The sequence below is a fragment of the Erpetoichthys calabaricus genome, chromosome 2, assembly GCF_900747795.2.
Source record: "Erpetoichthys calabaricus chromosome 2, fErpCal1.3, whole genome shotgun sequence".
Taxonomy (NCBI): domain Eukaryota; kingdom Metazoa; phylum Chordata; class Cladistia; order Polypteriformes; family Polypteridae; genus Erpetoichthys; species Erpetoichthys calabaricus.
Genome location: NC_041395.2, coordinates 68741545 through 69318260, shown reverse-complemented (window position 1 = coordinate 69318260; position 576716 = coordinate 68741545). Strand labels below are relative to the sequence as shown.

General features: G+C 38.9%; 2 protein-coding genes across 4 annotated transcripts in view; both read right to left on the bottom strand.

The window, feature by feature from the left end:
* The window catches only part of LOC114645279 (uncharacterized), a 593479-nt gene extending 442027 nt beyond the window's left edge, over positions 1–151452 (bottom strand). The window contains exons 1-5 of the mRNA XM_051922489.1: positions 151398–151452; positions 150223–151184; positions 134257–134415; positions 127580–127780; positions 91016–91146 (exon numbers count right to left, since the gene is read on the bottom strand). Coding sequence (XP_051778449.1) covers positions 91016–91146; positions 127580–127780; positions 134257–134415; positions 150223–151182 — 1451 coding nt within the window. The 5' untranslated portion in view covers positions 151183–151184; positions 151398–151452. The remainder of the gene's footprint in view (positions 1–91015; positions 91147–127579; positions 127781–134256; positions 134416–150222; positions 151185–151397) is intronic.
* Positions 151453–217400: 65948 nt separating this feature from the next.
* On the bottom strand, positions 217401–550903 carry LOC114645957 (UPF0606 protein KIAA1549L-like). Of its 3 annotated transcripts, XM_028793895.2 has the most exons (23): positions 550277–550903; positions 380728–381096; positions 376108–376602; positions 368564–368679; positions 358980–359199; positions 352540–352673; positions 347994–348162; positions 346918–346977; positions 338499–338650; positions 335736–335907; positions 330179–330342; positions 294984–295174; positions 278324–278451; positions 275033–275056; positions 269403–269587; positions 258571–258794; positions 255910–256042; positions 243807–244160; positions 240502–240605; positions 236334–236482; positions 232956–233101; positions 223751–224279; positions 217401–218002 (listed from the first exon to the last, which is right to left on the bottom strand). In XM_028793895.2, exons 1-22 carry the CDS (start codon positions 550503–550505, stop codon positions 223998–224000), a joined length of 4200 nt encoding a protein of 1399 aa, XP_028649728.2. In that variant the 5' UTR covers positions 550506–550903; the 3' UTR covers positions 217401–218002; positions 223751–223997. The 3 variants fall into 3 exon arrangements, with proteins under 3 accessions (XP_028649728.2, XP_028649727.2, XP_051779762.1); XM_028793894.2 differs by lacking the exons at positions 380728–381096; positions 550277–550903 and having other exon boundaries at positions 376108–379788; XM_051923802.1 differs by lacking the exons at positions 380728–381096; positions 550277–550903 and having other exon boundaries at positions 278324–278448; positions 376108–379788.
* Between the last annotated feature and the right edge of the window lie 25813 nt (positions 550904–576716).

The following is a 576716-nucleotide window of genomic DNA, read 5'->3' as shown; positions in this document are numbered from 1 at the left end:
CCTGATCTCTACATCTAAGTGGAGAAGCCATGTGCTGTCAGCAACATTAAAAGCGTTGGTAATGTGACTTTTTTAGGCCACAGGGAAAGTGCAGCTTTGCAATAGCAATGATTTGGGTATGTCACAACCAACCATTTCACCAAATCATTTCACCAAACTTTGAACGCCTGCAAAATGTGTGAGGTAATACACAGATATATATATAATTTACTGCTACTCCATGTCATGTAATGTTAAAGCAAGCAGGACATACAAATCATCACACACATAAGGGCTATTGCCCCAAGTGTGGATGAGCATGCATATGTGAATTGCAAGCACACACAGGTGTTCATTGTAGACATAATGCCCGGCACCCCTAGGGTGACCCAAACCTCTAAGAGAAATCAGGCAGGAGGAAGCTTAAAGCATATACCATTTATTCTCTTCAAAGAGGGTATGCAGCACACTGTCACAAGAATGCACACACCCCACTGCAAGTTCAGGTCTTTTTATAAACAAGTAAAGATTACAAAGTTAGGTTACTTACATCATAAGGATGCAATCTGTACTCGAGTAGCTAGCACTTTACCCTGAAGATAGGTGGTTCTGGATGAGTGATTGATAGCAGAATGTCACACAGGTATGCTGAGCACTGGATTACACAAACCCCTGGAATATTCACATTACACTTTACAAACTCGGGAAGGTTCAAGAAGGTAAGTGGAGGCTTCTGGGGCATTGGGTAACTAGGGTCTTGTAGAAGAGAAGAGGGGAGTGTAGAGATTGGAATGGCACACCACAGTGGAAGATGATCTGGAACACTGGAAGAGTAAACATGACTTTAAAAACAGTGCAAGAAGAGCTAGTTTTTAGAGTTTTTGGCTGTTACTTTACAAGGCATAGCAAAAGGAAGGAGATTTTTCTGAATGTACAGCTGTGGATTATTCATTAAACATGGCCGTTATCGAGCTTTATTCTCATTCAGTGTGTGTGTCTCGGCCTTTCCATCTCAGTTATTGTTATCATTACAGTATTATTCTTAATGTTGTTGCGAAGTGGCAATAATTATGTGCTGCTTAGTGCAATATCCCACCTTAGTAAGTTTTCCTTATTTTTCTTCTTCTCGTACTATTTTATTATTATTAGATAGATAGATAGATAGATAGATAGATAGATAGATAGATAGATAGATAGATAGATAGATAGATAGATAGATAGATAGATAGATAGATAGATAGATAGATAGATAGATACTTTATTAATCCCAAGGGGAAATTCACATGCTGAAAAGGCTGCCACTCTCGGCGGCGCCTGAGTCATCATATGACTATATCATATTATTATTCTTATTACTTTTAATATTATTATTATTATCATCTTTGTGGTGACACCTTAGAGTAAGTATCAGAAAACTACAAAGTGTCATCACGATTTCCAAGGAAGTTAAAAAACAACTTCATTAAACGTGAACTGCTACTCATCACTGGGAGTGGCACTAGGATGCTTTATAACTACTTCACATGTCATCTTTGGGGCAGGAGTAACTCTTACCTTAGTAACTTTTAGTACAATTCTTGAGAAGATATTCTGAGATGCTTGTTTAATATGGACACAAAACATTATTTCTGATAGTCAAGTGTGCAAAAGATGGACTATGAAGTTTTAGGAAATCGTTTAAGTACATAACCTTTCTTCAACCTGCAGAACACTTTTTATGACACGTTAATTTTAAAAAGTGACAGTATTTTTAAGCAATTTCTAATCACTGTCTGAGATTTTTCATTAAGACCTCAATTTGCATTGTCTCTGAAAAAGTTCAATTCCAAAGACAATGCTGAACCAGTTAAGAGTGACACACTGATCCAAAGTGTTATTTAAAACATTTAATCATTAGGATGCCACCAATGCATTAATCATTACCTGCATAAATCATTTACAAGTTTACAGTATATTCATTATTAAATATTGATTGAGCTCTGAGTTGTTATTTTCTTTTTTTCAGTTTGAGCAAAGATGATCCAGGCTATTTGAAATCAAACACATTTTCGTTTTCAATGTGCTTACAATTAGATTTTTGTAATGATTTTCAGGCCACCACATTTAAAGAAAGACTTCTAAGTGAAAACTAGGCCCAAGTTCTTGGAAAACACTTCTAGATCTGGCCCAGAAACATAAAACAGGTCATGCTTATGAATCACTAAAGGGAAGAGAAGAAACATAAAAGCTCTTGCTCAAAGAAGCTGGCAAACAAGAAATCTTTATAATAAGTTTACTTAACACTAGAAGTGCCATGGCCAATGCCAAATGGGTTTTTGTTTTTAAATTGAATATGTGATTGAATAGATTGTATTTTTTTTTTACGCAAAAGATCCCCCATTATCGTCATAAGCAATGGCAAGCACTTGACCACATTTGCATATTCTTTTCATCTTGACAAATTCAATCTAGCTGCCGTGAACAAGGTTATTATATACTGGATTGCTGTCTCTCTTCCAGATGGAAGATGGCTACACAATAATCACAGAAAAAATATCTTTTACGATCGCTTGCATTGTATTGCACATAAAATAAAAAAGACTAATCTGAAAACTGCAGGTCCTTCAGTTATTTCAGTAACTCACATGAAATTTCACAGCAGTGTTTTTCCTACAGTTTCGAGTCATAAATACACAATGGCAAGTCATTTTATCTATCCAAGCCACACGAACACCAAGAAGGCTTTCAAAATGTAGTAGGGCATAGACCTTGCTGATTCTGATATGGAGTCTGACATCAGAGAGGATTGCTTTATCTGACTCTGTGTCTGAACATAGGTGTGCACCAGATAAGGAGCCTGGGTGTGAGTCCTGGGCAGAGACATCCCAAGCCCCCAACCCTTACAACAAAAATATCAGTATTAGTTTCCATGTGAGGAAAGGTGAAGGTGCGTGATGATACAGAGTGAATGGAGCAAGCCTCAGCCCGAGAGCACAGCGCTGGAAGGTAACCTGCTCACGATGTTTACACTAACATGCCAGGCCTGATGATGTATGTAAGTGCAAAAATAACTAGTTGGCATGACACATTTCTATGCTTAGGGGATGTGAACATGCTGAGATACATCTGAGACTATACTGTAGCTGAAGCCAAAAGAACGGACGCAGTGTGGGAGTTGACCATAGACAACACCACCAATGGAGAATCAAAAAGGAACCACACAAGAAATGTATGAGGAATACAAAGGGATTTTTAAGGTGATACCTGAAAGCTACATCTACACACAAGTGAGTTAAAGTGAAAACTAGCAATGTTACTTTAAACATAAGAAGATGATAAACAAGGAGCAAAATTGCAAACTTTATAAAAAAAAGTATAAAACAAAGATACAATCTTATCAGTTTTGCTCTGTGTTTTCATGATCAGGCTTAATGTATGATTTCAATTCTTTTTTCCAGCTGTTCCTTGGCATTCAAATGCAAGAATGGTTCCTGGGGTTTTGAAGATCAAGGAATCTAATTGGTTTTTTTTTCCATGTAGTTTAACCAGTTGTTAAATATAAATGACTTTATTTTGTGTTTCTTATGGACACCGACTTTCTGGGATAATTTGGTTAGCAGTTGCTGTGTCATTGCTAGGCTTGATGACAGGGAGTGTGCAACACATGACCTAATTACCACAACACCATAAAGTCATTATCTTACACTTACTGGTTGCCCAAAATTTGGATTCATGAACAAAAAACATTTGGTATCTTTCCTATGGTTAGTTTCTGTGTTAGTGGTTATGACAACTATTTCTTTCCTCAGACTACGAATTACTATTCTTGGATTTTTGGGTCTGATTACATGTACCCTTTGCTTGCTTAAGATTTACCGCTCTATTGTTTCTAGCTACATGTCCTGTTCATTGTTTATTTAATATTAGTCATTTCCGGTTATAGCCCCTGTTTAAATTCTGATCTGTTAGTGCCATGTTCTGCCTCCATTCTCCATCTATAAACTGCTGTTGCCCTATGTAAGCAGTATGCATGTTTATTATTTGAATGCATTTAAATGAAAGACTAATTGACACAGAAGTTCATTTAAAGTAATTATTGTACTATGTTGTTTGGCTTTTTGATTAGTAGCTATGAAAATGCTAATTGTGAAATAAATTACCAACACTTCAGCAATCTGTTTTCAAAATTTAGTAAAATATTTAACAGTTTGGATCAAAAATGTGTTATGTATGGTAAGATTCTGTCACACCTTTATGCCAAAACAACTATAATATCCACCAATTTCTAGCACTGGCCAAGTAACAAAAGTGTATTATATTTAGTTTTGATGCATTTTTAAAATAAAAAAAACCAGAAATAAATAAAAAAAAACACTGCAAGAGAAAAGAGCACAAAATTATATGTTTATATAATTCAAGACAAAAAATATGCACAAAGCAAGTAACTAGATACTGAAACAGTAAACATGAATGTATTGGGTGAAGTGACCCAAATATTCCTGTACAGCAAACAAGGAAAATCTCCAGGAATACTGAACAGATATTCTGTTTTTTGAGACGTGTCTTACAAATTCTTAAGACCAAGCATATGAGGTTTCAGTAATTAATATTTTATTCAGACAATTTCCATTAAACAGCAAAAAACATTTGTTTATATAGCACATTTTCATACAACAGTGTAGCCCAAAGTGCCTTACAAGATGATAAAGGTAAAGTTACAAGAAATGGAAAACAATTAAGATTAGGAAATAATATAATAATAAGTAAAAACAAAACTGGTTTATCAAAATGGTTTCCATTTGTTCACATGCATGTAATATGTATTGTGCATTTAACACACATTGAATTACTCCTATAATAAATTATATAATTTGTTAGTAGAATCTGTGCCTCTATCTGCCTTTTTTAGGTACAATTTATGCCCACAGGCTCCACTGACACATCTTTTAAACTAGTTCTGATGAAGGTGCTCAATATTCACTCATTCCATATCAAAACAATTGCTTAATGTTCACAAACAATATTTTGCTTGATAGATTTGTTAACAGATATCTCTGTCACGATCAGGCTTGTCAGTAAGAGTGGTGTGATAATTAACAAGAATGTTAATGAATATATTAGTTAGGGTTTGCAACAACTTACTACAGTAACACAGGGTGGTATGCATTTCTTGACAAGATCCTGTGATGGATGGCCGGCATTTCAGTCTGGCTGGGACGTCCCTGAACAGAAAGAAGGAGGAAGAGCAGGCTTTTTAGGACATTACCTCCCACGGGACACTAGATGGCAGCTCCCCTGGATGGAAATGGTTTCCCGAATTCCCTCAGGGCATCATGGGACATGGAGTCCGTTTCCTCAGCCCTGTTGGGTGCCATGGGTGCTGCCAGGGGGAGCTCACAAGGAACCTGGGGACTCCTACTGTTATTACATCCCGGAAGTACTTAGGAGGCACAAGGACGGAAGCCCGCAGTACTTCCAGGCTACTTAAGGAAGGATGATGTGGCGTTTGACCCGGAGAAGGAACACTTCCGGGTCATGGACTATTTAAAGGACTGGGAAACCCAGCAAGGAGAGCTGGAGTTGGGAAAAAAGTGTGACGTAGCTGCTGGGAGTGGAGGATTGATTATTGTATTGATTATTATTGAGTATTGGTGAATTGTGGAGTGTGCGGTGCTTTGTGCACTTTATTTGAAGAGAATAATTAAAGTCTTCTTTATTAATAATGTCTGGTGGGTTTAGCAGGGCAAAAGCGCCTCTAGCGTCCACAATCCCCACTGGGCTTATTGTTAAAACTATCAGTTTTATCAACAAAGGAATAGCAAGCTTCCTATATAGTGAATATTCACAGAATCAAAGTTGTATCTTTCTCATATTCATAAGTTTAACTTTCTACATTTCAAGCACTCATACAGTTGTATTAGTAGCCTCATTTTTACTTTTACTACCTGTACACTCGCTGGCTTCACGACTATATACAGTGGAGAAGAAAAATGCAAGGTGCAATGAATGCAAGTTTGAGAAGTAGCTAATTTCATACTAGGCACTTCACCGGTCTTATTCACCCAACCGTCGTAGAGTGAAAGAGCACCCCGTGCATTTGTTGCATATTTTCATTGTTTTGCTGAACAGAATTAATTTTTGTGTTATCATTATGAAGTCCATTTGTTCAAAGTCAGAGAGAGCTTAGTGAGAAAATAAAAGTTTAGAATAATTTTGTGGCAGAATGTTGGGAGCTGCTCTCAGCGTACAAGTTTGGTGTTAATAAATTAATGGATTGTTATATTTACAAAAAAAGAGGAAAGTATTTGTAAAAGTGTTTGTGAATGCACTCCAGAAAGTGCTAAAGTAATCTCTCAAGGGCGCAATGAAGAAATTGGAAAAAGGAAAAAGTGGCAAGGTTTGTGGTTAAATGACATGGTGAGAGAATAAAAAAGTGTGGTTGACATGGCTTTAACAGAGGGCCAAAAAACGTAAAGTCTTTTGTAGCTAACCAAGGGTGCCTTTATTGTTTTAAGTTACAATATGTTTAAAAAAATGTGAAAATCTCTGGTGAAGCAGGTTCTGCTGATGCAGTGGCCGTGGCCGACTTAGACAAGTTGAACACGATGATGGAGGAAAAGGTTACCTACTAAAACAAGCATTCAATGCTAATGAAACTGGTCTGTTTGTGAAACAGGTACTAAAGTGAAAGTTAATAACAAAAGCCATCACCAAAGCCCCACGGTTCAAGGTTTTTTAGTACCACTCAACCCTAACGTTATGTGTCACGGCAGCGGTGAGATCAAGTGCAAGCCACTGTTGATCTACCAAACCCAAAATAAGTTCAGTGTACGAGTTGTGATCAAAAAATACAGTGAATGTTTAAATAAGAAAAAAAATGATTACAGTAAAAGAAACATTGCCATTAATCCCCCTCAAAATATCCTGCCTTGCTTCAAATACACTTATCCCACCATTCTTGCCACTTTCTAAAGCAGTTCTGAAAGTCCATTTTCATGAATATCTTTAGTTGTGTTGTTGTGGTTGTATCGATGTTCTACATATCAATCAAGATACACATCGAGGTGATGATAATTGAATTTTTTTGACCTTGATGGAAGTGTGCAAGCTGAGTTTATACCTAGAAAAACTACCGTGAAAATTATAAGGGCTTATTAGAGAGTGTATGAAATGATGTGCATAGAAAACGTCCTGAGAAATGGGCAAACAGTTTCGTCCTCCATTATGACAGCGCTCCGTATCATACACCACTTCGGGTATGGCAATTTATGTCAAATAAAAACATTTCAGTGTGTCCTCATCCACCTTATTCAGCAAATCTGGCATGTGCAACTTCTGGTTCATCCCCAAAGTCAAAATGACCATGAAAGGTAAACATTTTAAATTGATTCAAGACATTGAGGCCGCCATGACAGCGCAACTAAAGACACTCACGAAAGAGGACTTTTAGAACTGCAAGAAAGATGGGATAAGTGTGTTTGAAGTGAGGGGGAGTATTTTGATGGGGATTAATGACAATGTGTCTTTTACTGTACTAAATAGTTTTTGATCACACCTCATATTACTATTCACATCTTTGACTTTTGCACTGCTTTCTAGCAATGCTACCCCAGCAGAAGTTTGGGATTGATTGTATATATTTTTTACATGAAGTAATTAGTAAAAGAACATCAATTAAAAATGATAGTTAAACTTTCAGTACTTTTAAATTTATAACCTGCACTGTTTATGTAACAATGGTGATATTCTGAATGCTGTTTTCAGAATGACTTGATCTAATTTGCTTTTTTGTTACATCTGTATTGTATGTTGCATTTATTTTTGTAAAGATTCCTATCATCCATATTTGTTAAGGGAAAATTTATCCGGCATGATAAGTAGAGCCAAATGATTTTGCATTTTCAGGTTTGGCCACAACAGTAATAAAACCCTGAAAAAAATAATGAAATGGTAAAAGGACTGCATTGTTCAGTTTTTTCTTCCTGCTCTGAACGATCAGAGCAACACATCATTTCACCAGTAAAGCACTGAAATGTGAATGTGTTAAACTGGGATGAATGAAATTCAGTCCTTTGTCTTTAGTAATTTAAAGAAAGCACAATTCCTACACAAATTGTCTGCATCAGTATCATCTTCATATTCTTCCTGTTTTTAATGCCATTTGGAAAAAGGGCAAGTCCACGTCACACTCTGCAGCTCTTTGCAATTACTACACAAAATAACTGTTCCTGACAGGTTTTGAATGCAGGTCTTTCTTGAGAACATAATTAAAAAAATAAATGAATCACTGATAAAGAAAATTGAAAAGAGCCTTAGGCTTGTTCAGGTACCCTTGTAGTTTATGAGCTTTTGATGTTACATATTAATGACTGCACAATTAAGAGCTAGACTGCTTTGGCAAGGGTGTTTTTTGGTAAGAAGTATCACCATGTTTAATAGCATGCATAAAGTGTGATAGCACATTAATACATTTATGTTAACAAGAACTAATGAAATCAATTTACAAAGCCTACTATAATCCATTTTTTTTATTGTGATATAAAGAATTCTTCATGAATACATATGATGAAATGAGTACGCAGATCACAAAACAAAATCAAGGAGATTTGCTGGGAAAAAATTAGGAAATGAATGAAGCTGTTTTAGTTTTCATCTCTTATGCATTCTGATAGTGTATTAGGTCTTTTTGTCACATCAGATTTGAAAATGGGTTTGTGTTTATGAAACTGAGAGACAATGTTGGCTGCCAGGCTACAGGAGGAGGATTAATGCATTTAATAAAGTGCTGAATTCTCTTACTTTCTTTTTATTTTTTACTTTTTCTCCAAAGTCTACAGGATAAAGGGATAAAAATGATTAACCTAAAGTTAGTGTCAGCCAACGGAAGATGAATAATATAGCTTAAGGGTTCAAATAATGAAGAATGTCAAACACATTTTATGAAATTAACCAACTTGTCTCAATAATAAATAATGGGTGTCTAGGGACTGTTAAGAAATAGCAGATTTCTTTTTTTATCTTTTTTTATTTTTTTTTCAGTTCATGAAAAGAATAAATATGTAACATTTACCCACTGAAATAACTTTGCAAGGTGAGTTAGACCATCTTTTATGCTACGTTCACATTATCTTGCTGAAGTGACTCAAATCCAATTATTTGCCTTAATATGACACAAATCAGATGTTTTCAGGGCTGTAAGGACAGAAATCCAATCTTTCCAAGTCAGACTTGAGTCACTTTCATGTGTGGTCCTAGCTCAGATACAAACCCTATTTGTGGCCATGTGACATAAATGAGAAAGGTCAGATCAGAATTCATGTTTTTTTTTTTTGCCTATATACATGAGTTGAGCGCTGCTGTCATCACCCAGCACTAATTGTGTGGCAAAACAAAAATGGAGGAGAACTACGGCTATGACAACTGTTATGGGCCCACCACTGCTGACTCCCTTCTCATATCATCTCACAATAATAATAATCATCTGTCTTTTTTTCACCTTCTCAACCCAATCATGCACAACTGACAAACTCTTTGCCATCCTCCAGACCAAAATGCAATGCATACACTAGCCAGTAGCATTTTGTTCATTTTGTTGCTTTTAATATCACGGGTCATCTCACAAATATGACATTTTTTTTTCTGGTGAAACAGATGACTTATGCAAAAACATATTAATGTGTGCATTTGTTGGTCAGCTGCTTTCACATTACAGTTAGATACAGACCACTTGTACTTATGAATAGGAACCATCAAGACAGTCAAATCTGATTTGAGTGAAAAACTGGATTTGAGCAATGAGGCTTGTAATGTGAACTTAGCCTTAGAAAATATGGTATTATTTTTTGTCTAAATTTGACAGAATCATGGATTCTTCCAAGGAACGCTGTACTCATTTAAAAAATGCCAGTTTCTGCAACATTTGTAAAACCTCATATACTTTAAAAAAGTGTTAAAGATATTAAGTTTGAAAAATGACATGCAAATTTGACCAACCATTGAGATATTCACTTAGATGCCCACTTCTATGGCAAATTAACATTCAGAAATATCTAAAAATGAATTTTAGATATCTCAAAACACAGTTTACTTTTCAATATATCTGCAATACATTTTGACATATCTCTAATGCAGCTCAAGATATCTCAAATACATTTTCAGGTATCTCATAAGAACTGCGTGTGTGTTTCAAGATAACACTAATACATTTTGAGATATCTCATATTGACCTTGCATGCATTTTAGGATAATCTGAAATGCATTTTGAGATATCTCTAAATTTTAATTTGGCTTGCCATAAATCCCTCCAATCTGTGTACAGTACTTCATAACATGCACTCTTTTCTTCTATGCTCCCTTGCAGTGGCTGTAAACCTTAATTTAAAGTAATAAAGTTTAATTACCATTTCACCTCTAGATGTGCACTTCATTAAAACTATAAAAACAGACCAGAGATTAAATAAAAAATCTGTACAAAGTGGTGCTAATACGAATAACTTAATTAATAGCCATAACGCTCTGACAATTCAGTTCTGCTCTTCTGAGACTTTAAATACAGCCTTACTAAATGATAGAGCATTAACCAACAAGGGATTTTCCATCAACAATCTTTTTAGTGATAAGAAAAACCGATTTTATCCCATTAAGTGAAACGTGGCTTAACTCTGATGGTACGGCTGTTTTAATCGATTCTGCACCTCTGAATTACAACTTTACTCATGCGGATCGCCAAGGTAAAAAAGGCAGCGGTTTAGCAAATATTTACTCGAACCAGTTAAAGTGTAAAGATGTCGGCTTTGGTACATTAAAGTTTTTTGAGTATCTTGCCATTGTTATTCATGGAGTTTCTCCATCTCTAGTATTGTCCATGTATAGACCTCCTAAATATGCATCTTTCTTTGAGGAATTCTCAGATTTAGTGTCAATTATAATTACCAGCTGTGACAGGTTCCTAATAGTTGGCAACTTTAATTTTCATATTGATAATCAGTGTGACCCGAAAGCAGAAGAATTCATGAACCTCCTGCATTCTTTTGATCTGAGCCAGCATGTTAGTCTGCCAACACACAATGGAGGGCACACGTTGGATTTAATGATTACTAAAGGACTAAAAGTTGATGTGAGGCAGATTGTGGATATCGATTTATCAGACCATTTTCTCTTACTATTTAATATAGAAATACTGATAGATAAAATTAATGAGAAGCATATTGTTAGAAAACACTTCTTTGATTCATCTGCAGCTTCAAAATTTACTGACATTTTAAGCAACCAGTCCATTTGCAATGCTAATATGCAATGGTAATAATGTAAATAGTAAGGTGTCAAATTTTAATACTAAAGTGAGAGCTGCTGCTGACATAGTTGCTCCTGAAAAGACAGTTAAAAAATCCTCCAGCATTGTTACACCACGGAAGACCCAAAGAATGTCAAATTTAAAGAAAGCATGCCGGAGAGCTGAGCGTAAATGGAGAAAAACTAAACTGATTATCCATTATGAGATATTGAAGGCTAAAATAACAGAATACAACAACATAATCCGTCTTGAGAGGCGACGCTATTTTTCTAGAATTATAAATAACAATGATAGTAATCCGAGAGTTTTATTCTCTACAATTGATCATTTGCTAAACCCAGTCACTCAATGGAATGCCTCTGAAAAACTTGTGAAATTTGTGAGGCTTTTGCTATATTTTTTAATCACAAAATTAATGATATTAGAAATAATATCCCCCCCAATACTAATCCTTTTAAACCCTCATATTTCCATAAGCAAATTTAATTCTTTCACAAGGATAGATTTACCCGATTTATATAAAATAATTTCTCAACTGAGACCCTCCACCTGCATCCTTGTCCTAATACCAACAAGTTTTTTCAAAGAAATATCTGATGTTCTTGACATAGTAAATTCATCATTAGATATGGGGGTCTTCCCAGACTGTCTTAATACTGCTGTTGTTAAACCCCTGTTCAAGAAAAATAATCTTGACTCCTCTGTTTTTGAAAATTTTAGACCAATTTCTAACCTGCCTTTCTTAAGTAAAATCCTAGAAAAGGCAGTCATTATGCAGCTAAATGGCTTTTTCATAGCTTCGTTTTTTTCTTTCTCATACCTTTGTTTTAGTTTAATCCTGATGCTCTGTATATTTAATTAATTATCATTAATATTCACGGTGGCTCCAAAATCCGTACTAACCCCTATTCTCTCTTCTGTTCTTTTTCCAGTTTTCTGTGGTGGCGATATGCGCCACCACCACTTAATCAAAGTTCCATGATGTTCCTACATTGTAGGATTAAAGGCCAGAAGTCCACATGACCGTCATCATCAAGTCCTTCCATGAGAACCCTGAATACAATGAGAACTGATTGAGGTCATTGATGTTAAGTTGAATGCCTAGAGGGGGTTGGGCGGTCTCATGGCCTGGAACCCCTGCAGATTTTATTTTTTCTCCAGCTGTCTGTGGAGTTTTTTTTGTTTTTTCTGTCCTCCCTGGCCATCTGACCTTACTTTTATTCTATGTTAATTAGTGTTGTCTTATTTTAATTCTTACTTTGTCTTTTTTTTCTCTCTTTCTTCATCATGTAAAGCACTTTGAGTTACATTATTTGTATGAAAATGTGCTATATAAATAAAAGTTGTTGTTGTTGTTGTAAATGATCACCTAAATAAACATACTGTTCTTGACAAGTTTCAGTCGGGTTTTAGAACAACTCACAGTACAGGAACTGCACTCGTTAAAGTAGTAAATGACTTGCAGGTAAATGCAGACAGAGGCCGTTTATCTGTTCTCATCCTCTTAGATCTGAGTGCCGCATGTGAGACCATTGATCATAATATTCTTAGAAATCACCTTAGTCAGTGGGTGGGCCTCTCTGGCAGTGTCTTAAATTGGTTTGAATCTTACTTGACAGGTAGAAAATTCTTTGATAGTTGTGGTAATTATACTTCAAAGACACATGATATTCTATATGGTGTTCCACAAGGATCTATCCTGGGTCCTCTGCTCTTTTCGATCTACATGCTTCCATTAGGTCAGATTATATCGGGGCATAACGTGAGCTACCACAGCTATGCTGATGACACGCAGCTGTATTTATCAATACCGCCTGATGACCCCGACTCTCTTATCTCACTGACTCAATGTCTTACTTGTATTTCTGAATGGATGAGTAGTAATTTTCTCAAACTAAATAAGGAGAAATCGGAAATCTTAGTGATTGGCAAAAATAGATATAATGAGAGTATTAGAAATAAACTTGAAGTTAAGACAGAGGTAAAGAAATTTAGGGGTAATTACTCTGACCTAAACTTTAAATTACATATTAATCAGATTACTAGGACAGCATTTTTTCACTTAAGGAATATAGCAAAAATTAGACCCCTTATAACTTTGCATGACTTAGTTCACACTTTTGTTTTTAGTCAACTAGATTACTGTAACACACTCCTTTCAGGACAACCTAAAAAAGACATCAATCGATTGCAACTAGTGCAGAATGCAGCTGCCAGAATCTTAACTAGGAAAAGAATATCCAAGCACATCTCTCCAGTTTTTATGTCACTACACTTGTTACCTGTGCCATTTACAATTGACTTTAAAATACTGCTTATGGTTTACAAATCCTAAAATAATCTTGCTCCATCCTATATCTCGGAATGCCTTTCACTCTACACTCAAAATCGTAACCTTAGATCTTCAAATGACTGCTTATAATTCCAAGAGCTAAATTTAAAAGAAGTGGTGAAGCAGCCTTGTGCTGTTATGTACCTATAATCTGGAATAGTTTACTGATAGAAATTCGCCAGGCTAATACGGTGGAGCACTTTAAAAAACTGCAAAAAACTCATCATTTTCACATGGCTTTCTCAAAGCTTCATTTTAGTGTAACCCTGATATTCTGTACATGCATTTAGTTATCTTTTTTCATGGCTCCAAGATCCTTACTAACCCCTACTTTCTCTTCTGTTCTTTTTCCGGTTTTCTGTGGTGGTGATCTATACCACCACCACCTGATCAAAGCACCATGCAGTTCCTACATTGATGGTTTGAAGGCCAGATATCCACATGACCATCATCATCTAATTCTTCAACGTGAAGCCTGAAAACCATGAGGACTGATTTAGATCATTCATGTTAGATTGAATGCCTAGTGGGGGCTGGGCAGTCTTGTGGCCTCGGAACCCCTGCAGATTTTGTTTTTTTTCTCCAGCCCTCTGACATTTTTTGTTTTTTTTCTGTTCACCCTGGCCATCGGACCTTACTTTATTTATTCTTTGTTAATTAGTACTGTCTAATTTTTATATTTTTTCTTTCTTCACCTTGTAAAGCACTTTAAGCTACATCATTTGTATGAAAACGTGCTATATAAATAAATGTTGTTGTGCAGATACACTCACACCTGCCTGCTGCCATTCCTGAGCAAACTCTGCACTGGTGCAGAGCCTGAGCCATGAATAAAGAATGGTACCGAAACATCCTCCGAGAGCAACTTCTCTCAACCATCCAAGAACAGTCTGGTGATGAACAATGCCTTTTCCAGCATGATGGAGCACCGTGCCGTAAGGCAAAAGTGATAACTAAATGACTTGGGGAACAAAACATCAAAACATCATAATTTTGGGTCCATGGCCATGAATCTCCCCAGACCTTAAACCCATTGAAAACTTGTGTTCAATCCTCAAGAGGCTGGTGGACAAACAAAAACCCACAAATTCTGACAAACTCCAAGCATTGATTATGCAAGAATGGGCTGGCATCAGTCAGGAATTGGCCCAGCAGTTGATTTACAGCATGCCAGGGCAAATTGCAGAAGTCTTGAAAAAGAAGGGCCAACACTGCAAATATTGACTCTTTGCATAAACTTAATGTAACTGTCAATAAAAGCCTTTGAAACTTATGAAATGAATGTAATTATACTTCAGTATACCATAGAAACATCTGACAAAAAGATCTTAAAACACTGAAGCAGCAAACTTTGTGAAAACCAATACTCAAAATGTTTGTCCATGACTGTAGAATCACCACAGTACCAGAATACTTTAAGCAAATCTGAAAAACTCAGATTCATGTGGTTGTGCCATAGTCCCTCAAATTCATGAAAGTACTTATGAAAAAAAAGTGTTGTATACACATTTGGAACAGACATTTTCTCAAACAAAAAGAGCCATTGACTATTACTGATCTGAAGTGCACACCTACAGGTCCTGTATATTTTGTCAATTATTACTCGAAGTAAATGCTTAGAAAAATACCAGACTGTGGTTGGCTACTGATCAGGTGCGGTTTCAAAGTAAAGCCACTTTTAAGTCAACACAGCTGTTGTTTTATAAGTGCACCTCAATTATGGATTATGCACAGATAGGGAACATCTTATTTAAAATAATGCCTCCTATTATCTTAGCTTATCCCTTCAGACAAATGGACACTAATTCATTCGCAACAACACTTTGCTACATTGGTGCATTGATGGGTCATGGGAGAATATGGAATATGTGTAGATCTTATTGGACCCTTTTCTTTTGCCAAAAAAATTAAATAATTTAACAGTTACATTTTTGGCAGGTGAGCTGCCTATCATTAAACCTTAAAAAAGGATCAGAAGTATAGATGACTATATGTTTTAAATCTTTCATTATCATTACTAGATTAAACAATTTCAATTACAGACTGGTATATTGGCATAGTAGCCATTACATTTAACTACAATAAGCAATTATATTTTCTTTTGTTTCTAGACCTGTTAATCAAAATATAGGAAACTGTTAAAAGTTACAGTGTATTTTTAGTATAGTAAGAGAAAAACTAACTGAGGTGGTTAAGGAATTTTACAGAAGAATGGGTACTGTGATATTTTCATATTATATAATATTTTTACAAACACCCAGTGTTTTAGTACTGAATCATTGTGAGTCTTTCACAATACAAAATTTATTCATAAAATATTTTTGTACTTTGAAAAAACTGATACTGGCAGCTAAGTCACTGCTTAAGATATATATATATTTTTAAAATCTGCATCTTTTTAGAACAAAATGTAATTAATTTCTTTTTATGTATTTTTTTTTATTTTGTACTAGCTAATCATTCATAATTACTGAGATGCAATTATAAAAATTAACTAAAAATATCAATGTGCAGAGCTTGTTCCTTACTATGATGGTGCAGACCCCCGTCCAGGAGCCTCTTGAACCTCCCACCATCTGTACCATAACCAAGATGAGCCAGGCAGACGAGGTCTCACACATACAGCATGGGGTAGGTAGAAAGTGCAACAGTGCTTTTATTAGAATATTCCAAACCAAGCAGTGTTAAAGTGCAGTGCAGAATCTTCTTTAAATAAATAATCCATAAAAAACAAGTGTAGTCAGTGGAGGTTCAAAAAAATAAAAAAACAAAATCCATTCAATAAGTAATCCTTTAAAAACAGGTAAAAATCATAGAGACTGTTCGCTGTTCCTTAAAACTCACGTACCTCAATACTGCCTTCTAAATAAAGGATGTCTCCTCAGTTTAGCCCGCATGGGATCTGGAAACCAAGAAGACGCCCAACCAACAGGTGCAGTCAACCATTCTATCCCGTCCTGGGTCCCAATTGCCAGGCTCTCAGCAATTGTGGGGCACCATGCCAAGCCACACACATCTACTGCCACCTGTCCTTTGGCATCTACGGGAGATGCTACATGTCAGGCCATTTCTACTCCCTGGCAATTGCTCAGTAGGATCACCCTCTCTTCAGTCTCAGGCTCCTCACCCTGAGGCGCCACTCCCAACCACCTGACTCTATTCTAGCCCGAATGAGCTCTCACTCTCTTTCCCATGTTTCCTTTCTATTTCTTTTAACCTACATCCTTTCTTTCCCTGCTCACACGCTCATTGGCCAGTCCATTTTGTTCTTTTTTTCCTTTCTTCTGTTTTTTTTCTTTTGCCTTACCGGTCATCCCTTATATGCCTCTGTAGTGTAGCGGGTCAGCGGCTACAAAAGAATTGTGGCTTTTCAAATAATCCATTTGGTCTTGTCAGTCTCCGTGGGCATGATCGTGCAGTCTGAAGACAGTGGAGGTACTTACTACATAGCTCCACGCAAATGTGTTTTCAGGATGTGTACTGTAAGAAAGGCACTATATATGCGCCTGACCCGACACAGACTCACATCGGAGGCATGTATAAAAATAAATAAACTTTTATTTTTCTTCACCTGTGAGGCACGTCTTCTCCGTAATCCCCACAGGCACAAATAAAGCACCCAAAACACTCTTCTCCTTTGCACCACCACTCCTCCTGCAAGCGTAGTCCTCCTCCTCCCGACTCTGGCCATTGAGTGGTGGTTGCTGGGCCCTTTTATAGTCCACCCGGGTGTGGCGAATATGCTGCCCATATGGGCTCAGAAGTCCCAGATGCAGCACCCCCTGGTGGTGCCTGCGGGACCCAAAAGGGCTACACCCAACTCCAATTCCCATGGAGCTCTGCGGGAAACCAAGGCACCACTCCAACCCGGGGGGGGGCGGCCATCTAGTGTCCAGGGGGAGGTATTGCACCGTCCAGGGCTGCTCCCCCTGAATATACACTGAAGGGGCATCCCGGCCAGGCATAGACCCCGGCCGTCTGCCACAGTACATTTTCAGTTTCTCTGTCACAATGTGTTGAGTTTGTTTAAACGAGATGCCAGGTTAAGCCAAAAGTTTGCAGAAAGTGACTCTATTGTCTTCTTGTAACAGTTTGTTAGCCTTGGCATTGTTGACATCTGTAACCACAGTGGATGGCCTGTTACGAATGCACTTCATCATACACGTGTGTGTTGCAGACCTTAAATTGCTTCAACCACTGAAATACAGCAGCACTGCCAATCATTTCATAACCATATGCTTGCTGTAACATTTCAAGAGTTTCATTACCACTATCCCCAAGCTTAATGCAAAATTCAAACGCACACTTCTAACATACTCTCATACTTCTTCATCTGCCATGACAACACATACAAGGTGCTTCCAATCGCTATGACAAAATGCAGGGGAATTTTGAAACAGGGAAATTACTTTTCAATCAGCCCTCCTAATTTATTGTTATCATATTATGGTTGTAAGTACAGTATGTGCACACACTTTAAACTTCCAAAATGCATCTGGCCAAGATGGAAATTAAGAAGGTATTTTAAAATCTTTTAGAGACCAAATAACTGTTGTTTTCACAGATATATGCAGGTCAAATCCCGTTATACAAAATTTTCAGAATAACAAATACTTTTTTGTGGGCCCAGACAAACCTTCATACAACATCTTGTTTAACGGATTTCATTTTAACAAAATATTTATTTCAGTATAACAAACGTTGTTTCAAACAAAAATGGGCATCAAAGATAATGCGATGCAACAAATACTTAATGTCCCACATACACTTTTCGCTGAGTCTTGGGAACCATGCAACAGGCAGTCTTTTTCTTGTTAGCCCAAAAGAAAGTGCCGTTTTGTTGTGAAATTTCCAGCCTCAGGCAGTCTTGGAGAGAGTGTAGGTGCAACATCATAAGTGTAGCCAAATTCAGTGCTCCACTGAGAATTTGTGTGGGTACTTGTGTAGTGTGTGGATACTGAACTGTTCTGCATTTATACCTGTATTTCTACAAAAAACATTACATCTAATGTCTCATTTTCATTCTGTATTCATACCTGTATTTGTATAAAAAAGTTACATCAAACGGCTCATTTTCAAATAAAATACTTTTTGCAGTTTAAGAAGTGCTATTCTTTTTATACAGGCATTGTCAAGCTTAGGTCACAGAGTTAACACGAGAGACAGGAAGGTGAGTCCAGGTTTCCAAGGAAAATACAGGTACTTTATTACTGTATAGAGAAGGCAGGTACAGTCTCAAGACTTCATTCAAAATAGGAGCCGTTACTTCAGCACTCAAGATAGGAACCATGACACGTGCAATTGTCCTGCTTTAGCTCACATCTTCACGGTAGAAGAACACCTGCAGCTCAGAATCACCACTGTGGTAGACCAGGAGATTGTGAGAAAGACTAGGTCAAACCCCAAAGTTCTAAACATCATGCGACAAGCATGTTACTTGGTAAGCCTGATCCTGCAGAGGACAACCAATTACTTTGCCCTTGGTTTACTATTATACAGACACAGCAGAGCAGCTACAGAGCTATTCTTGCAATTCTTTTAATAATACTTCACTGGACGAATATGCCAGCCACCCCCAGTTTCACAAACACAGTTATGGCTGCTCCTTTAACACAAGTGGACTGTCTCAGTGACTACGGACTGATGGCACTTCCTCCTATTGTGACTACATCAGACTGGGATATCCTGCAGGGATCACATAGTGAGAACATTGAGGAGGTTGTTGACTGCACTACTGACTACATCAACTTCTGTATGGACATTGTAGTTCCAGTAAGAACTGTACGCTGCTGTGCTAACAACAAGCAATGGATTACAAGTGACATCAAGGGCCTTTTAAACCAGAAGAAAAGGGCTTTTAAAGACGGTGATCAGCATGAGCTCAAGTGCGTGCAGAAGGAACTCCGAGTCCAGCTCAGGACGGCGAAGGAGCAGTACAGGAGAAAGCTGGAGCAGAAGTTGCAGAATAACAGCATGAAGGAAGTGTGGGATGGGATGAAGATCATCACTGGCTGCAGCTCGAAGTGGGGTACCACCATCGAGAGAGACGTGAAGAGAGCAAACCGAATGAACAACTTCTTTAACAGGTTTGACCACCCTAACCCACAATCACTCTCACCTCAGAGTACTGCACTCTCCACACACCCTTCTGCTGATACCAGCATAGGAGAGACATCCCCACCCATAATTACAACAGCGCAAGTGAGCAGAGAGCTGAGGAGACTTCGTGCCAGCAAAGCAGCGGGTCCAGATGGAGTATCGCCACGACTGCTGAAGGTCTGTGCATCGGAGCTGGGGGGTCCTCTACAGCGCATCTTCAACCTGAGACTGGAACAGGGGAGAGTCCCGAGGCTTTGGAAAACATCTTGCATCACCCCAGTCCCAAAGGTATCACGTCCTAGTGAGCTGAATGACTTCCGGCCTGTTGCTCTGACATCACATGTGATGAAGACCATGGAGAGGCTGCTGCTTCACCACCTGAGGCCACAGGTTCAACACGCCCTCGACCCTCTGCAGTTTGCATATCAGGAGAAGGTGGGAGCAGAACATGCCATCATCTATATGCTACATCGATCCCTCTCCCACTTGGACAGAGGCAGTGGTGCTGTAAGAATTATGTTTCTAGACTTCTCTAGCGCTTTCAACACAATCCAACCTCTGCTCCTTAGGAACAAGCTGACAGAGATGGGAGTAGAGTCATACCAGGTGGCATGGATCATGGACTATCTTAAAGACAGACCTCAGTATGTGCGTCTTGGGAACTGTACATCTGACATTGTGGTCAGCAACACAGGAGCGCCACAAGGGACTGTACTTTCTCCAGTCTTGTTCAGCCTATATACATCGGACTTCCAATACAACTCGGAGTTCTGCCACATGCAAAAGTTCGCTAATGACACTGCTATCGTGGGCTGCATCACGAGTGAGCAGGAGGAGGACTATAGGGACCTAATCAATGACTTTGTTAAATGGTGCGACTCAAACCACCTACACCTGAACACCAGCAAAACCAAGGAGCTGGTGGTGGATTTTAGGAGGCCCAGACCCCTCATGGACCCCGTGATCATCAGAGGTGACTGTGTGCAGATGGTGCAGACCTATAAATACCTGGAAGTGCAGCTGGATGATAAATTAGACTGGACTGCCAATACTGATGCTCTGTGTAAGAAAGGACAGAGCCGGTTATACTTCCTTAGAAGGCTGGCGTCCTTCAATAAGATGCTGCAGATGTTCTATCAGACGGTTGTGGCGAGCGCCCTCTTCTACGCGGTGGTGTGCTGGGGAGGCAGCATTAAGAAGAAAGACACCTCACGTCTGGACAAACTGGTGAGGAAGGCAGGCTCTATTGTAGGCATGGAGCTGGACAGTTTAACATCTGTGGCAGAGCGACGGGAGCTCAGCAGGCTCCTATCAATTATGGAAAATCCACTGCATCCACTAAATAGTGTCATCTCTAGACAGAGGAGCAGTTGCAGCGACAGACTGCTGTCACTGTCCTGCTCCACTGACAGACTGAGGAAATCGTTCCTCCCCCAAACTATGCGATTCTTCAATTCCACCCGGGGGGGTAAACGTTAACATTATATAAAGTTATTGTCTGTTTTTACCTGCATTATTATCAATCTTTAATTTAATTTTTTTTTTGTATCAGTAAGGTGCTGCTGGAGTATATGAATTTCCCCTTGGGATTAATAAAGTATCTATCTATCTATCTATCTATCTATCTATCTATCTATCTATCTATCTATCTATCTATCTATCTATCTATCTATCTATCTATCTATCTATCTATCTATCTATCTACATAGAGATTTGCAGAATAACTTTAAAAATGGTGTAGTATATAGCTGTAGTTTGTGAACTTTCAAATCTTGCTGATATTTTGCAGAAATGAAGTGAACAGGGAACTGATGAGCTATGGCCTGTTCTTGTCTGAAGTGCTGTATTACTGACTGCTCTATTGAGCCTCTGTACTGTCTAACAGTTTTGAATGGAATTAAACTATCCTTAACTAAAATATATGTATGCATTTGGATAAACACACCAAGGCAAATATATCTAGTTTGACAGTTTACATAAAAGAGATTAAAAATGGGCAGAAATAGGCATAAAAGACAAAGGTCATTTTTACTCTTGATGTAAGGTCACTCCCATTTTGGTTATTAAATTTGACAAGGTGGCTATGGAACAGGTGAGAAGTTGTGTAATGAAAGCACATCTCTCACCTTTGAAATCTATTAGGCCAACGTGTTTTCTGAACACTGCATAGTAAAGGTAGAATTACCTGAGTCTGAAACTTCCAATCCACTGAAGTGGAACAGTTATTATAAAAAACACTAGACAGCATCTCTGAAAAGCCTGTTCAGCTTTGATGACGAACAAAGAGATGTTGTTCTTTGAGTGCTGCAAATCGATTTCACTTCACCTCAGTTCTGAACAAGGCTGATGTAGGAGGACAAGCAAAAACACTTTTTCCACTTCTGCACGACATGTTTCATCATAAAAGAATACTTTATAGAAAGGAATAATTGTTGTCAAATGTATGCCCCATAAATTAGCAATATAAATGTGTTAATAAGTATTCATTGAATCTATAGACTCAGCTCTGTTACTTAAATTAACACAATCCTGCTAACTTAAATACTTAAAATGACTAATCTATATAAGTATACATTTGACCCAAAATTATTAACTATATTTCTATTTGTACCATACACAGCCAAAGAAAACCGAAAACATATTCTTGAGTCTTGAAGTCCTTGCACAATTTATTTTTAGTCGCTTAATTAGATGCAAATTTCCGCCTGTCACTCAACAACTGATTTTTTTATTTTGATGTTAATGCATTAAGTCTGTGTATCCGATTTGATTCTGTATGGTACTTTTGTAAGAAATTACTTTAACAAATTAGTCAAAACATTGTTATATTGACATTTCCTACAGTTTAGGAAAAACATATAGTTTCTAGTCTTACAGTCAGTTTTGTCTAAGGCACTAGTACAACCAGGATTATACTTCAGGGCTGGGACTAAAAAAAATGGTACTCATTTTATTTGATTTGATTTCCTCCACATGAGATACATGTTGAGATATACATACTATAAACATAAACCTGATACCATTCCAAACATAATTACATGACCGGTATCACTCATGTGCACCTGAGGACCGCCTCCCGGGGTCACGTAATGTGTGCAGTACCACTCCAGAACAAAAGGAGGTGCTGTTGCTAACTGTGTTGTCTCTTTTATCCCTCACTGTGCCCAGAAGAATCCATACCCCATCCATTAAAGCAGACATCCCCAGAAGGTTGGGTCACATTTTAGACCAGAACAGCCAAGAGACAGGAGCTCTCTCAGAGTCTGGCCAGTTTAGATGCCACAGGAAAGCAAACTCTAAGGTGATTGCCTATCCTTCGTTTATTTTTGATTCTATTGTTTCTGCCAGTATTAAACAAGGTTACCATGTTGGCACCTCAACTTATTTTGGAAGTCATCCCAATTTTGTCACTTGGACCACACCCTTCGCATAAATGTGACAATGAATTGTTTATTTATACATCAGTTGCAAAACACAGGTATTGTGATTAACCCTGTCATAACAAGCACATTCTCATGAATGGGTGAAACTCTTGGCCTACCAAATGTATAGGCAAAGTCTACAAACAGGCCTAAAACGAAAAAAAGACTTTGTTATCTACTGAAACCTCACTGGAGTTCAAAAGCACTATCATCATCTTGAAAATAGAGCTGAGGAGAAATCCTGTGTGATATTTTCCACTGTTCCAAATCTTTATGTAGGAATAAACTGAGGACTTTCATTCAGCATGCACTGCATCTTTCACAGTGCAAGGCATACACATGTAATCATCATTTAAATGTACGGCACACATGGTAACATCTGTAAATTATTGCTGAATCACAGCACCCAATTGCCACACATTGTCTACTTTTTGTTGACTACAAAATATTTATATACTTTGAATATCAATTAATCATGAATGAAATGCCATTTTGCACATAAAGTATGTTGTTTCACATTGATACAAATAAAACTGACCTTCCTCATTGAACCCAAGTGACAAGCTATAGAGCACAGGTCTGCATGTGAGGCTTTAAAGGAATGCTTTTCAATCAGGTCTTTTTCAGTTTTGAGGTTGACTTGGACAAAACAAACTTTCATTGAAGCCCAATGACCTCAGCTTAGTCTTGTTGCCTAGGAATGATGAGTGAACACCATACAGTTCATTTTGCAGTAAGTTTGGCAAAATCTCTGAAATGTTGGGGAACTTCACCAAACTCAGCAAAATGCATAAATGTCAATGAGGCAGGAGGCACTGAATTAGTTTTTAGTGGATTATAATGGTCCACAGGTTTTTTTAAGGCTCGGGAAGTCTGGCAACTATGATGGACCAATTAATGTGGCCAAAAATGGGATCTGAGCTCTGAGGCAGCAGAGCTAACCACTGCCTCAAATAACAAAAGACACAGGCAGAATGGCAACCACAAACAAAATGCCACAAATGTCAACAAACTAGCAATAAGAAATAATATATAACTTTGCGCTAACCGAGTTCCAGTCTTCACAGCATAATTGGCCATTTCACAATGTAGCAGTGTGGGAGTGTTTAATTCCATTGTTTGAAGCTGTGTCTCTGGACCTGGCTGGAACATCCTTTTTGTTTCTGATCTATCCATACAGATGTTTCACACTTTTTTCTTTCATCAAAAAATTAGAAATGCCATGTAAATAGCAATAAATCTTTTCTTATTATTATTTTATAGTATTTCATGTGTTTTCGGACTCAGAAGCTCCTTTTTAGGCCTATTTTGTCTCATAGCTACAGTGCATTCATAATTTGCCTATTCATATGAAATTAGACTTGGTTTCGGGACTTTTGAATTCTCTCTGTAACCTTCCCACCCTTCACACTTATGCACACTCTAAGAGCATGTGGAGGAGATAACAGCCAGAGCATTGGGAGAACCTCACCTAACAAACTGGGTGAGACAGCAAGGATCTTGACCGCTACAACTACAGTCATTCTGCTGAATTTCCTTCCTGGGGGGTTCCCATTATAGCCTGTCATGGGCTGTATACCAAGGTTATTATAGTTTTGCCTTTTTTTATTAGTTTTTACTTCTATATTTTTTCTGACCTTACTTGGAAATTCAGTTTAGTTTTAGTTTTCCTTCATCATATATTTTTAGTTTTAATTTAGTTTTTATTTCACAAAGACATTTCTATTTTATTTTTATTTCTATTAGTTTCAGTTTTAGTAATTATGGTATGGATAAAGAACTACTATGGAGTTGAGTTTTGTGTCACAATCAGACTGAAGACTTGAATAGTCCATGAATAAGAACAGTAAACCCTTAATGAGCAGAGCAAGAGTAGGCAATAGAAGTACAAAATGACAGAGACAGCATTTGAGATTAGGAACAATATATACATTATATTAAACTGTTTAAACCTGGAGCCTACTCCAGCAGGTCTGGATGCAAGGAAGGAAAAATCCCTACTATGCAATATATATGATATAGCTGATGTTAAGAACACAAAGAATATGATATATGATCTATTTTAAGAGAGAGAGAGAAAAATTGAAAAAAGGGGGACAAATATTTTAAAACATAATTCTGCTACTGGATTATTTTCACAATATCAGGTATTTTGAGCTGTGAATATAAACTAAAAAAAAGATAAATGAATAAATATAGAATAAATACAAAAACACATTAGTATCTTTAGTTTTTTACCAGTTGGCAGAATCTCTTCACCTACCTACCTGTAGTCCATTAGAGACATTGCCAACTCAGGAATTTTACAAGGTTTTTATCGCTTCTTTGTTAAACAACTTTTTTAAAACAAAAGTGACTGATCAGCAACAATATGCTGATCTTGTATGTTGACCGTCAGTCTCTCAATCAGTGCCAATTTATTTCCAAGAAGGATTTCTCCCGTGTGAAGTGACAGGTGAATTATTGTCAACAAAACACAGGAACCTGAGAAATAAACTGAAACGTTACTAACTCATGTTGTTTCTATCCGTACGATAAAGGTTTTGTTGACCAGCAGATTCCGATTTCAGGCGTTTCAATTACATCTTAATATACAACAAGCACAAAGAAAGGCGGAATGTAAATCGCTTTCTATTCCACACGCTTTACGCGCCCATAGTCAGCTTGCTCTGTCACCGCAAATGCTGTGTGAACAGCCGCCTTCCGTCACCAGCCGCCATTGAATACATGCAGGCACCTTGTGGTGGATAACTTTATGTTTAGTGTTAAAAGTTACAAGGGTTAAAGACAAATGGTAAGAATATTAATTCAAAAACAAGAAATATTTTAGTATATTATTATTATTTTATTTCAGTTACTCTTTCCAACTACTTTAATAGTTTCGTTTAGTTTTAGTTTTTCATTTTGGTTTTGTTAATTATTTTATTTCAGTTTATGAAAATGTTTTTTTAATAATAGTTTCAGATTGATTTCAGTTTTCTTTAACTATAATAACCTTGCTGTATACTAAATGATTATTTAATGCAAGCTAAATATGAAATTATTATTTGTTTCCTGATTGTTTTTTTCTGTTCTGGCCTTTGAAGTGGCTCTGTAAACTGAACTAGTTTTGCGTAATACTTTTACCAACATGGAATCTGATCCATTCCTGAAGTTAATGTGACCATGAACTACATTAAGTTGTTCTGAGAATGTTACATTATGCTACACAAGAACTTTAACAAAAGTAAAGAAAATATTGAAATTACCAGGAAATGTCTGATAATATTGAAATACATAGTATTAATAAGTCATTTCACCGATTGTGTCACACCTGAGTGAAAAATAAAATAATTTTTCTCATGACCATGAAAACAGCAGACAAGGTTATGTTGTTTCAACAACGTATGAGAAATGAATTTCTTATGAAGAGGAAAATCTCTATGGCTGACACTCATACATAGTTTAAATGTGTGTATGGAAATGACTGCATCAATCCTAGCATAGTCAGATTATGGGTAAAGATCTTTAAAAACATGAAGACAGACAGAACAAATTAGCCCCATAATGGCTGCACGTAAGTTGCCTGCATTGGGAGGGGCAAAGTAAAAATCCTTGAGCTCATATGAGATAACTTGAATGAGACAAATAGGAGAAATGGCAGCAGTGACTGGAATAAAGTATAATGTGGTCCAGGAAATAATGGAAGAATTAGGAAGGATGTGTCTTCCATGTGACATGCTTTCTCCCAGGAGAACCCCAGAAAAGAAATCCTTGTTATTGCTAGAATGTTGTACTGTCACAGAGATTCACTTTCTTTTGTGCATTTGTTTTATCATTTTGATATGAAAACCAAAGGAATGGCATCATGAAACATCACCCAGGAAAACTAAACTGAAAACAGTACCCTCAATCTAAGAACATCTTTAGAAATAATGAGGAATACTGATGATTATACTGTTAGGGATACAAGTGTCACCTTACATTTGAACTTTTTTTATTTTGGACTTGGTGACATCTGTGTCCTGCTATATAAAAACAGAACTCAAAGAGGTTGGCATTTCTGTTTCCCATGGCTGGATGCATAAATTACCATTTTCACAGGGGTCCAAACCAGTCCCAGAAATGTTGATTGCAAGGGAAGGAGGAATAACCTGGTGCCCTTTATGATGCACCATCCCATTTCAGTGCACACTTGTGTATAGACCCACATTTACTCATATCAATCCAAGAATTAGAGTTGATTGTTATCTTACTATGGATGTCTATGGAATATTGGTGGAAAACTGAAGTAGCAAAATAAAACTTTTCATGCAGACCAAGATCAAATATGCAAGCTCCTCTAAAATGTGCATTACCCAATGCACCACAGTGATATATTCTGTATGTACACTCACTGACCAAATTGTTCGGAACACTGTACTAATACTGGCCAGTGCCTGCTTTTGCTCTCAAAACAACATCAGTTGTTTGGAGCATGAAATCCACAAAATAATGGAAACATTCTTTTGAGATTATGGTCTATACTGACATGATTTTATTATATAGTTTCTGTAGATTTGCCAGCTGCACAGTCATCCTGAAGATCTCCCATTCTACCACATCCCAAAGATGTTATATTGGATTCAGATCCGGGGGCTCATGCATAACGGCATGCATAGAATTCACACTAAAACATGGTGTACGAACAAAAATCGAAATGTTCGTACACATAAAAAAATTCAGATGCAGAAAACTGCATCATTTTCATAATAAGATGAATTAAAGCATATATTAAACATGGGGCCGCAGTGGCACAATGGTAGTGATGAGCTGGCGCCCTGTCCAGAGATTGTTCCTGCCTTCTGCGAGATGCTTTCTGTGACGTGCACGACCCTTGATGAAATAACTTATTGCAGCAGTACTGTTTCTGTCAAATGTACTAACCCCCAGTTCTTGTCCTTCCTTTTCTTTCTTCAAGCAACCAATCGCCACACAGACAGTTCTTTAATAAATGTCAAGTCAAGTCAGCCGATTGTTTAATTATTCCATCCATCTGTCCATCCAGGGTTGCGCCAGTCCCAGAAAGCATACAGCGTGAGGCAGGAACAATCCCTGAACGGGGCGCCAGTTCATCGCTACTGCTGTCCACCGTGTCCACACGTTTAATAACAGTATATATTATTTAAATGAAGTTAAAAATGTATCTGTATAATGTAATATGTATACTTTACTGCATTTCATCTTAAAAATGATATCAAGAGCTCCAAGAGTATAGCGCCTGGAAATCTAAAGTCAGTCGACATCATCTGTAAATACATGCTCTCTTCTATTGAATTGAATTGAATTCCTTTATAGTTATTGTATGGTACAATGAGATTCAATATGCAAATCCTCCATAAACATATTTTCCTATAAAATGGTAAAATAACAACAACAAATACAATAATAATAATAACAATAATAATATGATAAAAAAACAGTTTTACCAGGAGCACTTCATGGACTGTTTGAGTGGGTTTATAGCTCTTGGGATGAAGCTGTTTCTGAAATGCCAGGTTTATTCAGGAAAGGCCCTGAAGCGTTTGCCGAATAGGAGCAGTTCAAATAGACAGCATGGCTGAGGCAGCGTGTGCTAGATGCTGTACCCTGATAATTATCTCTGCTCTTGACACAATCTGTGCTAGAGCTTTTGGATCAGCTGCTGTAGAGCTGTGATTCCACACTTAGATACAGTGGGTTAAAATACTGAGTGGTGCACTGAGATTAACAATGCTAAATCAGATATAATGTTTGGAATAGTTTGACCATTCCGTGCACCATTATATGGTTACAGGTTGATTACAATCAGATGCCTTAAACTAAAAAAGATATGCAGTTAATGTCAGTGTATGACCTGACCTGATCTGATCTGACTCTTGTTTATATTTATGTCTTTGAACATATATTTGTCACATAGTAGTGGAGGGAATTTGTTTGACACTTATGTCTGGCTTCTGTGAATGATATTACTGATTAACGCTGTCAGCCATTAAATTCTTCTGTAGTGATTCTACTTTACTTGCAGAGTTACTTTAAATTCATTGTGTTTTATGCATGTTTTTTCAGCTTCACATGAAGTTGATTTGTCATTCAAGTAAAGACTTCATTTTACTTTGCCATTTGACGTTTCATTTGTCACCTGTTTAGCCATTTCTACAACTTTTCAAAGTCACATAACATGGCAGAATAGATGCCCTCTTGGAATTTTGACACAAGGCAGCCTCTAGGTTCTCTACACTATAAACAGTAGTGCATTAAACAAAGAACATCAAATTAGTGGAAGTCCTGTGGGTAAAACTATGTTGTTAATGAGAGGTCATAGGTGAAAGATCACACTTGTTCAAGCTAACAGAAAGGCCACAAACACTCAAATAACATTGGATTTTGAAATCAGACTATGTCAAGTTCTACTCCTATCAGATAAGAACTAAAAGATCAAGTTATGCTAGAGATCATCAAAACTGGACAGATAAAGATTGAAAAAATGTCACCTGGTCTGAGAAGTGTCAATTTGTGCGGTGACAAGTAGATGGTAGAGTTAGAATTTTGAAGAAAACCGCATGAGTCTATGGATCCACCCTGCCTTGTGTCTAGGCTACATGATGGTGTCGGTAGTATAATAGTGTGGGGAATATTTTCTTAGCATACATTAGGCTTTTTAATACCAATTGTGCATCATTTCATTGCCACAACAGTCCTTAGCACTGGTTTTGACCATGTGCATCGTCTTATACTGTATCTACACATTTTAAAATGGATACTTCAAACAGAATGAAGTGCCATATCACCAATCACACATTATAAATTAATATGCACATTATCATAGACTGGTTATCGTGAGCATAACTTTATTTTACTGAATTGTCCCACACAGAACCCAAATCTCAATCCAACACAGCAGCTTTAGCAAAGTCAGAATAGGAGGTTTGTAGTATGAATGTGTGAGTGGCTGAAAAATCTGCAGGACCTGCATGATGCTTTCAATTTCAGCATTACCTAAAAATCCACAAGGAAAGTTTCCAGCACCTTTCTCAATTCATACTTTGAGGACTGCAGGATGTTCTGGTGGCAAAGGAGTATCGTACCCTGAACTAGATAGGTGGACCTAAGAAAGTGACCACTGAATGTATACAAGATGTCTACTTATATAACCTTTCTGTTAGTATACTAATGCGATGACCTAGTGTCCTGCCCAGGGTTATCTCCTGCCTTGCACCGAGTGATGCTGGGATAGGTCTCAGCCCCTTTCATTCTTAATTTAGATTAACCAGGCTTGAGAAGATGAGTATCTATTAGCACATTATATTTGAATCCCTTCAGCTCTTATTTATTTATTTTATTTGCTATTAATATTCAGTCTAGCTATTTTTCTGTTTCTAAGTTTGACAGTCTGAGCAGTGATTAATATTGTTTTACTGGAAGGCATTTTATAAGTATAACTTTTAACTTTCTTATTGTGCTTACGCTTAGGCTTCTGTGTGTGTGTAATAAACACCCTTATTTTTGCATATGTGGTGGCTTGGCATCATTTTATTCTCAACAAAATATCATACCAGGGAGTGACCTAATCACTAGCAAGTGCTGACATTAATGAACAGAAGATCTTTTATGATGAACTACCCGTGCCACAGTTAAAAATGAGTAAAGCTTGCCTGTATTAAATAAATGCACAAATAAATCAAATGAAATTGACTTATCTTTTCACTTATTTATTTACATCCATTTATCTTTCCATCCATATCCCATTCAGGGACAAAGGCATGCTAGAGTATATCCAGTAATTTATTTTTAATTATATTTACAGTATTTATATTTCATTCATGAACAATCCTACGATATTCTCTTTGGAAACCGTAATACGAAAAAGAATTTAAGAGAACAAATTGATAAACATTTACAAAATATAAACAGTTTTACCACATGAACATATTTATTTTTTTGTTTTTCTGTGTAGTAATAAACAGTAATGAGTTGCCTGGCTAGCAAGGGGATAGAATATACATGAACATGGTATGGTATGGTGAATAAGTCTGATGGGGCCATGATGAAATATTTTAGAAAGTATGATATTATTACCAAAAAATGTACGTGTAGATAGTGCTTGTCTATCCTCTGTAAACCCAAATGTTCAGTATGGACATGGAATTCATGCTGTCCTTTAATCACAATGTGATGACTCAGCTCTGTTGACTAAGTGGACTTGGTAATGAATACCTGAAGAAATTTCAGAACTTTTCTATAGAAGCATTCAACATTTCTGGAGATTATGAGGGTGCCTTTTTTAAAATATTTAGCAGATGTTGGAGAAGCTAGGAATCACTGGAACTGATAACACCCAGCAAATTGGGGAGGTTCATTGACTTAGAAATGCATGGAAACTGAACTCTTATCTTACCAGCAGTGGAGTAAAAGAGATGTTTACAAAGAGAGTGTCTATATAAGCTTGGTAACAGGGCCGAGCTTTGCTCATTTTTAACTGCTGCATTGATAATTCATCATAAAAGATCTTCTGTTTATTAATCTCAGCTCTTGCTAGTGATTAAATCCCTTTGTAGTATTATATTTTGAAACTGTGAGAAGCTGTTATTCAAGAATTACTCTTAAATGTTAATTTTTGACCTTTAAATAAATTATGTTGTTGATGTTTCAGCTTCTGAATATATGTTTCTTGATATTAGCTTTCAATCTGTTATTTTCTACTTTTATAGTTGGCACAACTGTTTTCTTGTGTAAAAGTGTTCTTAAAAGTGTTTCAACCTTAAATACAACAGCAAAGTATCAGCATAATATGTTTGATATTTACTCTTTACTTCATCTTTGATTTTGCAATCATCAATATTGCTAAAAATATTATCAATAGCTCACTAAAAAACAAATGTGATATTGTCAGTTTAATTGAACTTACGTCCATTTTGTTTATGGTCTGTTTTTAATGGGTGAAGCTGCAAAGGCGGCAACCTTTACACCACACGCCAAAGAAGAATAGAGTCAAGCTTGCTTTTAGACCCCCTTGTCTTTGTACCTTTGTACCGATCCTGGTTTTTTTAGCACAAATGATGACCCCTTTCCTTTTCTCCTTAGACTCTCCCTCATGTGAAAACATTTTTAAGACTAGTCAAAGTACCCAGCATTACATGGGTATCTTTGTATACTGGGTTAAGGGAAGAAAGCAAATTTGTATGTTGTTGTTGTTGTTTGACTACATTTGTGGGTTGAAATGCTAGTGTCCCATCCATCATCCACACTGCAACTCTAATAACTATCAGTTTTTCTGCTCTCATGTAACCATTCTTGGAATTATTGGCATTCTTATCATCATTATTATCATCATCATATTATCATCTTGAGATGTTTCCCCTTGGGATTAATAAAGTATCTATCTATCTATCTATCTATCTATCTATCTATCTATCTATCTATCTATCTATCTATCTATCTATCTATCTATCTATCTATTTCTTGATCCCTATCTTCAAAAAAAATATTCTGTTTGGATATAACTACTTCCTTCAATCCTTACATCTTTGTATCATGCCTACTCATTGCAAGTCTCTTTAAATATAAAGAGAGATTTACTGTATATTAGATGTATAAACAGTAATGCCCTCCTATTGTGGATATATTTGTAATTAAATGCACATATAAACAGATTTTTACTGCTGCTGACCCCTAAAGCACACCACAAACAGTTGCCCTTGTGAGGTAAAGCTGGATGTCAGATCATTCGTTACCGTCAGCTCTACCATTATAGTTTTGCACCTCACCTCTCACATTACTGCTGCATTTCTCGATGGAAAAGATTTGGTTTAAATTTTAAGTTGCTAGAAAATCTTTCAAACACAAAGTACTCTGGATTTTAACTTTGCTTTGTTTTATCACAGTATACAGAGAGAAAATGTAAAACTGAAATGCATCTATAAATATTTAAGTACATTATGGTATTTTATCTTTGATTTTTTCAAGAATGATCTGATGGCTGACACTTTTATTATATTGAGAACTATATTAGTCTATAAAGAACTATTGCTAACATTGATAAATTTTGAAAAGTCAGATTGAGAAGTGTAGCAAAAAAAGCATAAGCACATGGAAATCAAATTAACTTGGCTTCATAAAGCTTCCTGGTGGGCCTCAAAACTAAATGTGTACAAGGATACAGTACCTTGATTTGTCCAGTTCCCATTATTAACAGTCTCAAAGATCATTTACTTCTCCTTCATTTTACTTGACAGAAATAACCATTGTGTATTCTCTCATGTGGCAGATGACTGGGGCTCTTGCCCAACCGGGATGCTGGGAAAAGGGAAGGACCGGGAGAGGGGCAATATATTCCCTGGGGTGTAAGAGGGCAGCCCCCCCTGTATTACATCAGGGCCACGGATTTTGGAGCTCGGAAGCTCAACCCTGTTGAGGTCTGTGGCCACTGCCGGAGGTGCCTGGACCATCCGAGAGAGGATGGAGAGGAGTGGAGGCTGCAGGAGGAAAAGAAAGAAAGAAAGAAAGAAAGAAAGAAAGAAAGAAAGAAAGAAAGAAAGAAAGAAAGAAAGAAAGAAAGAAAGAAAGAAAGTTGGTGATTTGTGCACTATGTGATGTGTGAAGGAAGAAGGCAAAATAAATGGGTGTGTTTTGGACTTTGTGTGTCCTCGTGTCTATCTGTGTCAAGGGCTTATTCTCACACTCAGCATTTCCAGCCAATCACCCTACTCTCCTAAACCTCCATCAAACTTTTTGTTTAATGCCCATAATTATGCAAAAACAGAAATGATTTTTGTAGATACAAGTTGCATGAAAAAAAATTGCATGAAAAAAAACCCGATGCAGTCATATACAAGACAAAAGTATTTATTTCAGAACCAGTTCTGATAATGTTCCAATATGTTCCTTGGCAAAACAAAAATCATAGTAAGAATTTTGAAAGCTGTTTCTTAATTCTCTAAGGAAATATGCATAACTTAAAAAAACACACTGAGAAATAAATTTCCACTTTGCAAAGCCACAGCCAGCTGTTGGTATTGTTAAAAGATGGAAGGAAGCTTGCAACAGAGACAATCATCAATGTCTTAATAAAGAATTAACTATAGATGGCTATAAAAGGCTCCCCTAATGAATAGGACTGAATAGTCCAAAAAAAACAACCAATTCACTGAGAATTGTTTATAAAAATTGTTGAAAACCATCAGGTATCAGCGGATGTAATCTGATCTGATCTGATCTGATATATGACATATGATATAATATGATATATTTAAATTCAGGATCTGTATCTAACTTTACCTTAGCATGAAAACTGCAGCATTATGTCAAACAGGTATTTCAAAATTAAAAGACTGAAATAGGTGACTATTCCCCTTTAATGGCTAAGAGATGTATTATATTATTTGAAGATGGTAAACATTTGGTGTAATCACTATCAAAAACAAAACAAGTGAGTTGGAGTTGTATGTAGAGGAGCATAATTATGATATAGCAATAATGGAAATCTGGCTAAATAACAAAGATAGACAGAGCAGAATAGGAGGTGGGGTTGATGTTTATGTCAAACAGAGTTTAAATGCAAGTCCTCTACAGCGCATCTTCAACCTGAGCCTGGAACAGGGGAGAGTCCTGAGGCTTTGGAAAACATCCTGCTTCACACCAGTCCCAAATGACTTCTGGCCTGTCGCTCTAACGTCGCATGTGATGAAAACCATGGAGCGGCTGCTGCTTCACCATCTGAGGCCACAGGTCTGCCACGCCCTCGACCCTCTGCAGTTCACATACCAGGAGAAGGTGGGAGCGGAGGATGCCATCATCTACATGCTACACCGATCCCTCTCCCACTTGGACAGAGGCAGTGGTGCTGTAAGAATTATGTTTTCTAGACTTCTCTAGCGCCTTCAACACCATCCAACCTCTGCTCCTTAGGGACAAGCTGACAGAGATTGTTAAAACAGAAACTTTTTCATATTTTAGTAATAAATGTTACAAAATGTAGGCATAAAGTATAGAATGTGTAAAGCCTGAGTTCCAAAGATCAAATAAACACTTTCACAAAAGGTTCAAGCATGCTACAACAGTTTCTGTGGCGTAGCACGCTAAGATTTGCTTCTCAGATTGCAGCAGCTTTGCCGTGCCTTACAGACCTGAGTTCGATTCCCTGCTGGGGATAAAGTGTTACTTTTTTTCTATTTAACCTCAAACGGACATAAAATTTATCAATTGGTATGCACTGTCAGTTAATGAGATTGTTATATTTTCATGTGGGATGCTCCTTTTAAAATATTTTTTTAACAATTGAGACTGCAATTAACATGAACAACTGTCCTTATAACTGTTATTTTTAAGATCCATAACACACAGACAGACAGAGCACTGTGTAATAGAGAGACAGACAGGCAGAAGAGTCACTAGATATATAAATAAACAGTGAAGACACATATACTGAAAGAAAAAAAAAAGATCAACATGTGTGTTGTTCCTGCTGCACTGAACAAGCTCACGCGCTCTAACATCACCCCTCCCCCCATCTGACTCTCTAAGTAACAGCACAAGTACAGACGCAAACTAAGTGTATGTGTGTACTGTATAATATTAACAAAAAGAGCAGCTTACTACTGAAAACGCAAAATATAGGAGTGAGTGTGGATCGAACCGGGACTCTTGATTACACTTAGTTTGCGACTTTCACAATATATATATATATATTGTAATAGATAGCCCAGCCACAGACAGACACAACACCAAAGTTCAAAAACACACGGGTTTATTATACACTATATACAATTGGTTCCACGTACTCACAACTCCTCAGTCCTTTAATTCTCTCTTTGGCTGCCTCCACTCCTCCCTCGCAAGCTCCGTCTTCCTCCTCCCAACTTTGGCTCCTCGAAGGGAGTGAGGCGGCCCCTTTTATCATGCCCCGGATGTGCTCCAGGTGCTTGATGATGGTCTTCTGGCTGCACTTCTTGGTGTGGCGGAAGTGCTGTCCTCCAGGGCTCACAAACCATCCAGACCGCCCCCTGGTTGGGCCATGTACCCCCATGGCCCTTGATGGAAATCAGGGGGGCTGCCCTCTTGCATCCAGGGAAGATATTGCCCCCTTCCCGGTCCTTGCCTGATCCAGGCGTTCCAGTGGGGCAAAGTATGTATATATATTCATACACACTTCCATAGGTCTGAATCGTTTATTATCTGATTATTTTGGTGGTCATCTACCATGTAACACTTGTGGATCGTTGGCAAAAATCCACCACACCCTCTCAGTTGCAAGAAGCAGATCATAGGCATGTTACAGAGTACTTGTCAAATAATACAAAGACTACATGGTACGTGTTTTGTGCTGCTTCTCACAACTGAACTCTTTGCCAACTGGCTGACCAACCAGCAGGCTTAAAAAGAGGAACATGTAAATAATAAAGACTTTATGACCAACACCCTCTGAACTCCACCTCATAATCCACACCTCCCACCCCTTACACCCCCCATCCTCATTTGCTATATATTCCCTATATGTCAAATCATTTTGCCAAAAGTTTAGGAATAGCAATTTTTTTTAAGATATGTGATTCACTTTCTCCCTTTGTGGACTGTACTACTACCTACAAATATACAAACTGTATCACAGACCTTCGTTTTCAAATATATTGACACAGTTTGTCACTCAGTAGGAGACATTTTATTCTACTGAGAATATAAAGATAGATAGATAGATAGATAGATAGATAGATAGATAGATAGATAGATAGATAGATAGATAGATAGATAGATAGATAGATAGATAGATAGATAGATAGATAGATAGATACTTTATTAATCCCAGGGGGAAATTCACATACTCCAGCAGCAAAAAATATTAAATTAAAGAGTAATAAAAAAATGCAGGTAAAAAAACAGACAATAACTTGAATAATGTTCAACGTTTACCCCCTCTGGTGGAATTGAAGAGTCGCATAGTTTGGGGGAGGAATGATCTTCTCAGTCTGTCAGTGGAGCAGGACAGTGACAGCAGTCTGTCACTGAAACTGCTCCTCTGTCTGGAGATGACACTGATTAATGGATGTAGTGGATTCTCCATAATTGATAGGAGCCTGCTGAGTGCCCGTTGCTCTGCTACGGATGTCAAACCGTCCAGCTCTATGCCAACAATATAGCCTGCCTTCCTCACCAGTTTGTCCAGGCGTGAGGCATCCTTCTTCTTAATGCTGCCTCCCCAGCACACCACTGCGTAGAAGAGGGCACTCGCCACAACCATCTGATAGAACATCTGCAGCATCTTACTGCAGATGTTGAAGGATGCCAGTCTTCTAAGGAAGTACAGGCGGCTCTGTCCTTTCTTGCACAGAGAATCAGTATTGGCAGTCCAGTCCAATTTATCGTCCAGCTGCACTCCCAGGTATTTATAGGTCTGCACTCTCTGCACACAGTCACCTCTGATGATCACGGGGTCCATGAGGGGCCTGGGTCTCCTAAAATCCACCACCAGTTCCTTGGTTTTGCTGGTGTTCAGTTGTAGGTGGTTTAAGTCGCACCATTTAACAAAGTCCTTGATGAGGTTTCTATACTCCTCCTCCTGCCCACTCCTGATGCAGCCCACGATAGCAGTGTCGTCAGCAAACTTTTGCACGTGGCAGGACTCCGAGTTATATTGGAAGTCCGATGTATATAGGCTGAACAGGACCGGAGAAAGTACAGTCCCCTGCGGCGCTCCTGTGTTGCTGACCACAATGTCAGATCTGCAATTCCCGAGACGCACATACTGAGGTCTGTTTGTAAGATAGTCCACGATCCATGCCACTAGGTATGAATCTACTCCCATCTCTGTCATCTTGTCCCTAAGGAGCAGAGGTTGGATGGTGTTGAAGGCGCTAGAGAAGTCTAGAAACATAATTCTTACAGCGCCATTGCCTCTGTCCAAGTGGGAGAGGGATCAGTGTAGCATATAGATGATGGCATCTTCCGCTCCCACCTTCTCCTGGTATGCGAACTGCAGAGGGTCGAGGGCATGTTGGACCTGTGGCCTCAGGTGGTGAAGCAGCAGCCGCTCCATGGTCTTCATCACATGTGATGTTAGAGCGACAGGCCGGAAGTCATTCAGCTCACCAGGACGTGATACCTTTGGGACTGGAGTGATGCAAGATGTTTTCCAAAGCCTCGGGACTTTCCCCTGTTCCAGGCTCAGGTTGAAGATGCGCTGTAGAGGACCCCCCCCAGCTCTGATGCACAGACCTTCAGCAGTCGTGGCGATACTCCATCTGGACCTGCTGCTTTGCTGGCACGAAGTTTCCTCAGCTCTCTGCTCACTTGCGCTGCTGTAATTGTGGGTGGGGATGTCTCTCCTATGTTGGTATCAGCAGAAGGATGTGTACAGAGTGCAGTACTCCGAGGTGAGAGTGGGTTAGGGTGGTCAAACCTGTTAAAGAAGATGTTCATTTGGTTTGCTCTCTTCACGTCTCTCTCGATGGTGGTACCCCGTTTTGAGCTGCAGCCAGTGATGATCTTCATCCCATCCCACACTTCCTTCATGCTGTTGTTCTGCAACTTCTGCTCCAGCTTTCTCCTGTACTGCTCTTTCGCCGCCCTGAGTTGGACTCGGAGTTCCTTCTGCACGCGCTTGAGCTCATGCTGATCACCTTCTTTAAAGGCCCTTTTCTTTTGGTTCAAAAGGCCCTTGATGTCACTTGTAATCCATGGCTTGTTGTTAGCATAGCAGCGTACAGTTCTTACTGGAACTACAATGTCCATACAGAAGTTGATGTAGTCAGTAGTGCAGTCAACAACCTCCTCAATGTTCTCACTATGTGATCCCTGCAGGATATCCCAGTCTGTAGTTCCAAAAAGTTCTCTCAGAGTATTCTCAGCCTCCGGGGTCCACTTCCTGAATGATCGTGTGGTTACAGGTAGGACTCTCACTTTTGGTTTGTAGTGAGGCTGAAGCAGAACCAGGTTATGATCTCCTTTCCCAAGCGCAGGCAGCGGGGTGGCGCTGTATGCGTCTTTAACGGATTAAATAATATTTTGGATCATTTTTATTCTCTAATCTGATGCTGTAATGCCTTGGTACCTGAAGAACCCATGAGAAAGTATATTCATGGATTTTCTAGACAAAATTAATATTTATGGTATTCTCTATAATTAATAATTAATTAATTATAATAATTAATTAATTAATTATTAATTTTAATAGTCTTCTAATGTAAGTCTATATTGTACGGAATGTATTAAAATAAAAATATATTTTGTTATCAGATTTACAAACTTCACTAACTTTGTTTTTGACAACATTTTCAGAAAAGTTTTAATAAAATAGGTGCTTGATGAGCCAGTTTTAGCAGGGATTAGCACAATGTTACTTCAGTTACACAGCTAATCCACACAGGCTCTCTGGGTAGTAAGTAATGCATTTTAATTCATGTCTTAAAATGCATTTTGCTCATAACATCCTTCATACATTTATAAATCAATATGGGCATTAATATTCAAATTACTTATAAACAAGTCTTAAATAGCAATCTACAAGAAATATCATTTTAAAATGTGAAAGCCTCAATATGCAAGTAGAATATCTGAGTCTACATTCAGATCCAGGTGCTGGAGCTAAAATGTTGTGTAAAACTGACCGATAGATAACCACTTAGGCTTATCTTGTTTCCAAAGTAAGTTGGTGCACAGAGATTTGCAAATTCTGAAGAACCCTTAGACTGAATTCCAAACAGCTGTTAGGCTACTTCATTTCTAAAATGTATAGGCAGCCTTTTAAAATGACCACATCCTTGCCTAATAGTCTGAAATGAAGACCCATTTAAATCAAATTTTTTTGTGTTATAATATTGTAGCCCATAGCTGCAAAGTGAATGCAATGTATTCATATTTTGAAAGGTAATAAAATGAGTTGGGTATGTCTATGCATCTCTTAATAATGGCATGTTGCGCAACTTTTTATCTTGTAATAATTTACAACACAGGCGAAGTGCCCACACACTGAGTTTATTTGTTGTGACTTAACATCAAACTATCAAACTTCATTGTCTCCTCTCTTTATGGTAGTACTTGTTAAATAAAGAATTAATTAATGGAAACAAGGAACTTTCTAAAGGTTTGTAGGACAGATCTTTGGAAAGACAACCATTATCAAGTGGATGTGAAATGATTTGAAAAGCCTCAGGTGCAGGAGCACAGCCAAGAGCCTCTTTATCAAGTGGAAAGCATTCCTGTCCATTATTTTGACTGAATGTTAAGAAGAATAAAGCTCTTTCTTCTGTTATGGAAATCTTTTTGTCCAGTAGGGACTGGCACATTTTTCAGGAATGTATGGAAACTAGGCAGAGCAAAGCACAGATTCTTGATGAAAGCATGTGGCCTAAAATAAGAAGAAATGGAGGAATTGCAAGCCTTCACTTATGATTTTGTGAAGCAGAATGCAGAATGGCAAAGAAATGATAAACAAAAAAAAAGTGGGAAAAGGGCCACTTAAATATGTATTTTGTCTGTATTGCTGAAAGAAAAATATTTTTTAATTATATGAATAGTTTACTTGATAGACTTGGAAAAAAACTTGTCTGTTTAATTAAGAAAAAGAAGGCCAGGAGAATGAAAAGAATTTCATTCTATTTCTTTCTTTAAAAATATTCCTTTTTGATGTAAAGTGCTGATCTTCATGGCAGTGCTGAGTCATTCCAGCTTGTGAACACTTTACAGCTATTGGTTTAAAACTGAAGGATCAGAAGTGTACATCTATATTTTCAGACATAAAAGCAGTCACATCAAAGATGTCTTTCTTGTGCATTAACATAACCCAACCTTCTGCATTGGTTCATAAAAGCCTACTTTGAAAATTATTCCGAATTGAGTAACTAATTAGATCAACTTTAATGTATGTTTCAAAGTCAACATTAGGGAAAAGAAAAGTCAAACTGTAATGTTAATCAGAGGAAATCTATGCCAAAGGAATTATTTTTAGAGAAGTGCTGACAGTCATTTGGATTTGTATATTTTGTGTAGCAAAGTGCTGTATTGCCTGCTTATGTTTCTTTACTTAATGTTTAGTTGTAGACTATATATATGTACTGTATATATACAGTATATATATATATATATATATATACATTATGCTATATTTTTTTATATATTAACATTCTTATTAGTCTTCTACGCCACCACCATCTGAGCAAAGTTCTGTGTAACTGCAAGTGATGCGATCGAAAGCAGATACCCTAACTTATCACACTATGTCAGATCCTCTAAGGCAAAGCCAAAATAAAAACAATAAAGAACTATGTAAGAAAATTTATATTAGGCAGAATGCCCAGTGGGAGCAGGGTGGTCTTTTGGCCTGTAACCCCTGCAGATTTTTTTTTTGTGTCCAGCTTAACTGGAGATTTTTTTTCCCTCCACTCTGGCCATCTGACTTTCATCATTGGACTGTCATTTAGAAATGTAAATAACAAATTCTATATTTTAAAGGTGTTATTTCTCTTAATTATGTACAGTATATTTCTTGTAAGTGTAAGTGTAAGTGTGCATTATTTATTTATCATTTGTATATTATTTATATCGGAAGACATGGAGAGCACTGATCCATACAGTGGCCAAAAGTTGTACTCGAATGAATTGATAAACATAAAAATATTTTCCACAAAGGAAATGTCTCAAAAAATGAATTTGTATTTAAGTTATAATTCTGACAAATCATCAAAAGTCCTCAAAACTGTTCCAGATGCCAGGGCATACCAACAAAGAACTTTAATTAACAAGGGAACAGTTTGGCTGTAGTCAAGAATTTGCTGACCATTGTAGATTTGGCCTATTCAAATGGCAGCCCACGGAACACATGCAGTCCAGAAGCAACCGCCAAGGGACCCAGCCCATGGTCCCGCCAGAAATGTGGAGAAAAACCAAAAAAAACACATTTCACGAGCCTTCAGAAATTCCTACATAAATTCCTACAGTAGTACAGATCATAAATGCAACACTTTGCATAGCTGAGCAACATTAAACCGAACCCACAATTCAGTGTGTTGTCTAGAAGTGCTGGAAGTAGTCTATGATACAGTAATTTTTTGTCATGACTGTATACGTCAGTACTCAGCCGTGACAGCTGGTCATGGCATCGACTACATATTGAACGATTCTATAATCAATTGTGTGCTGAGTCTTAGTTGTATTCCAGTTTCATCAAGTGAGTGTGTATGTGAGTTTTCTTAATGACAAGCACTGTCTCCACTCTTCTCGTCATACGATTGGTTGGGCCTTCACTCACACACTTTGACCCTGTGGATTCATGGCTGTTACGAAGACGATGATTAGCTATTGACACTCAAAGCAAAGAATAAAGAATGAATTACAAAGACTGCATTTGATGAAAACATGAAAAAAGTTTAGAACTTCCTTTAAAACTCAATCAAATTTGTGGGACTACCTAACAACTTTTTTGGAGAATGTGGAGCTCATTATTAACCTACAGTTAATATTCTTTAATTTCAGAAATTCTGTTTGTAATTAAGCTATCAAGCACAATATTATGCACTATAGTACACCAACACAGGTGGCGTAATGGTAGCGCTGTTGCCTTGCATTAAAGAGATCATTGGTTTGTGTCTTGGGTCCTCCCTGTGTGGAATTTGCAAAGTGATTTGAGTAGTGAGTAAAGTGGTATAGAAATGTAAAGAAATGCTATTATACTTGGCGATTTGTCAATTTCACATTTCAAACGTTGTTTTTTTCACCAAATAAACAAAACATGTAGCATTAGGACTCTCGGCTTGAGTCCAAATACAACGTACGCATACTGCCACCTTTTCATTTACAAAAAAGGCACACATGTGGTGATTTGAAATGAATTTACAGTATGTTCCCTTAGTGTGCAGTAAATGTTGTATTGTGTAGCTTTGATAGTTCTTTTTTATTCTGTTAAATGCACTTTGTGATGTGACTGGGTCATACATAACTAAAATATTTATTTATTTCAAAAGTTAAACAAATGTTATTGCTAATACTGTGCACTCTTATTTATTTTAGGAACTTTGAGCTGTACCTAGGTCAAATATGACCAAAATGTTTATTTTTTTTATTTCAAATATGGTAAAAAAACATTGCTACTACCTCAGATTATGTTCAGTTATAGCTTTTTTATTGTTTTAATGCACTCTTTGATGTGCCTGCATCAGATTTAACTAAATTTTAAAGGGAAACAATTAATAAACATTACTTGTTTTTCAATACATTCATTTGTGTTAATTTAAAATGTGTTATTACATGCTGCTTACCGGCTGCTAGAAATGTGTGGCCCAGCTAAATTTCTTGGTTTGAAAATCTGGCCCAACAGAATTTGTAATTAAATAGCCAAGGTGTAGATAGTAGGACTCCATGTCACAGGACAGACTAACCATGTAGCTCTGTGATCTTACAACCCTCTATTTTCAGGCTCACTCAGTTAGTCTAAGTGTCTGTCACACATTGAGTGCAGGTTAGTGTGGGACACAACAAGAATGCCAGAATCAGACCTTAGTGGGCGAACAGGAACATAACGATGGAGAAGATCAATGATGTAGTCCAGTGCAGTGCAAGGCCATTCAAAGCTGTATAGGTTATTAGTTTTACCCTGTTGCTGCCCCCACATAGTAATGAAACAGGACAAACTTTAAAAATCAATAGACGTTGGCACTGTATCTGATCGTGTTCAGCTCTAATGGGAGAGCATTCCCCGTGTGAGGAGAAAAGCACATGTCTGTGATATCTCTGCCAATCAGCAGCTACCGTCTAAAACACATGGCGCTCCGATCTCTGATCTCTCCCTCAAAAACGTCAAACATTACTCCTTAACAATCTATAGATGATAATATCTATTGAATAAACAGGTATCGCTAGCTTAGCAGAGGCAAGGTGCACTCCAACACATGGCGAGACGTAGACCAACTTGAACAGAGGCTGGCGAATGAATGAGAAAGGCCCCGCCCCCCTGCTCTCGGCCCACAGCCACTCTCTTGGATTTGCATGAATACATCAGTACCGCAAGCGAACGATGAGAGAAGTCACAAAATCAACAAGAAAGTTCAAGCAAATTATAGAAAACAACTAGATCTAAATCTGTTAAGTAATTCTCTCATGAAAAGCGGACAGACATACAGACAAAACATACTTGGACTACGAAATTTTTAAAACCGTTTCTTAGTGAGCACCTATGGGCCAAGGGTAACCTACATTTCAAATTTCAAGTCCCAAGTCCTCATGGTTCGGGAGATTTCGTGATGAGTGAGTCAGTTGTATTTGGCTTTTATATACTGTATATAGAAGACTAGGGGGCCTCGCAGACTGCTCGCTTCATTCGCCTACTCCCATGTTTGGTTTTCCGGATACACACTTTTAAGATTTTTGTAGCTGCTGGAATATAAGGTGTTATCAGGCATGGGTAAGATGCGTGTCAAAAGAATTCTCAAAGTCCAAAAGTTCGTTTTGTATGTATTTAGTGAAAGTTAAAGGCAAATAATCCATACAAGAATAAAAGGAAAAATAGTTACATACGTAGAATAAAAGGCAAAAAAAGGGAAAAATGTATCTTCTATAAACTTAGCTTTTGTTGAAAGACTTTAGTTATTTCTATACTTAAAGGTTCTTAATTTCTTCTTCTCTACTTAAAGATTCTTAGCTTCTTCTTCTGTATGCTTTTCGTACGGCACAACACATAAATTAAGTGCTGTCTTTTTACATATTTACTTTACACACTCAAAAGGCTCGTAAGCCGGTTGGCACATAGGCAAGTGCCCAGGCACGGTCACGTGCGGTCACGGTTAAAAACCGTATGCTTCTACACCTTATACAAGGTAAGGCTGTCACTAACTAACTGAAGAATAATGTTTATTCCAAGCTGTTAGAAATGGCAAGAATATACCAATACAATTCTATTTACGGGGGTTATAGGAACCTCCCATAGTTTATGCATTGTCATCTAATAAATATTCATTAATCTTATAGAACTAGGAAAATGACTCTTACAATTTTTTTTCTTTGAATTGTTGCTATTTCATTAGTTTCACTTTTATTTCAGGACTTCTGTAAAAACAATATTTGGAATCTTTTATATGCTGAATCTTTTAAATGAGGTCAGTGAAACATGTGTTTAATGACTTTGTACCATAATTCAGAATAGGTTTCTCTGTTTGGAATTTCAGCACAGACAAAGCGATCTACATCATCATCAGTTTTTTTTTTTTTTTTGCAAAGTAACCAATAAATGCATTTTAGGTAAACCACGTTTTTGAAATTCTCTGACTTAAACTTCAAAGCCTTACAATATTTATATACTTCTGAAATATCACCTGTGTCCATATATTCGATTTCTATTTGCCTTTTCGTTATTTCTCCGAGTAATAATTTCTCTTTGTTTACGCTAATGCGATGTTTACTTTCTTTTTCTGACACTGTCGTTTTTTTTGTTTTCATATTCTGTATCTTGCTCAGCATGTGTTTCACACCTACACTTTTTTTTGAGTCTTTTGATCTCCAGTTTTCATTATCTCTAACCTGCTCTGCATGTGTTTGGCCCCCTTGTTTTTTAACCTCTTTATGACGTTTTACTTTGTTTTCTACTCTGTTTTTTTATTTCTGACCTCGCTTTGTCCTGCTTTTTTTCAGTGACACCTGGTCCGTTGTGATTATTTTCCCTTTTTTGAGTAATAATTTCCGTTTGTTTGCGCTACTGCAATCTTTACTTTCTTTTTTTATACTTTCTAATTTTCCTACTTTCATATTCCGTACCTTTCTCCACATGTGTATTGAGCCTTTCGAATTCCACTGCTTTCATAATCTCTAACTTGCTCTGCATGTGTATAGTGCCAATGTTTGTGAATGTGTTTATGAAGTTCTACTTTGTCTTTTACTCTGTCTTTTAATTCTGAGCCCGATTGGACATGCTTTGTTTCAATTCCACTTGTTATGGGCTGATAATTACTTTCCCTATTTTCTGAATTTGCACCTAGATTATTTTTTCTTTTTTGCTCATTTTTCTCTCCAACGCTTTTGAGTCTCTTTTCTCTGCACTGCTTTCTTCTTCACTTAGTCGTCGACATTTCATTTATAACGTATTGTCCTTATATGCTTTATATGCGCTGAGACCCTGGATCTGTGTGTGCTCAAATCCTTCACAAGACTGAATGTTTTGCTGCCCCAATGTCTTATTTGATATTGATTGTAAGTAGGGCGTGTCTTGCAAGAATCTCATGTTCTATGTCATCGTGAGACGGCCCTGGGTCAATATCTTGGCACAATGTCTCATGTTTAAGGTCCCCGCGAGATGTTCCATGGCCATTTTCTTTCGTCTCGTGGGTCTTTTAAGTGTCTTCCGTGATCTTAACATGAAGATCACGTCTTGACGCCCTAGTGTTTCTCTCCACGATTTTTTTTTATAATAGAGAGATTAATAGAAGTTTATATTCAATTCTGTAAGACACATGGAGCCAGTGAAAGCGAAGCAGGATGGTTGTGATGTACTCGCCATTTCTGGTTCATGTTAGGACTTTTGCAGCAGAGTTTTGAATCAACTGGAGATATTATATACTGTATGATTTGAAGCAGCAACTGCCATCAGGGAGTTACAATAATTGATGCGGGTTGTGATAAAAGTATGGACAAGTTTCTCAGAATTAGAAAAGGAGAGGAAAGAGCAAAGATGGGATATGTCATGGAGGTGGAAGTAAGGAAGTTTCTTAATGTGGTTTATATGGTCAGAATAAGTAAGGGAGGAATTCAAAATTACACCAAGATTCCTTGCATTAGGCTTATGTCACATTCCACTTCTAATGCTTCAAATACTAAAAAAAGTTTCTAGGCTAGCAGTCTCAAGAGAAACATCAAATTAAATTACTGTTAAACAAAAACAGGAACATTTCACTAGACTAGGGGTGGGCAAACTACAGGCTGCACATTGCACGTGGCCTGGATGCAAGCAGCCCATGAGCTTCTCAATGAAACATGTAATACATCAGCCTTCAACATGCGTTCTTAACATGATATTGCTATCGCTTACTAGTGTAAACATAATAACCCATCCTGTAGTAAAATAATAACAAGTTTTTGCAACACGAACAGGAATAGTATGTAGCACTAAAGTGTACGTATATGTTTTCAACTGCTTGCTTGCCTTTGTCTTGAATGTGCACTTTTAAAGAATGTGAGTTTTCCCTTAGTGATGGATTTTATGGATTTCATTGACAGCCGGTGTGACTTCAGGTCTGTGCACAAATGAGTATAAAGCACAAATTTGAAAAAAGGAAGTTCTTCATGAGAAAAGTTTTCTGGTAGTGGATCAACCAAAATGGATTATTTCTGTATTTCAACCTATGTGTTTGGTGAGACAAAAAGTAAAATGCACAGTAACATCCCAACCATGCATTTGTCTGATAGTTAACAGCTTTCCAGGTGAGCTCATTTCAATTTTAGTATCGTTATGTTTTTCTCCATTTTTTCAGACTTCACAGTAAGCTGAGTGAACTGCAACAACCAAAACCTGGTTATTTTTACAGTTGTACAGAACATTGCTCAGAGAGACTTGACGACTTTGCCAGATATGCAGCTCAGATTACTATCCTTTGCAGTAAATTTGAATCTTGCTTTCAGAGCTTTTGTTACATTTTGTAATTTTTTTAACGTTTCAGCTTAATATGGACAATGTGACATAAATCTTGCAAATGAAAGTGACTTAATTCCAGTGCAACTGTAAATCTAAAATGCGTTTACCAAAGTTTCTTCCTTTGGTTTCTACACACTGTAAATTACTCAGAACTTGTTTCCAATGCTTTGCGAATGTGCTGTGCATGTGGCATCATTATTTGGTAGTAGTTGAGAGCAGATCTGTACACAGATGAAAACAGCAAGTATAGAAGCATAATAACAGACTTTAAAAAACACCACCAATAAGTTCTACAGTGGGAGAAGACCCCACATAAAATGTCTAAAAAATGAAAAAGAAAAAAGAAAAGTGGGAAAGACCACCTTTGTAGCATTTTGCAAATTTAGAAGAAAGACAGCTAGTCTGTTAAAATAGAATATGGAGTTTATTCGTATAAGGTTTTTATGCCTGAAATATAGTAATAGCCACATGAGCAGCCAAAAATAAATTCCGAAAATAAAAAGCAAACAACTCAGAAGGTTCTGTTGCCAATTAAGAATTGAAATTCCTACCTACAATAACATGTAGAATATGACCTATTATATCGAGTAGCAGAACATGAGGGGGCAGGTCTGTGTGTTAGCACACGCCTAACTCCTAGAAGGCCATCTGGACACTGAAAAGACGTTGGAGCGTATAAAACTCCGATTTTATTGGCTGGGAATTAATGAGGAGGTTCACCATTTTTGCGTCTCTTGTCTGGAGTGTCAATTACGGCAAATTACTAGGAAGGACCAAGCTCCTCTCGTTCCCCTTCCCCTTGTTGATGTCCCCTTTGAATTGGGGTCAATATCGTAGGACCCCTAGGACTCTCAGCCTGAGGACATAAGTACATTTTAGTCCTTGTGGCTACTCGATATCCTGAGGCTGTTCCATTGCACTCTGCCACATCTAAGGCAATCGCACAGGAACTTGTAGGGGTATTCATGCAATTCGGCATCCCTAAAGAAGTCCTTACAGACCAAGGGATGCCTTTTACCTCGGAGACGTTCAGGGAGACTGCCAAGTTACTTAAAATAAAGCACTTAAAGACTGCAGTGTACGGTCTCGTTGAGAGGTTTAATCAGACTCTCAAACAGATGCTTCGCAAGGTGGTCAGCTCCTCCCCCTTGTGCTCTTTGCCTATCGAGAAGTCCCACAAGCCTCTATGGGGTTCTCACCATTTGAATTATTATATGGACGACAATCCAGGGAAATATTGGATATTTTGAAAGAAGGATGGAAAGGAGAGGCTCTTCCCTCTACCAATATATTAGAATACATTGCGCAGTTATGCGATCGATTGGGAAAAATTTTACCTATTTTAAAAAGTCATGTGGAGAAGGTGCAAGCAGCACAGGCCCACTATAATGATCATGGTACGACTCTCCTAGAGTTCCAACCAGGGGATCGTGTCATGGTTTTGGTTCCTAACTCCCATTCTAAATTACTTGCCCATTGGCAAGGCCCTTATGAAATTAAGGAGAGAAAAGGACTTGTCGAGTATTTGGTGAAATAACCCAATCGCGAGCGGGTTTATCATGTGAACTTGCTGAACCCGTGGAAGGAAAGAGATCCAGATCCATTCTCCGCTCAGCCCCACTCATTTTTTGCTCAAACTAACACCCTTAATTTCAGAGCGGAATTAAATTCCAGACAGAGGCGGGAGAATGAAACAGCTATCTTGTCTGTCCCAGAGGTAGTAACAAAAAGCAAGGAGGGACCTCTCTGATTGCACATGACATAGTGACAGAGCCCGTGGTTATCATTCGAGAGCGCCCCTATCGACTTTCTAAGGCAAAGAAAGTAGAAGTGGAGCTGAAAATCAAGTGTATGCTGGAACTAGGTGTGATAGAGGAAAGTTATAGTCCCTGGTCCAGTCCGATTGTCTTGGTTGGTAAGCTGGACAGCAGTTGGAGATTTTGCAATGACTTCCGTTAGCTTAATCAGGTTTCACAATTTGATGCTTATCCGATGCCTTGAGTGGACGACCTCCTTGAAAGGCTCGGTCAGGCAAAATTTTTGACCATACTTGACATGACGAAGAGGTACTGGAAGATTCCTTGAACGGACACCGCGAAGGTCAAGGCTGCGTTTAGCACCCCTAGCGGACACTGGCAGTATCGCGTCCTTCCATTCAGGTTACACGGGACACCTGCGACTTTTCCATAATGCATATAGTGCTGCCTATCTGGATGACGTGGTCATCTATTCCAGCACATGGAAGGAACATGTATGGCAGGTTACTGTGGTATTGCGGATGCTGGGAGAAGCCGGGCTACGAATTAATCCAAATAAATGTTTCTTTGGATTATAAGAAGCTAAATATTTGGGCTACCTGGTGGGTCGGGGTACCATAGAACCACAATGTTCAAAGATAGAAGCCATATTGCAATGCCCCTGTCCGCAAACCAAGCGGCAAGTCCAGGCTTTTCTCAGATTAGCTGGGTACTACTTCCAGTTTGTACCCCAGTTTTCGGAAAGAGTGGCGCCCTTGACTGATTTAACAAAGGAGAGGGCTCCCAATAATGTGGTATAAACTAATAAGACTGACGCTGCATTTTGTGACTTAAAACAGGCCCTTACGTCAGCAACAATATCGAAAGCTCCTAATTTTTCTCTCCCATTCATTCTGCAGACGGATGCTTCAGACACAGTCCTCGGCCGTGTTGAGTCAAAATGTCAATGGTGTTGAACACCCCATTATGTACCTGAGCTGGAAACTGTTGGATCGGGAGACCAAGTATGCGGCAGTAGAAAAAGAGGCACTTGTGATTAAATGGGTAATTACACAGTTGAGGTACTACCTCTTGGGCCGTGAATTCACTCTTGTGACGGATCATGCTCCCCTACAGTGGATGGCCCTACACAAGGAGTCAAATTCTCGGGTCACCAGGTGGTTTCTTGACCTCCACCCATACAAGAATTTACTTATTCATCATAAGGGCTGTCTCCATACCAACGCCGATGCTCTTTCTTGAGCCCATGACCTCTCGGTGCAGGTCCCCCGACCTGATGGGTCTGAGCTGAGGGGGGGTTTTGTCACACACGTATGAGTAGGAGGCAGCTAAAGGGCCTGAGTAATTGTAATTCTACACCAGACAAGGGGGTGGCAAGGTGTGCTGATTGTCTTTCTCTCAGTTCCTTGCAGGCCATTCTCGGGAATTCCCACCGGGTTCTGATGCCTCTGAAGATATCACTTCCGGTTCCGGTGTATATGAAGGTGTCACTTCCGGTCACGGAGCTTTTGATGTTGTCACTTCCGGTCCCCGAAGACGTCACTTCCAGTTCCGGCATCAATGACGTGATCTCCTCCACCGGCCTTTAAAGCCGCCATCTTACCTCCTCATATTCAGTTCTGTTTTGGACTCAGTATTGTGAACAACTCTTGAAACTTTAACCTTTGGCAGCCAGGGCATATTATAAGGGTGGCTGCCCCAAACCTTTATGATGTCTGTTGGTTGTTTTTCTATATATATATATAAATACATATACATCTTAAATACAAAAATGACAAAAACAACAGAAAACATATTTAAGCCAAATGTCAGGTGATCCCTGCTTAAGAGTAATTTCTGTGTACAACTATACACATATTAATTGTAAATTTAAAAGTGTGTATCTATGTTTGTCTAGAATATCTTTAACCCAAATTTAGAAACCAGGTTATTTCAGATTATGCATATTTCTCGCTTACAAGCTATGAACACATAACTGTGTGAATAAATTTTAAAATGATATAAAAATATTTGTTAAAGCTGTCATCAGGAAGTAAATAAGTAAATCATGTAATTTTTTTAGAGAAAAGGTGCACGAAATGTATTGATGACCTTTCAAAATAGATTAACCGCCAAGAGGAATGTTGAAAATTAACTTATTTCAAAAGATAATAACTGCTCAACAGTGACTGGAAAAGTACCACATTTGCAGCTTTTAATTTAGCAAATCAATTGGTTGTATGGGGTTCTTCATTCATGGGCATTGAAGATAGCAAGAGCCTTTGAAAACACATTAGTTGTCTGGTGATAATGACGGCAACAGAACTCTAAATTTTGTGTTTTGAAACAGACACCATGAACTAAATATCAGTTTTTCTATAACCTTAACCAATCCCTAACATACTGTACATGTACATAAATTCCTTTCTGAACATCACAAAATTATGGACACTGTTTAAAAAATGAATGCAAAATTTCTGTACATTTGCCATACGTATGTACTGCGTGTCTTTATATAGTCCATAGAGGTAAACAAATAAGTGCATTTAACATTCAGTATGGTACACACTAACCCTGAGGTCATACAACAGTCTAAAGTAATGGTGTCTCTTTATAGTAAAAAACAAACTTTAAAAAAGATTGCTCAAGCCCACTTTCTGAAACCTCTTATGTCAACTAATCAGAATGAACAAATTAATTTGCCTGAATGATTTGCAGAATTTTTAAGAATCCATTATCAAGAATGTCAATTGTAAACATACCCATTGCAAATAAATATCACTTTAGTAAGGTTCCTAAATGGGTGTTTCTCTTCATCATTTACTTTAAGAAAATAGTTCATTTCAGCAAAGAAACACAAATATGTGTAAACAATTGCTATTTTAGATCAAACATTTTGGTTTTTGTTAGAATGAACCAGCACTTTTGTAAGCAGATGGCAAATAGGGCACAATGATTTCAAAAGGAACATCTTTTATGCAAAGAGCAGAACATTTCAATAATCAGTTGGAAATCTGTATACAGAAAAAAACGATTCTTTATAATTTCTAGGTTTTGCTTCATTATGAGCATATTTGTATTCTCTGCCAAAGCCATAAAAAATTATAATATTATGAGAGGTTTCATTTTTTCACTGCATTTCAACACATAGACAAATTGCAACATTTGTGAGCAACGTCTAGTAAAACATTAGAATTTAATGTAGTAACACATTCTCAGTTCTGCTCAATCCACCTCAGAGTTATGTGTGGCCCTAACATGAACAGCACTGGTCACAAGGTGGAAAACATCCCTAGACACAATGGCAGTCATTCATAGGACACACACATACACACAGCCACACTTGGCCACATTAAAGTTGCCAAATAACCTAACATGCACATCTTTGGAGATGTGGAAGGAAACTGCACATGAAGATGACGAGAACATGCAAAAGACACACAGACAAGCACTGGGCAGGGAATGTGTGAGGGAGCAGTGACTCTAGAATTTCATACTCAAGTTACATAATTATCTGTTTTAATTTATTTCTTTGTCTTGTTTATTTCATAATGTATGTTTTGGCTTTGGAAATACATTTTCAACTTTACAACATTGTAGTGGTTGAAAATAGGCACAGTTTATGGCTGTAAATGAAAATGCGTTTAATTATAACTTGAACACAGAAAATGCAGAGGAGATATACAAAGAATTTTTTAATGGACTGACAACTGTTAATTACAGAAGAAGAATTAAAAACAGTTACTGATTTATAATTAGGCATTACAAGGCCAAAACCTCCCGGAAAAAGGTTATTACATATTTTAAGAGACTAGTGCTATTGGTATCCTTTTAGAAACATTATATAAATGTGAAGTATGTGATTTGTTTAGTAGAAAACAATCAAATTGTCATAAAGTAAACTTTAAATTAACTTTCTTTTTCATTTGACTAGTGCAAAAACTTTCCCTTTGTATTTGGACTAAGTTTGACTTCTACATATGCTGATGATGCAATACACAAATGTTTATTGAAAAGGTATATAGTACTACGGTGTTGTACTGAGTTAGCCATTATGGATACACTGAGAAGTCAAGCAAAATGACAGATCTCATTGGCTACCTGAACAGATTACAATATGCAAGCTGCCTGAAGAAGGGGCCTGAGCTGCCTTGAAAGTTTGCATATTGTAATCTGTTCAGTTAGCCAATAAAAGGTGTCATTTTGCTTGACTTCTCATTAAAAATGTTTCATAAACTAGTCATTTTCTAAACCGCTCTGTTCTGAACAGGGTCATGGTGGTCTGTTGGAACCTATCCCAGCTAGTATAGGGCACAAAGCAGAAACATACACTGGACAGGGCATAGTCCATCACAGAGTGAACACACACACACAAACCACACACTAGGGCCAATTTAAACTCACCAATCCACCTAACTCGCATGTCTTCTGGACTGTGGGAGGAAACCAGAGCACCTGGAGGAAACACACACAGACATAGGGAGAACACGCGAACCTGGGTCTCCTTAATGCAAGTTGGCAATACTACCACTGTACCACCATGCCACCCAGGAAAACTGGGATTTTTATTTTAAAATACTAGTGGGTTTCAGCCTCCTGCTTGTTTTGCTCACCAACCCCCCGGCCTGTTCTACACGCCAGCCACTTTGCGTCTCTGCCACTCGTGTATGTAGATTTCACTTTCACCAAAGAACAAATCTTTTAATTCTCGCAGATAGGCTTCTTTATTGGGAAGAAACACTACTTTTCCCTGATGACAAAACAAATTAGACAATCTACAGTACAGGTCCATGACTTAAAGTTTAAAGCCAAACAATATCTATATACTTCTGTCATATCACCTACAGTATGTCCATATATTCAATCTCTTTTTGCTGTTCCGTTATTTCACTGAGTAATAATTTCCGTTTGTTAGCACTAATGCAATCTTTACAATCAGTTTTTTGAGACTTTTGAATTTTAGTACTTTCATAATCTCTAACCTGCTCTGCATGTGTACTGCGCCAACGTTTTTGAACCTCTTTACAACGTTCTACTTTGTCATCTACTCTTTGTCTTTTATTTCTAACCCCTCTTGGAGCTGAGAGTGCAGCAACTGTGTCTGACAATAGCATTCACACAAATAAGAAGTGATTGGACCGTGGGCGTGGTTGTAAATGTTTGAGAGGAGGGCAGGACTTCTGAAAATCTCTTGGCAAAAAGTCTCATCTCGCGGGACCTGAAATTATCTCTCGCGGGAGTTGAAATTATCTCCAAGAAAGTCTAGTCCCAGGATTTCCTTTTATAATAGAGACATATTATCTTAAAATACACAATTTGGATAACATGGATTCCTTACTATATTTTAATAAAGAATGCTGCCCTGTACAGATAATTCCCCTAGAGTATTCATATAATACTTAAAATAGGATTTTCTTTCTTCAACAGTGTATTTAGTGTTTATTAATTGCACTTTATTGAGAATAACAATTGACTATACATCTTCCATACAAATATTAACAATATTCAGAAAAAAGGACAAAAAATTTCTGCTTACTGCCAAAAAGTTGAAAACTGAGGGGGATTTGGCAGTTTCTGGGGCTGAAATCAAACACTTAAATGCTAAATCAGTACTTATCTGCTAGAACAGGCATGTCAAACTCACTACCATTGGTGGGCCACTTCGACTGCCATACGTGCGTCAGCGGGACGCACTGTAACAAATAATATTATACTAATATACAAAATTACTGTAGCTTTCTTTCCAATACTGAAAACATGTAACACTTAAAGTTTAAAGTTTAAAGAAAAGCAATTTATTTCCATACAATCTCTGTACAACCGCATACAAATAGAGTCTTAGCCTCTTAGCTAGGTCCTTATATTATTATATTATATTCATTATATTATATTCATTGCTTATATAGGAGTCTTACAGTGTGAGATTTATTTCTTTTGTCCCAACACTTGGCATCTCTTGTTAGTAACCAGTTTGTCAATATCAGGCTTGAAATCTTGTGCAGCTGCAACTTTTTTGAGGGATGGAAGGTGCTCGATGGTAAGTCTTGAGCGATGTGGGGTTTTTGGTAGCTTTCAGAGCAGTTAGTTCTGTGGATGATTCATTCAAGCATTTCAAGGTCACTTCGTTGTAATGAAAGTATCTGCTGCTGAATGTACTTCATAGTAACAAGAATTCTATAGACTCATGTCATATGGGGAAACTGTCAGAAACATAAAAATATAATACTCTCTCACCGCGGTCTCTCTCTGTGCCGCTGCAAAGCCCCACCCGCCTAGCATTCTGAAAAGTGTCCTCAGTGAAGGGGGCAGCATTTTTGCTGTAGCGCTTCACTGAGTGAGTCTCTGTTGCCGGCAGTTCTCGGTTGCTGGTTCAGGACCCCTGTAGCCTGCCAGGCTGCTGCAGCCTAGCACTTCAGTTGCGATGTCGCGGCTGCAACTATACTAGCAGATGACGTTTCCGGTACCATAATGCCATGGGAAAATGTGCTCTTGTCAGAAGGCAGAAGTAAGAAATGTCAATAAGTAACGCCGAAGATGCAGAATGATTCAATCACAAACGATGGTAATCATTTTGTACAAGTTTAGTGCTAACTAGGATCTGTCATGCAGGCCGCACAAATTTCTATTGTGGGCCGCATGTGGCCCGGGGGCCGCGTGTTTGACATGCCTGTGCTAGAACATCCCTGAACTTTTAATGAATCCTACTAATGCAAGGCAGACTCACACTGTACTTCCATTTAGACATGTTTCAACACTCTTTTAAGACAATGAAAAAACAATACTGTATAAATATTTACAATTATAGTCAAGGTTTCAAGTGTACAAAACCATTGTCATGTTTTAGAAACCTTGAAAATTATTGACATAGCCTCACAATTACAGAGTCCTTGGTTTGAATCCTGGCCTGGGCTTTGTCCAAGTGGAGTCATGTCTGAATGGGTTTTTCTACTGGTACTCCTATGATACATTGCAATGATATGTGTGTTATATTTTTTGACTGTTCTAAACTCATCCAGTATCAATGAGTGTAGTGTTTGGGCAAGGGGCTTGTCCACTTTTGATTCCCACCTTGCACTAGAGTTACCAGATATTCTGTACTTTTCGCAGTAGTCATGTATTTCTTGCCCAACTTTGGTATCCTGATTTATTTTTTCTGTAAATCCTCTTTTGTTCCTTATTTTAAACATGACTCAATTCTCAATTCATTGACACAGCAGTGTACAAGTTATTGTAGAATGAACACTTTAGATCAAGAGATCCTGACTTTGCAGATGATGCTGTGATCTTCACGGAGTCAATGTAGGCTCTGATCAGGGCACTCAAGAGACTGAGCGAGGAGTCTGAGTGTCTCGGCTTGTGAGTGTCCTGGATAAAAACCAAGATCCAAGCTGTTAATGACCTCTTGGGCACAGTCATCAGCAGTGTGTCTGTTTGCGGAGAGAGTGTCAACTTGTCAAGAGGTTTACTTATCTTGGCAGTGACACTCATGTCTCTGGTGACTCTTCCTATGAAGTCAGTACACAGATTGGGAGAGCATGGGGAGTCATGAGGTCGCTGGAAAGGGATCCAAGTCTTTAGAGTCCTGATGCTTCCTGTCTTGCCATATGGTTGCAAGATGTGGATGCTATCCAGTGACCTGAGACGAAGACTGGACTCCTTTGGTACTGTGTCTCTGGAAAATCCTTGGGTACCATTGGTTTGACTTTGTGTCCAATGAGCGTTTGCTCATGGAGTCCTGAATATGGCACATTACCTGCATTATGAGGGAGCATCAGTTACGGCCCTGCAGCCATGTGGCAGGTTTCCCTGAGGGTGATCCATCTCGTAAGATCCTCATTGTTGGGGACCCGAGTGGCTGGACCAGGCCAAGGTGTCACCCACGTAACACCTGGTAGATAGAGGGTCAATTCTGGAGGGTGGGACTGGACTGCGTGTCTGCCTGGGGGGCTGCCAACCGGGATCCTGAGTTGTTTTGTCATGTAGTGGGTGTGGCAACGCACTGTACCAGTGCATGCTCCCCAACTTGACTTGACTTGAGCACTTTAGAAAGTACATCCTTCAATGCATTATAAATCATTGGTCACGTTAATTCTATTCAAAATAGACAATATTTGACCAATTAGATCAATTCACTATTTATGAAGCAAGTCTTAATGACCTGGGAAGTACACAAGTGCGATATCAAGGTGCTTAGTTCTAAGACGGCCATGAACTTAAAAAATGTCTACACGTTTGTGCTCGTTTCGTGAAGAATGTCAGCGTCTACAAAAAGATGTATTTGGTTCCAAGAACAATAAACTGATATGTCAAACATGAGAATGATGCAGAGATACTACTCAGCATAACAATACCAAAAAACATAAAGATGTTGAAACGAGTAAGTGTGCCAGGTAGGCCAGAACCTGGAAGTAGACACAATTTATGCAACCATAAAGCTGGTTCTGTACCATTCAGCAGAATAAATAAAATACCATCTTAGTGGCTGTATAGGGATATCTATTTCAATTGAATTACCATATGTGCAAGCGGTCAAAGTGGTTGTAGATAGCATTGTAACATAGTAATACACCACCAGCAGGTGCATGAAACATTGTTTAAAGTACACAAGTAATAAAGTACCTCATTATGTGAGTGGCTTAGAAGAAGAAATCTATTTAGTTTTATTCTTTAGAGCTGCTGTGTGTGTGAGCAGTGCAAACGTGTTTGTATACAGCTTAGTAAAACCGCGATACTGTAAGTCCCCACTTCCTAACAAGCCATCGACTTTCCCAGAGGGACTGCTCCATATTCTTTCATTGAGAATCTGGTCGCCCTATGTGCTCAAGATAGGCATTCCTGTATTAAATAATCACTTAACAGAGCATGCAGAAAAATATTAAATTACTAAGGCCAGCAGAAAAGTAGAATATGAGGTGGGTACTGCAATGAGGTGTAATGTAACTACAGGCATCCCTCACGTAAAGCAGCCATAACTGGTTTTGAATAGATCTCTCCTCCATGTGTTATGATTGTGCCTTATATGGGAAAAGTAAAGTTTTATGTAAAGTTTCCAGTACCTAAAAATCAGTAAGCAGCACAATTAAACTGAGAGGAATGGAGCAGGACAGTCTGTCATGGAGAGTTTCAGGGATGGCATTTGTCATGACCATACTAGATAGTATCAGCATAAACAGATGGAAATACAGAGAAGAAGCACTTCAAGTGCTTTACCATTAGCTGCAGTGTTAGTCAGTTTCAGCTGTAGTAAACTATGCTGTATATGCTGAGCACACTAAATAATATATCATATCAAAAAGGTTAATGTGTACTGAGTACAGCAGGGTGATTCCCTACTCTTTTAGTTTGGGAGTTATGTGTACCAATCTTAAATAAGATATAAAGTATAGGGAACTGACCAAGCAAGTTCTGTAATTTTAATACTTCTGGCGGATTCTTCTTTCTAAATGTTCTCTGTTTGTTGTAAATAATGTACTGGTAGGAAAGAAAGTTGCATCTTTAGAAAAGGTTTTATTTAAAATATATATGTAGTAGGACCGGGCGGCACGGTGGCGCAGTGGTAGCGCTGCTGCCTCGCAGTTAGGAGACCTGGGTTCGCTTCCTGGGTCCTTCCTGCGTGGAGTTTGCATGTTCTCCCCGTGTCTATGTGGGTTTCCTCCGGGCGTTCCGGTTTCCTCCCACAGTCCAAAGACATGCAGGTTAGGTGGATTGGCGATTCTAAATTGGTCCTAGTGTGTGCTGGGTGTGTTTGTGTGTGTCCTGCGGTGTGTTGGCACCCTGCCTGGGATTGGTTCCTGCCTTGTGCCCTGTGTTGGCTGGGATTGGCTCCAACAGACCCCTGTGTTCAGATTCAGCAGGTTGGAAAATGGAGGATGGATGTAGTAGGACCAGTAAAAATGTCAAATTGTAGCATACTGTATTTATTTTTAGATCCCCAAACCTGTAAGGCAAGGCAGACTTGAAAAGATGGAAGAATTTACATTGAACATGTACTAAATAAAGCAGGCCACTACAGAGTTTTTGAGGTACATAACATACCTAGAATGTCCGCATGGTACCCAAACATGTAAAATTTGTGTTTGTTTGGCAGTTTTTATGGCCAAATTTCTTGCCATATCACAACTCTTAATGCAGAATTTCTTTCTCCTTTTCATTTTAAGGCACTGATGAGGACCTCACAGCAGGGATAATGTTAGGAAAAAATCTGTGAGGGCATCTGAATTATGACCTACATGAACTTTTAATTTCACTTTCAGCCCCAATAAACAGTGAAGTAACAACAAACACTTACTACAAAGATTTAGTATTATAAAATCTGATTTAAATTTAATTAATAAATATTTTATTCTACTACTAATAATCTTCCTGAAGCAAAAAGTAAAGTGGCTGAATCTTTGGCTTCATCCAACATACACCTGTCTTTAAAGATTTGTCAGTGTTCATGTATATGTAGATGTTAATGCACGATAAACATGCTATTTGTGGAATATTCACTACTATAAATGAACAATACAGACTCAAAAACAAAAATAAAGTTACCAGAAATGGACATTATACCCCATACCCGAGCCACAAACTTTGAGAAAATGCCAGAAAAGATTGTTTGAAAACTGTGAAATCTGATGTTTCTTTCCCTGTTTATTATATTTCAATATTCATTAATAAATAGTAAGTGTAGCTAACTGATTTCTGACAAGGTGTAACTGTTTCAAGGCAAAAGTTAAGCAGGAAGAAGTGCTAAAGAACTCTTTTCTCCAAATCTGAGGGAGCAGGACAATACCCCATTTTGTGTGAAGTGACAAGGTTAACCTCACACTTTCCTGCTGATCACTGGGCCTTACAAATCCTAAAACCATCCTATACTGCTCAGTAACACAAGTGCTCCTAAATCAAACTGCAGTGGAAGATACTATATGTGGAATTCAAACTTGGTTGTCCTTTTCTGCCCTTTAATCAGTTAGGTTCATTTATACAGTATAACACATTTGAATACATTTTGCTTTTCACCAATCAGCTTTAGATAAATGGGATACTCCAGAAACACACCACTGAATTACATATTATGTAACGTCTCAAACTAGGTAAATATATCAAAAGTCATATGTAGAAGAAATAAGCCTTTTCATATACTGTACAAACTGTTATCACAGAACAAAGCACAAAGTTAAATGTTATATATGATCTCATTTTCTAACCCAAAATGAGTTGATACAACAGGATGTCCCAGTTTAACAGGTAGGCAGTTTCAAGTACTATTTTTCTTTTCCCTTACAATTCCTCCCTTTAGTCCTATCACAGGAAACTAATCAAATTTTTTTGGCCTAGTTTTTTAATATCATCATAAAAGTCACCAAATTTATCTTATGTCAGTTCAAAAAGAAATTTCTTTGAATATAGTTAAGTCTTCTTGACACCAATTGTTGGTATGAGCAAGCCTTGTCACCATCTAGAAATTTAACTAGTCATTGTTAAAGAACGGTGCTTTGATATCAAAGGTCGTACCCTAGTCTGGAATCATATTTATTTGGAGCTTGGATCCTTGTTCCCTTTCTCTTCTGTAACTGAGTGGCTGTGGAACTTTGGAGTGAACAATTAACGTAGGCTGAAACATCAAGTCCCATGCCACCCTTTGGGCAAATCTGGATAAACATTTTATCTACAGACAAGGTAAGTACCACTAAAGAGTAACTAGGGTTATGTTCACCTCAGAGAGAGCTCTCTTTGGAGTCTGGCTAGTTTTGGAAGAGCTTGTAAAAATGTACAGTAATAGTGGTTTGTCTACACAATTAAAATTAACATAGGTTGATACAAATTACCCTAAATATAACTTGAAGTTGACCTAGTTTTCAATAGTCAAGAATCATAAACTGGGCCATGTTTGTGAACCTGGTCATACTCTACCACTATATGATTTCACATAAAATCTCTATATATATAAAATCCAACATCTGTCTGTCTGTCTGCTTTTCACGAGAGAACTACTGAATGGATTTCAGGTTTTTTTGTGCTTGAACATTTTGGCTGATGTTGCGACTTCTCTCATCACACTAAGCATGATAGTTCACATGTGGCAGCAATTTATTCATGCTAATCCGAGACAGAGGCTGTGGGCAGAGGTGAGAGGGAAGAGTGACGTCAGGAGTGGGGAGCCACGTGTGGGCCTCCTCACTCATGTGCCAGCCTGCGTTCCAGTCGCTGTACCTCTCGCCACATGTTGAAGCATACCCATCCCCAGCTAGCAATACCTGTTTGTTCATTGATTTTTAAAGTTTGTCCTTTTTCAATGCTTCGCGGGTGGAGTAGCAGGGGACAGCTAGTATTGTATCATTTAAATGTGATTAGTGCATTACTTTGCAATATCTTTAACTTACTGTACTTTTCCTAATGCAATAAAATTACATTTTATATTCATTTGCTTAGCAGATGTTTTCACCCAAAGAGACTTACAAAAGAGGTCAAATGATTGAGTAAACATCAGTCTGGGAACTGTTTTCAAATAAGTGTTGCGGCACAATGGTACCAAATTCACCATCACAAGTGAAGGGCTCAGAAGAAAAAATACAAGCGAGTTACAATTCCTAGGTTACAAAAATCTAACAGCTGATATCAGTTAGACAAAGGCTTCAAATGCTTCTTGACCACTTTGAGGGACTCAAAATTTCAGATGGAGGTGGGCAGCTTGTTCTACCAGCTAGGAGCTACACATGAAAAGAGCGTGGATTGAGATTTAATGCTTTGCAGATGAGACATCACCAGATGCCATTTATCAACAGACCTGAGAGGTTGAGAAGGAGCATTGGACCTCACAGGTATCTACATATACAGTATGTATATACATATAGGTGCTGCTCCATTGACCACTCCGTAGGCAAACATCAAGGATACGTGCCACTACAGGGAGCCAATGTAGTGACCTAAAAAGAGGAGGGAAACTTGCACACCTTGGCTGGTTGAACACCAGTACTCCTGCCATCAGAGAGTTGCAGTAGATCAGATATGACAAGACCAAAGCCTGGATGAGCAGTTGTGTTGCATACCATGACAGATACAGTCTGATCTTATGGATGTTTTATAGGGTGAATCTTCAAGACCAAGAGCCTGTTGTAACATAATCAGTGAAGAACAGCTGGTTATCGACCACCACATAAGGTTGTCAGGAGATATGGCAGATGTTAGCGATAACAAGCTGAGCTGAACAGAGATGTGGTGCTGAATATAACAGGCAGGCTGGAATAACAAGAAGGTTGGTCTTTGACAGTTTGAACTGGAGATGGTGCTCTTTCAATCAGACTGCAATATTAGTGAAACATGCAGTGATTCTAGCTGAGACAATGGCGTCTTCTCAAGGGAATGACAAGTATAGCTACAAAATTTTGGCATAGCACTGACATGAGAAACCATGGGACATGACCATGTTTGTACACACAAATTCCATCCCACACACCAAAGATATACATGTTATATTAAGTGATGACTGCAGTTTGGTCCAATGTGGGTATTTATGTGAGTATGCCCTGCGATAGACTGGCACCCTGTTTGAGGCCGACCCCTGTTTTACATCAGATGCTGCCTGGATGGGCTTTACTGCCCCATAACACTGTAACAAAAAAGTGGCTTGATGTGTGGATAAATTGAGGTTGATATGCTTGGCTTGCTCCTTAGAGGAGAGACTACCTTATGTTCCTGAATAGAATATTGAAGGGACGACTGGTGATCTGTGAAACACAGATTATAAAATCTGAGACAAAAATGAGAGTATTGCTATAGACAAAAAGCAAAAGAGAAAATGTCCATTACAGTATGTGTTGGAAACTTAGTGGCATGATGATGTAGAGTTTAACCTTGCTGCCTCACAGTTGCCAATTCAAATCAAAGCCCACTCCCTGTCTGTACTGAGTTCATTTAGCCCTCTGTCACTGTCTACATGGGTTTTTCTCTGATTTTTTCAATTTTACTTTCACATAGTCATGTATGATGGGTTAATCAGGAACATTAGGCAGGCCCCATGTGGATGCGTGTAGGAGTGTGACTTGTGATTTCCTGGAACCTCAACTAGATTTCATGTCCACCTTTGCACCCAGTGAACTGGATTAAGGGGTTCTATAATTAGAGCGTGGAATCCACTCTTTCATTGTGTTTCTCTGGCTGCTTTTGCACATCTTTTCTGCACAATGGCTATTCTGAAATGTATTTATTATGCCCAGCCAAGCCAAACCCACCAGCTTCCTCTGGGCTTTATCACACACCTACTTGCAATGAAAAAGGTAAATAGCAGTTTCTCTGTTAAAGCAGTTCAGTCTCAATTGGCTCCTGTCCTAGAAATTTGTAGAATTTGCTTATACTGCCACCCACTTATTTAGCAATGTTAATTAAATACATCTTCATAGCACTGCTTATGCCATACTCTGTCAACAGCTTGTTCAGATGTGTGTCTGCTTCCCGTATTGTGAAAGCACAATGAGATCAGTGAATGCAGACACAAATAGGCAGTAAGATTGCCGAGAAGAGATTAACAAGCAGGCCTGTAGAAAAATGTGACAGAGATGGGAAATCTGATAAAGATGCTGACAGGGGGGAAATAGAGAAAAAAGGGGGGACTTATAAAAGACTGCAAAACTGAGTATGATTGTTTTTAAATAAAATTAACTGTACTGTAGCTAAGCTTCTAAAATAGAATGAAAGAGGCAGCTTATGCTGACTAGTCAGTGAGGAAAATAAGTAGAAAATGTAAAAGAGTTCTTTTTGTCAGCTCAAAGTTCTTGTTCTTATTATAAAATAACTCAGATGGGTTGGAAACCTACATCTGAATGTTGTACGCGTGGAGTGTGGATGTTCTCTCCATGTTTGTGTGATTCTTTGTTTATCCTTTATTTCCTTAAATAATTTTTAGTTTAAGAGTGATTCCATACTGGTGCTTGTGTGAGTGGGCGTTATGAGTTTGCTCTCCGATGGTCTGGCACTCTGTCCAGGGCTATTTCTTGCCTTGTGCCCAGTCTTGCTGAATAGGCTTTGGCCATCATGACCCTGAATTAGATTATTTGGGGTTCAGAATGTTATGTTATGTAATTTCTGAAGAGTAGTATAGTGCCACAGCACACAACTCTCACAGTTTAAACCCCAGGGAGATTACTGTTTGTGTGTCCATGTGAGTTTTATTTCATGGTACTTCCGATGTTCTCACTACATCCCCAAGACATGCCATTTTAGGCTCTAAATGAACACAACTTGAGTAAGTCTGGGTTTGTGGGTCTGTTGCTGCTACAAAAGGCTCCAGATTCTCACAACTATGAAATCAGTAGTAAATGGGTGGAATGATGGATAAACAATTTATAAAAAAAATAGCATTTATTGATTAAGAAAGAAAAACAAGGTTGGGTTTTGTGTTTTTAATGAACAGAATAATTAGTATTATACACAGGGTGTTGTAAAATCATAAACTAAGTAGACAAAGGTAAACAGAATCTTAACAAATTCATATAGCTTATTTATTACTTATAAACCCTGAATGTTACTGAAACTTTTTAAAGTATTAGTTTATCCCTAAAATAGTGCCCAAGTGGTTTACGTTTGAGTTGTAGACTTTGAAATACCAGTTTAAATATCTTCTAAATGAAAATGCAGACAGCTGATGAGTGACAAGCGGGTTTCTGTTCATCCCAGTGACACGGTTCACCCTCCTTTCTTAGGTATTAATTAATTTCCACTGCGTTAAGTCAAAGTCACCTTATTAATCTCTTTGTGAGATTTCCCATTCTAGTGACAAATTCATGAAGGCCCCTGCTAGCTTTTACTTACTGGTTTCTTCAATTTAAATAGCATTTATTATATCAACAAATTGTTTCTTTAATTTGACAATCAGTGCATTGAATTGCTAATCCTCCCTTTCATAGCTTTAAAGTGAACTCTAACTGCATGTGAGCTTTCTGCAGGTTCTCAGTTAGTCTTTTAAAGTCTGTCAAATGGAGTATCGGCATACTTGGTCATACAATATGATATCACAAAAAAAAAACAAATTAAATATGCATTACCTTGCCATAATTGTGGCTTTTCTAAATCCTTAGCTACACTGCTTATCTTTACAGTGAAACTCCAAGGACACAGATCTCTTCGGCAGGCAAAAAAGAAATAAGAAGTACGACATATTTTGTAGAACAAATACCACCACCTGCTGGACTTACAAAAAACTACAACTTCACAAGACATTTATTTTTTTGGATCAATAGGTTTTAAGTGAAACATTTCGATATACGATATACAGTGCCCAGGAGAACATCATGTTGGCATTCTTTAACACAGCTGGCAAAATTTTCCCTTTTTGAATATCATTGGGTTATTAAAAAGTCAGTGCTGACTGAGGGGCAGATGGAATATTTCAGGGGCCGTAATCCTTTCAATAGCAATGAGGCAGTGTGAAGATCAGCTTAACGTACATAAAGCAAAGGATATAATTTTAAAAGTACAAGAGATTTTGCTATGTTTCATTACACCTATTATCATAATTCTAACTGCTGGCAAGATGAAGTCTGCTTTACAACACTCCCATCCTGGTGACTCTGGGGTTGTTGGCAAAGTGCTCTGATGGACTTTAAAAACCTTAGGGTTGTCAGTTCATTCCCCGACTCATTTAATCTGGTTGTATAGCAATTGCAAAAAAATAATAAAAGGTTTTATAGTGCCTTTGGGTGGTGTTTCGCTATAGAAATGCATTTCATAAAATTATGGTAGTTTGTTTTTATATTTCTTATCCCATCTTGATGAAAGTAGTTCAAAAAATTAAGATACTTATAGCTGGTGAAAAATAAGATGACTGGCTATTTAATTACAATCAAAACATCCATCCATCCAAATCTCATATTCCAGTTCATTGTTGTGGAAGCTGCAGCCCTGGGCACAAAGCAGGAACCAGATCATATCAGGTCATACTCATTCACATACTTTTTAAAATTAATTTTAATTAAAAGCAAATAACAAATAACTTCTTTCAGAGAAGTATGTAAGAGTTGTACAGGATATGTATGAGGGAAGTGTGACAGTGGTGAGGTCTGCAGTAGGAGGGATGGATGCATTTAAGGTGGTGGTGGGATTACATGAGGGATCGGCTCTGAGCCCTTTCTTATTTGCAATGGTGATGGACAGGTTGACAGACGAGATTAGACAGGAGTCCCTGTGGACTATGATGTTTGCTGATGACATTGTGATCTGTAACGATAATAGGGAGCAGGTTGAGGAGACCCTGGAGAGTTGGAGATATGCTCTAGAGAGGAGAGGAATGAAGGTCAGTAGGAACAAGACAGAATACATGTGTGTAAATGAGAGGGAGGTAAGCAGAATGGTAAGGATGCAAGGAGTAGAGTTGGCGAAGGTGGATGAGTTTAAATACTTGGGATCAACAGTACAGAGTAATGGGGATTGTGGAAGAGAGGTGAAAAAGAGAGTGCAGGCAGGATGGAATGGGTGGAAAAGAGTGTCATGAGTGATTTGTGACAAACGGATATCAGCAAGAGTGAAAGGGAAGGTCTACAGGACGGTAGTGAGACCAGCTATGTTATATGGGTTGGAGACGGTGGCACTGACCAGAAAGCAGGAGACAGAGCTGGAGGTAGCAGAGTTAAAGATTCTAAGATTTGCATTGGGTGTGACGAGGATGGATAGGATTAGAAATGAGTACATTAGAGGGTCAGCTCAAGTTGGATGGTTGGGAGACAAAGTCAGAGAGGCGAGATTGCGTTGGTTTGGACATGTGCAGAGGAGAGATGCTGGGTATATTGGGAGAAGGATGCTAAGGATAGAGCTGCCAGGCAAGAGAAAAAGAGGAAGGCCTAAGAGAAGGTTTATGGATGTGGTGAGAGAGGACATGCAGGTGATGGGTGTAACAAAGCAAGATACAGAGGACAGAAAGATATGGAAGAAGATGATCCACTATGGCAAACCCTAACGGTAGCAGCCGAAAGAAGATGAAGAAGAATGTCAATGTCAATGTCAATTTATTTATATAGCACATTTAAAACAACATAGGAATGCTGTAGCCAAAGTGCTTTACAATAATAGAATAAAAGAAAAACAAACAAATAACATAAATAGAAATAAAAATATAAGAACATAAATAAAATAAAATAAATAATAATTAGAAGTAATGTTATATAATCACAATTAGGAAACCATCAGTATTACTGAAGGTCACTGAATGCAAGTGAATAGAAATGAGTCTTTAGTCTTGTTTTGAACAGTTCAATTGTAGACGACTCCTTTATATGATGAGGTAAAGAGTTCCACAGGCGAGGAGTAGCAGCTGTAAAGGCCCTGTCCCCCTTAGTTTTACACTTGGTACGAGGGACAACAAGAGACAACTGAAGAGCTAAGCACTCTGGATGGCTGGTGTAAAACACACAATTCGGATAAATAGGCAGGAACAAGCCCATGTAAAGATTTAAAAACTAGCAACAATATTTTAAAATCAATTTGAAAACTGACAGGCAGCCAGTGTAAAGAAGCTAAAATAGGAGAAACAGAGTCATACTTTCTTGCCCCAACCAGAAAGCGAGCGCCAGCATTCTGGACCAACTGTAACCTGTATATCAGAGATTTGCTAATCCCAGAATACAGCGAGTTACAGTAATCAAGGCGAGAAAAAATAAAAGCATGAGTAGCTTTCTCAAGATCTCTAGAAGATAAAAAAAAAGGCTTGATCTTACCTAATAGACGAAGCTGGAAAAAGCAACTCTTGACTACAGAATTTAGTTGTTTCTCAAAAGAGAGGTTACTGACAAAGATTACACCAAGATTGCGGACTTGAGGTTTGCAAAAGACAGACGAAGAGCCGAGAAGTCCAAGACGAATTTGGGCTTTAGATGATGGACCCACTATAAGCACCTCCGTTTTATTTTGATTCAGATCAAGAAAATTATTAGCCATCCAGGATCTTAGTTCAGAAAGACAGTTGTGGAGTTGATTTACTGCAGAGTTGCAGACGGGAATATAAATCTGTGTATCATCAGCATAGCAGTGAAAAGAAATGTTAAATTTCCTAAAAATAGCTCCAATAGGGTGAAGGTATATAGAGAATAAAATAGGACCCAAAATGGATCCCTGAGGAACACCATATTTAAGAGGAGCAGTAGATGAAAAAGAGGAATTTAAAGTCACTGAAAAGTGTCTACCAGTTAAATATGACCTGAACCAGTTACGAGCAGCCCCTTTAAGCCCAACAAGATGTTCAAGCCGCATCAGCAATATCTCATGGTCAATGGTGTCAAAGGCAGCAGACAGGTCAAGGAGGACAAGGGCTGTAGCACCACCTGAGTCAGTAATAATAGAGATGTCATTGAATACTTTCAGGTGGGCCATTTCAACACTATGATAACGCCTAAAGCCATATTGGTAGATCTCAAAAAAATTATTGGAGTTAAGGTGATCGACCAATTGATTATAAATAATTCTTTCTAGAATTTTAGCCAGAAATGGCAGTTGGGAAATTTGGTGAAAATTGGCTAAAACTCCAGGATCTAATTCTGCCTTTTTTAGATGGTTACGGACTGCATCATGTTTAAAAAATGAGGGCACAACACCAACACTTATAGAATCATTGATAATGGCTAGTAAAGATGGGCCCAAAACATCAAAGGCTTCCACTAAGACACGTGGTGGTACAATATCGAGAGGGCTGAGAGCTGGCTTAAGGGTGTCAATAGTTCTTTTTTACTGTGGAAGTGAAACTAGATCAAAGGATTCTAAAACAATGCCCTGTTTAACAGTAGGAATAATAATCCATACAATCAAATCAAACTTATCAAATCCAAAATTTAACCCCCACCCAAAATAAAGAGAAGAAAGTGAGCCAACAAAGCAACTCTTTGAAGCAGCAAAGAAGGAAGAGTATCCTTTTCCCCAATATAGAAGCTGATCCTAAAATGTTATTGATTACATCCTGCCATATTTTAAAAAATTTTGAACAGATCCTCTGAGTGACAATTTGATTTTTTACAATTTCACACGCTCATCCATAATGCAGAAACGTGGCTTAAGGATGACTGTCATAGTAAGAATTTGTTAAGAAGTTAAAATAATGGCAGTCATAAAAGACATCCCTCCTCCAATTTTCCTTTCTTAAGCCGTATGTGCGTCGGTAATGGAGCCAGCACGACCGTATATCTGCTTGACTGAGGTCACACTTTATTGCAGCACGAATGCAGTTAGCTGTCAGAGATTCCTTGAAAAGATGGCATTTCAGGCCAGCGGAAAGGTTGTATGGGAATAAATCGGGTGTCGGCTGAAGTTTTAATTTCAAAAGTTGAGCAGGATGGGATAAGAAGTTAATTGAAAAGCAGTTTACCATATATCACCACGAAGTACTGTAAAGGCTAAAATAAATGAAACACTGGCTCACCTGCTGTCATGAACTGATTTTATTGATTTGTTATTTTGACAAAGGACCGCTCAGTCTCCACTTAAGAGAAGAAAAAAATGGTGCATGTTGTCAAAATGAAAAATGAGGATGAGCAAGGTTACAATGTATGTTTTTGAGATCTCCTCATCTAAAACCTTGAAGACAGGATTCCAGCTTCTCTTAGAATTTGGCTTTAATAGTGATGGCAAAACATATTTCACCGACAGGAGGCTCTAGACAAAAACCTCCTAAAAATGGAGCTTCATAATAACGTGTGCTCCCTCCAAAGCATTTTAATTCTCAGGCTTTGGCACATTATAATATCCTCCCTGTGGATCTGCAAGCATGCACTTCCTAAAATGGAGCATTTGTGCTGAGCTCTGTCATTTCAATTTGAAAAAAAAACCCTGGAATATAATGAAAAGATACAAAATCCAGTTCAGCCCCGTAATCTTGTTCTTAATTACTGGATGTCAGCAGCACAATGGGAGCATAATGAGAGCAAAACAATAAACCCTTTGGGTGAAAAATAAAACAATGTAATGCAATTTTCTGGTGATTCATACAAGGTTGCATGATTTTAAAAATACAGTAGCAATTCCTATTTATCATGTCAATTTAACAGAGCAGACTTTTACCTGGTATGCAAGAATCAAATTATACAAGTAATTTATGGTGAGAAAGCGATAAGCAAAGTCAGCATTTTGTCTAAGGCTGTTTGCATACTGATATTAGGTTATGACTGATTAAATGTTTTGTTCTTGTTTGGCAATAAGCATATTACTTAACATTTTATAAAGCTATACTTTCAAAACAAATTTCCTCATCCGCTTTAATTTAAAAAGATGTGCATGGGGATGAATTTTATCATTTCATGTTGGATTGTAATGGTGTTACTGTATTAGCATGACTATCTCAACAAGACCTGGAATAATGGCTCAGTCACTGTCTGTACGGAGTTGTCATGCTCTCCATTTGACTGTGTGGGTACTTCTCTAGGTATTCTGCTCTCCTTCCAATGTGGCAAAGACATGCGGGTTAAAAGGTACCAGCATACTGTTTTAAGTGTGTACTTTAGTCCTGTAAAGGACTGTCAGCTAAGCTAGGTGCTGCCATGATAGCCTTAGAAACATATTCCATTTGATTAAGTGGATTTAAAAATGCATAGATTGATGAAATATACAGTAGATGTAGCAAGACAGTGCCCTGATTAGCTTTAGGAACCAGGATTTGATGCCAGGTTCAGCTTAGAGTTTGTATGTTCCCACCAAATGAATTAGTGGTGGATGAAATGGAGTCACAGAACAAAGAATGTACAACTAGCAGTTTCTTTATATTTATACAGGTGCCAGAAAAACGGCATTTCAGCATCATGTGCTAAATAAAACAGTTCACTGCAATGGCACTGAATATATTTATAAAAAAACAAAGATAAGTGCAGGTGATCATTTACAGTATGTACAGTGGCTCAAAGCAAAACTGACAAAAAATTAAGAAAAAACAAATTCAGGTTAATCTTCTTTCTCCTCCTTTCGGACAGGACAAAACTCAAGTCAATGAAAGAAATAAGTATCAAAAATCAAAAAGTGAGAAACAGCACAAACATCCATCCATCCATCCATTTTCCAACCCACTGAATCCGAACACAGGGTCACGGGGGTCTGCTGGAGCCAATCCCAGCCAACACAGGGCACAAGGCAGGAACCAATCCTGGGCAGGGTGCCAACCCACCGCAGGACACACACAAACACCAAGCACACACTAGGGCCAATTTAGAATCGCCAATCCACCTAACCAGCATGTCTTTGGACTGTGGGAGGAAACCCACGCAGACACGGGGAGAACATGCAAACTCCACGCAGGGAGGACCCGGGAAGCGAACCCAGGTCCCCAGGTCTCCCAACTGCGAGGCAGCAGCGCTACCCACTGCGCCACCTTGCCGCCCCAGCACAAACATAAAAACTATAATAAAAACAAAACCGTGATTATATATACAGTAATGCTTTCAAAAAGACTGCAGCACTTTCTCATTCCAACTCCTGACAGTCAAATTGACCCCTGCTGGTCTTCTTATGATTTTACATGCAGGGCATTGTTTAACTGGCCAATATCTAAACAACTGATCCCTGAAGATGTTATGACATCCACCTTATGTCCTAATGTCTTTTCCTGCAGGTGGATGGCCTCTTCACTGTAATGGCTGTGTACCTACCAGGGTACATATGACTTCTCCGTTCAGGTAATTTTTCCTGAACTCTTTTCCCCTTGGGACTTAACTCTCTTATGGCCTGACTAACACATGTCCTTTTGTTCAGCTGCCAGCCTCAGCAACGCATGCAGACTTAACGGATGTACTTCCTTCAGCAATCATGAAGTAATGCCAGAATGTCTGCTGATGGGCCTCCTCACACCAACATGGCCACCCAACTGCATTTCCATCTAAAGCGCAACTTAATGCTGTTGCCGAGTTGTTTATTCCTGGAGCCTTCTTATCAGTCCCTCATGTGCAACAGGTAAGTGAACCTATTTAACTAACTAGCTGTGTTACCCACCTTAACCCTGGTCATTTTCTAAGTCAGTGCGCCTCAGTTATAGTGCCATTGGTTATTTGAACATATCAGAAGTACTATGTAACTACTTTTCTGTAAACATTATCTGTATTTCTTTTTACTAGGAGCTAATATTATTAGTTCACTTGAGCTGCTTACTGTTGAAGAAGCTACATACTGTATAATCCTTGGTGGTGCTGGTGTGAAACAGATTGCTGCAGACCTCCATATTAAAGGTGTATTTGGTAATGTTGCAAAGGTAATTTAAAGATGATTGATTCAAAGCAAAAACTGCTAAAAATCTTGACTTTCCATTAGCATTAAAGCTTAAAATTAGTAATGCCTCATTATACGGTGGATTTGAATAAGTGTCTACCAACAAGAAAACAAAAGTTACTAATTACTTTTACTCTCTCAAAAGCACCATCCTGTTCTCTTCTTATCACATAATGAAAGCACATCTCCATCAGCAATAGAAAAAAATCATGCTTCATTCTGTTCAGTCATGACTTGGCTCTGTTTGGTTAATTTGCAGTATTTTTTTATTTCCTTTCTGTTGTTTTTTATTTTTTAACTTCAAAAAGCTCTTTGAGCTGATCGTTACTTGGTATTGCAAAATTAATGTTGATATGCAGGAGGGCAACAGTGTTGGCGTTTTCAAAAATGAAAGACTATTCACTGATAAAAAAATGTGGCATAATCAGTTTACTGCAGATTGATTGCCATATGTGACACTGTCTTGGTCTGCCGATGTGTTCAACAGCGCTGCAAAATATTTTTTCTCTTTCTAGCTGTGGTTATTTCACTAGGGTGGCCACTGCCCCCAGCTCTTCTGATTGCACTTGATTTGCGAAGGAGGAAAACCTCCACTCTCTTTAAATGCTATATGTGAGTCATCAATGAACTTAAAAAAGTAAAACAGGGTCTCAAGGCTCCAAATGTAGAAAAGCACTGCTCTAAGACAAACTCTGTAATCCAGTGAGACAGTGAAATTGTTATTCCAAAGTGGTTGAGGAAAATAAAAAAATGAAGCAGTTGCAACTTTTGATGACATACAATTTTTATCATCACTCTTATTTAAACTTTGTGAGTGCTAATAAAATCGTCTGAAGCAGCACATTGATGAGAATTGTAGTGCCCACTTCGGCATTTGCACAAGGTTGCAGATAAGAAGAAGGGGGTGGGAGTAATATATTTTAAATAACCTTCTTGGTGGATCAGTTGCGCGATATTGACTACACTCATCGCCACCATGCCCGGTAAGCACTTGCTAAATGTATCTTCTTTGAGCTTCGCTGAACTTTGCTCCTTTCACTTCACTTTTGCAGACGGCCTTCATCTGCATAAATAAGCATACACCGTCTCTCCTTAAGATCATTGTCAGTGCTGTGGTGAAACACGGGATGTTAGAATGTCTCATTCATTAGAATATTATTAATGATAAATATCTACAAATAAAAAAAAATATGTGAGCTAATTTTGTTTTGTCTATAATATCACCAAATTTCAATCAAATCCATTAAGGCATTTTGGAGATTTTTTTAATTATGTTTTTTTAGCCCTAAATATTGATATTTCAAAATGTCCTTTCACAGTGGATGCAAACTCTACTAGGTGTACCTTCTAGCAAAATATCAGCAATTTAGCTAAAAGGGAAGTAGTGTTTCTGTTAATGAAATTATATATAATGTGTGGCCTGCAAGGGGCATACCAGCTCCCCAAACCTGACACAGCCAGACGCAAACACAAGTTCAGCACAACACATAGGCTTTTATTTAGCTGTAGGAAACTCTTTCCAAACATTTCCCATTATTGAGCACACAGTACAAATAAACACAATAAAGTAAGCACAAAGCAGCCCACTGCAACACTTTGTCTTCTTTCTCTCTGTCTCTTTTTCCACCTCCACTTCTCCTCGAGCAAGCTTTGTTCCGCTTCCTCCTGACTCTAGCTCTTGGGGCAATGGCAGCTGGTTCCTTTTATGCTGTGCTTGGGTGTAAATATGGTCTGAAAATACTTCCAGGTGAAGTGGGAGCCCAAAAAAGTAGGGCTCCATAGTGCCATCAGCTCCCCCTGGCAGTTCCCCTAAAACCCAACAGGGTTGAGCAACCAAACACCAACTCCCATGAAGCCCTGTGGGAATCCGTGGTGCTGCAGCACTCCAGGGGGGCTGCCAAATGGAGATCTGGGGGAAGTAATGCTCTGAGCATGTTTTCTCTGCAGGTCCTTACATTACAGAGGTGTCCCAGCCAGGTAAGGGCTGCGACAAATTGCAAAATAAATTTATAAATAGCTAAAATACTAAACAAATTCAATCCCTATGATATTGACTATTAAAACCCCCAGGTTTGCAAGGGTATATTAAGTTCTTCCTTACTTCAGAGAAGTCTGCTTGAGGCTAATCGGTAATGCTGACTTGACCTTGAATGAGTTAACTGTGGGTGATCGTGCTTATACATTTGATCCTGGAATGATTTAACCTTGTACTGGGAGCCAATGGAATTAGCCTCAGCCCCCCGAGACCCTGCAATGGAAAAAGCAACTTTGGAAAAAGGACAGGTGGATTATACAGAAATAATATGTAAATGGTACATAAACCACACAATCTCTGCAAAATAATGAATAATTGAATGCCTACATGCATTTTGAAGTATAGCTTTATCCTACTCTTTTTAAAGGGGGTAAATATGTTAATAGGTGCATATCTAAATTTTCATTTCAATTTAAATATGAACTTGTATCTACCCTGCTAAAAACAGTTAACAAAGTCAGTTTGTTTTTTTTTTCTTTTTAGTTTCTTGCTTGAATGTCATGAAGATACAAAATGTAAAGAAATCACAAAAAATAAATTAAAAAATTTGGACAACCTTCAAAATTAGGCTTATAGTTTGAAAATGCAATTCAGTGCACTTTCGAAAAGTGCAAAGTGTTACAAGTGTAAAACAAGACCATTAATTATAAGTACAAGATGGGCAACGCTGAGAAACAAGAAATACATTTTGAAAAGTACTGTGATATTTATATTGACACAATGTTCTCTCCTTCAAGGTAAAGTGCAGAAGCAATTAAAAAAGAGCAGCACAGTATAACAAAGAAAAACATGCAATATATTTCTAGGGAATTTACGTTCCAAGCCAACAATGTCTATGACGGTATCTGGAGTGCCATTCAAGTGACTATAATACCAGAAAGAGGTCAGAATTCTATAGAAAAAGAGTAAGCATGTGCACCCCTGGACTAAAAGTCACATTCTTCATCACCAGTAGGTCAAGAAAGTTCAATGTTTTCAGTACTGAGCAGAGAAGAGTTGATGTGGATCCAGTCCAGATCCTCAAAATAACTTAAAAATTAATTATAAAGCATATTTCCATGTAAAATATATTTCACATGAATAGTTGATGTGATTCAGGTTAATCAAACTGTCCAGCCACATGCCAATAAGTACTCAGCACTATGTCAGGAGATGAATTATTATTTCAAGATGTGTTAGAAGCAGTGGGTGAGTTCCATTCAAGGGGTTCAGGATCTAGTTATTAAAAGCATACAATTCAATGTCAATGTTTCTATATGTAGGACCACGTATAAACTTTTTTCATTGCATTGTGCTATGTCAGGCATCAAGGAGTAACCATAACAATTCACTTTAAAGACTTAAATTAAATTTCAACAGTTTTCTGGAATAGACCAAACAAGAGCTCCGTAGCTCTTCTAATATATGCTTATCATTAATTGAAAGGATTAACGTAATTAGAATGAATACACCATCCACATTCTAATATCTCTTTCAATAAATTTCCATTTGTAAAAAAGAAATCTTAAAGAAATTAGGAACAATTACGGCAGGAGGAAAATATTGGTGGGCTACATAGTTCTGGGAGACAGAGAGAGAGACAGAGAGACTGTCAGAAGGGGCAAAGTCCATACTGAGAAGTAGGTCATAAAAAAGCCTATGCAGTGTGGATTTATGTGTCAAACAGTTAAAGAGCAGGACTTGCTTAAACTCATTGGATAAGGAAGGTGGTTGCCAGCAAGTCTTGTGAAGAGTCCTGGCTTGGATCAGCTGCAGTTCATGTTTTCCCTGACCCTAACTGAGCAGTTTGAATGAACCAATAGTGAACACAGCAGAAAAATCATTGGAGGTACATGGAAGGAGATGTGAAATATTGGAGTGGAGGCAGTGGCGTTAGAGGGTGACCAAGGAAGAAATCTCCAGTAAAACATGTGTGAGGGAGAGACACTGCGTTTCACAGTACAGCACATTACGCTACCAGCACCAGTGAAGATAAATTGTTAACAAGGTCAAGATCAATTAATATATTATTTTGGCATATAGCACAACCACAACAGGAATGTCATAAGCATCAATTTAAAATATTCAGCACTGAAAGAAGAAATTCAAATTTCCAAATTTTGTTTAGTGTGTAAAACAAGTAATCAACATAACTGATGATAATGATGACAAGTACTTCAAAACAGCTAGATGTACAGGTTCACACACCCTTTAAATTGCATCACAAAATAATCAGTCAATGAGTCAGCTAAAAAGGGCCTTAGCCTTCAAGTCGCAAGGAGGAAATTAAAAGTTCAGACTGCACATACAAGCTTAAGCAGAAGTAGGCCATGAACATTGCAGAGTCGAAGGGCCTTCTCATTCAACCCTGAAACAGTGAAGCAGTACTAGGAAGAACAACTTTACACACTCCAAAAACAAATATTTTTCTAGACTGCATAATATTTTCTCAATTGCATTGAGCATATCAAGGAAAATTAAAAAAATATGATTATGATGACTAAGTCGAGTTTGCTATAAACATGTTAAAAATATGTTGAATTAATAAGGTGAGTTAATTATTTATTTAATTTTTGCACAACAGGGCTATGTGCTGTGACATATGGAGACAGTGGCACACCTGTCCTTAGTACAGAGACACCACAGAGTTACTGCTTTAATACTTTTATTTTCATTCTGAAATTACCCCGATTGCTAATGGCTACTTAAGAGGCAGATGGTGAACTTGCATGAGCTAATTTTCAGGTTTATTACTGAGAAGGAAATACTTTGAATCTGGAACTCTGGAGAGGATCAATCAGCTTTTAAGCTACCTTGGCATGGAAAGATTTAACACTCCATCCTCTTTATATATTCTACTCTGTGTTCCAAAATTCACAAAATATCAGACGTTTTGCAAAAATAGAATAAACTGACAATCCAATATTAGTGCAGACTTAGTATCTACAGTAAGTCAGAACTCTTACTGCCTGTTGCATAAACATCTTTTCTTTCTCACTAAACACTGTATATGCAATGTGCATCACTAGTCATGTCATCAAGGTCTTTAGAGCCTTGCAAACAGGCACTGCAGTGCTTCTGGGGTAGAATTTGGCTGTCCATAACAGTGAAATTGGATTAAATGGCATCAGTAAGTGGATAAATGCATGGATGGAAATTAATATCTTTTGTGAAAGTAAAAGCTCAGAGCTAAACAATTCCCATAGGACTTGTTCATATTTTTCTTATTTTTAGCTGTAATTATTTTGGTGTCAGAATAATTGCTTAAAAAACAAGTAAAAAATGTACCCATATATAATACTAGTCAGAAATACTGACGAACAGAGCAATACAAATTCATATGAGAAGACTAGTTTCAAATTACTTTTATTTAGCCTAAATGATATTTGTTCTAGTTCCTCTAACTGTTTCAGTTTTTAATATTGGTCCTTACCTTTGTCACACATGAGAGCCTGGGGATCGCCTTCAGGAAGTAACTAAGGTAAGCAATTCCACCCCAGACTAGGAGGAGGCGCTGTTGCTAATCATTTCCTTTCATACTTCCACAGTACTAAGAAGAACCACAGCACCTGACTCCGCCCCAATGCCTGGAGAAAGCTCCGCCTCTTCCACAATTAAAGGGGGCATGCCTGAAGCACCGCATCTCATTTGAACTTTAATCTTGGATGTGGAAGGACCTGCCGAGCTATCTGAAGCCTACCCATTTACTTGTTTGTAAAACAGAAACAACTGTGTCTGTTTTTTGTTAAAAAGACTGGATTGACCAACTTTTGTTTCTACTTTGACAAGCCTTTGTATTCTTTTCAATAAATGGGGTTGCCCAGCTGGCACCCCAATGTTTACTGTGGGCTCCTTGAGTTCTCCTGGCCGTGACACCTTTTTGAGATGGCATGGTTACAAAAACACTACTTTTATTTCTGAAATACTTTGTGTCATGGCTTGCAGTAACTGAATACCAGCACAAATCTTGCATTGTCAATTCCTTAACTGAAGAGATAAACAGCCCACCTCCTCAAGGCATAAATTGGTGGACACCCAGTAGGTCTTACTACATCACAGTTTTTGTCAGATAGTTACATAAGGAATGTTTGGTAGGTAGCTTTACACAAAGTACAAAATGTTGACATTGAATGTTTCACTTGACTGTAGTCTGCGGACAATCCTGACAGCTTCAGTCACAAGGCAGAAAGCAGTGGTGGATGGGACACCAGTCCAAAGCAGGGCAGCACTAACTCACACCCAAACTTGCTATCACCTTGAAAATTTGGAGTCACCAAAGAAAATAAGCATGAATATATCATCTATCTACTTCTGATATGCAAGAAGAAATATTGGAGATAATCCACCCAGACACTAGGAGAATGTATAAACTGTACAACGATTGTCTCAGAAACTGGACTAATGCCCCTCTGAAGCAGCAAAACTAAACCTTGAAGTACTGAACTTGAAGAAAGAAAGGAAAATTATTTTAGCCAAGAAGGAATGGCTAAAACGTCATCACAATTCCATACTATAAAGCTGCTTTACACACATTCATAACATACACTGATCAGATACAACAATGAAACCAGTGACAGGTGAAGTGAATGACATTGATTATCTCATTACAATGGTATGTGTCAAGAGATGGGATATATTAGGCAGCAAGAGAACAACCAGTTATTGACATGTTGGAAGCAGGAAAAATGGCAAGCATAAGGATCTGAGCTCCTCTGTCTAGAGCCAAATTGTGATGGCTAGATGACTGAGACAGAGCATCTCCAAAACGGCAGGTCCTTTGGAATGTTTCTGGTATGCAGTGGTTGGTTTCTACTGATGTCCAAGGAAGGACAAATGGTGCCCCAGTGGCAGGGCACCCAAGGCTCATTGATATGTGTGGGGAGCAAAGGCTAGCCCATCTGGTCTGATCCCATAGAAGAACTACTGTAGCACAGATTGCTGAAAAACAATGCTGGCCATGACAGAAAGTGGAATGCAGCTAGCTGTGTTGGGCTACATACCTGAAAACCAGCCTGAGTGCCCTGTTTAGCGCATACAATGGGCATGTGAGCATCAGAACTGTACTATTGAGCAATGAAAAAAGGGGGTCCGATTTGATGAATCGCATTTTCTTTTAGATCATGCAGACGACTGGTTGTGTGTATCATTTACCTGGGGAAGAGACGGCAGGATGCACTATAGGAAAAAGACCAGTCAGCAGAGGCAGTGTGATGCTCTGGACAATGTTCTGCTGGGAAACCTTGGGGCCTGGCATTCATGCTGATGTTATTCTGACACTTTCCACCCTACCTAAAGGTTGTTGCAGACCATGTGCACTCCTTCACTGCAAAGGTATTCACTGATGGCAGTAGCCTCTTTCAGTAGGATAATACCACACAGCAAAAATTGTTCAGGGATGGTTTGAGGAACATTACACAGTGTTTGGGTTGTTGGGTTTTCCTTTAAGTTCCACGGAACTCAACCCAATCGATCATTTGGGATGTGGTGGAGAAGCTAGTATGGACCATAGATGCCCCTTTTCACAACTTACAGCACTTAAAAGATCTGTTGCTAACATCTTGGTGCCAGATATCACAGGACATGTTCAGAGGTCTTGTGGTGTCCCACGCCTGGACAGATCGGAGCTGTTTTGGTGGCACGAGGGTAACCTACACAATATTTGGCAGGTTGTTTTAATGTTGTGGCTGATAAGTATATATCCCACAAGTTTTGACCAGACATTAGGTTTGCTGAAATTGTCCAAATAAACAATATAACAAACAAAGCTAGAAAGTTCTTCATAAAAACCATGAGCATGCTCAGCAAAACGTACAGATATACTCTAACAATTTAAAAAATATGTATGTTTAGAAACAAACCAACATCATGTAATGATAATTAAAATGAAAAGCTAAAAGAATTAAATCAGATTCGGTAGGCTATAAAATGATAACAAGAAACTGCAACAGAAACTGTCAGCAAAAATTACTTTCTAGACAGGATGAAAAGCCATTTAATTTGAAATGTTTCTTATTTTATCCTTTTCCTTAAATCCTGCTTGTTGTTCACATATAATTTTTTCATATAATATCTCTAGACAAAAGTTCTAAAAATAGATTGCATCACACTTCAACAACAAATGGACAGAAAATCAAAACAGATGCCTCAGCCATCTGCCAGGTTACACATTTTTAAGTCTGCTTTCCTGGAAACAAAGTCTGATTAATGTCATTATTATGTGCACTTTTAAAGAAACAGGAACAACACATTATATAATATATTTCTTTCTTTTTGGCATTATCTAATTATTTATTTTAACTTAGATAAGGCAGCCACAGTTGGACATTTCTCCATAAAAATAACACAAAGAATTGTATACCTCTGCGGTGGGTTGGCGCCCTGCCCGGGGTTTGTTCCTGCCTTGCGCCCTGTGTTGGCTGGGATTGGCTCCAGCAGACCCCCGTGACCCTGTGTTAGGATATAGTAGGTTGGATAATGGATGGATGGATTGTATACCTGCTTTAAAAGGGAGTCTGTTCCTTGATTGCTAATTCATCTGAAGATTCATATATATACATTCTCAAACTTCCTTAATACAGTTCAGGAATTCTGAGGGACTGAAGCCTGTTTAGGGAGAATTAGGTACACGGTGGGATAAAGCCTTAGACAGGGTACCATTCCATATCAGGGCACACACAGACACACACTCATAAACATCTTCAGCAGCATCAGCCATTTTCTGAGCTTATACAGGCTGGCTGGTTGTCTCTGACATTTTTTCAACCTCACTTTCCATGATCCAGGGCATCCATTTGAGTGAGATCCTCTATTCTCTGACAGCATGTCCAACAATGTCTTCTTGGTCTGATCCTCTCCTCCTCCATCATAGTGCACCACTTTTCCCAATAATTCTGTGTCATTTGCTCAACATGCTCAAAACAGTTCATTCTGTTTCTCCTCAACACAACACCTAACTGTTGCGATTTTCGGTATTCAAATGCATCTTTGTATGTGCATTTATGATTTATTGTTATTTTTACAACATTCATTTGTAACACTTTAAGACTTTTAAGACATTTCTAAGACTTTAGGAGCTTTCATAAGACTTTAGGGATTTTCAAAACTAGACTTGATTTTTTTAGAAGAATTAAGTGGATAGGATTGGCGAGCTTTGTTGGGCCGAATGGCCTGTTCTCGTGTAGGTTGTTCTAAAGTTCTAATGTTTTGAAAAAAAAACACCACCTTACGTCTGTTGTTGTTAATAACATTTCCATTTGCTACCACTTCATTCCCGGAAGTGCACTGGCTTGTATAAATATAATGTTGTCCTCTCTTCTGTGTCTATTTCTTGCTTCAGTTCAAAAGCATTGTGTGCGTTATAATTACTACTTTCTCAGGAAACAGAAATTTGTAAGTTTAATTTGGCTTTCATTTTTGGTTTTGCATATTGACCTCTGGTTCCTTAGCTTGCTGGCTTTGGCTTTGACATTTCCCCATTTCAGACAGCATTTATTTCTCTTGTTTCTGAGTCTTGCTGATTTGTAGTCTGCCATTTCACAGTCAGAACACAGTCACCTCCACACCAAGTTTTACTCTCAACTCAGCATTCATCTTTCTCTAACTCCATGATACTTAATAAATCCACTTTGTCATTCTCATCTCTCATCTTTCCAGCTTTGATTCTTCTTCTAGTCTCATCAGCCATGTCTCACTCCCATACAGCAGACTACTCCTCACACAGCTTTCACAAACTTCAATGCCAAAGAGATTTCTAGAGAAGTCAGAATAAGGACCAGCTCCTGATATTTCTTCCATACACCTCTCACATTTGCTGTCTCTGCCATGACTGCACCCATGTTTACCTACAGCACATCAGCTGAGCAGCACAACTTCCTCACCATTATCAAAATGTATACTGTACTTACCACAGTAGAACTGCTCACAAATGTTGCACCTGCCACCTGCAGGTTGTCCTTCATAGCACACTATCTTTTATACATGGGTTTCTGACAGTGCAACACAAGCCCCCACCTCTTGTATTCCTCTTGCCCCTTTCACCCCCAACTATTTCCTTGATCTTCTATGCATTTACATTGAGACTTTAGTTTCCCAACTAGTTTTCCATTTCACTAACTTCTCTTGCAGTTTCACTTCACTTTATGCCATCATTTCAATATGTCTGAGAACTCTCATGTCTGTCCTTGAAGAACATCACCTCCCTCACTATCATGGAAAACAACAGACTCAGAATGGATCTCTGATGCAGCACCACCTTGTCCTCAGAACTTTCACTATCCTCATTTGCTGTATTGACCACTTTTCATGTTTCCTGATACAGTAACATCACTGGAAACTGGAGTCATTCCTCCCTCAGCCTTCTCGTTGCAAACCCCACATTCACAAATGCAAAATGCAGTGTTAATACCTTTTGCCAGATGCTTTTCCTGAATTTGTATGACAACAAAGGATGCCTCCATTGTTCCTTGTCTGACCATGAAAACAAACTGTATTTTACTAGCTTATACCTTACCACAATTATTTTGTACCACATTTTGAATAATTGTGGCGGAGGAGGTTGTTGAAGCAGAGTACCTGGAGGAAAATGCACACAAACATGGGAGAACATGCAAAATCCATGAAAATAGGGAATTTAAACGCGGACAGTGGATCTGAGAGGCACAGCACAGACTACGGCACATTTACTTAAGGATAAAGAATTTTAAATTCTCCCTTAATGACAACAAAGTGTGTCTGCTTTTGTTAGGAAACAATAGAAAATGTAAAACACATACAAACTTTATATAATCCCAGGCAAAACGTTTTTTTAATTGAAAGCTCAAGCAGTTTAATGGCTAGATGTATCTTTAAATACATTTTATGATATCTGGAAATGCATTTTAGATATCTCAAATTGAATTACAGATATCTAAAAATACATCTATTTCAAGTTTTTTTATGATATCTCAAATAGATTTCAAGATATCTTGAAATGATGTAATCTACATTTTCATATATCTGAAATGCATTACAAGATATCTTAAAATACATTTGCAGGCATTTTGAGATTAATCTGAAATACATTTTCAGATATTTCAAAATAACTTTCTGTGTATTTCAAGATATCCATCCATCATCCACACCACTATATCCTAACTACAGGGTCACGGGGGTCTGCTGGAACCAATCCCAGCCAACACAGGTCGCAAGGCAGGAAACAAACCCCGGGCAGGGCGCCAGCCCACTGCAGGGTGTGCACACACATCCACACACCAAGCACACACTAGGGACAATTTCAGATCGCCAATGCACCTAATCTGCATGTCTTTGGACTGTGGGAGGAAACCGGAGCACCCGGAGGAAACAAACGCAGACACAGGGAGAACATGCAAACTCCACGCAGGGAGGACCCGGGAAGCGAATCCAGGTCTCCTAACTGCGAGGCAGCAGTGCTACCCACTGCACCACCGTGCTGCCCATTTCAAGATATCTCAAATACATATTTCAATATCGTAAAATAACTTCCTGTAAAATTTCCTATTCTTTAATGGGACTTCATGTCTGTTTCAAGATATCTCAAAATGTATTTGAGATATCTGGAAATGCACAGGAAGTTATTTTGAGACATATGAAAATATACTTGAGATATTTTGAAATGTGCAAAAAGTTGTTTTAAGATATATGAAAATGTATTTGAGATATCTTAAAATGTGCAGGAAGTTATTTTAAGATATCTTGAAATGTATCTGAGATATCTTTAGATGCGCAGGAAGTTATTTTGCAATATCTGAAAATGCATTTCAGATATCTCAACATGAATTTGAGATATCTTAAAATGAGCGGGAGGTTATTTTAAGATATCCATCCATCCATCCATCCATTTTCCAACCCGCTGAATCCGAACACAGGGTCACGGGGGTCTGCTGGAGCCAATCCCAGCCAACACAAGGCACAAGGCAGGAAACAATCCTGGGCAGGGTGCCAACCCACCGCAGGACACACACAAACACACCCACACACCAAGCACACACTAGGGCCAATTTAGAATCGCCAATCCACCTAACCTGCATGTCTTTGGACTGTGGGAGGAAACCGGAGCACCCGGAGGAAACCCACGCAGACACGGGGAGAACATGCAAACTCCACGCAGGGAGGACCCGGGAAGCGAACCCAGGTCCCCAGATCACCCAACTGCGAGGCAGCAGCGCTACCCACTGCGCCACCGTGCTGCCATTTTAAGATATCTCAAAATATAATTACGATATCTTAAAAAGCATTTAAGATATCTTGAAATTCACTGTTGTTTGAGAAATCTAAAATGCACTTTTAGATATCTCAAATTCATTTCATGATATCTGAAAATGGTTCTCTGTTCCACTTGCGATATCTTAAAATGTATTTCAAGATATCTCAAATACATTTTGGGATATCATTAAAAAGACATGAAATTATTTCAAGATATCTCAATAGCATTTTCGCATATCTACAATAAAACTTAAGATGTCTGAAAAACATTTCTAGATATCTCTAAACAGCTTCCTGTACATTTTCAGATATCTGAAATATATTTCAAGATATCTAAAAATCAATTCCTGCTCATTTTAAAATATCTCAAATACATTTCAAGATATCTTATATTAAACAGGAAATCCCATTGAAATAATAGGCAATTTTACAGGAATTGATTTTGAGATATCTTGAAAATCATTTAACATATCTCAAAAGGCATGCAAGGTCAATTTACGATATCTAAAAATTCATTTGAGATATCTTGAAATGCAGACAGTTATTTTGAGATATCTGAAAATTTATTTGAGATATCTTAAAATGTAAAGGAAATTATTTTAAGATATCTTAAAGTGAGTTTCTGATATCTTCAAAAGTAAATTACATTTTAAGATATCTGAACTTAATTTTAAGATATCTCTAAATATTAATTTGGCTTGCCATATGTATCAGCAGCCATTCAGTTAAGGCACTGAAACACAAAGTGAGAAACTAGAGTTCATAATTTATCAATTAAAATGATGTATTTTATGTGCAAGATATTTGAAAAAGTAAAAAAACAAAAGTCTACCAACATTTAAATAAGCAACATTAAAGGTGTCTTGAGTTATTTTGTGAGCAACCCCTATTTTCCCTTAAGCATATCTCATTACTTTTTAATCATTACATTTTCTTCTTCCAGGTATTGAACCTTAATTACATTTGTGAATTCTTATTAGCAGATAAGTATTGTATAATGGGACCTCAGTAGAAGGTTTAACTAAAAGTAATTAATTCTAATGCATTAAGAAGACTTATTCTCTTAGCAGACTGCATTCTGAGATTTTATGAAAGTGTCGCCAATGGAAAATTGTAAATGTTACTCAAATGGAGTTTTAATAACTAAAATATTTACAGCATATACTCATTTCAAGCAATTCATACCTGAATTCAGCCCATTTAAGAAATGCTGACTGATAATAGCTAAATGAAGTCTCTCAAAAAAAACACTCAGACGATTTAAAAATACTTAAATGTTGATGAATCATAACTAAAATTTATATACCTTCATGTGATTTTTATTGTATATTTACAGTATGGGCCCAAGAATGAACATTTTGTAAACAAAATTAACTGCTTTTGCAAAGGCTAATAACTGGAATTGCTACTATACTTTTCCTTAACAAACACAAGAGAGTTTATTTTAAAAGAAGTCCTATTTGCTACTGAATCAGACTTTGATATTCTGAAGGTTAATGCTTAAAAATGGACTGATTGTTCTCCCAGCATTCATGTCATGTTTATCGTCTCCTACAGGTCACAAACTCACTCCTAATTTACATGATTTGTAACTTCTCATAAGCTTAACCTCATTCTAATGGGGAGTTCCTGCCTCTTGATCACTGCTACTCAGATAGTCTTGGGATCTTTGCAAACTTTGACTGGAATAAGTAGAGGAGAAGAGATAGATAGATAGATAGATAGATAGATAGATAGATAGATAGATAGATAGATAGATAGATAGATAGATAGATAGATAGATAGATAGATAGATAGATAGATAGATAGATAGATAGATAGATAGATACTTTATTAATCCCAAGGGGAAATTCACATACTCCAGCAGCAGCATACTGATAAAGAAACAATATTAAATTAAAGATTGATAAAAATGCAGGTAAAACAGACAATAACTTTGTATAATGGTAAATGTTAACGTTTACCCTCCTGGGTGGAACTGAAGAGTCGCATAGAGTGGGGGAGAAACGATCTCCTCAGTCTGTCAGTGGAGCAGGACATTGACAGCAGTCTGTCGCTGAAGCTGCTCTTCTGTCTGGAGATGATACTGTTTAGTGGATGCAGTGGATTCTCTATGATTGACAGGAGCCTGCTCAGTGCCTGTTGCTCTGCCACGGATGTCAAACTGTCCAGCTCCATGCCTACAATAGAGCCTGCCTTCCTCACCTGTTTGTCCAGGCGTGAGGCGTCCCTCTTCTTTATGCTGCCTTCCCAGCACACCACTGCGTAGAAGAGGGCACTCGCCACAACCGTCTGATAGAACATCTGTAGCATCTTATTGCAGATGTTGAAGGAAGTATAGCCGGCTCTGTCCTTTCTTACACAGAGCATCAGTATTGGCAGTCCAGTCCAATTTATCATCCAGCTGCACTCCCAGGTATTTATAGGTCTGCACCCTCTGCACACAGTCACCTCTGATGATTACGGGGTCCATGAGGGGCCTGGTCCTCCTAAAATCCACCACCAGCTCCTTCGTTTTACTGGTGTTCAGGTGTAGGTGGTTTGAGTCGCACCATTTAACAAAGTCGTTGATTAGGTTCCTATACTCCTCCTCCTGCCCACTCCTGATGAAGTCCACGATAGCAATGTCGTCAGTGAACTTTTGCACGTGGCAGGACTCCGAGTTGTATTGGAAGTCCGATGTATATAGGCTGAACAGGACCGGAGAAAGTACAGTCCTCTGCAGCACTCCTGTGTTGCTGACCATAATGTCAGACCTGCAGTTCCCGAGACGCACATACTGAGGTCTGTCTGTAAGCTAGTCCACGATCCATGCCATCAGGTATGAATCTACTTCCATCTCTGTCAGCTTGTCCCTAAGGAGCAGAGGCTGGATGGTGTTGAAGGCGCTAGAGAAGTCCAGAAACATAATTCTTAGAGCACCACTGCCTCTGTCCAAGTGGGAGAAGGATTGGTGTAGCATGTAGATGACGGCATCCTCCGCTCCCACCTTCTCCTGGTATGCGAACTGTAGAGGGTCGAGGGCGTGGCGGACCTGTGGCCTCAGGTGATGAAGCAGCAGCTGCTCCATGGTCTTCATCACATGTGACGTCAGAGCGACGGGCTGGAAGTGATTCAGCTCACTAGGACGTGATTCCTTTGGGACTGGTGTGATGCAAGATGTTTTCCAAAGCCTCGGGACTCTCCCCTGTTCCAGGCTCAGGTTGAAAATGTGCTGTAGAGGACTCCCCAGCTCCAACGCACAGGCCTTCAGCAGTCGTGGCGATACTCCATCTGGACCCACTGCTTTGCTGGCATGAAGTCACCTCAGCTCTCTGCTTACAAGGGCTGCTGTAATTATGGGTGGGGGGAAACTCTCTCCTATGCTGGTGTCAGCAGAAGGATGGGTGGAGGGTGCAGTACTCCAAGGTGAGAGTGGGTTAGGGTGGTCAAACCTGTTGAAGAAGTTGTTCATCTGGTTTGCTCTCTCCACGTCTCTCTCGATGGTGGCACCCCGCTTTGAGCTGTAGCCAGTGATGATCTTCATCCTATATCATATTTCCTTCATGCTGTTATTCTGCAACTTCTGTTCCAGCTTTCTCCTGTACTGTTCCTTCGCCACCCTGAGCTGGACTCAGAGTTCCTTCTGCACGTGCTTGAGCTCATGCTGATCAGCGCCTTTAAAAGCCCTTTTCTTCTGGTCCAAAAGGCTCTTGATGTCACTTGTAATCCATGGCTTGTTGTTAGCATAGCAGCGTACTGTTCTTACTGGAACTACAATGTCCATACAGAAGTTGATGTAGTCAGTAGTGCAATCAACAACCTCCTCAATGTTCTCACTATATGATCCCTGCAGGATATCCCAGTACGTAGTTCCAAAGCAGTCTCTCAGAGCCTGCTCTGCCTCAGGGGATCACTTCCTGAATGAGCGTGTGGTTGTAGGTAGCTCCCTCACCCTTGGTTTGTAGTGAGGCTGAAGCAGAACCAGATTATGATCTGCTTTTCCAGCGCAGGCAGCGGGATGGCGCTGTATGCGTCTTTAACATTTGCATACAGTATGTCCATAGTCCTATTTCCCAGGGTGTTACAATTCACATACTGGGAGAAGGCAGTTAATGTTTTGTCCAGCGATTGGCACAAGCGCCTCGTGGTGCTGCGTTTGCAGTTTAGCAACATCAGAATGGATGATGTCACCCGCTAGGCTGATGTCAAGCATGTGAGACTCGGGGACATCTTCAGACCTCCAGCGAGGTAGATTGTTCCAGCTCAAGCAGAGAAGAGGCGATGTTACTAACTCCATCTCCTTTTCCATCCACAGATCTGGATGCCAAGTGACCCAATTCCTACTTTAACCATGAAGCCCTGCTGCTTCTAGAAAACCACCAGAAGTAACCGTTAAATAGGAAATTCATGATGGAGGAGGACAAGTTAACCCATCCAATCCTCATCTTTGTTTTTGCATCAGATGATGCCAAGTTGTTTTCCATCTTTTTCATGTCCAATAAATACACAGAGATTACCAGCTGGTACCCCCAACCCTTCTACTGCCTAACGATTCTTCTTCTTACAATGTGTATCTTTTTTGCACTGAATGCAGTTGATCATTTAGTGGCTTGCCAAAGAATGTTGCAGAATTTCAAATGCACTGACCCTTAATTTAAAAAAGTGCACCAGTCATACATGTAATGTACTTTTGTCCTTTCCTTTTAAACTTTTGTACTCACTGTAATAATCACCAACTGACACAGCAAAAAAAGAAAGGAAGTGTGTCCCTCCACCGTATAAGCATAAGGAAAATCCAACAGACAATTGCCCCTCAGGCACTCTGAGAACCATCTGCCTGGACACCCAAATCATTGCAGTTACAATTTTTTTTATATTTTCAATTTTTAAATGCTTTCACATCAACATACACTTTCCACTCACACATGCTAAGAGATAAAAATAACTCCTCGGGAACTATTACATAGAAAAGCTAATATGATATAAATTAATCAATAGTCCATCAATAAAAGCTTTAAATAAACATTAATTTTCCTAGCTGTATATGAAATTAGAAAAGTTATACATACAAATGATAAATAGCTAACATTACTGTGACTCTGTAACTGTATTGGTGCCATTTGCATGCTCCCCTATGCCTTTTTATTATAGTGGAGACTTTCATTACCTTAATAAGCAGCCACTGTGGTCTTTTATAAGAAGCCATTTCCTCTCACATTTCTTTTGACCCTCTTTTTAAAAACCATCAGGAGAGCCCTGTGGCCCCAGTGTGACTGACTAGCTCTGAACAGGTCAAGTTAATTATAATATTCTGAATCTGAAGGCATTAGACAGGCAACCTGTTTCACATACTTTACATTTTAACAGAAATCTTAAATATAGTAAAGTCAGTGCAGTAGTTAGCACTCCTGCCTCATTGATTTGGTGTTTGGGGTTTAACTTCTGTGTTCGGGCTGTGTCTGCTTGGGTTTTTCTCTGGTACTCTGGTTTTCTTTGAGTAACCCAAAGTAATGTGCGTTAGGTTAATTGGTGATTCTAAATATGCCTTATGTGGATTTAAGTGTAAGCTGGCTCTTCAGTGGACTGGTGTTCAGGTCAGGTTTGGTTTCTGCCCTGAATTGGATTTGAGAATATTATGTAAAATGTAATAACAATATAACACTATCGGGCGGCACGGTCATGCAATGGGTAGCACTGCTGCCTTGCAGTTAGGAGACCCAGGTTCGCTTCCCGGGTCCTCCCTGCATGGAGTTTGCATGTTCTCCCCGTGTCTGCGTCGGTTTCCTCCCAAAGAGGATTGCATTGGCGATTCTAAATTGTCCCTAGTGTGTGCTTGGTGTGTGTGTGTGTGTGTGTGTGCACCCTGCGGTGGGGCTGTCGCCCTGCCTGGGGTTTGTTTCCTGCCTTGCGTCCTGTGTTGGCTGGGATTGGCTTCAGCAGACCCCCGTGACCCTGTAGTTAGGATATAGCTGGTTGGATAATGGATGGATGGATATAACACTATCAAGAAGCATAGTTGTTTTTAGTATTTTTGTCACCCATAATCAGTCAGTAGAGAGAAAAATATTTCAAACACAGCATATATTTGTACACTAATAAATACACCTAGTATGTGATTCTACAAAAAAAGCAATAAACACCACACAGTTACTTACACGTCATGTTGCTGCGTAATGTCTGGTGATTCAAACACTTCAGATGGTAACAGTACTGGGGCTGATTTGCTTTCTTTCTTTCCTCTCTCAATATCTTCTGTAAAGTATATTTTAGCTGTTCCTGGGTGATCCTGCACAAGACAAAATCAGAAAGAGAAATGTTATAATTACAAGTATTGAGTAACCACAGACAGACATGAATTAAAATAAATAAATAAATATACACACACACACACTTTGGTTTGAACACACACAGGAATGACATTAAAACAAGAAAATTCAGGAGAAAGAAAAATCCTGACTTGGATGTCACAGTCACAGTGAAGCATTATGCAGACGTATTGAGCTGGCATAAAGAAACCCCTGCAGCATTTCTTGACACTCTTTTGCTGAATAATTTGTTGGCTGAAAGTCCTCAGCGTTAGTGCATAAGAGAGAGGATGTCCAGCATTGTTCATAATGGCACTCAGTTTTGTTTAAATTCTCTCGCTACCACCTCAAGGGATTCCATAGTGTATCCTTTAACTGAGCGTGCCCTTTTAATTAGCTTGTTGATTCAGTGAGCTTCACTTGAAGTGATTTTACCAGCCCAGTACACCAGTGTTCAAAATTGCACTGGCCATCACAGAGTTGTAGAAGATATGAAGGATATCACTTTTCACATTAATAGAGCACAGTATCCTAAGGAAGAAGAGCCTACTCTGACCTTTCTTATATAGTTCTTCTGTGTTCCGAAACCAGTGCAAGGTGTCATTAATGTGGACCTCTAGGTACTTTTAGAAGTGGACCACCTCTACATCCACTCCCTCACTTTGGTGCGGTGAAAGTTAATAACCAGTTCCTTGGTATTGCTGATGTTAAGATACAGACAATTCTCTTTGCACCAATAAAGAAATTTTCCCACCTGATTCCTATATTCTGTCTCATCCCCTTTATCAATACACCTCATACTGTAAGTGCAGAATCATCTGAGAATTTATGCAACTGACATGACCTAGCATTATATTTATTGTGTAAAGGTGTACAGTGAAAAGCACACAAAAGTGTTCCTTGTGGTGTTCCAGTGTTGCTCATATCTGTATCAGAAACACAGTCCTTGAGTCTCACAAACTGTGGTCTGCTCGTAAGAGAGTCCATTATCCAGGACACCATAAGCCAATCCACCTGCATATCTCTGAGTTTACAACTTTTTTGGATTGGCAGGAGAAATCATAAACATAATTCTCACAGTGCTGCCAGCTTTGTCCAGGTGAGAATGAGCCTTGTGGAGCAGATAGATAATTGCATCCTCAACTCCAATCAATGTCTGATAGGCAAAATGAAGTGGGTCCAGGTGGTCTACCACAAGAGGACTCATATAGTCCAGGACCAGTCTCTCAAAGGTCTTCATGATATGAGAATAAGTGCCACTGGTCTGTAGTCATTAGGAGAAGAGGCCCCTACCTTCTTTGGAAGAGGAACAATGCACAATGTTTTCCACAGCAGTGGAACTTTCTGAAGCCTTACGGACAGATTGAAAAGGCAACAGAGGACTCCATAAAGTTAGTCAGCACATGCCTTAGAATTTCAGGACTGACTGACCCACAGCTTTTCCTGTGTATAGCTTTCTCAGTTGTCTCCTTACTTAGTCTTTAGTTACAGATGGTCCACACTGATAATCAGAGATGGACTTGCAATGGCCTCTCTGGTTGATGTGGTAGGAGTTGTTGATTGAGAAGGGATGATGTGAGAAGACTGGTTATTGGAAGAAGGTAGCAGCGGGAGGGAAAATCTATTAAAAAATTGGTTCAGGGGGATAATTTTGTCCACATCACCTTCAATCACCTGGACCCTGGATTGCTTAAGTCCCATACTTATACCCAGTCCTTTATAGACATCCTTCATGTTATTCTGAGTGTTTTCGTTTTCTGTTTGTCAGCTTCCTTTCCTTCACTTAGCTTTTGCTTCAGCACACACAGTATATCCTTCAGAGAAGGTTCACCATGAAAAAACATTTTTGGTAGCTTTACCATAACATCAATGTCTAAAAAAACATTTTTTAGTTTGATTGTACCAATACTGAAAAATGTAAAAGGAAAAATCTCAAGCAAATTGCCCATTCTGTGGTGGGTTAGCACCCTGCCCGGGATTGGTCCCTGCCTTGTGCCCTGTGTTGGCTGGGATTGGCTCCCGCAGACCCCCGTGACCCTGTGTTCAGATTCAGCGGGTTGGAAAATGGATGGATGGATGGAAATTGCCCATTTATATTGGTTTTATACACTAATTGGCATATTTTAAAAGTTTACCTTCAAATTACGGTCCAAGTGAATTGGTAACTGATTACCTTAGCTTTAAGAACATTACCAACGCAAAGTAAGTTTTTTATTTAAGCTAGGTTGTGTTATCAAAAAAGTAATATAAAGTTGATCAATTTATCTAATTGGTGGATCGAATACTGTGTTTTGAAACTAATTTAGATTAGATAAACGTTATTCATTTCATGAGGAAATTTAGATGCATTCAGCGGAGAAACATAGAAAACAAGAATCTCAGACTCACAGTACAAATAATACAGCCAATCAATAAGTCAATAAATAAATAAATATTGTGCAGATATTTCAAAATAAACATAGTGAGTACATCAGGAGCAAGCACTGAATTGCCTGACAGCAGTGGACAGAAAAGACCTTCAGAGACGCTTCTTAGCACACTGTGGTGGAATGAGCACGTGGCTAAAGTTGCTCCAAGAGAGCACCTCCTGGGGGGGATTTTTCATGATGGCATCCAATTTTGCCAGCATCCTCTTTTCTACAACAGCTTCTGGTGTGTCCAGGGTTCACCCTGTGAAGGAGGAAACTTTCCTGGTAAGTATTATTGAGGCATTTTGCATCTTTTTAGGTCAGGTTGCTTCCCTAGGAGACTGCAGCATAGAACACCACACTGTCTGCTATGGACTGGTAGAACATTTGTAGCAGCTTGCTGCATACATCAAATGACCTGAGTCTCTTTAGGAAGTACAGTCTGCTCTGGCCCTTCTTGTACAGCACCACTGTGTTTTCAGACCAATCCAGTTTGTTGCTCATGTGAACAACCATGCCCTCCCCCTGAATGGTGACTAGTCTCTTTATTATTATATATTTGGCTGTCATGAAGCATTGTGATTTTGACCTTTGTGGATATTCTTTAATTTTTTAGCCTTGTTTCAAACATAGCTTAATACTTTAACTACACCTGTTTGCATTATTTATGTTTCTTGAAGACAAAGTGATTTTTCCAGTAAAACTTCCCAATAATTGTGGATGAGAAAAAAAAGAAATCAGGACATTTTTGAGTTTCTAATCAACCTATTCTACATGCCATTATGATGTAGAGATAATGGAGAAACCACTGCATGGGACAGGAAAAAAGTGTAATCTGTACATAGAAATAGCATTAATATAACATTCATTAATTACATTTGAACCTGCCTAATTCATGTCGTAATTTGATGGTTTTACAGTTCTTTTGTTCAATTTTATCCTTACTTTGAAATTTTTCTTTGGCTCTTGATTTTTTTCTCAGGTTTATACTTATAGAGAATTTAATGATACATTTATTTTATTAATTATTTTTGGTTTTGGTTATATCTATTCATGCTACCATTTGTTTTGAAATTATTTTGACACCATTTTGTTTTTGTCATGGTCACCACCATTTTCTGAAGTTGGTTGTAAGACACAGTGGAATGTAGCTATTAGTGTTACTTGAAATTCACTGGTCATCAACATCATCAATTAGACAATAATTAGGTTGATGCCTAAATGCTGTCCGAGACTGTGGATTTTGTTAAAAATCTTTCTTGCAATTCTTTTGTTGTTTTGTTTTTTGTTTTCTGGCTATGAACCTTGATTCTGATTCTCTGACAAAAATTTAGTTTTGTGTTTTGGCTCTGTAGTATTGAATTAAAAGTATTTTTGGTTCTTTCTTTTGCCTTACTACTTTGACAATATTTTATATCCCAGTCTCTGACTTTTGCCTCAGGAGCCTGCCATTTTACAGTACATCTCTTTAGGGTTTTTAAGGTCTGGAACAACTGTACAGAGCAGTAACCAGAATAGAATGAAGTGACTGAATATCACAGGGCACACTCGTCTTCTCATTCACACATCCATGCTCAGTATGAGCTAATTTAAATGTATTGATTAAGCTAACATATTTATTTTTGGGATCCATATTACTAACCGAGAATAAACCGGATATGGACGCAGGTACACGGCGATGGGACCATGAGACGTACTGCGCAGGCGCGCGTCTCATACACCGCAAGCGAAGTCTTATCCACCGCGAACGAAGGAATCACGGCCCAAGAACGAAAGAGCTCAACTAACGTGAATGAGAAATGAAGCAACAACGCGCCCATAGCTAACGACTAATGACACAGCCACACACAAAAGAGGATTCTGCGCTGCACCCCAGAGTCAAACGTGAGAGGCTACAGAGGCCCCACAGGTCCACAAAGATAGTAAGGAAGGCGCAGGCGTCACCGCCATAATGTGAGTGGCACTACTGCGGAGTGAAGGCGCAGGCGTCACCGCCATATTGTGAGTGGCACTACTGCAGAGTGAAGTTAGGAATAATGTGCTGCTTGGGATTGTACAAACCGCTGAACGCTTTACACCAAATTCAAACACAATACAGCTCAACAATACAAACACGAGCCCACCTGGATAAGATCAATGAACGCAGGCGCCTACAACGCTCGTCTGAAACTGCGGAAGCAAAGCAGGCACAGGTTCAAAACGAACGACCTCGACTGACGGATATACAAACACGAGCCCGCCTGGATAAAATCAATGAACGCAGGCGCCTACAACACGCGTCTGAAATGCCGCGGGCAAAGCGGGCACGACTCCAAAACGAACGAGCTCGACTAATGTATTTCAGGATACCCATCGCCGGGGGTAGGCGAGCGAAGCGAGCAGGGGGCGGAGCCCCCTTGTATGAGAAGAAAACCAAAGTACTTAGAAGTAAACCCAAGATATCATACAGTACAAACCGGAAACACATGAACCAGGATTCAAACCTAGCCTCCTTTAGCTAACAATAAAAAAAATATATATCAATACTGATCATTTCACCAATGTCATCACTTCTGCTTCCTGCTTCTCAGAACTTGCCCCTTCCTGTCATCTCAATAAATCCACCATTTTACCGTGGACAGCATACAGGCTTGGGAAGATTTGCGACAGATGAAATTTAATGTCAGTAAAAGTAAAGTATTACAAAAAAGAAGTAAAAATGTTAGGTTTGAATACACAATGGGATGTCTGTGAAGATCAAAAGTACACCCTATGAGGTGGAGTCATATTTAGGAGTCATAGTGGAGTTGACACTATCAGACAGCATTCAGAAGCCATTAAGAAGGCTAACAGAATGTTAGATTATATAGCACAATGTGTGGACTACAAGTTCAAGGAGGTTACGCTTAGGCTTTATAATGCACTGGTGAGGCCTCGTCTGGAGTACTGTGTGCAGTTTTGGTCTCCAGGCTACAAAATGGACATAGCAGTGCTAGAAAAACTCCAGAGAACCGTGACTATGCTCATTGCAGGGCTACAGAGGATGAATTATGGGGAAAGATTAAAAGTTTAAGCAAAAGAAGATTAAGAGGTGACATGATTGAAGTGTTTACAATTATGAAGGGAATTAGTACAGTGGATTGAGGCTGTTATTTTAAAATGAGTTCATCAAGGACACGGGGACAAAGTTGGAAACTTGTTAAGGGTAAATTTTATTCAAATATTAGGAAGTTTTTCTTTACACAGAGAATCATAGACACTTGGAATAAGCTATGAAGTAACGTGGTAGACAGTAAGACTTCAGGGACTTTCAAAACTAGATTTGTTCTAATGTTTGCCACCACTGCCACAAGCAAAACAATAAACACACGTACACTTCTTTCTTTTTTTCTTTCTTTGTCACTTGGTCATTGCCTCCTCCGCTCCTCCCAGCAAGCTTCGTCCACCCTCCACCCTGAAGTGAGGCATGCAGCTCCTTTTATTTTAGCCGCCCTGGAAGTGCTTCCGAACATCTGCCCATGTGGTCTGTCAATACTTCTGGGTAAGGCGGAAAACCCCATGATGCAGGGCTCTTCAGTCTTTGTAGCACCCACTGGCAGCACCCACAGCACTCAACGTGGTTGAGCACCTGATGAGGCGAAAGAAGTGTTGTGTACTCTGTCACACATGTGTGAGTTGGAGGCAGTCAAAGAGCCTAAAGGTGAGTGAATTATCGCGAGACAGAGGGTTATCACGTGGTACTTATCTGAATCTCTCTCATTCTACAGAAAGTCAGAAGAAAAATAAGGATCTCCATTTCCGGGTTCAAAATGGCTGCGATGACATCACTTCCGGTTCCACAATCCTCCACTTCTGTCGACTCCTGATGACGTTGGTTCCGCTTCCTGTCTCCAATCGTCACTTTCTGCCAACTATTTCCTGTCCCACCATTCCTTGTCATATAAAAATGCCATTTTTTCTGTAGTAAAGTGTTCATTATTCTTTACAAGTTACGAATCAGTTTCTTTATTATTGTCTGGACGACAATATACGGGGACAGTCCCCAAATCTTTTTCTGTGTTTTTGAAGTTTTGTTTTCTTCAAGACTGACTTTCACAATTGCCGTAACCGGCAGGATTGTTTTTCAAAAGTTTAAAAGATGTCGGAAGAACAGGACCTTAATACAGTCTTGAGTACCATCATGGGTGATCTCCGCACCTAAAAAATCCAGATGGGCAAAACGTGGACCCAACTAGCGGAAGCCGAGGCTCGTTCCATCGCTGGTGTACGGACGGAGGTCGCTCGGTCACAACCCATTCAGTTAATGACACTGACTGAATCGGATGACATTGAGACATATTTTTTGTTTTTTGTAGTGTACCACTAAGCGGAACGCATGGCCGAGGTCAGAATGGGCGTACCAACTGGCTCCCTGTCTGAAGGTGGATGACGCAGAGGGCTTATTACGACTTAACTGAGGAGCAGGCTGCTGACTACGACGCTCTAAAAATGGAGGTTTTCAAATGCTATGGCGTATCTCCGGAGCAGCAGGCGAGAGAATGGAGGGAGTGGCAATTCGATCCCGAGTGGCCATTACGAACACAGGGCTTTGAAGCTTGGGGAAAAGTCTGTCGCTGGCTAAGGCCAGATATAAATACCTCCCATAAAATGGCCGAGCTCCTGGCGTGCGAGACCTGTGTGCATGCCCTCCCTGACCATATCACCCAGCAAGTCCGGAAGCATAATTTCGAGGATATGGATTCCTTGATTCAAATCGCAGAATGTCATTGGGCGGCCTGTAAATCAGGGCGGTCGGAACAGTTTTCTTGCCAAACCCAACAGGTATGTGGGGCAGCCCCTGAGCCCACCAGACAAACTCCCGAACATGCCGTCCGTAAAAGGGGCAGACCCAGACAAGTCTTCCTCGCTGTTTCAAGTGTGGGGAGATCGGACATCTGTCTCCCAACTGCAATTATGAGCCTATGGATTGTTCATTAGGAAAGGGAGAAAGGTATTGTGCCACAGTGACTAACCCTTTGTCTCTTCTATAAACAGGTGCAGTTATTATAAATGGCAGGAAGGGAAGGGCGATGTTTGATTCCAGGAGTAACATTTCTATTATTGCTGCCCGTTTCGTTTTACTGCAACAATGAACTAAAATTAAAACTAGTCTGAAGTGTATTCATGGGGACATCCGGTATTATAAAACAGCCAGATGTGTGGTGTCTGTGAACCAGAATTTAACTATTATGGCTATTGCTGTATTACCGGATCCCCCTTTTCCAGTCATACTAGGAAGAGATTGGAATAAAATTACCAGCGGTAACAACGTAACTGTACCTAAGGAAAATTTGGGCTTAGTAATGGAGAATAATGCTCCAACTGCCTTCACGCCGTGTCCCACAGTAGCACGGACCAATACGGGTACCCAGTGCAAAGAAATCGATGTCCCATCATCCTCTGCGGGAGCTAATGCAGTTAACGTGTGGAGGCAGAAGCCCCTCCCATTGAGGTCGAAAGAGACCCTATTCAAGATTTAACCGTCCCATTCTTATTAACACCATCATCTTTTAAAAGAGAACAGTGGAACGATGATTCCTTAAAATTCGCTAGGAATGCCATAGTATCTACTGAAGGTTATACAAACCTAGATCCCATGCCACCGATGCCATTCTTTGTAATCAAAAACGAATTATTATATAGAGTGGCAGAACAGGGGGGTGAAGTGTGAGCGTTGCTGTTGATTCCACGCACTTTTTGATGAAAAGTGTGTGAATTGGCACATGCTCACCTCCTAGGAGACCATTTAGGCTCCAATAAAACACTGGAGAGAGAGGAGGAGGTCCTCCCTACTTCAAACATTCTTGAATATATCACGCAATTACGTGATAGACTTGAGAAAATCAGACCTATTCTAAAAGAGAATTTGGAAAAAGCACAAGCAGCGCAGTCACGTTATTACAATAGAAATACCACTATTCGGGAATTTGTCCCGGGTGATCGTGTTATGGTATTAGTCACAACTTCTCATTGAAAATTGTTAGCACATTGGCAAGGCCCGTATGAAATTAAGGAAAGGAAAGGACTCGTCGACTATTTGGTTAAACAACCTTATTGTTGACCGAGTGAGCGTGTTTATCATATTAATTTGCTGAAACTGTGGAAGGATAGAGATCTTGATCTCCCCTCCGGACAGCCTAGTTCGCTTTTTATGTCCTGTGCCCATTTTAATTTTGGTCCCAATTTGACGTATGAACAACGACAAGATCTCGAAAGGGCTATCTTGTCTGTACTCAAAGTTGTGGATGAAATACCAGGACGAACTGTGCTGATTGTTCATGATATCATTACTGACCCTGGAGTGATTGTCAGAGAGAGACCCTATAGGCTCCCGGAAACAAAGAAAGCGGAAGTAGAGTTGGCGATTAAGCGAATGCTAGAATTAGGGGTTATTGAAGAAAGTTATAGCCCTTGGTCTAGTCCAATTGTCTTGGTTTCTAAACCTGATGGGTCATGGAGGTTCTGTAATGACTTTCGTCGACTTAATCAGGTCTCTAAATTTGATGCGTATCCCATGCCGCGAGTGGATGATTTACTCAATCGGCTGGGGAACGCCCAATTCCTAACTACTCTTGACATGACAAAAGGGTATTGGCAAATTCCCTTAACGGATTCCGCTAAAGAAAAAAACGCTTTTAGTACACCCAGTGGACATTGGCAATACAGGGTTCTTCCTTTTGGTTTACACGGGGCACCAGCTACTTTTCAACGTCTGGTAGACACACTGCTACCGCTCCACAATTCCTATTGTACTACCTACCTGAATGACATAGTCATTTATTCCGGCACATGGAAGGATCATGTATGGCAGATTCAAACAATACTCACCATGCTGGCGTCAGCAGGGCTTTGTATTAATCTGAAGAAATGTTTTTTTGGATTAAAGGAAGCCAAATATTTGGGCTACCTGGTGGGTGGGGGTGTTGTTAAACCACAATGTAATAAAATTGATGCCATCCTGAATTGGCTCCGTACGATAAATAAGCGGCAAGTACAAGCATTTTTGGGATTGGCGGGTTACTATCGACGCTTTGTATCGCATTTTTCTGAAATTGCTACGCCCTTATCGAATTTAACAAGAAAACGAGCACCTTTAAAAGTGGTATGGGATGAGTCGGTTGATAAGGCATTCAGTGACTTAAAATTACATCAGCACCTTTATTGAAATCTCCTAACTTTTCTATTCCTTTTATTCTCCAGACCAATGCATCGGCCACAGGATTGGGTGCCGTGCTGAGCCAATGCGTCGGCGGTGGTGAACACCCCGTTATGTATCTCAGTCAGAAACTGTTGGACCGGGAGACCAAATATGCTGTGGTGGAGCAAGAAGTCTTGGCGATTAAGTGGGCTATCATGTCATTGAGGTACTACCTATTGGGGTGTGAATTTACTCTGGTGACGGATCATGCTGCTTTACAGTGGATGTCTCTTCATCTGGAGTCTAATCCTCGCATCACTTGGTGGTTTTTAGATCTTCAACCTTATCGTTTTAGTGTCACTTATCTTAGAGGTTCCTTACAGGCCAACGCAGATGTTCTCTCCCGTGTTCATGACCTCTCGGTGCAGGTCGCCTGACCTGATGGGTCTGGGTTTGGGGGGGGGGGGGGTCATGTCACACACATGCGAGTTGGAGGCAGTCAAAGAGCCTAAAGGTGAGTGAATTATCGCGAGACAGGCGGTCATCACGTGGTACTTACCTGAATCTCTCTCATTCTACATAAAGTCAGAAGAAAAATAAGGATCTCCATTTCCAAGTTCAAAATGGTCGTGATGACGTCACTTCCAGGCAATCCCAATGACGTCACTTTCGGTTCCACAATCCTTCACTTCTGTTGACTCCTGATGACGTTGGTTCCGCTTCCTGTCTTCAATCGTCACTTCCTGCCAACCATTTCCTGTCCCATCATTCCTTGTCGTATAAAAAAGCCATTTTGTGTGTAGTAAAGTGTTCGTTATTCTTTACAAGTTACGAATCAGTTTCTTTATTATTGTCTGGACGACAATATACGGGGACGGTCCCCAAATCTTTTTCTGTGTTTTTGAAGTTTTGTTTTCTTCAAGACTGACTTTCACAACTCTTTGTATTATTTCACAGGTACTAACATGCCTATGATCTGCTTCTTGCAACTGAGAGGATGTGGCAGATGTTTGCCAGCTGGGATTGGATAAACTGAGATTGAAAGAGAGAGAGAGAGTCATGCATGTGCACTTGTGAGGCTCTGGTGATGGTGACTACCCACCAAAGCAGGTGTGTTCTAATGTCTTTTCTCTTTCTTCGCATGCAGAATGGAAGAATAACAGCCACTCCACTGCTAATGTCACTTCTGTTACCTATCTTTGTTAAAAGATTTATTCTTTTCATTTATTTCACATTATATGTTATCATAGTCATACCCAAAACCTTTTTCTGTGCTTGGTCTCTTCTCTTACATTATAAAGAAAACAATTAGGTAAAAAATGGAGACACTGCATATTGAACAGTTTTTAATAAACCTCAAGACCGCTATATATTCTGTCAGATATCAGCATTACAGAAGTCGTTTTTTGCGCATATATCTGGAGATTAATGTGCTGGTGTACAACACATGTAGTGTAGAAGACTTGGTTTGGCTGACTCTGTGGCCTCCTTGTGTTGCATCACTGTCAATGATGCCAGCCCAGAATTTAAGAGACATAATAAAATCTTAATGCATTTCAATACTCCTGTGAATGATGTTGAAAAAAGAAAACATTTCTTCAACCTAGGCACAGGGAAGCTGTTATAATTACTTTACGGCTAAATTACCATTTCTTTTTATTGCTGTCTTTCAAGAAACACAAAGTCAGACCCTCTAGATTTTCCTGGGATTAAATCATTTCTACACCAATGTATCAAAAATAGTACTTTATTTAAGAAATGTTTGCAGCCAACATGGTTGAGTTTATGTGTGTGTGCAATTGAACATGCAGTAAGGTGCTTTGGAAAAGAAGCAATTCATTCATTCTTTCATTTCCTGAGCACACTTCTTCCAGTACAGGGCCATGAGGAGAAAAAAAATAATTTTAATGGTAATTACTGTATATAAGATTTAAAGTTGGTCTCATGTCTTTCTTCCTTCAAACTGTAATCTTTCCTCTTTTGCTTCTTTTAATATCTTTTTTATAAACCTTTTTGCTTTTTTTAAATAAAATCTTTTTTATTTTTATTGTCTATTTGTATTTTACAATTCATCAGATGGAAATGGCTGTCACTGTCAACTTCAAAGCTCTCTCTTTAATTTATTACCATAGGAGTACATTATAGTGCAAATGTCTCTTCTCTGAGTGTCTTGTGCTGGATAAATATCTTTGAACATTAAAGGATTTGGCAGAAATACAATGAATGCATAATCACACAGTAAATAAATGTGCTATAAACCACAGCCTGAATTCAAAATGAAGTTCTTATATGAAATGTAGATGCCATTTTTCCTCTTATCTATACTAAATTTATAAAGAATGTTGTAGTCTTGGGGAAAATTATAGGAAGGTGTGTCAAGTTTAATTAATTGTGGTGACGGTGGCATTTCACCTGACTGATCTGTTATTTCTCCATTGCGATAACAATATTGATATTAAAGGAGAGATCAGTAGGTACTTATCAAGCTTAAGAGGTTTATCTTTTTTGATTTGATGAGTGATAACAGTGTTCATGTGCATTAATATCAAGTTGTTCATTGGTTGTCATGAATTGCACACACTGAAGTGCTATTAAGTGTAAATAAATGTCATTTGGAAATGTTTAACAGCAATTAAACAATTAAAATCTGTCTTTGCAGAAGCTGGTCTGTATTAAGTGTACAAATTATAAAAAGAGGATAAGGTTAGGATGGCATTCAAGTTAGTTCATGTGCTGTGATTCTTAGTTTTGAACCATCATGAAACATTATTTTTTAGATTTGTTTATATTAATGTTTTTTGTGTTATTATTTTTTTATTGTTTAATTCATAGGGCCAAATTCATGATGTCATTTTGGGCTCATTCTGTGGATATTGCAGTGTTGTTTAAGGTAGTTGCACTCATTGCCATTAACTTGCTTAGACGGTGCTATTAAATGAAATGTCACTTCACAAATGCAGTATAAGATGTTAGCGGGGTAATATTAGTGCCCAAGATTTGAATAACACTCTTTAAAACTTAACTGGTTTTGAGCTAGTTATTTACGTTGTGGATCTTTAGGTAGTCAGGACTATCGCTTTGCCTTTTTTGACTTGAATTTTTCCTCATATCCCGTTATAAACTTGTTTTAAAGTTTTCCTAGGTTTCCACTTGCTTGTTTTGGGAGATTTTGTATTAATTCTATTTTTTAATTTATCCTAGAGAATTCAACTTCTGTCATATATTGTTAACTTTGGTTTCATTCAAAACTAATCCAAATCACTTTTCATTTTCCTATGGTGACATAATGGAATAAGAAGTTGTTTTGTTTGTGGTTGCCACTGCATTGCTATGTAGGTTTACTCTCAATTCTTCTATTGAGCTTTTAGAGCAATTTATCAATTTTGGTTTTTGACCTTTAGCTTTAGCAGTTTTGTGCTTTGGCTTAGATATAATGATTTAACAGACTTCCTGGTAATGAACTTTTTTTGGTCTGTGTTTCACATCCTGACCAACGTTCCCTCTAAGGACTTGGGTGTTGTGAGCCAAATTTTTTTTTTGTGAGCCAAAATTTTATCAATTTCAAAACTTGTGAGCCACTTTCTCCTTACCGGCTTCGATTTGTTATTTTACCAACATCGGTTGATTGCGCTTTTTATCAACGCTTCTGTAGGCCTTCGTTTTAGTGGTGATGAAGTATGTCATTTACAAAGTATGTTATTTAGAATTACAAAGTAAAATTACTTGAAAATTCAAAAGTTAAGCATTATAAATATTAATACCAATTTATTAAATTACCAATAGATAGTCATAATCCCAAATCAGTAAGTTTCAAGTGAAACAGTGTGGTAACTTAAAATCAAACTTGAAGTCTTGTACATGTATCATGAATGTCTATTTCTGTACATGTCTTACAGTCTTTCTCTTCTTCCCTTTTCTTTTTTCCAAAACTTATAAACACTGTTGATATTTACATCATATCCAGCTGCTGTGTACAGTTTAATTCGCATAAGATTTTCCAGGTGATCACTGTCCAAGCGATTCCTGGTCTTAACTTTAATGGCGTTCATCAAGCTGAACCCCCTTTCACAATCAGCACTGGAAGCTTGAAAAGTTCCACAAACATCAAGCAAAAGATTTAGTCCTTTGAATTGCTCCTGCTCCTGCTGGGTGAATGCTAGTATGTCCTGAAATGTATTCATTAATCCAGCTTTCATTTTCTCTGAAACGATGCATTTGAAATCCGAAAATTCTTTACAAACATCCTTGGCAAAAATCTTCTCATCTTTCTTGAACAAGACAGAGTAACGCTTAGCCAGCTGTGCAAGATTTTCATGACCAAAAGCAAAATCATCCAGATTTCTTTGATTACAGAAATGGTCTTTATCAAATATGCACCAGTCTTTTAATTCATCAGCAGGAAATCTTCTGTCCAAATGATCACAAATTTGCTTAATAAATTTAAGAATGTTATCTGTTTTTACTGGAGATGGGGAAGAAGCAACTAAATCTTTTACAGTGTCACTGAAATGCACGTGTTCCCCCAGATACTGAGACCTCAGTTTCCTGATTTTAGCTTTGGCAAATTGATATGCCTCTACAGTGGTTAAAGCACTTCTCTGGAAAATTTTGCACAGTTCTGCCAGTTCACCAAGTACATCACATAGGATATGTAATGCCACACGATATTCAGGTTTGCTTAATTTATCAATACAATATTTGTGAACTGGATCATTGTCCTCTTCTACTTGTTCTTTGCAATATTCTAACAAAATGTCATAACTCCTATTCAAGGCAAGTACAGCAAAGTGTCTTGAGAGCCATCTAACTTCATTTATAGGTCTAAATGAAACAGCATCACAGTCTGCAGCACTGGCCATTTCCTGAAATTTATTTTTTTTTACACTTGATCTACTGAACAGTGTATATACTGTTCTTATGAGAGTTTCAATTTCCCTCATTAATGGTAACTGTTTCCAAGCATCATCAATTCCTAGGTCTTCTCGGTTAGCTACACAGTGCTGCTCTAGCAAGTGAGGAATTGATTGTCTTAATATAGCAGCAACACCATTATGCTTTCCAAGCATCACAGATGCACCATCAGATGTAAACATGACCATGCGATTTATGTTCAAGTTATTCTCATTATAAAATCTCCTTATTGCCTCAACTATTGCTGTACTGTTACAAGCAGTCAATTTGGTAATTCCAGCAAAAACAGTTTTATGAATTTTATCAGTAGTTTTTCTAAATTTGATGTACATAATCAGCATTTTTTGAAACAGAAATATCTGTACTTTCATCCACCATAAGTGTGTGGAAATCAGATTCTCTAATTTCATTTAAAACTTCTGTTTTTACAACATTGTTAATGCATTCAATGAATTCAAAAGCATAATTTTTGCTTCTCCAACATTCAGGAATTTCTGTGTATTTTGCCACATGGTCATGAATTTCTTGCACAGACAGCATGGATGCATTCAACTTAACTGCAAGTAAAACATTGTCAATCAACACCTTTACCGCTTCGGGATTCGATCTGTCACGTTCATTCAATTCTTGTCTAACAATCCTATCTTCAGGCGTTTCTTTTAAAAAATTTTGTATGAATCCACGATTCTGATTTCGAAGTTTCGTGACAGCATCCAGATGAATTTTGTGACTTACGTGACGCTTCAAGTAATCAATTTTCCATTCACCCCATTTCTTTCCTGAACTCCATTCTCCGTCAACTCCTGCTTTAAGACAAAACGTACAAACAACGTCTTCCGTTTCACGATATTTAAAAATTTCTCCGAGTTTCACATTCTTATGTCCGGACCCATTTGGCAGGATGGTTTCAACCGAATAATCTGTTAACCATTCCTTCTTGAAGTTATTGCGGCTTCTCTTTGTCGCATTACATAGCAGTTCATCTTGAGCTTTGCGCTTCGACATTTTCATAAATAATGAAAAGAAATTGTAAAGTTCAAATTTTTATTTTTTACTGCGAATTTGCGAAAACAGTAATTTAACGAACGTTATGAATGCGAACTGGACCGGACCGGAACTTCCGACCTTTCAGTAGACAACATCATGGACTTTAATTGAAATATAGACCAGCTGAATGGTGGGAAAGTGCACCAATCACGCGGTCACCGGTCACATGCCATATTACACCAGCCAAGGCCCAACTTCGCCCAAGGCCAAAGTTTACTTCGTTATTATGCCGATTGAATCATGTAGCCCGAGACTCCCGAGTCACGCAGGCAACAGGATTCCCGCCAGGCCGCAGTCCGCCGGCACGTGATTTTACGAAAATTAACAAATCGGCCGCCACGTGCGCTAGGATTAAAAGTTGTGCGCCAAGGTTAAACAGTTGGTGCGCCAGCGCACGCTAGCGCAGCTTAGAGGGAACGTTGAGATTCCTGACCTCTTTACTTTTAAAAATGACCACATTCCTTCTATTGGTATCTGATGTATCTGATAACTGCTCTTCCTTTATTATTTTCCAGGTTTTAACCTTCTGGCTTGCTCATAGCTATTCGTCTGTTTCCTTCCTTTGATCTAGTCTTCATTTCTTGGCCCATTTCCTTGCTTTGTCCTTTTAAAGAAGCATTTTAAATCCAGATAACATCACAAACCTCTAATGTTCAACTGCATATAAGCATTCTAAGAGTAATAATCAAAATTATAGTCTTGTTGATTATACCTTTTTAATTTTTCCTCTTTGTTGATGCCCATTATCGCTGCTATCTATTACAGAATCACTTATAATGAACAATCAAAACTGAATATTGGGTCAGTGGGTACCTACAAACCCATTTATATTATACCATGCAAGAAATGATTACACTCACTCCATCACGGACTATCAACACATCGATAAAAATATTGGATTCTGAAAAACAAACAAGTACAGCAAGGTGCAAAAACTCAAATTCCTTTCTGCATCAGTTGAAACTTTTATTTAGTATCCAGGAATCAATCACTAAAGCTGATTTTAAAAGCAAAGAACTGGTGACCCCAGTTACATTCTTGCTATACTATAACACTTCTGGCAGATTAGCAAAAGGACAATGACTCACTCAAAGAGGAAATTAAATGTCACTGTGGATTAGTGGTTAGTGCAGCTACCTCATAGCCATCAATCCTGTCCTGCACTATCCATTGTCCGTGTGGATTTATGACAGATATTATACTCCGAAGTCTGTCTACATGTGCAGGTTACAGTAGGTTCTTTAGTCACTAGCATGAATGAATTTGGGCGTGTGACTGAGTATGCTACATGATGAACTTTAACATTTACTAGGGTAGGGTCCTGTCCTGAACCACATGCTCTTTGGATAAGTTCTTCTCCCCAGCACCCTTTCATTTAAACAAGTAGGTTTGGAAAATGAATAAATGAATGTTAAATGTAGTGTGCATTTGTCAATGTCTTACAAAGAGGAATATCTTGACTTTTGAGATGAACTTGGAAACCAAGGAATGGGTGGAAAACAATAAACCAAAGCACTACACTGATGTTTTGAAATCAGGAGAGACTGTAATATGAAGATGTCAGCAAGGTCCTGTATGCATCAAGCACATTTAACACAATTATCCCCTCTAAATTGGACACTAATGTTAGTGGGTTCAACTTCAGCACCTCTTTTTGTAACTGGATTTTAGACTTTCTGACCAGCAGACCTCAATCTGCATCTCCTATTCCCTGATCTTGAATACTGGTACTGAAGGCCCTACTCTACTTATATTCTACCCAGAATGGTATCTTCATGCATGATTCTAATACCTTTATTAAGTTTGCAAATGATACCATAGCAGTAGGCCTTATTAGAAGCAATAATGAAAAAATCCAGAGAATGGAGGTTCAAATTTAGTGACATGGTGTACAAATAATAACCTGACACTCAACATTATGTAGACCAAGGAGCTTTTTGTTGACTACAGAACATCAAAAGGCTACAGACACATTGCTGTTTACATCAATGGGACCATTGTGGAATGTGTGTCCATGTTCCTGGGTGTCTACATTGCTGAGGGTTTTTCGCGGACTTTTAATATTTCCATTGTAGTTAGGAAGGCACAGCATCATCTCTGCTTTCTAAAAAGACTGAAGAAAGCCCATCTGTCTACTCAGATTCTGAACAAATTCTACTGCTGTACTCTAACCAATTGTATAACAGTATGGTACAGTAGGTGCACCCTATCTGACCAGGATGCTCTTAAACAAGTTGTGCAAATTGCCCAGTACATCATTGGCACCCCACTACCTGCCATTGAAGACTAGTACAAGCATTGTCTGTGGAAAGTACATAGAATTATCAGGGACTCCTCTCAACCCAATCATGGATTATTTAATCTGCTACAATCAAGGAGAAGGTACAGGAGCCTCCATGCTAGAACCTACTGGCTGAGCTTAACATCTCAGTATCATACTTAAAACCAAATGCTTTATCCCCTGGGGTTATGTATGCCTATTTTTAGAATAACCTCCACTCTCCTTTTATTGTTTTACAGCTCTGTTACTGGCTGTTTACCTCAGGACTTTTGCAGCTTTTAATATGAACAACTACTGTCATTTGCTTTCATTTCTTCATTGACTTGTTGTACTTAAATCCATTTAATTGGTACATAATACTTTTATTTGTACTTTTTCATTGCTTATATTGTAACTACTGTTTTTTTTGTTGTATGTACTATCTATATTTATTTTTCATCACCATACCTTATCAGTATGTATAGATGTTTTTAATTCTGTACATGTTTATAATCATATATATTCATATTCATATTTATTTGTCTAATTTGCACCCTCTGTTTGCACTCTGGACTGATGCAGAATTGAGTTTCATTGTCATGATAGTTGTACAGTGTGCAATCATCTATCTATCTATCTATCTATCTATCTATCTATCTATCTATCTATCTATCTATCTATCTATCTATCTATCTATCTATCTATCTATCTATCTATCCTTGAGCTTCAGTTTTACAGTAGATATTGGAAGACAGGCTCCTATAATTGTTTTGGAGTTTCTGAAAATACTCAATAGTTGTTGGGTGCTTATTATATTTTGGCCATGTTATAAACATTACATCAGTAGCATTTTGTACCATTATGAGGAGTACAAGTAAGACTGACATTTTGAGAAGTTGCTTTTTTTTATTCCAGAGTCTACTTTATGAGCTAGCCCTTTCTTGGATGCCGGTGTACACTCATACACAAATCCACATTCACTCATACTAAGTCAATTTAGAGAAATCACATCAAACTAACATGAATATGGGGACACCATGCAAACTCCATATAATCTCAGGACAAACTTGAAATTGAACCCAGGTTCAAGGGGCTGTGACAGAGTAGCTCCAACTGCTGCAGTATATGACAGCCAAGCAACGTATATAATATTTAATTGAACATAAAATTCTCTTCATGCCAATCAGTACATTTGTATTAGCAAGTAACAATTTTCATATTCCTTCTTGTTATGTTCTCTTCAATTTTCAATGTCCAAATCATTTATTTCTCTCACTTAAGTAAACTGTACTCTGTCAGAAAAAGCATAAGAATTTCTTTACAACCCAGGAAATATCTACTATCAATTGCAGTTAAATGAAAGAAGAAGAAGAAGAAGAAGATGGAGCCATAATAACAATTATATATAAAATATCAGTCTGTATATTCTTGTATATATGCTGAAGCCTCCATGTTCTCCCAAGATACTTCTGCTGACCCTGCGGTAGCTGATATATACATTGCAGCCTTTGCCCATGTTTGTTGTTGGCCAGCTGGTTAGGCATTCAGAACTCCTAGCAAGATTCCACATTATACTTTCATGAAACAAACAATATATATATATATATATATATATATACTGTATATATATATATATATATATATATTTAGTCTATTCCTTTGGCTGTTCTACCAGTGAACCACAAAGCAGGGCAGAAAATGTTTTTTTTTTCCTTAGACCATTATAAATTGTGGAAAGTACAATATATGCATTGCATTTATTGTGTGCAATAAACTGAAAATAAACAAGGTAAGATAAAGGACTGAATAATAAATGCAGCATTGCATTAGTTGTTGCTCACATGCTAAACGCAAGAAAGATAAAGGTGTGAATGTGGTGATTTATTATTAGGTAGCTAACCTAATGATAACAATAAATTTTACAGAGTCTGAAAACTGTGCACTTAATATTGCCATGATGTGGGCTGAAATCTTTTGTGGCACTTTATTTATAAATAATTGACCTGCCTTTATTTATGTTGGTAATATAGCATTTACACAGTCAATACCACAGCTTAGATCTATTGTTTGAAAGTCGGACGAACCTGAGAGGCTGGCATTTAAAAGCAAGTAGACAGGACTGAACTAATAACCGGCCAGCAGTGATGAATTCACATAAGTTTACACATCCCTAGTGGGACCTCTGCTGAGTTTTCAGAGATATGCATCTTGGCATTACAAATGTGGTATCCAAAGTGTGCATCATTAATAGGCTAAGATACAGCAATATTTGTACAAAGGGCAGGCCATGAAAATGTGACCACTTATACTGCTGTGGTGTTGGGGATGGCCCAGAAACTTTAAAGATGTAAGATCTACTGTCATTATCTGCTTTTTGTGTGGTCTTGACCAATTTACTTGGTTACAGGAAAAGTTTTATTCATTCATTTTCGCAAGCTGGTTATTCTAATACTGCTTTGCATTAATATTGCTACTTTGATGTTTATGAAATATAATATGAGATGGATGAAATACAGCTCACTATGAAATACACTCGAGTAGTGTGTTTTAGAATAAAAGTTTAGGAGGAGTCATACAGTCCTGTCAGAACAGATGGAGAAAACCTAGGAAGCCTTGTCAAGAGTGTATGTTTATAAGTGTGTGTGTGTGTGTGTGCATGTGTGTGTGTATGTGCGGGAAAGACAGATGATCAGCATTTAAACATCAGTTTGAAAACTGCTCCACTGCTTAAAGCCATTGGCTTGTGTACTTGCCCGCCAGAAAATATTAGGAAGGATGCTGGCCTGGATCAGCTGACAGAATTTGGGAAAACAAGTGCGGATAGTGTTGCCTCTGACTTCAGATAAGCAATGTGAAGCACAGTCAGTGGTGTGAATGTGCGAGTAGATGTGGCTGTGGCAGAGGTAAGATCATTGGAAATGCATAGGAAGAGCCATGGAAGATGAAAGTGTCAGCAGCAGAGCTGGTGGGTCGCTGAGGAAAGAGATGGATACTAGTAAACCTTATGTGAGGTAGTAAGTGACAGACACTGCTTTTCACACTATATTAGGATACTAGCACCAGTGGTAAGAACCCACTACTGTTACTGTTTGACCATGACAAGTCACTTGACCTGCTTGTGCATCTATTTGGAAAACCAAAAGAAATTTATTATAAATGTTGTAAGTCACCTTGGATAAAAGCATCAAAAGTAAAAGTAAATGATAATAAAATGTCACCCGAAAAATGCTATAAAAATCACACAAAATGAAGATCTATCTCCATATTACTGTGCCACATACAGGGACGTTTGGTCAGGGGAGGCAGGTGAGGCGTCACCATAAAAAGTAAAAAAAGTGATAATAATAACATAAAACAAATGTGTCCACTGGTCTGTGCTATAAGTGTGTTTTCTGTATGATTCCAGTAATTTTTATCGTTTTTACAGTGCAAATCACTGAATTGGCACATTTCCTGTTCAAATACAGGGGAGAAATGCGAGGTGCAGCAGCAATGAGCCTCACCTCACCTCAGACTGCACTGTCCCTCACACACTGGGCTGATGCATGCAATTGGCTGGTGCCTGTTGCTGTCTCTCTGTATGTCGCCAACATAATGTTTGCAGACATGTTTATTATACAGCCTGACTTTCCATAGTCTGGCTAATGTCTTTAATGAATGTGTGTAGCATATTCAGTTTTGCTGATCAAACATAAAACCACAGTGAAAAGGCACAAGGTGAGGCAGACAGTACCGTGCCACACTGAAGGGGGCGCATGTGAGCCTAACAGGTGCTTGTTGCTGCTGTTCTTCTATGCAGAGGCTCTCAGCGCCAATAAGTCAGCAATATCAGAAAGTCAAGTGTACTGCAGTGGTCAATTTATTTTTATTTTTTGTTATGATGGACTGCCAAAATGGAAGATTAAGATTTTTAAAACTAAAGGATAATAAGGAGGACTTTTACAAGAAAGTGATGGAGATTTTCGTGGAGAAGGATAGGCGCATGGACTTCATACTCAACACCCAAAGCAGAAATGTAAAAAATATTAGTACATTTCCATTTTTTTTCTCAATGGGTAATGTGTTAAATTATAAATAAATGAGTTGATGATTCATGATAATGATGGTAGCTACTCCAAAATAGTGTGATACACAAATTCACCCATCTTTTTGAGTGTGTCACAAAAAAAAAAAAACAATCAATGGGCCACTTGAAAAGATTTACCCTTCTGGCCTCAAGAGAGAACTAAAAACTTGAAGTTGTACACACAACAGAAGGAACTCTGAAAACACTGCAGGGTCTAAGGGACTGTGTACTGTAGGCAACATGGAAACAGGCTAGTGGTGCCAGGCACAAAGAAAATATTTCTACAGTAGATGTTTTTCTAGATAAGAAATTGTACTGCGCATATAAAAGAAAATTGCAAGAAACTGGATTATGATGACTAAGTTGAGTTTGCTATAAACATTTAACAACAGATTAAATTGAGGTACGTTTACCACTTAATTATTTTATGCACGACTACGCTGTTTGTTGTAGTAAGGGGATTTAATGCTCCACTTGACCTTAATGCAGACACCACTGCTCTCAGTGGTCACTTAGTCAGATACACTTTTTTATCACTTTGCTCCTTGAAACAGCCAATAATGTGGGTACTACTCAATATATAAAGCATACACATATGTTTAATGAAGAGTGGTTTGGAATGAAATGAAATGGGAGGTTGGCAGCATTGACTGCATGGAGCTTGAGTCAGCATGGAATAAAATTATTAAGCATTAAGCATCTTTTTGTATCAAGGTCTCAAATTATTTTGACTGTTCTGGAAGCAAAAATGGGGTCATATTTGGTAATAGAGAGAAGTACATAATAAAGAGGCCATTAAGTGAATGCTACAATGGGCCAAAATTGTACAATATCTAAAAGGTAAATAGAAAAGTGTAAGAAGCACTTTTTAAATTATTTGTCAAATTTTAAATAATTAATATATTCTTTCTGTGTCAACAGCATATGTGCCATTTTGCCTTAGGCTGACGGTCATTCTGTCTGATGTGATGCCTCCCACCAAGCAACTGGGAACACATGATGGCATGAACAAAAACAAAATGGCCAGCATAGCAAAGCATTGATATTAAGTTTGGATTTTAAATGCTGAACCATCAGTTAGAAGTAACAGAGAACAAGGGAAGCCATCTATATAGACAAAGCATGTGATTACCTAGGGAACAATCTAAACTTGGGGGAGCAAATATGAATGAAACAACAAAATGCAAAGAATGAGCACCATGCTGATTGTTCATTAAAGCCATGCCCAATTTATGGACAAGACAAAGAGAGAAGACAAATCCCACTCCTAATCCTATGAACTGAATTATGATGTCTAAACAGCAAGTTGGGACATGACCATGCATGACTTTGATGGAAACTTGATGGAAAGAAAAATTTCAGTAACCTGACAAGGCAATAAAAAAGAAGACATGGATGTAGTCAATATCATGTTAAAAATGCAGACAGCAAGTCCAGATGGAAGAAAGTAAGTAGACAAGGCAAAAACTGTTATCCAAGGTTTTGCCAAAAAGCCCAAAACATGAGAAAGGTTAAAGAAGACAAAACTAAGCATTGGATTCATAATCAAGTGTTATCTTATTGAAAAAAGGTTCAATAAATACTGCACAAGAATTATTATGACAGAAGCAAGCAACAGGTAATAATGAGTAACAGTCATTGCAAATAGCAGATGTGAAAATGTTCAGATTGACTTGAAACACCACAACACATGCAAAAATCTATTTTCATTCCCAATGATCAGTTAAGGTCATGTCCAGCCATTGCTGACCATGCAGAAACAGACCCAGGTGCAAAATTTCCATTAATGGAACACCAGTCTATCAATGGCATAGACAAAGTGTGGTAATGTTCACTGTTTGTCCTCTGAATGTGAGAAGAAATGGAGGTTCCTGAAGGAATCCCACACAAACACACAGGGAATGTCCAAGCCTCACATGGTGGGCACCACAGCCTAGGATCAAACTGATTCCCAAGGGATGTGAGACAGCACTGCTACCCACTATGCCCTAACATAGTACAACAGTCTTTACATTATGCAACATGATGTGAATATTTTCACAATGTGCTTTAAATCACAATATGTTTAGCAGTATATAGTGATTCAGAAAAATAGGCTCTGCAGGGCAGCTAGCGTGGACCTTCTTGATGCGTTCCACGTCATCCAAATCCAAAACATGTTGCATAAGGCCTGTCATAACAGGTTGGTTTTCTAAAAAGAACCCTTTAATATTCATTTCATAAATTAATCGTATCCCAATATAATTGAGCCAGATAACATTTACACCTGCCACTGAAATGCATCCTTCAGCGCCGGATCGAGTTTACACAGCACATCATAGCTACTAAACTGCACTTAGAATAGAAACTGATCAAAATGACCCTACAGAAAAAATGTGAAAATAAGGTGACACACCACACAGCCATAAACAATGTTAGTGTTTTAACACAATGACAAAGATGTCACCTTCTCATGAAGAAGATAGATAGATGTCACTCTGCTCATATTTTAAAGCTATGCAGGCATCACGGTTGGCAACTCTTCTGTGGTACTAATGAGTCTTTACTGTCTGATTTTGAAAAGAGATTTAAGGTTTACAACTGCACGTGTCCTCTTTTGCTGATGTCAGATGTATTCATGAAACTAAAGCTATTTCTGACTATGAAAACCTTGGACAGCTGGTGGTGATTCAGGAGTAAAAGGTTACATTTCTGCTAATGGTCTTGGTTGTTTGCTCTGCCGTACACTGTTATTTAGATAGATAGATAGATAGATAGATAGATACTTTATTAATCCCAATGGGAAATTTAGAAAGTTTCTTACTCATTTTATAGAAAGTGTAACATGAAAAGACAATATGCATCAGAAAGTGAAAAATGAAACAAGAAGAGAGAAAACTACAGCGTATGGAGAAAACAGGCATTTTTTCCATTATTCAACTGTAAGCATCTGATCAGCCATGTGTTTAAAGCACATACAGAAACACAAACTGTGTCTTGTACTAATAAAGACATAAAGCACTTGAGACAGACCATTACTATGAGCGCAAAAACATAAAGGAACCAAAATAGTTCATATGAATGAAACCAGTATTGTACGCATACAAAGTGTTTACATGCAAAACAATAGATTACACACAGAAATATATGATTTGTGGCCTGTTTGTCCCCTTGTTCATTACTGTTCTCAAATGAAACTGGCAAAAAGCTGTGCAGCGCACTTACAGTGAAAGACCCAAAAACTTTCCATTGTAACTCAACAACATTGAAGTTCAGCAGTTCTAATGATTGAATGCTCTGCTCCGCAAATAAATGTTTTGATAAAGTAGTCAACAGTTTTGTGCAAAAGAAATAAAAATGGTTTGTTCTGTGTTAATTATTTCTGTGTCTATCATACAGTATTCAAGGTAAGAAACAAGTACTGCTTGTTAAAATTCATTTTTCTAATTGTACCTCAAGAATTAGGAATAATGGACTTGTACAATTTAAAAAAACTATAAAATACATGTGTATTAAAGGTATATCTAAACAGTAAAAACTGTACTAGAATCAATGGTTAAAAGTTATTTAAAACAAATAAATGCCTGTATATTTAATTTTACTCAGTGTTTGGCTGACAATATCAATCAATTGCCAGTATCGATTAGTTGAATATTTTAAGGTTAATTGTTATTATTCAAAATGAGGCTGACTTAAAACACAACATTTCAGTAAAATTAATGTATATAATAAAAAAATGTACAATCCATGTATCGTCATAAAGCTCTGATCAACCTCATTTAGTTTTTTTCCTATTTAATTCCAAAAGGAAAATTGTAAAACTAAACAATTTGCAATGTTTTAATAAATGGATCCATAAATAAAAAACACTTTTATAAATTGTTTATGGGGCGGCACGGTGGCGCAGTGGGTAGCACTGCTGCCTCGCAGTTGGGACACCTGGGGAGTTTGCATGTTCTCCCCGTGTCTGCGTGGGTTTCCTCCGGTCGCTCCGGTTTCCTCCCACAGTCCAAAGACATGCAGGTTAGGTGGATTGGCGATTCTGAATTGGCCCTAGTGTGTGCTTGGTGTGTGGGTGTGTTTGTGTGTGTCCTGCGGTGGGTTGGCACCCTGCCCGGGATTGGTTCCTGCCTTGTGCCCTGTGTTGGCTGGGATTGGCTCCAGCAGACCCCCGTGACCCTGTGCTCGGATTCAGCGGGTTGGAAAATGGATGGATGGATGGATAAATTGTTTATCAATATTTTATATTTAATTAAAAGCCTACTAATCCTGTGTTAACAGCCAAATACTGGTCTTCAATTGATACAGCTCAATCTAATCCATCGCAGGGACTGTTGTCATTACTCACTTTTTTATTTTAACTTTACTTTAAATGAATATTTGTTAATTCTCAAAACATGCCGTTCTTATTTCCCTTATACATAAAATAATCAAACTTTATGTACATATTTGCATAAACAATGAATTTTACATAAAGAACAGACCTTTTTGTTGACAACACGTTCCAAGGGATCCCCACACCTTTGTAGAGTTGGAAAGAAAGTTAAAGACTTTTAGTCAATGAATTGTTTCACAGATCTGTGGGTTTATGTGGCTGTGGAAGATGATTTGATTTTTTTTTTTTGTCACCCATCCTTCATCTTTTTCATTGTTTCCAATACAACAAGTAATTAATGTTAAGTATACACAAAATGTGCAATCAACCAAAAGAACACTTTTTGACCATTACACACTAAATAAATGAAAGATTATCAATATAATTTGAAGGTTAATTATTTGCGATATGTATAGCTATCTTACATTTAACCTTAATGAGGTCATCTTCTTGTGACTTAATTAATTTCATTATGTTAAAATAAAGTAAATAATTTTAGTAAACATAATATTTTTTTATATAGGATTTACTTTATTTAGATGGAAAAGCTTGACATAATAAGTCAATTAAATCCAAAGTGGTTTACTTAATTACAGGATGTTAAAATAAATATATTGAGTAAACATGACATATTATTTTTAAGATTTACTTAATTTATTTATATGGAAAAACTTGACATTGCAATTAATTAAATCCAAACATGCTTTTTTTGAGTGTATAATCTAATAAAAAATTACCAAACCTAGTTTTAGCCTAGGAGTTCAATGAAAAAAAGGAAGTTGTATGGAACAAAAACCTGCAGCCACATGGGGTCCCCAGTACTGAGTCCGAGAACCACTGGACCTTGGCAATGGGAATCGCATACTGCATTTGTACCGTGCTCATTTTAGGACATCGTCATTTTTCATTTCTCCAATCATCAAACATCAGTATTAGTCTGTGTCATGTATCAGTAGCCTCTCATCACTTGTCGTACATCCGTATTCAGTACTCAATCATCACACGTCACTACTAACTTACAGTGTCCTTTTTCAAACCTAATAAAATCAATTCCTTTTTCTTGTTAAATTACAGAGCTGTAACAAAGTCTACACAAAGAAACCTGTGACCTCTAAGTGCGCTACTGATTCCAGCCTGCATTGGATATTTATATAGTAGTGTTATCTTTGACCCTCAATAAAACTGAGTTTGACATCCCTGTTGTTGGGTAACAAATAGAAATTGTTCTAGTATTTTTTTTCTGTAAAAGAAAAAATCTATAAGATAGATAATAAGAGCATACATTTTGTATTGTTTAATCTACATGTTTTAACTTTTGTGAGTCCTGAACATATCCCAGCATGCATTCTTTTGCACTCCCAATTCTTTCAATTTCAGATTTGAATTAATATTACCTCCAGGTAAGCAAAGTTAAAAACAATCAGTGTTGTATATGTTTACTCAGTAATCCTTTGCTAAAATGAAAGCTGTAGTTCATTATCATTGTATCATAATACACTTTGGCTCCTGTGGTGGACTGATGTCTCATTCAAGGCAGGTTCTTCCATTGAGCCCAACAGGTAGGCTGGTCCCTGGCACACTGAAGCTGATACTGTTAATGGGTTCAGGAAATGGATGGACATATCATGCTTAATCTTAGGTAACTGCCATGCTCAAGTCCACATATTACTGTGACAAAATTGCCAAATAAGCTACAAGTGAGCTTTTTAATTGTGTGAATATAGAAAAAGCTGTCTACAAATTATTTTGTGCTGTAATGTAAAATGTGTTTGACTGCTACTTATTTTTGTATCTTAGAATCACTTCCAAAACACACTCAGTGGCCACATTATTAGGTCCAGTGTTGGGTAGGTCACCTTTTCTATTTTAGAACAGACTGAATTCTTCAGGGTATGGATTTAGTAAGGTGTTTAGTCAATATTGACCTAATAACATCACACAGTCCCTGTATATTTTGTAGCAATATATTCACACTACCTCACACTTCCATTCTACCTCAGCAACATAACGCTCTGTTGGACTGAGATCTTAGATTGTCCATGCCATTGGAATAAGTGGAAGTCACTGTCATTTTCATAGATCCTACTAGAGAAGACTGTGCTTTGTGACATTATGAATTATGCTGATGGAAGTATTCTTCTGAAAAAGAGTTGCATGTAGATGCCATAAATTGATACACAAGGTCAACAACAATGCATAGGCATTCAAATGATGCTCAGTGAGTATTACAATTTCAAAAATGTGCAAGAAATTATTTCTGGTACATTAGCAGGAGCCTATAGGTTGCCATAATGCAGGATGGAATCATTGATCCATGCTGTGTAGTTAAATTCCGATACTCCAGTCTGAATATCATGGCAGAAACTGAAATACGTCCGATAAGGCAATGTTATTTCAGTCTTGATTCCTAAAGATCATATTCTGACTGTAATCACGTCTTCTTGTTCTTAGCAGGCAGAAGCTGTACCTGACATCATTTTATACTGCTGCAGTCCATGCTCTTCAAAGTCCATACATTGAGCATTTAGATGTTCTTCTTCGTCCAGCTATTGTAGAGAGATGTTTTTGTGTCATTGTAGCTTTTCTTTTAAAGAATCTTGGCATTCTCATCTGACCTCTCTCTTAAGCAAGATGTTTTCACCATCTGAACTGCTTCTCACTAGATGTTTTTGTTCATCATTTCATTCTTTGTAAACTCTAGTGACTGTTATGTTGGAAAATATCAGAAGAGCAGCTGTTTTTAAGATACTGGATCTACCACGTCTGGCACAAACATTCATACCACAGTCAAAGTCGCTTAGATTACATGTCTTATTCATTCTGTTTACAATTTCTGCATGCAATATGCATTGAATTTTAGCCATATGTTTGGCTCATTGGAGGAGTAGGCTTTTTGAAACAAACACTGACTAAAAAGTAACCACTGAGTGTAATTTCACAATGTGGCCTTCATCTTGAGTGTTCCTCTCCTACCTCACTAATTTCCTTCTTTATGTTACTCTTTCATGCTCCCTTAGTCACATCTCCACCACCTTGTATCAATCCCCTGACATGCTTCTGGCACTACCCCTATTTAGTTTCACCTCTGTCTCTCATGTCTCTAAGGAAATGTCAAGTGGATGACACCCTAGCATGGGATGAATCCTTCCTGATATGGAAACACTCCCCTTCTTATATGAGGCAGGTAAGAGTTAATATTTGTTAACAAATAATTCTGAATATTTTACAGCAGCATTTTGTCCTGCAATGGATTGGTTTCTTGACCAGGAACAGATCTTGTTTTGCCTCAAATGCTCTTGAGATAGACTACTAAAACTGATACTCTGCACTGGACGGTGAGAGTACAGAAAATGGATACACAAATTGATTTTTTGCATATGTCCAAATGAATTCAAACAGTCCCTTGAAGTAAGAACAGTTTATACATTCTGCTATAACATTAAATAGCCGTTAATAACTCTGCTTGTCTCTTCTTCTTTCTTTTTAATGTTTAAACTGTACTCTGCAATAATGATTGCCATTTTTGTTCATCATTTTCACTGTTTGAGTCCACTGCTTAAACATATATTCTGTGGCCAGAAGTTTGTGGAGACCTGACCATCACACCTATTTAAGTTTGTTGGACACCCCATTCTAAAACAATGGGCATGGATATGGAGCAAATTTGTAGCTATAACAGCCTCCAATCTTCTTGGAAGGCTTCCACAAGATCATGCAGTGTGTGTCTGTGGGTATTTGTGCCCATTCAGCCAAAGAAGCATTTGTGAGGTCAGAGACTGATGCTGGATGAGAAGACCTGGCTCATGGTCACCATTCCAATTCACCCCAAAGGTGTTCAATAGGGCTGAGATCAGAGCTCAATTCAGTGCACAGTTGTCTAAAGTGTCTTTGTATGCAGCAACATTAACAGCACCCTTCACTGGAGCCCAGGGGCCTAGCCCAAATCCTAAAAAAACACACCAGACCATGATCCCTCCTTCACCACACTTTACAGTAGGCAGTATGCAGTCTATAAGGTAGTGTTCTCCTGCCATTTGCCAAACTCAGATAGTGAAGTGTGCTTCATGTTTCTACTGCTCCAGAGTCCAATGGCAGCATGCTTCACACCACTCCAGCTGACACTTGGTTATTGTGCATAGTGATTTTACTTTTACATACAGCTGCTCAGCAATGGAAACCCATTTGATGAGGCTCCTGACACACAGTGCTTGTGCTGATGCTGCTTCCAGGGGCATTTTGGAGCTCTGTTGTGATTTGTTTTTACTATGCATTTCAGCAAGCAGAGGACCCGCTCTGTGGGCTTTATCACGCACGTGCGCATGAGAGGCAGCTGAAAGGACAAATAGAAGGTAATTCCATGCCAGGCCAGGGGGTGGCGGGGTGTGCTATACCTTTCTCTGCTATCCCTAAAGACCAAACAAAGGAAATTCTGCCTGATTCTGGCCCCAAAGACGTCACTTCCGGTTCCAGCCCTGAAGGTGTCACTTCCATTTCTGACCTCACCAACCAGCCAAAAAAAAACAGACCACATCCTGCTTTTTCTCAGTTCTGCTCTGGTCTCAACTCTGTACACATCTGTACTTAATATTTGCCTTTTTGCAGCCTGGATTCGAGTATATGGGTATATGGGTGGCTGCCACAAATCTTTTTCATGTGTCAAGGCTATTCATTTCACAGTCTCCATGGTCAATCACTTTGTGGCTGAGCTGTTATTGCTCCTTGATTCTTCCAGTTCACAATTTAAAAACACTTACTGCTGAATGGGGCAGATCTAGCAGAGCAAATATTTCACATTCTGACTTGTAGCTAAGGTAATATCCTATGACAGTGCCACGTTTAAAGCCACTAAGCTCTTCAGTATGATCCGTTCTGCTGCCAGTGTCTGTCAATAGATATTGTATGGCTGTGTGCTTCATTTTATGCCCATCTTAACATTGGATGCAGCACGAACACCAAACCTCAATAATATGGAGGGTTTTTCACATACTTTTGGCCATATATTGTATAATTCAGACACCTGCCAAATATAATAGCTCATCATGTGCCAATTCAGCACAGATCTTTCTGTAATCTTATTTTTTCAAAGGAAAATTCCTGCATTTCAGATTATGTGATTCCTGTGTAACCAAACTGAAATGTTTGACCCTGACTTTCCAGTAGTGTTAGGTAGATTCTATAAAGTCCCCACTTGTTTAAGTTCTTACAAGTGTGAAAAATCTGTATTCTGATATTCAGTTAGCAACCATTTGCTTAAAATAATTAAACACACATTAATATTTAACACAAACATGTTTTCCATAAATATGTCTTTTTTCTTTTTTTTTTTTTCATACTTGCTTATTCCATTATAGGATTGTGGGAGGCCAATACTCATCACATCCCCATCAGGCAAGAAGCAGAACACTGACCCAGTCCACCCAGTTTACACTCAGATGGAAAATTGAGACTCACTAGTGTATCAGAGAAAGCCAACACAAATGTGGAAACTTCACATGCTCTACACAGCAACCCACAACCCTGCACCTGTGAGGCAGCAACACTAACCTCTGTGCCACCCTACCATCTAAATGCCTTTGTGGATAGATTACATTTAAGACAAATGCAAAATAAACAAATAATAAAATAATAAAAAAGAAAAATATTCTGTTTTCAGGAAGCTAGTTAGTTTGATGTCAGGACTTGACGGTAATGTGCTGCCTTATCACAAACTAATTGTACTCCATACTTTCAGCGTCTGTGAGATGCATCATAATTATGTCTACCTTTACTCACCCAAGGATAATTCTGTTGCAGCACTGATGTTAATTGGCTTTGATCAGATAATTTGACAGGCCCTACTGACGATAAATTACTTTAAGATATTAAGCATAGTCTTCTTTATTTATAACATCTAACAAGGTAAAGTGAGCAATGTCAGCTGTCATGATGTGTAATTTGGATTTACTGTGTACTATATGTATGTGCTGTTATATATGTGAGTCTCTGGTTCAAGCATGCAAAAGCACAGCAGGGCAATAGTTGTATTATCACTGTTTGTGTACATGCTTCTGTGGTAAAGTACTTTAGGGGTCAGAGGCAGTGACAAGTTTTAAATTAAAACTGTGGCTCAGGGTACATGGTAGCATTGCAGAGTAGGGTGTTGATGAGGGAACTGGCAGAGCATGCATTCACGTTCATTTGCATGTAGTCTGGCCGATTTCATTATTGATCTAGGGTCTGTAATCAAGGCACCTATGCCTATCTTAATACATAATTCGCCAGCCTCCTCACTCACTCACTCACTCACTCACTCACTCACTCACTCACTCACTCACTCACTCACTCACTCACTCACTCACTCACTCACTCACTCACTCACTCACTCACTCACTCACGTCCGTCCGAAGCCGAATGCGCAGTCACCTTCTGCGCAGCTGGCCGAAAAACCTTACGAGACCGACATCGCGGCAGGCGGCGGATTTACGGCCGCGAAAATTCAAAGAGAAAGGCGACTTCGATTAAAGCTCTAGAGGCCTGAAAGGCGATTTCGACTACAGCTCGAGGCCTAATTACGCATTCTGATTCAATTACGCATTCATTCAATACACCTATATCAGGTTTGTGGTGCTTATACTTATTACTATTCTACTCGTGCCCATTTCATCTTACGTTGTCGAAATGGGCTCTTTGTCTAGTGTTTGTATAAAGAAAGAGCCAGAGCAGGTTAGGCAGAAGGAGAAAAAGAACAAAAATGAATTGAGAAGGAGGGTCAGGAGTTTAAAGTGAATGAAAGAAAAAGAAAGACGGGATAATGGCACAGCCAGCGCCGTGGATTAGAGGCAAGGAGTCGGGAAGTGGCCCCCTTATGGAGAAAGTGGATGACTGAACACTGAGGGAGTAGTAGCGACCAACCACTCTGAGAAATCCCCCACAGAACACTAAGGGACAGCAGTGAGAGAAGGCAGCAGGGCTTGTGGGGTTCCTAGCTGAAGGTCAGGGGACGGCAGCAGGAACATGAGCTTAGGAATGGACAGGTGAATTTTTACTGATCTGACCTGGTTAAACGTGTAAAAAAATGAAACCAAAACAAGCATAGCTACCAATACCCTAATAATAGACAAGAGCTGAAGTCAGGAAAACAGGTAAAAAGATCAAAGCAAATTAATTAAGTAAGACATGCAAAAGCAAAGAATTGTTTTTCTTTTAAGGTTGTATTTGCAGATCGGATAATGCAAGTAGCCTCCAGCCAACCTTTTACCCCGTCGCACTGGTCACAATCCATGAAGCCATGCCCCTAGATACGGCACTATTGACACCGATAGAAAAACCTGAAAATACAAGTCATTAAATATTAGAATTTACAACCTAATCGCAACAGACAGAAGGTTGACTATGCTTGCTGGTGGGTGTCTCCTTTTTCTGGAAAGACCTTACAAAGATTAAGCAACGAAGAACTCAGTTTGGAATGGATGAGATTTATGGACATGTCCTGACTGTGTTTTAACCTGGATTTTTAATTGTTTGGATTATTCAATTATGTATTGACTTTTAACCCCACAAAAGCACTTGTTTTTATTTTGGATTATTTATTCATTGAATCTGCACTGCACTTTTGTTGAACACTGATTGATTTGTTGAAATAACAACATATTTTGAAGCAGTTGTGTGTCCTCATTGGCCAGTCCATCTCAGTTTCATGACTCTCGATGCCCTGAGTTCAAGGGAGTGTGCCAGCTGCGGATCACCCGGGCATTATAGTTCCTTTTAAATTCATATAATTTTTGACCAGGTACTTTAATTTCCTTTCAAAATCTAAAAGAAATTTAGTCTAATATAATTGGGGTGTGTGTGCAAGAGTGACCTGTAACACACTGATTTCATGCCTATTTCTCAGTGCTGTTAGGATAGGCTTCATCTTTCTGCAACCCTGCAATGAAAAAGTTAATTCAGAAAATGAGTGTATGTGACACTTGTATCCTCTGAAAAGAAATTGGAGTCAGCAATGGTGGGCTCTGCCTTAATGGGCTATGTGAAAACCACCTGGGCAGAATGAATGGTCAGGATAGTTGTAGTACTCATCACAGAAGAAGCACCAATGTGAAAAACCTGGGTGGACCATACTCTGGCAAAGGAACTTGCATCTTTAGACATGGAACTTGAGCGTGCTTAAACATCATGTTCAGCCCAGAGCTGTAGGGTAGATGGTGCGAACTGTGCACCCACACCAGACGCTGATCTTCAAAGAGCGCAGATCGACAATGTGATTGTTTCGGGTTAAAAAGAAGAAAAAAAAAAAAATAAAAACATTAATATCACTGAAAATTAGTATTACTTTTATAGATATTTCCCTTTACTTTTTGTAATTTTGTAAACAACTTGCACATTGAAATGTGTTTATATTGTCTTTTACAATCACAGGTAAATTATTGGAAATAAAAGTGCATTTCTAAGTTAATTAACAATGAGAATGACGCACTGCTTGAGAACCGCCACGCCACTAATATTTAAACACACAACTGAGTGGTGCCCACCTTTATTGTCAGAACTGCAATGCACAACCAGTCATTACGCTCTCATAGTGATACTCTATCTAGTCGTATCTCTACGCTCTCAGTGTGTTTCTGCTTTTATTTAAGGTAAGTTAATTTTGTGTAATATATAATATATAATATTGTTTTATAAATTTGTCTAAAAAAAATGAAAAAAAAAGGAAAAATGATTGAATGTTTTGATTTATTCTAATAATGAATATTGAACTGACGTTTAATAAAATAGAAAATGAAATTATTTTTATTTTGGAGCTATCATACTTATTCCTTTTTAATTCATGACAGAAAATGGGTCCTAAAAAGAAGTCGGGAACACGAAATCTGAAAGAAAAAAAAATACGTACCAAAAGACAACGTGAGCACTCAGATACATTAAAACAATGGATTTCAACCGGAAATAAAAATGTAAGTGAAAAAAGCAACGAAAATTTGTTTTATCCATTTTGATTTAGGAAGGGCGCTTATTTTCCCTTTCAGGACCAGGCGTTGTTTTGCCACACTACTGCTCTGGTTCAGCCATAACCACACAGGCCAAAAATAAATAATTGGTTTTGTGGTAACACTTTCATTTACGTATACTGCAAAAATGCATCTATTACTCATGTACTTTTTTGTAACAAGACTTTAACAAAGGCTTTTTCTGGTCTTCATATGACTAATAAAACAACAGTAGACAGGTTATTCATCTCTGTGCAGTGTGGCATACTGACATGATGGTAAAATCACGTGTTAATATGTAGGATTCAGAGTTCTTATACTAAATATGTAAAATCAAGAGAAACACATCTCAGTTCAGCCACCTCAGAACACTCTAAAGTGAAGTTTTGTTAGAAGGTCACATTGCAGAGATGAATAAACACTTCATAACACAGTTTTATAAAGAGCCAAAGAAGCTTTGTTAAGTTTGTTGTTGTTATTGTTGCCTTGTTGCATAAAAGTAAATGAGAAAGAGATTAATTTTTGCAGTATCTAAGCTAAATTGTTACCAGTTTTGTGTCACAATCTTGCTGAACAGATACAGTATGTTGAATAGCAAGCCCACTGGGTGAGATGTATCAGAGGTTAGGTACAGTACCCAAGAGCCAGAGAAAAACAAACAAGTAGCTGTCAGTCAGAAAATCCTTCAGTGACATGAATGTTATTTAGAATGGGAGATGGGCAAGAAGCAGAAGTGCATGCTAGATAATACAAGGACAACTTAGACCATGGGGAAACCAGAATCTCAATGATAGCACACGATAGGATCAAAATCAAGCATTCAAAATATTAACAGCTGCTGCGGTACTTTAAGCTGAACAGACAAATTAATAGAAAGGCAGTAATCAGATGAAAATTTCCAGAGTTAAATGTGTTAAAGTGGGATAAACTGTAATATAGAGTAGACATTAAAAAATGAGCCTAACTAATAAAGAGTATAATTTGCATAAAAATGAAAGACCTTCAGGCAAGATATTTCATTTTATTCCTGTATTTGATTAGGGGATATGTTTAAAGTACCATAAAGTTGATTAAAGTTCAGTAAGTCCCAGGATGAAAGATGGCCTTGCTTGTCGCTGTAGCAAAATCAATAAAACATTATTGTGTTGAGCAGCTACCCAAGTTACATGTTTTTCAATAACTTTCTTTTTAGGCCTGCAAAATACTTAATAAGGAAGTACATACTATACTGTAAGTATTACCTTACCTTCTGAAAATGAACGGGTGATGGTGTACTGTCTGAAGATGCCACCCCTACAACCTTCCATTTTTTCTTCACATGAATGGCAAGAAAGATGAGAAGCGATGCACAAATAACTGACAACACAGCAACTGCAGCTATCCAGGCTGTGAAGTCAGGCACAGAAGTCGATGTAGAAGAAGGCAGTACAAAAGAAGTCTGAGACACCTGAAAAGATGCGATTATTGTCAGCAAAAGTTAAATAATTTTCTTCATTATGTAGTTTGATAATCAAACATTGTTAAATTTGGTACCTTCTGTGGTAGGTACTCTCTAAGGCAGTCAATTTGGGGGAACAATACATTCTAACAGAATAACAGACAAAGTTTATTAATCCATTTACTTGTTGACTCTTGCTTCTTGAAAAGTTTTTGATGATTATGGTAGATAGCTTAAAGCTGAAGACAAATCACGCATGAACATAAACATGAAATGAACTTTTTTGTGTGGTCAAGTTTTATTAAATAATGACATTGTTGAATCTAACATGCTTAGTCGCTTAATGATGCTGACACACTTCATTTGTTCAGCTGAGCTAAAAAAAGTTTTGCTGCTGATTTTTCGTCTGTTCTCGTTTCAATGCCCAATAATAGTGGATTCCACTTGCCCTGATTCTGCTTTTCCATTGTTGCTTTGTCCTAGTGAAACCCTTCACGATGTGAGTCTCTGGCTGCACCAAAATTATTAGAGAACAAACCCAAAAGTGAATTCAGAAAACATTGTACTTCATGGTTTCTGTGTGTGCAGCATTTTGCTGACCAGCTGGATTTAGTTTGTTGCTCTTTTGTTGCCAGGAAAATTCCCAACAACATCCTTGAATGCTTTCCATGTGATTTCCTCCGACCCCACTAGGAGATCTCTGAGCCACTTGTTATTGATTTGTGTATGGACAAAAACATCTTCCTTTATCTTGGCATCAGTTATTTATGGAAATATATCTCTCAAATGTCCACCTCCTTCACATTCCTTGTTTATTACTTTCACTTTTTTCATTAGTTCAAAGTTTTATATGAAGAGGAGGCAAAACATCTTTGTTGGGTTGACAAGTGGTTTATGTGCCATACTTTTTTGCCTTGTAACCAAATGCTTATGGAACAGTCAGTTCTTTATAAAGTAATGAGGCTCTTTAGCATGGCTGTTCCATTAACAAATTAAACAACAAAACTTGGTATACTGTATATGAACTGTATCCCTAGTAGCAGTGCCACTACTTTTAGACCATCACAGAATTCCTATAATAATGTGAGTAAAGATCACAAACATGCTATAGATGACTGCAGTAAACTGGTATGTGATAGGAAATTTAAAAGTGTTTTTATGATCAGCAGGCCAAAATCAATAATCTACCTTCAGAAATGTTCAGGAAGTACAATATTCGTTGTCCAGTGCTATTTGCCACATGAAGTCACAGGTAAAAAGACCCACTTGAATTATCATCCAAGTACTCCAGTCCCCACACATGTTAAATATATGCTTTTTCCATTCTAAAGTTGCCAAGTAGAGATGAGTATGTATTTGGAGGATAGGGTACCATTCTCGACTAGTGCAGTGAAACCCAGCCTTTCTTACATTTACATCTTTTGGTAGAGTAGAAAAAAACCCCTCCCATTAGTTCATTCCTTATTTTGTAATATAATACATTATGTTAAAAGAAACAGTGTATTTCAATGTAGACCACACCTTTAGTTTCTTTCTTTTGAGAATGTAACATTAGAGATTATGTAGTAAAGTACAATCCAGGTACTGACAGTAAGCATGTTTAGGAATCCCTTATTTAAGTTTAGAATATCATCCCTGCATAGGATGTACCTGCTGTATAAACGTACATGAAGGAGATAATATCAAATTTGGAGTCTTCTCTTTCAAATTAAAACACAGATTGGACTGTGGCACAATAATGGTTGTTAATCTATAGTGTGTCTATCACCTTTATTATACAGTATGTATTTAAGATCATTATAACTGAACAGAAAATGATTCACGAACATAAAAGTAACAGAGTAGTCTCAGATAAACGTATGGTGGCAAAGCATTTCTAGGCATGTGACCACAAGGTGAATGACTTTAAACTCACAGTGACTGAAACTGTCAGACCACAATATAGACAACAAATGGATACCCAAGCAGGGCCGGCCCTAACAATTGCGGGGCCCTATGCGAAACGGATTGCGCGGGGCCCAGTCGGGGTAGGGATAAGGATAATAAGTGAAAATTAAGATTTTGTATTAGAAAATAAATTCGTCTTTGCATTTTATTCATTCTTTACTAAGTACAAAATCACGATCAAATTAACTTTACGAGCCTTGCGTGTAGCGAAGTCATACAGTATATCATCAAAATTTTGTTTCCTACATAGATCACGCTCAATAGCAAGAATTGCCAAATTGTTCAATCTATCTTCGTGAATTGTTGACCTCAAGTAATTCTTGATTAGTTTGAGGCGCGAGAAGCTTCTTTCACCAGATGCCACAGTTAAAAAAATGAAAAATGAACAAAATAAAGTATTTACTGATTTATTACGTCGTTATTGCATTTGATTACGTGATTTAACGTTTGAACGACAATTTGCATTTGATTATGTCACGTTTGCATTTGATTACGAGTAAATAAAATTTAAAAAAATACCTTAAGTCTACCAATTTAGGGGAACTTGAGGTAAGATGAACCACTTTTTAAAATTCCTTGTCAAATCCACATTTTTTGCTTTTTACCAGTAATTTTCAGTCAAATTATTGTTAATGATCTGCATATGCATGTGCTTGTCGCTTAGGGATGAATCGGTACGTTTTGAGCAAGTGTTTGTGAAAAAAATTTTTTTTTATCTTACCCCTACTACGGGTAAGATGAAACAATCGTTTGGGTAGACGAATCACATTATTTTATTTTGTAAAACTATCTTAAACATTTGAAATGAGAGACTATTCATAAAACAAATTGTATAAAGATACAAGTTGACGTGCCGATGATTCTATGGCTGACTGTTAACATAGGGTGGGTTATCAATGTACAGGATCTTCGAATTTTATACAACGCTTGTTTCTGAGGAACAAGCTTTACTCACCGGTGAAAAAATCTTCGTCTGGCAGAAAAGAGAAAATTTAAACCACTGCCGGTAAATTTCAAACTATTCATCCAAAAAATCGATAACATCATCTCCATAAATAGCTCCTCCTATTTGATTGGTTTCACTGAGCTGAGCCATCATAAGGTTAAGAACGGTGTCTGTTTCATCTTACCCCAAGTTCCCCTAAATGACGAGTTTAGAGATAAAGCACCCGAGCAGCTACAATTTTTTTTCAATTTTATTTACTTGTCGTAATCACTTGAAACAACGACGTAATAGATAAAAAACACTGTAAAAACATAAAAACAGAATAAACACGCTGACCTATACATGATTATAAGTTATAATGGTTTAATTTAATAATTTACACCTAGAAATAGCGCGGGGCCTATGAAAGTGCGGGGCCCACTGCGGCCGCATAGGTTGCAGTGGCCTAAGACCGGCCCTGTACCCAAGGAGGTCTTTTGTTTTAAATGATATACCGTATATACTTGTGTATAAGTCAGGTCTTGAAGCCTGATCATAAAATCAGACCCTAACTTATATACCCGTTCAAAAATACGACACTTACATTAATTTTTGTTACATCTTCTTGCTTCCTCCAATCTTGCGCCAATTTCTCAGACACATTGAATTTTGTTGCAGCAGCGTAGTTACCAATTTCTTTCACCACTTCAATGACTTTTAATTTAAAACCAGCTTCATATTTTCTTATGATCGAACACTCCATGGTAGATAAGAGACGCTCTTACAATAAAGGTGTATGAGGGTGTGAGATACAAAAAACACGAAACAGTGCAAACATCGCTTCGAAATAGTTCGGGTATTACAGTGTAGTCACATAGGCACAATACATAAAAAAAAACAAAATTCATTGTGCTCTGTGGTTACTCAGATGGGCTTTAGCATATCATAATTTCTTGGACCAATAGTGTGAGTTTTCTGCATTCAACTTATACGACCAACATTATAAAATGGCAAAAATTATACAGTAAAATCAAGCCCCGACTTATCCACGAGAGAACTTAAACACAAGTATATACGGTAGTTTAATATAACCAAGGATGAGAATCTCACTTCTATTTATGTTTCATATTATCATAATTATATAAAGTTTTTACTAAGTTTGCTGTTCATATCACCTGAGTTCTTGGTGTATCATATTTTAGGTTTGTTACATTTACTATACTTTACATACAAGAGGATGTGGACCTTCAGGACCCTGAGAAAAAGACTGGACTGGTCTTAAAACATGACAATCTTCATGTCTTCAGGTTGCATTGGCTGAGCAGATTATACAAAACACTATCTGTCTCCTTTTCATTTTTTGTGGAGTAATGGTGAACCTAGTGAGTAGGTCTTCATATAACATACCATCATCTTGGTTATAACTTGTGGCCAGACCTTGTGGCTTTATATTGCTATTGCTTTTTTTTCTCTTTGGTTTAATTGAATATTAGCAGCTATTGGTACACTGTGTAGTTTAGAACAAAAAGACAGAATGAGCGTTTCTATTGTTTTTGTTATTTTTGTGTATATAAATGCTAATGATTTACTTTTATGTGTTTTATAGTAATTTAATGATAGGACATCAATATACCATGAATAGGTTTTTATAATTTAAGGTTTGGTACCTTCCTGATCACTTTTTAAAGCCTGGTTACATATATAATAATAAACATAATCAGGGTGATTATGTATATTTTGATAACAATAGTCTCATTTTGAGCTGCAGACCTGGGGTCACATTTATAAAACTTGTGTACTCACAAAAAGTAGCTTGAAATGTGCATATGGAACCTCCCATGCAATCGTTGGTATTTATAAAGGAAAACATGACATGGAAGCTTGCAAGCTTGAAACTTGGAAATATTTACAGCAACTCTGACCCATTTGTACAAAACATTTCAGAGAAATTGGGAAATGACAACACCTTTAATCAGTCAGGGAAATGCAGTCAGTTCATTCCAGCGAGTTATTATTGTAATGTGCATTAACGCGACAAACATATTAAACCTCAAAAATGCTGAATATGATGTATAGTCTTTATTTTAGCTTCCTTGTAAGAGAGCCAATGCTACATTTTTGCACTGAAGAACGTTTTTGTTTTTTGTCAGTTTATATCATCTACTTGTTATCACTTCTCAGGGAAATGGCCAACATGTCAAGAATATCTCAACCAAGCTTCACCCAATCATGCCTGCTGTGCTGGAAGCCATTAACTGATTGAGGAGGCACTACCTCTGCAGCAGTGTTTGGTTCTCCTAATGTAACTGGAGCTTTTACTGCACTCATATTTCAATAAGGGCATCTAATGAGAATGAAGCTGCTTTTGTTAACTGTAAGCTTTACATTCCATTAACAAATGTCATATGTGATGACAAGATGAGACTGACAAACATCATGTGACTGTGGCCTTGGTCAACCCAATATGCATTTATTTTGAAGCAAATAGCTTTGGCAGACATGATAGTATTGTATGTGGTGGCTGGCTTGTTGCTAAGGTAACTGCTGAACCCTCAGTTTTTCATATGTTTTATGCTATTCGTTGTTAACAGCAATCATGTACCAGGTGATTGTGGCCACCCACTCAGACACTGGCACCTTATGCCTCTCCCAGACCCCCAGAACACAATGGAGGGGTGCTATAATGCCACTGCCAGATGCCCATAAATGCAGGTGGCAGGAGGCTGCTCTACTAGGCAATGAATGTCTGCAGAATTGTGATTGCATATGTATGAGGTTGATTAGCATCAAGGCATGTTCATGAATGCACATTTACAAGACGATTGCAATTTATGACGGTAAAATGTGTAGAAATGTGTGTATGCCATTTTTTATAAATCTTTTTTTTTTTTAGCATAGTTTTTTTACTGTTTTTTAGCATGCACATATTTTCACAAACAAATCCACACAAACTTTTATAAGCGAGGTCCCTGGAATTTATCATGTTCAAGTCTGATAATAAAATCTGCAGGTCTTTTTGGTTATTTAATTTCTGGTAACTATGGCTGATTTCAATGGCTAAGAAGAACATGTCGCTTCAGCATTTTTATTTATGACTGAAATTAAATTCATATGATAATCCACAAACAGCTATAATGGTGGAAAAAGGCATGAATGAGAATAGATTTGATTATTAATTTCTTTTTCATACCTTTATTCCATAATAAAATTAATATTTTAAACAAACATGATGAATATGAGAAAAAAACATTGGATTTAACCTACCTTTATAGCTCAAAACTCGTGAATTTATTATATCACACTTTCAGCATCATTCTCATAAAATAAAGAAAATATTTAGTTATTTTATACATCAGACTTCTAGGAGACAGTGAAATTACTCTCTGTCATGGTATAAAAGAAATATAAAAATTACTATTAAGAAAATGTTACTGTAATGTTCACGATAGCATCTTATTAGATTGTAAAGACAATATTTCTAAAACACTAGATCCTGTAGCATACAGAGTACATTATATTGCAAGCAGGAGTGCTAACATTGAATTTGGTTCTATAAGTCACCAATATGTTTATATTTGTTAACTTGTTAATAATATTTATATACTGCACATACCTTAAAAGGCAAGTTTTGATTCAAGACAGACATGGGATCTGGAAGCCTACTAAACACCATGGAAGCAGCTGCCGCAGTCAATGGTTTTCCGTCCTGTAGCACAGCAAACTGAACCATTACATTGTTCATATCAACTCGAAAGATGTTCAATATCTCCACCTGAGGAAAACCAGAAAAAAGAAGATTAAGTTCTGTTAAAGCTTCTCAGAAATGTAAGACTGAAAAATTATAATAACCTACACTATTTAAATTCACGTGAAGCTTCTAAACATATAGATGCTTTACCACAGGATACATCTGTTGTGCATGATATTTTGTGGTTTTCTCTGTTTTTATATTACTTTCTAATAATTCCCTTAGCAACATCATATAATGTAGAACAACATGCAGCACAAAGTTATGTTATACATCCATCCATCCATCCATTTTCCAACCTGCTGAATCCGAACACCGGGTCACGGGGGTCTGCTGGAGCCAATCCCAGCCAACACAGGGCACAAGGCAGGAACCAATCCCGGGCAGGGTGCCAACCCACTGCAGATGTTATACATTCATTACCTATTTAACTGAATTTTAGTTAAACGTGAAGTGATCACACTTTATTTCATCAGTTTTATTTTAATAATATATTTTTGCAGACAGGTTTTTATCCTCACCTGGCAGGCTTTTAGATGTCCAGACTCTGTATGCAAAAAGCAAAACAATTGGTATGCTGGAAGAAAGGGGCATATGTTTGGGGATGGATATTGTAAACAAATATGAAAACGAATAAAAAAAGACAGTGGACGAGGATTACATCCAGCACAACCTGGCAATCAAAACTGGTTACCGAATAAGATCACCTGTGAACAGTGAAAATGTCTCTGCCCTTGGGAAGAAGTAAACACGGGGAGCTGAAAATGTGAAGTTTAGAATTAACTATGGCAGGAAAAGACAGACAATGTACTCTGAGACCCTGGTCACAGTGTAGATGAAAGTCAATAATATAGTACATTTCTCCAATACTGATCCTCTTAAACCCCAGTACTCCATTTTAAACAAATTAAATTCTTTCACCAGGATAGATTTACCTGATTTATATAAAATAATTTCTCAACTGAGACAATCCACCTGCATCCTTGACCCAATACCAACACGTTTTTTCAAAGAAGTATCCGGCATGCTAATTGAAAGTGTTCTTGACATAGTAAATTCATCATTAGATATGGGGGTCTTCCCAGACAGTCTTAAGACTGCTGTAGTTAAACCCCTGCTCAAGAAAAATTTTAGACCTATTTCTAACCTGCTTTTCTTAAGTAAAATTCTAGAAAAGGCAGTCATTATGCGGCTAAATGATCACCTGAATAAACATTTTGTTCATGACAAGTTTCAGTCAGGTTTTAGAACAAATCACAGTACAGAAACTGCACTCTTTAAAGTAGTAAATGACTTTCGGGAAAATGCAGACAGAGGCAGTTTATCTGTTCTCATCCTCTTAGATCTGAGTGCTGCATTTGATACCATTGATCATAATATTCTTAGAAATCACCTTAGTTAATGGGTGGGCCTTTCTGGCAGTGTCTTAAATTGCTTTGAGTCTTACTTAACAGGTGGAGAATTCTTTGTTAGTTGTGGTAATTATACTTCAAAGACCCACGATATTCTATATGGTGTTCCACAAGGATCTATCCTGGGTCCGCTGCTGTTTTTGATCTATGTGCTTCCATTAGGTCAGATTATCTCAAGGCATAAAGTGAGTTACCACAGCTTTGCTGATGACACGCAACTGTATTTATCAATAGTGCCTGATGACCCAGACTTTCTTGTTTAATTGTGTTTCTGTGTACTTGTGTTTTTGAATGGATGAGTAGTAATTTTCTCAAACTAAATAAGGAGAAAACAGAAATTTTAGTGATTGGAAAATGGATATAATGAGGGTATCAGAAATAAACTTGATTCATTATGCTGAAAAGTCAAGACAGAGTAAAGAATTTAGGGGTAATTATTAACTCTGACCTAAATTTTAAATCACATATTAATAAGATTACTAGGACAGCGTTTTTTCACTTAAGAAATATAGCAAAAGTTAGACCTCTTATAACACTGCAAGATGCTGAAAAATAATTTCATGCTTTTGTTTTCAGTCGACTAGATTACTGTAACGCACTCCTCATAGGACTACCCAAAAAAGACATCAATCGATTACAACGAGTGCAGAATACAGCTGCTAGAATCTTAACTAGGAAAAGAAAATCCGAGCACATCTTTCCAGTTTTGATGTCACTACAATGGTTACCTGTGTCATTTACAATTGACTTTAAAATACTGTTTATGGTTTACAAAGCCATTTGTCACACACATGCGAGTAGGAGGCAGCTGAAGGGCTTAAGTAATACCACATCCAACCGGGGCGCGGCAGGGTGCATTAACTGTCTTTCTCAGTTCCCTGCAGACCGTTCCCGAGAAATCCTGCCAGGTTCCAGCCCCCTCGATGACGTCACTTCCGGGTCCGGGACCCTCGATGACGACACTTCTGGGTCCAGCCCCCTCGATGATGTCACTTCCTATATGGGCCTTTAAAGCCGCCATCTTACCATCAAGAAATCAGTTCAGTTTTGGAATCAGTATTTCAAACATCTCTGTCAACTTAAAAAACCTTTTGCAGCCAGGGATATTATACGGATGGCTGCCCCAAACCTTTTTATGATGTCTGGTCTGTGTTTTTATCACACCTTAAATAATCTCGATCCATTCTATATTTCAGAATGCTTGTCACCTTACACTCCAAATTGTAACCTTAGATCTTCAAATGAGTGTCTGCTTATAATTCCAAGAGCTAAACTTAAAAGAAGTGGTGAGGCAGCCTTCTGCTGTTATGCACCTAACATCTGGAATAGCTTACCAATAGAAATTTGCCAGGCTAATACTGTGGAGCACTTTAAAAAACTGCTAAGAATACATTATTTTACCATGGCTTTCTCACAGCTTCATTTTAGTTTAACCCTGATATGCTGTATATGCATTTAATTATCATTTTTTTCATGGCTCTGAAATCCACACTAACCCCTACTTTCTCTGCTGTTCTTTTTCCGTTTTTCTGTGGTGGCGATCTGCGCCACCATCACCCGCTCAAAGCACTGTGTGGTCCCTACATTGATGAATTGAAGGCCAGATGTCCACATGACCGTCATCATCAAGTTTTTCCATGTGAAGCCTGAAAACCATGAGGACTGATTGAGATCATTTATGTTAGGTAGAATGCCTAGAGGGGGCTGGGTGGTCTCGTGGCCACAGAACCCCTGCAGATTTTTTTTTTTTTTTCTTCAGCCGTCTGGAGTTTTTTTTTGTTTGTTTTTTCTGTTCTCCCTGGCTCCAAACATTTGCAGAAATTTTCTCAAAGCCTTCACTTTTTCTTTTTCTTTTTTTTTTAATCTTGTGCGCCTCACAAGAAAGCTTCATATTTGCAGAAGGTGGCACATTAGATTCTTGTGCTTAGCTGGTTTAGCAGGAGTGCTCTGCAGTTGAGAGAAGACATCAGTTTGAATATGAAGAGCACAGGTATATTTGTAAAACCGCACCGCTGTGCTCTGAGTGCTTGAAGAAGGCCAGTACCAGCAGCACTCGAATCTTCAAGGGGACCAGTCTTCAATATGATATACTAATATACACATGCTCCAACATCAAGTTGCAAGTAGTGTAGTGTCTCACCTGTGGCATGTCTATAAGTTTAAGTGGCTGATTCAGCATTTGTTTTAGGCACCAGCCAGTATGAGGGTTAGTGGCCAATGGACTTCAGCCTATGCAAATTAAAAGCACTGAAAGAAACTGGGGGATGTGCTCTGGGGCCACCAGAGAAGTAATGGGGGACTTTTACATGGCTACAACAATGGAGAAGTGGCAGTCATGGATGTAAATAGTTAAAGCTTATGTCTTATCTTACTGTAACATCGCTTAAAGACACTATGCCATTTTTAACCTTTACTGTAATCTTGAAGAAAAATAGAACTTTCCTTGTTTTTTAATATTTCCATTATCCACGTTGTCCTCCCATCTTCCCTATCTGCACCGAGCATCACTACAATAGGCGTGTAATTGTGCTGTGTATACAAGATAATAAATCTCAAATAAACTCATTGCACAATACATCAAAGCAGTGTCTAACATTTTTTTAAAAAGCCAGTGGCATTGTCCTCCTGCATGCACATCGTATATTGCAAGCTCACAATACCTATCAACACTCAGCTTTATTAGCCTTTTGCAGCATGTTGCTTGCGCGCATGATAAGACAAGGCAAATTATATGTTATAGTCAAATCAAACCAAAATAAAACACAACAAAGTACATTTTTTTTTCTATAACATACGTAGAGTCGCTTTTTTTAATCCAAAGGAGGTAGAAAAAGAACAACTGAGGATGTCACATTTGAGTGAGTAAAAGTAATTACTGAACTTCTAGTTGAATAAACAAAAAAAAACCTTCTAGTTTCCGGTTGGTAGATATTTACTCAAAGCCATTTTATAATGAAACAGACCTAATCTGTTTTATAGTTTCATGCCAATACGACACCATGATTAGTAGGAATTTTAAATGAACTTGGAATGAATCACCTGTCAGTCATTGTGAGTTGCAACAATTAGTGAGCAACAAAACTACTGCATCATCAGCTAAAATGGCCACGGCCCACCATTTCCCCACTACCTCTCATCACTTAGTGTAGACACTTTCCACATTATATGGGTAGAGAAGCTAATCATTCATAATCCACAAACATCTCTCTGTCTCTTCATTTCTCAAGGTGATAGTATTATATATTGTCAATGTTCTGAAATGACGATGTGACTATTTAAACTTTTAAGACATTGCATAGCCCTACTAGCTAGCCACAAGCCTAGCTAGAGTCAGTGAATATGACAAAGTAAGTTATAAGTAAGTTAATAAACTAATATTGTCTTGTACAAATTACAATGCATGTCACAAGTAAATCCTCTAGCATCTTTTTTTAAAACCAAAATGATAAAACCAGTATATAGCTACTTATTTACCTAGTGGAACAATTTATTTAAAAAACTATGTACAGATACAACTTTGAGACTATTACTGAAGGGAGTTCTACTCAGGTTCCACTACCAACAAAAGGTATTTGCTATCTTCCTTCAGTTTAGACATCTTCCAGAACTCCAGTGTTTTTGTTTCTTGTGGAATATGCCTGTTTCCAAATAAAATTCCAGGCACAGAGGGTTGTTAATTTTGTTATTTGAAACAACGTCCAGTTTTTACTGTGTGGCCTGCACCAAACAGGCATAACATGAAAGATGATAAGGAAAATGAAACAGTCCTGGCAATTCTACATATTTTACTCCATGGTCACAGCTGTCTCAAATCACTCCAGTTTCATTTTGAGGCCAATCAGATCTTTAGCTAAACTTGAGCATATTTTGGCTGATGAAGCGTTTGACATCTCACAGTGGCCAAGTAACATATCAGAGGTATACTGTTGTAGATTCACTTCATTTTTTTTGTTTTACTGTATGTAATTTAATGGATGCATCCATTAAATTGCTTTTGGGAATGAAACCTTGAAGGCTACATTAGCTAAAGATTTTGAAGAGCAAATTACAGAAAAATTAATGTATTACTTCCTAATCCATCTATTTTCTAAACTGACTATTACATAATCATGGTAATGCAGTGTTTTTAATTTGTTTTAATAAAAAGAACATAAGAAATTTGACATATGAGAGGAGACCCTGTTTTGGCTGGGATTGGCTCCAGCAGACCCCAGTGACCCTGTGTTCGGATTCAGCGGGTTGGAAAATGGATGGATGGAAGATTTTACGTTACTAATTTTACTATTTTTTTTTAAGGTGTAATCAATATTTTTTAGAAAGTGGGTGCTGCAATAGTGAGGTAAAGGGAAAAGGGTTCTTAGTTTCAAGTGAGTCTTCCCTTGTGCCAGTTTTCATTTCAAATACTTACAACAAGTATGTTAATTAAATTGCTTACTCTTTATTTATCCAGTAGAAGTCAACATTGGTGTGTGCATTTCAGTTTAATGCAATTGACTGTCATCCTGTCCAGAGCTGGATCTTACTTTACGTCATACACTGGTGGTATAGGCACCAACTACCTAGACAACTGTGAAAATGTGCCAATATTTCTAACTAGTCTTATTTCTAAAGTTTTAGCAAAAATATGCTTATACAGTATGATAAATAGACATGCATTTTAAAAATGGCATATACACACTCAAACCTGCTTAAGTGAATTCAGGGTCACAGAGGGCCAGAGTTTATTATGGCATCATTGGGAACAATGCAGGCAACAACTTCGGACAAGGGTGCCAGTTGATCAGGTGGTCCATAAATGTACAGATCCACACTCACCCATGCTGTGTCATCAGTTAACCTAAATTGCACAACTCTGGGGTTGTAACACAAAAACAAGGGAATGATATTTGCAATAAAAGAATATACTTTTTTAGATGTGTGCTATAGAAAACTTATCAGAAACAGGATTTTGGAATAGTAATGATGAATGGTGATAACACAGGAGTAAACAAAGATATGAGGGGAAATACAAAGGAATACATAAAAAAAATAGCCAAGTTAAAGAAAAAGACCAAAAACACAATAAGTACCCCTCCTCTTTTAAAATGTTTACTCCTTAATGTGAGGAGCATTACAATGCTTATGCATGAACTAGATGCAACAGTATTGACTTGGGACTATCATATTGTAGGGATTACAGAGTCATGGCTAAATGAGAGTGATGAAGTGGAGTATAAGATTAGTGGCTATGCATGTTTCAGTAAAGACATACAAGAAAGGAAAGGAGGTAAGGAGCTATATGTGAAAAATAATATTCAGGTCTATACATTCAAAATGGAAGAAGGGAACATATCAGAATCACTGTGGATTAAGCTAGTAAGGAAGAAAGACATGAGATTTAATCATTGGAGTTTGCTACAGGCCACCAGATGTTAATATTTCCAACAATATCATTTTATTTAATCAAATACTATGTGTGAAAGAGGGCATAGTAATCATGGGTGATATTAACTTTCTAAACATTGATTGGGAAGCCGCTACAAAAAGCCCAAAACTGAGATTGTGCTAATGGAAAATGACTGTTGTCTCATTCAGTTTGTTTCAAGCCAACATGCGGAAACACCTATCTGGAGAACATAGAAATAAAAACAGTAGTTATTGAAACACAATCACAACATGGAAAATTTGAGGTCATTTTGGATCACACGAATGTAACTAAAACAAAGACTTAAAGTTTGAGGAAAGCAGACTTCATTTGGACAAGAAAGTATCTTGAAAATACAGAATGATAAAATAAAAACTCAACAACTATAAAAGATAGGAGGTATCACTTTCGAGATCTTCTGAGCCAGGCTCGAAAATAAACCAAAAGAAGAAAAATGCAAAAATATGAAATAGACAAACAAAGGAATTATTTAAAAAGTAAAACTGAAAAGATTGCAGTACAAGATTAATAAAAAAGCAGCCAAATCATTCTGACTTTGAGGAATAGGAGACACTACTGCAAGAAATTTAAAAAAAAAAGCATTTAAAAGGTGAAAACAGAAACCGAAAGAAAAAATTGCTAGTCTAGTGAAACGAACAGAAGCAATTTTATGAGTACTACTCCAATTAAAGACCATAAAAGAAGAAAACCTAAGAACCCTCAAGGACAAAAAATAAATAAATCATTGAAAATGAGATGGAAGGAACAAATAAATTGAACAAATATTTCACGCAAGTGTTTGTAAAAGAAGATACAAATGCAGAAGCAAAAACAAGTTCTGAGTTAAATTTCACATTTTAAAATTGAAGAGTCAGGTAAGCTTATAGCCCTCAATATGTTGAAGACTAATAAAACCCCAGGACCTGATAGGAATTTTACCAATTCTATTGAAACAAATTAAAAAATGGCATAAACTGTATAAGCCCTTATTAGGCATACTGTACAGTATATGAGCAGTCACTTGAGAAAGGGAAAGTACTGGAAAACTGAAAAGTTACAAATGTGACTCCAATCTTCAAGAAGGCAGACAAAATAGTAATTACAGACCAAAAAAATCATACTATAAGAAAAAAAAAAACTTAGAAAAGAACCATTATGAAAGGTGTATAAAAAAATAACAGCCGATGTGAGTTTATGATAGACACATTTTGCCAAACCAGTCTTTTAGAATTTTTTGAACCGGAAACTGTAATAAATAACAAAAGAAAAGCATATGGCATAATTTACTTAGACTTTCAAAAAGCCTTTGATATGGTCCTGCAACAATATTAATTTTAAAACTAGAAGATTTAGGCATTAGAGATAACCTACAAAACTGAATCTCAAGTTGGTTAACTGGCAGGACACAAAGAGTACAGATAAGAGGAGAATGAGGTCATCAGTGGAGTGCATTTACTTTTTCTGATTTATGTTAATGACATAGATTTTGTTTTAGTTAGCAAACTTATGAAATTCACAGATAATATTAAAATAAGAGAAATGGCAGACCCATAGGAGTCAGCAAATAAGAGGATGAAGATGAAGGAGACTTCAAATGCAATTTAATGTAGAAAAATGCAAAGTGCTACACATAGGCAAAAAAGGAATGTCAATTATGAAATCAAAATGTGACACACTATTTAGGTGTTTATGTTGACAAAATATTTTGATCATGTATTCATTGTGCAGATGATATGAAAAAAGGCAAATAAAATGTTAGGCTATATTGTATAAAAAGTTGAATATAATTCAAGGGACGTTATGCTCAAACTATATAATGCACTAGTGGAGACCGCATATGGCGTACTGTGCACAGTTCTATTCACCAGACTACAAGAAAGAAATAGCAGCACTGCAAGCTGTGCAGAGGAATGCAACCATGTGCATCCCAGGATTTAAGGACATGTCCTACTCTGACAGACTCTAAGTAACTAACTAAACCGGTTTAGTCTCAAGTAGCAAAGACTGCATGGGGACCAAACCCAGGTCTTCAAGATCCTCAAAGGCATTGATAAAGTAGATCCAGCAGAATTCCATCCATCCATCCATTATCCAACCCTCTATATCCTAACTACAGGTTCACAGGGTTCTGCTGGAGCCAATCCCAGCCAGCAACAGGGCGCAAGGCAGGAAACAAACCCTGGGCAGGGCGCCAGCCCACCGCAGTCCAGCAGAATTCTTTCAACTAAATGGTGAATCAAGTACTTGAGGACATCAGTGGAAATTAAGGGGAAGAGCATTTAGGAGTGAAGCCAGGAAGCACTTCTGTACACAAAGAGTTGTGTGACTCTGAAACAAACTATCAGGTCATGTAGATGAAGCAGAAACCTTGACAACCTTTAAGAAGAATCAGGATGAGGTATTGGTACAGCTTAGCTATTAGCTAAACAAATAGGTCTGATGGACTGAATGATCTCTTCTCGTTTGTCAAATTTCTTATATTTGAATACAATTAGAAATAGTTTAAATAGGCAAGAATTAAAAATAAATTTTGTTTGGCGTACATCTTCTTAAAATCCAGTTTGGAATGAAAAGGAGTTTCTACAACTACCCTCAGAGACTCTTGTTAGTTTTAAGACTCTGGTGAAAATGTGGCAGAGAGGTTCCAACCAATCTGATCTAAACAATGCACAACATTCTGACCCTACTATATCAGTCATTAAAAATTACACCAAAATGTGACAAGATACACTACAACAACGACAACATTTATTTATATAGCACATTTTCATACAAATAATGTAGCTCAAAGTGCTTACATGATGAAGAAAAGAGAAAAAAAGACAAAGTAAGAATTAAAAATAAGACAACACTAATTAACATTGAGTAAGAGTAAGGTCCGATGGCCAGGGAGGAGCCTTTCTAAGAGCTTTTCTAATGCAAAAAGGTTTATGTGAAGCTAAATAATTCTGACATGCTGGATATAGACTCCATATAAAGTACAGTATGTGAATGAGTTTTTATTTTTAGTTTTTAGAAAACCATTATTAATTGTGTTCTCTAAAATACCACAGTGATGCTCTGCCTCTCCTCAAAATGTCAGTCCTTTCACTCACTGTAGACATTTGCTCTCTTTCAGCTCAGGGGGGATGTAAAAGCAGCAAAGCAACATAGCAAAGTACATCAAAGAATTAATTTTCAGGCAGCCTGATATACTACATGTGTCACTTTGCTTTGAGGTGTCACAACGGGAGTATTACATTTACTTTTAGCACTGTGGCAAGTCATTTGTTAGAGGTACACACTAAAAGAATTGCAGTCCCAGGCTGATGGATAGATGCACTGTACCATTATGAAAATGCCTTTAAAGGAAACAGATGAACATGTTTCCTGGGAAGAGACTATTTTTATACAAGTATGCATTACTTTCAATCATATTTTCTCCTCTGTCATACGGCCAACATAAAACACTAAACTGCCACTAATTACATATTGCTGTTACTTTTTAGTGGTGGTGGTTTGGGTGATTCTGGTTGTACTTCAAAAGACATAAATACTCTTTTGCCTTACTTTTTCACTAAGTAAGTGATGGAGACTTTGAGCTCTTTTAAAGGGTGCAGGCTGTGGTATAAAAGTTGACCATATGTGTAAAGGGACATGGAACTAATGGATATGGACTACCAAAAGATGGACTCAGCAAAGTCATTAATGTCATATGGTAGGGTTGGGCCTGCTTTGTCAATGCACACTTGAATTCTTCTCTAGACAAGTTACATCAGGAATTGTCTGAATGTTTGAATGATCTAGTTAAACAACTGACTTGGGTCAGTTGGATAACTAAACCACTTGAGAATTCTTTGTATTTTTTCTGGACAGCAAGGTGACATTACAGTAATCCCTCGCTATATCACGCTTCGACTTTTCGCGGCTTCACTCTATCGCGGATTTTATATGTAAGCATATTTAAATATATATCGCGGATTTTTGCTGGTTCACGGATTTCTGCGGACAATGGGTCTTTTAATTTCTGGTACATGCTTCCTCAGTTGGTTTGCCCAGTTAATTTCATACAAGGGACACTATTGGCAGATGGCTAAGAAGCTACCCAATCAGAGCACGTATTACGTATTAAATAAAACTCCTCAAATATATTGTGAGCACGGGGGCTGTTCGCACCCCTAGAGGATATGTCCACTCCTCAAAAAACGCTTAAAGATTACCTTCACATTGCTCTCTTCCTTGCTGGGGCTTACATATGATTGCTTTGTCAAGCGATATGCTTAACGCACGGTGCTGCTTCGCATACTTAAAAGATCAAACAGCACGTATTGATTTTGATTGTTTGCTTTTCTCTCTCTCTCTTGCTCTGACATTCTTTGCTCCTAACGGAGGGGTTGTGAGCAGGGGGGCTGTTCGCACCCCTAGACGATACGGACGCTCGTCTAAAAATGCTGAAAGATTACCTTCATGTTGCTCCCTTCTGTGCAGCTGCTTTGTCAAGCGACATGCTTCCCGCCCGGTGCTTCGCATACTTAAAGCTCGAAGGGCACGTATTGATTTTTGATTTGTTTGTTTTTTCTCTGTCTCTCTCTCTCTCTCTGACATTCTCTGCTCTTGACGGAGGGGGTGTGAGCAGAGGGGCTGTTTGCAAACTGGCCTAGAGGATACGGACGCTCCTCTAAAAAATGCTGAAAGACTACCTTTACATTGTACATCCTTGCAGCTGCTTTGTCCAGTGGTGCTTCACATACTTAAAAGCCAAACAGCCCTATTGATTTTTGATTGTTTGCTTTTCTCTCTCTCTCTCTCTCTCTCTGACATTCTCTGCTCCTGACGCGCACTTCCTTTGAAGAGGAAGATATGTTTGCATCTTTTAATTGTGAGACGGAACTGTCATCTCTGTCTTGTCATGGAGCACAGTTTAAACTTTTGAAAAAGAGACAAATGTTTGTTTGCAGTGTTTGAATAAAGTTCCTGTCTCTCTACAACCTCCAGTGTTTCTGTGCAAATCTGTGACCCAAGCATGACAATATATAAAAATAACCATAAAAACATATTGTTTCTACTTCGCGGATTTCACCTTTCACGGGGGGGTTTGGTCTGGAACGCAACCCCCCCGCGATAGAGGAGGGATTACTGTATTTAAATTTTCATCTCCACAATGTCACATCCATCCATAAAAAGGAGTAGAAAACTATTTGAAAAATGAAACATGTGTCACTGTATTTACTCCTCACTAAGAAGGCTATCTTTAGACTAGCGTTTTAAGTGACAAAGTTTGTTTTTATCTTATAACTGATGTAACCCATTAAACATAATAAAATAAGTTACCTAATATCATCTGTCCAAAAGCACTCTCATGTATGTCTGTGCACCTTACTGCAATTTTGCTGTCCTAATGAAAACTTTTGCCTTTTTCTTCTTGTTCCTGAATGACTGAATCAGACCTTCTGTCCCCAGTCTACACTTTGGTTGCAACCAGTTCTACTACATACTTGCTATTATTCTTATTTTATACTGTTAAAGCTGTGGCCCTTCCAATAAAGCTTTGTGAAGTGGCTTTTCCAAAGAAGTAATGGTCTTTGGAGAGTGAGGAGTGGATTGAAGTGAGCATCACAGAATGTATTGCAAATGTTATATCAGAGATTAGTCCCAGCAGCACAGAGGCCTATCCAAGCAACACACTGAAGCAAATTAAGCTTTCTTACTGCCTGTGTATGTACTGCAGGAAGAAGAAAGGGTGCTGATGTTGCATAAAAAATCTCAGAGAGATGTGGCAGGCCTGTCCTGAAAGGTCATACCATGGGAGATACAATCTTCTCAATGTATTTCTTATAGGGTTTAACTGCTCTCTAACAATCAGCTTGTTCTGATTGCATGACTGTCAGCTTAATTGCAGCTCATGTAATCTCTATTAGGATCTCTGAGGAAGAGGCAGTCGTTAGAGATGCATTACTGCAAAGAGTGGAATATTCAAAACTTTTCATAGAGAAAAACTACAACTTTTATACATCTCAGGAGTGCATTTCAACTGGTAGACAAACAGACTATCACAATGCATACAAAATAAATTAAACCTAATAATAATAATAATAATACATTTTATTCATATGCGACCTTTCCCATGCTGAAAGCACTTTGTAAATATTCATACAAATACAATAGGAATGAAAGCAAAGATGAAATTAATCAAACAGTAAACAAACTAATATCAGACATTAAAGACCAAATAGTTAAATACATGAATATTTAAAGTCCTGAATGAAATTAAGAAAATAAGAAGAAAGTCATGAGCAAATAACACAATTAGTGTACGCTTACACATAGAAATATAAATATAAATGTTACAAATGTCCACAACAATCAGTAACAGAGTTTTGGATATGAGCAGGTTTCATTATTAGTTTTAGAGCCAAATGCTATAAGGACTTTGGCCATTGGCCATTTATTTCATGATCAATTCAGCCAGCCCTCACCCTGGCCTGAGGCGGAGTCTCCTCATTTAGAGATGCAAAGTTTTTTTTTTGAACATATCAAGATTGCAGTCTGCTATGAATCAGATAGCTCTAGTACTTTACCATTAATAAGCCATACATTAAGAATGTAAATGTAAGACGAAGAAGGTTTGTTGCACGCAGATACATCACCAGAGTTTATTTCAACATAGAGCAAATCTGGTACTTCTCTCCTGTTAAAATAAACACTGAGCAGGATGACGTACTTCAGAATTAAGAGTGCTGATGAGCTCCCTGGTGACGTCTCAATGCCCCATTAAAAATGTTGCCATACTCTGGCATTCCAAGCATATTGCGATTATTCCAGTCTGAGCATTTGCTATTGATGGAGCGTTTAATGTAGAGACGTTCATCATGATAGTGGGGGAGGAACTCCCTCTGCGACACTGCATTGCCCATGTTAAAGCATCAGTACTAGTAACATGATTAAAACTAATGTGTACATGTAACATACGCTTGATAGAATAACATCATCACCGATGCTATGCGTAATCCAGGGATTGCTTGACAAATTATCAATGTCTCCATGAATCCAGCGCTAGCACAACAACAAACTGCATGTTGCACAAGTAATATACATACTCCGCAGGCACGCGGCCACTGACATTCATTTTATGCCAGGCCTACGGCTCCATATCCATTTGTGCTTTTCATGAAATTCTGAATTTATTGTTCCCTCCTTTCCACTGACACCAGGGTCCTGTATTGTGCTGAATATTTTAACTTCCTAATTTTGTGTGGTTTTGTCCTTTCATGGTAAGTGATGGCTTTCACTTTAGTGTTTTTGCAGAAATGTACAGCAGTTTTTACATTGATTTAAGGCAATGTAAAAATGGGAATAGCACAATCAAAGTAAAAATATACTTACAACATTTTTATCACTATTGTATTCAAACCAGAATTATCTTCAATGAGTCCAAAATTATGAAAAATATTGTTTTATTACACTGAAGCACGTGAGGATTTAGCATGAAGATAAATTACAGAGCACAACCCAAACCTTAGTACTACACAGATCTCTATCTGTTACTGGTTTTACTTTTTTATATTTTTTATAGTGTGACTCAGTCAACTGCATACCTTAAAATACAACAGACAAATATCTCTTCTCTCAACTCATGTTTCTCTTCCTTATTCATTCTTACTAATTAGTATTTACCCAACTTACCTCCTATCTGAAAAAATGGAGAAACATTTAAACCCTATACCTGGAATAACATCTGGCTTTAAAGGGCACTTTAAGTTGATGGTCAAGACTGCTGTACCCTATACTCCGGAACTGATTTTAAATGGTGCTAAAAATCAGAGGTAGCTTCCAGGCTGGTTTGCATGTTCTTTTGTGTTATGGAGGAATAGCACAAACTATCTCTTATGGAAACCTTTGTCCCCTACCCAGATTTTCACACAGAATACCCTCCTAAGCATACTCTGCATTGACCAAACTTGCTTATTCCAGTAGCCCTTTGTCAGTCCATAATGATGTAAAGAGGTGCTCTTTCGTCATCTATTGCTCTCTCCCGTCTTTGATAGATTCTGTCCTTATCTTGGTACATCCTGAAAGCAATTTTGACCCTGGTAATCCATTGCAAGCTGCAAGACCAGTGTAGAGCATTCAGCTTGAAGTAGCTGTTTAACTTCTGGAGTTGGTGCTTGATTCCTGCACCATGTTAAATTTCAACATTTTGTTCTTCATATGAGCATACTCCAGTTCCCTCTGGCATTTCACAGATGTTCATGCTAGGTTAACTCTGTAGGGACTGGCTTCAGTGTGTGCACATGTACACTATGATGGGCTTACTCTTTATCCAGTATTACACACGCTTGAATGAGAAGCATTCTCTGAACTTGTGTAACTTACAAATTCACCCCGAGTAGAGAGGGAGTGAATATTTCTCAGATCTTCTCACTATTTGTCTGTAGACCAGAGGATCCAAGACAGAAAGATCCATGACTTAACATCTACTTCCTGGAAAGGTTCCATCCCTTTCATTCTCCACCATATTTAAAGGCTAATGGACTCATGTCTAGAAAGATATCTTGCACCTGTTGCTAACATGAGTTATTTTTTTCCCTTCATTGCACGGGGTTCAACAGTGGGTGACTCAAACCTTTATCTTGTCTTTTCATTTGTCTTTTTATACCAGGTTGTTTCCTACCTTTTTCTGAGTTCAGAAAATGGATGGCTGGGCTTTAAGCCTATCTAAGCAGTATCAGGAATGAGGCAGAAACCAAATGTATATAACATTTGGTCATACATGTGTATGTATTTTCAACAAGCCTATTAGCCTAACATGAAAATCTTTGGGATATAGAGACAATCTCAAGAAAACCCAAGTGGTCATAGCAAGTAGACAAAAAGCGAAATGAAACAAGGTGCCTTTGCACAGCACCACCATGCAACGCTAAGCAAGGCAACTTCACATGTTATTTTAGAAAGAACATTCTCAGTAAAAGTAAATATATATCAATACATTATGCTTGAATTGTGATCAGAAGGAACAAATAAATAAAAGGTACTCACAGAAATATTTGCCACTGCTTGCCGTTTGCTCTTCCCTTGATTTGTCATCAAAGCTGTGAGAAATGTCTGTTCAAGTCCCTTTGCAATAGCACTTCTAAAACTGTCATTAAAAATGTTCACAGAAGAGTCAACTTTGAGGGTGACAGTTAGCAGGTTCTCTGTTTGAATTCCTGAAATGTTGCTTGGAGCAGAGAAGCTCAGTGAGACAGATGAGGCTGGCACTGAGACCGTTGAGGGCTTCAGAGAAGAACTTGTTGCACTGGCAGTACCTTCAGGGCTCGATGGCACTGGGAATTTTAGTAACGTGTAAGTACTGGTCTTGCTATCTGATTGTACAACTGTGCTTTTAGATTCAACGCTTCTATCAAGTCTTGGAGTTGCCATTGAAAATATACTAATGGAAAGTGACATTGTAACACTTGGTAGCACAGAGTGAAGACTTGATTCAACAAGTGTGCTAATAAATTTGAGTGGCAAAGTGCTACTTGTCTCTTCAGAGCTGGTCACAGGTAACACAAAGGCATGAGAGGAAGTTGAAGAGCTTTGTACAACAGGCTCATTATGAGAACTTGTATGCAAGGAAAAAGACTGTGCAGAAGGAAGAATGACTGGTAGCAAGACAGAGACATTTTGCACATAAGACTGAGGGGAAAACTTCAATGACTCGATAGAGGAAGATGCAGGAGGTGTAAAAGAAGTCAATGAAGTCTCTCCTCCAGCAGTGACAGTGACTACATGGGAAGGCATTATTTTTGTCACAGATGATAAATATGCTATAACTTCTTGAGAGTTTTCAGTTTGCCAATCATGTGGCACAAAGCTTGAAGTGAGTAATGTGCTAAAATGAGAATGATAGGAGGTATTTAGAGACGTTTTGCTTAAAAATGAAAGTGTATCTTCCATGATTACTGAATCTGGCTGGAAAGAATTTACAGGGAGTTCTAAGGATTGCAACAACATTTCTTCCTTGAACGTTTGGGTTATGTGTCCACTGGCAAAACTGATAGAAGTTTGCCAATTATGTGGCACCAAGCTTGAGGTGATTAATGTGCCAAAATCAGAATGAAAGTAAGTATTCAGAGATGTTTTATTTAAAAATGAAAGTGTATCTTTCATGATTACTGAATCTGGCTGGGAAGAATGTGCAGTGAGATTTAAGGTTTGCAACAACAAACTATATGTTTCTTCCTTCAATGACTGGGTTATGTGTTCACTGGATAAACTAATATAAGTTTGCCAATCATGCAGCATAAAACTTGAGGTGATTAATGTGGCGAAATCAGAATAAAAGTAAGTATTTAGAGATGCTTTGCTTAAAAATGAAAGTGTATCTTCCATGATCGCTGAATCTGGTTGGGATGAGTTTACAGGAAGATCTAAGGTTTGCAACAACAAACTATATGTTTCTTCCTTCACTGACTGGGTTATGTGTTCACTGGATAAACTAATATAAGTTTGCCAATCATGTAGCATAAAACTTGAGGTGATTAATGTGCCAAAATCAGAATAAAAGTAAGTATTTAGAGATGCTTTGCTTAAAAATGAAAGTGTATCTTCCATGATCACTGAATCTGGTTGGGATGAGTTTACAGAAAGATCTAAGGTTTGCAACACCAAGCTGTATGTTTCTTCCTTGAACAACTGGGTTAAGTATCCACTGGCTAAACTGATAGAAGTCTGCCAATCATGTGAAACAATGCTTGAGGTAAGTAATGTACCAAAATCAGAATGAAAGTAAGTATTTAGTGACGCTTTGTTTAAAAATGAAAGTGTATCTTCCATGATCACTGAATCTGGTTGGGATGAGTTTATAGGAAGATCTAAGGTTTGCAACAACAAGCTGTATGTTTCTTCCTTGAACGACTGGGTTAAGTGTCCACTGGCTAAACTGATAGAAGTCTGCCAATCATGTGAAACAATGCTTGAGGTAATTAATGTACCAAAATCAGAATGAAAGTAAGTATTTAGAGACGCTTTGCTTAAAAATGCAAATGTATCTTCCATGATTACTGACTCTGGCTGGGAAGAATCTGCAGTGAGTTCTATGTTTTGCAACAACAAGCTGTATGATTCCCCCAGGAATGATTGCGTTAAATGTTCACTGGTTAAACTGATAGAAGGCAACAGGTTTATAAAGAATAAAATATTGGATAAAGAAACACTTTTCAGCTCTGTAGAAAACTCTGCATATCCTTCAATACAGTAACAGTCCAGAAAATGCAGGCATAAATCCCATTCTGCTATTGACGACAATGATGCTGTTGCTTGCACTGATGTTTCCTGAAATTTGCTTCCGCCAAAATCATACATTGATGAAAAAAAATCAATACTGCTCGTTGATGGTTTTGTTAAATCAATATGCAAACTGCTTTCGTACATCTTATCTGTTTCAAAATATAGTACAGGGATTTGGCTGCTAATAGTTAGACCTGCAGAGAACTCATCTTCATTTTTGGTAGATAATGATGAGCTTAGAGAAATTGACTTTGGAAAGGTATAAATGGCTTCAGGCAGCTGGCTAAATTTATTATCTTCAAAATCAAAAATTGAAATTGATTGGGTCCCAGATGTTATTAACTGAGTTGCTAGAGCAGGTGATAATTCTTCAGTATTGATCCAGTCTTTAGTAATTGAATCAGCAATTACATATATTGTGGAGTCTGTTACCATACTCTCATGCTGAGGATTTATATCTTCTAGTGACCCTAGTGAAATACTTGCCACGAGGCTGATATGTGTCAACAAACTATCTTTCTCATGTGATGGAAATAAACTTGGCAGATGCATTTCATTATAGCTAAAGGATCCTGTGACAAAATCTGGGCCATCAACTGAATATGTAGCTTCTGAGCTGACACTGTTTCCCCCTGAGACAAACAAAGTTAGCAGCAACTTATCAACTGACGTGTATTTACTTGGAAGCATCTCACTGTCTTTTATTTGTAACAAAGTGTCCATTATGCTTGGGTTAACAGAAGGTATGAGATCATCATATGCTACACTTTGGATGTCCACAGAATTCTCTCTGCTGCTGCTATATAATAAAATCACTGTGGACATTATATCTTCTGCCATCAATGACATTTCTAGAAAGAATTCTTTATCAGTAGTTGAGGAAGAAAGTTGTGTATGGATAGTATTTTGAAGAGGATCCATTTCCATACTTTGACTTTCAGTTTCAAGAGATGGAAATAAACTTGGCAGATGCATTCCATTATAGTCAAAGGATCCTGTGATAAAAGCTGGGCCATCAACTGAAAGTTTAGCTGCTGAGCTGACACTATTTTCCCCAGAGACTAGGAGACTTATACTTGAAATATAAGAATTGTCCATTGTATCAAATGTATTTGTGGATGTTGTGTTTAAAAATGTCATATCAACGAATGTAGGGAATTCACTATTAATAGTTAAAATCGGCGATGAATATATACTTTCAGGGACAGATTTATCATCAAAAAGTGAAACGCCTTCTCTGTCAAATGACACCAGGACTTTTGTTTCATCGTTATGTGGAGAGGAAACAGGCATCTGGAAGCTGGTTTCAGGTTCAGAATCTTTGCTTGAAGTGCTGGTGAGCAGGGAAAAGATCTCTGAAGAGAATGAAGACTGAAGAGTAAGTCCTGAGTCCCAATATGAGGAAACAACAGTAACTCCATTCACGTCAAGAGAGTCTGACATATTGATTAGGCCATAACTGCTAGATTCCACAACAAATGTTGACTGGTAATCTTCCATGAATACACTTGGAAACACCTCACTGCTTTGTATTTGTACTGAATTGTCCTTGGGCAGGCTTAAATTGTGCATTATACTAGGGTTAACAGAATGTGTTGGGTAATCAGGTGCTATGCTTTGTGTGTTACTGACATATAGTAAATTAGCGAACATTAAATCCTCTCCAAACAATGTTAAGTCTGAGAAGGGCTCTTTATCAAGCATGCTAGAAGATGGAATGAGTGTACTGAAAGTATTTTGAAAAGAATTTGTTTCTGAAACTTGGCTGCGAGTTTCTTTCTCATGTGATGGAAGTACAGTTGGCAGATCTGTTTCATTATAGTTAAAAGATCCTGTAATAAAAATTGAACCACTGACTAAATGCTCACCTACTGAGCCAATACTATTCTGCCCAGAGACAAAAATATTTATACTTGAAATATAAGAAGAGTTAATTGTATCAATTGTACTTGTGAGTATTGTGTTCGAAAAAGTTGTATCAACAAATGAAGGTAATTCATTATTAACAGTCAAAATAGGTGAGGAATAACTGTCTAGTAAAACTAGATCTTCTGCTTCATTTACCAATGGATAAGATACAGAGATCTGGAAACTTGTTGCAAGCTCAGAATCCAAGTTTTTTGTGTTGGCCAGCTGGGGAAAGAATGTCGCCACAAGAGTATCAGATTGTATGATATCAGGATTAAAAACGGAGTCCATGTTTATGGGTGTAATTGATAATGAAGACTGAAGACTAGATCCTGAACCCAAATGTGAGGAATAATCATCAACCCCATTCAAGTCAGGTGTGTGTGACATACTGATTGTACCCTCGTTGCTGACATCCACAAAGGTTTCAGCCATTTTGTAATGTTCCGTGAATACACCCAGAAGTATATAACTGTCTTGTATTTGTAGCAAAGTGTCCTTGGACAAACTTAAAACATCTGTTATGCTATTGTGAAAAGAAGGTCTCAGGTCATATGCTACATTTTGGCTGTCCACAGAATTCTCTCTGCTGCTGCTATATAATAAATTCAAAGTGGACATCACTTCTTCCTCAAGAAATGATGTGCTTGGGAAGAACTCTTTTTCAAGCATGCTAGAAGATGGAAGGGGTGTATGGGCAGTATTTTGAAAAAGATTAGTTTCCATAATATTGTCTCCATAAACAAAGACGTTTTTACTTGACATATACGAATTTTCCATTATATCAATGATATGTGTGGGTGTTATTTCTAAAAATGACGTATCAATGAGCAATTCACTATTAATAGTTAAAACAGGTGATGAATGCATACTTTCAAGGTTTAATGTATTGTCAAAAAATGAAAAACCTTGGCTGTCTAATGACACTGGGACTTTTATTTTATCTGTTGATGGAAAGTTAATAGATGTCTGAGAACTGATTTCAGGCTCTGTGCTTTTAGTGCTGGTGAACTGGGTAAAGAACTCTGACAGATGAATGTCAAATAGCGAGACTGTCACGGAAAGATCATGATTTAAAGCTGTGTCCTTGTTTATGGGTGGAATTACTAATGAAGACTGAAAAGAATGTCCTGAATCCAAATATGAGGAAAAAACAGCAACTCCATTTAAGTCAAGAGAATGTGACATACTGATTGAGCCATCACTGCTGGAATCCACAAATAACGTTGATAGCAACTTGTGATCTATCATGTATATACTCGGAGACACCTCACTGCCTTGTATTTGTAACAAAGTATCCTTGGGTGGGCTTGAATTGTACAGTATACTAGGATTAACAGAAGGTATGCTTTGACTCTTCATATAGTTCTCTGTGTTACTGCCATATAATAAACCCACACTAGATATTGAATTTTCTACAGTTAAAGATGTTTCTGTAAAGTAATTTTTTTCAAGCACGTTCGAAGATGGAAGGGTTGTATGGACAGTATTCTGAAAATGATCAGTTACTATACTTTGAAAGAAACCAAAAACACTATCCGTTGGTGCAGAGATCTGTGAACTATTTATGTGTTCTTGAGTTTCCCACAATGATGTGCTTGAAAATGCAAGTATATAGGAGGATGCAGATGGATTTGTTCTAAAATAATTCACTGTACTTGACTCCATGTTCAGCTCTTTGCTTATATCTCTGGAGACCCCTCCTTCTGATTGCTGGTTTGCATTTACTACAAAGATAAGAGAGAAAAATGTATTACTTTGAAAAAAAAAGAAATCACATTTAAATTGTTTTCAATATTGTTCCTTTCTTAAACAGAATACATACATAAATTGACTGCATTTCAGTGTTTGCTCTACTTTAGAAGCATACTCAAATCTCTAAGTAGTTCATATTTTTCTACAATTGGTATAAAAGTTGTCTTCTAAGTATTAGGATGCTTAAAATGAACAAAATCAACATAAGCTTTATTAGCATAACATGCTAAATTTTTTTTTGCATATTTAACTAACCACTGTATGTAGTTCCACACTGTACCTGTGTTTCAAGATTAAATCACAAAGTATAGTATTAGAAGAAACACGTGTGGCTGTGACCGATGGGATGACTATACTGTATCTATCCATTCAATTTTCCCAAATTGCTTCTTCCATTAAAAGGTTGCAGATGGAGGATGACAATTGTGCACCTGGCAGGAACAAACCTTAATGGCAGAGTGAGAGTCGATATACAATAAGTGTAAAGAACATACCTGGCCAGGACAGGACATCAGAAATAGCACCTTCAATGCATTTCTTTAGTAAAAAATAAGGACCTCAAACTCAGGTTTTGGGGGGCCATGGAGGCTGCATGTTTGAATCTCTTGCAATTTTTTATTTAGAAACTGACTGTTGCTGATATTGAAATATGACATTTGGTTAGATGCTTCCTATGGCTTCTGTCTGCATCCTTCAAAGCTACCCCAATGTGTTTTCCCCTTTTTATCTTAATCAATATGTTTATCTGTGAACAGCCATACCACCATCTCTGATGTATCATTTGGTTTATTTTAGTGCAGTTGCTTGTTAAGACTGAGTCTTACATTTGTTACTAGTGATAATCTGAGCACAGGGGCATCTATCTTGGCATCATGTCCACCTATCCTTGCTCATTGTAAATATCCATCTATCCATTTTATGAACGTCTCTGTACACGTACAAATCGGGTTACGACCAAAAAGTTTGCCAAACTTTTGCATCTGTTCATGACCACACACTCGGTATACGAACAAGCCAGTTTCCCTTTCGGTTTGTGCGCGCCGATGATTTCCACACGTGTTCAGTCTCTCCCTGTGCATTCCCTGTGCAGCGAGCGAGACAGAGAGAAAGAGAGCGAGCTTGGGCAAGAGAGACACACACACACATGCATGTGCGAGAGAGAGGGCTGGCGTAAGGCAGAGAAGGCAGTTAAAGAATGCACCGGGCTTGTTTTTAAAGAGACTGATTCGAGCATTGTTTTAACCTCGTTGTATTTAATGAAGACTTTTTTCTATTGGATTTTAACCTCCACTTCACTTCTGTTTACAGCAATCAGTTTGTAGCGTGAGATCGACAGGCGGATCGGTGCGGCGTCCGCAGTGATGCAGGCTCTGCATCGGTCTGTCGTGGTGAAAAAGGAGCTGAGCCATAAGGCAAAGCTCTCAATTTACCAGTCGATCTATGTTCCTACCCTCACCTATGGTCATGAGCTATGGGTAGTGACCGGAAGAACGAGATCACGAATACAAGCGGCTTAAAATGAGTTTTCTCCGCAGGGTTTCTAGGCTCTCCCTTAAAGATAGGGTGAGAAGCTCAATCATCCGGGAGGGGCTCAGAGTAGAGCGGCTGCTCCTCCGCATCGAGAGGAGTCAGATGAGGTGGCTCAGGCATCTGATCAGGATGCCTCCTGGACGCCTCCCTGGTCAGGTGTTCTGGGCACGTCCAACCGGGAGGAGGCCCCGGGGAAGACCCAGGACACGCTGGAGGGACTATGTCTCCCGGCTGGCCTGGGAACGCCTTGGGATTCCCCCGGAAGAGCTAGAAGAAGTGGCCGGGGAGAGGGAAGTCTGGGCATCTCTGCTCAAGCTGCTGCCCCCGCGACCCGACTTCGGATAAGCAGGAGACAATGGATGGATGGATGGTTCGTAGCGTGTATTGTTGCAATATTACTTTTCTTGGTTGTTTATTAAATTACGGATTTTTCAAATGTTCATTTTTTTCCCTGTGCTTAAAACTCATTAAAAAAAAAGTGTTTTTAGCGAGCAGTTCGTTAGCTTTCTCTGTTGTTCATGGTTTTCTCAGTGTTATTTAATTTTTTTACATTTAGTTTACTATTACGCTGTGCATTCTATGGTATAATTAACTATATTTTTGCTTAAAAATCTTTAAAAAAATATATATTTACATACAGTTCGTATGGTCTGGAACGGATTCATTGTATTTACATACAATCCTATGGGGGAAATTACTTCGGGTCACGACCAAATCGGGTTACGACCACAGTTTTGGAACAAATTACTGTCGTGACCCGAGGTTCCACTGTACTTCCATTACAAGCACGTGTACCAGGCCATCAAAAAGTAAAGTCACACATGGACACAGTTTCTCACCCATCTACAGTATTTTCTGATTTCAGGGTTGCAGGGAATTTAAACACAATCCTGGCAGTACTAGGCACAATGCAAAATACCAGTACATTGCAAGATGCTCTCAAATTTACTCCTACTGAACCACTTCAGAGTCACCAATTAGTTTAGTACCTCTGTATATTTGACAAGGAAGTAAGTTAAAATGTTCAGAGATTAACAGATGCCTTTTAAGCCAGTTTCGGGATGTTTAAACAACAAATATTCCAAAATCTACTTCATGAATATAAGAAAGGATTTTCTTCTCCAAAAAAGCTTATATGAGTGCAAATCATCCATCTGACAATAAACACCCAGCAGAATTCAAACTAGATGGAAAGACAATCTATGAAAGGGTTGGCTAACACATATAAACTCTGACTCAGAGCCAATTTATCTATCCACCTAGCAAAATGAATCTGGACTGCAAAAGATAATCAGAGTCCTTGGAGGAAGGCTGCGAGAACATGGGGAAAAGCACTTATGCTCTAAACAGAGAGCGCACAGGATGGTATTTAACCAGAGTCTAATCAAGGTGTTGGTAAATATTTTTGGTTGTGGGCTGAATTATCAGTAATGACTCACTGAGTGAGCCATATAAAATCTAGATGACAAACATTAACATTAAAAATAGCTGCTTCAAGAAATGGTCAAATTATAAAACTTTTTTTTTTAATCCTATTAAGAGCTTTCTTCAAACATTAACAAGAGAGTAATTTGCAATGACTGTTCTAGTGATGAATACAAAACTGCTTACTTCTGCACAAGCTATTAACATCAACTGAGACGCTAGACATTGCAACAATTAATTCATTGCAAAGATTTGGGTGTGTTAGAACATTTCCACATTTGCTTGTAGCAATTTTCATTTATGAAAAGACCTGCTTGCAACTGTATAGGCTACCAAGTAATGATGGCCTGTGCATAGCAGGTTTGCAAAGATTCTGAATCAATTCCTGAGTTATGTACAGTCAAGAAAAGAAATTTTGGCAAATTTATTTTTAAGTTCAGTTACTTTCAGCTGCAGGATTTCAACACTGTCCATGTTAAGAGCAAAAGGAGATTTTAAAAATCGTCAAATCCATCTCACTGCACATGCAGTCCAGAAAGTGCGATTCAAATTTACCACGGAGGATTGAACTCTGAGCTGCTATCTAGTGAAGTCCACACTTCTGTCTGAACACTAATCCTTAAAATGAATATGTTTTGCTTGCTGCAACAAAATCAGTTTATTGTAAAGTTTAACAAGTGGATAAAAAAATAAATGATGAGAGCTATAGCAAAATTGAAATGAGCTCACCTGAAGAGTCATAGCTTGCCTTTCTTCTAACTTGGCAATGAAGCAATTTAAAAACATACCAAATAGCCAAAGGCACAGTCAAGATGCCCTTGCTAGTAAGTGCAATTTACTTCTTGTCTCAAACATACAGGTTGATGTACAGTAATGATATGTTTCGGTCGAGCCACGACAGGTAAACCTTCTAATTTCTCCTTTTTCTTTCAAATTTGTAAACTGCACTCTTTATACTGATTTCTGCAAAGACTCTGAGCCACACTGGGAGTTCTACATTTAGGGGTGCTGCCACCAAGTAAATCAACTACTGATGAATTCAGCCATGCCAAAACTTGTATTCATTAAAAACACACAAACAAAACAAAGGTGAGTAAGTAGATAAAAGCAAACACTTAACCCTCTACTGTATGTGGCAACACTACAGACTATTCCTACTCCTATGGCAACAGATTAGTTTTCTTTACTATTTTTGGATGACACCACATTGCAACTTACTATATTTACACCAGCCAACTGTATCATCATTTTATTAAGAACTCCTGCCGAGGGCCAGTATAGTTTAACAAGTAGTCCATGGGCCACTTGCACTCTTACCACAGGCCAGATGTGGCTTTCAAGCCATTATATATATATATATATATATATATATATATATATATATATATATATATATATATATATATATATATATATATATATATATATATATATACATATATATATATATATATATATTGTGACAGATAGAGGCTTTGTCCACCTCTTGAACCCTCAGGTACCACTCTGAACACCAGGTAAAAGTATAAATATTCTTTATTTTATAAGAATATTGTGCACAAAGCACTCTCCACACCCTATTCATATAAATCACAATTCTCAATAATCACAAACCTCCTCGCCCAGACACTTTGCCACCCTACCTCCCAGCTCAGCTCAGAGTACTGGGCTTCCCAGAGTCCTTTTATACACCCTGACCCGGAGGTGTTCCCATTCAACAGTCCACAGTTCCTTTTCCCTTCCGGGTCAGGGTAAACAGTCCTTTTCTTCAACCCGGGAGCACATCGTTTCTTCCTGTCACGTGACCGTGACGTACTCCCGGGTTATAGGGCACATGCGAGCCTATGAGCCCCCCTACAGCGACGCCTGGTGGCCCCCAAAGTATCCAGCAGGGCTGTGTATAAAAACTACATAGTCCATGAGGCCCTGCTGGAACTCGGGGCATGTCCACGCTGCTGGGAGAGCTCCTCCTGACGGCCTGGGGGTGAGGGCCAGAGAAAGGAGCCGGCAATCCACCACAATTCCCCCCCCTTAGCGAAGCCAACTGAGGCGAAGCTACCAGCCCCGGACCTTGGCTACGTTGTCTAGATCCCCCGGCGAACCTTGGGGGAACGGTGTATCTTCTCTCCCAATGCTCCCCTGTCCTCCGGGGACAACTTCGCCACACGTGGCCCGGTTGCCGACAGTTGTAGCACCGCCGACGTCCTCCTGGTGGCCTCTCTTCCCGAGACCTGAAACATCTCGGGAATTCAGTCAGCTCCACCTTCTCCTCCGCCAAGGAGGGGTTAACGGCCGCTTTGCTGCTCTCTGCCCTTTTCTTTAATATGTCAGGAGACCCACGTGTTAATTCGGGGATCTCCTGCTTTCTCTGGGGCTTGTGCACAGCGTGAGGCTCTCTATGGAAAAGAGAGAGCCTCTTTGCTGTTTGCACACCCGTTGTCCTGTGTAAAGTCGGAGGCGGCTTCATTAGTACCGTATCGCTCCGGGTACCAGCACTATTCAGCTGTACCGGGGAGATTGGTACTTCCCCCGCCCCTCCAGTAACGAGCGACAACCCCCTTAATTTATCAGTCGGGGTCTGGAGTGGCGATTCGCTCCGGCAGGCCACGTCACACGCATGCCTCCGAACGACCGCTTCCTCCCCCAGCCAATCAGTCATGGTGCCACACTCCAGTGTCGGGTTCACAGTGCTTTGGCAGCCGCTACTTTTTAAACACGGTGCCGGATCACACTGTGTCCCCTTATTATATACAATACGGGCAGGACTCACCTGTATTCCCGCATCGATCACCGGAGGAGCTTCTCGCCCCAGTCGCCGTAGGAATCCCTGCAGTCCCTTTAGTGGCGCCTCGGCCGTAGCTCCCAGCTCCTCTACACAAGCTTTCAGTTCCTCCAGACCCTGGAAGAAACTGTAAAGGGGCGCGAGACATTTCTCGAGCTCCCATAAGTCTATAAAGTTACTTGTTTCGGCCGGAGGCAAAGACACTTCCTTGTTTTGATCACCTGCCAACCGGGAACCAATGAGCACGTCCGCTCCTGGCACGTGCTCTGCTGGGCTTCGCGAAGGCTCCTGGGGATTTGAGTCCCGCATTTTAGACGGCCTGGGTGCTGCTACCGGCCGAGAGCCAATGTGCACGTCCGTTGTCGGCACGTGCTCTGCGGGACTTCGCGGAGGCTTCTGGGAAATGGAGTCCGAAGAGGAACGGGTAGCCTCAAGCGGCCGACTGCGATCTGCCGCTTTTAATGTGTCGGCAGACCGCTCAGTCACCTCCTGCTCCTCTTTTTTTAATTTTGGCGCTGCTTCGCTCGCCGTCCCCTTCCCTTTCAGGGAGCTCAGACCTGTTGGGGAACAACTGACCTCACCGAAGGCTCCGAACTGACCTTCTTCCTGGTCACTGTCGCGCGAGGTCACGTGGACATCGTCCTCGAATGGGCTTGTAGATGGACGACTCCTAGCCTGGCCTGCCTTCTGGGTAACGCGGCCATCTTGCCAAGGTATGAGGAAGGCATCTGACGCACCGTCCGCTTTATGGAGGCATGCCTCTGTAAAACATGAGTAAAAAGTACCCGAAACTTTGGGCGTTTTCCCAGTACATACCTCCAACCGTGGTAGCGGTGTCTCTAATCCGTGTAGGGATTTCGGTGCGGCCGACGGCTGACAGCAACCCTGCTGTTGCGCCCTTCTGGCTTCTTCAGCCTTTATCGGCTCTCGGTCCTCCTCACACCCAGTCAGGTAAGTCCAGGTTAATTCGGCGTCCGTCATGGTCTTCACCCAGTTGGGACTGCCCTTCTTTTTTCCAGATTTCTTCCCCATTATGGTCTGCTGTAAAGGACAGTTCACAGCTGCAGCGCTCTTGGTCATGGGTGGGATTTTCACCTCCGCGGTTTCAAGAGGGACCTTCTTAGGGTTCTGTCCACAGTAAAATTTATTTAAATCCAGGTCCTCTGCCAAACCCGACGGCCAGAGAATCCTGCCGAGACTACGCCAACTGTGACAGATAGAGGCTTTGTCTACCTCTTGAACCCTCAGGTACCACTCTGAACACCAGGTAAAAGTATAAATATTCTTTATTTTATAAGAATATTGTGCACAAAGCACTCTCCACACCCTATTCATATAAATCACAATTCTCAATAATCACAAACCTCCTCGCCCAGACACTTTGCCACCCTACCTCCCAGCTCAGCTCCGTGTACTGGGCTTCCCAGAGTCCTTTTATACACCCTGACCCGGAGGTGTTCCCATTCAACAGTCCACAGTTCCTTTTCCCTTCCGGGTCAGGGTAAACAGTCCTTTTCTTCAACCCGGGAGCACATCGTTTCTTCCTGTCACGTGACCGTGACGTACTCCCGGGTTATAGGGCACATGCGAGCCTACGAGCCCCCCTACAGCGACGCCTGGTGGCCCCCAAGGTATCCAGCAGGGCTGTGTATAAAAACTACATAGTCCATGAGGCCCTGCTGGAACTCGGGGCATGTCCACGCTGCTGGGAGAGCTCCTCCTGGCGGCCTGGGGGTGAGGGCCGGAGAAAGAAGCCGGCAATCCACCACAATACATATATATATATATTGTGAAAGATAGAGGCACTGTCGTCCCCTTGAACCCTCAGATCAGACATCAGATAAAAATCCAATTATTATTTATTTTATAATAATATTGTGCACCAATCACCCTTCTCTCCACAATACTCATAAATAATCAATCACTAATCAATACAATCCTCCACTCCCAGACGCATTGCCACCCTTCCACTCAGCTCAGCTCATCTGTCTGGGATCTCCCATAGTCCTTTATAGTCCTCGACCCGGAAGTGCTTCTGAGCCCTCAGTCCATGTGATTATCCAGCACTTCCGGGTCAGGTAAAAACTTCTCTTTTTCTTCAGCCCGGAAGTATATCATTTCTTCCATTCCCGTGAGTTGGAAATACTTCCAGGCTATACGGGAAATAGAAATCCCTGGGCTTCCCTGCAGCGACTCCTGGTGGCCACCATGGTATCCAGCAGGGCTGTGCATTATAACTCCACTGTCCATGATTCCTTGCTGGCATTCAGGGCACCTCCATGCTGCAAGGAGGGCTCCATCTGGCGGCCTGGGTGTATTGGCCGGGATGAATGGCCGGCCATATCTCACAATATATATATATATTTTTTTTTTTTTTCAGTACATACAGTATGTATATAATATAATGATTGCTTAGCTGGCAAAGCGAATATTTCAAAGAAATTTCTAAGTGTAGAAAACATAACTTTGTTTGCATTATATGAATTTTGAATATGTGTGGTATATTATTCTAAGTATATCTTGCTATTTTTCATTTTGCTGTCAATATATCCATTCCTGAATTCTGTAAAACAGCAGCTGCTTACAGTATGTTATGGATTCAGGCTTAAATTTGGATTTCAGTGGGGATCTCTCTATGGTATTCTCAATCTCCACTTTATGCAGCACAAACCATTTAGTCCCCCTAATAGAAATTCCATATATATCTTTTTTCTCTGCCAGCATTAAATTCTCTCTACAATTATCACAGGTGAGAGGCTTTACTTCAATCCTCAATGGTGAGAACATAACCCATTTAAATGTAATGTCTTAGAGGATTACCTCTGGAACTGTGCTATTCTAGATTCACTTTTATGCACTTTAATTGTGGTTTTGTTTTTCTTTCCTGAATTGTGTAATAAGCAGAAGGAAATGAGTTTCAAAAGGATAAATTTGAAAAGCATGAGACAGGAAATGTTATTAATAAAAAGAGAAGAAAAAGAACAGTCATATAAACAGGCAAGGGTCTAAACCAGGACGTCAAAATGTGCAAGGTTAAATTTCAGAGGTTATAAAACAAAGCAAGAAGTCCTATCCACTTGAAAATACTTTTGTTATATAAGTATCCCCCCACCACCAAAGATTTATATTTCATAATTATCCACAATCTTGGACAACTTTGTCATTGTAAATGTGGGTGATGAAGTCAAATGACACAACTTGCTATTGTCACATGACAGCAACAGAAGGCTGTCACTAACAGCAATATGGCAGCTACTGCTAAAAATTCATTTAATAGTGATGGCTGTAATCAAAGATTACCAACAAAATGCACTGCTGTGTCAGGAAAAAAATAAAAACAAATTTAATTAAGTTACTCAGAATGCACAAAAGTATAAAAATTAAGCACAAAATTGAATTCTGTACATTACATTCCAAAACCTTTTAATCCCAAAACACTGGGTTTCAAAACTATGGGTGGCATAACGGCAGCTGGCGGAATTAAGCAGCTCTGGCAGCTTTGTACCTAACACATAAATGGGCAATCATAAAGAGACTGGGCATAGTGTTAAAGTTATATTTTAGGGGCAAAGAAAAATGACAGAATCTAACTCCTCTAGTTATGTATCAAAAGTTTACATGTTCAAATTAATAGCAGTCAGTAAAAGACACTTCCAGTTAGTTGAAAGAAGTATTGTTCAGTGTTTCTTTTTAAAGATATGACAAGTGTCTTCAACTACTACTTTACAGTTTTTTCTGTAAGAGTTTTCACAGAAACATATTTGTTGTTGCTTTTAATCTCAGCCTCAGCAAATGGATATTCAACATTCACTTAATTAAGAAACACATCAAAGGAATACTCTACACGACTTTTTTTAAGTGTTCCTTACCCCATAAAATCTGTACTGGAGGCCTAGAAAAATTGTTATTCTCTTATGTTTGTGGAGAAGTGAATTCATTAATATTCCAACTCAATTTGGTCAATAAGTGACCGACATTATACAGTTCCAAATGATATAAAAAAAATCCATGGAAAAAGTAGCAAATTCTCACACAACTTGTTTTGTATAACCCACATGTCTGACATCCATTTGTGCGGTCAAAACATGCAAAATGTGCATTTTTGCTAAAAGAGTATTAACAGTTTCTTCCTGAAAAATCACACTTGAATGTAAGCAGGAAAGTTGTCATTCCCATAATGCTGTGCATTTGAATTAAAGATCTGCTCCTAAATATAATTAATTGCAAAGAAACTAGTCTTAAATTCAAACACAAACAAACATCAGGGTTTGTAAAAGAAAACGTGATGGGGGAACATGCATATATTTATGCCAATTCTGACTCATGTGTACTCAACATTTTGGAGAAACTAGGAAATGACAACATACTTGATCAAGCAGGAAAATGCAGACAAACCAGCTAAGTGATGACTCACATGCATAATAATTCATATCACTGTGCCGTTATTATAATGTGCGTTGACATGATAAACATACTACACTTCAGCATTGATGAATATGATGAACAGGCTGTATTTCCCTTTTAAGAGGGAAATTCTATGTATTTGCACTTAAAAATATTTTTTGGTTTTAAAAGCTACTTGCTATCACTTCTCAGGGAACTGAGAAGTGGTCGACAAGTAAACAGTATCTCAGCCAAGCTCCACTCCATTATGCCTGCTGTTCTGGAAGCCATTAACAGACTGGCAAGGCACTACAGTTTTCACATAGGGTAGGTACATGTACATAAAACATATTTTTGTCAACATAAAAAGACAATTTACAATGGTGTCCAGTTCTCTTAATGTAATTGGAGTAATTTACTGCACTAATATTGGTATAAGGGCACTTAACAAGAATGAGGCTGCTTTTCTTAACTGTGAGCAGTAACGCATTAATGCACAAGTCATCTAAGATGTGAATGATAAAATCTGTTTTTTGATAGGCAAATATTTTCACGCTCCAGGACAGGAGGTGAAAAAAATATCAAAGGTCAAAAACTAGAGATCAAATAAACAACAAAACCAGAAATGCTAATGCAAAATCAAAGTCAAAGTACAGAACAAAAGTCTTATCCCAAAATTTCACACATACAAGCACATAATTCACAAAATAAATTTAATATCAGATGAACTAGAAGTACAAGAGGTTACTTTTATACAGTCGCACTGATAGATAATATTGCACCATCCCAAAGCATTATGGAATGTGTTACTATGGTAATGAGTGCCACAAAACCTACAAAATGGTGGCGCCATTTGGAAAAACAAAATGGCATGGAAAATAATGTTGAACGTTAACATAATGTTAAAAAAATATAAACTGTTAAATAAGGGCTCAAAATGTGAAACAATTGTCAAAAACAGATTGTCTGGGTCCAAAAACCCTAGAAAAAATGTATAATTGTAAAGCCTCAGTAAAGCCCCAAAAATTAAATATAAATGTGAGTTACAAGAGAGGCACCAATCTAGGGTAAGGTAGGACAGGTTTGCTCGAACACATTTCCTGACAACATAGGTTCCAATATGTTGAGGTTCCAGTTCACAGGATGGCAAGATATCCCAAGTGGCAAGCCATACTCTCTCCCAACTTTAAAAAAAAGAAGCTCTTGCTGTGATCCTCATATCGCTTTGCAGAGTCACCATCCATCTTAAGCTTCTCCTGAACCACTTTCCAATTACAACAGAAATGCTTAAGATAATCAGTTACACTGGGTACTGATGAAGAGGTAAAAGACGAATTATAATTTGAATATATTGTATAGTGGAGATATTTCTTCAAGTTATGATTCATCCTTTCCATTTGGTCATTGGTTTCTGGATGATATGCAAAAGATAGGCTTACAAAACAGCCCATAAGTTCACAAAATGTTCTCCAAAACCTGGACATAAGTTGTGGTCCACAGTCTGAAATCCACGTAACCTAACTATATATGTTTAAAAAAAATAGTAGGTAGACCTTTTGCAGAGGGAAATTTCTTGAGAGTCTTCAGATGAAATGGGCATTGTTTGAAAAGTGATCCACTACTACAAAAAGTGTGCTTTAACCATTAAAGGGTGGTAGATCTGTAATGAAATCCATCACTTCTCAGAGATGAGAAATTTATGAAATGGGTGGTAATAACCCAATGGGTAATCCTTGAAAGGATATTGTATGACAACAGATCTCATCAATTGAAATGTAATCTTTTGTCTCCCTTGCATATTTTCCAATTTAAAATTTTGTTTTGAAGTGTGTGCAATGTCTGGAAAACTCCTTGATTTCCAAAAATATTACTGCTGTGAGTCCAATCCAGCACTTTACTACACAAGTGTGTAGGAACATAATATACTGCAGGTGATAATTTAATGGAGATGGGGATAGAAGATTGAGCTGCCTGAATTTGGTCTTCAGATGTTGTGACCGAGGACAAAATAATAGCTCCTAGAGATTTATCAGATGGTAAGATTGGCTCTGGTTTACATGGACTGTCATCAAGTTCAAAAACTGATGACAAAGCATCTGCTTTGCCATTCTTTTTACCTGAGTGATAAGGAATATCAAAATTGAACCTACTAATGAACAAATGCATATCTACCTTGTGGAGCATTCATTTGTTTAGTAGATTTTAAGTAAACTCTTGATGTAAGCATAAACAAGGGATGGGAATTTTGCCCCTTTCAGCCAGTGTCTCCATTCCTCTAAAGTTGTTTTATGGTCAGATGTTCACAAATACCCACATCATAGTTCTGTTCTGGAGAGAAAATTTCTTCATAAAAAATGCACATGGGTGAAATAGATTCTGATTAGAATATTTTTGAGACAGTACTTCTGCCACACCAATGCTAGATGCATCTACTTCTAAAATTAACTGATAGGAAAAGTCAGAGTGTCTCAAGACGGAAGCATTAGTCAAGAAAGACTTTAGTTTACCGAAAGCTTCTTGTGTCTTCAAAGTGCAATCAAATTTCTTAAATTTCTTGGTCAGAGAAGTGATGGGCGCAATTATAGATCTAAAATTGAGTATAAAACATCTATAATAGTTTGCAAACACTAAACAATATTACTTCCCAAGGGCTCACCACCTATGAGAGGGGCCAAGGAGGTCGGGTGCAGTGTGAGTTGGGTGTTGGCCAAAGGTGGGGACCTTGGCGGTCCGATCCTCGGCTACAGAAGCTGGCTCTTGGGACGTGGAATGTCACCACTCTGACGGGGAAGGAGCCTGAGCTAGTGCGCGAGGTTGAGAAGTTCCGGCTAGATATAGTCGGGCTCACCTCGACGCACAGCTTGGACTCTGGAACCAATCTGCTTGAGAGGGGCTGGACTCTCTACCACTCTGGAGTTGCCCCCGGTGAGAGGCTCCGAGCTGGTGTGGGCATACTTATTGCCCCCCCAACTTGGAGCCTGTACATTGGGGTTTACCCCGGTGGACAAGAGGGTAGCCTCCCTCTGCCTTCGGGTAGGGGGACGAGTCCTAACTGTTGTCTGTGTGTATGCACTGAACAGCAGTTTGGGGTACCCACCCTTTTTGGAGTCCCTGGAGGGGGTGCTAGAGGGCATACCTTCTGGGGATTCCCTCGTACTGCTGGGAGACTTCAATGCTCACGTGGGCAATGACAGTGAGACCTGGAAGGGTGTGATTGGGAGGAATGGTCCCCCCCGATCTGAACCCGAGAGGTATTTTGTTATTGGACTTCTGTGCTCGTCACGGATTGTCCATAACGAACACCGTGTTCAAGCATAGGGATGTTCATATGTGCACTTGCCACCAGGACACCCTAGGCCTCAGTTCGATGATCGACTTTGTGGTCGTGTCGTCAGACTTGCGGCCACATGTCTTCGACACTTGGGTGAAAAGAGGGGTGGAGCTGTCAATTGATCCCCACCTGGTGGTGAGTTGGCTTCGATAGTGGGGGAGGATGCCCGTCAGGCCTGGTAGGCCCAAACATGTTGTGAGGGTCTGCTGGGAACGTCTGGCAGAGCCCCCTGTCAGAAGCAGCTTCAACTCCCACCTCCGTCAGAACTTCGACCATGTCCCGAGGGAGGTGGGGGACATTGAGTCCGAATGGGCCATGTTCCGTGCCTCTATTGTTGAGGCGGCTGACCAGAGCTGTGGCCGTAAGGTGGTTGGTGCCTGTCGTAGCGGCAATCCCCGAACCCGTTGGTGGACACTGGCGGTGAGAGATGCTGTCAAGCTGAAGAAGGAATCCTACTGGTCCCTTTTGTCCTGTGGGACTCTGGAGGCAGCTAATAGGTACCGGCAGACCAAGCGGAATGCGGATTCAGTGGTTGCTGAGGCAAAAAATCGGGCATGGGAGGAGTTTGGAGAGACCATGGAGAACAACTTTCGGATGGCTTCGAGGAGATTCTGGTCCACGGTCCGGCGTCTCAGGAGGGGGAAGCTGTGCAGTGTCAACACTGTATATGGTGGGGATGGTGTGCTGCTGACCTCGACTTGGGACGTTGTGGGTCGGTGGGGGGAGTACTTCGAAGACCTCCTCAATCCCACTAACATGCCTTCCAATGAGGAAGCAGAGCCTGGGGACTTTGAGGTGGGCTCCCCAATCTCTGGGACTGAGGTCACCGAGGTGGTCAAAAAACTCCTTGGTGGCAGGGCCCCGGGGGTGGATGAAATACGCCCGGAGTTCCTCAAGGTTCTGGATGTTGTAGGGCTGTCTTGGCTGACACTTCTCTGCAACATTGCATGGATATCAGGGACAGTGCCTCTGGATTGGCAGACCGGGGTGGTGGTCCCCCTCTTTAAGAAGGGGGACCGGAGGGTGTGTTCCAACTACAGAAGGATCACACTCCTCAGCCTCCCTGGAAAAGTCTATTCGGGGGTTCTGGAGATGATGGTCTGTTGGACAGTCAAACCTCAGATTCAGGAGGAACAGTGTGGTTTTTGTCCTGGTCGCGGAACAGTGGACCAGCTCTACACCCTTAGCAGAGTCCTGGAGGGTGCATGGGAGTTCGTCCAACCAGTGCTACATGTGTTTTGTGGACTTGGAAAAGGCGTTCGACCGTGTCCCTCAGGGAATCCTGTAGGGGGTGCTCCAGAAGTATGGGTTACCGGAACCCCTGATAAGGGCTGTTCAGTCCCTGTACATCCGGTGTCAGAGCTTGGTCCGCATAGCCGGCAGTAAGTCGAACCCGTTTCCAGTGAGAGTTGGACTCCGCCAGGGCTGCCCTTTGTCACCGATTCTGTTCATAACTTTTATGGACAGAATTTCTAGGCGCAGCCAGGGCGTTGAGGGGGTCCGGTTTGGTGGACTCAGGATTGAGTTACTGCTTTTTGCAGATGATGTTGTCCTGTTTGCTTTATCAGGCCGTGATCTTCAGCTCTCTCTGGATCGGTTCGCAGCTGAGTGTGAAGCGGCTGGGATGGGAATCAGCACCTCCAAATCCGAGACCATGGTCCTCAGCCGGAAAAGGGTGGAGTGCCCTCTCAGGGTGGGGAGCGAGATCCTGCCTCAAGTGGAGGAGTTCAAATATCTCGGGGTCTTGTTCACGAGTGAGGGAAGAATGGAGCGTGAGATCGACAGGCGGATCGGTGCGGCATTCGCAGTGGTGTGGGTTCTGCATCGGTTTGTCGTGGTAAAAAAGCAGCTTCGCCGTAAGGCGAAGCTCTCAATTTACCAGTTGATCTATGTTCCTACCCTCACCTATGGTCATGAGCTATGGGTAGTGACCGAAAGAACGAGATCGCGAATACAAGCGGACTGAAATGAGTTTCCTCCGCAGGGTGTCTGGGCTTTCCCTTAAAGATAGGGTGAGAAGCTCAGTCATCTGGGAGGGGCTCAGAGTAGAGCCGCTGCTCCTCCGCATCAAGAGTAGTCAGATGAGGATGCCTCCTGGATGCCTCCCTGGTGAGGTGTTCCGGGCACGTCCAACTGGGAGGAGTCCCCGGGTAAGACCCAGGACACGCTGGAGGGACTATGTCTCCCAGCTGACCTGGGAACGCCTTGGGATTCTCTCGGAAGAGCTAGAAGAAGTGGCCAGAGAGAGGGAAGTCGGGGCATCTCTGCTCAAGCTGCTGCCCCCGCGACCCGACCTCAGATAAGCGGAAGAGGATGGATGGGTAAAAAATACTATTTTTGTTAAACACTCTCAGGTGTTTTCATAATTCAAAATTGCAAAAAAGATTTGATTGATCCATAGCCAAACCTTTTTAAGAAGAAATGTCATAACCCAGCAACAACACTCTACCAGTATGAAATTGACATTTTTCGAAATTCACAAAAAAGTTGTTAGCCTGAAGGTGCTTCTTTACCTCCTTAACATGCAAAATATGAGTCTCCAAATCTTTAGAAAATATTAGAATATCATTTATGTAAGCCAATGCATAAATGCCTAGTACGTTCCTGAACAGATCTTTAACAAATCCTTGAAATACTACTGGTGCACTGGAAAGACCATATGGCCTTAACAGATATTAATAATACCCAATGGCAGTATTGAAGGTAGTTTTCTACTTATCCCCCTTTTGTATATGAATTAGGTAATATGCACTACTAAGGTCGAGTTTTGAAAAGATTGATGAATCATTAACTTGACTGAAGAGATACAGGGAAGGGGATCATTATTCTTGACTAATTTGGTTCAATTCCCAATATGCAATACAGAGTTTTAAACCTTTATCTTTCTTCTCAATGAAGGAAACAAAACAGCTCCCACTGGACTATTGGATGGCACAATAAACCGCTTTCTAAATTATCCTTAACAGATTCTTCCATATCTAAATATTGCATTCAACTGAGAGCATAAATTTTCGCTTTAGGAAAGGAACATTGGGTAATTCTATTGGACAATCATGGTTTGAGGGGATAACTTTTGAAAGAAATTTTTGCTGAAGACTTTGCTTGTAATAATTTTTCAAGTGAAACCCACCACCTGCATCTTTGATCCAATACCAACAAGCATTTTCAAAGAAATACGTGATGTGCTAATTGATGGTGTGCTTGACATAGTAAATTCATCGTTATAAAAATAATCTCGACTCCTTTGAATATGAAAATTTTACACCTATTTCTAACCTGCCTTTCTTAAGTTAAATTCTAGAGAAGGGAGTCATTATGCAGCTAAATGACCACCTCAATAAACATGCTATTCTTCAGTCGGTTTTCAGAACAAATCACAGTACAGAAACTGCACTCGTTAAAGTAGTAAATGACTTGTGGGTAAATGCAGACAGAGGCCATTTATCTGTTCTCATCCTCTTAGATCTGAGTGCCGCATTTAATACCATTGATCACAATATTCTTAGAAATTGCCTTAGTCAGTGGGTGGGCCTCTCTGGCAGTGTCTTAAATTGGTTTGAATCCTACCTGGCAGGTAGAAAATTCTTTGTTAGTTGTGGTACTTCGATGACACATGATATTCTATATGGTGTTCCACAAGGCTCTATCCTGGGTCCGCTGCTCTTTTCGATCTACATGCTTCCGTTAGGTCAGATTATCTCGGGGCATAATGTGAGCTACCACAGCTATGCTGATGACACGCAGCTGTACTTATCAATAGCACCTGATGACCCCGACTCTGTTGTTTCACTAACACAATGTCTTACTTGTGTTTCTGAGTGGATAAGTAGTAATTTTCTCAAGCTAAATAAAGAGAAAACTGAAATTTTAGTGATTGGCAATGATGGATATAATGAGATTAGAAATAAACTTGATGCATTAGGATTAAAAGTCAAGACAGAGGTAAAGAATTTAGGGGTAACTGTTGACTGTGACCTGAATTTTAAATCATATATTAATCAGATCACTAGGGCAGCATTTTTTCACTTAAGAAATATAGCAAAAGTTAGACTTCTTATATCATTGAAAGATGCTGAGAAATTAGTTCACGCTTTTGTTTTCAGTCGACTAGATTACTGTATCTCCTTTCACTACCCAAGAAAGACTTCAATCGGTTGAAACTAGTGCAGAATACAGCTGGCAGATCTTAACTAGGAAAAGAAAATCTGAGCACATCTCTTCAGTTTTGATTCTGTTACATTGGTTACCCTTGCCATTCAGAATTGACTTTAAAATACTTCTAATTGTTTGCAAAGTCTTAAATAATCTTGCTCCATCCTCTACTTTGGAATGCCTGTCACCTTACACTCCAAATCGTAACCATAGATCTTCAAATGAGGGTCTGCTTATAATTCCAAGAGCTAAACTTAAAAGAAGTGGTGAGGCAGCCTTCTGCTATTATGCACCTAAAATATGGAATAGCTTACCAATAGAAATTCACCAGGCTAATATGGTGGAGCATTTAAAAGAACTGCTAAAAAACAAACATTTTAACTTGGTTTTCTCATAGCTACATTTAAGTGTACCCCTGATAAACTGTATATGCATTGAATTATCATTTTCTTCATGACTCTGCAATCTGTACTAATCCCTACTTTTCTCTGCTGTTCTTTGTCCTTTTTTTTTGTGTGTTGGCAATCTTTACCACCACTACCCGATCCGATCAAGGCACCTTGCAGTCCCTACATTGATGGATTGAAGGCAGTACCCCTGATGTCCACAAGGCTATTATCATCAAATTCTTTCACATGAAGCCTGAAAACCATGAGGACTGATTTATATCAATTATGTTTGGTAGAGTGCCTAGTGGGGGCTTGGTGGTCTTGCGGCCTTGGAACCCCTGCAGATTTTTTTTTTCTCCAATTTTTTCCGTCTTCCCATCTTACTTCCCATCCCACCTTCGGATCTTACTTCATTCTCTGTTTCTCTAGTATTGCCTAATCTTATGTTTTTATAAACTTTTCTTACTTCATCTTGTAAAGCACTTTGAGCTACTCCATTTGTATGAAAATGTGCTACATAAATAAATGTTGCTGTTGTTGCTTACATCTTGAAATTCACTGTTTTCAGGTGGAAGGAAGGTGACACTAGAGCAAAAGACAGATTTACAAAAATTAATATTTAAACCATTTTCATAACACCAGGAGCTCCATTTTTGTATGCCTTTGGTCTTCTGGTCAATACATGGATTTGCTTTAATAACAGGGCACACCCTAAATGAGATAAGAAATGGATAATCAAATAACAAAACAAAATGCTAATTTCTTTATAGAACAGACCTACTTGCAGCTCAAATGGATGACATATAAACTGTAACAACCTACTTCAAATGGGTTTACCATCAGTTGATACTACCCCTGGTTTGAAATTTACAGTGATAGGACACATCCCAAGTTCCTTTAAGAAGGACTTACTAATAAAATTCTGCAATCAACTAATGCAGAAACCACCTTGTTATTTAAAATTGTAGACATTGAAAATAGATGTTTAAAACAGTTTTGACTGTCTACACTTATTTTCCCCATAATGACAGATTTTCTTTTTTCATAATAGCCCCTGCCATAGTTTGCAACTCTCTTAAGCTGATTATTATTATTATCTGCTCATTTCTGTAGCCTTATTTCTTTAGCTAGACACTACAGTATCAAAACATGTCATTGTAAAGATCTGAGGCAAGATCTGTTACCTGTTCCTTTATTTTTTTCACCTCCCACTGCAATTCTCTCTCATTCTAAACATATGCCCTTTCTCAGGATCACTCATGTTGATCTGAGATTTTAGTCTGTCTTTGAAATGAAAGCCTGAAAAAGTTTATGAGGAAGGACCAGGAGAACAGACAAGGTCAAAACCAGAAATGCTAACCCAAGATTAAAGTACAGAAAAAAGCATATAGTTCACAAATCAATTCAATCAAGGATGAAGTAGAATTGCAAGTGGTGATCTATAATACAATATTAAAGCCTCAGGAAAGCCTCAAAAAAAATTAAATATAAACAAGAATTACAGCGGTTTTGCTCAATAAGAGTTGAATAGTGATTAATGATGGTTATTAAATAATAAAAATAACCAGCAAATGAAAAGATCAAAAAGGGGCAGGCAGAGACTGCTCAAAAATAGGCTGCTGTCAAAATACTAAACAAATGAAAAGAACCAAAGTCTAAAAACCAGAACTCTCAAACCAAAACTATAGTCAAAAATAACAACATGTATTTATATAGCACATTTTCATACAAATGATGTAGCTCAAAGTGCTTTACAAGATGAAGAAAGAAAAAAGAAAAATATAAAAATAAGCTTAGGCAATACTAAGTAACAAAGAGTAAAGTAAGGTCAGATGGCCAGGTAGAACAGAAAAAAAAAAACTCCAGAGGGCTGAAGAAAAAAAAAACAAAATGTTTAGGGGTTCCGAGGCCACAAGACCACCCAGCCCCCACTGGGCAAAAATAGTAATCGCCAAAGGTCTAATTAGTATTTGATTCCCTAAACCAGGGGTCCCCAACCCCCGGTCTGCGGCCCACTACCGGTCCGCAGCCGTCTGACAGCCGGGCCACGAGAGAACTGCCGGCAACGGCGACTCACTCAGACTTTTCAGAACGCACAGAGAGGAGAGAGACCGAGGTGAGAGACTATTACAACAAAGTATTTTTATGGTCCGACAGTTTCCCCATATGACATGAGTCTACGGAAATCACGTTACTACGAAGTACATTCAACAGATACTTTCATTACAACGAAGTGACCTTGAAATGCTTGAACGAATCATCCACAGAGCAGTTAGATCTGTGGTCGCAGCTCAGATGTGCACGTTTGCACAACGATCCCCAAACAGAAACATTGTAAAAAAATCACTTTCTTCGAACTTTCCTCGTACTGTTTTTTTTTTTTTTTTTTTTTGCTGTTTTTGTTGTCTGTGGTTTTCATTGATTCCTTTTGCTTATTGCTTGTCAACATTTGAAAAACATCCATTGGAATTTAACTCATTGTCACCCTCCTATAGAAACGGCAGACACGAAAAAAAGATTGCAGTGTAAATGTTTGTGATGTGCAATCTGTTGGATTGGCAAATGTAAAGCATATGTCTTTGTTATATGCAAAAAAAGAAGAAAAATCTCAGATTGCAAACGTATGCGAACTGCTTAATAACTTTAATAATAATAGAAATGTTATGTAAATTGTGTATAAAACTGCCCCCCCAACCAACCCCACCCCGACCGGTCCGTGGAAAAATTTGCATCTAATGAAGTGGACCTTGCTGTCAAAAAGGTTGGGGACCACTGCCCTAAACCATAGCTAACATCCTTTCTCATGTTAATTTGATCCAATGTTTAGATACCAAATGCAGTGCACTTTCATCTTATATAGATACAGAATGATTACTCACAGGACTGTTGTGTCAAGTGAGACAACTACAAAATGGCAGCCACTATCTAAAAAAGAATTGGACACAATATGGCACTGCAATCAGCATATTAATGATAAAATAAGTAAACAATAAGAAAAAATATAAAATAGATTAATAAAAGGTATAACAAATTGTTTTTATGAATATTAAAATGATGACTCACTGCCCTGAGGTGACTGTGGTATTTGACAGTGTCTTTAGGTAAGCTCAGAGTCACATAAGACAGCCTTTTTCAAAGACACAGCACATTGAAAACATATATGCTTCATTGAAAAGGCTGAAGAAGGCTGTCAAAAGCTCTGTTCACCAAAAGAGGTCAAATGCAAACAATTATAACGGTTTACTGTTTTGATTATCAACATTTCTGGTCAATGGGTGGGGGGCAATGCCCAGTTCTAAAGTGATGCTAGAGAAACTTTACAATGGTAAAACTGGATATGGATGTATTTGAGTTTTTATATTGGTACAGGGTTCTAAGGCTACTTTCACACTGCAACTAAAAGTGACTTAATTCAGGTTTTTGGCTGAGATCCAGTTTTGTTGTTGACTGATGAAATTGCTTTTGCAAGTGGTACAAATCTGATATGACTGTATACAGATATCTGTCTTGAATGTGCCTTGTTATATTACAAAAAGAGAGATGTGATTACATAGCCGTTAATAAAAACATGTTGTTGGTTACTGCTTTACTTCACATTGTTTTCAGTGCAGGATATCTAAGAAATTGTCGTCTTGTTAAGGTAAGGACGAGAAATTACAAAGGTCAGTTGTTGGTTCAAGCACAGTTCACACTGTTGAGTCTGTATGTTGAAACCAAATTGACATGGTGTTTAGTGCAAAACAGTGGTTTGACCATTGTAGAATTTTAACCAGACCATTTACTTTCATTAATGTCTTTCCACAAGACTCTGTAAACATTTCCATCAGAACCCATCTACCAAATGGGCTGTACTGGCAGATAACAGTTGTAGAGTACTGCACATAGTTGAACCAGCAAGTCAGCAGTGTGTTGTTTGCCTATGACATTTGAAGGGCCTTGTGCTATGTTGCAATGCCTAACTATTTCAGAGTACCCCAAGAAGATGAACTTCAGGATGTCCAGTCATAGCTTGTAATTCTGATTCAAGCATTCAAACGCAGGTCATATTTAAGTCACATGTCTATATCAGATTTTTTACCACATACAATATACAAGTGGTTTAAATCTAATCTGAAAGGCTGAGATTCCTTTTTTTTTTTTTTTGCTGTTCATTCTTTTCTAAAAATTCTGTATCTGTATCACAAGAATAAAACAGTTGAATTGAGCTGCAGTGTAAATGTACCTTAAGGAAAGATGACATGTTCTTAAACTGCCAGCTTAACAATAAATGCCTTATGGTTACAGAGACACCAAAACCATAAATTATAAATATATAAATTTAATTTAGGTCACAGAAACACACTGACTAGCCCAATTTAATGAAATAATTCAATGTAATCAAAGTATAATAATCATCTTTAAATAATTATCCATGACTACTGTGTCAATGCCAGCATATTCAAAGAATGCCATATTGCTATCCATTCAATGCATGACATAAGGGAGCTTTTTAGCAAACCAAGAGTGTCACCAGTCAAGGCTGTGTACAAGTGAGGATGGCATTTTAACTCAAGTTTTAATGTAATCTGATTTGGGAGATGCTTATCCTTTTAATTAAATCAGTCTTTAGCAATGCATTCCCACCCCCCTGTTGATTGTTTAACTTTATTTTACCACAATTGTGTCTCCTAGGTTTATTATATGATTATTATATTTTTACGACTGTTGTGGCCTATAAGGGACATCAGTGAACCCCAAACCCCAGACACAACTGTCCCAGGTTCAAATAAACTATATTTGTTTTACAATATACTTTTTATAGGCTTCTTCTTTAAACAACCCATAATTCCAACAATACAACTCTTCCTCTTCCACTCCTTCTTGGTGAGCTTCACCCAACTCCTTTCCCAGGAAGCAGGAGCAGCTCCTTTTTAAACTGGACCAGGGAGTACATCCAGTGTAACAAGGCTGCCAACTGGAAGCACTTCCGGGTCAGGCAGAACCTTTCGTTGCCTGCTCCCAGCAGCTATCTCTATTGGCATACAAGGACCCCAACTTGGCTGCCAACCAGAATTGCAACTTCCATGCAGCTATGAGGGTGTCCAAATGGGAGCCCTCCCAGAGGGTGCTGTCACCCATGCTATTGGGAGAACACATGTCCCTGAAAGGCAGTGTGCCTCTGTCCTTTTACTATGACAACCTTCTGACCATGAAGGGTATCACCAACCATCACCTTCCATCCACATCCTCCCATTGTATGGGTGTCCCGGCCAGGTAAGGAACCATCCATCCCAGCCCAGATGCCAGCTATCCCATGTTGTCTATGACATGTTATTATTATTATTATTATTGTGGTTGTTTTAAAGAAAATGAAAACCAACAAATACAAGTTTCAAGAAAAGGATTCACATCAATCTTGTCATTATTCTAAATAGCATGAAGGTCCTTAATAAAAAAAAAAAAACTAAAGTAGCCAGTGATGCTTTTTAACAAGTATTCAAAACCCCTGCTCTGTTGCATAGCAAAGACAACTCTCCTATAATACTCACTCCAGTACCAACTTTCCTTTATCTTTACTAGAAATCAACAAGTTCTGCTAATACATCAGAAAACATTACCAATACATATTGTTTCACCAGTTCAACAGAAAATTTTGAAAAGCATTTAAGTGTTTGAGTACACTTTCCAAAATGATATAGACCAACCAACAAAGGCACGGGCATACATGATGGCCGGCAGCACTGCACTTTTTACTTTATTGTCTGTCTGTCATAGATTTTGTTTGAGCATCTTATAGTCTTTGAACCTGTAGGCAAGTTATGATGATGCTGTCTGAATCTCTTGCAGCAAGTGCCTCTACATAGAATGCCTGGGCATACACTTATTAATTAAGGCTTAAATTGCTGTATCATACTTGTTTCCATTAATTGTTTTTGGTTAAAATATTGTTTACATTAATATCCACATCAGACAGAAATAGGTCCTTCTGGTCAGTCCATTTTTTTGCTTCCTTTCTTTCTCTATTTTTGTTTTGTGCCCCAAGGATGACGTAGTTTGTTATCTGTTTAACAACTTGTTATTTCTCTATTCCAAGGATGGTGTGGTCAGCTCCCTCTTTATTAAATCCATCAGGTAAACATGTGCATCCTCAAATCATCTCCTGGAGCCTGCAGCCTTTTTAAGTGCTTTTCCCTCTTGTATTTCTTATGCCACTTCAAAGTTTACAACAAGGCAACATAGCTTTACTTGTTTCCTCTAGACTAGAGAAGTACATACACTGTTCAAAACCTAAGATGCACTTTTCAAATTTGAAATCATGGAGTTGCTGAAAGCAGCCAGAAACATCCTTAAAGCAGGACAGAAATGCAAGAACAGCTACAAAAAGGCAACAACACAAATTTATCCTGTCCATTAAAAGTACTTAGTAATCAGTATTGCATCTTCTCTGACAACTTCAATGTTTTCCAGATCTAGGCTGTAGGTTTCACTGGCTTTAAAACAGACATGTCAAACACGCGGCCCCCGGGCCGCATGCAGCCCGCAACAGAAATCTGTGCGGCCCGCATGACAGATCCTAGTTAGCACTAAACTTGCACAAAATGATTACTGTCATTTGTGATTGAATCATTCTGCATCTTCAGCGTTACTTATTGACTTTTCTTACTTCTGCCTTCTGACAAAAGCGCATTTCCCATGGCATTATGGTACCGGAAATGTCATCCGCTAGTATAGCCACGAGCCTTGTCCAAAGTTAATGAGCAGCGACGTCACAACTGTAGTGCTAGGCTGCAGCAGCCTGTCAGCAGGGGCGGCCTTAGGCATGTGCAAACTGTGCACCTGCACAGGGCCGCCACGCCAATATATATTGAATATAAAACAGAAAGAGAAAATAACGACATAGCTGATGGCAATGTGGCCGAAAAATATTGTGTTTCTTGTTAATTAGTACACTGTATTTACTAATGTTCCTCGAGTCGGAGCAGTAAGCTACAGTATATGTAGTATTATAACGTTCTGCCGTGATGAGAATATCATGGGCCGCCACTTAGTTTTCAAGTTATGGACACGCACATATAGATGCGTGACATGAGCACAAGACGGCTATGCAGTGTCCGCAACGGACGTGGCCATCCACCGTGCATAAGATACCATATTGGCATTGGCGGGTGAAGGGGCCGTCGATTCTTTCTCTGCCCATGGCCGCCATGAGCCTAGAGCCGCCCTTGGCAGGCTACACTATTGGCTGGGCTGCTGAGACTGGCCACTGGGCAGAACTGACCATCATGAGTAGTAATAGCTCGCATATTTTTACGTTTTTTTTGCTCTAGTTTTATGTAATTTTGTGCTAGTATTGTAACGAACAGTTAGTGCAGACTACAGCTGAAGATCTGAAGTGGACGCGAGAAGTTGGTGAGTTGTTTATTAACAAATGTTTGTGATTTTGAGTTTGTAAAATTATTGTAGGTCAGGGGGCTTTTTGCATATTGGCTTATTTTACAATATAAACTTTGAAGTAAACTTAGTAAAGTAAAATTTGATTTTTGGAGGATTTGTTTTCCAACTTGAATTACTGAGCAATGAATTCAGTGAGCGCTTTCGTAATTTCAGTTCACACGAACAGGATTTTGCGCTGTTTACGTCACCATACTCTTACAACGTTGAGAATGCGCCTGAGAATATCCAAATGGAATTGACTGATCTGCAGTCAGATTCTATTCTGAAGGCAAAATACAACAAAGTTGGTGTGCCAGTCTTGTATGCTTACCTGCCACCCTCGTATGTGCAGATCCGTAAGTTGGCATCGAGAGTACTGTCTATGTTCTGAAGCACTTATCTTTATGAGCAATTGTTTTCGTTAATGAAAGCTACCAAAACCCAACATTGCTCAAGACTTACCGTCGAGCACCTTTCATCCCTCATAAAAGTTGCAGCTGCTCAAGATTTCAAGCCTGATATTGACGAACTGGTTACTAACAAGAGATGGCAAATGTCGGGACAAAAGAAATAGATCTCACACTGTAAAACTCCTACAGTAAATAAGCAATGAATATAATGTAATGAATAAATTATAATAATATAAGGACCTAGCTAAGAGGCTAAGACTCTAATTGTACGCAGTTGTATGGAGATTGTATGGAAATAAATTACTTTTCTTTAAACTTTAAGTGTTACATTTTTTAAAGTTTTCAGTATGTTACAGTGTGGCCCGCTGACGCACGTATGGCAGTCGAAGCGGCCCACCAATGGTAGTGAGTTTGACATGCCTGCTTTAAAACATCACTGTTCCATTGCAATAGGAGTCTATACAGTATATATGAATCACTGAGGCATTCATTCCTATCATCATAAATAATCATAAGTAGTTGGTTACAGCATAAATCATATTCAGCATCTATAATACAGTGGAGTTGCATAAGTATGCAAGCCATTCAACGTAGGAAGCAATTTCCATAGCCATTGATGCAACCTGAGCCCATTTTGTCAATAGAAATATTTATGAGAAAATGTCATATGATGATACTGTATCATCACTGCGAATTTAGTATTGAACAGGTCCTATGTAACTGGATCCAGAACTTTCTGACTTCAAACTTCTAGTTGTGGGGAAAGTACATACATGTACAAGTCTCATTTTGAGCTTTGGAGAACCTCACAGGTGTATGTGTGTGTTTAGGGCATTGAGGTTCTCCTTGTTTAGACACAACTGTAGAGACCTTAAAGGAAGGAACTTAAAAGTATGTGCCTCAAAAACTTGTGAATTTCCCCTTGGGATTAATAAAGTATCTATCTATCTATCTATCTATCTATCTATCTATCTATCTATCTATCTATCTATCTATCTATCTATCTATCTATCTATCTATCTATCTATCTATCTATCTATCTATCTATCAAAGTCAGAAATATCACAGAGGTGATTGTAGACTCCAGGACACTTTGACAGGTTCATATTCATATTGATATTAAATGGATTGCCCGTGCTTTATTAAGCATGTTCAGTAGCAGTATTAGTAGTTTTTATTTTATTATTAGTAGTAGTATTTTATATTAGTATTTTTATTAATAGTAGTAGTAGTAGCATTTAGTAGTAGTAGTACTAATAGTGGTAGTAGTAGTATTGAAATTGTTTTTGCTGTTATATCACTTCACAAGTGATATATGTTAGTTATGCCAAGTAACAAAGAGTAACAGCAAACTATTATTATTATTATTAAATAGTATATAACAATATTTGTTTATAACGGAAATAAGTTTGTATATAATTGTCATTAAATACCAATAAAGTCCAAATCTATGGATTGCCCTCCAGATTGCAGCAACACTGTCAATTACAGTTGCATCTGCTGAGCGAAGTTTTTTAAAACGTATGTTCATCATGACATGCTTGAGGTCATCCTTGTCACAAGAACATATAAGCAGCTTGGCTTTCATCAGCATCAACTCAGACATTGCAGAGAAGCTGTCGTGTGATGATCTAATAGATGACTTTGCTACATAGAAAATGTAGACGTGTGCTATTGTGATATGCAACAGAGACTGAAGAAACCCCTAAACATTCACATTCAAGTTTTGAATAAATTAAAAAAACAAGTATTTTTCTTTGACTTAAAAAAAATTATAGTTAGGTTTGGGATATGCGTCTTTGTTTATTTATTATTTATTGTTCATATTAAAGCTGTTTTAAGAAATACAAAAATATTGGATTCAGAGATGAGCAGGTTGGGGAGTCTGGGAAGTGGGGGAGCCCAAGAACAAGATTTTAGTTTCAGCCCCAGTTTGGCTAGGGGCAGCAATGCATGCCAGCATGGGGCTTACAAACCTCAAGGCAATGATGGAACAAGTACAAGCAGCCAAAATAACAGTCTTCAGATACAAAAACAACAACAACAAAATGACATTACCAAGCCAAAGAAAAAGTGTCTAAAAGATCAGCTCAAAGCAACGCTCCACACCCACAGTGAAAAAAATACATTACTAAGTACCTGTGCGGGCTGCATGGAGCAATGTAGACACAGAATTGATTTTACAGATAAGCTGGCAACCTGACAATCTAGTAGCTTCTTTTTGCTTGTCATGTGTGTCTGCTGATGTTCTCAGCATACTCTTTTGTTATTTTTTGTTCTGCACCTATTAACTTTGCAGAAGCTTCTGGATTTCTTGGAAGCTCAACTGTGTGGTGTTCTTCAGAGCAGCAAGTCTCCAGGAAACATACAGTAATTCTTATATCTTGAAAGAAAAAAGCCATGGCAGTATTTTCACTGGCATATGAATCTGTTTGGAGTGCTTTCATTGCAGACTGGCTACTTCAGAGCTCAGCCTTTTCGCAGAGGATGACATTATTGAGAAAAAAGTAGAAGCTAATACATTTTGACAATTGTCTGTGCTGCGAGGGATGAAATTATGCAAAAAAAAAAAATGGGGAAAAGTAAGCATGAATACCCATCAGAAGCAAGAAATTCTTTTCTTTATACTGGTATAATGACAATTCAAGTGTTGCTTGATGAATATGAATTTAAATGATTTTAGCATAAGGCTGCAATAAAAAAGTGTAAAAAGTGAAGGAGTCTGAATACTTTCTGAAGGCACTGTATATATAGAATGTTAACACAGTTCAGCTAATTGTCTTGCATACTAAAAAAGTTTTTAAAATCGAACACTTAGATATTAATGACAGGCCAGAAGTAGTCAGTGCAGGTTTCTTGGAGGATCTTGATTTAAAATAAATAACTGATTGATTTAAAGGCAAGTAGTTTCTTTATTCATGTAGGAGAAAATCTTTAAAAAATAAAATCAGTAAAAAATAAATTTCACATAAGTTGCACTAGATGGCAGTAAGGATCTGCCTGGTGATTTACAGCCCTAAGTTCACTGCTATGACAGGAAAAGATTTGTTTTCTTCTCTTAACAGGTATTCTTACTATATTTTAATATAAGAACAAAAGACTATCATTTATACAATATTTCACTAAAGACAATGAAAAATGGAGCCCATAACACTAATTTAAGTTCACAAAAACCTTTTCCTGTTTTCCAGGTATTATGTTAAATTTTAAAATGCTTTACAACAGGGAAATATGTATTACTTGTAAAATCTACTAAAGCTACATAAAAAGGTAAGTTAGAGAAGTCTAGAAAACACTTTTAAATTAATTAGTTGATTTGACAGTTTTATAAATAACAATTTTGGGCATGAATAAATATATAACTACTCAGAAGTAATATTTAATAATGTTTGCAAATATTAACATTGTCACATTATACTGAAACAAACCAAATCTAAACTGGGTTTCTGGCTGAAGCTCTGGACAGCTAAAGAATAAAATACTGAGCAGTTTCTTTATTTTAGAGAGGACAGCACCATCTACTGGAACCCCTAAAATACAGCTTACACTAGTCAGTTCCACCTCTGGTGCTGTATGTACACTGACATAACAACAAACCATACATAGCTCATTATGCATAGTAACATTACCTGTTTTAAAAAATGACGTGCATGCATTTATTTTCTGGATTTTCCAAGTACAGAAATTTTCTGTGCCTTGCTGTAATAAAAAAAAAATGAAAAATACACTTATTAACTATGAGGTTTTATGTACATAGAAAGCATTTTGATACCAGTACTCATAATCTTGTTAAATCTTTAACATTCATTTTTAAAACTTTACAGTGAAGTAATACACCCTCAAAATATATATCAAAGACTATAATTTTAAGTTTTCATTTCAACGTGACTTCATATTTCAGGGATTTGATCATTTTTTTCTTTAAATACTAAAATGACTTAATCACTGGAAAATTTTAAACTTCCTCAGCCCAATGCACCTATCACCTAACACAACAGGGGGCATGGTGCAGTGCCTGCCACAGATGTATATTTCTTAACATCTAATTATTTTTAAAGGTTTTGCTTGCTCAACTGGAAGAATCCAAACCCACCTGTTATAAGTCAGTGAGTAACTGATGTTCTATACTATTTGTAATTTGAAAAAATTAAATTCTCACTTAGAGGATCTATTCAAAACTTTTTAAAAATATAGCAAGATCTAATTAATCAAATCTTAGAATAAACATTTATATTGGGGAAAAGGACATTCTCCCCTCTTTGATGTTTTTAAAGATTTGCTCTTGTTGAAGGCTCTCCTCTCTTTCTGTCGAGTGGGGGTTGAATTATGGCTTGTTAAGCTTGACTTGATTGTATGGATGTTTGTATGTATTGTATTGTATGTATGTTTTCTTCAAATAAAATCAATAAAACTTAAAAAAACACCTAGACTTCAATATTTTTGATGGAATTACATATTAGTTCTGTTGTATATGCATTGTCCATGTAGATTCCATGAGTTTCTATTGAAATGGAGCATTCAGTTTTTGTTAGTGCAGTGCCCCACAAATCTTAGTTTCTAACATCCTCCCTTATGCTTTACACAGACAACTGATTTCTGATTTTGGAAAATCTGACTTTTCAGATTGCACTGTGTATTTTGATTTCCTTTATCTGCGTCACTTGTGATTTGACCCATGTCATGAACTGTAGTAAATGACTGAGGGCTTCATTTAAATGTAATTAATTTAGAGATGGCTAAAACTCAGTCCACACTGCTCTTCCCTTCTGCTTGAGGTGCTGTACTTTTACAAAGGGTAGATAACATCTCTCCATAATGCTACATTATTTGATTTAAACCTCATTTAAGGAAGTTAGTGTACCATTATTTATATAGCATCTATCTAAACCAAAATTATATATATATATTAAGTGCTCAACATAAAAAATATAAAACCATACAAAGAACAATAGAAGCAATACAAGCTAATGAAAAAGAAAGTCTTAAGTTTTTTTTTTTAAATGTCTATTCTTATATAATGAAGAAGACCATTCCAAAGTTTTGGGGGCATAGACTGCAAATACACTGTCAATCTTTCATTTTAGCCTAGTTTTAGGCACCGCCAACAAGTCTTGATTGCAAGATCTAAGACAGAAAGAAAGGTTGGGAAGATCTAAGAGATATCTAATAATTGTAGGGCAACAACAATACATTCTGTGACTTCACCATGTAGTGCCTATTATGTAAGCACCAGGAGTTCAAAATCAATTCAGAACCAAGCTGGAGAAGTTGCTAGAAGGTTTATAATAACAACTACTAATTTACTAATGGTGCAGGTTAGTCATAGATTTGGAAAGAGGTAATACCAAAAACTTCATACAGTATAGAGGTGGACCAAATCAGGATAACATGGTACAAGACAGGACCTTTGTCAGAGGCGAGTAATTCGTCGGGGTGATGCACCCTCTCTCTCACTGTCCTTTCTAAGACAGTAAAGGTGGCACACAAACCATCCTCTGTACTGCAGCTATAAAGGAAATCTTCTTCAGCCAGTTGCAGATTTGGCCGTTTGGATGTGACAATGGTTGTTTTGCACAGCAGCAAGCCTTTGTCAGGTTATACACACACTACCAGCTATAGCCATACAAGTAGTTGAAATCTACCAGAAGGTCCTATGACGATGCCAGTTTGTGGAGTACCTCAGGAGAGCTAAATGCAGTGGCGCCATCAAATAAATTTGTCCTGGCTGAAAAAGTATTATATTTCCTCAGGACAATATACTCAACAATTATATTTAACAGGTTTTCCTGGCCCTTTGCTATAAGAAAAAGATTTACATTTAGGACTCACTGGAAATGTAGGGTAGAGAGATACCAGGGTCCACTAGAGGGAGCACTATCCTTGTCTCCCTAGAAGAGTATACTGCAAACGCAGTTTGTAGTAGAATAAAGGGCAACCTATTGTACCTAGTAGATAAAAATTACAGTAACTACCCTTATAGTTAGACTCAGAGAGGAATCAAGTTTTTTGTTTATTTTGTTTATGTGGTGGCTTTTGTTCTGCCTTTTCTAATATCCTTTCTTGTCATTTTTTCTTGCAGTCAATCTTTATTTTGTGTGCATTGTTGTCGCTCTTTTGTCAGAGCTCCTATGAGAAGGCTCCTTTTGTTTAAGAAAGCCTACAGACAAGTGTGTTAATCTACTGCCAGAAAACAAATGTCATAAACCATTAAAGTATGTGGCATGTTATTTTACTTGTAGATTTCATCATTTGTAAATGGTCTTCACCAACACAGATTAAAAAAAAAAGTTTTTTAAAGTTTTCAATCACCTATGGACACCAGGTCAAGGCTCTTCATAATACAGAACTATATTACGATTACTTACATATTTTTTACAGTTATTGTACAGTTCTTGCATCACATAGGGAGCTGGAGGTGAGCACTGAATCAGAAACCTCCTGATTTTCAGTCTATTATCACTAATAGCTGTTGCCGTGGATAGATCAGGGCCCTCCCAATCATCAGGTTCAGTTTCAAATACATACTGTATATGTATACAAAACTGTGCAAAATGAGAAGTGTGTCCTTTATGAAGCAATATTGTTCATCTCACAACAATACTGGACAACATTTGTTTGACGCCTTTATGAAGGGTTATTTAGAGGATCAGGATACATTGCAACTATTTATAGCTATTTTCTACAGCTGGAGCAGAGGCAAGTTAGGTAATGTGTTTAGGGCCATACAGTGAGGCACAGGTGGAAATGGAACCAACAACATTTTGGCTTAAAATTCAGCCATTATCCCATGCTAAATGTTCAAAGGGTCTGGCAATTGGTGGTGTGATACAACAGTAATTTGGGGAATGCTGCAGTGTGCATTGCACTGTCTATACCTAATACTATAGATTGTGGAACAAAGTTTACTATTTAATTTTTGGAAAAAAAATTCATATATTGGAAGATATCATTGAGACCTGTTCCATCCTTTTATTCTGCCCTTTTAACCCAATTCATTGTTCATAATACCTGAAAAAAATGCCACACAGAATGAGCAAAATCCACAGTGGTGCTTGAGGTGTGAGGCAGCGGCACTTATCACTGTGTTATACTAATGCTAGTGTCAACATATATTGGCTGGGAAGATTATTTAGCTGTTGAGGGCCTATGCGTTGACATTATATGGACTTTGGAGCTGAGATTTAAAAGCTAATTCAGGATGTTAAGAAGTTGCTACTGAATTAAAAAAATTGACAGTTCAACATCTTTTAAACCACATATTAAAGTAAAAATAAAAGCAATATAATTATAATAGAAATTCTGACTTTAGTACTCACATATGTATTAGATGTTATATTAAAAACACAGCAGGCACTATTGTTCAGCAGCACGAGGCCAACATTGCAGGCTTTACCCACCACACAGAAATCCTGGATTATACTATTTACACTGCAGTTGTTGGAGTGTCCAAATAAATCTTTGAAATAAGAAACAGTTAAAAATTTATTTAGTACATCACAAATAGCAGCAGATCCACAAAGAGTTATAAGATACATTTTCAAGGAAACCACAAAAAATCACATTATAAGGAAAAGCTGAGAAACCAATATTGTACTAATTACAAACAAGGCCATTAATGATCTCCTGAATGTGGTATCTTTTTCTCAGCTCTCCATTTTTAACATGTGCTGAAAATCACACTAAGAATTTTACCGTATATGTTTATGGGACTTGCCTATTTGTTAGGGTTGCCAGACGTCCCTTATATATGGGACATGTCCCATATTTGATCATTTTGTCCCCTGTCCTGTACTGACCTTTCAGGGACATCCAAATGTCCTGTATTTAGTTCATTTTCAAATGTCATAATAAAAAAATATTTTTATTACCTTCTCACGGTACTTAGTTGTAACTTTATAAGTAATTATACTTTCTTTTCTCAGATTCTCTTGATGAAAATAAACTAGTGTTTGCTGCCTGTTTGCAACTTGTTCAGTTGCTATGGTTGGCTGAGGACAGAGACACTGTTACCGTTTTGCTCTTCAGCCGCACTGCTGTGCAGTTCTGTATCAGCATTACAACATACAGTGTCAACAAAGTGTGTCGTTACTACTTGCCATGGCCCACTTTTTTTCTAACTGCCTGTATTAAATAATAATAATATTTCTCTGTTGTCTGTATTAAATAAATATTTTCAAATTATTTCACTTTTACAAAATTTTTTTTAGCTTGTATTAAATAATTTTCAAATGATTTTACTTTTGTTTTCCTCATAACCCATTAAAATCCTAGCTTTATGTTTTTAACTTATGTCTCTACTTTTATATAATATTTTGGTCTGGGTGTGTAGGGGGCAATTATAAATTTATATACTATATATAGTAATATAGAGAGAGATTTTAAGAGTGTCCCATATTTCTAATTTTCTAATCTGGCAACCCTACTGTTTGTAGGTATACAAGAAATGCTCCCTTTTCTTAAAGCAGAATGATACTGTGTGCTTTTTAGATAAAAGTGATATACTGTATGGCCTTAGATCAGCAAACTGTCGGTATTTCAGCATGTTAGCAGGAAAATGTCTGTTTGTACTGTATGTTTTGTATCAAGTATGTACCTCTTTACTTCAAAATAGTTGAAGTAAAACTAATAAGCTGTCACTCCCCATTGCACCCATTCTGTATGACATTGCTAGAAAAGAAGTAATAGCCAGAATGATGTCTAACAACAACCAAAAGCTTATTCAGGAGGAAGAAGAGAAAGTAGAATGGTTTGGCCAAGTTGAAATTCAGACCAGACTTAGTAAAATATGTTGACAGGACTTGAATTAGACAATCATCAAAGCTTGCACATTGAAAGATTGATCAATAATTACAGCGAATGTTTGTTAATGGAAATTGAAACTTGAAGGGGGAACAAACTTTTTTTCAAATGTTAATACTTTAATATTGGTTAACTGTATACAATGGGTCAAGTTGCTAGGGACATATGGGTGTATGGGAACTAGCCTACTTTAGGGTAAAGGCAATTGTAACTTATGAATTGAAGTGAATTTGGAGTTGGGAGGTGAGGTGGAGAAACATTCAGCTGAACAGAGGTCAGCATTATTGAGAGGAAGGTGTGGGTAGTGAACAAGTGTGCGCCTTCTAACATTGTGGTGGTGATAAAGTTACTAAAGAAGGACAGAAGGAAGGATATACAGAAAAGCTGTAGATTGCTAGAATGTTCTTTGATTTCTCTATAAAGTCCCTAGTTCAATGCCAAATTATCTAAAGACTAAGAAAATCTGAAGGAAAAATATTTAACATTTTTAGTTCTTTTTTATATTGGTTTTATCATTTTTAATTTTTTATGGCATGTACAAAATTCTAACTTCATCACCTCACCAACTCAAATTTTTAAAATTAAGGTTGTGAATATAACACATGACATAAAGTAAACATATTTAAATATAAAGTACTTGTACTTAGATTAGAACTATATCAGTTGTTTTCTTATTATCATGGTTCCAGATTGAGTGACATACTGCTTGTTGACTGGACATGCAAGTAAGAATTTCACTGGATTTGGTACACATGTCAATAATACTACCACCATTACTGTTACTACTGTTGTTAAAATATCAGTTTACTTTGCGTTTTATCCACTGATTATTTAATTTTGCATTGATTTTAACATTGACAAATTACTGTGAATCCACCAATTCATGGATTATTGCATTTGTCCTTCTGAATAAATTATCTTATAAAAATAACACTAGATTATTTGTTTTTTCCATGTTAAAATACTTATTTAGTAGAACAGCAAGCTTCTTTATTTTTAATTAAAAGGCTCACCTGAAATGGAGGAACCATTAATCACATCATTTTTTCCCAAGGTATTCTGTAAATTCTAAAGAGAAACAAAGAAAAAATAAAATAAAACATTATATAACTCTAAAAGGTTGAGCACATTCTTTATATAATTTAGTCCGAATGCAGTTTTAAATTTAGAGTGCATCAGCTGTCTGAGATGTTGTCTAGAAGGACATGTTTCTTGCATGTCTTCCCAATATTTATAAGTAGTATCATTAGCCATGTTATGGCTTACACAAAGCCTGGCTAGTCTTCAATACTTTTGTTTTCATGGATCAGTCTCTTTAGTCCAGCTTCAAAGTGGGAGAATTTTTTCTAGCAGTATGTTTTAAACCTATAAGAAAATGACTGGATTTAACATTATTTGTATAAGACAGCAACAGATCTTAAGTGTTGTGTTCAGCAAAGCAACACCATCAAAAATGAAATGAATGAAAATCAAGTAATGAATTTCATAAACAAGCATGAGACACGAAGAAGTAAGTAACTGCAAATATCTTGTTTGTGATTCAGAGTCTGTGACAAATGTGCTGTAATACCTACTTTAACGTCAGTTAAATTGAAGTTTGCATGTTAAATGTTAACATGCCTCTCTTGACTTGTATAACTAAATACAATTTTCCACATTTATTTAACTTTTGTAGTTTAGTAGCAGCTTATTTTTCTGTTGTAACTACTAATGTTTAAACTCATGTATGATCAAATGGCTGTACCATACCTGTGCAATGTCTCCTTAGTAAGTACATTCCACTTATGGTGTTCTGCTATAAAAATGTTGATAAACCCTGTTTTGCTTTGATATAATAATTTCTACTTTGCCCTTCCCTACAGTGGAAGATGTGTCTCTCAGTGGAATGTACACGGAAGGAAAAATGCTTCATCGCCATCATCAGCAGCATCATCATCAACAACACTGACTTAATAGCCATTTTCTGGGTTTACCTGGGATAGCTGATTACCATCCAAAAACAGGAGACAAGTGTTGTGTCTAGGTGACCGTTGATGGGGTGGCATTGCAGAGCTATTTCCTGTCACACAATTGTGACGAACTTTTCTATGCTAAATGCTTCACCAATAGCAAATTGTCACACTGAAATTATCTAAATATATTTAGAATGCCACAGTATTGTAATTTTTTAACAGGGGGTTATGAACTCTCAAGGTTGAGCTTGGGAGTTCATCAGCACTGTTAACTTGTCCTGCTCAGGGTTTATTTTAACAAGATTAATGTCCCAAACCTGTCCTTTATTGAAATAAAGTCCAGCAGTAGATCAGTGTGCAATGAACGTTCCTCATCTAACATTGCTGTGCTTAAACATATAACTCATCACTGCTAAAGCACTACTCATCTGATTCATTTATGGCTGTAATCTTAATATGTCAGGTTTAAATTGTTCCCCGAAAAATGACAGTTAGTGAGTAAAATAGCAGTCCGTTCAAGTGTTAGTTTCCACTGTTCATCAAATGCAGCCTGGGTAGTCTCCAACCTTTATGATCATAAAATGGAGGAGCAAAGTAGAAAATGGATATATAGATCAAATGGTTATTTAAATTTTAATTCAGCAGAGTTAATTTTTTAACAATAACAAAAAAATATGACACTACATGCAATCCTTTACCTAAAGAGAGCAAACCACTCTTTTCCAGGAGAGGACTTTCACCTCAGATTAGAAATTGCTGATTCTTATCCACATCACACTTAGCCAGAAACCATTTCAGTATGTATGAGAGATCAGAGCCTAATGAAGCCAAGAAGGCAAAATCCTCTGTAAACAGCAGAATTATAATCTTTACGTTCTCAAAATGGATATTCCTCAATGTTTGGTTGTGCCTTGATATCCTGTCAATGAAACTGTCTAATACCAACACTATTTGGAAGTTATTGCCAAGTCTGGAGTCTAAATGGCAGCAGCCCAAGAACTCCACATTTTTTAAACATCCTTTTACCATGAAGTCCAGAATATACTCTATGGCCTCAGATCAGATCAACTAAAGTCGGCTTTGACCTACGCAGGTACCTTGTTTTCAAACATGATGTTTTTTTAACAATCCAAGAGTAGTGCAGAAATCTTATGAATCATGTGCCTGTTTGTTCATCATTCCCATGTGAGTGTTATAGTCTCCCAGTAGAACTCTTAAGCATGGAATTCCCTGTTTCTGTGCATGTAAACAACAGTCAAAGTTTTCTTCTCTGCAGAATAAAGTCATATTTAACAAACACACTTGTCCACAGAAGCAAATTCCATTTGCATCATCATGGCTACCTGGAGCCTTTGCTGTGGAATAAGTGGGAGAGAGACCAGCCTTGTTTAAGAACTCTGATTCCAGTGGTTTATCAAGTTACTTTACAACCTAAAGTATGAATTCTGGATCCTTCTTTGCTAGAGAAGTTACGTTTCAAATTCCAAGAGGCAGTTTCCATTGCTAAGATCTTGTGTTACTGCATCAACCTCACCTTTGCTTGTTATGTGACTGGCATTGAATAAGACCTTCGCCAGTCAGCTTGTAGGTAGTGATACCACATGGTGGCTCCTCGAGTCTCAGCCTGAATGGGTTACATGAGTCATAAGACCACTGGTGAATCTACCTCCTGGCCTGGTTTCAGAGGTTGATCCTGGTATCCCTGTTCTAGGTAAGGTTTGCTAAGATTTATTTGGCTCTTCCACTTAACACCAATTTCTCATGGGTAAACCTATCAAAAAGATACATCTCAAAACAACGTAGATCAGAGGAGTTCTGATGAAAAAGTGAGCCCATCATTTCCTAACCATGCTTAGGCCCCAGTGGCACAACATTTAACAGGGAGGTTTGCCACTCTAAAACCATTACGGGGATTTGTGTTGCACCCGACTGATAAATGAAAAACAATATTCAACAATAAACTTGTTGTAGAATATTTAACAAGTCATCACTGAGAGTATTTATAGTGCAACATGAGATCCAAATAATGCATATGGTGTAAGAGTTTCAAAGGCTGAAAGCAATAACATTGTTTTGTTCATTTTTGTATTATTCATTGTGCATGCGTGTCTTGAGATTTTTACACTGATTATAATACATTATTAAATTATTTCTCTGGCTGCATTGTATCTTTTCAAAGGTGCTTGCAGCTTCCTGATTTTTGCTTTCTTGTTTCTGTTTCTTTTTTCTTGTTGCGGTCAGTGGCATTGTCAGGTATAATTCAGGGCTTTAGCCTCTGATTTTTGAGAAACCTCCTCACAACCTGTCCTTCAGGGGGCTCTCCTGAATCAGAGCTGGTTATGCTAATTCAGACTTTTTATAATTATCATAACTGCAAACACAGTAACTTACTGGCAGCAAGAATGATTCACACTGTTTCTTCACATTCTAAGGTAGTAGGTTTTATGTCTAGCCTAATCTCCAGTTTTGTGGCGTTTGCTCTTTCTCACACTGCTTGTGTGGTTTTACTTCAAGTTCAAATATGTCCTATTAGATGAAATGGTGGTTTCAAATTGTTTCCTTGTGAAGGAGTATGGGTGGATGCATGTGTCTGCCCTTTAATGGACTGGTGTCCTTTCTAGGGTTGGCCTCTGCCCTTTCCTTGCGCTGATGTGTTAGAACAAGCTATGGCACCCTGCGACCTTGGTAAGAAAATGAATGGATGAAGATATTATTTATTTAAAAATGAATAAATACTGTAAAAGAAGATTATTCAAACAAGGCATGGGATGTGTATAAGAGTAACAACATACAATAATGAATACTGAGTTGAAAGGGGCAAAGTAAAATTATTCATCAAGATTTAAATATCTGCGGTGGGTTGGCACCCTGCCCAGGATTGGTTCCCTGCCTTGTGCCCTGTGTTGGCTGGGATTGGCTCCAGCAGACCCCCGTGACCCTGTGTTCGGATTCAGCGGGTTGGAAAATGGATGGATGGATGGATTTAAATATTCTGTATTAAAGTTTCCTGTGACCTATAAAATGTTTGAAAACTTATTTGAAACTTTTTATTCTCTTCTTTCACAACCTGTCTCTCTGGTTGTCTCTGTCTTGACCCTGGCTCCAGCCAGCTGAGTCCTTACCTCCTAAATGGTGCTGCAACTCAACATTTAGTAGGCCTTTGGGTGTGATGTGGCTTAAACTCATACAAAGCTGACTTCTGGGGTCAAGGGACAACCAGGGACATCAGGCTCGAACACCTACTTTTGGCCATTGGTGGCCCTGCACCACTGAGCCTTTAAAACGCAGAGCCCCTCAGGCAGGCTGTCAGATGTCCACCTGCTTGTAAGAAGCATTGCCATGCTGTGTTCTTTTGGGGAGAAAGTGTTAGCATTCTGGCAGTCCTCACCTCACTAGACTCACTGGCAATGAGATCCCACTTCCTCCAGCTAGGAATGTTGTACTGACATCTGTAAGCCAGAAAGTTTTGTGTCTCTTTCTGCTTGCAGTTCCCAGCTGTACAGTCTAATCTTAAGTACCTTTGACACCAGCATTTAGATAAATTCCAAATGATCAGTTCATTAATTAACTGGAATTCATTTAAACACATGTAACAAAGGAACCAAGCAAATTTTTGAACTGATTGTGTTAATCGATTACATTTTTATATTAGGAGTTGCAATTGAAATTGTAATGTCAGTATCTCTGCAACCACCCATATGGAGTTTACTGTTAGTAGAAAAAAAACTGAGTGCACCAATAATTGAGTGCTGTATTTGTTCTAATTATTTAATTATTATTTTGCACAATATTCTCAAGTAAAAAGTTTATTTTTTAGACATAAGTAACACTGTGGATTGAAAAATGAAAAACAAAGTAACCAGATACAAAATGGCAAAAATACAAAGATGATTCTGGCTCCATTTAAGCACTATGCTTCCGACTCCCTGCAGCTTTTCCCAGCCTCTTTACTCCATTTGCTGGAGGAAATGCAGCTGTGAAAAGCTGCAGGGAGACAGAATAATAATGTAATAATAATGTAATAATAATAATAATAATAATTGGTACACTGCTGGGTCATAACAATTGCCTTTTTGACTTAGAATCATGGGAGTTCATTTATTTCAAAAACTGTTTAATCTCCAATCATTTCTCAAACAATTTTCATAAGAAAAATTTCAGTGAAATGATTACATTTTTTATGGATTGTTCACACAAATGAATACTCATTTAACATACGTGATAAACGTTTAACGCCATACATGGTAGCTCACTGGGTAATTTTCAGGCTTTATTCACATGTACAGCAAGAATAGGAAATTCAGAGAATTATACTAAGTCTTAATACAGTGGGCCCCTGATCAAGGCCCTTAACCTGCAATTGCACCGTCCTGGGTAGGACATTAATCTGCATATATCCCTGCAAGCAGGTTCTTCAGCTTGCAGAGAAAACTTGAGGATTGGTGGCAGGACTGGCACTCCAGCCAGTATAAAGAACCTCACGCTGTTCAGTGTGGTGCTGAGGATCTCAACCCGGGTGGTTTGCCGTGTGTTGGATGTGGCTGTAATCAGTGCATACTCTCAACCTCCTCCTCCTCCTCCTCAATACGGGAAACTGCCAGGTCGACCTTCCCAGGTTCCTAGACCCAGCTTTGTAAACACATGCACTAAGCTTGGGAAAGTGGTTTTACAGAGGCAGACATCCCTGTCAACTGATGGGCCTCCTGTCCTTTAGCATTCACAATTAACATGACATACATCCATTCATGCTATAGCTATCTTTCTGAGTTGTGTTTGTGCAATACACGTATTAGGCATATGACTCCTCAGCAGTTCTGGTACTCCAATTTTAAAATTTTCTGCTGCCAGTATATGTATGAGTTTAAATCAATACTAGAGTACTAAAGCCTTAGGATATTGAGAATGTAGGTAGGTATCTTTGGATCTGAAACGTTTTCACAGTGATAATTTGTCAATTCATAAATCTATTCATCCAATATCTATACGACTCAGAGTTATTATAGGAATTCATTCCCTATCCTAGCAGCACTATGTGAAATTCAGGAACAAACTCTGCACAGAGTGCCAGTCCTCACTGGGTACAATTACACACATTTATACTATTTCCAACCCACACAACCTTGTGACAATTCTTTGCATATAAAAAATAAAAAAATTGGATTCTTTTTGTTTGCTTAACCAAAGCAAAGTGTTTTAATTGTCAGCATGATAAACATCATTCCAAGTCCAAAACTAAAATATTTTAAATCCTTTGAAGTGCTAAAAATACAATTTCTGACATTACTAAATGATATTTAGCTTGTAATTAACAAACTGATAAAACTAATTTATATACACCTTAATATAATAAATATAATAATTTACTGTACCTTTGCATCAGAACTGCAGTCTGAAACCTCCATACACAGTTCAGCGTTTTTGAGACTTTTTGATGCTTCACAACTGATATTCACACCAATGTTTTTACTCACATTTATATTACTATAGATACTAAAGGATGATTCCTTTTGGACATAGGATGTTTGACCTAAGAAGTAAAGATAGAAAGATAAGTCAGAATTCAGTGTTGTATCAATATGCAAAATGTCTGCTCAGACTTTGACTTTGAGCACAGTTGTTATTGATGTTGGTTTTGGTTGCTCCATAGCTCAAAAGTTGTTAATTCAAATTGTGATCTAGTCAAAATTTGTCTTTGTGGACTTTCTTAACTCAAGTGATTCCATATGTGTGTGTACTGTACAGAACACTGTCTCTCTGTCCTTGTGTCCAACTCTTCCAGAGTATGCTGTAGCAATGAAGAACCTGAAGGGGATTAGATGGGATTAATAGTTGATGTATGGCTAGAAGAGGTTTTAAGCAGAAACCTTCAAGAATGGAGTAAATGAAAAAGAAGCTAAAACACATTGCTACCATGAGTACACGGAGCCCTTAACACTTTGTCTGCCTATTTTTTACAGTTTGACATTGATTCTACCTCTCCAAGCATTTATGCATACAAAGGGATGGAGCTATAATGACTGATTACACAATTGGGGCTTTTAAGAAGGATAATGTTTAAGGCATTAGGCTTCAGACCCTAAAGTTCTCAGTTCAAACTTCACTACTGATACTGTGTGGCCATGAGCAAGACACATCACCAGTCTGTGCTACAAGTAGAAAAACAAAAATAATTTAACCAATTATATCTCTCAAATGTTTTAAGTCACCTTGGAGAAAATGCATCGGGCAAGCAATAGAAATACATCTTCTGCCAGCAAATGAATAGTTTACTTCAATACTGCATGATATTTTGTATAACTTATAGTAATTCTTAAGGAAAAAATCTTACTGCAGATTTATATAGAATGTGGTCTATTAAAGCCATTCAAATTATGTTCTTCGTATAAACAGAGAGCTATCCTTATATTATTATTTGCTAGAATATTGTATTCATCATTTCATTTTTTCCCTTGCTTATTTTAACAATTATCCTCATACTAATCCTCATTCTTATGTTTAATAAAACTTCTGATAAGTGTATAATTGCCGTTTAATGGTGTAAGTAGTAACCAATAAATAGGGATGTACAGTATGTAACTAGTTCTCTTTACTCACGTCATCTCCACTGCGGGTTCTGGGACACACACTTGTGTTTGCACATACCAATAAAGCCAACCTCTTAACCAATCAAGCCAAAGGAGAAGTCACTAACAAAAGAAGTCATTAATCAAGATTTTGACTATGAGAGTTTCTTTTCTTAACCTCATTCTTTTTCCAAGTGAGTCCTGACATAAATACATACAGTGCATTCAGAAAGTATTAATTTGTTTTATTTTTTATAATTTTTGAAAATGTTCTAAAACCCTTCTTTCACTTTGTTATTCTGGGGTATTGAGTGTTGCTTGATGTGGTAAAAAGTAATGTAACCAAATAGAATAAAACTGCAACATAACAAAATGAGAAAAAACTGAAGGAGTCTGAATACTTTCTGAATGCACTAACTATATATATTCACTTAGAAATTATTAAGACCAAGCAAAAAGAAAAAGAAAACTTGTTCCAGTGGAGAGTACTGCTAATTTACATCTCAAGATAGCTTGACACCTGGTGCCTCAGTTATAAAGCTTGCATATGCACAAAAAGATCCTTGAAATGTGCATATTGAACTTCCCATGCAAATGTCAGGATTTATAAAAGAAAACCCGACGGGGGAACTTACTTATATTAATGGCAGCTCTGACCCTTGCGTATGTAACATTTTGCAGAAACTAGGAAATAATGACACCCTTGATTTGAAATGAAGACACCCTCAATTAAACATAGAAATGAAGCCAAACCAGCTAAATAATGACTCACATATATAATAATCCATATCACAAAGCAGTTATTATAATGTGCATTGACATGACAAATATATTAAAGACTAAAAGTGATGAATATGATGCACAGACTCTATTTTAGTTCCCTTTTAAGAAAGCCAATGCTGCACTTTTGCACTGAAGAACTTTTTTAGTTTTTTCATCAGATTATATCATCTACCTGTTTGCACTTCTCACGGAACTGGCCAACAGGTGAGGAATATATTAGGCAAGCTCCATTTCATCACACCCACTGTGCTGGAAGCCATTAGCTGCCTGAGGAGGCACTACATCCAGCTTTTGCAAGGTGTGGGTGTACATACATACATAAAATGTAACATGTTTTTGCCTACATTAAAAGGCAATATGTAGCAGTCTGGAGTTCTTCTAATATAATTGGAGCAATTTACTGAACTTGCAGTAAGGGCATCTAGTGAGAATGAAGCTGCTTTTGTAAACTGTAACCTGTTACATTCTATTAATGTGCAAATCATATGTTATGTCAATTTGAGACCGACAAACATTGTGGCTCGATGGCCTGGGTCAACTCATGATTCATTTATTTTGTGGCAAATTAGCTTTGGCAAATATGACAGTGCTATGCATGGTGGATGGCTTGTTAGTAAGGTAACTGACTGAGCCATCAGTTTTTAATGTTTAATACTATTCATTGTATCAGCAACCATGTCACTACATGTGCCAGATGATAGTGGCTACCTTTTCAGACGCTGACACCCTACACCTTTCCTGGACCCCTAGAATGCAGAGGAGAGGTGCTATAATGCCGTGCTCAGTTGCAGAGCACAGCCAGACGCTCTTAGTTGTAGTTGGCTGGACTTCAACAAGTCAGGAAGGAAGCTTCTCTACTAGCCAATGAACTGCTGATACATGAGGCTGGTTATCACGTTTACAAGATGACTGTGATTTATAAAGGTAAATTGTGTAGAAATGTGCATACTCCATGTTTTATAATTTTTTTTTTATGTACGCATTTTCTGTTTTTTGGCATGTACATATTTTCATCAAAAATATGTGTGAAGCTTGCATGTTCTTCTTTTGTCTACGTGGACTCCCTCCCACATACCAGAATTGTGCAAAATGATAAATAAAATTGGGCCATTTTGGATGAGTGGTTTCCATAATAGCTGCATTGGCAACCCACAACCCTGAATTAAATAACAAAATTAGGTTACAAAAGGGATGGATGGATGGTAAAAAGCCATTAATTTGCTTTCCAAGCCTGCTCATTCTGGGGAGAATAGGCTTTTCCTGGCAGCATCAGGTACAAGATAAGGAACCTGCCCTGGACACCTGTTCTCATATCAATTGAATCTATATTACATAATTTCCCCTTGGTGATTAAAAAAGTATATCAAATCAACATCAAAACATAATATAACATATATTATTCCTATAACATTAATAATATAATATAGATTATACAATTATAACATGTATTCGTATATATTACTGTAAATTTATCATATCAATATTGAGTGGACAAAAAATGTAAATGTGATCTGGGAGAAAACTGAAGAGAACCAGCGCAGACCCAAGCAGAATGCAGCCATTCGTAGAGATATAAACTCACAACTTTGGCGGCGCAGAGCTCCAAACCACATGAATAAAAGATATTCCAAAAAGCATTTAAATTAAAATTACAGCTTGTGTATAAGTAACTCAAATTAAAAAGAACCTCGAAAAGGTACCTTGCAGGCAAATCAACCCGCTCCCAGCAGCGCACGAAAACAGGCAACAAAATAAAAAAAGTTTTCGCATGTTTCCAACCCTGTCGTTACCATGGAGAAGCGCTGTTGTAGATCCAGCTGCCGGGCTCAACACATAGTAGTGCCGAAGGAAGCGAAACAGGGCTGGAAAGGTAAAGGGGGATACCGTTAGTTGCAAATTTCATGTGAGTACATATTCCACGCTGACTACTAGATATACAGTTTTGATAAACGTTTTAAAAAAGCTAGCGACAGCAGTTGAACTCCCCCTAACATGACATTCAGCCCAAGTATGAAAAAAATGCATGTCGCCTTAGTTCAAACTTTTATACAGCTGGGCATCATTGAGTACCATTGTGAATTATTTTGAAAGATTTTCACTTTTTTTTACTCACGTAGTATGCATCTGTAGGCCGATTTAAGAAGCAGGACTTCCAGAAGGCTCTGGGCTTGTGTCTGTGATGGCTTAGTGTCTTGGTTACTTACGTGTCCCTGTGGTTTCGGTCCCCAGTGAATGAAAGATCATGTTTAGATAACTGTCGCAGGAGGCGCTCCATTATAATCAGCGCAGGCGAAGTACGTCAAAAGTTTGAATATCTAGGATCATCATGTGAAACAAGCAATTTAACGGAAAAAGTCTCTCCGCTAAAACGTGTGTGATAGTAAATGTATTTCGCTAACTTAAAACTCAGTCCGTTCATTATTAAACTGAATTAATTAATTTCAGCATTCCAGGAAGCAGGAATGATCACACCCACATCGGGGAAATTGAGAGTCACGCGCCCCTTTGAGATATTGGAGAAACACTGAATATATTTAGAACATTTCAGTACTGACGCTGAGATAGTGTTACATAAATTAAAAAAATAATAATAATATAATTATATATATATATATATATATATATATATATATATATATATATATATATATATATATATATATATGGGGTGCTGTGTGTAGAATTCTGAGGAAAAAAATGAATTTAATCCATTTTGGAATAAGGCTGTAACATAACAAAATGTGGAGAAGTGATGCACTGTGAATACTGGATGCACTGTATATGCAGCTGGAGATCCACAAAGGGAGAAAATGAATCACGTATCATAAAGTAGTTTTTATTCCTGAGCTTTCAGTCCCTACCAGGGGTCTTCATCACAGGATAATGCTTAGACTTACAAGAATCAAAGGCAATATATAGCAAAAAAATATGAAGGGTGGGGGGGGGGCTAAGTCAGTGTGAAAGGTAATTGGTTGTAAAGATTTTATTTTATTTTATTTATTATGAACATGTTCTTCTTAGGGCGGCACGGTGGCGCAGTGGGTAGCGCTGCTGCCTCGCATTTGGGGGACCTGGGGACCTGGGTTTGCTTCCCAGGTCCTCCCTGCGTGGAGTTTGCATGTTCTCCCCGTGTCTGCGTGGGTTTCCTCCCACAGTCCAAAGACATGCAGGCTAGGTGGTTTGGCGATTCTAAATTGTGTGCTTGGTGTTTGTGTGTGTCCTGCGGTCGGTTGGCACCCTGCCCAGGATTGGTTCTTGCCCTGTGTTGGCTGGGTTTGGCTCCTGCAGACCCCCGTGACCCTGTGTTCGGCTTCAGCGGGTTGGACAATGGATGGATGTTCTTCTTAAGTTTGCATATGCTGGATTTATGTCCAAATGTCTGTTGATGGTGTTCTCATTTGATAGCCAAGATTCCTGAAAGCTCAGGAATAAAAACTACTTTATGATACGTGATTCATTTTCTCCCTTTGTGGATCTCCAGCTGCAAATATGCAAACCGTATCACAGACCTTCTCTTCCATATATATATATATATATATATATATATATATATATATATATTTATATCATGTTAATGTTATTAATGTATTAGTTTGTACGTTTAATAATGTTGAGACAAAATAACAAAGAGCTCAAGGATGTAATATATAATTCAAAAATTCATCCAGCTGGTAATTGTCTAATTCAATTCATCCATGCAAATTTCACACATGGCCAGAATGGCAGCATGCTTCAACAACTAAAAAGCATTATTATATCGATCCATCTGTCTTCTCAACCCTCTTATCTTGGGCAGGGTTGCAGGAGCCTGTGCTACCAATCACCTGGCACAAGGCAGGAACAACTCCCAGTCAGCCCACTGTAGGGGGAATACAAACACACAGATGAGGGCCAAGTTTTGTGCCACCAACTCATCTAACCTGTATGTCTTTGGACTATGGGAGGAAACCAGAACACACAGAGGAAAGCCAAGCAGACATGGGGAGAACGTGCAAACTCTGTGCAGGGAGCAGGGGGACGTGATCCTCAGTCTTCTCAAAGTGATGAAGCAGCACTACCACTGTGACACCCTGTGTGTAATTTGTTATTGAAACTAAAGCCAAAGACAAATATCCAATTCAGTCGATCTAAACCTACTTTTTCATATCTGTGTTACCTGTTGTGATATGTGTGTTGGGTATATTGGTGTCTCTAAATGTGCTTTGTACTGCTGGGTATAGACATGCATAACTATGTCCCGTGTTCAACTCATATCTCAGTGCAGGAATCGTTTCTATCTAGTTAGCAGGTTTATGCACTCTTATGTGGTGTATTTCTTTCCTGTGCTCTATTGAAAAATTGTTTATTTATTATATTACAATTATTTGCTTGTTTACTTATTTACCCTTTCTTATTTTCTTACAGATCAAGTAAATCCATACATTCCTCCATTTACTCTTACTCTTACCTCTTAATGCAATTTCAGGGTTGCAGGAAGCCTGAGGCTTCACTGGCTGGCATCATCAGGCACTAGGCATGAACCAACTCAGCATGGCATACCAGACTATAGCAAGGTGACATGCCAAATTCACTTTGATTTATTTGCGAACAGCACCTTTCACAGAGTACATGCTTGAAGTACTCATGTAAGTTTACAGTTGTAACAGAAATAGTTGAACTATAACTGAACACATACATTTGGCTAAACCTTCTGTTTAAACAGAGCAATTTTAGTTTCATTAATATCAACAAATAATTACAAAATTTGTTGTTTAGCACCCTATGCAATTTGATTCCTGTCTATAGCATGATGCTGCTGGGATGAGCTCCAGCCCCTGTTCTCCCCATGTTTATGAACATTTTACTCTGGACACCCTGTTTTTCTTCACACTTTCCTAAAGTTATGCATTGAAGGTAGACTGGCAAGTGTAAATTAATCCAGTGCAAGTGCAAGGGTGTGCACCCCCTGAGATGAAGTGATTCCCAGTCCAGGACTGATTTCTGTTGCTGGGATGACCACATGATTCCAATGACACTGAGCTGGATTAAGCACGTTTGACAATTATATATTATCATAACTAGAGATGGCCAGCTCATTCAAACACGGTTCAATTACTTAAGTGATGAAGCAATTTTCTCTGAGAATTTTTTCTGAGAAAAATAATGTGCCATGAGAAACGTCTGAGGTTAATAATGCTAATAAAAGCCATATTCTGGAAACTCTCCCACTGTTCCAATCACAACTCAGAGATGGTTAGATTGATGCACTGTTCTCTTGACTTTTTTTTTTGCAAAGTTGACTGAAATTTGAAATTGATTGAAGTGTCAGTGGTTTTCAACAAAAAAGAAATACAGTATCAATCTCTGATTAGAAATAGAATGTTCTAGAATGAGTAAGTACATGGTATGAGTGGGGTATCCAGATGCTAAATGTTTGTAATGTGCAAGAAAATCAGCAGGATAGCATTGGGCATTGTTAAATTATACAGAAAAATGGGAATGAGAGAGAGACACATTGGCAGCAAGCAAAGTCCTGCATATACCAACCTGGAAGCACAGGAGACACTAGGTGTATTAGGTCCTATATGTGTGCAATGCACTCTGAAAGGGCAAATGGCAGAGATACTGTTGTTAAAGAATAATTGACGCCGAATGAAAGAACAGTGTTCATGGATGTTTGGCCTGGGACAAAGTTTGACGTCAGGAAACACACTTTAGTGAGGAGACACCACCTGGGTCTTAGAGGGCAGCTATCCTCCTAAGGCAATGTGTGGATCCATGCTGTTACTCTAACAGATTAGGTAGGCATGGGGCTTCCTAGGAGGCCTATCCCTGTAAAGACACTTAGGCCTGGTAGATGAAGTTGTAGGTTGATTTCACTCAACTGGCAGAAGGAATAGAAGGCAGGTATTAAGAGAGATAAAGACAAGAAGGGAGAAAGGGAGGGCTATAATGTGGTACTGTGGTTGGGTAAGGGCAATCCACCACACCAGGGAAACATGAACTCTAGACCTATTGAGGAAGTCCTATAGGGCTAGCCGACTTGCGTTTCTCTTATAGTTATTTGTTCTTTGGTGAAGAAGGTTTATGTATCCTTACCTGTAGGATTATTCGTTTCAAAAAAGTTTTCATATGTTAGTTTTCATTTTTCACCTGTCATAGTGCTTTGGTTTTGGAATCAAATCACAAAAGCCACCTGCTATGAACATTTTACCTCATCTCTGTGGTTTCATAGTATTCGTGAATTGTAATCATTTCTTTCTTTTGTGTAATGTTTTTGTTACTTAAATTTAACACATGAGGTAGATAAGCTCTTTTCAGTCAGGTTTTTTCACTGCTCCAAAACCTCACTTTATAAGTTTTGTTGAAAGTTCATTTACTCAGACAGCCCAGCTCAACAGATATCTTTACAAAAGTTTTGTGTTCACTGGCCTTCCATCCATTTTGATATTCAAATCAAGGCTGAAGACTTGAGTTCTTTGGTTATGTTTCAAGAAGTGTTCTTACAGGGTTAACTCACTGAGAGACACTCAACTTTCCTTTACTGTTTTGTGTCTTCTATGGATTCATTGATTCCATTGTTTCCACAATATGTTCATTTTTTGATGGCAGCTGCTTTTAATGTTCCTCTGGCCTATGCATTAGGCATATGCATTAACTTTATTCTAGTCAAGAGTCTATCAGTTCCATACCTGAATGTAATATTGTTTGTTCTATACATTTCTTTGTGATGAACACTGTTTTTGATGTGAATTATAGAGTGATTGGAATGATTGGTAATGGCTCCCCATCCATGACCAGTTCCTGTGTTTTACTCTGTGCTGCTAGATTAGGACGGATCGACACATACTGAGTTACAATAATAATAATAATAATAATAATAATAATACACAGAGGGACCTTGAAATTGAGATCAACAAGATGTAGAATATCATGACAAGAATGGTGCATAGTGGTAGTGCTAGGAACACTCAAGGAAGGTTTCAACAATTACCTTTGAATGCTCCTAGGCCATCCATCAGCTACTAAAGTGTGGAAGATTGTATTAATAATAATAATAATAATAATAATAATAATAAACACATATAAATTAAAATACTTTTCAGAAATCTAAATATCTATAATAATATAATATATGCTGTCCTTAGCAGGGCGGCACGGTGGCACAGTGGGTAGCACTGCTGCCTCGCAGTTGGGAGTTCTGGGGACCTGGGTTCGCTTCCCGGTTCCTCCCTGCGTGGAGTTTGCATGTTCTCCCCGGGCGCTCCGGTTTCCTCCCACAGTCCAAAGACATGCTGGTTAGGTGGATTGGCAATTCTAAATTGGCCCTAGTGTGTGCTTGGTGTGTGGGTGTGTTTGTGTGTGTCCTGCGGTGGGTTGGCACCCTGCCCGGGATTGGTTCCTGCCTTGTGCCCCATGTTGGCTGGGATTGGCTCCAGCAGACCCCCGTGACCCTGTGTTTGGATTCAGCGGGTTGGAAAATGGATGGATGGATGGATGTCCTTAGCAGCAATAGGCATAAGACAGGGCAGAGACAGGCTGTGAATACATTGCAGGGACAATCAGAGCACATTCCAGCACAAGGATGACCCACAATTAATATGTCATCCTACTTAACCACAAGTCTTTGGAGATGTAGAATGAAAATCGTAACAGACAAGAAGGAGAATGTGCAAACTCATTTTACTCACTTGCCATCATGCCCCTCTATATATTTTTTTTGAGTAACATAACACGTTTGATCCAATTCAATGAGCAGATTATCCCAGCAGCATCAGGTGCAGCTTTTTAATATGTAGCATAACTGAAATCCTGTAGATGGCAGCAAAGGCCACAGTGTAAAAACTAAAGTGCAGACATTCCGGCACGCCAGCAGCTGTAAATTAGGCATTGAAAGTAGCGCCAACTGGTTTATTTAATGCAAACGTTTTTACTGATGTAAATAAACGTGAGTAGCCTGTTACTGTGGAATTGAAGTTGGTTTCTTCGGTGCGCTCCTTAAAGATCATTTTTGCATCTTAATTTTTTTGTTATTCTTCGTTTCTCGACCATCTTTAAAACACTACTTAATTCGCTGAAACAGGTGCATATGTATTCTTGACACTTGGAAAATGTAAAAAAAAAGTCAAAATCCGGCAGCTTCTGAAACTTCCTTTTCAACACAATTCTCCCTCGTTCTATGTTGTTTAACCAGATGAATGCTGATATATGCGATATAAAAATGAATGTGGCAGCTACCATCTGGCACGGATGAGGGTTGGGGAGGTAGGAATAGCACCAGGGTGGCCGATCTCTGCGATTTTAATAAACGGTGCCGGTGTTCTTGTGAGATGTGTATTCGTAAGGACAAGAAGTGTTAAGCATAGACATAGAATTACTAGACGCCGCATGACCAGCAGCATCGTACGTCAACGTCGCCGCCATATTGCGAGTGGCACTGCCGTGGAGTGAAGTAATGGATAAAGATGCCTCACGCCTGTGCTGCTTGGGATTGTACAAACCGCTGTACGCTCTAAACCAGATCACAGGGATTACATTTCACAGGTAAAGCTGAGCAATTGTTTTGGTTATATTTGGCCATTAGAAAATCCCGTTTTATAATCTTAACTTTAGCTATGCCAGGCTAAAATAGCAAAGCTATGCATTTATGTGCTCAAGTGAGCCTCCAAACAACGTTTTGGCTAAACGTAGGCTATTTAGTCACTAACTATGTAGATTGTTGTTAGCTGTTAACATTTCTCAAACTTTGAAAGTTTCCCAAAGAAATCCACCTCAGGAAGCAATGGGAGGTAGCCCTTAGACGAGATTTTGAGAAAGCTGTCCTGTGATGTGTACTGTGCTAGTTTGATAACAGATGCTGTATGGGCATCATATGATCAAAGCTACCACTTGCTCACATTAAAAAAACAAAGGAAGTTTGATGATTCCTTCTGATCCCGTTTGATGATTGACTGAGGGTACAGTCAAGGTGGTCAAAGTAGCTGAGCGTGTTATCCGACAGTCGACATTAGGGCAAACTGTCAGTGTATCTTTGATAAATCAGTTTGTTCGGGCTGAGATTGGTTCAGATGATGGGTTTGGTGAAACACAGTTTGAAATTAACAACCATCATTGTATGCTCATGTCTTTAGTTGTGTCTGTCTTCCACAAACTAAGGCTACACCATATTGTCAGACTGAATACTCTCAAATTACAGAGTGGCAACACTGTAAAAAAGCTATGTAAGACAGTTCTGTTTCATGGATTTTAGATCCTATCCTGTATATATTTAAGTAACCACATTGTGTGTGTGTGTGTGCGCGTGTGTGTGTGTGTGAGAGAGAGAGAGATTGAGAGAGGAATGCATGAAATGTTTTCAGAAATTATTAAGCCAATTTGTATACAATAAAATTGTTTATTTTTGTCATGGAGTGTATCATTTCATTGTTAAAAGAAAGACAAACAAAGATAACTGGCAGTAACAGTGCAAAATTCACAATTGGTATGCCAGTTTGAAAAGATAAGTTTTTAAGGTAGTTTTAAAATGTGTTATTGAATCGAGCTGACGTATATGAGAGGGAAGAGAGTTCCAAAGTTGAGGAGCACTATGAGAGACGCTCAAGCTCCCACAGAACAGAGTTTGATGTGCGGTACAGAAAGTCGAGCTGCAGATGAGGACCTGAGTGAGCGAGAGGGAGTGTAAGTCTGTTGGAGATCAGTGAGGTAGAGGGGAGCTTTAAATGTTAAGAGCGGTATTTTGTATTGTATTCTGTAGTGAACAGGAAGCCAGTGGAGTTGAGAGAGAATAGGTGTAATATGTTCAGTGGATTTAGAACAGCAGGTTATTATCCTGGCAGCAGAATTTTGAAGAAGTTGTGTGGGATGCCAGATAGAATAGCATTACAGTAATCTATACGTGAGGTGACTTGAGCATTAACCAATACTTCAGTACTGTGTTGCATAAGAACAGGACAAAGTCTAGAAATGTTTCGGAGATGGAAGAAGGCAGTCTGAGAAATGTTACTTATATGGGAGGAATTATTTAATAATTATAATAATTATTATTATTTAATAATTGTCATTATTAGTGTATAAATGGATATAAATAATTGCATTTAAACGATTTGCCAAAATCTGTTATATGTAAACGATACTGTTTTAAACGTTATTGTTTTTTCATCAGAAAACCCAGTTTCTACGTTTACCTGTATTAGTTTAAATGGCACTTTTGCCACTCGCAATAGGGCGGATGCGCTGACGTATCATGTCGACCGGGCAACACAGTGAATGCGGTGTCTATCTATATATGTCTATGGTGTTAAGAAGACAGCAGTTTCCATTGGAATTGTGGGGCACATTTATCTTCACGCAGGCGCATTAAGGCTGGGGTGTAGCCGTGGTCAGGTTGAAGGTTTTCTGCTCTTTTGTTGCTTTGTCAGACAGGGTGCCTGAGCTTTACATGCTGCAGCATTCATTCTGGCGAATATTTCAGCTTCTGAAGACAAGCTAACATGACGGGCGATGCCTAACAGGACAATATTACAGCATTGCTGCAGAGCCTCCTAAACGTGTTCAGTTAGTGTGACTTCAGGGGAGGCAAGTGAGGCTTGTCATCATGAAAAGTAAAAAAATAAATGTGTCCACTGGACTGTACAATAAAATTGTTTCTGTATGATGCTAATAATTTTGATAATTTTTATAGTTAAAATCGCTGAATTTGCACTTTTCCTGTTAAAATACAGGCGAGAAGCTCGAGGTGCGGTAGCGATTAGCCGAGCCTTACCCCGGACTGCGTTCTCCCTCACACACTAGGTTGATAGCATGCAATTGGCACGTGCCTGTTGCTGTCTCTCTGTATGTCGCCAGTATAATGTTTGCAGACACGTTTATTATACACCCTGACTTTCCACAGTTTGGCTAATATCTTTAATAAATGCGTGTGACATATTTAGTGTTGCTTATCAGACATAAAACCGCAGTGAAAAGACACAAGGTGAGGCAGACAGTACCGTGCCGCACTGAAGGGGGCGCATGTGAACCCAACAGGTGCTTGTTGCTGCTGTTCTTCTATGCAGAGGCTCTTGGCGCCAATAAGTTAGCGATATCAGAAAGTCAAGTGCACTGCAGTGGTACGTTTATTTTTTATTTTTTGTTTCGACTGACTGCCAAAATGGAAGATTAAGACTTAAAACTAAAGAAAAATAAGGAGGACAGTCTAATAATTTAAACTGGGGTAGGTCAGTCTAATAATTTAAACTCCAAAAATTAAGCAACTTGGGTGCCTCCCCCACGGAGCCCAACACTAGAATGGGTAGGAACTGCCATCCGTTTAGTACACAAGTACCAAATATTCTTTTGTTTTTCTTGTTATCCTTTTGTTGAACAGTATGTATGAAAATTGATTAAAGCATCAGAATTAAAAGCTTTTAAAAACAACTAAATATTTCAAAATTGAAATCTGTTTTTGTACACCACTCTGTACTTTCATTTGCATTGATTGAGTATGAATTGTGGAACTGTAACGGCAAATTTAGAACACATGGAGGGTGCAGAGCAAATGCGCTCTCTCCGCTCTTTCTTGACGCTATAAATGTAATGTTCTTTCCTAGCCAAATATGTACCTTAACTATGTGTGTGTAAAGAATGCTGATGAGATATGAAGCATAACCAGTAGTCAAAGTGCATGCTGCCAGTTGAATAGTGAATAAGCTACTCTTTTGGGTTCATATATTTGTAAATCTGACTCTGAAGGAGTCAGTGCCTCACCAGCCATGAACCTTACCGCACGTCACTTTTCTGATTACGGATCTGTTAGTGGATTGGCGTTTATGCAGCACTGCTTCCATAAAAGATACACATTACAACAACTTTTCATTAATGGTGCCCATAGTGTATATTACAGTATAAATATGTCTAAATTGTAAAGTCTTCAGAGATACATAAAAGCTACATGAGAGACAGAGCGTTTAACTACTCATAGTCTACCGGTAGCATACCAATTATAATTGTTAATAGTCATTAGCACAAATATACAAGTGTGGCAATCATTTTGGACTGTTACTGACTCCCTGTTCTCAGTTCTACAGTGCCATTTTATATCACTACCACATTGTCAAACTGCTATACCTGTCCATAGACAGTACAGTAATGAACACCAGAAATATTAAGTACTTTGGAATCCAACAGAATTCAGACTGTTACTCTTAAACTTAACAACATATACTCATAATATTGCGGAATGTGAAACAGAGGTAAGGAACTCAATTGGATACTGAGACTAAGAGTCTCTTTAGAAAATAATGGTGATCTAGGGGCTGGTGGAACTAGCTGCCACTTGTAACAATTTTATAATAACAGTAAATCATTATTTGTCTGCTTTATTGTCCATCAAGTTCAAACTTTAAAATATGCATTTATAATATATATGTTGAAAGAAAAATAAAGAACTGAAATTATGACCCAAAATACACTAGTGGAATTTGAAAATTAACATCCTATAGGCATCACACCACGAAAGTGAGATTCAGGTTGGAGAATCACCTAAGCGTGTTAAAAACATGTCCACACACACACACACACACACACATACGAGCAAGGTGATATGGCATGATTTATTCGCAACCTGGTGTCATGTATTACAACATACTTGCTATAAAGCCGGGATGTGTCCTCCCTGTGTTACAATACAAGCCTTCAATCTGGCATGTAAGTAATCATAAATATGATGAATGTTTTCCAGTGAGTGGAATGTCACTTAATGCCTTTTTTGACCTGGTCAGGGTTCGTCACTAATGGCAGGATGCAGGAGACATGCTGATCAGTCCAGCCCCATTCATGCTTGACCAGGGAGAGATCTGGTTGATGAACATCCTCTGAAGTACATTGAGTTGCAAGGATAAAATGCTGGTGGCCTTTGTCTTGCTGAAAGAATCACATCTCCTATTTCATGCAGGAATGGGATCAAGACTGGCTGGGTTATGTCATTGATGTAGGCAGCACTGGTCAATGTCCCCTCCATTAACACCAGACATTGGCCCTCTGTGCTGCAAGTTGTACAGTACACATGATGGACATTGCAGCTCCCCAGGTCTCAGTTAGACACATACATAATCATCACTCCCATGCTGAATCTGTTTTCATTACTGAAGACAACACACTGCCATTCCACCTTCCAATCAGAACATTTCATGTACCAATGCAGGCATGGCAATGAGGACTTGGTGGCACTTGTACAATGGGGATCCATAAATGTAGTCTATGGTCTTGTTGTCTATTTATTTATTTTGGCTGTACAAAGCTATGACTGAAGCTTAAAAAACCATCCTCTTCTCATCATCATCAGCACTGATGCACTGTGGACATCTTCGGTCTAATTCATTCCACAATGTAACAAGAGTACCATCCTAGTTTGTGACCCTGCTCAAGCTCATTTAATTGACAACATTGCCTGTCCTTTATATTTATCATAATGTTTTATATTATTTTGAAATTGATTTCTTTTGGGGGTTCTTTTTTCCACTAGTTTATAATGAATGCTGCAAGTGAGTAGCTGTATATCCATAGTGATTTTTCTGAAGACAGGCTTGTGGGAGGTCAGAGCAAGGTGATAAGATGCTTGTCTGTAAGTATTTTGTGATTTTGATTAATAATGAGATTAATCATCAAAAATCTTAACTAACAAATGTATGTAGATTCAAACATGATCAAAATGTAAGTGGAAAGTCTGTGGCAATTAGTCTACCACTGCACAGGCTAAAAAGTGTACAGTTTCTTGTCATTCAAAATGCCTTTGATAATGTTCTTGTTTTGTAAGTAAATCATCTTCAGCTGAAAAGATGCCTCGTTGATACTGAGCCATACACTCTTGGCATCAGCAGGGTATGTGGCAGTGGTAGCAACCATGGAGTGGCTTTCTACAAATAAGAACACTTGACTTGTAAGACTTGTCTAGAAATTCTTGATGAGACTGATAAGCAATGTTTCTGATGTCTCTGCAGTGTGGGAAAGTGTACCAATCTTAATCAGAGAGAGGTCCAAGTGTGCACAAAATGCAGTCACTTGTACCATGTACCAACAGTTGCAGACTGAGATTGTTTAGTTGTCTAGTGATACATAAAATATGCAGCATGTGCCATCACATCTGGATCTGTCATGAGAGAAGAAAGCTTTTATGCATTAGCAGTCATCTGTCTTTATAGCAATTATGTTAATTGTTTTAAAAGTGCAAAGAATTGCTCTAAACCTGGCTCCTGGGCACAACCATATACATCATTGTGGTTAAGAAGGTCGGAATATTCAGGTCCACTGTCTTTTAGCAGTGTTTTAAAAAGGTCAGTGCTGCAGCCTTAAAGTAGAATTGCTGTGGTTGACAACTCTGACCACTGTGTTCATCCCTTCCTTCTTCTTACTGGACAATGTTGAGCTAAATATGGTTTGGTATATTGTACATTGAAGCTACTGCTACGAAGCATGATGCACATAGTGTAAAGCCTTGGTCTTTTCCTTTCATTGACTTCCCTAATTAGTACAAAGGAGGTTGTTGTAATTAATTTGAAATAATTCTCTTCACAAATTCTTTTTACAGAAAAAAGTCATTTACCAGTTGCATTAACCATCACGGGAAAAAGGCACAACAATCACTCCCTGAACAAGTTACCATCAAACTACCCTACAAACAGGGCAGAAGCCAAAAGACAATTGTGCTGCCTCTTTGAATTAGCAACATCATCATCAATAGGCAATAACTCTTAAAGAGTAAATATTGTGGTGCCGTGACAATTCCACTTTAAATACTTGTTACAGTAATCCCTCGCTACTTCGCGGTTCACTTTTCGCGGATTCACGACTTCGTGGGTTTTTAAATACAAGTGATTGCCCGCCTATCGCGGAAGTTATGTTCCAGACCCATCAGCAACAGGAGAAAATCCGCGATATAGAAAGACCATATAAATAAACATTTTTATAGTTTAAGCCTTAAAATACCCATCCCACATGCTTTAAACACATGTAAACTTATAAAACACACTTTGTTAACACATATGATATGTGGATGTCGGGCTAAGGATATGAGTAACATCTCACTATTATAAAACATTTTAACTTCACGCAAGACAAGACAGTGAGACAGGAAAATTGGTGATGTACAGGCTTTTAAATTATTGACAGGCAGAGCGACAAGCAGCACAAAGCCAGCACAAAGTCCACTTCTCCTTAGCGTTCATTCAGCTCCCCACCCCCTTGACAATGCGAAGTGGCAGGAGCGTACTGCGCCTCCGGGGAGGGGGGTTTGAGCAAACGTGTGTTCAGCCCTCACACACCCCCACTCCTCCTCCTCCTTCCGAACATGCAGAGCGACAAGCAGGCATTTTGGCAGAAGCAGCACAAAGTCCATTTCTGCTCAGCGTGAGTTCAGCTGCCCCCCTTCACAAAGCGAGTGCAGACACATCGACGTCTGATCGCTGCGTGCAGTGTGCAGTGTTGGTCTGCGGTGTTTAAGAATGTAGAAAGTGTTTAAGAGCATAGGAAGTGTTTACAAGAGTGTGGGAAAGGTTAACAAGAGAGTGAGAAAGGTTTATAAGAGTGTGGGAAGGGTTTATAAAGCCTTAAAATATGTATAAATAATAAAATAAATATAGGTCGCTACTTCGCGGATTTTCACCTATGGGGGGGGGGGGGCTCTGGAACGTAACCCTCGCGATAGGTGAGGGATTACTGGTAATTGCACTATAGAATAGCTTGAACTCTGCCAGATGCTTGAGACAGCCACAATAAACATATTCTGCACCTTTGCAATTTGTTTAGTCACACACTATTTTCCTCTCACACGCTACAACAGACAAAAACTGGAAGTCTACACCGTAAATATTGCACACAAACCAAACTGATAAGATACATAAACACTTAAAAAGCATTATTGTATCCAGCGATACATCTTCTCAGTCCACTTATCTAGGGCAACGTTGTGGGACAGGTGTAGCCTACCCCAGCAACCATTGGGCGAAATGTAGGAACAATCTCTGGACGGGGCACCAAGCTATCACAGTGCAAACACACATAAATACACACTAGGGCCATTGTAACAACCCCAATTCATCTAACCTGCGTGCAAAGAATTGTGGTAGGAAACCCACAGAGACACAGGGAAAGACACACACATATTCACACAGGCACTGAACAGATTACAATAAGCAAGCTGCCTGAAGAAGGGGCCCAAGCTTCTCAAAAGCTTCTACAGTATATTGTAATCTGTTCAATTAGCCAATAAAAGGTGTCAATTTGCTTGACTTCTCATTGTGTCCATAATGGGTAACACTGTACAACACTCTCCTACTATAAAGTGCATTGTTTAACAGTTGTGCGCCCACAAAAGCCTTACTGTTCTAGCTACTGTACCTCCCATTTCACATGAAATGAGGCAGTAGTGTTTTCTTTTTTTGAACAGCTATTGCAGTTGTGATAATGGTCGTGGGGATTTCATATGAACTTCTCAGAGCCACAATCGAGTCTCTCGCCTATGAGCTCAATTTGAGAGAGCACTTTCAAATTTAGCATGGTTAGTTTCATAATGGTGAGTGATGTTTGCAATATTGTTAACCAAAATGGTAGTTTGTTAAATCATATACAGTGGACTAGAATTGGCATAAGTCAGTGAAATAAAAGCAGATGGAGTGTTCTACAATAGGCTTTGTATGGTATTTGATCTTAATAGCTCGACTGTACTCTTTGAAACAGTCTACTAGCCGTCTCCCTGTTTCACCACTGTAGATTGCTGGATGCTTCCTTTAAGAAATGCAGTAAATAAGATTTTTAGACTGGAAAGAGGTCTGTTGATTAATATTGAATTTACAAGAGGAACCAGATACAAGGGTATTGTTGGTGACAAATTTGCAAGTGACACCATGGCTCCTGTTACAGCTGAAAGTGCCTGGTTACGAATGTGGATTCCACCGTAAAGCAAGCTGCATACGAGATGTTTGATTAAGTTAGGTGGTCGAAGGAGATCAAGTAAAGGTTAGGAAAAAAGGCTCCTATGGAAGTATCAGTGTGCAGAATTAAGAAATTTTGTTTGATTGCTTCTGGGAGAGATAGTGTTTAGGTTGGAATAGGATGACCAGTAGGATGCGGATTTCATTATTTAGCTGCTGGCTAGTGCTGCTGCTGCTGTTCTGGAAACCTGGGTTTAACTCTGGCCCTGGTTAAGTTATTGGAGGTTTTAACAACCTCTTTTTCTTAATGTAGTTTCTCCAGGTGTTCCCAGTTTTCTTCCACATTTTCAATATGTGCAAGTTATATCTGAGAGCTGTTTAAAGGATGTGTGCTTTGTGATCCTCTAATAAAATAAGCATGCTTAGAATATTAGGGGTTACACAAATAATGCTTAAGAAGGGTATAAAGAAAAATACATTAGGAGTATTGCAAATTAACACTTTTATTGGGCCATTTGGAAATACATTTCTTAATTACACATTAAAAATATTTTTTTTCTGAAAGGAAATTACTTTCATAAATGAAATTGACAGATTTTCACAGTTTCTTTAACCATTTTTAGTTTTAAAATAGCCTTCCTTCTCAAAACGTTTGATTACTAGACTTAAACCTTTCAGAGAGAAGAGACATTGAACATACTGTTGTTTTCCTTTTGAAAGACCTAAACAGGGAACATATTGTCAGTGGGAAAAATTTAAGCTTTTGCAGAAGTAAATTTTATAGTGTAATTTTTAACTTAACACTGAGAATTAGAATGAGACTTGCAGTCATTTGCTTTAACCAACACAACTAATCAATTTGGTTAAACTAAATGCCTTATTTATGAACTGTTCATATGTACAGAAATAACTACAAATATGCATTTTTTTTCAATTGAAATGTCACGTTAATCAATTTAATTGCGTAAACCTTTGCAGTTCCCTGATGTGTATTATTTTCTAGTATTGTGATAATGGGAAGGAGCTCTTGTGGAAGTTACAACTACCTCTCTTTGACGTCAAAGGCAAATAGCCCTGCCATCAGCACCTGCAAAAAAAATCACAGGATGACACTGCAATACCAGAAATAAAAAGTAAAAATATAAAATGCTTTATATGGATCTTGCTGGGGCAATGTTTTGATTTTGAAATGTATGTATGTATTTATAAATGGATAGAGTCTACCCATGTCAAATAAACATATTTTAGAAAATGTTTCCAACTGACCATCTCCGATTTGCTTCATGATTGGTGAAAATAATGTCATTGTACAATACTATTGTGCAAAATTTTAAGCTTGTATGTTCATTACTTTCTGAGATATGGAGGCTTAAAAAGGGGGCGTGGCCCTAATTTTACTGAATAAACGAGTGCTACTAAAAAAAAAATGACAATGTTACATAATCTATAACATTTGAACCGTTAATGCTAGACATATGAAACTTTCAAGGATTGTTATTTAGTACTAGATGTCTTTAACATCTAAAATAGTTGGTTCCACAGTCACATATTTTCCAATTTACGGCTTGTTGAAAATTTTATAAAAAATGTTCTTTCATGTTTTAGAGTATCTCTGATCCTCTATATCTTTCCATGATGCCACATCAGAGCTTCCAAAGTTTGTTAGGTATTATTACTTAGGTTGTACAGTAGTTCTTCTTTAGTAACCAAGTGCCTGTCTGAAAGAAATTTTGATTTATGAGGCATTAAAAATAGAAAAAAAACATTTCACGCGTATATTTTAAACATGTATTGCCCATGTATGAGAACCATAAAAAGAATTATACCATTAGGGCTTGTTTTAATTAGTAAATGCACAAAATATGAAGTAGGTACCTTGAACAAAGCTATATGCATTAAGGTATTATGATGGATGGCAAAGTTGGGCTGACATCCCAGTTAGGATAAACCCTGTACCCTTACATTTCAGGGATGCAAGTATAGAGGATGGACAGGGGTGATGGCCTCCCGAAAGTACATGCTTCCCCGACACACTGGATTACAGCATTCCTGGGCCAGTATGCCCATTCATGTGCCTTCCAGGCATGCTAGGAATTGCAGTAACACGGGGCAGTTCTGCTGGGTTCCATGAATGCTGAAACGGAGAGCTGCTAGGGCTGTCCCTACTTACAAGGGCTTTTGCCTGACTTGGGAGTACTTCCTTCTTGACACAGGAAGTATTCTTGGGTTGGGCATAAAAGTGGCTGGTTTGGTCCACCAAGGAGTTGGACTAAGCTCACCTGGGAGGAGTGGAGGAGAATGCAAAAGAATGTACAGGAATGTTCTGTTTAAGCTGGGAAATTGGAAGAGGAAGTCTGTAAAAGGTACACTATCATTTTAAATAAAAAGCCTTTAATGGACCCAGGACAGTGTCACTCCTAGTTGTGTCTAAGCTTTAGTGCTCTGCGGAGCCCCCCACTGGCCATGACATCCAACCACACCTGACAGAAAGAGTAGACATACCAGCACCTTCAGATAGGAATCTAGTTGCTAAAGAAGTAATACCTATCAAAATGTAAAAGACTTGATGTGGTGTAGTGTAAAGATATAGAGAGCCAACAATATTCTAATGTATGAAAGAAAATTTTTATGCAACATTCAACAAGCCAGCAGATCAACCAATAGTGGATCAACTATTTTAGATATTAAAAACATCTAATTCTAATCCCTGAAAACTTCTTGCATCTAGCATTAACAGTTCTAAAGTTATGACTTATGGAACATTATCATTTTTAATAGCACTCATTTTTTAGCAAATTAGGACCACACCCCATTTAAATTTGCCAGATTTCAGAAACTAATGAAAATACAATCCTAACATTTTGTATACTAGTTATTGGGTTCAATGACATTATTTTCAGCAAGTATCGAGACCTCTGTTCATTTCATGTGGATTGACCCTCTATAAATCTCAATACCATCTTTACATTCCATAGAACCAGCATTCCCTACAATCCAGCAACTTAACTTTGCTAATGTTGCTCTTAGCAGTAGGAAATATGATTCATAAGAGTAATCCTACAAGTTCTTAGATATGTTGCCTTCATTAGTTTCACAGAATCTAAGCTGTTTCTTTGAGGTGAGATGTATACAAATTAAAAACTAAGTACTATGTGTTTTTAAATGTATTAATTCCTACCTCTGCTGTTCAATAATATATCAATGCCTTTCAAAGGAAAAATGTAAACATAATGTGATGATATGTAAGTGGTTCAATGGTACATGATGAGCGACCTTCACAAAAGTGAGCTATCTAAATATTACTTGTGTATCCTATACTTACTGACATTAAACAGAATGTGTGCACTGTTGATGTGTGTAGCCCAGGAGTCATAAGTGAGAATTAAATATTGAAATGTAAAATGTCTGCATAGAATATTAACTTCTGACTGAATGTGTTACAGTATGAGGCACCGTATCATTAAACAGGAACACAATTTTATGTAATCTTCATTGAAAGTTTGTGTGTTTTTTTAAGATTCACACAATCTTTCCATTATCAGAAATGCAAGACAGGTAAGCCAACAGATTATTTTTTCTATCCTAGAATTTGTCAAGATGCACTAATATGCATTAATTTAGTACCCATTTAGTGCTATAAAGTGGATGGAATGGCTTTTTGTTTAAACATCACTGACAGCCTGCCCGACACAACATTAAAACCTCTTGAAAGCACAATGATTCAAATTAATTTATATTTGTTAGCTTGTGCTTGAGGAAGAGAAAGAAAATTGGAAAAAACATTTAGTAAACATTAATTGTGTTCAGTTATCCAGAGTTACACATTAAATTTAGAAGTTTGTGCTATTAATTGGAATCACATGAATCAAAAATTATATAGAAGGGAGCATTAAAAATTGGAATTAAATATTGAGAAGATGAATGTTTTTTATTGGATCCATCTATTACACTCAAATCTATCTTTAAGTAGATTTTTTTTGTCATATCATTTTCTAACACAATCCAGACCAGGGTCTCGGGGGGTGCTGGAGCCTATCCCAGCTAGCATAGGGTGCGAGGCAGGAACAAACCCTGGGCACAGCACAAGTCCATCGCAGGGCGAACACACACACACATATGCACACTAGGGTCAATTTAGAGTCACATTTCACCTAACCTGCATGTCTTGGGACTCTTTGAGGAAAGCAGAGCACCTGGTGGAAACCAATGCAGACACTGGGAGAACATGCCTGCTTCACACAGGGAGGACACTGCACGTGAATCCTGGTCTCCTTACTTTGAGACAGCAGTGCTACTACCACTGTTTTTATATTTGATTATTCATTAAACAACCCATCTGTGCACTAAAACTTAGAATTGAAGGGTGCCTTAGTATAGAAAGAGTCATTATGTGGTAGACAGTGAATAAAGGCCACCAACAATAAAAGCAAACACATGACATTTAATGAAACTATTGGTCAGGTGTCAACACAAGTGAGAAGTGAATGGATCAACAGCTGCGTATATTAAGAAACGTTTAGTAAATGTGTTTATGTGCTCTACAACAACCATATTTTGTTCCATTTATTTTATGTTATATTTAATTCTGCTTGTAGTAACATGTAAATATATTTTCTCCTGGCTCTTTTTTATTTTAACCATCATTTAAATCGTTGGATACATGCTATAAATTATCAATGTTTAAAAATGAATGACAGATTTGCTTAACAAGTGATGTAGTTGGATTTGGGAAATGCTGAAAATAGCATTTTTTCTTTGTTATTAATTTTTTTATTGTGAGGAATGTTTTAAAATTTTGAAAACAGGGTTATTTACAAAATAAAGGATTTTCTATAAAAAGTACATTTCATTATTTTTAGCAATAAACAGTAATCATTTCAAAAAAATTTCCTTACATGGAGCATTCACAATCTGTATATACTTAATAATTTTACAATAAATCAAATTAAAGTGACTAATAACCCTGGCAGTTCAATTACTTAATCAAGTATGTGCTGGATATTATAACCTACAAACTGCAAACAAAATCCCCTGTACAGTGATTTTCACAACTGCATGCATTAAAGCATTCTTTTTATTTCATGCCAATTATTGTAAAATATTTTAGACATTTATTAGAATATGTGTAAGGATAATTAACTGGGGCTATAACTGAAATTTTCAAAAAGGTGGATCATTTGAAAAATTTTACTTTTAATACTTACACCTACTTCCACAAACACTACATTTTAAAATTATGCAACTGAAATGTCTGCTGATGGCAAGATGAATGTTTATCCTGACTGATGGTTAAATAAGCATTATACTGTACATTTGTCATGTTATAGCTTCTTTTTAAATCTCAAAAGCTATGGGTATTACCAAGCCACTAACAAAGCACTTAATAAAAATAAATCTCTTTTTCATTTTTTCGTTAAATATATGCTAATCTTTGTATTTAGCAAATTGTACAAATCCAGTGTAACTAATCTGTAATCCCCAAGTACTAAATCATACAGGAAATCTTCATTGAATTCTGTTCTAGTATACAGCTGATATAAGGGATCCACATATTGTGTCGTTTCTTAGAACATCCTGATTGTCAGAATGTACTCCTGTTGGCACTTCTACAGTATAGCTTAGCTTGATAGAGGTTTTTAGAAAGATATAATAAAGCAATTTACAAGCTTGTGCAGAAAACTAAAAAAAAGCTTTACATTCTTAAAAATGGAATGCAAGTCTTACTGTTCTGTAAACAGAATTAAAATGAAAATAGTAAATGAATATATGTTACTGTGGTAGCTCTTAAAGTTCATACCCACCCTTAAACTATACTCCAAATTGAAGGGAATAAAAGAAATATGCACAGGGCCAACCTCTGTACATGAGTATCTAAAATGTACAAAAATAAAGTACTGGCTAAAATGAATTCATTTTAAAAAAGATAATAAAATATAAAGTCAAACATCAGTTTAACTGGATTCTGATAAGAAACCAAACTGGTTACCAAATGCAAGCCCATTAAAACATGCAACTTTAAACGTCAATGTCAAGAAGAAACAGAGTCAGTCAAGACACAATGCAAATTTACAGTGTGATCTTGAAAAAAATTATAAAAGGGCCATGAAATTATATTGTTTCCACAAAATGTGAAATTTGAAAAGGACATCTGTAGTACAGTTTGTATTTTATGAGCCTGTTTTGATACCAGGATAATCTTCTAAAATACTCATTAAATTCATTGAGCCAGAGTTTAGTAATCACATATTTTTTTTAATTTATGAACTAAAATGTCTTAATTGCATTGATTGATTTCTTTCCAGCAATACACAGTCCTGTGATAGTAGGAAGCCAAAATGCACAGATGTTTAAGTGCACCTTTCCCTGAAGTAGAGTATTTTGGTGATATTGTTTATGAAGATGGAAATAATGTTACTTTTTAGCAATTTTCTAATTTGGTTGAATGACACAGATTCTAACTATAATATTTGGCATTTTCTTTTTTCTTTAATGCATAATAAAACTTTAAATATCAATGATGGTGATTTAGAATTTTGTATCTACTTTTTACTGTAAGAAGAAAATCTTTTCAGTTATTTGCATACAGTTAATGGGTACAATGTATATACTGTTCATATGAAAGCCCCAGAGCATGGTGGTATTTATTTTATACAGTACCTACAAGTCTATATTACATGGCATTAAAACAATAAAAGTGAGATGTATATGCCCAAAGATGTCCTTTGTTGCTAAAACATTAACATATGTTTTATTCTGTGTATTATGTAGATGACAATATTTTAAAAACAAATAATTACAGTAGATAAAATCAAATTAAAATAATGATAATTCTTACAATTTACAGATTTTCCATAGTCTTTACTTTAAAACTGTTGAAAGTCTAATATAGGAAAAAAAAATAGTTTTTGGCTGTTAATGTCATGTGTTTTAGTAAATGATAAAAGAATCAATGAACTCTCCACCAAAGTGAATCAATTTTCACAAAAGTCCAAACCATCAGGATACTACAGGCCTTTCACTGTTCTTTGTGAAACAGAGGAGTTTCCAAATTGGAAAGCTATTGCTGTTGATAATGAACGTCATTAAACTTGGAATTCAAACATATCTGTCTGTTTCTTGGCTAGTTTGGCCACTTCTTCTCTTATTGCCTTGACAAGAGCTGCTGTTGAGATGTTGGTAAGGGATGCCTCTGAAGTATCATTTTCAGTCAGACTCTGCTGGGAGGCCGCAGTGGAAGGGGTTGGCACTTGGTCCAAAGAAGGGTGTAATGCTGCTGTCTGGCTATACTGCCGTGGAATTCGAGGCGGAGTGTTCTGTTGGTACCGAGAATGAGGATAAGCTTCAACATAACCTGGGAGAGGAACCTGGAAGAAATAAAATGTAAGTTAAAACTGATTAATAATATTGTCATGAAATTTAAGTAATCATATATTGAACTTTTTGTATCAAGTTAATGCCACAGTTCTGTAGACGCAAATCTACAAAGCTAAGGTGATGAACCCATTGGAAAAATTAAAATTGTATTCTGTTAGGTTAAAAGAATATTTCAGGGTTCCAGAAGGTTTCAGTCAGTCCAGTGTTAAATGCAAGAGCTTACAGGTCTGTAGCAAAGACCAATTCCACTGCTGAAATCACCATAACAGATACAAGTCACTCCTGACACAGTCGCCCTATTGGTTTCAAACCTGTAACCCTGTGCTGTGCTCAACCTAGGTATGAAGTGAGAAAATCAGCAACTTAATCTAATAAGGTAAAAGAATATTGTACTGGATTTGGTTTAACAGTCAGCCTAAACACCCTTTAAAATACATCTCTAGGAGCCAGGCAGTTGCTTCATTGAGTCAACTACTCAAACAAATGTGAAACTACAGAATAAATTGCATAAATACATACTGAAAACAAAGTTCATAAAACACAACACACTTTGCACAAAATGACATTACACCAGGATAACAGCAAGATAAGTGTATAATAAAGTATTGTGTATAAATGGTAGGTTGCATTCACAATCTTTAAACAAACAGCTTTACACAAATATGTTTAACAGAATATTTTTAAACTTTAAAATAATATGTATGTCACATGCTAGATAAAAAGACAGCTATTTAATAACAGTAACACTGGTTCTGCAAACATTCATTACATTGACCTAACACGCCAGCTGTTCTTTACAGCAAGAATGGTCTTTTTTCCATCTTAACGTAAACATTCATTTTGATCAAAAATAATGTTCAAACTTAACATATAATGCTATTCAAAACCATTATATAAAGATGCTCATAGCTATGTGATAACAATAAAACATTAAATCAGATTAGTCAGAACCCTCTGGTTATCCTGTGAAGATCGCTCACAGCTACTTAACCTCTCACCTAAAGAAACAAGAATGCAGCCATACTCCCAGCACTTAAACTTTGATTGAGAAAATGATCAGCAAACATCAGTAAAATTCTTTATTGTAGCCTGAAAAAGTACACATTTCCACAAACAGGTTAATCATAAAGCCTCCAGTTTCCCTAAGATTCATGTTCCTGATGTGGGAGGAATACTTTAGTATTCAGTACTTCAGGAGAAAAACAAAGACATGGGGAGAGAGTTCAAAATCTATATGGACATCTAATGGCCCAGTAATCTAGCCGAGTATTCTGGATTTGAGAGAGAATTGTACTGTTCCTCATGGTTATTGTGATAATTAAGTGCACATTTATTTGAATGAAAAATTGGAAAACATTTCTTTATCAGTGTTAAGCTTACTTTTATTCATTATGGATGAGATTATTTTGTACAGTTTAAAATGTTCTTCTTAATTAAAGTGTTGTTATCCAAAGACACACAATAATGAAGTAAAATAAATTAAAACTGGTAAGCAAAAAGAGAAACTTGTCTCAGAAACATGGTACCCCATGTGGTGAAAACACTTGAAATCAAACGTCATGCTTTGTGCAAATCATAGAGCATGCACCTCAGATACTAACATTTAAAGGAGGTTATTTCATCAACAAAATGCTACTTGGACTGATGAAAAACAGATGAGTGAAAGAACCAAAAGTTGCAATAAGATTGGTGTATTAGTGAAGTCTACAATTCCACAATGTAACATTTATATGCCTCAAAAGCTTAAGGAAGACCTAGAGAGACTTAAGGTATGTTATTAACTTGGGTGTAGTAAGTAAGATTTAAAAAAAAAGAACAAAAACTTTGAAATAAAAATGAAATGTGAGGCAAAGGCATGGGAAAGGTGTTATATATACAATGTATTATTATTATTATTATTATTATTATTATTATTATTATTGGGAGCCGATATTTCACCAATACCATTTTAGTATAGTCACAAGAGAAGTGACCTTATGAGTTGGACTTCTAAAATACAGAATGCATTTGATACATCCAGAATCATGTGCAATTTACTAAGACCAGCAGGTTTATGGCATGAAGTCAGGGGTGGATGTTTTCCACAAAATTCACAATTCATGATCTTTGCCCTTGATATTATAATTGAAATTATTAATTTCTATTAATAACAATACAGTGAAATACCAACTGTGTCTTGTGTTGTCAACTGCATATACTGTATTCTGTAAGGATAAAGTACAGTTGAACTTCTATTTAGCAGGGAACAGCATAAAAATTGTTTTATGTGGATATTTTAAATACTGGATTAGTACAGAAATTAAAAATGCAGTGTTTAAAATGATATAGTTTTTTTTTTTTTTGCATATATAGCTGAAGAATTAGAGGCTAACATACTGTTTCTTGCTGCTGCCCTTGTGTCTTTTACAAGTAACCTCTTCAAATTCATGAAGGGGGGGGGGGGGGGTGCAAGCCCCTGCGAATGTGAAAATTCACAAATAATATTTGGGCCCTCCTAACTGTGGTGGGGTGTGTCACAGCATTATATTTTCGTAATTTAATTTATTAATTGATTTTATTTATTATATTTAGTTTGGATTGGTGCATGCAGTGCAGGTACATTAACAAAATACCACCTGAGGCAAGGGGCATTTTTGCTACCCGCTTCCCACCCTCATCCCCAACTCCACTTAATTCACATGCAATACGTATTTCTATACAGGCTTCATGATACAGTGTATTCTGTGAATATTGAACAAAGAAATAAAATACACCTTAAAAAGAGTACAGATGTATAATATGAAACTGAATGCAAAAAACATATGTGTCACTATTCCTACGTGCTTCTCTAGATACCTCGGCTGTTTAAAACTGTCCTTCAAACTAAAAGGTGCCTGACCTATTACCAAAACACGCTAGCTTAAATATTGCACAACATAGTCACCATGGTATGCACAATGTTTACTTTTAACATAAATGCCATATTAACGAATCACTAAGAGTAGCCTATGGCCAAAGCACTACTGTCTAGTTCACTCATCAAGGCAACAGTGTTCCTATGTTTGCCCCGTTATCAGTAATCATGCAGACTTGCTACCCATGTGGCCAGTTTGGGTCCTTAAGTAGTTGCATTTCTGCTCATGAGGATTGTGTGCTATTTGCAATCATCTGCTTTTCAGTGTAAATTATTAATCAATATAATAAACAGTTATTCTCAGATAATTAGATAGATAGATAGATAGATAGATAGATAGATAGATAGATAGATAGATAGATAGATAGATAGATAGATAGATAGATAGATAGATAGATAGATAGATAGATAGATACTTTATTAATCCCAAGGGGAAATTCACATACTCCAGCAGCACATACTGATAAAGAACAATATTAAATTAAAGAGTGATAACAATGCCGATAACAATGCAGGTATACAGACAGACAATAACTTTGTATAATTTTAACATTTACCCCCCCGGGTGGAATTGAAGAGTCCATAGTGTGGGGGAGGAACAATCTCCTCAGTCTGTCAGTGGAGCAGGACAGTGACAGCAGTCTGTCACTGAAGCTGCTCCTCTGTCTGGAGATGACACTGTTTAATGGATGCAGTGGATTCTCCATTATTGACAGAAGCCTGCTCAGTGCCTGTCGCTCTGCCACGGATGTCAAACTGTCCAGCTCCGTGCCTACAATAGAGACTGCCTTCCTCACCAGTTTGTCCAGGCGTGAGGCGTCCCTCTTCTTTATGCTGCTTCCCCAGCACAACACTGCATAGAAGAGGGCGCTCGCCACAACTGTCTGATAAAACATCTGCAGCATCTTATTGTTGATGTTGAAGGCATGCTTACATAGTTCTACTCATTACTTGTGTTAATCATTTCACATTCATTTTGGTTTCTGTCCAACATTTGGAATAAGGTAATGGCTACCTAACTTTGGAAAAATAATTGTGTGAGAGAATGACGTACCTCTTACCCTGGGAGCTGAATCATTGTTTAAAACCATCGTTGAGCACGGTTTTTAATTGGAGCCTTGTCTTTTGATAGATAAAACATGACAACTACTGTTATCTAATTTTGTTTTTGATAGTCTTCTGAATTTGACATGATTACTTGTTGTCTGTTGTTGGGACTTTGTGTTGCTTGCTTAATTTTCATTCAAATACTAGACCATGTGGCTGAATTGTAGATGGTTTAATAAAAGATTAAGTGCAGTGCTGCAACAGTTTGCACAGTATGCGGATTAGATGATTCTCTTCCTTTTGGTACTAAATACATCTAAAATGAAGTGTCAGGAGATTTAGGTTCAACATTACTCATACTTATTAATTTTTATGATGCCATAATCACAAGAAAAAAAAGTTGACTCTTTTCAAGTGTTAAAAATGCTTTCAGCCTCTAGTTAGTCATATGAAGTGAGTCCCTCTGAATCGCCAATGTGCTTGGCTTAGGAAGTGGATCTTTGACTGGTTACAACACTCGTTTGCTGTTTAAAACAATTTGTAAATGGGAAAGCTCAATCTTTGACAGAGCAGAAATACTAAATGGAATGCAGTAATCAATACTTTTCATGATTAGTTTATCATGGGATCTGCAATCAAATATATACAATTAATCAGTATAAAAAGATATAAGTCTTGACAAATTGAAAACAAGTTAGGAAAAAAGAAGAAGAAAATCAACACCACAGCAGATGAGTATTGTTGAACCGGTAAAATATTTTTGGCACTTTTTGTCTGTTTGTTTTAGAAACCAGAAAGATGTTAAGACTGGATAAATAAAAGAACTCAAGGATAATCATATGAATGTAAAAATGCATGTTTCTGCATGTTTCTTAAGACCATCTAGTGGGGCATATCATTACATAGTTCATAGACATCAGTTTTGAAGAACTAGAAGTAGTCACAGGGTCGAGATGTCTGAAATTTGGACATGGAGGAACTTGTAGGCAATGGATTAGTGAAACAATAAGATGAATGAATGAACATGTTTTACAAATGGTAGGCAAAATACATTTTAAGGGCTGTTCTAAATTACAAAGACAAATGTGTAAGACACATTGCAAAGCAACAAATAAATATCTCTGAGAAAAACAGACAATGGTAAACATTAGGAAGACCAAGAAATGATAAAAATATTTTGAAAGCAGTACTTAAAAAGAAGAGTCATAATAGAGATAAAAACACAAAGGTGATGCTTAAGCACATCTTTGGAAGAACATTGATAAGGATGATTGTTGAATAAACAATCCATCCAGATAAAGAGCTTTTATATTTGCACAATGCTTATTTTTTGTACTGTCTTGCACTTTCAGCAGTTCAGTGATAATCATATGTAGTAGAAATTATCTAAAGGTACTATACAACCATCAACTTACTTTTCTGAATAGCATTATTTGCATACTTTTTGTGTCTTCTATATTGTTTTGTTGTGTCTGTCACATAATGAGAGAACTGTTAAAATATACTTACTAAGCCAACAAAGATTTTCTCATCCATCTTTGAGATGAACCTTAGGAAGTAGGAGGCAAATAAGTTAAACCCTTATCAGCACTAGGTTGCTGTTGATGGTAGTTATTTACTGAAAGATGAGAAGAAAATCTCAACCCATGGAAAGGAATTCCCAGATATTGGCCAAAAACCAAGATGTGCTATGGATAGCACAGATCCAGAGTTCTGGATTCACTAAATGGACTAGTCACTGTTTGGTCCTTATAATTTGAGGCATGTAAATGTGATTTTTAATAGGAGCTGCAAACAGTTAAAAAAATATATTCATTTTCTCAGAGCAATAGAAGTGATGCATTTAATCTGACAGAAAAGCCAGTTACTACCCCTCATCCTAATAAGTTAAAACACATAGTGCTACAGAACACTTGAGTGGTAAGCAAGTAAGTCACCTGAGTGAAAAGGTAGGAGTTCAAGACCAGACCCAGAAAGACAGTAACAGTTTTGTTTTTTTTTCTTGTGTCATTTGAATGTTATTCTGTCCCTTACATATTTTGATAACAAACACAAATAATGCGAGTGTAATGAAACACTCCAAGATTCCTCTCTTCTACATGATTTTGGTGGGTAAAACAATAAGGCTTGGACGCTTTGCAATTTGGCAACCTGGAGGATGCATCTTTGCTAACTGAAAATAATATTATTTCTGGCCTCTTCTGAATGTGATCTCTGGTGCTTGTTGTAATGGTTCACAGGTTATATAGTTTACATGAGGTCATAGTTCTGTTCCACAAAAAAACTTGGCTTTAGTTTGAAAGTGAGAGGATGTTAGGAATGGCTACTGAAAGTAGAAATATAGGTACTTGTTAGACTGAATATCTAGATTCAACTAGAAAGCATTAGGGATACAGACCAACTATTGGAGTGTTATAAACCCTGTCAATGGAGAAAGTAGTGTCAATGTGCATATTTAAAATAATATTAAAAAGCAAGTTTCCAGGGGAATATTATAGTCAAGTGAGACTTTAATTACCCAAATATTTACTGGGCTAACCTTAAAAATAGTGGGATGCAACAGCAGGAGTTTTTAGACTTAATCAGTGCCTCTGTTTTTAATAAAGTATGTTAAAACACAAATGACAGGGGAAGCCAGTCTAGATTTCATATTTTGTAATAATAAAGATAAAATTCATTGGGTAGAGGTGATTGAACCATTAGGATCTAGTGACCATAATAGAATACATTTTACAGTGTTTTGGCAGAGTACACATGCAAATACCATTACATTAACATTAGTAGGGCAAATGTTAAGCAGATGTGGCCAAGCCTTAAAGAGATAAACTGGGATAAGGTGTAGAAACAGATGAGCAGCATTGTAATATGTTTAAAACATTTTACACATAAAGCAGGACAGGTTCATTTTAGCATTTAAAAGCAGTAATATAAATATACTGTATATATATATATATATATATATATATATATATATATATATATATATATATATATATATATATATATATATATATATATATAATATATAATATATATATGTATGTATGTAGTGGTAAAATGAGATTAAAAAGAAGCTGCAATAGAAAAACAGCTGTATGAAGTGTACAAGACAGATAATTCCAGCACTAACCGTAGAGCATATGAGAACAATAGAACAACTGTTATAAAGGAAATTAGGAAGGCTAAAAGTAAGTATACTGTACAAAAATACTACAACAGACATATAAAATGACCCAAAGAGATTCTTTCAGTATTTTAGAAGTGAAAGAACAGTGAAGAAGGAGGTGTAGAAATTCTAAGGGTGAATTAAAATATACAGACAGTGAAATAGCAAATGTGGCAGATAAGATTTAATGTAAGTATATGCAAAGTATTACACATTGGAAGTAGAAATGTTTGCTTTGAAAACACAATGGGATGTCTGAAACTTGAAAAGATCCCTTATGATAAGGACGTAAGAGTCACAGTAAACTCATCGCTATCTACATCCAAACAGTGTACAGAAGCCCTTCAAAAGCCTAACAGAATGTTAGGGTCTATAACATAATGTGTGGAGGTACAAGTCAAAGAAGGTTATGCTTAAGCTGTGTGAAGCACTGGGGAGGCCTCACCTTGAATGCTGCATGCAGATTTGTTCACTGGGCTACCAAAAATACATAGCAGCACTAGAGAAAGTTCAGAGAGGAGTGACTAGGCTTATTCCAAGACTTTAAGACATGAGTTATGAGGAAAGAGTTTAAGCAGTGGAGATTGACGAGTGACATGACTGAAGCTTTTTAAATTGTGAAAGAGATTAGTACAGTGGAACCAGGCTGTTATTTTAAAATGAGTGCTTCAACATAACACAGGCACACAGATGGAAGCTTTTTAAGTGCAAATTTTCACAAACTTTACAATGTTGTAGAGAAGAAGCCTTTAATGCCCTTCAAATCCCAACTTGATGTCATTTTGGAGAAATTAGGTGGATAGGATTGCCAAGATTTGTTGGGTTGAATGACCCATTCTCCTCAAAATGTTTAAAATGTTCTAGTGTTCAGTGGATTAGTATAGCATCTGAAGCAGCGGAACTGTTGGCATTACATTGGATGGTTATGCAGATATAGACAAAGCTTTTGATTTGGTAGTCAATCTACATTCTCATCATTAGTTTTGGTCGTAAGGTTTATGTATTAACAAAATAACAGAATGGTTGAGTTTAAGTGACCAAAAATGCTCACTGGTCTAGGAGGAGCCCACAGAGAAATCACAATTTTATGTGGTGTGGGCATCTATTACAGTCTGCCAGGCAAGGCCTACATGAAAGAGACCCAGGTGCACACCCATAACATGCTAGAGAGATCATCTAACTTGGCTGACCTTGGAGCACTCTGAATTTCCCAATAGGAGCTCAAGACTACAACTTGAGTGAAATAAGCCAAGTCTAACCAACCAGATCTGTTGCTGACACAGCCACAATCAATAAAAGCAGTCTCAAAATAAGTTAACTCACAGTGACCTAGAGAAATCAGTACTTTAGTTTCATAATTTAAAGTCCTGAATATGATTTCCTTCTACCTTAAAAGAATATTCATGATAGACTCTGTTCATATGTTAGCTGCAAGTTTATTTTTTCCTAAAGATTCACCATGCTTCAAACTTAGTAATTGACTTATTTCATTGTAAAGAAGGGGTACATCTAATTAGTGAAATTTTAAAAACAGTATAATGACAAAGATTAGTTTCTTACAGCTTCTGCCCACTGGCTTGATGCATCACTTTCTGTTGAATATGGCATCCAGGCTGATCCTCTGTACATTGGAGGGGTTGGAATAAAGTAGCCCGTGAACCCAGGTCGAGCTGCTGGTATGGCATAGACTGCTGGTGCTGGGTTTCCTGGTATTGGACACAAACATAAAACACAAAGTTTTTTCAGGTCTTTTTGTGTGCAATTCACTAGAATCTTGTGAATAATTGAAAGCAAATGTAAATGTGGGCTAATCTAGCAGATCCTCCATCAAGAGACAGCAACATTGGTCAAAGTAATTAAACAAACGTGAGCAGAAAAAAACAACATACAGTATACTGTAAGAGTTTACAATAATGGCAGGCACACAGTATCAGATATAATATATACTGCAACACGTAATGTGTCTGGGGATTATTATGGGAAATTAAAGGTTAACCAGGAAATGGTTAACAAAGACAAAGATGTAGTCGGGCAAGGCCAATGCCAAAGCTGGAAAAATCGAAATTAAACTCAAGCAACAAGGATCAGAAAGGATCAGACATTAATCAGTAGTCAAAAAGCACAATTGCATTAAGTCAATACAGAGTTTCAAATCTATCACTAGGGCTTATTTAGAAAGGAGACTAACTATATTAATAGAATGTTTAGTATGTCATATATCCATTGAGGGATAATATATTTTGTGACTGCCACAAATTTATATTGATGCCCTTGTTATGCAACTCCAGTAACAAATGTGACTATGTGATGTCTCTAACCTGCCTTATGTATACAGTCAAAAAAAAAACATGAACAAAAATTAACTTCATAAAACTAAATCAGAAAGAAAAATAATCCTCAGAAATTGAATCCTCATGTTAAAAAACACACATATAAAAATATGTTAATATTAAACAATGGTGATGAATATAACAGCTACACCACACCTCCAATGTATTTGTAGAGAGGAAAAAAACTGGGGCAGCAGCCAGGCAGTCAGCTAACAGATTAACACTTGATATACTTGGTTAAATAATAAGTGTACCTTTTGTGTATGGCTTTCTACAAGAATCTTTCCACAAACTCCGTTTACATCTCCTCTCACTAATAGACACTTGTCTTCAGATAGAAATAACAAATTTACTACTGATTAATATAGTGATTGTTGTAATTAACACAGATATGCCTTTTATCCATTGGATCATTTACTAGCACTCTACAATAAATAGAGTTGCCTGCAGGTATTAACCCCTCTTACACTGATAACAGTACAGCCTTTCTCTCTGTTTCACCTCTGCTGCCAAGCATATACAGCACAAGCCACAGGTTCAAAATGTCCTGTTTTCCTGTTTGCATCAACTCCTTAATCAGATTGAACAACACTTTAGGTCAGGGTTGTCCAATTCTGATCCCGATATGCTGCATGGCTACAGGTTTTCTTTCTAACCATTTTCTTAATTTAGTGACAAGTTTTGCTACTAATTAACTTTTTTGCCTTAACTTTAATTGACTTGTTATTTTAGACTTACTTCAGATAATTGTTTCTTTTTTCTGTAATTAGCAACAGTAATGAGATACATAAAAACCCAACACATGACAAGCTACTGTAACCTGTGTACATCACACAATATCTGAAAATAAATAAAGGTGAAAATCTTTGTAATGTTGATCTGTTCAGGTGCACAAAACATTTTGATGGTGAAAAAAAGAGAAAAAGTTTTGGAAATGTCAGCTGTGGTAGAGTAAGAGCATCATCAAGCCATGCAATCATGTAACGAGTTATTAATAGCAGGAACTCGCTTCTAATTAAACTAGTTAAAGTGAAATTTGTTGGAGCTTGAAGCCCTGATTTAGCTGGTCATCTAGCTGACTCAGTTCACATCTCAGTTTGGTTGAGGCCATTAAAAATGAAGGGAAAAGAAGTCAATTAACAGAAGAAATTGGTTACTAATTAGTGGCTGGAGTTGTACACCCCTACTGTAGGTAATATTGTTAAATGGGCAGAATTACTTATTACACACAGTTCACATACAGTTAAGGTCCATAAGTATTTGGACAGTGATACAGTTTTCATAATTTTCACTCCATACACCACCACAATGAATTTGAAATGAAGCAATCAAGATGTGTTTGAAGTGTAGATTTGCAGTTTTAATTTAAGGTGTTTAACAAAAGCATTGTATGAGCCATTTAGAAAAGACAGCCATTTTCATACATGGTCCCCCCCACCCAATTTTCAGGGACTCAAAAGTGTTTGTACAAATAATTGACAAGCTGTTCCATAAATGTTTAGTGAAACTGTTTTTTTAAATCCATACCAGAAGTACTCTCACCTGGTACACCATATTGCCCACTACTTGTCAGCACATACTAATGCTAGTAGTGCCCTCAGTCTCAGATGCACCCCAGGCATGGCAAACATTTAATTCTGAGCAGATTCCATGTTCGAAGTGCAATGTATAATTTTGCCCAGTGTTACTGTAAACACCAGGACACAGTAGGCCTACATCTGTCAATTAGATTCCTCACACATAAAGCCAGATAGGAAGCCTTAAGCAGATAGTAACAGGAGCTTCTGGCCTAAACTGTATAATGAGGACATACTCATTTACCTAGTCTGCAATAACACAATACATTTGTTCTTTTTCATTCCATTTTTTTGATATAATGCCTAGCACTGAAAATACTGTTACAAAGCATTCTACAAGAACACAAGGGTACGATTCAAGGCAATCTTTCTTTAGTCTAAAGTTACCCATATTCACTTTTCAGTCAGGAATGTGCTATTTATTCATTTTTGGCACATTATTTATTTGTTTATTGTGTCTCCTTTAGTTTTTCTGCATTATTAATTTTCATTTTCATTTGTTTACATTTATTATCATTTCAGAGACATCACTGTATTGCTATTTTTTGTGTATTTTACTTTGTATATGTGCTTCCATTAATGCTGCCAATTTACATCTTTTGGTTACTGTGATACTATGAGGTTGCTAGGCGTGTGTCATGTGACCCATGACATGTTGGTGGCCCTAATTTAGTTAAAGGATAGTTCCTTTTGAGAGTTTTCATACCTGAGCAAATAAACAGTCTTCTTAGGAAAAAGGCTCTGGTTTTGAACTTTGTTGTTTTGACTTTAAATTAGGTTTTGTCCTAGTAGTTGTGATAAAAGGTTGAAAACATTCATATACAGTATATTAAACACCCTATTGACTTTATGATTGCCAATAAAGAAAGATTTCCTTAAATCTCTGCCACTTATTGTCTTATTTTACAATAAATCTATCCAGATGAGCGTAATACTTTTTGAATATATGTTAAAATAAACTTGTTTTAATTGTCATATACAGTATGTGATGTTCTGTTCAGGAATGTCTGAAATTTTCTTAAACTTATTACCTGAGTAGTTAGAAATGGGTTGGTCCACAGAGACAGCTGGTCCTGGAGGTCGAACAATAGGAACAAATGAGGCAGCATCATGTGGATTTTGTTGCTCTGGGCCAGGATGATCAGTAGGCCGATTTTTTGTCCCATTATCTGATGTAGATCTATTTAGAAAGAAAAAAAATGATTAACTATAACTCTCCATTAGGTGGTGCAGTCTGACAAGAAAAAGTAGGAGAAACAACATTAAAAGCAGGATGCTGATTTTAAAAAGAGAGCAATAAATTAATATTGATTAAAAAGTCTGTGATCATTGTTGAGACAGAGAATAATTTTGCATACATGTATGGAGATTTATTTCATGCCCTCATTAAAACCTTATGAAAATGCCACCGCGGTGTTCAAAAATGGCAGCTTTTTAACAGCTTTGTGTTTAGGATTAGTGACATCCCCAGGCACTGCATTCATTAAAAGCTGCAATTAATGATGAGTAGCAGACAGTGTTGTGCAAAATGATAAAAGTAGGTAATTTACAGAAGGCTACCCCATCTCTATTTCTAAATAATGGACTGTCAACCAAATGTTAAAATGATTATTCTGTTAACTTGTCTTTTCAATCAAGGCTTGCGCAAATGAGGTGGGCATCCGTTAAAAAATAAAATAATATGAGACGTGAACTCCACTTTCCACAGCTGCTTTCACTAGTGGGTGGCAGTACAATAAATTCTGTTACTTCCTTGTCTCTAATAAAACTGAAGGCAAGTTGTACTATGCAGTAACAGCAGGATGGATTTACGGTACATGGTGCAAAAAGATATTGTAACGCCTTATTTTTGAAAGCTTATAAGCTTTTTGAGTTTTTGGAAAGATTAAAAAAAAAGTAGAGATATTGTTTTGTCTGCAGTGGGCTGGCGCCCTGCCCGGGATTTGTTTCCTGCCTTGCGCCCTGTGCTGGCTGGGATTGGCTCCAGTGAACCCCCGTGACCCTGCGTTAGGATATAGCAGGATGGATAATGGATGCATGGATGGATGGATATTGTTTTGTGATAATGATTTGGGGCTGGCGCCCTGCCCGGGTTTGTTTCCTGCCTTGCGCCCTGTGCTGGCTGGGATTGGCTCCAGCAGACACCCATGACCCTGTAGTTAGGATATAGCAGGTTGGATAATGGATGTATGGATAATGATTTGGTAGCCCCATTATACAACTGCCTTTTATTTGTGAGGCACACAGAGAAAAATTCATTATCATATAAAAAGATAATAATAATAATAATTCATTACATTTATATAGCGCTTTTCTCAGATGCTTGTATTGTGTCTGTCATTGGATGTCAGTTAATTATCACAGATTATTGGACATGAAAGTTAACTAATTTCTACAGTTTTTAGAGTTTTGTCTTAATTACAGTATGAAGTGGTTGCAGTTACCATAGGTAAATAAATAAATCTATATTTTATATATTGCCTCTCCATTTTCAGAACCATTCTAAAGCACTTTTGTACTATTTTAAGTTAGAGTATGTACTCAAGGTGACAAAATGGATTGGAGGCATTTGGGGGGCAATTTAATGTTAGGGTTTAAACTTTAGTTCATTAGCTAAAACACCCCAACTCAAGTTACATTTGAGGGGCACTGTTTCATAGTACTCAGTGCTACCTCATAGCTTAAAACACTTGAATTTAAATGGGGAGTCTGTATCTTCTCTGTGTAGATGCATCTATTTTTTTCTCATTTCTCATTTGTTCTCTCAGATTTGCATGTTACAGCTTTATATTGGTAGGGATGTGCGTGTGGCACAATGGCAAAACAGTATTGTTACCTCACAACTGCAGGAGTCTTGGTCGTTTCATCGGAGTTTGTATGTTCCTAGGCAATTCATTTTTCGCATATCCCAAAGACTCTGATATTATACTAATTGCCTATTCTAAAATAGCTGGTATGAGTAAGCCGTCTCAAAGGTTAGCTCAGCTGTCTGAGTAACTTCAGGTGACCAAGCAGGTTAAATTAAAAACACAACACTTCAAACTATGTTCTTTATACATACACAGACTGAAAAGCATGTCCAGTATATATATATATATATATATATATATATATATATATATATATATATATATATATATATGGGGAGAAATATTTGAAGAACAAGGAGCCATAACGCTACAAGAGGACTTCACCAATGGCTTGTTATGCAGAGAGCATGTTTATAGAAATAGGGTACACTATGATATTGATTGGTTTATGAGATGTTATCTGCTAACAAGAGATATCCTTATTCTTCAAGCAGCTGTGTCTCACTTTTGAGAGCTCAAGTGTAATTTGTCTCTCTGTATGAGTTCCTTGCAGCATAGACCTTTCAGAGAGAACCTTCACACAGATTGTAAGTATCTCAGCCCATTCTCAGCTGAAACTTGCCTGCTGCTGTGAAATCTTTCATTTGCATGCTTTCAAATTTCATCAGTTTTCCTTATGATGAAAGACCTTAAGGTCCAATTAATATGAGATCTGAGAAGACGGCCAAGCATGATTGCGATTGCGTTAATATTGCCATACAAGCACTTTCACTGAGCACATTTATGTGAATAGCAATTACCAACATTAAATGAATGTGCAGATCATCTACCATTTCACTTGCCATTTTATCAGAGTCAGTCACAGGTGATTTCTTCCATTTATATGGCATTACATATTATCATATATGGATATCTATCTATCTATCTATCTATCTATCTATCTATCTATCTATCTATCTATCTATCTATCTATCTATCTATCTATCTATCTATCTATCTATCTATCTATCTATCTATTTGTGCATGTTCATGTGCAATCACATTTGAGATGATTGGTGATTTATACACAGGTCATAGGTATAAAGAAGTTAGGAATATTTATTTGTGTGTACAGACATTATATAAATAGTTTATAGGAACAATTGCATGTTCAAATGTAGGATCACTCAATACACATTTTTATAAATGAGGCTTCTGGAGCCTGTCCTTACAGGGCAAAGCAATAGTCATCCCTGGTTGAGGTACAAACCCATTGCAGGGGATGTAACTGGGTGAATTTAAACTATTCTGGACTGCAAAGTAAATTTTAAGACTTGTTCAAAATGCAACATTCTAATTTCACAGAGTCATTAAGTTTCTCCAATAATGGTGTTTCATTGTTTATCTTAGGTTGACCTTAAATGAGCAGTCATGTAATCTTTTTGAGTGCTTTCTGCAGCTTTTTTCTAATATAGCATTTTATTTCTTGTATAGAATGCTACATTTTGTAACTTTGCTGTTTAGTCATCATTTATTTTTCTTTAAATGCAGCTTTATATTTAAAGCCCCTTTAACATAACATATTTGTGGGGTATCACATGGGTGTCGAACTCCGGTCCTGGTGGGACGCAGTGGCTGCAGGTTTTCATTCTAACCATCTTCTTCATTAGTGACCAGTTTTGGCTGCTAATTAACTTCTTTTGCTTTAGTTTTAATTAACTTGACTCAGGTCCCTTAGTTGTCTGTTTTTCCTTAATTAGCAGCCAAACAATAATGAGACACAAAACAAGCCACCACATGACCAGCTAACCTGTGCCCATCACACAATATCTGAAAATAAAGAAAGGTCTGGTTGATCTCTCAGCTCACCAAAACACTTTGACCATGTTCTTAGGAAAAACAGAAAAATCGGCAGCTTTGGAAATGTCTGCTGTGGCAGAATGAGAAATGCAAACAAGCTGTGGAATTAAAGAATGAGTTTAATTAACAGGAAGAATCGGCTTCTCATTAAGAGATTGGTTGGAGTGAAATTGGTTGGAGTTTGAAGCCCCATTTTAGCTGGTCATCTGTTGTCTTGTTTCACGTCTCATTTCTGTTTAGCTGTCATTTAATGAAGAAAGGAATCAATGCAGAGGACTGACTCCTTAAAACAGGGCCATTAAGATGAAGGGAAAAGGAGTTAATTAGCAGTGAAAAGTGGTCACTGATTAGGGAAAGGGTCAGAATGAAAACCTGCTGCCACTGCGGCCCACCAGGCCTGGAGTTCGACACCCCTGGTGTACCACACACTTTGTGACTGTAATACTGCTTTTCATTGATTGTTTTCAACATTTCAAAAAGGGGTAATTTAAAGCCCTCTGAAGTGTGAGACATTACCAAATATATTGTAACAATGGCTTCACTGCCTTACCGTCGGAGAGAGGTGATTATCGTTGGTCTAGCTGGAGCTGGAGGTGGCACCGTGGGAGGAGAGCTACCCATTGCCATTTCAGGAAGCTGGGAAAACCTGAAGGCCTGCAGAGGTATACAAAAGTGCATCATACATCAGAAATATTTATCTCCCTTTCATTTTGCTTTTTTGAGCAATCTCATTCAAGTACACTGCCCCTTTGATTTTACTAGTTAAATGTGTGATGATAGAAAGAAATTAGCCACTGCACATCAACTCTATGGATACGCCATCTGGCAGATGTCTCATTACAAGCCTTTGGAGAATGTCAACATTCATTATGCATGCAATCAAAAAAATAAAAGGTGAAACTTAAAAGACTTTTTCAGTCTTGGTTATGTGTTTATGCCATTCTATTAAAGCAATATTTTGGACAATTATTTTTGCCTTAGGACTGTGTGACCTTACAGTTATTTTTGTAACTGTAGTGGAGTACTCATGTTTATTCTATTTGGAAAACAGGCACGAAGATGAGCTTGCAGTTACCTGATGAATTTCAACTTACACCTCTTATCAGAGGAAATGTTAGCTACTATGATTACTACTAAATGGAATGTAAACTTATATGCATGGCAGGATTATTGGAAATCAGCTATAAATGTGTAATACTGAATAACAGAACATAACAATGGTCAAACATGGGGGATGTTGTGGTATTTATTCTTTTTTTATATAGAGAATAATAGTTTTGTTATTCTGTACTAGGTAATTGCATCAACAAGAATTAAAACTTTCTTTTGCACCTTTAGGTTAAATTTGTAAGGATTAATTATTTTGTACATTTATCATTGTGAATGTAATGTAGTTATAAATAGGCTTGTGGTGGATCAGTAGTTCTCATATACAGCAGATTCCAATTCAAGTGAGGTAAAAATGGCATTGATTTATATTCTATTGATAGTTGTTGGTTGGGTGGGGAGGTCTGTGACTAATTCAAGTTCAACTTTATTAAACATAACATTTTTGAAAGAAGTACCTAATGGACAGTTAAAATATCTGTTTAGATCTGAAAGTAAAATTGTTGGCTTCCTTAAACAATGACATAGATTAGTTTGGGAGGTTTGCAAATAAATTATGTCAGAGAAATACCGAATCATGATAATGTACTGATAATGCAGTCATGGGGTTATTTTTACTGTAACATAAATGCTGAGTATGTATTTGATAACTCTGTTCATACAGCAACTCTTACAGAATTTTTTCCTATTACTTTAATTTCCAGATAAATAACATTTTGCTTTTTCCCTTGACCTTTACAGTTAACCTACCTCAAGCAACAGGAGAAGTTAGCTGGAGTATGACTGAGTGCATGCACCTCTCTCGCTGTTTGACTATTGTATTGGGGATACGTGTTGCTGTCAGGAGTGGCTATTGCACAAGTTAAAGAAGAAAATCTACAAAATATGCAAGTTACAGTGACCTCTCTCAAATGAAATATGAAAAAGTAAACTAATCTGTATTTGAGATTGCACAGAATATTCTTCTGCTTTAGGATAGATAGGCGAGTTCTGAAATTCACCAATTCTTTTCAATTTTAGGTTTTGAAATTTAAAAACTTTGTTCAGAGTACTCTGTTTAAAACTGTTGTAACACATTTTCTTGAAGAATAAGTGTGCCAAATTTCAACAAAATCTGACCACTGTGAATCAGGTTGTTTTATACAGACATTCAAAAAGACATGGCAACTGTAATAGGTGCTTTTTGTAATAGGTGCACTTACTGTGGAAATGGTACTGTGGACTGAAGTTTTAGACAAAAGGTCTATATGGTATCCTTGTATGTTTTATGTGTATGGGGCACTATATGATTTTCTAAATTAAGAAATCATACTATTTAATAATGGGCAGCACAGTGGCGCAGTGGGTAGCACTGCTGCCTTGCAGTTAGGAAACCCTGGTTCGCTTCCCGGGTCCTCCCAGCATGGAGTTTGCATGTTCTCCCCGTGTCTGCGTGGGTTTCCTCCCACAGTCTAAAGACATGCAGGTTAGGTGCATTGGTGATTCTAAATTGTCCCTAGTGTGTGCTTGGTGTGTGTGTGGGCTGGTGCCCTGCCCGGGGTTTGTTTCCTGCCTTGCGCCCTGTGCTGTCTGGGACTGGCTCCAGCAGACCCCCATGACCCTGTAGTTAGGATATAGCGGGTTGGATAATGGATGGATGGATTATTTAATAATATAACATGATACATTATTAAGAATTTGTTTCACTTTGTGCTGTTTGATTGCTTCTTTTAATTTTTCTTACACTTTAGTGAAGTTGTTTGTGTTGGACTGTTGCTGTTTTTTAATAAATGTCTGCCTGTTTCATTTTTGGGTGTTTTGAGATGCAAAGAAATCAACCTTTTCCATCTCATTGTTTCCTCTTCGTAGAAGAGTTTAATTCTCATATTAACTGTGCAAAATAAAGAAAGAATAGCCAAGATTTTCTCTTTCTGACTCAATTTCCTTTACAAAGCACATGTGAACATTTTACATGTTCCTGTAATGTGGACTGAATACAAAACTGCCCTTTCATACACTATATAAAGAACTCAGAGTATGAGCTTTAATTTACACTGTTAATCTTGAAATCATGAACAATGTAAAAGTGAAATGCACTTTCCACACTTTATATACAGTATGCACAAACAAATCCTTCTGAGTAGTGCGGCTAGATTGTAAGTCTACAGTATATCTAACAAAGTGGCAATTTCACACGTTTGTTCCACTTATCCTGTACATTTTCAAAAACTGCAGTAGGAGAACTGTGTGAAAACTGAGGTTTTTATGAAGGTTACTAAGCTCTTCAAACAAGTTAAAAAAGCAGGTTGCTATGCTTCAGTGAAATTCTGTTTACGCCCTGTGAGGCAGTGGTCAGTGACTTCAGAGTGTTAATGGATATGCGGGTTGACAACTGAAATATTAACATCTGATCATAGTGGACACTAAAAGAGAAAGATACAACTCGAGGGATATAAACTAAAATTAATCATTGTAAGGCTCCAAAAACCCCAAAATAGAAGGTGTGATGTCTGCAGCATATGACTTGAATTTGAATTTTCAAGCTGAAATGACATGTCAAACAGGATGGATGAAAACAGGAACTCAAACGAAGCACATTCTTATTGATACAGCACTGTGAAACATTAATCCTGCGGATTCTGAGTGACTCTACATAAACTAAATTTTGCTCCTGATATCTGCAGAAATTTGACCCATGTGATCCAGTAGATAAACAAAGAAAATAAATTAGAAAGGAACATTTAAATCAGAAAAAAAAAATTAACTTACAGGTCTTGGCAAGCTGTACTGATATGTATCAGAGCCATAGGCAGGTACCCACTGGACTGCTCCTCTTGATCGGTTTATAGTCCCTGGTGCACTAGTTACCACCTCAGAGTATGGCAGCTGTTGAACTGGATTGTATGGACCTTGAGTCCGTGTGTTGGTAGATTGCCCAGCAGAAGCTAAGCTAAATGCTTCTTCTAGAAGCATATGCATCTGTTGCCGAACTTCATCAATGGATGGCTGTGAGCTCAGAGTGGATGTTTCTGAGTGACCTTTCACTTGTTGACTTCTTGTATAACCTCTGGGATCCCCACCGATATGGTCAACATTGGTCTCTTCTATTAGCTCCGGTTCTGTCTAAAATGTGAAAAAAAAACCATTTAAGCACACAGCTTGTTATATATAAAATCTAACAACTTTATTTAAGAAACACATCCATGGATTTTGTTGTTATCCATTACAAATAATGGAGGTATCTGGGGCAAGGCAGGAACCACATTTGCACAGGATGCTGGGACATATTAAGTGTAATATTCCAGATAGTCTGGACCACCTCTAGTCTGCATATCATCACAGCCTGCCCACAGAAGATACCTTATCCCTTGCACTTCATGTCATTCTGGCGAATAAAAACTGCTATGTTCGAATTCTGTTTATAGACTACAACTCAGCATTTAATTCCATTGTACCATCAAAGCTAATTAAGAAACCATTCAACTTTGGACTTAATTCCATATACTGCAAGTGGATTACGGACTTTCTAACTAGCAGAATCAACATGTAGGGTTTGGCAGCATCAATTACACCACACTAATTCTCAACACAAGTACCTACTGGGTAGCATGCTAAGCCCCCTTCTTTACTATATGTTCACCCTAGGCTTCCATTTAGTGGGCTGGCTGGAGAATTCATTGTGTCACAAACAAGAGAGGCTCTTCAGTACAGAGATTCCAGAGAATTCAATAGGGCATTAGCTGGCATTGAGGTGGGAACAGGCAGAAAATGGAGGGCAGATAAAGTGCTGGAGATGGCTGAGTCAAGCTTGGGGCAGAAGGCATTCGTGGAAATAGTGACAACAGAATGAGGGGGCCTAGGCTACTTCCCCGGAACCAAAACTGACAGGATGCAATGGGAAAGAACAACACCAGCTGGCTCAGAAGGTATTGAAGTCATGCGTGGAGGAAGCTCGGGCTAGCAGAATGGTAGGTTTGGGCCAGCAAGGCCCATAGATAAGAAGCGAGGGCACACTCCAGAGAAAAATCACATGATCCAACATCTGGAAAGCAGACTTTCCTTGTGTCATCTTTCTAATTCAAGAGGTCAACAATGTTCTACCAAGTACTGCTAACCTAAACATCTGAGGTGAAAGTGAAACACCATCTTGCCCTCATTGTTTTGGAAGAGCACCTCCTCAGAAGCTGCTCAAAAGTCCTTGGGGAAGCACACTACTGTTGCTGTCTTGACCAGGTGTCCAAAGGAATCACTGACAGTATAGCCACATCTCTCAAAACCAACAAGCACAAGTGTCTGTCAAGAAAGACCATCAGATTTATCAAAGCTGGAGAAAAGCCCCACCAGTAACCAAAGGAAAAGTCCTTAGCACTGCCACAGACCTATTAACCATGTTTCATTCAGATGTAGTCATAGTCATAGTCACAGAAGCCACCCAACAATTGATCCTACTGGTACTAATAGTACCTATGAAAAGTGTATGGAAGAAGCCAGTGAAAGAAATCACACCAAGTACAGTACCAGGAAATGATGGAGCAGTGTCATCAGGAAGGTTTACAAGCCTGTGGAGGTAGGATATCGGCACTTCACAGGGTGCTCCCTCAGCAAAGTATGAACTCTTCTGGGCATCACAGGGGTAGAAAAAAGGAAGACTATTAAATCCATTACTGAAGCCACTAGATGGTTTAGGATTAAGAGGGTAGACTCAAGGATTATTGCTGCTGGGACTCAAATCTGTGCCTGATCAACCCGCAGTGGGTCTCCTGGGAAATGGTATTTGTTGTTGAAAAACTCAAAACCCCTAAGGACCCCAGGTTATATTACTGATGATGTGTCTCAGTAAATGTATAGGATGTATTTTGCATTGATGTCATACAGAGCCTCAACTCTATCAATAAATTTGCTGATGAGGCCATCATCATAGGCGTACTCACCAACAATTCTGAGTCAGCTTACAAAGCTTAGGTTTACCTGCTGACACCAGGTGATACCAGGACAAAAATCTCATCCTTAATATCAACAAAATTAAGGAACTGGTCATAGACTCCAGAAAGCAGTAGTGACAATCATTGATAAACTTTAAGTGGGCACAACACATTTTTTTTTTTCATAAATTCTGTATTGAAGGACTCTGTTTCTCTCAATTATATATCTATCTTATGTAGGTCTGTATTTTTTATTTTTTGTGTACTATTTATGCATTATTATTTTTGTATAATTTTAATTTGCTTTTCTTTGCATATAACTATTTCTTTGGCATCCGGTAAAACACTTTGAACTACATCCTTTATATGAAAATTTGCTACAGTAATAAACATTGTCGCTTATGTTATGGGAGTAAAGCAGAAGCCCCAGAATAAATCAATATGATGAAAGGATATCATGCAGAAGGCACCTGAAAATGGGCTAAAAAAATGTGAGACAGCAATGTTATATGTTGCATCACATCACAAACAAAATATCCATCCATTTCAAATGCAGTGTCAGACCATATCCCTTTATTAATGAAACACCTATGCATTCAGCCAGAATAAGAGATAGCAGTTCATAAACACACAGGTAATTTAACATGATTAATTAACTCGATAGAAACTGTCTCTAGAGTGCATGAAGACTCTGGAGTTCCCAACAGACACCCATGTGAGCACGGAGAGAGCACAAAGACAGCACTCTAGGCTGAATTCAGAAGTGGACCGCGATCTAACAGAAGTTTCATGCCACCAGGCCCAACTTTAAATCTAACCACATTATATTTATTTATTTTTTGTATGCATCAACATAGATATCAAAGGTAAAAGCGAAAAGAGATTGAATATATGGACATACAGTAGGTGATATGACAGAAGTGCGCCGTGCGAAATGCAGATCACGTTGCACAGCAGCAGCAGCATGGCAGCAGCTGATCAAGCAAAGAGGAGGTAAAAAACTGTATGTGTTTCCCATTGTATCACCGTTTAAGAGGGGTGTCAGAGGAGCGAATGCGTATCCTTTGGGTGCGTTCAGCCCCCCTCTTCACAACACGAGCGGCAGGGGGGTTGCGGGGGGAAGGGGGGGGGGTTGAGCGAAGCGAGCAGGGAGTGAAGCTCCTTAGTAATTTAAAAAAGAAAGGTAATTTCCACTTCTGTTCACTATAAAATACAGTCTATGCAATTAAATCGCCCAATGACAATGAATTGAAACTGTAACGCTATGAAGCTGCTAGGTGTGTCTTCTTTTATAAGCTGATTACTCTGTTTATGCAAGGACTTTGCAGATTGTCAGAACGTACTTATTATTTTAACAGGTATAATTTCTCTACTAAAATGAGATGTGATTACAGGCAGGGTACACTTGAGGGTGTTGGATCTCTGACATTCAGTTTCACTTCCATTGACATGCTAAAGTGGAACACTTGTGGCTGTAAATATTGTACTACACTTCCATGCTGCAATGCAGTGCTTAACAGTTGAACAGCACAACAGTCAGTCTTTCCAGTGAAATCTCAACATCTGGCCACTAACAGCAGAAACTGGCCACAGCAGCATTAATAAAAACGTGCTGCACTAATCCTGTAATAAATACTAAGGAGGAATTATTTGAAATTATACTCTCACTGAGAGACACACTTCTAGAAGATAATATATGTGTATTAAAAAGTAATGGTAATGTATTTAAGTTAAGCACTCTGTTTTAATTTTACAATTTGATTATCACAATATGGTATAAAAATAAATTACACATACTGTATGTGACCATAGCCATTAATCTTAATTGAACAGCAACAGCCTTCATATATTCATTTTGCCTTAGACCTGCAGTATATTTTTGAATCCATTTTCTGAATCTTGCTTTTAAGAGCAATTTTCTGGAGAAGATGGATATTTTGTAGGGGCCAACCCCAGAGACACCTGCAAGGTGTACACAACCACTGTATACCCCTACATTAATACAATCTAGACCAGTTTAGGGTTGTCAATAAATCTAAGAGCATGTCTTTGGACTGTGAGAGAAAAGTGGAGGCATTAGAGGATCTCACATCAACATGAGGAGAATACATAAAGTGTACAAAGAAAACTCCAAGATGGCTGAAAACCAGTGAGGGTTTGCAGCAGTACTGGGTGTTCCACCATCTATTAACTTTATTATATATATTCTTACACAAGTGTGGAAGTGTGAACCATATCTATGCAGTGACACCATCTATTAAGTAAAGAATATAATATTTCAGTTTGAGCACTGCAAGTATGAGTCATAAATATCTACCTGCTTCTTTCATCCTTTGCTGTAATCTCTGCCCACTGTGCTTAATGGCAGTGGCAGCTTATGATTATGTAAAAGCAACTACAGAATATGGTAGAAGTGAAACTTCAGAGGTAGAGGAGTGCGGTCTCAATGCTTAGGGCACCTACTCTCTGCAGGTGAGGTGATTTATGGAATCGGTAGTAATGGGATCCCCAGGGTCTTTGGCAAAGTGCATGCACATACCATTAAGGAAAGGGGACAGAAAAATAGTGTACTTTGTTAATGAAAAATGATAAACTCCCAAGGTAACCTGAAGGTTAGAACAATTTAGATTTTTGTGGGGTTTTTTTTGTTTTTTCTTTTTAATGAATCCAGCATTTGCCTTATAAATGTTTAGTCACTGAATCATTTCACTTAATTGTTTAATGTATAGCAAAGGAAAGCAGACCTAAGGCTTCTTTTAGAGTTTACAATAATTTCAGTGGCCCTAATAATTCTTTGGAACAATGCTGAGTGACTGGAGTTTGACTGTAACATCCTTACTGGGCGTCCTTAATCTAATTTCAGGGATGAGACAAGATGAAGCCCTTCCTGGCGACACCTGATATAAGGCATGAAGAAGCCCTGGGCAGGAGAGACAGTCCTTCACAGGGCACAGAGAATCACATTGGGTCAATTTAGATTCACCTTATTAGCAGAGAAAAACCCATGGAAAAATGGGGGAATATGCAAACTTTGGAGGTGCGAATTAAATGAATGATACTAAATATATTAGATAGCAGCACTAACTTAATATGCTGCTGCTGGAGTATGTGAATTTCTCCTTGGGATTAATAAAGTATCTCTTGATGAGATTAAAGACGGGGCTTGCTAGGGTTTATGCCACATGCTATTTGACTCTCCATGTTGCTATAAAAACGAATAAGTGCAGAAGTACAACTTCAAATTTTTTTGGTCTAGCTGAATGCTGACATATACCCCGTTCAAACCTCTTGGGGCCAATCACAGTTGCCATGTTATGAACATGATAGATAGATAGATAGATAGATAGATAGATAGATAGATAGATAGATAGATAGATAGATAGATAGATAGATAGATAGATAGATAGATAGATAGATAGATAGATAGATAGATAGATAGATAGATAGATAGATAGATAGATACTTTATTAATCCCCAAGGGGAAATCCCCATACTCCAGCAGCAGCATACTGAGAAAAAACAATATTAAATTAAAGAGTGATAAAAATGCAGGTATAACAGACAGTAACTTTGTATAATGTTAACGTTTACCCCCCGGGTGGAACTGAAGAGTCGCATAGTGTTGGGGAGGAACAATATGAAACCTGTTCCTATCTAATTATTGAGATATTCTTCAAGTGGGATTTCACTTTGAGGCCTCTGAGATAAACAAAATGTTCTATCTATCTATCTATCTATCTATCTATCTATCTATCTATCTATCTATCTATCTATCTATCTATCTATCTATCTATCTATCTATCTATCTATCTATCTATCTATCTATCTATCTATCTATCTATCTATCTATCTATCTATCTATCTATCTATCTATCTATCTATCTATCTATCTATCTATCCAACCTCTGGGCCACCCCACCACATAAAATAACATTTGAATGATTGATTTTTTATCTGCAGAATCTTGTGGGAAATGCTTGTGCTTTACTTGTTATGCCATAACGAAAGATTATCATGTGAAATGTCATTACATTTCTTAAAATGTAGCCAGATTTTCAGCTCAAATACCAGAGTAGAGATGATGGAAGTGCTAAAGCAATTTAACATTAGTGCGGCCATGGAAACAAAACACAAGGGATAACCACAAGAGCCAGTTTTCAAGTAGCTCACTTCATGACGTAACAAGAAAATCCATTTTTGTAGGGCAGGTTTGTAAACCAGAGTGCTTCACCACTGCTTTGAAAAACAAAGGAGTTAAAGAATGTGGGTCTTCCTAGAACATCATAATATCGAAATTCAGCCTACTGAAAAAGCACTGAAATGTAACTTGTTTTCAGCTGCATGTGATGAGACAAAAGACTTCTTTTGTCTTCCACTGGTAGAGAAACAGTCACTGAGGAGCTGCTTGACTTAAAAAGCTTGTTTTGAGGTGGAGGAATATTTCAATTCATATCCAAGGCCATCTAAAGACTACAGCTACCCTAGCAAAAGCTGAAGTGGCTATGGGGCTCCTGTTATGACAGGTACTGAAAACAGACTATTCTCCTAAACATGCAAGAAGATGAGCAAACCCTGAGACATGCAGTCATATCTCAGGAGACTTAAAATTAAATTCAAACTATTAATTAAATTAGTACATGTCAAGCACACCGTTGTAAAGATTTGGGATTATATTAACTCAAATTTGCACTAGAGGTGGACTGTGGTGATGTGATTTATCTTTAAATAGGCTTTCTCTCTAAGAAAATACATTCAAAATTTGTAATAATAGTCAAACATAAAATGGTTATTAGACCTCAGATGCATAGTTGATATTGCAGGCCATTTAAATGCACTCAACATTATTTTACAAGGCAAAAATGTTACTATATAAGAAATGAGTTTGAGAAACATCTCTTATTTCTCATGCCTGTATGCAGCAGTAGAGAGCAGCTACACACATGCTAATATTTTTGACAGAATGAGGAAATATGTGATCATAATTGCATCTCTGGTAAAGAAGTCTGTCTGACACTTTCAGGGCTTTTTGCAGGTTGAGAACATCCTTTTTTCCTCTTAATTTGCTCACTTTCGATATAAATAAAGAACAGTGGACCGGCAGCCAGAACTGTGGACAGGTTGTGCACTGAAACACTTTATAGTTGTTATCAACAGTCTTCGCACTGGAGTTGTACTGCAGCCATAACAAGACAAAATTCCTCAAACTATGCAAAGAAAGCACTCAGCTTATTAGTTTAATACATATTTATAAGCCACCTTTTTGATTTGTGACGATGAACAAATACCAATCCAATCCCACCTTCTGATGGTTTTCCCATCCATGAATTGATGTTAACTATTAGGATTTAACTTAACTTCTTTTAGATCTCTGGTTCTAAATCACAGCTCACATCAGAAGAACAGTTTTGATCATTACATGCCATTTAGCCCAACAAAGCTCACCACACCTATTTGCCTACTTTTAATAATTGTACTAGTCAGTAAATTACCACTCTCTACCACATTGCTTGGTAATTTACTCCATGTGCCTATGGTTCTCTATGTGAAGAACGTTAATAAGGTGCAAAATCGACTCAATTTAAATAAAAAATTCAATTTAAAGTAAAAACTGGGATCCACTGTACTAATTCATGTCATGATTTTATAAAATTCAGTCATATTACTTCTTAATTTTCATTTAATTAAACTGTAAAGGTTCAGCTCCTTCAATTTTCATACATAGTTCAAACTTCTCGACCCTGTAAAAACAGCCTAGTGACTTTTCTGTGTACTTTCTTTATTATTGCTGTGTCGTTTTTGTAATATGGAGACCACAACTGCACACAGTACTCCAGATGGTGCCTCACTATTTTATTATATACAGTAGCTTAAGCATAATTTCCCTTGATTCATACTTTACACATTGTGCTATACCTAACCTAACATCTCACCAGCCTTCTTGATTGCTTCTGTATATGTGTGGATGTTGGTAATGGCGAGTCCATTACTGTATTTTTAATTTTCAATACCTCCAAAACCTAACATTTTTACTTCCTATGTGTGACATTTGACATTTATTTACAATATGTTATTTCTGCCTCAAATCTACCTGAGCTTGTATGTAATCCAGATCCCTCTGTAATGATTCGACTTGTTCTGCCATTGCACCTAGTTTGGCATCATCTGCAAACTTTTTCAGCTTTTTTTACATTCTTGTTAGCATTTTATTATTATCCACTTTTATTCATGTTCATTTTATCCTGACATTGATGTAATTAAACAAACTTCATATTTTTTTAAAAAGCTAATCTACACAAAATAAGGCCTTAGCCGTCACCCTTCTTAATATATTTCACTCGCCTTAAATTGATGCTTCAGTGATGACAGGAGTTTATCCATTTACCCTTCACTAGGCAGAATAATACATCTCTGTTTCCAGAAAAGTTGGGATGCTGTGTAACTTGTACATACAACATAATGCAAAGGGCAGCACGGTGGTGCAGTGGTAGCGCTGCTGCCTCACAGTAAGGAGACCCAGGTTCGCTTCCCGGGTCCTCCCTGCATGGAGTTTGCATGTTCTCCCCGTGTCTGCGTGGGTTTCCTCCCACAGTCCAAAGACATGCAGGTCAGGTGCATTGGTGATTCTAAATTGTCCCTGGTGTGTGTGCGTGTGCCCTGCGGTGGGCTGGCGCCCTGCCCAGGATTTGTTTCCGGCCTTGCGCCCTGTGTTGGCTGGGATTGGCTCCTAAATTGTCCCTAGTGTGTGCTTGGTGTGTGGGTGTGCGCCCTGCCCAGGGTTTGTTCCTACCTTGCGCCCTGTGTTGGCTGGGATTGGCTCCAGCAGAATCCCGTGACCCTGTAGTTGGGATATAGCAGGTTGGACAATGACTGACTGTCTGACATAATGCAATGATTTGCATATCATTTAAATACCCAGAATAAATTCAAGGGAATTTCTTCAAAACTATACCGACCACTAAATTATTAGCCTTTTTCACATGTAGGCAGCTTTCAGACTGTACGAAAGGTAATTTAGATGCAGGTAAGCAAAACAACAAGCACCATGGAAAGCAGCTCTTCTATGTCCTCTGTGTCAGAATAGGTTTTCTTTATCACCAATCAGGATATGAGATGTTGAAGTGATCAGGATCCAAAGTTAGGGAAGGGTTACTTGATAATCACAAACAAATGAGAGCACGAATAAAGTTTACATTTTCAAAACTATACATTTTCCCCCATTCACACTGTAATACCGAGCCGGAATTTTCAAAAGATTACGGCTGTCAAGAGGATTTTCAAAAGTCTCCTTTTTTGTTGAGTTAAAAACGGCAGGATAGTGTGGATGAAATATGAAATGGGAGACTAACATCTGCTTTTTTAAATGAAAACATAGTAGTGTGGTCTCAGCCAACAATCCCAGCCAACACAGGGCACAAGGCAGGAAACAAACCCCGGGCAGGGCGCCAGCCCACCGCAGGGCGCGCACACACTAGGGACAATTTAGAATCGTCAATGCACCTAACCTGCATGTCTTTGGACTGTGGGAGGAAACCCACGCAGACACAAGGAGAACATGCAAACTCCACACAGGGAGGACCTGGGAAGCGAACCCGGGTCTCCTAACTACGAGGCAGCAGCGCTATCCACTGCGCCACTGTGCCGCCCGCTACCTACATTCAAGACCATTTTATGCGAACATTGTCAACGACAAAGAAAAAAACATGGTAAGCCTTCTGCTCCAATAATGAAACATAATTCTAAAATATAGAATGTACTAGGGCAGCACGGTGGCGCAGTGGGTAGCGCTGCTGCCTCGCAGTTGGGTGACCTGGGGACCCGGGTTCTCTTCCCGGGTCCTCCCTGCGTGGAGTTTGCATGTTCTCCCCGTGTCTGCGTGGGTTTCCTCCCACAGTCCAAAGACATGCAGGTTAGGTGGATTGGCGATTCTACTTTGGCCCTAGTGTGTGCTTGGTGTGTGGTGTGTTTGTGTGTGTCCTGCGGTGGGTTGGCACCCTGCCCGGGATTGGTTCCTGCCTTGTGCCCTGTGTTGGCTGGGATTGGCTCCAGCAGACCCCCGTGACCCTGTGTTCGGATTCAGCGGGTTGGAAAATGGATGGATGGATGGAGAATGTACTATATATGTGTAGAAAGACCTGGAAATAAAAGGTGACCATCTTTACTTTTAATTTATAATCATATCTTCATCTCAACCTCAAAATGCTTGTACTGTATATGGAACTGTGTGCATGTACTACAAGGTCTTTTATTATTCTTGTTTTATATTTGTATATTTGTGCATGTTACACAGAAACAAATTTTATCAAACTGATTGAGCAAACAAGTCTAAAATGGCAGAAACATGTCTGCTTAATAGCTCCACAACTCTGTCATAGTCTTTTAGCTTCGCTCTTTGGCTTCCCTAAATTTCTACACATCATCACTTTATATAGCTCCTAGCCCAACCTTACAAAACCATGTACCCTGAGGTGGCCCTTTTATTCTCTTTGGGGGCAAATTAAGAACAAGATACTATAAGATGGAATCCAAGTGCACTTCTTTACACAAAGGTCTTGGGAATATGGAGCAAATTATTGAGACATGTAGTTTGAAGAAGAAATCTTGACAACTTTTAATAAGTATGTGGATGAGATACAGTGACAAGTCAGCAAGTAGCTAAGCAAATCAGTCTGATCAGTCCCATTTGTCAAATGTCTTAAGTCAGAGGTTCCCAAGCTTTTATGGTCTGTGACCCCATTTTGAAATCTCAGCTTTTTTGCAACCCCAGCTGTTTGTAATATTGGCATTGACTTCCTATTCAATACATCGAGTAATTTTTTTTTTGTTCTATTTTTAAATATTTTCTTGTGACCCCATTAGCATATCGCAACCCCAAGGTTAGCAAACGCTGTCTTATGTTCTTATAAAGAGAGCTTTTGAATTTGATATAATTTGCTGCATGCTAGACCATGGATGGATGGCATTGTGTGTATGTATATGCTACATTTGCGTTTTACTGTTCTTAATGGACATTGATACATTTTACATATGCTCTAAGGCTGTCTGCTGATAAATGGTGTCATTTCTTTATGGCTTCACCTCATTTTGCATTATCTTCTCTTTTGGCACAACTGGTTTTCGTGGCTTCTCCTGATCCTTTGGACCTAACAAGGTTTCAAAAATCTGACCTTAGACCTTAATATGGGATGCACAGATTTTCTCTGTCAGGAGGATACCACAATATAATAACTTCAGACGCAGTCCCCAACAAAGCAAAAGTATCTCTGATACAAGGATGGAGAGTAAAGTGATGCCCAGCCAGGCTCAGTTACTCATGCCAGTGAATAAGAGCAGAAGGCAGACGAGTCATAATAAGAATGAAAAAAAAATGTTTTAAAATGACATACAAAAAAGTAGGCAAAAATCCACGAGGTAAGGTGGGTCAAAAAAAAAAAAACAAAACACAAGACACGACTAAAGGAAGAACTCAGCAGCGGACTTTGAATTGGCACCAAGCACAATACCACAGAAAACAAAGAAAGCTCGACCTCTCTTTTTATTTCCCTTTGCTCCTCCCATCAAAACACTGTAGCTAAACAGCAGATAAAAATGGTAAATAAAATTGCACATGAATGAAGGAGTGAGGATAGACTCCAAGACCCATCCTGATAATCATTCTGATTATAATTCTGCTTTGAAATTATTAGTAATAATACACATACAGTATGTATAACATTCCGAATGATACAACATCCTCCACACACTTACAATACTGACCTTAACAATAAATCAGAAGAACAACATTTATTAAATTTGTCTTTTCATTTCAGTTACCATGAATATACTCATTTCTACTTGCAGGCTCTGCTGGATTAAATCATTTAAAAGTGTAAAGATTGCATGCTTTTGTTCTTTTAAAAAGAAGGAACAGCATTGAATGGTGAGATTGAATTTAAGAGGCCAGCCTTACTTACATCATACCCACTGTTTCGAATGCCCCGCCTCGGCTTCTCCCTCGTCACAAGCAGGTCCATTTCAGTTCCTCCTGGGCTGGGGCTGTTGAGAGATTGCCTACTTCTGTATGATGGGTTCTTCATTTGGGATTGTCTGTAATTGTTTCAAAGCAGAACTCTCAGGACAGTTTACCAAACCAGCGTACTTAGTAAGAGGTATAAAGTAAGCATTGCCATTAAAGCATCCGACACAGGAGGAGAGGGAACTGATATTACTGAAAAAGTCAAACTCTTTAGCAATACTGTGCATTCAAACAAATTCAATAAAAATAACAAGCTCTGTCCCGCTGATCTGATTAATGAAAGACATTTATTCAAACAGTCACATACTGTTTAGTTTTTCATTTTCAGATCACACTGCTGATTCACAAAGCCAATCTCAACAAAAGCACACAAAACATTTAAGTTATGATACAATGTGCAATTGAGTACCTGGTGGGTGTATCATCTCCATTTTTGGATTCCATATGTTACCACTGTCATTGTTATTATGAAATCAGCCCAAAATATCTGCCAAAGCTTTTTCTTTTTTTTTCATTGTCCATTTTCTACCCTGCAACATCTTACATGGTGAAGTATCTGGATTTTAATTAACATGGTCTTCTTAAAAGAAGCACATCGCCCTGCCACTTTAATGTATTATACCTCTCTATGTAGTATGTCACCTCTCTACTCTCTAGCCACCTCAATAAAATGATAAGTGTTTGTGTGATTGTGCCTGTGTGTCCGTCCACTTGCTATGTCTCAGTCATTCCAACAAATGGTGCATCACAAACATTTGTAGTAATAAAATGTCATTCCATCAGATGGAACATCATATAGATTTTTAGCAGTGCATATTAATACTACAAATGATTATGATGCACCATCTGTTGGAATGACAAAAGCAATGCATATATCTCTGTCTCTATTCTGTGCCATTTGGTGTGGGTTTCGTAAAAGCGGTTTTAGCAATTATCAAAGTATTCTCCACTTAAAAGAGAATAACTATACCCAATTAAGCTAATAAAATGAAATAATTATCCCTAAGCACAAAATCAGGGATAAGGTAATATGCTTTAAAAGAAATAATTTGTTGTTCAATAGTTCAGATAGAACACTGACACTTATGTTGCACTGGACCCCTAATAGGAAACTCACCTGTAAATCAAGAAAAATCTTTGCATTTTTATAGCAGAGGCCAACACAGACCCAATAATCTGGAAAAGCATGTCCAGCATTTCAGGGGTACCAAACTATACAAAATAAATTTGAAAACAAATTCCAAAAAAAACCCAACACATTTACTCTCAATTCTTTAACAAACATACTTCACACTCTTAAAAATAAAGTTGCCAAACAGGTTCTTCAGAGTGATACCATAGGAAAACCATTTTTGGTTCCCGAAAGAAGTATCTGAGAAAAAGTTTCACAAAGAACATTTATTTATGGTTCCATAAATAGCTGTGAATAGATGATATCAGATTTGTGGAATTCCAGTGGGTTCACAATTTTTTAAAAGGACTTCTGCTGCACGTAGGCTAAACTCAGTTTTTTGTTTTTGATCTGTTATATCCTGCTACATAGCTTACTATAGATTTCTGTTTTTTAACTTATTAAAGAACCTTTCAAATTCTAGAAGAATCAATTTTATATGCAAAAACCCTTCCCAGAATTAACTCGTTCTTTGTCAAGCAATGGTACTAGAAGGAACCATAAACCCAGTAAAGAATCATTTTAGGACCATTACTTTAAGAGTGCATGATTGTCAAATAACAAGATACTCCATAATGCACCAGTACACCAAATTACCTGACCTGGTTGTGTGAACTGTGAACAAGTCATCTATTGCATGCTTCGTTTTGCGTTAATTATTACAGCAGTTGCATGTGTGCCTGCACAAATGAGCATAATGGCAGTAAGTTGTAAGCTACTTCAGTAAGAGCACACTGAGTCACAATCTTGAACACAAATTTTTCAGGTAGGAAAGCGCGATTTGATATTTATAATTCTGTCAGTGTCACTTCGCTTCACAGATAGAACTTGTAACTGACAAACACTGTTTTACTTTTTCTCGTTTTAAGCTACAGTATCCTCCATGCTTGCAGCTGAAAGCGGAAACAGACAGCTTTTTTTTTTTTTGGTTCTTTATTTTGCCTTATACGATTTCTTGTATTAGGAATTTGTTAGTTTTCGCATACCCTTTGGGGTCAGAGCATAGGGTCAGCCATTACAGGTTAAGGGTCTTGCTCAACGGCCCAGCAGAGTAGGATCTCTTTTGGCAGTGACAGGGATTCAAACCAGCAACCTTCTGGATACCAGAACAGATCCTTAGCCTCAGAGCCACCATTCCGCCCTCAAAGCTCGACCTCTCTTTGCACTAAAAAGAGGATTTTAGCGGGTAATAATAACAATAAATATAATAATATAATCCTGATCTAGATGTTGCACTACACTACAGTCCTCCTATCACACTGGTCTTTGAAATGTGTGAATTTCACCTCTCAATGGCCCTGTTTCGTTACTTCTAGCTCACTAAGGACTCCTTGCCCAGGCTTACAGTGACAAATATATCTGGGAGATGTCCCATAGCTTATACTCACCATGAATGGCACCACAGAAGATAAAAACTAAAAATCATACCTGGTTTTGGACTTTACATAAGTAGAGGACAGGTCTTCTTCTGGATTTAGTACTTTGTCCAGCTCAGCTTGTGCTTTTTCATAAGCCTGTTTTTGCTTTTGAGTGATGGATTTTTTGCCACTGTCTACGGCAGGAAAATCATAGTAGCCTTTCCGTTTTGCCTTCAGTCTCAGTTTGTTGCGGTAATGTTCAATGTCGGATTTCTGCTTCAAAGCTTTATTCACCTAGAAAGTGAAATCATACTATAACAAGTAGCAAAATGCAAACAGGAGCATGTAAAAGCTAAGCTTATTAGGAATAAATAATTAGCTTCAAGATTATCTTTAGAATGAGCAAGCATTTTCCTTTGTTCTAAATCATTCCATTGTTCTAAATGACTTCACCATGTTTCAGTTTAAGCATTCTGTAAAGCTGCAGCTTTGTACATGTGAAGATACTATTACTGTTAAAATGAATGTTGCTGTAAAAATTACAGACTGATTGATTGACTAACCTGCTGACCATTTGCTTTCACAGTTCCACTACAAGAGAGCCCTGGGTATGCTTTTCCAGTTTATCACCCACCCTGCTAACCTACATTTTCATGTTTCTTGGTTGTTTTGAAAAATACATACTATGTGACACATTCCAATAACTTCAAGTTAAATACCCCATCATGGTAGTTTGCTTAATTCAGTCAGTGCTTTTGATGACACAGAAGGTTCTCCACCATCCACACCACCACAACACTATTCGAGTTATACATTTCTCAAATTGAAATGTATGTCACATGTACAAACTTTAATTTATTTTTTAGCATTTAATTTAGACAAAAGTAAAGAGAGTTATAAGGTTATCCGTGAAATTCTGTATATAGCATGTTAAACACGTTTAATTCCCAAATTCTCAAAAAATAACTTTTATGCTTATTTTTTTACTGATTTTCATAAACTGTACATAGTATTCTATATAGCTGGCTGGCATTCAGTGCCAAATTTTCTGAAGCACAATGTCTGTTTTATGGTATGTCTTACTTGCAGCCCCACCCTAATAAACCAATTTTTCACACAATGGATAAACATCTTGTTCAAAACAGTTTGCATTGTGAGAATGGCAGGCAAGAACTACGTGATACAGTAATGGCAAGCATCCTTTAGTACATTATGGCTGCCCAGGGAAGCTAAAATTTACCATGGCAACAGAAGATCAAAATCCGGGACTGCATTCTGAATGGGACATATTTATTGAACGTCTTGGAATTATTCCTGGGAATTGCACAAAAAGTCAGACTAGGATAAGAATTTTTCCTAACTCACAGCAGTGCATAGGAAGTATTCACAAAGCGATGTAGTCCCAGTCCCAGCGAGAAGAAGAAGACTATTTCTAAATATGAATAATGTCATGACTTCACGACACCTGGAGGTCATGATGACATTATGTAGTTTTCTGATACTAACACAGACTTGACCATAAAGATAGGAGAGAGAGGTTAGGAGCACGCACTGATATGGCACATTGCTGCACCCACCACATAACAAACCAACTCAGGATCTCAGATTAGGACCCGAGTGCAGCCATGACACCTCAGCACCACACTAGTTGAGATGAAATGGAACAGTGTGAAGTTTTTTATGGTGCCTAGAGTGCCAATTCTGACACCAACCCTCAAGTTTTTTCCCTGTAAATTGGAGGGCTTAAATGCAGGGCTGTGCCCTATGCTTGCTGGGATAGACTACAGCTTCCCTGTGACCCTGCTCAGCATAACACACATGTCACAATTTCCTACACCATAATTTTGCATGGTACACAAGTAAGAGTCACTGGTGTTTAATTACTTGGATCCACATTTTGGATGGACTGGAGTCACATTTGCAGCGTTGAGTCCTCAGGTACTTGTCTTTTGTCAAGGGACTGCTTAAATATTACTAAGAAGGTCTTAAAATTGATGTCTATCATTTATTTCAGTACAGTGGGTAAAATCCCACCTGGTCCAGGAGTTTTATTAGTCTTCAATGAAAGGGCTTGAATCACATCTGACTCTTCTATTTTAAAATCAGGGAGCTGAGAGTTTGTTTTTCTTTTGCATGGAGCAGTCCATCTGCTTCTTCATTTACAAATACTTGGGTGAAATATTTGTTTGGATCATTTGCTATTTCCTTCTCATTTTTAATGATTTCTCCATTTGTATTGCTAAGGTTTCTTAAATTCTCTTTTATCATCTTTTTTACTAGAGTAGTACTCAAAAATTGTTTGTTGCTTGTTTTGGCTTTTTTTTTTTAATTTCTGTTTCTCTTTTGACCTTTCTAATGTGTTTTTTGACCTCCTGATGCAGTGCCTTGTATTCCTCTAGTCAGAAATATTTGTCTGTTTTTTAAATTTCTTGTATAGTAATATTTTCAGATTTACTTTTTTAACAATGTCTTGTTTATCCAGGCTATTGGCCATTTTTTTAGACTTTTTAATTTGTGGTTTTAGGAGTGGACTTATTTTGAGCCTAGGTCAGAATGTCTCTGAAGTGACACCATTTATCATTTATATTATTACTTTCCCATTCTGTGTTTTATAGACACTTCCTCATCCACATAAAGTCTGCTTTCCTCATATTTTAAGTACTGATTTTGGCATACATTTGTGTGTTTTCAAAGATAATCTTACATTTTACCATGGTGTGATAAATGTTATTTAAAGTACAAATAATTTCTGCTTTTATTACTCTGCCTTTATTGTTAGATGTGATCTAGGCAGACATTAGCATATGTTGAGATGGGTTCACATCACAACACATTTGGAAGTACTTCCCATATTCTGACTACTGAGATTGCTGACCAATGAATGAGCTGCCAGCTTCAGTTTTCTTTTACCTAAAGCTTATGGGAATAAATCTGAGACAATAACTCTATTTTTACATTGCTGATTTCAGATATTAAGGGTCTGCATATTGGAAGATGATATGAACCTGTAGTGTTGCTATCCATGGTCATTATATTGTACGAGGGGCGTTCAAAAAGTTTCCGCACTTTTATATTTTCGTTGGAAATAGTAAGGCAGAAGGAGTAGTAATTGAGCATTACAAAGCTGGTACGACGATGGGAAAATTGCATTGCAAACGAAGGTGACTATCATAAAAACATGATATAATTTGTTTTTGAAATTCTTAACAGAGTTAAAAAAAAGTGCAGAAACGTTTTGAACGTCTCTCGTACTTGATTTTATGTGATCCTTGCAACTTGAATGCCAGTTTTTTATCCATCAACAGATCTTTCACCTGTTTGCTTATATACCAGAAAAAAACGTGTTTGTCCTCTGCCATCATCTCTCATTTTTTTGATTATTGTACAATAAATATTTCATTTAATGTGATTCATTTCCAGCTTCTTTTAAAATTGCACCAAAATACGCTTTGAAAAATGTATCAAAATTGTTATCCGCATCAAGTCTACACTTTGAAACTTTTAAATGATAATCACCTATCTATGACCTTGAGCTGAATCTCAGGTTTCACATATGTCACATTAATTTACACAGTTAGGAGTCATTCATTACACAATAATTTATAGACTTGTTCAAATTAAAATTCAACAACCTTCTCATGCAAAAAATAGCATCCTGCTAACTGCAGTAAAGTTCACTTATTATGCAAATTCCTCTATCATTCATTTACCTAATTTTCAGTTTTATCATTGGGCCCAAACTACTAAAGTTTGGAGAGGATCAAGAAGTACTAATGTTATATTGACATGAAGGGGCCTACCAACCCATCCTTTATATGCCCAAATAGACAAATTACTGCAAATTCAGAAAAAAACAATGGTTCAGAACGCACTGAGAATCTGAAGTCAGTGCAAATGTTATCTTACATCAGAAGTCTCAGAAGTCAGTTGCACCAATAAAACTAACCATATTTTCCTGTTTCACTAAGGTATCCACTATCTGATTAAAGGTGCTGCAATGCGTGTAGGCCTTCGGAGACTTGTATACTGATATTGGATTCAGCGGGTTGGAAAATGGATGGATGGATGGGTGGATGGATTCAATTGTTTTGAACAACTCTGTATTAAGCAAATTTTCTGAAATGCAATATGCCTCAATTTCTTATCCTTCCTCCTTTATATTTTTCAGTGATATTGCTGGAGAATTACATGACACTTTCAGACAACATGAAACAATTTTAGAAACTGGACCTCACAATCAGATTTCAAGATGATACATAGAGATTAACCTTAGAGAGAATACACTCTTCCTGTGGCATAATTATATACTGAACATATCGATCTTGATGTAGAATATCAAAATGTACTTAGAATTAGCCCCTGGATTTTATAATCATTCTCAAGCACCTGCATCTCTTATGCACGTATTTTGACTATGGCCACAGTTCACAACCTGCTGTCTTTACTTACAATTTTATCAAGCAGTTTTATTTCTTTCATGTGGGGATAGAGGATGTGAATGAAAGCAAAACACTCAACATATTTATGTATCAAATTTAAAATATATGAATAACTTTATTTTAATTCCTTGCATTTACATATTAATGCATATATGTAAGTTAAATAAAAAACTAAAAAAGTAATACATTGGCTGCACTTACAGTGCTTGAGACTTTGATATTTTGCAGCCTAATAGGACTGGTTGAATGCCTTGCTCCTTGAAAGATATCGCTGTACCACATTTATTGAATATTATCAGATTTAAAATTCTCTTACAAAATAAGGAATCCCTTTCTTAAGTGTCCATAATGTTATATTGTATGTATCTGCAAACATATTTCTAGCTATCAGCAAGTGTACGTTCCCTCAGGTGCCCTATTTAGAGCTGTCCTTGCCAGTCATAGAGTTTACACCATCTGTTTATACTGTACTACCCCACCAGGTCAAATATTTGTCTAGGAAATTATTTTTCAGACGTTGAACTATTGAGAGATTTTTATAAAAAAAAGCAAATCCACCCTCATCATCATCCTGCCTCATCAGACAGAAGCATTAAAGCCACAGATCTCACATCTGTTAACTCATCTCTTTGAATTGCATATTGTTGGCTTTACAGTATTTATACTGTCTAACAGCTGTCATCATACTTGATCACATCTGTCAGGATGAATTTATTTTTAAACTTTCTGAATATGTTTTCATATTTTGCTTCCCTGAAATTAAATTGTATTGGTAACACTATAGTTTGGTTTACATTACTCATTTAGGCTTATGTAACAAGACCTTGACATACAATTCTTTGGGTCTTCATAGCACTTACAAAGCATCAGTAAAGTGTTAATTCAGCTCTGCAATGTGACCCTCTAACAAAACGTCACTTTAGAGTGGTCTGGAGCGGCTTAACTGAGACACATGTCTCATGATATTACATATTTAGTATAAAACCTGTGAATCCTGCACAGAGATGAATAACTTATTTACTGATGTTTTATAAGTGTTAGGAAGACCAATAGAAGCCTTTGTTAAGGTCTTTTTACTTAAGCGCAAATGAGTAATAGATGCATTTTTGCAGTACGTAAACTAAACTGTTACCATTTTATGTATTACGTTATTTTCTGTTGCCATTTTGATGATTCATTCTATGTTTCATATTGCATTTTGTGCCAATGTACACCGTCCAGTTGCAGTGCTGCTACTGCACATTCATCATATGGTCATGTGTCGGACATCATCTTATTTAAGGACCGAGAGTTGACGTACCTCCCTGTCTGAACTCTTCTTGCAAAATAAAATAGAAAATGCAGTTTAATTAAGAATTTAAATTAAGAATTTAAATTTCCCAATTAGGCCCACTTGATAATTTCTGTTTTTGCTCAAAAATGAAAGTTCACCAATCAAATAAATCTTGCTTGTCTTCAGGTTACAGTTTCTGTTTTGCTTACTAGTCTCTGACACTCTGCCCACCCAGGATATTCTCTTTTCATTGAATGATGTGGTCATGTTTTTCTTTTTAAATATACTTTATGATAATAATCAATTTTTGTCTACAAAAGTATTATTTGGTGAAGGTACCAGTTCTTGCATTTATACCATAATGCCTTGAATTGTAGAGCAATGTTGACTTTTCCTTAGTAAATTCTTTTATTTGTTCATGTAAAGGAACTTATGCCCAGATACTGTTTGTAGACGTCAGTTCAGCATTTAACACTATTGTCTCTGAAATGTTGCTAACTAAGCTTCTACAAACTGAACTGAATATTTCCACCTGTAAATGGATTTACTGACAAATTGGAAGCAGTATGTTTGGATGGGCTCTCACCTCTCGGACTGCCTCTATATTAGTTCAGATGCCCTTCAAGTCTGTGCCCTCTTCCCCCATACACTATTCCTTGTCCACCAATGACTATAGGGTCCACTGACCCCTCAGTAAAAATCTTTTCATTTGCTAGTAACACAACCTTTATTGGATTAATTTCTAATGGCAGTGGTAATGAAACAGCTCACAGAAAGGAGGCAGCTCATCTTGTGTCTTGGTGCACTGCAAATAACCAACCAAGACAGTAGTAGACACTGTAAATGATTTTCACAAACAGCAGTTACAGCCTCTCTCACTACTGATTAATGATTCTACAGTCAATACACTGGGATCCCTCAAATTCTGGGGCACAACTATCATAAACACTCTCAGCTGGGACATTACCACAACGTCCGTCACTAAGAAGGCTCAGCAATGGTTGTACTTTTTATGTCAACTAAAGAAATTTAATACTTCCCAACCCATCCCAGTACATTTTACAAAACCATAATTGAAAATGCGATCACATTCTACATTGTTGTCTGGTTTAGTTGAGCAATGGTCCACTCCAAAAATAAATGAGAGCATGTTGTGAAGTCTGGCAAGAGAATAATTAGCTGTGCTGTTCCATCTGTTGCAAACTTGTATACATCTCGTGTCACTAACCATGTCTAAAGGATCACCACTGAGTCATCTCACACAGGTCATCACTTGTTCCAAAAATTCCCTCCTGGTAGGTCAATTTTAGTTCAATTAAAACTAAAACTAATAGACATATAAACAGTTTCTTTTCCAGAGCCATAATCCTTGCAAATCAGTAATTTAGCCTGTCCATCCATCCATCCATCCATTGTCTCCCGCTTATCCGAGGTCGGGTCGCGGGGGCAGCAGCTTGAGCAGAGATGCCCAGACTTCCCTCTCCCCGGCCACTTCTTCTAGCTCTTCCGGGAGAATCCCAAGGCGTTCCCAGGCCAGTCGAGAGACATAGTCCCTCCAGCGTGTCCTGGGTCTTCCCCGGGGCCTCCTCCCGGTTGGACGTGCCCGGAACACCTCACCAGGGAGGCGTCCAGGAGGCATCCTGATCAGATGCCCGAGCCACCTCATCTGACTCCTCTCGATGCGGAGGAGCAGCGGCTCTACTCTGAGCCCCTCCCGGATGACTGAGCTTCTCACCCTATCTTTAAGGGAAAGCCCAGACACCCTGCGGAGGAAACTCATTTCAGCCGCTTGTATTCGCGATCTCGTTCTTTCGGTCACTACCCATAGTTCATGACCATAGGTGAGGGTAGGAACATAGATTGACTGGTAAATTGAGAGCTTCGCCTTGCGGCTCAGCTCCTTTTTCACCACGACAGACCGATGCAGCGCCCGCATTACTGCGGATGCCGCACCGATCCGCCTGTCGATCTCACGCTCCATTCTTCCCTCACTCGTGAACAAGATCCCGAGATACTTGAACTCCTCCACTTGAAGCAGGATCTCGCTACCAACCCTGAGAGGGCACTCCACCCTTTTCCGGCTGAGGACCATGGTCTCGGATTTGGAGGTGCTGATTCTCATTCCAGCCGCTTCACACTCGGCTGCGAACCGATCCAGAGAGAGCTGAAGATCACGGCCTGATGAAGCAAACAGGACAATATCATCTGCAAAAAGCAGTGACCCAATCCTGAGCCCACCAAACCGGACCCCCTCAACGCCCTGGCTGCGCCTAGAAATTCTGTCCATAAAAGTTATGAACAGAATCGGTGACAAAGGGCAGCCCTGGCGGAGTCCAACTCTCACTGGAAACGGGTTCGACTTACTGCCGGCAATGCGGACCAAGCTCTGGCACCGATCGTACAGGGACCGAACAGCCCTTATCAGGGGGGCCGGTACCCCATACTCTCGGAGTACCCCCCACAGGATACCCCGAGGGACACGGTCGAATGCCTTTTCCAAGTCCACAAAACACATGTAGACTGGTTGGGCAAACTCCCATGCACCCTCCAGGACCCTGCTAAGGGTATAGAGCTGGTCCACTGTTCCGCGACCAGGACGAAAACCACACTGTTCCTCCTGAATCCGAGGCTCGACTATTCCTCACTTATTAATATGTTCTCATATAAAAGTGCGTGTATATACAGTATATGGACATGTACATGAACACACACACTTTACACACATGCTTTCACCTGCACATCATTTGCAAATCTCCTTTATAATCACACTATTCTGAAACTGTTTATTACAACCTGTATATCTTGTTTATATGTGATTTTGTCTTATGTTATGAACAGCTCCAAAGCTACCAAGTTAAATTCCTGTACATTAAGTACCAGCAAAAAAAGTGATTCTGATTCTAGAGGCATGTGGGCATCTTTAGCGACTGTTTAATCAAGTGTTGTCCAATTTATCTGAATTGGTGTTTTGTTCATTTTAAGTTCTCGGCATTTCTGTCATGTCTCTCTCGTGGATATAATTACGACTATAACTTTCTTTATTTACAGTCATATGAAAAAGTTTCGGAACCCCCAGCCTGCATAATAATTTACTTACTTTCAACAAAAAAGATAACAGTGGTATGTCTTTCATTTCCTAGGAACATCTGAGTACTGTGGTGTTTTCCGAACAAAGATTTTTAGTGAAGCAGTATTTAGTTGTATGAAATTAAATTAAATGTGAAAAACTGGCTGTGCAAAAATTTGGGTACCCTTGTAATTTTTCTGATTTGAATGCATGTAACTGCTCAATACTGATTACTTGCAACACCAAATTGGTTGGATTAGCTCGTTAAGCCTTGAACTTCATAGTCAGGTGTGTCCAATCATGAGAAAAGGTATTTAAGGTGGTCAATTGCAAGTTGTGCTTCCCTTTGACTCTCCTCTGAAGAGTGACAGCATGGGATCCTCAAAGCAACACTCAAAAGATCTGAAAACAAAGATTGTTCAGTATCATGGTTTAGGGGAAGGCTACAAAAAGCTATCTCAGAGGTCTAAACTGTCAGTTTCAACTGTAAGGAATGTAATCAGGAAATGGAAGGCCACATGCACGGTTGCTGTTAAACCCAGGTCTGGCAGGGCAAGAAAAATACAGGAGCGGCATATGCACAGGACTGTGAGAATGGTTACAGACAACCCACAGATCACCTCCAAAGGCCTGCAAGAACATCTTGCTGCAGATGGTGTATCTGTACATCGTTCTACAATTCAGCGCAATTTGCACAAAGAACATCTGTATGGCAGGGTGATGAGAAAGAAGCCCTTTCTGCACTCACACCAAAGACAGAGTCGCTTGTTGTATGCAAGTGCTCATTTAGACAAGCCAGATTCATTTTTGAACAAAGTGCTTTGGACTGATGAGACAAAAATTGAGTTATTTGGTCATAACAAAGAGCGCTTTGCATGGCGGAAGAATAACACCGCATTACAAGAAAAAACACCTGCTACCTACTGTCAAATTCGATGGAGGTTCCATCATGCTATGGGGCTGTGTGGCTAGTTCAGGGACTGGGGCCCTTGTTAAAGTTGATGGTCAGATGAATTCAACCCAATATCAACAAATTCTTCAGGATGATGTTCAAGCATCAGTCACAAAGTTGAAGTTATGCAGGGGTTGGATATTCCAACAAGACAATGACCCAAAACACAGTTCGAAATTTACAAAGGCATTCATGCAGAGGGAGAAGTACAATGTTCTGTAATGGCCGTCACCGTCTCCTGACTTGAATATCATTGAAAATCTATGGGATGACTTGAAGCAGGCTGTCCATGCTCGGCAGCCATTAAATTTAACTGAACTGGAGAGATTTTGTGTGGAAGAATGGTCAAAAATACCTCCATCCATAATCCAGACACTCATCAAAGGCTATAGGAGGTGTCTAGAGGCTGTTATATTTGCAAAAGGAGGCTCAACTAAGTATTGATGTAATATCTCTGTTGGGGTGCTCAAATTTATGCACCTGTCTAATTTTGTTATGATGCATATTGCATATTTTCTGTTAATCCAATTAACTTAATGTCACTGCTGAAATACTACTGTTTCCATAAGGTATGTCAATGAAAGCTCAGCCAATGATAAACAAAAATCCAAAGAATTAAGAGGGGTTCCCAAACCTTTTCACATACTGTATGTAAAGGTGTATATACTAATTTCTGCCTGTTCATGCATACTTGATGGAACACTATATACTAAATTGTTGTCTCTTTTTGCATAAAATCACCTTCTGTCTGTTATGAAGGTTTTATTCAAGTTGCTTTTCTCACTGGGATCATCAGTACGAAGTACGAAATCCAAAGTTTCCAGTAATTCACTAAGGTCATTGCTCTTGGCAAGTTACTGGCTGTCATAAGGAAAGCAAATACAAAAATGTATCTAAATGAAAATTAGCTAATAAAAAATAACAGTAAAAAATGAAATAGCTGTGCTTATCACATGGAAGAAGAAAAGTTCTGAATAAAAACAAATCATTTGGGTTCTCATGTCTATCACACTGAAAGGTAGTTCTTATGGCCCATATTCTCTATGTTCTGGCATTCACTGAACATATTACAGTAATTTTTAATGACTTTAAGCTCTTCCATTGTATTAAAAATCTTTCACTTGCAATTAGTACACTGATAATGCAAATATGTGCCAAATGAATTACTTACTTCTCCATTGACGATGGCAGAGTCCTGGCTCCTCTCTGAGGCAGGATGGGAATAGCTGGGTGGTGCTGCCAAGGGTCTGATGGAAATCAGCTGCAGTGACCCGGAAGATGTATCAAAAGCATCATATGAAGACCTAGATACTCGTTCAAACAGGATTGCTCCTTCTTCACCATCAAGCTTTGGCACTAAAAATTCATGCAGAATAACAAGAAATGTCATTCCAGTCTATCACACAGGCAAGGAAACACAAAGAGGAGGCACAATGACATCTTTTCTTTTTGTTATCAGACACGACTGTTTAAAATCCCTGTCTGAACAGAGAATGTCGCTCTATGACATATCTAATTCATCCTGCTCTGAGTTGTATTCAGTGTCATCAACTATGCAGCATTGCCTTTTGCTTCTAACTGAGAAGTTGACAGGGGTTTAGTCATTGCTGCCAACTGAGCAGGGATCTGCATACCATGTGACCAGATGCTTGCTGAATTGAGTGATTATTATGAATCTTTAATTGATTTACCCACAGGGAGCGGTTTGACCACAGAAGGGTAACCTTCAACACTTTAGGATTTATTACCTAGTTACATACTAAAAGAATGCCATTGACCATCCACACAGACATGGTTTCTAGATAATGGCCCTATGGGAACAACATTTTATACTCTAAGTCTTTAGTGGCAAGTCAATCAGTCGACTAAATAGTTAGAGTTAATGGTCAGTAATGACCAGTTGGCAATTACAATACAAAAATGGAATAAATGGAGAGTTGCTGTAGTACCAAGACAGTCATATCTCTCTATACAGTATATAAAATCCAACGTCTGTCTGTCTACTTTTCACGAGAGAACTACTTAATGGATTTAGATTGGGGTTTTTTTCTATAATTTGCTTGAACATTCCGGTTGATTTTGCGACTTCTCTCATCGCACTATGTATCATAGTTCTCTTGTGGTACTGATTTATTTGCGTGAATCTGAGAGACACGCAGTGGGCCAAGGGGAGGGGGAAGTGTGACATCAAGAATAGGGAGCTGGGAAGGGCCCTCCTCACTGTCCTGTTTCACTACTAAGTGGGCGGAGCCATGGGGGACGGCTAGTATATTATATATGCTGATACTATTATTTGTATTGAGAATGAGACAAGTGCATAATGGTGCAGAGCACTGCATAAACTGCTGAATTTGAAAGCAACTCCTAAGATATACTCATTAATTATCAAATATATTTAATATGCTTTCATTTACACTGTAGCTCATAGTAGCATGCCACCTATAGTTTAACAAAAATATTGGGTATGCCTTTGATACTTAAAGGTTACAAAATAAATATAGATTAATCACTTCATATTTTGCCCCTTAGTATTTCTCTCAGCTGTTCTTGCTCATATGATGTCTAGCGAGTGAGACAGTATGATAGGGTTCAGTGAAGTAAAACATTTTTTGGAAACTGTGCAGTATTTCCCATTACACTATATGACTCATAAGCTCAACAGATTTGTGAATTTAATTGTGTGAATGGTGGTTAGAAGCCTACACAATGTTTGGAACATCTTTGATCAAGGTAGTATAATTAAAAAACAGAAGGGTCACTAGGGGGTACTGGGGACAAAAGCAGGTATAGAAGTACAAAAAAAAGCCTCTACCCAACCATTCACAAACTGTTTTATCCAGTTTTAGAGTTATAGAGAATATGGGCCTCATGTATAAAAAGTGCGTGCGCACAAAAATGTTGCATAAGAACGTTTCCACGTTCAAATCATGATATATAAAACCTAAACTTGGCGTAAAGCCACGCACATTTCCACGGTAGCTCATACCCTGTCGTATGCAAGTTCTCCACTCGATTTTGCAGACTGGCAGCACCCAGAGTCAAAGCAGTGCTACTGTTCCTGTGTCGTTACCCTTTCTTTTTTAGATCCACATCCCTGACGCGGCTTTATAAATACACTGAAATTAACCGCATATTGTTTATTAGTTTAATGCATCTGCTTGTAATTAACCTGTAACAATATAATGGTCCACAGAATGGTCAAACTATTCCAAATACCATAACTTCTTTAGCGTTGTTACTCTCACTGCACCTTCTTTTTCTTTCAGCTGCTCCCGTTGGTGTTGCCACCTAATTTTTTGGATCATCTTTATCCATATTACTCTCACTGCCCCACTCGGAGTATTTATATCACTGTATCTGAGTGTGAATCACAGCTGTACAGCAGCTGATCGGAAAGAGAATTATCGGTATACAGCATCAAGCACACGCTGCCTCAGCCATGCTGTCTATTGAAATGCTCTCATATGACAAATGCTTCAGAGCCTTTCCTGTACTGACCTCGAAGTTCAGAAACAGTTTCATCCCAAGATCTCTAAACACACTCAATCAGTCCATCAAGTGCTCCTTGTAGAACTGTTTGTACTTATAAGTACAATTACCTCACTGTAAACTTGCGATAGATACAGTTATAACATTGTATAACCTGAGCTACTTTATAAACCACATATTTACATATGATGACGATATCATTTTTAAGATGGAATGCAACAAAATATGTTTATTATATTATAAACATAAAACTTTAACTTCATTTAAATAATCGATATTGTTAATAATTAAACGTGAGGACACGGTGCCGCAGCGCTAGCGAGCCGCTTACGCTCTGTTCACAGATTGTTCCTGTCTCGTGCTGTATTCTTGCTGATGCTGACGTGACAATGGAGGGACAGATGGATAGAATAATTAAACATGTACTATGAAGATAGTTCTTAAAAGTTTTGAAGAATCGGTGTTCTAAGCTTACAGATAGCTTAACGTCTATTACAGAGCTAATTGTGTGGCGATTGGGTATTTGGAGAAAGAAAAGTGAGGACAGGAATTGGAGGTTAGTATGTTTGAAAGAGACAGTATTTCTACAATAAATTATTTCATCGAAGGTCGCGCATGGCGCAGCAAGCATCTTGTGTGAGGCAGGAACAATCTGTGGACAAGGCGCCTGCTCGTCACTATCACTGCGCCACTGTGTTCCCATGTTTAATAACATGCTTTAACTCCTATCATCATCATCATCCTATATCATGCATACATCTCAGTATTTTAATTATTCATAGAGCTGTAATATCACGAATGTAATGGATTCTGTGTCCTGTCGGAGAAAGAGAAAGCCCAGAAGCACGCAGTGATTCACACACATAGAAGATCAAATACAAAACAAAGCATTTAACGTGCTACTTTAGTTACAATGGGATTGAGAAACTAGTAAATTAAACGATTTTAAGATGAAGTTTATGATGTTCTACTTTAATGACAAAATAAACTATGTGATTGAAGTGGACATTTTGAGATTAAGGTTGACATTTCATGCTTTTTTCCCCACTGTGTGCCTTTTTTTTCTCTGTACCCTAATAAGCTTTCATATGACACTCAGCTGGTGGGCTACGACTCGCCTTTTAATGGCAACTTTGATATGTGACAACTTCTTTTTTATTTTGGGCACTGTGCGACTTTGTGAACTTGAGCTTTCAAGTATCTCTGGCATGCTATGTCACTCAATCAACTTCCTTTTGTTGTTTATACCACTGTTTAAACCAACAAATAATACGTCTTTCCTTGCCTCCACTTGCTATTCGCTGAAATTCTTCTATTTTCCCTCTTGCTTTTGCCATTGTCTTTTCACAGAAGGCTGAGCTTAAGGGCTATTTATATTAATTTGCATATTCAAAGAGGTGTAATTCTGGGAGGAGTTGGGGCGGGACAGCAGGTGTGTGCACGTGCGTTACTTTTCACATTGACCGGGATTTATGGAGCGGAAGAACGTGGAAGTTCGCACAGATTTATGCATCTGGATTTTTTTGTGTGTAAGCACATGTCCGCTTTTTTGCTTACGCCATGTTATAGTGCGAATTCTACGCACGGCGTTATGCATGAGGCCCCTGGAGTCTACCTCAGCAAATTCAGGTACAAGGCTGGAAATAAATCTGAATGGGGAAACCACTCCATTGCAGGGCAAAAAATAACTATCCTTTAAAAATAATATGTGCTACTCGACCCTCATTTGTGTATCAGTGATTGAGTTATATGATTTGACTGTTTTGAATTCTAGAATATTTCAATGCTATTACTGAGCTATTTAAATAATTATTACTATTTTAAGAATTGTTCTTTGCTGAAAAATCACTTCAGTTCCTCTAAATCTTTCATTTATGTGTTCCTATAAACATTGATTTCCCCCAGCTGTCACAATCTCAGGTTGGTTAGTAATATTAAATCGGCCAGGTAAAAGTATATGAGATGATTATGTCCCTCGGTGAGCTGGCTTCCATCAATTGTTCTCTCTCACACCAACCATTTATGGGATAAAGCTTAACTGGCAAATAAATGACTGCACCATGGTCCATGAAAGTTTAGACAGGGCTAAAATAGATGAACCATCGATTGGTGAAGCTCCTCATAATTGAAATGTTTTTTGATTTTTAAGAAGTTGATTTATTATAGAAAAATTAAATACAACAGGATGGTAATGGAGACTGGAGATCATAAGGGCATTCTGCTTTCTTCAATATTTGCTGTAATTATGTTCTGTGGAAGCATTACTTCTTGCTTCTTTATAAATAAATTCTGTGTTATGGAGAGATGCACAGAAATATAATAAATCTTTTTATACAAAACATAAAATAGAAAAGCTGTAGATGATCACTGGACTGCTGGCAACAGTTTTCTGTGAAGCCTAACTGAAGAATGTCTTTAGATAAAAGACTGTAAAGAAAACAAAAGTAGTTTAATCCGTAGTAATAAAATTGTCTTTGTTTTGCAGTGTGCTAGTTGTGTTTTTGTACAACTGTGACAGAGATTTATAAAAGAATAGTTTTAAGAATGTACTCCTGATCTGCTACGCTACACAGGTGGGCCACACCTCAGCAACAACAACATTTATTTCTATAGCACATTTTTACACAAAGGATGTAGCTCAAAGTGCTTTACAACATGTCAAACAAGTAGTTACAGGCAAAGAAAAGCAAAAGAATTTAGATAAGAAAAATTTAATTAATACATAGTACACAAAAGTTACACACTTGCATGAGAAAGATATAAAATTCAGAAAAGAACAGTCCTTAAATATAAAACTGTTTTTAATGTTTTTAAATAAGAATCTAACTACAGTATAATGTCAGACAACCAGGGTGGATAGAAAAAAATGTGAAAAAACTCTAGTTAAGCTGGAGAACAAAAGAAAACCAAATCTGCAGGAATTTCAGGCCAAAAGACCACCCAGAACCCACTGGTCCTTCTACCTACATAAATGTTCTTAAGTAGTTCTTTAGTGTTTTTTTTTTATGCTTCGTCTTAGAGGACTCCACACACAGGCTGGAGTAACTTAAGTAAGTTAATATTTTGTTCCTAAACAATCTCTTTCTAACCCTTTAACCCCAAAATCCGTAAAAGAAATATAATTTCCACAAAACAAAAGAGAAGTTCATGTAGCATATCCGAATGAAGGTTTTGTTAGACACACACATATATAATAATGTCTCATTAAAGTCAGAATTCCTATGAATTACATTGTTAGGCCAATTAGCTTGACAACCATATTCAGTTTTATTATTAGAAATAAGAAATGAAGAAGCATTGAGAATCTCTTACCAATTCTGTTATTTGTTGTTAAACCTGAAAAAAAATGGAAAAAGAAAGCATTATTTTATAATCAGCATATTCTTTTATTGGTCAATTGTTCCTTGAGGTTAGTGTCCTTTTTGAATATGTGACATTAGTTTAGTTTTGCTGAAGGAAGATACTTTTTTAATTAATCTTGGAAAAAAATCTGTCATTCCTGTAGAAGTATTTAACAGGAGCAGCAGAAAGAAATGTTCAGGGTGTTATTGCATGTAGATCAGCAACAAAGTGCGGACTGGGCATGTTACACTCTGAACTGGTCTGTTTGTGAAGCTCCACCAGTGGTCACATTCTACTTGACTCTTTAAAACTTTTCTTCCTCCCTCCAGAATTGTACTATCCGTGACTGTTTTCTTTAAACTAAATCCTCTATACCAGTGGTTCTCAGACTTGATCCTGGGTACCCACTGTGGCTGCAGGTTTTTGTTCCAACCAGACTCACAAATGGTAATAATAATCAATAACAACTGATCTAATTCAATTAGCTGGTCTTTTTAAAGACATTTAGAAATATTTCTATTTTTTTTTTCTTAAGCTATAAATGCTTAACTCTCTTTTGTTGTTTTCCTATTATTTTCCCTTTTCCTGTGTAGTTGGCTCCCTTCATTTAACCCTAATAGTGACAATTAACAACTAGCGCAGCAGACACCTGGGATGATGAAAGTAGCAACAACTTCAGTGTCGGACTCGCTAATTAGTAAATAATCAATTAAATATCCAGAACACCTGGAAAGCAGAAGGAAAATTAGGTTAAAAATACTGTTAACGACTGAAATAAAATATATTCTCCATATAACTGCTTATTACATTTTAATAAAAATCTATTAAACTTAGTTTGTAATTTCTACATTGACTCCAAAACACAGAAAATGGGAAATAATGACTCATTTAATTAGGCTAAGAGTCCAATAAAAAATGGAAGTTGGTTGAAACAAAAACCTGCAGCCACAGTGGGTCCCCAGGATCGAGTTTGGGAAGCACTGCTCTGTACCATCCATACTGATCCTGATTCTGTGTATTGTCTGCTCATGCTGTCAATCTGCACTCATCTGCAAGCTTAGCTTCCTTGCAGTTAATATGTTGTTAGCAATGCTGTTGTATATCTTGCTTTAACCTGTTATTTTAAATGGTACAACTTTGTGATAGTTGTATGTATTATGTAAAAGGGATTATATAAAATAAAGACAGAAAATTCAACTGGTATCTCTGTGTAAATGGTGTACTTGGAGCTGGTGTATGTATTGACTGTTTGGCTCCTTTGAGTCAAGGCTTGCTTAGCCAGTGTGAATCTCACCAGATGACATATCTGAATCTTTGTTGTAGTGGCCAGGTGAGAGGTAAGAGCCATGATGTGCTCCACAATATCATTTACAGATGAGTTCATGATTTCTGTTGCTTTAGGGTAAACATCTGTTTGAGGTGACAGAGCTTCAGCACCTGTTGATGCAGTAGCTTTCCTTCTTGCCCTTTTCCCAACCTTTGCCTGACTCTTAAACATGGCTTTCTTAGAACCCATGCTGGGCAGTAGAGTGGCTTTGGCTTATATTTGTAATAAGCAAGTCAAAAAGTTTTACATCAACAAAAATCAATTAATTTCACTTGTATAACAATAGAAGCTTTTTGAAATAGATATATTATAAGAAGTATTTGGCCACCTACTCTGGTGTGTGCTTATGCAGGCCAAAGCTACTTAGCACATTTTAAAATTAAGCAAAGTGAATTTATACTGTATGTGTTATGGAGATGAGGATGGGGGTAACGAAAAACCTGTCTGAGACCATATGTGAGACTTTGTACAGTTGCTAGACAGCAGGCCTTGAGGTGTGAAATATTGAAGCAACAACCCTGAAACACCACCTTCTGCCCAATGTTTGAACAATTAGTATTTGATTGCTGATCCTAAATATCATATAAAATGGAGCCTTTAAAACTCTTTCTTGTTCCAAGACACTGGTTACATTATCTATGACTTTGGTTAAACATGTGCTATTTAATATTTCAGGAGTCATATCAAGGAGAACATAAGTAGAATAGCAAATGTTGTAGCAGTTTTTAATGTGAGACTCGGTTTATATAGCACTGCCCAAACAAATAACAAAAGTGATAGATGCTGAAGCAACTGTTTCTTTTTAAAAAATTTTTAACGTATTTAGCTAGGTCATTTATAAATCTGCTCTACATCAGATTATATCTCTAGATGTCGGCTGAATCACAGAAAACACTAAGGGTGACCTCTGTCTTCATTACAAAACTTCAAAGAAGAAGACAGGACTCATCTGCTGTATTAAAAAGTTCCTTAACTGATTAAAGTCTAATTAAGTGGAAGATGTTTTAGCCTCTCCCTATTTCTGGTACCTTTGTATCAAATTACAGTAAATGCTCATGAGGAGGACTTTTCTTAACTGTGTTACAAAGCGAAGCAATACATCTTTCTTTATTAATACTCTGTGACAAAACACTGCAAATAATTTAGAAAGTGGTGTGTTTCATTTTTTTTGTTTTTAGTTTTTCTGTACACAAACTCATGAAGATTTGCCCTTTGAAAGCAAACAATTCATCTTTTGTGAATTTTATGAAATACCAGTGCAAGAGACAATTTGACCGCATGAGGCAGGAGGCAGACACAGGAATTAACTTTTTGTAATGCTGAAAGAATTTATTGAAAAGAATTGCTGAGCTGGTCTGGTGGAAAGGACAAGAAGTAGAATCTAAATGTAAGAATTCATTCACAAATCAGTTTTGAAAACCTACTTTAACAATTTATTTTGTTATTTTCTATACTAAGCCTTTGTACAAAACCATGAAATTAAACTTGACATAGACCTAATCTATCATGAATAAAAGAAACTATCTATCTATCTATCTATCTATCTATCTATCTATCTATCTATCTATCTATCTATCTATCTATCTATCTATCTATCTATCTATCTATCTATCTATCTATCTATTTTCATGATATATAAATAAATATGTCAACATCAATTAGGCCTAAAATATTTTTTATCTTTTTTCAATCAATACTATAAGGCAGCATAAGAAATGCAATACAGAAGTATTGGACATTCAAACAATTTCACTTAATTTATTAGCTTTTACTTACAGTATTTCATTTTCAGTATGCTGCTACATCCTGTATTGATAACTTGTATGATATACTGTATGTGATTAATGTAGCCAGTTTAAATATGGATATGCTCCAGATTGTTCCTTGCTAGTTTTTTTTTTATTAATATTGTTGATTAATTATTTTACTCTCACCATTTCTCTTCTTTGAGTCTTCTTTTGACATTTTCTGCTGCATCAGTACTTTCTGAGGGGAGCTCCTGTTAGAAATGGGCTTTCCTGATTCGTTACTCATGACTGAATCATCTTCACTGGGCAATCTGCTGCAAGTAACCATGGCAACAAGAGAGAACACATTCTTTAATATATGCTTCTTTTGAAGGTTACCTTCTCAATTCTTAAACATAAATAATTAGCTTCAGGTAAATAAACTAAAGATAAGTCTCTTCTATAGAAGACAACACTTGACATGCCTGCACATGCTGTATTTACAACTTACTTTATGTAAAAGTGAAAGTAAATAATTCTTTCTTTTTTTTTTTTTTTTTTTTTGATGCTGTTCTGATAACTTCTCCCAGCACCCTCAGTGACATTCCATTAGGAGTCTCTTTAGATCTAAACTAACAGACCTTTGTTAAATTTGCATCCAGTTGGTTTCAGTGTTCATTTATTTAGAAATCTTTGTTATAAGCGTTTTCACTCTTGCGTAGTATCAGCTTCACCTTAAACCTGAAATCTTGAAAGTGAAAAGTACTTGCATTACACAAAAAGTTTTGTTTGCCTCCGAATATCAAACAGGCATCTGTTTCTAATGCATGTTTGCCTTTCAGAGCAATTATAGCAAGGCACTTATACAAATGCTCATAGAGTAAATCTTACATTTTTTATTGCACTCTGTGTTAGTAAGCTTACTGTGCCAGTATCTTCTGCAAATTACCTTTTAAAATTAAACAGATTTTTTAATGTTGTACAAAAATTGTTTTCTTTGTAGGCTCGTAGGCTAAAACCAAGAAACTGGATAACTGCTGTTTCAACAGACTAGCTTCTATTTCTAGTTTAATTTGTGAATGAGCTATTGCTTCAAGATTAGATGGAATTAAAAATAAGTTAAAACAGTGCAGACATGATAATGGTTTTCAGATAGAGTTATATATTGAATTTTCTGGTTGGTTTTCAGGATAAACTGAGATGACTGAATTCATCTAACAAAAAGTACAACATGCTTTCTCACTAACACCAACAAGGAGGATGAGGGTCAAGTTGTTTTTACATTAGAACAGGGGTTCTCAACCTGCGGCCCACCTCATTTCAACATATACCTCGGGCAAGCTCCAAGATGTTACAGACACGCAGTCACACAGTATTGTTTGGTCATTGGTCATTCCTCTGCACATTTAAAGCCTTATAACACTCATTAATTTTTTTTGCCTGTCAAATCAGGTTATTAGAACATTTTACAGTGTTTCATGAGTACATCTAATTTTGTTCCTTTACACGCTGTGACCAGGAAATGCAAAGAGATGATAATTAGGAGGTGGGGCATGCAAAAGAGGCAATGTGTTCTAAATCCAAGAGTCAGAAAATGAAGAGATGAGCTGCATGCAAAATAAAAGTAAGCGGAATGAAGATAGCAATTTAGTTTGCTGCAACTGAGACATTCACTTGTAATATATGAGCACAATTTGCGTGTAATGTTCCGAAGAAAATCACATTTTCATGCACATGTCAAGGATAATAATCTGCTATCAAAACTGTATTGTGCTATCACTCAACTCTTTCCTCGCTATAAAGAATTAACCTCCTCTAGACAGCAACAGAAGTCTCACTAATATAAGCAGTTGTTATTTTAGAAAAGTGAACACTTTCTTGTAGAATTCTGCTCAAGTAAATTGTAGATTTATTAATTAAGTAATTTGGTTTTGTCCTTACTAATTATTATACTGTAGAAAGGTGCTCTCGATTCTCTTTTTTCAGTGAAGTTTTTGTATATAACGATTTGATCTCAAAAATATATTAAATAAATATTATTGTCATAACTAGGAAAATATACAGGTTCAGTTTTAAGTGTAAGCCTAACATGAAGTGTACTTTTCAAGAAAACATGCTGATTTCTTATTAGCTTGTTGACTGCTAGAGTTGTCATCCTCCCTAAAAATACGTTGAGAAATATGATATTAGAAGCTGGACTCTCAAGGAGGCATTACTTGTTACACTATTTACCTCACACATAACCAATGCATATTTGGATATTTGCACACATCTCTATATATATATATAAAATCCAACGTCTGTCTATATGTCAGTCTGTCTGTCCGTTTTTCATGAGAGAACTACTTAACGGATTTAGATCAGTTTTTCTATAATTTGCTTGAACACTCTGGTTGATTTTGTGACTTCTTTCATCGAGCTAAGTATTATAGTTTGGTAGTGGCACCAATTTATTTGTGCGAATCCAAGACAAGCTGCGGGCCAAAGGGAGGGGGAGGCAGGACCTCCTCACTCATGCACCATCCTCTGTTCGACTCGCTCTACCTCTCTCCACGTGTTGGAGCGTACCTTGCCTCCGCTTAGCTAGTGATACCTGTTTCTTCAGCAGACATTATCATCTAGAGTTTGTTAAAGAGTAACGTTTGACATTTTTGAGAGAAAGATCACAGCTACGTGTGTTTTACGGGGTATCTGTGTATTGGCAGAGATATCACGGCCACATGCTCTTCTCTTCCCACGTGGGGGATGCTCTCCCATCAGAGCTGAACACAATCAGATACAGTGGCAACGTTTGACATTCGAGTGTACCTACCTTCCACTTGGCCAGAGATACCTTGCCAACTTTTTACATTTTTGGCAAAGAGATCACAGCTACTTTCTCGGATATAAAAGCTATCAATATAAATTCTTCTCAATACAAATTTTACATTTTAAAAAATGTTTTAATTGATTTTAAAAATTTTTCCTGTTTCACTACTACACGGGCAGAGCCACAGGGGACAGCAACTAGTGGATATGGAGAAAATTATTGCAGTACCAATTGATCTTTTGCTCCGTTTTTAAGTTGTTTGTTTAGTTGTTATTTCTTTTAAGGCAGCACCTATTTTGAGTGACTTTTTACCAAAACAATAATGCTTTGATTAAAGTAAGAAAATATGGATTGAAACCAACCAGTTATTATGCACTCTGCATGGCCTTCTTGAAGGTATGTAGTACAGGTTTCACAGCAAAATGAAAACATTTGTTCAAGTCAAAAGATGAATGTAATACTGATAGACACCAGCTTGTAAAAAATCATGAATGATATCAAGAATTGAAACACTGTTCTCTGGAATCTGAAGAATTAATTAAACTTCATTTAACTGTAAAACATGGTAGTGTCCATTTCAAAGCACTAATATTAGATGGACAGTTCAAGAAATCAACACTGATGAGGTTTGTCTTAATGTTTTAATTTAAATGTTACAGTAGATGCAACAATATCGTATACACAGACACTAGTAAAAATGGTCCTAGAGATGTAGCCACGGAGCTAAAAAGAATATTACTTAGACATTTGTAGTTCCATTACCTCCAAATTGAGTGGCAGAATGTAGAGAAAGGGACTAGCAAAGGCAATTGAAGATCTGGGTAAACCCAAATGATGAAGACATTAAGGGAGAGATTGTTATCCTAGCACTGCCATGTCAGAGGGCAATGTCTTTTATGATCAATGTTGGTGATAAGGCCTACAGTGGTGGTGTCACTAAGAAATGTAATAATGGAGTTGGAACTGTGTTTGGCTAATTAATTATAGACAAAAACGGAGTGTAACAGAAGGCGCAGTATACTATACTGTGTTGATACTTGAGGTGATGTTGCCATTCAGCACATGCTAGGGTCTGCCAAATGTGAAGATGATGATAACAGACAGAGGGGTTTGGAGAATTTGTACTTTTCACAGCTAGTTCATTTGATAGAGCAGGAGTCAAGGAAATAAAGACCAGAAGTAGCAGGTCAAGAAAGAGGGGTGAAGAATAGAGAATTTAATGTCACAGAAGTGCTAGTATGTATGCAGAAGCCATAGGATGGACTGTATAGACATAATAAAACAGAGATGTAGAACACCAGAAGTTGCAAGGAAAAAATTAAGAATTGGGAGATGTACAACATGTCAAGCCTGAGCAGAACACAAGCAGGACACAGCTATTTATCCTGGAGTGCCCTATACATGAAATACATGTCATCCAAAAAGTACTGTCATGCATGCTTGTTCATGAGTCCCCAGGCAAGCTCAATTGAGGTAAGCAATACCACTCCACAACAAGAGGGGGCGCTGTCACTTTCTCCATAGGCCAGAGAAAGTGCCCAGCCCTGCCTGACAGTGTCTTCCAGAACAAGTCTGGCCCATTCTGGCCAATCCACCATGTAAATTGACGGCACAGAAAGGTGATGTCTTTAAATAGACCTGGACCTGAGTCTACTAAGAGGCAGAGACGCGTACCATAAAGAGAGAGAGCAGAGAGCGAGAAAGCCTGCATGACTGACCTTAAGTCAGTGTCTTTTTAGTTAAGTGCTTACACACCTGTTTTTTAACTTTTAATTTTCTTTATAATTAAACAGGGTTAACAGGGTGGAATCCCAGGATTTTTCCCTGCTTCCAATTGCTTTCTAGCTGTCAGCCACAATACAAATAGAAGTGGAGAGGTCTTCAATGTTTTAGTTATGGAGGTATAATTGATTTTGGTGTTTTACTTCTTAAAAAACAATTTTTGCAAAACAAGACATTCAAAATTTACAGCACAAATTCAGATTACTAAGACATCAGGCAGTGTGACATAGTGGTTAAGGCTCTGGACCTCAAACCTTGAGGTTGTGGGTTTGAATCCTGCTATTTACACTGTGTGACCAAGAGCATGTCAATTTAACTGCCTGTGCTCCAATTGGAAAAAACAAAAGATATGTAACCAATAATATCTCAGATGTTGTAAGTCATCTTGAATAAAGGCATCAGTCAAATAAGTAATAAAAACAAATATTCAGCTTCTCCTTTGCAGGACACATTCTTAATTGCACCTAATTCTTTTGCAATAGACCCCGGTGCAGCTAATTCTCAGAATAAGTATTCGCCTCATTTGCAAGGATGTCCCTTTACAAGCTATGATGCATTCGTTATAAAAAGCCACCCGTGAAATGTACCTTGCATCAAATTAACTTGTGAAAAATAGTCCTCCATCTCTGTGAAAATATGTCATTTGATTATTGCAGGAAGGCAGTGTGATGTTGTTGTTCATCCACTGGACTTTAAACCACATGCCTATGTGACAATGTGGGATCGCTCCATGTTCCCATTCAGCTTCTAGGAGCCCTTGAACCCGACGGTAATGTCACCGATGAGCTAGGCAGTGAGGCACAACAATGAAGCAAGGGGATGGTGCAAAAAGTGCCCAAGTGCTTTTATTTAAAACAACAAAACAAAAGTGTTCAACTAAATAGTGCAGTGTCTCAAAAATCTTTAAATAAATAATCCATTAAAACAAGTGAAAGGGTGGAGGTTAAAACACGATAGAAGAAAAAATCCTTTAAAAGCAATGAGGTTAAAATAACGTCTGAAAGCAGTCTCTTCAAAACACAAAGCCCGGTGTCTTTCTTTTACTGGTGACTCCCCTGCTTCTCCCATCCAGGCTATGCACCAGGGGAGCCACCCTACCTGCAGCTGACCTTCTCTCTGACTTCTCCTGCTAGTCCGTTTGCCTCACCGATCCCTGACTCCAGTAGGCTTCACCAAACCGTGACTTGGGCTCCCCAGCGACCAGGGTGCTCACGCTGGGGTTTTCACGTCCCAAGTCCCGACTCCCGCTGCCTCCTTGGCCTTATGCGGCGAGCTATCCTTTTTCTGGTCACTCCTGCTCTTTATAAAATGCTCAGCGGGAGCGACCACAATCGACTGCTCCTCGGGTGCTGACCAAACACCCAGGCTCACTGCTCAGCTGCCCTCGAGCCTGCGCTTGCTCGTTCACTCTCTCCTGCGCCGGCTTTTCTCTCCCAGCTTCCTGCCTTCTTCCTGACTCATAACCTTCGTTTCTTTCTTCCTTTTCTTTTTTTTCCTTTCTAGCCGCCTTGCGCTTCTATTTATCATGGGGACGTGGATCAGATGTGGCAATTAGCAGGTCCCAGGAACAATTACGGATGCGGACAACTCCTCACCTGTGCACTTAAGAGAGGATCGCCCGCATCACAAATTCCCCAGGAACCGATCTGCCACACTACCATGCCCCCTTTCTAAGCCACCAAGGCGGCGATTATTTATTTAAAAAGTGGCCTTTTTGACATGAGCTGTGGACCCGCTACACCACAGCCTACCATTACAGTTCTCATGCCCGAACCACCACGTGACCCTTAGCAAGTCACTTAATCAGCTAGTTCTCCAATATTAGAAAAAAATAGATGAAAACTAAATAGATGTATCCTGCTCTTGTAAGTCACCTTGAAATATGTTGTTAGCCAGCCATAACAAAAACTACATCATTATAAATGATGGATGCCTGTAACTTAAGATAAAAATGCATCTCTCACATATCTCATCAAATGAGGCGATTACTTGTTTTAATCAATAATTTATTTATAAGGATCTACAGAATGAAATTTTCATTTAGACATTGTGTTTTAGGCAAAAAAAAAAGCAATTTAAGCTCCCATAATGCAACAAAATTAAAATGCGCAAAAGAATAGTTTTTATTACTGCCTGAGCTACTTCCACTTAAAATTACAACTTCTTTTATTGGCTAGCACAATTACATTTTACAGGTTTTCAAGCAAGTAAATTTGAATATATTCACAAAAAAATTATTGTCTGCATGTCCTTAGGATGGTGACCTTTAAATCAGTTTATTTAAATTAACTGCAACTGCTGATCAAGGTGAATAGCAGGAAAGTGAAGGAACTGTTAATAAAATATGAAAATAGTCTTTTGAGAGGAGTAGATTTTATTAACACACAGTGTGTGATCCACACTTACTGAACTGAAGTCAGCAACATTTCCAGTTGAGCTAGACAGAAAAAAAACTCCACATTTTTTGCTGAGTTATTTATTAAATGATTTTTAACTCTACTTGTTCCCTGCACTTTGATGCATTTAAATAATTTTATGAAGTCAACAAATATGCTATAATAAATGAAACTAATTTTTATGGTTTTTTTCAAAAATATTCCTAAAATCTGACAGTCCCTGACATTAGCCCACCTGAACAGCTACACATAGTGCATACATTTTAGAAGCCTTCCCAAGTCTCTTTTCTCACTGTTCAATTGCCCGACTTGAATACTCTTAGCTGCTTCTGGATATCTCCAAACTGGACAGTGGACATTTGTCAAACACACTCTGTTGAATTCCTTTGTTGTGCCAAAAATGCTCCTTTCATTTTACAATTTAAATCCAGGCAGCTTTATCTACAGTATTCTAGAATTAAATTTTTTTGGCCATTTTTTGACATTTTGCTAATGGGCACTGTTCCCTGATTTAATGATGAACATTTTTTGTGATATACTTTATTCATCTACTGATGGTGCTTTTCTGAGTGATTCATGTGGCGCTGGAGTTCAGGAAGAGTCCTTATCTTACATCATGTGTGCAGCCTCCAGTTTTTAGCCTCCAATTCCACCCTTCACCTTCAAGTTTATTGTCATGTGTAAATACAACATCAGACACAAACCAGGTAGGATTACTACATTAATAAAGAGCTGTCAAGTAGTCTAATAACCTTTGACTAAAAAGGTATTTCTTGAATCTAGAGGTGTGAGTTCTAGAGGTCCTATAGCATTTTCCAGAACAGAGATGTGAGAAAGGTGTCAGGGTAGGGTAGCTGAGGTTTTGTTTGATTTGTTTTGCCCTTCCAGATTAGTATCTTCTTCTATAATACGCTACTGTGGCTGTTTGTCTGCCCAGGATATTAAATCACTTGTAGCTCGCAAACCATTTGACCTATTAACCTGTAATTTGGCATACATATACTATGTAACATCTACTATCCACTTTCAGGGTGATGACTGACCTCCAAGGATATTCCACTTTTTATGTTTATTTTATTTTATTGTAGCATCAGCTCTTGGCAGCAGCCAGCAGGGCAGCCGTGCGGCACATGCGTACGGGTGCCATTCTCATTCCTACCACCTTCGCTGTCACTTCCCCTACCTCTTCATATCTTAAATCATTCTTGAGGCAGATTGAAGACTTAAGTGCCAGCTTAAGTGAAACATTAAGGAAAACGTACTAAGTAATTGCAACACAAACACTGACTTAATCAGTTTTAACGTGAAAAGATCCTGAAGAAAGAAGAGAAGAAGTGGGCCGCTAGGGTGGAGAAAAGAAGAACTGCTCAGGAAGCAGCAAGCGCATCAACCTCTGAGAAAACGAATGCTAAATGTACAGAGAAAGAGGATGAAAACTATGAATGCTCAAGTCAAGTGTATTCACTGCATGTTATCGTGCAGTGCGCCATTACTGGTATGTTATAATCGCTCTGAACAGAAAGTTGCCAAGCACCAGTAACATTCTGAGTTGATATCGCCATCATCTGTGGTACTTTGTGATCCTCAGCTGAGCAGATGCTGTAGAAAGATGTTATACAGCCAGTAAGGATTGGCGTCAACTAAACACTAATTTAAGATAGTGAGTACAGATCTTCTTCTATAATACGGTACCTTGGCTGTCTGTTTGTTAGTCCGAGGTTTTAAATCACCTGTAGCTCACAAACAGTTTGACCTACTGACATGAAATTTGGCACACATATACAATGTGACGTCTACTGTCTGCTTTCAGGGTGATGATTGACCTACAAGGTCAAAGATCAACCCAGGAAGGTCAAGGTCAAAAATCAAATAACCTGTAGCCTGAAATTTGGAACACATATACTACGCTGAAACTCTACACTACAGCTTTATTTTAAAAGCGAAGAGTTTTGGAATTATCACTGTTTTTATTTTTAGTTTATTTTATTGTAGAATCAACTCTTGGCAGCGGATGTGTACAGTGTATTCACTGCACATTATCGTATAGTATGCTGTTACTGGTGTAATGATAAATGGGAGAATGATCTGCCTTCTACTTTTTGAAGTTTATGAACAGGTCTTTCATTTTGCTAACATTAAAGGAGAGATGGCACCACAGTTTCAAAGGATAAACCTCTTTTATGCAAGCCATTTCGTCAGTGTTGGTGTTCCGGCCTACAATGTTGGTTGTTGTTAAGAAATATAATAATGGAGTTTAAGCTATGTTTGGCCATACGGTTAGAGATGAACAAAGTGTACAACAGGACACACAGCGACTCAGTGTGGATATACTGTTGTTACTATTCAGCACATGTTAAGGTCTACCAAATGAGAAGATCCAATTAAAGGGATTAGGGGTCATTAACTCCCAAGTTTGGGAATGTAGTGGTCAGCTATGATGAAATAACACTGTTAAATGTTGATTTTCAGTCTACAAACAAGAATCTGGCATAGCAGTTTGTATTAGCCAGGATGATATGATGGCATCCTCTGTAGACCATCTGTGGTGACAAGTAAAAAGGAGGCTGTCTAAATTATCTGTAATACTACACTTAATGTCCCAGTCTCTTGAAGCACTTCATCACATTAGGACCGCCAGCAGTCAGTATTCAGTAAGACTTCCTTTAGTACAGAAACAGGTGGGAACTATAGATTCTCTTAGAGAGGCATTATGTCCTTAAGGTGCCATCTAAAAGCTTGCTGCAGGATTCTTTCCCTCCAGACTGGATGCATTATGAATGTTAAATTATTTTAAAATCCTCTTTATGTCACCCCTAGAAAAAGATAAAATGAAATAGTGGGGATTGTAAATAAACAGAAGTGTATCATTTTTAACAGGATAAATCTTATCAAACATAGCCAAGTCTAAGCATCTGTACAAATGGTTTTACCTTTTGGGATTATCAAAGTTGCTGGATATGTCTCCTTGATGCATCTAGTCATGAAGTTAAGAATACAAGTGTAAAAAGTATAGACGTTTGCAGTGGCAAACTGTGCAAAAGGTGCTGTTAAAGTGACACAGCCTCACTCCACTTGCACTGCTTACTGGTGGTCCCTGTGTACTCAAGTGTAGGAGTTCTATTAGCTCACGGCATAAACGGAGCTGCATCTAATGGCCTTTGTAATCCAAATGTTTAGCTACCAGCAGTTACCCCAGTGCAAATTTCTGAACTGGGACAGATTGTGCTATGATACCATTACAAAACACTTGGTGTAGTTGCGGTCAGGTGGACTATAGGAGTGGTGGTGCTGAACAAAAGGTGGGGGCTGAGTGAGAGATAGCTCATGTGATGTCCAGGAAGGGCTCCACCTGCAGTGCGTAGAGGTAGTCCCGGTATGCACAAGTGTAGGAGTTCTCCTATTACCTCACAACGTAATAGGGGCTGCTTCTGAGGGTCTTTGTGATCCAGACCTGGTGGGTTTATGGCTGGCCACCAGCAATTACCAAAGTGAAAATATAATGATTGAGACAGATCATGGGGTAATTCAACAACAAAACAGTGCCTCATACATTATCCCTTACCAATAAAAAAATGGTTTCTTAAGTTTGGAATCCTTATGCATTGTCTGATACAATCAGAAAGAAACTTTCTCTGTGCTTGAAATTTGTTTGTTATGTATTTATTGTTTAAAAGCCCTTAGGTTAAAGCAAGATAAAATAATTTTAAACGAAACTGCCTCCTATCATCTCACTGACTCAACAATTAGTTCTGATCTGATGTTATTAAACAGTACTGTTTTCAGATTTCCTCTCACTTTAATCAGCTATAATATTAAACGAAGAAAGACAGATGGCGAAGCCTCCACAGAGCCACCTCAAGGACAAGCTTGGGCGAGAGCCCAGTGTCCTGCAATTACCTCATGTCACTTTACATGACTGAGTAGTGTTTGCAAATTCAAAGTGAAAGTGACATTCCTAATTTCACACCAAGACCACAATAAAAGACTTACCCCTGCTACACTTTCCAGAAATACAATACAATACAATTTATTTTTGTATAGTCCAAAATCACACAAGAAGTGCCGCAATGGGCTTTAACAGGCCCAGCCTCTTGACAGCCCCTCAGCCTTGACTCTCTAAGAAGACAAGGAACAACTCCCAAAAAAAACCTAGTAGGGAAAAATGGAAGAAACCTTGGGAAAGGCAGTTCAAAGAGAGACCCCTTTCCAGGTAGGCTGGGCATACAGCAGGTGTTAAAAAAGGGGGTCAATACAATACAATACACAGAACAGAACACAAATAATCCTCAGTACAATATACTGTAATATTACACATACAGAGCAGAATTCAACAGTAGATGATATCACATAATGTGATTCAGATTTGTTCAGAGTCCTGGAGACTTCGGCCATCAAGCTGCCTCCTCCTCAAAGTCAAAGTCAAAGTGAACTTTATTGTCATCTCAACCATATACAAGTATACAGATAGACAAAATTGTGAAGGTCAGGGTCCACAGTGTAACAACATGACGTGCAAATAATAAATTAAAAATAGATTTAAAATTTTAAATTTCATATTAAAATTAAAACACAAACAAGACATTGTGCAAAGACAAGACAAAGAAGTAGCAGCAATACTGATGTGTAAGATGTGTAATATAATAAATAAATAATAAATAATAGATATAAATAATACAGAAATTATCAGTGTATGATAATAGTTGTTTAAGACATGTATAAACAATGACAGGTCAGAATGTTTCACAGCAGAAGGATAACAAGAATGTCAACATACTTAAAGGTCAGTATGAGATTTTCAGTTCTTTTCTACCTGTACACTCGTCTTTGCAGGACAGTGGCTCGCATGTATAAAAGTTCTGTTTTTAGAGGTGTTTGAGGCAGTGTGGAAGATCCCAGGGGGCAGCATGGTGTTAAGGAGTCTAACAGCTTGGGGGTAAAAACTCTCCTGCAGCCTGGCAGATCTAGCTTTGATGCTGCAGTATCTTCTCTTGGATAGCAGAAGTGTGAAAAGTCCATGTGAGGGGTGTAAGGGGTCCTGCACAATGCTGCAGGCCTTGCAGACACTGTGTTTGTAAAATATGTCCTGTACTGAAGGGAGAGGCACCCCAATAATGTTCTCTGCTGTCGCTGGGCCAGCCAATCCGATGAATGTGCTATGTACATGCACATGGAATAAAACTAATTGGAAATGTGAAACAAAACTGGCACAGTGCCATTTACTGTTGACTAAAACGAGGCACCAAACACTATTAACCCCAAAAAATGAACAAAGGTTGCTTAAATAGTTTTGCCCTGACTCCAAAGCACCACTGAGTAGATGCTGCAACCTTATGATTATGTGTTAAAGGCAGGTATTATGTTCTGGTTAAAGGAATAGCTGAAATGAAGCCAATTTGAACATATTTTTTACATGTAGCCTGAAGATAGGAAGGTACATATTACCCTACAGCCTGCAGAGGTGCGGCTAATTGAACAAATAATCAGTTGAGCGAGACATAAACATACTAGACATAAACATACTAGACATAAACATATTCCAATTTCTCCATATAAGATCAATGTCAAAATTTAAAATCTGTAGTTCTCTTTTACAGTTTTCATATACTTTACACAGGAGCAAACAACACTGACATGCTACCGCTCAGCAAATATACTGTAACACTTTCTGGCATCATTTTTTAAGAATGATTGATTTCAGGATGCAGGACAAGTGTTTTTTTTTCTTTAACAAACATAAAGAAATATCATTTTTGAGGGTATTTTCCCCACCTTGTTATAACTTCATGAGCCTTTACATGCTTCTTTTAGTGAACCAAAGCCACCACTGATTAAAAAATAATTTTATTTAAAAATCTAAGTTAATGTAGAAACATGAGTAGAATAAGCAATAACTGTGATGGCACAGCTCTGCAACCATAATGCCATTAAACGTGTATTGTACAATGCACATTTGCATGAACAGGAGGCACATTAATATAAAAAGATCTCTGCAGCCTACTTATCATTCAGTCAGCATTTTCTAGCATGAGCAGTGGCGGCTGGTGAAAACAATTTGGATGGGGGAGCAGCTTTTGGGCTGACAAACAGAAGCAACACTTATCTATGATATAGTGCCTTTCACATCTATCTAACTATTGCATAGTGCCTTTCACATCTATTTATTATATACAGTAGTATCTATCTATCTATCTATCTATCTATCTATCTATCTATCTATCTATCTATCTATCTATCTATCTATCTATCTATCTATCTATCTATCTATCTAGTCACTCCACATGCTCTTGTGGTCCTCATCATAGTGTCAATGCATATCTTGGCCTATCCAATGCCAGGCCCACAGGACATATCCAGGCTAAAATGTATTATACACTTTCCACCATGCTACCCAATCTGGTGCCAGCTTTCCCATTTCTACTATGCTTCAAAACTTCATTCTGTGACATCCACAATCCACTTATTCTTCCCATAACTTGACCTAGATGTGGAAAGGAACAAGTGCACCTGCCACCCAAATTTTATACTACACCTGTCTTTAAATTTCACAATCCTCTGTCGACTTGCATAGTTGCTCATTCTGCCAAAGCCCACACGATAATGTCCGCATCCCCACCTCCTTAATCTTCCAATAGCATGCACTTCCTCCTGTCCTATAACACATCCTTAGCATGAGTCCAATCCAAATCTTATTCTGCTTTTGCTAATAGAGTGCCCAGTCCTTGGCCATTTCCATTGTATTCAATAAATCCATATTATAAAATCACTAGTCGTACATCCCAGTTTGTCATTCCCACCCTAATTTTATTCTACACTTGCTGCTGGTCTGCTCAGTCCTTTGCAAGTTTATCAGGCTTACCTCACCTGGCAAAAATTTACATTGTAAGATCCACATACCTCTACATCTTAAAACATAACTCACCCTCCAACCTGCCTTGTACTTAAACCCACAGGACAAGTCCAACCTACATCTTATTCTGCCTTCACGATCATATTATTTTCTTGAACATATATTTTGCCCTCCTTTCCAAAATTTCTCAATTACTTTCTGATTAAACTGAGTCATTTCACTAAGCCTGCCAAAAAAAAAATAGCCTCATACTCTAGTCTAGAGCAAAATCATCCCAAGTCACACCACTATTGTATAACCACATCTTCCTCAGCAGTGCGGATTTAGAAGGCAGGCAGTGTGGTGTAGTGGTTAAGACGTTCAAATTCAGACCCTGAGGTTGTGAGTTCAAATCCTGCTTCTGACACTTTGTGGCCCTAAGCAAGTTACTTGGCCTGTCTCTGCTCCAACTGGAAGTCCAAAAGAAATGTAACCAATGATATCACAAATGTTGTAAATATAAGGCAACCATGGATTTTAAAGTGCAGTACTTTAGCAGGTTGATCACATTGCTTACCACAAGTCAAACTAGTATAGGAGGCTGGGCCAGTAGATATAGGCCTGGAATTATCTGCCTGCCAATATTAGAGATGGCCTTCAACTATGAAGACTCCTTACGTTAAGATAGTAGACTCTAGTCAGAGCAGCTGCTGAGGCAGCTTTTTACTAAATGTGTCAATCATTGTCAATGCTGTTACTGGGGCTGTCCAGATCTGTTTCTTTCCTTAGTGTTCAGTGAAGGAACTTGGCATCACTGTCATTTTGATAAGATTATCATTCAGGCCTTTAGACAGGACTCTAAAATTGATGTGTCATCATCAGTCACTGACCTAACATTAGAACATGATTGTATTTAAAGAGTTATTGACATTTGCCTGTGCCATGGTGTACTGTTGAAGCATCTAGGAAGAAGCTGAGTAATCAAGTGGCTGAGGACAGTCTCTGTACATCTAGAAATATTTGTTCATTTCTATTTGGATATTGCATATAGATTATGCATATTGTATCATCTTTGTTTCATGTTATTTTATTATTTAACTATACTATATTTAAAATACTGGGTTCCCTTCCTGGGTCCTCCCTGCATGGAGTTTGCATGTTCTCCCTGTGTCTGCGTGGGTTTCCTCCGGGTACTCCGGTTTCCTCCCACAGGCCAAAGACATGCAGGTTAGGTGCATTGGTGATCCTAAATTGTCCCTAGTGTGTGTGTGTGTGTGTGTGTGTGTGTGTGTGTGTGTGTGTGGCACCCTGCCCGGGGTTTATTTTCTGCCTTGTGCCCTGTGTTGGCTGGGATTGGCTCCAGCAGACCCTGTGACCCTGTAGTTAGGATATAGTGGGTTGGATAATGTGGGTTGGACGGATGGATATTTAAAATATGTAGAAGGTTGTAAATGTATGTACAGTATGTGATGTAAAAATGCGTTGATGAGAAATGAACTGAAGAGAAGCATTTTAACAGGATTTACATCTGGACCACCGAACAAAGTTCATATTATCAGTCTTAGTGATAGTATACAGTATATAATTTGCCAGCCTTAAATTTCACAAAAATAAACAACAATCATGCGTTGTACATCTGAAACCATACAAAAATGTCTAAACAATACAATGCATCTAACATCCGACTTCTACAAAATAATGAAGTAAGAAAGTAATTCTGTACATTTCTTAAATACTCTGTGGTAATGGGAATCACTGGAACATATATGCAGTAAGTGCATTTGAAAAAATACATTTTATTAATGTGGAAGTGCTTCAGACTACAAACTTTACTTGTCATGATTTGGAGGTTTCTGCCATTATAGTTTTCATTTTGTACCCTTTGGACTTATATTTATCAGTTTCTAAAAATCTAATATTATATTTACATTTTTGCTGCCATTTTGGTTTAGCATCACTCTTCTGTCTCATTTGTTGTTGGTAATGATGCTTTGTTGTCATGATGTGACTCCTACAAGTTGGACCATGTGACATAATTTTCCAGAAGGTATTTAAGATGGCAAGCTTAGCACATTTAACTTGGAATTCTCAAAGAATGGCCCTAAATCAGTATTAGATATTTGTTATCACTGTAAATAATTAATGTAATAATTATATACTCGCAGATAAGTTCTCCCTCGGATAAGTCGTATAATTTCTGGTATTTTATAATGTTGCTCATATAAGTTGAATGCGGAAAACTCATGCTATTGGTACAAGTGATTATGATATGCTAACACCCACCTGAGAGATCAACCACAGAGCACACATCAGCGTCTGCTCCTAACCTCTCTCTCTCTCTCTCTCTCTCTCTCTCTCTCTCTCTCTCTCTCTATTGTGCCTACGTGACCACACGGTAATACCCAAACTATTCCAAAGCAACATTTGCACTTATTTGTGTTTTGTATCTCACACCCTCATACACCTTTATCGTAAGAGCATCTCTTATCTACAATGGAGCGTTCGATCAGAAGAAAATATGAAGCTGGTTTTAAATTAAAAGGCATTGAAGTAGCGAAAGAAATTGGTAACTGCGCTGCTGCAACAAAATTCGATGCGTCTGAGAAACTGATGTGAGATTGGAGGAGGCAAGAAGATGTTAAAAAATATAAATAAGTAAGTGTCAAATTTTTGAATGGGCATACAAGTCGGGGTCTGATTTTATGATTGATTTTTTGGGTTTCACGAGCCAACTTAACCGTTGAGTATACTGCATATGGTAATACCAATTGAAAAATATTGCACACTTAAAGATTATAGGGACTATGTAATTGAGCAAGAAGAACTCAATTGGAAGTGTAATACTCCACTGAAGAGTATTAAGTATTAATATTCACTGAAGAGTAAAATTCTAAATATTAATCACTAAGTGCTTAACATAGATGATGATATGAAATACTGATCACTTGATGGCGATGAGCTAAAATGCACGTAAGAAAAAAAAGATGTCAGTTAGATTCTAAGTGTAACATAAAATACAGAATATAAAATTACCATTTTATTTTGAGATCTTACCTTTTCCGAAGGTCAGTGGACATTGCTATTTTGCTAATGCTTCCATCTTTCAGAATACCTCTGTCCTGGGACAGGGGCATATCCCTCACAGGCAGTGGTAAGATTACTGTCTCTTGTGTCACTGGAATTGTGTCTTCTTCACCTCCTTGTTGCCCAAGATGTTGCTTAGCATAGTCAAATCCTTGAACTGGCTGCAGGAAACAAGATTACACTGATATGAGCCATATAGGTTCATAAAGAAGTAAGTTTTCCAGTTTAGTATGTTATTACATACAGTAGGACCATATTATCACTTCAGTTTTATTCAGATATTAATTTTTCAAAAGTAAAAGGATTGTGAACATGGTTAAAAACTGTTGTCCTCAACAGTGTGCTTTGTCGAAGGAAGCCTCTACTATAAATCAAAGGAAAAGTGAAATTTGCACTTGATTTGAAATCAAAACATGTTGTATACAATTCAAATATTTCATATCTATAATAGTTCACACCTAAAGCAAAGGGTTGTTTACCAAAATATTCATATCCTATGTATGGTCACCTTAAAATTTTTTTTTGCAGAGATATATCAAAAATGATATGTTCTTGCCATTTTAGTAGGTAACTATATCAAGGCATGTACACATTTTTACATTTCAGTTGACACACATGCAGCCCCCTAATTTAGAATAGGCACAGGTGGAGTTTCAGTTTCTTCAACTAGGTGGCGTAAACCTCTGCTCACCCATTCATTCCCATAGGAATGAAAAATCAAAAAAGAAATCTTAATATCTTTTTGGCTTCTCCTGGTCAACAATGAGATCAGAAAGAAATAAAATGGAGACATGATATTATTTTGTCTCATACTTCTTAGATTTTTCTCCTGAGAAAAAAATAACAGAGTAGTCTTAAAGGTGTCTCCTCTTGAGTTTCAGTGGAAATCTTAGCAAAATCACACAAAGGGCTCACATTGTCTTGACTTTTTATTTTGCAATTTGAAAAGTGTTTTCATTGTGTGCTCAAAAATAAATTGTGACAATGAACGGACAGCTGTTTGTGGTAATGAAACATGTTACTACGATTACAAAATTGCAGTACAGTGGAACCTCGGTTCACGACCATAATTTGTTCCAAAACTCTGGTCGTAAACCGATTTGGTCATGAACCGAAGCAATTTCCCCCATAGGATTGTATGTACTGTAAGTACAATTAATCCGCTCCAGCCCATACGAACTGTATGTAAATATATATTTTTTTTTAGTTTTTAAGCACAAATATAGTTAATTAAACCATAGAATGCACAGTGTAATAGTAAACTAAATGTAAAAACATTGAATAACACTGAGAAAACCTTGAACAACAGAGAAAACTAACACTGCAAGAGTTCGCGCTATACTGTAGTCTTATGACCCGATTGCTGTAAACACTTTTTTTTTTTTTGAGTTTTAAGCACAGGGAAAAAAAGGAAAATTTGAACAAATCCGAACTTTATTTAAAAACCAACCATAAACCACCAAGAAAGTAACATTGCAGGAGTTCACACTAATAGCCTTACAACCTGATCGCTGTGTAAACTTTTTTTTAATGAGTTTTAAGCACAGGGGAAAAAAAGGAACATTTGAACAAATCCAAACTTTATTTAAAAGCCAACCATAAACAACTAAGAAAGTAACATTGCAGGAGTTCACGCTAATAGCCTTACAACCCGATCGCTGTGTAAACTTTTTTTTAATGTGTTTTAAGCACAAGGAAAAAAATGAACATTTGAAAAAAGAGAAAAGTAACATTGCAACAATTCACGCTACGAACCGAAAAATGAACATTTGAAAAATTCGTAATACAAAAACTAACCATAAACCACCAAGAAAACTAACCTTGCATGAGTCGAGTTCTGGCATGAAGTGAGGAGAAACTGGGTGGAGAACAATCCGGTCTTGTCACAGGTGAAGACTTGTTGCGGGATGTAGCCTTCGTCCTCCACTAATTTTGTGAAATTTTTCACGAATTCTTTCGCAGCTTCAGCGTCGGAACTAGCAGCCTCTCCATGCCTTACCACACTATGAATGCCACTTCTCTTGTGAAACTTTTCAAACCATCTTCTACTGGCTTTAAATTCCTCACTTTCGCCACTCATAGAAGAATAGTTTTGCAGAAAATCGCCATGAATCTTCCTGGCTTTCTCACATAACATCGCCTCGCTTACGCTATCCCCTGCAAGTTGCTTCTCGTTCAGCCACACTAGCAACAGTTTTTCCACCTCTTCCAGCACTTGAGGCCTCTGCCTGGTAACTCCTTTTGCAACATTAGCTGCTTTAATAGATTCTTTCTGCTTTAGAATAGTCAAAATCATAGATTTTGACTTCTTGTACTCGGCGGCAAGATCAGTAACACGAACGCCACGCTCATACTTTTCAATAATTTCTTTCTTTACTTCGATTTCAATTTTCTGCAAAACTTTCTTCTCACCACTCTTCACTTGCTTAGATGCCATGGTTAACTGCAGAAGCACACAAAATACTGTAGAGCACAAAGAGTTCACAGGTGAAGCACGCACATCTGACTGAGAACAATGAACAGGGAGAGGCTGAACCAGTGCTTAAATACAGTAATCGGCGCATAAGAACCGGAAGGGAAATGAAATAGAGCACAAAGAGTTCACAGCAAAAGCACACACACACGTGCAATCACGCATGTCTGACTGAGAACAATGCAACACGTGCGGAAATCATCGGTGCGCACAAATCGAAAGGGAAACTGGCTTGTTCACATACCGAGTGTGTGGTCATGAACCGAGGCAAAAGTTTGGCGAACTTTTTGGTCGTAAACCAATTTGTACATGTACCGAGGCGTTCGTTAACCGAGGTTCAACTGTACTTACTTTAGAATAATAATTTGTATTGCCATGCTCCAATTAAATCATTCTAGAACATAAGGCATGCAATATGACATAGTGGGTAAGACTTTGAACTTCAGGCCCTGAGGCTATGTGTTTCAATCCCACTGCTAACACCATGTAACTATGAGCAAGTCACTTCACCTGCCTGTGCTCCAATTGGAAATACAAAACAAATGTAACCGACCATATCTCAGATATTGTAAATCACATTAGATAAAGACATAAGTCCAATAATAAGCAAACAATATGAAGTCCTGAAAGAGAAAATCCTCAATTTTGACTCCTTTTACCTCAGTTGTATCTCATGTCTCCTTTTTGTCTAAAGCTATTCCTCCTAAGGAATGTTAGGAGAAACACCTGTAACAAAGTTGATTCTTAAATGAAACATAAATGTGAATCTCTTACTATATAAGAAACATCACCTGGATGCACTAGGACACATCATCAGTGATGTATCCTGAGGTTATCGGGTGTTTTGGGTCTCGCAACATCATACACCCTCACTCAGGCGACCCAGCCGGGGTTGATCAATCCCCAACTTGCATCCCAGTAACGATCCACTGAACAGCCCTCTTTATCTAAAGCCACCTTGAGGCTTTCTCTGCAGCTTCACTTGCAGATTTAATGGCCCTCTTTTTGGCCGCTCCTGTTATGCCCAGCCGTGTGAGGACTCTGCAGAGTGAGCATCCTGCAAATCCTCTGTAGCCAATTTCTATGGGCTCATAGAGTACCCTTCAGCCTCTGTCCCTGCACTCCTCCACCAGCTCCTGGTACTTGGCGCGCTTCCTCAATACGCTCTCCCCAGGGCACTGTCAGTTCCAGCATGATCAGCTGTTTTGAGGCCTCTGATGTAATGATCATGTCTGGCAGGAGTGATGTTGTTACAATTTGCTGCGGGAACTTTAGCTGCTTTACCAAGTCAGCCTGCAGCTGCCAGTCACAGGCTGTGTGGAAGAGGCCTGTTATTACTGCCTTTACCTGGGATTGCTCTCCCGCTTTAAAGAAGGTAACTGCCTTCTTTGGGCCGTGGAGGAATTTGCTTGTCTTGATGGCTGCAGCCAAGATTTCAGCAACTGCCTTGAGCACCTTGTCATGGCGCCACCGGTAGCGGTCGTCTGCCAGAGCCTTAGGGCAGCTGCTGAGTAGATGTTCTAGAGAGCCTCTTCCTGAACAAAGTGGACAGGATGGTGTCTCGCTCTTTCCCCAGACGTGGAGGTTTGCTGGGCTTGGCAGGGCATCGTAGACCACCTGCACCAGGAATCGGACACGAAAGAAATCTCCCTGCATAATCTCCGACTTGGTGATCCTTCGCTGGAGAGTACTATCCCACCTTGTTCATGCACCCTGTTGCCAGAGTTGTACTGCCCTGCTCACTCTCTCTTCCTCCACCCCTGCTCGGACCTCTTCCTGCAGTAGATGGATTCTCTCCTTGCCCTTGGTCTTGCCGATCTGGGTCTTTGGGAAGTAGCCCAGACTTGCTCTACCTGTTGCCACGGTGCCCACCAGAGCTTTCTGTCTCAGGCGTGACTCTGCCACCTCCACAGCCTTCTCCGCCCTCCATTTCCTGCCTGTCCTCACCTCAATGCCAGCTGCTGACACCTTACAATCCTTGGAGTCCCCGTACTGTAGGGCTTCTCCGGTGAGTGCCACCATGAATTTTTCAGTGAGGCCGCTAAATGGTAACCATAGGATGTTACTTGTCCCATACAGTGCTGCGCTGGTGAGGCTGCGTGGGAGTCCCAGCCACCTCTGAAGAAAGCTGCTGATCTTCTTTTCAAGGGACTCAACTGTTGAAAACGGGACTGCATATACCAGCAGAGGTCACAGGACTCGGGGCAGGATTGAGTGTTGATAGATCCAGGCTTTAAACCTACCAGGCAGGCCAGACCTATCAACCTTGGTGAGGTACGTCCCAAGCTCCTGGGTGGATTTCTGAATGGCCGCTGTGTCTTTCAGACTTGAGTCAAAGACTTTCCCCAAACTCTTGACTGGCTGATCTGTGATGGATGGGATGACTGTTCCCGCGATAGCAAATCGGTACTTATCAGTCACCTTTCCCTTCTTTAGCACCATGGACCTTGACTTGGAAGGCTTAAAACTCATCCTTGCCCATGTGATAAGTCTCTTAAGTCCTTGTAGGATTCACCTGCTCCCTGGAACCGATGTTGTCGTGATAGTTAGATCATCCATATAAGCTCATATCGGGGGCTGTCGTATACCTGACTTAGTCAGGGGGCTTTTGCATTCTACCTCAGCTGACTTGACCACCATATTCATGGCAAGGGCAAAAAGAATAATGGAGATGGTGCACCCCGTTATTATTCCCTTGCCAAGCCAATGCCAGTCTGATATTTCTGACCCAGAAGTGACCCTTATCCTGAAGTTGTTATAGTAATCCAGGATCAGATCCTTGATTTTCCTGGGAACATGGTGGCGATGTAGTGCAAGCTCAACCAGCTTGTGTGGTATAGACCCATAGGCATTGGCCAGGTCCAACCACAACACAGCAAGGTCGCCTCTGTTCTTATGAGCCTCTCTGATAAGCTGAGTTACTACACCTGTGTGCACCAGGCAGCCAGGGACTCCAAGAATCCCCCCTTCTGGACAGAGGGGTCGATGTAGTTATTCTTGAGGAGGAACAAGTGTCATGAGCCATCAAATATCAACCTTTGAGCAGTAACAGTTTCCTATAAGCAAACGATTCTATTGCATTGCACGAATCACTTAAAAGAATATTGATTTCTCCAGAAGATAAATATAATGAAGTTTTGTATTAGAACTAATACTCTTGGAGATTTTTGTTTTTAAACACATTTTAAATATATTAGTAATAACTGGTGATTAAAATATATTCCATGCTTTCAGTATTATAAAAATTATTTTAAAAAATTAAAGATTTAAAAAAATATTTAAAGGTGCTCAAATTAACATTACTGTCTTGTTATTAACTTTAAGTTCAAGACAAAGTCAAGAAATCAAAGGTGCAGTATTAAATGTAAATAAATACTGTATATAAAAGCAAAACCAAGTACCATGCCACCAAATAATTATTTTTCATGCACAAATAGAAAAAAAGTATTGTTTCAGTAATTTAGCAGAATGCTTTGACACATTTACCAACATGAGTTTTTATAGTAACTAGGGGGCTTCACCCCCTGCTCTCTTTGCACCCCCCCCCCTGCACTATGCGCCAACCACTGCTCGTGTTGTGAAGAGGGGGGCTGAACGCACCCCAAGAAGACGTGATCGCTCCTCCGACAACCCTCTTAAATGGTGATACAATGGGAAACACATTCAGTTTTTTTTACCTCCTCTTTGTTCGATCAGCTGCTGGCTTGCAGCTGCTGCTGTGCCGCGTGATCTGCATTTCACGTAGCGCACTTCTGTCATATCACCTATGTCCATATATTCAATCTCTTTTCACTTTTACCTTTTCACCAATATGGAATTGAATTTTGGTTCCGTGTTTGGTATTCCATCAGGACAACACAACGTATAACTGCCCATGAGTGAATATCGTTTCTTTCTCTCTACAAGAAATGCGTTTGACATAATCACACAGGACTTTTCCGAATCTCTTTGCATAAGCCCTTGTCGTCTCGTGGGACGTGAAAGTGTCTCTGAGACAATCATGTCTCGTCTCCTTCCAAGATTTTTTTTTATAATAGAGAGATGTGAAAAAGTAAGCACACCTACTTTCAAATCTGTTGTTTCACATATCGGTACATAAATGGCAATCAAGTCTTAAAATTAGGCAAGTCTTACCACGAATAAAAAGCAACACAAAACAGATTTCACTTTGCCAATATTAATTTAACAAAAAACATGGCAACATACAGAAGCTGTGTGTGAAGATGTGCATACATTCTTAATTGCTTCTATAATTAAGCAGAGCCAAGTGCTGTTAATAAAGCACATAATTAGTTAAAGTGCCACCACCTCGATGTAAAAACAGAACCTTTGACAGTTCAGTTTGGCACGTTCATGTTTGTGGGGGAATCATCCAAAGAACAAAAGACAACAGAAATGATCTCAGCGAGGCAAATGATTTCACTGAATGCAATTTCGAATCCATTCTTCTTCATTGAAGAGGATCATTTAAAAAATGGATAACATTCATGACAGTTGTCAATCTATCCAGGAGTGTGCATCCCAGAATATTCAGCCAAAGATCAGATTTTATGATATTATGAGAAATTAAAAAAGAACTCAAAACACTCAGGGATCTATAAACAGTGCAGATTACAGTCCAAGACTCAACCTTTAAGAAAAGACTGAATAGGTAAGTTCTTTAAGAAATGGTTTTCAGGTGCAAAGGGCAGTACAACTGCATCTGAACAAACTACAAGATATCCAGAAAATGTCTGTCTGACAGAACACACAAAAGTGGATTAGTTTAGCTGTTATGCTCATAGCCATATTTGCAAAGACCAAACATAAGATATCAACAACAGTAGCCTGTATCAACATATGGAACAATGGTGGAGGGATTATGATTTAGAGTTGTTTTACAGTCACAGGACCATGCAATCATAGTCAATAATGAATTACTGTTTGTACCAGTGTATTCTAGAGGGAAATTCAAGGCCATCTGTATGATACCCATAGGCTGGCCAAACTTTTAATAACTGTAGTAGAACAATGAGCCTAACCACAATGCAAATCTAAAAGAGAAGTCAAAGTCTAGACCTTGGTTACCACTTCTACCTAATACCTCTAGAGTGCTAAGGTATAATCGCACCCATTGCTGTCTGTGTGATGCTTGCACATTCTCCTTATGTCTGTGTGAGTTTTTATCCCACTCGTCCAGATTTTCTCTCACATCCCAAGGGCTTGTGCCTTAAGCAGACACTCTAAACTGTCCTTGCATGAGTGAGAGTTGTATGCTGAGACAGACTGATGTCCTATTCAAGGTTGTTTCTTTTCTTGTGCTCAGTGCTGACAGAGTAGGTTCTGGTCTGCTGCAACATTAATCTCAGCAAAGATGGTTGTATGAACGGTGCCACACACTGAAAAATTCGCTTATATGACATTCCTAATATGACATTCCTCTTCGCTCAGAGCTGCTGGACACAAACTCGGGCTGCTGGATTCAGAGCACAGAGCGCAACCATTTTTAGACATTTCAGCCAAAGGGGAACCCCCCCTTACTAGTGACCAGTTGGGCTTCTGAACGTGAGGGTGTCTTCTGTTCAAAGCATTTCAGCCTCACTACACCTGGCCCTCCCTATCTGTACAAATCCCTCACAAGCCCCCAAATGTCAACAGTAAGAAATTAGCTTGGTAGGACCTCTGTCAGTTACATGTCCTCACTTGGAGCAGAATTCAAACCACTGGATTGGAATGGCATCATGTTCACTAATGACAATTTTCAGTGTTTGCTTTGCTTTTGCACACCCAAGCTCAATTTCTCTCAGCTCTCTGAAATGAGATGATTGCACTATGGCTTCTCTATAGACACCATCTGAGTTTACAATGGTATCCTTCTCAGTTCAACTATGGTCTTCATTACTTAAAAGTCTAATACAAAGTAAAATACCATGTATTATGGATCATGTGAACAACACTCTCCCTTCCACAGCCCAAAAAATATATACTGGATGTGTCCAGCCTATTCACTAATATAAAACATGCCAGTTATTACTGTGAGTAAATATATTTTTGTTATTTACATAGTCTGCTATTTGCTCTTCCTAAAAACCAGTCAAATCCCTGTACTTTACGCATAGGCCCTTAACAAAAAGAGTGCTTTCAGGAGAAAATTAAATCTAAAAATCTAGCAGATTACGTGAAGAATACACAACCTTTTCAAAACCCAGAACTCTGATTCATTCAACTCGGACACAGTAAGCTCAAAAAACTGTTTGTTTTTGTATAGTTTCATTTCATTATTATTCTGAATACTACTTTAGTTGAGCACACATGCAAAAAAGACCTTACAGTCTGACACATGAAGTTTTCTTCATTGAGCTTGAGAGTCACATACATTGTCACCTCTCTTTCACATAGCATTATGTGTTTCACAGATTTAGCACACACAGCTCATGTTATATGAATGTTAGTTTAGCTAAAGACTAGAAGACAACAATATCAAAGTTATACACATGTTATGGGTCACAAATAAATTAGTATTGTTGCCTCACAGCTTCAGGATTTTGTGTGCTTAACTATTAATTTGGTAACTGTCTAGGTGAAGTTTGCCATTTTCTTCTCTTTTACAAATGGGATATCTGCAGGCCTCCAGTTTTTAGTTACATCAGAAAGACATCCGATGTTTTCCACCCTGGAATAGCCTAACATATTAAGTGAAAAGAGAAATTTATAAGGATCAATTGCTCATTCAAATAGTACTAAAGAATGACTACATCCTTACCCAGGTGATTGCCCTACTGTGAAAACGCCATTTCACAGTAGTTATACATATGCAACATGCTGAAGTTGGGTGGAAGAAGGACAGCGCTCGGAAGGAGAGGAGTGGAGGCGGACCTAGAGAGAAAGGCATTGCGAAGAGGCCTGGACTTTGTGGGTGAAAAGTACAGGAGTACTGGGTTGTGTGCGTCACTGTATAAAGTTGATTATGAATAAACGTGTGCTTGGGTTTGAACCACCGGTGTCTGCCTGTCTGTGTCCGGATCGGCTACCACACTATATATATATATGGTATATATAAAATCCAATGTCTCTGTGTCTGCCTGTCTGTCCGCTTTTCACGAGAGAACTACTTAACGGATTTAGATCGGGCTTTTTTCTACAATTTGCTTGAACATTCCGGTTGATTTTGTGACTTCTCTCATCGCACTTGCGGTACTGATTTATTTACACAAATCTGATGTCCTCCTCACTCACACGCCAGCCTCCATACGAGTTGATCTTCCTCTCACCAAATGTTTTCTAGTGTACCTTGCCTCCACTTAGCTAGCGATACCTGTTTGTTCAACAGACATTATCATCTATGGATTGTTAAGGAGTAACGTTTGACATTCTGGAGAGAGAGATCAGAGCTACGTGTGTTGTAGAGGGAAGCTGCTGATTGCCACAGATATCACGGACATGTGCTTTTCTCCCCACGGTGGGGACGCTGTCCCATCAGATACAGTGGTAACTTTTGACGTTGGAGGGTACCTACCTTCTGATTGGCCAGAATTACATTTTTTCATTTTTATTGATATTTAAAGTTTGTCCTGTTTCACTACTAAGTGGGCAGAGCCCCAGGGGACAGCTAGTTCTTTATATTTTAACTTCCATGACAAACACCAAACCCAAATACAACTAATTTAATTTTACATGCATATATATTTTGAGTGCAATGAACACTGAAACAGTAGTTGGCATGGCTTCTCATTGCACAAAAGTCGGCGGTCCATAGTTCCAACTGGCTCTGTGAAGCTTGCACATCCTCTACATAATTTTTTTTTCCTCAAGGTATTCTGTCTTTTTTGCCACATCCCTAAAAAGTGCATGAAATGTTAACTGCCAAATCTAAACTGACCCAGCGTGAGGGAGTGTGGGAGAGTCTGAGAGTATGCCTTGCAATGGACTGTAAACTTATTCAGGGCCAGCTCTTGCGTTACTGCATGTTCAAGGCTTCAGTTTCTCATAATACAGATGAAAAAAGTCGATTCAACAAATGGATGGAGCACGTATGTTTTATTCAGGCAAAAACCTTTACTACTGAAAAGAAATCTGTTGGGGATATAAGAAACTCATGGTAACCATGGAAACACATAGTACTGAGGTTGATAATTGTGTACATGACAGGAAAATAGATGCTGAGGGTCACGGGTCATTTTCTGTACTTCAGCTCACCAGAGCTGAAAAAGTACAGTTTCTGTTTATTATAACAGCTTATACACCAGATTACACAACTATACCATCACTAATTTATTTTTCTTAGAATGTCTGTCATATATCTCCTGTCATTTGTGACCAAAGCATGAAAAATAATGAAGGGTTTTCAATTTCCATTGGGAGACCGACACAAGCAGCTCACTAATTGACTAGAGACCCTGCACAAATTCAACCACAATTGCATTGTACATCTGTCCTAAAATGGCATCACATGCAGTGTTGGTTCCAGCCTTATGCCCAGTGTGACAGGGAGAAGATCTTCCCCCCACCCCCCAGACTCAGAAGTAGATTATGGAGATTTAATAATGTCTCCTTTCTGATTTCCTCTGTTTCCTCTTCGCTTATTGAATTTCTGTGTTGTCAGTCTGGCTCTGAGCAGATCTGACTGTGTTCATTCAGGTGACTCAAATTATGCCTTTAATTAGGCTGATGTAACTAGGGAACAAAGTGCCAGATGATGATAGATAACACTTTCATTTGATTAATGAAATAAGTAAAAATGTGTTGTTTGTTCACTCAGGTGTCCTTTACCTAAAAGATTGAGTAATAGATGTAAAAACATGTAACAAATGTTGCATTAACTGAAGAAATCTGAATGGAGCAAATACTTTTTCATGGCACTTCATATATTTGTATGCTTTGATTTTCCAGATTTCTAACAATGGGAATGACATAGTTTTAGAAAGAATTAGCTTTATCTCTCAAGTCACCTGTTTCTTGTATAACAGGGATTCAAACCCAGGCCGCAGTCCTAAAAATAAAAAAAAAATCCTTAAAATAAAACTCCATCCGTTAAACTGTTCCTCATATGTCCTTTTACTTGGTGTGGCTCAAGGGGTCCATGGTGGTGCAGGATTTTTAATAAAAACAGTGAGGCAGTTAAAAGCTGTTCTGCTGTAGTAAACGTTATTAATACAGGCGCCTGTCGTAAGACAAGGTGAAGTAAGCTGACTTAGGGTAACTTCCTTTTCTAGACACAGGAAAGATGACCTTTCCTTCTTTGGGGCCCCTCTGACACGTACACTAAACAGACATGGTTGGCTGATTTAAGCAATATAAAATTAAATGTATAGATAAACAATATTATGCTTTTTTATAAGTAAGGGCAAGGGGAGGGAGAAAATATAAAAAGCCGACTGAAAAGCAGAATTTTGCTTTTCTGCCTTGCAACGTAGAATCCATGTACTCATCTGTTACTGAATAAAGACCGATTGATTGAATTATTCCTGTCTTCCTCGGAGATCTCCTTCCACACAGCGCAGATCCTGTGAGTGTAGATGTGTTAGAGGAAAGCCATGCTGCTGTGGAGGACTTGACTTGGACTTGGGGGTAGATTTTCAACTGGCATGTAACAAGCACAAAGACAGCACAGCTGTCCTTTATTGGCACTCCTAGGTTCTTTTGCTGCACCTACACTCACTGAGGTAAAAGGGGTCTGGGAGCAAGAAAGAAAAGACAATCAAAAGGGTGGAGTTGAAACTGATAATGAGAAAAAAGGAAAAGAGACAAGGTGAGAGACTGAGAGAGTGTAAACGTCGAGGTTGAGCCAACTGCTGAGGCAAGGAGGGTAGCCCCAGGAGGGAGTGAGAGGAATGGCACTCCAGGAGTGGAACAGGAGCAACCAAGGGCTCCAGTGGTCCTGCTGGACTGAGGGCAGATGGCAAGATAAAAGAGACAGGTTCTGAGCTCCCCAGCGGTGACCAACTGAGGCGGCTTGAATAAGAGCTAGAGAGGTAACCGTACTTGTCGGCCTTTCTGCCTGCTGAGCAGACACTAAGGGTAAGCAGAGGAGAGAGAGATACACCGGGGCCCAAGAGCTGTAGAAAAAAAAAGTTCATCCTGACCGTTTTTTAAGTCTTTTAACTTGCTTTATTTATTGGTTTCATTTATTCATGGGTTTTTTACCTCCTTATCTTGCTTTATTTATGTATTTATTTATTTACTTGAAGAACTTGCAGTGTACTAAATTAATTTGGACACTGCTAGTTGGAATAAAATACAAAGAGCACTGTTTGCATCTGCATTGTTGTTTTGTGTCCTCATTGCACTAGTCCACCTCAGTTTCATGTTTATCGTTGCAGAAAGATGCTAGGGCTTTGGACAACCAGGGGCATCACACTTAGCCATGATAGTGAGGAGCCACTCAGATCAGTAGTAAACAGTGCTGTCTAGAAATTACAATGTTTTGCCAGTTTATTCACCTCTATTATCTCATCATGTCATCTTGGGTAGGACAGATAAAATGGTTGTTTTCCAAAAGCTATACTTTCAAAAATCACCTCAATGTTGCATTTGTTTTTTCTGCTTCATGGCAGTATAAGTGTTTTGAAGGGAACAAGATGTCAACACATTAAAAAGCATTTTGAAGACATCGCATATCTTAGAGGTTCTACAGTATGGTGCCACCAAGAAACCTTGATATTTAAAATAAAAGGATTTATTGCTCCTTATTCACAGTTATGTAAGAAGGCTGAGTTGTAGCAATTCAAGTCTAAAGGACATATTGGTCTAAGGGGATATCTGCTTGATCCGCGGCATGGAGGTGGGCTCTGGGACTAAAGGATATGACTTCAGTAGAATAGGTGTCAGGAGCATTCATTGTGACAAGAGATGTTTGCATTCTGCTCTTCTTTTTAAATATTAAGTAGTGATACACTGATATTAACAAATGTTATTTCAAAGTGTGCCTTTGATTGTACAAAAAATATACAAATCAGTGAATTAATGTAGCAGAATCGGATCAAAAATGCACTCAGCGTTTTTCTAAACACTGTTGGCAGTGAAAAAATGGAGCAACGCCAACTGTAATATAAAACAGGGTATGTGAATGAGAGGCGTAAATAATTCATGCAATAGCATAAGCTCTGAGCTTTTCTAAATTCTGACACCTAAGGAAGTGTTTGCTTACATGTAAGCCGTTACAATATTCTCCCTTACCTGGGTTTAATGAAAAAAAATAAATAAATAATAGTAGTAGCACACTATGGACAGACAGACAGAGAGACAGACAGACAGACAGAATTTAAACACGAATGATGGCAATGTTATATTCTATGAAATCATATAATTTAAATTATAAGGCTGCCAAAAAGAACTCTTAAAAAAATAAAATGTAAAACCATTTACAGGTGCAAAACAGCAGTCAAGGTCTCATGAATGGCCTTCAGACAATTCATTAAAAGCATTTACTAAACAGATTTCTGCCTTGTCACATTTTATTCAATTTATTTTCTGTTGTGCTGTAGTGTTACATTTAAAATATGAAGATAAAACTTAAATGTCACTGATGTGCTGGAACATATGAACAAAGAATGAATGAAGGGGAATAAAGTTGACTGCATTGTCTTGAGCTCTCTGGAGTTTCGTAGTTCCACACTCAAATCCAGAAAGGCCAGGCACATAATTAATTAAACATCAGTAAATCAAACTAAAGGAAATTTAAAAATCAGAATAATAGTAATCTGTAAGGTGTCAACCTGTAACAAAAGCTTTGGATGAATCATGCATTTTGCTGCTCGGGGTGGTTCATTTGTTATAAAATCTATAAATGTTCAAGACTGTTGGATGCTTTTAATAAAGTACACTCTGTTCACTTGATAAAGGTTTGTTTCTAATTATTATCCCTACTTTAGGGCATATGCAGCCAAGAATAATGATACTTCATTACAGACACATGCATGCCCACAATTAAATTAAACTGTAGACTCTTATATGTCAAATAGAGGCACAGATGGGAATAAATTGTTTTCTTTATTTGTATTAAATAAGGGCTAAACGGTTTTCTTTGAGGGAGTTTAGCAGGCTTTACCATAAAATTAAAAAATCAAAAAACTGTCAAGCATCCGGTTACTCACTCGGATAGCAACCTGCTACCTCAACACTGTGACCCATCTGTTTACTTGTACTGTAAATATTTATTCACAGTAGTATATCACATCCATTTTCTGTGCATTAATAAACGTAAAAAATAAATAAAGTGTTAAATATCAAACTTAAAGCAACTCCACATGTACAATTAATTTTTTATTTATTTAATAGATACATATGTGTATGTATCTATTATATCATATATACTCATGGAGCGGCTGCTGCTTCACCACCTGAGGCCACAGGTCCATCACGCCCTCGATCCTCTGCAGTTCGCATACCAGGAGAAGGTAGGAGCGGAGGATGCCATCATCTATATATTACACCAATCCCTCTCCCACTTGGATAGAGGCAGTGGTGCAGTAAGAATTATGTTTCTGGACTTCTCTAGTGCCTTCAACACCATCCAACCTCTGCTCCTTAGGGTCAAGCTGACAGAGATGGGAGTAGATTCATAACTGGTGGCATGGATCTTGGACTATCTTACAAACAGACCTCAGTATGTGCGTCTCGGGAACTGCAGGTCTGACATTATGGTCACCAACACAGGAGCGCCGCAGGGGACTGTACTTTCTCCGGTCCTGTTCAGCCTATATACATTGGACTTCCAATACAACTCGGAGTCCTGCCACGTGCAAAAGTTCGCTGACGACACTGCTATCGTGGGCTGCATCAGGAGTGGGCAGGAGGAGGAGTATAGGAACCTCATCAAGGACTTTGTTAAATGGTGCAACTCATACCACCTACACCTGAACACCAGCAAAACCAAGGAGCTGGTGGTGGATTTTAGGAGGCTCAGGCCCCTCATGGACCCCGTGATCATCAGAGGTGACTGTGTGCAGAGGGTGCAGACCTATAAATACCTGGGAGTGCAGCTGGATGATAAATTGGACTGGACTGCCAATACTGATGCTCTGTGCAAGAGAGGACAGAGCCGACTATACTTCCTTAGAAGGCTGGCGTCCTTCAACATCTGCAATAAGAAGCTGTAGATGTTCTATCAGACGGTTGTGGCGAGCACCCTCTTCTACGCGGTGGTGTGCTGGGGAGGCAGCATAAAGAAGAGAGACGCCTCACGCCTGGACAAACTGGTAAGGAAGGCAGGCTCTATTGTAGGCATGGAGCTGGACAGTTTGACATCTGTGGCAGAGTGACGGGCACTGAGCAGGCTCCTGTCAATTATGGAGAATCCACTGCATCCACTAAACAGTATCATCTCCAGACAAAGGAGCAGCTTTGTCCTGCTCCACTGACAGATTGAGGAGATCGTTCCTCCCCCACACTATGCGACTCTTCAATTCCACCCGGGGAGTAAACATTAACATTATACAAAGTTATTGTCTGTCTGTATATCTGCATTGTTATCAATCTTTAACTTAATATTGTCTTTATCAGTATGCTGCTGCTGCAGTATGTGAATTTCCCCTTGGGATCGATCTATCTATCTATCTATCTATCTATCTATCTATCTATCTATCTATCTATCTATCTATCTATCTATCTATCTATCTATCTATCTATCTATCTATCTATCTATCTATCTATCTATCTATCTATCTATCTATCTATCTATCTATATGCTGTTAATCACAGAGTGGTGGCACAGTTGGTAGCAATGCCACTTCACAGATCCACCATCCTGGATTTGTAATCCCACGTCCTCTTGTTATCAGTGTGGAGTTTCCATATTCTCCATGTCTCAGGCTGCTTTCCAGTCTTGCACACAATGCTACCTGGTTAGGCTCTGCCATTCAGTGAATTTGATTAATTGGGACAAACAATGCTATAGCATTTTGATAGGACAGCATGGTGCTACAGTAATCAGTGCTGCAGTGCCAAAGCCCTGGAGTCCTAAGTAAAGTTGAATCGTGTTCCAGTAACCGACTGTGTGGAGTTTACTTGTTTTCTGCTTATAATTCCAAGAGCTAAACTTAAAAGTAATGGTGAGTCAGCCTTCTGCTGTTATGCACCTACAGTCTGGAATAGTTTACCGATAGAAATTAGCCAGGCTAATACGGTGGAGCACTTTAAAACATTGCTGAAAACACATTATTTTAACATGGCTTTCTCATAGCTTCATTCTAGCTTAATCCTGATACTCTGTATATGCATTTAATTATCATTATTATTCCTGATGGCTGCAAAATCCCTACTAACCCCTACGTTCTCTGCTGTTCTTTTTCCGGTTTTCTGTGGTGGTGATCTGTGCCACCACCACCCGATGTCCCTACATTGATGGATTAAAGGCCAGAAGTCCACATGATCGTCATCATCAAGTTCTTCCATAAATTTGGCGGAGTGGTGGCTCTGAGGCTAAGGATCTGCGCTGGTATCCCGAAGGTTGCCGGTTCGAATCCCCATCACTGCCAAAAAGCCACTGCTCTGCTGGGCCCTTGAGCAAGGCCCTTAACCTGTAATTGCTCCAGGGGCGCTGTACAATGGCTGACCCTGCACTCTGACCCCAAAGGGTATGCGAAAATTACCAAATTCCTAATACAGTAATCCCTCCTCCATCGCGGGGGTTGCGTTCCAGAGCCACCCGCGAAATAAGAAAATCCGCGAAGTAGAAACCATATGTTTATATGGTTATTTTTATATTGTCATGCTTGGGTCACTGATTTGCGCAGAAACACAGGAGGTTGTAGAGAGACAGGAACGTTATTCAAACACTGCAAACAAACATTTGTCTCTTTTTCAAAAGTTTAAACTGTGCTCCATGACAAAACAGAGATGACAGTTCTGTCTCACAATTAAAAGAATGCAAACATATCTTCCTCTTCAAAGGAGTGCGTGTCAGGAGCACAGGCTGTCAGAAACAGAGAGCAAAGCAAACAAATCAATCGGGCTGTTTGGCTTAAGTATGCGAAGCACCGCGGCACAAAGCTGTTGAAGGCGGCAGCTCACACCCCCTCCGTCAGGAGCAGACAAAGAGAGAGAGAGAGAGAGAGAGATAAAAACAAAGAGTGAAAAATCAATACGTGCCCTTTGAGCTTTTAAGTATGTGAAGCACCGTGCAGCATGTCGCTTCACTAAGCAGCTGCACACAGAAGGTAGCAACGTGAAGATAATCTTTCAGCATTTTTAGACGAGCGTCCGTATCGTCTAGGTGTGCGAACAGCCCCCCTGCTCACACCCCCTACGTCAGGATCAGAGAAAGTCAGCGCAAGAGACACAGAGAAAAGTAAGTTGGGTAGCTTCTCAGCCATCTGCCAATAGCATCCCTTGTATGAAATCAACTGGGCAAACCAACTGAGGAAGCATGTACCAGAAATTAAAAGACCCATTGTCCTCAGAAATCCGCAAACCAGCAAAAAATCCGCGACATATATTTAAATATGCTTACATATAAAATCCGCGATAGAGTGAAGCCGTGAAAGGCGAAGCGCGATATAGCGAGGGATCACTGTACAAGAAATTTTATAAGGCGAAATAAAGAACAAAACAAAAAAAAAGAACCCTGAATACAAAAAGGACTGATTGAGGTCATGTATGTTAGGTAGAATGCCTAGAGGGGGCTGGGTGGTCTTGTGGCCTCGGAACCCCTGCAGATTTTATTTTGTTTTTTCTGTCCTTCCTGGCCATCGGACCTTACTTTTATTCTATGTTAATTAATATTGCCTCTTTTTTCTCTTTCTTCATCTTGTAAAGCATTTTGAGCTACATCATTTGTATGAAAATGTGCTATATAAATAAATGTTACTGTATTGTTGTTGTTGTTTCTCTATGATTTTTACACAGGTACCCTGCTTTTCCCATAGGACAAAAAATATGTGACTATAAAGTGACCCAGTATGAATGGGTGGGGTGTGTGCATTTACAGTATACAGTACCCTGAAAAGGACTGGCACCACATCTAAAGTTAGTTTCTTGTTTTGCATCAAATAGATAGATAGATAGATAGATAGATATACTACCTGTATAAACTCCTAAAACTGAAATAACCAAGTTCAGGAAGTGGATGGGTAGGTGGATGGATGGAAATATTTTACAATTTGGAACAGAGGCATACTGCAAAGCCAGCTCAGAGAGACTGGGCCATTGGCAGCCGTTGAAAACTGTTAATTCTTTCTTCATACAGCTTCATTATCCTGTTGGCTACTGATACACAGAAATGCTCCATTTTACTATGCTCCCTCGAGTGCAACAACATCATCCTCAGATAACTGGGACTTTTAAAATTCATCTTTATTTTATTTCTTAGAGGAGAGGAATGCACAGAATAATTAATGGAGCATGGTTTACACCTTTTTTATTAATAATTAAAGCTAACAGAAAAATCTAAAAAGTCTTTGTATACAAAAAAAAAACAAAAAACATGTCACTAAGTCATAGCAAAAATAAGAAAACAAACCCACTGACATTTACGCTGCAGGGCTGAATTACTACAATTTTTTTAAGTTGTAAAATGTATTGATTGTTATTTGACATCAACTAATAGCTCTCTGGTAAAATAATGGGCTAATAATAAAACATAACTAATACAAATTCATGAGCTGGAACAGATATCCTAAATATTATAGAACTACATTAATCTTTCTAATTTATTTTATAAATTCTAATACATGTTTTCTAATTAGGGTCACTGAGATAATAAAAGGATTACTAAACAATGTGATTTAAACACATTAATCAACTTAACATGCAGATTTCATAATGAAATAAACCGCAGAAGTTAAGTAAGGACATTTCTATGGAAAAAAAAATTGTTTTGGTTTCTTTGTTTTTGTTAATTAATGTCAGAATAATGGCATTGGCAAAGCTAAAGGCCTAGAGCTGTGTTTGTGATTTCTAAGCCTTCTGCCTGCTAGATAAATAGATAGACATGAAAGACACTATATAATAGATAGATAGATAGATAGATAGATAGATAGATAGATAGATAGATAGATAGATAGATAGATAGATAGATAGATAGATAGATAGATACAGGGCCGCTGCTGGCCAAATGGGTGTCCTAAGCAGAAATTTACTTTTGTGCCCCCTCCCCCAAATATTACGGAAGTAAAAATAAAATAATAAAAAAAACACCTACTATAGGGGCCAAAATAGAACTTTATTCAAATAAAAGTAAATACATAAATAAATTGTATCATTTATAAATTACAATTGTAGCTCTACAGCAAAAAATACAAACTAAAATTACACTTTAAATAAAACATTTATAATAAATAAAATAAACAATAATAAACTGAAATAAAATCAACACTGTCATCTGCTGGAGCTTTCCAAAGTTCAAAATTTACAAAGGCACACTTCTGCTTTTTCTTGAGGCAAAGTCGTAAATGAGGTCGACAGAATAAAATAAAGTTTCACAGGATTATGAACGTACCTGAAAGTGATGCACGGGCTTCATCTTGGGCTTTTTTTTTCTTTCGTTTCTCGGCGCCAGACTGTTGATGTCTCTTTCCAGGACCAGGCATATTGTTCAATTATTATCATTTCTGGCCAAATAGGCAGCCATAACAGAGGTGAGGGCGCGCGCGTCATCACGTGTGCTTAGCCTACTCTGCGTTCACCGTAAAATGCAATATATACGTTTATATTTTTGTTTATTTGTGTATGTATATTATTAATATTAATTTATTATTATAATATATAAAAACGATTTTTCTGAGCAGCTGGGATGGTGCCCCCCTGGGAGTTGGTGCTCTACGCAGACTGCGTACTCTGCGTATAGGGAGCGGCGGTACTGGATAGATAGATAGATAGATAGATAGATAGATAGATAGATAGATAGATAGATAGATAGATAGATAGATAGATAGATAGATAGATAGATAGATATGAAAGACACTATATGATAGATAGATAGATAGATAGATAGATAGATAGATAGATAGATAGATAGATAGATAGATAGATACATAGATAGATAGATAGATAGATAAGGCACTATATGAGAAAAATAAAAAATACATGCAAGCACAGGGAGACCATGCCAACTGCACAAAGCCTGTGCTTGGACCAAGATTCAAACCCAGGATTTTCACACCGTGATGCAGCAATACTAGACATGACACCATCATGCTGCAGCAGTGCTTAAAAGGTCAAATGAATGAAAAAGAATTTCTAAGTGAAGTACGATGAAATTTTCTCTTATAAAAGGACAGTGTCTGTGTATCTGTGTGACTGTCCGGTTGCTATGTCTCTGTTATATGCCATTTGGTATGGGACTCATAAGAGCAGTGCTAATGTTTGTGATATGCCATCTGCTGAAATGAAAAATGCAATGCATTTTATTACTAGATGCATTACAAAATATATTCCAATAGATGGCACACTACAAATGTTAACTCTGAAAATGTCTATAGAGAGTTAACTGCAGAATGGACAGAAATTAGCTTATCCACCTTAACAAAATGACGTGTGTGTGTGTGTGTGTGTGTGTGCATGTGTGTGTGTCCATTTGGTTGCTAGGGTTAGCAAGACAAAATTAAAAACAGTCAAAACATGTAGAAGAAGGGTCAAAAAATCAAAAATGATAATACAAATGCCAAATAAGGGTCTAAAAATAAAAATGGTCTTATCAACTATTCTGTTGTCTAAAGCTTTATGCCGGCAACAGCAGCATGGTAGTGCCTTTCCTGTACCCACTATGGCCATGTGAACGAAGTTTATAATTATAATTCTAATGACTGATAACTTTGAGTGGTGGGCAATGAATGATTAAAAATAACAAAAAATTTATGCACTCGTTGGGAAGCCAAATATCTGACGTGAACAGGCTAAAGTCACTATACCAGGCCAATGCTGTAGTGGCCATTGCCACTTTTTCCCAGTAAAATAGTTCAACTATAAATGTGATCAGTTTGACAAACAATGCTGACAGGAAGCATTGAAAATGGGCAACTCTATCCAAAGAGGAAAAGGCCGTCCCAGGGGAAGGGGATCGGCTGCATATTACTGTAACAAACCAAATGGACAATCCATACATCAAATAAAAAAACACGAGGTCTAAATTAATTACTTACATGCGTAGCAAAGCTAGTTTCATCATGAAAAAGGAACCATTTTATTTTTTATTCTATATATATACCATTAACTCATTTACTAGAATTACTATCCATTTAAAGTCAACCATCAATTCCCTTTTTTATCAAATCTGTTTAATCCACTTCATGACAACAGGGACCCAGAGCTACAGTGGTTAGCACTGCTGCCTCACAACTCCAGGAGATGGTTTTGAGCCCAAGCGCTCTCTGAATAGAATTTGGTATTTTCCTACTGTATCCACGAGGGCTTTTATCTGTTTTTCAGTCCTCACATTACTTGATCATCTTTTTCTAGCTAAAATGTGAAATTTATTTTGGCTCTCAGGTCTGCATACTAGCTTCTAGGTAAGTTTAAAACTTCTAAACTCCCCTGATGATGTATAATACGTACAACAGCTTTAGCTTACAGGTCCTCCTGACTACTCCAGTATGAATGGTGCAGTCATTAAAACCACAATTATGAGCATCCTCACTGTGCTTCAATTAAATACTGCAATCAAGGAGTCATCTCTAATATTAAAAGGTACAAACCATGTCAGTTTTATTTATCCTTGAAATTTTACACAGTCACAAACCTTGTGACTGAAACAATGATGTATGCTTCATTGCATCTTTAAAAGAATTGCCATAGAGTGGGGAGAGCTAAGAAAAAGAGTTGGTTGTTTAGCCTACTCACACCTAATGGTGGAATAGAATACCTCCAACTGCCAATGACCTTTAATACTCCGTTTCAAGACTCTATGCAGTAATATTAATTATGAACATAGTTAAAAAATCAGCCATGGTTACTATATACAGCATTTATGCATGCCTAACTTGATATGAAAGATAAGACATGGCAGATACGTAGAGCACTTTATAACAAACTTATCAGGAAAGTCTGCTTCTTCACACTGTGAACCCTAGACACACTGGACACTGTGGTGGAAAAGAGGATGGACACAAAATTGAATGCCATCATGAAATAATCCCCTCCATCCCCTCCAGGGGGCGCTCTCTTGGAGTACTTCTAGCCACAGGCTCATTCCACCTCGGTGTGCTAAGAAGAGCCTCTGGGGGTCTTTTCTGCCTGCTGCTATTTGGCAAATCAATTCTTCCAACGTAATGTACTTATTATGTTCATTTGGAAATATCTGCACAACACATTTATTTATTTATTTATTGTCAATCTTAGATAGATAGGAACATATTTTCTAATATCCATATGATTTCTCTTAGTATCAGACAGACAATTTAGTTACTAACATTTGCTCTATCTGCTTGTACATACTGTACAATAACAATACCCATATTTCCATTTAGCTTTTGCTCATTTTAAAAATAATCTACCAGTTAGGCTGCTTTTAACACATTGTCTTCTTATAACAATTATATTTGAGAAATTCAACTGTAGGAACCGTTTATTGTTACTCCAATGCTTTGTGACTTAAGCAAAGCAGTTTTGAGGTTGAGATGCAGCATTTCAGAGGCTACAAACATGGGTATACAGCACTGAAGAGCAGCTAGCATGGTGACTGTCATACAGTTTCATTATTAGGAGTTTTGAATTAACAAAACCTGCCCATATATATATATATATATATATATATATATATATATATATATATACAGTATATATATATATAATATATATATTGTCAGGCATGTGCTGCAATTTGAAAGCATGGCTCTAACTCAGTACACACCTAAACTTTGAATATGCTACATTAACGACACATTCATCATATTAAAAAAGTGACCAGGTTAATGAATTCCACAGCCACATCAACTCAGTATTTCCTGCAAACCAGTTCACTATGGAAAAAGTTACATCTTCCCTGAAGAAGGGGCCTGAGTTGCCTCGAAAGCTTGCATATTATAATCTTTTTAGTTAGCCAATAAAAGGTGCCATTTTGCTTAACTTCTTGCTACATCCATAATGGCTAACATGGTACAACACCCTAGTAATACTATGGAAAAAAATGGACCAACGCATCAGTTTCCTGGACATCGCTACTGAAAGAGGTAGTGACGCCACTTTGATTACAAGTGCTTATCACAAGGAATGTTATGTAGACTAAATATTACATTTTTCTAGCAATCACCCCTCATTGCATAAACCAAATTGTATTAAGACAGTGTTCAGAAGGATTTAAACCCATTGTTATGCGAGGGAAACGAAAAAAAAATGAAAGACATCATTCTTTTCCATCTGTTCACATCAAACGACTAACCTAAGACATTCATCAATCAATGCTTACATTGGAAATGTCACAGACCTCAGCAAACAATTGACTCCAATCTGAACCCCCATTCCACCTGGCGCAGCCTTCCTTGTCATTGTATCAGAAAGTACAGCGCACATCCTCTCCAGATCAGGCATCTAAATAGCATATAAACAGGCAAACACTCTGTGGACTGTTCTTATTAATGCCAAAAGCAGGAATCGGCAGCAGAGACATGGAACGCACATGCCCAGCTGTATGCAACACGTATGCAAGAGCATCGCAATACTGTCAGAAAGAAGGACCCACAGTCACTGATATATACACATACAAGTTCAAACGGATACACGTTTAACTGGGACATGGTGCAAGTAAGATTCAGGGCTAATACTAAATGTGCTAAAGAGCTGGCTGAAGTGTTGCTATCAAACAAAAACGCCATCAGCATATGCAGGCTCAAAAGACAAACATCTGCATATTAAATAAGACTTTATGACCAACACACTCTGAAACCCACCTTATTATTCCACCAACCCCTTACACCCACCTACCCTCCTCCTTCCTTATTTACTATATAGTGCCTTTGATGCCTGTATGTCTAATCATTTTCCTCTAATGATGACACCTGGTAGGTTGTCAAAAGCTTAGGAATGAAAAACTATTTTACGATTTTGTCCATGGTAAAGGCGCTGTATAAATAAAATGTATTATTATTATCTTCTCCCTTTATGGATTTCTAGAATATATATATATATTGTGGCAGGAGGCTGGGAGCCAGACCCAGCCGGGACACCTGGAAGGACCGGAAGGAGATCTATACTCCCCCGGGCCACGAGGGGGCAACCGCCCTGGATAGCGAAGGGACCACAGGGAAGTAGCAGGGGGGCTCAAACCCGTGGGGGCTCGTGGCTACCACCAGGGAGCCGCCAAGCTTCATAAAGCCTGGGAGATCTACACTTCCGCCACACCTGGGAAGGTGGAGGAAGGACCTTCCAGCAATGGCCAGAGTCCTTCCGGGTGCTCATGCGGCACTTCCACCACACCAGGAAGTGCCGCCAGAAGAGCATCAGTGAGCACCTGGAGCACATCCGGGTGACTATAAAGGGGGGTACCTTCCTACAGTCAAGGAGCTAGAGTCGGAAGCTGGAGCAGGACAAAGCTCCAGTGACAGGTGGAAGAAAGGCGGCCAACGAACATTAGAGAAGCCCGTGGGTAGGGGTGTTTGGTGGGAGCACTGTGTGCTGTGTGGGACTTTTGGACTTTAATAAACATGTGTTTTATAAAGTGCTGGTGTCTGTCTGATGGTGTTCGGGTGAGCTCTCACAATATATATATTTTATATATATATATATATATATATATATATATATATATATATATATATATATACACTCACACACACACACAAGTGAAAACCTGTTTTCAGAAAGTTTTGCAAATTAATTACATTTTAAAAAGTAAATTTTGTCAATCATAATTATTCAGAGCCTCAATTCAGTACTTTGTAGAAGCCCCTTTGGTAGCAATTACAGCTTTGAGTCCCCTTGGGTAAGTGTCAATAAGCTTTGAACACCTGGATTTTGACAGCTTATCCCATTCTTCCTGTCAGATCCTCTCATGCTCCGTTAGACTGGATGGGAAGCATCTGTAAACTGCCATCTTCAGGTCTCTTCACAAATGTTCTATGTGGTTTAAGTCTGGTCTGGACTTTGGCTTGGCTACTCATGAACAGCAAGAGATTTGTCCTGAGGCCACTCCAGTGTTTTCTTTGCTGTATGCGTCGGATTGTTGTCGTGCTGAAAGGTGAACCACCACCCCAGTCTAAGGTTATGTGCACTCTGGAGCAGATTTTCTTGAGGATGTTCTCTTCATTTGGCGGTATTCATCTATCAATTCTGACTAGTTTTCCTGTCACTAGTACTGATATGTGCCCCCATAGCATGATGCTGCCACCACCATGCTTCACCATAGGAATGATATTATACAGTTAGGTCCATAAATATTTGGACAGAGACAACTTTTTTCTAATTTTGGTTCTGTACATTACCACAATGAATTTTAAATGAAACAACTCAGATGCAGTTGAAGTGCAGACTTTCAGCTTTAATTCAGTGGGGTGAACAAAACGATTGCATAAAAATGTGAGGCAACTAAAGCATTTTTTAACACAATTCCTTCATTTCAGGGGCTCAAAAGTAATTGGACAATAGACTCAAAGGCTATTTCATGGGCAAGTGTGGGCAAGTCCGTCATTATGTCATTATCAATTAAGCAGATAAAAGGCCTGGAGTTGATTTGAGGTGTGGTGCTTGCATGCGGAAGATTTTGCTGTGAACAGACAACATGCGGTCAAAGGAGCTCTCCATGCAGGTGAAAGAAGCCATCCTTAAGCTGCGAAAACAAATAAAACCCATCCAAGAAATTGCTACAACATTACGAGTGGCAAAATCTACAGTTTGATACATCCTGAGAAAGAAAGCAAGCACTGGTGAACTCAGCAACGCAAAAAGACCTGGACGTCCACGGAAGACAACAGTGGTGGATGATCGCAGAATCATTTCCATGGTGAAGAGAAACCCCTTCACAACAGCCAACCAAGTGAACAACACTCTCCAGGGGGTAGGCGTATCGATATCCAAGTCTACCATAAAGAGAAGACTGTATGAAAGTAAATACAGAGGGTGCACTGCAAGGTGCAAGCCACTCATAAGCCTCAAAAATAGAAAGGCTAGATTGGACTTTGCTAAAGAACATCTAAAAAAGCCAGCACAGTTCTGGAAAAACATTCTTTGGACAGATGAAACCAAGATCAACCTCTACCAGAATGATGGCAAGAAAAAAGTATGGAGAAGGCGTGGAACAGCTCATTATCCAAAGCATACCACATCATCTGTAAAACACGGTGGATCAGTGTGATGGCTTGGGTGTGCATGGCTGCCAGTGGCACTGGGACACTAGTGTTTATTGATGATGTGACACAGGACAGAAGCAGCCAAATGAATTCTGAGGTGTTCAGAGACATACTGCCTGCACAAATCCAACTAAATGCAGTCAAATTGATTGGGCGGCGTTTCATGATACAGATGGACAATGACCCAAAACATACAGCCAAAGCAACCCAGGAGTTTATTAAAGCAAAGAAGTGGAAAATTCTTGAATGGCCAAGTCAGTCACCTGATCTTAACCCAATTGAGCATGCATTTCACTTGTTGAAGACTAAACTTTGGACAGAAAGGCCCACAAACAAACAGTAACTGAAAGCCGCTGCAGTAAAGGCCTGGCAGAGCATTAAAAAGGAGGAAACCCAGCATCTGGTGATGTCCATGAGTTCAAGACTTCAGGCTGTCATTGCCAGCAAAGGGTTTTCAACCAAGTATTAGAAATGAACATTTTATTTCCAGTTATTTAATTTGTTCAATTAGTTTTGAGCCCCTGAAATGAACGGATTGTGTTAAAAAATGCTTTAGTTGCCTCACATTTTTATGCAATCGTTTTGTTCACCCCACTGAATTAAAGCTGAAAGTCTGCACTTCAACTGCATCTGAGTTGTTTCATTTAAAATTCATTGTGGTAATGTACAGAACCAAAATCAGAAAAAAGTTGTCTCTGTCCAAATATTTATGGACCTAACTGTAGGCAGGCAATGAGGAGTGCCTGGTCTTTGCCAGATATAATGCTTGGACGTATGCCTAAAATGTTTCATTTGTGTCTCATCAGACCAGAGAAAATTTTTCTTCATGCTGTCAGAGTCCTTTAAATTTTAATACAGTATGTCTCTTACTCAAGAGTGGCTTCTGTCAGTCTACTCTACCATAAACACCTGGACAATGGAGTGTTGCTAAGGTGGTCTTCTTTCCAACAGGTCCACCTATTTCAGCAGAGGACTTCTGAAGCATTGTTAGAGTGACCATTGACTTTTTGAGCACCTCCATGTGCAAGGCCTTTCTGAACATTTCTTGGAAGAGTCCTGCTGGTTCCAGACATCTTCCATTTCACAATTATTGAGGCCAATGTACTATTGGAAACATTCAAAGTTTTAGAAATGGCTTTAGACCTTTGCTCTCATCTACTGTATGTCTCGCCGCAATTTAATTGCAGAGGTCTACAGAGAGCTCCTTGGACTTTGTGGATTTTGTCCTGACGTGCAGTGTGAATTGTGTAACCTTATACTGTATACACAGGTGTGTGTCTTTCTAAACAATGTCTGATCAATTCAGTTTGCCACAGGCGGACTCCAGTCATGTTCAAGACACAACTCCAGGATAATTAAGGCAAACAGGATACCCCTGGCCACAATTTGGAGTGCAAGAGAAAAGGTTCTGAAAACTAACATAAATGAGAGATTTCAGTTTTTGGTTTTTAACAAATTTGCAAATGTTTCTGAAAACGCGCTTTTACTTTGTCATCATGGGTTATAGAGTATAAATTGTTGGGCAAAAATGGCAAATTTACCTATTTTAAATTAAATGTACAACACAATAAACTGACCAGAAAGTGAAGGGGTCTGAATACTTTTAGAACCCACTGTATTATGTCTCTTGATCACACAGTTTAATTACTTTTGTGATAATAGATATATTTTGTTGCTGTTCTATTTTTTTACTTTATTTTTGTATATCAATAAATAACCTTTATCAGCATTATTTAATCTTGGTCTTTTCTTGAAGTTAGTGGTCAAGATAAAAATCCCAAATCTAGAAAGTAAAATAGTATTTTTTTCCTTTAATTTTCATTAGAGGCACCCAATACAACATTATTGATGCTCATTGATTGTGTGCATGTTTAGATTATATATAGCTTGTACTAAATTATGTTAAAGGAGAGAGCTTACAACTCAATAATGAATAACAGAGGCAACAAAATCTACAAACCATTGGTACAGCATATAATGGTATACATGACATAAAATGTAGTTTTGTTAACACATATTATGTAGTAACTACACTACACTATTCTTTAATTTACAGTATCTCTTAACAAAATAGGCCATTGAAAAATACAGAAATAGACAAAAACAATTATGACATTTTGATATCTGGTGAAGAAAAACATTTTTCAAGAAAGCACAGCATTCAACAAAAACATCTTAAAATTTGATGATGCAATAGAAATACACAAAAGAGGCCTCTATGAACTACTGCAAACTATAATGGAATGAAAAAATCCTGAGACCGGCTTGCCCTATAAGTACAATAGAAGAACTGCCTAAAGAATACATTTAATGATAGGCTTTTCTTTGCAGATGGTAGTATAGCTACGAATGCAAGGTGAAGATATTTCATGGCTGAATGCCCAGCAGAGAGAGGTGACATGCAGCATATTGCAGACATCACAAATTCATTAAACACAGTACTGTAGCATGAAAAGAAGCTGACACATGAAATAAGCAACCCTGAGAAAGATAACAGGAAAATATATGAGGACGAAAGTCAAGCAAAAGATAACACGAAAACACCCAGCACAAGGCATAAGATATATAAGACACAGCAAAACAAAAGTAGAGGTGCACTGCAACCAAATCACAACATAGGGGATTCAAGAAGAAACAACGCTAGAAGATAATGTCTGGCAAGTGAGAGATGAAAAGAGCAGGGATAATAATGCTTTAACAAGATATAACTATAAATAAAATGAAATAAGATGAGCAGAATGTCACATTACTGGGAAAAATGGCAGAAAATGAAAATAAACAGCACTGTTGATTCTGTGATATTTAGTAAGGAAGGTTTCATTGCAACCATAGCTCACTGAAATCAAGATAAATCAAACAAAACGCTTTACAGCTCAGAGAGTCACTTCAGTTATTTCAGATGATTAACGTAAATCTATAACACATAACTGGAGATCTGGGTGTGTGAAATGTTAATGAAATGTCCTTTGACCGAAACTCATTAACCGATAACTTCTCCTTGCATTACAAAAAGAACTGATGCTCCCAGTTGTGAGAATGGTGAACACTAATGACTTACAAAATATAGAGGGAGAGAGTCCTAACATACTGAAGTGGTGGCCATCAAGGGGTATTAAAAGGAATACATTATCATGAGCTTTCTTTTGTGAGGAGTCAAGACCAGAGGGGTAAAATAATGAAGTACAACTAATTTGCAACTTTCTAGACTTTAATTGAGTAAATTTCATTCTGGGCTACTTTTATTTTTACTCTACTACATTTTTAGGTCAGATAGCATAATTTTTATTTGCATTACATTTTCCAGAAAGTCCTCATTACTCAAAAATATTGTGTGAGTGTTATCTAGAAATAAAATAAATGTATTGTGTCCTCTAGACAAAGTCTTGTACTTTGTTATTGTTATAAAATGTACTTTTACTTTTGGAATACTTTAAGTGTTTTATTTAATGAAATTCTTCTTACTTCAGGGAAAGTAAAAATTTGATGATGTACTTCAGCTTTTACTCAAGTATAATTTTAGAGTACTTTATACAACTCTGGTCAGGACATTAATTCTAAGCCCATTTCCAGACACATCATGCCAGCAGATAAAAGAATAAAGACCATTTAGTTTTATCAGACTGCTACTTATGCTACCAAGAATTATTTCATTGGTTGACTATATCAACACACATCATTACTACTGTTAAAGCAAATTTTGCTTGCTCTGTTAAATTTGCCAACCTTCTTCTTCATCTTTATCTTTTCCCACTGATGTGTTTGACCAGCCTTCTCTTTACAGCTTGGTCCTGCACTTCCTCCCCAGTAAATACTTTTTCCTTCAGGTCTTCCTTTACTTTATCTATTCACCTCTGCATATACAATCACTCTTTTACGCACAAATTAATTGCATCTCCTTATCACATTTCCATACCACTTCATCCCACTTTCCTGTACTTTCTTAGATATCTTTCCTACTTTTGCTGTACCTCTGATTATCTCATTTTTATTTTCTGTCCTTCCTTCTAATTCTACACATCCACCTCAACATTCTAATTTCTTCCACAACTAACTTCTTCTAAATTCTAATAACTTTTTCTAATTTCTAGTTTCTGCTACATCTAACATCTTCACCTGTACTCCATTTGCTGCCCATGTCTCAGCTTCACATAACCTTTAACCCTCACCTTGATTCTTCAGTCACACAATACTCTTGATACCTTCTTCCAATTATTCCATCTGCGCTGCATGTCGGTTATCTCTACATCCAATGAAACATCTTGAGCAATAGTTCTCCTTCACGTTAACTTCTGAATCCTGATCCATTTTAAACCTCAAATATTCAGTCTTCTCCCAACTTTTCTTCAATCCTCTTTTTTCCAAAGCCTGTCTCCATTTCTCTAACTTCTCTTCTTTCTGGTGCTATATAACACAATGGTGGCTCTGAGGCTAAGGATCTGTGCTGGTATCTAGAAGGTTGCCGGTTCGAATCCCTGGTTCGGTTGCTGGGCCCTTGAGCAAGACCCTTAACCTGTAATTGCTCCAGGGGTGCTGTACAATGGCTGACCCTGCGCTCTGACCCCAAGGGGTATGCGAAAACGAACAAATTCCTAATACAAGAAATTGTATAAGGTGAAATAAAGAACAAAAAAAAAAATGCCATCAACAAAAAGTATGCACTAAGGGGATTGGTCTTTTACCCCATGAGTTAACATATCCATAACTAGATCAAAGAGAAAACGGCTTCAAGAAGATCTCTGGCGCAGACCTACTCTAACCGGCGTCTTGTCCATTACACATATCTCTCTCTCTCTCTCTATATATATATATATATATATATATAAAATCCAACATCTGTCTGTCTGTCTGCATGTATGTCTGTCTGCTTTTCACAAGAGAACTACTTAATGGATTTAGATTGGGATTTTTTCTTCAACATTCTGGTTGATTTTGCGACTTCTCTCATTGCACTATGTATCATAGTTCACTTGCATTACCGATTTATTTGCGCCAATCTGAGAGACACGCAGCAGACTGAGAGGCATAACCTAACCTCCACTTAGCTAGCGAACAAGAGAACTACTTCAGATTTATATCAATAAATTGCTCACTCAAATTATACTAAAGAATGACTGCATCCTTACCCACCATTTCACAGTAGTTATACATATGCAACATATTCATCGATATCTATATACATATATACACTATATATAAAATTCAACGTCTGTCTGTCTATATGCCTGTATGCCTGTCCGCATTTCACGAGAAAACTACAACGTACTTAATGAATTTAGATCAGTTGTTTTCTATAATTTGCTTGAACATTCCGGTTGATTTTGCGACCTCTTTCTTCACGCTAAGAATCATAGTTCGCTTGCAGGAGTGATATTTTCGCGTTATTTTGGGACAGAGGCTGCGGGCCATGCGTGATGTCAGGAGTGGGGAGCCGGGGAGGGCTCTCCTCGCTGTCCCGTTTCACTAATATGTGGGTGGAGCCTCGGGAGACGACTAGTCCTGGATAATCTTCACATACTGTACTTCTCTGGTACTACTCTTTCCCTCATGCACATTCAGAGCTGTTGATGTGGCACTCTGTCATAACGCCATTTGCACGCATGTTTTTCTCAGGGCTTCTATGTGATGCTTCTCTGGCTTCTCTATGCAAAGGTCACCAAATAAGTGACTATTTACCCCAATTTACTAGGTAACTCTGGAATATGTTCCATAAACAGTTAGACTTTGAGCATGTTACTTTAAGATGCAGCAGTCTGCAAGATAAGAGACTTGGACAGAGCTACCCAGAAACAAAAACAATCCCAGAAGCACAGGAGCAGAATGGTAGGTTGCTGCCAGCAGCATAAAGTTGTGACAACATAGCCTATTGTTAGTAGCCGGCATCTGTTTCAGGAAAAAAAACACCAAATTAATTATGCACAATACCATGTATGAAAACAGAGATATTTAGTGTCATGATTTTTTGCAAACTTGTGAATCTCATGAAAAAGTGCAAATCTAGTACATGATCATGTAAGAAAACAGAGGATAACACAACATGATATTCCCAAACCAGCTTAATACTAAAGCCTGTCCTAGGAGCATTTGAGAAAACTTATTTCATTTTTGTTATTATTTTCTCCCCAGTAATCATCTGAAACAAACAAGCATTAGCCTTACAGACATGTGTGTTGCCTACAAATTTCACCAACATTACAAAGTAAGGTGACATTTGACACATTACACAAAAATAGTGCGCAATCCCCAGTCTTATTCAAGGAAAACTACTATATCCAGCAGCAAAAAATAAAATTAAACGTCTAATTTGAAATGGCACAAAATAACCTCAGATGCCCTACACATTTCCTAGAATTGCACAGCATGCTGAGGCTCGGTCACTCTCTAGTTTCTACGAAGTCGACTAAATGGTATTGATCAGTGGTGCTGATGTTGTGATTTTCTGTTTCTTTATTGTCGTCTTTTGGGATGTAATGTTATTTGTGCCTGGGATTGATTCCCACTTTCAGCTTAATGCAGCCTGGATATATTCAGGTCTCCATGACAGCAGCAGGGTCAATAGATGATGGATTAGTTAAAAAAATTATTCATTTGAAATTATTAGTAAAATTATTGCAAAATAATCTGTAATATGCTTTAGGCCAGTAGCCATTTATGTACAGTATATATAAAGCGTACGTCTGCTTTGCTTTCATGCTCTGATGCCAATTGAACACCTTGATTGTCTGTTGTTCAAATGTATATATTATTTGAGAAAATTATCTAAAAAGAAGACAGAAGTAGATTTCTAATATCTCTGATTCAGTTTTAATCATCATTATAACACTGTTGTCTCCTGTTGGGGATGTTGTGCTTATGTCTAACACAAGACAGTCTGCTTTATGAGAGCTCTTTCTATTGGACCTGACACATCTCCAGCAAAATTATTAAGAGAATAGAAAGTCCTACCATGCCAACATGATCTGAATTTGAACCTGAGGTGGCTCAACAAGGTACAAATCATAAAATCTGATTCATAACGCAAACAAAATAAAGCATTTTACTTTACCAGGCAACACAGAGTACTTTTTCTTCTTGAATTTAATCCAGGTAATCAGGCTTTGGCTAAATTGGATAAGTGAAAGGCTGGGCCAGTTTTCAAATTATTGGCGGAGGGCGAAGCTCAGTGTTTAAAGATGTTCTAAACACTTAGTAGAGGACTCAAAGAACTACCAGCACATTAAAGCATTACTAAACAGACATGCTGACCATCCCTGAGATGAACTAAAGCTAGGGATCTAGACAAGAGTTGGCTCAGTCACAAACCCTGAAATGATAGCTGCTAGTGTTTGGGAGCATGCATTGATACAATGTGCTACTATTCCCACTACATGACAAACCACCTCAGGATTCCAAATTAGGACCAGAACGCAGCCGTGCAATGGGTGACACCTCAGCACCACACTAGTTTGAATGGAGTAAAACAGTGAGAGGTTTTTTATGGCGGCCAGAGTGCCAATCCTGACACCAACCCCCAGGTTTTCCTTGCAAGTTGGAGGACCTTCTTGCAGGGCTGGATACAAGTTAATGCCATACCCAGGATGGAGAAATTGCATGGTAAGGGCCTTGTTCAAGGGCCCAACAGAGTGGAATCACTTCTGGCACTTATGTGATTTGAACCGGCAACCTTCTGATTGCCTTTTTTAGATCCATAGTCTCAGAGCCACCACTCCACCTCAATAGCTTCTAAAGAAATAATAAACAGTGTCACACACGTGTGTATGGGAGGGAGTCTATGGGTTAAACTAAAGGTAAAACACCGGGTCAGAGGTTGATGAAGTGCACTAATTAATGTCTTTTCTCCCTCCTCTGCAGAACCCCAGAAGGAAAGACCAGCTAAACCCTAACCAGCTTCCCCATCCCTCTCCAGGCCACACCCTCTTGCTGACATCACTTCCACCAGTGCCCTGATGGACATTCCTCTTCCTTCCCACCACCTATAAAGCCAGTCACTTGCCTTCCCCAGTCAGTCCCATTCTGGACTCTGTCTTTTGAGACTACTTGATGGAGATATAAACTAATACTAACGATGATATACAGGGCGGATCCTCAAACCTTTCCCTTGTTTCTGTGTTTGTCTTTTACAATAGGAAACAAATGAAAGGGCTCAATCCGCAGCTCAAAAGATTAGAGAGTATCGGGCAAATTAATGTGTAATATAGTTGAACAGCAAACAAAGGAGACACCCATTGAATCTTGGCACAAACCCTCAATAGAAAAATTAAAAACTTGATAGAAAAGTGCTTGATAGACAAGTAAGCATTAAATTGTAGTTATAATCATAAAAAATCTTGGCAGTATTTCATAACATTACATAAGTCTTCTAAAGTAAAATTGAGTGTTGTAATAAAGAGTATTTTAGTATGTTGTTGTTTGAGGAGATTTAATTTTACTATGCTTTGGAAAAATTCTTAAAGTGATCTTAGTCTGAGAATAAAGCAATGGCATTCAGTCTGAACATCTCTTACCTTTGCACGAGAGTGCATATTGCTCATTGTGTCTGGCTTGAAGTCATTCTTATTCTTGCGGCACAGTACAGCAGTTATAATGATTATAATGACAGTGACAACAGCGATAGGAGCCAGAACTGCTGCAATGATCCACAGGTTATTTGGAGGATTCTTCACCACAGCTGTCCAAACATAAACATAGTGAATTACACATATTGAATAAAAAGCTGTAAGATTTATTGCATGCAACCACCATGCTCTCCTTGTACATTTTCTATTAAGTATATTGAATTCCGTTCTCAACACAAGTAGATTTTTTGACCTGCTGAATTATGAAAATGTACTTCTCAAATACAAAGTAAATCAATAAATGCTGTACATGATGTTCTAAGCCAAGAAGCTATCAAATCTGGAAAATGTACTATTGAGAAGAAAAACATAACAATCACTCTGCTTAAGTACAGCACTTCTCTGCAATTCTCTTGTCAAGTTGGATTTTCTGCATATATACATTTAGATTTAACTTTGCCTTCTCCTGGAAGCAATGTGTTCAGGTGTTACTCCTAGGGACAGTCTGATGCACTCCATCAACTTAGTTGTGGACTCGAATCTCCCAACATTGCATGTCACTTTTACTTTCCTCAAATACAATAGTAAGCTATGCAAATAGAACATAAAAATACAAACAAATATTAACTTACAATAATACATTTGTTCAGCTGTTTTCCACTGCATTTTACCACCTATTCCAATGAATACAATACCAATTGGATGAGATTTGTTTTATGGAAGCAAATATACAAACTACTTTAATTGTCTTTATGTCTTTTCTTCTTTCTATGCAGACACTGGCAAAACACTTTCTGTGTCCATATTTATCAAGCATCTCAAAGTAGGAAAACAGTCCAAACTGGCACAAAAATCTGAGTGATACAAATGTGGTCCTCCTGTTAAGTGCACAAGTAAAATATTTTTGTCAATTTTCCTAATTTAGGAAATTACTCCTAACGTTACCAGGATCTAGAAGAGCTTGTGAGCTGTCCTAAATCATTAGGAGCTGCCAAAAAATGGCATTCAGGCAGTGACTGGCACACACATTCTAGGAAAGGTGGAATGTCTTGGAATGACAAACAACAACAAACTCGTAAAAACATGTCAGTCTGTCAGAGATGGAATAATATTTATACTGTACAATGTCATGCACTGTCACCTAAAATGAAAGTGTGGATGAGCACACAGGTGGTCATGGCGGCAAACAGTATTGTAACTACCGCAGAGAGAGTCGCCCAATATTCTTGTTTTCTGGTTTTGACCTTTTGCTTATGTTTTTTCCTGTTTATGTTTTACATCTACAGGCATTTTTGGTTTTTTTGTTTGTTTGTGGGTGTGTGTACGTTTTGCATGATGAGCATCTTCTGAATTTCACCTGAACAACCATGTTTCTGATTCACTCTGCTCACCTACAGTATCTAGTGACTTCAGTCCTGCCATCTAAATATGCCCCACTGATCAGCTGTCCCTGGAAGAAGACAACATCTCTGGAGGTGACCACCAAAACAGTGCTATATTAGCCTGACATTAGGAATAAACAAAAGCTGTATAAACTGGACTAAGGTGGATCTTCAAACTTCAGAAAATGCTTAGGACATTGTTCCAAGCTAATGACAGAAAAAAAAAAAAGTTTGATAAACTGGGCCAGAAGATCCAGCGTAAGAATAACATGGAGCAGAACTGAAATTAAAGTTAGGGTTGATCTTTCCTGAAAATGATAGTTTTGATGCTGCATCCAATATTTTTCTTTCTCTCCTATTCTTACCATAGCTGAGGTTGCTAATATTTGTAGCTGAAAGGCTTTTTTTTTTTAAAGAAATACAACGTGCATCTACTCCCTGATTAGGTTTTAGGAGTAAAGATCAATTGTAGTTTAATTGTATCAAAGGTCAATTTAGATATGACTTTGACAGATGATAAGCTTGTGTCCTGGCTGGAGCATATACTTGGGCTTTTAATATTTCGAAACATTTGGAGATATTTTGGGAACACGTCCGTAGTCTTGGTAATTCATGAGTTGGGCCCCCTGACCTCTGGTTTTCTTTCATAAGCCTCTTAATTTTGTTATCTTATTGTTAAATACTTTCTGTTATCTTTCTCTGTTACTGTTTTCATTTTCAAAATGTATTATTTTATTTAATTGTAATGTGTATGCACCTTGTCATACTGTTGTTGTTCATTTTTATACTTTTGTTTTTAGATTATTCTGATTTTTAACAGCTTGTTTTAATTACTGGTTTAGTCATTACATTACAGACTTGACTTGCTTCTGTTTTGGTTTGTTCTCTTCTTTTATTTTTTGAAATCTTTAATGAATAAATTTAATTGTTGATATAATTTTTTTTTACTTTCCATCAGGGGTTTCACATTTCCCCTCTTCCTTTTTAGTGATTTATAAGCTTGTCCACTTTTTTAGTTACGCATGCAAGAAAACTAAATTTGTGAAATTTAAGGGCCAGATTTACTTAGTGAGGCCTTACTGTTATGTGTCAAATATGGTGGAATACAGGCCTGATTTTGCATTTTAATCCCTACAACTAAAACCATTTGCATTAAAGTCACCAGGTTTTCCTAAATATGTGTTACAGGTGTACTCAGAAATCAAATCTAGAAGGAAACTTACTTTTATGACTAAAACCTGTTCATGAGCCTCGCTATGGCCCAGTTATAGCTCACACATAACTTTCACAGCATCTGTTATCTAGTTTAATCACCATTTTTCCCATTGGTTAGTAAAAAAAAATTAAGATGACTAACTCTTCCTTTCCATTGATCACTCAGAGCCAAATAATCTTTAGCTCTGGTTTGTTCATTTGTGTGTCTTACCTACAAAAAATTGACCTACAGAAATTTGTGCTTCAACCAGCACCAGTTTCTCATTCTGAACGTGTTTGCTTGTTGTTGATTCCTTTTTTCTGCACCCGCCTGAACTGTCAAGGTTCTGATTCATTCCCACTTGCTTGGATCCCAATTTAGCTCCTTTCTTGAAACTAATATCCACTAGCATCCTGCAAGCAATTGTGGTGAAGTGTGTCGGGGACAATGGCGGTGCATGGTTTTAAAAACAGTGGAGTAGCTCACATTCTGTGAGAGGAGGTATGTGGGAGGAAAGCCATGCAGCCTCCGAGAACTCGATGAGAGAATTAGCTGCACAAAGGTGGTTAGTGCAGTGGTTCATCATTGAGGCTCCGGGGATTGTTTGGCATACCTGCATTTACAGGGTATAAAAAAGGGTTTTAAGAGTGAGAAAGAGGGAAAAAATCAAGAAAGAACAGAAAGCTAAAGAATGAGTGGAGGAAAATCCATATGGGAAGGGCAAACAGACAGACAGAGAGAAAGAGAGAGAGAATGTCAGGATTAGGGGAAAAAGGAGGCAAGGTGGTAAGGATGCGCCATGGGGAGGAAGAGGAATGGCGCTCAAGGGGTTGTGTCACTCACACCTTTAGAGGAGCAAGAGCGGCCAGTTGCGTTTGATAAGAATGCTTCATAGTCAACAGATGATGGAGGGGCAAGGGAGAAGGGCTTGTGGGGTCCCTAGGAATGCCAAAGGAGAGTGGTGCAGACAAGAGCCAATGAAATTGTCAAGGCTCCGTTGACTGCCCAGGACAGGGAGCAGAAGAGACAGGATTAGAGAGATGCACTGGGGCTCAAAGGGCAAGATAAGAAAATGAACCCAATTCTGACTGAGCTTTTATTCTTGATTTTAACCTGTTTATATTTTGTGGTGGATTGCCGGCTTTCGATTCCGGCTCTCACCCCCAGGCCGCCAGGAGGAGCTCTCCCAACAGCGTGAACGTCCCCCGAGTTCCAGCAGGGCCTCATGGACTATGTAGTTTTTATACGCAGCCCTGCTGGATACCTTGGGGGCCACCAGGCGTTGCTGTAGGGGGGCTCATAGGCTCGCATGTGCCCTATAACCTGTGAGTACGTCATGATCACGTGATGGGAAGAAACAACGTGCTCCCGGGGTGAAGAAAAGGACTGTTTACCCTGACCCGGAAGGAATAAGGAACTGTGGACTGTTGGACAGGAACACCTCTGGGTCAGGGTGTATAAAAGGATTGTGGGAAACCCCAAACATTGAGCTGAGCTGGGAGGTAGGAGGGCAAAGTGTCTGGGTGAGGAGGATTGGTTTGGAAAGAGTATTGTTTGTGATTTATGAGTGTGGAGTGGAGGGTGCTTTGTGCATGTTATTGTTATACAATAAAGAAGTCTTGGACTTTTATCCAGTGTCTGGAGTGGTACCTGAGGGTGTTAGAGGTGGCTCCACGCCTCTACTGCTACAATTTATTTATTGATAGATTTAAACTTCCTCAAATACACTGCTTTATTAAAGATTATTTATTGAACTGTATTACACTTTTTCAGCACTGTTTTGATTGTGTGATTTAAAGTGAATGACAAAGATGCAGTCAAAAAAACTGAAGTGAGGGTCATATACAGGAAAACAATTGTGAATAACCAAAACCAAAAACCATGACACAAAATCGAAGTCTGAAGGATTGCAGAGAGGGCAAAAACTACAGAAATAAAACACAGGATTGAAGAGTTTAGGAATCCGTGTAGTCAGATTAGGAGGTATACCCCTTGATGATATTTTATCCAGTGACTGACAGGTCACAATCTCTTAGGACATACCCACTCTGGAATGGTTTTAGCAACAGGAATCAACACTAGTGCATCAAAAAAGTACTTTTACACTATGACTTGTTGTTTGTATCCTCATTGTTGTAATCCATCCTCAGTTTATGGCTATCGACATCCTGGGAAATGGATGATGCCAAGGTTGTGGCCATTCAGGCAAAGTCATATGATACCAGTGGCCCAAATAAAAGGTATTAAGACAACAATTCTAAAAAGTTACAAGTATTATGCAAAATATGGATCTGACATAAAGCAGCTGTTCAGATTTAATCAAACTTCTTTTTTATTCTGCTTTCCATTGTTGTAGGACCCCTTAGTAGAATGGCTTGTAGGCACACAGAGTGATCATTACACCATGAAGAACCCCATTGTCAAGCCTCAAAGACCATTGAAGTTCCCCACCTTATCCATTATTGTAGCCATCAACTTTATCTTTATCTTTAATACTCTTTTGCTTTCATAAATTATCTCCATATCAGGCTTGCCTTTGTGATCCTGTTTGTCACATTGGAAGTGCATAGTAATATAGTTTGCAACCGAAAAACAATTGCTTGTATGTTAAGCTAAGATGTGCTATGCATGATTAGCTAAAGTTAGTTAGATGAAGAAAAATTATGTTTCGTGATAAAGAGTTAAGTAATAAAATGTCAAGAATGACCAGCTTTAGTACATTTTCCAGCACTATTACCAAGATTTCCAGTGCTGTGATTGGATCTCATGAAGAAGTGAAATAGCCTAGGTCAAAGTTCACCAGAAATCATGTGGACTACTCAGCTGAAAAAAATTGTTGGATTATTGTGATAATTTTAGCAGAGGAGATGACACTGTCACAAATGATGGAGCCAAGGTAAGACAAAACAGTGAATATCATTGTACATACGTTCAGCTTGAAGTTGCACAAAGTATCCTAATGTCAGCGCCATAGTTTGGGAGTCCACCGTACTCAGTATTTTAGCTGCAGTTGTGCCTAGCAGTGGAGTTCCATTCTGAAGGACATAGTAGGTCAGTTCTGCTGGATTTTTAGGGCCTGCAATGCGCTTGATGCTCACCATCTACACAAATAATGATAATGATAAAAAATCATAATAGAAAAACTAACAAGTTTAATCAGAGCAGGCTACTTTGAGACAATACTATATACAGTATCTGTAGTGAAAGAAGACTCTGTGCAAAGATATCATCCAGGTTTTATCACTTTAGACAAGTCATTTATAAGATTAATGGCAACTGCAGTTTGCAGTGCTCAGTCTGATCAATATTTCAAGCAAGCAAATTTCAGCAGGTTTATTGAAAGATATGAGAAAAAGTACATCTTTACTTTTAATTAATTTCTCTCACATGCTCAAGTTATAGCATATTCTTGTTTCTGTTCATATAATATTAGAACACTGAACATTGTTGACTTGTTTTTTTTTTACAATTTTGTTGTGCTATACATGGCAAACTGCTCAGGTCAGGTCAGATTGGGGAGTATGCACTGGTCCACACAACGAAAAACCTTGAGATTACAGTTGGCAACCCGGGGTGGGGGGGCATACTTGCGGTTTAGTCCCACCCTTCAGAAGTGGCCAGCTATCTGTCACAGCCAGATGTTTTTTGGGCAGTGTGGTGCTGAGGTGTCATCTGCTGCACTCGGGTTCCAATCCAGGTGGTTTGTTACGTGGTGGGTCCAGCAAAGTGATATCAGTTCATACTCCCAACGTTCTGCTCTTCCTCCTTGGCCTGGTCCCGCCACTCAGGTACTCAACAATGAGAATCTTGTGAGCCAGATCACTCTTGGGTAATTGCACCTTTGGCCGTAGAGTCGTAACTGACGCTCCATAATAATGCAGATAACATGCCTCATTTGGGATTCTGTAAGAAACTACTCGTTTGACACAAAGTCAAACCAGCAGTACCCAAGGATTCTCCAAAGAGACACAGTACCAAAGGAGTCCAGTCTTCATCTCAGGTCACTGGATACCATATAGCAAAAGAAGAAGTCTCAAAGTCTAAAGACATGAATGTTCGTCCTCTTGCAAAGATACTGAGGGCTCCAGACACTCCTTTTCCAGCAATTTCATGAGCCTAACATGCTCTTCCAATCAGTTGTGAATTGGACGGCCCGGACACAGACAGGCAGACATGACTAAAGCCATCACCACACGTTTATTTTACATTAATATTTACAATTTCTCTATAAGTGCACCCACACACACAAACCCCAGCAGTCTCCCAAAGTCCAGGCTCCTCTTTAAGCCACTTCTCTTTCTCTTTCTCTCTCTCTCTCTCTCTCAGGCCTCTCGTTGCCGCCTCCTCTCTGACCTCGTCCTTCTCCTCACCTGACTCCAGCCCTGAGTGAGGGAGGGCGGCTCCTTAAATAGGCAAGCGGCTGATGACCACACCCGGCCACCTGCCACACAGTCAAAAGATGTCATCAGAGACATGTCACTGCTGAGGTAAGTAAACCTCTTAATGTGGTCGACATTCTCTCCACAGACAGACAACCAGCTGATGGCTGTGCCCAAGAGGTTATTAAATGCCTAGCTAGATCTTGGTTTTTATCCAGGACACTTGCAAGCTCAGACACTCAGACTCCTCATTCAGCCTCTCAAGAGCCCATTGACTCCGCGAAGATCACAGCATCGTTGGCAAAGTCAAGATCAGTGAATCTTTCTTCACAAACAGATGCCCCACAACCGCTGTACCCCACAACCCTGCCCAACACCTAGTCCATGTGAGCGCTGAATAGGGTAGAAGTAAGAAGTATGCATAACAGACTGCTGCGCCACTTGAAAGAATTCTGGGTGCAGAACTATAAAAACACAGAGTTCCTAATAGACTTAATTGTCTATAATTTTTAAAATCCTCTTGGGTCTTAAGAAAAATGTTCTGTTTGAGAAATTTCAAAAATGACTAAATGTGTTAAACTTTCATGTTCATGGAATAGAAGAAAAGAAGTTACAACATATATGCAATAAATTGTATGTATCAGTGTTGCAATGGCAGAAACAGTACATATTGTCATCAACATTGGATTTATCATTGGCACCAGCGAAATATCATCCCCAAACCTGGAATCAGACCATGGCTTTTAGGGTCACGGCCTTATCAGGGACATGTCACAGAGCATAAAGAGCATGTACCTTGGGCCGCTAGTGTCAAAGCTATATTGGGGCATGAGCTGCAAAAAAACTATTATAATATTTTGAAACAAAGTCTTTACTTTTTTTCCAGATCCGAGGTAAATTCATAACACTTCCATCTACTCCACATTTAGTTTCTTGCTTTCTTTACACAACATAACAATAATCTGTAAGATGATGTCTAAATGAAGTATACCAAGATACCAGGCTCATGTTTAGAGCATCTTGAGTTTAATAAGCTTTTAAGTTCTCCTTAAGTTCACTGAATGCTAAACAATGAAACATTTGTTGAAGCTGATGCAGTTGGTGCCAACTCTGTATGCTTTTCCATTTATTGCTTGTTTAGATATCTGCAGCTTATTAAACTTTCACCCATTCACTTCACTTAGATTCTGTATTGCCTGGACTATTACAATGATATCAGAATAAACTCTAAGAATCTCACATGTTCCACAATAACTTCCAATAGGAAATATAATAAATAATGAGATCATATTAACCTTCTGACAGGTACCAACCTGAACTGTGTAGCTTCCCACAGTTGTTGCTCTACGAAATCGTCTTGCTTGATTCTGAGCATTAACAAATAATTCCGCCAGACGTTGCTCCATCAAACTAGCAAAGCTTTGATAATTTTCCTCTAAAGAAGCGTTACTGACATCCTGAATTACTGAAGACATTAAAGAAAAAGAGATCAGTGCAGGTGAAGATAGGGTGAGCATTTTAAAACAGTATGACTTATTACAGGAAAATGCATTTTTATACTACATAGATTAGTTTATACTATATTATATACTGTACTTTGTAGATATATTTTCTTTAAAACAGGCTTTAAGCTTTTTCTTAGTTCCTTAAACTAGTTAACTGACATGAGAGATGGGAAACTACACTAGTTTATAGCAGGTCACACACACAAACTCCTGTTAACAAACAGGAATAAAAACAGAGTACCTTGAATAAATAAAAAATTTTAAACTCTAAATGCAGGGAATAAAAAAAAAACTGGAATGCTGCCTTGTTCTTACACCACATATTTGCCATTAAATTGGGTCACTTCTAAGAATAAAATGTAATATTTATAGATTCCACATTATTCAATGAATGTGTAATTTATGTCTTCTAGATTATAGTTTAGCTATTTTGACTAAAATAAGATTTTACATTTTATTAGTTTTAAAAAAGTGCCAGAACTAATTATGTCAAAGTAGGTCAGATTTATAGAACTTTTGCTAACCTTAATATAGAGTAGTCCAAATGAAACCAGATTTGTAAATACTTAATAGAACAGGTCAGATAAGGTTTGGTTTAAACACAATTTCTCAGATCTATGCAAGCTTTTCTTTAACTTTTTCTTTAACTTCTTTAACTTTAACATTACACAAAGTTACTGTCTGTTATACATGCATTTTTATCACTCTTTAATTTAATATTGTTTTTTGTATCAGTGTGCTGCTGCTAGAGTATGTGAATTTCCCCTTGGGGATTAATAAAGTATCTATCTATCTATCTATCTATCTATCTATCTATCTATCTATCTATCTATCTATCTATCTATCTATCTATCTATCTATCTATCTATCTATCTATCTATCTATCTATCTATCATGTTCATAACATGGCAACTGTGATTGGCCCCAGGAGGTTTGAACGGGGTATATGTCAGCATTCAGCTAGACCAAAAAAAAACTGAAGTTGTACTTCTGCACTTATTCGTTTGTATAGCAACACATGGAGAGTCAAACAGCATGTGGCATAAACCCTAGCAAGCCCCGTCTTTAATCTCATCAAGGAAGAGCTAACAGGTGCCTTTCAAAGTGACCGGCAAACAGCTCCAAATCAAGAAACGGACCTAACCTTAAACTGCTCTAAAGTGTACACAAACGCTAAAATGCAAAAAATCAGGGTAAAAAAATGAAAGGAGGAAAAAGCAAAAAGAACAAACAAGAAAATTGTAAACATCAGGAAAACCATAGCAAAGATGCATTTAGCATGTCTAGTAAACGATGCAGTTCCAGACACCTGCTGCAATTCACCTTCTTTAAACATTATTCATTTATGTTCCAAACACAATGGCAAGCATCATGCAGCCCCTTATACATGCACATTGAGGGGATACAAGCAAATATGAGAGACAGTGGGCAAGTGCCAGCAGCACACAGTGATTAACAATTGTACTGTGCCTGCACAAAATGGCCACAGTTAGTTAAGAGGCTGATCAGATGATGGAGATGAGAATAAAGACTAAAACTATAACTAAGTTAGAAAGCAAAAAAAGAGAAAATCAACCAAAGTTTATTTGATCCAAGTGTCCAGAGCCTAAGCCTCTAAAAATCTAGGCAATGCCACCATCTGTCATTAATATCTAATACTAGGGTTCTGGGCCAGATGACTAATAATGTCACTTCCACTTCTGCCTTCTCCAGAATCCACTTCTTCCTGCCTTCTATCATAAAAAGAGCCAAGCCACCAAAAGTTCCCATTCTCTTTGGACCAGGAGATACGTTTTATACACTAGAATATTTCTTCTTTTCTTTCATACAGCTATGGCTGTTCTGCTTATTTTCTCATTCTTGCCAACCATCATTAAACAGGATGGCCATCTGACTCCATGCCTCTCATTGTTGTTGAACCCGTGTCTTTGCATATTACAATATACACTATACACCGATCAGCCACAACATTAAAACCACTGCCAGTGATTATGTTTCTACAGTGGCACCTGTCAAGGGGTGTGATATATTAGGCAGCAAGTGAACAGTCAGTTCTTGAAAATGATGCTTAGGAGCAGGTAAAAGGCAAATGGTATTCCCTGATGGCAGTGGCCTCTTTTAGCAGGATGATGGACCCTGCCCCACTGCAAAGATTGCTATGAAATTATTTGAGGAACACAACAAAGAATTCAAGGTGTTGACTTGGCCTCCAAATTCCCCCGTGGGATGTGCTGGAAAAACAAGTCCGATCAATTGAGCCCCCAGGATCTGTAAAGGATCTACTGATGAAGTCTTGGTGCCAGATACCACAGGACACCTTCAGAGGTCTTATGGAATTAATGTCTTGATGAGTGTTTTTGGCAGCACTAGGGGGAACAACACAATATGAGGCAGGTGATTTTAATTTTGCGGCTGATCGATGCATATATACAGTCACACATGCGTGACTGGGAACCATCTAAGCAATACCACCCCAGAGCGAGATCAGGCACTGATGCTAACCTTATATTATCCAAATAATACTTCAGAGGGTGTAGTAACAGTCTGTTCCCACATTTTTCTTCTACAGACAGAGAGTTTATAAGTATTCAACAAAAGTTGGGACACCTCTAGGAATTGTTTGCACCAACTTTCAAGACTTGATTATTTAATAATAAATTTCCTTGCTACACAAAAGCTGTAAGTTGTTACCTTATTACCTGTTCCATGACAAGGGCCTTTTTGTATAACATTGAAAATTTCGTTACACTGGTCTACATGGACAAATTTGTTTTGATTATTTCATTGTGATTTTTATATATTATATTATTCATATTATTGGGTGCTGAATTAAAAAATGAAAAGATTTTTCTTCATCACGTAACATTTTTTTCACAAAACACATGTTTTAAACTGTGTGATGGGCAGCCACGGCCACTACCTGGCCAGGACGCCAACAGAGTGGAAGGATCAGGGGAGAGGGCATTGGTGAGGCAATATTTCCCCAGGGATACTAGGAGGCAGACCTCCCAGATGGCTGTGGTACCACGGATTCCCACAGGACATGTTGGGAGCTGGAGTTTGGTGAAGCCCTGTTGGGTTGCGTGGGGGCCACCAGGGGAAGCTGCAGAGCCCTATAGAGGGCCTCCAGCGCACCTGGGAGTGATTCCAGGTAACACTGACGAGCCACCTGGTACACTTCCAGGACCTGAATAAGAGGAGCCGCCTCACTCCATTGGATGGCCAGAGTCGAGATGAAGAAGCCTAAGGAGGAGTGGAGGCGGATGGACTGGCGACCAGAAGGGACTGTATATAGGTGTGTTGGTGTTTTGTGCACACTTTAGTGTAAATAAACCAGGTATTGTGTTGAACCTGTGTCCTGCCTGAGTGTGTCCAGCTTAGGACGGCTGTACGTCCCCTAATGGCATCACAACTGTTAATTATGGATATGTATTGTTTTTGTACTATAATCCCAGGAGCATACAAGGCTGTAGTAGCCCCATATCTGGGCATGTCAGACCACATTGCAGTGGACCTGATCCCAGTCTATACTCCCATGATCTGCAAGATGAAACCGACTACCAGAATAGTACAAGTATGGACTGAAGAGGCATCTTCAGCATTACAGGACTGTTTTGAGCTTACTGACTGGGGAGTGTTCAAAGAGGGCTCAGATCTAAAGGGATATACATCATCTGACCTGTCCTATGTGCAGTTCTGTACTGATGCTGTCCTGCCCACGAAGACCTTTAGGGTGTTTCCAAATCAGAAACTGTGGCTGGACAGTATGGTGAGGTCCCTGCCTAAAGCCCGGGACTCTGCATATAGGTCAGGCGACAGGCTAGCATATAGCAAAGTCCGTAAAGAACTAAAAAAAGGAATAAACCTGTCAAAATACAGATACAAACAGTGTATCGACAAGTATTTTGATAACAATGACTCACAGAACATGTGGAGAGGCTTAAAGACCATAACGGATTATAAGCGCAGCGATCAGCAGGTCAGCTATGATCCTAGTCTCCCTGACATCTTGAACAGTTTCTATGTACGCTTTGATGCCTCTAGCAGTAGGGAGACTGTACATCTTACAACTACACCAAGTGAGGTCCACCCTGAGGAGGATCAACACCAACAGAGCTGCAGGACCGGATAAGGTGTCGGGTAAGATACTGAAAATATGTGCTGATCAATTGGCATGAGTCTTTATGGACATTTTCAACCTTTCTCTACAACTTGCAATGGTCCCTGTCTGCCTCAAATCCTCCACTACTGTGCCAGTGCCTAAAAAATCAGCAGTCATCTGCCATAATGATTACTGCCCTGTGGCTCTGACTTGTGCTTTGAGAGAATCCTCCTAAAGTACATCAAGGATGCCATCCCTGCTGGATTTGACAACCATCAGTTCGCTTGCAGGAGGAACAGATCTACAGAGGATGTCATCTCAATTGCACTTCACACAGCTCTGACTCATCTGCAGTTCCCTAACACTCTCTGGATCAGGGACTTTCTCACCAACAGGCCTCAGGTGGTTAGAATTGGAGATTGCACATCAGCTACACTGGTTTTGAACACAGGCACGCCATAGGGTTGTGTGCTCAGCCCAGCACTCTTCATGTTATTTACGCACGATTGCTCTGCTATCCATGCCACAAATATGGTTGTGAATTTGGCGGATGATACGACCCTGGTGGGTCTCATATCAGACAATGATGAGACTCACTACAAAGAGGAGATACAACACCTAGCACTATGGTGCTAGGCCAACAACCTCATCTTGAACACCAGCAAGACCAAAGAGATCATTGTGGACTATAGGAGGCCCAGAAGAACAGAACATGCTCCAATATTCATACATGAGGAGGCTGTAATGTGTTTGGACAATATCAAGTTCTTGGGTATCCACATCACATCGGATCTGACCTGGTCTTTGAACACATCTCACCTGGTAAAGAAGGCCCAGCAAAGACTCTTCTTCCTCAGGAAGATGAGACGTGCTGGATTCTCCTCTCGGCTGCTCACAAACTTCTACAGATCCGCAACAGAAAGCATTCTCTGTCACAGTATGACAGTGTGGTACGGCAGCTGCACAGGACAGGAAGGACTTGGCACGGGTGGTGAGAACAGCACAGGGGGGACCGTAGGAAGTCCTCTCCTAGACTTGGACTCTGTATTTACTGGAAGGGTGCAGAAGAGAGCCAAATGTATAGCTGTGGATCTCACCAATCCGGGAAATGGACTGTTTGTACCACTGCCTTCGGGAAAGTGGTACAGAAACATAAAAACACATACCAGCAGACTGAAAGTCAGCTTTTTTCCCAGAGCTGTGAAGTCCATCTGCCCCTGCTGATACACACACATACATCTACATCTACATCTACCCCTAACCTGCACCCCTGTAGACATGCACACGCACTTTCCCTCGTAGTCAAACACACACACTCATATTCCTCCCCTGCAGACCCATGCACACAGATCACTGGTCTCTGCAGGCGTAATACCTCAAGAAAAGTCTGGACTTGATAATGTTTTATTGCTGCTGTCTTTTATACTTATTATGTTTATTTTATTATTTATATTGTATTATGTATTTAAGTATTCTGCCTTGAAGCTGAGTCCTACCAAAAAAAAAAATTTCGCTATGTGTATGCATAATGACAATAAAGAATTCTATCTATCTAATTAATTAAATATCAGAATTATTAAGTACAATGTGCACCGTTGGTTCATATATAACAAAAAATAATTGCATCCAGGAGGAATGGTCTCCAATTATTACGAAAACTGGTATATGATCATCTTGATAGCTGAGGAGCCTACTAGTAAACAGCCATGCTCCTAGATATTGCCCCCAGAATGCTGAAAAACTTTCACTTAACATTCAAGTATGAAGAGTCATTATGTGTGTAAATGTAGTGAAAGCAAGCTAATCAATTTACCATATATACTCGCGTTTAAGTTCTCCCACGGATAAGTCGGGACTTGATTTTACCGTATTATTTCGTCGTATAAGATGAATGTGGAAAACTCACGCTGTTGATCCAAGAGATATTGATATGTTAACGCCCACCTGAGAGAGTAACCACGGAGCACACTGCCTTTTTTTCTATGTATGGTGCCTTGGTGACCACACTGTAATACCCGAACTATTCTGAAGTAACGTTTGCACTGTTTTGTGTTTTTTGTATCTCACACCTCATACACCTTTATCGTAAGAGCATCCCTTATCTACGATGGAGCATTTGATCAGAGGAAAATATGCGGCAATTTTAAATTAAAAGTCGTTGAAGTGGTGAAAGAAATTAGTAATTGCGCTGCCGCAACAACATTTGATGTGTATGAGAAACTGGTGCGAGATTGGAGGAAGCAAGAAGATGTAAAAAAAAAATGTGTCACATTTTTGAATGGCTGTATAAGTCGGGGTCTAATTTTATGATCGATTTTTCGGGTTTCAAGATCCTTATACTTATACAAAAGTATATACGGTACTTGAAATAATAAGCAAAAATGATGAAAAATAGTCAGTCCACATCAGGTACCAGTGGAGCCAATCTTAAATGGACACAGCAATGCAAAGTTATACTGGTCAGTATTGCAAAAATGCAATGTGAGCCCAACAGCAAATCCAATATACAACTGCTGTATATAAAAATAAAAAAAAAAAAAACAAGAAAAACTGGATCTCCTTAGGTGCTGTCTGTTCTTTACCGTGAGAGTATCTATAAAAATACAAATGAATGATGAAACTGGACTAAATTTAAATCAAAAGGAAATTAGATTTGGAGAATATCTGTAAAGGTTAGTTCATATCACGGCTGGTTTCAAAGGGCATCTATAAATATTATGTCAAATGAGGTCACATATAAAGAATGCTAACAGTTTCTCTAACTGAAATAGGACTATTTTCCAAATGAAAATAAATATTTCATTTAAAAAACATTTTTGACTTTTAGAAAAACAAGAAATGCTAAGGAATCCTCCAGTACATGCTATTACTGAAGGGAAAATGAATGATATGATATTACAAGGTTTCATATATGGACGTCTGAGAAAGCCCTATCCAGGCTCTATTAAGGGACAAGATGGGGCATGGCAGCTACCCATGTCATCTCTTTTTGTCTTTGAGCACCGAGAAGCCACCCCTTGAGGGCAACTGAACTCCCAAAGGCCCCACCCATGTGGACTTCAACACTATACAGTAAAACCATAATGCTCCCAGAGAAGGGTGTCTCACTTCAGGGAGAAGCCCCCCGCATGATGCAATTGCCTGGGACTGATCCGCTCAGACGAGCCCCTTTTACTACTGAGCCTGGTTGACCAAGATGGCACTTATGAAGCCTGATTTCTGTTGCACCACCGAGTGCTTGTTTGTATTCAGTTTTTTGGACAATTGCATTAGATAGGGAGGCCAGGTTGCCACTCTAGCTATTCGTTGGGACTCCAGTCAACTTTCTGTTCATCACAAAGGAAAGAAGTTTTTATATTTAGTCCCTGTAGTTTTTTTTACTAAGACAATGAGTTTCTTCATTGGGACTGTAAACAGTCTTAACAATGTACTAAATTAAACTAATTAGTCCCTAGTGGTGCCCTGGTGAGAAAATAGAAAGGTGGATATGGAAAAATACTCTAAATATGAACTGTGCTTGAAAGGTAAGTGTGCTAACCATCACCTCATCAACATAACTTGCATGATGCCGTTTTTCTGTTAATAGGTCACACTGGGTGCATACAAGCAACATAGACAGTGCTTTATAGATATAGAGATAAAAATCAAATAACTTCATATTTCTATACAAAACTTGGCATTACTTACTCATTCATCCATCTGTTATTTCGTTATATGTTTACTGGGATCAGAGCTTTTCCTGGCAAAATTAGATACAAGGCAAGCACCAGTCCTGACCGCAGTGTTAATTCATCGTAGACACGTGTACACACACAATCAGGCTCATTCAACCGCCCAATTTAAAATCTTCTTTCCGCCTTTCTTAAACCAAAAATCTCCTTTCAACCCAGCAATGGCCTAATTTTAAAATCTCCAATCAACTTATATGAGAGGAACGTCCAAAGAAACAGCTATGTGGCACCAAGGAGAATACGCATATTCCATGCAGAGAAGAATCAGGCCACGTTCAAATCCATTTTTTAGCAGCAACCAGTGTTATACTAATTACAATTTTATTTAACTACAATGATGAAATTTGCTATTTTTCAACGAAGAGTTAAAAAAAGAAAGCTGAGTATAATTTACCTGTAATCACCCAGTAGTCTGTTGTAGCTGATGAAGTGTCAAGGTTCTGATATTCCAGCGCTGAAAAAAATATCATTACAAAATGAACAAATTAGCTTCACAAGCTTTTTAACCTGCTGCTAATTAGCAATGCATTACAACTTTCATATTTTAGCCTAATTAAGTAGAGTCTCCTGTCACTTAACAAAATAATCTTTAGTAGAAACTCTACTTTGTGAATTCTGTACATACTAAGTGCCGAGACTTGGCATTGACTCTATTACAGGTCACAAGTGAGCCCACTATTCCTTTGCACTTTTGACAGTAGTAAGAATTAGTAGTAAGAATAAACGTCAAGAAATGTGAACCATTTCAATGCAATTATTGCTTGCACTAAATTATTTTTAACACTTTAAAAGGTTCCATGTCCTGGCCTGTAACAGAGCAGTGGCAGCACAACCTCTCAGATAACATCAATGACTGCTTCTATTTTTACTAGGAAAAAAAAGGATGCCACAATTCAATAGATAATTCCTAGGCGATGGGAAAACCAGTAAGGCAGATAATGATAGCAAATTATTAAAATGAATAGTTTACAGTGAATTACTTCAAAATGAATTACAACAAAACGCTTACATCAGTCAACCTGCTTTTAACACAGTTTAATGTTACAATGCATTTTTTTTCTTTAGAAAATGAATCTTACTATATAAAAGAAAGACAGAGCCAATCTAACCTGACCTGGGGAGTGTATGGCTAGTAATTAAGTGATCTAGAGGCCTAGCGGGCAGCATGGAGCAGTACAGTAACGTTTGCTATATCTGAATACAACATGAGCCTTCAATAAAGATTAATGAAGATTACGTGCCTGGTCTTCATTCCTTTTGTGACTGTTCGAAATAAGCCTCCCTGAAACATCTCTGTGTTTTACCGACACCCTGCCATACACAGAGCAGCCTGAGTCGGCGTCCCAAGTCAAGTGAGTTTTTCTCCCCCACACTGTATATGGTGATTAATTCATATTCCATGATTTTAGGCTTGGAAATTCTATTTTATGATAAACATTGCTCACCATAAAATAAACAAACAAAACGTACGTTCTGCTATTATCAGCGGAGGAAACAGTAAGTAATATCCAACCAGTTCCGCTGTGAGCTGATTGAGAAGGGAGCTGGAGATTGTTCCATTCAGGAGTTTTGTCTGATTCCACACCACGTAGATCAAAGAGACAGCTGGAGATCCTATTGACTGGGATGTGCTCAGAATCTAATAGAAGGTTAAAAAAAGAAACAGGGATTCATTAGTCTTAGACTTTTATGAAATAAAAATAAAACGTGTCTTGGGTTTATTTTTATTATGTTGTGGATTCATTTATTTTCAACTAATTACTGAAGGCAACCCAAAAATACATTATATCAAGTTCTAGGGATCCTCATAACTGGTAAAGACTTCACTCCAGGACGAAGGTAGGATTGTTTATACTAACTAAATTAACAGGGTACAGTATTTACAGTAGGTGTTTGTTCATGCCTATTAACCAAACCTCAAAAGTTTGAATGGTAGTTCAAAATGCAATGTAATTCCTTATTCCGATTAGAAAAGTCAGGTTATTGGCCTCAGAGTAATCTGATTAATGAAGGTACATTTCTCTGCAAATGACACGATTTTGTGGGTATGTAAACCCTTAATCGGGTTACTGTTAAGGATTTTGTAGTCTGTGCATGTTTGTTGCATGTACTGTATTTGCTTTGCATTACCAGAGGCAAGCATTTGTGTGATTGCATTATTCCTTCTCATAGCTGAAATAATCTGTTTCAATTTTTATGAACTCTCTACGTTTGTGTTGATGAGCTGAATGTACAGTGCTAACCTCTGCAACACAATCTCGAGAGCGGTAGAGTGACATGTTAAAAGTAATGTGCGTTATGTAGCTCAATTACTTTTTAAAGTAACAACCTAATAGCAATAATTATCTTTTTGAATTAAAAATAGCAGTGTTATTATTATTACAGCAGCAAAGGCAAAAAGCCCACAAACTGGGTCCTTTGCAGTGCTTAATTGCACAGCCAAGCAGAAAAGAGTGTGCTGCATGCAATCTGGTAACAGACACTATAAATAAAGCATCATTTTACCTAAACATAATTATAAAACACAAGAAAATTATCTCAGGCATCATGCTTATTTTCTGATTCACAGTGGCCGATGACGACGTTTAACTCATTTTTGCAGTTTAATGACATTGGAGCATTTTGACAAAGGAGAACTACAGAAGATTACTTGCCCATGTAAATGCAGATTATTAAGAAACCAGCTTTCTGCTTTAACTGAGTTAATCACCTTAAATTGATCATGGGTGAGCCATGACTGGATAACTGAGTAATTCCAGCCAGAATATTTGATTTCTGTTCCTTCATCAAAGGCAATCATGTAATTAAGGACCATCAGCCAGAATTACTTTTACTCTCACTATTGTTTTTTTGTTTAGCAACATGGAAGGACTTGGTGATGCTAGAGTTACAGTAGTTTGCATTATGATTAACTATTTGGTTGTAAGTGTTTGATTTGATCATATCTAAATATCTAGCCTAGATGGCAAAGGATTTCAAGTAAATACTTAAATGTTAACTTTACCAATAAGAGTACTACCAGCTATTGTGGCTAAAGAAGAGCTGCAGTTAAGTGTTATGAACTGCTGGTACACAATGGTGCCTTTGAAGGGAATCTTCCAGAGTAAATATACATACATAGTTGGAGGTAAACACTTGTGATAAATAAATTCATTCTGGCCCAGTGGTTAAATTAACTCTCTAAACTATGTGATGTTTATGTCTCTTGTTCATAATAAAATGAAACATAAAAATAATTTAATTTTTCATTTTTACTATAAATTTTCAATATAGCTGTCACCATTCGGTTGTTAAAATGAGGAATTCATTAAATTCATTTTTTTTTTTCAATCCCAGTAATTTTAGTGAAATATCTGTACATAAAATTACATCCACCTTCATTTATTCAGTGCATTGGCCAAATGTTCTGAAAATATTTCCAGTACAAGTGCACCTTTACCCTAACAAACTGTCTGATGGAATGAAATTGAAAATCCTGATTTAAAGGTCTGGTGCTTTGTAATTATGTGTTATATGTCTTGCAGGGATTTAGATACGGAACAAAGATATTGCAAGGGAAATCTAGCGTTGCAGCCTTTCTTGAAGACAGAAAAATGCAGAGTAAACTCAGTTAAATTCCTTTATGCTGGCTTCCATAAAACCCATCTGTGATAGATTTAAGGGGACTGGGGCCTTATTCAGAAAAGACTTTGTTTGTGTTGTTTGATATGTTTCAGTAAATCATGAAAGCTCCTGTGTAAAGGTAAGGTCTTTTTCTTAGTCTAAACAATATAGGAGAATGACAGAGAGAGAGAAGGTTGGATGATTTGGAGATAGTAAACCAGGAAGTGCCACAGATTAGCAAGGAGGAAGTAAGGACAGCAATGAAGAGGATGAATAATGGGAAGGCTGTTGGTCCAGATGACATACCTGTGGAAGCATGGAGGTGTTTAGGAGAGATGGCAGTGGAGTTTTTGAATATATTGTTTGATGTAATCTTGGAAAGTGAGAGGATGCCTGTTGACTGGTGAAGAAGTGTACTGGTGTCGATTTTTAAGAATAAAGGTGATGTGCAGAGCTGTAGTAAATACAGAGGAATAACATTGATCAGCCGCAGCATGAAGTTATAGCAAAGAGTAGTGGAAGCTAGGTTAAGAAGGGAGGTGATGATTAATGAGCAGCAGTATGGTTTCATGCCAGGAAAGAGCACTATAGATATGATGTTTGCTCTGAGGGTGTTGATGGAGAAGTATAGCGAAGGCCAGAAGGAGTTGCATTGTGTCATTGTGGACCTGGAGAAAGCATATGACAGGGTGCCTCAAGAGGAGTTGTGGTATTATATGAGGAAGTCGGGAGTGGCAGAGAAGTAGGTAAGAGTTGTACAGGATATGTACGAGGGAAGTGTGACAGTGGTGAGGTCTGCGGTAGGAGTGATGGATGTATTCAATGTGGAGGTGGGATTACATGAGGGATTGACTCCAAGCCGTTCTTATTTGCAATGGTGATCATCAGGTTGACAGACAAGATTAGACGGAGTCCCGTTGTCATGTTTCAGCCAACATTTCCCCCTGGCCGGTGTTCAAATTTGTGTCTTGTGTCTGTATTGTTTAATTTATATTATTTATTTGTATTAATGTTTCTTTTGTTTATAATGTACCTTTTTCTGTGTGGCTGTGTGTGTTGAGAAAGGAGCATGGCCTAGGTAACATTCCCTGTGTTTTGTAGGTGGCTCCCCAAGGGGCGGGCAGCCATCAGCCAATCACCGTCACGAACACCTCTCCACCCGATTTAAGGGAGGGCCTCCCATAGTTCCTTGAGGTTCACTGAATGCTCTGGCAGTAGAGTGTTTTCTTGTTTCTGTGCTTTTGCTATTGCTTGTGATTTTCTGAATTTTTCAACCCTTGCTCTGTTTTAGACTTTGCCTATGGATTTCATATTTGGACTGTGTTTGTGTTGTTATATTTGAACCTCTACTCATTTTATGTACACGATGTTTGGCTATTGTATTGGAACTTTATTCACTGTGGATTGCCTTACCTGTTCAGGCAAATCCTTGTGCTCAATGGAGCTTTGTGTATTTCAGAGCCTTTTGAAAATAAACCTTTAATTTAATAAAGATTTGTCTTGACTTTTTGGGTCTTTAGTCAGGGTATTTGACAGTGTTTTCCCCCTCTAGTGGGCAATTTTTGAGAGTGCTTTTGCACCTGTGCTCTCAGGACTCACAAATTTCACAACACCTGTGGACTTTGATGTTTGTGGAAGACACTGTTATCTGTAATGAGAGTAGGGAAAAGGCTGAGGAGACCCTGTAAAGGTGGAGATATGCTCTAGAGAGGAGTAGAATGAAGGTCAGTAGGACCAACACAGAATATATGGGTGAGAATGATAGGAAGGTCAGAGGAATGGTGAGGATTCAGGGAATAGAGTTGGCAAATGTGGAGGAGTTTAAATACTGGGGATCAACAGCAGAGTAATGGGTTGTGTGGAAAAGAAAGATGAAGAAGAGAGTGCAGGCAGGGTGGAGTGGGTGGAGAAGAGTGTCAGGGGTGATTTGTGACAGATGGGTACCAGCAAGAGTGAAAGGGAAAGTCTGCAAGATGATAGGGAGACCAGCTGTGTTATATGGATGGAGATTTGGCACTGACCAAAAAACAGGAGATAGAGCTGGAGGTAGCAGAGTTAAAGATGTTAAGATTTGCATTGAGTGTGACGAGGATGGACAGGATTAGAAATGAGTACATTAGAGGATCAGCTCAGGTTGGAAGGTTGAGAGACAAAGTCAGAGAGGCAAGATTGCGTTGGTTTGGATATGTGTAGAGGAGAGATGCTGAGTTTATTGGGAGAAGGATGTAAAGGATGGACAGAGCAAGATGTGGAGGACAGAAGATATGGAAACGGATTATCCACTGTGGTGACCTATGACAGGAGCAGCCAAAAGAAGAAGAAGAAACAATATTTGCCTGTGTGAAGCAGTAGCCAGACTTTTTTTTTAGTTACTTAAATGTTATGAGAGCTCTAAAATAATTTCTTTACTTACCTGAACAGATAGAATATTATGTGCATTTAGGATTGTTGCCTCGGCCTCTTCAAATGCATTTTGAAGTCTTTCTTCCATGGTTTGAGTAAAGCTGCAGGACTGAATGTTGTCTGTAGGGCCTACAAACCTAAGGACTAAAACAAAAATCTCTTTTAGATAATTAAAAATAATAAGGAATGCATTCAGAAAGTAAAATAATAACAGTTGAATAAAGAAAGTAAGATTTAATGTGATTATGTAGAAATTACATATTTCCATTAACATTGTTACAAGTAAATATTCAGTGTTTCAAGTAATCCAGAGAAGAAAATCTCAGGATTATATTAACAAGTCAAATGGTGGAGAGAAAATGTTCAATGGATTCAGAAAGAATTCAGACCCCTTCACTTACCACATACTTTATTATGTTGTAGATTTAATTTTAAATGGATACATTTTCCATTTTGCTCAATCATCTAAAGTTAATACCCCATAATGAAAATTTCAATTGAAAAATCAAAAAACTGAACTCTCTGATTCATATAAGTACTAGACCCTTAATTGTGTAGAATTTGGTAATTTGTAGAAGCTCCTTTGGCAGCAATTACAGCTTTAAGTCTTCTTAGGTAAGTCTCCAGAAGCTTTGCACACATGGATTTGGGATTCCCATTCTGATCCTCTCCAACTCCATTATATTGAATGGGAAGCATCTGTGGACTACCATCTTCAGGTCTCTCCACACATGTTCTTTATGGTTTAAGTCTTGCCTTTGCCTGGGCCCCTGAAAGACAGTTGGAGACTTGTCCAGAGGCCACTCCAGCATTGTCTTGCCTGAAAGGTGAAACACTGCCCCAGTTTGAGGCTGTGTGTACTCCCGAGTAGTTTTCTTCAAGGACCTCTCTGCATTTGGCTGCATTCATCCTTCTCTTAATGTTGACAAATCTCCCTGTCCCTGCTGCTGAGCAGCAACCCCATAGGATGATGCTGCCAGCACCATGCTTCACCGCAGTGATTGTTTTAGGCAGGTGATGAGCAGAGCCCAACAAGTTCAGTTTTTTGCCTCATCAGTGTTTAAATACCTTTAACTCAAAAGCAATTTCTGCCTATCCACTGTACCATAAATGCCTGATTGATGGAATTTTGCTGAGATAGTCATCCTTCTGACAGGTTCTCCAATCTCAACAGAAGGCTTCTGAAGATCTGTTAGAGTCTCCATTGGGCTCTTGGTCACCTCAGTTTGGCCAAACAGCCAACTCTGAGAAGATTCCTGGTGGTTCTAAACTTTTCCCATTTCACAATTATTGAGGCCACTGTGCTTGTGGAAACACTCAAAGGTTTAGAAATGGCATTATACCATTGTTGCAAGCTTTGCCAAATTAAAATTCTCACAGAGGTCTACAGAGGGTTCCTTGGACTTCATGACTTGTTTTTTGTCCTGACATGCAGAGTGAATTGTGGACCTCATATACTCAGGTATGTGCCTTTCTAAACGATGTCTAAACAGTTCAGTTTGTCACAGATGGACTCCAATCAGGTTCTAGACACACCTCAAGAATAATTAAAGCAAATAGGATGCACTTGACCACAGTACTGAATACTTACCATTATGGGTTATTGAGAGTACATTAATGGGCAAAAATGGCAACTGTATCAATTGAAAATCAAATGTACAAAACGATAAAGTGTGCTGAAAGTGAAGGGATCTGAAAACATTCTAAATACACTGTTTATAATCTGTATACTGAAAATGTATTGTGTAATAAAAAAATAAAGAATACATCTCTAGGTATGCAGTATTCATTTGCAGTATACAGAACTTTGGTGTGTTCAACATACACTGAAGCACCATGAAAAGCTGACTATCATCTAGGCATACTGCAATATAATTTGTCTGTTGTGTCATATATAATGATTCAATTTCATTTTTTTCTTTTCTTCTAATAATGCAAATGGTGTGAACAATGATAAGAGAAATAATTCATATGAAATTGAGTTTGCAGTGAAACTCCAGTGTTTTGCTTCACAAAACATTTGCAGAATAAATTGTGTTTTGCAGCCAGAAAATCCATTGACACAAAGTGTGTTTGGTTGCTGTCTGGAAGTGTCTTGATACATTAACTCCTTATGCATATGCCTGTTATTTAGAATTTAAATAAAGATTTCTAGTGGGAGGAAAAAAAATCACAGAAGGTGTGCAAATCCTCAACTAGGATAAGGCAGTTGCTACACAATCAGGACAGTGGGATTTAACAGCAGTGACTCCCGAGATTTATTGTGGAGAAAAGCGTAATGTGCACAAAGGTGTGTTTTAGTATGTCTTTGTGTAGGAAATACACACATTTTTAAAAAGAATACCACACTCCTCTGTGGTGATTTGAACAAGAGACATAATTAGCATTGATTTTACTGGTATGGTACAGAGTACATGCATGACACAGTTCAGAAATGAACACAGGTAAACGCATAACTGTGAATGAGGCTTTAGGGAGCAATATTCCTCGTTTTGCATCTAAAAAAGTCTTTAAAACTCTAAAAGATTCTTTAGAGAGTTTTGCATCTCGCAATTGCAAAATTGCCTGAGAAAATAATTTTAGAGCCAGTTTCATGAAAGTAAATGCATATCAATCCTTGCCTGCTTTGCTCATTAGGAGGTGTGTATTACTACACATCTGCAAAGAATTATTAGTATTATTGGCTGGAAAATGTTGCCATGCAAATTCATCACACTACAAGTGCTGTGCTATCACTGATAACCCCTGACACTACAGTAGCTATTATACTACATACTAACTTGAATGTTCAATATAAATAATTCTGATACAATTTAAGGTGTAATCTTCAACAAATAAAACACATACACAAGACTGCAGTCAGCCTACACTATACTACTGTATATGGCCTGTGCTTTGTTTCTTTGAACAGAGCCTGTCCTTTATCGGACAAGTAACAGAGGAGCTTGGCATGCCATTCAGGGAAGAATGGAAAAAAGAGACAAGTGACAGTGAAAACAATTCCCAAGCTGGAGCTGCTGAAAAGTGATGTAATATCCTTGTGAATCTGAGAGTCTTTTAATTTCAAAGTGATTTTGTGTCTCGGACTGAAGTGGTGATTGGTTTAAACAAGTTAGACAAGTAACATGAAACCCCCTCCTTCTCTAGTTTGCTGAATGCCACATACCCAAGTGAAGCTTTCTCAGTCATGCTCCATATTTGATGTGTATACATATTCTTCATTTCTGCCTATAATGAATGAATAGTTCAGAAATATTTGATTGCTCTTCTTTCATCAAAAGCAATCATGTAATCTTAGACCATCAGCCAGAATCACTTCTGTTCTCACCATTATTTTCCTGGTCAGCAACATTGGGCCAAATGATGGTACGGTAGTTAACATTCACGTTCTCTCCACTTGTTTAAGTGAATACTCAAGTGGTTGTACAAATGCCGAACTCAGTTATGAATGTGGGTGTGTAGGTCACTGCGTCTCTGATAGACTGCTGGCCCGTCAAGAACTTGTTGCAGCCTTGTGCAAAATGTTGAATACAAGAGCATCATATAAGGAATGGACACCTCTCGTAAAGTCAAATAATCATATTCTGTTGTTCATTCAATTTTTAGAACATTTCTTTAAAAATAAAATTTGACAGAAAGAATAGGAAAAGAAAAAAGAGCTGGCAATGGGATCCACTCATAGCACTCTCTCTCTCATCTTCTCTGAGTGCCATGTTGGGTGGACGACCGTCCCAGCTGGAATGTAGGTTGGATTCTGGCCAGAAAGGGAAGTCACAATGGAAGAACAAGAAGTGTCTGCTGCCCAAAGTCATATTCGTAACACATAGGAATATCCGCAGAGCAGGCTGGGAATTGTAGTCCCATGGGACAGCCCTATTGGGGTTCTTGGGTTCCGCCAGGGGAACATTACAACTTCTTTAATAGATGACCACCTGACCCGGAAATGCTTCCGGTGTGCAATGCTGAGGCACTGGATGTAAACCCGGGTCTGGCATAAAAGAAGCAGAGTTTCCTGTAAGGGAAGTCATAGTCAGGAGGGGTGTGGACGAGGCTTCAAGGGAGGAAAGAGTTTTACAGTGTTAATTGTGTTATTGCAGAAGGGAATTTTAAGAATGGTAGAGGTGTCTGAACCAAGGATGTGTTGTGTAGATATGTCTAGGGGTTTGTGGCACTGCTACATCCCAGGTTGTCACACTGTCTATTCTTACTCACACTAGGTCAACTTAAAGTTTCCAATCAATTTAGTATGAACATTTTTAGGATGTACAAGCAGTACAGGATACTTGAAAAAAACAACTCTCAAAATGGAAAGGCAGCAGCACTAACCACTGCTGCCACCAGCTGATCATGTATACTATAAAATTTCATAATAAAAAAGAATAACTTTAAATATATCTGCCAATTTAGTCTAATTCAAAGACTAGCAAAAATCAATTCTCAAAACAACAACTGCCAAAATTTTAGTGAATTACTTGTTTTTAAAGACAGTGGCCAGCAAGCAATAATAATGGGCTGAAATAATAAGTTGTCTGAGCTGACGATTTTTATTCACAAAACAATGTGCCAAGTGAGGCAGCAGCACAGTATTGCCTTTTCACACTTGAACATCTGCAGGGTTTTAAACAGTGTTTCATTTATCAAAAAAGCCATTTCTTGAGCACACATACATTTGAAAAATGCCTCTTTTTCCCACCAGATGTGGAGAGAGTGGCAATCTGAGAATTAAGTCCTGGATGATCCAATGTGTTCCTCTTAGCGAGATGGGAGTTCAGCACAGAATGTTGCTAAAAATCTGCATTCGGACAATCACATCACTAACTCATGTGTAGTGTGCTTATGCTATACGTAAGGGGAAGGAACTTTATATCAATAATAGACATTATTACCATTAATATTATAAAGGCATGAAAAATATCTTCATTTAAACAAAGTAGTTTCATCATTTACTGTAATGCATTTGTTTTGACCAGTGAACTAGCATTTCCCCTTGGGAAGTAGCGGCTGTTAATGTTATCTCGCATTTTGAGCTGGTGGGTTTATATTTGATTTATTTGTTGTACTCTTCAGTGAAATCCTTCCCATCACTGAACCACTGTTTACACAGCCAGCTATAAATTCAGTGTGTACAGGAATGTGTGAGGGTGTGATGAAGTGTGGCCTGCTGTGGACTGTTTTGCTATCTTGAGTTGGTTTCTGTCAAGTGTGGGATGACAATGGTAAGGCCTCCAGACACCCATGACTCTGATTTGGATTAACTGTGTCCTAAAAATGTTTGGACAGATGGATGTTTATCAACTGTTACACACTGCTTCTCACCTTGCTAAAGAGTTTGAACAACATTAATTTTCACTTTGGACATCAAACTTTCAAGGTGACACAGCTTTTTATTATGTTTATTTGACTTTGCTTTTGATTAAACATATTGGGCTTTGGTGACTTGGTGTTTTCTTCCCTTGGTTTTGACCTTGGCCTGTTTCCTGTTTATAATTTCTTCTCACATCTCCTGGTCCTTTCAACCTTTTGTTTTCATTGTGGACATCTTTGTTATGGTCATAAGATGACTATTGATTATTAATATGTATGTTAGCTTCTAAAAAACTCTGGTTTTGGGTCAAAAATATTTACCATATATACTCGCGGATAAGTTCTCCCACAGATAAGTCGGGACTTGATTTTACTGTATAATTTCTGGTATTTTATAATGTCGGTTGTATAAGTTAAATGCGGAAAACTCATGCTATTGGTCCAAGAGATTATGATATGCTAACAGCCACCTGAGAGAGTAACCACAGAGCACACTGCCTTTTTTTCCTATGTGGGTGCGTCAATGTGCTGTATCAGCGTGTGCTCCTATCCTCTCTCTCTCTCTCTATTGTGCCTATGTGACCACACGGTAATACCCAAACTATTCCGAAGCAACGTTTACACTTATTTGTGTTTTTTGTATCTCACACCCTCGTACACCTTTATCGTAAGAGCATCCCTTATCTAAGATGAAGCGTTCGATCAGACTAAAATATGAAGCTGGTTTTAAATTAAATGTTGTTGAAGTAGCAAAAGAAATTGGTAACTGCACTGCTGCAACAAAATTCAATGCGTCTGAGAAACTGATGAGAGATTGGAGGAGGCAAGAAGATGTAAAAAAAAATTTAAATTAAGTGTCGCATTTTTGAACGGACGTATAAGTCAGGGTCTGATTTTATGATTGATTTTTTGGGTTTCAAAACCTGACTTATATGTGAGTATATAAATGGTAGGCATATTCCATAGTTCATAATTTACAACACAGTGCACAGATCTCAATATTGTTAACCTACATTAGCTTTGTCTTGGCACGTGAAAATGTCTGTAATGTTATTTACGTCCTTCGTAGTTTATTAACTCATTACTATGATTCAAAATTGATTCTTTAGACATTGTTGATGTCAATCTTGATTACTGGACTCTTACCTGTTTTCAGTTGCGCCCAAAGAGCAGGAGTAGAAATCCATGGAGCAACAGGAATGGGAAGAGATTGCACATCAGCCACATACTGCTTGATGTCACTCATCATCTTATCAATGCCGTAATTATTCAAAACATCTACAACTACTGAAGCAATATACACAGTTGTGTCATTTCTTACATAGTAACCCACAGTTACATTATTAACACCTTGCAAGCTTTCAATCTGAAACGAAAACAAAAGAAAATTCCTTGGGTAAGATACTTGAAAAATTAAAGTTTCAAATATATAAAAATTCAGAAATGATATGTAATTCAGAATGTTTCAATAACATTTCCAAACTGCTTAAGCTACAAACTGTTGTTTACCCAGGTCTTGAAATAATCCAAGACATTCTCATCTGATAAATACAACAGATTTGCACATCTTAAAAAAGTAACAATATCTGCATTGTATATAGTATCATCAAATGTTATCATTTCTATGCCATTTTAAAAAGAAAAAAGAAAAATTAGTCAGAGGAAAAAGTTGCACATGACTTTCATGCCCAGGTATATTGGGGAACAAAAAGACTGTGAGCTGTGAAACACATGTTAAGAAGTGGATAACAGGGACTACTAAGGAAGTATTTAGTAAATTTGGAAATTGTAGAGGTGAAGTCTGAAATCTAACAAATCACTAGGGCTAGATAACATTTATTCTTGAATGCATAAGGAGGTTAGGAGTAAGGAGTGCATATATAAACCCTTGATGTATATTTTCACAAAGTCACTGTGTACTGGGGAAATCCCAAAGGACTGGAAAATAGAAAAAATGATAAAAAGGATAAAAAGGTTGATCAGGGAGCTCCAAATAACTATAGGCCAGTAAGCTTAACATGCGTCATTGGTGATTTAATGGAAGAAATTATTAAGGAAAAGATTGAGTAGCACATGGCAAAAACAGAAGCGTTACTAATCAATAAATGTGTTCAGATGGGAAGGTTGTGTTTTACTAATATGTTGAAATAATGTATGAGGAAACAACAAAAGCTTATGATCAGATAGGTGCATAGAATATTATTTATCTTGAGTTTCAGAAGACATTTGAAAAGGTGCCACATGAGAGTCTGGGCATCAGACTAAAAGAAGTGGGAGTTCAGGGTGTAGTGGGGGAAGCAGTGGGGAATGGTGTGATGAATTTTATTAGAATTAGGTGTTGTAAAACTGGTGTACCCTGAGGGTTCAGTGCTAGGACTCTGCTCTATTTTGCATATATAAAAGATCTGGATAGGAATATAAATAACAAGCTGGTTAAGTTTGTAGATGATGACAAACTAGGTGGTATGACAGATAATCTAGAATCAGCTGGATCATTGCAAAGGGATATAGACAACATATGGGCGTGGGCATATTTATGACATGAAATTTAATGTTAAATGTGAGGTTTGAATATACAATGGGAGGTCTGAAACTTGAAAGTACTTCTTAAGAGAAGGGAGTCATAGTAGAGTTGTCACTATCAATGTCCAGACAGTGTACTGAAGCCATTAAGAAGACTAACAGAATGTTAGGTTAAAAAGCACAATGTGTAGAGGATGAATCTAAGGAGGTTATGTTAAAGCTTTATAACACACTGGTGAGGCCTAACCTCAGTACAGTATGCAGTTTTGCCGTTTGGCCTACAAAAATTATAAAGCCGCACTAGAGAAGGTTCGGAGAAGCACTACTAGGCTGATTCCAGGACTGAGAGGTAGGAGAAGAAAGATTAAATGAGCTGAAACCTTTTACTTTTACAGACAGTGATTAAGAGGAAAAATGATTGAAGTTCTTAAAATTATAAAAGTAATTAGTACAGTAGACCCAGGCTGTAACTTTAAAATGAGTTCAACATGAACACTGGGCCAAAGTTAGATACTTGCTAAGGGTAAATTTCACTCTTCACATAGTCCTAGGGTGTTGTACCATGTTAGCCATTATGAATGTAGAGAAAAGCCAAGCAAAATGACACCTTTTATTGGCTAACTAAAAAGATTACAATATGTAAGCTTTCGAGGGGCCTGAGTTGCCTCAAAAGCTTGCATATTGTAATCTTTTTAGTTAGCCAATAAAAGGTGTCATTTTGCTTGGCTTTTCTCTACTCTTCACATAAAAAAAACAGTGACATAGAATAAATTACCAAGTAGTGGGGTAAAGAGTCAGACCTTAGGGACTTTCAAAACTCAACTTATTGTTATTTTGAAGAAATTGGTTGGATAGAATGGGTGAGCTTTGTTCGGCTGAATTGAATATTCTTGTCAAAAATTTGTAATGTAATTTTTAAATGAAAGTAATCATTTAAATTTTAATGGACTTAAATTGTAATCAATTTTATGCCAACTGCTGAATATTCACAACACTAAGGAAATGTATTCTAGTTCACAGATCATTAGGCAAAACCTTTTACAAATATTTTATAATTAGCTAGATTCCCCAGCATTGGATTTCAGCCGTAGTATAAGCTATACTGTAAATATCACATAAAGTACACTTTTGTGTTTGGGTCTTTGTAGTTGGATTTCACAAGTCATAAATGCTTCATGTGAACAGCTAAACTTATCATCCATCCATCCATCCATTATCCAACCCGCTATATCCTAACTACAGGGTCATGGGGGTCTGCTGGAGCCAATCCCAGCCAACACAGGGCGCAAGGCAGGAAACAAACCCCGGGCAGGGCACCAGCCCACCGCAGGGCACACACACACACACACACCCAAACATCAAGCACACACTAGGGCCAATTTAGGATCGCCAATGCACTTAACCTTCATGTCTTTGGACTGTGGGAGGAAACCGGAGCACCCAGAGGAAACCCACAAAGACACAGGGAGAACATACAAACTCCACACAGACAGGACCTGGGAAGCGAACCCGGGTCTCCTACAGTAACTGCGAGGCAGCAGCACTACCACTGCGCCACCTAAACTTATCATATCATATGACAAAAGTAATTCCAAATCACCTGTTTGCTTATTTGATTGCACAAAGAACAATTTAATTAGTCATACCCAATAGTAGTTCATGAATTTGGTTCGGTTCTGGACTGAAAAACGTTGCCATTATGTAAAACTGTTGCCAGAATAACTACTTGTGTATTTAATTTATTATCACCATGAAAAATGAATTATTCCATTGTGTGAACACTTTCCTAAATATATTAGCAACGATGTGACACTGGAATTCTTAAGTCAGTGTGCCTGACAGCTATGTTGATTTTCTTTTCTATGCCATGGCCCTTTTCCCTTTCTTAGTAGTGCTATGGAACAGCTAGTGCCTCTAATTAATCAATGCTATACATTTTTTCATTTAATTTTGGCCTCTTTTCACATATTGTTCTTAATAAGGGTGTCACATAAAGGTAAGTTGTATAACAAAATAAAAATTAAATATCAGTGCCAATATCCTCTGCGCTTCTCTCCCACCCCCTTTATAGCGCTTTCAGCTTGTTATCTCCAAACTCTGAGCCAGTGGTGTCCTTATATGTAAGTATGCATAAGGCGTGTGCTACACTCGTACCTTTACTTTCAGTCTGTCAGCGTGATCTCACTTCTTCTCTCCCATCTAATGGAAAGCTAAGTTTAATGATATCTCTGTTTCCTCTAAAAGCCCAAACTATCAAAATGTTCAGTTTAGATTTGTACATCATCTGTACCTCATCCCACACACACTTTATGCTATAGATTTGGCAGCTGATCCCATTTGTGACTTACGGTTCTCAAATGTCCCTTGCACTTTTTTGCATGTTTTGGGATTGTCCCCCAGCAGTGGTGTAGCGCGGAATATGTGGGCAACCCCTCAATAACAGAGGTGAGGACCCATTTCTGAAAATAACACTAACATCTTCTTCTTCTTCTTTCGGCTGCTCCCATTAGGGGTTGCCACTGCGGATCATCTTCTTCCATATCTTTCTGTCCTCGTCATCTTGTTCTGTTACACCCATTACCTGCATGTCCTCCCTCACCATATCCATAAACCTTCTCTTAGGCCTTCCTCTTTTTCTCTTGCCTGGCAGCTCTATCCTTAGCATCCTTCTCCCAATATACCCAGCATCTCTCCTCTGCACATGTCCAAACCAACGCAATCTCACCTCTTTGACGTTGTCTCCAAACCTTCCAACTTGAGCTGACCCTCTAATGTCCTCATTTCTAATCCTGTCCATCCTCGTCACACCCAGTGCAAATCTTAGCATCTCTAACTCTGAAAGTAGCATTAACAACAGAACCCCAATTTAATCCTCCCATATTTAGCATTTTCACATATTTAATGTTTTTGGACACTGTTTTTGACATAAAAAAACTCTTGTGTGAAGAAGCTTGAGTGTTTCAAGTTTTTAAAAATGACTGATTTTGCCTCCTATCTGTTTTGAGTGATCATTCACAAAATAAAATATTTTTTTTCAGACAGACGCAAACTAAAAGATGCTGGTTGTTGTTGCTCTATTTCACATCAAATTTAGTGTGGGACACGTGCCAATTCGTAAACTCATGATGCCAATGAAAAGAACCAAAAGAAACAAAAGATCAGGTTTGAGTGAATTTATTCCTGCTGGTGTTCTGTACAGAGAAACAAGTTGCCCAAAAGACATGAGACTCAACTGGGGAGAGCGATGCAAACGATTTAGAAGAAAAGCAGTTGCTTCAAGAGTAGTGTACCTACCGAAAAGGTCTGAATCTAAGACATTGCTAATCATACCTCTCTCTAAAAATCAGACTGACAGTTTCCTGCATTTAACTTTACTTTTTCTCGAGAGTCATGAATGTCAGATAGGTGTTCTCCTGTATTTCAGTCTCGTTTGCCTCTCCACTGAAGTTAGAAGCTATTCAAATAAATGTTTAAAGTTTAAATTTAACCTGCACTGTGATTGGCTAGTTATTAACAAATAATAATGCAACATTTTGGGACCCCAGTGTTATCGTTACTTATTTCTATTTAAAAACTGCATATCCTTATTTCTACCTGGGTCTGCAGCCCTTTTGCTGTTATAAAGAAGGGGCAGACATGGAGGAACAGCAGAAGAAGTCTTTTCTGTTACACTTGCTGCGGTGCTCAATTTACCTGACATTAAAGTATAATAATCTGATCTGTTCATGACATGGGCAGCATTTCACCAATTCCCTCTTCTACTGAGGCTTTAAGCAGAGATGTCATCTTTGATATTTTGGCAATGACCTGTTGTGTCAGCTAGTTGATTTGAGGAACTCTTATTTTCTTTTTCTTATCATGAAGAATCTCTGCGTTGTCTACTCACTAACATGTGCAGATTTTCTCTTGTTTGCCATCGGTTGCCTGAAATGTCACACAAAGCAACACACCGATTTTTCAATGTTTTATTTAGCCTAAAAATGCACAAAATACTTTTCCCTTTTTGCGAAAATGAAATATGTTCTTTTGCAGCCGGTCTTGTGGAGATCTGGTAAAGGGAGCCCTTTGGGTTTGGAGGCCCTCCACCACATGGGGGCTGCTGGGGCAACCACTATCCCAGTGTCCCCCAGTTTCTGCTTTTTGGTCTGCTGTTTCTAACTGCCATTTCTCTATTCTCTCTACTAATTTTCCATTTGTTTCAGATTTCTTCTAATGGACCTCTCTACACTTACCCTTACATTTATCTAGCAGAGGTTGTTTTGTCTGGGTGTCATAACTGCAGAATTAATCTTATCTTCTCTTTGGTAATTTTCTGTCCTCTTTCTTCAATCTAGTCTTACTTGAACTTTTGGCAGTGTGAATCAACAAGTCATCTGGCTTCAATATGGAGGGACAGTAAGCTGCTGTGCATTTGGTGAGTGGCTGGTTCACTGGGGTTTCACACATGTACCCAGTTTTAATTTCTAATTCTTCCCTTGTCGGTTTTGATTATCTGCTTTGTGTTTGCTGTGTCTATTGTGCCTTTCTCCCTCTCTACACAGGCATCTATAACTTAAGGGACCCTTTTAATGGCTGTTTCACGCAGGATGGGTGGGGAGTGTGAGATGAAACTGTGAGGGGTTTGTTCTTGCTTTCTTTTACTACTGTCTTTTTCACAACTTTTTACTTATTGAAAACAATCAGAAAAACAACATAAATGTTAATTAACTGACATAAAGAAGCTTCTCAGTAAACTGTTACAAAAGTTTCTTTTTATTTTACATGTGGCTTTACTAATACCATAGCTAATGAATAAATAAGTTTTTGAATCATTGCTTGATGACAAATTAGCCATGCTTTAGTAGATATCCATCCATTATCCAACCCACTATATCCTAACTATAGGGTCATGGGGGTCTGCTGGAGCCAATCCCAGCCAACACAGGGCGCAAGGCAGGAACCAATCCAGGGGCAGGGCACCAACCCACCGTAGGGCACAAACACACACATCCACACACTAGGGACAATTTAGAACCGCCAATGCACCTAACCTGCATGTCTTTGGACTGTGGGAGGAAATCCACCCAGACACGGGGAGAACATGCAAACTCCATGCAGGGAGGACCTGGGAAGGGAACCCAGGTTTCCTAAATGCGAGGCAGCAGCGCTACCACTGCGCCACCCTTTAGTAGATCTATTGAACTGAATTTAAAAAAGCATACAAAATTCCTAAAGTAATAACACAAAATTCAACTATTTTCTAACAATTGAGCATTCAAAAAATGGCTTAAAATTGCAAGAAGAGCTCTTTTGATGATACATATCAAACTACGTGAGGCTTTCCCCACAGCAGTGAATACCTTATTCAGAGATTGTATTTCATTTAGCCTTGAAGTGAAAATCTACACTTGAATTTCCTCTGCCAGATTAAGTGGAGTGGATGTATGTGTTACACACATCAGTAATGCAACATCATTACTTTTGAAAACTTTCTATCCGTCTCTTTAATATTCCTGTTTGGGCAGTTTCATGTCCTAATATTCTTTAATGAAAGTGTAAGTGTGTACCTCTGGAAAAACCAGCATGGTTGAGATTACCGTGATCTGTTGTGGAGGATTGTGTAGAGGGGGGGGTTAACACTACTAAATGAAAAGTCCCTCATGTGCTCACAAGGACTGCTCTCTCTGCCCAGATCCAGTCCTGTCATTTGTCTTTTGTAGATCAGAATCAGCTAAGCTATGCTTTTGTTAGTAGATGAGCTGGGAAAGTGTGTGACTTGATGACTAGATGGGTCGGCAGATGTTTACGAAATTAAAAATGAGCTTTTGTTTGCACACCTGTACTTGGAATGTTACCTCACAGTCTTCCCCAGCAGATTAGTAAACAATAAAACTTGCGGATAGTAGTTATATCATAATGAAGAGTTAACAGGAATTTATAAACTGCAATATTCTGGATTTAATGAAAAAACCCTGCGTCCTTAACTCCACATAACTGATTTTGAATTCTACATTACCAGCTTGTTATAACTATTAAAAACGTGGTTCTGAAAGAAGGGGTAGCTTAATATTGACATTTATCGCAAATTATGTGGTGAACACCATAATAAAATATGCACTCCAACATCAGAAAATAACTAAAATTACATACTGCACATGCCATCGTACACGCAGTAATACAGAGTACAGTGCCTATAAACAGTATTCACCCCCTTGGAAGTTGTCATATTTTATTGTTATATAACATTTAATCACAGTGCATTTCAACAGAAAAAGACTCTTCAATGTCAAAATGAAAACATTGCTGCAAAGTGCTCTAAAATAATTACACATATAAAACATGAAACAAATGATCGCACAAGCATTCACATTTATTGAGTCAGTATTTAAAAGATGCACCTTTAGTAGCCATGACAGCCTTGAGTCAGTGTGGACAGGTCTCTATCAGCTTTGCACATCTGGATACTGCCATTTTTTCACATTCTTCTTTGCAAAACTGTTCAAGCCCTGTCAAGTTGCATGGGGATCGTGGGTGAACAGCCTTTTTCAAGTCCAGGCACATTGGACTGAGATCTGGACTCTGACTTAATGTTGCTGTTTTTAGACCATTCCTGTGTAGCTTTGGCATTATGCTTGGGGCTGCTATCTCTTTCAGAATACTCTTAGGGTTTGTTGGTGGCCCAGTCCTCACTGGTCTTCTTCATGATCACTCTGTTTTTTGGACGGCCTACTCTGGGCAGATTTGCAACTGTGGCAATACTCTTTCCATTACTTAATGACTGATTTAACTGGACTCCAAGGGATATTGGGTGATTTGGGCATGTTCTTATCTCCATCCATTGAATTGTGACTTCTTCTTCTTCTTCGAGTAGGTTCAGCCACAATACTAACTTACCACAAGTTGGCCCTTCCAGATAAAGCGCATTCATACTAAAATCAATTGAAACCCCTGAATACAGACAGGTGATCTCCATTTAATTAATTAAGTGATGGCTAAACCCAATTGGCTGCACAAATGAAGATTTAGTTATGTCACATTAAAGGGAGTGAATTGTGTTTTATATTTATAATTAATTTAGACCACTTTGCAGAGATCTGTTTTCACTTTGACATTAAAAAGTTTTTTATCCTGTTCATCAATGTGTTAAAAAAGCCAAACTCAATCCACTATGATGAAATATTGCATAACAATAAAATGTAAAAACTTCCAAGGGGGGGGGGGGGTTACTTCTTATAGGCACTATATTAGCATATGCTGTAGTTCTCTATGATGTAGAGTTATTTTCTTGATTTGTATTTGATTATAACTAGGGGGCTTTGCCATTCCCTTCACTCATCAACCCCCCGGTATGCGCTACGTGCCAGCCATTTCGTGTCTCTGCAGCTCGCGTATGTGAATTTCACTTTCACCAAACAATAAATCTTTTAATTCTCGCAGATACGCCTCTTCATTGAGATGAAGGACTACTTTTCCCTGATGACAACACGAATTAGACGATCTACAAGTCTCCGACTTAAAGTTCAAATCCGAACAATATCTACATACTTCTGTCATATCACCTATGTCCATATATTCAACCTCTTTTCGCTGTTCCATTATTTCACTTAGTAATAATTTTCGTTTGTTTGTGCTAATGCGATCTTTACTATCATTTCGAATTTTAGTACTTTCATTATCTCTAACCTGCTCTGCATGTGTACCACGCCAACATTTTTGAACCTTTTTACGACATTCTACTTTGTGATTTACTCTTTGTCTTTTATTTCCAGCCCCAGGGGTGGTTAAATCTCTTGGCACAAAGTCTCGTTTCACAGGACATGAAATTATCTCTCTGAAAAAGTCTTGTCTCATCCCAGGCTAAAAAGTCTCATCTCATCCCAGGATTTTTTTATATAATAGAGAGATTTATTTAGCACTATTGGTGGACATTTGTGATCTATTTTTTAGAAATAAATAGATGAATAATTAAGATGTGGAAATTGGCATAAAAGTTAAATGCTAAAAGGAATTTCAGTCTGAATCCAGAAAAAGACAGTGAAAGAGAAGCCAGAACCACAAATACTATACATATAGTAATATGATGCACATTTTGATCTTCTTTTCACCCACTTGTCAGTACCTTATATCTGAATAGATAAACATTCCTTGTTAAATCTCACAATTAAGCCAATGCATTCCCCTTTTCCCTGCATTCACTTCAACAAGCAATAAGAGAAGATTCAGCTAACCTGTGCAAGCATATGGCTGTCGTTGAAGGCCTTCTGCAATGCTTGAGTTAGTCCTTTTGTGAGATTCAGGTTCATCACATCACTGGCTCGGCTCCTCCTAATGTTCAGAGACAAAACTGTGGAAAAACACAGGCTAACAGAAACCAATGAAGTATCAGCTGTGTCACCAATAAGCCCATTTGTTAAAGCTTTGATAACATTCAGTCTGTCATGAGGATTTAATTATGTAGCTGAGAGCTGCAGGTATTCCAAATGCTATAAATTACTGCAATGATTACTGAATACGTAATGGTGCTTTTTGTTACAAAACACATTTAAGCCTGAGACAAGCACCTCCAAGACACATAGCACCCAGAGAATATCTTGGTTGATCATTTAAGAATTTAGTGAGATTCACTTTTTCATATTTATCAGGGTGGTTAATCAATTTTCATAATTTGGTTTCCCGAATTTTGAACATTTATTTAGTAGACTCCATTTTCAAAGGTGACTTACAAAAAAAAACAAAAAAACATAACTGACAAATGATTAGAAAGTAAAACGTTCACAAGTAACACGGAAGAAAATTTAAATTAGAACCAAATAGCAGGCCCAAGTAAGGGCCTGGGGATCCCGAAAGATGCTTAAAAGTGCTGTGCTTGTGCTACTATTGCTTCTTTATTAACAAAATATATTTTTTGCACTATATATTTGCACAAAGATGCTTTTTAAACATAAGCAAAAGTATGAAAAAATTAAAAAAGCAACATGGCTAGATACAAAGCTACAATAATTTGAGGATTTTCTTACTGGTTCAGTTCAGTTTCCACCAGATGAGTGGAATGTACCACCTGTTTCATGGTTCTCAGAGAACACCGATCCGTTCATAGGTGGTAAATACTTTTATTTACTGAGAAGGAGTGTACAGGGAGATTCACTCGAAAGAGGCCCCGAATATTCTGTTGTAACTCCCGTTAGGATGAAGCAATCTGAACCAAAAAATACGCTATATACCTTGACCTATGTGTAATCAAATTCATTACATGCGATGCTGGAAGTGGTTTCCATTTTCTGCCAGACACATTTCGATGCGGCGCTCCATGTTCTTGAACGTATTGGCAAGCATCTCGGAGGGAAGAGCGGCAATTTCACGTTGGATATTTTCCTTCAAATCTTTCACAGTGTGAGGCTTGTTCCAATATACTTATCCATTGATCATACCCCAAAGGAAGAAGTCTAACGGTTGTGGTGGCCAAAGCCTTTTTTTAAAATTACCCTGTTGCAGAAGAAAAGCTCAATTTCTGCCAATGTGTGACACGTTGCTCCATCTTGCTGGAAGTAACCTTCTGTTAACTAACAATCATCCAGTTGAGTCTGACATCACTTTAACAAATTGGTGACCCAATAGGTTCACACCATGAAGATGCACTGCTCGCTACTGTACACCACCATCCTGATGAGAAGTCGAGTGACTGAGTGAAGGGCTACAGGCGGTATGCTTCCAGAAGTTACAAACGGAGGTTAAATGTCTCAACGACTGTCCGGCGCCTACCTCATTACTCCGACACAGGGGCATCCCAACTTGTTCAAAGCTCCATATACTGAGGAGCACATTGCACATTGTTTCGTTCAGTTTGCTTCGTTCTAGCGAGAGTTATTACAGAATATTTGGGGTCTCTTTCGTGTGAATCTCCCTGCATATAAAGTGAATTATTATTATTATAACATTATAATATCGGTTTGATAATATGGCTGGCTTTCCTTTATTTCCCTGCTTGATCAAGCGTGTCATCATTTCCCAGTTTCTTAGAAATGTTGTGAACATATTGGTCAGAGTTAAATATACGCAAGTTCCTCCATCAAGTTTTCTTTCCTAAAGTTCCATACACATACTTCAAGCTTTATAAATGATGCCCCTAGACTTAATAATGTAAAGCAAGAGTCTTAGTCAGATGGAAAAACCAGTTCAGAGCCAAAATAGACAAACGATCAGGCAACCAAACTACAAAGATGAAACGAAAATCAGAAACTGAAGTCTAAAAGAAGATCAGAAATTGAAAATGAGACCAGACATTACTGCCTACTTGTAAAAGAGATTTAATTCACCAAGGATTAATGTGTTTATAGCATCACATCCTGTGACATAATTGATGTGAGGAGCGAGGTCACAAGACATAGCTTGTTGCATAAACAAATAAATAGAATAGGAATAAAGTAAAGTTTTGTCAAATCACATCTCAAAAACTGACTCTATGTGGTAACACTCATAAAATAAACCAAAATACATGTATAACGTTTAATTTTGAAAAGTTTTAAACTAGGCTATCACTGGTCTTTGTTTTGGAAGATCTATGTGTCTGTGTGAGCGCCACCACGTTTTACAGCAGAAGTGTGACAACCCAAGTATTGCATCATCAGGATTTTGAGATTCTAAAAACCAAAATAATTAAATGAAACAAATAAAAGTGTCTGCAAATAAGGTTATGATAGCTGTACAAGTCAGGGTTAGCCAGCAAATTAAAACCCATTAAGGTGGACCTAAAGAGGCAGTGTTTATCCTTCTCTGGTGTTTATTTTATCTAATAAAGAGAATGTCTTTGCATATGTTCCTTAGACTCCTTGGCATTATTCTGGGTATGAACTGAACTACCACAGGACCTCCTCATTGTGTCACTTTGTTGTCCAGTTCCACTTCAAATAGGTAACTTTGGGAAACAAACACAATTTGGTGAAAAACTTAAGGAACTAGTGGTAGATCTTAATATATTTCACTTCTGGACTCATTTACGATTGGTTTTCAATCATCATCATCATCATCTTGAACTTTTTTCAGTGTTTCCTGAAATTACAAGAGTGAGGAAAGAAACAAAACAAGAAAAAGGTTGAAAGTGAAACCAAGGAATCATGAGGATGAGAGAGAGAGACCGAGAAAGTGACAGCCACCAGCGTAATTAAAAGTTTAAACCAGGGACCTCAGCTGTCAGCAGCAATTACTTCTGACAAACCCCCAAAACTGAGTAAATGGGTCTTAGGACCTGTTTCTTTTTGTCTTCAGAGACATCCTAGCCACAGTTAAAAGGAAAAAAAAATGGAGTATACTGAAACAATAAGGAGTTCAAAACACAGTTTCTCTACTGCCATACCTAATGGAAAGTTTTAATTAAGAAAAGACAACTTAATCCAAATGACCTGGGAAAGTGTGGAAAAACAGCACAAACAGATTTCTGTGCCTTCATACTTAATTTCTTCTCAAATTAGTCCATTAGGAGGAATAATGATTACAGTAAGTATTACCCTCAGTACAGTTAACAATCGTGAAAATTAAGCTAATGTGGTTCATTTTCCTTAAACTGGTGCAATGAGTTTATTAGATCCCTTTACAAACTTCACATCTCATTCTATTTGTGTCAATAAGATGTCCTTCAGACTCTGACATCCACACAGAGACAAAAAAGAAGATAGGAAGAAATGATAGCACTGAAGATGGCACAAAGATGTCTCTGCATACTAGCAGAAATCTGTAAAGTTAAATGAGATCTTCTTCAGGTCTCTGTTTCATTGAAACTGATGCGTGGGTTTGTGGATGGGTACAATTTCTTCCTAAGTCTGTTTAGGTTTCTGGTGTTTGTGTCTTTGAACAGACAGTTCGATAAAATCACATGCCTATTGTACAGGTGTTCTTGCTTCCAACTAAACCAAGCTTTCAGGGCATTAAGTGTTAAGCGATATCCTTAGACCATATTGTAAAGGTGACTGTCAGTGAGTGAAAGGGAAAAGACCAAACTGATATAATTTTTGAAAATGAGATGGTGGTTAGTTCGCCTAACAGCTTCAAAGCCCCTGGTTGAAGGCTATGTCCATGGACATGCTCTACACATCCATGTAGTTTATTTCCAGAGATTCCAGCTGCTTTTGACAATCCAAAGTCAAGCAAATTAATTTGACTGACAACTCTAATTTGGCCCAGTATAAATGGACAAGTGAGTTGTGCAAATGGGTTGCTTATTGACTTGCACCTGATGCACCCAGTACAGTCTTCAGTCTCTGCAAGCTGTGTTTTGCAAAAAGCACTTTAAAGAAATAAGTTATTATTGTGGGTACCTGTGTCTTTACTGCACATGCTGTTGCTTTCAAAGTTCACTACTAATATACTTGTAAGTGGATTTTGGTAAACGTCTCTTTTACTTGAAGTTAAATCATTTGTTTTGTCTTTTACCTAACAGGCTATTGTGAAATATACTGTAATTAGTGATGAAAAAACTATACTAAATTTGCTTTGCCAAAAAAGGTTCAGGAATTTCAGCCAGTTCAGATACATACGTTGAAGTCAATGGGGAAAGAGAAACTGAACAAGTTTTGAGCAGATTAAAATGATCCAATAGTCTGTTAAGTGTCCCTGTGGCCTCAGGAAGCAGCTGCTGGACAGATGATTGCAGCCACAAATGTGACCTGAACAGTGAGGCAGCAGTACTGACATCTGCAGCACTGAGCCTCATTGAGTTCTTTATCTCTCTGCATCTTCTGAGCTCCCATCAGCGTTATATACTCAGGCTGGGGGGCTGTCCCTGTCACTACCCGATCAGTGCTACATGCCACATCCAGCAGTGAAGACACAATGTACAATGAATCTATGCGGAACAACAAAATATTTTCATTATGGTCAGCTAATGCAGCCCTCAATTAAAAATACTGCAAGTTATGTATCCATATGTGCAGTTCAGATTTTAAAGTGAAGTGTTGTGTAACATTGTTTTTTCTAATACATGTGGGGCACAAATCCAACTGGAATACCAGTCGGGTAGTGGCATTCTTGTACACACTGTAAATTATTCACTATTACAGCAGATCAGGCACGGCTATAAAGTATGTGGTTGAGTACACTTACGTTACTGGCCTCAGGCCTAGGGGACACTGGGCCAGGTTCAAGCCACTGTTACTATAGGGTGTAGCCACTAGCGATATGGTAAAAAAGCATAAAAGAAGCAGGCAGCAGTCACAAGTCTCAGACCATACTTCTCTGTTCTACTCTATTCTCACTTACCCATAAATATATAAATGCTTCAATCTCTGCATAGATCAATATAACAATCAGTGAAACAATGGTTCATGACAATTTCCTCTGCAGAACAATAGTATAAACACATTTACTTTGGTTCAACAATAGTATTGTTGTCAGCTATCAAGAAGTACCTGATTAGAAACCAATGTCCCCAGAACTCGTTAATTTTCAAAGGAAGTAGGCAGTTCTGCATCACAATATTGTATTTGAATGAGATACTTATTAAAGCAGTCTGATTATTCAAAGAAGGTGACTCTTTTGCAAGACAGGTAAATGTTTATGTCCAATAGAAAGCCATCAAGGAGATTTGCCTTTTCTTTAAAACATTGAATTCTAGTCCATTACACTTACAGTACGCATGTGTGAATGTTCTGGGCATGTAGTGCAAAACAGATAAAGATGTCACACTGGCCTCACAAAGCATCATGAGGCGCTGGGAAAAAAAAAGTTTGGCTAAGCCAGCCTCATGGTAAATTTTCAGGTCAAATTTCAGCAAACAAGGTTACCGGCAAACCCAATATATTCTCTATGAAAACGCTTCGGTGAATTTCGCCAGTCAATACTGGCCATATGAACACATGGAAATTCTCAGACGTGAGGCAGTAATGTATGTTTTTGAATCCGACAAACCTGAAAACATGTTCTTGAATATTGTCATGACTTAGTCAAGCATCCTTGACAGATGTAACCAGGATACCTGGTATATAGAGGTTTACCTAAATGGCATTTTTAAAATGAAATGAAAGAACAAATCTGGAAGGTTTTCTATTTACAAATGATCTGTTACACAAAGCTAATCCACCAATTTACTCTTTCTCAAATCCTGAGGGCCGTAAACTATCCGGGCAGCGTAGGGTTTACAGGTGCCAGTTATCACAATTCAGGAAGTAAAATATTGTTGTTTTGTCCTTATTTTTGCTTATTCGACTGTTCATTGCAGTGATGTCCCAAGCACTACAATTTTGTGAAGCTAGTGGCTTTCGTGGCAGCTATTTTACTTAATGAGGAGCAGTTTCTTTATATGTTTCAAAACTTTCTTTATTGTACATAGGAATGAATATAAAAAGAATCCAGTTTCTTTAGCAATTCATATTAAAGAGTCAAATTGGTTTATGCTGTCTGATGTTTTGAAACTTTGAATTTGTTTTACCCTGTAAATTTTTTTGTCAGTCCATGTCCTTCAGTGTGTTTTTCTCTGCTATTATCTGACTACTCTGCACAGTTTACCTTTTAATCTTCCCTGATAGATTTTTTTAATCTCTCTTAATCCTGCTTGATCAACATGGACATAACACTTACTAAACTTACAGACACAACAATAAAAGGGAGGAAAACCAGAGTAGTCAAAGGAAATTCAGTGTATGAACCATGATTCAAATCTAGCCTCCTGGAGCTATGAAATACCCATAATAACCACTGGCCCACCACACTGTCACTACTATCCATCCATCCATTATCCAACCCGCTATTTCCTAACTACAGGGTCACGGGGGTCTGCTGCAGTCAATCCCAGCCAGGGCACCAGCCCACCGCAGCTGTCACTACTATTCTTTTGATAAAAACTTGACGTGTTAACATCTACTAGCCATTTGCAAATTAAGAAATATGGCTTATATTGATGAGTCACACCAACCCAGTATGGTCATTTTTATCTGAAACAAATGATATAAAATGGCTAATTTATTGGTTATTGAAATAGCTAATGCAAACCTCAGCAAGCCTAGTAATGCAACAAACAAAGGAGATGTTTACACCATTTAGATTGCTGTCACAAAACAAATATGTTTATATTTCAAAGGTATACCGTACTCCATACAAAAATGACATTCTTAAATATTTTACTTATTCCATGTACTTTGTTGTGGTGGCTAAGAAAAATATTTAATCTCACATTTTCATGCAAAATGTAGTTTAAAAAGTTTACAATGTAATAGATGTCTAGAGTGACCAATGCTGTACAATGGCAAATGATGTGAAAAATGTCCATTGGTAAAAGAAAAAAAAAATCTCAGGTTACTCAAGTCACATAATTCACAAGTCAGTGATCCAATTGTGTGCTTAAAACATGCAAAACACATGCTTTTTTGCTAAAATAATGATAAAAATATGCTTCCAGAGTAATCAGCACACATCATAAACCAAAAACTAAAGGTTCATGGGAATGACTTTCTTAGCTACAGGATTCTTAACCAATGAATGAGGAGGGGAGGCGGGTCTTCAATTCAAACATTTTTGTATTTTGTACAGCATTGGTCATTTTTGGCTTCTATTATATAATAAACTTTCTTTCACCATTGTGCATGAAAACATGACATTAAAACTTTTCTCTGTCACCACTGCAAAGTATATGGGATAAGTAACATATAGAAAAAAATCAAATTTTTGGGTGGAGCATTCCTTTAAACCTCATTAAAGACATACTATAATCATGCACTCATTACTCTGGTATAATAAGTAAGTATTATATGCAATGTACAAGATATATAGGGTAATTGTAAATACATACCTGTTTTCACCCAGAGTCTTTCAGTTATATTACATTCCACCTGAAGCATTGCAGTGGTAGAAATGACGCTTTCTGTTATGTTTTGAAGAGGAGTAGCTGTGCCTCTTGTTGTCTGCGGTGGTACTGTAATCATAGACGTCAAAGCGGCTGTTTTTGTTATTGATGGAGAGGATGATGTCTTTGAAGATTCTGTTGATGTAGCTACTTCCATAGAACTTGCTGTTACTGTGTTATGATCAACGTTTGTGGTCGAAACAATTGTTGGGTGTTTTGTGCTAGTTAAAGTGGTAGTAGGCCTTCTAGTACTGGTGGAAAGTGTATGTGACGTGCTCACTTCAAGTGTTGTGCGAGTTGAAATGAATGGAGTGGGTGTAACTGTGCTCTTTGTCGTTAAAGATGACATGATAGTTGGTGCTACTGTCCTGTTGTTTGCAGACGTTCCTTCCGATAACTTGGACGTGAAAGTGGATGATGGGGCTGAAGTTGTCTTTTCTTCTGTAATGAGAGAATGGGTAGAATTTGCAGTCGGTAAATTAGTTGAAGTTAATGTCGTTGACAATGTATGGGAAGATGTTGTGAAGGCATGCTCAGTGGAATGTGTGTTAAATGAAGAAATCTGAGTAGAAGCAGAAAATGGGGGGACAGTAGAGGAAAAACTATGTAATGTGTTTGATATTTCTGAAGTTGCAGACTGGTTATTTGCAATGCTAGTAAAAGACTGTGTAACAGATGATCTGGCAACCTCTGTTGACATGAACGTTGACTCAGATGAATTTGTTGTCAAGTTACCATAGCTGGCAGTAGAGAAATAGTGACTGGTTTTTGTCTGAGAGGTACTGTTGGTGCCATTCACTTCTGATGATGATGTCATAAAAGTTGGTAATTGTGTACTGGAAGAAGTAAAGTTTAAAGATTCTGATGGAGTAAAGGTGCTTGTAGTGTTGTCAGTTTGATTACTGGTAGCAGCAGTTTGGTTTGTAAAAAAGCTTGTGCTGCTCATAGTGTAAGGACTTGTAATATCTGACAATTTTAAAGAAGTGGTAAATTCAGACTGTTCCACAGATGTGGTGTTGGTTCCATTCTTCTCTGATGATGATGTCATAAATGTTGTTGATTGTTGGGTGGTGCTAGGAGAGGAGAAGTTTACGGATTCTGATGAGGTAAAGGTACTTGTGGAGTAGTTAGTTTCATTATTGGTAACAGTAGTTTGATTTGTAAAAAAGCTTGAGCTGCTCATAGTGTAAGAACTCGATGGTAAAGAAGTGGTTAATTCAGACTGTTCTGTAGATGTGGTGTTGGTTCCATTCTTCTCTGATGATGATGTCATAAATGTTGATTGTTGGGTGGTGCTAGGAGAGGAGAAGTTTACGGATTCTGATGAGGTAAAGGTGCTTGTGGAGTAGTTAGTTTCATTATTGGTAACAGTAGTTTGATTTGTAAAAAAGCTTGAGCTGCTCATAGTGTAGGAACCCGATGGTAAAGAAGTGGTAAATTCAGACTGTTCTATAGATGTGGTGTTGGTTCCATTCTTCTCTGATGATGATGTCATAAATGTTGTTGATTGCTGGGGGGTGCTAGAAGAGGAGAAGTTTATGGATTCCGATGAGGTAAAGGTGCTTGAGGAGTAGTTAGTTTCATTATTGGTAACAGTAGTTTGATTTATAAAAAAGCTTGAGCTGCTCATAGTGTAAGAACTCGATGGTAAAGAAGTGGTAAATTCAGACTGTTCCATAGATGTGGTGTTGGTTCCATTCTTCTCTGATGATGAAGTCATAAATGTTGTTGATTGCTGGGGGATGCTAGAAGAGGAGATGTTTATGGATTCTGATGAGGTAAAGGTGCTTGTATAGTAGTCAGTTTGATTACTGGTAACAGCAGTTTGATTTGTAAAAAAGCTTGAGCTGCTCATAGTGTAAGGACTTGTAATATCTGACGATGGTAAAGAAGTGGTAAATTCAGACTGTTCTATAGATGTGGTGTTGGTTCCATTCTTCTCTGATGGTGATGTTATAAATGTTGTTGATTGCTGGGGGGTGCTAGAAGAGGAGACATTTATGGATTCTGATGGGGTAAAGGTGCTCACGGAATTGTCAGTTTGATTATCTGTACTTGAAATCTGTGTAGTATAAAAGCTTGAAAAAGTGATAGAGCTGTTGATACTGACTGAACTTGTAGAATTTAAAGGTAGAAAAGAAGTGAAATTTCCATATTGTTCTGTTGGTGTGGTATTAGTTATATGTAGATCTGATGATGATGTTAACAATGTTGTGGATTGCTGGGACGTAGTAGAAGATGAGTAATTTACAGATTCTGTGCTCATGGAATAGTCACTTTGATTATTTATGCCAGCAGTTTCCGTTGAAACAAATCCTGAAAAGGTTGTTGACTCATTCATGGTGACTATACTTGTAAAATTTAAAAAGGGTGTAAGTGGTAATGTACTATTAGTGTGGGATTGAGACATTTCTGTTGAATTTTCATATCTGGCACTAGTCACAAGAGAACTAGAAGCTGTTGTGTTGTTCAAAGGCCTGACATCAGTAGTTCTGGAAGGCAGTGGAGTGGAAGATACAGAAGACCCATTAGGATATTCTCCAGTAAACCTTGTAGACTCTGGTGTAACTGAGTGGATTTCTGTAGATGTTAGGCTATCATAGGTCATATTGGTATTTTCTGTAGACGATGAAACTTCTCTTGATGGTTGTACATTGCTCTGGGTGCTTGGAACTTGAGATTCTGTAGAGTTCGACCAAATTATTTCAGTACTGATAACATCCATATCAGTGTTTGCCGATTTGGATGACACATATGTTGGCACAGTAAGTGTTTCTGAAGAAGGATTTACGTTAGATGTTACAGCAGATGAATGAAATGAAAACATATTGGCTTCAGTAATTGTAGTATCTGAAACAGGAGGCTTTGTTTCATTCTCAGCAGTAAATGTTACATTTGTAGTATCTCCAATATTAGTAATAAAATTGCTTGTGCCTGTTTCAAAATTTCTGGTCAATGATGAGAGTTGAGGAGCCACAGTAGTGGTGGGTGACACTGAAAAGTTATTGGCTGACTCTGTAAAATGTAAACCAGTGACTTCATTACTAGTGGTGCCATATAAACTTACTGTTGAAGATGCTGTCACAAAAGATGACAGTCCTGAGGTAGAAACTCTGCTAGACACATCGAGTGATGCAAAATTCCCAGACGTGGAGGTAAATGGGGCTGATGAAACTGTAGGTGTGTTCTGAGAAATTTCTGGCGATGTTCTAATTACATTTTCAGAAGTTGAGAGTTCTGATACAGTTGTCATCTTTTCATGGTCCGTTGATAAGCTGGAAGAAAACACATCAGGAAGAGTGTTGGGGCTTTCAATTATTGTATAAGCTGCTGAAGATATAGGAGCATTTGTGTTGTACTCCTTGAGTGTAGAAGCCACAGTAGTGCTTTCCATTGATGAATTTATATTATCAGACACATTCACCACTCCTGGAATAGATGACATCAATGATCCAGAAACTGGGTTTGATGTTGATATTCTGGTATTTATACTGCTTGTACTTTCGTTTGGAAAAAGAGGACTTGCCATATCTGGCGTACTTAACGCCAGAGTAGATACATCTGTAAACATAGTCGCATTGGTAACTGGTAATCTTCCACTGGTCACATTAGATGGAAAGGTGTTGCTAAAAAATGCAGATGAAATACTACTGGTTTGAGAAAAAAGTTGCTTAGTAAATGTGGATGATGTTGTTGGTGCTGTAGTCAATGTTCTGACTACATTAGAAGAAGTAATCATATTTGTTACCAAGATATTTCCAGAAACTGGAGAATTTGATGATGATGAAGATGAAACGGGGGATTCTGTAAGAAAATTTCCAGATGTAGAAGCAGGGATACCAGTCTCCATTATGTTTATTGCAGGTCCTGTCAAAGATATTGTGGCATTCTTAAAGTAAGATGGAGTTGTTGATGAAATAAACTGATTTAATTCTGAAGATGACCCAGAGGATGATTTTATAGTTATTGCTTCTAGTGCTGGTGCACTTGTTGACAGGATAGCTGCCTCACTTACTTCAGTGTTGGAACTTGCACTGAGGTGATAACCAACAATCACAGGTGTCACACTACTACCTATTATAGGGATAGTTGAACTATACAAGGAAGACGAATTACTTTCAACTGTACTTGTATTCACTTCACTACCTTGTGAAGCCACCATTGGCACCATTGTTGTACTGTTTATTGCATTAACAGCATCTGCTGATAATATATTTGGCACTGGCATGGCTAATTTTAAAGAAGGAGTCACGATATTAACTGATTGTGTTGTACTGCTGACTATCTCGGCCTGAACAGATATGTTTCTTGAAATAGTATTTCCTGCAGAAGGCACTTCACTGGTTGTCATATTCTCTTGGTCTAGAGTAATGGTTTGGTTAGGATGGACTGATTTAGTTATCAATAAAGGAAATGATGACAATGGAGAACTGATCAAGCTATCAGTTTTGGATGGAATGTTAGACATGGGAGATGTCACTGATGATGTTAACAAAGATGGCAGTGACAACACAACTGATGGATCTGACTGGGCTTTGGCATAAAGGATGGGATTTATTGCCAAACCTGAAGCAGATGCAGAGCTGTTTACGGCTGCAACAACATCTTCAGAGGCTAAGGTCCGTTCATCTGGCAGCAGCTGAGCTGTTTGGCTTCCATTGCTTTGGATGATTGAATCTGCAGACTGCATTAATGCAGGCAACTGTGGTACAGTTTCTGAATTTGTTAACCAAGATAGAATTGACTGGAATGTTGAAGTTTCACTTCTGTTTGTCTCTGCTGTGCTTCCTAATGGCTCAGAAGTCTCTGATTTGTAATTTAAAACAGGTTCATCCTCTGCTAACAATAATGAGGTCAAGAAATTGGATTTTCCTATTGTTGTAACTTGGTCTTGTGGTAATGCTGCAAATGCGGACGTTTCATAATTTCCTTGATCTGAAACAAAAAGAAGACAATAATGATTGAATAGCAAATATAAAACTGTATATTAAATAAGAGTATTTGAGCAAGATAGTGTCATACAGTATACAGTATATTCCATTATTCGGATTGAATTGGAATTGAGACTCTCCTTTTCTTCAACTAACAAAAAGAAATATCATCAGCATTGTAGGTTATGCTCCCACTGGACATTTCTTTACCTGCACCACTCATTCAATACAAATATAGAATAGTGGGCCTGGAATGAATTATGCTACTAGGAGTCAACAGAGAAAGGCAAATGCTCAGAATCTGCCTGACAACTTAATAGCATTTCTACACTCATTAAAATGCTTCAGCCCAAACCCTGATTCATAAGCCCCTAATAATTTAGGTTTACTGCCATCCAATGCTCTCTTGGACTTTCTTTGCTCCGGCAGGGTCATTGAGTTAATGATATTATCGATTAAAAGTCATTTGTCAATGACTACTTCAGCATTCATGATAATAGCTTGGTAAAAAAAGAGTTTTAATTTTACTTTCAGATTTTAAGCATATTGGATTGTGTTAAATTCAAAGTGCTATTGTTGCAATGTGATGTTGGGACTGTGCAGATAAGCGAACAAGCTAAAGCTGAAAAGATTCCAACCAGGAGATAAAACTGAGAGACTCCAAAACTAAACATTTTAATCAGAAGAAGCCATTATTTCCTATGAACAAGGCAAAACTCAAGAGATAAAATATAAAGCCTTGGGAGGTGAAAACGTCAGAAAACCAGAAAGAGTTTAGACATCCAGTACCAGTCATTAAAACGAAAAATCTTAGAAAACAAATAAGGAAGCTCGGAAAACCATAACACACTGAAAAATAACAAAATTACTAGGCATGGATTTATCTTTTCAATATTTAAATGTCAAAACTTGGGTGCTACACATTCCACAATGGCAGTTAAAGAACTGTGCCACTGCGATGTCATATACAATGAAGCTGTTTACGTGACTGGCAAAAATTCCATTACTAACAAATAGGAAGACTGAATCCAAGCTCCCATGCAACAAAACAGTGACAGCCATAAGAAAATCAAAAAGTGAAAATACCAGTGCAGTAACATCATGGTGACAACGATAAACATATATCATGCAGTATGTATAAAAATATAAACAACACAATTCAACACTGGAAAATAAATTCTAAGCAGTGTGGCACATGGCAGGCCTTTTATCCCGGCCAATACCCCCAGGCCACAAGGTGGAGCCCTGCTTGCAACATAAAGGTGCCCCGAGTTCCAGCAGGGCATCATGGACAGTGGAGTTTTTCATCACAGCCCTGCTGGATACCATGGGGGCCTCCAGGGGACGCTACAGGAAGGCCCAGAGACTTCGGTTTTACCTATAACCTGGAAATACGTCTTAGTCACGGAGACAGAGGGAATGACGTACTTCCGGGATGAAGAAGAGAAGTTTTCACCTGACATGGACTGAGGAATCAGAAGCACTTCCGGGTCAAACTATATAAAGGACTGTGGGAGATCCCAGGGTTGAGCTGAGTCGGGAGGAAGGGTGGCAATGCGTCTGGGAGTGGAGGATTGTTTATTGTGTATTGTATTGTGATTATTATTGAGTATAGTAGAGGTGAAGGGTGCTTTGTGCACATTTATTATTATAATAAAGTCATTTTGGACTTTTATCTGGTGTCTGGCGTCTGATCTGAGGGTTCAAGGGAGCGATATCGCCCCTTATCTGTCACAGCAGCAAAAAAACGAAGATATTACACCAGAGACCCACATTCAAATCAACAGGCTGTAAAAACTAACACCTTCCATACATATATTTTTGAGCTTATTTTATGTTTTAATACTATGTAGAATCTGTTTTTGAGGTTTATTAATCATTTTGATTTATTTTGAAAAAATTGTAGTTTGTTCCTGTTCTATTTCCTTCTTTATTTACACGATGCGATAACATGCATCACATGATCATGATTGTTGTATCAATTACATCACAGGATGAACAGCAAAAATATCGAGGTGGTTCCACTATGCGTTATCCCCCAGTGGACAAACATCTTAAATCTCAATCTCTTAGTGACAGTTTCTTTATCAAGTAGGCCCTAATGCCAGGTTTTGTTTGCAAGTTCACTTCTTTTTTATCATTGAACTCTAATTTTCACTTTGGCTATGTATTTTGGTTGCCTGTTTTCTTGATATTTTAGGTGATGATTCCTGCATCAAGTTGTCATCTCCTGGTTATTTTATTTTTCTCAGAACAATCTTCAGGCATCTCGTTTTTAACAACATGAAGCAAGTGTGCCTTTTAGATTGCCTGTAGCATTCCCTTTCTCTTTTTACATACATCACACTCTATATAAAAAACATGAATCCTGCAAGCTTGTTCCCAATGGCACAGTGCTGCTGCTAAATTGCATGCCAAACTATAATCTCAGTCAATGCCAGAAATTAATCATATGTTAGTATGTATACTATGGAAGTGTAATTCTTCAATTAACAATTTTTGAACCTATGGATTTCATTACATGATAATGGGCAACTAAGCCCTCTCACAAGAATATAAAGTTCTGGGCAGAAGCAAAGCATGCATTGAATGCTTGTCCATTGCAAGATACTCGTGTGGCCATGGCAGGCCAATTTACAGACATACAGTAGGGTAGCCTAGTATACACGTCTCTAGAATAAGGGAATAAACTGCAGCACTCCATAAAATCCACATAGATCCATTAACACTTACACCACCAGATTCAATGTCAGCTTTATCCACGGGACATAAAACTACTCAGTGGCCACCCATAATGACTGCACAAGATTTCCTTGTATCTATCATCTGATGTTGTCCTGAAGGTATGAAGTTGTATTCATGGTAAGTTGCTGGCATTGCAACACACTCACTCACTAGTCTGTGAGAGACATGCAAGTGCAAATTTGACTGTGCTCTCAACAAATTTGAATTTGAACTACAAAAGGATGGCAAGTACAAAGCCCAAAAAACAGTGACAAAGCACTAACCAATTCAATATCACAGTACCCTACATGGATCTTCCGTATACTTTTCTTGAAAAAGTCAGCATACACTATCTTTTAGTATTATTTGTTTTATAAAAGTAGACTAATAAGGATGAGCATTCATTACTGCAGTTAATGACAATATCCTTTTAGATTAAGACTTCTCACTTTACACTCGATGTCTTTTTTGTTTCAGAGACTTTTGATGCACCTTGGGAAATCTTTCTCATGATTCTAAAATGGCACCTAATTAATACCCAATAAATTTTGAGATACAACTTATTTTACATTGGCACACTGTTTTTTTGTTTGCCAGAGGTAACAAGTGGAAAGTGACAACAGCATAAAGCAAAGGCCAAGTGATGAAGAATAAGCAGGGGTGAAAACCAGGTGGTCAAAAGTTGTCATAACACAGCCCAATGTATGAAACCAAAATGTAGTCAGAAAGGACATTAACTAAAGATTCTAAGACAAAGTTCCTGTGAAAGTGTTTTGAACTGTATCCACAATCTCAGATAACAAAACTCTATGTGCCACTATCTTAAATAGTGTTGCTTGAGCAACATTACAAACCGTGACGTGTCACATTAGCTATTGCTCAAAATGGTGGTACCCATGAGCAAACAAAATGGTGATTGCAAGTAACAAAATAGTAATACTAATCTAATCATTACCTTTAACTTTAAAATGGAGAATCAAAATGAAACTGAAACTGAAATGTTTATTATTCAAAGCAGCAGCGTAGGAAACTAATTTTTGCAGAAAATATCAATAAACAAGTCTTACAATCATAATAAACAGGAGAAAGAACATGTAAAGTTTGGCAATTATCAGGCAGTCATGTTAATAATGTTTTATTTTTATTTTATTGCTAGTTTGTAAATGTACCATTTTAGCTGCACTTCCATCTTATGCTTCTGTTTTTCGTGAGTGCCAGCATTTCATGTGTCTGGTCAGAATGAAACAAAATGGCCGCCAAGCATGAGAAGTATGTGTCATGTGATTCATGACATTATGGTAACCATTTTACATAAGATACCTATCTGGTTAAAGAACTGTTCCAGCTCTATTCAAAATAAAGGAAAGACTTATCCAAAAAACTTTGTTTTTGAGCTGTCTTTGGGTTGGAATTTTCTGGTATTGAATCTCAGTTTGTTTATGACTTTGAATTTAGTAATCTCTTACAATTCAAAGGTTCAATTGCATTTGTACGAGTTTTCATTCATAAGAGTATTATCCAAAAGTGGTATATTTAACAATATCTTAGTAGAAATATATATAGTGCATCCGGAAAGTATTCACAGCGCATCACTTTTTCCACATTTTGTTATGTTACAGCCTTATTCCAAAATGGATTTAATTCATTTTTTCCCCTCAGAATTCTACACACAACACCCCATAATGACAACGTGAAAAAAGTTTACTTGAGATTTTTGCAAATTTATTAAAAATTAAAAAACTGAGAAAGCACATGTACATAAGTATTCACAGCCTTTGCCATGAAGCTCAAAATTGAGCTCAGGTGCATCCTGTTTCCCCTGATCATCCTTGAGATGTTTCTGCAGTTTAATTGGAGTCCACCTGTGGTAAATTCAGTTGACTGGACATGATTTGGAAAGGCACACACCTGTCTATATAAGGTCCCACAGTTGACAGTTCATGTCAGAGCACAAACCAAGCATGAAGTCAAAGGAATTGTCTGTAGACCTCCGAAACAGGATTGTTTCGAGGCACAAATCTGGGGAAGGTTACAGAAAAATTTCTGCTGCTTTGAAGGTCCCAATGAGCACAGTGGCCTCCATCATCCGTAAGTGGAAGAAGTTCGAAACCACCAGGACTCTTCCTAGAGCTGGCCGGCCATCTAAACTGAGTGATCGGGGGAGAAGGGCCTTAGTCAGGGAGGTGACCAAGAACCCGATGGTCACTCTGTCAGAGCTCCAGAGGTCCTCTGTGGAGAGAGGAGAACCTTTCAGAAGGACAACCATCTCTGCAGCAATCCACCAATCAGGCCTGTATGGTAGAGTGGCCATACGGAAGCCACTCCTTAGTAAAAGGCACATGGCAGCCCGCCTGGAGTTTGCCAAAAGGTACCTGAAGGACTCTCAGACCATGAGAAAGAAAATTCTCTGGTCTGATGAGACAAAGATTGAACTCTTTGGCATTACGTTTGGAAGAAACCAGGCACCGCTCATCACCAGGCCAATACCATCTCTACAGTGAAGCATGGTGGTGGCAGCATCATGCTGTGGGGATGTTTTTCAGCGGCAGGGACTGGGGGACTAGTCAGGATAAAGGGAAAGATGACTGCAGAAATGTACAGAGACATCCTGGATGAAAACCTGCTCCAGAGCGCTCTTGACCTCAGACTGGGGTGACGTTTCATCTTTCAGCAGGACAACGACCCTAAGCACACAGGCAAGATATCAAAGGAGTGGCTTCAGGACAACTCTGTGAATGTCCTTGAGTGGACAGACTTGAGGCTGTAATTTCTGCCAAAGGTGCATCGACAAAGTATTGAGCAAAGGCTGTGAATACTTATGTACATGTGATTTCTCAGTTTTTTTATTTTTAATAAATTTGCAAAAACCTCAAGTAATCTTTTTTCATGTTGTCATTATGGGGTGTTGTGTGTAGAATTCTGAGGAAAAAAATGAATTTAATCCATTTTGGAATAAGGCTGTAACATAACAAAATGTGGAAAAAGTGATGCGCTGTGAATACTTTCCGGATGCACTGTATGTTTGGGACATTATGCGCATACAAGTGGATGATTTGATTTATGGAGTGTGTGAGATGAGTAACATGAGATTTTTTCATGGGCTTTGTGATTTTGTTCACTGTTGTCCAGTACTGGTCACCACAGATGCCTATTTTATCAGAAATTCTGTTATCTTTGTTATGCATGAAGACATGAGATTGAAATGTTTCTCAGCCATCACTACAAACTGCATGAGGTAGGTAACATATAACAAATATCATTTTTGGATAGAGCATTCTTTAACTCTCCTTACATACATGTTGATGACGTGGCAATACTACAACACTATCACTATATTATAAAAAAGATTTTCAAAGAATCAATATATTAGTCTTTTCATAGAGGCATCAAGTGTGAACTTTACTACTGAAAAATCAATGGTAATAGACTTCTTGGAAGCATACAAGAATTCAGAAAAAAAATTGATCCTAATTGAACTACAGTATGTTAGCAAAATATTATGTGATAGCAATAATAATCAGCTGCAAGCAGAGGGGCTGCCAGTTAATTCCATATAAGCTGCTTAATTGACTCCAGGCAAATTTCAAGCTTATGCCTATTAAATTTATTGTACAAGGTAGAATTATTCATTAATTTTCCCATATCACTGGATATCTCTAATTAACAGCTGCAGCAACAAAATATTTGTGGCACCTATAATTTCCTGAGTTTACCAGAAAGTAAATGAAATTTTGGCAAAAACTTGAACAACTAATTAAACAAATTAGTACTGGTATATCGTTAGCAATCTAATTTTGTCTCGACTGCTGTGCCCTTAGATCAACAGGTGGAACGTCCATTTTTCCAATTTCTTGGTTATTCCATTAATTTCTATTGACATTCAGTCAATTCACAATTGATTTTTTGTAAATTACCCTGCACTGCCAGCTCAAGTGGAAGAATCCTGATCCTTCTGTGATAACACAATAGGAAAATAGTGTGATGTTTTGCTTAAAATCAGTAAAAAGTAAATTCACTTTACAATGAACAGTTAAGAGGTTTTAAAAAATCTGGCAAGCATTCTTTAATGTTACCGTAATAACTTCAGCTTAAGTCCTCTTCACTGTCTGTACACTAGATGAGTGAGGAAAGATGTCTGATCTGTTCTAAGTAACATGTAAATTTTATGTCTTAATGATTTATTTTGTACTTATTGAAAAGCAACTCTTAAAATCAGTAAGAATTTTTAATATATTGTAAAAACTCAATGCTTGAATTTTAAGTGCATATCATTGGTTCTCTCCAAGCATTTTCAAATTTCACTCAGTAAGTGGCAGAATATCTACAGTATTTGTGAAAGCAATGTCTCTGAAGGAAAAAGTGAGTTTAGTTAAAGGAGAGATGGGGACATGGGCATTTTTTAGTAGATATGATTGGTTTCCATAGGCTTCAAAACATAATTTATATTTAAAATATAGTAACTGAAGAGTACAAATGGTATGAATTGCATTCACTGTCATGTTTCTGAGGACATTGCAGAACTTTCCCATCAACTTGTAGAATTGAGCATTATCTTGACGAAAAAGCCCTTTGACACTACAGTCAGGAATGCCTCTGTTAATCAATAACATTCAGATATCCTGTGACATTTAAACATTGTCCAACTCATATAAAGGGGCCTAATTTGTTCCATTAAGATACAACCCCAGAACATTTGCATCTAGAGGCTCAGCATATCCTGGTCTTCATATCAGTGTGAATAATCAGAACAGGCAATGACTGCCCAGTTGTGGACTCTTAATACACTAGTCTACTAAACATGTCTACTTGTGACTTGGTTGAATAGCTGGGTGCAATGCTCCATCTATGACAAGTTATGGTGACTTATTTTTGGATATGCCTCTATCAGTAATTGCTTTACCTAGGTATTTCTTGACCATCTATTCTTCATATGTTGTTCAAGGCACATGTAATGTCTGCCTCCATCAATATCTTCATCAAGGGTTCATTTTGGTGAGCAGAACTTGTGCTAGCTACATATTTTTATGTTTCTGGTCCATTCATAATTTAACCAAAAACCACAGCAAGGTTTCTGTTCCTGATACACTTATGTCAGTTTGCCAGGCCATATTCACCACCACTTACATCTTCAGTCTTGCCCATTCTCTCTCTGCACTGACCATTCACTGTCCATTGGTGCCGGCATATCTACTTTAAAGAGCCCCATCTGAAATTATGATGCTTATGATATGGCAGGATCTATGTTATACAAAGCAAAATTGAATCTTTATCTAGCACTACATCAGATCAGTTATTGTCAGTGGAAATTTATCACATGTTCAGCATCAGAAGATTTTAATTGGATGTATGGATTTTTTTCACCAAAATAGATGTGTTTAAACTTGCATGTAGTTTTTGTTCTGTGCAGAAAATTAAAATAGACTTGGACAAGATATTTAGTATTGTCCTACACTCTAAGAATGCAAGTTGTGCCACACATTTCATAAAAAGTATATGAAGTTGCAGAAAACACACTGTTATTTCCTTATTCTGGTAGTCTGTCAATCACAAGCATGTTCTGAGATTTTTCAGGTAAAAAAGACACAAGGTTTAGTGTTATTTTAGGGAAAGAAAACAGTTTTGAGGTAAGGTACTTACACTAAGAATATCACTGTGCTCACAACATAACACAATGGGAAAATGGCTGAATGCGAGCTGTAGCATGTCAACAATGAGCTCAGTACCTTGGAGAGAAGGATTCAGCAGTGGGAACAGAAGGTTCACTTGTTAGCTAGACAAGACAATTCCACTGGAGTCAAAGTCAACTCTGTAATGTCATCTCTGTGCCATGCTAATTAGACCCCTGGCTGATTCAGTTTTATACCTTCTAGAAGGTTCAATGATGTAAGGGGAGTTCCAACCCTAGGTCACCTTCACTCTCTAAGAGAGACTTCACCATTACCATCTACTGTCAGCTTCTCCTTTCCCCTGTCCCCACTGTGCCAGCAGACTGTCATGATATAATCATTTTTGGGACTTAATTGTGTATAATCTTAACTTTAACCCACATCCCTGGTGCATGAGTTCTTGATATTAAACGAAGAGCCATTTCAATCTATGAGAAGCACAAAAATAGGGCTTTTGTGACGTAAATGACATTCAGTGTTGCCAGGTGAAAGTTCCGAAAGAAGGACTTTACATTACTTCTCTTCTAAACCAATGAAAGACAGGACCCCAGCTACATGGATCATCATTTCTAAACCACTGCCAATATTGAGAAGATCGAACAAATCCGACAGCCAACTCCTACTCCTCAATACCTGAATGAGAGCCTTTGTGAGAGCCAAGACATCAGCATCATGAACACCTGGGATCTTTTCGGGGGCCAGACGACAATTCTTCAGATGTGATGGCCAGCGTCCAAACAGATTTGGTGTCAAGGTTCTCTCTGAAGACATCTCAAAGGTAACACAGCATTCATGACTGCCTACATTTATTCGTAACATTAGCCATGAACTGGTATTAAAATATGAGACATTTTCAATGGGTCATCTAAAAAGGTACACTATATTTCCTCTATTCTAACAAATCATAGATTAGGCAAAAGTACAGATTAAATAGTGTACTTAAGTGATATCTCAAATTGTTCCAAAACTATGATGCAGCTGTGTTTCTCCAAGACCCTCTATATGGCTTTAGTTAATATCAGTGCATTAACTAGTGAGACATTTTACATAAATGACCTTATCAATGATAGGTAAACAGACTTTCTGTCATTATTAAATGTTTTGTCTCAGCAGCAGTGGTTCCGCAGTATTAATTGAAGCAGGTCCTCCAAATTATAATTGTATTCACTCTTTTTGTCAAGAAAAGAGAAGTGGCGGCTTAGCAAGTATTTTCTCAAGCCATTTAAACTAAAAATGCTAGTTTCAGTAATGTCCTATCTTTTGAGTATCTTGCTATATTTATTCAAGGAGTATTGCAGTCTATTGTATTCACCATTTATTGTCCTCTGAAATAAAAAAGAGTGTTTTATGTATAATAATAAATAATTTTGATAGGTTCCTAACAGTAGGTGATTTCAACTTTCATGTGAATGTAACTAGTGTGACAAAGCAAGAGAATTTGTTAACTTATTGTATTATTTAATATCAAGTAGCATGTCACCAAACCAACCCACAATGGAGGACACATGCAAGACTTAGTCATTTCAAATACAATACAGACAGTAATAATAATAATTAATTCATTACATTTATATAGCGCTTTTCTCAGTACTCAAAGCGCTATCCACACAGGGAGGTATATTTTTAGTAATTGTAAATTTTGTTCTTTAACTTCTTGTAAATCACCTTGAGCCACACATTTTGTATGTACGTGAGACAATAATGACCTGTATTTATATACCCAAGAACAGCTAGGGAAAGGCCATCAGTTGATGCAGGTCAGCCCAGGTCTTCCCTTTGCACGTTCCAAAGTCCTGTGGATTCTGAGAGGTTACTTTACTTTAGGATATCTGTTTTTGGAAACTTCTTCTTTGGCAGACCTATGCAGAATGTGCTAACTGAAAAAGCAATATACAAATAACTGTATTTCACATTTGGAAGCAGTTCATATAAAATGCAAATTGGCTGAAGGATTCAAAAATAAATGTGGTTCACAGAACACGTTTGAGAACTTCACTTAACTCAGGAACAGTGTGGCAATATTTTAAAATGATTACACATTATCCTGTCATATGCTGCTCCTGTTTCCTTCTAGTTATACTGTATATTTGTATTCGCAGCAGGCAATGAAACAAAAAAACACATTTCTCCATCTGGATATTTTAAAAAAATAAATAAATGCATAAGTAAAATCTGTGCTTTATGATATATGGCAGTGTAGATTTTTCTTAGTCTAATTAGGGCAGAAGGAGCCGAGAAATGACTAGAAACAAACAAAGCTGTGCTTTCTGGAGCTGCCATTCGGAATTTTGTTTTGCTTAATTAATAATTTTAAACATTGATCACATAAATTTATAAATAGTCAGAGAAATGTTACACAATATATAATTATAATTATAATTATAAATAATAAGCGACACAGTGGTTAGCAGAGTCCCAGTGGCCAGGGTTTGAACCCCGGCCCAGTCACTGCCTGTGTGCAGTTTGCACATTGTCCAAGGGTCTGCTTAGGTTAGGGGGGTCAGCTTAACCTGCACCTCCAAATCAGATGGGTGGGTTTGTGTCCGAGTACGCTGAGTGATGTACATTACTGGCACCTGGTATAGGCTTGCTGCATGCTGTCAGAAAAGATGTTTGGCTTTCCATAAACCTGTAATGAAAACAATTAATACATGTATGAGAAATATGCTATTAATAAATGAGCTATGTGTGCTTTTGTGAAATGGTGTTATTCATTTTTAATTTCTACTTGTTATTAATTTAGACAATTATAACTGATTTTTTTTTTGTTAGGGATGCCTTCAGGTTCACTTTCTGATTTTTTCATTTTGTTCTGATAATTTAATATTTTAAAAGAAAGCTGTGAGCACAGGAAATTGGCCAAACTATGACTCAAACAAATGAAAAATGTAGTGAGAGACTGGGAGCTCAAACTCGCCACAAAAAGAAAAACAGAAATTGTATCTTTGATTTGCATATTAATTTTGTGGTTTAGTCCTTGTAACCTAGCAAAAAAAATGATGATTGTGATTCCTGACTATGGTCCAGCTATGTTACAAAACACATTATGAAGGATATAAAATATCATACATTTTTGGACATTAGGACATTAAAACAATCTAGACGACAACAGGCCACTCAGCCCAACACAGCTCACCAGTCCTATCCACTTAATTGTTCTAAAAAACATCAAGTCGAGTTTTGAAATTCTCTAAAGTCTTATTGTCTACAAAGTTACTTGGTAGTTTATTCCAAGTGTCTATTATTCTCTTAGTAAAGAAAAACTTCCTAATATTTGTGTGAAATTTACCCTTAACAAATTTCCAACTGTGTCCCAGTGCTCTGGCTGAACTCATTTTAAAATAACAGTCTCGATACACTGGACTAATCCCTTCATAATTTTAAACACTTCAATCATGTCACGTCTTTAATCTTCTGTTGCTTAAAGTGAAAAGGCTCAGCTTTTTAAATCTTTCTTCATAATTCATTCCCTGTAGCCCTGGAATCTGCCTAGTCGCTCTTCTCTGAGCTTTTTCCATCACTGTTATGTCCTTTTTGTAGCCAGGAGACCAAAACTATTCACAGTACTCCAGATGACACCTCACAAGTGCATTATAAAGCTGGAGCATAACCTCAGACAAGACATATTCATAAATGAACGTGGACATTTTTTTTTCTAATTTAGAAATTGGAGAGAACGGCTGTTAGAATTAAAGCTCTATTCTAATATATTTAAAGGGACATCTTAATGTTAAAAAATGTAAGAAGTTTCTTCTGCTTCACCAGTGAAATGTGCAAAAGATGACATTGTTGGAAATACTTAAACAATATGGGGAAACCATGAATAAGCTTCTTTAGCCAGAGAGTGGATTCTAAAAACCCATTTTCTTTTGGAAAAAAAATGGATGAATTACTTTAATATTATTCTTGAGCAAATAACCTAGAAGGGATTAATCTGTTATCTCATGTGTGAGCACTGATAATATTAGTCTCAGCATAAAGGAGATTAGGATGTCTTTTAGACTGTATAATAAGACGAGATATCATATCCAAGATCTTTTTAAGGAATTGGAGTTTGAAGCCTATATGGTTTTGTACACATGTCCAACATAAATTATCCAACCACTTCATGAACATTTTTTTTAACATTTGTACATTTCTGAAGGTGCTTTAGCACTTGAAACTCATCTGGTTGTTAAAGAATAGTGAATTGTTGTACTGTTCTGAGCACATACTTTCAAGATTCATTTCACACATTTAATCAGTTACATACTGAATTGATCTAATGCAAGTATAAAGTAAGCCAATACACCACTTCTGTAAAGTTCTTATCATTGTATGATATAGCTCGTCTTTGGACAATGAACACAGTTAATAAAGCAGTTTACTGTAGAAGGCTCTAATTCATAGTGACAATCAGGACATCCTGAATTGAACTGCTACAAATAATTGCAGGGCAACAAGTACTGACATTCCTCTGTATACAGCACATTGCCATCTTGTTTGCATAAATTTGTTTACAGGATCAGAGGGCACTGAAAGTAGTATTGTATATCCATTTTTTCATCTTTCTATGCAAGCAAAAATAGAGTTAAGACAGGGAGCATCCTTAGACAGGACAACAGGCACACATTGATGCACACACTGTAAGTAATTTATTTTTGCCTTATTTTTACTTTCTCGTATACAAAGTATAGGGAAAGTATTGTAATTGTCCAAAAATTTGATGTCAAGATTTTGATGAATCTCAATGTTTTAGACCTCTCTGACTTTCTCATAAACGAAGTATAGGGAAAGTATTGGAATCCTCCAAAAATTCCATTTCGAGATATTGAAAAATACCATTTTCAGAATTATGTCTGTGTGTCTGTCTGTGTGTGTGCGTGTGTATGAAAACACAATAACTTGAGTACGCTTTCACTTAGGTCAACCAAATTTTGCATTCAACTATTAGGTTACAAGACATAGATTTCTATCAAGTTTTGGGATATTTCTGCTAACCAGAAGTGGTACTTTACTTTTTATTCATGCAGCTGAAGAGTCCGATAAATTCAACTTTACTTTTATAATAATTGTTCAATATATTATTAATTTGATTTGTTGTTGATGGTTCTTTAATGTACATAATATAAAAATATAATCATTGTGTTGCCGTTTACTTCTCAAATATCCAACCCCATATTGGAGTATGCGAGAAGTTGAGGGGAGATCACTCTCGATTTTTTTAATTTTTACTGAACATCAAACTTGAGTTAAATTGTTTGTCATCCATCACTTTGTGTTTCAGGCATTTTCTGTCTTTTGGTACACTGAGCACTATAAAGATCCTATGTTGCTTGCATAGTCCTGAGGTGAGGAGCCGCACATATAGCAGAGTTTCTGTAGGTTCTTACTACTGATGTACAGTTTCTGTTGCTGGTGTAGACACTGAAACGCATCCATTTTCATTATGAATTACATCTTTAAATCATGAACAAGGCTATACAAAGAACCATATATGTTAGAGATTTGCCTGTCTTATATCTATATAAACAATTTTGTTAACTGACTGAAAAACTGCTGTGATTCAAACAATTCAAAACATTTGAAGAAACTGTGGTTTATTAACTTATTTCCTAAAATAAGAATCTCTAAGATTTTAACTTAACTGTATGGTTAAACACCCTTTGTTCCACGCCCACAGCTAACCTTCAGTTGGGTTTCTAAAAAAATAGAAAGACTATTCAGGAACATGGACTACACCTGACACTCTGACATTTTTATTCTTCTGAAATCCTAAATAAGTGACCAGGAGTTCTGAGAACAGAAAAATTTACATTAATAAACTTGCAAGACCACACAGGAAAACACAAGGGCATAAAAACTACAAATTAATAATGGTGTTTACCAGCATTATTGTCTTGTATTATACCATTGTACAAAATATTTAATAATTCTCTGTTAATTATTCAGTTATGAATTTTGGGTTTATGGCCATTGTTATGATCTGGTGTATTTCTTTCATTTTTAATAATTATTCTGAAGCTGTTTTATTGATGTTATACATCCAATTGTGGGGTTTTCCCACACAAGGAATCCAATTGTAGCATTTATTTTGTCCTAGAAGGTCTCTGCAAAGACTTGAAATGTTACCATTTTCTTCTGTTGTGGGGACCACCACTTTGTATGCTTTTGTGTTGATTGTTGTTATGGCAACGTTTCCCAGGAGAACTGGGGTTGTGCTGTGTGTGATGTCATTAGAATAATCATATAAAGCAGGGTTCCCCAACTCCGGTCCTGGAGGGTACCTGTGGCTGCAGGTTTTCATTTTAACCCTTTTCTTAATTAGTGACCTGTTTTTGTGGCTAATTAACTTCTTTTGAATTAATTTTAATTGACTTGTTTTTAAGATTTGTTCCCCTGAATTTCTTCATACTTCCTCTGAATTGCTTCATTTCTTTTGAATTACTTTTATTTCACTTGCTCTTGAAGAGTCAGACCCCTTGTTTATTTTTCCTTAATTAGCTGCCAAACAATAATGAGATATAAAATGAGCCAAAACATGACCAGCAAACCGTGTCCATCATACAAGATCTAAAAATAAAGAAAGGTGAAGGTTTCAGGAATGCTGATCTGGCTCAGGTCCACAAAATATTTTAACACTGCTCTTAGAAAACAGCAAATTTCAGAAATGTCTGCTATTGCACAATGAGAGCAGCAAAGAGCCATGGAATTAAAGAATAGGCTTAATTAACAACGAGCATCGGTGCCTAATTAAGCAACTGGTTGGAGTGAAATTGGCTGTGTTTGAGGTCCTGACTTAGTTGGTCTTCTGTTGGCTCCCTCACTTCACATCTCATTTCTGTTTGGGTGCCATTTAAGGAAAGAAATGAAGCAATTCAGAGGAATGATGAAGAAATTCAAGGGAACAAATCTTAAAAAACAAGTTAATTAAAATTAATTCAAAAGAAGTTAATTAGCAGCAAAAAACAGGTCACTAATTAAGAAAAGGGTTAGAATGAAAACCTGTAGCCACTGGGGCCCTCCAGGACTGGAGTTGGGGACCCCTGATATAAACGGTCTGTGTGCAAATGTATATATATATATATATATATATATATACTGTATATATATATATATATATATATATATATATATATATATATATATATACTGTATATATATATACAAGAAACTGAAAACCTGAATCTGAATCTAGTGGTGAGATTGCTAGTCAAATATTTTCTAAGTATAAGAAATTAAGTATAATTTCTATTTAAACTGAGATAATACTACTGTATTTATCTGCATTTCATGATTTGGAGTTTTCTGTTGTAACAGTTTTTATTTGTGTACCATTTCAATAATGGTACATGGATGAATACTTTTTTTAAATATTACTGTATACATGTTTAGCATTATATTTATTTTTAATGGGGATATCACCATTTTGACCCCCAGAAATTATGTTATGTGATGTCAGCACCAGAAATTATTTTAGATAGTTGTGTGTGTTTTTTTAGAATCCAAGATTTTTGGAAGAAAAACAAAACCTTTTAATAGTGTTAGCTAGCATTATTGCTCCATTTCACAATATTTTTTTACTGCTTTTTCTACTTTGGCAGTACACTGTAGCAATGGATTTATTCTGTGATAATAAGATCAAAAATGCGATCATATAATTCTGAATAAATTGAGTCTATTGTGCCTGAATGAAAACCGAAAAAAATTCAAATAAAAGGCTAGGAGATACACATAATAGGTCAGTGCCAAAAAGTTGGAAGGAACCAAGAAAAAAAGACCAAAACACAAATCAAGCAAATAATCCTAAAATGCATGCCACGTCCTGATTCTCTAGACATCTTTAGATTAGCTAATTCACACAAAGGTCTTTTAGTATTAAATAGAGAAAGTATGGACAAAGAGAGTTGTGTGCCAGCATCTTAAATACCCCATGACCAATGATATCATGAAATTAGGGTGACATTACTAGAAAGTGACAGATTGAGCCCCAACCAACATGGCACTGAAAAGAAAATGACCAAATCAAAATAGCACAGTGAAATTAAAAAATATTTAGGGACACCCTGAAAATGGTAACATTATTTCAAAACATGTACAAAAATGAAATCTGCACAGTTTAAAACCATGCATATTGGGGTTGTCACACACGTGTGCATGGGAGGCAGCTAAAGTGCTTGAATGAGGGTAATTCTGAGCCAGACTGGGATGTGGCAGAGTGCACTGACTCTTTTTCTTGCTTTTCTGCGGACCGTTCACGGGAAGTTCCACTTGGCCCTGTTGATGTCACTTTCGGGTCTGAACTTATGGATGAAGACCCTTTTGGTTCCGGCCCCGCTGATGTCATTTCCAGGCACAAGCCTATGGATGAAGACCCTTCCAGTCCTGGCCCCTTTGATGTCACTTCCTATAATGGCCTTTAAAAGCCTTCACCTTTCCCCTATCCCCTCAGTTCTATTTTGAACTCCATTTTGTGCACAGCAGTGATATCACTTATTTCAGTTTTAGAGCCAGGAAATAATATACGGGTGGCTACCCCAAACTTTGCTATGGCTCTTTGTCGAGTTTGTGACAGGGTATATTGGGCTAAATGAACTTTTGTCACAATCTATACATACTCTTTCTCTCTCTATATATATATCAGTCATTGTCCATCCATCCATCCATCCATCCATCCATTTTCCAACCCGCTATATCCTAACACAGGGTCACGGGGGTCTGCCAGAGCCAATCCCAGCCATTACAGGGCACAAGGTAGGAACAAACCCTGGGCAGGGCGCCAGCCCACCGCAGGATAGACACACACACCCACACACCAAGCACACACTAGGGACAATTAGGACTGCCAATGCACCTAACCTGCATGTCTTTGGACTGTTGGAGGAAACTGGAGTACCCAGAGGAAACCCACGCAGACACAGGGAGAACATGCAAACTCCACACAGAGAGGACTAACTGCGAAGCAGCAGCGCTACCATTGTGCCACCGTGCTGCCCTCTATCTCTCTCTCACTACATATATATATATATATCGTACATATATATATATCGTACATATATATATATATATATATATATATATATATATATATATATATATATAAGGATAAAGCAAAAAGTAAGGGCAATTTGAAAATTATACAGTAACAGATGGAAACAATCTACAATACAACACATTTGCAATGGCTTATGGGTAGTACAAACACACATAACACAGCACTCTGCCATTAGTCTAGTTAGGACCAAGGTCAAATGAAGATCGATGCTCTGCTGAGGGACTGGATCATTGCTGAACAGTGTTGGGCAGAGGGAGTGAAACCTGTTGAAAATTACTGAAGGATGCCCGCTCAGTACAGAAGTGAAAACTGCATGACTCAATGAAAAGTTTATGATTGAGTAGAAAGGTTTAATACATGAATAACAAGTGTAACAGACAAAGCTTGATCTGATCGACCATCAACATCGCACATACAAGCCCATACTGACATAGCAAATGCCTGCATCAGAGAAGACTGGCAGATAACATTGTCCGCGGTTGCTGCACATAGGAGCTGTGGATCTCCACATGCCATACTACATAATGACTTGGGGTGACTATAAAGTCTGCACAAGATGGGTACCTAAACAACTTACTGATCTGCACAAGGCAAAATCCTTCAGTGAATTTCAGCAGGTTTCACTCCCTCTGTCCAAAGAATTCTTATCGCAGCGTGTTGTTAGGTAGATAGTGAAGTGTCTATGTTCATTCGAGCTTGAGTTCAACTAGACTCATAGCAGAATGTTGTGCTGTGGGTGTTTGAACTTCCCATAAACTATCATGAAAGTGTTGTATTGCGGTTAACAAGCACTTTTCAAATTGCCTTTACTTTTTGATATACCCTTGTGTATACTGTATGTGTATGTATATATATCAGCATACCCGCGTATTAGTGAAAAAGGACAGCAAGGAGGGCCCTGCCCGGCTCCTCCATCCTGACGTCATGCTTCCCCCTCCCCTTGGCCACAGCTTCTGTCTCAGATTAGCGTGAATATATCGCTCCTGCAAGCGAACTATGATTCTTAGCGCAATGAGAGAAGTTGCAAAATCAACCAGAATGTTCAAGCAAATTATAGAAAAAAACCTGATCTAAATCTGTTAAGTAATTCTCTCATGAAAAGACATGATATATAAATACATACCCACACAAGCATACACACATTTGTTTCATCACCATCTAAACATAGAGTATACTGTATTAGCTAACAGTTTAATGCGATTCTCTGTGTTTTGGTTATAAAGATTACCTATTGAAGCCTATTTCTTTCTTTATTCCTTTAGTAATTAAATAAACATATACTAGCACAGACATGCATGGCCAAACAATTCTCATAATACTAACATGCCAGCCTGAGACTCTCTTCTCTCTACCTGGTAAATTAAAATCTCCTGCTAGGATTCTTCCCGCTTACACATTTTACAAACTGAATTACAGAGGTAAAGATACGCATCGCCTGAATTACTTCTTGTCTCTAAAGGTATGCTATTATGAGGTTTTTCTTGTACACAGCGCAGATTAAGTCTTACACACTGCAGATACTGTGTATCAGTACAAATCAGCCTAAAATGTAGAATTCAGTAGAAAGCAATGAGAGGCTTTTGTCAAAGTGCAGATTAAGTCTTACAAAATCCTGCAGAGCTATGTTTATTTTTAAAATTGTTATAATTTATTTCAGATAGTGCTGCATCAGTGCTGACGGGGTATGATGGAGACAATAACAGGTTGATAATGATTAATTCTATTTGTGTTCGCCTATCGTATATTTTTATGAAGGTGCTCACATGTAGAGTTGGTTACAATTAAGCTTTATACTCTTATGTTTTATCAATTAGCTTGTAAATAGGAAGAATTACTGCACGTTACGAGGCTGTTGTTTCAGAGGTCGTATATTAAGCCTCTTTACAGAGGTGTAGCACCCTAGTTAAAATCTCTTTCTATTATTAGCTCACTATTTCAGAATCTTAATTAAATCACATTAAATCTTGTGCTGTTTAAATTGAGAATTGTGTTTTCTATGAGTATAACTGAGGCAAACATAAAGAAAAACTCAGAATCCACTAGAATGAAAAATCTCAGATATTTCTTAAAAGTAGTGAAACATTTATTCCAGCTGGATATACTATACTATTCCATGTACTATTTGAAAATGAAGTACTTGGGTTACAGTCTGCCATTGGCATAATTTGACATCTTCTGCTGCTTGCAACATAAAAAACAACTCTTTTTACAAGTCAGCCAAGTAACATATGGAAATTATCATCTGTCACTTACAAAGTCAGCATATAAGAGTCGTGTAAGCGGCAGATGCAAGGAGGCAGCAAAAAAAGCAACAAAACAACAAAAACAAATAACTCACCTCAAAAATGCTAATAATATTACTAAGAAAAAAGTCAGCATTACTTCCTGATTCTTATTCACAGCACCAATTCATGCTAGGAAATGCTTGAAATATGCAACTTCTTCCAATTTTATGCAGATCTAGTGCTTGCTGTTACATTAACAAATGTGACTCATTTATTTCACATATAATAAGGCTGCACCAATTCAAGTGTTGGTCAGCTGGCCTGCTGTTTTTCTTCTCTTTATTTTATATAGTACTTCTGCAGCAGCTACACTCCATGGTGCTTTACGTGTACAGATACACAGTATGTCTGCAAATATACTGCTCAAAATATTAAAGGAACACTTTTTAATGAGAGTAGAGCATCAAGTCAATGAAACGTCTGGGCTATTGATCTGGTCAGTTAAGTAGCAGAGGGGGTTGTTAATCAGTTTCAGCTGCTTTGGTGTTAATGAAATTAACAACAGGTACACTAGAGGGGCAACAACGAGACCATCCCCAAACAGGAATGGTTTAACAGGTGGAGGCCACTAACATTTTTCCCTCCTCATCTTTTCTGATGTCACTACTGGTAGCATGAGGTGATACCTGGACCCTACAGAGGTTGCACAGGTAGTCCAGCTACTCCAGGATGGCACATGAATATGTGTCATTGTCAGAAGGTTTGCTGTGTCTCCCAACACAGTCTCAAGGGCATGGAGGAGATTCCAGGAGACAGGCTGTCACTCTAGGAGAGCTGGACAGGGCCGTAGAAGGTCCTTAACCCATCAGCAGGGCCGGTATCTGCTCCTTTGGGCAAGGAGGAACAGGACGAGCACAGTCAGAGTCCTACAGCTCTCTAGCAGGCCACTGCTGTGAATGTCTCTAACCAAACAATCAGAAGGCCACTGGTGTGAATGTCTCTGACCAAACAATCAGAAACAGACTTCATGAGGGTGGCCTGAGGGCCCAACGTCCTCTAGTGGGCCCTGTGCTCACTGTCCAGCACTGTGGAGCTCGATTGGCATTTGCCATAGAATACCACAATTGGCAGGTCCACAACTGGTGCCCTGTGCTTTTCACAGATGAGAGCAGATTCACCCTGAGCACATGTGACAGACATGAAAGGGTCTGGAGAAGCCATGGAGAATGTTATGCTGCCTGTAACATCGTTCAGCATGACCAGTTTGGTGGCAGGTAAGTGATGGTCTGGGGAGGCATATCCATGGAGGGACACACAGACTTCTACAGGCTAGACAACGGCACCTTGACTGCCATTAGGTATCGGGATGAAATCCTTGGACCCATAGTCATATCCTATGCTGGTGCAGTGGGTCCTGGGTTCCACCTGGTGTACAACAATGCCCGGCATCATGTGGCAAGACTTTGCAGGCAGTTCCTGGAGGATGAAGGAATTGATACCATTGACTGCCCCCACGCTCGCCTGACCTAAATCCAATAGAACACCTCTGGGACATTATTTTTCAGACCATCCGAATCCGCCAGATTGCACCTCAGACTGTCCAGGAGTTCACTGATGCCCTGGTCCAGATCTGGGAGGAGATTCCCCAGGACACCATCCGTCACCATCATTAGGAACATGAAAAACCACCCTCCCCAAAACTTTGTCAGGCATGCATACAAGCACGTGGGGGCCATACAAACTACTGAGTACGATTTGGAGTTGCTGCAATGAAATTTTGGCAAAATACACTAGCCTGACGCATCATTTTTTCACTTTGATTTTCGGGATGTCTTTGAATTCAGCCCTCTGTAGGTTGATCATTTTCATTTCCATCAAATGATGAGGCATCCTTTTGTTCCTAACACATTACTATATCAGTCCATATTAGTAAAGATATCCAGCAGGATTTTTTTTCCCATTGAGATCTGATGTGTTTTCAAAGTGTTCCTTCAATTTTTGGAGCAGTTTATATATGTTATACTGTTGGAGGAAAAGCAGAGTAGGTGGCCTGCTCAAGATTACACATTTAGTTAAAGACAGGAAATAAACTAGAAAGGTCATTTTTCAGTGTCGAGTTCCTTACTCAGTGTTCGGGATTGTTGGCAATCAATACATGTGTGATCTTAGCTAGCTGAGTATTGAGACATTCCTTGTGGAATTTTAGGCTATACAAGAAATAAATGGCTGTTGTTGTAGTGCAATCCTTAAACTGTGTATCTTGGGACAGTTGAGATAGATAGATAGATAGATAGATAGATAGATAGATAGATAGATAGATAGATAGATAGATAGATAGATAGATAGATAGATAGATAGATAGATAGATAGATAGATAGATAGATAGATAGATAGATAGATAGATAGATAGATAGATAGATAGATAGATAGATAGGCTGAACTTTATTTAGAAGGTTCAGTTTAGGAAATTCTTATCTGCAACTCAGGTTTCCCTTCCCTTTTTCCACCAGTACCTTTTGTTTATCTCATCAGAGGTCTCAAAGTGAAATCCCACTTGAAGAAACATGCAATGCCACTCTATGGCTAAGACCTCCCAGCAAGTGCTGTTGGAAGGAAAGTTTTGCTGATGTCTTTGACTCGCATCAATGGTCATCCAGAGTTCTCCAAGCTCAGTTCAACTGGAAATTGAGGACTAGTTTGAGAAGTATATAGCAGTTGTTAGATAGGAACAAGCTTTATATGACAGGAAAATAATAACATGTTCATAACTTGGCAACTGTGATTGGCCCCAGGTGGTTTGAATAGAGTATATGTCAGCATTCAGCTAGCACAAAAAAATTGAAGATGTACTTCTGCACTTATTTGTGTGTATACCAATATGGAGAGTCAAACAGCATGTGGCATAAAACCCTAGCAAGCCCCGTCTTTAACCTCATCAAGGAAGAGCTAACAGGTGCCTTTCAAACGTTAATCAGAAATTGCAGTCTGAAAAAAGAAAATATCACACTAATTGTGTGATTCTCAGAGTTTGCCCATCAACCTTGGGTGACAATGACCCATCATTGTAGCGATATGTAGGCGCTCAGAGATGACATCCCAATGACAAAAATGTGGAGCTTGCTATTGAAACAAACCATTTGGACCAAATGGGGATGAATGCAGAAATAAAAAAGTGCTAGATGGCAACATGAACATCATATAAAAAGAAATTTAAAAAATAATAAAAAAAATGACAAAGCATGCATGAAACTCTTAGTAAATAATCCAACAGTGTAAAAGTCATAACTACAATAAATAAAGGATGAAATCCATTAATGTAGTAAAGCACCCTGCTGACAAATCAGCTATTAAAGCTCACAGCGAGCACAGGCACAAGACATGACATTAAAGAGTTCACATTATGTGGAAATCTGTGGATTATGAATAAGAGTTAAATAAGCAGAAGTCGGGAGTCGCTTTAAATAAGACAGTGTCTTCAAATAGTCCATATGTAATTTGCAATGAAAAAGCAAACTGGGATGTTTGACATCAAGAGCCAACAGCCATAAATATTCATTGTATGCCTTTTCTTTTTGATTTCATAATACCTTGTTGTCTAATCAGTAGTTTATTATTGCTTTTTTGCATACAAGAAGGGGACATCTTGAGCAACTTAAGAACTATGTGCAAACCTTGACATTAATTAGAATATATTTGTTCATAAGTTAACAAAAATAACATGGAGAAATGTTTATTAATTTGCTTAAGTCACAGAGCTATAAGACTTCAAACTTGCACAATAAAGGTGAAAGGTGAAGTTACAGTACAGTACATGGAAATTAAGATAAACCTTAAAATCTTACAAATGTCCATGCAGTGCCTAATCACAGGCCAGACACTAGAACAATTATTGCCTTATGGGAGGTTTAATTTATTATGAGCGACCCATTCCCTTTCTAGAAAATGAACAATGCTCTCCTCTCTGTTTTCAACTGTTTCTTTGTCATAAGCTTGATAGTATCGTTACTCAAATATGGCTGATTAATCCTGAGTTTTATGGCTCAGCCTTAAGAAAGTGCTGCCAAAAATGTGAAGTGAGCACAGAGAAGATTGATTGAGTGTGTACTGTGCCAAGCTAGCACAGGGAAAATATGTTCATGTACTGTAAAGTTCTGACATCTTTCACATATTCATCTTTGGAATTGAATACCATATGCTCATTCACACTTGCAAGGTAAAGTCCAGGTAATGGCACAATGATCTTTAAATCTGAAGAAAAATGTTGGTGATCACTAACATCAAAGGTGCTTTTGTTTTTTCTAAAAGAAAATTTACTAGAAATCACCAGCAGTAGTGTTTCTTTTTTCTGTTACTATTATTTTCAAGAGAAATGTATTCTTTCACAATGTATTCAAGTAACACAGATGCATTTGAGTCATAAAAAGGCCATGAATGAAAAAATTAACAAAAACAAAGGCAATAACAAACAATAACAAATATCTCATCTCTAACGTTTCCTTGAAGTTATATAAAATCTGACTTTATCTTTACCATGTCAAGCAGCACTTGCTTGTTGTTGTTTGTATTTTCCTTATGTCTGCTGCATGTGGTTAAAATGACTGCCATCTGCCAAGTTAAGCTCCTTGAAAATTAATGGGATTCTGCTGCTTACCTTGATCTCTTTAACCTGCCAATACCTAAGAAAGCAAGAACTTTATGCTGCCTTCACTCCTGTGTTTTGGCAAACCCAAGTCAAAAATCAACTATTCATTTGAAAGTCACGATAGGACCCCAACATTTTTTTTTCAGTTTCCCTGTAGTTTCTATAAAGAGTAATTCCATCCATATTCTTATTATTATTAAATAATAATAATAATATCTCTACTTGTCTAAAATGCTAAGGTCTGTCTGTCTATCTGTCATTGCAAACTACTGGGCCTTATCTTGGTCTTAGTTCACAAGCTTATGATCTGTTGTGGAAATTCAAAAAAATTTTAGGCAGCAGCAGCCTCGGCAAAGTGACCAACAAAGGGACATGGCAGAAAGAAAAAGAAAAGCACTGATATCTGCTGAGAATCAAGCAAATCACAGACCCCGATTACGTGACTAAGACCACTGCAATAGGAAGAAAGATAATGAAGACCAGAGACATCTGCTGAGCGTGAAACACATCACAGAAGGCAGTTAGGTGACAGAGACTGAAAAAAAATAAGTAGACAAGGCAGTGAAGCATACAGACAAGCAATAAGTAATCCTGAACATAGCCTAATATGTTTTAGAAATTAAAGAAATATTAGGTTGCAGCAATGTGGTTTATTTTAATTAAAGGACATTCAGCCTATCTATAGATAGTCCCACCAGACCCAGGACATCATACTTCGAATTCATAATCAAGTTTAAGTATTGTGCTTACTGATCACCGCAAGTGATAAAGAACACCATAATAGGAAGAAAGAAAAAGAAGAGCAGAGATATGTCTGTCTCTCTTGCAAATATCACTAGAAATACCATTACTAAAGTAACTGGAAGAGTTACTTCACTGATGTGAACAATGCCAACCTGTATTTTTTTCATATTGAAAACAAAAGATTGTGTTTCCACAATAGAAATATTCCACCTTATGATAAAAACTTTAAAAGTATCAACAGCTCCTTATCTTTAATTTGGTTTTTACTTGGATTTTTATTTAGGACTGTGGGTACTTGTATGTCACTAGTTCTTCCAAAAGTATCTTCCAAGGTCAGAAGAAACTATGAAGTTTATATATATATATATATATATATATATATACACACACTATATATACAGTACTGTATATACTAGGGGTTTACCCCCTGCTCTCTACGCTCACCAACAACCAGCCATTTCACATCTTTGCCGCTCGTGTTGTGAAGAGGGGGGCTGAACGCACCCCAAGGAGACATGGTTGCTCCTCTGAAACCCCATCTTAAACGGTGATACAATGGGAATCAAATACAGTTTTTGTTTACCTCCTCTTTGCTCAATCAGCTGCTGCTGCTGCCATGCCATATGATCTGCATCTTGTACGGCGCTTTGAACATTTAAAAGCCTGTACAGCAGCTTTCCTACTCTTTGTCTTTTATTTCCAGCCCTGGGTGTGGTTAAAGCTCTTGGCACAAAGTCTTGTCTCATGGGACGTGAGTTCTTGATATTTTTTAGTTTATAATTTAAAAACAGAATAAGAATCTGAAAATCTAATAATATCACATTAAAGTTTGATAAATTCTGAAAAGAATGATACAAAACATATATATGTAGGTTTTCAAATAAACCCTATTTAAAGCATGACAAAAAACGTGAAATAATGTCACATAAAATTATTGCACAAAACCGTTGCACTTTCAGGCTTAGGATTTTATATACTGTATATAGAGTAGAAATATATATTGTCACATACGTGTGTTTAGGAGACAACTAAAGGGCTTGAGCACATGTAATTCCACGCCAGACCAGGGGGTGGCAAAGTGCACTAATTCACCTTCTCGATCTTTTGCAGACCATTCTAGGGAAATCCCACCCGGCTCTGGGGCAGCCAACAACATCACTTCCGGTTCCGGTCTGGATGACATCACTTCCCCTATTGGCCTTTAAAGCTGCCATCTTGTGGATAATAAGGCAGTTCTGTTTTGGACTTGATTGTGTGAACATGTCGATGTTTTTGCAACTATTTTGCAGCCGGGAACAATTATACAAATGGCTGCCCCAAACCTTCGCTTGTCTAAGGGTCATTCTTCTTACAATATATATATATGTGAAGTTGGGAGCATGCGCAGATAGTGCATTGGTGCACCCACCACACGACAAGCTACCTGGATTGTGACCCGAGTGCAGCGGGTGACACCTCAGCACCTCATTGAAACAGTGTGAGGCTTTTTTTTTTTATAGTGGCTGGAGTGCCAATCCTGTCACCAACCCCCCAACATTTTCCCTGTAAATTGGAAGACCTGCTTGCAGAGCTGGATGCAGATTAACGTCATAGCCAGGACAGAGCAATAGCAGGTTAGGTGTCCTAATGGAGTAGAGTCACTTCTGCCATTTATGGCATTTGAACTCACAACCTTCCAATTGCCAGTGCAGATCTCTAGCCTCAGAGCCACCACTCCGCCCACATATACTGTATATATTGTCACACATTGGTGTTTGAGAGTCACCTTTCCAAGCTTGGATAAGGTATGCAATAACCTGCCAGGACAAGAGGGGATGTCAATGCTAACAGTACCATCTCTTCAGGGTCGGGTAATCAGCAGCATTGCGCTCTTCCATATTGTAGAAGGCATGTTGTTCCTCATCAGACTAAAAGAGAGAGCTTAATATTTTTCACAATTTGCTGTGCATTTAGTATTACATCACAAGAAAAATACTCCTCAATCGCTGCAAACTAAAGGAGTGGATGAACATTTCATTCGTTTGCACTTTCAAAACGATACTCCACATTGCAAATCTTTGCTGCAATAATCTTCAATGAGACCTCTAACTCTTCCTGACAGCAAATACTGTAGATGAATGCCTCACTGCTCCAGTAGGAATATTCTGTGCCGCAGCCATGTTTGAATTACCAGTTCGCAAAACGCTACCTAGCTACCCAATTGTGATTTCAGATGAAATTAAAACAGAAAAGGCACAAGGAAAATGAAAGGGCCTCAAGATGAAACCTTCTGTCAATCATTTCTGGCCTGTGCTGTGGAAGACTATATATTAGTGTAAGGAAAATTAAAACTGTGCTCAGAAATTAAGAGAAATGAATTGTTCAGGGACTGAACAAATAATGTTCTTTTTTACTGTTTCACTTTGTTGCTATGTATTTATAATGTCTGGCATTTTGTGATGATATGTTCATTTAATGTCTTTAGATGATGAGATTGAATTTGATGATTAAAAGAAAGAAGTGGCTTTCTGACAATAAGCATATATATTAAGTGAACAGTTTAAAAAGAGGAATTGTAACTTCAGTGTTTTTAGGAAGGTATGTTTCACTGATAAGAACAGCCGTGCTTTATGATGGTAACAGCTGTTTCACTTTAACCCCTACCCGAGATTTGAAAAATGCTATTAATGTGAAAGTGCAATTTGTGTCAGGGTGGGTTGGAGGCGATCATCGATCTGTTTGTAACTGACTGCACAAGAGTGCTCTGCTGTAATGAGAAGCTGCTACTTCTGACATGGTTTAGAAGTGACATTCTTGAATACGAAGCATGCTTTCATACTCTATCTGTGATGTCAGAAGTGTGGATTTAGTTGTATGAGTGCCACATATTGTAGACAAGGAGATGTGGAATATATTAGCCACCACAGGGAGGACAGGTTTTAGAAACATGATCACCCCTTTTCTTTCTGGGAAGAAAGCTTACACTGATTGGAGGACTGGAGGAGGCTGTCATCCATTGATCTCTATAGCAAATCCTCATCAAGTTGTATACACTGCAGAAGTCTAATTTGGAAAATACCCTTGAATTATGCACTGGTAGCACTGCTGCCTCACAGTAAGGAGACCTGGGTTCGCTTCCCGGGTCCTCCCTTTGTGGAGTTTACCTGTTCTCCCCATGTATGCGTGGGTTTCCTCCGGGAGCTCCGGTTTCCTCCCACAGTTCAAAGACATGCAGGTTAGGTGCATTGGAAATCCTAAATTGTCCCTAGTGTGTGCTTGGTGTGTGTGCTTGGTGTGTGGATGTGTGTCCTGCGGTGGGCTGGCGCCCTACCCGGGGTTTGATCCTGCCTTGCGCCATGTGTTGGCTGGGAATGGCTCCAGCAGACCCCCGTGATCCTGTGTTAGGATATAGCGGGTTGGATAATGACTGACTGACTGACCCTTGAATTAAATACGGGATTGAACAAGATGGATAGAGGTCAGTTGATTTTTAAATCTCATCTTATTTAATTTTCAAGGACACCCATTGTATTTTTCCAAAAAATAAAATTATCATGAACTGGAGTGCTCAAATTCTTCTTCTATAATATGCTACCATAATACTCAAGAAAAATAATCTCGACTCCTCTGCTTTCTAACCTGCCTTTCTTAAGTAAAATTTTAGAGAAGGCACTCATTATGCAGCTAAATGACCACATCAATAAACATGCTATTCTTGATAAGTTTCAGTCGGGTTTCAGAACAAATCACAGCACAGAAACTGCACTCGTTAAAGTAGTCAATGACTTGCGGGTAATTGCAGGCAGAGGCTGTTTATCAGTTCTCATCCTCTTAGATCTGAGTGCCGCATTTGATACCATTGATCACGATATTCTTAGAAATCGCCTTAGTCAATGGGTGGGCCTCTCTGGCAGTGTCTTAAACTGGTTTGAATCCTACCTGGCAGGTAGAAAATTCTTTATTAGTTGTGGTAATTACAACTCAAAGACACATGATATTCTATATGGTGTTCCACAAGGCTCTGTCCTGCGTCCGCTGCTCTTTTCGATTTACATGCTTCCGTCAGATTATCTCTGGGCATAATGTGAGCTACCACAGCTATGCTGATGACACACAACTGTACTTATCAATAGCACCTGATGACCTCGACTCTGTTGTTTCTTAACACAATGTCTTACTTGTGTTTCTAAATGGATGAATAGTAATTTTCTCAAGCTAAATAAAGAGAATACAGAAATTTTAGTGATTGGCAATAATGGATATAATGAGGTTATTAGAAACAAACTTGACGCATTAGGATTAAAAGTCAAGACGGAGGTAAAGAATTAAGGGGTAACTGTTGACTGTAACCTAAATTTTAAATCGCATATTAATCAGAAGGCGGCACGGTGGCGCAGTGGTAGTGCTGCTGCCTCGCAGTTAGGAGACCCGGGTTCGCTTCCCGGGTCCTCCCTGCGTGGAGTTTGCATGTTCTCCCCGTGTCTGCGTGGGTTTCCTCCGGGCGCTCCGGTTTCCTCCCACAGTCCAAAGACATGCAGGTTAGGTGGATTGGCGATTCTAAATTGGCCCTAGTGTGTGCTTGGTGTGTGGGTGTGTTTGTGTGTGTCCTGCGGTGGGTTGGCATCCTGCCCAGGATTGGTTCCCTGCCTTGTGCCCTGTGTTGGCTGGGATTGGCTCCAGCAGACCCCCGTGACCCTGTGTTCGGATTCAGCGGGTTGGATAATGGATGGATATTAATCAGATCACTAGGACAGCATTTTTTCACTTAAGAAACATACCAAAAGTTAGACCTCTTATATCATTGAAAGATGCTGAGAAATTAGTTCACGCTTTTGTTTTCAGTCGACTAGATTACTGTAACGCACTCCTCTCAGGACTACCCAAAAAAAGACATTAATCGTTTGCAACTAGTGCAGAATGCAGCTGCTAGAATCCTAACTAGGAAAAGAAAATCCAAACACATTTCTCCAGTTTTGATGTCACTACACTGGTTACCTGTGTCATTCAGAATCGACTTTAAAATACTGCTTATTGTTTACAAAGCCTTAACTAATCTCGCTCCATCTTATATATCGGAATGTCTGACACCTTATATTCCAAACCGTAATTTTAGATCCTCAAATGAGTGTCTCCTTAGAATTCCAAGAGCTAAACTTAAAAGAAGTGGTGAGGCGGCCTTCTGCTGGTATGCTCTGTATATATGTTATGTGATGCTCTGTATATTCAATTAATTAGCATAACTATTCATGCTGGCTCTAAAATCCATACTAACTCCTACTCTCTCTTCTGTTTCTTTTCCCGGTTTTCTGTGGTGGCAACCTGCATCACCACCACCTAATCAAAGCACCATGATGTTCCTACATTGATGGATTAAAAGCCAGAAGTCTACATGACCATCATCATCAAGTCCTTCCATGAGAACCCTAAATACAAAGAGGACTGTTCATTTATGTTAGATAGAATGCCCAGAGGGGGCTGGATGGTCTCATGGTCTGGAACACCTGCCGTCTGGAGTTTTTTTTTTGTTTTTTCTGTCCTCCCTGGCCATTGGACCTTACTCTTATTCTATGTTAATTAGTGTTCTCTTATTTTAATTCTTACTTTGACTTTTTTCTCTTTTCTTCATCATGTAAAGCATTTTGAGCTACATTATTTGTATGAAAATGTGCTATATAAATAAATGCTATTGTTGTTGTTGTTACCGTGGCTGTTCATTTGTCTGTCTATGGTTTTAAATCACCTGTAGCTCACAAACCATTTGAACTATTGACCTGAAATTTGGTACACGTATACTACATGACGTCTACTATCCGCTTTCGGGGTGATGATTGACCTCCAAGGATATTCCTCTGTTTATTTTTATTTTATTTTATTGTAGAATCAACTCTCGGCAGCGGCCAGCAGTGCGACCATGCGGTGCATATGCGGTGCATTCTCATCCCTACCACTTTCGCCGTCACTTCCCCTACCTCTTCATATCTTAAATCATTCTTGGGGCAGATTGAAGACTTAAGTGCCAGCTTAAGTGAAAAATTAAAGAAAACGTACTAAGTAATTGCAACACAAACACTGACTTAATCGGTTTTAACGTGAAAACATGCAGACAAAAGAAGAGAAGCAGCGGGCCGCTAGGGTGGAGAAAAGAAGATCTGCTCAGGAAGCAGCAAGCATATCAACCTCTGAGCAAACAAATGCTAAATGCACAGAGAAAGAGGATGAAAACTAGGAATGCTCAAGTCAAGTGTATTCACTGCACATTATCGTGCAGTGCGCCGTTACTGGTAGATAAATAAAACCATTGACTAGTGGTCATGTTTATTGCAATCTTCCATAGGCCTAACTTCTACCTGGATCACGATTATTAATTCTCTTAACGTAAGTGTGGTTTAGGGAACAGAAAAATCATCAGATTCTCTGTAAGGTGGTAACACTTTTTTTTTTTCTCACAGAGGTCCTAGTAAGTGGTAACTGCATTTTCCAAGATCTTCTTTGTCATGTAAGTAGTGATCTGATGATATACTGTAGTTTCTTTCTTTCTTTCTTTCTTTCTTTCTTTCTTTCTTTCTTTTAGCCAAGTCACCATTTTTAAAAATTAGACAAATTATGTCCCCTACATCGTGACAGGCCATTTCATCCTTCAACCTGTCACTAAAGGTTCTTCTCTCCTTTTTCTGAGGTTGTTGTACAGATTATGAGTCTATCTAATGTAGATTACCCTAGAAAAAATTAAGTTACAAGCAAATATTTGACCAGATCTCTCTATTTAGTCGTTTACTAATGATGATTTCCCCATAAAAAGTTTTTTATTTGGATTTCATTGTCTTGCATATGCCTCAGGTATCTAAAGTGAATGTTTCCTTAACAAGATATATGCACTTGGGGGACTGGTATTTGTTAATGCTACCAGAGTTGGAACTGCTTTTTATACTCATGTACAGTAGAATTATTTACTGATTCTCATATTTATTTTTATTTTAACTACTAAGACCACTTTTTAAACTCTTAACAAGTGATCAACAGACTGTTGGAGTGTAAACTGTCAGATGCACATTACACATTTTTACACTTAGTTCTTATAGTTTTGTTAGTCTGGTGATCATTCGTTGTTCCTTGTGATCCAAGATGACTGCAAGTCATGTCTTTTGGATGTGGCAACGATGTACAGTTGTCATTGGCACTTCTACCATTGTGTGATGCTGCAGCCGCCATTTCCCCTAAAAATGAAGGCCCCTTCTGATGTTACTGGAACACCAAACTCTGTCATTTTGATGTTCCTTTTAGTTAAGAAAGGTGCTATATAAATTTATTATTATTAACTATGCAGCTAAAAACCCTTTTTATATTTGTGCTTTTCTACATAGTTTTACATATGGTGCTTTCAGAAAGAATTCAGGCCTCATCACTTCTTTCACATTTTGTTATGTTGCAGACTTATGCTAAAATTATTTAAATTTCATTTTTTCCTTCATCAAGCAACACTCAATACCCTAGAATGACAACGTGAAAACAGGATTTTTTGAGATTTTTGCAAATCTTTTAAAAATAAAAAAATGAACTCATATCACATCATATTGACACCAGTATTGAGACCCTTTGCTATGACACTTGATCCTACTGATCATCACTGAGATGTGTCTACAGCTTTGATCAATTCAATTGATTTGGATGTGATTAGAAAAGGCACGTATCTTTTTACAGTAGATCCCACAGTTGACGATGTGTATCAGAGCAAAAACGAAGTCTTAATGTTGAAGGGCTTGTCTGCAGAGCTTAGAGACTGTGTTAAGGAACAGATCTGGGGAAGGCTACAAAAACAATTTTTGCAGTATTGAAGGTTCCCAAGAGCTTCATGTATGTCTGGAACAACCAAGACTCTTCTGAGGACAAACTGAGCAATCAGAGGAGGACAGCCATGGAAAGAGAGGTGGCCAAGAACCCAGTGGTCTTTGTGGTTGAGCACCAAAGAAGCTGAATGGAGATGGGAGTAACTTTCAGTAGGATAACCAACACTGCAATACTCTGCTAAACTGGGCTTAATGGCAGAGTGACCAGATGATACACGAAAGACTCCTGTGAATTAGTAAAAAGGCACATAAAGAATATACAGACTAAATAAGATTCTCTGGACTGGTGAAACCAAAATTGAACTGTTTAGTGTCAATTCTAAGCATCACATTGGGAGGAAATCAGGCCCCACTTATCACCTGTGCAATACCATTCTAACGGTAAAGCCACACTGGGCCGAAGGTTTTCAATCTAATAGGAGAATGACCCTAAGCATGAAACAAAGACAAACCCAGAAGTGGCTTAGGGTGAACTGTGTAAATGTTTTTGATTGGACAAGTCAGAGCCCAGACTTGACCCTCTGGAAAGACCTGAAAAGAGCTGTCCACTGATGGTGTTCATAAAACGAGACAGAGCTTGAAAGCATCTTAAGAGAAGAATGGTGGAAAATCCACAAATCTTGGTGTGCAAATCTTGTTGTGTCAAACCCAAGAAAGACACTAGGCTAGAATCGCTTGCCTAGGTGCTAGAACAAAGTACTGAGTGAAGGGACTGAATATTTGGTTTATGAGAGGTAAATGGATTATATGGAATAAAACTTCGAACTGGCATTGCTAGAAGACATAATCTTGTCCAGAACTGTTGATTAGACATTCAAGTAAGAATTTAACTGAACTCTGTACACTTGACAATAAACTTAAACTTTAAACAAACTTTTAAACTCTCAGGACTCTGAACCTGAGAAACTGATCCATCAGTCTAGTTGGCTATTGATAAGACCTGTCCATAATATAAGGTTCCTGACACATTTATTTCTATCTGTTTCTATGAATGTTCCTACATTATTATAACCTAAAAGTCCTCAGTGACTCAGACCATTGCAGAAATTCCTAACGTTCTAAAGTGAAAGCCAGAAGAAATTACAGTTCACATACTTGCCATTTTATGTGCACTTAATTAATACAAAGAGCTCCTAGGCGCATATGCTATAACTCTCAGACTGCCGATCTGTTTTCTCAAGCTCAGCTTTTATTTGGTTGACTGAGCCGAGTACTACGTCAAAAACTCCACTGGGAGACATATCTATAACATCTTGCACGGCAGCCATTGACCTTGTCAAAACAGTTCTGGCTTTAGGCCAATGCCGATCTTTATAGGAATGAGATGTACAGAGAGTAGGCAAGCAGAAGAGGCAGTCCTGTATGTAGAGTGTTTAAAAAGAAAGCATTGTAATGAACTAACAACTCTGGTTACTTGCTATCTTAATTAGATGTTTCAAGAAAAAAAAATAACAGGAGGCTGATTTTAAGGTTGTAGTTTTCATTATTTTTTTCATTAATAATTTCCTTTAATAACTGTGTCCAAATTGGACTTTTGTTAAGTGGAGAGTAGACTCTCTAATTCAATTAAAACAGCGATGAGTGCCACTCTAGCTTGTAGCAAGGAGTTTTAACATCTGAGTCTTGACTAAAAAAATGATTTGTTATAGAAAAGTGCACGATGGAGGGCTAATTAATGGGAGAAGACAAAATAACAAATAAATAATAAGAAGGAAACTCTGCAGTATCTGCCTACCTGGGCTTGTCTACTACACAGGGTCGGCTGTCTAACGTAAAAATGTGGGCCACTTCCTAAATGTCCAAAACGATGCGCCACAATTACAAATCTCCCCTTGCAAGTTTTGCTTTTGCCTCAGCTCATTTGTGAAAACCAAACCCAAGGGGCCACTGGTGGAGAGTGGACAAGGGCCACCTCTGATGAATGATGAATGTCCTCTTAAAATCTTGGGCTACCCCAGGCACTCCCGCATTCCTGAGTCCACCATTCATAGAGTTAAATGGCCAGATGCCCATGACAATAATGACCTATAAACTCTTGGTGACTGCCTGTCCTTCCATACCTGCCAAACAGAATTAAGTTTCTGTCAATATGGCAGGTTGCAGTTTTGTCCTCACACAAGCAGAAATGACAAAATGATACAGGTCGTGGTCAGCAAAAGTCACCCTGAGGAAAATAAAAAATAGAAGAAAGTGAAAAAAAATATTAAAGAAAGAGTGCTGCCAGCACAAAGACTGACAACGCTACAGACGAGGGCATCCAGGTGATCTTGAGGCCTGACTGAAGCAGAAATGAGGTAAAGTGGCACTGTGCTACAGTTCTGTTTCATGCAATTTATTGTTATATTGAGCTCTTCTAAGAAGAGAGGCTTAGAATGCCTGCACATATAAAACAATCACAGAAAAATGAAAGACCATGGAACATTTACATAAATTAGCACACATAAATCTACTTTAAATATACTGGAATCAACAAACAAAACAATATACAGCAAAGGGGCCAACGGAACGGCGCTCAGCATCTCAGCCAAACATGGCGCAGATTGTGCAGTCCTACATAAACACATTGTGATTGTACTTTCTTTTAATATTGTTTCTAATGTTTATCATTGTACCGTTCTTAATGGCAGCATTGTGATCAGTAATGCACTTGCACCTTGTTTGTCAACCAAATGTGACCCAACCTCTTATTGCCGTTTACAACAAATGTGTATATGGAAGAGGAATGCTGCCTATGTGGAGTAAAATATTTACAATGCATTCTACCAGGTGAAAAAAACGTCAGGATCAGAAAACAAAACAGAAGTGAAAAAAACAGAGAGACAAAGAAAACGGTTCACCAAAGCCCATTGCACAAAACAAAAACAAAGTCCAAAAGAAACACTCAAAAAGTTCTATCTTCCTCACCAGGGGCCTCGTGTATAACGCCGTGCGTAGAACTCACACTATAACATGGCGTAAGCACAAAAGCGGGAATGTGTGTACGCACAGAAAAATCCAGATGCAGGAATCTGTGCGTACGCAAACTTTCACGTTCTTCCACTACATAAATCCCGATCAGCGTGAAAAGTAACGCACGTGCACGCGCCTTCTGTCCCTCCCCAACTCCTCCCAGAATTATGCCTCTTTGAATATGCAAATCGATATAAATAGCCTTCTCTGAAAAGACAATGGGAAAAGCACAGGGGAAAATATAAGAATTTCAGCGAATACCAAGTGGAGGCAAAGGAAAAACGTACTATTTGTTGGTTTAAACAGTGGTATAATCAACAAAAGAAAGTTGATCGAGTGACATAGAGTGTCGGAGAAACTCGAAAGCTCAAGTTCACAAAGTCGCACAGTGCCCGAAATAAAAAAGAAGTTGTCACATATCAAAGTTGCCATGAAAAGGCGACTCGCAGCAGACCGTCTGAGTGTCATATGAAAGCTTATTAGGGTACAGAGAAAAAAAATAGGCACACAGTGGAAAAAAGCACGAAATGTCAACTTTAATCTCGAAATTTCCACTTTAATCACGTAGTTTATTTTGTCATTAAACTTCATCTTAAAATCGTTTATTTTGTCATAAACTTCATCTTAAAATCGTTTATTTTACTAGTTTCTCAAGTAGCACGTTAAATGCTTTGCTCTGTGTTTGATCTTCTATGTGCTCTATGTGTGTGAATCACTACGTGCTTCCGTTCTTTCTCTTTCTCCGACAGGACACAGAATCCATTACATTCATGATCTTACACTTCTCTGAATAATTAAAATACTGAGATGTACACGTGATATCTTTTTCATGATGATAGGAATGAAAGCATGTTATTAAACATGGGAACACGTTGGCGCAGTGATTGTTCATATCTCACGCAAAATGCTTGCTGCGCCATGTGCAACCTTCGATGAAATAATTTATTACAGAAGTACTGTCTCTTTCAAACGTACTAACCTCCAATTCCTGTCCTTACTTTTCTTTCTGCAAATACCCAATCGCCACACAGTCAGCTCTGTAATAGACGTTAAGCCATCTGTAAGCTTAGAACGCCGATTCTTCAAAACTTTTAAGGAACATTGAAATATCTTCGTAGTACATGTTTAATTATTCTATCCATTTATCCTTCCAGTGTTGCGTCAGCACCAGCAGTAATACAGCGCAAGGCAGGAGCTATCCGTGAACTAGCTAGCGTTGCGGCACCGTGTCCTCACATGTTTAATTATTAACAATACAGATTATTTAAATGAAGTTAAAGTTTTATCTGTATACTATAAGCAACATATTTTGCTGCATTTCATCTTAAAAATGATATCGTCATCATACGCGCTTTATAAAGTGGCGCAGGTTGTGCAATATTATAACTGTAGTGCAAGTTTACAGTGAGGTAATTGTACTTATAAGTACAAACAGTTCTACAAGGAGCACTTGATGGACTGATTGAGTGCGTTTATAGTTCTTGGGATGAAACTGTTTCTGAAACGCGAGGTCCGTACAGGAAAGGCTTTGACGTGTTGTGGCTGAGGTAGTGTGTGCTTGAAACTGTATACCGATAATTCTCTTTCTGATCAGCTGTTGCTGTGATTCCCCAATCAGATACAGTGATATAAATACTCCGAGTGGTGCAGTGAGAGTAATATGGAAAAAGATGATCCGCTGTGGCAACCCTTAACGGGAGCAGCTGAAAGAAGAAGAAGATGCAGTGAGCGTAACAACGCTAAAGCAGTTATGGTATTTAGAATACTATGGCTATTCCCTGGACCATTATATTGCTACAGGTTAATTACAATCAGATGCATTACACTAATAAACAATACGCAGTTAATTTCAGTGCATTTATAAAGCCGCGTCAGGAATGTGGGTCTAAGAAAGAAAGGGTAACCACACAGGAACAGTAGCACTGCTTTGATGCTGGGTGCCGCCAGTCTGCAAAACCGAGCGGAGAAATTGCGTACGCCAGGGTATGAGGTACCGTGGAAATGTGCGTGGCTTTACACCAAGTTTAGGTTTTATGCATCGCGATTTGAGCGTGGAAACGTTCGTACACAACATTTCTGTGCGTATGCACCGTTTATACATGAGGCCCCAGGTGTTGGCAATAACTCATGCAGATAATTTTTAAAAAAAAACCAGTAATTTATACACTACTGATAGCTTCAATAGGGAATGGCAGATAACATTACACCCATGAGAACTTCTGGTCACATGGTGACATTTGCTAAAAGACAAATGTAAATAAAAGTAATATAAATGTAGTGCCTGCGGTGGGCTGGCGCCCTGCCAAGGGATTTGTTCCTGCCTTGCGCCCTGTGTTGGTTGGGATTGGCTCCAGCAGACCCCCGTGACCCTGTGTTAGGATATAGGGGGTTGGAAGATGACTGACTGACTGACTAAATGTAGTGCTAACTACTGCACCACCATGTTTGTATCATAGCACTATTTCTTCAAACTACTCAATTTCATTACTCATTTTTTAGTAATCTCTTAGTTTTCATTTGTCTGTTGAACATTGAGAAGTCAAACAAAAAGACAGCTAAATAGTTAGCCAATAAAAGGTGTAATTTTGCTTGACGTCTCCGTAGTTCATTGATAGAGTTGTCACATTACCAATACATGACTTTTTAACTGACTCAGTTTTGGCAAGGATATCATAACTGCTGTGCATGTTGTAAAGCACCACAAGCATGTCTTGAATTTACCAGCTTCACCCTCTGGACTGACCAGTAGACTGCTGCATTATTTAAACTGCTGTTCACCTTTGTCTATGGAGGGCTACACTGTGAGCAGGTTTTCATTCCAACCAACTCCTTCTTTTAACCGGAGTCCTATCTTCATTACACTGCACAACAAAGTTTTTGCTTCTTGAACACTGTTGGGTGTTTCTTATAGATTTTTGGGTGCTGATCACGAATTACCATTTCAGAGAAGTCTTCAGTTTTGTCATGATCTTTTCTTATATTTGTATCCAAACATTTTCACTCCCATAAGTGACTTATCAACAATGGTTTGTGCATCCTGGGCATGTCCAAGCATGGAATCATGCCAGGTTGGAAGCTGTTCTGTGGAAGTTGACATCCTGGGCAGGTCTGAACGAGCTTGACGCTGTCTCAGCATGCTATAAAGGTGGCTTGCATATACCGATTCTGCTCATTTGGTTAATATAGATAGGCAGTGTGTATGTATAGTATCAGTATAGTAAAGTATAGTATCTATATCAAAATAACAGTAAGTAAGCTATAGACGTTTTGGTGTCGGGCAATATGTCTCGTTAATGTCGTAATAGCCGCAATACATTCTGCTATATCTGTGGTGAATATACACTTGCGCCTCAGAGACATTGGATGACTGCTCTTGTAAAGAAAGCTTATCATCTGTATTTCGACTGCAAAATTGGTGATCAAGACAAGGAATGGGTGCCTCACATGTGCCGTGCTACATGTGCTGTCAGTCTGAGAGCCTGGCTCAGAGGCACTCGAAAGACGATGCCGTTTGCTGTTCCGATGATATGGCGAGAACAGAAAGACCACGTGATAGACTGTAACCTCTTTTTGACTATGTGTCTGATTTCTCTGCCAAAAACAAGAAGTCAATTGAATATCCTAATCTGCCTTCAGCAATAAGACACGTGCCACATGACGACAGTCTTCCAATTCCGAAACCACCAGAGGATTGGACCTTAGACGAACCAGATGAAGAAACTGCAATGCAGGGTACTGACAGTGACATTGACCCGGATTTTGAACCGTGCTCATCAGGCGATCCACATCTGATAACACAGTCCGAATTGAATGATTTGGTCAGAGATTTGGGTTTGTCAAAAGCAAAAGCCGAGCTACTAGGTTCGAGACTGCAGGAATGATGTTTGCTGTCACCAGGTACGAAAATTTCTGTTGTTTCAAGGCCGACATCATGATATAACCAAATTTTTTGCACAAGTCGACAGTCTCTGTTTCTGTTGTGACATTGAAGGATTGTTCTCGGCCTTGGGTTGTGATCACAACCCAGAAGAGTGGCGTCTCTTCATTGATTCGTCAATATTAAGCCTGAAAGCTGTTCTGCTACACAATGGCAACATTTATCCTTCAGTACCTGTTGGCTATGCAGCACACATGAAAGAAACGTATGAGAATATGAAACTGTTGCTGAAGCACGTCCAGTGTAGCAGGTACAACTGGAATATCTGTGGAGATCTTAAAGTCGTTGCTCTGTCACTAGGACTGCAGCTCAGCTATACAAAGTACTGTTGTTTCATCTGTGAATGGGACAGCTGTGCCAAAGAGTCACACTATTATTGACAGAACTGACCACTCCGTAAAAAATTAGTTCCAGGACAGAAAAATGTGGCACATGAATCGCTTGTCGACACAGCAAAGATATTTTTGCCTCCTCTTCACATAAAACTGGGACTCATGAAGAATTTCGTGAAATCACTGAACAAGGAAGGCGAAAGTTTTCGTTATTTAAGACAGATGTTTCCAAGAATAACTGATGCCAAGATCAAAGAGGGCATTTTTGTTGGCCCTCAGATCAGACATGTTATGAGTGACAAGCGGTTTGAAGATCTGTTAGTTGGGCAGGAAAAAATTGCCTGGAAAACCTTCAAAGACATTGTTGACAATTTTCTGGGCAATTACAGAGCCCCAAACTACATTCAGCTGGTAGACAAACTTCTCAAAGCATACAAGACAATGAAGTGCAACATGTCACTCAAGATTCATTTCCTCCACTCACACTTGGACTTCTTCCCCGCAAATCTCGGTGCTGTCAGTGACGAACACGATGAAAGGTTTCCCCAGGACATTGCTACGATGGAGAAACGATACCAGGGCAACTGGAATCCGTCAATACTTGCTGACTACTGTTGGACACTGCAACGTGATGCACCAGACATTGAATACAAAAGAAAATCAGGAGCAAAACACTTTTAATTCTGTTGAATTTAATAGCTTATGCGAAACATAAAAGTGACTAAATACATTATTGTCAGTAAACATATAATATAAATTATATAAACACATATATATATAAATGTCTATTTCTCAGAGTTCCTACGAGATGCTGTAAAACCAAAACTATATTTGTGCATACCCAGTAGGTACCTGTCACAATCAGCAAAAACTGTTCAGGAAGACTTTTCAAACAAATTGTTGTGTAGTGTTATTTGTGCTGCTTCTTCCCAGTTTCAATCTTCACCAGGTCAGTTCAGAAATGTAGAACACCATTGATTCACTTTTAAGGAACTTTAGCAAGTATGATCCGGTTTTTGTTATCTTACTTTTTAAGATTCTGTTGGTTTATTTCTTGAAAAATGCCTTGTTAATTTAAGTGGTTACTTGCTAATTATCAGACAGCAAGAATAACACTGAAGTGGCTGCTTCTATCACTGGCACCTGCTTTGTAACTGACACTGTCTGAATATAATTAATGATGACTACTTCTAACTTAAGTCCTTGCATAATTAACTGACCTTTTCCTACCATTAATTGGTAGTCAGGAGAACCATGCAAAGTCAAATTTATATATTTGTCATAGACTTTTAGCTTATTTTAGGGTGGCAGAGTGGTAGCGCTGCTAGCTTGCAGTAAGAAGACCAGAGTTTATGTAAGGGGTCCTCCCTGCATTGAGCTTGCCTGTTTTCCCTGTGTCTGTGTGGATTTCCTCCGAGTGCTCCAAAGACACGCAGTGACGTGCGGTGAGGTTCATGTCTGGTGAGGCACTGACTCCTTCAGGTTCAGAGTCAGATTTACAAATATATGAACCAAAAAGAGTAGCTTATTCACTATTTAATTGGCAGCAGGCACATTGACTACTGGTTATGTTTCATATCTCTTCAGAATTCTTTACACACACATACTGTAGGTAAGGTGCACATTTGGCTAAGAAAGAATGTTACATTTTTAGCGGCAAGAGAGAATGGAGAGAGTGCATTTGCTCCACATTCTCCTTGTGTTCTAAATTTGCAGTTGCAATTCCACAATTCATACTCTTTCAATACAAACTGAAAGTATAGAGAGTTGTACAAAAAATGGATTTCAATTTTGACCTTAATTAAAATATTTAGTTGTTTTTAAAAGCTTTTAATTCAGAGCTTTAATCAATTTTAATACATACTGTTCAACAAAATGATAACAAGAAAAAAAACCAATATTTTATTTAAGGTCAAAATTTAGTTTTTAAATATTGAATAGTTTTTTTCCCCAAGTCAGATCCCATTTTTTATAAAATTGAAAACCATTTACGGTCTTACCTTTATGTATAAAGGAAGTCCATGCGCCTATCTTTCTCCACGAAAATGTCGACTTATAAAAGTCCTCCTTATTTTCCTTTAGTTTTAAAAGGCTTAATCTTCCATTTTGGCAGTCAGTTGGAACAAAAAAATAAAAATAAACGGACCGCTGCAGTGCACTTGACTTTCTGATATCACAAACTTATTGGCGCCTTGAGCCTCTGCACAGAAAAACAGCAGCAACAAGCACCTGTTGGGCTCACATGCGCCCCCTTCAGTGCAGTACGGTACTGTCTGCCTCACCTTGTGCCTTTTCACTGCGGTTTTATGTCTGATCAGCAAGACTAAATATGTCACACATATTTATTAAAGATATTAGCCAGACTGTGGAAAGTCGGGGTGTATAATAAATGTGTCTGCAAACATTATATTGGCGACATACAGAAAGACAGCAACAGGCACGTGCCAATTGCATGCATCAACCCTGTGAGTGAGGGAGAGCGCAGTCTGAGGTGAGGTGAGGCTCATCGCTGTTGCACCTCGCGTTTCTCCCCTGTATCTGAACAGGAAATTCACAAATTTAGCAATTTTGACTATAAAAATGATCAAAATTATTGAAGTCATACAGAAAACAAATTTATAGCACAGACCAGTGGACACATTTATTTTATGTTATCATTATTAGTTTTTTTTACTTTTCATGATAACAGGTGAGGCCCTGCCTCCCTTGACCGCACGTCCCTGAAGACATGCAGATTAGGTGGACTGGCCAAGCTAAACTAGCCGTGGTGTGTGTGTGTGTGTGTGTGTGTGTGTGTGTGTGTGTGTTCACTCTGTGATGGACCGGCACCCTCTACAAGGAATGTTGCTGCCTTGTGCCCTATGCTTGCTGGGATAGGCTCAAGTTCCCCTGTGTCGATTGGTTTGGAAAATGGTTGGATAGTTTACTTTATGCAAACGTTGTGTCCATATGTTTATCCAAATAAAGGCTATTACCAAAGAAAAGACGCTGAGACTGAATGTTAAAGCTGTTTCAGTAATGTTTCTACATCTGAAATTATTAGCAGAGAGCTGCGTAAATAAAAGAGACACTTTAAAATAAATAATAAATTTCAAAATCTGCAAAATACCATGTTGGAAGCTTTTATAATGATACAATTAAGCTCTGAACTAGTAAATAAAATCAGGCTTAATGAAGACAGCAGTCACAATTAAAGGCAGCTTTTGTTTGAAACAGAAACCCAGGTCTACTGCGACCATCCTCAGACCGAACCCCACAGACAACCCTGTGTACTCGAGTTTATTGTTTGATTCATAAATTGATAGATTGCATTATGAAGTACTTTGTAATTCAAACGATTTCATGAATACATTTGAAAAAGAGAAATACCAAAATCAACATAACACAAGGATACAGTCAGTGAAGAAAAAAACATGCTGACGCAAACAAGGAAGATGGAAGGCTGTCTGAAAATCCATTAATTAACAAAGCAAGGAAAGAAAGTGCAAGCTTTGAAGCACTGAGGGGCATCTGTGAGCCGACTCACTCATCCACCAGGCAGCAGTAAACAAATCAATATTTAATACAAGGCTAATAATGCAAGCTATGGAGAAGTCAAACTATTGAGGATCTTGTTTTTCATGAGACATATAAAAATCAGCCTGCCTTATTAAAAAAAGGAAACATACAATCACATTGAGCTGAGAATTGAAGGATTCTGGTCATCCCCACTCCAGTTTCTGCTGTGTACTATTTCTAGACCATTTTAACATAATTTCTATTTAGCTAAACGGATCCATTTAATGCTCAATTTAGCTGTGGGCAAAAGACATTGTTTACTTGTATTGTGCTTGGTTGAAGAACATTTGAGTTCTTACAAAAGTTACTGCAATAATCTTGTACAGTGAATCATATGCATGCTAAAAGCTAAACACAAAATAAATATCAAAAGCTATTAAGGATAAATTTTCCTTAATTGAGAATTAAGAAAAAAGAGAGACTGACTAAATGTGCAAGATGGTTCTGTTTTAAGAAGAGGTGCCCCATCCGTAGTGTGTGTGCGAGCCTTTGGTGTCCTAATTAAATTTCTCTTCTGGCTCACTTGGCCTTCCTTGTCCTACTTTATGATCTGACTGGTTTTGTGAAATACAATATGGCAAACAAAAGTGGAAATCACAGAAACAATAATGAAAACTGAAAACAGGAAGTTTTCTTGCTTGATACAGTTTTTAAAATGCATGAGGAATAAAATTTTATCATTCAGAAGAGCCTAGTTATATGCAGAACAGTCACTACTCTTATTAACAACTTAAAGACTTCCTGTCTTGTTTGTAGATCACCTACCAACTGTTATGGCTTTACACGAGTCTCACAACTTTCACGTCTTTCAGGACATTTCACAGCCATGAAAACAGTTTCTCAGTTCTCCTTTTAAGTAATGTCACATATGTAGAACAAGGATAATACAGGATAACGTTAGGCTAACGTTACACAATTGGCTGAGACTGAAAGTCAGTCAGTTAGTCATTTTCCAACCTGCTATATCCTAACTACAGGGTCGCGGGGGTCTGCTGGAGCCAATCCCAGCCCACATCAGGGCACACACACAAACACACACACCAAGCACACATTAGGGACAATTTAGGATCACCAACGCACCTAACCTGCATTTCTTTGGACTGTGGGAGGAAACCCACGCAGACACGGGGAGAACATGCAAACTCCACGCAGGGAGGACCCGGGAAGAGAATGCAGGTCTCCTTACCACTATGCTACCAAAAGTATCCCCCGTTTTTAATTATTATGAAGCTATAGTCTTTTTGTTTCTAAAAATTGGAGGAACCCCTAACAAATGAAAGCAGTAAAAAATGTAATGCAAAGAGTGTTTAAACTGGGTCACTGCTACTTGTGTCATAATATGAAGGTCCTTCAGGATTTTTCTTTGGAGATCTCCCATATGTGTGGGCTATAAGGCTGACAGGTAGGTAACTTTACTTTCGCACATCCCGTAGTTCATTCATTCACTTTGGAACCAGTTCAGGGTCATGGGGAGGCAGCACTATTCCACCAGGACTGAATTCAAGGCAGAATCCAACCTGGACTGTGTCTCAGTCCATCACAAGGCACAATCACAAAACCAATCCACACGCGGGTCTTCTGGGCCAGTCTAGAAAGGACACTTGACCTAATTGGGGAGACCAGACAGTCACTGAATTTTTATATCTCTATAATAAATTGATAGCATTTTAAAGTGTACTGATTCACTGTTTGCCATTTAAGAGACTAGAGAAAGTTGTTATAGTTGTCATTAGACTTTGTTGAAGATTTCTCGAGATTTTGTCCTTTTTTGTTCAAATTAGATTTTTGTTCTTGCATTCTGCTTTTATTGCTGTCTTTATATCGTCCCACTGTCCAGGCTCACCTAAAGTATGTGGTACCACCCTGGGGCGAGAGGAGGCGCTGACACTAACATTATTGTCTCCTCTTTCCCTTCTAGCCTTGAGAAACTGCCCCTTAGAGGACAACAAAGCTAAGGAAGCCCAGAACATTCCTGTCCGCCCAGTGTAAAAGGAAGACAGCGTCTCATTTCTGACTTGACCATGACAGCAAATACTTAAGAGACAAGGGAAAAACAGAGAAAGTGCGATGGCAGAGACCACTGATTAAAAGGGAATTGTCCCTAGCAAAGAGTGCCTGTGAGCGAATATGTTTTTGTTAACTTTCTTATTTTCGTTGGAATTAAATGAGGTTTGGGCCATTGGATGCTGGTGAATGCATGTCTTATACATTTTCTGATTAGTGAGGACAGAGAGAGCATGCACTCATTACAATGTGTTACAGCACCCAACACAATGTGTTACAGCACCCAACACGTGGCAAACCACCCAGATTAAGATCCGAGTGCAGACGGGCAACGGGTGACACCTCAGCACCACACTGAACAGCGTGAGGTTTGTTATGGTGGCTGGAGTTCCATTTCAGCCACTAACCCCCAAGTTTGCAGGGCTGGATGCAGATTAACATCCTACCCAGGATGGAGCAATTGCAGGCTCGGGGGCCCATCCGAGTAGAGTCACTTCTGCCATTTATTTCCAATCACTGGCACAGATCTCTAGCCTCAGAGCCACCACTGCTATGGACAGATCTGCTTTAAAACACATCCAACCACCCACCCTTTTCTGAATCTGATTTTTCTATTTCAGGGTTGTAAAGAGCCTATGTTGCCCTATGTTAGGTGCCAGGTAGGATCCAGCAATGGATGGATACCCACACTAACATGATAGTACTAATTCTCAAACCAAGCACTCCAGATGCCCACCAATACAGAACTACAAGAGTCATGGCTGGACATAGTTGATTTTCCGACACATTTAGCCTTGCCCTATATTTGCCCTTTTTTGTGTGGGTTTTCATCACTGACTTCAGCTTTGTTCACTATAGCAAACACTGAATCAATACACTACAGTATCGAAGCCACTAATTTGTCTCGATGGAGGAAATAAAATCTAAGATAAATGTACAATCTAACAAAAGGAGGATTGGAATTAAACTGGGTTTTGCCCAGTTGGTACCCAAAGCATTTGGCTTTTGCTTGCCTCATTTGACACACTACAACGTTTTTAAAAGAAATTGTTTCTTAATATTAGTGTTAAACTGCTAATCGGTTTCCTTTTTGCTATTTTCAGCTTTTCTTTCTTTTGTTGTGTTGAATTTCAACTTTTTTTTGACGATTTGCATTTAATACGCTGAACTGAATTCACCAAATTGAATTATTAAATAGTTGTTGACAGTTTGCAGGGATTTACTGTCTTTTTCTAATCACCCTCACTCCTAATCATGACACCTTGTCAATTTTATAAAACATTCAATGTATTTGTAACTATAAATGAGTGATATATGGATGGTTGTTATGTGCACCATGACAGACTAGCATCCCACCTCAGACTGATGGCTGCTAGCTACACACGAGAAAGGATTTTTTTTCTCATTAAATGCAGTGCCTTAAAAAAGCAAAGGCTAAGAAAGGTCACCGTTCGGTAGGCTGAATAAGGCGTATGCTACATTATCTGAATTAATTCACTGCTGACAACTGCTTAAGTTCTTTGAAAAGTATTGATTAGAAAAAAAAGAAACTGTATATTCCCAAGACTGAATCCACTTGGCACAACTAATCAAACACCAAGGAAAAAAATCAACTCTTTCAAAAGGCTTTTTACTATCTTTAGGAATGATCAAATTCTAAGATTCTGGCAAAATTTTATCTTAAAGGGCCTTTGGCTGACAACAGAATGTTTAAACTTTTTCTACAAATGAATGTCAAGTACTGTAATTATCATGACTAATAGATAGCAAGAGTGGAACAATAAAAAACAGCAATTCTAACAATGTAACTGTGACATATCTCATTATACGCATGTGGCACATTTACATAGAGCATCAGTAGAGTTCCTTGCATGTGGCTTCCAAATTCACGTCCCGCTGTCATTTCTGTTCAATGCAAATTTGTACACAAAGAGAGTTGGACTCTTCTGTGCCCCATCCCTGAAAACAAGGTGGTATAGTGGGTATAAACCACAGTGATGCTGGTTCAGTCCACACCTTTAATACAGGGGGTGATCCTGAACAAGTCACTTAACTTGCCTGTGCTCCAGTCATAAAAGCAAGCAAACAGTTGTAAATAAGCACCGCATCTGTACTTGAATTTGTAAAGATCCTTCGACTTTTTATTTAAAGAAATGAGTCCTAAGAAATAAGCATTGTTGATTGAATTTCTACTGCACAATTCCATGTCCATCTCTATATATATAAAATCCAACATCTCTCTGTCTGTATGTCTGTCTGCATTTCAGGCAAGAACTACTTAACGGATTTAGATTTTTTTTTTCTATAATTTCTTTGAACATTTTGCGACTTCTCTCATTGCGCTATGTATCATAGTTCGCTTGCGGTACTGGTTTATTTGCTTGAATCCAAGAGAGACGAAGCTGGAATGAGGGGAAGGGGGACGAGGCCCTCCACAATCATGCGCCAGCCCCGGGGTGTTCCTTACTTCTGCTTCGCTAGCGAATGCGAGAAATACTTAAAATCGGGTTTTTTACTATAATCTGCTTGAACATTCTGGTTGACTTTGCGACTTCTCTCATTGCGCTAAGAATCTTATAGTTCACTTGCAGTAGTATCGATTTATTGTGTGAATCCGAGAGAAACGCAGTGGGCCAAGGGGATGGGGGTGGGGCCCTCCACAATCACGTGCCAGCCTCGGGGCATGTATGTTACATCTGCTTAGATAGCGAACGAGAGAATTACTTAACGGATTTAGGTCATTTTTTTCTATAGTTTGCTTAAACATTCTGGTTGATTTTGTGACTTCTCTCATTGCGCTATTGTATCATAGTTTGCTTGCTGAAGCGATATATTTGTGCTAATCCTAAACAGTGGCTGTAGGCCGAGAGGAGATGGAAGTGTGATGTCAGGAGTCGGGAGCCAGGCAGGACCCTCCTCACTGTCCTATTTCACTGCTATGTGGGCAAAGCCACAGCGGATGGCTAGTGTTTTAATAAAGTCCAAAAGGGGATGATCCTCTTCAGTTCTGGGCCATGTGTTCAAATTTATGGATGTTGCCCCACAGGTTTGTCTGCCTTTCCTTACACCTGATGAGCATATATCTGCACTTCATAATCTTGAGGGAATCAGAGAAACTCTAGAGAACCACTAAATCATGACACTATGGTCTTTCTCCTTTTCAAATCATACTGTCCAGTCAGTTAATCTCCATCAGGCTCCTGTTACACCAGAAAACAGGATGACACAATGTGACAACAATAACTTATTTGGAAATACTTTGGCCAGATCAAAATAGGAATGTAGTGTATCTGATGTAGTCATGTCAATGTGAGTGGTGTTGACTTGGCTTGGTGTGTGTGTCAATGTGTGTATGTGGTGTGAAAGGTGACAAAACACATTTTCCTTTTCAAGAATGTTCAGCTGTTTGTTCAAGAAAACTACTGCTTCGAAAATGCTCTGAACTGGCAGGAAGTGATAAGCATTGAGACACCCTGAGCCAGACAGACCCATGCCTGTGTGCCTGAATACGCATTAGAGACCACTGGACTAAACCAGTAGCCAATTAGGAAAGCAACTGTTTAGCCAGTAATAGTTTTTCAAAACAGATGTATTGCAACTGGCACTACTGTTAGTTAATGGGGAGCTACTGTACGTGCAAATTAGATGAGAATCTTTCAGCAACTCTCCCAAAGTTTACCCATGATACACCCATGTCCAATGAATTACACATGAAACAAGATCTTTCATTTTTTTCAAGTAGGTGCAAGATGACTTTGAAAACCAAATGAACCAGAATCATCTCTGTTTGCCGATGGGCTTTTTCAGCTGGTTTCTCTTGGATGTGGCATTTTATTTCAGTACATCTAACTATTCAGTGTGTCCTTTGGTATCATCTCTTTAATTAATAATCTGAGGTGGGTGCTTTTGGGTTCTTAAATTAAATTCTTCTTCCACAGTTGTTGTGAGATGTTTGTAAGTCACCACCTGCACAGATCAGTAATCTGATTGTAAATGACACCAGTAAGCCATTACAGTTGGTGAATGCTCACCTAGTGCAGATGGTTAGAGCACCCATGTAACAGAGGAGCTCTTGTGTGGGACAAAATATTACAGATTAAGTCAGGATTGCCATCATAGCTCAACACATACTGTCCCGTCTGAAAAATGGATTCTATATGGATCCAGACAATTTTAAGTTATAACTACATGACAGTTTATTTAAACATTCCTCATTTTCTGAATCACACTGATTGATATATAGCCTAAGCAAACCAGAAATCTGTCTCCTGTCTTAGAAAAGAGACATATTATATATGGTCTGAGGAACTGCGATTGTACTGACTTTTGAATGAATTTTTCAGCCGGAACAATCAGAAGTGACGTTTGGTTCTTCAAGCAGAAGTTCCCTGTCTTAACATAACCAGTGTTGTTCCATCAATATGTGGAGCAATCTAATCAGCACTGATGTATAGGGCAGCATTTACCATTTCCAAGAAGTGAGGTTTATGGGACAGCATGCCACCTACTAAACTCCAAAATAAATTGCATTTGCTTTCTAAGCAACATTGGAAAAAGAGCAATGAGTGGTTTAATTAAGGGGTCTCCAATCTCATTTAATACACATAAATTGTGCCCTACAGCTACTATCTCTCTCAAAGATATTTGTTTGCAATGCACAGGGAGACAAAATGCACAAGACTGCATGTGGCAAATAAGGACCAATGGGCCCCATCACTTGGCTAAAAGCACCAGTGTGACAATATGTCCGTAAGAGCTTACTTTACCTCCCAGACACTGTTAGAATCTGCACCTATCTTCTTTTAAAAACCAGTATTTCTATAAAGGAGAAAAGTAAAACTGCTTTAAACAAAATAGGCATATCAAGACAAAACATGTCGAAGAATGCAAAGAAAATAATGCACACTCCGTACCGACACAGATGAAAAAAGTGATTCAAAAAAGTGACTTTCAAGTCTGATTCTATAGTGTCTCTAATTCTAACAGGGCCAGATGTGAGTCTTGAACAAGAATAAACATCTGGGGACAACTCGTTAAAACATTTGTAGTGAATAGCAGTGAAAATGTCACTGAACAGGCTACACCTACAGAGTTTCTTCCTAAAACCCCACCTCACCCCAGCATGGGTATACTGGGCACTTGACCAGGGACCCCATGCTAATCTATGTATGTTGTGACTTACTGAGTGGTTGTGTACATAGTGGCCCCAGTGCACTGCTTTATCCAGGGGCCTATAATGCTGTTAAGATGGCACTGCCTCACCCCCAATATTCTTAAGTTCGTGCCCTTGAGGTTTCAGCATTCTGTTTCTACTTATGTATTAGAAAAATATGTAAAATAACTATGGACAGACAGGGAAAAAGAAACTGAACAAAAGACTTGACACTGAGAGAAAATAGAAAGATAAAATTGTTGTTTTCAATTGAGGAGCTCAGAAGAACAAGGTAACTGAAGCTTAACGATTGATTTGAACATAGTAGTGGGCACGACAGACAGGCAAACGCACATACACGGAGACTACTTCAGGTACCTTGTGTTTCAGAAGTGCATATGTCTGCTACAATATTTTTCTGTCATTTTGACTATTGCATCAGTATACACTCCCCGGCCACATTATTAGATACACCTTTCTAGTACTGGGTTGGACCCCCTTTTGCCTTCAGAACTGCCGTAATTCCCTATGTCATAAATTCAACAAGGTGCTGGAAACATTCATTAGAGATTTTGGTCCATATTGACATGATAGCATCACCCAGTTGCTGCAGATTTTTCAGTTGGATCTCCCATTCCACCACATCCCAAAGGTGTTCTTTTGGATTGAGATCTGTTGACTGTGGAGGCCAATTGAGTACAATGAACTCATTGTCATGTTCAAGAAACCAGTATGAGATGATTTGAGCTTTGTGACAGGGCGAGTTATCCTGCTGGAAATAGCCATCAGAAGATGAGTACACTGCGGTCATAAAGGGATTACATGGTCAGCAACAATACTCAGGTAGGCTGCAGCATTTAAACGATACTAAGGGGCCCAAAGTGTGCCAAGAAAATATCCTTCACCCCATTACACTACCACCACCAGCATTAACCATTAATACAAGGAAGCATGGATCCATGCTTTCATGTTGTTGATGCCAAATTCTGACGCCACCATTTGGATGTCACAGTAGAAATCAAGACTCATCAGGCAACATTTTTCCCATCTTCTGTTGCCCAATTTTGGTAAAACTGTGTAAATTGTAGCCTCAGTTTCCTGTTCTTAGCTGACAGGAGTGGCACATGGGTTTGGTCTCCTGCTGCTTTAGCCCATCTGCCTCAAGGTTATATCCAGTTATTAATTAGTAGATTTGTTTAATGTGTTATTGTTTTTGTTATATTTAACAATAATTATGTACATTTTAAATCTTATTATGCTCCCTGTGTTTTGGGTTGGAACCCCAAGATGTAGGATCACCTCTTCATCACTGCTAAGGACCACCCCTAGCCCATAAAAGAAGGCTGGTCAGTGAGTCCTATGTGGTTCATTGTTGAGTGTATTTCTATAAGTATTGTGTTCTTCTTTAATATTCTGCTTTTGTGTTTCTACCTTCAGTTTGTGCATTAGGACTTGTTTGTTAAGGATTGCCTTCAGATAACTCCTTTTTTGCCCCTTTTTTGCTACTTTGAGCATTTCTTCTATTTTTCTCTTCTTTTGTTTTTTGTTAAATAAAACCCTCTTTTATAAAGAATCTTGTCTTGGGATTACCTTACAGCCAGAGTTTATTTTTTACAGTTTCTAATACTTTTTCATATTCTTTATTTATTTTGGGAAATTTCTAATTATTTGCCAGTTCACTTTCTTTGGGGCTTTATAGCCCAAAGCCTCCCAGTTTCCTAGGGGAGCCTGAGACTTATTTTTTGTCAGCCCAGTTAGGATTCTGGACTGTTTTATGTGGCCATTTTTGAAGGCCTCACCTATATTTGTTATTTTAAGGGCCAGAATCACAATAACATGGGAATGGATAAAAGTATTTTACTGCTAGAAAATTCCAGAACATTAATGCGATAAAAAGAGTAAAAAATATTAAAAACAGTAAAAATGTAAAAAAGCTCAACTCAGATCAAAAAATGTGAAAATTTGTCATGACAGTGGAACAGTGACAACAAGACAAAAACTTTAAACATCAAATACTGGCTCATAAACTATTTTTAGTGGCCAAAGGGCAGTTTCACCAAAGAAAGACTGTACGTCTCTATGATTATAGCAAATGTAAGCTGACATGCAGACAGACAGCCTCATGATTTCTCCAAACTTTAGTTTTTATCTCAAGTCCCCCCTGTGCTGTAATGAAATTCAGCGCTGATTTATGTTGTATAATATTGGTCACATACATTTTTAGATATATAAAAGCACTCGATGTTGATGATGGAAGGTTAAATATTACAATGTATAAAAGTAGAGTGGCATATTCTGGGATTCACTATGTATCTATGTAGGGCATGGAAATTAAAAAAAAATCTCTATAAAGCTAATAAAATGTGCAAAGTGGAGCAAACAAGAACAAATTTCCTGAGACCCAAGCTAGTGGGTCATTTACTCACACAACAGTCTACTAAAAATTCAAAGCCTAACTGAAGGGTGTCATCATCACGATGCAGCAAGGTCAAATTAAAATCTTTGTTCTTAGAGCACATTTGATATTTGCAAATTCCTTTTGTAGTAATACTAAAATATGTTTGTTGAAGGGAAAGCCCATGGTTATAACCCAGAGTAACCTTTTTCACAATTAGCGGAAAAGATATCAATATAGCAGTTGTTACATATGTGTGCCCGGAGACCACCTTCCTGGCTTTAGAGTTATAAGCACTTCCAGCCCAGGACGAGAGGGGGCGCTGACGCTAACAATAGCTCCTCTTTTTCTTATAGCACAGGACAAGAGCTCAGCGAAGCCCCACCCCTTCTGGTCCAGATGGTATAAAAGGCGCCTAACCGCAGAAAGAGGACTCTAGCCTAAGAGGAGGTCAGAGTTCCAACTCGTTCTGGCTAAAACGGTAATAGCTGGCTCTTTGAGAAGCCCTGACTCTAGTGACTAATTTTCTTTATTTGTATAAACGGGCTGGGTCAGTTGACACCCCAATCTTTTTCCTATCTAATTTGGTCTGCTTACCCAGCCGCATTTCCACAGTAAAACCTTTACATCTGGAAGTTTCTGATGGTGGCACAGTGGGTAGTGCTATTATGTGTCTGGCTTTGCCTGTGTGTAGTCTCCCTGTGTCTACATGGGATCTTCCTCCTGGCAGTTTTCCTTCAACATCTTCAAAGACTTGGTGTTAGATTGACATGAGACTCCTAATTGGTCCTGTATGGATGTGAGTGTGTATATGGGTGGGCACTGCAGTGGACTGGCATCTTGCTTCCTACCTTGCTTCCAGTCGTGCCAGTATAGGCTCACAGCTCCAACTAACTTTAACGGTACTAAGCAGGGCTTGAGGTTGCGATACACTAGGGTCCCTTTTAAGGCTGGCATCAGCACTACTTGTCGTAACCTTGTGTTCAACAAATAGATGAGTGGATAGCACACAATATTGGATTTTTCATATTTTATTACTAGTAGTCTACCACAGCACAGACTTTGTACAGAAAAATATGGAATTCCTAAATACAGTACCTGTAGTCTTTTAATCTTTGCAGAAAAAAATTCTATGCTTGTCGTAGTTATGAGTAGCCACCACCTTTTGGTGCATACAGTCAGATATTTTCTTACCAACAGTGGTATCGTTTAGTTAAAGGAAGACTACATTCATCCAAGCAATGATTTTTTTGTGCTTGCCTACATTCAATATGCACAGAAAATACAAACATGTACCATGAGACGGTGATTATAGATGAAGTAGCCCAGTGGAAGAGCTTACATATTGAGGAGCAGTAGACCAAGCAGAAGATCTTGAAAATGCCAAAAGGCATAGACAAAAAGGAGCACTAAGGAAGTGCATTCATTACTCAAGATGAATGAATGCAGGTCGGAATTAATTTGAGTTTAGCAGGTTGCAGGTAGACCCGCACATCTCATCAGATTGCACTAAAAAGCCCTGTAAAAGGCTGCAGTGAGAAAAATAATCAACCCTCCTCTGCAATGGCATCACCTATCCTATCAAGTCAACATGCATGTACTTCTACATGGGCAACCTCAGAGGCAAATCATTTCTCCTTCTAATTACTTGTCTTCTTGTAATGTGTTGTTAATGTGTAAATGAATAAATCAATCAATCAATCAATGATTCAATGAAAAATTCTCTTTTAAAGTCACTAAATCAAATCACCTTTATTACACATATTAATTATATGGCATGCAGTTTAATTTGGAGAATCTGGGCATTGGCTGGTAAGGCACTCTAGTAACTTGTCACATTCGTTAACTATTATTGTTGCAGCAGTATACATTTAACCCACTGTGATTGGTTTATTTAGATAATAACATATATATTGTAGATAACATACGGATAATTCTATTTGTCATAGCTTGACCTCTCCTGTGTAACATAAATGGGTTTGAGTGGACTATATGAAACTAGACTTGTTGGAATGAATATCATTCCTATATTATCAGAACATATGTTTACTTTCTTTAGTATACAATACTAATTACAATTTGTAAACTAAGAATACTTTCTTTATTTTAACTGACATTAATCTTGAATTACAGAATTTGGTTTTATTTTTATGATCTACAAGGAAAAGAGAGCAAGCGCATTGGTAGCCACCAGGAAAATATTGGCACCTGAACATGTGTCTTCCTTGTAGAGGCAACAGAATTTCATTCTTTTTTTGTTTTATTTATTTATTTAAACATTAAAGTAATATGATTCCTTTTACAGTCTGAATACTTCTACATGGTTTATTCAGTACCTTTGTATTTTTCCTGCAATGGAATGGTGTGCCATCAAAGCCTACTACAGGAAAGCAGCAGTAAAGCCCTGTTTTGTGCTGGATTCAAATTTGTTTCCCTTCTCTTCATGAAATATATGCTCATTACACAGCATAAAATGCAGCATAATTAAAATTTATATAGAATACAGTAAGTGTCATTGTAATTTTCAACTATGACACCATATCTTTATGAAAATGTTAGGTTAAAGTGTAAATTTATAAGCAATTTTAAATTATTAATAGCAAGTAACCATAGAGAATATATTAAACTTTAATACATTTCTTATTAATTTTAGTTTTTGCTTTTTTTATATACTGTATATTTTCTGAACACATTTTTATGTGAGTCTGTAGTGGTAGCAGTTTATTTTCCCACATATATATTATAATTACAGACAAAATCTAAAAACAAATATGAAGACATTCATTTTTTTGCTTATATGAATTTGTAAATACTTGTGTGTGTGTGTGTGTGTGTGTTTGTGTGTGTGTGTAAGTATGCTCCGTGTAGCTGTGACTGATTTACTGTAGGCTGTACATGGCCTCTCTATAATTCTAATTAGTGAGTGCAAATCAATTGTGGACATTCTTTGTAACCAGCCTGCCTGTGCCGCTATATGCATTTCTTGTATTAATGTAATTCGGAGGTTCTTCATGATTTGGATGTCAGTATAACAATCAGCCTAATTGCATGAGCCAGCTACTGTTGTCTATTATCTTCTCTCGGCTAATGCTTTATTAATGTATAACTACATTGGTATGATGTCCTGGGTATGACATTAATCTGCATCCAGCCTTGCATGCAGGCCCTCCAACCTGGGGGTTGGTGGCAGAATTGGCACTCCAGTCACCATAAAAAACCTCACATTGGTTCCATTCCATCTGAACTAGTGTGGTGCTGAGGTATCACCCGTTGTATGGCTGCACTCGGGTCCTAATCTGGGTAACCTGAGTTGGTTTGTCATGTGGTGGGTGCGGCAACACGCTGTATCAGCACGTGCTCCTAACCTCCTCCTCCTCCTGTTACATTGGTAACTACTATTTGGGGCTAAAAATGCTTACTTAAGTGGTACTGCATTTACTGTTATGAGAATTGTCTTTTTTTGCATTCTATTATTTTAAAACTTATAGTTTTCTCAGTCAGGACTATTGCAAATGAAAATTAACAATATGTATGACAGGTATTTAAAATTCTTTAAAAAATCTTGTTCTTAAAAAGGAGCCTACATCCAAAATAAAAAATACAGCTACAAATCAATATGAAAAATGTTGTCTACATCAAGTCTACATTGCATGCATCCACTATGAAAAGAAATATATAAAGACTTCAGGCAGGAAAATCCATCCAACATCTCTAAGACAACTGGTTATAAGATTGCCTGTGATTTTGATTATGAGTGAAGAAAAATGGAAATCGTGTTAGATTACTTCTGCTTTGAATCTCGTTTTGACTTTCCGACATTACTTCTCAGTTTGTGTTTTGGTTTAGGCAAAGGATTGTGTGGACTTCACATCTTATTTTCTGACCATTCCTTTGCTAGTTCCTTTAAGCAAGCTTTTGCTGATTTTTGCCATACTCTTGTAGTGGGGCTGCATAACTGTAGATATTTAATGTGTGTTTTGTGCTGAGTCGTGTCTTTTTTACATCGCCCTGGGGAGGATGATACAGGGAGGAAACGACCCCTATACTGGCATTTTCTGTTACCACAACAATTGCATCCGGGATATTTTTATTTAAATAAGAGGAGGGAAATATCAAGAGAGGGTTCGTAGAGGAGAGGAGATTGAGACGAGCAAGGAGCCATTTTCGAATTCATTTTACAAATCGTTTATGTTCATTGAGCTACTTTACCGTTTGCTTTTTTCACTGTCCGGAACATCATTACGTCTGCCAGTGCAGAGAAACCCCGGGATTTATATTTCGTTCAACCACTGCCGAGGACTGACACGGTGAGATCGTTTTTCAATTATTTCAGGAAGGACCAAAACTATCATATCAACCAGAATTTAATTTAATTCAGGACTTTAATAACTTTGGACTCAGTTTATCTCATACATTCCAATTGCAGTTTGTTTTTGATTCATGTTCTGTGTTCATTCATGTATTGTTTAGGGGCAAGGGAGTGCTTTGTATTATTTTGATTATATATAGTACTGTGCAAAAGTTTTAGGCAGGTGTGAAAAAATGCTGCAAACAAAGAACGCTTTCAGAAATATAAATAATGATTGTTTATTGTTATCAATTTACAAAATGCAAAGTGAGCGAACAAAAGAAAAATCTAAATCAAATCAATATTTGGTGTTACTACCTTTTGCCTTCAAACCAGCATCGATTCTTATAGGTACACTTGCACAAAGTCAGGGATTTTGTAGGATTACAGTCAGGTGTATGATCAACCAGTTATACCAAACAGGTGCTAATGATCATCAATGTCACACGTAGGTTGAAACACAGTCATTAACTGGAACAGAAACAGCTGTGTAGGGGGCTTAAAACTGTGTGAGGAACAGCCAAACTCTGCTACCAAGGTAAGGTTATGGAAGACAGTTTCATGTCATAGCAAGATTGAGCACAGCAACAAGACACAAGGTAGTTATACTGCATCAGCAAGGTCTCTCCCAGACAAAGATTTCAAAGCAGACTGGGGTTTCGAGATGTGCTGTTCAAGCTCTTTTGAAGAAGCACAAAGAAATGGGCATCTGACTGAAATGACTGTCAATTAAATCAACTCCTGGTGTTCTGCAGAGTTCACTCATCAATAGTCTCAATTCTTGATGGAAAACTAAAATTCGAACAATAAGAAAGTAGATTGACAGTTAATTAAGCCAATAACACTGCAGACATCCAGAAAGAGAGCAGAGACAAAAGAGTAGCCTGTTTATTAATAGATTACACAGCTTTTGTAAACTGTGTTGGATAAAGACTTCTGCTAAATCAAGAAAAATAAAGACTTTTTAACATTTATTTCAGTAGTTTCCTAGTTGTATAAATGTCATCTTAATCAATTACACTGCCACTTGACCTTACTTTTCAGTACTCTGACTAACAGTCTTCAGACAGAATTTCTGCTTGAATTTCATAAGCCGCTAGCTCCATCATGATACTTTACATTGCATAAATAGGTCATTTTCCATAATTTCAAAGGCGGTTAAATACGTGTCTTGCTTCAGTTCAGACGTGCAGCTGTTTATACGACACCATCTATTGAAACACATTAGAACTGCAAGCTGTCTATGGTGAAATTACACTAGGCCTCCATGTGTTACTGTTATATCAGATAAAGTCCAAAAGCAAATCATTGCAAATAAAATTGGAAGCCTAATGTATATTTTATTTTTCTGCCGAATTTTAGGCATTCACTTTTTTTTTGTGTTTCAATGGAGTTGCTGTTTAAAGGCAGTGGAGGAATAGAAATAAAATGAGGAAAAAGTTGCTTCATTGTATGACCCCATAAATGTACAGCACTTCAGATGTATAGAGCTCGAAACCTTTTGCACAATGCATGCTGAGACAGTTGTATAATATGTTCTAAGGAAATTTTAATGAGTTCTGCCTTTATTCTTTGCAAATGGCAATCGCAGCACTTTCCTCCATTAGCCCAATGTAGCTTCAGGCTTCTATTGTATGCTACGCAGCAGGCTGCTCTAGAGTGACATTCTGATAAAGTGAGCAAAAACTTTACACTTCAACAGGAAAGTAAACCTTTAAACTGGATTTATTGCAGTGTTCAAGGTTTATGTTAATAATAATTCCTGAAAAAACTTATATAATGTTTATAATCAAAAAACTATACCAACAAATATACATTTCCAAATTTACTTCAGATAGTACCAGTATAAAAATAAAAATACTGGTCACTGTAGAGTTTGCCATTAACCTACCATAAGCGACATGGGCTTGTGAGAGGAAACGACAGTATCAGAGGTGAAGCATTCAGATAAAAGGAAAGTGTGCAAAATGCACAAAGAATGGGTCTGGGATTGGGCTCAGCTTCTGGGATCAGTCAGACTGCAGCCCCAACCATTGGACCACCATGCAACACCACGGAGAGCAATGTAACCTTAAATGACAAACAGTTATGGAAAAGATACCACTAAAATTTTTTAAAAAGTGTTACTGTAGACTTAAGGGATTAAAGATCACTTCCCACTTTGCATCTAGCCTCTTGTTTGATATTGTTATTTTTTGTCTTGTTTCTATTTGTGTATCTTATGTTTTCCAATAAAAACGCAACATTAGTTCAGCAGAATAACCAGATAGTCTGTCTTGGAACTGCCTGTGGAAAAGGAAGACTTAAAGGACATTGTATTGTCGGCAGGGCCTCCAACATGAGATGAGAATTGATTTATTAGTCTTTTCCTGTGGTGATAAGATGTCACGAGTGGCCATTTCTACCACTATTAGATGAACAAAAGGTTAAAGCAGAGATGTTGTGTGAACTATTATGGAAGCATTTTCCCACTCGAGTTTTTGGAGTGATTTATGACCTGATTGAAAACAGTGGAGTTGTACAGCAACTTTGAATTCTTAATACTTGCAATTCTACTACCTGCATCAGATCTCAGATTTTCATCAATGAAAAACGATAAGGTGCTTAAGGCTCCCTTGGCCAGATTTCCATTGACCTGCACTCATAAAGACACTAGGACTGCAGATGATTGCTCATACCTTTGTGTTGTCCTTTTGTATTTATTATACAGTATGTCTTAGTTATTATATATTTAGCCATACCACCTACACTTCAGAACAGGTACTCCACCTGAAGCTAAACATGTTTGGGCTTGGTCAGTCCTAGAATGGGAAGAGGTGTTGGTGAGGCCAGAAGGAGGCACTTATCCTGTGGTCTCAATGTGGATCCCAATGCCCCAGTGCAGTGACGGGGACACTATGCTGTAAAAATGATGATGTCCTTTGGATGAGATGTGAAACTGAGGTTCTGATTCTCTGTGGTCATCGAAGATACCTGGCCATCCTTCAAAAAGTCTAGGGTGTACCCAACTAAACTGCTCACCATGACCCCATCCATTCTGTCACCTCAGGCACATGTGTGCTCACAGGGGGCAGCTTAAAGGCTCTTTGGTAATGGTAATACTCCACCACTCAAGGGGATAGCGCTGTGTACTAATGTCTTTTTTTCTTCCTCCCTCTGCAGACTGGAAGATTGTCGTCTATACCTCCACTGACATCACTTCCGGTGACCGTTCACCTGGACCTGCCTCTTCTTGCTGGAAGGACTCACGTCTGTGAAGATGCTATAATGGCTGTTGTTAAAAGCATTTCTTTTGTTTTTCCAACCCAGATCACAGGATTCATCATTTGGTGCCCCAACTCTTTATGCTGTTTTTCTGTTATTTCTTGCACCCCCTAATCGGCCCTGTCTCTGACTGGTTCTCTCTCTCTCTCTCTCACCCCTTCACCACCTAATAGTTAATGTGTGGTGACACAATAATGGCTGCCGTCACATCATCCCGGTGGATGCTGCACATTGGTGAAGGTTAAAGTGACTCTCTGTTATGTAAAGTGCTTTGAGTAGCTAGAAAAAGGGCTCTGTACATTTATTATTATTTGCTCAGTTCTGATTCTTCCATTTTTATGTATTATACACTGTAATGGCCTCTGAGTGTATTTTGCTATTGAGGTGTCCTTTTTCATGCTGTCAGTTAATTAAATGAATTGGCTGGTAACTGTAAACAGCCCAATATACTTGTGACAGATGGTTAGTAAAAGTGAAATTGAAACTGGCAGCAGTGAAGGAAGTATAGGCAGCATTCTCAAGTTATATTGTCCTATATTCAACTCAATTCAGTTTATTTGTGTATAACGCTCTTCAATGAATACAGGCATACTTACTCATAACATGAGATAAAACATAGTGTACTTAAGAAAGATGATTTCAAACTATCGCTTTGGTTGTAAAAGGTGTACAATGTTTCATAAGTATTGGAAAACTATAAAAAATAAATGAAGAACTAAACAGCAAAATGAATCTACAAAGCCTCTCATCAAGGTGCTGTATATCTTGGGTTCCCTCTTTTACAGTCAAATAAAAATATACAGATAGCACCTTGGAAAACAGCAGTAACTTTTAAACCGAATTAGAGTTGACATTACCAATAGATTGTTGTCTCCTGATGGTTTTCTCTGTCATCATGAGGGGTAAGATTTCCTGCGTAACTGTGATTTACAGAGACCGATGGCTTAGTTAGTGTTACTGTACTTCCTTATAGTTCCAGTGAGCTGCGCTCAAATCTCCATCTGCACTCCTAAAAACTGGGGTTCTCTAACGGCACTTTATGGTTCCTTACTGGGCTGTATGCTACCTGACAAAGCACCATTTGATTCTGGGAAGGGATCTTTGCATTTGAAGTTGGCTCTTTGTGCTTTGAAATTTTTCTAAAATGTAGAAAAAAATGAATTCTTCTATGTTTTGTAGGCTACCCAGATTAAGAAAACTAGTCTGTGTTAATACAACCCCAAAATACGACAACGGAGACCCCGGACTGTTGAGCAACTGAAGTTGTACATCAAGCAAGAATGGGAAAGAAGTCCACCTACACAGCTTCAACAATTAGTGTCCTCAGTTCCCAAATGCTTATTGGGTGTTGTTAAAAGGAAAGGTGATGTAACACAGTGGTAAACATGCCCCTGTCCCAGCTTTTTTGGAACGTGTTGCAGGCATCAAATTCAAAATGAATGAAGATTTGCAAAACAACAATAAAGTTTATCAGTTTGAACATTCGATATCTTGTCTTTGTAGTGTATTCACTTGCATATAGATTGAAAAGGATTTGCAAATCATTGTATTCTGTTTTTATTTACGTTTTACACAACGTTCCAACTTCATTGGAATTGGGGTTGTATATGCAGAGAGTCCTTTGCATGAACCATTGGTGTTCCAAAAATCAGTTATTTTCTGTTCATGATTATTTATGTAGCCTGTAATGGATCTAAGTTAATGAAGGTTCTTTTTGGAGCCTTCACATTGATGGATTTTTTGGGAATATAGCAAAGGTGCCACACCGGCACCTTTATTTTTAAGAGCATAGTCACCGCCAGGTTCGTACATTGTTGCTGTGTTGCTGTATCTGCATGGGCTTTCCTTAAAATATTAAAGGCTTCTCCCCAAAGAGAAGCATGTTGTGTTAATGAGTAAATCAATACTGTTCCACTGTAAGTAGTTTTGGTTGTATTCATGGGAATGCCAAGAGACAGACTGGAATGCTGTTCAGAATATCCAGTTCTGCCATTGGCCAGATTAGGATGAAGTAGATTTGAATTTATTCATGCAAATTGATATCTAGACTGTAGTTTTTACACTGTGGACCTCAGACTGTGACATCAAGGCGTTATCAACTCTAGCTTACCTATACCCGGAGCCATTTATAAAGATTAACTTCTCTTTATGGCGATTTGTACTTTCTAACTATGCAGATCCACACTCATGCATACAGACAAGTCTGATGCCAATCAGGACTACCACAATGGTCTCTAAAAATATCTGTGTACCTCGTAATACTTGTGTGACGCTGGCTTGTTCATGATAATGTGCACGTGCCATAAGCAACACACACTGAAATATGTTTTCGCATATCCTCGTAATAGAAGTATAAATGTGTAAAAATGTGCAACAACTGCAGATTCAAAACCATAATATGAAAGGACAACCACACACTGGTGTGGACATGTGCACATTATGTCTGCTCAAGTTGGTGGGAGCCTATTCTGTGTGTATGTGCTTCATTACAATTAATGAACCTCACAGACACTCAAAAACTGATTACAACTCTTAATATAAAAGTGTGTTTAATGTCACATCTGGCCTACAAATCTGCCCACAACAACAAGCTTGCCATTCCCGGCGTCATAAGTTATATGCTAATATTGGATGTGGACTGTGCCTTATAGCTGTAAAAACTGTACACATAAACAGGAGAAAGTATAATGTCTTGTAACAGCCTTTGAAAATTATCAAATAGGAATGAAAATGAGTTGATTTGTAAGACTATTTGTCATTCCTCTCCAGCCATATGCTAACTGAGTATTCAGTATTTTGCATTTTGTTTCCAAAGCCTGCAGCGTCTGCCTCTTGTGCACGCTAACTTGGCAGATGGTCGGTTCTGTGCAGTCAGCATTTGGCTTCCTTTACTCAAAACTGCTTTTCGCGTATAGTGACTGTGAAACGATAAACCAGCAGTGTGGCCTGTGTTTAAATAATCATCTATACATGCACTGCTTTTAATGAGTCCATTTATTCCATTACTGGCTTCTGGATTGCTGATGACAGCACAGATCATAAGGCAGGAACTAACCCAGGACAGGACACCAGTAGAAACAGCTGCTATTTTTAACATGGCTGTGACTGAAGATGGCATTACCACTATACTGTGGACTTTAGACTCTTGAATTGAGGACAAATATTAACAATCAATCATACTGATGGTTTGTGCTCTTGCTTTTGTCAATTATGAAGCAAGCTTTTCCTTACTAATGCAGCTGTCAGCTTGATAAAAGCTTCATCGAAGTCATCGTTCTTTGCAAAATGAAATAGACGAGCACCCCGACAATATTTCTACTGTAGGTGCATTCAAATTCTGACTTACCACAGTGTTTGTATGTGTGTGTTTTTGCTGGTATTGTATTATTGTCAACTGTTCCGAGGAGACATACAAGTAACAGTTTCATTGTTCTATCTACACTTTGTTCATGAGACAATAAACTTGAACTTCTACCTTACAATTGTGTACAATAGAATCAATGCAAAACACAATCACTACCCAAGCAAGCGAAAATGGTGACCTCTTCATTTCAGCCACTGATGCTGTCTTATTGCGGTGGCTCTGAGGCTAAAGATCTGTTTGGGTATCCGGAAGGCTGCTGGTTCAAATCATCACTACTGCCAAAAAGAGATCCCACTCTTCTGGGCCCTTGAGCAAGGCCCTTAATTTGCAATTGCTCTGGGGGTGCTCTATAATGGCTTACCTGTGCTAAGACCCCAAGGGGTATGCGAAAACTTAAAAATTTCAAATACAGGAAATTGTATAATGTGAAATAAAGAACAAAAAAATGAAAGGGGATACTGTGCTCCTTGGTCCCGCTTTGTTTTGTTTGTCATTCGGTGCTTCTCTCATTGGCATATGGGCAGAGATGTGCTCAAAGCAGGGGGTTTCAGAGTCGGGAGGATTAAATGTAACAGCTTAATTGGAAGTCAGACAGGCAAGCATCAAAGATGGGTGACCACAACAAAATGGCTCAACAAAACCAATTGTCTTTTACAAGCAAAGAGATCAAGGAAGATGAGCAACACCAAAACCTCTAATTTTCTTCCATGGGTGAGTCATTCCCTTATTTTCTAACAATGTTAGGACACTAAAGGCAAGTGGGTTAGCACATAGAAGTAAGAATTTCACTGTACTCTGTATACGTGACAATAATGACCAGATAAACTGGTCTTCTATAAGAAGGCCGCCAGGAGGACACATTCAAGCCCAATGCAAACATAACCACACCTCAGTGACAGGCAACATCATGGCAAGAAACAAAATAGCTCCAGGGATGCGGTCACATGGATACATTTAAGTGACAATAAATTCTAAACAAAAAAATGATACAAAAAAAGTGCAAACCCAGTCCTCGATACAATTTAAATCTTTGAGGGCTGAATATTTTTTCCAAAAAAAGTTTTCTAAAAAACACACAAAGCAATGGTTTCACGCATACGTCAACATAAAACATCTGTTGGTATGTGCTGTGGCTTCTGTTGGTGCATGTTCAGCATCTCTTTGGTGGCATTGGCTGTGTGGGGGCATCTCAATGGTCAACAAGAATGCACAGTGGGCCAGATGCCTGGCTGTCTTAGCTGGCGGCTGGCGGTGGTGGTTGCAATGCGATGCAATATGGTTTGTACCTCTTGACATCACAAGAGGAGGTTCTACCAGGCAAACATTTGTGTAGGCGCATCAGCTTCACAAAAGTGTTCAGCACTACGATCAGCTGGGTACCGATCAGATGATGCTGGCACCTCACATTTGTTTTTGATATCCATCTCCAGATCACTTGCATCAAACTCGGATTCTGACCAGTCCTATTCAACGAAATTACGTAAAACGGAGTATGGCGTATTTTGCTTTGCATGTTCACTTTGGGGCGGCACGGTGGTGCAGTGGGTAGCGCTGCTGACTCACAGTTAGGAGACCCGGGTTCGCTTCCTGGGTCCTCCCTACATGGAGTTTGCATGTTCTCCCCGAGTCTGCGTGGGTTTCTTCCAGGTGCTCCGGTTTCCTCCCACAGTCCAAAGACATGCAGGTTAGGTGCATTGGCGATCCTAAATTGTCCCTAGTGGGTGCTTGGTGTGTGTGTGCCCTGCCTGGGGTTTGTTCCCTGTGTTGGCTGGGATTGGCTCCAGCAGACCCCTGTGACCCTGTAGTTAGGATATAGCGGGTTGGATATTGGATGGATGGACATTCGCTTTGGTGTCTCACCAGATGCTGGTGCCATTTTAGAGGTTGTTTGCTCTTCGCTACTCATGCATGCGTAGGGAATCAAGGTTAAATCAACAAAGCTATGCCACTTTCCTTCTAGCAAAGAGAGTCGAACTAAATCGTAAGGGTGAGTTTTGTTGCAGTTTTCAGCTGATTACCGTCCTCTGCTCCTAAATTTTGACAAAAGTCGACATCAGCCCTTAAAGAGTTAAAATCAGCCTAATTTGCCTTGGGGGAGGAGAAATTGTAGGGTTGGGAGGAAAACCCACAAAGATACAAAAAGAATGGCCATCCTCCAGGCAGACCGTGACCATATTGGGAAATGAAGGGTACATAGATTGGATAACCACATTGCCAGCATGATGGTAAGTTTCATTTGTCTACTTTTCAAATAAAAAGACCATCGATTTCTACTCATACTATTGGACAACATGCTTCTTTATGAAACAAACAGAAAAATTAGCAATTTACTGATGCTTTGTCAAAGAAGTGTAGTAAAGTGTATCACATTATGGAAAAAGCTGAAAATAATAGTTATATCAGGAACATTACTGCTGCTACCTCAAAACTGCCAAGTTTTAAGGCTACACCCATACTCCTGAAAAATGTTTTTAAATGAAAACAATCTCCTTCTGCACTAGCATTTTCACATCATGTACAAAAGTATCTCTGCCCATGCTAAAGAGACTGAGAATATATTTGACATAGACGTTTGCATACACTGGCAGAAAAGTCCTTGAAGGGATGGTAAAGCTGCTAGACGCAGGATTTACTGTAAAACTGTAGTGACCTGTAAATTATTTGCCTTTTACACATGTATGTAACATTCAAACAGTACAAAACAAAACCTAGGTGTTTACAGGTAAGCTTGTTGAACACAACAAGCGTTATGGAAAGCAACTCCTATATGTCGGCTATGTTGGAATCGTCTATGAAGGGTGGCCAATCAGGGGATGAGGCCTTGTAATCGGCACGATACAATCATGTAATAAGCACAAATCAGAGTGCAATTAGAGTCTGCGTTTTCAAAACTGCCTGTTTTTGACCCAACACCGAGCAGACATTTCCACAAGCATATGGCTCTGGAGGGCATTTCCAAAAGTCTCCATATTCAGGGCTTAAAAACGCTAGGGTAGTGTGGATGAGAGGGGATAACAAAGGCTAATATCTGCATTTTTTAAATGAAAATGTGGTAGTGTGGATGTAGTCGAAGCTTATTAAGGTTTAAAAGCCAGCACCATAGTATGAAAGGTTATCAATACAGTGCCTTTATTGATTAAGCATTGAATTCCACCAATATGCTGTAGTTACTGATTGATTGAGCGCATTTACTTCTTGAAAAATATTGCTACATCCCAAGGTGTCATGAGGGGGGCTTCTGGGGCTTTAGCCCATGATTTCAGGCATCCAGCCTATGATCTTCAAGAGCCCAGCAGACCCTTTCTTCCATTCCACATTCTGGCATGCATGGACGACTCTTGCAAAATTCCATGGAAAAACCACCCTTGTATCATTTCCTCTAATATACTTGTAGGAGCAGTGGCATCATCAGAAATGGGTGCTAAGCTCCAAATTAGTGCTAAAGCTAGTGACACGCCTGGCAACTTCTACCCAGGAGTCTGCATAATGTGTATGAGTGGCAGAAAAAAAAAATTTAAAAAAATCAGCCTTTCTAAATATGGATGGACTGAAGCCTCTCAGGAGTCTGAGTTGCCTGCTGCGTTCAGCAATTTCAGCCTTATCTTCAATTTAGATGCTATTAAAAATTGCGTTTAGAGCCATCAGAGCAAAGTAATATCACACTAATCTTGTAAGCAAAGATTAATCTGCATGCTTTACACTATCAGAGATAACGAGTGAATGAGTAAGTTGCTCTTGATGAATTCATTTGTATTCTCGTTCAGCAGTCTAAAGGTTTAATTTTGAAACAATGTATAAAGAAGACATGCAGATAAACGTCTTTCAACAGTTCAAGTAGTTCTGAAAAATATGGTTTCACCAGGAGAAAGAAAAAAACACAGCCCCGCTGCAGAGGTTCAGCCGTTTATACTGTATCCATCTGTATAGGACGTCCAATCTGATGAGAGAATCTTTCTATTCGATGATTCTGTACTACTTTTGAGTTACGGGGTTTACATCAATGAATAATCAGCTCTATTTTGTACTCCCACCTAAGTGGTCAAGCAACACAGAGGCATCATGGTCACTGCTCAAAACAAGCAAGCACATGCTTTGAAGAATTTGGTGAGATGTGGCAAAATCTACCAAAGGAAATTCAAACGTCTACCCTTGAGATCACAGGACAATGACCAAGAAGACAGTGCCAGGTCTCTGGTGGAGTCCACTGAAATGGCAGCTGCAATTAGGACCCAAGGTAGGCTGGAAAAGACAACCCAGTAGAAACTGAAGAGGGACAAGAAAGTGTTAAATGGCAATATTTAGATTTCAGAAGGACAGGCCACAAAGTAAAGAGAAATGAAAGAGTACATGTTTAGTAGAACACTTGCCAAGGTCAATTATACAGTATACTTTATGAAGAATTAAAATGTCAAAAGCAGGGTTCTTTCTTGAAAACACAAAGGAAGATACCTGACTACCTAATTACCTGGAGTAATCATAAAGAAGATGTCACACAGCATGGCTTCTGGGGCACACCCTAGAACAATGGGTACCAGTGTCATAGTTTCATGGGTTATCTAGAAAATAGTAAATATATCTAAATATATAAAATATGTAATCATAAATTAAAATAATGCTAGAAAATGAAAGTAAAACTGAATTTCACATGATTCAAAACCCAAGTAAAAGAAAATAGAGGCAATATCGTGACAAGCACCAACATACAGTAATAGACAGTTCAGGTCTACAGAGCACAATAAATGCATCAAACGATGGTGTGCTGCATTGTGTTTAGAGCAGCACAGTGGTTAGCACTGCCATCTTACAGTCCAGGGACTTGGGCTCAGTCTCGACCGGCATCGCAAGCCGTTCGCCATTTGAACTGTCATCCATTTTCTTGTAGACTTCCTTTAAATATTCCATCGTCCTTGAACATCCCAAACTTAGGAGTAATTGGATAACTGAGGACCCTACAAGTCCTGTGTAGGTCCCTACCACGTGTCAGATGCTACTGGACTAGACTCACCACAGCCATGAACTGCACTAAATGGTTAGATAATTGATGGATGGTTTGGTCCCTGCCTTGCAGTGGATGTTGTTGGTTCAAGCTGTGGACAAGCTGTGGCTCCTTAGTGCAGGGATTTTCAAATTCACTCCTGGCTACAGATTTTCATCCCAACCAATTTCACAAGCAGTGAGTCATTTGTACATTTTATTAATCTCATTGTTTAGCTGATCTTCTCTTATTTTAAATTCAGAAAAGTGCAGTAGTGGGAGATTTATATCTGTGGCAAATAAAGAATTTGGTCTGCCACAGCTATAAATATGAAACTCTGTTTTACCATTTTATTTTTAATTCATTTTTCCTATGAATTTGTTCTTTTAATTGAATCTGACGTGATAATGAGAAGTGGCCACCGGGGCAAATAACAGTGAATGCTAGAAGGTAGTAACTATTTCAGTGTTACCCATTTGTGTGCTTATTAGCAATTGATGGCTTAAATAACTGAAACAATAACAAAGAGCAAAATATTAAAGTAATGAACAAGACTGAAATCCATCCCTGTCTAACACTCATAAATGCTTGCTTCACCCCTTAAAAATTCCAGTTTGGAGCAGAGATAGCGCTGTTGCCACGCAGTAAGGACAAACATGATGTTCACGTCCTGGGTCCTCCCTGCATGGAGTCTTCAAAATAGTGAGAAAAGCACTATATACAGTAGATGTAAAGAATTATTATTATGAACATTTAACATAACCAGTATGATATTCTGGAGTAACACAAGGAACAAAGAAACTTGGAAAAAAATGCTTTAGATGAAAAGAAGAGTCCAATTAAAAGAAGAACCTGGCTGGGACAAAAATCTACAGCTAGGGTGGGCCCAGGACTAGACTTGAAAATCAGTGGCTTAGAGAACAGCAGTGAAGCATGTAGAGGAGGTAGCTGTAAAGCATCCATTAGTCATATACGGTTATGTAACAAGACATCAACAAAGGCTCCTTTTGGCCTTCATAACACTTACAAAGCATCAGTAAAGTGATTATTCATCTCCATGCAATGTGGCCTATTAAAATAACTTCTCTTTTGGTGGCTTAAGTGGATGATAATCATGTCTCTCAATGTTGCACATTATGAATCCTTAATTAATACTTAATAAGACCCAATGATGCCCTTATATTCAGGAGTTATTTTACCAGCGTATCAGAAGCTCTTAATATTCTGCACTGCGCAGAGAAGAATAACCGCTTTACTGATGCATTTTAAGTGTTATTAAGACCAAATGTACATTTAAGGTCTTACAACTGTATGTGACTAATAAATGTAACATAAGCAGTACTTAGCCTTAAGTGTTACCATTTTACTGTATTGAATAATGAATAACTGATTTAAAACTGAGCGGCACAATGTTAGCATGGCTACCACTTAAATTCAGCCGTCTGTGTTTGAATTTCCCACCTGGTCATTGTCAGTGTGGAGTTTGGACGTCCCCAGATGCTTGTCGGGTTTTCCTCTAAAATTCCAGTTTTTCCCTTAACGTGTCTGTTACATTGACTGGTTCAGCATTAGTGAGTGCGGGTGTGTCCATGAGTGACCCCTGAGATGGACTGTCAGTTGGTTCCTGCTTTGCACTCAATGCTGCCACAGCAGACTCAAGTCCCCAGTCACCCTGAACTGGGGTTAGCAGGTGTGAGAATGTTGTGCTAAGTTGTGATTTAAATCCCGAATTGTTATTTTCTGCTGGAACTTTCAGATTTCCTGATATTATAAGGGAGCTGTGATATGTTCTCATGTGGCAGATTCCTTAACGGAGAAGAACCATTTACATTGTTTAGATTAGTTGGTGTGTACACTTGATTCATCGAACATTATTCAAGCAGGAGGCTTTAGATTAAAAAACAGGATCATCACCACACAGGCTTTAGGAAATGGGAGGATGAATGAGTGAGGGAATGAGTGAGTGACTGGAGGAACTGATAGGTTTACCTAAAGGAAGAACTACTGTACAAAAATAAAAAAAGATTCAAAGAAGTGAAAATCCAGGAGCTGGTGAACTTCTACTCCAACATGCTCCTTCTAAAATGTACGTCTACTTCATATACAGCAGATTATTGAGCCAGTAACAGACAATGAGACAAGCAGGGAGATCGAGGCTGAAGATTATTATTGGGATACAATTTGCCTTTTTTGGTTATTTATGTTAAACCGGGTGCCAGTAAGTGCATTCAAAACATAAGAATGCTGGTGTATGTAAAATAATAAAGCTGAAAATGGTGTTATCAGTATTGTGACAATTTCATACATTTGATTTGACACACACCAGTAAATCATTGTGGTATAAAATAACTAATATGGATATGACTTTCCTGTATTTCTTTTCTTCTGGACACTTCTGATGAGGGTGCGACAGCCATAGCATTGTTTTTCTTATGTCTTTTTAATTTTTACCTTTTCCATTTATTTTCCCTATTAAAGATAGTATAGTTTCATAAACTGCTCCCATCTTGCCTGACAAGAGTGTGTGTGTGCTTCACATGTAGCATTAAGCCCAACATGCCCCTAAATTTGAATAAGTGGTTTCCCAAAATGGATTCACAGACAGATCTCCACTACAGACTTGGACACTTGCCTTGACAGATTTGTTTGTGGTCAGTTGGGTTTCTGGATTTGCTTTCGACTCCTTTTTCTTTCTGTCACATGCTGCCTTTTCACCCATCCATCTTGTAGGCATATTACAAACATTAATTATTCAGCAGTCACTCCGTCGAAGGGATTTGTGTGCACCTTACTCACTGAGCTTGTCCATCAATCGTGCTTTCTACATGTTTCCTTGACGAAGGAAATACTACAGAATTAAACTGTTACTGCCCCTCACAGCCACTCTACTCTGTTACAAGGTCTGGAAAATTATATTAAACTCTGGCACTGCCCTTGCCTGGTTTAGTTCATATTTATCAAATTGATTTCAGTATGTATGATTTCAGTAATGATGACAGTACTCCACCATTATATTCATATGCTAAATAAGGTGTCCCACAGGGTTAAGTATTCAGACCCATGCTGTTTTCACTTCACACACTTCCATTAAGAAGTTTCATTTGAAAGCTTTACGTTCATTTTAACTCATCCATAGACGATATCCAACTATACCTTTCTTTTAAACCATATGATGTTTCTTCAATGGTATCCTTAATGAATTGAGTCAGAGCGACAAAGGAGTGGATGGATGAGAACTACTATTTTTTGCATACAGAAAAAACAGAAATATTGTTTACATGGGGGAGTGACATAGATTGCCACAATATTCTGGTACTTTTTAAGTCATTTGGTCTAAACCTTAAATCAGCACACAAATTATGAGTTATCTATGACACTATTTAAACACATATCACAAAATTATCTAAAACCTGCTTATTCCATCTTAAAATATTAGAAAATTAAGATTGTTTCTAATTATGTAGGCTACTCAGAAAATAATTCATGCATTTATTTCTTTAAAGATTGCCTACTGCAAATCATTATTCATAGACTGTTCAAACCATTTAATTCAAAATGTTACTGCAAAAATCACTGCAAGAACTATAAAGTATGACCACTGTCACGCACGCGAGCATGGGAAGCAGTTTAAGGACTCGACACGCACCACGACAAGTCGTGCCAAGGGACAACGGCAGCGTACTAACCTCTCTCTTCTTATTTCCCCAGAAACAACGAGGCTCCGCCGCCGTAATACCGCCCGGACAATCCAAAGAGCCGCAGCACTTCCAGGTTCCTTTCTTCCCTCAGTTACCCATCCAGTACCATGATTTTCCCAGCATCCCACCGTTTAATTTCCGGTCCATCCACATAAATTGTCCATATACCCCTCCTTCTTTGTCTTTGCGAGTTATTTGAAACTATTGACCTGTGATTTTGTTACAGTATATGGGGCTAACAACCCCAAACCTTTATGCGATTGTGTTTGTTTCATTACACCACTTAAATTCAGCTCTCAAGTCCTTAAACAGGCTCTCAGTTAAGCTTAGCGCTGATTTCAAATTCCTCCTCATAACATTGAAATTCCTTAAATGGCCAGTGCCGTGTTCACTTATCTGAACTCATCCTTACTTACAGACTGGAGTGCACTTTAAGATCTCAAGATGCCAGCCTAGTGAAAATTTCAAGGATTAATAAAACAATAGTGTCAGGTGAGGTTAGTTTCAGGGTCCCAAAGCTGTGGAATGGTCTGCCTGCTAATATAAATGATGCCCGTTCCGTCTCAGATTTTAAACCAATCCTGAAGATTCACTACTTTAGTCTAGCATACCCTGACTAGAGCTGCTGAATAGCTGTTCACATTGTATCCTCGTTTTGTTAGCCATTGGTATAAAATACAAATAATACAATAACAATTATGAACTGTTATTATCTCTCCTCTATTCTGTTTCTCTTCTCAACCTGTGGCACTTGGAGTCACTGCTCTACTGCCAAGCTGTTTTCCTGCCCATGGAAAGACCACAGGGACACCAAGTGTTTTGGAATCAATAGATAGATTCTGTCATCATATTAGATGGCCCAGCACAGACCTATACTGTCAAAGGTCCAGGAGTGGATGGATCTGTCATTGGTCTTCTATATTTAAATGTTCTTGGACTCATACTTTATGAAAATACCATGGCTCCCCAACTTTCCAGTCTTTGCTTGCATACATGTTTCACATTTTTGTTTCCCTCATCTGTGTTATCATGTTTTACCATGAACTTTGGCATTCATGGCTTATGACTTGTTATGTGTTTGACTTTGTATTCTGATTAATATTTCTTAGTTTGTTTAGAATTGTGTACCATAAGATAATTTGAAGAGTACTAAATTGATTCAATTAATTAATTATTAATTAAAGTTAGAGTTAAAACAAAACTTTGTGCTATTATGGACAATACTGGACATCCTCTCTCTGACTCAAATAACACTGATGATTTTTAGCTAACAAATTATTCAATAAAAGTATATGTCAAGAATCCCTACTGGGGCTCCATTATAACAACATCATGCGTAATGCCTGCATAATGCCTCACTGGGACTGGGACTGTCAAGTCAGAAATTTTCCTTCTTTTTAATTTTCTTGCTTTATAGTCATTCTGGTGTGTGTTCACACCAATGTATATGTGTGTGCATATGTATTTATTTATTTATCTGCCTATTTATGTATTTAGTTATTTAAAGAGCTTCTGTAAAAAAGTATCTATCTATCTATCTATCTAAATAGGAACAAATATTTGTGGTTGCATAAGACTATGAAGGTTGGTATAAATCACAACACCAATTATTTCCAAAAGAAATCAGATGCACAATATCAGTCCAAATATGGCTATATATTTGTACATGTGTATGTGGTTGCATTACAGTCCATCTCACTTCACATTATCAAGGCCATAACAGATTGGGGAGATGCCATAGTTGCTTTCATTTTCATCTTAGGCAAACTTACACTGTAGTTAGTCAAATGTGGTAGGCAGCTATACAATGAATCATAAAAGCTAAAACAATATTAACCGGGTAACATTGTGATACACCTTTGGTTTCAAACTCCTTATCCAACATCTGACCCTAAACAAGGTACTTCAAACTGCCAGGGCCTCAAATGTTAAAACAAAATATCTAGTAACTGAACAGTTGTAGCATAGCTGTGCATCTGAGAAGTACCCTAAGATGGTGCTTACTGTAAAAAAGACACTATATAAAATGAAAGCCGCTTCCTCATAATAAGCAGAGTGATTCTCAAGGTGCACCAGTTAATTGTACTACACCATGGCATGATAGGCTTCACTGACAGAAGCAATTTTAATGAGTCCACTCACTGAAATCTTATGAACGGCTACATGTTGGGAGCATGTGACGCAGGTGCAACTGCTGGTAATGTCAGCTACTACAATATAAGTTGGTGATATAATAGAAAGGATGAGTATAATTATAAAGGAAAAGAGCAGAAGCATTGCTAAATTCTTACAATGGCCTGTAAAGGATTCGCATGTCAAAACACTGAGCTCTGCATGCTGTTTAACTCTCAAATTGCTATGGAAAGAAAACTGCATCTTTCAGCCGACTCGCTTCTGTGGAGTACACTGACAGGCCCGGCCTACATAATAGCAAGCTTCAGTAAATTTAATTGCTTCAAGCCTGAAAGTCTGCTTCTCCAGACTGCAGGAATCATTTAATACGGCAGAACTCAAACATGCTGGCCAGTAAACGGGTCTGCCATGCAGCACATACTGTACGCATTCATCAGCTATATATTTTGACATAAGCTCCATTTACATTTCATTCCTTGCTACTTTACAATGATGCCAACCACTGAAGTTATTCTAACTCTCCTGTCATCATGAAAAATGTAAACCCTTATCCATCCATCAGATCCATCATATCCAGTTAAGGGTCTTGATGACCAGAGTCTGTCCTGTCAGGAACAAATTCTGGATGGCATATCAGTCATCACACAGCCCACTTATATATCTTCACCCACTCATACAATCAGACAGTGTTATGTATCATCTAAGGCATTGAGATTTAAACCTCAAGGATGAAGCTTCCTTACTTGCTGTCTTGGCTCTTGCTCAAATGTTTTCTGTTTATTTAATTTTTGTTGTCTTTTACATATTATTTTGTAAATACTATTGAGTCTGTCTTTGTCCTTTTTATGGTGTTATGATTTGATTCATATTTTGTTTATTGGTACTTTTGTGTTCATGAATAGTTATTAGTTTTGTGGTGCCTTGTACTTCTAGTTATGTTGCTTGTAATTTGTATGTTGAACCTAAAGGGGCAGGGCCACCTGATGCTGCAGCTGAGGAACTGCTTCCAAAGGTATATAACGAGAAGCAGCTGTTATCATGGTCACTTTGGCATTGAGATTATTTTCTTGTTTTGTGGTTTATGCTTTACTCTTGTTATTGGATTTCCGGGTTTTGATCCCTACTTTTGAGTTAAGGTACTCTTTTTGCTTTTTGATATTTCAGATTAGGCAAACCTTTTATGATCCTTGATTTTTTTTTTGTGCCCACATTTGTTTAGTTCGAGCCTTTTGAACTCTTTCAAAAAATAATTAAATGTACAGTAGTACCTCAACTTAAAAGCCTATGCCCCATTTTTGGGCCTGTGAATGTAGTACGCCTGCCTTTTCAGTTTGGGGCCAGGCTACCAGAGGTGATGAAGCCTATCCTATGAAGCCAGAGCTGGGTGAAGTGTTGGTGTCACTTGTGCTCTTTCGAGATTTTCATCATTTTTTCAGCATGGTAAGTGACGGCTTCACAATAGTTGTTTCTGTCTTGCTGTGTGGCCCTGAATCACCTGAATCTCCCATGCTCCCATTTGAAAAATAGGAGTAAAAACAATTGCAATGTATGCTGATATTTTAATTCCCCTTGGATAAAGGCATACGCCAAATATAAAATAATAGTATAAGACTAATATGGAGTCATAAATTAACCTAATTCTGTCCAGCTTTGCAGGTGGAAAGAAAACACAAGCTCAGCTTGTCTCCAACAAGACAGTGAGCCAAGGACAGTTAAGCAGTTTTGAACATATGAATAAGGAGGAGGATGAAACCAATCTACAAATAAAACACACACTACACAGTGCACTTGTAGTATGGCATATAGTCAGTAAAGACAAATTAAAGGGTCACTGCCCACATACATGGTGAAGATTATCCATAGTCGATTACATGAAGAGTCTTGTGTGCTTTGTCCTTCCTTTTCAGAGATAATCGGCTAAGTAAGTGAATGCCATGTTACCATCAGATTCCTACCCAACTTTAGCATATAAAGAGTTTTTTTTTTAATTCAAGGAAACATGAAATTGTTCCCAGACTCAAGGACAGTGCATTAAAGCAAAGTGCATATGTGCGAAAGCAGGAAAAGAAAGAGACATTTCATCATCACCACACAGAATACAATTAAACACAATGAACTACAATGAATGCTTTCCTTTAAAATGTTCAATCATAAAAGCAGCCCTGCAGATGCAGAGCTCAGAGGGGCTATGATTTGGATTAGAAACTTAATTTGTAAATGTCACACAGCCAAGATGATCTAAGAGAAATTGTGAAAGGAAGCAATCTAGGGAACAAATGTAACATGCTTGAAAATTAAAAGGAAAGGGGACAACAGCACTGCAAAACTGAGCATTATGAAAATGGTAGATTTCCTCATTAGAATGAGCTGTTAGTAAACACACACACACACTATAGTGGATGGCGTGGGGACATAGTGGATCTGAATCCTGCCACCAGCCACTGTTCTGCCCATGTCTACATACCCTCTCCTCTAAGTGCTACTATTTTCCTCCCACATCTCAAACACATGCATGTCAGGTGATTCTAAACTGGCATCGCATCCGTGTGTGCGAGTCCTGTGATGTGTGTTATCTAGGATCGTTTTCTGCTTATATGTTTAAAAGCCCAAGAACAATCACCTCAGAATATTGTGCCCATGCCTGTAGATAGATAAAGTACGAGTTCATCCATATTTGATATAGGTTGTGGTGCCATTTTCCCCTATCTCAGGCATTACTGTCACAAGAATCTTCTTCGCCTGCTCCTATCACCCCAAACCACCCCATCCCTAAAAATACTGAAATTACTGCTTACTTAAGTAATTTTATCTTCAAAACCTCTGAAAAGCGACCTTAGAAATGTGCACTGCTTTACGGAAATTGTTGAACAATTAGTTCTGCAGCCCCTTGCTTTGTATCACTCAGTTTCATCCATGTTCTTCTTTATGAGGATCAATTCAGAATTTGTTCAGAACTTGGCACAAACTTGTTGATGTAATCCTAAAAACATGAGAGACCTGTGCTCGACCTTATTTTATTTGCTCTTTTCTCCTATGTAAAAAAAATCATTTTAGATGGGGCTCTCTAGTCGTAAAGCTCTCTTGTACAGGTGGGGATTGTTTCATAGATTGCCTTCAAAGCACACTATTACACTTGCTACGTTATTTTCATTTGTGTCATTGAGTTGCGATCTGTTCTGCACTTTTGTCTTGAAATTAATTAGAAAAAAATCTCACTCATGTTCAGATTAGAGATGGAAATTATGATTCACCAAAGCAATTCAAAAAGACAGATTCATATAGGACATAATTACATGTAAGATGCAATTGGCAGTTGCATTTCAAAATGGATTTACAGTGGATTTGGGGAGAACACTTTCCTGAGGGTAATGCGACAGGCCATTAATGTTCACATAGCTAACGTGGCCAAACTAATCCAACGCATTTGGACAGCTTTGTCTGACAGTGCAGAAGGAAACTGTTAGCAGCACCTTTTCCACATCGTACAGGGGATCAGGTTTAAATGAGGCCTTCTGATTCAGATGATTGTTGTCCTAATTATATCAGTTGCTGTCAGTGAAGTCTTCAAAAGCATGCTACAATTGTTTTGTGCTCTTCTCCCCATAATCTGGCTGGTGCATGTGTCCTCTGTCACCAGCAGTGAGCTACAGACTTCTCCTGACATTAATGAAATCTGGACTACCTGCTATGCTGCCCATGCGTTGGCACCAAATCAATACATGATATCATCCATATTATACACTAAGTGGCCAGCTTATTAGCCGCACTCTTTTTCCTGCCTAGCTGACTGTTCAATCAGCAACGACATGACACTGTGTGTGCAGACAATGCCATGTACTCAGATTTTTTTTTTTTGTAAAAATATATTTATTTACACAGCACAGATTACAATCCATGTCAATATCATTTCACAATGGAACAAAATTAACAAAATTAAATATTTTTCTTTACCATCTCTTCCCCAAAACTATCCTCCCACCCCATACATTACAACAAAAATTCCTATTATTTACATATGTTTTTACTTAATTTTAATTCCTTTTAAATCTTTATTCATTTTAAATGTTATATTAAATCATTCCCCAATAACCACTAGCCCTTCCATCTCTCTTTAGCAGCCGCAAATCCCCATCTCTCAATATGTCTTTTATTTTCCTTTCCATCTAATTTTCCAAATTCTTTTTCACCCATTGCACATCTCTGTTTATACCCCTCCTTATCATAATATCTATGCTAATAATAATCCATTATCAAGAAGGCCTCCCTTGAACTTCTTCCATTTCTATCTAATCCCTCCCCTTTTAGAATTAACTCATACGGCATGCAAATTGACTCCATTACCATTATTAAACTGGTAATTAGTAGATTAAGTGTTAGGGAATGGATGTACAGACAGGGGCTGACACACAAGCGCATGGACCAAGAACAGACTGTGACCAGGTGGAGACAGTCAGACATGTGTTCTGGGGATGCAGGTGGACACAACAAGTGTGGGAAAATGTAAAGCAATTATTAAATATTTTAAATTATTTTCCAGATCTTTTGGCTGTACCACTTTCCAGACTCCCACTTCACACTTTGTTATCAGACTGCCCTTCCTCCGTTGTTTTCCTGACTGCCTCATACAATTCTTTGTGTTAGCAGCACAAAGTTACATCTGCAAATTCCTTGCATTTCATTTTCAGTTTTGTTGCATATTTGTAACCTCCTTGTCTTTGTTCCGTTTTTGGTGTCACGTTTGTTTACACTGTCAGCATCCTCATTATTAATGTGAACCATAATTGTACAAATTATTGAGATTTATGTTCAAAATCTGAATGTAAAGCCCTGCACAGTGATGCATAAAATACACTATCCATCTTTAACTGAATATTTATTATATCCCTACCTCCATTTTCCACACTACTTTCCATGTCAAATCACTTTATCCTCTCATACTTGCATCCCCATACAAATGGAAACACCATTGATTATACCTTAACCCCTAAATAACGAGGCAAAGTAAACACTGTTCCCACATACATGCATGAGGACAGTATGTCTGATTTTACTACCAGTGTCATACCTATCTACAGTAAGTCAAATTCCTTCCTTTCCACAAATTTAGTCTTCGTTCAATCATTTTATTTTTTCTTTCCAATTTCTTTTGCCATTTCCTTTCCTGTAAAAGTTGCGTCTCTCCTCTCCTGTAAAAGGGTGTCTCTCCTTTCTTTCCATTTACCAAAACAGGAGCGGCACAACTTTAGAATGTTTACACACTTCTTTGTTACAGGTTGTGTTGTAAACTGCATGCCAACCAATGAGCACGCAGCTAATGGATGGAAGTGTTTTGGTCAAAACAGGCCACACTGATCAAAGGTTTAGAATGAGGCTTAGGACTGTTTTTGATACATTAAATATGATGACATTAGTATAGCCCGGTACAAACAGAAACGAGGTGAACATTTGGCTCAAGTGGCTTACTGAAAAAGCATAATCTTAACTTGAAAGAATAAAACAGGTAAAGAATGGAAAATAAGGTATGCTTCATAAGCATGATATACTCTGAATATGCACATATACACACTATACAGGCTAGCAACACAAATAGTCTGGCCTCAAACTCAAGGCCTATAAAAGACCAGGCTGAAAAGATTATATATATATATATATATATATATATATATATATATATATATATATATATATATATATATAGATATATATATATATATATATATATAGAGAGAGAGAGAGAGAGAGAGAGAGAGAGGTATACCTTATATTGATTTATATAGAGAGAGAAGTCGTGGCGGATGTTTGCCGACTGGCCAACCAACCACAAGCATTACCTGGTAGGTAACCATCCAATTAATCAGATTGCAATTCAAACCTAAGAATGTAACACTCCAATCTTTACCCTGTCATGTAAGCAAACCAGGACCGCCATGGTGCAACGTCTGAGGTTCGAAGTGCACCTTATCAAACCTAGATGGCAATATACTGCATGGAGAAGCCATTTGATTTATTACAAACAACCTCCTTTTGTTGAAGCAACTAAATGGGGTACCTTCTGGTTCCCAACCATTATTCTGTTCTACATTTCTTCTTTCATCCAGCTGGGTTCTTTGACCAGGACCAAATTTATATGGTAAATAACTGGGTCAGAGCATCTCCAAAATGGCAGGTCGTGTGTGGTGTTCATGATATGCAGTGGTTAGTATCTACCAAAAGTGGTCCAAAGAAGGACAACTTGTAAACCAGTGACGGGGAGCAAAGGCAAGCTTGTCTAGACTTCTAAGAGCTACTGTAGCACAAATTAACAACAAACTTAATTCTGGCCATGAGAGAAAGGTGTCAGAACACACAGTGCATTTCCGCTTGCTGTGTATAGGGCTGTGTAGCCACAGACTAGTCAGAGTGCCCAAGTTGACTCCTATCCTCTGCCAAAAGAGCCTACAATGGGCACATAAGCATCAGAACTGAACCATGGAGCTATGGAAGAAGGTGGCCTGGTGTGATTAATTACTTTTTCTTTTAGATTATATGAGCTGCCCAGGTGCATCTACGTTGTTTACCTGGCAGCAGGATGCATTGTGGGCAGAAGGCAAGCTGGCAGAGGCACTGTGATTCTCTGGGTGATGTTCTACTGGGTAATCTTGGGTCCTGGCATTCACATGAATGATACTTTGACACATACCACCTACCTAAGGATTGTTGTACAACACTTCCTGGCAACGGTATTCCCTGATGGCAGTGGCTTCTTTTAGTTTGATAATGCGTCCTGCCACACTGCAAAAATTGGTTTGAGGAACATGACAAAGAATTCAAGGTGTAGACTTGACCAAATTCCCCAGATCTCATTCCAAACAAGCATCTGTGGTATGTGCTGGAAAAGCAAGTCTAATGCATTAAGGCCCCACTACACCACTTAGACATGCACACACACACACATATATATATAAATTATGCTGTTGATATACTGTATACATATACTTGTATTTATATATAGGAGTTGGCTTACAAGATCTCATGGCACAAATGTCCATCTGTTTATCAATCCACTTGTCCATTTTCAAACTTATGTCATTATCAGTCCAGTTCAGTGGTCAGAGACTGTCCATGTAGCACTATGCACAAGGCAGGGAACAACTTGTTAAGTAGCACAAGGTAGAAGTAAAATACTTTACCAAAATTAATTCCTCTGATAAATCTATTTATTGTAAGGAAGTACCCAGATAAAAAAAACCTAAAAAGGAAAGGGCACCACCAGGAGGGCACAGGGTAGGAGTGAATCCAACAGAGAGATTCCATGAAAACAGGAGCGCTACAAACAGTTCCTGCCTATGTTAGTGTAGGAATGAAGGGGTCTTTAGGGGGCAGTAACCCGAGCGTGTGTGGCAGGTGCTGCACACAAATGTACATTTAGTAAACATATGGAAAAAAATGTGCAGAAAATTCTGTTTGATTTCAACTTTGCAATTTGTTTCACTCAGACCAAAAACAAAAGTAAATATTTTCTAAACTGCAAGGTTGTTTATGCTATTTTAGGGGTTATAAAGTCTGATAAGAAAAACAAAAAAAAATAAGCAAGGTGCAAACACAAATGTTCTGCAATTATCAGGCAAAAGCTGAGACACAAAGGATTGTTTTGTATAGCTGATGGAAGGAAAGGCTAAGACTGTGATACGCCCAAAACATGGGACTCAATATAAATTAGATTATCAATTAGATAAATTAGTGACTAATCAATAATTAGTTACCAGAAATCTTTAATAATGAAAGTCTCCCACAAAACATAACAACTAACCAAACAAAAATAAAGGTACAGTAGAGTCTCGCTTATCCAACCTTCACTTATCCAACATTCTGCATTATCCGACGTCCCACCGCAAAAAAAAACCCAATGTGTGTGCGTGCATCTCTCTCGTGCGTGCGTCTCTCTCACGCGTGCGCGTGTGTGTGTGCGTGTGTGTCTCTCTTTCTCTCACACGTGCGTGTGTCTCTCTTTCTCTTGCGCGTGTGCATGTGTCTCGTGTGCGTGTGTGTGTCTCTCTCTCTCTTGCGCGTGCATGTGTCTGTCTGTGTCTCTCTCTCTAACGCTGCACAGGGAATGCACAGAGAGAGACGGAACATGTGCAGAAATCATCGGCGCGCACAAACTGAAAGGGAAACTGGCTTGTTCCTATACCGAGTGTGTGGATGTGCACAGAGGCAAAAGTTTGGCGAACTTTTTGGTCATAACCCGATTTGTACGTGTTCAGAGATGTTTGTGAACTGAGGTTCCACTGTATTAGGCTCGTAATGTGTAAAATTATAACATAGTTTGACGTTTAATAGACTTTTTCTTAACACCTCCCATTATCCGACATTTTCGCTTATCCGACGTTCTGCCGGCCCGTTTATGTCGGATAAATGAGACTCTACTGTACTTCCAGAACTTGAACTAGAATAAATATGAAAAAGGAAAGCAAAATAAAGCGGCTGTTAAATAAATATAAATTCTAATACAGAACTAAAAACAAACAAAAAATCACAGGAAGAAATATTGCAAAAATGAGGTCCAGCAATCAAGGTCCATTAACAAAGGGCAAACCATCAATAATGTCTAAGCTAAACACAAAAAAAAGAAAGAAATTGCCAAAAGATTAACTTTACTATCAGTAAGATATTAACGCAGCTCAGACATACAGTCCTGAAAGCAGAAAGAGGAAGCCTGAGACTTAGATAGGGCAGCCCTGGTTAACTGCCCTGACAATAGCATAATGAAGGGGACCCGCAACCCTGGGCTCAACAATAACTGTGGCTAAGACAAACAATAAAGTGATGCAATATAATTACAAAACAAGAGAAAAAGTAATACAAAATAAGTAACAATTAATAGAAAACTAATGGATAATCAGAACCTAAAAAAACTGAGGCAAAATAATTAACAAACAGAGAATAAATGAGAAATACATAGCAACATTCAACTCACAAGCTAATCTGTTATGTTTTAGCCACAGTTCCTTTCCTGGCTTATATTTATATTTTTTTCATTTGTCTTTTTCATTCATTTTTCACTGTGGGTTGTTTATTGCAATAATTTCTGTTATAATTGTTCTTTTCATGTATTATTTAGTACCTATATTTAACATATTGTTTATTTTTTCTTTTATGATCAATGTTATTTATGTACTGTCCCTTTTAATTCTTTTTTGTATTACCTTTTTGTGAATGTAGAAGAAAAATTAAACTTAGTGGTCACCTAGTCATTTAGAACAAAGTGTTTTGATATGCTTTCCATATTAAAATATAGCATTCATCTTAAAGAAATAGCATAAAGCATTCATAAATGTCAGAAACCTTTTAAGGCATATCAGGAAACCAGATAAAGGTCAAGTGAATAACAAACACAAAGATGTAATACACAAAGTGTACTGAAAGATGACTAAGAAATCAGCAGATGTCCTGTGAAAAGCCAGAATGGACAGTTGTTACATACACAGAAATTTCAAGGGTAGTGGCTCAACCCAAATGGTCTAAGAAGAACCAGAATGTAATAAAATAGACTTTTATTTTATACTAGTCATTTAGCCCGTTACAATAACGGACGCTAAAACAGTAGTGCATAAACATTAGTAGGAACAGTCTATATTAAATGGCAAGGGACTTTGACCTCATTCTTTTTGTTGGTCGTATTTTTCTTTCTTTCAGCATTTCTTTTGTTGATGTTTACTTGCTGAGCTGACCGTTCTTCGTGGGCTGCCGCCGTGTATTGTGTGTCTTTAATTTTCTGTGACAGTAGTACTGTCTTGTACGGCTCTATTAAATAAGGGCGCGCACAAAAAGGCGAGCTTCAAAAGGGCGACCTCAATTGAGCGTGGCGAATAAAGGCATTCGTAGATAATTTAGTTCAAATGGCTCTGGAATATGTGAAGAGCAACAAAGGTGCAGATCTTTATTTACGCGCACCTTTATTCGCTGTGCCCAATTGAGGTCGCCCTTTTGAAGCTCACCTTTTTGTGCGTGCCCTTATTGAAGGATACCGTCTTGTACGTCCGCTGGCTTGTACATCCGCTGGCTTGTACGTCCGTAATATACCTTTAATTTTCTCTGGCGGTAATACAGGCGTGCGCGTTGGTAATATGCCTTTAATCTCCTCTGACAGTAATATTGGCTTGGCTTGTATGTGGCTGTAATATGCGTCACTGTATTGTGTACCTTTAATTTCTTCTCGCAGTAATACTGGCTTGTATGTGGCTGTAATATGCGTCACTGTATTGTGTACCTTTAATTTCTTCTCGCAGTAATACTGGCTTGTATGTGGCTGTAATATGCGTCACTGTATTGTGTACCTTTAATTTCCTCTCGCAGTAATACTGGTTTGTATTTCCGTAAAACGCCTCTAACTTTCTCTGACAGTAATATCGCGCATCGCACCGTGCCCCGCGCATGCGCACTTCACCAGAAGACACCCACACACGGACACAGGGATTTTATATATATAGATAAGCTATTTGGGTGTAAACCAACAAGCCCACCAAAGTATACCAATGTGTGCATTGACACTGTATGTAAATTTAATAGTTTATAAAATGAAACTCGATCCTATTTCTCTGCTGTAAAGAATGCTCTCTGTTCAAGCATTTGCTGAATAGTAATAAATGACACAATGACACTTTCCTCCTGCCTGGTTTCTAACTTGAAGAGGTTTTATCAGACTCGTCCTATTAGAGGATAGGTTCCTTTCTTTAATTAAAGATTTTAATTTCTACTACATGAATATCTTTCATTATAAAGATTCTTGTGGGACTTGAGTCTATATAAGACAGATTTTTTAATGTTCTCCCTCTTGTGAGACATATTTTTGGATACCTGAAACTCTCCAGTGATTTTTGAACTTTAAAAGCTTTTTTCCTATTTTGAGGCCTAGAAAGGTCCAATATGATCAATAGGTGAGACCAGTCAGAATTCTGGCCTGTTTTTGAGGGTCCTGTTGATGATTTCACTATTTTGTGGTGGCAGAATCACAATAAATTGGTGGTAAAACCTTAACATATATCAGGCAAGCTCAAAGTCTAAATACAAAGTAATGGTCAAAAATGCTAAATACTAAAAACAAAGAAACCAAACCAGGGAAACTCTGGTGAAATTTAGTTTCTGTCTCAAATTACTTTATTTTTCTCCATATCTTTAACTTTTGCCTGTCTTTTTACTTTCTCGTATACAAAGTATAGAGAATGTATTGGAATCCTCCAAAAATTCCATTACGAGATTTTGATGAATCTCAATGTTTTAGACCTCCCTGAGTTCAAAAATACAATTTTTTGAATTCTGTCTGTGTATCTGTCGGTGTGTGTGTGTGTGTATGTAAACACAATAACTTCAGTACGCTTTCACTTAGGTCAACCAAATTTTGCATATAAGCATTAGGTACAAAACATAGATTCCTATAAACTTTTGAGCTATTTACTCTAACGGGAAGTGGTAGTTTTTTATTCATGCATCTGCAGAGTGTGATTTATTCAAATTTACATTTATAATAATTGTTCAGAATATTATTAATTTGATTTCATTTGTTGTTGATGGTTCTTTTATGTACATAATATAAAAATATAATCATTGTCTTGCAGTTTAATCGTCAAATATCCATCCCCATATCTGAGCATACAAGAAAGTCTAGGAGAGACCATTCCCAAATTTTTCTAAGGTGAATGAATTCAAAGCCCAGTAATTTATTGTGCCTCACATCTTAATTTCATTGTTGGTGTGTTTCTTGAAAAAATACACATGTATGTAATTTAGTTTTGTATGTAAGTCCTTACAACTCCAATCCCCATATCTGATGGTTCCATCTACACCTCCAATATGAGTAGCATGTATGGATTCTTGGTAACAGAGCCTTGGCAAACTTTTCTTCAAAGAAATTTCTGTTTTGGTGTTCAAGCAAAATATCTTACTACATCTTTTCTCCAGTGTTTATGTCATTGAAATGGTAATGAAGTTTCCTTTATATCTTGTATAACCATCAAAATATGCAAATCTTTGTCATGTGTCACACAACATGATAATTAATCAGAGCTGTTATTTTGATTGAACTTATCACTTTGCCCACTTCAGATATTTCCTAACAGAAAAGAACCAAGGACTACCATGAAAATCACATTTATGCAATTCGGCAAACAAAATATTTTTCCTTCTGCGTAACAACACTTCTCAAATTCAGTTAGTATGCTTTTTTCTCCATTTTAGGGCATAAATGTGCCAAGGTACACATCATTGGACCCATGGCTGTGAGTCATCCAAGCGAACTTACAAAAACATTAAAACGCTCCACACAATATAAGAATGTGATTTTGGGGAATCTAACAACATGAGCATAACCAAGTGAAGTTCCGAAAGTCACTTATAATGCAGCATTCAGTAGCATAACAACGATGGTAGTGAATGATTAGCAGAACCATTTTTAAATTTAAGAATTAATAGGCTCATAAAACAGCTCAATCATATTTCCTTACCAGCTACAAATCACAGCTCCAGACGAATTATTTATTAAACTGATGTTTTCCGATTTTTATCAGATCTGACCTATTTGGGATAAGAGCTGGAGATTGTCATTTAACAAAAGACATTCCACGCACTAATTTTCACACACACTTTATCTGACTCAGAGTTGCAAGAGGAAAGAATTCATTTTTATCATAGATTTTAGGCACTGTCATTTCTGGAATAACCTCTCTTCTCTATTAACAGCTAAATGCATTGTGTTGAGTTGTACTGGTATAAAAAATAGCCATTTTAATGTTTAAAACGTTTGATCAGTATATAAAATAAGAAAACGGGCTGAAAAAAAGAACTCAAAATGTGAACTGTGTGAGCTAACACTGACTAACCTGCCAGCAATAAGGACATCTGAGTAAAGAACCAGCAATTAGAAAACCTGAACCTTTTGACCAAAGTCTTCTTGGACTTTTTAACTCTGGACTCTTTTATCCCCTTTTAATCACACTGTGAATATTTTTAAACAACTATTATAGACTGATTTTAAATTCTGTGTCTTTACTGACTTGAACCTTGTATCTTTAAGATCATTCCTTTAGAACCTTAAATAAATTGTTAATTAATTAGACCTGGGGCAATTAGAATTGGAGTGGACAAGGCAAACACTGATTGATTATTCTTGTAATAATTAATTCGAGGTGAAGTTAAGCCTTTAAGTTTGGATCCATGCTGGGTAGATTAAGGAGGAGGAATTGATGGATGGACAGACAGTCAGTCAGGCAGACAAACAGACAGACAGAGCGGACAGAAGAGCAGAGCAGAGCAGGAGAGAGAAGAAGCAAGAAGAGACGAGGAGGAGAACAGCCCAAAGAAATTGTAAGGACCTCTGCAGGCTGAACACCAATATGAAGCAACTCTGCACCCAGACTTTAAAAGACTCATCTTCCATTGCCTTAATTTTCTGTATAAGTACTGTATTTTCAATGAAACTCTTTTTTTCAAATACGTTTCTTAACCTTTAAAGCCTCCTTTCAAATATATTGCCTACTTTTGCAGTTTTATTAATGTTGCTTTATAATAATATTAATTTTATACTGTTTTAGTCAGTCAAGGTATAGTGAACACTCATATAAACAATACAATTAGCAGTAACTGTAGTGTTGGTGAACACAGTAATCATAGTAAAAATACTGTATATCCAAGGTGTAGTGATTAGAGCACCTGGTGTACAGTAAGTGACTACCATATTCCTACAGGAGTTCGCAATTGAGGAAAAGACATCATCCAATAGTAGCAGCGTGGTGAGCGGGCACCTGCTTTGGTGATTGGCACAGGTGTAGCTTAACCGTTTGGTCTGCTTATGCTAAGCTCGTAGTAAATCTGTTTGCTTGAAAGAGCTGTCCATGCGCAGATAAGACTGTACAGAATAATACACTCAGCATAAATAAAGCTAAGAGCTAAGACTGAATATCACAAAGTGATTTGAGTGTCTGCAACTTCAATCGCTTCTTCAAGTTTAATTTCACAAAATGGAAATTAACGCTGTAAATGATGAGGGCTGTAAAATGGTCTGTGTCAGAAACCACCACCTAAAGACTTCTCACCACCACATGCGTCTGTTTTCCAGTGACGGCAGCAGTAAGTTAGACTCTCCGCGGTAAAGACATTTGACCTCAGTAGGCCTTATTTATATTTGATATTTTCCTTATATGAACCACTGACAGCCAATTGCCTTGAGCCGCTCTTACACTTACAGGCTGTAGATTTCCTTCTCCCTGTCTTTTTTGTTTTCTAGTCTTCACTCGGTTTCAGCCTCTATATGTTGTATTTTGGTTTACACAGATAAGGTTCAGCTATGAGATACAAATATCAACTTTTTATAATCAGATATAACAGTGGTATCAAATAAGAGATTCTTAAACAAAATAACATATAAACAAAAGGAAGGTTTAATTGTGTACATGAAAAGAATGTATGACATATGCCTACCCAATAGTGGGACCTACCAGTGTCATCTTTTTTCCCATTTTTAAAAGCCTAAAACTGTGCTGTGCTCAATTTACCCATAACTCACTTGCCATGATACAGAGTCACAGGAAGAGGAGGTCTGCTGTGGCAGCACTGGGAGCGGGGGCTTACATCACACACAGCCATATAAGGGACTGCAGTGCAGATTATCTAATGCAGCAATAGAACAACAGCAGCTTAAATATGCTAAGAAACACACATTAACATTATGATTGAAATTTAACAACCAAAGAGGAAAAAATAATTACATAAAAAGCATTGCATTTGACTGATCCAATATCGTTCATGTTCAAGATGATCTGACAATCGAACAACAAATGAAATGAAATATATCTATCACTTATCTCCACAAATGTTTGTTTCTATAAATTGGAAAATAATCTGTGTCCCACATGTGTGCATAGGAGACAGTTTAAGGACTCTATTAATGGTGTCACAAAAATGACCCAAAGACATCTAAAAGGAGAATAGTATGCCATGGCTGCAAAAGGGTAAATAGTTGTGAGATGTTCACAAGTCAGAGTCCAAAACAGAACTGATTTGAGTTCGAAAGTATGGCGGCTTTAAAGGTCGGGACAGGAAGTGACGTCATTGGAACCAGAAATGGAAATGATGTCGGCGGGACCTGCAGGTGACGTCTTTGGAGACCGGACGTGACATCATCAGTAGCGCCTGTACCGGAAGTGATGTCATCATTGGCGCCAGTGCCAGAAGTGACATCATCAATGGTGCCAGTGCCGGAAGTGACATCATCAATGGCGCTGGAACCTAGCAGGATTTCCCGTGGATAGTCTGCAGAGGATTGAGAGAAAGTCAGTGAAGCTTGCCACCCCCTGGCATGGTACTACTGTTATTCAGGCCCTTTAGCTTCCTCAAGATCGCACGTGTGTGACAATGGTAAAACCAGGGGTTGACGCTGTTTACTAATGTCTCTTCACTTCCTCCATTTTGCTGACACAGAAGATTGATGGCATTACCATAGCTGACATCACTACTGGTGTCCGGCCACCTGGACAAGCCTCTCCCTGCTGGAAGTCCTCAAAGCAGGAGGATCCGACAACTTAGCGCAGTCACAATTTAGGTTTGCATCTGTTTAACGTGTTTATTTTCATTTCAGTTATATGGGGTTTGTTTTTGGGTACCCCCAACCTTTACGCTGTCTTATGTATTGTCTTACATGTGCCATGCACTGATTAGCTAAGCAAAGCCATTTGCAAAAAGCATGAGATACAATGTGACTGACATTTTGGGTTTTAATTTTTGTTCATTGTTTTTTGCTTGTTTCATTACTCTAAAAAGCCTCCTCCCTTTTTGTTTGTAGTTGTGATGCTGCAGTGCCACATAATGATTCTGAGTGGATTCGCGAGAAAGTCGCCTGATCACCAGAGGCACTGATTAATTGAGACTGCTACATTCGCTTGGCACCTGACAGCCTTCTGCACGATGCCAAGCATAGCCACGTCTCCAGCCGTCAGCTCATTCAGATTCCATTTTCAGCTGCGGCCCTGGAATCCTGCAGCAACTGCTACTTGATATGCACCATTGAGCACCAAGGACAACGAGTGGACTTGCCTCCATCCTCAGGAGACACACGGCAGCAAACAGCACAAAAGAGCATAGCAGGTGAAAGACGCTTCACAGGCAGCTTCAGCTAGGTGGTGTTTTCTAGAAATATAATTTAAATGTGCAGCACACAAGAAATAGGTACAAAACACTTTCAAATTAACATTATATTTAAGTAGCAAATGCAACTCTCCTGCATATTAAAGAGATATATACAAAAAACTGTTTCTATTTCAAAGACTGATTCAGTGCTAGCCAGTTATTTACAGTGTTTCACAGGCAGAATGATGGGGGCAGTTTTAAGCATTGCTGTCTAGTGGATGCAGCATCTTGGGGTCAAATCCCACACTTGAGTTTGGGTGAGTCTCCCCCTGGGTTCCCAGTTTTTCCTCCCTCACCATCAAAGATGTGCTAGTTAGATTAATTTACAATACCAAACTGGTACTGCTTAAGTGTGGTTGAGTGCCCCATCCAGTCGCCTTCTACTTTGCAACCGAAGCTGACAGGATAGGCTCCAGCCTGCCACCCCCTTGAGCTGAATTTAGCAGGTTTGAGAACGTCATTTACTTTATGACAGTGTGACTTGTCATGAGCTAGATATCATATATAGTGAAATCTGCTAAAGTGCTATGGAAGGGGAGCCATTAAAGGGCGCGGTGCACCTTCAGTATAATGTTACTCAATGGACAATTTGTATACCAGGACTTTGCAAGGAGGATTCTCTTCTCATATGCTAGAATTAGTATGTGCTTGACAGACATTCTTCTGTTTGTTTCCTGAATGAATGCACCCAGCAGGTGGCACTGGTAACAGAAATCTTCCTGCATGTATTTTGTGAAGTAAAATCACCTAAAGACTGAGACATTAGAACTTATGGATGAGGCAACAATTTTCCTTTTAGCAGGACTGAGAGAACATGCGGTTGCTGTAATACTGAATTACTTAAGTACTGTAAGCATTTCTACCCACTTCCTGATGAAATTCGCTGGACTGTGTCGGCCCCCGAGTGTTGATTGAAAAAATGTTGGTTGCTCCAGGTGGCTGCTCCTGGTTAAAGAATGACAGATTAAAACACAGCACTATTTCCTTCAGTATTTTTTCCCCAGGACTTCTTGATTACTTTTGTTGATCTTCTTTGAAAAACTGCAGATAAACATAAGGAGTTCCCTTTTATTTCATAGGTTGGGTGACCCTCACAGAGGCCATCTGATAAGACAATTGCATGGACCGATAATGGTAGGCACAGCAAGAAAGGCCTCTGCCTAGCAGCCATTCAAGTGTAACAAAGATGATGTAAAGTAAACTGTGAAGTCACAAGTATGCGCACAGACTCTTCTCAAAATGACTGAGGTCAGCTGTTTCTTTGTTAAGGCCAGAAGTCCACATGACCATCATCGTCTAATTGTTCCTCGTGAAGCCTGAAAACCATGAGGACTGACTGAGATCATTTATGTTAGGTAGAATGCCTAGAGGGGGCAGGGTGGTCTCGTGGCAACGGAACCCCTGCAGATTTTGTTTTTTTCTCCAGCCCTCTGGAGTTCTTTTTTGTTTTTTCTGTCCTCCCAGGTCATCAAACCTTACTTTATTCTCTGTTAATTAGTATTGCCTAATTTTATTTTTATATTTTTCTTTTTTTTCTTCATCTTGTAAAGAACTTTGAGCTACATCATTTGTGTGAAAATGTGCTACATAAATAAATGTTGTTGTTGTCATTGTTGGCATAAACTCAAGCACATAGCCATGCAGTCTCCATTGGCAGCAGAATGGGTCATTCTGAAGAGCTCAGAAGCTTTAAATGTGGCACTGTCATAGCACGCCAACTTTACCACAAGTCAGTATGTAAAATTTCTGCTCTGCTAGATCTGCCCCAGTCTGATATAAGTTCTAATATTATGAAGTGGAAGCATCTTGAAGCAATAACATCTCAGCCATGAACTGGTAGACCATTCAAACTCACAGAACGGGGCTGGTGAGTTGTGAGGTGCATAGTGTAAACAATCGCATCTCTTCTGTTGCATCACCCACAGCAGAGTTTCAGACTGCCTCTGGAAGCAACATTGGCACAAGAACTGTGCAGCAAGAGCTTCATGAAATGGGTTTCCATGGCACAGCAGCTGCACATAAGCCTAAGAGCCCTATAATAATAATAATAATAATATTTATTTGTATAGCACATGTTCATACAAAAAAGTAGCTCAAAGTGCTTTACATAATGAAGAACAGTAAATAAAAAAGATATAACAACATAAGAAATTAAAATAAGACAATATTAGTTAACATAAAAAAAAGAGTAAGGTCCAATGGCCAGGGTGGACAGAAAAAACAAAAAAAAACTCCAGACAGCTGGAGAAAAAAATCTGTAGGGGTTCCAGGCCACGAGACCACCCAGTCCCCTCTGGGCATTCTACCTAACATAAATTAAATAGTCCTCTTGTGTCTAGGGTTCTCACGGAAGGACTTGATGATGATGGTCATGCAGACTTCTGGCTTTTAATTCTTCACTGTTGGAACATCACGGTTCTTTGAGTAGATGGTGGTGGCGAAAGCCACCACCAAAAGGACACCGGAAAAAGAAACAGAAGAGAGAATAGGGGTTAGTACAGATTTTTGAGCTACCATGGGTAGTTATTATAATGAATTTGATATACAGAGTATCAGGATTAAATTACAGTGAAATTATGAGAAAGCCATGTTAAAGTAATGTGTTTTCAGCAGTTTTTCAAATTCCTATTGGTAGGCTATTCCAGATTTTAGGTGCATAACAGCAGAAGGCCGCCTCACCACTTCTTTTAAGTTTTGCTCTCGGAATTCTAAGGAGACACTCATTTGAGGATCTGAGGTTACGATTTGGAATATAAGATGTCAGACATTCTGATATATAAGATGGAGTGAGATTATTTAAGGCTTTATAAACCATAAGCAGAATTTTAAAGTCAATCCTGAATGACACAGGTAACCAGTGTAGTGACATCAAAACTGGAGAGATGTGCTCGGATTTTCTTTTCCTGGTTAGGATTCTAGCAGCTGAATTTTGCACTAGTTGCAAACGATTTATGTCTTTTTTGGGTATTCCTGAGAGGACTGCATTATAGTAATCTAGTTGACTGAAAACAAACGTGTGAACTAATTTCTCAGCATCTTTCAATGATATAAGAGGTCTAACTTTTGCAATGTTTCTTAAGTGAAAAAATGCTGTCCTAGTGATCTGATTAATATGCGATTTAAAATTCAGATTGCAGTCAACAGTTACCCCTAAGCTTTTTACCTCTGTCTTGACTTTTAATCCTAATACATCCAGTTTATTTCTAATAGCCTCATTGTATCCACTTTTCCCAGTCACTAAGATTTCAGTTTTCTCCTTATTTAACTTGAGAAAGTTACTATTCATCCATTCTGAAATACAAGTCAGACATTGTGTTAGTGAATCAATAGAATCGGGGTCATCAGCCACTATTGATAAATACAGCTGTGTATCATCAGCATAGCTGTGGTAGCTCACGTTGTGCCCTGAGATAATCTGACCTAATGGAAGCATGTAGATTGAGAAGAGCAGTGGACCCAGGATAGAGCCTTGTGGAACACCATATAGGATATCTTGTGTCTTTGAGTTGTAATTACCACAACTAACAAAGAATTTTCTCCCTGCCAGGTAGGATTCAAACCAATTTAAGACGCTGCCAGAGAGGCCCACCCATTGACTAAGGCGATTTCTAATAATATTATGGTCAATGGTGTCAAATGCGGCACTCAGATCTAAGAGGATGAGAACAGATAAATGGCCTCTGTCAGCATTTACCCGCAAGTCATTGACTACTTTAACGAGTGCATTTTCTGTGCTGTGATTTGTTCTAAAACCTGACTGAAATTTATCAAGAATAGTATGTTTATTGAGGTGGTCATTTAACTGCATAATGACTGCCTTCTCTAGAATTTTACTTAAGTAAGGCAAGTTAGAGATGGGTCTAAAATTTTCAAGAGCAGAGGGGTCGAGATTATTTTTCTTGAGCAGGGGTTTAACTACAGCAGTCTTAAGACAGTCTGGGAAGACCCCCGTATCTAATGACGAATTTACTATGTCAAGAACATTATCAATTAGCACGCCCGATACTTCTTTGAAAAAATTTGTTGGCATGGGGTCAAGGGCGCAGGTGGAGGGTTTCAACTGAGAAATTATTTTATGTAAATCAGGTAAATCTATCCTAGTGAAAGAGTTCAATTTGTTTATAACGGAATACTGGGGTTTAGGAGGATCCTTAGTGTTGGGGAGATATACTATGTTATTTCTAATATCATTAATTTTTTGATTGAAAAATACAGCAAAAGCCTCACAGGTTTTACTGGAAGTACTTAGGAGGCATTCCTTTGAGTTACCTGGGTTTAACAGATGATCAATTGTTGAGAATAAGACTCTGGGATTACTAGCATTGTTATTTATAATCTTAGAGAAATAGCAGCGCCTCTCAAGATGGAGTGTAAGCGTTGGCTGGAGTGGTGTAACGCACACCACCATTGGACTCTAGACCAGTGGAAACATCTTCTCTGGAATAATGAATCACATTTCAAAATCTGGCAGTCTGACAGACCAATCTGGGTGGGTGCCAGAAGAATGCTACCATCACGCTCTATAGTGCTTACTGTGTACTTGAGTAGCCGGCACAGATCCCTGATCTCAGACCCTACTGAACACCTTTGGGATGAATCGGAATGCCAATTGTGAGCCAGATCTTCTCGACCAACAGCACTACCTGACCTCATAAATGTTCTTTGGTTGAAAGGGCACAATCTCCTACAGACAGACTCCAAAATCTGTGGAAAGCCTTCACAGAAGAGTGGAGGCTATCATGGCTGCAAAGGTGCAATGGAACTCCATATTAATGCCCAAGGTTTTGGTTCGGGATGGGATGTCCAACAAACTCATATAGTTGTGATAGCCAAGTGTCGCAACCTTTGGCCATATAGTGTATGTTACAAAAATGAATGAAAGGGTCAAAATTGCAATTTCAATGCCTACTGTAGTGCACTGCCTCTCACACTCTATTTAGATGGCCAGTAGAAGCTGTTTGTATTTTCAAACTCATCCTTGATTTAAAGTAGTTTCACAAATGTTGTTTCCCCTTCCTAAATGTCTGTGCACATCAGGTATGATTTATGTTTTCAATATTATATAAACTAGCATAAAGCTTTAAATGGCAACAGTCCATTGTAAGAATGGCAAAGTTTCCATAAAGTACTGATGTTTAACAAAGTACTGTATTACTGTCATGCAGTATGTCCACAATTTCTATGGAATTTCTTGAGGACAGAGTTGAGTTGGGCCAGCTACCCGTCCAGGGCTTTTTTCTGCCTTGTTCCTGTTGCTGCCAGGCTAAGCTCCTGCTCTCTGCACCTCTCATTTAGATTAAGTGGGTTCAGAAATTCTAAACTTCTTCTCAGTTCTTTAGCTGGCTATCTTACATACACGCTATGGCAAAAGTGACTGCATGTTTACGGCCTCACATTTGCAGGTGTCTTTTTCATTATACGTGTAAACTGTCGTGTGCTGACACCCACTCCAAAGGTGCATAGCGGAATCTGAGCACCAACAGTAAGCACAGCCATTTGGTAGATTATGAACACAAGCCACTTCCCAAGTCATTGGAGCCTTAGAGTAGAAGGTCTTAAGACAGAGCAGCTGCTTTAGAGGGTGCCATTTCCCTTATTATGCTACGCAGTGGGCCTTCATATAAAACGCTGAAATATTAAGGAGTCATTTTCACCTACACTGACATTCACGTCAGAGAAATTTTCCATCTTGCATCCAATGCCGCCAAGACAGACTTCAAAATCCTCCACCTCTGAACCCCAGGGCTGGATTAACCAAGTAAAATAAGCACATGCTTAGGGCATCAAGGGAAGGGGGGCACCACAGAAATTTTCCATTGCAGGATTTACCATGGACCATATGGTGCAACACTGCAAATGGTGCAACTGAACCAGTTCCATAAAAAGGGGCTCCCACATTAAATGAAAAAAATTACATATATACAATAATAAAAATAATAATAAAATTGTAATAATAGAGGTTAATGATATATATTGATCTTGGGAATACAACAAAATTAGAATCTGGTAACTACCACACGGTCTACCGAGGCTCACGAGATTGCTCTCGTCTTGGTCATGTCGGCTGTCCCGTTCAGTTGTCCACTGAGAGTCAGTGCAGTTCACAATTATGGGGGCACCAAAATCTTTCAAGTGTTTAGGGCCTCTAAAGGTCTTAATCCAGCCCTGCTGAACCCTAAACTGAATATAACACATTTAATCATGGATGTGTGGATGGACTTTTTCATTAACCATACTACTTATATTTACAGCAAGGGGGGTGGGGGATGATCAGCTGGCCCTGGAACTCCAGAGGTGTTATCCTGGAACTGAAGAGTGCAGACCCACATATACAATATTGAGCTGCTTTTCAGTCATTTAGTCATTTCCTTCACAAGTCATCCCCTTGCAAACACCCACATTGGATCAATCTAGAAGAAAGCCAGAGTACTTGGAGAATAATACATATAAACATGGGAAGAGCATGCAGACTATACACTGAATTGAACTGAGTCTCCTGGCATGTGGATTTAATAGCACTAACTAATGTACCCATGTGCTTCCATAACCTGCGTCAGTAGTGACCAGGACATAAATTGAGGCCTTGAAGTACTTGTCTTGATGTGACCATATGAATTCTCTTTCTTATTTAAACATTCAAAATTCAATACAGAGACACAGCAGCCTATCCCCAAAACATTGGCAGAAAGTGACAAAATGTTGCAGGGAGAAAAATGCACTGAGACACAGGAAGAGCGTGTAACTGCACACAAACAAGAAACAGACGCAGAGTTCACACCCGGGATGTTGGGGCCACTGCTCCACCACTCCAACCTTTATTCTTACATATAGATTTATTTTTAAATTCTCATTCAACAGTTTTTTTTAATATATTTTTTAAGTGAAAACCTTCCTGAAGGGTGCGTTTCCATAAGTAAAAATAAACCATATGCAGTACTTTTAAAACATCTGAGATGCCCCAGTTTTATGTTATTATGTTGTCATGATTAATCTAGATGTCTAGTCACAGAACACAGATGTGGGCCGCAGGGTGGCACGGAGTTTAAAGCTGTACTGTTGATTTTGGTTTGGCACTGATGTGGCATTTCCTTGGGTGCTTCGGTCCCGTGTGTGCGGGTGTGTGTGTGCGCACGTGTGGACAGTTACAGTGAAGATGTAATGGATGGGCTGGCCCAGCGCTGCTGAGATATGATGCTGTAATGGATTAAGTAAATTTTAAAAAATGGATGCACAAGTCAAAACTGACTCCTTACACTAATTTGATTTTCTCATTTAATCAGACAGAATTACCTGTTGTTATATAAATTTATATCATATGCTTCTTCATGTTGGCTGCTTTACAGAATATTAACTATACAATGTGCTGGAAAATCCTCCTGGTCACTCTGCAGGTGCCATAGTCCCCGGCACACAACTCACTTGCAAATCACAGCACAAACAAAAGGAAAGTTGCTGCTCTCTTTACAGGAAAATCTCTGAAAATCCAGTCCATGTTTAAAGTCAATAACAGCAGGAATAATAAGAGCAGTGAAAGTAGCTATCGCTGTCACTCAGGAAACAGCACAAGAGACCATTTTCTAAAAATTGCAAAGGGGAGGTTCAGGATGACCACCTGTCAATTACAGGCAGCAGTGGCATCCTCGAGTCAATATGCAGGTGGCTGATTTGAGGTTTAACTCTAGAGTAAATAATCAAACACATCCTATTAAGAGCTTGGGACGGATTTAGTGTGCTTAGGCTCCAGTCCAGATGGTCAGAGACTGGCACTTTGTTGGCGTCTATACCTCCTTGTACCAGCTGACATCTTCTGATGCTGTGCTTCTTACTGGTCCAAAATCTCGTTACGCTCATTGAGCTTTGTGGTTCTTTCTGGAACAGACTTCTTTGGTCTACTTGTGTGACATCTGTCTCAGTGTTTTAATCTCAATGGTTCTCTTTAGCTTTTTAATTGCTCTCCCCTCACTTACAAGTTTCAATGGTTCCTGCTTTTGAATTCAGTCATACTGCACGATACTAACTTGGCCTGCTAGCCTAGACAGCTCAGACTAGTATTTTCTATTTAAATTTTTGTGCAGTAGGGACAAGCAAAGCTGTCAGGCCTTGTTGCTTTACATAAAGGTTGAAGGGACATAAGAGACAAAAGCCCCCCAAAAGACCACTTGGCACAGCTTGAGGATGCATTTGTGTACTTAATGGACATGATAAAGAGGGAGTTGACTGCTCCACTGAAGCAATGGACAGACAAAACGCTGGAGCTGAAGACAGGAAAGGAGCAACATTGAGACTATACTAAAAGAAAGATAATGGACTGACCAGCAGGACTACTAATTTTTTATTTTACCATTTGCTTTAACAAATAATAATTAACACAAAACAAATTATAGAGTAATTTGAGCCTACTCAGTAGGGGTAGGCTTAGGAATTTTGTGGATTTTTTTTTCGATCAAGAATTAATACTGATGTATTATTGTCTCTCTATTATATAAAGAAATCCTGCGATGAGACAAGACTTTGTTGAAGAGATTTTGTTAAGTAGCGCAAGACTTTGGCCATGAGATTTTTTTCATGTCACACCCTCCTCTCAATCATATTCAACCACGCACACGGTACTCTCACCTCTCATTCGTATGAATGCTTTTGTCAGACACAGTTCCTGTTCTCTCAGCTCCTATAAATTTTAACGTTTTCCTCACTGTAAGTTCCCAATTAAAGAAGATGTATTATGTCCAAGTCATATTGAAGAATTTCATAATGAAGGGTTATCAACATAAAAAATGAGTACACGGGCAATCCTAGCACCAAGAAACAATGAAGTCAAACGAATTAACGGCAAAAATGACGATCGGTTACATGGCAAATTGGTTAAATGCGTATCAATAGACTAAGCTGAAACAGTTGGTGGTGATCGTACAGAACATGAAAACATCAACTTACAATATCCCGAAGAATATCTACAACCGTTAACACCATCCGGTCTTCCACAACACGTATTAATGTTGAAAGAAGGATGTATCCAAGAAAGGTAATGTAGTAAATCTTCCGCAGATAACATTAGACACCAAAGGAGATCTTGATATGCCATTCGTATTAAAACATTAACAGTTTCCCATTAGAATAGCTTTTACAAAGACAATTTACAAATCTCAGAGCCAAACATTCAAAAAAGTCATTTTATTTAATAGAGAGAAAGAAATGAAATTCAATTATGGGCAGTTATACGTTGCGTTGTCACAATGAAAGTCCAAACACAGAATCAAAATTCAATATGATATTGACGAAAATTTCATTCAAAAAATTGTTTTTACTGAAGTTTTACAGTAAAAGTGTAAGTTTAAAAAGTATTTGCATGTTAATTTCAAAGCCAAACTGAACAAAATCGTATTACTCAACGAATAACTTTAACGCAACATGAAACATAATTTACTTTCAAATGATTACATTTTACTCTTTTTTAATACGGTTACTTAATGTAAAATAGTTAGTTCTATTAGGCATATGTAACAATTCCCATGAAAATAAAAATCTGTTTAAATTGTAGATCTGCATCCCCAGAACCACAAAGAGACTAGCGGGTAGTGCAAACACGGGGGTTGACGAGCAAAGAGAAAACAATGTTCATTTTTATCATCCCATAGGTGACATTGTCACGGCGCCATTTTGTTTCCAGTCTCTGTGAAGCATGTGTGGCTGTAGGTTACAATACTGGTTGCCTGTCATGTAGTTCACGCACTCTTTCTATTTTTAGTGAACACTATTCAGATTTGAATAAAACTCAATTCAAAATGACTTGTAAAAGGAATCCAGTTATTTAGGGGAAAGGAAGTATAAGGTAGCCCAGAACTTCACATCAGAGTCAATGACTGTGATTTTTTCAGCTTTGAAGGAAGATTCTCAAGCTCTCAGTTTTGACCTTTGTGCCTGTTGTCATTTTCTGCCATTTATTTTTTTATATTGTTCAGTTTGAATCTTTGTTTCCAGGGTGTTAGAGATCAGTGGATCTGGTCGTCACACTGACACTTTTAAAATCATGTTTAAAAGTCAATATGCTCTACCATGACGCCATCTTGTTTTGGTTATGGGTGCTGTTCACTTGAGTGTCTATAGATAGGGTTGCTGGAAGTCACATTGATTGACATTTTCAGAGTGACGACTCATAAGTGCGGAACGTTCATAGTCCACATTGGTGAATAGAACATAATACCTAGCGTATTTTTTGAACATTAAAAAATCTTTGGTTTTGAACTCTTCTCTTCCCTGAAACTAAGGTTTACATCTAACTTTTTGGCTTTGCATCTATTCACTATTTTGGTTTCCGACATTCTCTCTTTTTTTTCTCTCGTCCAGGCCTATATTACTATATCTTGTCTTACCAGTTTTGCCCTTGGCCAGTTATTTTTTACAACCAATCTTCTGATTCCATCTTTATGCAAAATGACTGCTGACCCCAATGACGCCTCTGGTTATATTTTTGGGACTTCACGTTTCTGCTTTGTCTTTCAGTCCATGTAAAATACAATTCAGTCAGTCCTTTTAACTTCATTTCATCATTTTTACCAGCAGAGACACCAGGTGTGTTTACATGCGACACAATTAACCGGTTATTCACAGAAACCTGGTTTCTAAAATGCCATGTATACCCTTATTCCAGTGACAGAATTTGGGTTATTGGCCTTTGAGACACCTGGGACATTTTTCTGCGAAAGACCTGATTATGTGGCCATGTAAACCCCTAACTGGGATACTGTTACAGATTTTGTAGTCTACGCATGTAGCCTGCGCATGTATTTAATTTCACACTTGTTCAACAGCTACGGGTAGAAGCGTCCATGAAATGTGTCTCCAGAGGCAAACGTTCAGGCGATCACATTTTTCCTTTTGCTGTCTGAAATAATCTGACTCAATATTTCAGAAATCAATACATTTGTGCTGATGAGTTGAACAGGGCTAACTCAGCAACACAAACTCATAAGCAGTACGGTGTTAATAGTAACTTGCGTAACATTGTCCGGTTAAAGTAATAAGTAACCTCAGACAATACTTATTGAAGTAAAATTACCTGTGTTATTATTATTCCAGCAGCACTGGGTTTAAGGCAAGAAGCATAGCCAAGCAGAACAGAGTGGGCAATTCTGTAACAGAACCCTATAAATAAAGCGTCAGTTTAACTAAACACATTTACTTATAAAACAAGAAAAACCATCACAGGCATCATCATGCTTATTTTCAGATTCACGGTTGGCTGATGATGACGTTTAACTCTATTTTGCGCAGTTAAATGACATCAGAATGTTTTCACAAATAAGATCTCCAGAAGATTACTTGCCCATGTGAATGTGGATTTTTAAGAAACCAGGCCTTAATATTGTTATTCACATGTTATAAACCTGGTTATGTGTGTGCATGTAAACACACTCACTGCTGCAGTGGAGAGATTCAGTAAGTGTCATTATGACTTAACAGTCTGTAAGATTGTGAGATGCCCAACCAAATTTTAAGATGGACCAAGACAGAGAAGCAAAAGGACTGTGCCACTGGGCCATCCTGGGTGCCTGTGCCGCCCTTGTTTGCTATCCATCCTTCTGTAAAGTGTACTCAGATACTTAAATACTTAAAAAAAAACTCTACTGTATTAATTAAACAATTGGAAATTGGTATCTAGTGTTTTAGCAGGGCTAATCAGTCTTTTAAAGGAATGCTGGTATTGAAATGATCCTAAAATAAAGTGCTTGGCTGTTAAATGCCAATTATAATATTAGTCAAATGCAGTTGGTTAGTGCTGCTATAAGAGTCAACCTATTCAGCGGAAGTGTGTATACATCCCATACAGTGTCTAAGTGTTAAAGAAATGCACGGGCTCGTGTCTGTCATTGCTCCGTCTTGATTCCTGTGGGTGTGTATGCAATGGTGACTGTCACTAGGAGTGCACACAAAAGTGCCCATAGAGAAAAGATACAGTGCCTCAGGCCAGGAGGTCTTTGAGTGAAGGCACCCAGAGGTGTAGAGGAGCTTTGGTGTCACACAAACATTTCAGAGAAGGTTGGTTGAGAGCTCTTCAGGGAGGCAGTCAAAGACTTAATTATAAAATCAAAAGAACAGGTTCACAATACGGTGGTCTTCCTTGACTTTGAACCCATGCTTGTAGTTCATTTCTGTGCTTCACCTGTATACTTTCTTCAAGATGCTTCCTCTGTCACCATTGCTGTGTGCCGTGTTTGCTACTTTTACACCCTAGCTATCCTGGATTTGTAGACTTCCTCCTCATATTTATTCTTTAAAAACTGTCAGTTATACTTCCACGGTACTCCTGGTTTCTGCATCTAATTGTGTGCTGCATGGCTTTAGTACTGAACTTAAACTCCAACAGTGCTGGTTCAAGTCCTCTGTGACTCTAAGCAAGCCGCCTAACCTGAAGTTAAAATGAAATCTGTAAATAGTTGTAATATATAAGTTACCTTGGATAAAATGGGGCAGCACGGTGGCGCAGTGGTAACGCTGATGCCTCGCAGTAACGAGACCAGGGTATGCGCTCCTTGTCCTCCCTGCATGGAGTTTGCATGTTCTCCTCAAACAGTCCAAAGACATGCAGGTGAGGTGGACTGACAATGCTAAATTGGCCCCAGTGTGTGGTTGGAATGGGTGTGTGTGTTCACTCTGCAATGGACTGGCACCCTGTGTTAGCTGGGATAGGCTTCGACAACCACCCATCCCTGATCAGGACTAAGTGGGTTAGAAAATGACTGATTGACTGGCCTTGGATAAAAATGCCATACAAATGTATAATTTATAATGTTCGATCATGAAATTTTACACAGCATTGTGACCATGTTAGCCCTGAGATGATTTCTTCTGTCAGTGGCGCTATATAAATTAAAGACTGATAAAGGGAATGGCACCATAGTAAATGTAAGTGCAGGTAAGCAGCTTGGACTTTTAATGCTTCTAATGGTCACCCACGTAGTCTTTGTTTGATAAACATAATAACACCTTCTCATTTGAAGTGGAACTCAACAGAAGAAATTAAAGAAAAAAATCAGCCCTTTAAAGGAAAAAAGGTAGAACACAAATAAACTTCCAATAGATGCTGTGTCACAAAAAAGTGCTAGATTAACAGTTTAACCAAAATATAATGGAATTAGAGTGAGAGCAAAAAAAAATGAAAAAAAGGAAAGAATTTATTGGCGCGCTGCTGACAAGACTATTTTTGCTTTCTTCTTTTAATCTTGTCACAAAGACACCCTGTTGTGAAAATAACAAATGTGATACAGAAGAACAGGCCTTACGTTTAATCAGGTCACATCTTCTTTATGGACAAATACACCGCAGTCAGTGGGAGTCGTATTAAGAGAACTGAACTGTAACAATCCCACCAGGTGAGATGATGCTGGTAATACATGGAGAGCACACACACGACTCCCTTAATGTGTCACGGAGTTCTTTGTGATCCATGTAATCACAAGTAGTGCTGGAACACTGGGCCCAAGATGGCAGCCTCACAGTTCTAGCAGCTGGGGTTCAACTTTCAGCTAAGTCTCTGTCTTTTGAAGGCTGCATGTTCTCTGTTGGTTCTTAAAATGGAAGAAATCTGACAAGCGAGAGGAGGCCTTTCAGTCCATCAGGCTCATTTGTTTAGCTAATAGCTAAACTGTCCCAGTATCTCATCCAGACACTTCCTAAAAGTTGTCAAGGTTTCTGCTTCAGCTACATGGCTCGGTAGTTTGTTTCAGATTCCCACAACCCTTTGTGTAAAGAAGGGCTTTGTGGCTTCGGTCCTAAATGCACTCCTAACAACATACCTATTTGGTTAACTGCTGACCTGTGATGAGAGAGTTTGTGCGCAAACTTGAGGGCGCCCTGTCTCCCCATCCAGGGTTAGATCTTGTCTTGCGTTTCAGACTGTCAGGATAGATTTCAACGTCCCATAACCTTTGTCACACATGTGTGTTTAGGAGACAGCTAAAGGGCTTAAATACAGGTAATTCCATGACAGACCAGGGGGTGGCGGAGTGCACTAATTTTCCCTCTCGATCTTTTGCAGACCATTCTAGGGAAATCCCACCCGGCTCTGGGGCAGCCACTGACGTCACTTCTGGTCCCGGTATTGATGACATCACTTCCGCTACTGGCCTTTAAAGCTGCCATCTTGCTTCATAGAAATCAGTTCTGTTTTGGACTCTGTTGAATGAGCATGGCTCTATACTTCAATCAGTTTTGCAGCCGTAAACGATTAAACGGGTGGCTGCCCCAAACCTTCTCGATGTCTTGTGGTCATTTTTGTGACGCCTTGTAAGGGAATACAGTAAGTGGTCCAGAAAAATAAGAGCCAGCTTATCTGTGTTCAGAGGCTTAATCTTATTCTTTACTGGCATGGCCTTATTGGCAGTCTACGGACAAACAGGTCTCTTGTAATCAGAGCACTTTGGACAGTTTACAACAATGGAGAAATGGAACTTGCTTGTTCACTTTGGTACTTCCTTTGAGTGCGTTACTAAAACATAAAAGTGCAACTATGGGGTTTGAGAATTCCTGTCAACAGCACGTGCCCTTGCAGATAAAGAGCTGCCCTTAGGCAAGCCCTGCGGCGTGAGGCCCATTGTGTGAGCCTGTCGGATGATGGCCCTGCACCCATTTCATCACTGTTTAGACTAGTGTGACTCTTGTGTGGCAGGAGAGCACCAGGGCAACCAGTAGCAAACATGGAGTGTTATCTGAAGCCAGAAATGGTGGAAGAGTGTAGCAAAAATTCAGCCTTTTCTATATAATCAAGATAAGTGTAAAGGATGGGAATAAGATTTCCCCGAAATAAAGAACATTAATAGAATGTCATCCATTTTTTAGCCAATCTCAATCAAATTTATAATTGAAGTAGGTCAGAGCCTATCCCAGCAGGACTGGGCAGCAGACAAAATGTAAACCTGTCTAGGAAACACGCTGTCACACAGCCACTCACAATCACATCACATCTTGCCAGTTTGGAGACACCATGTAACCAGAGGTGCAAACCTTTGAGATGAAGACCAGGGTCCGCTGACATAGAGAGAATTTTTGGACGCTATCCAGTGACCTGAGACGAAGACTGGACTCCTTTGGTACTGTGTCTCTTCGGAGAATCCTTGGATACCACTGGTTTGACTTTGTGTCGAATGAGTGGCTGCTCAAGGAGTCGTGAATAAGACACACTACCTGCATTGTGAGGAAGCATCACTTACAACACTATGGCCATGTGTCGCAACTCCCTGAGGCTGGTCTGGTTCACAGGATCCTCGTTGTTGAGGACCTGAATGGCTGGAACATGCCTGGCTGTGGCAGAGGGTGGGACTGGATCACGTGTCTGCCTGGGGGGTTGCCAACCAGGATCCCAATGTGTTTCGTCGTGCAGTGGGTGCAGCAACACGCTGTACCAATGCATGCTCCCCAACTTGACCTGACCTGTGTGTTGTGAGATAACCTTAACAGACCAGGAAAGTACACAAACAGGGCTAGTCAAAAAGTCGGCAGTAAATGGGTAAATGGTGAAGACTAGGAAGATCGGGAAAATTCAAAACGTTACTCCAAACTTGTGGTTGAAATTCAAAATCAAAGTACTAAGTTCTTTATTTTCCTTTCCTATATAATTAAATCCCTCGCAAGAGTTTTAGCTTTAAAATATGCAAAACCTTGCAGACTAAACCATCCTTGCCACCATAGCAATGTCATACACAGCACTGATGGCAATCACATGACTGGTAATGCACAAACGCGATATGGCAAATGCAACCTTGAAGTTCCATGCAAGATGGTTTAACTTTCCATTCATTTCTTTTCAGGAATATCCTTTAGTCTCGACATCTAAAGCAAACCTGAAGCTGCTTTCAAAAACTCTCACTTGTCCGATCCTAAATGTGTCATTGCCTCCATTACTTTAATTATATTCTACGTTGGCATTGTAAACTCATTGTACTCTGGTGGCATCACAGTTTGTATTCAGTAGAAAATTGAATCTTACAAAAATCCTGTAACTTCTTTTTTGTTTAAATGGAGTCCCCAAGGTCTGTAGAGGGCCTTATACAATCTGTCATAGTATCCTGTGACTCAGGGGCACCGTCACACATGTCACAGCCCAGTATAGGACAGTACTAAATGGGCCCCTCAGCAGCCTCAGCGTCATGACATATTGGCCATTCAACAACACCATTACAATTAGAACTTTATCAAGTGTTATATATATTATATATTACATTTCAATTAACATTTCAAGCAAGATTATCAGGTCATATTTTGTAGAACTGCCAGCCAAATGCAATAAAATGTCCTTTTAACATCCCGTAAACAAATACAGTAAATAAGGGGTCCTATCCTACAAAAAATGATAGTGAATACTGGACTTATTTTTTGTAAAAGAAGCATCAAGAAAAAGGAAAGCTCGCTGCTAATACTGGGCCTGATGACAACTCATTTGAGTAAGTGATACACCCGCCAGAGGCACACTGACAAGCGTGTTTACCCTCCCAATCTTCATGACCAATAATCCTGTCACAATACCTCTCTGCATTTTCAGTCCTTGTCCTCATAACTCCTGTGCTGGCAGGTGGTGGCCATTTTAAACCAACTAAGATGCATTCCTGGTATCACTACTGTGATCAGATTTGAGCCTCAGCTTAGCTGCACTTAATACTCCCTGAAAGGCCCTATTGAACCACACATTTGACCTCAGTGGGCCTTTCCACTCTCCTACTCCCCATCTGCTTCTAGTCCTGCTGCTCTGCTACAGTTTGGGCAGATGGAGTTTATTATCCTGGATGGCCACTCAGCACAGGTTGGTCTCATGTTGCAATGCCCCCTCTGCCCACCTGATGTTACCTAGGAGTCGCTCTTTCTTGAGAGCTTTCAGTTTCTTTTCCATCTCCAATGCATCTTTAGGACTGCAATCACCAAGAGAGTCATTACAAATGGCAAAATGGGCGTCCTCCTATCAGAACAAACACAACACATATCTGATATCTCAACAAAATATCTACATGTAGCAGTAAATGAGTCCAGTGATTTTTTTTTTTTTTGCTTGTGAAATTTATTTAAATCCTAAATAACAGGCAGGCGCATGTAAAACTAATACATAAACAATTTGGTCAGCTGGTGTTAAGGGCACAAATTTCACTGACTGTGAAACATCATTTATTTCACTAACATTTGTGCATAGTGAAAACCTGAATTTTGCTGGAATTCAATTTCACATAAATTGTTTCATTCAACACTAATCTTAATACATAATGCGCCTGCCTCCTCACTCACTCACGTCCGAATGCGCAGTTGCCTTCTGTGCAGCTGCCTGAAAAACCTTACGAGACCGACATCCAACCCCAACATCGCAGTAGGCGGCGGATTTACGGCTGCAAAAATTCAAAGAGAAAGGTGACTTCGATTAAAGCTCTAGAGGCCTGAAAGGCGATTTCGACTACAGCTCGAGGCCTAATTACGCATTCTGATTCAATTACGCATTCATTCAATACACCTATATCAGGTTTGTGGTGCTTATACTTATTACTATTCCATATTGTACTGGAACATTCATCATTCAATATTATACTATAGGCCTGGAAAATTCATCAACTAACAGTACAAGCCTGTACAGTAATGAGTAAAGCAGACAACAATCATTACAAAACATCTTCTTCGTTACTTATCATTTGTTCTTCATACACTGCTGACACAAACTCGTGCCCGTTTCATCTTACGTTGTCAAAACGGGCTCTTTGTCTAGTCTTGTGATAATGCGCTCTGGGAAAGGTGGCATTTAAATACTGAGATGTTTATGAGGGCACAAGAAACCTTTGAACTTTTCTGTCAGTTTCTGCATTGATAGAAACAAACCTACAGGCTTCAAACGCTGGACACCAAAATCAGGGTCTATTAAGTTTTTTGAATTTCTCACTGGTCATCTCAGCACTTGGATCACTGCTGCTCACCTATTAATATCCTTTCAGCCTTCCTCTGGGTTTCACAATGTCAGGTCTGGAGGATAATGGCCTGGTCCCAATCTGTGTGCAAGTGCCACATTCTCCCCATGTCCATGTGGGTTCATTTCTGGTTCCTCCAGTTTGTTCTCATATCCTAGAAATATGTGGGAGTGTGACGTGTTTGATTCTGATTCCCAATAACCAGTTCTGCAGAAACCTGGCTCAGAACCTGGTGGGATGGATAGATTTTTTTTTCCTAATCTGTCATACGCAAGAGGAAGTGTTGATCCATCATTGGATCCACACTTTTTATTCCCTTCCACTCTTCAACACATGGGCTCAAGCCTGACTGATGGCACCCTACAAATTGTACTCAGAAAACAGCGAGTTAAATGAGGGCAGAGCTTCATCCCTGTAAACAGAAGCTCCACATGCAGTTAGCACAGCAGGAACAGACTTGGCAAAACAAACGACTCTGCAGAGCTTAGGGAAATCAATCTTGGCCGCTGTTAGCTCTGAAGCTTAGAAACATCATGTATATTTGGAACTTTTCCCTGCTCCAGATATTTGCCAATATGGGCTAGGAGAAATGCTGTGTCGAAGATAAAATATCTCCTTGCTGGAGGTCACACTCACCTAGTTCTGCATCTCGACTGCTGATTAGCTCCTTATGGGAGAAGGGAAGGGGGGCACGGGGTTGGCCATAAGCTGACGGCAGATTTATATTGTTGCCCTTTGACACTACGGCACGGCTCAAATGTTTTCTACAGTTTGGCAATGAGCTGAGAGCTCAGCTGGTTTAATGCCAGTGCTGTATCTGACACACAATTGGGTCAAACTGGTTACAAAGGCTGTTCAGAAAGGCTTCATAAACAAAGGTCTATGGGCACAAGGCAATCGACAGTGCCAGTGTGTGGTATCAATGGCTTCACCCAAGGGTGGACGGGCAAGGTATGCAAGTTGACACCCACAACAGAAAAGTCACAGTGCTGCCCTCTAGTGGCATTATGTACTTGCAAGGACCAAGCACATTTTCACTTCAATTCAGATGAATTCTTTGCCTAAATAGTCTTAGTAAAGAACTTGGATGTCTTTCAGAAGCTTTCGCTACTTGCTAAATTATTCTAGAAACTTAAGAGGATGATTATTCAGCTTTTAACTGGGTGAAATAGTTGGAATTAACTTAAATATGTGAACCTACTTTCTGAAAATGGAATCTGACTTGGCCTGGTATCGAGTTCTTTACATACATTGTCCAGCGCATAAAGGCATCAATTACCTGCTGTCTTGTAATCTAAGCCTTGGGAAATGAAATCAAAAGAGGACCTTTGTTAGCTCTAATCTCTGCTGAATTCAACTATGCGACTGAGCGGCTCCCAACAAGTCACAGAGACACCAGCTGTTAAATGGGCACATCCTGGAGGTGCCCATTTATGTGATGCAGGTTTGTTCCATTTATATAATAATGATGAGATGTGTGTTAGTTTAATTGGCAAACCTAAATTGGCCTTATATGCGTGTAACCTGTGATGGACTGGCTCCCCATACGAGGCTACTGGGTGTCATAGTTTGCTGGTGACATCCCAGCTGGGATCACAAGGGATGCCCAAGGCTTAGGTTGAGGAGCTCTAGATGCTCCAAAGTGCGTTTTCTCTTCTTGTATCTGGGAAGGAATGGAAGCACCCAGGCAGGTCAATGGGGCATCCAGAAAGAAGACACACGCAGTGAGGTCAGCAAGAGGAAGCTCTGGGTCAGCCTCTTCTGACCATGTGGCAAGAGCACCTCAGTTAAAAGGCAGGGAAAAAAAAGGACCACTGCCCTATGGGAAGTGTAACTTCTATATTCAAACGGCAACAGTCCAAAGAGAGAAAGACAAACTGGCAGACCAGAAAGAAGTCAATTGATTGTTTCTTCTTTTGTTTTCTTTGGGACAGAATATAACACCTTATATGAAAAATATGGAAATTGTGTTGTGGTGTGAGATTTTTTTCCAGTTGTTGAAGCGCCTCTCAGAGAACATGTGGGGCAAACTCTGCTCTTACCAACCTCAAATGGATGGTGCATACATCTCTATATATAAAATGCTAAGAGTTGTGTCTGTCCTTCACTTGATTACGTGTGAACCACTGGGGTTAGAACCTTGATCTTGGTCTTAATCAAAAGCTTATGATGAGATACGCGCTGATTAAGAAAACAATTTGAGTAGCTTCACACTCTACTTCCTCTTGCTGACCTCACTGCATGTGTCTTTTTGCTGGATGTCCCATCAACCTATCTAGGTGCTTCCATTCCTTCCCAGAGAAAGAAGAGAAAATGCACTTTGGAGCATCTAGAGCTTCTCAACCTAAGCCTTGGGCACCTCTTGTGATCCCAGCTGGGATGTCACCAGCAGACTGCGAAGTTATAGGGGTTTGCATCTTTCTTAATCCCAACTGCTCATGAAGGTGGCATGGCAGAAAGGAAGAGTACAGCAATTACACCTGATAAGCATGAGGCACATTTCAGAGGGTACTCATACGAAGTAGAAGAACATCAGTGCCATGTGCTGAGTGTCAAGTACAGGAAACAGAATGCACAAACTCAGAAAAAGGCCACCACAAAATGACTGGTGTTCCTGTCCGTGCTACACACTGTTTTGGCTCAACAATTAACTCCAGCGGCAACATCTTCTGAGCGCCAAGCCAAACACAGGAGATACTTCATTGATGAAGAACAATGAAGGGTAAGCCTGAGTATGGAGCTATTGAGCTGCTGGCTAATACTGTGTCTCATCACATACTCCACATACAGAATGGAAGAAATGTGACGGCAGAGAAATACAGTATATTTTGACAAATAAAGAGGTCACCAAACTTCTGCCCATATGCAAGCATTGCTTTTACATCCTTGCATCAGTATTTGCTTAGGGAGTACTATTTTTCAATGTTAAATCGGTGATGAGGCTCAGTGTGGGGCAGTAGATATAAATATTTCTATGACCATATTGTATGTTAATATCCATTTAAAGTATTGTCTATTTGTGAATGGTGGGATGGTCATGCAAGTGGTTTGAGCTGCTGCTCCCAACTCCATAATGCTGTGTCTATACGGGTCTTTCTCAGGTTGCTCAAGTTTCTTCCACATTTTAAATACTCACATGTCAGATTATTTGGCACCTCTAACAAGTTTAAGTAAATGTGCCTGACACTTTCTCCTTGATTCTTGCCTTTGCTAATCATGAAGTCTGGATGAACTCCACCTCACAGCCAACCCACCCTTGAACATCTGTTGGAGCTTCTGTATGTTACAATTCCTCAACACTATGCCACCATGCTGCACATTCACTTTGCCCATCAGTCCATCCCTTTTCTGTATCAGTTTTATCCAATTCAGGGATCTATTAATAGAGTTAATTTTATGTTGTGCCTTTTATGGAAAACCTTATCATTTTCCTCAACTAAGGTAACATAATGTGCAGGTGTTTGCAAACAGGCAGATAAAGGCGTGTGAGAGTGTAAGCCAGTGAATACGGAGCCTCCAGAAAGATTTACTTCCAAGCTGAGCAAGTTTCATTGTCGTCAGTTAGCCGCTGCGGAGTTGTTCTGCCCAGTGCCGAGCCTGCCCATTTGTAAAGAGACACACTTCTTCTGTTACTGATTGTGAGCCTTCTTTAGTATTGACCTAGAAACACAATATGAAGAGACACCTGCGCTCTCTAAATTCATGAATTGAAAATGGAAAGCTCGGGATTCTCATCTTTAAACAGTAAGAAGCAGCTCTGAGAAGGCTATTTTGTTATGTTACTGTACTTTCGGAGGACTTACCCCTGAGGTGACCTGCTGATTTTAATCTTTTTATCCAGCTCATGGATAAAAGACTTAACCCCTCCATGGCCTCTCTTCTAAAGATTTGTCACATTCTCTACGCAAAATCTTCATTTGGCTCAAAATGAAATATTTTCTCATGTTACTTTGTAGGTGGCAGACTGGCACAGTGATTAATCCCGCTCTATCAAGGCTAACCAGGGACCAGGATTAAAATGCCTTGCTGGACTGCCTGGTGATTGTAAACTAGCTGTGGGTTTGCGTGTGGATCCACCTCTGGTTCTTGACTTGGACTTCTTCAGGTCAGAATGATATTTTTCTCTTTTAATATGTTCTGCTACAATGAATTATGCAAGCATTCTTTAATTCCTTTACTTGTAGATTAGTCAAGCCCCTAAGACACATAAAGAGTCCTAGATTGCAGGGGTGTCAGGTAATACCAAACAGTTAGCCAGGGCAGGGGGCATGGACCTGAAGTCATGCAGATGTTATTTTAGAAAAATGTTTGCTTCTTGTTGAATGTGTTTGTTGTGGTGTGATTACTACTGACTACGGACTGTTGTGAGCTGTGCTCACTGGTGGCAGCGGCCATGTTGACTTAATGCAAATGAACTTTTCCACACTGAAATTCATTCTGATGCTCACATACACATAATGCATTCGCTCACACAGAGCCCGCTCTACATGGACACATACATCGAGACGTGATACATTGAGACACGATACAAGACACAATGTGAAAGAGGCCCACCAAGCAGTCATAAGCTAGCATGTAGAACATAAGTAGTTTCTGATTGATATGGCGGTACTGGACATGCTTAGCTACCCACTAAAACTGTTGTGTAAAGGAATGTAGGTAATCTTAGTTTTTGATTGCTTTATCCATTTGGAACCTTAGTGAAAACCCTTTAAATCTCTGCTCTATAACAGAAAAACCCGGAAAATAGTGTTCACTGTAAAAAGGGCTACACTGCATGAAGACTGATTGATACACTGAAGACTGAGCGTGTACAGGGAATCACAAAGGTCTAAAGTGGAACAGCAAGGCCCTGATGCATTTTGTCATCTAAATACAGCAGAAAACAAACAAAGTGAAACATCAATATGATGTCTTCCACATTATGATGCCAATAAAGTGAGTTACTTTGAGGTGAAACCAGTAGGACTCTGGATGGTGTCACAGTGGAATCTGCATGACCTACACACAAATGGTTGGACTTGCCACACCAAGTACTCCACATTTCCTTCCCAAAGTGGTTCAGGTTTTTATCACACTACACAATTTTTCCAGTGATTTTCAGCTGTAGCCTTCATTTACATTATCTTAGCGAGTCGCTCCTATGTCAGTCATGACGTGTGACATCCAGAGTGACTCAGTCACAGAGCCCTGTGATGAGCAACGTCAAAATAAAACATCTTAATCACAGGGACAGACCCCTGTATGTGTGACAGGTGAAAAGCAATGAGCATTCAGCTCAAAGTACAATGTAAGTCCAACGTACTGTCCACAACTGAACAAATGTGATATTGTCCAGGTTTTACACCCTGCCATCTTTTTGTTTTCATTACAAAGGAGAGAACTGACAACAACGGTAGTGATGATGACTACTTGCTTTCTCTTGCTGTTGCTTATTTACTTTTGTGTGGTGCCCCAATTCTTATTATGGTGTGCTCCACCTTGATTGGCAGCTAAAATGTGTGGACCTTGTGATAATTTTGGAGTGCAATAGGAAAAATGAACCTGTGCTAAGAAATTTTGAGGGAGTCGTGCAATTTGTCATCCCCTGTGATTCCTCTCCGTGTAATCAAACATCCTCAAGGCAATCAGGTTCAGTCAAGTCACCAGGTGGGTAACAATTTATGACTCCAAGTCCTATCCTGTCCCACTGGCCTTTACTTATCTGGCCACTCTAAACTGTGCCCTTTTGAGTGTCTCTTTGGGAGACAGATGTGCAGTGACTGGCAGTAAGCCTCTCAGACTCTCGCGTAACACGCAACTCTTACTCCTTACTAAAAAATCAGAGATGAAAACACGTTGTGCATTTTCTGCTTTCACTAATCCAATAATATTCCTTTAACAGCAGTATTGCTTCTTTTGTCATTTGCTCTTCTTGTCTCTCACCCTTCTTTCATTTTCACCCTTCAGTGATACATTCTCTCTAAAATAAGAAATACATGTAATGCACAAATACACATCTTTCAATATAACGTAAAGTTTAATGAATGATTGACTGACTCATTCACTCGCTCACTCACTCATCAACAAAAAATACCATTTCAGATTTAGCTTAAAGCTGAAATTTGGCAGGATGGTACCGGGTATATCTAGGTCAGTAGGCAACCATTAAATATTAATATACCCCCGCCCCACAATAGAAAAACTAAATATACCAAAAATCTTAAAAATGTCTTGACAGATTTGATTGAAATGTGGTGATGTTAAACAAAATTAGATTTCACATGTTTTTTATTCGTTGATATTTGTCATTAATAATGCTGTAGCGAATGAGAAATTCTAATCCAACGAAACCCTGTTTCACCACAGCGCTGACAGCAATTGCGCGAAAAAATGTAAATGAAGGCCATCTCCAGAAGCAAAGTGAAATTAACAAAGTTTGGTGAAGCACAAAGATGCATTTAGCATGTGCTTGCCAGGCGCCATGCCTGTGATCGTAATTAGTTTCGTGCAACTATCCTGTAAGAAAGGTATTTAATATATATCACACCCCACCACCACCACAGATACCTTCATTGTATTTGCAAGTGGGGTCAACAATTCCCATCAGCCAGTGTGCTACTCCAGATTATTTCACCAGCGCTTGCAAAATTTAACAGTGGCATGTCATCAAAAGTAGAAACTGCTGCCTAACAATATCATTGTCTTGCTGGATTACAGTGTTTATCTTTGAGAATCACTTCCCATCCTTTGTGGCCTTGGGACCCACTTTAACCATTTTAAGTTCATTGATGACCTACAGACAACACCTGAAGAGAAACGGGGTTTTCCCCTTTCGTGAATCAAGCTCGATTAGAAGTGTGTGGAAGGGGGGATCCCCTTGGTGAAATGTGCACAGTTAGAAACAGGGAAAAATATCATGTAGCATTGTGGAATGCTTCAGTTGTATACCTGCATGTCATCATTAAATATACCAATCAGCGTTAAGCACTTTTTAAAGTTAAAAAATAAACAGAGGAAATAAAAAAAACATTGCCAACTAATGATGGAGCCAAGGCATGACTGAACAGAATGAAGCATGATTTTTTTCTATAGCTGATGGAGATGCTATTTGTCAAAATGTAATAAGAAGAGAACAGGATGGTGCTTTTGAGAAAGTAAAAATAATAGTAACTTTTATTTTTTGTTGGTAGATATTTATTCAGACCGACTGTATGTCGAGTCTTTGATGCTGAAGGAGAGTTTTTGCTTTGAATGAATCAACTTTAATCCACTTTTGTAACATCACCACACACCACTTTAAAATAGAATTCTGCTGCAATGTCTTTCACACCAATACCATCAAGGACCATATGTAGTAAGTTCAACAGTAAGCAGCTCAAGTGAATTAATAGTACTGGTCCCTAGTAAAATAATTTTATACAGCAGGGGTCGGCAACTTTCAGTGGTGTCGTGCTGAACTTATGTTACAACGTTATTCCATGTGCCGACATAATTCTACCAATTTTGTTGTATATAGTATCAAAATTGGTCCAGTTATAATGGGCTTCAAAACTATAATAATGGGCTTCAAAAGTATATTATAACTGGATCTTATATTATTGGTCATTCAATATTTTAAAATACATAGGATCATATGTGAAAAGACTGTTTTGTCAAATTTATTTATAACTACATTCGGTGGCTTTATTTTTGATTCCAATTATTTGACTAAAATAAATAGTTTGTTTCTTAAAGCCAGAAACAACCATTTTATAACTTCATTTTTCTCATCAGAGATTTTAACCATGGACTGATGTTTAGTCTGATAATGTCTTTGTACACTTGACGTACGACAAACGACACTTTCGCAGCATAACGCACACACAGCACAATCCTTTTGTTGTACAAATCCATATTCATTCGTCAAAGAGTCTTGAAAAGAGAGAACATCAAGATCTTGTCTTTTATGAGTCATTTTAGGGCAGTAAATTACTTAATAATAACAACAGGTTTGTTTTAACGTACCACAGTCTGCACAGAACACATGGTTTCCATTTACATGTGAGTCACATGAGCAAAACGTAGGTGAGGGCAAGAATGCGTGCACTGTAATTAAAATATATATTTTTTACTATATTTCAATTCAATCAGAGTGCCATTGAAAATCGTTCCACGTGCCATGCTTGGCGTGCGTGCCGTAGCTTGCCAACCCCTGGTATACAGAAAAGTACTTAATTACAGTCCTTCCGGAAATTATTCACAGCGCATCACTTTTTCCACATTTTGTTATGTTACAGCCTTATTCCAAAATGGATTGAATTCATTTTTTTCCTCAGAATTCTACACACAACACCCCATAATGACAGCGTAAAAAAAGTTTACTTGAGGTTTTTGCAAATTTATTAAAAATAAAAAAATTGAGAAATCACACGTACATAAGTATTCACAGCCTTTGCCGTGAAGCTCGAAATTGAGCTCAGGTGCATCCTGTTTCCCCTGATCATCCTTGAGATGTTTCTGCAGCTTAATTGGAGTCCACCTGTGGTAAATTCAGTTGACTGGACATGACTTGGAAAGACACACACCTGTCTATATAAGGTCCCACAGTTGACAGTTCATGTCAGAGCATAAACCAAGCATGAAGTCAAAGGAATTGTCTGTAGACCTCCAAGACAGGATTGTCTCAAGGCACAAATCTAGGGAAGGTTACAGAAAAATTTCTGCTGCTTTGAAGGTCCCAATGAGCACAGTGGCCTCCATCATCCGTAAGTGGAAGAAGTTCGAAACCACCAGGACTCTTCTTAGAGCTGGCCGACCATCTAAACTGAGCGATCGGGGGAGAAGGGCCTTAAGTCAGGGAGGTGACCAAGAACCCGATGGTCACTCTGTCAGAGCTCCAGAGGTTCTCTGTGGAGAGAAGAGAACCTTCCAGAAGGACAGCCATCTCTGCAGCAATCCACTATTCAGGTCTGTATGGTAGAGTGGCCAGACGGAAGTCACTCCTTAGTAAAAGGCACATGGCAGCCCGCCTGGAGTTTGCCAAAAGGCACCTGAAGGACTCTCAGACCATGAGAAAGAAAATTCTCTGGTCTGATGAGACAAAGATTGAACTCTTTGGTGTGAATGCCAGGCGTCACGTTTGGAGGAAACCTGGCACCATCCCTACAGTGAAGCATGGTGGTGGCAGCATCATGCTGTGGGGATGTTTTTCAGCGGCAGGAACTGGGAGACTAGTCGGGATAAAGGGAAAGATGACTGCAGCAATGTACAGAGACATCCTGGATGAAAACCTGCTCCAGAGCGCTCTTGACCTCAGACTGGGGCGATGGTTCATCTTTCAGCAGGACAACGACCCTAAGCACACAGCCAAGATATCAAAGGAGTGGCTTCAGGAGAACTCTGTGAATGTCCTTGAGTGGCCCAGCCAGAGCCCAGACTTGAATCCGATTGAACATCTCTGGAGAGATCTTAAAATGGCTGTGTACCGACGCTTCCCATCCAACCTGATGGAGCTTGAGAGGTGCTGCAAAGAGGAATGGGCGAAACTGGCCAAGGATAGGTGTGCCAAGCTTGTGGCATCATATTTAAAAAGACTTGAGGCTGTAATTGCTGCCAAAGGTGCATCGACAAAGTATTGAGCAAAGGCTGTGAATACTTATGTACATGTGATTTCTCAGTTTTTTTATTTTTAATAAATTTGCAAAAACCTCAAGTAAACTTTTTTCACGTTGTCATTATGGGGTGTTGTGTGTAGAATTCTGAGGAAAAAAATGAATTTAATCCATTTTGGAATAAGGCTGTAACATAACAAAATGTGGAAAAAGTGATGCGTTGTGAATACTTTCTGGATGCACTGTACATACAGTAGTTCTTCTCATACATCCAATTAACCAATGGCACTATGGTGAGGCCCATTGACTCAGAAAATGTTCCAGACAAAGCCAAATAACATGAATAGTTAAATATAAAACCCTAGAGGTATAATAATGAAAATTATACATATTGATATTAAGTGAGTGATTCCACAGTGGAATTAATTGCACTTAATTTATAACTAGACTCATTCTGGCATTTGTGACTGATGCATTGGTCACAGAGAGAATGGATAATTCAACTTACAAATTGCAGTTAACTCTGACAAAAGGTGTAGGCAATGGAATTTAGAATGCTATTTAATCTGCAATTGAATTCAATCCATTTGCTATTTAATCTGCAATTTAATTTAAAAATCATATAATTCAGCCACCATAAACTCCTTAAATGGGTGAGAGAGGCAGACTGCTCAGTCGCCCTCAGCTGACCTGATAGCAGCAGATTGGTTTTCTCAAAGCCTGGCACCTTACCAAGGGCTGTGGCCACAGAGGAGCATCACTACAGACTGCAGAAATCTATGTGAAATAATGAAAATTACTAAGTGGCAAAATACTAAATAGCACACAACAAGCAGAAGACCAACATCACTTGAGGCCAGCAGCCCTGTTGACCTTTGGTCCTGTCTAAATGTTATGTTACAGTGATCATGAGGACTGAGGGCAGGCCACGTCAGAGCAAATCCTACACTGAATATTTCAGTAAAGAGATAAGCATTACTTGTTACCTCTGGGGATTCATCTGACATCAGAATACTTGGATTGTTAGACTCTGATGCCAACTCATTTCTGCCTGACATGGGTGTGGGAGGCACAAAGTGAAGATACTTTAGTTTGCTGTTTACCATAATTAGGATTAGCAGTAGGAGAAGTGAAAAGCCCAAACAACAACAAAGCAGTAGCAAAATAGCAAAACAACCGAGCATGGCAAAACTGAATAGGAAAATTCAATTCAGATCACTGTCGTGGGTCAATCAGGCTCAGGGGGCTTATACAGCGCAGAGGAGTATTCTTGAGGCTTTGCCAGTGGAACTGTTGTGCCATCACCAGAGAGCTCTATCTTCTATAATTATGCAAGGCATGGGGAATAGTGTTACTTTCTCACAGAGAGAAGTCAATCCAGTGGCTAACAGGTTTGGCCAAACTTGTGCCAAGATGTGGCACATAAAGCCCCAGACTTAAGGATTCCTGGGTGTTGAAATAGGTGAAGGGGTGTCTTTGGAGGAGAGATAATGTCTGATCAGTGGCAGCAGGTGGGACCCTTATATTATACATAATTCCATGCTAAGCAACATAGTTGACCTGGGGGTTGCCATGCATTTTAATTAGAATTGCAAGGACATGTGAGGCTGCTAGGATCAGTGCTAGGACAGCCCCAAGACTTTAAAGGCCATTATTGACCCACTAGTCAAAGCTTAAAAAGCCCCTTCATTTACAGTTGGTCACAGCTGAGTGTGAAGTTGGAGGAGACTTGGTGCAAACACACAATAAAGAGATAGGTTGAAGGTGAGACAACAGAGCAAAAGATGTTAGTGGGTCTGCAGGTGGACCAGCCACCCAACATGACAGGAAGAACACCCAAGAGGAAGGACCTGTGGACTTGGTGTTCTATTATACTTTGCACCTTCTGTCGCTCATATCCTGTTCTCTTCTATGAGATTTATTGTATATAATTAACTCATTTAGGTTTATTTACTTTGGCCTCTTTGGCATCCGTTGGTTTTGAAAAAGCCTCAAGACAACCTACTTTTTAAAACAGATTTACAAATATAATACTGCAACAGTGAAAAACGGAACATAAGTATAATTATAAAAATGCAAAAAGATAAGATATAAAATCCAAAGAGGCTATATTTCCAACTGTCGTCCAAGCTGGTCTATCAAGAAAGACTCTATTGACAGCTAAAATATTTCTGTCATACTACGGAAAAGGTAGGCTAATGACATGAAGCACTGAATATGTACAAGAGGGACAGTAAACAAGAGAGAGAGAGAGAGAGATGATATCTCTATGGAAGCTGCTGAAAAGTCCATAAATTGTAATAATAGAAAAGCATGGTCAGAGATTGTCCAGCAGGCCAACTAAATGGATAAAAACAACCTTACAATTCAAGGCCTCCTCCCCACATTAAGGCCATTAAGACTTTTCCCTGTTCCATAACCTACATCATCCTCTCACAGCTCCTCTCAACTACCTCTTAACCACTGGTAAGGCCCTTTGACACCAAGTGGTCTGAGCACCTTCAAGTCAAACCCACCTTTCAAAGAAGCAGACTCAAGAAATGGCTCAGCCATTTCAGGAGGTTGTGGACAATCTTTAAAACTGGACTAACATCTAGAAAATGCTGTTTAATGTAATACAGTCCATGGGCCAATGCTGAATAACAAGAAGAATACTCTAAAACAGATTAAGGGTTTACATCAAGAGACCTCAATTATGGTTTTGGAGGTTTTCTTTCCAACCAGTTTCGTAATTAGAAGTTGGTCCTAACAGATAATGAATCTTGGTATTTAGTTATATGAGTTGTTAGTGCTTTCATTCTTTCAAACCAAAAACTGTTGTGCACACCAGGGGGCGCACCCACTCCCTAAACACCTAACACGAGCAGGCACGCACTCAAGTGTAAAAGGCCAAAGTGTCTTTATTCGTGGGAAACTCTTCTTTATGAAGCTCTTCACACCACAGCCACAAGTATATGCAATAAGCACAATCACAAGCACAATAAAGCAACTCTGTTCTTCCTTCCTTCCTCTGTGTGTTTTTTTATGTCCTCCTAGCCATCTGACCTCACTTCATTCTTTGTTACTTAGTATTGCCTAATCTTACTTTTGCTTCATATAAACTTTTCTTTTTTCATTTTATAAAGCACTTTGAGATACACCATTTGTATGACAATGTGCTATAAAAATAAATGTTGTTGTTGTTGTTGTATCACTGCCTTCTCCACTCCTCCTCACAAGCTTTGTCCACCTTCCACCCGACTCTGGCTCATCAATATGAGGCAGGCAGCTCCTTTTTATCTCCCACCTGGGAGTACCTCTGGTGCTCTGTAGACACGGGCTAGAAGCACTTCCAGGTGAAGCCCCATGGAGTAGGGCTCCCCAGTCCCTGCAGTACCCCATGGCAGCACCCACAGAACCCAATAGGGCTGAGTTGAAGAATTCCATGTCCCATGCTCTCTCTCCCATTCCAAGAGCATCCCAGTCGGTTAAGGACATGGGCCGTCCATCACACTGTATATATATTTTTTTTTTAAACACATTAGCTAAAAAGATGCTGGTTCCTTTGTCATTTGCACTTCAGTATTAACTGATGGCTGGCTCAGAAAAACAGTCAACAATTATAGCCTAAATTCAGCTAGGCAGTTAGGGTTATCAATAGTAACAAATGAGTTAACTAAAACTAAGCCTAAAATAACATATTACTTCAGCAGTAAATAAATGAGTTCTAATTAAAAATTTGGTTAAAGTGAAAACCTGAAGCCGTTGTGGCCCTCCAGGATGTAGCTGAGGACCCCTGGATTAGGTACTGTGGCGTAGTAATGGATTATGCAGATTGTGCAAAGCACAAGGGCCTACAAGATTGGGGGGCCCACTGGGGGCCGTAAAGATTTAAAAAAATGAATAACTAAAATCACTTGCGCATTTCATTGCGTTAATAATTCACAGTTTTCACCAGGCAAGTCAAATCCAATCCATGATGATATTACGTATTCGGCAGGTGTACAGTTTATACAAATTTAAACTTCGGTAGTTCAGAGGTTCAGAGCCTAATCGGAGGCACAACACATCCTAGTCAGTCCACCTTATGTATGAGCGATGTAACTAAACGCCTAAGATGTCAGGGCACCATTCATAACAGGAAAAGAGAACAGTAATAAAGCAATCAACTCGCGAATGCTTTCTTTAATTGTGGTATGTTTGTAAGCATACAGTGCATTTATCGGCCTGCATGTATAACATAGACGGCAACAGTCATCTAATATTACATTTTAGATTTTAGTGTTTGGAATAAAAATAATAAAAAAGCAGTTGCCCCAACACCCACCCCACCAACTTTCTCAACTGAATATCTGAGCTGTTCTTCAGCTCTACAATCAGCCAACATTTGCTCAGCTTGCTTTCTGAATTCCACCCAATAACCAAAGGTGTGCATCAATGAGAAGCTGATATCTCTGCAGACTTTTGCCATACCAAGTGTTGTCTGAAAGGGCAATTTCTTAAACTTGAAGCTGCAAGATTGTAACTTCTTGCTTGTTCCAATGGACACATTCTTACGTCTATAAGCACACACTGACCTGCACCTAAGCAATGAACTCGCATCCAATCAGCAGAAGCTATACCTTCGCTTTAAAACTAGGTATTCTCTTTTGGGGCATCTCGTGGCCTAAAAGTATAGTCTCCTTTATTATGCAACGCACCTCATGGTAAGCAGGGGGTCTCATTAGTGCTGCAGTGCTGGTTGTACACTCAGATCTTACTCTGATACTATTTGCTATACAGATTTTAGGATGGATGAGCTTGTTGGTCTGGTCTTGTCTTGTCACAATAGTTTGAATGTTCTAATGGAGATTGCTGTTGGTTACAATATGAATATCATAAAATGGCAAATCATATTAAACATGCTGTCACACAAGTGAGCTTGGGAGGCAACTTGAGGGCTTGTCAAGTAGTAATACCACCCTGACTTGAGAGTTGGTGCTATTGCCTAATGCTTCTCCTCCTTTCTCCCTAACAGATCTGATGACTGGCAGCACCAGTGACATCACTTCCAGGTCACAAACCCCTGAGCCTGCCTCTTCTGCTCTGGCTTTCTTTTAAGGGGTTCCTCTGCCATCTAGAGTCCCATCTGAAAAGACATATTTACAAACTTGTTTTTTTTTTTTGTTTAGTCATCAAATCTACGGTGTTCACCTTATGATGCCCCAAATTTTTGTTGCTTTTCTTACTCAAGGATATGCAATTTGTAAACCAAAGCCACACTACTATGTACTTGTCACTAGCATCCCACATAACAGTCGCATTTCATGATACACACACTTCAGGCACACAGCATGCCTGCTGTAATGTTTTGCTGATGTTACCTAGTGGCAGTTCTGTTTAACGTTTCTTCATCAGCAACATCTGTACTGTTCTATTTAGTTTTTTACATGTAAATCCACATTTATGAGCAGAGGGTTTTGTTTTCTATTCTGCAGAACAGTTCAGTTAAACGATTTGCTCTAAGATCAGCTCCTCCAAGCTAAGTTCTGTGCAAGTGTCTGGGAGAGGATGAGAATCTCAGCAACTAAACAACCTAAACTACGAAGGGTGTCTGCAGAGGACCCACGCCTTCTCCCTGTGAAGTTGCAGAGTACATGAGCCTAACACTGAAAATGCTTGAGGAAGACTACATCACACCATGAACATGGACAGACTGAGCAGCAAACACAATGAACACACACTACTGCAAGCAAAGCTCAACTGAAATCTGAACCAACAACAACATTTCACAGAGCACCATACATCCCCTCAAAGACGTGGTATCATAGAAGACAAAGTAGAAGTCTAAGCAGCTGATAAACAACCAGCTAAAGGCCAGCCATCTCATGTGTAATAAACTCAAGAATGACTGTGGCAGGCATACTTTTTGTTTTTTCACATTTTAGGGTATATTGGAAACAGCAGAGCTTTCAGTCCCAGCTTCACATAAACCAGACAAGCTGACCGTCACACCACAATAACATTCCTAGAGCGAAACATTCTGCAACAAGACACTCAAGAAGGCCTCTTAATAAACTAAGAGAAGCCTCTTCTGTGTTGTTTGCGCCTGCATCCCATCTGTCATGTTGCTACATAAGAAATGATCATCTGTGAGTACCCCTTGTGTTTATTGTTAAGTTCTGTTATTCATTTTCTTAAAGTGAGTGTTACTCCCAGGATGATGATATGTTACAGCTATTTACAGGTATTATGTACAAGCAGGTTAAGTGACAGAGACAGAAATGGAATTGGCAGCCTTGTGGTCTGAAGTTCTGCGCCACTACTACATGCTGCCTATTGTGCACTTTAAGCATAGAATTATTTTGTCTTCTTAATGTTGGCTTGTTTATATGAACAGAGTATATTGTACAGAGGAAACATCGCCTGAAAACAGAAGATATTTCCTTATGGAGCCTGTGCCACAAACACAGCAATTTGAGCCCTTCCAAATAGAGTGTACACTGCAGCAGGATCACACTGAGATTTATGTAATCGGAGCTGCTTGGCTGACACGGTATTAATTAACTTCACAGAGCTGCTGACAAATATTTGCACAGTAGTGCTGTTCCAGGCTGCTTTGCTTAGGGAGCGAGATAGACTGCCTTCATCCACGCTTCCGTTGCTAGAAACAGTTGCTTTGTGATATTTCTTTTGTAATGACTCTTAATGACATGCAACAGTCCTACAATGGAATTCATATGTGAAGCCCTACCTTTGTTTACGATGATGGCAAAAACTGAGTTACTGTAAGCACAGACTGAGCAATGGCCTGTCCAGGCATGGTGGCCCAAAGCAGCCAGACAGTCGAATCCATCAACAGGAGTGTCAAGATTCTTCAGATGTGTCACAGCAGCGTCTGCTCAGTTACTTTGCTTGATTCTTCACTTAAGTGCACATCGTTTTTATAATGAGTTTAATTATTTTGTTTTTTCGTTTATCATACTTAAAAATGAACTCCACTAAGGCAGTAGTGTTACATTTTTTCTCAAAAAAACATGTAAAAAGCATTGCATTCTTTGTCTTTAAAAATTTTTATTAAATCTCATCTTTCTACTGTAAAACGTCCAAAACACAAAACATACAAAGTCAGAAGTGTAAAAAAGTATAATAATGCTACAAATTATAATAATAATAATAATACCATATATACGGTCAAAATATATCTTTTGTGTAGTATATCTTTGAATGGGAGAACTGCTTAGGTGTACAGTCATTTACTAGACACTGTTCAGCATAACGGTTCATCTCAACAACAATTCTTTCGATCACGTCGTCATCAAGAAATAACTTCAGGTAAATAAATGGTTCTTAGCTGTCAACGTCCACTTTTATTCCGGGCTGATCCACAAAATCAAAACAAGATGGTTCCTGCTTATCTGAAGAAGGGTCAACAGAAACCCAAACATGAGCGTCATGTTCAGATGCATCAGAATCACTTTTGGTTTCACTGTCCGTTTCAATCTCACTGCCTGAAGACAGACTCACTTTGTCGTCAATTCTGATGAGAGACTCACTGTTCATATCACTGTCGAGAGTGTGCAACACCTGGGCTACTGAAAAACTAGCCACCATGAGGCTAGGAGAAGACACATCTATACTGTTGCCCAGGTAACACTCGGGCCTGAAGCTTACGTAAGACATGCCTACACTGTTGCCCGAGTAACGCTTGGCATTTTTTCAGCCCGAGTAATCCTCGTGTATAATGCTTACGTGAGACATGTCTACACAGTTGCCTGAGTGACACGCTGTTAGCTCTGTTTTCACAACCCGAGTAACTCTCGGGTCTAATGCTAGGGAGGTTAATTAATCACCATGAAATGTAGTAATTAATTAAAACCAGAAGAAAGCAATACCAGTCCTACAACTTATTATCAAAGGACTTCATGTTCACTTTTTATTCCTGAATAAATTTATAACGTCAGTGACGTTAATGTTGTTCTTTCAAACATTTACAAAACACTGACTGTGCTTTCTGTTTCCCCAACAACTGCTGTCACGCATGTGCAATGGTGGGTCATTGCCATTGACTCGACTCAGGTAAGCAATGCCACTCCAGGATGAGAGGAGGCGCCGTCGCTAATAGTATCATCTCTTTCACCCACAGCCCCAAGAAGGCATCCAGTGAGGGCAACAAAACTTGGCCATTATCTCCAGAGCTGGCCCTGGCCCTCTTGGTTGAGGCACCAAAAAATTAGACAACTTTGAAAGGTGGCATCTCGTTCACAACCAGGAGCCAAGACTTAATGAGCTCCCTTACGAGATTCTAGACAGGAAGAACTCCATTTTTAGTCAGCCATCTTTTCTGTCGTTTTGTTTCTTTTTTAGTTTGCTTATTAAAGGGTTGGTACCAATGTTCCCTCTAAGCTAAGCGCGTGAGCGATCGCTCACATGAATTCAGAGCGTCGCTCATACTTCCCGCACGATCGCTCATTCCGACGGCGTCGCTCGTACTTATCACACGATCGCTCACTCCGACCGTCGGAGTTGGTGCTCATAAATTTTTGGCTTAAACAAAATGTCGTTCATAAACAATGTTTTTTGCTCACTATAAGCTACTCCTTAGAGGGAACATTGGTTGGTACCTTAATGATTTCTGTTTCCTTGCTCTGTGCATCATTTTAGTCTTATTGTTTGGTTATCTGGCTTACAAATATTTCTAGGAAATTCATAAATGTTTGTATACTTTGCTATAACTTTAATTGCTGGAGTTTCCTTTTGCCAATTTCTGTTTAATTTACCCTTTTATGTATTGTTTGCTCCCTTAATTGTATCCAAATGTGGATGACTAGCAACAAACAGTGCAGACATTAGTGCAAACAACACTGAGTGCTACATGGGAGCAGGAATTTCATTGCCATTGTCACTTGTCTGCTCATTGAGTACCACTTCTTAAAAGTTAATCAGCCAGGTGAATATGGCACTGAAGCCATACTGATATTTCTGAAATAATATTTTAGCAAAAAAAATCATGCGTTCTGCACATTGTGAGCATTCGACCAGATGACCTGACGTATGTATTTTGTGACGCGAGTAACGTGAGATTTTTTTCATGGACATCTCTGAGATTGTTTGCTGTTGTTCACCATTGGGTCCCGTTCCGAAAGAGACTTTGTTATGTCCTTATTCCATGAATACAGGAGGTTAAAAATGTTACTCTCCTGTCACTACAAACTACATGGGGAAACAAACATATTAAAAAATATTATTTTGCAGTGGAGTATTCCTTCAAGGACAGATACATAAGCTACAACTTGTTCAAAGTGCAGCTACACGTGTTCTGGTCAAAAGGTAAGTACCTAAAAACATAACACACATTTTATCACCACTTCAATGGCTTCCAGAATCTCTTTTAATTGTACACAGGGCTTTTAACTTTCATGTTCTTCGGATTGCCTGTCTCCATGCGCTCTGCCTCAACATACCTTGAGAAGCATGAAAGGGGCTGGAGGGGCAGCTTTTTGTTTTTATGCAACAAAAATGTTTTACCAATAGAGATGCACAAAGCAAGCACTGCAGAGCATTGCAAAAAGATGCTAAATACACACTTTTTTAGTTTGGCTTTTTCATAAATACAATTGTTTAAACAATTTTAAGATGAATATTGTGCATACTGAAATTATTTTATATCAAAGTTGGCTTAGCACAGATAGGTCGGCTGTTCATCCAATGCTTATGATAGCTGTTCAGATGTGTAATATAACTGATGGCCGTGTGCATTAATTGTCGCTACTTATTATTTCCTTTGCTTACTTCCATGGTTGGATTAACCATTAAGCAAAATAAGCACGTGCTTAGAGCATCAAGGGAAGCAGAGCACCACTGTAACATTTACCCTCAGTACATAAGGCAAACTTTGGAAATCCACAGTTAAAACCATGAGATCTGTTGAATGTATTAACAGAATAAAGACTTTGGTGACATGTTTCCAAATGTTTGTGTCAGCTTGCAGACACTTGTAATGGTAGCAGTTTAGAAAACCTGAGCCGATTAAGAATTAATGAGTACTGAATCAAACATTGTCAGAAGAATCAATTTGGATGCTGTAATTAGTCACAATAAAGTTAACAAAAGCTAATTTCTAAGTAAATACTAAGCCTATTGTTTGCTTTTGATTTAGAATTCCTTTGTCTTAAATGCATTGTAGAATTTGAAGTATAAATAAATGCATTTGTTTTTCTTCTGATATGCATTGTAGCATATAAAGATGTTAAAATATGCATTCTTCCCTCTGACCCCTCTTTTCACTCTTTACCACATAGGTCTGAGGGTTATAAGGCCTCAAATGTAGCAAATCAATAAAACGCCCGGTTCTAACACCTCTCACCTTATATACGTTTTTTGACCTTATACTTAAAACCATAGTGGATAAAAACACGATGGCGAATGGAGCAGGAAAGGGGCCAAGAAAACATTTTTACACTACCTCATAAAATTCCTCTCAGACATCCTGCCCCTGGGGGTTTATTTTCTGCAGGATTTTGCTTTCTGGAGTTTTTGGTTTCCTTTCCTCCATTGCCACCTGTCTATAGTTATTGCTAGCAAACTAATGACTGAATCATGTCATGTTTTAAGCTGTAACGAGACTAAACAAATGATTCATTTCTGAAGCTGCCTGAAATTAAAACCTTCAGCTCAAGTGGCAGCCCAAGTGACTTAACTTGAGAAGCCCCTGTTCTATGCTGTTCAGCTTGGTCCGATGACGCTTGTGCACCACTTTTTTCAAACACTGTGACAAATTCTCAGTTGCAATGAAATTCAAACCCTGACTCGGCCACTGGAGGACATTGAACATCTGGTCCTGAAGTTGTTCTGGGCATGTTGGGATCATTGGTCTGCTGAAAAACTGACTTTGAAGACTATCTCTGGAACCCAGAATCTTAAATAGCTAAAACAATCTAAAAAACATTCATCATTCTGTAAAGTATCAGTGAAATGTTCCGGCTCGTTGTGTTACTGTGATGGCCCTTCATCCCACTTCCAGTTTTAAAGTTTGCTGTTCAGTGGTCTTTTTTGTTGCCTGCTCCCCATGCCGTCCTCTGTCATGATAAGAAATATGAAGGCCTGTAACTGCTATGCACTGATGTAGACACTCAGCTCAGCTTAGCCACTCTTTGAATGGGTAGGACAGGAGTCGGTGTCACCGCTGCTCCATTCACAAACACTCTGCCCAACTAATTGCAGTCTTAATAAAAACCTTTTTTGTTCAGAGAGTTCTGACCAACCCTGATTATATGCATTGTATCCATCATTTACTCAACAAGCACTGGTTAAAGGCTGTCATCTCACAGTAGGTGGTATACGTCGTTGAGAGGCTTATTTAAACAAGGAAACATAAGCGACTGAAACCAGCATTACTTCATTGAATAAAGAAGATGAACAAACATCTCAGTGGAAATATAATTGTGGCAGATGCCGAGTTAAATATCAAATGATCTACAGTCATACAAAACTGAATAATTTGAACAATGTGTACACAAACCTACAACTGACAATAGAACACTGCACTATGTACAAAAACTACAGCAAGCAGGACAACATATTGAAAAGCAACTTAAGAACTACAGTCGGAAAACTCTGTACTGCATACAAGTCATCTAGAAAATAGATAACCAAAAAAGCTAATTATTCAACATCAAACATAATGATTACTAAATGAAAAGAATTTGCAAAAGAAACTATTATAGCTTTTAATTGTTTCAAGTAACACTCAGAAGAATCTTTATGCATTTCTGCTCAAATCTCATGTATAAGGACAGCCTTGTATATATAGATTTTAGTGAGGTTGACAGTGATGGATGGAAGATTACTGGAACTGAGGATTAAACACAAATTAGTCAGTCTATCGATCCATCATCAAGTTCAGCATCACAGGGGCCTGTGTCCATCTCAGCGGTGTTGGCACAAGGAAGGTGGCAGTCCTGGATGTAATGCCAGACCATCAAAATGCATTTACATTTATTTGCTTAGCTGATGCTTTTATCCAAAGTAACCTACAAAGGAGGTCAACATAATCAAGTAATATCTGCCTAATGAAGCAGGACAGGTTACAAAAGTTAATCATCACAAGCGAAAAGCTATAAAGCTGGCATGATCAATTAATAGATGACAGATATCCACAGAGCAAATAAACATTCATTAACAATCTGATAGATATTTTCAAATTATCAGGGTTTTTAATTGCTTCTTAAATACATTGAAGAGAGCCAGCAGTTTGGATGGAGGCGGACAGCTCGTTCCACCAACTTGAGAAGAATCTGGATTGAGATTTGATGCACTGCAGAGGTGGCATCAGCAGATGCTGTTCACTGGCAGACCTGAGTTGGACAGAAGGAGCGTAGCACCTCACCAGTGTCTCCATGTACACAGCTGCTGACCCATTGACTACTCTGCAGGTAAGCACCGAGTATCTGAGGAGTGACCTGTGCCCATCTTGGCTGATTAAATACAAGACGGACTGCAGTGTTCTGGCTTGACTCAGGCCAATGTAGCACAAAATCCTATGCGTAGAACATACAAAAGCCACACGGATTAAACCTTGGCAAGGATTTGAAACTAAAATTCTAAAGCTATGACACAGCAAAATTTATCAATACACTACACATTTAGTTTTTCTAATTTTCCATTTTTGGGTGTAAATAAAACTGATATTCCTCTCTACACCTATCTATTATAATGTATTTTTTACAATTTTCATTATTTTGTAGGGCAGCCAGGTGGCACAGTATGCCCTCAAAGCTCTTGCGATGGTGGTGAATCCCTGCCTGGCCACCATTGTGTAGCACTACACATTCCCCGACGTGCCAAGGTCTTTCATGTTAGTTTGACTGTTGACTCTAAATTGAGCTCACATGAATAAGTGTGTGTTAATGGTGTGCTCTCCTGATGGGCTTCCAGTGCACTTAGCCCTATAATTGAATGAAGCAAATTACAAAATGGATAACTGTAGAGGTAAATTATTCACATTTATTTTTCTGGCCCCAGATTTGCGATTTTGTGGCCATTTTCTTCAGCTCATGATAGAGAATCAATGTTATACTGCTTGTTTTTCCATTTACTAAATCTCTAAATTATTTTTAGTAATTTTAAACCCATTGCTGGTGGTGGGATGATGGCACAGTGGGTGGTGTTGCCACCTCCCGCTTGATTCTCAGCTGGGCGTTGTCCTATATGGAGTTGCTGCCTATTTCCGCCTTCCACCATCTAAGATCGCTTTTAGCTCCATGTATCCCTGTTAAAATAAGAAAATGGACTGACACATTAAAGAGACTGGGACTTGGTCTAGAAGTTTGCTTAGTAAGTTTCTTTGTTTCAATCAAACTAAAATAAACCAGCATGATGAATAAAACCAAGTCCATATAGCACCCTAAAGAAATTCTACGAGGGCAATCCCAAAAGTAAGGTCTCCAAAGCGGTGGGGACGTAGAGAAACTATTCGTACGGCTGTTGGCCACACTGTTGTGATTGGTGCTTCCTCCACTCCCAAACAAGCATGCGCGGTTTCGCTGGGATGCTCTATCTTGGCTTGGCAGCCCTTGAAAATGGAGCTCCCGTCAAACGCTACCGCCAAGAGCGAAGTTCGCGCAGGAGACTGTCAATTTCCGACAAGATAGTAGCGAAGGTTGAGGAAAACATGGGTAAAGATCAGCGGTTGGAACTTCATCACCCACCCACCCTATAGTCCGGACTTGGCACCTAGTGACTACCACCTGTTCCCTAAGTTGAAAGAACATTTGTCTGGAAAGCGATTCTGCTCCGACGAAGAGGTGAAAGATGAGATTCAACGCTTCCTGAAGGACATGGTGGTGAGCTGGTATGACATGGGCATTCTAAAACTACCACAGCGTCTACAAAAATGCATCGACTGAAATGGCGATTATGTAGAAAAACAAATAAGTCTTTAACCTTTAAAATGATGTAAACATTATAGAAAATAAACGGTTGTTTGTATTTCTAAAAAAATAGGAGACCTTACTTTTGGGATTGCCCTCGTAGTCTTGAGACAATGCAAAGACAAGCTTATCAGAATATCCACAGAAGTGGACAGTAACACTGAATTAATTCTGTGATGACAGTAAGTTTGCCAATTGCTGTAAGAAAGAGTAACTTACAGCCTGGGGGGATTCAAAATCACAAAACAAGGCAAATTCCCCATAAAGGGGCACACAGCCTATGAGTGAGACCCAGAGCTTGAAACTAAAATTGAATATGACACGTCTTACCAACCACTCAGACGAAAAGGCATCTTTAAAGCCAATGTCACATTACGTGACTTCTAGTTGTTGAGAGGGTGGCGCAGTGGGTAGTGCTGCTGCCTCACAGTTGGGAGACCTGGGGACCTGGGTTCGCTTCCTGGGTCCTCCCTGTGTGGAGTTTGCATGTTCTCCCCGTGTCTGCGTGGGTTTCCTCCGGGCGCTCCCGTTTCTTCCCACAGTCCAAAGACATGCAGGTTAGGTGGATTGGCGATTCTAAATTGGCCGTAGTGTGTGCTTGGTGTGTGGGTGTGTGTCCTGTGGTGGGTTGGCACCCTGCCCAGGATTGGTTCCTGCCTTGTTGGCTGGGATTGGCTCCTGTGACCCTGTGTTTGGATTCAGCAGGTTGGATAATGGATGGATGGATAGTTGTTGAGAACATCTGATTTGCTGACTGCAGTTCCGATCTCGTCACCAGACCATGTCATTTTACACAACTAAAAAACACCGGGCAAATCAAAACAAATCATGTGACTGCTTGATCATTTTCCAGCACAGTGGCACTCGCCCTATTTTGTGATGGCCAATAAATACTGTAGCTTGCTGCCGGGTGGAGCCTGTGTTGTATGAAGGGGTAACACGTACAGCAAATTCAGCCGCAATTTCTGCCCTTTTTTTACATGTATCTATTCTGTTGTGGTGTGTACAATGAGAGACATCAGACAGACGAGTTTCTCTTCCGTCTACGAGGTCAAAAACACCAGCGTTCCTTATTTTTCGTCACTGAATTGTATGCCTTGTACTTCCACATGAGGATCCATTGGTTGTCAGCTCTCCTGCATACAAAGGGCACACCTCTATGACTAAAGACAAAATCAGTTATGTTTGATTTTATCGGAGTGAGTCACAGAAATAGAACCTGTATGTAGTTAGGAGAAACTTCTAGAACGATAATCACCACTGCAACACTCTGGACTTTATGATGGTGTGGCCAGACAACACATGAAAGCTTCCTTGAAGTTTACAAAAAGGCACCTAAAGAACTCTCAGACTGGTCTAAACTGTCTGGCCTCAAATCTAAGCGTCATGTCTGGAGCAAACAAGGCACCACTCATTGTGGGAACAGCATTTGCTGAAGGGTTGTCCTTCAGCAGCAGTCACTGGGGGACTTGAATGGGTTGAAGGAAATGCTGTACTAGATCAAAGTACAAAGATATCCTTAATGAAAACCTAAACAAGAACAGTGTGGACCTCAGACCAGGCTGAATTTTTACCTTCCAACAGGACAACGACCCTGAGTGCAAAGGGTCTCCTTGAGTGGCTCAGCCAGAGACTGCACTTGAACCAAATCGAACATCTCTGGAGAGACCTGTAAACCGCTAAGCAGCTAGATGGTCTCCATCTAACCTGACAGAGCTTGATAGGATCTGCAGAGAAGAAATGCAGAAAACCCCTCAAACCTGGTGTAATCAGAATATAAGTTTAATGTCACTGTGCTCTGTACAAAATTATTTTATAAATCCACTCACATGTACAGGCCAGATTTAGCACACAGGGGCTCAACATTTAGAACTGCTAGGCAAGCATTTGAAAAGAAAAATGTACAACTACGAAAATGGGCATTGTACTATTTCTGTGTGCATGAAATTGAATCCTCTCTTTGCCTTGTTTGGAATGTCATGATTTACCTAAGTAGGGATCTGCACATGGAGAAAGGGTATAAAGCCTTGGAACATTGCCCGACACACCTTGAAGCCGACGGACAGATGGGGGATATCGTCATCCGGTCCTGAGAAACCCTTCCTGTGCAGCGACGGAAAAATGTCAAATTCTATACAAAGTGTTGTCATAACTTCCTAGTCTCTTATGCTGCGTAAATCGTCATTAAAAGAAAGCTAAGTTATTTTCTCTTATGTGATTTCTTGCCGCCGTATTACTATGGGAGGGATATCACCTTTTTACATTATATCGGGCTACTTAAAATGCAGCAATTACAAAAGAACTTATTTCAACCAGGGAGCTAGTGCCCCATGCTGGATAGACCCGCTGAGCCACGCTTGTCACGTGATACACCAGAGGACTCCAGGCTGTACTCGCTGCCAAAGGGGCTTCAACAAACTATTGAGTAAAGGGTCTGAATACTTGTGTCAATATGATATTGCAGTTTTATTTTTAATCCTGTTTTCACTTTGTTATTCTGGGGTCTTGATGAGGGAGAAAACAAATTACAATGATTTCTGCAGAAGGCTGCAACATAAGAAAATGTGGAAAGAGTGAAAGAGGCTGAATGCTTTCTAAAGGCACTGTAACTACATGCCTTTGGACTAAAGGAGGAACATTAGATGTCTAGGGACAAGTTTCTCAAATGAACCAAGTCCAAGTCTAAACATTCTGAGGAAGCAAACCCTGCCAAAACAACAGGAAATTACTGTGTAAGTTCTTCATCCATTTCTACTTCAGAGATATTAGATTGTAGTTTCAGATATTGTTGTGGGTACAGTATGGCAGTGCACATTTAAATAATGTCAGATAAACCAGCAAACCACACCTAGACTTGACACACACACACACATACAGTGTGTCAAAAGTGAAAATAAGCACCATTTCAAACATATTCAATTCAGAATATTTTAGCACATTATTGATTGATTAACTTGCATGGCGTCTCATTGCTTTACCCAGTCCATTAACTTGCCTTTAAGGTGCCACATGGAGGCTGTATTTTAATAAATGTTAAGCCCCTTGAAGGTGGGGGTGGTGTTACCACCTCTCACTTCACAGCTACAAAACTTGATTATCGTCCCTTCCAGGCTTATGTAGAAAACAAAACCTGACAGTCTCAAAGTCTCTTAATCCAATTCAGGGCTGTGTTGGGCTGGAGTCTATCCCACAAACACCTGGCACATGGCATAAACCAACCCTTATCACATATAAAATGCCAGTTTAGAATTACCAGTCAGTCTATCCTGCACAACCTTGGATTTTGTGGGAGGACTGGGGCACCAGCAGGACCATTGTGGGAGGCCTGGAGCTCAAGTCGCTGGATCCATGAAGTAGCCACAGTGGTGCTTGGAATTTTGGGAGCTCTTTAGAATTTTTTCTATTTCTGTGTAAATACCACCAAAAACATGATGAGATTTTTAAGTAAGTCCTAAAACAAGATAAAGAAAACCAGATTAAACAAAGAATACTAAAACATTATACTTGTTCATTTATGTATTGAGGAAAGTATTCATTTATAGTACTCGTGTGTGAAAAATGTATGTGAATCTTTTAGCTTTTAGTTCCTGGTGTGACCCCCCTTGTGCAGCAATAACTTCATCTAAACATTTCTGGTAACTGTTGATCAGCCCTGCACATCAGCTTGGAGGAATTTATTCCATTCCTCTTTGTAGAACTGCTTCAGCACAGGGATGTTGCTGGGCTTCCTTGCATGAATTTCCACGACATTTTTGTAGGATTAAGCTCTAGACTTTGACTTGGATGCCTTGAGTTTTTACATTCTCGTTTACAAAGTATAGGGAAAGTATTTTAATCCTCCAAAGATCTGATGTCGAGATTTTGATGAATCTTGACGTTTTAGACCTCCCTGAGTCAGAAAATACTATTTTGTGTGTATGTATGTAAACACGATAACTTGAGTACGTTTTCATTTAGGTCAACCAAATTTTGCTTGCAAGTATTAGGTACAAAACGTAGGTTTCTATCAACTTTTGGGATATTTCCGTTAACCAGAAGTGGTACTTTACCTTTAATTCATGCAGCTGCAGAGTCCGATTTATTCAACTTTACTTTTATAATAATTGTTAAATATATTATTAATTTGATTTGATTTGTTGTTGATGGTTCTTTAATGTACATAATATAAAAATATAATCATTGTCGTGCAGTTTACTTCTCAAACATCCATCCCCATATCTGAATATACAAGAAAGTCTAGGGGAGACCACTCACGATTTTTTTTGTAGATTTTGCTGCTACAATGCAGAATTCATGGTTCTACCAACAATGGCAGGCCCAAGCTATAATACCACCACCACCTTGTTTCACAGGTGGGATAAGGTTCTTATGCTAGAATGCAGTATTTGCTTTTCACCAAACATAAAACTTCTCATTCAAGCCAAAACGTTCTGTTTAGGATTCATCTGTCCACAGCCATTCTTCTAATAGTCTAATGGCTTATCTGTGTGGTTTTTAGCAAACTTTAGAAAGACAACAATGTTCTTTTTGGAGAGTAGTGGCCTCCTTCTTGTAAGCCTGTCATGCACAACATTGTTGTTCAGTTTTCTCCTGATGGTGGACTTTTGAACAAATATGATAGCCAGTGTAAGAGAGTCCTTCGGATCCTTAGATGTTACCCTGAGCTTCTTTGTGACATCCTAGAATGCTACACACCTTGTTCTTGGAGTGATATTTGTTAGTGGATGACTTCTGGGGAGGGTAAAAATTGTGTCCTGCCTGGCAATGGACTGGTGGAGTCCAAACTCTTTAGAAATGGTTGTGTAACCTTTTCCAGCCTGGTTAGTATTGACAACATTTTTCTGATATGCCCAGAAATCTCTTTTGATTGAGGCATGACACATGTCCACAGGTCTCTGTGGTGAAGATCACGCTCACACCTGATTGTCGCCCCATTGACTGAAACAACTGACTCCAAGGTCACCTTCCCATGAACTAATAGTTCTAGAAGTTCACTTAATTTTTCATACATAAATATGTTACCTTGGATCATTTTCCTCAATAAATAAATTAGCAAGTTATAATGCTTTGAGTCATTTGTTTAACTCAGTTTCTTTATCTAGGTTTAGGACTTAAGGCCTACTCATTCAGAAATAGAGAAAACTCCAAAGGGTTCACAAACCCTTTCAGTGTACGCTAACCATTGTGAATCTCAAATCTTTGAATAGCTAAATGAATGCCCAGAAAAGCACAGATTCCTCTTGCCTATAAAAATGAAAACAAATGGCAGGGGAATTTTGAATTTTGGGTGAGTACTAATGAAGCTCAGAGCAAGGTCCTATTAATATTCCAGTGCGCCCCTGACCATGAAGTACCACTTTACCTCCCTGTGAGTTGGTCTTCAGCGGATGGTGTGCTGAAGCAATTAATCACTTCCTAATGAACCTGTTCTCTCATTTCTGAGGCAAACCAGAAACAACTTATGCTGCAGTTCACTCTGGTAAGAAAAGGGGGAATGCTATGAAGTCCTGAAACAATCGGAAAGCAAGAACCAGAAGCTGAGACAAATGAGTGCATTTGAGGAATATAAAATGAACAATAGAGCCTTCAACAGAAGACCTTTTAGAACTGGAAATTATCGCAAGAAACTGAGCACATTTCTGTGCTCTTGTAACAAGAAAGGAGGCCTCGGTGGTAGCACTGGAAGCCCGTGGGGCAGCAGATGCCGGTGACAGACGACAGCCCTCTGCTTACAGCAAACCTGCAGCGAGTGCAGAAGCACAGATTGGGCACCAGCAGATGGAACCGTTGAAGGATTTTAGCTTCTCAATGAAGGCCTGAAAATATTATATACTGTACGTCAAATCACTGCAGGTTAACTTCATCACATTTCTGGCTTTCACCACCTCCACAGAACTCGTCTTTCCCATACAGTTTGTAGCTGAGGATTACATCAAGCATAAGGTTACTGACAACAATGTAGAAGAAATGGTTTGATAAGGAGGGATGAACAGCTGGAGAAGGTTAAGGAACAGTGAGCAGGATTTAAGTATATTACGTATACTGTAATCACTATTGGTTTAATGACAATTTTCCAGGTTTACCCACGTTAGTTGTTTGCCTCGCAAATGTGTTTCCTTCACTCTCTACAGTCTTGGGCATACTTTAGTGAAATCATTCATTTTCTCATATTACCTGACTCCACCTCCAACCACGTCTTCTTGGCCTCATCCAATTCATCCACTCCATCCATCTCTTCCTCCAGTCATCCTCACCACAACATCTATTGCCACCACACCAAGTCTTGCTCTCTAACTCAGCATTGGTCTTGCTCTCCACCCTCTGCAGGCTACTTTATACACCACTACAACTTTTATGCACCCACTTCTGACAGCAGAGTTTCACTCATCACCTTCACCCCACATGCCACACTGCCATGCACTCGCCTCTCCCACACCACCTGCTCATTTGCCACATCAACTCCCTGGTTTTCCTTGACTTTATCTTGAGGTTTTTCACTTCAAACCCAACTTTCCCTTTCAATATCTTCTCCTTAGATTCTGCTTCATTTCTTGCCATCAATACGACATCATCAGTGTACAAGAGCTGCCATGATGATTTTTATCTGGTCACACTTTAATGGTCAGCACCTCCATCGCCATCACAAAAGCATCAAATTCAGAAAAGATCTCTGGTTCAGCTCCACCTTCACCTCAAAACTTTCACTACCCCTCTCTGTTGTCCTGATCATTACATTGCAGAAAATGTAAAAGTCAACCTAAAGATCTTCTTTTAGCAAAAAAGAGTTCAACAAGGAGAAAAATTAAAATACACAGAAAAGGAAATAAGAAATGCTCTCAAGTTAATATTCATCTGAAGTTCTGACATGTGGAAAAGTTGTCCTAGTAGCTACAGGAACTGTTAAGGAGTTACTGATTAGTTAATGATTGCATCTATAAACTCTTAACTCACACTGTGGGAATTCCTAAACATTAGACGCTTGCAATTTCTCCATTTTACAAAAGCTGATTGAGCCAATCCAAGTAACAATGGGCCAGGAAAACTAATGTGTGTATCATGGAGAAATTAATGAATTATATAAGAAAAAAGATCAAGCACTAATTATGGAGTAAAGGTCAAGAAAGAGCTTGTTTGTCTAACATGGTGGAATTCTATGAGGAAGTAACAAGTGCATTCGATTAAAAGGCTGGATATGTTATTATGAATTTTGATTCTGATAAGGTATCTCATGAGAGGCTTGTGATCAAAGTAAAAGAAGTGGGACTTCAAGGTCCCGATTGGTACAAAATGGGCTCAAACACAAAAAGCAAAGAATTAGGATTCAAGGACATTTTTACAAGTTCTGCAATGTCCCTAAGAGCTCAGTATTGGGCCACATCCCTCTTAACATGTATTAGTGATCATTTGCTGAGGACACAAACCTAAGTGGCAGGTAACATAGAATGACTAGAATCATGCAAACAGGGCAGATATGTGGAAGATGGAATTTAATGTGCATGAATGTAAAGTGTTACGTATAAGAAGTAAATGAAAGTACAGTACACCTTAGGAAATTGACTTGCAGTGGACTCATCATTTTCCACATACAGACACCATATAGAAGCGATTAAGAATGCTAAAAGGGTGACAGGTTGTATAGCATGGTTTTTCTACAAAAAAATCTACAGCGGTTATTTCTAAAATATACAACACACTTCTCATAAAGACATACCCAGCACAGAAGTGGACACCTTGGACACAGCTTAAATGACGAAGACTTCACAGATGACCTGGACCTTCTTACTCACCCACACCAACAGATGTACAAAAAGGCCAACATTACTGCAGACAAATCAGCTCCACCAGGCCTCCAAATCCACGGAGAGAAGATCAAGTTCCTCTGGGTATATGCTGCCAACTCAACCCCCCTCAAAGCTGGAAGATGAAGCACTAGAGGAAGTGGAGAGCTTCACTTATCCTGGTAGTGTCGTTGACATCAGAGTCAGGATTGGCAAGGCAAAGGCAGCTCTCCCTCAACTAAGGAATGTTTTCAGCACCAGGGGCCTGGTCCATTGCAATTAAGGTCAGGCTCTTCAATACCAACATGATGTCTGTCCTACTCATGAGACATGGAGGACTACTGTTACCACTTCTAAGAAAATCTGGACCTTTATTGGGACTTGTCTGACAAGGATCCTCCAGATATGCTGGCCTGATACCACTGGCAATCAAGAACTGTAGCAGCGTTCAAGACAATAGTGAAGGAATAGATTGTAAAGTAATGATGGAGGAGGAAAGACCACACCATCTGCAAACCAGCTTTTAGTATCACCAGACAAGCTATTACATGGAAACCCCAAAGAAACAGAAAAAGAGACCAACCAAGAAGCTGTTGGAGGCATGACATGGCAGGTGCTAAGACGAGGAGATACACCTGGGGGCAGCTGAAGCAACTGGATCAGGGCTGAGATGCCTGAAGAACACTGATTGGTAGTCTATGCATCAAAGAAGAGGGGTTAATAAAAACAGGTAGAGAGATATAATACACTTGTGAGGCCTCATCTGGAAAGAATCTGTGCAGTTCTCATCTCAAAACACAAAACCATGCTGGAGACATCTAAAAGAAGACAAAGCAGACTGATTCCAGGACTGTAGGAATGAGGTAAGACTGAAGGGTTTGAATATTTTCAGGGTAAGCAAGTGTTGATTAAGAGAAGACATGATAAACATGTTCAGAATTAGGAGGAGAATTCATGTGGGTGTTACTTAAAAATGTGTTCCTCACCTAGAATAGAGAGAAGCGCACATTGAAGTTGATTAAAGGTAGACATCACACAAATGTTAGAAAGCTTTTCTTCACACATAAAACTGTTGATATGGGCTAATCTACAAAGTTGTATGGTTACAGTAGGAGTACTTTTGAAGACCCTCAAATCTTGATTTTTATTAGATGATGAGGTTTTGTCAAGCTATGCTGACCTGAAGAGCTGGCAAAAGATGATCATAGCACAAATCATTCCTTCATTCATTCATTTTCCACCAATATGAACTGAGTGTTATACAAAAAGGTCTGCATATGAAGAAGAGTACAAAGTCAAAATGTCAAAGTGAGGAATTGAGACACACAAAACATTAGCAAGATGACTCACAAACTGGAAATGATAAGCTGCTCAAAAATACTCACTAATGACAGAACAGGCATCAGGTGAGATTGTCATAATAGATGTTGCCTGGCAACAGCAGCTGCAATGAATGATGGGAGGTGTGGCTAAGAAGGTGGTCTAGCCTGGGGAATAACAACACGTAAAACAATCCACTGGCTATTAGGTGCTGGGGACAAGTGATAATGTGTGCAGGAAGTGAGATTCCGCTCAAGTAGTAATGTCGTCCTATTCATGTTTGTTTATACATGCATTTTTAGTCTATTTTTGGGGTTTTAATCATGTGTGTTCCATTTATTTCATTATCTTCAAATCTGGTTTCTTATTTAAAAGTTAATTTTTATTAACATCTTAGTTTTCTCTATTTATGCAATGCTGTTTTGAAGGTCACATGACCACAACTGGCATGTTGATAGCATAGCAGAAGCTACAATGATAACCTTGTGGCATTCGCATTTGAAGTTGGCCCTCGATTGATAACAAAAAAAGCGATAGATTTACATCCAAGTACGCCCTAGCATCAGGATTTTGTGTTTTGGTTACAACCCTCTTCTGAATATGACTTTCGATTTTTGTTTTGCCACTTCATTCTAGTCAATTATTTTGTTTTGTCTTTTACGGCATTCTGACCCTTGTTCGTCTCATTTCTCAGTTCTCATTTCTCCTTCATTTCCTGCTTGTTTTGTGTTCACAATAATCCTCGGGACTCCACATGTCATAACAAACGGTCACACCACTCTACAGGCTTGCTGGGCAACGTGAGCCCGGGAAAAAGTGGGACCAGAGGAACTGGGTGGATTGGGCACAGTCAGCTGAAATGGGAAATGAATGAGGTGAACAACCATACCAAGCTGTGCATGAACAAAGTAATGAAGGACAAGGGCTTTTGTTTGTCTGTATCTTGGGAGCAAATGAAAAAGTGAAGTTGTCGAGGTGAGGACATCTTATACAGAGCAGTTATCCTTATATTTTATTACAGTATACAGTTTGATTGTGTTTATCACACCTCGTTGCTGGTTGACCCCTTTCTGCTCAACATGACGGGTCATTTAGAGGCTGTCACTAACACAGGGAGGCTTATTTTTAAAACTTCATCTTTGTTAATAAGCATTTTTAATGTGTTGGGATGAAGCCTGGTCATTTCCTACATCTGCATACAGTGGGCACTAGGGGGCGCTTCAACTCCCAACACAAGCAGGCTCTGGAAACAAGTTAAAAGCACAAAGAATCTTTTATTGTGGGAAAACTCTTCTCACAAGCGTTTCCCACCACCACAAGTGCAATAAAGCACTGCATAGCACAACACTTTTCTTCCTTATCTCAGTGGTCACTGCTTCCTCCACTACTCCTCACAAGCTTCGTCCACCGTCCACCTGATACTGGCTCCTTGATGTGAGGCAGGCAGCTCCTTTCTTTCTAATCCCTGAGAGTGCTTCCGGTGATATGACACTTTAGCTCCAAAGCCCTTCTGGGTGAGGTTCGAGCCCTGTGGAGTAGGGACTCCCAAACCCTGCAGCTCCCCCTGACAGGCCAAACAGGAGCCAACAAGGCTGTGGCCCTAGGACTATAATACCCAGCATGCCTTGCAGGGCTACAAGCCTATGCTTGCTGCCATCTAGTGTCCTGGGAGAGACAAAGCCATGTGTAACCTGTCTTACACCTTAAGGGTGTCCCTCACAATACATTATGAAGGTGTCTGTATGCACAGCCATGTCTGTCAGTGCCCTGTAAAGTGCCCAAGTCTGCCAAGATTCTGGATTCCTACCTCAAGCAGGAGAACTAATAGATCCATAAGAGGGATGGCATGCTATTCATAAAGGCTGGCTAAAAATAAAGCAAATTCAAATTGAACATCCACTGAGTTTGTGCCAGGAGACACCTCACAGAGCGTGGATTAGGAGCTCACAGAACAAGGACTGTCATTGTCACCAGTCATAGCAGGACACCAAGACTATGAAGGGCAAGCCAGGAGCCCACAGACAGACAGCGCGGTAGTCTCTTCACTCTCTTCAACAGCAATCTAAAGAGACTTAAAACCTCAGAAGCCAAAGATAAGATTGTTCTTTTTCTTTCAGGACTTACAAATATTATATAAAGTATTAACAGGCACAGTCTTGGATTTTGTTGTCACTTAAGCCACTCAGCAGATAAAGAATCACAGGCAAATAAAAGCAAATCTACTTACTCAGCGCAGCAAAGCCCTGAGCTTTCCCTCCAATATGTTCACACATCTCTCTGAATCTACTAGAGTTTAGCTGCTCTAAACAAACGAGCAAATCGACGCAACGCAAAAGTGAAATAATAAATGACAATAAGGCATAATGTCTAAATGTCAGTGAGGATCTTATTGTTGAAGACTCCTACTCATCATCAGTCAATGAATCGTGTTAAGGAAATAATTAAAATTACTGTAAGCAATTAATGACTGTGCTCAGAAAGAGTTCAAATCGCAGCCTAATGCTGAGCTGTCCTTCTGAGCGCTGGCCCTGTTGTCATCTTATTGCCACTATCTGTACAGGAGGTAGACTTTCCATCTTGTCTGCCTTTGTTTAAAAGTGCTTTGTGATGGTTATTACTATGAAAAAGAGAGACGGATTAAGGATGTAGTACATCCGAAAATAAAGCTAGAGGCTCACGACACTCATTTATTGAGAGCTCTGGAAGAAAACAACAGAACATTGTTTTTTTTTTTTTTCATTCCTTTTCTTTTGCAAGTCACGCCATGCTCACAGATTGAACATTTTGTTTTCTTTCCCCCACACTTTTACCCGCCTACTGGCAGTTGTGTTGCCACGGCCTCTGAAGAACTGCAGGACGGCGACATGGGAGGAAGCAAATCTTTGCTTCATCCACGTTGTTTTTTTCACACTGCGTGCCACACAGACCCCATGGCAGTCTCCACTATTGTGATTCCCATATGTGTCGTCACATTAAAAATAAGGACAGGATCTCAGCAACTTATTTCATGCTGTGTCCTGAAACTGCATGACTGTTGCTGATTTTGGAAGACTGCTGTAAGTGTAACTTCTAACAAAGAGGCTGCTTTCAATTTAGTGTTTTTACTCAGAATTGTCGACTTTGTTCACTGTTGATGTTGAAGGTGTCTATATGCACAGCCATGTCTGTAGGTGCCTTGTAAAGTGCCCAGGTCTGCCAAGATTCTGGATTCCCGCCTCAAGCAGGAGAACTAGTAGGTCCAGAAGAGGGATGGCATGATACTCATAAAGGCTGACTAAAAATAAAGCAAATTCAAATTGAGCCTCCACTGTTGACGTTGGGCTTCATCAAGGCTGCGTCTCATCACCAATTTGGTTTGTAGTTTTTAAGGCACAGCCAAGGATGTGAGGGTGACCAGCTGGGGATGCCAGGGGTGATACTGTTGCATTACGTAGATGATGTTTCAGTTGGTTAGTCGTTTGTATACAAATATAAGCATGACGATATTTTTAAACCATTTCAAACCCTCCTCGGTCCTGTTTCTCTTCTCAGTATATGGATGTGGTACTTGGTGGAAAAGTCATGTCAGATAGAGGAACATTAGAATCATCAGATGGAAAGATTATGGCATTAAATTGGACAGCTGGCACAGACGCCACTATAGAAAACCCAGGAAGAGTAGGCGGGCAGTGAGCCGAGATCTTCAGGACTGCAACTTTATTTTTGACTTTCTTTTATACAATTTTAATCTCCACCATTATCAACTGCCCGGAGATCATCAAGTAATTAATGGACAGATATTGTTGGTTTCCATTTAGGTTGAATCAGTTCCCACCTTGGTCTTTGTGTGTTTTAACAAATCTTCATTTATATGTGTACCAGTTCTGTTTTTAGTAATAAAATAAGCTATACTTGTATTTTAACTAAAAATTGTTCACAACGCTCTGCGCCTGCACTCAGTGAAGAGCGCTCTATATAAAGATATGTTGTATTGTATTGTATAGTAATGTATGTTGTCCTCTGACTCATCTGAAAGTGACCTTTGGCACCAAACTCAAGTGATTTGCTGCCAAGTGTGAAGTGGCTGAGCTGAGGATCAGCACCTCCAAGTCTGAGGTCATGGTTCTCTCTCAGAAAAGAATGGATTGCTCTCTCCAGGTGAGGAGGTGACAACTGCCTTAGTGGAGGAGTTTGAGTATCTTGGGATGTTGTTCATGAGTGATTGGAAATAATAATAATAATAAATTTTATTTATATTGCACTTTATATTTTAGCAATCCCAAAGTGCTACAGAGTAAAAATAGAATAATAAAATAAAAAAAAAGAACAGAAGAGTCTATAAAATACTTTAACAAAATGACTTTCTAAAAAGATGAGTTTTTAGGTTTCGCTTAAAGGCCTCAGTCGACTGTGGGGCTCTCAGGTAATCAGGGAGGGCATTCCACAGCCTCGGCGCCACCGATGAAAACGCCCTGTCACCCATGCTGCTGAGCTTAGTTCTGGGGACTTGAAGAGTGTTAGTGAGTACAGAGCGGAGGGAACGTAAGGAGTTATGGGGGGTAAGGAGTTCCTGTAGATAAAGAGGGGCATGTCCATAAATGCACTGATGGGTAAGAAGGGAGACCTTGTACTCTATTCTGAATGAAACAGGGAGCCAGTGAAGGGTTTTCAGGATTGGGGTGATGTGATCATACTTTCGCACCCTCATCAGGATCCTGGCAGCGCTGTTCTGAATATACTGGAGTCTCTGGATACTCTTGCCAGGAATCCCAATGAGGAGTGCATTACAGTAATCCAGCCTGGAAGAGACAAAGGCATGGACGAGCTTCTCTGCATCTGCCAGGGTGAGTAATGGGCGGAGTTTGGCGATGTTCTTGAGATGGTAAAAAGATGACTTACAGAGATATTTGATGTGGGTGTCAAAAGTAAGTTGGGAGTCCATTCTAACACCCAAATTAGTAACAGATGTGGAAAGAGGAATATTTTGGCCAGAAAAAGTAATACTGGTGATGGTAGAAGAGCGAAGATGATGTGATGTACCAACTAAGATGGCTTCTGTTTTGGATCTGTTCAACTGAAGAAAATTGAGCCTCATCCAAGCCTCTATCTCCTCCAGGCAGGTAGACAATGTAGATGTTGGCAGAGGAGCAGTAGAGGAGGTGGCAGTAGTCCTGAGGTAAAGCTGAGTGTCATCGGCATAGCAATGGAACGATAAACCATGTCTGCCAATGACAGTTCCAAGGGGGAGCATGTAGATAGTAAAAAGGATAGGGCCCAGCACAGAGCCCTGTGGAACACCACAGGCGACGTTGTGGGTGTGGGACTTTGCGCTGCCAAGGGCAACATGCTCAGTTCTGCCAGTCAGGTATGATGTAAACCAATTTAGAACAATTCCTGAGAGTCCAATAGTGTATTGCAGGCGGTGAAGAAGGATGTTATGGTCTATTGTGTCAAAAGCAGCTGTCAGGTCAAGGAGGATAAGTAGTGAAGGTGAACCAGTATCTGCCGTCATCAGAAGATCATTGGTGACCCTGACCAGGGCTGTTTCAGTGCTATGGCCAGGGCGAAAACCAGACTGAAACTTTTCAAACAGATTGTTCAGTTTGAGATGATCGTGAAGTTGTGCTGCAACTATTTTTTCCAGGACTTTGGAGAGAAATGGAAGATTGGAGATGGGCCTATAATTGGAGAGAACTTCAGGATCCAAGGTGGATTTTTTCAGTAGAGGTCTGATGACAGCAGTTTTTAGTGCAGAAGGAATATGGCCAGCCAGGAGGGACTGATTTATTATCCTGGTGATAAGTGGAGAGATGGCAGAAATGTTGGCCCTCAGCAAGGGTGAGGGGAAAGGGTCCAGGGAACTAGTAGACGGTTTCATTTTCCTGATGACATCCTCCACCTCTTCCCGTGTGGCAACAAAAAGGAAAGGGGAAAAGGGAAAAGGGAACGTGAGAGCAACAGGTGGACTGAAGTGGTGGCAGCTGTTCTCCAGGTGCTGTACCGGTCCATGCTGGTGAAGTCAATCTACATCCCTGTCCTCACCTATGGTCATGAGCTGTGGAAAATGACGAAAGGAACGAGATCACAAGTACAAGCAGCCGAAATGAGGTTACATTGCAGGGTGGCTGGGCTGTGATAGGCTGAGAAACTCAGCGATTTGGGAGAGCCTCAAAGTAGAGTCACAGCTCCTCTGGATCAAGAACAACCAGTTGAAGTGGTTTGAATATGGCGTAAGGATGCCCACCAGGTGACTCCCCCTAGAGCTGCTCCAGGCATAAGGACCCTGCAGGAGACTCAAGACATGCTGGAAGGATTATATGTCTCGGCTAGCTTGGGAACACCTAGGAATTCCCCAGTAAGAGCTGGGATCTATAGATGTGGAAAGGGATGTCTGGGTGAACCTGCTTGCCCTGCTGCCACTGTGACCCTCACCAGAAAAAGTGGTTTAAGAAAATGAGAAGAGATGAAATGAGAATTAAATATCCAGTAATAATAAAGAAGATTTGCCAAATCACACATAGAACTTCACTTTGGACTCATGGGTGATTTATTATGCTGCCATGAGGTGGTATCACGTAGTTCATTATACCAGTAATGAGACTGAACATAGTACACAATAAGTCACACCGCTGTACAAATTTGATGTGATTTAATATGCTTTGTTAATCCCCAAGGGGAAGTTGTCTTCTCGCATGCCCTTTTGGGGTCAGAGCACAGGGGCAGCCAATGTAGCCCACTCTAGAGCAATCCTCAGGTTAAAGGCCTTGTTCAATGGCCCAATGGAATATGATCCCTTCCAGCAGTAACAAGATTTGAACTGGCAACCTTTGAGATGCCAGCGCAGATCCTTAGCCTCAGAGCCACCACTCCGCCTAAATGAGGAGATTCATACTTATGGTCTTTAATGGCACCGAAGAAATACATCAGTGTGGGACCTCAGTGATCTTCACTTCACAATCATCTACCTGTCACAATAATTAAGACTGCATGCGGATTGTCCTCATATTAACAAATTTATGAGCCGGTTAGTAAAATGGGGAACACCTCTCTGGAATCACTTAAAACAAATGTCCAAATTATCAAAATAAGATGTTTATTTTATAAGATGAAAAAAATAAAGAAAACAAAAGTATAAAGGAGTGAACAGTTAAAATGTGCTGCCTCTTTGTCCCTGTCTCCACCTACCATGGAGGGTGGCTGTCCCACCTACCCAATTCCAAGTCCCAAGGTCCTGACACGTCCTCTCAGTCTTTAAGATTCTCCCAAGATCTTCTTTATGCCTTCCAGAATCATTTAGCTCTCTGACTTATTGAGCCTTTAAAAGAAAACAAAACTCTCAGGAATCGTCAAACTAGGACTTCTTTATCCCTCGAGTTCACTTGTACTTTCTGCAGCCTTCAAAAGGCCAGGTCTCTCAGGAGTCTCTGAAAATCCTTAAAAGGCCAACACAGTCCCACTTCTTCTGTTGCAACCTAAAGGACTGGTGGACAATGGCACATCCTGGGTACAGTATTATTAAAAGATAACAATACAGTCGTATTCAATAATGCAGTCGACATAGTGAATGCAAAGGAGGTCCTTGTTCTTGTGGAATACTGGGGTGTACAGCTCCCCAAGCCCAGACACAGACAGGCACAGAGGCACAAGTCCAGAGCAACGCATGTTCATTTCTCGTGGGGCAGTGCTTTTCTCTTTCTCCCCACCTCAATACAGACAAGCACACAATGCTCAATATCTTCTTTCTTCTTCTTCTTCTTTCTCTCCTTCTCTGCCACCTCCACTCCTCTCCCAGCAAGCTTCGTCCACCTCTTCCCGACTCTGGCTCTCAGACTGTTGTGAGGCGGCTCCTTTTATTCAGCACCTGGGAGTGCTCCAGGTAGTTCATTGGGATCACTTGGAATTACTCCCAGGTGTGGTGGAAATCCATCATATGGCCCTGCAGTTCCCCCGACAGCCCCCACAGGGCTGTACCAAACTCCAAGTCCCAGCGTGCCCTGCAGGAATCCGTGGTGCCACAGCCGCCAAGAAGGGCTGCCCTCTAGCGTCCCAGGGGAGGTAGTGCCTCACAGATGCTCTCTCCCCTGTTCCTGGTAATGGTTGAGGCCGCCCGTCACATTCTTTACTAGATTTCCTCACAGATTACCAATTTAACCAGCACCCACATATCTTGATACTGAATGTGTATTCATTATATAACTAGGATTTTGGAAAGTTTGTAATTGCATTGATTCTGAGCACTCTGAGCCTGTTATACAAAATAAACTAAAGTGAACTGAAATTATTTCACACACACAGAGCATTTCAAATAATTCATTACACACAATGACTGGCCTCACACGTGCCTTCTTCATTTTTACTCCTGAAAGACGTCTCCCAGCAAGGAGTCCCATTTGCTGCCACCTTCTGGCCAGGAGGTCTGTATGGGCCGTGACAGATCTCCTTGACTCTGTTTTGTTGCTCTCGCTGGTGTGAACTGCTCACACTCGCACTTCCTAGTCATTCACTGGCCCCTGCTCTTTTCACTCATCTGAATCATTTCAATCCCTGGCAACCCTCCACAACATATATGTTTTACCAATACATAAACATTATTTCCAACAAGAATAAAAAAATGAAATGAAAGACCTTACAGGTTGTAACTTTCAGCACTGTAAGTACCCTAAGGAATGGACTGGCAACCCTACTAGGTTGTAGGGCGATTCATGTCCTGGATGGGAGGTCATAATGAATGGACACGCTATATAACCCAGCTGAAATGATGTTTGATTATTAGCTCAGTCTGGGTGGAAGATTAATGGATGGACTGTGTGAGGTTGTCTGACATGAGCAGTTCCTTCCTCAGTACAATAGATGGCAGTGCTCCTCTGGCATGGCCCTAGTATGGACACCTACAGGGACCCATGGGATTCATAGACCTGAGTGATCACCCTGTCAAGGTCCTTGGGTGCTACCAGAGGGCACTGCAGGTAGAATTTCGTGTTTTGTGGAGCTTCCATGTGATTTGGATGTGCTTCTGCCATGACATGGTCCAACATAAAAGAAGTCGCCTAACCTCATCCAAGTGAGTTGGAGTCGGCTGGAGGAGGGATATTGCTCACCTAGAGGTGTGGAAGGAGAGAAAGGAGAAACAATTGTGCTTGTGTGAGCGCGTAAAAATAAACTGTGTGAAGGTATTTGTTAAAATAAATTATTAATTGAACCCGGGACTTGTGGTAGTGCTGTTGTGTTTTGGGCTTGGGTGCTCAGTGGTGCCCCCTACAGGTCACAACATGTATAGCCTGATTTAGTCACACCTGAAATGTTGCCTCTCCAAATCTTGGAATTAACCTTCAACTATTTATGTATTTACTTTTTGAAGGCCTTCACTCACTAAGTAAATATACCAACTGTGTGGACAAGAAAGCTTTTCCTCATGTTCTACTTAATTTATTCCTTACAATTCCTCAAAATTAAGTGTAACAGAAATTATTTCTCAGAGATTAACCATGTAAACATTTTCGCACTGTAAACAGTGAGGGGTCTCTAACATGTTCAGGATAAGCTCACAGTCCCAGTAGCTCTGAGACGTGTGCCCTCCATCATACCCAGTTTGGTTCCACTAGCAGGACCCCCACGCTGCAGAGTAATATCACAGGGGTCTGACGCAGCGTTTGTTTCCATTTCACTAATCAAATGTTTGCTCACAGATAACTCATTTAGTCACAACACTGCTGCTCAGGTTCAGACTGACCCGGTGAGCCTCCTCTGCCTACATGATGGCGACACAGCAAGCACTAGCAGCTGCGTTCAGCTCCGCTTCTGCAGGGTCACACAACACAAAGAAAAGGCAACACGCTGCTGGATTTACTGTTCTACCTGCCTGCACCACACCTCAGGTCATAGCCCAATACCAATTGTGCACATTTCAATTATTTTATTACAAAATAAAGAACACATTGCACCATCTAGTTATGCTGTTCTAAAAGGCAAAAAATTTTTAATTTCTTTTTCAATTCTGAATTGTACAATGTAAACGAACTGCCTCATATTTCAAAAACTGTTTACAAATGAGAAACAATGAAGCAATGTTGGGTTTGCAGACGCGTCTCCCAAGAATGTCTGTAGGGCATTTGAGTCATTGAAGCGTAACACTAAACCAGGAGTAGTGAGGACCTGAGCCCTGACTGCACTGCGCCTATACACAAATAAAATTCAAAATGCTATCCATTAAAGGACTCACCTTGGCACAAAAAGAGCAGCTTATCACCGCACTTTTCTATTTCCACTCCATTCTCAATGCTACCAATGCTCTACCATTGCATTGTACGACAGATCTGGCACACGGCCCCTTAGACTCCTAAGGTTAAAAACTGTAAGTCGGATGCATGAACTTATACCTCTTTGAAGTAAGAATGAGTGCCACTAGTTGTAGTCATCTCTCTATTACTGTATATAAAGAAATCTTGGGGCGAGACGAGACTTTTTTCAAGAGATTTTTTCAAGTCCCGCGAGTTGAGACCTTAGCCATGAGATTTTTTCAAGTCACACCCTCCTCTCAACCATATTCAATCACGCACACAGTACTCTCACCTCTCATTCGTGTGAATTCTTTTGTTAGACACAGTTCCTGTTCTCTCAGCTCTTATAAATTTTAATGTTTTCCTCACTTTATTTTCCCAATTAAAGAAGATGTATTATGTCCAAATCTTATTGAAGAAATTCACCACGAAGCGTTATCAACAGAAAAAATGAGCACACGGGCAATCCTAGCACAGAGAAACGATTAAGTGAAACGAATTAACACCAAAAATGTCGATCGGTTACATGGCAATTTGGTTAAATGTGTATCAATAGACAATACTGAAACAGTTGGTGGTGATCGTGCGGAACATGAAAACATCAACGTACAATATCCCGAAGAATATCTACAACCATTAACACCACCCGGTCTTCCATCACATGAATTACTGTAGAAAGAAGGATGTATCCAAGAAAGGTAATGTAGTACATCTTCAGGGGATAACATTAGACAACAAAAGAGATCTTGATATTCCATTCGTATTAAAATGTTAACAGTTTCCCGTTAGAATAGCAAAGACAATTAACAAATCTCAGAGCAAAACAATCGAGAAAGTCGTTTTATTTAATAGAGGGAAAGAAACGAAATTCAATCACGGGCAGTTATACGTTTAGTTGTCACGATGAAAGTCCAAACACAGAATCAAAATTCAATGTGATATTGACGAAAATTTAATTCAAAAAATTGTTTTTACTGAAGTTTTAGTGTAAGTTTAAAAAGTATTTACGTGTTAATTTCAAAGCCAAACACAACAAAATCGTCTTACTCACCGAATAACTCTAATGTAACATGAAACATAATTTATTTTCAAATTATTATGTTTTGCTATTTTTAATTACTCGCTGTAATATAAAATAGTTCTATTATGCATATGTAACTATTCCCATAAAAATAAAAATCTTTTTAAATTGTACATTTGCATCCCCATACGTGAGTGGCACAACTGCAAAGTAGCGCAGGCTCAGGGGTTGGCAAGCGAAGCAAGCAGGGGGTAAAGCCTCCTAGTTATAAAAAAAAAAAAGATGGAGATGTCTAATGGTGTGTAGATTATCAACTGCTGAACAAGCAAACACTGAAGAATTTACAGCCCTTTCCTCATACCGAGGACCTCTTAAACCAGCAGCGCACTGCATGACTTTGACTTTAAGAGACTGCAGCTTCTGTTTCTCATCACCCTGAGGATGGCAGATTACAGGACTAGGAGTTGCAGGGGATGACAGACTACATGACTGCCTCACGACTGTGTAGATTTCCAAAGTACTGCGAGTGCACCACATTTTCACAACCAACTGACATGCTGCCTGACACCACTGGTGGCTCTGCAAATGTTTTCCAGATCTGGTGAGTCCAGATGCAATCTCAGCCCGTCTTTTTTTTTTCCTTTTTTTCCCATTTTGTTGTTGTATAAAAAGAACCAAGATATTGGACAGATTCGCCTTTTATCTCTTTCAATGAGTCCAAAACAGCCACTTTCCTTCTTTCCTTGCGGTCAAATTGTATTCCCGGCTGAGCACTCAATGGTTGTCAACACTTGCACACACAGGAGCTGACCCCTAACCCTAACCTGTTCAGATTTGTCACGAGGTGACTTACAGACCACTATGACTGAGTCGCTGAAGATGCCACATTACACAACTGTCTGTCACACGTGGACTACACTACAGAGATTATGTAAATGAAGGCCGCAACTGAGATTTCTTGTCATGTAGTGTGACGGAGGCTTTAGAGAACCTAATAAATGTCACCAACAATATGTACACTGTGGACACTGCCATCCTCATGAAGAAGTAATCAAAAGTCTGCAATGGTTAGCAAGTTAGGCATATATGAGTAACACAACATGCGGTTCATATTTCACAGAGCCCCAAGTACGTTACAAAGAGCTGGATAGCTGATAATATTATGGGTTGCCATGGAAACCCTCACTAATCCACCTTTATGATTTCATTATTCTGTTCTGTAAAAACAAGAGAGACCCTCAAAGTACCCCCTGCTAAGGAGTGCTATTCCTAAACACACATTTCTAGCCCAGCTCTCTCGTTGGGCACACACAATTGGAATACATGCATTGCCATTCAAGACACTCAGCACACTTCTCAGCTGATTACCGTTGCTTCATGTCTGCCTTAATAGGAACTGCTTGCTAATAAACACACCTTCAATGGAAGGGTGCTCAATGGAAATGGGGTCAAATCACAGCGGTAGACATTAGAGGAGCTGAAGACAAGTGTGATAATGGTGCCTTACCTCTTTCCCAGTGGGGACTGTTCAAACAGAGCAAAGGTTTTGCCAACTATTGTATGCACAGGTTTCTCTCAGCTGGAGACGTTTACACCATCTGAACAGCAACAACGGCAAGTGCAAAACAGACAAGAGCTTCGTGTGGCCGCTAACAAACTGATGCATACAAAGAGTTGGTCAGTCAGTCATTTTCTAACCCGCTTAGTCCTGAACAGGGTCACGGGGGTCTGCTGGAGCCTACCCCAGCTAGCAAAGGGTGCAAGACAGAAACAAAGCCTGGTCAGGGCGCCAATCCATCTCAGAGCAAACACACATCAACCACTCACTAGGACAACAGGCCTCATCTTGAGTACTGTGTGCATTTTTGGTCTCCAAGCTACAAAAAGGACATAGCAGCACTAGAAAAGGTCCAGAGAAGAGCGACTAGGCTGATTCCAGGGCTACAGAGGTTGAATTGTGAGGAAAGATTAAAAGAGCTGAGCCCATACAGTTTAAGCAAAAGAAGATTAAGAGGTGACCTGATTGAAGTGTTTAAAAAATGAAGGGAATTAGTACAGTGGATCGAGATTTTTATTTTAAAATGAGTTCATCAAGAACACGAGGACACAGTTGGAAACTTGTTAAAGGTAAATTTCACACATTATGAAGTTTTTCTTTACACAAAGAACGATAGATGCTTGGAATAAGCTACCAAGTAGTGTGGTAGACAGTAAGACTTTAGGGACTTTCAAAACACGACTTGATGTTTTTCTGGAAGATATCCATATTACTAACCGAGAATGGTAAACCGGATGGCATGGACGCAGGTACACAGCGATGGGACCATGAGACATACTGCGCAGGTGCATACAGCGCGCGTCTCATAAACCGCAAGCGAAGTCGTATCCACCGCGAACGAAGGAGTCACGGCCCAAAAACGAAAGAGCTCAACTGACGTGAATGAGAAATGAAGCAACAACGTGCCCATAGCTAACGACTAACGACACAGCCATAGAAAAAAGAGGATTCTGCGCTGAAGCCCAGATTCAAACGGAAGAGGCTACGGAGGTCCCAAAAGTCCACAAAGATAGTACGGAAGGCGCGGGAAAGTACGAAAGGCAAAGGCGCCTACACAGCATAGTGAAACCCGACATAGTACAGAAGGCGCAGGCGTCACCGCCATATTGTGAGTGGCACTACTGCGGAGTGAAGGTGCAGGCCTCACCGCCATATTGTGAGTGGCACTACTACGGAGTGAAGTTAGGAATAATGTGCTGCTTGGGATTGTACAAACCGCTGAACGCTTTACACCAAATTCAAACACAATACAGCTCAACGATACAAACACGAGCCCACCTGGATAAGATCAATGAACGCAGGCGCCTACAACGCGCATCTGAAACTGCGGAAGCAAAGCAGGCACGGGTTCAAAATGAACGAGCTCGACTGACGGATATACAAACACGAGCCCGCCTGGATAAAATCAATGAACGCAGGCGCCTACAACGCGCGTCTGAAATGCCGCGGGCAAAGCGGGCACGGCTCCAAAACGAACGAGCTCGACTAATGTATTTCAGGATACCCAACGCCAGGGGTAGGCGAGAGAAACGAGCAGGGGGCAGAGCCCCCTTGTAAGTGGATAGGACTGGCGAGCTTTGCTGGGCTGAATGGCCTGTTCTCGTCCAGAGTGTTCTAATGTTCTAATAGGTTTAATATTAATGCATGGCAAAAAAGTGAAAAAAAACAATTAAGTTCTGAACCACAAAATGGATGTTCAAAACATAATTTAAAGTCAAACGAGAATTTGTTAATTTATTAGTGATCAAGAAAATTTACTTTTGAGTTATTCAGGCTTCCAACAAAAGTTTAGTCATAAAAACATTAGGATTTTCCCTTAAAAAAGACGACTGCTATGATATTACATGTGGCCATGTGTGTGCACAGCCAGGATACGACTTCCTATAAGATCCTGATGGTGTCACTGGCTTTGGGCATGAAACGCAGAGCATAAACAGAAAGAATAAATATAATGAATTTCTTATTACTACCATAGTACTAGGGTGTTGTACCGTGTTAGCCATTACCATGTAAAAAATGATTAAAAAAGGCTAAAACAAATAGCATAACATCTCCTGTCCCCCCACAGTCTTGAATTTCTGTCTGTATCTGCATTTTTTTCTGTGTGGTGATATGAGACTCTAATATTCCGACTTTGTTTCATTAATGTTTCTGGGTCCAACTGTCTCATCTATTGTTGCTGGTTGCTATTGTATGGTTTCCACTGCATTGCTTTTCACATCACAACTCTTCTGTCATTTAAGTCAGAGGTGCGACGCATCAATATTGAATTTTCCGGATGTAAATAAGCCAAATTATTGTTCATGATAAGACTGGGTAAAGGATTCTAAGTGTGATTAGTGTCTCTGATCTCTCGCCTGTTTATTTCTTCTGTTTGTTCTTGTTTAGTGTAACCGATTGTCTTGCTTTTTCTTGAAAGATTAAGCCTCTGAATTTAACATAATGGCCCTCTAACTAAGGTCCTGAGCTCCTCTCGCCTGGTTGTTGTGCCACAAACAAAAAAAAATTTTAAAAAATGAAGAAAAAATATTGAAACGGACCAGGAGATGAAAAAAGAATCAATGAATAAGCGTGCTAAAGTAACGACCAGGAGACAGCAAGTAACCCAAACAACAAAGTCCAATATGTAACCCAAAAACAAAAGTAAAAGAAAAAAACCAAATGCGCAAATCCCCAAACATCCTTTTGGCTAAGTAACACCATGAAAGATTTTTCTTGAATCCGAAATCTTGGACAATACTATCTCAAATCCCCCCATGAAGATGACATCACAAGATGAAACTTCCTGGGGTAAAGTTTTGGCAAAAGAGCCAAATTCTGAGACAAAATGGAGGCATATGTGGTTAACAAAACCACAGCAAATATTTAAATAAGCATATATGTATATTTGTAATGTGTAATGCATGAAACTAAACATGTCCAAAAGACACAACAATAAAAACTACTACACAGAAGTCTTCAAATCATAAAAGTACTTCGTTTTCACTTTCGTCCTTGCGGACTCACCATTAGTTTCCAAAAGGCCATTATACCTACCACAACTGAAGGAGGAGCAGTAGGACAAGGAGAAACGCAACAAGTGACCAAGACACATGAAAAGGCCAATGATCTCTAAAGCAAGATGGCACATCCAGACTCTGAATTAAGGCTGTGTCAAATTAAATTTTCTGGCGATTTTCATTTACGTAATTTTAGACAGTTGGCACTGCGCGCTCTCGTAAAGGTCTGCTGTCTATTCTGACATACCCAGTGACTGACTACAAGGAGTCCATGACTTGCTCCAGTAAAATCAAACAGGCAGTGGTGGGCTCTGTGTACATGAGAGCTGTCAGCTCATCGGGAAGTACAATGCATATAACACAGTGGCGGCAACGAATAAGAAACACGCGTGTTTCAGACCTCACAAACAGAAGATAAGCTTGTCTGTCGGATATTTCTCATGTTTTTACATCCCATGATAGAATTGAAAAAAGAATAAAAAAAAAGACTACGATTGTGGCGGCACGGTGGCGCAGTGGGTAGCGCTGCTGCCTCGCAGTTGGGAGATCTGGGGACCTGGGTTCGCTTCCCGGGTCCTCCCTGCGTGGAGTTTGCATGTTCTCCCCGTGTCTGCGTGGGTTTCCTCCGGGTGCTCCGGTTTCCTCCCACAGTGCACAGACATGCAGGTTAGGTGGATTGGCGATTCTAAATTGGCCCTAGTGTGTGCTTGGTGTGTGGGTGTGTTTGTGTGTGTCCTGCGGTGGGTTGGCACCCTGCCCGGGATTGGTTCCTGCCTTGTGCCCTGTGTTGGCTGGGATTGGCTCCAGCAGACCCCCGTGACCCTGTGTTCAGGTTCAGCGGGTTGGAAAATGGATGGATGGATGGACTACGATTGTGGCTAAACTCGCCATACCTGTTAATGCTTTGTATAGCAACAACTCCCTTAGGAGGCCATCACAAAAAAGAGTAGAGCACGGCTGTGCTGATAGGTCGTCATGCAGTTGCGTAATGTGACATACCCAGCAATTTTCAGTCGTGTAAACTGATATGGTCCAGTGACGAGATCAGCAGCTGCACTCAGGGAGTCTGACAATCCCAGCGACTAGAAGTCGAGTAATGTGGCGTTGGCTTTACTGGTGTCAAGTATCTCACAAGCTCTCATGAACCTGTAGAGCTAGCTTCGTCAGAATGAGATTTTCTTGTCGGGAGGTAAACTTTCAGATCCATATTTACTTTTATACAAAGCAGACATTTTCTTCAGGTTCTCAAGTACTCTAACCTGGAACGATTTCAAATTTGAATCAAAGTATATACTCTTGTTACAGAGGACATCTTGGCATTCAAAGTTTGATGGCAAATGTAAAAAACTGAATAAAATGAATCTGAATAAAAAGAAAAATTACAACAGAAAAAAATAGCCAAGTATGACCAGCTTTGGGTGGCGGTGAAGGTAACAAGGAAGTTTTGTCACTACCTCCTTAGCTGACGTCTTCACATTTGCATGGATGGCCATTTTAATTGAATCATCCTGGAAGGCATTTGAAATAGAGAATTGGGAAACCCCAATCTAACGTTTATACCCTTTCAGTGAAAAAGAAGGTAAGTCTACCAAGCAGAGAAGATATCTGCACCATGCCACATAGTGGATGCGCTCACTTCCACAACCTGCAATGGCAACACAGTCAGCTCATCAGAGCTGTAGTGTGAAAGTGAGCTCTGAGCGTTGCAACCCATGGAAAGGGAAAGCCCCATGGAGGTAGGGAGGGAGCAGACCTGAACAACCAGGAACACCTTACAAAACACTACACTCCACCATTTACCAACAGAAAGGGAAAAAAAGGAAAGACCTGAGCTTCTCAACGCTCTAGTCAAGGAAATACAGACGCGAGTCCAGCCAGAGCTCATGGCCTGAACTGGTCATGGCGTCCTGTACTGCCACTGGTAAGGAACTCTAAAAACATTCTTCTCCCTGGGGTTGTTGGTGCCTCCATGTCTATGGACTGAAGTCTTTCTTAGCTCACTCCCAAACAACACCACGCTTGATCATCTCAAAGAAGGGAAACACACTGCATACCATCTGACCTTATCACTGCATGGATGAAATGAAGAATTAGGTGTGTCGTTTTAGTTAAGAGGCTTAAGCAGTAAGACCACCTTGTAAGGCCATCAAGGTAACAGGAAGAGCCATTACCTTCATGTACAAGACAAGTGCACTGATGGACGCCTTTTTACATTTCCAGAGCCAAAAATAAAACCATCTCCATTACAGATACAACTGTGAAGAAAACAGGGAATGAGTTCATTGCACACTGAAGCACAACTTGAGATACAAGATGGCTAAGGTCCAGGTTTTCAAAGTGACCTCGCTCCATGACTCTTGTTGTGTGCTGCAGATTACAAAAATGAATACTACAACATGCCATGGCTCCAGTAGCGGTGAGTAGGAGAGCCATCTGTAGATAATCAGATGCATTTCTGCTCCGGCCTACTGCCACACAAAGGCCTTCACCACACACATTCTCAGCTTCACTGCAATTCATCTAATGGCTTCACAGAAACGTCTGCCAGCCTCTGGGAATCACTTAAAGTGGAAAGTCAACCCAGTTTGTACAACGACCTGGAAGACGGCTTGAAGTGGAGATTCATAATGTGACAACAAGGGGTAAGCAGTGACCATGTTAGGTGACTCACTCCTGGATGAGAGGGACCGGCGCTGACCACCTTAGTGTTTAAATGACACGTTCAACGACTCTCATCGCAGGAGTGTCAGCTCAGGCTGCTGTGCCTACAGCTTTCCTTTCCAGCTAATTTCTTTGTCTCTGTGCCTTCTGTTAATTGAATTTCTCGATTAATTATGAGGCTGATTTCTCTGTCCTCCCTGCAGTCCCCGAATAACCAGCACTATCATCTCTGTCACATTCACTGGGATGACTATTATCCTCACGGCCTTTGAGGGCTCAAAGTATACCTGCTGGCATTTTCACTTTTTTGTTTTTTTTAGAGGAGACCGTGCAGCTTTTCAAATGAATACGTGAACAGTGCACTGGAGTGGGGGATCTTGCAACAGCCTCAAACCCAGAATGAAGCCAAGAGGACAAAACTGATCACATTTACCCAAATAAAGTGCAGGAGAAAGGATGAGCAAAAAACAAAAGAAGAGCAAACAGTGCTCCGTCTCCAGGGCTTCCACAGCCCTTTGGTCCCCCTTTCTACCAGGCAGTCTGGCTGCACACTGAACTCGGATTTCTCACCTTCCATTCCTCTTTCTTTATGTTGGTCTTCTCCTGCCCCCAACTCATCACCTTACTCAGCGATAAGTGAGATTCTGGATAACTGGCGGCGCCATTATTATCACTCTCCGTCATGCACTTGAATTACTTCTGAGTTCTGAGCATTTCTGTATTTAAAACAGCGACTCCAGACCTGAGCCCCTTCAGATGGTCCTGTACTACCAGGGAAGACAAATAGCCGACCAGGAGATAGATCAACCAGAAATCAAAGCCAGAAATAGCAAGCAGAGTCATTACCAAGATTGAAACTACGGAGAGAAACTCCGTTACACAAAACCACAACTCCTAAAGCCCTGAAGTCTGACATCACTCACAATGCCATGAGGGGAGACGGGCGAATCTTCCAGGCAAAAACTCAGCCCCACGTGCAAAGTGTTTCCTGTTTCTGTTGTGTGCTGATTTTATTAAACAGTATTTTTTTTTTTTGCTCTTTATTTCGTCTTACACGATTTCTCGTATTAGAAATTTGTTAGTTTTCGCATACCCCTTGGGGTCAGAGCGCAGGGTCAGCCATTGTACAGCGCCCCTGGAGCAATTACAGGTTAAGGGTCTTGCTCAAGGGCCCAGCAGAGTAGGATCTCTTTTGGCAGTGACGGGGATTCGAACTGGCAACCTTCAGGATACCAGCGCAGATCCTTAGCCTCAGAGCCACCACTCCACCCCAACAAACGCATGCTTTTTACACATTTTGAGCATAAAACTGGAGAACAGACGTGTGGCTTATGTGACACATGCGGTTTCTTTCTTTTTTCCATCGATGTTTTTCACTTCGTTGTACAGCATTGGTCACTGATGGCTTCTGTTACTTCATAAACTTTTTTCTGTCATTCTGCATGAAAACAAGATTCAATTTTTCCCTCGGTTAAAATATTATTTATGGATGGAGTACTCGTTTAAACTAATCTGTATTCTTGTTGTAATTCATAACATTTGTATTTGAAAACGTGTTGTGCACGCTGAGCCTGCGTTCATTGAAGACGCGGCAAACTCAGAAGAGCCTGCACACCCATTTCAGTTTGTTCCTTTCTCCGTGTATTCACACTCCTTTGAGCTACATGCTCTAAACAAAAATCTGCTATAGAAATTAATGCTCTTCTTACTGTTTGCTGTTCCATCTTTCCGTTTTCAAGCCTGCTTATCCAGCTCAGGGTCACAGGTAGCCATTACCACCTGCTCTGCAGCGTAGTAGGCAAGATGGTAATCAGGCCTGAATACACTCTCCCAAAACATTGGCACCTTAATGTCATCTAACAGGGTTGTGTAATAATAATTCTTTGCATTTATCTAGCGCTTTTCTCACTACTCAAAGCGCTCAGCAATTGCAGGTTAAGGGCTTTGCTCAAGGGCCCAACAGAGCAGAGTCCCTATTGGCATTTACGGGATTCAAACCGGCAACCTTCCGATTGTCAGTGCAGTTTCTTAGATAACCAATACATGACAAAGAATGACTTGAATCTGGAAAGAGTTCTTTACATATGAAATTAGTCCTTTGGGCTTTGAAACGATTTGTAGCCTGTGGACAAAACAGAAGCCTTTAATGTCTAGTAGTCTACCTAGCAGGATACTGAGAGACCATGAAAACCGGAACGTACCCTGTGTTCTTGTAGGCAGCACGAGTCCTTTTAAAATTGTGAACCCACTCTGATTCTTCAGATCTGTTATCATCTGTTTATGCTTATTTATGAAATTTGTTACGGTTCTGCTGTACATAAATGAAGATTCTGTCTTGAGCCTTTATATGAATGCTGCTTTCAGGGAACCAAAAATGGTTTTCTTATGGCATTGGTCTAAACAACCACTCTGGCATCTTTATTTTTTATTTTTTTGCCATCACAGGGACAATTTAGAAATGCAAATCAAGCTAATGTACGCGTCTTTCAAATTCAGGAAGAAAACGAGAAGATGCAGCCAATGTGTGATCAGGTTTCACTCAAACAGTGATCAGGACGAGAATCATTGGTCCCAACGCACTTACAGTATGTAAAGACAACAAGCTTCTAAAATCTGACACTTCACTTTCTTTACTTAACGCTAATTCGGAGGAAATGCAATGTGAGGTGGAGGCTTCTCCTCCGCCCCTGAATGCCTGTCCCGTTATGAACAGAGCTTGGGCCTAGTTTTGTACAGAGGCATAAGAGAGCTAAAGAGCTGCATAGGACCCCATGGCCACTAGGGGGGCTTCCCATTTGTTCAGCCTGTCACTGAAAATGGAAAAAATGGAGACCCCTCATGCCATTTTCTAACCCACTTAATCCTGACCTGGGTCATTTTGTAGGGCTGCAGCCTATCACAGCAGGCATAGGGCACAAGGCAGGTACAACCCTGGTCAGGGCGCCAGTCCACTACAGGGTGAACACACACACACACACACACCAAACACACACTAAGGCCTTTGGACAGTGGGGGGAGACCCACACAGACAACGGGGACAACAGGAAAACTCCACACAGGGAGGACCTGGGAAGCAAGTCTTTGTCACCTTAAGGCGATCTGAAAGTTGACAAATGACGAGTGGGCTCTGAAGCAGTTGGTGAGCGTGCGGACCCCAACCGCTGTTAGATGGCATTGAATATTATAATGGGGACCCCCAGCTCATCAATCATGTTGTTTTCAAGGAGGAGAAAGATTCCTTACTTTTTCCAAGTGAAGACATGCCTTTGTGACATCTTTTACTCGACATCTTTTTACTAGCTTGTTAAAAAGGTGACACCCTGCAACCGTGTGTGTGCGTGCGTGTGTAGGTGTGTGTGAGTGTGTGCGTGTGTGTGCGTATACGCGAACTGCAGTTCCAATATTCTGTTCCTGCTGTCGGCTGTTCTGTCAATTTAATGACACTAAAAACGACACATCTGCATAACGGAATTTAAAGACGAGGTACGTAAAGCACGCCGTAATCCGCCACTTCAGGTCACTGGTGCAGGGAGGGGGGATGAGGCAGGAATCCCCTCTGCATTGGTCACACACCAGCACGACTCCAGTTTGACTGACCCAGCATAAGTAGTAACTAAGCAGGATGAGTTGGGAGTGTGACTGGGAGCGAACGCTACAAGTCCAGTGACGTGCCGGCGCTACCGACTGCGCCACCGACTGCAGTGCGACACGAAGATGACCCGCCAGCTCGCGTAACGTAATTGGGCTTCAGTCCTGAACGCACCACCAGGGGACCACGTGTCACATCAGGTCACTTCTTTGTGGTTAAGCCATCTCGGACGCTCCTAAACGTCGTTATCAGCGCGTCCTGTAAACGACCACTTAATGAACACCAGAGGCGCTTAACGGACTCGTCACGCCGGCTTGTCAACGCGGACTTTTGCTCACAGCTCGCTCGCCGATTGGCCCCGCAGGCCCGGATGGCTCCGCCGTTGCTTAGCAAACTACGCCAGTGTGGAGATCGCGCAAACAATCGCAACATTCCAGCAGCATAAACAACACTAAACATACTCGGGGTTCGCTGAGGTGTCCACATCCAGCCCTGCGCCCACCGATGACTAACGTGACGGGAGTAGAGTTAGCGGCGACACGCGTGAGGCAGGCTGGCCCGGCCCCAGAAATCCCATGGGGGGTTCAGGAGTGGAGGGGTTCAGTCATCTTCATTGATAGGGCGCCGTGCACACTGCAGTGAGAGGCGGAACTGGATGGGGGGAAATCTGAAGAAAGTCGAGAGAGACGTGAGGCAGGACTTTTAAAGAAGAGCGGCTGGCAAATGTGGTGTTAGGACAAGCTGGGGTAGACACCCACCCTGTAAGTCCCCAAACATACCACCCACCAAAAGGACCCATCCATTTGCTATATACGTGTATGTGTATTATTATAGATAGATAGATAGATAGATAGATAGATAGATAGATAGATAGATAGATAGATAGATAGATAGATAGATAGATAGATAGCATGTTTGTATTATTATAAAATGGGGGTACAAAGCCACTTCCAGAAGCACTGGGTCCAATGCAGGTGAATATCTGGGATGGGCCAGCAGTCAATGGCAGTGCCACACACTCACCAGGTTACTTTATGAATGCTCATCTTCACAGAAAGAGAGACAGAGGGGGACGGCGGTCTACTGCATGGCCTCAATTTATCTGTTCATCAATCAGTTCTAAAAGCCGGGAGCTGCAGACCACCCTGAAAGCAGCAAACACCAGGAAAGAACAAACCCTGGAGGGGACACAGGTCAATGGCACAGTCACACGTTCATCACTTTACTTAGTGAATGTTCCTGTTTAGAGACAGACAGGGCCCACCGTTACAGCTGTGGGTCAGGCAGGAACAAATCCTGAATGAGGTGCCAAAGTACTCGAAAGTCAGGACACGCCAACCAAGATTCTATAATTAATAAATACAATGCGAACAATTTAGGGCTTTGGGAAAACAAATAAAGAAAGTAAAACCCATAACACTGTGAAAAAGTACATTATTCGTATTGAACCGGGGGGTGGGCACTGGGCCACCCAAATGACACTTCATACATTTTAATAACAACAAGAATAGACTGGTATCCCATCTAGAATGCTGTCACACACAAACCCCAAAAATCTAGAACTGATCCCTGCTTTACATCCAGTGTGGATCGGGTAGGCTCCATCTCTTTAAAGGTCACAAAATGCAAGGCTGGGTAATTACAATTTACTCATCTAGGATACAAATTGCATGCAAGCAGAAGTGGCAGACTGTTAACTCAAGTGTGACTCCCTGAATGAAAAAGAGACACAATATGGAGACTCCAAGTGTTACACATGCAAACTTGAGTACAATAATACATTCTATTTAGATAGATAGATAGATAGATAGATAGATAGATAGATAGATAGATAGATAGATAGATAGATAGATAGATAGATAGATAGATAATGAAAGGCACTATATGAAAGACAGACAGACAGACAGACAGATAGATAGATAGATAGATAGATAGATAGATAGATAGATAGATAGATAGATAGATAATGAAAGGCACTATATGAAAGACAGACAGACAGACAGACAGGACAGATAGATAGATAGATAGATAGATAGATAGATAGATAGATAGATAGATAGATAGATAGATAGATAATGAAAGGCACTATATGAAAGACAGACAGACAGACAGACAGACAGACAGACAGACAGACAGACAGACAGATAGATAGATAGATAGATAGATAGATAGATAGATAGATAGATAGATAGATAGATAATGAAAGGCACTATATGACAGACAGACAGACAGACAGACAGGACAGATAGATAGATAGATAGATAGATAGATAGATAGATAGATAGATAGATAGATAGATAGATAGATAGATAGATAGATAGATAATGAAAGGCACTATATGAAAGACAAACAGACAGACAGACAGGACAGACAGATAGATAGATAGATAGATAGATAGATAGATAGATAGATAGATAGATAGATAGATAGATAATGAAAGGCACTATATGAAAGACAGACAGACAGACAGACAGACAGACAGACAGACAGACAGATAGATAGATAGATAGATAGATAGATAGATAGATAGATAGATAGATAGATAGATAATGAAAGGCACTATATGAAAGACAGACAGACAGACAGGATAGATAGATAGATAGATAGATAGATAGATAGATAGATAGATAGATAGATAGATAGATAATGAAAGGCACTATATGAAAGACAGACAGACAGACAGACAGACAGATAGATAGATAGATAGATAGATAGATAGATAGATAGATAGATAGATAGATAGATAATGAAAGGCACTATATGAAAGACAGACAGACAGACAGACAGGATAGATAGATAGATAGATAGATAGATAGATAGATAGATAGATAGATAGATAGATAGATAGATAGATAGATAATGAAAGGCACTATATGAAAGACAGACAGACAGACAGGATAGATAGATAGATAGATAGATAGATAGATAGATAGATAGATAGATAGATAGATAGATAGATAGATAGATAGATAGAATTGTATTTATTCCCCAGGTGGATATTTGGCTTTTTACAGAACCTCTTTACATAAACACTCACATGCATAGATAGACCTGTATAGCGCCTTTCCCAGGCTCAACTCCAATGTGCCGCATACACAGCATCAGGTTGTCCATTCCACTCCACACTTCTCTCAATGGCCTGGTCCTAAACTCTGCCAGCTCAGCCACATGAAGCTTTAGATCAGCAATGAACAGAAAAATAGCGATGTAACTCTGAATGTGCCAACAAACTCTGTAAAGCTGATTGGTTGACAGAAATGAAACGTAAAGTAAACTGGAAAGCTTTCAGACCATAAAAACATAAACGAGTCCTCACCACACTTCACTGACGTACATCTCCTGAAAAAAGAGAATTTCTGACCAAACCAAAACTCAGCAACTACGGTTGGGCAGCCACACAAGTCACCACAGGAAGATCTAAGCAGTGGCCTTACTTCAATGTCATCCTAGGGTGGGCATCTACATATAGGGGGGAAGATTAAATGCCAACAAAAGCTAAAATAGATTTTTCACTGGGCAGGCATTGCCCCCTGGTCCACGCATACATTAAACTGACCAGAGACAATGTGAACACTGAGACATGGAGACACAAACGCATTGGGACAAAAGATCTTGCTGAGTTTACAACGCACAACAAAGAAGTGTAGAAGTCAGATATGAGCAGCAGGCCAGAGAGAAGGGTTGGTCACTCGCTAAGGGACGGTGAGCAGGTGCTCTTCTGTAAAGGACAGAATTATCTAGCACACTCAGGTCCACTCCATCTGTGACCAGGTCTAAAAAGCCAAAACACAAAAATCACAAGTTTGCTTGTTTTCTCAATTTCTAAGTCTGGTTTTTCCACCAAAAATGTGCTTGCCATTTCCAAAGTGACCCCCTTGTTCCTGCTTTACCCCCAGTTCTGCTGCGATAGGCCCAGTGGACTCAAGGATGAACAGCTGGATAGATAAGTCTGTTGTGACCTTTGAGTAAAACAACACTTTATGTCCCCCTCGGCGCCAGGCATTACCCCCCAAACGTACATCGACCCTCATTCTGCTGGGCCTATCACTGGTTACTGGTGGCAGTCGATTCACCACCACTGGAAGACCAAGTGATAAATGGAGTACAGTAACCTGAGAGCACAAGAACTCTGCCAGGCATGACATGATGTCCGTTCCTTCCACGAAATAACCAAAGGCACATTCATACTGTGCCCAGAGACACAAAGAGCGAGTGCCATTCTAATGATCCTAGTGAAGTTTGCTGTCCATAGATGGGTACCTGACGTTAGCAACGAGCTGCTTCAAGTCGACCGCACTCTTCTCAACAAAGAAAATTATAAAAACATATTTAACCTCGCCAGTCCAGTCAGGCTTTATGTTGACATCGATTTGCTTTGCTGGCACTTTTATTCAAGGCAGCTGACAGAGAACAAATTGGTCGCCCAGAAGATGTTACATTTCTCTAAACCTACTTATTATGTGCGGAGGAGCTGTGCCTAGCCCAACAGGCACAGGGCACAAGGCACAGGGCACAAAGCACAAGGCAGGAACAATTCCTGGACAGGCTGCCAGTCCATCACTGGGCCAATTTACGACCTAACCTTCACGTCTCTGGATTCTGGGAGGAAACCCTCATGGACGTATGGAGAACATGCCAGCTGCGCACAGGGAGGGCCTGACATGTGAACGGCGGGCTCCTTGTTGCACCAACACTGTGCAGCCCACTTTTTAAAAAACTAATTAAAACAAAAATCAGACTGTTTGACATTTACGAATGTGAAGCCTCCTTCAATAACGAGCGAGAATTAACTTCTGATTAAGAAAAGGGTTGGAATGAAACATGGCCGCCCATCAGTCCCTAAAGACGTGAACGTGAGACTCGCGATACATTCCTGCCTTTTACTTCTTATCTTTGACTTTATTGGTGTAATTTGCTGTTCATTTGTCCTCCACGATGTGTTTCTCAGAAGCGTTTGTTTCTGCGCCACGGGCTTCTTCATGACACCAGCAGTGAGAAACGCGATTCTAATTCTGGGGGGTAATGACCCGCATTTCTACACAAGGTGATCAAAAGGGGCGTGCTAGGGGACAGGGCCGGGGCGGGGGAGTCGAAGGTGGGTCTTTATTATTCATTTTCAAATTCATACTGCTACAAGCCATAGATCCAAAAAGTTTTTTGTTTTTTTTTCCGCGCAATTTTAAATCACATTTTAACAGATCCGACCGCGAGTGGCGCAAAATGTAGCGGGGCTTGCGCTTTGTTTCATTTGCCAGATAGATAAATAAACACATACATCAGATTCACATATAGCTGTTACCGCATAAAGAGCGCCTTTCTCCGCATTGTCTTGAATGGGCGCGTTGTTACCCACTCATCGATGCCCAAAAGCAGGGGCAGCAAGCGCACCTCAGAAATGCCGCAAATCCAACTGCAGACAAAGAGGCGGCACGCCGAGTCCGTGAAACCTGACAGGTTGCGCATCAGTTGCACACCGAGCGTGAACTTACCGTCTATAGCCAGCGCAGGTGGCATTACAGATAAAGCCATTCCAACCGCTATCACAGCCTTCACAAGCATTCGGTGGAAGACAGGTATATTCCAGCTTGGGCGAAAGGTGCATCCTCTGACACCTGCGCCAGTCCGTGCGAGGCATCCCAATCCGCGCCGTCGGTCCGCCGCACAAACCCCCAGCTGTGGCTCACGCGAGTTAGGAGCGCCCCTCAGATCCGAAGCCATTTGCGCATCCAGAAAGGTAACAACGTAAAAAAGGCATTGGATCACTCCGCAGAACGTACTGGTGAGACGATTTAAATTGGCCAAGCAGGTCCCCCGATAGCCGAGAATGTTAGCAGAGACCTCGAATTGAGAAAAAAAAAAAAAGTCTTCTCAGATGGCAAAGCCGGCGCCGTGCATTATAATAAACCTGTTCCAGAAATCTCCGCAAGCGATGTGCCGCTTTATTTTGCAGATTACTCTCCCCGCGATTTTGAAATCGGGGGTGTGGTCACTGGCGTCCCCCTGTTGCTGTGGGATGCGAGTGTGTTATTGCAGTTTGGAGACGTCATTTCATTAGGAAAGAAATCACGTACCCGGCAGAATGGATCAATGCGAAAAACAGCGCGCTAGAGCCCGCATGGGCGCACAGGCGACCCCTGGCGGTGCGCTTTAGTAGCGCAATCTCCTCTCCGCAACGGGAAGATTTCGGCCTGTGTGCGTGTGTGTGTGTGATCTGCGCTGCGTGCGCAACGTGTGCTGTGCTTAAAGTGGGCTCTGTGTGTGTATTGTGTGCTGTGTATGTGATCCGCGCTGTGTGTATACGTGAGCTTTATGTGTAGTGTAAGCTGTGTGTGTGAGACAGGGCCGGATTTTCCTATAGGCTAACTAGGCTTCAGCCTAGGGCCTCAAGAGCAAGAGGGGCCTACATTCAAATTGTTAGCAAAATTAAAATTACACTATTCTAAAAACAGTGAACACTAAAACACTGAACCGAAAATAAGGAGAAATTCTACGCATATGGCTAATAAACAAACATAAAAATGTATTGGTTAAGATCAACGCGTATTAGGTATTTTATTATCTCTCATGTAATTTACAAACTTAAAAATGGAAGGTGAAAGGGCCTCATAAGTGGAATAGCCTAGGGCATCTTTTCATATAAATCTGGCCCTGGTGTGAGATCTGTGTGCTGTTTGTGTAATCATGGGGGGGGGGGGGGGGGGGGGGGGGGGGGTAATGATTACCCAGGGCCCACTAGGTGGGGGATTGGGGGCACTTCGAAGCCTGGAATGAAAAGTTTATTTTCGAGAGGAAGGGCCCCCCAGAGGCTGCTTATGTATGGGGCCCAGAGTTCTGTGCTACTCCCCTGGTGTAATTTGCACTTTGTGTATTGAAAGGGGCAAGTGAGAAGGCAGAGCGTGTCCCAGAATAGTTGGGTGCCAATCAGGGAAACCCCGTTTAATTAAAAAATAATAACAATACTAACAGGTGCACGATGGCACTACCAAAACTATACAGGGAATAGCCTTTTATCGCCCTCTGGTGGCGTTCTCTGCTAACTATATGTTTGGAAGATTTCCTGACAGTCCAGTTCATTTCTCTTTTATATTGGCCATACTGCAAAGGGTGGGCTTCTGTGGCTCCGTTGTCCCCAAGGGGCATTTTCTTGGCACTGTGAAGGAAAAAGAAGACAAGACTGCTAGCAACAGGGTGGTACCACATGCCTTATTTTAGTTTAACTTTGAATTTACCAGAGAGACCAGATATATACTAGATATAACATTCATTTTCACTGTTAATAATAATAATAATAATTCTTTACATTTATTATGCTGATGACACCCAGCTCTACTTTGCTAGTAAACCCACCTCTTCTTTTCCACCATCTTCGCTTATTGAATGCATTGCTAAAATTAAATCCCGGTTTTCTTCAAATTTTCTTAAATTAAACAGTGACAAAACTGAGGTTCTCCTCATTGGTACAAGATCATCATTATCCACAGCCGATAAATCTTTCACTTGTTATTGATAACTCTCTTATTTCCCCTTCACCTCAGGTCATGAGTCTGGGTGTCATCCTTGACAGTACTCTATCTTTCCAATCTCACATTAATAATGTCACCTGGTCTGCTTACTTCCACCTACGTAATATTAATCGCATCCGCCCCTCCCTCACTCCTCATACCACCACCACTGAAGTCTTGTTACTTCTCTGGACTATTGCAATTCGTTCCACTTTGGTTTCTCCATAAGCTTCAGCTGGTCCAGAATTCTGCAGCTCACATCATTACCTGAACTCCGTCTATTCGTCATATTACTCCGGTCATATTACCCTAACTACAAAGAGGACTATTTCATTTATGTTAGGTAGAATGCCCAGAGGGGACTGGGCGGTCTCGTGGCCTGGAACCCCTACAGATTTTATTTTTTTCTCCAGCTTTCTGGAGTTTTTTTTTTGTTTTTTCTGTCCACCCTGGCCATCGGACCTTACTCCTTTTCTATGTTAACTAATGTTGTCTTATTTTAATTTCTTATTTTGTCTTTTATTTTTCTTCTCTTCATTATGTAAAGCACTTTGAGCTACTTTTTGTATGAAAATGTGCTATATAAATAAATGTTGTTGTTGTTGTTGCCTTGCAGCAGCTTCACTGGCTCCTGATTAAGTTTCGAATTGATTTTAAAATTGTTCTATTAACATTTAAGGCCATTCATAACCTCGCCCCTCCATATCTGTCCGACCTTCTTCATGTTGCCATTCCCTCCGTAACTTTAGGTCCTCCTCCTCCATCCATCTGACCATCTCTCTCGCCCGTCTAACCACCATAAGGAGCGGAGCATTCAGCAGTTCTGGACCTCACCACCTACTGAGCTTAGAAATTCTGAATCATTCACAATTTTCAAATGTTCAAAACGGCTTTTTCTCAATGATTACAATGGCTTTGTTTGGTTTTAACTTTCTCTATTTTCTGGTGCGTTCTGTTTATAATGTGCTTTTTTATTTATTGTTTGTTTGGTGTCTTTGAGTGCTTAGAAAGGCGCCTTTGTATAATTACAATGTATCATCATTATTTATTATTATTATTATTATTATTATTATAAGGAGCTGTTGGTGACACAGCGTCTCCCGTTACAGCGTCATGGGCCTGGTAAAGACTGTGGATCTCCTCTGTGGCGTGAGCTGTGGATGAGAAGTTTACATTGATTAAGAGGTCAGAGATGAAGAGATGGTTAGGAAAAAAAGACTCCAGTTTAACGATCAGTCTACAAAATGGGGAGATTTTGCTTGATGACCTGTTGGAGAGATAGTGTTGGGGTGGGATGGGAGGACAAGAGGGATGCATGGCTCATTATTTGGGGATCGTCTTAGGGTGGATGGTACAAGGACTGCTCCTGGCTTGATTGAGGGTCTTGACCACAACACAAGAAAGGTCTCCACGAGGGGTGATCAAAAAGTACTGTGAACATTGATGCAGAGCACCATCCAAGAGCAACGCAAAACAATTCAATACAGGTTCTAACATGTCCATCCTAGAGCCTTGTTTGTGACAAGTTTCAACTCATTTGATACTGTCAGTCATTTGTGAGCCACTGTTGAGTTCAAGCGTGTTTTTCAAGTTTGTCGTTAATAATGGATATCGAGCAACGCATTAACATGAAATTTTGTTTCAAATTGCAGAAAGCTCAGGAAACCCATCAAATATTAAAATCGGTTTATGGTGACACTACACTGACAATTAAGACTGTTTACAAGTTGTTTGATCGATTTCGCAATGGATTTGACTCGGCTGAAGATGAGAAAAGATCAGGACGTCGATAACCAAGGAAAATGTTGAAACGGTTTCATTCTTCATCATGACAACGCTCCTTGTCACACATCCCTTCTAGTACAACAAGTTCTGTTGAATAAAAACATTACGCTGTGTCCGCATCCACCTTATTCGCCGGATCTGGCACCGTGTGACTTCAGGCTGTTCCCTACATTGAAAATGACCGTGAAAGGCAAACAATTTCAATCCATTGTGAACATCCAGTTAGCCATGACAGCCCAACTAAAGACACTCTTGAAAGAAAAGTTCCAGAACTGCTTCGCAAAGTGGCAGAAGTGTTGGGATACGTGCATTCGAAGTGGAGGAGAGTATTTTGAGGGTGACTGGTAGTTGTAAATCTTTTACTGCAATAAACATTTCTTTTTTAAAACATTCACCGTATTTTTTGATCACACCTCGTATGGTCTATCAAAAAAAAAAACAATCTCCTCACACTGAGTGCTTCACTACAGAAGCCAACCTCATCACTGCAGAGGCGGTGGAGTCTATGGAACTGTGGAATAGGCAGAGAGTTTTTAGAATGCCAGGGATGGAAGGAGCTGTAGAGAAAGTAACTGCGTGGGTCAGTTTACTAATTTGAAATAAACTTACATTTTACATCCTGGAAAGCTGATAGAAAGTCTGATATCTAAAAATGGTAGACTAGTGGTGGCAACGCCGACTGTAAATCTAAGAGAGAATGAAGGAAACTAATATAATCAATAATGAATTCCAATAGGTGGCTTCTGGAGTAGAGGCAGTACCAACAGAATTGTGGATATATATGTCCAACAGATCTCATAGCAAGCCTAGGTAGGAGGAATAGAAACGCTCTAACACCTAGCTGACGAAGATGTTGGCATAGCGTGGTCCCATTCTACTTACCCATGGCAAGTCCACTGGCCTGGTGAAAAGTCTGGCGAGGGTATTTGTGTTAGGGTCCTGGGCTGGAGGTCTGTTGAGTGCCTGTCTGAGGGCAATGAGACCTTCATCATGATGTCTGTCGTAAAGATAAAACAGGGAAGAAACCTAAAGCAACTGTCAAACAACTAGGGAGCAGGATTAGTACAAAGAGATACATTCAGCCGGGGATCTCATTTGTTAAAACATTTTTGTAACCTTTTGTAAAGTACCTTTAACTGCATTAATCATTATAAGGCACTTGCAGGGCAAATAACATGAAACTGATGAGCAGATACCATTTTATTCAATCACTGATACAGAAAAGTATAGTCTGGAAACACAATGTCCCAAAGGAAGCTCTTGTGGACAAACTTTAGGCAATGGTCACTTGACCCACAATGGCAGATCTCCTAAACTCTCTCTGCTTAGCTGTAAGCACAAGTTCCATCACTAAATGTGCTCAACCCTATGGTTGCATGTTCTAAACACTGCCATTCAACACACAAAATTCCGGTCGCTACGATGAAATGCTGATGACTCTCTCTTGTCATGGTTTACTCTCTTACAAGCCTGATTGTTCACACATCGTTCCAAACTAGCAGTGATGGAGTTGGAATACACACTGTACTGAAAGGGACTGTGGGACAAACAGGGCATGGCCCATTGTCCTAGGCTTTCAGTGGTACACAAGCTGCAGATTTGGCAGGACTACGAAAGCCAGCTCAAGTGGAAGGTGAGAAGGTCCAGGTTGGCTCCACATCCTTTTGCAAGTTTAGCTGAGAATTGCCGATAACATAAACAAGGATGAGCCGTGCAAATGAAGACACAAGAAGTCTGTAAGAGGTGATGGAAGGTGAAGGAGGCTGGGAGCATACACTGAATAGAGCACATTGCTGCACCCACCACATGAGAAACCAACTCAGGATCCCAGATCAGGACGGGTGACACCTCAGCACCACACGAGTTCAGATGGAATGGAACAGGGTGAGGTTTATTTTACAGTGGCTGGAGTGTCAATCCTGCCACCAACCCCGAAGTATTCCCTGTAAGTTGGAGAACCCGCAGATTAAAGTCATACCTAGGACTGAGCAATGGCAGGTTAAGGTGCTCAAGGGCCCAACGGAGCAGAATCACTTCTGGCGTTTACAGGGTTTGAACTGGCAGCTTTCCGATTGCCAGCGCAGATCCCTAACCTCAGAGCCAACACAGTACAGTGCATTTGTGCTTACATATGAAAGAAAGAATGAAGTGTTCAACACAAGTGCAGTGCAATTAATCATCTTCAATAAACAGTTCAATAAATAATCCATAAAAACGGTGCCTGTCCATGAGCTAAAAATCAATTCATAAGTAATCCACAAATAAAAACAGAAGAAAACTATACGGTAATCGAGTACTTTCTGTTCACTCTCTCTCCAAGCCTAGCACATCTTACATTCATTGTCTCCCCATCTCACCATAACGGTCAGAGCCATCAGCAGCTGCGGCCCCCATTTCTGTCTGTCATTCCCACTGCCTCCTCCGACATTTTGCCAGAACGCTCAGAGTTGACTGGCCTTCAGTTTTCCAATACCCTCCACTCAGTGTCTTTGAGATCCTTACCATCATCCTCCACTCATCCATAGACAATCAGCAGGGGAACAGCCCTTCCTGGGAATGCCATTCCTCTTACTCCCCCCCACTTGAGATAACAGCTCATCAGCCTTCTCTTCCTCACGCCAGCTTGGACACCCAATACTGCCTTCTGCTTCGCGGTTCTGCCTCTCCCCGTTTCCCTGCAATCACAGACTCCAAGACATGAATGAAGTACTTGACGGACCTGTGTCTGCACGTGAATGTGCGATCAGCCAGGCACCTCAATCAAGCCCAGAGCGGCGCATGTACATCTTCACAAGCACCTGCAGCCTGCATGTTTCAAATTACTTATTTAAGTTTAAAAACTCACAGCGCCACAAACCTCTCTCATCACAAATGACTAAACTGCAGATCTCCCAAAATTTGGTCAGCATGCTTTAAGTGTGATCTGAAAAGGATGGGCATTATGCTGCATTTTTGTGCTATCGGACAGATGAAAAATGCAAGTTTCCCAGGCTGAAATTTCCCATGAACACCTTTTGAAGAGGAAGCTCCAAGTCAGACAACTCAGATTCTCTAAGTTGGGATGTAACACTACCCTTTCATCTCAGTCAAACATATGCAGTTTAAAAAATTACTTGGCCAAACAGAAATGGCATTTTTGTGATCAAATTGTATTGTAAGTGACACAATGAAATTTCCATGTGTTTACTAAGCTCTTTATATTTATGTTTAAACTCAGTTACATATTACTAGTGTTGATCAGTGAATTGCGCCAAAGCATTATTCGCAGCGAATTTGCTGCATTCGTGTTCGCCCCCTTGTTCATGAAATTATTTACTGATAATTCAGCCAGTTTAGGAGAATTTTCTTTTAAATACCAGCACCCCATAACGCTTTGTGAAGCCAGTGTGACATCCTCTGGAGCTGTAACAGCCAAAAATGATGGGACCACCCCCCAGGTACATACTGTAATGCTGATTATTTGCATTACAGACTCTGTCTGTGCTTGCAGCCAAATGTGCAGGTTGATCTTCCACGCCAATATAAGAGAAGGAAATGTGCAATTAGCCACGTGGCGCAGTAAGAGTGAAAACAAACTTTGAAGGAACCTGACACTCCCCCCCCCCCCCCCCCCCCCCCCCCCCCAAAACACAGGAGACTTTATGAAATAATAATAATGCTGAAAGATTTATCACTATTTACAAGATGTTTCTATCTTTCTGATAGAATAAAAAGTGCAAAGTATCAGCGCAGACAGTTTGGAGAGCCTTCAGCGAGACTTCAAAAACTAAAACGAGCCCCTGGCTTCAATCACTACATGCCACTTTGAAGTTCCTACCTTTAAAGACCTACATATTTTTTCTGACTTTTGGCTATGATTTCACCATTTCTGATTTGTTTTGATGAAATCTATGATTGCACGTCTCTGACTGCGTACTTCCTTTTTTGATATCACTGAGGTATAGTGGTGCTGTGGTTGGCACTGCTGTCGCACAGCTCAGGTCACCTTTTTGGCCACAATAATTGGTCCAGTATAGTTGGCAGATGTTTTCCTATGCCCTCGGAGACACTTTAAAGATGATTGCACCATTATAGTCCTGTCAAATCTATTTAGTTAGTCCTTCCCCATCGACTTTAATGCATTTCATCGAGTTTCACATGAGCATTTCCGTGATTTCTCCAAACACGAGGTGAAGTAAACACAGTGGAGTTCACTCATCACTACATATTACATATATGCAATTATTATACATTTTTAAATAATTTTTGTGTGACCAAATCAATAGTGGCTTCATATGTCTCCTAAAAATATGACTGCAAATTCATGTAAGTGATAAAGTAGGAAGGTAAGACATCACAAGTGGGAATCACAAAAGGTTCCATTACACATGAATGCAGTGGTAGTCATGGACGACAGGATACACCTACAGATGAAGAGGCACATGAAAGGACGTTCACTTTCAGCATGCTGAACTCAGAAGAATCTGATCGATCCAGTAACGAACATCTAAGCCGGCACTGGATGTCTATCTGGAAGGGACCAGATGCTACCCCACCTTTAAAATAGTCCCATGGTTCTCTGCTGGAGGAGGCTGTGAGCAACAGAGCAGTTTCTTTGGGCCTGGAAGCTACTGTTCACAGCGCCTTGGAGCTGGACATCCAGAAGAAGCTCTAAGATCCACTCCTCCTCCAAGAAGCCTAATAACGATCCGAGGTGAAGCTCTGAGAAAAGTGGGAGCCTTATCAGATCGGAGTGTAAAGGCATCAAAGACATAAAGGGTAATGAATTCATTAAGCAACATCAATCACTCGATCAACCCTTCTCATTTTGGGAATTTTGGAAGATTTGTTGAAATAGAAAATAATCAATCAAGCAAGGACCAGAGGAAGAGTTTGAGTGCAGGCAAGAAGGGGCATTCAAGAAAGAAGAAGAAGAAGAGGGCAAGTGAAGAATAACCTCACTTGGTTTGTACACTGCACAGGACGCTATATACTATAACCCAGATGCTATGAAGGTCCTTTTATTTGTTGTCCATTTAGTGTCAAGACCTCAAGGTCTTTTACGTAAGATGGGCTCTCGGGGTGCACACCATCCTGTGTTGTTTGTGCCTTTCTATTGAAGAACTCTTGACAGTAAACTTCATTTCCCACACACTGGAGGTTTTATTTTCCTGTCCTCACTGGCTGTCTGACCATAATTTGTTATTAGCTGGACATTATGATTTTTTTGCTGTTCTAACTAATTGTTCTTTAATTTTTACTTTATCTTTGTAACTATGTTTAGATGTAATTATTGTAAAGTACTTTGAGCTACTTTCATATATAAAAATATGTGCTTTATAAATAAATGTGGCTGGTGTTATTCTGAGTTGATTCCATTTTCATTTCTATTGATTAGAATGCCTGAAACTTTTGAGAAGATGTGGGAGAAGGTTTTCTCGTCATATGAGACCAAAATAGAACTTTTTGGCCAGACTTCATAGAGGTCTATGTGTGGGATAAAGCTAACACAGCCCCTGCCTCAAGAAACACCATATCTATGGTGAAATATGGTGGTGCAGCATCAGGCTATGGGGATGCTTTTCATGTGCTGGGACTGGGAATCTTGTCAGGGTTTAATGGACAATGGATGGACACAAAGACTACACAATATTGCAGGAGAACTTGTTCCAGTCTGCTATGAACCTACAGCTCGGGAGAAGATTCATCTTTCGAACATGACAGTGACCCTAAACATAAGGCGAAGCTACACTTGAATGGCTCAAAAACAGAAAGGTGAATGTTTTGGAATGGCTAAGTCAAAGACCTGATCTTAACTCTATTGAGAGTCCGTGGCACTATTTGAAAAGTGTTGTCCGCAGCAGCAAAGGTTAGGTGCATAAGGTGAACTGTGTTTTGTTAAAATCCAAAAAGAATCAAAAAGTGTTCAACAGTGCAGTGCTCTAAAATCTTCAACAATCTATATACAGTCAACTCCACTTACTTGCAATTCGATTAGCTGCAATCTCCGCCTAGCAGCAATGCAGGTTTTAGGCCTGTTTTTCGCTATACACTCCATTGCTAACTGCATTCGGTTAGCTGCAATTCGCTTATCTGCAATTTCCGCTTTGCTGAAATGCCTTTAATATCCCCGTTTCATGATTTTCAGGTCTGTCAGCTTCGGATAGCTGCAATGGCAGAGCGAGTCCGTTTTCCACTTATTTAACAGTCTACTCTGTGCACGACCTCCGGACAAGATCGCCACGTGCGCTTAAGCGAGTCAACTGCACATGACTTTGCAAATAGGGACCGTGCAAGTCATGTGCAGCTAAGCGGAGTGTGCGCTCAACCGACGTGCACACAAGTGGAGTCAACTGTAGTTGATAGGCCTACACTGTAGAGAGAGAGACGACGCCATATAAAGTCGACAGTGTCAGGCATATGCGTGGGCGGTGTCTGTTATTTCAGTAACTTAGAAAGCCGACAGATCTGAAAAGAACATCAACTGATCGACATAATTTAGTTTTAGGAAAACTTGCTGGAATATCGTTACATTAGGTCTAGTCTAATATGGCAGCGTGTAAGACTTCAAAAACATTAAAAGCCCTGTCATTAGCAGATAGAGTAGAAATGTTAAAGCGAATTGTTAATAAGGAAAGTCAAGTGTCTGTTACCAAGCACTTTGGTGTTCATCCAAGTCAAATCTGTCGCATTGTTAAGAAACGGCAGCAGGTGATTGATGACTGGCAAAAAAATGCTAATCCTGACCGAAAAAGAAAACGGGCAGGAAAATCTGAGGATGTTGAAGTTGCTTGTTGCGTTGGTTCAGCCAAGCTAGAAGCAGACAGCTTCCAGTTAGCGGACCGATGTCGATTGAAAAAGCCAATCAGCTTGCTGTTAGCTTTGGCATAGAGGGATTTAATGATACAAAATGGATGGCTGGAGCGCTGGAAGCAACAAGAAAACATCCAGTTTAAACAGCAACACGGGGAAAAGCAGGACGCTGATGAATTTGGTGCAGAGCGTTGGATAGTTGAAGTTCTTCCTGACATCATCAAAGAGTATGATGAACGTGATATCTTCAGTGCTGACAAAACTGGGCTTTATTGGCGTGCCATACCTGAGGGAACATTAACGTTTAAAAATCATGAAGCTGCTGGGACTAAAGTGCCAAAAGACAGACTGACGCTGCTACTGGCCTGTAACATGGATGGATCAGAAAAGTTGCCACCACTGGTAATAGGGAAAAGCAAAGAGCCAAAATGCTTCAAAAACGTCAAGAAGCTTCCAGTGGTATACGAGGCAAATCGCAACACCTGGATGACCAGTGAAGTTTGACTGCAGTGGCTGAAGAAGCTGGACAATTCAATGAGGTCCAAAAGATGACAAATTGTTTTGCTGTGTGGCAACTGTGCAGCACACAATGTGATGATATCAGACTGATAAACATCAAGCTCGTTTTTATGCCGTCCAACACCACTAGCTTAATTCAGCCCATGGACCAAAGCATAATAGCAAAATTCATGTGAAATTACCAATCCCTCATGCTTCGCCGTCTCATGGCTATCATGGATCAAGGTGACAATGAAATAATGAGAGCAATTGAGTTGGCCCGTAAGCTGACGCTACTTGACAGTTTGCACATGCAGAAGGATGCGTGGAGTCGTGTCAGTACGTCAACAATTGTTAACTGCTACAGATGGGCAAGCTTCATGAAAGCTGTGGAGGGAGATAGCAGTATCCCAGTTCTGGGTGCCTCAGCAACAGTTGTGGACGATAGCAGCACCGTGGGGCTACAGCTGCCTGATGGAAATCTAATGACTTTGATCGTTTCGTTGAAATCGACAGTAATGCTCCAACAAGTGCAGATAAAACAGATGAAGAGATATGTGAAAGCCTGAAGGCGTCTACTCCAGCCGCCAATCAGCTAGAAGAGGAGGAGAGACTGGACACGGCCGACGTCGATGACGTTCAGACTGCACCTGCCATGGCACTGACATTCGCTAATGCAGTGAAGAGCTTGGATTTTATACGAGCCTACCTAGAGTCAACTGGCTGTGATTCGTGCGAAACGTTTTATGCACTGTCCAGCCAAATTTATGAGCTTCGTCCGAACCAGGCACAGACAACAATAACAGATTATTTTTGTCGCGTGTGAACTAATACTGAGTAAACGACGACATTGCTGAATTGAAAATTAGCAGCTGTAGACCGGCAAGGATTTATGTATTTTACATGTAATGTAATCTAATGTGACTACATTAGACGATTAAATTTTATTTGAGGCTGGTTAGTAACAATACGTTGTGTTTATTCCTTAGCTCTAGGCACTTCAGTTAATCGCGTTCTTTATAAATAGGCGATCACAGTGACGCAATACATGCATAAAGTACGTACCTAGCATGTAGCATATGGCTCACAGTCTATTATAAGCTAATTCCGCTTATTTGCAATCTCTGCTTACCTGCAATTGGGCCTTCAGCCCCCAAACATTGCAGCTAAACGGAGTGCACTTATATAAGCCAAATGCCACTGACTCGCCCATCACGAAATCTCCCGAACTATCAGGACTTGGGACTTGAAATTTGGAATGTAGGTTACCCTTGGCCCATAGTTGCTCGCTACGAAAAGAATTTCGTAGTCCAAGCATGAAACTTCTTAGTTTTTTTGACCCGTTTGCATGTCTGTCCGTTTTTCACGAGAGAACTACTTAACGGATTTAGATTGGGTTTTTTTTCTACAATTTGCTTGAACATTTCATTGATTTCACAACTTTTTCATCGTGCTAAGTATCATAGTTCGCTTGTGGTACCAATTTATTAGCGTGAATCCGAGAGACATGCAGCGGGCCGAGGAGGGTGGGGTCCTCCTCACTCATGTGTCTGCCTTGGGGCGTAACCTTAACTCTGCTTAGTTAGCGAACGAGAGAACTACTTAACGGATTTAGAAATTTTTTATTCTATAATTTGCTTGAACATTCCGGTTGATTTTACAACTGCTCTCACTGCGCTAAGAAACATAGTTCGCTTGCAGGAGTGATATATTCGAGCTAAACTGAGACAGAGGCTGCAGGCCAAGGGGAGGTGGAAGAGTGACGTCAGGAGTAGGGAGCTGGGCGGGCCCCCCCTCACTGTCCTGTTTCACTAATACGCAGACGAAACCACGAGGGATGGCTAGTAAATAAATAATCCATAAAAACAGTGACGGTCCGTGAATTTAAAATCCAGATTAAAACATGATTAAAGCCAACATCCATCGGGTCCTTCATATTCTGTCAGAGGAGCCCAGTGCCTCTCCACTTCCATTTACATTTACATTTACATTTACATTTACATCATTTAGCAGACGCTCTTATCCAGAGCGACTTACAACAGTGCTTAGTAGTCTACGACTGTTCTTCAGTCTTTAAGGCTAGGATTAAATCTACTGTCATTAAACAAGTTACCGCTGACCAAGTTGTATACAAAACCCTGCTAGAAGAAAATAGTAAGTTAGTACAAAATTTTTTTTTTTTTTTGAAAAAAAAGGGTAGAAAAAAAAGTATGGGGACTTTAGTCCAAGTGCTGTTGAAAGAAGTGTGTCTTCAGGCGACGTTTGAAGACAGTGAGGGTCTCCGCTGTTCGTACAGCAAGAGGAAGTTCGTTCCACCACTGAGGAGCCAACACTGCAAAAAGTCTTGATGCATGTCGTCCTCTTCTTTTAAGTAAGGGTGGTTCGAGACGTGCAGTGCTTGATGTTCTGAGACAGCGAGAAGTGACACGCTGCTTGACCAGTGCTGATATGTAAGGTGGTGCAGCTCCAGTTTTGGCCTTAAAGGCAAGTGTTAGGGTTTTGAACCTGATGCGGGCAGCCACAGGGAGCCAGTGCAGGTTCCGCAGCAGAGGTGTAGTGTGCGAGAATTTGGGAATATCAAAAACGAGTCTTGCAGCTGCATTCTGGATCAGTTGAAGTGGTCGTGTTGCCTTTAGTGAAAGTCCAGACAGCAGAGAGTTGCAGTAGTCCAGCTTAGAGATGACCAAGGTCTGGACGAGAAGCTGAGTAGCCTCTGTAGTGAGAAAGGGGCGGATTCTCCTAATGTTGTAAAGGAGATATCTGCAGGACCTCACCTATTGCTCACTCAGCCGGCTGAGACACAAGCAGCCGCGGTCCTCACCACCCGACCCCCATTTTAGCTTCCTCCAAACAGCTCCGGTCAACCCATACGGGGTCAGTTGTCCTCCTGTCCTCCTTGTTGCTCACGTGGCATATATTGGATCCCTTGTGTAAAATGCCACCTCGATCATTTTCACTCCTCAACAATTTATTAGTGGGGAATGATCCGTTCCTAGAGCACCAATCCTTCGCAGGCCAAGGACCATGCTGCGTCTCACCCACACTGGCTAGCTGGCTTGTCCTGCCTCTCCACCGATGTTGTTCTCATGACTCTCCTCATTCCTTCTGCCCCATTTTTTCTGTCTCCAAACATGACATTCTACTCTCTGGAATGGAGAACATTCTGGTTATTTCTTTTTTTCTCCTCCAGTGGTTTAAGTCCTATATGAGTTTGTTAGTCTTGGCAACAGCAGATCCAGCTCAGTGCCAATCACACAAGGAGTTCCTCAGGGCTTCACCTTGGCCATATTATTCATAGCTAAGGACTGGGTTGTCATTTTTATGCAACTCTATTTCAATGTTAAAAGTACAACTTCATCAGGGTTTTCTCAGCTCACAACTTGCCTCAGTAAAATTAAAACCTGGATGGAGCAGAACTCGTTAAAATTAAATTTAAACAAAACTGAACTCCCACAAACTGGCACTAAAGCATAACTTAAGAAAATGAGCTCCTTTTCAATCACTTTTGACGGCGATTTCATCAGACCTTCTTCTAATGCAAGGTATCTTAGTGTCATTTTTTATTCCTCCCTGTCTTATTCCACCCACATAAACCACATTAAGAAACTTTCTTACATCCACCTCCGTAATATATCCTGTGTTCGCTCATTCCTCTCCTTTTCTAATTCTGAGACTTGTTAAAGCTTTTATCACATCCTCCATAGATTATATTGTAACTCTCTCTGGCAGATGTCCCTTCAAATTTTATATCACAGCTTCAGTTGATTCAAATCTCTGCCGCAAGAGTCCTTACAGAAACCAGAAACAGCAAGCACATCACACCCATCCTGCTTTGCCTTCACTGGCGCCCTGTGTCTTGCAGCATTAAATATAAAATTCTGTTATTAACCCTCAAAGCATTAAATGGCGTCACACCAGTCTACATCAATGACCTTCTCCATCACTGTGCTCCTGTTCGCCCACTAAGGTCCTCTGATTCTGGCAGTGCTGTTGTGCTGAACACTGACCTGCCCTCTATGGGTGACATGGCCTTCAGCTGTACAGCAGATCATCGTCTTCCATATCTTTCTGTCCTCTGCATCTTGTTCTATTACACCCATCACCTGCATGTCCTCTCTCACCACAACCGTAAGCCTTCTTTTAGGCCTTCCTCTTTTTCTCTTGCCTGGCAGCTCTATCCTCTGCACATGTCCAAACCAACGCAATCTCACCTCTCTGGCTTTGTCTCCCAACCGTCCAACCTGAGCTGACCCTCGAATGATGCTATATAAATAAAATGTATTATTATTAGGTGTTTTACATACTGCCCTCTAGTGTTACTTGAGTGTCTTAGTCTCTGCTGTTACAACACATAACATGCACTGTAGCCGTTTGCTCTGTTGCACTACAGTATATGCTGTCAGAAAGATGCACTGCGTTACTATCTCATATGCAGTCACAGAAATGAGGACTTACTGTATGCTCCCATTTTGTAAAAAGAATGTTGTACAGAAGAAGCCTTTACCGTATTTGTCACATATACATTACTGTGATTGGCATTTCTTTACATAGCCCAGCTTGTGTGGAAGTTGGGGTCAGAGTGCAGGGTCAGCCATGATACAGCACCCCTGGAGAAGAGAGGGTTAAGGGCCTTGCTGAAGGGCCCAACTGTGGTAGCCTGGTGGTGTTGGCACTTGAACCCCCCACCATTCTGATCAGTAACCCAGTGCCTTAATCATTGAGCTACCACTGCACCTTTTAAAGCAACAGTACCCCATCAGTACTTCTGTTTTCCCAAGTCTGAGAGACAACCACCTGCTGGAGGGCAGGAAAAGGCTGTTTATGTGAATATGGTCATCACCAACAATGAGAGATTCAACGGAGAGTGATTGAAGAACAACACATTCAGTATTTAGAGAGATAAATGCTGTCAGCAGCTCTACAACTGACCACATCCTCCAAAAGAGCAGGTTCAGGATGAAACAGGCCTACCGCGTCCTTTTTGAAGGAAATTCTGAGAGGGTCAAAGAGCAGCACCAGCAATATATCCAAGTCTGAGTTTTCATACCGTATGAAGAATCAGAGTCTTCTCCTCTTGCAATGTGTACGCTACTGTGTTTCTGTAGAGAATCTTGGAGGTCGAAGGCCTACATGTTCCTCATAAGCTCGTCTTTATCGATGAGGCAGGATTTAACTTAACCAAAAGAAGGTGAAGGGGAAGGAACAGTTTGCAGTTGGGCTGTTGTGAATGTCCTTGGCCAGAGAAGAGAGAATGTCACCAGAAGAAAAGTATGCGGCCATCAGTCATGAGATGTCCTCCGCCACCATGCCGTCCTTGGTCTCTATAAACTGTGCTTCTTCTTGCTATCCCCGATGGTCCAAGAGACCATGAACACCAGCTAGACCAGAGTGAACCAACCCAACCAGAGCTACCTCGTTACCTTGTCATCTGGGACAATGTCATTTCCATCAGGCTGCTTCATCAATAACCCAGGGCTCTTTAACATCTTTCCGCCTGCATATTCTCCCTTTTTAAACCCCATAAAGAAGCTTTTTGTTCAGCATGGTGGTGGACGGTTTACGGCCACTACCCCTACATCCGTGTTCACCTTCTCCAGGCCATGGAAGAGGCCTATTTAGAAGTTTCAGTTTCGGCTTGTCAAGGGTGGATAAAACATGCAACTGTGACGTTGATGAGATTTTTGGGCCTGACCCTGACCAGAGACAGGATGCTGTGGCAGAATCACTTTTTTATGTACTGTATTCATCACCTTTTTCATTTTAATTCATTTATACTTTACATTATATTGGTTTTGAAGGTATACTGTATGGCAGAAGACATTAAGGAATAAGAACTGTGCAAATGCAAACATTTGTGTCATCTTTAATTGTGCTTATCATGTAAAGAGGTTTCTGTGGGGCAGAACAATAAGCAGCAGTACTCATTGCTGGTTTCTACAGTTGTGTTTTGATCTCGCCAGTATGTAACATTGTGTGGTAGTGGATGTGTTTGTGAGGGCTTTTCTGTTCTGTCTGAAGGCAAACTTTGATTTTTCATCAAGATTGCATGGACCAATAAGTTTATGGAGCGTCTAGTTGTGGATTTGTGTTTTGAGAAATGGAGGCATAATTTCAAGAAATGCATTTGAGATATCAAGACAACCTGTAATAAAAATGAACAGGTAACACTTGTGGCCTGTAGTTTAAATCTATAAATACCATTTTAATATTGAACATAAGGCTTCTACATGACTGGTTATGCAGCAGCTTAGGGTTAAAAGTACCAAAAAACAAAATTAAAAAGGTAAGGAAAACAAATCCGTATTGGAATCGGGCAGTTCTAGCAAGATGACGTCAATGATCAGAGAGTGTCCTGACTGACACATGTGACACAGGAGTGCTGCTGTCTGTTGTGCAAGTCAGAGGACAGCACAGTGCCATGTTAAGCACATGCTACAACACGTGTCTCCAGGATTTGTGCTCCTGCTTCGTTCTACTGGGAGGCGGCCATCAGCTCTCGTCAGACTAATGAGAAACAACAGTAAAGACATTAGAAATTCAGATGGCAGTCCCTGAAGATCAAGATATGTGAGATGGTGTGGCCTCAACCATCGTGACACGACACGCCACACCACACCGAGAGGGGTGTGCAGCAGCTCTTGCTGTATCTTGTACAGAGTGCTCCTTACGTGACGTGACGATACCTGAACATTCGGAATGGCCTACAACAGATGGATTTGCCTTTTGACCAACCGCTGGGTTTTCATTTACAGTAATATGTATCATCCAGTAGCACTTTGCAGGCCGGAAATACTTTTTTGATATTTGTGTTACATTATTTATCACATCCATTGGTTATGTGTATGAAAGCTGCATGATATTGCAACTCACTTTATTAGATAACACCAGTGTTTGGTCTAAATTTCATAGCTGCAATGGAAATGTGGTTAATGTGTGTTGACGTTTTGAAAACTCATTTCCCCCACTGTATATTAACCTGCAGCAGGAAGGTGTTATAGCTGATCTCACCAGTCTGGAAGTGGCAGCCTCTGTGTGCCATTTCAAGGCAAAGCTGGATTTACATTTCTTTATTTGGCCGACACTCTTATCCAAAGCGACTTACAATATCTGAGATTCAACTGGTCACATTTCTTTTTTCCCAGTTGGAGCACAGGGAGGTGAAGCAACCTGCTTCAGTGGTGGGATTTGAAGCCACAGCCTCAGGGTTTGAAGTCCAAAGCTTTAACCACCACGCCACACTGTCTGCTTTATATGGAAGAGAACACATTGCTGAGTGGAGTGCTGGCTTTTGTCATAGAAATGTGACAGTTGTGCAAACTGGTCTATTAAGATGTTTAGCTTAAAATTATGAGAAAAGAAATGTGTGCTCTTGCAGGCTTTGGTTTACTCAGATGTTGGGTCTTCTCGCAAAGCGAGACACAACATGAATGGTGAGTGACATCCATCTCATGATCTGTGTCATGACTTGAAACTTTGGGGAAAAAGTGCCGGATACTGACAAACAGCAGCGCCATCTAGTGGGCGGCACTGGTGTCACATGAGAGTTTTTAGAGAGGGGTCAATATCACTTAGAAAGACAATACAACTGGCTGTTAAAGCCAATGCTGCATAGCAGCTGTACAGAGTGGCGTGCATTCAGGACTCACTATAACTCACTAACCCAAGGGGCAGTAAAGCAGACCAAACCTTAGCCCCATGTATCTTAAGAAAATAAAGAGTAAACTTGCAATAAAGAAAAAAAAATGTAAAAAAGAGCCTTAAAGGAAAATGTGATTGAACATAACATTCATTGTGTATATCAGCATACAAAGACATTCGGACTGGAAGGGGGCAAAAATGAAGTTTCCCTAAATGGAGCAGTACAACATTCTCAAATCCAATAGTAGACCACAGGTAAATGTTACAGTAGCTATGCTGGCAACATGGGGCACACGTCAGGAATGAATGTTGGACGGGTTGCTAGTCCATTGTGGGGCCTGCCGTGCCACATGCACAACTACAACGTACATTTGGAGTCACCAGTGCACCTGGCACCCGCGACTTTAGGACGGTGAGATGAGGGGGATTAACGGTGGACAAAGTGGGAGAAGAAGCAAATTTGACAAAGATGGCAAGAGCGGCCGAGATCCAAGCCAGGGTAGTAATGAGCATTTTGATTCACTTTGCTGATTCAGCTCGTTCTCAAACTAGCCATTTAAGTGAATTGATTAATTTGTATTGTTTAATTATTTTGAATAAAACAAGGAGAAAAAAAACGCAAGTGTATATAATTATTGTACTCTTATAATACATTATATATCAAACATGCTGGTAATTCCCATTGAAAGCACAAAGCATGACAGACAGCATAGTGAAAGTGCATAAAGTAAAACAAGACTCAAGAACCAGAATCTTGGGGCTCAATCCCAGGTCAGTGAATGGCACATACTGGTGCAGTCAGTGAGCCAAAAAAACCGTCACGCTGACAGAAAACAATTTTTGGAAACTCAAGTTTTTTAAGAATGTTCAGTTTCACTCTAATATAAATGTACAATACACTACTCATACTGCTTGTATGATAAACAAGGGAATCATCAGTTTCAAGCTCTCGATCGCATGTAATGATTCAGTTTGAAATCAAAAGAACTGGAAGTGAAGTGAGCAGGAATCACAAAGCAGACAGGCGTGTTGTTGGCATGTACTGTAGTTAAACATCTACCTGTGAAACAAGATGTTGAGGACATCACACGTGTGTTACAACACTGCCGTCGAGCTGCACTCAATCCATTTGTACGACTTCTGAAGAAACACAATGTTAAAACTGACTGACTGACAGGTTTGTTAAACAGACCGTTTCTTTATGCAATACACACATCTTGTCTAGATCTGTTTTGTGAATGAACTGACAGGCATTGCTCAGTATTGCCAAGATATTCATTACAGGTTAGAGGGAGTTTGGGAAGTTGGCATTTCATGACACTGAATATTCCGCAGTTGAAACATATTTTCTTCCTCAATGAATAAACAACCCAGAAAAAAATGCCACCGTCTCACTATTAAGGTCTCTTTTCATGCATCTCCACATGCTTTCATCTGCCTTATGGCCTACTTGCACTTTCACAAAGCCAGCTCTGCCTCACAGGAACCAACATCTGCCTCATTTTCACCAACTCCATAAGCCACATCAAGCCAGGGCCCTTAAGATGACTTTCTGGTAGCCACATGCGGGGACCAAAGGTTTTTAGCAGAGGAAAAAGTGCCTCATCAATGCTGGCATATAAGTGATCTATAAAGTTCACCCAAAACACTCCGCACCAGCTGCTATTGGGTCGGAGTGCTAACTCCAATGATTCTGCTATGTAGAATTTCTTTTTTCCAGCTTCAGCTCTCTTTATTTGAAAGATATTCTATTATATATACAGTGCATCTGGAAAGTATTCACAGCACATCACTTTTTCCACCTTTTGTTACGTTACAGCCTTATTCCAAAATGGATTAAATTCATTTTTTTCCTCAGAATTCTGCACACAACACCCCATAATGACAACGTGAAAAAAGTTTACTTGAGGTTTTTGCAAATTTATTAAAAATAAAAAAACTGAGAAATCACATGTACATAAGTATTCACAGCCTTTGCTCAATACTTTGTCGATGCACCTTTGGCAGCAATTACAGCCTCAAGTCTTTCTGAATATGATGCCACAAGCTTGGCACACCTATCCTTGGCCAGTTTCGCCCATTCCTCTTTGCAGCACCTCTCAAGCTCCATCAGGTTGGATGGGAAGCGTCGGTGCACAGCCATTTTAAGATCTCTCCAGAGATGTTCAATCGGATTCAAGTCTGGGCCACTCAAGGACATTCACAGAGTTGTCCTGAAGCCACTCCTTTGATATCTTGGCTGTGTGCTTAGGGTCGTTGTCCTGCTGAAAGATGAACCGCCACCCCAGTCTGAGGTCAAGAGCGCTCTGGAGCAGGTTTTCATCCAGGATGTCTCTGTACATTGCTGCAGTCATCTTTCCTTTTATCCTGACTAGTCTCCCAGTCCCTGCCACTGAAAAACATCCCCACAGCATGATGCTGCCACCCACCATGCTTCACTGTAGGGATGGTATTGGCCTGGTGATGAGCGGTGCCTGGTTTCCTGCAAACGTGACGCCTGGCATTCACACCAAAGAGTTCAATCAGAGTGACCATCGGGTTCTTGGTCACCTCCCTGACTAAGGCCCCTCTCCCCCGATTGCTCTGTTTAGATGGCCGGCCAGCTCTAGGAAGAGTCCTGGTGGTTTCGAACGTCTTCCACTTATGGATGATGGAGGCCACTGTGCTCATTGGGACCTTCAAAGCAGCAGAAATTTTTCTGTAACCTTCCCCAGATATGTGCCTCGAGACAATCCTGTCTCGGAGGTCTACAGATAATTCCTTTGACTTCATGCTTGGTTTGTGCTCTGACATGAACTGTCAACTGTGGGACCTTACATAGACAGGTGTGTGCCTTTCCGAATCATGTCCAATCAACTGAATTTACCACAGGTGGACTCCAATTAAGCTGCAGAAACATCTCAAGGATGATCAGGAGAAACAGGATGCACCTGAGCTCGATTTTGAGCTTCATGGCAAAGGCTGTGAATACTTATGTACATGTGCTTTCTCAATTTTTTTATTTTTAATAAATTTGCAAAAATCTCAAGTAAACTTTATTCATGTTGTCATTATGGGGTGTTGTGTGTAGAATTCTGAGGAAAAAAATGAATTTAATCCATTTTGGAATAAGGCTGTAACATAACAAAACGTGGAAAAAGTGATGCACTGTATATATATATATATATATATATATATATATATATATATATATATACACACACACACACACGATAACTGGCAAAATTGATTATTTAATATATTAAAATAACTGCAACATGTATGAAATACCTAAGCTATCTTGTACACACAGTATCGCCGACAGGTGACTACTATGTGCATAGTAGACGGGTACTTGAAGATGCCTGTGGTGCGCCACACTACATTTTACGTTGACTTTATTACAAAAGATGCTTTCTTCGAGGTTTGTAGATTATATCCATTACATCTTAAAAAAAAGTACATTTTATCAAAATAGTTGATGCATTTTTAAAGTAATTCTACATTAACATGCTTTATATGTTAATTGCATGCAGCTACTTATTGAACAAATTTAGATTATACTTTACGAGTTTCACTGTCTTGTAGTGTAGTTTGTAAGCAAGGACTCCTAGCTTTCACTAATGACAAAGAGCTGTAAAGGTTTTAAAGAGTGGGAGAAATGATTGTTTGGGACCACCAGCCATCATCTACTGTAGATGATACACGTTAATGCATTTGTCAAAACTCGATATACACTCAAAAAAATTCACCTGCAAGCTCTTGGTGAGCACACAAGGAGAACTTTTGGAGAAAGTTTTGGTATTGATGCTGGGCGGCATGGTGGCGCAGTGGGTAGCGCTGCTGTCTCTCAGTTGGGAGACCTGGGGACGTGGGTTCGCTTCCCGGGTCCTCCCTGCGTGGAGTTTGCATGTTCTCCCCGTGTCTGCGTGGGTTTCCTCCGGGTGCTCCGGTTTCCTCCCACAGTCCAAAGACATGCAGGTTAGGTGGATTGGCGATTCTAAATTGGCTCTAGTGTGTGCTTGGTGTATGGGTGTGTCTGTGTGTGTCCTGCGGTCGGTTGGCACCCTACCCGAGATTGGTTCCTGCCTTGTGCCCTGTGTTGGCTGGGATTGGCTCCAGCAGACCCCCGTGACCCTGTGTTCGGATTCAGTGAGCTGGAAAATGGATGGATGGATGGTATTGATGCTGGTGTTATTTGGTACCAGATCGAAACTAAATTCAGCAGTATTGTCCATCAGTGCATGAAATTCTTTCGATGAAAGCATCAACAATGGCAGTCATGTTCTTTACCATTATACTCAGTAAGGTCCTGCAAGAGCCTCAATATTGTTGGAGAAAACCTGACACGAAAATTCTGCATTCTTATATTGAGAAAGTTGCTAAATATTCAGACACCACTTGTATCGATGGACAAACATACTATATGTTTAAAAGGTAACCTATGTGAAAAAAATCTGATATTGTCACTTTGTTCAACTGAAAAGCTACAAATGAAACTGAACGGAGTACAGACAGTTTTATATGCATCTATTATTGCTGCATAAGGTGAACCAAATCAGGAAAGAGGCACACTCCTCACAGGCGATAATGGGACTTCCTATATTAGCTGGCAATGTTTTCTCAAGATAGGTTACCTACTCGATTCACACTTTGCTCAATACCAAGACTTTGTTAAGCGGGTTCTTGGTGAGCGAACTCACTCAATTAATGATCCTATAAAAAGAAATTCGCTGGCACTCTTCAGTAACCCTAAACACAAGTCTACTCCAAAGCAGGGCAGGAAGATCGAAGAACTGAAGAACAATGTTGCACTGTTTGGGCAGCTTTACATTGCTATGCAAAACCGCAAAGGTGACTTGGAGTCATTCCCTCCCTCCCTGTCAGACTTCAGTAAGCGTCACTTGCCAGGTAGCAAGTCTGATCTGCTGCAGTGCCTTGAAGAGCCTGATCAGTGTAAGGCACCTGGTTTATATGACTGCCAAGTTCTGGATAGAGCTGCTATCATCCACTTCCTGCCCATTAACACTGTTAACACGTTTGATATGTACGCAAGTGGCGTTTCCATCCCTTACCTTGAAAAGCTGCTGCAAAATTGCAACAGGTTAGACGTTGTTTGGGACAGCTACATCTCAGGCAGTTTGAAAGAGACAACACAAGAGGGGGAAAAGGCAAACACAGGAAAATGTCTGGTCAGACAAAACTGCCACGTAACTGGATGGATTATCTCTATGACCCAACCAATAAGAAGGAGCTTCTAAGTCATCAGAAAAAAAAAAAAGTCACATCAGGACATGCTGTTTCAGTTCTTGGTTCTGGTTCTTCCATGAATGACTGCAACCACGAGGAGGCCGACACTCAGATTGTTGTACATATACAGCATGCACTGGAAAACAGAGCAAAAAGTGTTGTGCGTACTGTAGACACTGACGTAGTAGTCATCCTTGCAGGCATATTTCATGACCTAGTCATCACACAATCTGCTGCGGATATTTGGGTGGCCTTTGGCACAGGCAAGAAGCACAGATTTTACCACATTAACGAAATATGTGCAAGCTTGTGTGAGCCAAAGTCATGAGCGTTGCCTGTGTTCCATGCATACTCCGTCTGCGATACAACTTCAGCTTTCACTGGTAGAGGTAAGAAGTCAGCGTGGCAGGCCTGACAGGCGTATGATGATGTCACAGAAACATTTTTAAATCTTGCCAAACATCCATTTCAGCAGTTGACTCGAAACGTTTGAAAGGCTGATTGTTATCCTGTATGATAAAAGCAGCCCTTTGATGTCTGTGAATAAATTAAGAGAACTCTTCTGTCATGCAAACCGATCAATGGAGAAACTGCCGCCTACACAGGACGCACTACTTCTGCATGTACAAAGGGTTGCATATCAGGCAGGAATCTGGACAAGCTTACAGACTGACCAACTGATTCCTTCTCCATTGGGCTGTGCATGAGTGACAGAATCAGGATCATGGGTGCCACAATGGACCACTCTCCCTGAAGTCTCCAGGGCCTGCAGTGAGCTGATCAAATGTTCCTGTAAAGGCGATTGCACCAGATGCAAATGCAGTAATGCAAATCTGGACTGCTCACCACTGTAAATGCATGTGCAACAAATAGAATTAATCTGAAAAATATTTCATAGTGATGTAATAATTTGTGATTGACTTGGTGACTCTGTCAAAGACTTAAGTTTCGAGTTTCGCGTATCTACGTCTGGTTTTTATAGTGCACGGACATTAATTTTTGGGTCATTTTGACAACAATTTTCATTGCTATCGGTAAATCTGCAGTTTTGTGGTTTATTCAAGTATTTGTGAATGATTTGGTGACTCTGTTGAACACTGAAAGTCTGGTTCTTTTAGTGCACGTACGGTCATTTTTGGTCATTTTCGCAACAATTTTCATTGATATCGGTATATCTGCAGTTTTGTGTTTTTTTTTTTTTTTTCAAGCAATTGTTTTGGGCTCCTAGGCTAAAATTCTTTCATAGACCCTAATGATTAGCCGTGCAAAATTTGGTGCTTTTATCCGCTCTGTAACGGTTATCTCACTAAGCCACCACCCTATTAGGATTAATGCAATGAATTCGGTGTCGATTCTCAGTGATCTCTGCCTATAATACAACACAAAAGAAGCCACACACTATTCCACTTTATTTTCATTCTGACAAACAATCTTCCCTTAAGGGAAGACAAGGCAAGGCCGGAGAAACTTCTTGTGCCCACAAACAGTACAGTCCAAGTTTACTTAACGCTTCAACTTAACAACAACTCCAAACAGCAATGGGAACCATTAGCAGTTCTATGTAACAATTACATTTTTCCTGGGCATAGGCTCTGACCTTCTTCACTACCTAGAGGTCTAGAACCATCTTTCATTCTCAGAAATGTAAATGGATATTTTTCCTTTTTAAGTATATTAATTGTTAAGCCCAATTAAAAAATCTTCATTAGCAAAAAAAAAAAAAAATACATTTTATCTAACAGTTGGTCTCCTTCTGATTCACTGTATTAATGACAAAGATGCCATGACTGCCTTTCTTTGTGATTTTACTATACCAAAGATTAAATAAAGAAAGAGAAACATTTTGGCCCAAAATATTTATCATCATCATATATACCTTTCCACTACTTCCAAGCATTGGCTTGTACACAAACATACACACACATATATTGAACCAAAAGGAAATTTGAAATTTTGCATATAGTCTCCTCCCCCCCCATAAAAAAAGCCAACAATGTTGTTAAAGGGCCCCTTGGTTCCAGACCTCTTATACTAACTATATTAGGATCCTTACAGGAACTGGCCCTCTCAAAAAGCAAAGCTGGCTTGTCACAAGCCACACACAAATCCCCCCAACCTCCCAGAAATAACATTTACAGTTCACCTCCATGTATATTTTTGGAGATTAAACAGCTACGGTACTGGCTGAAAACCCACAAATGCAGAGAATGCACAAATCCCATAGGCAGTGACTAGGTCAAGATTTAAACCCTGTATGCCTGCGGTTCAAGTACAACCCCAATTCCAATGAAGTTGGGACCTTGTGTAAAACGTAAATAAAAACAGAATACAATGATTTGCAAATCGTTTTCAACCTATATTCAATTGAATACACTACAAAGACAAGATATCAAATGTTCAGACTGATAAACTTTGTTGTTTTGCAAATCTTCACTCATTTTGAATTTGATGCCTGCAACACGTTCCAAAAAAGCTGGGACAGGGT

Coding starts and splice junctions, on each gene's coding strand:
- LOC114645957 (XM_028793894.2), bottom strand. CDS start 379,732: ATGTTTACAGATGTATCTACTCTGGCGTTAAGTACGCCAGATATGGCA. Junction 348,163..352,539: donor ATAATATTCTATCTGTTCAG/GTAAGTAAAGAA, acceptor ACCTTCTATTAG/ATTCTGAGCACATCCCAGTC. Junction 224,280..232,955: donor CAAGCCAGTGGGCAGAAGCT/GTAAGAAACTAA, acceptor TATTTCTTCCAG/GTTCCTCTCCCAGGTTATGT.